Source organism: Gopherus evgoodei, chromosome 5, assembly GCF_007399415.2.
Source record: "Gopherus evgoodei ecotype Sinaloan lineage chromosome 5, rGopEvg1_v1.p, whole genome shotgun sequence".
Taxonomy (NCBI): Eukaryota; Metazoa; Chordata; order Testudines; family Testudinidae; genus Gopherus; species Gopherus evgoodei.
In genome coordinates this window covers 109,402,859-109,943,320 of record NC_044326.1, presented here as the reverse complement: position 1 = coordinate 109,943,320, position 540,462 = coordinate 109,402,859, and the positions used below count along the sequence as shown (strand labels likewise).

At 41.0% G+C, this 540,462-nt stretch overlaps 1 protein-coding gene, 1 long non-coding RNA gene and 1 pseudogene across 3 annotated transcripts; all 3 read left to right on the top strand.

The window, feature by feature from the left end:
- Positions 1-135,888: 135,888 nt before the first annotated feature.
- On the top strand, positions 135,889-470,446 carry PPP3CA (protein phosphatase 3 catalytic subunit alpha). Of its 2 annotated transcripts, XM_030564445.1 has the most exons (14): positions 135,889-136,447; positions 270,205-270,405; positions 366,329-366,453; positions 379,528-379,639; positions 381,110-381,255; positions 388,474-388,613; positions 420,449-420,526; positions 424,500-424,594; positions 437,826-437,951; positions 440,707-440,781; positions 454,920-455,004; positions 462,616-462,713; positions 465,409-465,438; positions 468,710-470,446. In XM_030564445.1, the coding sequence occupies exons 1-14, from the start codon at positions 136,390-136,392 to the stop codon at positions 468,904-468,906; spliced, it is 1,566 nt and encodes a 521-aa protein (XP_030420305.1). In that variant the 5' UTR covers positions 135,889-136,389; the 3' UTR covers positions 468,907-470,446. The 2 variants fall into 2 exon arrangements, with proteins under 2 accessions (XP_030420305.1, XP_030420306.1); XM_030564446.1 differs by lacking the exon at positions 465,409-465,438.
- Positions 185,726-206,828, top strand: LOC115652443. Its single transcript, XR_004000648.1, has 3 exons — positions 185,726-185,737; positions 194,018-194,020; positions 206,674-206,828. It is a non-coding gene; the product is annotated as an uncharacterized LOC115652443 (long non-coding RNA).
- On the top strand, positions 418,030-418,344 carry LOC115652442 (annotated as a pseudogene).
- Positions 470,447-540,462: the final 70,016 nt, after the last annotated feature.

Sequence of the window (540,462 nt, the reverse complement as noted above, 5' to 3'; positions counted from 1 at the left end):
TTCTTGTACTGTAATCTGAAGAGGATGTGCTCAAATCATCAGGCAGCATTAAATTCATCATGTAAGGGAAGATATAATTAAAGCAAATAGTCACATTTTAACAATCTGCAAATATGCTGCCCATTTCTTCAATGTATACTTGTTTAAACACATATTGAACTCCTTAAGTATTCAGAGTACAGAGGCTCCCAAACCGGCTGATGTAGTATATATCATGTATTATTTTTTATTACAAAAACTTTTTCTATCACATAGAAACTTTGTTTTTACTGTTGGAATCATTCATGCTATGCATCTCCTACAAACCGGTATGAACCACACACAAAAAGAATGGCAATATCGATAAAAGCAAATGCAAGACACAAAATAACAGTTTGCAGACTAAGTTGGGAGTTAACTATCAGACATAGCCAAAGCTGTTCCTCTGGAGCCAGGAATATGATTCTTTGAGGGGCTCAGCACCCTCAAACCCTGCAAAATTCAGCAGATGTTTAGGGTGCTCTGTGTCTCAGAGGAATGAGCCCAAAATTCTGTTTAGAATTAGGGAGGTTGTTTTAGAAGTTATTTATGTCTCAAAATTGATCTGATCCCACGTTCCTTACTCAGGCAAAACGTCCACTGACTCAAATGGGAGATTTGCCAGAGGAAGAAACAAGATCAAGTCCATAAAATGCACCTAAAAAAGAGAAAAGAGAAGAAAGATTTAGATTAAAGGTGGAAGCAAGAATTGTTCTTGGGTATGTGAAGAGTTTACAGTACCTTGCAACTTTTTCTTTACTGGATTTTGCTACAGCATGGAAATGTTAAGCTTCGCTCTAAGCATTGTGTAAGACTTTTGCAATTAAGTTGCAGATGAAAAAGGGAAAAAACCCTTTGTGTAGATTTTTTTGCAAGTTTGATTGAAATGACAGAGGTCTAAAAAATAAAACAGTATTAAGTATTTATTAGTTAAAAGAGGCAAAGGACATTTCAATACTCGTCTTCCAGCAGAGGGAAGGACATAGGATCTGTATGCTTAGTAGCATCTTGACCCATTTATAATAAATACTTCACTCCATGGAATCTGCTTCCGGCAAATGTGAATGATTTCCATTAATTTTGTATTAGAGGTGAGAAGGTAAAATGAGTGCCATCTGTTTTGTGGTTAGTCAGTACATTGGTTTTTAAAATAACCATTATAGTATGATGTGCAATTATGAACAAGTGAAGATTCAAATACATAAAAAGAGTAATGTTGTGTTTTGTAATGCTCTCTGTCCTGGAAGTAACTGTCTCACTGAATCACTCATTATATGCGGACACATTGTAATGAATTGGCTCCTGTGTGTATGAATGGTCATCACAGGAATATCCAAATAAATTCTCTTCTAGCTGAATAAGCCCATCATGACTTCTTGAAAACCATGTGAAGAGGAAAAGGCTTTTTTACTGTGTCAGACCATGCTGGGATGGCTGCTAGGATGCAAATCTGTAGAATTTTTATTTTCTTAGAGAAAGTTGATTTAGAGGTTGCTAAAAGTGCTGCACTGACAGCTGTGGAGGTCCTCTTGTCCTCAAAACAGGCACAGTAAAAGTAGCAATGTTAGAATCATCCCAGAATGCTGTGTAAATGCACCTAACTCTGACCCAGATTGAGTTTATGGCCTTGGCCTCTCTGCTGAGCCTGCCAACAAAAATGCCTATTAGCACCTACTGTAATAATGATCACTGTGGTGGGGCACCTGAGTTAGGAACCTGACTGAGATAACCAACTCATTTCACATACTCTAGGGCTACCAAACGGTTGTCCTATACTTCCAAACTCACGATTGAGTTGGACTGGATTCAAACTAAAGACCAAGAGATGAAAAGGCTGCGTATTGCATTCCTAAAGATATGGTTGATTATGACCATTTTAAAAGAGAAACAGAACAAAATCCCTGGAAATACTTTAAAAATGTAAAAAACAAATTTCCTCCAAAATAATCTTTATTAATCCCATGCACGGACAAATAAATACAAAAGTGTGCATGCTTTTATAAACAATGGCCAGTTTTGAAAAGTGGAGTTGAAATGTTTGAGCAGCTCTCTGGCCTTTCTAGTCTGAGGTTTTAGAGAAAGGCAAACTGCTTCTCCCATTCATCTGTAATGCACATAATCAAGATAGTGCTTAGAGGTCTGTTTCTATAAGGATACATGTCTGCTGGTCTATGTTTGCATAGAAAAGTCATGGAAAAAAGGAAATTAAAAACAATAAATAAGTGAGTAATTTTTCAAAATATGAAAGGCCTTGAACATGGAGTAAAATTCTTCCACAGTACACGATACCTCCTTTATGACAAGTGAAACTTATCTCCTTACGGGGAATTAAATTTCTGTTATGGCCCCAGTTCTGCAACAAAAGACCCTTGTGGACCTCAGGATATATATAGTGTCTACCTGCATGAAATGAATTGCAGGATTGGGGCCTCTTGTCCTCTTTTGTGTTGTTGCACAGTTATTAGTGAGCCTCATCTCTCTGTTAACCTATGCAGCCCAGTATTTAACTTTGCAGTGCTCAGTCATTCTCTCACTCAGAAATCCTAAAACAGCAAAGGTCAAAGAGTTAAAAAACAAACACATATTCAATTAAATCTGTAATCAGTCTGCTAGGAGGGATAGCTCAGTGGTTGGAGTGTTGACCTACTAATCCCAGGATTATGAGCTCAATCCTTGAGGCAGCCATTTAGAGATCTAGGGTCAAAAAAAAAAAAAGTGTCAGGTACAGTACTTGGTCCTGCTAGTGAAGACAGGGGACTGGACTTGATGACCTTTCAAGTTCTATGAGATAGGTATATCTCCATATAGTATATTAAAATCTAGTTCCCACAGAAATTATGACAAAATTCAGCCTTTACCTGCTACCAATCCTTTGTGCCATCTGGTCTCCTCACAGCCAAGAATTCTATTACAAATTATTTAAATACTTCTGCTGAGATTTGTAAAATCATGTTTTCCAAATAGTCATAATTAGTTTAAAGCCAGTAGGATTATCCACTAATGATATAAAGCTCAGTAGTTCTAAGACATCCATTGTCCAGACTGATTATATATTTTTTTATTTATCCATGTTTATTTCTTCAGAAGTCTGGGAGATGATAAATTTGGTGCCTATATTGTGAGCAGCGTAGGTGCATGTGAATTATTTGATTATAAAGTGACAATGACAAAAAGTTTTCAAAAGGAAGCTTTGTAATTTTGTGGCATATAAATGATACCATAGTTAATTAGCTATCAGCTTGTTAATGCTATTATTTTTTCTGCCCAGGAACAACCAAAATGCATACTTATTGTGCACAAAAATAGGATGAGATTCAAGCTTATATAGTTATAAAATAAATATATTCATATGAAGTGTAGATATAGGGCTACATTTTGATTTTAGGCACAGCCCTGAATAAGAGTATGTGTGTAAGCTACCTACCGAGGCCCAGCAGGGACTGTTTCTTACTATGTGTTCATACAGTGCCCAGCACAATGGAGCCATGATCTTAGTTGTTGCTGTACTAATAACAAACAATAACAGCACAACCCAGTAGTACCATTGTGATTTGGACACACTGTTAATTTACAATTAACTGAAATACTTTTCAAACACATGTAATTAGACTGTGCAGTTCATTGCCACAAGATGTTATTGAGGCAAAGAACTTAGCAAGACTCAAAGATTGCTTGGACAGTGGTGGGGTGTGTATCCCACACAGGCAAGGATAGAGTTAATGTGGACTTGAGAGGTTAATGATGCTGCCTGGGTGCACTTGGATGGTGGGCCAGGCTTAATTAAAGGTGAAGCCCCATCTGGGGAAGGAGCTGGGTGGTGACTATAAAGAAGGAAAGATTAGAGCAGAGGGAGTTGCAGGCAGGTGAGGAACAGAAGAGAATGGACTGGAACTCTACAGTCACTCTATGGGATTTGAGAGCTGACAGATGGGAAAGATCAAGGAAGAAGCCTGAGGAAGCAAACTCTGGGCTCCTCAAATGAGTAGAGAAGGCTGGCAGGTGGCCAGAAGTGACACAGAACAGTCACTGGGGTGGAGCAGCCTCTGGTGGTGAGGCCTGATAAAAGGGCAGAAATTTCTCTTCCAGGGAAAGAGCCCTGGGATGTGTTCAAGTTGAGGAACAAAGCAGGTGAAACAGAGCAGCAGCGATGGATGAGAGGTCAATCGTGAGGAGGGCAAAAGTTGGGTTTATGCTTGTACTTTCAATCTGAGATTTTGTTGGAGGATTTCAGGGGAGAACCCTGTGAGTCCTGCTCCTGAGAGAACAGTGAAACTAGTGAAAAGGCCACGGTAAGAAGAAGCCCAGGGAGGTAGGAGGGATGAGCCTGAATAGACAGACCTTGCCTGCTCACTACAGGGTCCTTGGGCTGGAATCCAGTATAAAAAGTGGGCTCCGGCTCCCCTACCAGCCCCAGAGAAAGTGGTGTGAAACCCTGATAAAGGGGACAAGGACATCAAAGCCCTATATTAAGAGGGCATAAGGAAGAAGATCAGACTTGTTATATGGGCACTGGAGAGCTTATCTGTGGGAATTTGTTACCTCACAAGGGATGGAACTAATCTGTGACCTGGCCAGAGAGGTGAATCACACAATGAGGTGGGCCACTGCAGGATTGAAGTGACCATTGGCAAGGGAGTTCTAGCCATGAGTCCACTTGTCCACATGGACATCTGTATGGATAACAAGAATATTCAGAGTTATAATGGTGAATTCTAACAAATCGTGGAAGGGATATCAAAGTTATGACTCGGGATTTAAGCAGAATTTAGGATGACACCTTAATGACAACAGATTAACCCACTGCTGTTGAGTTTCTTTCACTTTCATTTAAAAGCTATAATGCTGGCCACCATTGGAGATAACATAACAGACAAGATGGATCACTGGTCTGTTCCAGAATGGCAGTTTCTGTATTCCACCCTTACTTGCTCCATGGTGGGGACAGTAATTTGCTGCTGTCCTATATGAGCAGCAAATCATGATGCACCCTGCTAACATGTGCTGGCCAGAAAATAGTAGGAATGGAGCTATGGTTCTGCTCATTCCCTGCTGACTCCTCACACACCAGTTCCAATATTCCCTTAAATCCATAAATTATTCAATTTTTTGGAACATATGCAGATCTGAAATCAGAGTACACAGGCACTAATGACTTTTCTTAGATGTGTTCCTATGCTCAGAATATATTCTGTACTGCTCACTAGTGATGTCTCACAAATTAGCATACTGCAGCTCTTTAGAGTTGGTTTTCTAAAAATTCATTTTGAAAACAGATTTTGGAAATACTACTGCAGCAGAATGCTTCTCAACTGCAGCTGTGCAAAAGGGGCTCAGAGCTCAAAATACTAGAGGCAGTCCCAGCTCATATGGATTAGTGGTTATAATGCAAGTGATGTAGTAAAAGTTGCAAAGTAAATGCAGTCCATTATTTGCTTCTACCGTTTATAACAGTTGACGAAATAAAGGAGTTTGTTCCATCGATATCACGATCATATATGGATTTGTATACATTTCAGTATAAAGACAGATAGCTAGATGTCAACATATGTTGAAGGAATATGATAAAATACATAGCCAAAGGGTAATATGTATTTCTTATGCCTCATGACCACCGCAATGGCATTCTACTTCTAATCCAATTCCACTGGGATGACTCTGAGCAACTTTAAACACCTACCACTTTTTATTATTAATCAGCTATAGAATTTTTTCCTCCCCATTGCTCCCTTTCCTCCATCCTCACCCCAGCTCTACAACTCTGAGATCCAGAATGGGCAATATGTAGATCTGATCAGTGACTACTGTACAAACTGATACCTTGTGAACCATCTAGGCTAGACACTGGCCATACCAGAACACATCAGTGATCCCTTTAGTTCAATATCCTGCCTCTGACTGACCAGGAATAAGTTGTGTCAGAGGAATGTGCAAGAAACAATGTAATGAAATAGCCTGCCTACAGGTGAAGCTTCTTCATTAGTTCTCATGAGCTAGTGGTTGGCTAATTCCATTGGAAAGGGATGAGTCCCACCTCTTCAACGGGACACAGAGTCTCTAGCTCTGGAATATCTACAGATAGCAGACCTAAAATCATGACAGTATGTATGAAAAAGCTATTGAGGATCACTTCTAGAGGCTTGTAAAATTTTTGTCAGCGATTCTTCTCTCCTTCTGAGGCCATCGCATTTGGCCAAGCCCAAATGAAATCAGTGGAAAGACACTCATTAACGGCAGTGGATTTCATATCAGACCCTTGGTCCTATGATAACTGAACCACCTGGCTTTATCAGCAGAAGGATGCAAAATAAAAAAGGACTAACACATCTTTTTAAAATTCTTTAAGTTTAAAACATTTCTGAAGTAGTTTAGCAAAATATGTGACATATATAGTGTAACAGTTTTATTAGCAGTCATTTGTGATAATCTAACTATGCATGAGTAATGTTGCAATCCCAATTTCATACCAAAAAACCTTCATATCACAATACACCATCATGTATTTTTGTTACAGGCCACATATTCTGAGACAATATTTATCATGTGTTGCAGAGTCATATGACAAATTGTATTTATAATGCATCATTGCTACCTATAACATACAAACCTCTGGAGGAGCTTCAAAGACTTGCCATTAAAAAACTAAGCAGAATCATCCCTACCCTCCAAAAAACCAATTCCTGTTAGAAAAGTTTACTTCTCTCCTCACAAATGTGCAATTCTCTTACAGATACATTCATAAAAAAATTACTTTAATGTTAGTTAAGGTTACTTCATCAATAAACAAAACCATACAATATTAGGCAATACAGTGTTAAAGATTAGAAAGTTGCAAAGTCAAGCACTCAAGTTAAAAACTCCATCCTGAACCCCAAGCTACCAGTAAAATTCATAATGTGAAAATGCTGGAGGGCCCAAGAGATAATCTGATTATATAAACATGACAAGTGCCAACGAATATGAAACTGAAGCACTGAGTTAATAAGTTTTTCAATTAACTTCTTGCCTTTTTTTGCATTTAAAGCTGTTGCTTTTATTGTAAGTGGATTGCACTGCTTTATCAAGACAGCTGTGATGCAAGTAGGCTCCAAAACCTATATTACTTAGTAGGGATCAAGAGAGCTTCACTTACAATGTTTTGTGTTAGGGAAAAAAAATAAATGGGGGGCAAACACTTCAATGGTCTATTTGATACAGAGGAGCGAATAGAAGGATTTTGTGGTACACAGCAGCTGCACAAAGGAGCATGTAGATGAGGGGTTGTCGCTTGCATCCTGTATGTACATCTATTCATGTGGACACACAGACACCAAACTATGCAACTCATTAGTTCTTCACTGTATAATGGAACTACAGAGCCATGTTGTCAGACCCCAAAGGTATAGACTTGTATTCAACAGGTTTAAGACTCTTTTCAACAGGATCGTGTTCCTTCACCAAAGCTATTGTGAGTACTTTTATTACTAGGATTTATCAACAGCTGAAGATGCCACTTGTCTCTTCTGTACAGAGTACTTGAATTCATCTCGGCCGTGAAAGGACTTCACATGGAACTACATCTACTGACAACCCATGGTACCAATATTTTTCCTCATGCAGTTTTAAGAAGAGTTGGTCTCCATGTTTATGCTTGGGATACCGTAGGGCTTCATTCCCACAGTTAAAGAAGAAACCCTGATACATCTTAGATTTGGCATCTCTCAGCATCACATCCTTACTAGGGCCCTGTTAGGATGAATATTTATCTGTGAGGCTGTCAGCATTGTTCTGATATGTTGACCCATAAGCAGTATCACCAACCTCAACGTTCAAAAATCATGAGACTGACTTAAAAATCGTGAAATTAAAAAAAAATCAATAAATGTTGATGTCACAGAGTACTCCACTCATTGCTATGCTGGCACCTCCTCCAGGCTGCTCTTGGGATTAGCTAAGGAGATCGACAAACCCTTCCTGCGGTTGCGCACCATCACTCCATCTCTCTCACTCTCTGGTCTGCAGCCCCTTTCGTGCTCCAGAAACAACAGCGTCCTCTTTGTGGTGTTCCCCCATTCCAGGGTATAGTCTTTCAAAATCTCTGTCACTCCCACAATGACCCAGGCAGTCATTCAGTTCACTGCCCCACCAGTGCCACTTCCTCAGTGGTGGGTAATGGAACCAGGCCTTGCCCTTTACACTCCAGGTTCCAGTCCAGGGACTCTACAATATACAGCCAGGATCTGTTCAGTCCCCAGCAGTGCTGCTTATTCCCTAGGTTGCTTCCTAGCCCGGCACTCACTCCTCTCTGGGGTTTGCCAGCCTTTCTACTCCCTCCTTCCAGTGAGCCACCATAGGGTACTTGTTGCTGTAGCCCCCAAACACAGCTCCCTTCTCCCAGGGTGTGACTGCAGACTACCTCCCTAATTTTATAGAAGTGCTGCCTTTTCCTGCCTCCCCTAATAAAGAAAGACTTTTGTCTCAGCTTTCAACCTAATAGATTAATTGGCCCATCTGGCCTCCATTAACCCCTTCTGGGTGAATGTGGGGTGGAAACTCCATCACAGTTGGATTCTTGGCCTCTGAGCCTTTTGGGTCCCACAATGAGTATTAGAAACATACTTTAAAAAAAGATGCTATTCTTATGCAGTCTACAAATACTAGGAGTTGAAGCTTTAAGAAAAACCCCAAGTATTGCAAGACTTGCAGTAAACTCATGAGTTAGCAATGCTGCATAAGCAATTAAGCTGAGCCTACTCCAGTGACTCACATGGGGGTCATACTCAAACGGGAGTTGTTCTATAGCTAGTAAGAGCTAGTGTAGGATTTTATTTTTTTTTGGTAGAATTCTCTTAGCACTTTGTACTGGTCTTTCTTTTAGTCTATTCTTTTGTAGCTGGTAGCAACCAGAAGAAATATGCTTTAAATGATACAATATCCTAAAATCTTGGAATTCATAACTGGCAAACCAGTCCATTTCAGTGGGCATTTCTTCTAAATTGAGAAACCATGCCTTGTAATGTTTCTATGACCTGTGACAATTTTTCTGATTATCTGTGTCAGTTCTATTGTCATCCCACAGTTCCTGAAGGATGAAATATTGGAAAATATAAATGAAGGACATCAGGACCTCACAAAATTCGGGGAGTGAGCCTGAATGTGATTGTGATGAATTAGCATAGAGCGGGTCCTAAAGTGCCAGGTGAAAACATGCGAGTCCATGACACAACTCAACAAACCTCTCATACCCACAGCATTCACTGAGAGGCCTTGGAAAAGAATAGCACAAGATGTGTGTGAAGAAAAGAGACATACTTATCTAGTAGCCACTGGTTATTTTTCTAGACTTGAAGAAATTCTACACACTAGACTTCATATGACTGCACAGAAGCCACAGGCTGGATATGGGATCCCTGATAGGTATCTGTTTATTAACAGTACAGGTGACCTGTCGTCTGCATAGATGGTGCAGGTGTCTTTTTGTTCCCCAGAATCCCCATAGACTCAGGTACAGAATACAGGTCCCATTTTTTCCCCATTATGACTTTTGGATAAAAGTCTACAGTTACCAGAATAACAATGTTTAAGTTTATATGATTAGCAAGATGCTTCCTTGATCTTTTTCCAATATAGTCATCTGAGGAAATTTTATAATTTGTTCTGAAGGAGAATTTCATAAATCTTATCCATTTAATAAATTTCAGCTTGACATTTCACAGACCTGTTTGTAGGACATGGTTCAAAGTTCCACTTTTTTATTTGTTTATATAGCATGCAGACATAAAATAAGACCAGTCTGTTTCCCAAAGAATTTCTAATCTAAGCACCTTATCTAAATCCTACTGTAGTCAATGGGAGTTAGATCAGGCCCTAAAGGGACAATATAAAAACGAAGTGGTGGAATGAATCAACCATTACTATTTTATACTATTTACCCCTTTTAATCTTATTATATTAACTCTGACTAGTTACCTGATTATTGTAATTTAGCACTTGTCTTGGTGCCTCCATGCACTTTATCCTTATATTTCTCTCTCTCTTCTCCATGTTCAAGAAATAAAACAAACAGAAAAATCAAGCCTGATTTCACATGAAGCTGCATGACAAACTTGCTTTGAAATACTGTGACACTCTGTACCTCGAGGGAACACCCCCATTTTCATCCTTATAAAATGATTGTGTGGTATCCGATGCAAAGTTTGTCATGTTTGGTGTCTTTGGAAGGCTCACGATAAACTGAGCATTGTTGTTATAGTAAGGTTATAGGTTGTAATTTCACATATATAGTTATGAGGCTGAAAATGTGCCTTGTGGCTTAAAACAAACTCAGGCAAAACACTCCAGGAACAGAGAGGTGTTCACGCCGCATCAGGGCATGTATGAGACAAACGCAGTCCAGCCTCACAGTAACAAAGGAAATTGGCCTAGTCAGCAACAAAGGATCTGTTCGACTCTCGAGTGAGTCACCTCCCTTCCCTTGGTCTGTTTGGGACTATGATGAGGTAATGCTCATGTGACTCTGAAGGGCAGGAGGACAAAGCCAAGAGAGAAGTAAGGACATGATAAAAGGGAGAGACGTTTGTCATGCTCGTACTATCTCTTCCACCTCCATCTATAGACACCACCACCAAGCGACTGAAGCACTGATCAAAGGGAAGAGCCCGGCTGAAGGGCAACCAGCTGGCCTGTGGTGAGAAGCATCCAAGTTTGTAAGGGCACTGAAAGTGTTAAACTCAGCTTAGAATGGTTTTTGCTTTTATTTCATTTGACCAAATCTGACTTCTTGTGCTTTGATTTATAATCACTTAAAGTCCATCTTTTGTAGTTAATAAATTTGTTTATTCTACCTGAAGCAGTGCGTTTGGTTTGAAGCATGTCAGAGACTCCCCCTGATACATATCAATTTCTTTGTTAAACTGATGAACTCTATAAGCTTGCAGCGTCCAGCAGGCATAACTGGACACTGCAAGATGGGGTTTCTAGGGTTGTGTTTGGGACCGGAGATATTGACTAGTGTCATTCGGTTCCACAATCCAAGCAATGGCTGGCCAAAAGTGCTCACTCACGTAGCTGGGAGCAGCTTACATGCTAGAGGCTGTGTGTGAACAGAGCGGGAGTCGGGGGTTCTCACAGCAGAGCAGGGTAAGGCTGGCTCCCAGAGTTGAGGACTGGAGTGACCTAGCAGATCACCGGTCCAGATAGCACCAGGGGAACATCACAAATACACAAGGCACTTTTCTTGTGATCCACAGTCCATACATAAATATTTAAATAATTTTTCTTTCCTTTGTCAATCTCATGGTCTTTCTAAAACTCACAAGGAAGTATGGGCTTCTTTGGGTGGCGAACTTTAACACCTGGCAATAATAGATAGATTTTCACAAACCTAGGTGGAACCTAGCAGCTACATCAGCGAACAAAAGGAGAATGTTGTTCTTTAAAAAAAATTCCTAGTTTTTTTCCCACTTCAGCTGGATATCAGTAGATATACTGGCCATTAGCCCAATTGAACACAGGCACTGTTAGTAGTTCTCTCTTGCTTTCCTTCCTTCAAAAATGGTAAAGTACTAATATGATCATCTACTCCAATAGCAGAGCTGTAAAATGAATGCAGGTCTCCTGACTCCCAGTCAGGTTGCAGCTCCACTGGACCACACAGTCAAATGTTGTTCTTATCTTTCTCCCTTTCCAGTCAAACAGTTTATCGTGGAGCTGTAGGATTGTGACATTATCTCTCAGTCTTCTCTCCCCACTCTCTCATCTCCCAACCACCATCCCCACTGAGGAAACTAATTAATCACCTGGGGTTAAACCTTCTCTTCTGTCAAAAAAATAGAATGGGTGAGCAAAAAGTATTCCCAAAATCCACAGGTCTGAGCTAGCAGGCCTACTGCATAGCCTTGCAGTTAAGGCACAGGACTGGGGCTCAGGAAATGTGTTCAGTTCAGTTTTGCTCCTTACTTTCTGTGTGTCTTTAGACAAATCATGGAATAAGAAACTTTGTGCTCTGTCTATAAAACACAGATAATGATGCTTCCCTCCCTCACAAGGTGGTTTTAAAGATAAATTCATTAATGGTTGAACTAGTCAGATACTATGTTAATGGAGGCTACCTGTTCCCTGTGGGGGAAATATTATGCAGCTGTGCAGAATTAGGATGGGTAAGCTCCTTCAAAGCACACAGCCTATGGATCTGCAGGAAAATCTGCTTCCATTCTGGCACATCATGGAGCTACTTGACCCTTTTCCATCAACAGCCCCTTTCAAAAACCATCCTGCCATTGACTCCGCTACTCCACATCCAATTCCAGATACTGCAGATGACGCCAAAACTTCATAGTGCATTGTTCATATTTAGATGGGCAAATTAATATATTTGTAAGACCATCTGGTCTGACTTGCATAATGCAAGCAAAAGGACCTCAGCCAATAACTTCTTCATCAGGCTCACAACTTCTTTTTGTTTTAATTATTGTTCCTTATTTCTAGAATTTATATATTTGCCTATGTGCTCAAAATTAAAATAATGGGTGTTTTCCAGCTGTAACAGATAAGTCTGCTTCTTTTCAAACCTTGGGCTGTTCAAGAGAAATTGGTATTGAAAAGCTATTTTCTCCTCTAGGTTAAGACTCTACATAGGTAAATATGTGAAAATATCCCTCATTAGAAAATGATCTTCAGGGACTGTAGATCACATTTTTATGCTATTTACAAATACATATAAAAGCATGTATTTTAATACTCTTACCTTAGAAGCAATTATTTTGGCCAAATCCAGCAATCCTTATCTGTACTAAATTCCAGTTGATTTCAGAGGAGGTGTCAATTTGAAGGTATTACAGGATCAGACCTGTTCTCTTTTACAGTGACCCAACAATCCTGTAATATTAGACAGCATCATCGTAGTCACAGTTCCCCCAAAACTCTGGATCTTCTGTAAAGCCCACTCTGTACAGAATTCATAGAAGATAATATAGTTCTGAATTCAACTTAATTGCATCTTTCTCTTTTGTACAAAATTACAGGTTAGAAATCAATTTACCCTGAATTTGGCAGCCTGGCCCCATAGATGGGGCGCGGCACCAGAAGTTGAGAGACTTGGTTTCTCATCTTATTCCTGACACAGACTAGCTTTGTGGCCATGGGCAAATCATTTTGCTTCCTTCTGCCTCAGTATTCTTTAAAGTGAAAAGTAGGGTGATACTTATTCTCAGTTGTATAGTATTTAGAAACTTAGAGGTTAAAAGTACTTTGTAAGCATTAACTACTTCAGTCCTGGTCCAAAATACCTTCTTGGTTGCTTTTTTTCATTTTTACAAGATATTTTCTATTTCTTATATTGTGCTATTTATCTCTAGCATTTGGTAATTTAACAACATAATTCATCAAGGATCAAAGCAAAGCATGATTCATTTCTTATATTCTTCTTCTTAAGGCCTAATCAATTCCCACTTAAGTCAATGAAAGCCTCTCCACTGACTTCAATGGGTGCTGGATTATGCTATTGTTATTATAGTCAGAAAAATCAGACCATCTCTCTTTCTGTTATTACAGTTCCAAAATGGGTAATATCTTTTTCAAGCCATAATTTAAATTTACTATATATATAAAAATGATGCACTGAAATCCAATAATTGTTTAGGCCCTGTACCTACTTTAAGAATGAATCCTACCTAGGGATACTTTTTAATCACTGTAAATACTGTCTTGGCTGGCATAACAGGAAGAATATTCAGTCTTACAAGCAAAAACCTATAGAACTTCCTATCCATGCCAATAAATTGTTCAGATATGAAGAAAGGTAATTTAACTGGGATAAACCATCTTGTTTCTTTTCTACTCACAAAATTGATGCTCATAGATTTTTTATGATTATGCAGCATAAGGGGCCTATCAAGCACTAGGGCCCAGATCCTCAAAAGTATTCAGATAGTTAGGCACAGGGACGTTAGACATCTAAGTACCTTTGAAGATCTCCATAGTCTTTTGACCTATTGTCTGTGCGTCAATCCATATAAATTAATTTCCAATGTGTAATCCACACGCGCCACATATATTGGCTTTGTAGTTTTCCAAACAATTCACAAGGAATCTCAATCTGCTGCAGAAACTTAAAAAATAAAGTACCCCAAGGAGCCATCAAGCTGCCCTGGGGTAGACGACTTTCCCATGCTGTACTATTCCCTTTGCTTAGTCAATCCATCTTCCCCTCTTGGGTCTCTGCAGCCCACAAGATTGAATCTATCCTTACAGCTAGGCAAACCCTCTGCATTTTATCATCACATGGAGAGACTGACAGACTTCTCTCTTCTAAACATTGTAGTATTTTGCCCCAGGGACAAGAATGGCCCTACATGAAGGATTGGAGAGGTAAAATGCACCCTAGGAGTTATGTGCTTCCATGGACAAGGAGCCTGAGACACTACTAGGCTGCTGCACTTGTACTCTCAGGGTCAGCTCTTCAGCTGCCAGCTCTCAGTGCAGTTCAGCCTTTCGCCACCTTTTGAGTGTACTTTCATCATTACAGCTGATTCGCCCTCCTCTCCCCGCACCACAAAACAAGGGGGTGGTCCAGAAGACGGAGGAGTGGCAACAGCTACTGACTGGTGGAGGAAGAGATCCCCTGCACTGAGGTAGGACCAAGTAAACCTAGACCATTCCTGGCAAGTGTTTGTCCAACCTGTTCTTAAAAACCTCCAATGACAGGGATTCCTCTTCCTCCATTGGTAACCTATTCCAGAGCTCAGCTACACCTATAGTTAGAAAGTTTTTCCTAATGTCTAACCTAAATCTTCCTAGCTGCAGATTCAGCCTGTTAGTTCTTGTCCTACCTTCAGTGGACATGGAGAACAATTGATCACCATCCTCTTTGTAACAGTCCTTATCATATTTGAAGACTGTTATGTTCTCCCCTTAGTCTTCTTTTCTCAAGACTAAACATGTTCCGTGTTTTAAACATTTCCTCACAGGTTTTCTAAACCCTTTGTCATTTTTATTGCTCTCCTCTGGGCTCTCTCCAGTTTGTCCACATCTTTCCTAAAGTGTAGCATCCAGAACTGGACACAATACAGTAAGTCCTCACTTAACGTTGTAGTTATGTTCCTGAAAAATGTGACTTTAAGTGAAACGATGTTAAGCAAATCCAATTTCCTCATAAGAATGAACGTAGATGTGGGGGTTAGGTTCCAGGGAATGTTTTTTTTGCCATACAGTACAGTACTGTAGCTGGGAGGTGCCCCTGCCTTACCCCACACAGGCACAGCCCACTGGCCCTGGAGACAATGAGGCAGGCAAGGAGGCTGAATGTGCTGTAGGCTAGGAGAAGCATGTTGCACAGCAACAGTGGCAGCTTCCCCCACTCTGCAAGCACCAGGGGCGGGGGGCTCAACTCTTGGCCCACCCACTCCCACTCCTTCCCCCAAGCCCCTACCCTTAACCCGCCTCTTCTCCCCCTTCCTCCTCCTTTACTCCGCATGCCACGTCCTTGCTCCTCCCCTCTCCCTCCCCGGCCTCCTGCCTGCGGCAATCAGCTGGCTTGCAGCATTCGGTAGGCAGGGGAGGGAAGGGGAGCTTGTGCACTGAGTCCTTGCTCCTCCCACCTCCCTCCTGAATGCCACAAGCCAGCTGATTGCCGTGGGCAGAAGGTGGGGGGAGGAGGCAGAAAGTGCTGATCTACGGGGTCTGCTGGTGGGCGGGAGGTGCTGTGGTGGGGGCATAGGAGAGATGATGCGGGGCTGCCAGCTGTGGACAAAGCAGGCAGCCAAACGACATTATAGCGAAGCATTGCACAACTTTAAATGGAACATGTTCTATAACTGAGCAGGGACCTAAGATTGAAACAACGTTAAGTGACAGGATGTTAAGTGAGGAGTTACTGTGCTCCAGTTGAGGTTTTACCAATGCCAAGTAGAGCAGGACAATCACCTCCCATGTCTTACATTCAAAATTCCTGTTCATACACCCAGAATGATATTAGCCTTTTTCACAACTGCATCACATTGTTGAGTCATATTCAGTTTGTGATCCATGACCTCCAGATCCCTTCCAGCAGTACTATCTCCAGCCAGTTATTCCTTATTTTGTAGTTTTGCATTTGATTTCCTTCCTAAGTGAACTACTTTGCCCTTGTCTTTATTGAATTTCATCTTGCTAATTTTAGACTGAGTCTCAGATTCATCAAGGTCATTTTGAATTCTAATCCTGTCTTCTAAGGTGCTTGCAACTCCTCACAGCTTGGTGTCATCCACAAATTTTATAAGCATACTGACCACTCCATTATCCAAGTCATTAATTAAAATATTGAATAGTACTGGACCCAGCTCTGACCTTGGCAGGACCCCACTATATATGCCCTCCCAGTTTGACACTGAACCATTGATAACTACCCGTTGCAGTAACCATTTGTGCACTTACAAGACAGTGATTTCATCTAGGTTGTATTTTCCTAATTTGCTTATGAGAATGTCATATATCAAAAGCCTTACTAAAATCAAGATACATCATTGCTACTGCTTCTCCCCTATCCATTTGGCTTGTAACCTTGACAAATTAGATTGGTTTGTCATGATTTATGCTTGACAAATCCTTGCTGGATATTCCTTATACCCCAGTTATCATCTAGGTACTTACAAATAGATTGTTTAATAACTTGTTCCTGTATCTTTCCAGATATCGGATTTAGGCTGACTGGTCTACAATTCCCCCTTTCATTCCCCTTTTTAAAGATAGGTACAATATTTGCCCTTCCCCGTCCTCTGGGATCTCACCTGGCCTCCATGAGCTCCTGAAAATAATTCCTAAAGATTGCTTCAGCTAATTCATTAAATATCCTAGGATGAACACACACTGACATGCTGACCTGAACACATCTAACTTATCTAAATATTCTTTAACTTGTTCCTTCCTTGTTTTGACTTGTGTTCCTTCCCCCTTGTTGTTAATATTGTGTTGAGTATCTGGTTACCATTAATCTTTTAAGTGAAGACTGAAGCAAAATAGGCATTAAATACTTCAGCTTTCTTGATGTAATCCATTATTGGCTCTCCCTCCCCAGTAAGTAGAGGACTTACATTTTCTTTCACCTTTGCCATGCTCCCAACATATTAGAAAAGTTCTTCTCATTACTTTTTAAGTCCTTTGCTAGATGCGACTCACTTTGTGCCTTAGCCTTGCATGCTTGTGCTATTCTTTTGTACTCTTCCCTAGAAATTCATCCATGTTTCCATTTTTTGTAGGATTTCTTTTTGATTTTCAGGTCATTAAAAGAGCTTTGATGGAGCCATATTGGCCTCCCACTATTCTTCCCATCTTTTCTTTGCATTGGGATGGCTTGCAGTCATCTATCTGAGAAACTTTTTCCCATAGGTTTTCTTCCCATGGGACCTTATCTACCAGTTCTCTGAGTTAGTTAAAGTCTGCTGCTTTCATTCCTTCCTTTCCTTAGAATTAAGAAATTGCCTTTGATCTTAGGTTTGGTGCCAATTCCTTCCTGTTGGTCAGAATCAAGCCTAAAATGATTGTCCACCTGGTTACTTCTTCTATTTTCTGAAACAAAAAGTTGTTCCCAATACATTTCCAAGGACTTATTGGAAATTTTTCTGTTTTGCTATATTATTTTTCCAACAGATATCTGGATAGTTAAAGTCCGTCCTCACATATTATTTGTTCTAGACATGCCTCATCCACCTCCTCTTCTTAGTGATCTATAGTAAACCCTTACCATAATGTCACCCTTATTTTTCACTCCTTCTGTCTTTACTCAGAGATTTTCAGCTCATCTGTCTCTTACCTCCTTCTGGACCTTAGAACAAGTGTATATTTTCTTGATGTACAATGCAATATCTCCTCCCCTTTTATACTGCCTAATATATAGATAGATAAATATACATACACACACATTGTGCACATAATAGCCATTAATGTCCTGTATATTATACCTAATACCTATGTATTGGCTAACAAAGAGATCAGATCCACTGCAGGCAGGATCTATGAAGTACTTTTAAAGGACATGGTTCTACTTGATCCGCCTCCATGCTAAAAATGCAGCTTTTACACTGTTTAGAATCCTTCTATACCAACATAGCAGTTCAGGATTTGGGAGCTCAATCCTGCTGTTCTGACACCTGCAAAGAATCCCAGTGATTTGGCTCTTTTTCCCTATACAGCAAATAAGAGTGAAGGAGACACTACTACTCTGTCTAGAAGATCAAAGACTGGTGTTAATTTCTTCTTTCATTCATCTGGAATACTGAATACATTTATTTAATTTGATATATTATATCACGTGTGAGTTATTGGGAAACAAATCCAGTTCTAATATAAATAGAGGCAACTTTACTGACATCAGTGGAGATGCATCCTCTTAAACCAGGATTGAATTTGGCCCAGTGTATCAAATTAAAGTCATAGGATGTGTATGAAAAGAAAGCCCAGACTGCTAGCTACAGTGCAATATACTTTCTCTCTGCTATTATTTTCCATATTTGTTAAGTGGTTTAAATGGTTTCAATTCTGTCAGATTATGCAATCAGATATAATTTACAAGAATTCTTCTTAATATCAAAATAGTATCTGAGCTATGAAAAACTCAGGATTATAGTCTGCTCTTTGGTCTATGATTCATATTCAAGCAAAATAATTCCCATGTACTGTATATTATGATATATCATGGCGATATACAATTTTGAAACATTATAATCATTTTATAACATACTGTCTATGAGATTTTTGTTTGCAAGAAACCTAGCAAGGTGTCATAGATTTTGGGCTGAACTGTGAATCTGTCAGCTCACAAACTGTTTGGAAACCAATGCAATACCTAGGTACAGTGTGATGGGTTGTATATAGATGTTTTTCCTCAATTTTGAATGTCCTTTCTTTTCTAGTTCATTTACCTGCCACTTTTCCTTTCCTTAAAATGAAGACGGGAATATGAACAATTATTGGGACCCTCAATTCCCTACTTGATACCCTAGCTACACACCAACATAGAGCCTGGCCCAAAGATCAATAAAAATCAATGAAAAGATTCCCATTGATTTCAACGGCCTTTGCATCAAACCCACAGCTCTGCCAATGAGATTTACATTTTCATATCAACAAACTCATTAATGTTTAGCCTAAAATAAAAATTTGGAAGGAAGAATCCCACACATTTAGCTTTTAGAAGGACTAATAAAAAAATGGTTATCAACTTTGAAAAGCTCAACTGTGGTTCCTTCTGTTCCCAGTTTTGTTTGGCTCCATGCAGCCTCTCGTGTAGGAAAACAAACACCAGTTTGCCAGAGCCAAAACTACAGAAATCTGACTTCTGTCAATTATCCCAAGGTCTTCATATTCAATTGAAGAGTTGATATTTTTAGTAAACTTTCAAATCTCCTCTTCTTTCTAACAGAAAAAAATATTATTGTGAAGAACTATATCTAATTCATACTGTTTGAGAGAGAGAATGCTATCAACTCTAGCTCAGTCAGAAACAATATATTCATTTGACAGCACTTGTGACTTAAATCAAATTCAAACTGGAGTCTCCAGGTATACTGAGCATGTTTTCCTTAATAATCTAATATAAAACTAATTCTCAATGGTGATTAGAAAACCTGTATAAAAGTTAGACTGAAGAAAGCTCTTTTCTTATCTGGATTGTGTAAAAGCTTTTTTAAAGGAAACAGTGTGACCATTTCTATTCACTCAGAGGGAAGAAGTGGTAGAAAGGAGAGAGAGGAGGGAAAAGCCACATCAAAAGTATCAGTAACAGCAGGAAAACTGAGATAGAAAAATAAATGAATGCTTGCTAGCAGTTTCAAAACTAATTGCTTTGATCTTTCCAAGAGTCCATGTTGTAGACTGAAAAGCTTTAAGTCAGCACATAATCCATTGCATGTATTTTGCAGCTGTAATACATAAATGTATCTGGGCACTAGGAAGAGAATAGCAAGAAATTATGAGTTTTAAAGGTTTGCTATTCAAACTTCAAAATTTGCAGTTTATGGTGCTCCACAAAGAATGCAGTTCCAGACTCTGAGCTGTTTTGTGGAGTTGACCTTTTGGGATAGGCAGACCCAGCAGCAGTATCTCAGCCCCCAATCTCAGTGACATCAGAGCCTATGCCCTGTAACTGACCAATAGACACTCTAGCTTCTTGCAACTGACCTCTGCTCGCTGAACAGTGGCAGCAGAAAATCCTTAATATCCTGGCAGCTGTGGGACTTTATGTAGAGGGAGTGGTCTGATTGGTGGGAGTTGCAAGGATAGATTATTGTGACAGAGTGCTGATATGTGACAGGTGGGTCATCAGAAGGAGAGGCTGGGGAGGTAAGGAATTAATTAGCTCTCAGCTGACTAATCTGATAAAAGCTGGGAAGGAAGTATTATAAGGGGCACATGATCATAGAATCATAGGGTAGGAAGAGACTCAGGCTGTCATCTAGTCTAATAGTCTCCAACCCTTTTATGCCCAAAATCACTTTTTGAATTTAAGGGCAACACAGGATCTACCCTGTCCCAGCCCCACTGTGGCTGAGGGGTTTGCAGTGTAGGAGGAGACTGTAGGCTGAGCCTGCAGCAGGGGGTTGGGATGCAGGAGGGGATGAGAGGTGCAAGCTCTGGGAGGGAGTTTAGGTGCAGGAGGGGGCCCTGGGCTGAGGCAGGAGGTTGGGGTGCAGGAGGGGATACAAGGTGCTGGCTCTGGGAGGGGGTCAGGGCTGGGGCTTGGGTTGCAGGAGAGGCAGCACTTACCTCCTGTGGCTCTCGATTGGCATGCAACAGGGCTGCTGCTAAAGCAGTCTCCCTGACTACTCCAGCCCCATGCTGCTCCCAGAATGGGCCAATGTGCCTCTGTGGCCCCTGAGGAGGGTGGTGGGGGGCATGTGACTCTGTGCACTGCCCCTCTCTGCAAGCATCGCCCCTGCAGCTCCCATTGGCCTCACCTCCCTGTTCCCAGCCAATGGGCACTGTGGGGATGGGGCTTGCAGGCAGGAGCAGCACGCAGAGAGAGACCCCTGCCCACTCAGAGCCATGGGGCTGTGCTGGCAGCTTGCAGGAGCAGTGTGGCGCTCGAGCAGGTAGGGAGCTTGCCTTAGCGGCAGCCTCATTACACAACCAGAGATCATGACTGACTGGGAGATCCTCTAGGATCACTGATCTAGTCTAATCCCCTGCTCAAAGCAGGACCAACACCAACTAAATCATCCCAGTCAGGGCTTTGTCAAGCCTGTCCTTAAAAACCTCCAATGATTGAGATTCCACCACCTCCCTGGGTGTCCCATTCTAGTGCTTCACCATTCTCCTAGAGAAATAGTTTTTCCTAATATCCAACCTAGACCACCCCCACTGCAACTTGAGACTATTGCTCCTTGTTCTGTCATCTGCCACCACTGAGAACAGCTGAGCTCCATTCTCTTTGGAACCCCCCTGCAGGTAGTTGAAGGCTGCTATAAAATCCCCCCTCACTCTTCTCTTCTGCAGACTAAATAAGCCCAGTTCCCTCAGCCTCTCCTCGTAAGTCATGTGCCCCAGCACCCTAATAATTTTTGTTGCCCTCTGCTAGACTCTCTCCGATTTGTCCACATCCTTTCCATAGTGTGGGGCCCAAAACTGGATGCAATACTCCAGATGTGGCCTCACCAGTGCCAAACAGAGGGTAATCATCATTTCCCCCGATCTGCTGGCAATGCTGCTACTAATACAGCCCAATATGCTGTTAGCCTTCCTGGCAACAAAGGCACACTGTTGACTCATATCCAGCTTCTCATCCACTGTAATTCCCAGATTCTTTTCTGGGGAACTGCCACTTAGCCAGTCGGTCCCCAGTCTGTAGCAGTGCATGGGATTCTTCAGTCCTAAATTCAGGATTCTGCACTTGTCCTTGTTGAACCTCATCAGATTTCTTTTGGCCCAGTCCTCTAATTTGTCTAGGTCACTCTAGACCCTATCCCTACCCTCCAATGTATCTACCTCTCCCCCTAGCTTAGTGTCATCTGCAAACTTTCTGAGGGTGCAATCCATCCCATCATCCAGCTCATTAATGAAGATCTGGGGCACTCCTCTTGATACTGGCTGCCAACTAGACATTGAGCCATTGATCCTTATCCATTGAGCCCAACAATCTAGCCAGCTTTCTATCCACTTTATAGGCCATTCATCCAATCCATACTTTTTTTTAACTTGCTGGCAAGAATACTGTGGGAGACTGTATCAAAAGCTTTGCTAAAGTCAAATATATCGTCCACTGCTTTCCCCATAACAACAACTTGCTGCTGCTGAGCTAAGAATGAAAGAGCTCCCTAGAGAGGGAGATCTCTCTTCCTCCTAGGGTCTTAGAAAATAAGGGCTGAAAGATGTAGGGATATAAAACTGTGATAGTGCACAGTATGCTAGGCTGCTTCCTGCCTAGCATACTTGGCTGTGTGAATCGCTTTCTGTGGAGCTTAACTCAGGCTATGTGGATTGAAGTGTTGTTCCTGTGACTTTTCTATGTGCCGCAAAGGTCAGCACTGTAATACCTACATCTCTTTCAAAGAGCTGATTAAGTGCTAACCAAGTGATGAAGAAGGTAAGGTACTGGACTGGAACTCAGGATATATGGGTTCAGTTCTTGGCTCTGCAATAGACTTCTTGTGCAAGTCACTTAATTCCTCCGTCCCTCAATTCCGCATCTGTAGAGCGAGGAGGAGAATACTTCTTTATCTTACAGAGTTGTTCTGAGGAGATAAATATTTAATACCTGGAAGGTGCTCAAATAATGATAAGGGCCATGTAAGTATCCAGCTAGATAGTTAATAGGTGGCATAATGTAAAAGCTCCCTGGTTATGAATCAACTCTTAGTACACAGTAGATGGTCCAATTTTTCGAGATACATGCCCTAGATGTGTTTAAATAATTTGTTAAATAACATGCCTTTGAAAACAATCAATAAAATCCTGGAAGCTTAAGCATTTACTTTCAGCAAATAGTTGGCATGTAGTATTTTGTCAATCACAGTCAAAATACCTTTATAAGGTATTAATGAAACTAGAAAACGATTGAAAACCTTTATCTTGCTGAACTGGTTTGGAAATGTCCAACACCAATTCAAAACTCACGTGTCCAAGCACGAATGGAAAGATTATGGTCACAAAAGGTGGCTTTTAGGTTTTTTTAATAATAGCACACTAAGGACCAACCAGCATGACTGGCAGGTCAGATGTATTTCTTACCAGGCACATGGTCTATTTACTTCATGCAACTTGTCTGAGTACAAGTTTCGTGAGCAAAACCATGGAGGGTATCTGAGTGATGTTCAGCAAGCGGTGGGGTGTGTGGATTCCGTTTCTTTTGTTTTGTGGAAACATAAAATGAACTGAGAGAACTCTTAAATCAGCATGTCTAGCGGAGCTGGGCCCAACCACACCTGTAACCTAATCATCTGCCTCTCAGTTGATGCTGTGAGGCCAGAGATCAGATGATAGATTGAAAATCACCTGGTCTTCAGCCAGCAAATAGATCAGTTGAACTGGAGAATTGCAGGGAGTAGAAAAGCTCCTCCAGGAGACCCTAGAACACCGGTGGTTCTCAAATTGTGGGTTGGGACCCTAAAGTGGGTTTAATGGGTCGCCAGTGCTGGTGTTAGATTTTCTGGGTCCCAGTGCCAAAGCCTGAGCCCCACTGCCCAGGGCTGAAGTCAAACCCTAGGGTTTCAGCTCTGTGTGACAGGGCTCAGTTTACGGGCCCCCCCATCTGGGGCTGAACCCCTTGGGCTTCAGCTTCCCCACCAAGATGGTGCAGCTTTGGCCCCTCCCTGGGGTCATGTAATTTTTGTTGCCAGAAGGGGTTCACCGTGCAAAGGAGTTGGAGAACTGCTCCCCTAGAACAAGGGAAAACTCAGCTTATAATTCTCAGGCCGATGGTCTGTAGAGTGTAATACTGCAGGGAACAACCTAGAAAGAAGGGAGAAGAGATGCTTGCCTTGAGTCCCAGGCAGAGAGTAATCCAGTAGGGAGTAGATAGTCTCCTGCAGACAACCTGAGATCAAGGGGAAAGGACATGACTAGTATGCTGATCTCCTGTTACATAGTTTTATTTTGAAAAAATAAAACTAAGCTCTGAATAACAGAGGGGAATTGTGTGGCTGGAAAGTTCTTTGGTGCCCTGACCAGTGAGTTAGGCTGACAGCTTACACAGCACTGAGAAGATGGAAAAATACACCTCCCAAAACACATAAGGAGGACTGCTACCACAACATCTTAATGCAGATGTAATAAATAAAGAAGGCAAGGGAAGATAGTGGGGTTCCTGATGTCTGATATAGTCAGGTGGCCAACCTATTTTCTAAATACCCTTAAGCCTGGTATGATGGGAGGGTGGTGGGTTTCCAGCAGCGGTGCTAGGTCCAGATTAATGGTGTGAAAGGGAGCAAGACTGAGGGCAGCTTTTCCCAAAGGTGGCATGAATAAATTAGAAGGATGACCTGCATTGGACAAGTTACTGCGCGATACCTTTCCTGATGTGTTAAGAAAGCTGCAGCCAAGTTAAACCACAATCAGTGTCTTGTCTTCCTGAAGTGTCGAGGGCAATTAAATTGAAAATGAATGATCCATACTTTGGTAGCTATCATCAATTGCAAGCGTACACCTGCATTACTACTTGTAAAACAAGGGCACTTTTTGAGTGGTTAAAGCACTGAGCCTTCAGCTTCATACCTGATGTAGTAACTAAGGCCCTAAAATTCTGAGTTATGACTACTTAACAATTGCCAAGCCAGCAAGGCCTTTTAAAAAAAAATAGAACAGAGGCTGCAAGAATAAAAACCCAAGGTCTCTCTGCTAGATTTTTTTCAACAGTCTGAGGAAACTCACAGCTGTTGCAGCCTTTTGTGAGAGACTACTACTGGTGCACCTAAGGCAGTGGTTCTCAACCTATTTACCATTGTGGGCTGCATATGCAGCTCTCTATGGACCACATCCACACACTATATATACTACCTGTATAGCCTGAGGATATCACACGGGCCACAGCTGTGTGCTGATTGGGCCGCAAGCAGCCCACAGGTCATGGGTTGAGAACCACTGACCTAAAGAGACTTCCCCTTTTTCCTTGTCTGTGAATTAATAAAAAATACTATTAAATTAATATCAAACATGGATATTGTAAAATTTACCAGATACAGTTGTAAAATGGCAAACTTGATGGAATCTAATATTGTAATTCAAATGTGTGAAAGAGAAGTTAACTATAAATGATACTGCACTGGGCAAAATTGTATAAACTTTAGTAACGGGGTTTACATCATAAGGAATCCAGTTAGGAAAGAAAGAAGTTGCATTCATATTGATTTCTTTTAGTCTAAGCAATAAAGTGAAGTCAGGCTACGTTTTGCAATCAAGCATTCGTATGGTATAAGTTAATGAAATACACCTGAGCTGAAAGAGGTTGTAAATAAAAGGAACTGAAATCAAACAGTGTGTTTATAAGGACACTTGACCACAGAGTGGAATAATTGGAAATGTAACTCTTTGATTAATAAGGCACAGACTCAGCTCAGTGAGATGTACTAAGGTCCTACCACTGTTAAATCAAGTTAGATAGCAGTTCTGTCTTGCTGAAGAACAATAGTTCTTGAAGTGACTTTGCATTGTATAACAGACTGTTAAAACAAATTTCAAGAGCATCAAAGAATATGGATGAACTTTGTATAAATTATATGAACTTTAAAGTGGCCATTGCAGCACCTACCAGAGTATTGATAGAGAAACTGCAATTTGAGCCAGCATAAATGCAAAATTGACCAAGGGATGCATGACAAAGGGACCTGTAGAAAGCAACTAGCGGAGGTAAGTTTCTGACCTGTGCAAACCAACTAATGTTTAAAGTATGTCCCGTGATGATTGTACCAGCAGTTATCTCACAACTTGTCTTACACAAGCTGATGTGGCAGGATGTGTTACACAAAGAGAATGAAAAATTCTAGTCCCAGTTGCAAGAACTCAAGATTTTAAATCAAGATAGGATTTTTTTCTAAAAGATCTGCTTTTGCAATTATTTTGGGGAAGTTCAATGGCCTATGCTCTACAGGAGGTCAGACAAGATGATCACAATTGGTCCCTTCTAGCTTTGGAATGTATAAACTCAAAAGCTGCTGTTTCATTCTCTGATTGAATAGTGAAAGAAGACAGCTATCATTTTGGGTGTACATTTCAAATCTTTGGAAGAAGTATGGGTCACTGTCTGATTGAGGAACCAAATTGGATCAGCCAGCAGAAATAGAATAAAATGGCTTATCTCCTTCAGCACAGTAATTCCTGAAAGCCAAAGACACCTGGAAGGGAGAAGATTGAGGTCCTGGGCTGACCATCTGGGAGTCCTATGGTAATAGCAAGTGTCTATTTCTTTCTGTTTTCCAGAAACTTGGACTGCCTGCTAGGAAACAAGGGCGGCAAGTTATATGGGCCCGTGGTGCTCAGGCTCCAGCAAATTCAGGGCCTGGGGGACCCGGCTCCACCAATGTTTGGAGCTGGGTCTCTCCCCTGGCCTCGTCTGCCACTCCTGCACGCCTCCCCCGAACCTCCCTGCCTGCCCTAGGCAGTGGGCAGCTGCCCCCTGCAGCTTTGTGCTGTGCTCCCTCACCAGCCGCTGCCACAGCCGGCTGCAAGGGAAGGGCGCTGGGGGCAGGCTGAGGCAGCTGCTGCGCCTGAGGAGGGGAGGGGAGGGGAGGGGAGGGGAGGCAAATGGCAGCCCTTCCCTCATCCTCCTGGCAGGCGACTCCAAGTTGACTCCAAGCAGGGGAGGGGCCTTTTCCTGGCTGGACCTCCTGAGCAGCAACTTCAGGGCGGTTGGGTGAGTCTAAAGCTAGGGGGGTTGTGGGGGGGCCCTACCTTCGAGCTCGCTGCTGCCAGTGAGGAGAGAACTGGGAGGAGTCCTTCTTTCTGGCCCCCAGCCCTGGGGCAGCCTGCCTGCTGCACCACAAACTCCATATCCCTGACCCAGCCCCATGCCCTGCAACCCAACCCTCTGTCTCAGCCCAGAGCCTACACCCAGCACCCAAACTTCCTCCCAGAGCCTGCACCCAAACCCCCTCCTGCACCCAAACTCCCTCCCAGCGGTCTTAGGCACGGGTGTATTTGGGAGGGGACTTGGACCCTTTCTGGGCACCACCAAAAATTATACAAACCTGCTGGGGAAAGTGTGTCCATCCTTCACTCTGCCTGTGTTTGCAGTGCAAGTCCTGCTATGAAACATAGCTGAGCTGTAAGCTGATGGCTGAGCTGATAAGTAACACACAAATTTGCTCTTGGCTGACCATCCAAATCAGTCAATTCACCACTTCCTGAAACTGAATACCTAATTAGTAGGGGAGTGTACACACTTGTATATGTGTTCTAAATATTGTCAGAGTTGCTGTTTGTGTCTCTATTTTGGAACAGATTCTGGTCAAAATTGTTGTACAGTAGCTTTAAAACCGACCAAGTTACTGTGGTTAACTAAGATTGTAGAACGGTACAATAGTTAATGGTTTCATACTGCCTTTCAAGTTCTACAGTTAGAAAATGAGACCACGTGTCAAGCTTTTTCTACTGCACTCTTTCTAAACAGTCTGTCATGAATGTAGGCATTTATTTTTAGGTAGTTAGCAGTGTTAGATCCTGGGGCTAACATTATTCATTGGGAAGTAGGTTAAAAGGGTTGACGGCTATAGATCTATTGCAAAGGAAACCTTGTAAAACTGGCAAGTAGGTAACTGATCAAATTGTTTTATGATCCAGCTTTGAATTGTTTTTTCCCCTGTTTTAGCAACACCATAGCTGATAAATAATTGTCACTAGTGAGGCCCTGTTCTGAGGGATTCTTAGTCAACAGTCTAAACAAACTCACCTTCCTGAGATAGTAACAGAGCATAAGTATTTTCTATTGCGGCCGAGTCAAAGCCTAAATGGTTATATTGACCACTTTTCTAATGTATGAAATGAAACCATCGGCAATACCATTTTTGCTTTCTTGTATCCTACGCTATTGGTGGCTGCTGTAAGGTTATTCGATCAATTCTAAAAAACAGTTTCAGCTTGAATCCTTTCTCTTTAGTTAAGCAATCAAACTTAAACGACCCCCCAGAAAAGCAGTATGCGTAATCAGTTAAATAGTTGCTTAATGAAGGCATGTTTTATATCTGAAGTGTACACGAACAGCTACCCAACGTGCATCTTTATTACTCTAGTCTTTTTTCCATGTACAGAAATGAATTTACAGCCTCAGTGAATCCTTAAAATGTTTCACGTGTACTGAACTATACTTACATACACGAGGGTCTGAATAAGTATACAAAAAAGGACAATTCATCATAAACAGTAACAAGCTTTAAAATTCCAATTTATATTTCATAAACAAGCAGACAAGATACAGAAGATTTGTTCATTCTTTATCCATAAATATTAAACACCAGAAAATGTTCTCATATTTCAGTAATAAAAGAAAAAAATATTTTAAACAACTGGGTAAAGAGACATGAGTTATAGTTCATTACTAGACTGCAAAACAGATATTATAATAAACATCAGAGTAGTCTTACTGGAATTCTGCCACTACTTTAATTAACAAACATATCATATGTTTTGGTCATTTATGCCTGCTCTGGAGATCAGAAAAAATCGGTTTCTCATCTGGTTCCATAACCAATGGTGCTGCTGTGTAATGATTCGTATTTAACACAAACAACAGGTAGCTGCAGTCTATTACTGTAAATCAAATATTTTCAGCTTGCACACTTCTTACTGGTTTGCCCTTGATGTGTGTGCATCTAGAAAATTATATTTTTACAAATTTCAAATACAAAGAATCAACTAAGGACCAGATCCTGTAAACACAGCTGCTTAACTTTATACAGGTGAGTAGTCTAATTGAGTTCAATTGGAGTACTCACATGTATAAAGTTAAGCACCTGTGTTACGATAGTATCTGTTTGCAAGATTGGGGCAATAAATTCTTAAGTACATTCTTAAAGTGCCTGACTCATGTTTATTATGACTTTATTACTTTGCTTGTATTCCTTTTAACATCACCATAGCTGCAGGGAGAGGCTACTCAAAATCTATAACACAAGTATTTTTGAATATGTGCACTATTGCTGTTATGTAATGTGAAATGTGAAGAAATAACATTTGACAAATGAAATACAAAAAAGCTGTTAAGGTCATAAGGCTGCACAATTAAAATCAGAAGAAGTCTGGATTTGCAAAGTACAGTCCCAATCCTGCAAAGAACTCCATGCAGACAGACTCATACATCCAAAAGGAGCCCCACTGAAGCCAATAGGAAGGATTTTCAGATGTGCTCAGTGGTGACCAGACTATACTCCTAGTGAAGCCAAGTAGAGTTTTACCATATGGGGTGCTTACGTGTAATATATACCAGACTTCACAGAAATGCCTATGGAATGTCCAACAGCCCAGAAACCCACATCGTTCTCAGTGCTGTGTTATACTCTTCCAACATATTCCTTCCACTCCAGTCACCCCTGCCCCCGAGCCTCACATTGTGTGGCCTCTTCTATCAGCCCTACTCAGCTTCTGTGCCGGGGTATTCCCTCCTGGCTTCTTGCAATTCCTTTGTGGCCCCTGCGCACAGCCAAAGTAGTGTTTGGAAGCCAGAGCAAGAGGAAATTGCAGCCACTGCATGTTTGAGACTAGAACTTGATTTAGACCAACAAAAAAGTAAAAAGTCATAAATCATATTTAAGGATTCATCCATAACTCTCTCTTCATCAGAGCATGAGTAGTCCCATTAAATGTATATGCTAATAGAACAGCATGCCAGATGGGCCAGACTTGGAGAGAGCAGTTCCAGAGCAGAACTATCCCAAAATTCAGGGATTTTTTAAATTCAGTCTTTTTGTTTGACCTGATATAGAAGTATTAGGGGGTTGTGAAGTTTGCATTAGCTCTTAGCCTGCATCTAATCTTTGCTTACAGCTTGGTGAGGATTCAGAACCAGGGATTGAGTATCAGTCCATTTATACTCATTTTGAAAATGGCTAGAAAATCAAAGCACAGCTCACTGGTGTAAAATTGTATGGTTGTAGAGATATATAATGATATGACACATGATTCCAGGGTAGCTGCTTACAAATATGTATGGGGACATGAAAACAGCCACAAAATAGACAGTACTGATACAATCTTTGAAGAAAAACCAGTTTCTTTGGACTTGCAAGTGTGTGCATGTCTGCATTACACATACTTCCTGGGCATACTGACTTGCCCAGGGCACACTTACAATTACATCTAATGTGGTACTGAAATACTGAACACAAAGAAGGTTGGTTCCTTAGCAACAATGTCTCATAACTTGCTCACACGTCTCAACAGAGGTATTCAAATAATATCACTAGCATAAGCAGATATCAAGCATGGTGATCTACAGATCTATTGCAATGGACATTAGTAGCAGTAACTTTATTTGTTCAGTTCAAGAAATAACACACGCAAAAGTTATGGTGTAGATGATGGTTCAGATTCAGCTCAAGTTTACCCAAACTACCAGAGTGAACCAAGATGCATAGTCCCCCAAGCTACAAAGTTCACCAGGCAGAAGACAATAGTGGTACAAAGTGATTATAACCTTCTCTCTGCTTGAGTTTTCAGAAAAGGCCACCAGTACCAATAAAAGCTCACTCCTGACTTGGTAGCATGTGTTGCTATGATAAGGGTTGGCGGAGCCAGATGCCCTGATTCAGTGTTTTCCCTAGAGCAGCTCCCACAGATGGAAGTTGGTGTGGGTATCTTATTTTAAATTAAGGAAAAGAAGAAAAGAACAAGTGTATGATTGGAGGGAAGGAGGGAAAGAGAGGAGGTAGGTAGGTAGGTAGGGGTGTGTGTGTCTCTCTCTCTCTCTTTCCTGAAGGGGCCCTGACTTTCAGAAGTCTAGAAAAATGTGGACTCAGGCAGCCTGAGTTCAGTTCCCAGTTCTGCCAGAGACATAATTAGGCAAATCACTTAATCCCTTTGTATCTCGGTTCCTCAGGTGTAAAATGGGGAGTCCTCCCACTCCATCATGTCTAGTTAGAGAGTGGTTCTTATATGTATAACACTCAGCATACAGTTGGGGCCTCTAGGTGCTACTGTAATATAAATAATAATACACAGATAAGAGTTATAATAGTTGCTTACACCAACATTTGGGCCATAGGAAGCCTGGCTGGTTACTAGCCAGAAGAAGGGATATCATCCACTGTGGGAAGAAATACAAGACTTAAATAAATAGTTCCAGACTTGTGGAAAAGTTAGGAATTTCCTGAACTTTAGATTTAAGTGGAATGTTCATAATCTTTATTTCTTTTTCCACAGGTTTGTTCAGATTTCAGGAAAGAAGATAGAAGTGCAGAATAAAAATCGATATTTTCTTTTATCAAAGAAGTGGGTGAGAAAAATGAGTAACTTTATTTTAAAAAAATCAGCCCTTAGCAGTTTTCTCCCCATTCCTTACCAAGACACATACTGTTATAAGATTTATCTAACTCTTATAATGATAAACCCTGCATCATCTGGGCTTACTCTTTACATTTGTAAGCAGGGTCTGAATGAGCTTCCCCGGGGAGGGCAAGAGCTCATTCAGACCCTGCTTACAAATGTAAAGAGTGATGAACTGTGCAAGAGGACTTCAGGAGCCGACCTTGTTTGCATGGGCGCACCCACCCTGCCTGGGTGCTCACCATGATGGGACTGTTTTGCCCAAATTATCACTTTTGACTGGTGTTGGCTCACAAGTCATTTTGTTATTGGGGCAATGGTACTAAAGGGTTGTGTATCCTTGTTGTGTGAATCAAGGGAAGCAGAACTGTGCTTCGCATACTTTGATTGTGGGATTCACCCTCCACTAAAGTGCACTTGCTAAGCAGGAGACATGGGTGCCAAAGTCCAGTGGAGTTGAGAGAAGGTGGGGATAGGTATGTGTACTTGATGCTGTGGGCCCTGCCTAAGAGTCCTAGACACCATTTGACCCCTTCTCTCTCCACTGTGTAATAAGAGAGCTGGATAAAATTCAATTGAGAGTCTTGTTGCACTCTAATAGAGCTGAAATCACTGGTAACTAGGCCTTTGAGGCCTGCTTTGGCAGGGCCACCCAGAAGCAGGAGTAAGTGGGGCAATTTGCCCCAGGTCCCACAGGGGCCCCCACAAAGAATGTAGTATTCTATAGTATTGCAACTTTTTTTTATGGAAGGGCCCCCAAAATTGCTTTGCCCCAGGCCCCCTGAATCCTCTGCGCAGCCCTGTGCTTTAGGGAAGTGTCTTTGATGTAAGAGACTGCCCAGTCTGCACTAGCAGTGAGGCTCCCCCACTAACTGCTGAAATCACTGAGAGCTGTATGAAGTGGTGGGACCTCAAGACATCCCAGAGCGTGCAGAGTGGAGGTGAGCCGCCGGCAGGGCAGGAAATGGAACACAGTGGCAACCAGCCAGCAGAGCGGAGTGGTGAGTGACCGTCAAGACAACTGATGCTGGAGCAAATGCCTGGACAGCAGAGCATGCCAGGTGCCCCCCCCCCCCACCAGGGTGGGAGGCAAGCTCATGCAGATGCACCTCTGAACTCTGGGTCTTCAATGGCCAAGGACAACTGTGAATGGGTTGTGGTGGAGCAAACTTTTGGTTCCTAGATTTAAGAACCTGAGGCAAAAGGACACAGTCCAACGTACTCTGGGATGGGTCTTTTGCTCACGGTTTTATGTTTATGAATCCTGCTGGTGGCATTTTCCCAAATTAATACTGGGTTACTTCCCTTCTTTTATTAAAAGTTTATTTTCTACACTCAAACCCTGTGCTTGCGAGAAGGGAAGTACTGCCTCTTAGAGGTGCCTGGGTGAGCTGGTTTTGTTGTATTGCTGAAAAGGAACCCCTAGATACTGAACATGACACTTGTTGCTGCTGGATCCAACTGGCAGAAGGGTTACACATTGTACTATCACTTTTCTCACATTTGGCTGGTTTTCATCTGTTTACAGCAAGTAGATGTGTCTGTTCGACAGCGGATATTGATCTTCATCCAAAGTCACTTCATTATAAAGTTCCACGGCTCCTTTGAGTAGAGGCAAGTCAACCCAGGTGTCATTGCAAGCACCCAGTGTCCTAGTAGTTTGATTGGTGAAGTGTCCCCTTCATCTGTTAGCAATATTTTCCCATTTCATGAGATTGATTCATCACTCTGTTACTCTGAGTTTTATATCAGTGTAATTCTAGTAACTGCAGTGGAATTGCACTTTGGTGAAGAAACTCCCTTGGCTCTGGCCTAAGAAAAAATATTATACATTGATTAAGTTCAGGCTTTTCTTTCCCTTGGCAATTTTCAATCAAAGCCCAGCTCAAGCTTCAAGTTTTCAACAGTTCTTGTCCTTAAACTCCCATTAAAATGCCAGTTTATACAAAGTTGCAATCTCCTATTTAAATTAAAGGGCTGAAAGCATCATACTATCTTCTCTGGTTCAAGTTATTTAAATAAATATAAACTTAGTATCAGGAAGGGACAGTCTCTTTTACGCTAACTCAATGTTATTAAAATTCACCTTGCAGAGCAGGTGAAATTTATAGGCTTCAAGAATATAAAATAACTCCTCTTTGACAGTGCCTCTTAAGTAGTTAGATGGAGTTTTAGCAGCTTGATCACTGACTGTTTGCTGTCAGCAGCTTGAGAGAGGGAGGAAGTCTCAGTCTTCTGTTTCTGGTACAGATCCTGCTCCCGCATATGGACAATATGCTATGCTGTGGCAGCTGTTTTCAGTTGGCTCCCCAAAAATACCTCCCCTCTTTTGCTTCAGCTCTAGTAATGACGATATTCTACAGCTTCCTGGGAGCTCAGCTTCTGTGCAGCTTCTTGATAGAAGAAAGAGAGGAAAAGAAAATAGACAGAAAACCTCTGATAGCATTATTGAATCCTCAATGGAAAAAAAAATGGCTTCTGAGTACAGCATATAGAGTCTCTCTCTAAAGATAGTTTTTCACATCATATCAGGGAAGACATTAAAAAAATGCATTGTGATGGCATCCACTGTAGTGCAGCTATAACAGTACTCTGTGATGTGCCTTCCTTTATAACAAAAGCAGAGGGAGAACTCTTACAGTTGTCTGACCATAGTGTAGAATACTATCCAAGAGGTGGAGTCCCAGAGTTACATATTCGGAGCAAACTTAAAACTAGAAATGAGCATGCAATGACAATACTGAATACCAATGTAGGTAACAGGAAAGTAAGCAGATTATTTGAGTAGAAGAGAATGTTTTTATTTGCCTGCTTTTCACTGTACTGATCTGGGTTAGCAGTCCAGGTAGTTTCCCCTTCTCTCCCTCCCCACTACCTCCACCTTTCAGTCTTGAATATTGCTAAATTTCCAGACAAACAAGTTTTAAATTGGATTGATAGAATTCACGTTTACTATAATAATAATAATTGCAAACTGACTAAGGGATAGATATTGAAAGCAAACTGCAGGCAAGTAATTCTGGCTGACTAGTAGATGTATCAGATGCATAACTGCATTATTTTCAAGGTATGTACTACGACTGAAATCCTTATTTTTCGTTCTGAAGAAGCAATGGCAGACAAATTTGCCATCCATTTTAAGCCTTAAAGAGGGTTATGCTTTATCCTGTCAAGTGCAGTTTTGGTCATAGTGATCCATGCATTTTTTATCTCCAGGCTTAATTGTATAAATGCACCATCCTACGATTGAAGCTATCAACCCTTATGAAACTCCACTTGGTATAGAATGCAGCAGGCTTTTGCTGACAGTTATAGATCAAGAACAGCACGTCATTCTGGTGTTCTGATCACATCCCTGGCTGCCCATTGCATGAAGTTTAAAGTCTTGTTGTGTTAATCTGTACAGCTCCAGACCTATATCAGAAACTGTCTCTCCCTCCATGATCTCAAGAATAGGGTGACCAGACAGCAAGTTGAGAAAAATCAGGACAGCGGGAGGGGAGTAATAGGTGCTTATAGAAAAAAATCCCCCAAATATCGGACTATCCCTATAAAATAAGGACATCTGGTCACCCTACTCAAGAACAATGGAACTTTCAGTGATGGAAATGAGACAGAGCCTTCTTCTTAGAGTAAGGAATGGTTTTCTACTTCACAGCTTTCAAGACAAACTGCAATGACTCTTTGGCACATTCTTCCCATAATTATAACAATATGATGAAGCTGAGATTCAGAAGAGCAGTTCTGGTAAAATATGTGACAAATTATGTATCCATGAATTTGTGGAATATACAGGTCCCTGATTATGGTAAAGTTTGAAGTTGTTTAGATATCACTGAGATCTATGTGGTAGCTAGCTACCAGAATACTGGACTGAAATGTAATAAAGGGTATTGTGTCTTTTTTTCCCCTTTTTCATTAAGTGTAAGTTAAGAGAAGTGTCATCCTTCCATCACAGCCTTACCATTAATTCATGGTCCAAAAATATCTATAATAAAGTCTATCTAAAAGCATGGCCTTTGCTAGTTGTGTGGTCCAATTAATATCTAGCTGTTCATTTTTCTGTTTTTTCAGTGAGGTCTTAACAGAGTTAGCCATGTAAGTCTGACTGAATCCATCTCCTTTCAGTTTAAATGTAACTAATATCACTTCAAGGAACTGATTAACATCCCAGTGAAATAAAATTGAAGAATTCAGCTGTTGAATAGAATTACTGTAATATACTGACATCTAAGACAATCTCCTTCAATCAATTTACAGCTGAACAGATCCTCCGACACTGTGAGTTTCTTTGAGCAGCTAGTCATTTATTTTATCCTGCTTTAAAGAGCTAATTTTATCAAAGCAAACATTTATGCTTCACTGGCCTATTAAGCTTTATTACGTTGCAGTTGAGTAACTTTTAGACATACAGTAATGCAGGACACTGTAGAGTTCCATTCAATGAACTCTGAGTGCACATGTCTTGAAAACTTGAATATAAATGCAAATGCAGCACTAATGGCTCCATTATGTCACTCATATCCAGGAAAAGGCATATCAGCATTATATTGCTTGAAATAGATTTTAGATATTTCACCTTTGGGGTTCTGCAGGAATGGTTGAGAGAATTTAACATCTGTGAAATAAATATACAAGTATCTAGGGGCAGATCATTTTGTCCAGGTTCTGTGTATAAGGGACATGCATATTTGTACTTACAGAGAAGTTGCTGTAATTTTTCATAGGTTGGGCTAATTTTACCAGTAGTTTCGGAGACAGTGATAAAGTGTATGGCTATGCATATGGAGTCTCCTGAATGCATTCACTGATGCATTACAAATTCCTTAGACATTATCATTTTCAAATAATTTTTGTATGACTATCCGTATGTAGAGGATTCAGTGTATCAGTTAAAGATTCTTTTAAAGTAGTGCTCTCTCCTTGGCCTTCACTTTACAAAAAAAAATAAAAGTGAGGGTCAGGCCCAGCAATTGTCCAATATTGGCATAGTTTTAATGTTTTTTTTATTTAATGTACCAGGAAGCCCCATCCTCAAATCAATAAGACCCACACTACTAGAGAACATAAGAACGGCTATACTGAGTCAGACTAAAGGTCCATCTAGCCCAGTATCCTGTCTTCTGACAGTGGCTAATGTCAAGTGCCCCAGAGGGAATGAAAAGAACAGGTGATCATCATGTGATCCATCCCTTGTCGCCCATTCCCAGCTTCTGGCAAACAGAGGATAGGGACATCATCCCTCTCCATTCTGGCTAATAACCATTGATGGACCAATCCTCCATTAAGTTTAGTTCTTTTTTGAACCCTGTTATAGTCTTGGCCTTCACAACATCCTCTGGCAAGGAGTTCCACAGGTTGACTGTGCATCGTATGAAAAATATTTCCTTTTGTTTGTTTTAAATTGGCTGCTTAGTAATTTCATTTGATGTCCCCTAGTTCTTGTGTTCTGAGGAGTAAATATCACTTCTTTATTTACTTTCTCCACACTAGTCATGATTTTATAGACCTCTAGTTTCATAGTTTTATAGACCTTAGTCGTCTCTTTTCCAAGCTAAAAAGTCCCACTCTTATTAATCGCTCCTCATATGGCAGCGGTTCCATAGTCTAATAGTTTTTGTTGCTCTTTTCTGAATCTTTTCCAATTCCAATATATCTTTTTTGAGATGTGGTGACCACATCTGCATGCAGTATTCAAGATATGGGTGTACCATGGATTTATATAGAGGCAATATTATATTTTCAGTCTTATTATGTATCCCTTTCTTAATGATTCACAACATTCTGTTTGCTTTTTTGACTGCCACTGCACATTGAGTGTATGTTTTCAGAGAACTATCCACAATTACTCCAATATCTCTTTCTTGAGTGGTAACAGCTAATTTAGACCGCATCATTGCATATGTATAGTTGAGATTATGTTTTCCAATGTGCATTACTTTGCATTTATCAACACTGGGTTTCATCTGCCATTTTGTTGCCCAGTCACCTAGTTTTGAGAGATCCTTTTGTAGCTCTTTGCAATTTACCTGGGACTTAACTATCTTGAGTAGTTTTGTATCATCTGCAAATATTGCCACCTCATCGTTTATCCCTTTTTTCAGATGATTTATGAATATGTTAAATAGGACTGGGCCCAGTACAGACCACTGGGGGACACCACTACTTACCTCTCTCCATTCTGAAAACTGACCATTTATTCCTACCTTTTGTTTCCAATCTTTGACCTTGTCAAAGGCTTTTTGAAAATCTAAATATACTATATACCCTGCAAAAAGCAATTGTCACTTTTTACAGATCCAGACTAACACGGCTACCCCTCTGATACTATATCCACCGCATCCCCCTTGTTCAGATACTTGTTGACACCCTCAAAGAATTCTAGTAGATTGGTGAGGCATGATTTCCCTTTACAAAAATCATGTTGACTCTTCCCCAACAAATTATATTCATCTATGTGTCTGACAATTTTGTCTTTACTATAGTTTCAACCAGTTTGCCCGGTACTGAAGTCAGGCTTACCAGCCTATAATTACTGGGGTCACCTGTGGAGCCCTTTTTAAAAATTGGCATCACATTATCTGTCCTCCAGTCATTTGGTACAGAAGCTGATTTAGGTTGCAGATGACAGTTACTAGTCCTGCAATTTCGCATTTCAGTTCCTTTAGAACTCTTGGGTGAATACCATCTGGTCCTGGTGACTTATTACTGTTTAGTTTATCAATTTGTTCCAAAACCTCCTCTAATGACACCTATCTGGGACAGTTCCTCAGATTTGTCACCCAGAAAGAATGGCTCACATCCTCAACCATGAAGACCGATGCAAAGAATTCGTTTAGTTTCTCCGCAAAGGCCCTATCATCGTTGAGTGCTCCTTTAGCATATTGAACATCCAATGGCCCCACTGGTTGTTTAGCAGGCTTCCTGCTTCTGATGCACTTAAAATTTTTTTTGCTATTACTTTTTGAGTCTTTGGGTAGCTGTTCTTCAAATTCTTTTTTTGCCTTCCTAAATATATTTTTATACTTCATTTGCCAGAGTTTATGCTCCTTTCTATTTTCCTCATTAGGATTTAACTTCCACTTTTTAAAAGATGTCTTTTTGCCTCTCACTACTTCTTTCACTTTGTTGTTTAGCCATAGTGGCTCTTTTTTGGTTCTCTTGCTATGTTTTTTAATTTGTGGTATACATTTAAATTGAGCCTTTATTATGGTGTCTTTATAAAGTTTCCCTGCAGCTTGCAGGGATTTTATTTTGGTGCTGCACCTTTTAATTTCTGTGTATCTAACCTCCTCATTTTTATGTAGTTCCCCTTTCTGAAATTAAATGCTACAGTGTTGAGCCGCTGTGGTGTTGCCCTGCCACAAGGATGTTAAATTTAATTACATTATGGTCACTATGACCAAGTGGCCCAGCTATATTCACCTCTTGGACCTTATCCTGTGCTCCACTTAGGACTAAATCAAGAATTGCCTCTCCTCTTGTAGATACCAGGACTAGCTGCTCCAAGAACAGTCATTTAAGGTGTCAAGAAAGTTTATCTCTGCATCCCTTTGTACCCAGTCTATATGAGAATAGTTGAAATTCCCTGTTATTATTGATTTTTTTTATTTTAATCGCCTTTCTAATCTTCCTGAGCATTTCACAGTCACTATCATCATCATGGTTAGGTGGTCTTTAATATATATAGTGCTATATTCTTATTATTCAAGCATGGAATTACTATCCATAAAGATTCTATGGTACAATTTGGTTCATTTAAGATTTTTACTTCATTTGATTCTACTCTTTCTTTCACATATAGTGCCACTCCTCCACCAGCACAATCTGTTCTGTCCTTCCAATATATTTTGTACCCTGGTATTACTCTATCCCATTAATTATCCTCATTCCACCAAGTTTCTGTGATGCCTATTGTATCAATATCCTCATTTAATATGAGGCACTCTAGTTCACCCAACTTATTATTTAGACTTCTAGCATTGGTATATAAGCACTTTAAAAACTTTTCACTTTTTAGCTGTCTGCCATTACTTGATGTAATTAAATGGGACTTTTTTTCTTTTGACTGTTTCTCATCAGATCCTACCTATATTTTATCATCTTCCATCTGCTCCTCCTTATTAGGGCATAGGGAATCTCCATTCATAGATCCTCCCCTAAGGGATGTCTGAACCACGTGCTCCTCTGCACCTGTCATCTTTCTCCTAGCCCTTAGTTTAAAAACTGCTCTACAACCTTTTTAATTTTAAGTTCCAGCAATCTGGTTCCATTTTGGTTTAGTGGTTTAGCCCATCCTTCCTGTATAGGCTCCCCCTTTCCCAAAAGTTCCTAATAAATCTAAACCCCTACCCCCTATACCCTTGTCTCAGCCACATATTGAGACCCTGCAGTTCTGCCTATCTGACTGGCCCTGTGTGTGGAACTGGAAGCATTTCAGAGAATGCTACCATGGAGATCCTGGACTTCAATCTCTTACCTAGCAGCCTAAATTTGGCCTCCAGGACCTCTCTCCTATCCTTCCCTATGGCACTGGTATCTGCAGGAAGATCTGGATGACCTTGTAAACTGGAGTGATAGTAATAAGATGAAATTTAATAGTGAAAAGTGCAAGGTCATACAGTTAGGGAGTAATAACAAGAATTTTTGTTATAAGCTGGGAATGCATCAGTTGGAAGTAATAGAGGAGGAGAAAGACCTCGGACTATTGGATGATCACAGGATGACTATGAGCTGCCAATGTGATATGGCCATGAAAAAAGCTAATGTGGCCTTGGGATGCGCCAGGTGAGGTATTTGCAGTAGAGATAAGGAGGTGTTAGTACTGTTATACAAGGCACTGGTGAGACCTCATCTGGAATACTGTGTGCAGTTCTGGTCTCCCATGTTTAAGAAGGATGAATTCAAATTGGAACAATTACAGAGAAGGGCTACTAGGATGATCTGAGGAATGGAAAACCTGTCTTATGAAAGGAGACTTAAAGAGTTTGGCTTGTTTTGCCTAACCAAAAGAAGGCTGAGGGGAGATATGATTGCTCTCTATATATATATCAGAGGAATAAATACCAGGGAGGGAGAGGAATTATTTAAGCTCAGTACCAATGTAGACACAAGAACAAATGGATATAAACTGGCCACCAGGAAATTTAGACTTGAAATTAGATGAAGGTTTCTAACCATCAGAGGAGTGAAGTTCTGGAACAGCCTTCCAAGGAGAGCAGTGGGGGTAAAGGACAAAACTAAGCTTGATAAGTTTATGGAGGGGATGGTATGATGGGATAGCCTAATTTTGGCAATTAACTGATCTTTGACTATTAGTGATAAATATGCCCAATGGCCTGTGATGGGATGTTAGATGTGGTTGGATCTGAGTTACTACAGAGAATTCTTTCCTGGGTGTCTGGCTGGTGAGTCTTGCCCATGTGCTCAGGGTTTAGCTCAGGGGTTCTTAAACTGGGGGTCAGGACCCCTCAGGGGGTCATTAGGTTATTATATGGGGGGGTCACGAGCTGTCAGCCTCCACCCCAAACCCGCTTTGCATCCAGCATTTATAATGGTGTTAAATATATTAAAAAGTGTTTTTAATTTATAAGGGTGGTCGCACTTAGAGGCTTGCTATGTGAAAGGGGTCACCAGTACAAAAGTTTGAGAATCACTGGTTTAGCTGATCACCATATTTGGGGTCAGGAAGGAATTTTGCTCCAGGGCAGATTAGCAAAGGCCTTGAGGGGGGTTTGCCTTCCTCTGCAGAGTGGCACAGGCCACTTGCTAGAGGATTCTCTGCACCTTGAAGCCTTTAAACCATGATTTGAGGTCTTTAATAGCTCAGACATAGGTTAGGGGTTTGATACAGGAGTGGGTGGGTGAGATACTGTGGCCTGTGTTGTGCAGGAGGTCAGACTAGATGATCATAATGTTCCCTTCTGATTTTTAAAGTCTATGATTCTACATGTACCACTACCACCGGCTCCTCCCCAGCACTATACATAAGCCTATCTAGATGTCTTGAGAGATTCACAACCATGACACCAGGCAAGCAAGGCACCATGTGGTTCTCCCGGTCATTGCACACCCAGCTATCTATGTTTCTAATGATTGAACTGCTCATTACTAATACCTGTCACTTCCTAATAACTGGAGTTCCGTACCCTGGAGAGAGATCCTCAGTGCGAGAAGAAACCACAATATCACCTGGAAGGAGGGTCCCAGCTATGGGATCATTTCCCTCTGTTCCAGTTGGATGTTCTCCTTCCCTGGACTTTCATCCTCCTCAACATCACAGAGGCTCTTTTTACTCCTGCAGGTGGTTCCTTTGTTGTTGTTTTGTTTTTATCAGGGGTGTTGTAAGTTTAAAAAAGTTTAAAGAATGTTAAGTGTATGTAGCCCCTGCCTCACACTCCACCTATAAACTCCCTAGCAAAACTCTCCTGTTAGCCACTCCTGTTCACTGGCTAGAGCTTCTTCCTGGTAGCAGCAGGCAAGGACAGGCAGATCACTGTCTGCTACTGTGGGGACAGAGTCTGATCAGGTTTCACTGCAGCTAGTGAGGGCTGAGGGGCAGGATTTGGCACCCCTAATCCTCAAATCCTGCTACATTCATTTGGGGTGCCAGAATACACCACCCCATATTTTATTAGTGTGAGGGAACAGCCAATCACAGAGAAGCAGATGTGTCAGGGATTTCTTCCTTCCATAAACATGCCTGCAGGGCACTATCAAACCCTGCACAATAATACAGCTGTCAGGCTTGAGGGGAATGGGAGAGAACTGGGGCAAGAGCATATGAGCAGCTAAATGGCTCAGTCTTGTTCAGGTACCAAAATGAAGTGTTTGTGCACTTAGTGAAGAAACCACCATTTTATAATTGGGTCTAGAGTAATTAGCATACATGGAATTAACAGAACTATTAGAAAAATATTATAGACAGAGAGATTTACACTTATTTGGAAGAAGAAAAAGGAAAATATGAAGAAAACTAATAAGGAACATAAAAGGGACATGCGGCCCAGCTGATCAGAATGCAGTTTTCCATCTGGTAGCATTTTTCATATAAATTCAGTGTGACTTCTCATGGGGTAGGTTATAATTCAAAGTGAGTAAGGGTGGCAGAACCTGGCTCTTTGCAAAGTTAATTCAATACTAGTGGAGCCGTGGCTGTGCAGATAAATACTGCTAACATTACATGCACACATAGGGTTTCACATAGCCTGAGGCTTTAGAATAGAGATTTTCAAAAGCCGTCAGTGTTGGCCTAACTCTGCTCCCAATGATGGAAGTAAAGTAAGGCCAACACTAAATGCTTTAAAAAATTCCACCCCTATAGTTTATTTTCTAGAGTAGGGAATGTTGTCATGAGACTGGGCTTATTCCCTACTTTTTTCAAAAAGTATCATGGTACCATCTACGGTCACACCCTCCCTCTTCCACAAGCCTTGGGGCCCTCCAGAATAAAGCAGGGGTCAGATCTGACCATTAGCTTCCTGTCTTCCCATCCCTTCTCTTCCCCCACCAAGAATGCTTCCTATGCACTGGCACAAACACTTCTTGTGATACCTTAGCCTGGCTGTCTTCTTAGGTCCTTTCCTAGGAGAGACCAAGAGCACTTTTCCCTTTCCTAATCTTTCTCTTGCTCCTTTAGTACTAGGAGTTACACCAATCCCTGTTCTATCCCTATTCTCCCCCTCACCAGGGGAGAGAGCCCTGTTTATACTCTTCCACAGCCCCAGCATGCATTGCTGCAAGACCTAAAACTCTCTGGTATCCCTAGGAGCCAGAAGCCTTGTTGTCAAAACAGGGTAAAGAGGCCAGTGCACTCTGTTACAGTGTGGAAGAGGAACATGGGGTCGGGGCCAGTAGTTGATTTGGATTTGTCAGAATGGTTAGTAAAGGGGAATCTCAACTTAATGTTTTAAGACAACAACATTCTAAAGAGGCATTGCAATACCATGTAGGGTATGAGCCCATGTTTTGATGATGGGATTGAAAAATTACTTATTCTACTTAGAAAAGCACCTAGAAATTGTCATTTCTGGAGATGATGGCTATAAAAAGAAAAAGCAGATGGGCTTTTATAAATATAAAGGAAAGAAGGTGTCTGTAGAGCAGACCATGGAAGACTCCTTTACATTCCTCAAAAAGATCCCCAATGTTCTGCTTCTAAGTTTGCTTTTGGGAAATGTTTTCTTTTGTGAGCTCCAAAAGGCAATGACTATTACTTTGAACTCACCTTGTTGTCTTTGTATTCTTGGATTGAGTGGGCTCTTAATACTTTCACCTTCCATTCTTGAGCTCATGATTCACTTTAATTATCTGCTGGCAGTTGTAGCAAACTCTCACAGATTTCCATTGCACAGTGTACCTGCTTAAGCTCTGACACTGGAAAAAAAGAGACTTGTGTGCAGTCACTTACAGTTTAGAGCTAGACTCTAATTTTCCGCTTGGCCTGACTGGGTGTGGTGTGGAGCAGCACTATCTCAGTAGGAACTCAGCCTCTGCACTGGCTGGTGTGTATGGGGATGCAGGTGTGGAGAAATGTCCCCATCTCATCCCCATCTCATCCCTTTTGGGATGCTGTGTGTAATCCACTGTTTTAGTGTGTGTTATATGTCCCCCTCTTGTAGTGGTTTACATGAAAGAATAAAGCCCAGATCCACAAATGGATTTTGGCACCTAAATCCAAGATTTAGGCACTACTGCAATCCACAAAACCCTGCTTGGCTGCCATCTAACCCTGTTGGTGTCTAAACTTGCTTTAGTGTCTCCATTTTTGCTGTAAAAATCCCCTAGGAGCTTAAATTCTTCACATTAGGCATCTGGATGCCTAAGTACTGGTAGAATCCTCAAACCAGGTAAAGATAGGCATTGCCCTACCTATCTCCATTCAAAATCAAGGAGGAGGAGGTGTGTCCTCCCCACTTATAAATTTTAATGCTAAGCATTGCAACATCTAAGCCCCTTTGTGGATCCAGGTTTAACACTCTGCTACTGCTACTACCAGCAGTAGCAGAGTTACTTGATTAGCTCAAGTGGTCACGTTAGCTTTTAGCACTGAAGGCCATGGGGTCAGTTCCCATGGATGGGCCAGACCATATTGGGGGATGGATGTCATTACATTTGTGTTTATGGGGTCACTGAGAGGAAGCTGTTTTTGTGTACAGAGAGAAGAACAGCAGTTGTGACTGGCCCCTGTGCAGGGCTTCCAAAAAGGGAAGGCTTCTTGTTCCCAAAGAGGGGCTAGGCAGATTTTGAACCATAACCACCTTTTCTCCCTCTTCCCCCCCCTGCCATTTTTAAACAGATTATTATGCAGATATGACATTTCAAACAAGTAGCTTTTAGCCAATATGTTTGGAATTTATAACAACAAGCTGGATAATTTTCATAATTACATGGTCATTTTGTGCTAATCTGTTTTTTCTATTATGTATTCTCCTCCCCACCTTCCCTGAATTAAAAGATGAAAATACCATTATGGGTTTCTTCCTTCACATTCTGAACTGATTTTGCAATCATGCCATAGACTAGACAGTCTGACAAAAAGAGGTAAAGGAAAGCTTGTACAAGTTATTCATAAAAAAAGTTACTAGTCCATAAGGAGATGAAGCAGTCCAAAATAGTTTTACATAGGTTGCTTATCAGGTATCTGTAAAATATAAGTGGGAGATGGAGAGAGAGAGAAATCACATAATATACTTATTTTTCTAAGGGCCTAAATATTATGCTGGGTTAATTAGTTTATAAACTAGTTTATATGATTAGTTAATATAGTTAGTGGTAGAGTCCTTAAGTAACAAACAAGCTGTACTAGTGTTCTATTCAGTTAGAAAGTGCATGCCAAATAATCTCTATAATTTTAGAGAAAATAATAGGGAAACGGATTCATTATGAATCTTAAATAGCTGCTTGGAATCAATTTATAATAAGGAAAAAATATTATAATACCATAATTTAACCATCTTACTGCCCTAGAGTAATTAAGCACCCATGGTTCCTTACTCCCCAAAGACAATGCAATTAACAGGGAGTAGTGCAGTGGTTTGAGCAGTGGCCTGCTAAATACACAGTTGTGAGTTCAATCCTTGAGGGGGCCATTTAGGGAACTGGGGTGTAAAAAAATCTGTCTGGGGATGGGTCCTGCTTTGAGCAGCAGGTTGGACTAGATGACTTCCTGAGATCACTTCTAACCCTGATGTTCTATGTTACAGCTTTCTCATATTCTCTATCACTTTCAGCCCATGCTTAAACCCTGAGAAAGGACTCTAGTTTTATCTGAGTACTAGAACATACAAAGCTTGTTCTGGATATTAACTCTAAATTTCATTAATTGTATTATTTCCGTTTCTGTACTGCAATGAAAGAGTGATCATCAACTGCTTCCTTCAGGTTTGCAGCCCTGGCTCAACTCAGGAAACCTAAACCTTGTCTTTCTGGAAATAACTTCTTTTCTTTTTTTAGTAGAGACTGTCTAATCCACATTTCTCCCTCTAACACTTAAGTGAGAGGATGTCTTATTTGATCAATAAGAGTCAGAGAGTTGAATCCTCTCAGATGTCCCACATGTTAGAGAATGCAGTAATGAAGAAGAACTGAAGGCTTACATGGGAAAACTAGGGAACTATATACACAGCTTCTTTGTAATTATTTCCAGACTCTGGGGGGAACATATTGCTATATCAGGCACTAAAGGATGTATTGTGCTTGGCAGTTCCAGGAGTGTGTCAGGGGAAGGTTCACAAACTTTGCCTCTTAGGATATGTCTGCACAACAAAGAAAAACCCAGGCTTCCACCTTGCAGGGTCCTAGAGCATAGGCTCAAATCTGAGCCCAGAAGTCTACACAGCAATGAAACAGCCCCACAGCCAGAGCCTTGCTCGCTGGGCCAGCCTTGTGTTTTTCTTTGCTGTGTAGACAAACTCTTAGTGCCTCTACACTATATGATATCAAACAGCTACAAATTAAATCCTCTCTCTCCTGCAAGTTTGGTGGGTTTTTGACCCTAGTGCCCTGATCTGGGGCTGAAAACAGAAGCATTGCAGTTAAGGCCGTGTGTTCAGGTTCCTATTGAACCCCAATAAACTTGAATATCTTAATACTCACCTCTGTTTTTCCTAGGCTTTTTGTTTGTTTGTTTTAGCCTCTAGGAGCTATTAAAGGGCTGAAGCAATAGGAGAGTTGGTCTCATGTTATTCGTGCAACGTAGGAGGTAAAATACTGTTTAAAGGGGGCAAATAGTGCTAATTGAGCTGTATAAATGACTATGTGGCATTTCAAAAGACTGTGAAAAATACAAATATGGCACCTGCACCCACTCCTCACCAAACCTGTGATATTTCCTAAAACAGCAGAAGCAGAGGTGCATAAAATTTCCTGAGATTGTCTATTCTCAGGCTATTTCCAGCTCAGTTTTATGGAACCAATGCTCAAATATTTCAGCTCATTTAAATAAGCTTTGGATAAGCAATCATACATTTTGATGCTAAATTCAGTTAAACCCAAACTTCCAGCCTTTTGATGTTTGCCCATCTTTGATTGATTATATCTGTAGTGATGATACAGAAAATATAGACCTTATTAATAACAATGTTATATACGTCCACACATTGGCCAGAATCTTTGGCATAACTTAAGGCTAAATCTTAAAAACATGTCAAGCAGCAGATGCTGTTTCTGTGTTTCACACAGAAGAGCTGTAAGCTGAGTAACTACAACAGCTAACTAGCTAGACCTAACCACAAACTCTTGCTAAGCTGTGAAGCAACTTCCTTTTTTGCCTTTTTTCTTCCATGTTGTATGCTTTATGCCTGTACATTTATAACAGAAATACAGTAGATCAAGCTATACTATTTGATGCATTATCATAAGGTATAATGTTATACTTGCAGAATAAGGTACTACTTAGTATGATCAGGGTGACACAATCTGGCTCATGCTGCTTAGGGTTCCATGCTGTAAGAGGCTTTTCGACAGATGGCATCCTGATCCCATTGTTCCTCTTAGAAAATCACTTCAATCACAAGGCCACATTTCAGAATCAGAATCTGGACCAGAAGCATTTTCATTTTGAACTGTGGAAAAAGATCCTATCAGGTCCCTGACTAAAAAGGCATGCATACAGTTTGAGAAATGTATCACATTAACAAAGAAATTGAGGGTTTATTAAAAAAAAACCCAACCCTAAAACTTTACTGATTTTCTTCCACGTAAAATGTCCAGATGTGAGAATAGAGTACTTCCATAACCAAACTATACAATTCTACATGGGCTCTACATTTATAAAATAACTTAGAAAACATCATCATCTGCAGAGAGCAGTTCCTTGAAACTGTCCAGTCACATCCAGCTATGCTCTCAAGAGAATTAGGCTAAGAGATTCCTTCTGTTCAGATTCTTTGGCAACATTTTTAATATTAACTTTAAATGCCTAAATTTCCAAATGAAGATTTATGAGAATAAATGGATCATGACTGAGGTAACATATTTCTTGAAGTCTTTAGATGGAAAATTTACAGCATAAATCAGTAACATTGCCAGTAAAGTTAGCCCTTGTTATTGAGCAAAACCTTTTAGTTTTTTCTTGCTTCTGAACCCTCAAACCAGGGAGAAACAGCAAATATTATATCTTCTGATTCATACCTTTGGCTGCTTCAAATGTATCAATGTCAACACTGTGAGATCCTGGATCAAATCAGCTACCCGTAAGGCTGGCAATGAGACAAGCACATTTAAAGCTCTCGCAGTTTATAGAACTAGGGAAATCTCTCTAGGTTTAGGCATGAATGAAGCCCTTTCTTTAACCAGGTGTTTGGGAACGAGAATGTTTCACAAAATTTACTGGCATAATCCCTAAAAACACTGCTGCAAACAGTCTCTCCACTGCCTCTAATTACTGTAATATGCTACTCCCCATATGTAAAGAAACAGTGATTCATTAGAACAATGATATAGAAAAACAGATGACCTTGCAAATTATGAATGGGTTATTCTTTTACTCTGAGTTGTGATCATGAATTATTTTCTCCTTCACACTCCTTTCTTTTCTCATTGGATACATAATTCTTTTTACTGAGGCTTTGTCTGCACTACCAGGGTAAGTTGACCTAAGTTACGTTACTCGTGAATAACGTAGCTGTACTTGATGTAATTTAGGGTTGACTTACTGCAGTGTCTATTCCGTGCTGTGTCGATGGGAGATGCTCTCCCATTGACTCACCTTACTCCTCTTGTTCCAGTGGAGTACCAAAGTCAACTGGAGAGCACTCTGCTCTTCACTAGACCCGCTAAATCGACCCCCGCTGAATCGATCGCAGCAGCATCAATCCTATGTGTAGACATGGCCTGAGTCTTCAAGGAAATAACATCACTGAAAGAGAGGCAAAAAGAGGGGGAAAACACCCCTCTGAAAAATGTAAGTTACACTGACAGAAGCGCTGGTGTGGACAGTTCTATGTCCAAGGGAGAGCTTCTCCCACTGACATAGCTATTGCCGCTCAGGGAGGTGGTTTTATTATGTCGATGGGAGAGCTCTCTCCCATTGGCATTGAGTGGCTAGACAAACAATCTTACAGTGGCTCAGCTGCATCTGTAGAGTCCAGCAAATCTGTGAATTTCTGCTTCATATCTGCGGATCTCCGCAGACCATTTTTCAGATCAGATGCAGATACAATCGTGCAGGGCTCTACTCACTGGCGGTGCCTGTCCCATGGTGTCTGGCTTGGGCAGCCCAGGGGATGCAGCATGCTCAGAGTGAGCAGCCAGCAGCCAGTGGCTGGGGCTCGGTGGCAGGTTGGAGTCAGGGCTGTCCTGCACACGCTCGCCATGCTGCTTCCTTTCCAGCAGCTCAGGTATCTTGGGCAGTGCCAGTGTCTCCACCATGGCCTGGCAACACTGGCCATGCTCTCAGTCCCTGGGCCCAACCCACCGGCTCCTGTGCAGCAGGGTCCACCCCAGCCACAGGGATTGGAGCGGGTGGGGCTCCAGCACTCCACCCCTCCACCCCACTGTGTTGCAACATGCACTGCTGCTGCTGTGTGCCGTCACTCGTGAGCCCCCAGGAGCAGCACATGATGTGATGCCCCTTCCCCCCAGCTACCCCCCCGTACTGCCTCTTCTCCTCGAGACTCCGCCCCCGCACTGCCCCTTACCCCCAGCCCCCAACTTCACGCTGCCTCTTCTCTGCAAGACCCTGTCACCCCACCCGCTCCCTTCCCCACTTCCCCTGTTACTAGCGCTTGTGAGATGGCTTGCTGCTGTGGGTGTGGATGTGGATACTGGTAAAAGTCTAGCAGATTGTGGGTTGATCCTGATGGATGTGGATCAGATGTGGATCCACATTTTTGTATCTGCGCATGGCTTTATGTATCGGTACAGCTGTACCGCTGTAAGCTCACTAGTGTAGACATGACCTTAGGTTTCTACTGGCTCAGTTTAACTTTTTTTACATTTTTGCCATACCCTCCTTGTTAACATTTTATTTCCTACATTACTTTGGGCACATTTTATATCTAAAAATATATGGCCAAATCCTGAAGGGTTAACTCATTCTGTATAGCTCTCACTGAAGTTTGCAGATTAACTAAATACTTAGTAAGAACTTCAGGATCTGATCATAGGGACATCTATCAAAATATGTATCTTTTGGCTATTATGAAAAATGGCCTACAACAAGGGTTCTCCCTCATTTTAATAATAATAATAATTCTCCAGAGCACTACAGAACAGAGAGAGATTTTTCTGGACACCTCCTTTCCCTACACCACAGGCTTAGTTCTCAAAATATTTAATTCTGAAGATCAGCAGAAAAGGCTCCATAGACTGCAATTTGAGATTCTCTGCTCTACACGGACACTATTTCTGCACCTTTGTTATCTAGATATTTTTTATAGTCATGTCATCATATGTAAATTATTCCTTTTGGCACTTTTGTTATATTATGCTCAAAGATTGCATATCAGCTGCATACATGGGTCAGCTGACTTTTTAGTGTAAATTAGGATTGGCAGAATTAATTCTTTTTATACTTTTGACAGATAATATTGATATTTCTTTTTAATTACTCTTGATTTTTAGCCATTTAAATTTTCACAGGTTTGCAAAATTATGGAGTTTAAGCATTTTTTTATTTGTATCAATTTAAATTGTCCACGTTTCAGGAAATTATGGAGGAGGGACAGTCAGACAATAATTATTTAATGACAGGAGATTTTGACATTCAAAAAATCAAAACTTTATAACCATTAAAATACAAATTGACAACATCACATATCAAAACAGACATAGTAAATATCCTTAAATCAAACTTAAATTCTCAATCAGCATTTTTCTTACTTAGCCTATCTGTAACTTTCTATTATTAAAAGACAAGGTGGGTGAGGTCATATCTCTTATTAGACCAACTTTTGTTGGTGAAACAGACAAGTTTTTGAGCTGCACAACATGGCATATATTATTAAGTAAATATTTTTTGTCAGTTTGTGTATATGGTGACTTTACTGACATTTCCAGCCTAGTTAAAAGATACATTATAGCCTAGCTGGTATCACTGATCAAAATTATATCTTTAAACCACTTCTTTGGTTGGGGGTGTGAGGTGGAGCTGGGTACTGTGGTAATGGCTGTTCTTAAAGGCGTAACTGTGCAAAAGGAAAGAAGGCTCCTTAAGCAGTCCCCCTCTTGCATGCATACTCACTCAAGATTAGACATAGTGGGCTCAATTCACCATTGTCCTGCACCTTGTGTAGTAATTTACACCAGTGCAAAGTCGGTGTAAAATATTACCAAAACAGAATAGTAGCATTTTACATTTCACTGGTGGAAAAACATCAGTGAATCAGGGTCAATCTATCCAACTGTTTCTCATATGAACCTTTAGAAGAGAGAAAGAAAATTGATGAGAAAGGTAATGTTAACCATATTGGTTTTTACTTTGATATTTTTTAATCTCAGGAGCAGCCCCATTGCGTTCTATTCAGTACATAATTTTTTCTAATAGGATTCAAAAATTGTTCAGGCAAATTGTACAAACAACATTTCTTTGGGGGGGTTTTAAACCTTTTTTCAGCTCTAGTGTTTATCTGAATGTTGCCTGAAGCAAAATATTTAATAAATATGTCACGTAACGGAATAATATTACAACACTCCCACATAGCATCTGCAATATTCCATAGATACATACACTTTTTTGTTTAGTATAGATCCTGCTTTTATTTCAGTTTTTCCAAAAGTTTTGAAATAATTTCCCCCACCTTTAGCTATCCAGGTCCCTTTAACTTCTGGGTGCTGCCAATCCCCATACCAATCTCTTTCTAGGTCTGAGTGTTGATAAATTCATTGTGGGGCTATTTTACCTGGCTCTCTGGAGTGTTTGATCTTTGATATGGCTTGATATCTTTAATACTGGTGTGCTTGGCCTTTGGAGTGGCTTCTCAGGTTAGAAGAACTTCATGGTTTAGGGCTCAATCATATATGGCAGCAGTTCTTAACCAGGGGTCTGGGGCCCTCTGGGGGCTGTAAGCAGGTTTCACAGGGTCCGCTAAGCAGGGCCAGTGTTAGACTTGCTGGGGCCCAGGGCAGAAAGCCGAAGCCCCGGCATGTGGGGCTGAAGCCTGAGGCCCGGAGCCCTGCCACCTGGGGCTGAAGCCAAAGGCTGAGCAACTTAGCTTTGCATGGCCCCCTGTGACATGGGGCCCGAGCAATTGCCCTGCTTGCTACCCCCTAATGCCAATCCTGGCTTTTAAATGCAGAAAAACAATTGTTGTGACAGTGATGGGTTGAGTAATTTTGGGAGGGGAGGGGGGCAGCGGGAGGAGGCTCAGAAAGAAAAAGCTTGAGAACCCCTAATCTGTGATATTTAGCACTTCCAAGAGGTGCAGAGCACCCTCAACTATCATTAAAAAAATCAGCAGGAGTTGAGGGTGCTCAAGTTCAGCCCCTTAATGATATCCTGGGGTTAAAACAGTTTGATTAGAAAGGAGATGTTGGCACAAACTTTCTCAAATCTTACCAATACTCTCTATAAACAATTTATATTGGCTTATAGAAGCTTGCTTTTGAGTTCATGGAAGTGTTTCTGGCATGGTGAATAAATAGGAATAGCAGGAATGGTTACTGCCCAAGACAAACCGACTCCTTGGTGGCTTCCCAGGAGGATTTTTCAACTCTCTTTGTGGAGAATAGCAATGAGATTTGTCGAGGTCTGGCCTATATGTGTGGACGAAGTGGTCAAGTTCAAGTTATCAGTCATTGTTTTTAGCCTGGGACGTTCGATGCCCTTCTCTAAGGAGCAGGTTAGGAGAGGGGAAGAATAGGGGGAAGAATGCTCTTGTGATTAAAGGCCAGGCCTAATAATCAAGAGATCCAAGTTCTCTTCCTGCATTTTTGGTTTGATCTTGGTTAAGTCACTTAAACCCTTTCCCCACTAGTAGATGGGGATAAGCATACTTTCCTACTCCCATTTTGTGGGTTTTAATTAATGTTTGTAAAATGCTCTATGATCCTTGAATGGAAAGTGCTATAGAAATGCAAAACATAATTTACTATCTTTGTTTGTGATCCATGAAACCCACCTGATGTAAGGTGGATCTGTGCCTCTTGTGAGTGGTAAAGGCTCTTGTTTCATAAAGAAAAGTTCCTTTTGGCAAGGATACTGCTGTCAGTTGTATACTGTTCTGGAGGAGATCCTGCCTCTGCTACTCATGCCTGTGTCATAAACTCTTTTACTCTCTCTCCTTCAGTTTACCAGTAAAATAGTTCTAGTACTAGTAGCTTGTGCAAAATGTGACAATCTGTTTACTTACCATGATAAGCATTCATGAATATATTACACCCACTTTGCATTCTTTGCCTTGGCTACCAATATACCTCTACATGAATTATAAACTTGGGGCTTGATCCTGGACACTTTACTTAAAGCTCACTTGCTTGCTTGACATACAACGTCCCCACGCTTATTTAAAGCATTAACTTGAATAACATGTCATCTTACGGACCTCTTTAAATTCTGTGCTTCTCAAATCACTGCTTGGGGATCCTTTAATAGACCTTACCTTAGGAGTTAGCTACATGAGAAGGTTAACTTAAGTCACTTTTAAAAACCCTTTTAGTTAAGCCCATGCAACCCATGTGTGTATGTCTTAGTTTGGTTTTAATTGTGACTTATTTTTGTTTAACAAATTTATTCCTCACAGCTTATGCTAAACCAAAATAAGCCACCCTTAAATCAAATTAACAGTGTCCACAAAGGGATTTGCCAAAGTTTAAATAAATTAGGTTAAATTCATGCTTTAAATTAAACTGGTGCAACTTTCTTGTGTAGGAAATCCCTTTAGAAGGTGACTGTACTTATAAGTACCTGCCCCCAAAATGATGGGCTAGCCTAATGCTTTGGGGTTCAACCCAGTCCAGTAAAGGGTCTGCCAAAAAAACAGAGGAGTTGCTACTTGCTCTGTCACCACCTGCTCTGTAACCCTGGGTGCCCTGTGCTGTGCACTTTGGTTCAAAGCTCTGATACCAACAGCCTGCTTACTCCAGCTTGGTTACTCCTTGCAGGAGAAACAGCCTCTCCTGCCCCAAGTTTCCCCAAAACTGCACGGTTGAGCCTCGCTCTCTGCAGCAATCACAAAACCTTTTCAATTGGACTGCGCCTTTAAAGAGATAATGCACAGCGCCAACCTGTTAATTTGGCTGAGGATTTTACCTTTCGGTTTGAAACACTACATGGAGATGATTGTGTAATAAATCAAGATTAAGTTTATTAACGAAGAACAGATATCTAAGTGATACCAAGTAGAAGGAATTGGGATAGAAATGGTTACAAACAGAAGTGAAAATATGTTTCTAAGTCTAAAACCTGACGAAACAAACTAAAGTATTTTGTTAAAAGTCGTTTTTCTCACCACAGTTGTTCTTCCAGCATGGCTGGCGAGATCTTAGCGAGGATCCAATCAAGAGCTAAAATTCCTTGGTTTCTTCTTTAGGTGAAGGATACCATGATAACTTTATGATTGTCTTTATATTCCCCAACATCTATTGTCTCCAAATCAAGAGCCAGGAAGGCTTCCTGAGTTGCAGCTTCTTTCCACAGTGTCAGGATGACCTTCTGCTGCTGTTTTCTTCCGTTGACTTCCCATTTCTCTGCTGATTCATATTTAAATGGGATTTCCATTGTTTTGATTCCATAATGCTTAATTTACATTGGAGACAGGTAGATAGCTACCTTCCCTCTTGTCTGGAAGAAACCTATTTCTCCCTTTGTTTGTTCACAGACTTTAAAGCATAATATTAGTAAGTATCCATAATTCCTCATATAATGTTAGGTCAAAACCGGGAAAGCGGCTTGTTGAATCAGTAAAAATGTGCTTTTTTGGAATGGTAGATGAGGTCCAGACACTTTGCCATTCACTGGCTGGATCCAGAGACATGAGGTGCTCATATGTGGTCCACAGTGGTTTTCGCAATTTCTGGTGTTGTTGGGGTATGTTATCCACAACCTGCTGGATGGGATATTCTGGGTAATCTTTGACACGTTTAAATTCTTGTGCCATGGCTATGTCTCAACAAATAGCTGGAAGTCTGATGTTTGATAATACAGAAAGCCACAGTAGAGATGTTGATTTTAAAGTTCCCATGATGATTCATATGGTCTGATTCAGCTGCCTATCCACAAGTTGGGTATGGCAGCTTCTTGTCCACACCAGTGGACTGAGTGCACCAGGGCCAAGGCTGATATTCATAGCGCCGGGGCAGTTGATCCCCAGCTTCTTCCTGCTAACTTGTATATTGTGTAAGCAGCTTTGGGAGACATGTATATGTTTTATTATCCATTTGTTCTCCAAAGGCAGAATTGGGCACAATATCTCCTGCTTATTGGATACAATAAGCTTAATTAATTACCAAATGCAAACCAATTTACTCCCTCACTTTATCTGTCCCTGCATGATTTGTACATCACAAATACCTTCAGTTCCAATAACTGGGAATCTAGTAACATGTAATTAAATTAAATTATATAATTTATTTTGAATAAATGTTTATTTTTCTTGAAAAGATAACTACTATCTATTATATGGCCACCAGTATCATAATAACTAAGTATTTTTAATATATTTACCCTCACAGCACCATTATGAGGTAGGGGAATGCTAATATCCCCATTTTACAGATAGGGAACTGAGGCACAGAGAGACTTTGGTTAACATTTTCAAAGGCTCCTAAGTTACTTAGGCACTTAAGTCCCATTTTCAAAAGAGATTTAGGCACTTAGGAGCGTAATATCTATTGACTTTCAATTAAAGTAGGGTTCTAAGTACTAGATCATTAAACATATTGAAGTGCCTAACATCCACTGAAATCAATGAGAGATACCTAAATACCTATAATGATCCCTTCTGAAAAGGGGACTTAGGAACTTTTGAAAATTTTATGCTAAGTGATCTGCCCAAGGTCACAGAAGAAGTCAATGGTGGAAAAGAGAATTGAACTCTGATCTTCTGAGACCTGGGCTATCAATCTAACCACAGAATCATTCTTCCTATCTTACATTTAGAGATAATGAAGTTCAGTCTTCATACACTGTCTACATCTCCATTATTATATGATATATGTTGTGGTAGATCATAGACCTCAACAAGATCATCTACATTTCAGAGGTTTCATGAGGCTATTTCCAGTGATGCTCTTACTCAAGGAGGCAAGCACCTACCACAACAATGCTTATCTGTCCTATGGTAGATTGTTATCAACCCCTGGTGGTAATTCAAACTTGCCCTTTTGGTTTTCAAATGCTCAGTAGGCAGATTTCATCCTGTGTTTATGACCTCATATCCACCTATTCTCAAACCACTTTCCTGGACTCTCCTTGTTTGTGAGTTGCTTTTCACCTGTGTTGGCCTATCTGCAACTCTTGTTCATCTTGGGGCCAATGAGTTGTGTCCACTAAATACTGGCATTTAGTTTATGATTTATTTTCTCTTTGTAAAGGACACTATATAAAAATAAATCAATGCATTTTGTAAATCAATGACTCTGAGAGAACTACATACAGAAAAAAATACCTTCTTAAGATTGAAATCTGTTAGAGCAATAATGCGGCAGTGACATGAAGGAAACCGATGTCTAATAATTATTTCCAGTCATCTTTCTTTTTGCGTCCAAGCTAGAGAATATATAGAATATTAAAATTAGTTTATTCAGTCTGACCTACCGCATTCTGAATCAGAACTGTGTTATCTTTGCCCATTTTCAGGTATATCCTTAACAACATCAGTGAGTGTACCTCCAACAACAGTATCTGTATCGTTCTGAAATGCATAGATTAGTACTAGGAGGAGGTATCATGGTCATATACTGTACACTCTTTATAATTGTACTTCTTGGAAAAACAAGAGTGTTTTCTGTATGTTATGGAATGCTGCTGTAGGACTCTTGTGAGGTAACATAGAGTCATATAATATTTAGCTTGAGTATGGGTGAATCTTGTGCAATTTTAGGTTTTGGAATTCATGTTTTCTGTACTTCATGCCTCACTGCTTTCACAGCCTTCATACATTGCTCACGTGTATTTTTCTATGAGTCATGCCTACAGTAATTGAAGACTAATCTTGCTTTGTTGTAACCACCTGCCTTCTCATCAACTTATTTGATGAAAAATTCAGCCTCACTGAAATACAGAACTATGTCTTTACTGATGTTATCTGCACAGTCTGAGCAATAGCTATGCAGTTTTTTTTCTCATCACTTTTCTAGCATGCTCTTCCTTTGCTCAGAACTAGGTTCGACGGGGACAGGTGAGCAAAGCCCACAGGTAAGTGGGGAACAAGACCTGGGAGATGGGTTGGAAACAGGAGGGAGCACGAGCTATAATGGCAGAGAGGAAGGAGGGTCAGGGCAAAGCTGGGAGGCAAGATCAAAACAGTATCTTAGATGCCTTTATACAAATGCAAGAAGTATGGGTAATAAGCAGGAAGAACTGGAAGTGCTAATAAATAAATACAACTATGACATTATTGGCATTACTGAAACTTGGTGGGATAATACACACGACTGGAATGTTGGTGTGGATGGGTATAGTTTGCTCAGGAAGGATAGACAGGGGAAAAAGGGAGGAGGTGTTGCCTTATATATTAAAAATGTACACACTTGGACTGAGGTAGAGATGGACATAGGAGACGGAAGGGTGGAGAGTCTCTGGGTTAGGCTAAAAGGGGTAAAAACCACAGGTGATGTCATGCTGGGAGTCTACTACAGGCCACCTAATCAGGCGGAAGAGATGGATAAGGCTTTTTTCAAACAACTAACAAAATCATCCAAAGCCCAAGATTTGGTGGTGATGGGGGACTTCAACTATCCAGATATATGTTGGGAAAATAACACCGCGGGGCACAGACTATCCAATAAGTTCCTGGACTGCATTGCAGACAACTTTTTATTTCAGAAAGTTGAAAAAGCTACTAGGGGGGAAGCTGTTCTAGACTTGATTTTAACCAATAGGGAGGAACTTGTTGAGAATTTGAAAGTAGAAGGAAGCTTGGGTGAAAGTGATCATGAAATCATAGAGTTTGCAATTCTAAGGAAAGGTAGAAGGAAGTACAGCAGAATAGAGACAATGGATTTCAGGAAGGCGGATTTTGGTAAGCTCAGAGAGCTGATAGGCAAGGTCCCATGGGAATTAAGACTGAGGGGAAAAACAACTGAGGAAAGTTGGCAGTTTTTCAAAGGGACGCTATTAAGGGCCCAAAAGCAAGTTATTCCGATGGTTAGGAAAGATAGAAAATGTGGCAAAAGACCACCTTGGCTTACCCTTGAGATCTTGCATGACCTACAAAATAAAAAAGCGTCATATAAAAAATGGAAACTAGGTCAGATCACGAAGGATGAATATAGGCAAATAACACAGGAATGCAGAGGCAAGGTTAGACAAGCAAAGGCACAAAATGAACTCAAACTAGCTATGGGAATAAAGGGAAACAAGAAGACTTTTGATCAATACATTAGAAGCAAGAGGAAGACTAAGGACAGGGTAGGCCCACTGCTCAATGAGGAGGGGGTAACAGTAACGGGAGACTTGGAAATGGCAGAGATGCTTAATGACTTCTTTGTTTCGGTCTTCACTGAGAAGTCTGAAGGAATGTCTAGTATAGTGAATGCTTACGGGAAGAGGGTAGGTTTAGAAGAGAAAATAAGGAAAGAGCAAGTAAAAAATCACTTAGAAAAGTTAGATGCCTGCAAGTCACCAGGGCCTGATGAAATGCATCCTAGAATACTCAAGGAGTTAATGGAAGAGGTATCTGAGCCTCTAGCTATTATCTTTGGGAAATCATGGGAGACGGGGGAGATTCCAGAAGACTGGAAGGGGGCAAATATAGTGCCCATCTATAAAAAGGGAAATAAAAACAACCCAGGAAACTACAGACCAGTTAGTTTAACTTCTGTGCCAGGGAAGATAATGGAGCAGGTAATCAAAGAAATCATCTGCAAACACTTGGAAGGTGGTAAGGTGATAGGGAATAGCCAGCATGGATTTGTAAAGAACAAATCGTGTCAAACTAATCTGATAGCGTTCTTTGATAGGATAACAAGCCTTGTGGATAAGGGAGAAGCGGTGGATGTGATATACCTAGACTTTAGTAAGGCATTTGATACGGTCTCGCATGATATTCTTATAGATAAGCTAGGAAAGTACAATTTAGATGGGGCTACTATAAGGTGGGTGCATAACTGGCTGGATAACCGTACTCAGAGAGTAGTTGTTAATGGCTCCCAATCCTGCTGGAAAGGTATAACAAGTGGGGTTCCGCAGGGGTCTGTTTTGGGACCGGTTCTGTTCAATATCTTCATCAACGATTTAGATGTTGGCATAGAAAGTACGCTTATTAAGTTTGCGGACGATACCAAACTGGGAGGGATTGCAACTGCTTTGGAGGACAGGGTCAAAATTCAAAATGATCTGGACAAGTTGGAGAAATGGTCTGGGTAAACAGGATGAAGTTCAATAAAGATAAATGCAAAGTGCTCCACTTAGGAAGGAACAATCAGTTTCACACATACAGAATGGGAAGAGACTGTCTAGGAAGGAGTATGGCAGAAAGAGATCTAGGGGTCATAGTGGACCACAAGCTTAATATGAGTCAACAGTGTGACACTGTTGCAAAAAAAGCAAACATGATTCTGGGATGCATTAACAGGTGTGTTGTAAACAAGACACAAGAAGTCATTCTTCCGCTTTACTCTGCGCTGGTTAGGCCTCAACTGGAGTATTGTGTCCAGTTCTGGGCACCGCATTTCAAGAAAGATGTGGAGAAATTGGAGAGGGTCCAGAGAAGAGCAACAAGAATGATTAAAGGTCTTGAGAACATGACCTATGAAGGAAGGCTGAAGGAATTGGGTTTGTTTAGTTTGGAAAAGAGAAGACTGAGAGGGGACATGATAGCAGTTTTCAGGTATCTAAAAGGGTGTCATCAGGAGGAGGGAGAAAACTTGTTCACCTTAGCCTCCAATGATAGAACAAGAAGCAATGGGCTTAAACTGCAGCAAGGGAGATTTAGGTTGGACATTAGGAAAAAGTTCCTAACTGTCAGGGTAGTTAAACACTGGAACAGATTGCCTAGGGAAGTTGTGGAATCTCCATCGCTAGAGATATTTAAGAGTAGGTTAGATAAAAGTCTATCAGGGATGGTCTAGACAGTATTTGGTCCTGCCATTAGGGCAGGGGACTGGACTCGATGACCTCTCGAGGTCCCTTCCAGTCCTAGAGTCTATGAGTCTATGAGAATGGGTTGGGGAAGATGAAAGTTTCTGATATGGCTTTGTAGAAGACCTCAATTTGCTATCACTAGTTTACAAAGCACCATAGAGGATCTCTCCACTGGGAACTCATTGCTCCCCACTGTGGAATATTGAACAAGTGTTAAAATTACAAGCTATCACTTCACTTTTTAAGGGTTTTCCTTGTCTTGTTTGCAGTTTAGGGGGCTCTGTTGGGAAGTATGCAAACTGGGATTTTCAGCAGTCAGTCTGCAAAAAAGCCAGCCTAGAGCAAGATGAGTTATGTTGTGCCTTTCTGCCTTAGGTAGCAGCCTGCTATCTCTAGTCTTTCCCTTTGTATTTAGTTGTTGTGTGTTAAGTGTTCTGGATTCTTAGAAATAAAGTAGTGTTACGTTGCACCTTTCTAGAAAGAATATTTATGTTTTGTGTCTATCTCTGTGTATTTCCTATAAACATAATACCCACTAAAACTCATTACAGTCCATGCTACCTCTGGCCTTTTCAATAGCTGTACATCTGTGAATGAGCCTGCCACATGCCTCAAGAAAAACGGTTCATTACTCTTGGGTTTGGCTACTGTTGACAGATTTGAAAGTTTTGGCTTTGTGGACTCCAAACTCTAATAGTATAATCCTGCATCCCTGTTTTTCATGTTAGTATTTAATTCAATAAAAACATCAGTTTTGGATTTTTCACCCATTTATTTCACACAAAGGATAAAATCAGAGTAGCAAAGCAAAAATCTCTGTCTTTGAACATAGCTCCATCTGAGATATCAACTAACCTTCATCTTCAAATAAGTTGTCTGTTGTCCAGGTTAGATGGGTACTGTTCATTGTTACCATGCACAAGTTTCTCAACTACAGAGGCAGAAGTCTTAAGATCTACACTTTAACCTCCAATTTTTATACCGGTACAGCAACAGCTCTGGTCAGAAAATGCTTCAAGGTGTCCAGTACCAGATACAGGAGGTCTGTGCTAATCTTCTCCCCTCTGCAGATCCTATACAGAATTTTTCCAGGCTGTGATATTATATTGTCATCACCTTTGGATGCATCTTGGTGGTATTCAACTTCCCTTTTTGTATTTCTACTGTCCATATTCATCCTTTATAGGATACTCTACAGAGTAAGACAAGACAAGAAAACGAAGGCTAAATTTGGCAATCAGATCAAATGCATAAAATGGCAACTCAGGATTTACCCAAAACATGTCTTTTCTTCACCTAGACAGGCACCCTCTCCCTGTTACTGCAGTGATTGATTAGTGGAGCACCCAACAACCTGCTAACCATCTGGGAGATGGGAATTTGCAGTTTCTTTCTAGAAATGTATCTTCACTTGGTTTGTTGTGTTCTCATAAGCCTAGTACTTAATCACCACATGTGGGAGGTGTTAACTAGGGAATTGCCTTTCTAATCTAATTTCATTATTATTTATATAAGTGCTGTAAGAGTATATAGTATTGCCACTGTACAAAGGGTTAGAAATGCCACACAAATAAGATTCCCTGTCCCAAAGAGCATATAGTTTAAATAAGCAAGTGGGTACAATAAATTAAGAGGCAAATGGAGAGGGGAGGCTGGTTGCTATAAGGGAACAGATGTCAGAAGTTTATTTGGAGGAGGAGGAGGAGGAGGGAGGCTGTTCCAATATGAAAGATGATCTAAAACTGGGAGTGGGCGAAGGAAACAATTTGAGGTTTTATACAATTATGTCTTCAGTCCTATCCAGAAGCACTTGTGCTTTTTGAAAGTGTAGTGGAATTTGACAGGAAAATATATATTCCTAAAAGAGGCTAAAAACTATACCCATATTATTCTCCAGATACATTATGAAAATACACACTGCCCCCAAACAAAAAGAAAGACACCCCAAAAACCCTACAGCTCAAAACCAAAAGACCTTTCTAAGACAAAACTTTGTCCATGTTACTTTTCCCTTCTCCTTTCCCCCACCTCCACCCTTCTAAATTCCTGGGAGAACAACTAAACATGGAGCAGGACCTAAAAGTCAACAAATACAGGAGCTGGGGAAATGAGACAGGAAGTGAGTTCTACAGTTAAGAACAAGACCTTGAGCCCTCTGATGATTAAACCAGGGAGTATTTGTAAAATGCCACCCACCCAGTGTGGCACTCTGATCCCTTCTAATGGCAGCTAGGCGACATACAGAAGTTGATAACTCAGCTACAGCCTTAGCTAAGAGAGTGCTTTTATCTCAGGCAGTAGAGACTCATGCATTAAGATTTAGAAGTCTGAGGCTCAACCCCTGCTTTTGATGACCACCACAGGAATATTGGGTAACAAGTAGTAGCCTGAATGGGGATTAACATGGGTGGACATCTGAAGCTCAGGATGACCTTTCCTGGCCAGAAAGAGTATGTAACTCACACCTACCTAGCTCATGAGGTAACGTGACCACTAAGTTGATCTCAACTGCTGAGGTATCACGTGTGCAGAGAGACAACCTCTGAAGTAACCGGGGCCTAGCGCTCTTAGAGGTTATTTGCACCACACTATCTGACCCTCCTTTCAGAACCAATCATAAATTTTCTTTAAAAGAAAAATAATAATAATACAGGTGGATTTCCCATCCCACCCCCAAACTATCCCTGCAAGGATTCCACACACAGAAGCTAGCTCGCCCATGCAGCATTTTGGGAGAGGGAGCAATCACTCTCTTGGGACTCTTTCCTCTCACAACAGAAACACATTTTAGTTATTTCCATCTTAAAAACCTGCCCTTGATCCCACCTGCCTCTCCAATTACTGTCCCATCTCCTTTTTTTCCCTCTAAACTCATTGAATGTGCTGTTTACAATTGCTGTGTGGAGTTCCTCTCATTCAGTTCCATCATAGACCCTCTCCAGTCTATCTTGTGGCTCTTGCATTCCACTGAAATCTCTCTTGCCAATGTCTCTAATGGTTGCTTCCTACCCAAAGCTCAGAACCAGTACTCAAACCTCATTCTCCTTGACCTGTCAGCCATCTTCAACACAGTTAACCATGCTCTTCTTGAAATCGTGTCTTTTCTTACCTTCCATGACTCCGTCCTCTCCTGGTACTCCTACATCTCTAATCAGCATCTCCTTCAGAGGATCCCCAGCACCCCCCAGCACCTTTCTGTGGGAGTTCCACAGGGATCTGTCCTTTGTTCCCTTCTCTTCTTCTACACTTTTCTCTGTAGAATCTCATCTGCAAACACAAATTCAACTACCATCTCTATGCAGATGACTCAGATGTACTACTGTATTCCAGACCTGTCTCCTCTGCCCACGTGAAAATCTCAGCCTTTCTTTCTGAGATCTCCTCATAGGCATCTAGCCATCAGTTCAAGCTCAGCATGGCTAAAACACAGCTCTTAATATTTCTTCCCCCAAGCTCTCCTTAAGACCTCATTATGGACAACGCAACCGCCATCCTGCCTATCACTCAGGCTTATAACCTGGGTGTCGTCCTGTATTTGGATGTTTCTGTAGGTCCTCACATCCAGGCTATGTCTGGGCCTTGAAATTTCTTTCTGTGTATCATCTCTGATATATGGCTTTTCCTATCCATCCATACAGCTAAAACTCTCACCCAAGCTCTTGATTAGTGCAACATCCTTTCCTCTGGCCTTTATGCATGCAGTCTTGCGCCACTAATATCCATTCAAAATGCTGCTCCAAAGATCATTTTCCTAATCCATTGCTTTGACCAAGTCACCCCTCTCTTTGCATCTCTCCACTGGCTTCAGACATCTCCAATTCATCTCTATTTCATCAGACATAAGTTACTTGGTTTCATTTTCAAGGCCCTGTATGGCCTATCCCCACCCTATCTGTCATTTCTTATTCAATATCAGAAGGCCGATTCCTGCCTCTGATCAGCCCATGTTGCTTAGGCAGGGAACAAAAGATACATGTTAAATATAGACAGAAGGGCGAGGGATTTTAAAACTACTTTATATAACTATATCACAATTCATTTGGCAATGGCCATTTAATACAGATCTATCTATCTATTTTTCTACTGCTGCCTATTACCATGGTATCTGAGTATCTTCCATGTAAAAAGAAAAAATCAATAGCAAAGTCCCTAGTATACTTGGAGTTACTGGCATTTTTTCTTTTCCTGCTCCAAAACTCTGCTTGCAGTAGGTTTTTTATTTTGATTTTTAAAAAACAAATATAGTATTTTGTTTAGAGTTCAGGTTGTGATAGGGTTTAGGGGTAGAAGGCGGTGTCAGTGTTGTGATTATCATTCTTATGATGGAAAGGCTTTTATAGTACGATATATAGTTCTAGACTCTTAGCAAGCCAGTTCACACAACATTCAATTTATCATCTTCTTCACCTCCCAGGTACTTCTCTGTGGTCCCACTGCCTAATCAGTATGTTGTCTTTCCTGTCTGTGTGCCCTGAATTATTTCCTGCTGTTTGGATGTTAGTCTTTATGAATCTCATTGTATTGACTGTATCAGTTTCAGGCTCCTTCTTCAGTTCATCATGATTGTACTGTTAGCCTCAAACTATTTGTGATCTCTCCTCCTTCCATGCCTGCATACCCCAGCATCATAACATCTTTGAATTTTGTTGTCATAATCTCCACTCCATCCTAAATTTAAAATATTCATTAGTATTAATCCCAGAACAGATCCCCGTTGGGATCCAGTTTGACACTTACACATTGCTAATTACTCGGTGTGTGATTTTTTTTTAAGCCAATTGTGTGTGATGAAGGGAAGGAAGGAAATTAGAGGAAAGCATGCCGTTTTTACAGAAGGTGTAATTAAGAAAGGATGGGAAGGAAATAGACATCATTGGTATTGCCAACAAGACTCAGCAACATTTTATTTCACTTATTTCATCCCCTTACACAGGCAGATGCTAGATTTTTCTACAGTAGATAACAAGAGGCGAGATATTTTGATCATGGACTTCCAAGTTATGAGACAGTGAAAAACAGGAGCTTCTCATGGATCAAAGAAGCACAGGGTGGAACCTCCAGAAGAAGCACATTGGTAACACATTTCAGGTGAAATCATGGTCTCACTGAAGTCAATGGGAGTTTTGTCATTGACATCAGTGGAACCAGGATGTCACTCTCAGTATTCAAAATTCTATCTGATTAAAAGAGGAAAACTCAAAATAATTTTTAAACACTTTCTTAAAGAACTCTTGTTGTCAGATTTGGAGATGGAGATACAAGTGAAGTTTGTTTTCTTTGCATATTTGAATGAATTTAGCGCTCAGAAGTTCCCAGGCCCTTCCACCCTCAGCCAATGTGCTTCAATTTTCTGTTGAAAAGACCTCCTCCAATAATTCAGACTTCTTACTTGTTCAGTCTTTGACTTCTCTGCAGGAAGCACAGTATTTCACAAGTGTGCTGACAAGAAGTATTGTTGCAGACACTGCTGGAAGACAGACAAGACCCCAGAATATTGTTTAACTAGGTCATAACTTTATTAAATAACATCTAGGAACTTGTCCTGTGCAACTCATCCCTCTTTTGTAATCTGTATCACTGGTGGAGGGTTGCCATCACCCCCACCACTCTTTTAATTTGGTCCAAGCACTGTTCCTGGTAACCCATCATCCTGCCTCGTACATGGGTTTAGGGGGTAAGGAAGAAGGGATTTTCAGACATTAGTAGCTCCAACCCTATTCCCCACAGCCCTTTAGGAGATGGCTAATCCACATCCAATTCCAGTTTCATTTTATCTGTGTGCCAGACACTATCTTGATTGATTACCTGCACTGTGTAATGGCTGGAGCATAACAGGAAGCCAGGCCAGTAGCATGTGCTGAGTCAGGGTTGAAGGCAGGTCTCAAGACTAGATACCAAGTCAAGTCAGGAATTGGGTACCAAGGTGAAACTTGGCCAGGGGCAAAGACAGGCCAAAAGACAAGGTCTATAGCAATTCAGAGTCGGCATTGTTGCTCAGACAGCTCTCTGGTCCAACTTCCTTGCTGAAATAGTTGGTAAGGACCAATCAGTCAGCCGCAGGGTTCTGTTGCTCTGACTTCTTTGAACAGTACTTCCTGCAGTGCCTAACCATCCAGCAGTTGTTGGGTGCTGCTTTACCCAGCTCCCCAGAGCCAATGTGGAGTTGTTGGTCTCCGAGGCCATTGCAACCCTGTGTTCTATACGTATAGATCCTTATTAGGGCCGCTGCAGGCACCAGACCAGCAAGCAGGTGCTTGGGGCGGCCCTGGGGAAGAGGTGGCATGTCTGGCTCTTCAGTGGCAATTCGGCGGCAGGTCCCTCACTCCCTCTCGGAGCAAAGGACCTGCTGCCGAAGACTGAAGGGGCGGCGATAGAGCTCCCGCAGATGGCGATTGCAGCTTTTTTTGTTGTTGTTGTTGCTGCTTGGGGTGGCAAAGACCCTGGAGCTGGCCCTGATCCTTGTGCACTGGGCACCTGCTGAGTTGTGACAAAATGAATTTTGCAAATTAACCTCTTTACTGTGTTCGTGTGTTGCTCTGAGGAAGATGAAAAAATGCCAGTCTGTCTAGACCACTCTGGCAGTGAGGGAAAAATTCCTTCCCATAGCACAAAAGGCATCTTGCATGATGTCCACAGCAAGGCCTAGAAACCTGGTTCTATCCTAATTCCAAGGGGGTGGGGATGTCTTTCCAATACAGAATGGTGCCCTGGGGAAGTGGCAGGGCTTATAAATCCTGCCCTTGTGTACACGGAAGCCAACAGATTTATGCTATACATTTCTGTCCAACCAATCAGCCGCAGCATCCCCCTCCCGAAGCCCATGGAGAGGATGGATTACCATAAGGAGCAGAGATGGGGAGGGATACAATCCTTAAAGGAGCCAATGGTTTTATTTCCCTTGCTGGCCCAGACACAGCAAGCCCTACCCCTGAGGCTGTGTGGGATGTGGGGGGAAGGAGTGGAGAGGGAACTGTAATTGATGTTCTGCGGTGAGAACACTTATCTGAATTTGACTGAGATCAACAAGTAATCAAGTTCATATATACTTTTGGTCACCAACAATTTTTGGCTCCTGCCAGATGAAACTGAATTCATACCAGTGACCTAGAGATGAAAGAGGCTGTTTCACATTTCACCAACCCCCTGAGCCATCAAGTTCCCAAGTGCTTGAAATTTTACAGAAGTGTCAGAAAATATGCAGTAGTCATGCCATACAGTATGCTGAAAATGTTAATAACCTTTTTAGCTGTGTCTTAAACACCTTTGAGCTACTGTAATTTGACAGCAGATGATTTTTTTAGCTGTTTTCCTGGAGCAAATTATTCACTATTCCCAATACATGTCATTCATCAAAAACAACATCTGAGATACATAGCTGTAGCATAGCATCTGAACATTGTTAGCTCACCTCATATTGGAGTGTAACCGTCTCTCCTGAATTTAATAAGTCTGCATTAGTATGAGCTGTACCCAGAGTAACCTGAGTGAAAAAAAAATCTATTTAACTCTGTTTATGGGAGAGGCATATTGTGTAATTTTCCCCAGTGTAACTTAAATGCAAATCAGTCTTACATACTGACTGAACATTTTCTAGCACTATGCATCATTCTTGGATATAATTCTCTCTGAATTTGACTAAGTATTGGGGTGACTTTGTATTTGTCCAGGATGCAAAGGTGAGCTGACTGTATACAGTTCTCCAAATGTACATTCAGATGGTCATTCTGACAGTATGCCCAGATGAAAAGTTGCATCAGGCTAATTCAAACAAAAATAGAAGAACAAGCCAAACTGTCATCAAAGGCTTTAGGTACATACTTTATTATTTGCATCTGGGTAGCACCCTCAGTGCAGGAGGCACTTTCCACACACATAGGAAAATGAATTTCCTGTCCCAAAGAGTTTACAGTCAAAGACCCTCAGAATCCTATCTTGCATTTACCTACTCTCCAGGAAGTTCTTTGGTGGCATGGTCTATGTTGTAGGCCTGGTACTCTACAGTGTAAAACACATGCATACATACACTGTTCTGTATAGTGAAAGGCTAGTTTACGTTGTATGTCCCAGAAGTAGTCCGGGAATTCTAATTATCATGCTTCCAAACAGCCAGAAGCTAAACAGTTTCCTCATTCAGCCACTAGAAAACTTTTGAAGGGCTTCTGTTTCCACCATCAGATCCAGGAAAGAGGCAAGACCCCCATAATATCTTAGGGGACTAGTGAGAACTACCAAAACTACACCTTGCATGTTGCTTTGCTCAGGTAAACTCAAAGAGGCGAATTTATAGTTCTACATTTTTGGATACAAACATTGTACCTAAAATCTGATCATGAATAAAATGATCAGCTCTCTAAACACAGGAATATCAGAATGGGACCTCTTTTAAAACCAATTTTCTTCTTGTTTTGGATTCAAGTATTGCAATCCATAGTAATACAGCCATATATCGAACCATGCAAGGATTAGGTTAGCACGTTATGTGACAGATATATGTAAGTATGAATGACAGGCTATGGTTTATGATTACCTGCAGTATGATGTTAAATTTGTTTTAGCCCAGCAATAAAAAATGCCTTCTAATTCTTTGTATTAGCCTGCATCACACACAGTGGGGTTATGTGTCACTGCACAGGGTTATACAGTGTACCTCGGTATATTTTTTCACAATATTACGGCAGAGCTCATAAACAGAAACAATTAATGGCCAGAGACTGCAGGAGGCACATGTATTTTGATCCCTTTTAGATTATAAATGCAGAGAAATACCAATACAGTATGTGTTTCATTTGTAGTCATATTTAATGCTTTTCATTTTAGGATTTCCACTTCCAGTTTAAAATCTTTCTTCTGTGTAGATGTTAAAACAAAATGTTAGATCAAGGAGGTCAGCATTTGCTATCCTGGTTTTTTTTGGTTTGTATGTGTTAGCATCTAACATGAGAATCATTAATAAGTGTGTAGGATACTGCAGTAATCAGAGTTTTAGCTTTTCTGGCCTAGAGGGCAGCTATAATTCATGCTTTGCTACCAAGGCAACAGTTTAGCTTCAGGCAACAAGTAACTGTATATGCTAATAAGAAATCAAGATTCTCCAGAACATAGAACTATGTCACCCTGTTTCAGTTGTAAGAATGTATTAATACCAAAAAGCATGGCTAACCTAATCTCTGTAACATTACATTTATTGCTGTCTCTAATAAACTGAATCTTTGAGGGAGAAGAGAAAAGGGTGAACAGACTTAATTAGGATGTGTCCTATAATGCAATACGGGTCAGGAAAAAGCTGAGATGTATTCAAATAGATGCCCTCTCATTTTCTACACTTAGGCTGAAGGGGAAAAAAGATATCGCAAGTGTATTCAGTGTGTTTTTCCTTATAGATTATCTGCGTACTCAGAATACTTAATTTCAGATATTATTCACACCAGCCTGTACCATCTGTATCTAATACACAGTGTAAGGATACCTTCAGCTATCTAGAGTTCTTATTGAATGAACTTTAAGTCAGCAATTTTGGAAGACACATAAACTAGTTCAGATGTTTCCAGACTCAGCTGGGATTTTTTTATTAAATGTACAAGTTTGAGTCTCCACTTCTTTGTACAGTTCACAGAGCTGGGAAAGAGCAAAAACTGCAGTATGTGCTGGGAGAATGTGAATATACTAACCCAGAAATGGCACACCAGTGGTTGGCCTTTGTATATGTGTAACAGCGTAGGCATACACAACACGGGCATACAATCCCTAGTGCATACAGGAACATGAGTTGCAGTCTGGTACACAGGTCAGACTGAGCCATCACTGTTCAATGTGCCATACCCAGCACGCCATTCATGGTCTCACCAAGGTATTTTAGTACTGCAGTTTTCATTTTTTTAAAAAGATTACATTTCTACTCCTCGGGACTGTGCAGATAACCTCCCAAACTGGTGCAGTGTTGTTTTAAAGAGTTAATAGGTAGACAAACAGAAACAGCAACTCCAAAGGAGGCAAGAAGACTTAGTAAATTCTGAAGCCTAATGTTGAAAGTCTAATTGTCAGCATTGTTCTCTACGTAACTGCTGATCATAGTAGCAGCAATTCTGGGATCATTAGTTGAATTCCAGTTCAGCCCCTTGTCTAGGAGAAGGAGGCCACAGCCTAAACCAATCAGCCCAAATCAGCTCACCCGATATTGCACTTGAACATGAGCAGTATACTTCATCTTAGCAGAGGTGGGACATCTCAACTTGGGAACTCATTGGGAATGCACTGGCTGAGCCAGTCACAAGTGCACAGTTTTGTAGGTGCTCCAGTTTTGAACCACCATGGCATTCAGTGACACAATCACCTTGCAGGTCCAAAAAGTGCCTTGCCTATATTTCTTAATTTGCAATGTAATGTTTGTTTGCTTGATATTTTATTTCATGATACCTCTGCACTCTGTAGTGTGTTCCTGGTAGCATCTGTCAGGGCAATATTGTCAGAAGTGGTGGTATACATTAGTGTTATGTGTGCCTGGTTAGCCTGGGTGAAGGGGATTCTCAAGGGCTGGGGCTGTCTCAGATTATTTTTCCTCTCCTCCTCTTCCAGGACCAGCTTCCTTACCTATAGAGTTGGGCAATACATTTTTCTTCTCTGGCCAGTTGAGTAGGGGAGATGGAGGCCCAGGAGCAAGGCAAGGATGCAGGGACATATTGCACCCTTGCCGAGGCAATACAGGCTCTGGAGTCAGTGGTGGATCTTGGGGAAGGGGCAAACCATCAAGAGGGGGAAGGAAAGGAGGATGAGAAGAATGGTTGGGTAAGGGGACTGGGAGTGTTAGCTGGAACATGTAGCTTGGTCGCTGGAGATCGGAAGTGTCCAGTGGTGAAAATGCACCTTTTGACTCTCACTCCCCAGGCTCTGGAGGAGCCTGTATCACTGACACAGCCTTCAGTTGCTCTTGGAAAACTGGACACCCTCACCCTGTTTAATACAGACCACAGGGTTTTGGCAAGGTGCTTCTGAAGCAGCTTGGTGGGGTAGCTCCAATGCTGATCTATGGGGCTTAGGCCAGTGCAGTCAAGGGTAGGCTGCTAGTGGAATTGCTGAGTGGGTGTCAGAAGGTATTTGACGCAGGGGTCTGGAAAGGGTATGCAACTTCCCTGGATCAAAACAAGGCCTTTGACTGGGGGTGGGATGTGCTGCAGCACTATGGGTTCCCAGACACCTTTCTGTTCTTTTAAGGAAATGATACCTCCAGTCCTTGCTGGATTTCTCAGATCAGTTTCAACTCTAACCTGCAGTTCTTGATAGACTTGCTGATCGTCCTGGGGGAATTGGGGCACAGTGAGATGGATGCAGAGGGAACAGAAATACCTCCACAGTCAAGGATTGCAGGATTTCAGGAGCGCAGGGTCAGACTCCTGCTTTCAAGCTGGAAGAATGCAACCAGGATTTACTGGGACCATGTTTGTGAATAAATTCAACTCTAGCTAATAAAATGTATCTTTTCAGGACTTAAGTCTCTAATCATTGATTATGATGCAAAGAAGGTGCCAGAGGGAACTGCATGGGCAGCATAAAAACATTTGCCTCTGTTTTACCCTGAGATCAATAGAATAAGGGATTTTGGTATTCTGGCCAGAGCTGCCTCCCTAACCAAACCAATTATCCCAGATATAACCCTTTTGGGGGGATACTAAGCAATTGTTAAATTAATAACCCTCTTCTGACAATTTTTTCAGCTTTTAGAGATTTATTTGTATCCGCTAAATCAGAGACATAGTCTCCTGAAACCCCATGAATTCTTGATGAAGAAGAAAATCTAAAACATTTGAATTTCTTCTTTTTAAACCCAAATACTTTGCAACCCTAATCTGCTTAGTTTGGTCATAGATGAGTTAGACCCATGAATTTTTCATTCCCTTTGCAGAGAAAAATACACTGGGAGGGCTATGGATAGAAGAGTCAGCATAGAATCCTGCTGTATGATTTAGAGCTCCCGGCAAGCACCTTAAGGAGAGGAAGGATGGCTGAGTGGTTGCCCTAGAACATAGGAGACGTTTAGTTAATTTCCTGCTCTGCCGCAGACTTCCTGCATGGCCTTGGACTAATCACTTAGCCTATCTGTGCTTCAGTTCCCCCATCTTAAAGTGGGGGTCCTGGAGAGGAGCTAGGCACTGCTGGGAAAAATCCACCCATTGAGTCATCCTGAAAATTGACTCCCCTACAAGGGAGTTGGTCATAGGATAGATACACACACATGTAAGTCACTTAGGGTATGTCTACGCTACGGGATTACTCCGATTTTACATAAATCGGTTTTGTAAAACAGATTGTATAAAGTCGAGTGCACGCGGCCACACTAAGCACATTAATTCGGTGATGTGCGTCCATGATCTGAGGCTAGCGTCGATTTCCAGACCGTTGCACTGTGGGTAGCTATTCCGTAGCTATCCCATAGTTCCCGCAGTCTCCCCCGCCCCTTGGAATTCTGGGTTGAGATCCCAGTGCCTGATGGGGCAAAAATCATTGTCACGGGTGGTTCTGGGTAAATGTCGTCACTCATTCCTTCCTCTGGGAAAACAACGGCAGACAATCATTTCGCGCCCTTTTTCCCTGGATTGCCCTGGCAGATGCCATAGCATGGCAACCATGGAGCCCGTTCAGCCTTTTTTTTACTGTCACCGTATATGTACTGGATGCCGCTCACAGAAGCGTTACTGCAGCGCTACACAGCAGCATTCATTTGCTTTTGCATGATAGCAGAGACGGTTATCAGTCGTTCTGTACCATCTGCTGCCATTGTAAATTGGCAATAAGATGATGGTTATCTGTCGTTCTGTACTGTCTGCTGCTATCTTGGGTGCCCCTGGCTGAGGTCAGCTGGGGGCGCAAAGGCAAAAATGAGAATGACTCTCCGAATGAATCCCTCCTTTATGGTTTCTAAAAATAGAGTCAGTCCTGCCTAGAATATGGGCAAGTGTACTAGAGAACTAGTGTAACAGAGAGCACAGCTGCTCCAGTTCAGATCCCACAGAAATGACGAGCTGCATGCCATTCATGGGGGTTGCCCCTGCAACAACCCCACCCGTTTCTTCCCTCCTCCCCAACCTTCCTGGGCTACCGTGGCAGTGTCCCCCCCATTTGTGTCATGAAATTATAAAGAATGCAGGAATAAGAAACAGTGACTTGTTAGTGAGATAAAATTAGGGGGAGGCAGCCTCCCGCTGCTATGACAGTCCAGGCAGGATATTAAGCAGTTCAGAGGAGAGGAGCCCAGCATCCTGCTGCTATGAAAGTCCAGGCAGTACAGAATCTTTTCTTTACACAGGAAAGGGAGGGGGCTGATGGAGCTCAGCCCCCAGTTGCTATGATGAGGACGGTTACCAGCTGTTCTGTACCATCTACTGGGAATGACCAGGAATCTTTCCTATTTTTACCCAGGCGCCCCCGGCCAGCCTCACCTGAGGCCAGCCAGGAGCACTCACGGGCTGATGGTGATGACGGATAGCAATCATATTGTACTGTCTGCCACCGGGGAGGGGAGAAGAGCAGATACTGCTCTTCACTGCTGCAGCATCGCATCTACCACCAGCATTCAGTAGACATAGGGTAACATTGAAAAAAGTCAAGAAACGATTTCTTTCCCTTTTCTTTCATGTGGTGGAGGAAGGGAGTAAATTGACGAGCTACCCTGAATCACGCCGGACAATGTGTTTGAACCTACTGGCACTGGGAGCTCAGCCAAGAATGCAAATAGTTTTCGGAGACTGCTGTGGACTGTGGGATAGCTGGAGTCCTCAGTACCCCCTCCCTCCCTCTATGAGCGTCCATTTGATTCTTTGGCTTTCCGTTACACTTGTCATGCAGCACTGTGTAGCCTGGAGATTTTTTTCAAATGCTTTGGCATTTCGTCTTCTGTAAAGGAGCTCTGATAGAACAGATTTGTTTCCCCATACAGTGATCAGATCCAGTATCTCCTGTACAGTCCATGCTGGAGCTCTTTTTGGATTTGGGACTGCATCGCCACCCGTGCTGATCAGAGCTCCACGCTGGGCAAACAGGAAATGTAATTCAAGAGTTCACGGGGCTTTTCCTATTTACCTGGCCACTGCATGAGTTGAGATTGCTGTCCAGAGCGGTCACAGTGGTGCACTGTGGGATACCGCCCAGAGGCCAATACCGTCGATTTGCAGCCACACTAACCCTAATCCGATATAGTAATACCGATTTTAGCGCTACTCCTCTCGTTGGGGAGGAGTACAGAAACCGAAGTAAAGAGCCCTTTATATTGATATAAAGGGCCTTGTAGTGTGGACAGGTGTGCCGTTAAATCGGTTTAACGCTGCTAAAATCGATTTAAAAGCGTAGTGTAGACCAGGCCTTAGAATCCATGCTGTTAAAGCTGCGGTGTAGTCACATCTATGAAGCAGGTCTGTATGTTTTTAAGCCCTGTTGATCAGAGGGCCAGCTGAATCTGCCAGGGATGTGATAAATCCACAGTGTTATCTACAATGCAAATGGTTTGTGGCAGAGGATTTATTAACAAGACAGCACACCCTTAGATGTGGGCAAGTACAACTAGACAGACTAGAAGGTGATGCTTCACACAAAGTGAAAAATAACATGGCAGTATGCCCTGAAGTATAAAAAGAGATTAAGAACAGCTCGTTCTGTTGATTTGAGGAGAATACTGACTTAGTATTCTCCTAGTATCAATAGATCTTGGAAATACGTACATTTATTTTTCCCACTTTTGATCCCATTAAGCTTGTAAGGTGTATTTTCTATTCCTGTTGGAAGGAATATCGCACCAGAGAAGATACAATGGGTATGAGTGCCGTAGCAATGCTCCTAAATGAAAGTATGCCCCAGTCATAGGGCAAGAAAGGAAAAAGTTCCCTTATACCTCTTTGGAATTATGCTACAATCTCTTTTGCAGACTTGTATTTTGATGGGTTGTGGGAGTATTTTGTATCTTGAAACCTTACGGTTCTGGGCAATACATGTATATATTATCTAATTATTTCTTACTTTAGTGTGTGGAAGAGAACTATCATCCCACTTCAATGTTTTTATTTGTATTACTCATAACTCTGTATGGTTATTTTTTCAATATGTTTCTTAAACTCTTTTTTCCCTTTTGGGGATATTAAAGTTCTCTTTATGTTATATAGGTACCTTAGTATTTTTTCTTTTTTTTCTTTTTGTCATTTTATCTGGTTCAAATTGCGTAGGCACTGAGACGGCCTATTTATAGAAGAGGAGAGAGTGTGATTTTTGGCATGAGAGCAGTAGAGCCTTCACCTGCCATTGATCTACAGACCAAGGTAAAGGTTACCTACAAAAAGAAAAATGTGACATTCTCCTCAGATAAAGAGAATACCTTGTTCTTCAAATCAAATGGAATCTGGTTTTGTTTTTATTACTTTTACAATCTGACTTTAATGTCCTCAAGGTCTCAGCAATATTCCAGTTATTTGGAATGTAGGAGTTTTAAGATCATGCATTCAGATTTACTCATCCTTGATATGGGAACTGCAATTGGTGAATGACGATAGTTTCCAAATGCAGTGGCTTATTAGCTGTGGTTTGTTTTGATTTTTTTTAAAGTAAATCCTAGCAGGTGCTGATACATGATGCACTCTTTTAAGACTCTTGCCCTTGTCTGTACATACAACATAGTATATATGATGTGTGCTTATTCTGTATGAACGCATAATAATCTGTGTGATTAGTATAGAGAAGAGCTTTCTTGCACTCCCAGATACTGACACTTGCATGTCTTCTTGCATATGCCTGAGGCTTAGACAAGAATCCACTTAAGTGTGACATTCAGTACAAGGGGTGTAAGTATGGAATTCTTCCCGACATGGCCCTAGCAGTAAGGGCCAGCATGTCTGTAAAATGATTCGAGTAAATATATACAGGATCTGAATCTCTGTTACAAAGGTCATTTATATTGAGTTCTGTATAGAGATGGACAGAAGCATCTGTGGGAAATTTGGTAAACAAGGGGGTAAACTGATGACTTAGGAGTAAGTTGGTCATGAGCTATTTGCTCTTTTTTATGTAAATAGCATTTTAAAATTATATATAAAAAGATTTACAGCCCATTAAGGTACTCCTCTGCACTGCCGTGGGGGAGACAGGGGTTCAGATTCCCTCAGCCCAGAGGATTATGACATTGCAGAGACAGTCCACTCAGTCTCACCCTTTGAGAATGATTTATCCTACTCAGAAGCACTACTGGTTGGTTGCGAAGAGGGTAAGATCCAGTACTCCACAAATCAGAGAATAGTAACTACAGTGTTGTTGATTTCTGATTGTGCACATGTGTATTGAACTAGAACAGAGAAAATATGGGTAGTTCTTCAGGAGTACTATTGAGTCAGTAGAACTAAATGTGTCAAGCACATGAAGGGTATGAAATTATAGGCATGCTAGGAAAAAGGCTTTATTTAAAAATGTATAAACAAATGGGTAACTGCTCACCACATAAATGATGGAATCACAGTCCGCCTCCACATGAGTAAGAGTTGTTTCAATAGCTACAGATCTCTACTATAAGGATGGTCAATTTTTATAAATTAACCACTGGGGATAATGAAATCTTCAGTTCATTCCTTTGTTGAGGCGAGATAACGGTAGTGCATGCACCTTGTGGGCAGGAAAGCATCTGGAAGATGATTATGAATAACTGTAACTCCACATAAAAGAAAAAACATGAGATTGGAACCCCCTTCCACTTTGCAGAAGTTGAAACTGGGATCTGGCACAGCTCTGGCCACCTCTCTAAAATGGATCCAAATTGGAATACTGGATCTGAACTACCTTGGATGTTAAGATCTGAACTTTTCCACTGAGATTCATCTCCAGCTCCTTGTATACTCACATGTCACACTCATCCCCACGTAGCAGTATAATATACAAGATCTTCACTACCCAGCAAGCCTTTTCTTAGCAGCATGGCAGGATTCTGGCTTGGCCTGACTGAATAGAGCAAATACTTGCCACTATTTCTTTTTGCTTTCATCATGCTTTTATGTGAGAGATTTTGTTTGTTTGTTTGTTTGTCTTTTGCTCTCCCAGCAATTCACACTTCTTAAATAAAATAAAAAAGCCCTCTACTAATGCCAGTTCTTTAATCCTTCAGTGTTCGGGTGTCCTAAGGATGACCCTGATGACCAGTATCCTCAAAGACTCTTAAGTAATTTGATGTGGTGGTCTGCTTGTGTGCCAGTTAAATCACTATAAGTCTGTAACTTATCTACTGTACTTCTGGTTATGTTTCTGGAGGAATGAGGGATGGGGTGAAGGAGGCCATCCTCCCAGCTGTTTATGCTTCTCACAGCCTGAAACACCTGGCATTTTGAAACTCCCGTAACTATTTTTGAGCTTTCAGCTATCAAATGTTGTAGCAAAATAACTTTACATCATTAATTTAAATTCTACAACACATGGTAATTGAAATTGACTTTGAAATGCATCATCACTAACCTTGGGCTGTAAAGACTCAGAAAGGTCGTTTGTTTTTCAACCAGTAGAAGGACAATGGCTTGAGAAACAGAAATTGTGGGGCTAAGAGCCAGCAAAGCTGGTTTTTATCAGACATAACCACTATCTGGAAATAAGACCCCACATTAGAAAACCTTTGGAATGGCAGCGTGGCCATGCTCTATCATACTGTGGCAAAATATGCAAATTCCATTATTATATTACAGCCATTAAGATAAAAAGTGGATGGTTATCCTCTTGGGACTTGCATTCCTTATGAACTCAAATCTCCCAATGACTTCAGATAAGACACTATCCGGCTATGCAGGCTTTCTCTATGAAGAAAGTACGATGTCTACACTGCAATTAAACAACCCTGCAGCCTGAGCCCACGAGCCCAAGTCAGCTCGCATGGGCCAGCCATATGTTTTTAATTGCAGTGTAGATATATCCTAAGAGTCTACAGAGAAAATTTTCAAGAGTCCCAGCATAAGCTACTCTGGGGCTTTCAATTTATTTACAGCAATCTGCATCCACATTATCTCTAACCCAGACTTTGTGATAAAGGCTGAGCATAGTGATTTTTGCATACCGCCCCTTTGAACATTCATTTTATTGCTGACCTCAGCAGATTCTTTCATATTTCATTCTTTGACTCTGTATTAAAAAACAATTTCTAAGTTGCTGACAGGGCTATCACCCTTCTTAATTACAATCCCTAATTCTTTTTAATTAATTTCCATCTTGTACAGTTTGAGTTAATTTTGATTCCTGAGTACAGTAGCCTGAGGAGATTGAACCTATTCTCTAGTTTTCAATTCAAATGTAATGTTGTTCAGTCTTGCTGCGGGAGTAGATTCCCTATTGTATGCCCATTGCAATCTTACATACTTTTGTAACTCATTGTCTGAGAATATCACCTTATTCCAAACTTTACATGGTACTTAAATTTAACAGGGTAGTGGAGACAACTCAATTGACTGCAGTATTGACACTCCAAAATGCCATAGACAGCCTCAACACCAGCCTTATTTCATGGCTTCTTCACAAATAAGGCTATCTAGCGTTTTCCAAATGTTGTTAAAACTTTAATGCTTCCACTGAAGGAGATTCAAAAGCAAAGCAGTCAGTCCTTTCTAAGACATAGAATCCTAGAAATGTAGGGCTGGAAGGGATCTCAAGAAGTCAAGTCCAGTCCCCTGTACTGAGACAGGACAAAATAAACCTTGAACATCACTGAAAAGTGTTTGTCTAACCTGTTCTTGAAAACCTTCCATGATGAGGATTCCACAAACTCCTTTGGAAGCCTATTCCAGAGCTTTACTACCCTTATAGTTAGAAAGTTTTCCCTAATGTTTAACCTAAATCTCCCTTGCTGCAGATTAAGCCCATCACTTGTTGTTCTACCTCCAGTGGGCATGGAGAACAATTGATTTCAGTCCAGTTTTTAACAGCCCTCAATATATTTGAAGACTATCAGGTCCCATCTACCCCAGTCTTCTTTTCCCAAGACTAAACATGCCCAGTTTTTAAACCTTTCCTCATAGGTCTGGTTGTCTAAACCTTTCAGAAACCTTTGTTGGTCTCCACTGGGCTCTCTCCAACTTGTCCACATCTTTTCTAAAGTGTGGCACCGAGAACTGGACACGGTACGCCAGCTGAGGCCTGTGCTGAGTAGAGCAGGACAATTACCTCATCTTGCTTAAATATGACACTCATATTAATACACTCCAGAATGGTTTAAGCATTTTTAGCAACTGCATCACAGTGACTCATTCAGTTCGTGATCCTCTATAACTCTCCAGACTTTTTCAGCAGAACTATCTAGTTCTTCCCCATTTTGTATTTGTGCAATTGATTTTTCCTTCCTAATTGTAGTACTTTGCACTTATCTCTATTGAATGTTACCTTGTTGATTTCAAATCAATTTTTCAATTTGTCAAGGTCATCTTGAATTCTAATCCTGTTCTCCAAAGTGCTTCAAACCCCTCCCAACTTGGTGTCATCCACAAATTCCATAAACTTATTTTTCACTCCATTGTCCAATCATTAATGAAGATATTGCATAGCACTACACCAGGGACTGACCCCTGAAAGACCCCTCTAGATACATCCTCCAAGTTTTAGATGGGCCTGTGTCTTAGAGCACCTCAGCAACTTCAGCCAGTGCAGAATATGGCTGTCTACTTGTTTGATGGTGATTCTTGCAGGAAGAATCACCTTTATCAGAGTTCTGTGATCTACACTGGTTTCACATTCATTACTGGGTGAATTTTCAGCGGTAGGTTAAAACTTGTAAAGCTTTTAACCTCACAGAGTCATAGAGCCCAGGCCCAGATGTCTACACTGCAATTAAACAGCCCAAGCCCTGCAAACTTGAGTTGTTTGGCACAGGCCAGCCGTGCAGGTAGTATAGACATACCCTTAGATCCTGGGACTGCTAATTTACATCAGTCCCCTTATAAAATTGGTTCTGCTCTTTCTGACAGTTATCAGTAAGGCAAAGATTTTGTCACTATTATTTTTAGTAAAAGTCATGGACAGGTCACTTTTACTAAAAATAACCATACAAGCTGGGGCAGAGGCACACAGCCCCAGCTGCAGCCCTCACTGCAGGGCAGGCGTGCTTGGCCTGGCAGCGGCCCCCACCACTAGCCCTGGGGCAGGGGCACACAGCCCTGGCAGCGGCCCCCACTGTGGGGCTATGTGGGGACCATAGCCCCAGCCCCAGCTCCTGCCATGGCTCCAGCCACGGTTTCAGCTGCTGACAGTTGAAGCTGAAGAAGTCAGGGAGGTCTGGTAAAGTCACAGAATCCATGACTGCCGTGACCTCTGTGACTAAATCGTAGCCTTAGTTATCAGCACAACTTGTGTCATTTTGTTTACTAAGATTTTCTTACATTTTATAGTAACATTCTTCAAAGTGACATGTTCCGAAAACTTAGTCATAAGAGTCAGAGTACAGCAAATGAAAGAAAGTTATACTAGGGGTCAAATTTTGTTCCTGGTTATGCTGGTACAAATCCAGAAGTAAAGTATAATTCTGGATTTGCAGAGAGGTTAATGAGAGCATTGAGTGGCCCTCTCACTTGTACTACTTTTGCATATATATATATGGAACAAATGTGTGCAGAGAAGGAGCTGCACCTCCATGTATATGTCTTGCTTGTCCTTCTGATTCCAACAGTTCACATAACAAAGAAGCCTTTAGAGTGAAGACATCATAAAATACATCTGAGCCTTGAGCAGAAAGAATTGTGTTCTGTTGTATAGCTGTCATACACTAAAACTGTCTGATTGTTGCTGATGAAAAAACATAGATACTTTGCAGTGTCTTAATATTATGAGACCTTCCTCTCTTATTTGCCAGGTAATTCGTATGAAGGTGGCAAGTTATACTCTGTCTTTAGGGCCCAGTGTGAGAGTCCCATGCACAGAGGGTTTGCAAGCTTGAGTTAAAGTGAACTAATACTGACTTCATCTACTATAAATTTTTTTCTTTGACTTCTTTGTCCTTTAATCTTCTTGAAACTAAAGACTATACAAAATGTTCTGCTGGACCAGTGTAACATCCATTCATAGAAGGAGAGATTGCCTAAGGAAATTCTGATATTGTTTGCTATTTTTTCCAATTCTTTCATTCAAATACACCACCAGCTATTAGGAGTCCAGATGCTAATATGATATTAGCACCAGAGTAGAAAGGAATGATGGTCCAGTGGCTTGGGCACTAGCCTAGTAGTTGGGAGACCTGCAGACAGTCACTGCTCTGCCACAAACTTCCTGTGTGACCTTGGGAATGTCACCTGGCCTCTCTGTGCCTCAGTTCCCTACCTCATGGGCTGTAGTGAGAATAAATACATTAAAGATTGTGAGGTGCTCAAATACTATGGTAATGGGGGACATATTAAAACCTGGTATAGCCTTAGAACTTCATATACATTCTGAATGTTAATCATGTTGAAAGTGGAACTGTCAGCATAACATACAATGTATAACAAGGAGCTGTAGAAGCAAGACAGTGCATATTTAGGACTTTTAAGAAATTCTGTCATTGGGAACAAATCTAATCTCTTAGCTCCACAGACACAGCACCATCTATGTAGTTACCCTGAGTTAGTGTTGTTACCGAAATATTGGGTTTGCCTAGCTGAGAGCCAATTAACAGCCTGACAGGGATAAGGAAAAATGCTTTATTTTGCAGAAAAAGGAGAGCCTGTACCTTGGTACAAAAGACTTTGTTTTACACAAATTTTACAAACCTTTTATACACATGTAGACAAAGACCCTTGCGTGTTAATACTTGATTGGCAAGTGTAAAGTTTTATGTTTTTTTTATTTAAGTAGAACTAACTGGTTTGGAGCAGGATTTTTTTGCCTTGAGGCAGAGACAAAGAGATAGTGCAAAAATGCAAACTACTGTGTTTATGAGCAGTACTTACTTTTCCCCCCACCTACTGGCCGCTTGTAATTTATTAAGGGGGGTTAGCCAGCTTTCACAATCCCCCCTTCGGGCCTGGCAAGCCCAGATTGCCAGGCCCGTTACGTAATTTACGATTAAGCTGAAGAGACAAGTACTGAGTTGTTTTACGGACAGCAGAACCTTTGGTTACAGCATTATATAGACATTTTGCACATTGTATTACTATTTAAACAATATATGGGAAGAACAGGCTGAAAATAATTTATTTAACAATTGTAAGGAAATGGCCAGTAAACCATGACCCAGGGACTGGGAGAAGGTTTTTAAAATTAAAGGTGTGATTAAGAGATACAGCATGAAAAATAACAGCGTTTTTAATAGCCTATAAATTTTGTTTAATTAAGCCAGAATAATTAACATAAAAACAGCATTTTTTTTGATGCAAGCACAAGTTTTTTTTATTTTAGCATTTATAGCACACATTTATTTTGCAAAGCCAGTTTTGCTACTTTATAAATTTTTTTTGTAACTTTTGAAAAGTGTTTATTAGTGCATTAGCCGCTTTTTTTTAAGCTTTGCAGAAATATTTATAACTGCTTTTTTTAGTTTAGCTAACTCCAACCCAGGAATGAACGCACGGACAAAGAATGGAATTTTGTTTGTTTGACAACTATAAATTAGTTAGCTATACCAGGTGGTTTAATTTTTTAGATGTTTTGGTGAATAATTTAGTTTTACATGCATTTTTTTCATGGACCCGTTAGGATTTGGTATGTGGAAGCGCACCCCCCCACCAATTGGTTTAAATGCTTGGAAGATGCACTGTGAATGTTTATACTTTTACTTAGAAAGTGTTTAAATATGTGTTTATGACCACAGATTAGATGGTACTTTTGATGAGTTTGTAAGGGTAGTGGGCCAAGTTTGGTGCTTAAGATTACTTTGAATGGCCATTAGCTGGTTATTTAGGAAATTTTGAATTTTAAATATACTAGATTTTACTGCAATGCCTTTTTAGCCTATGATATTTAATACCATTTTTGTTAGTAACTTTTGGGTTATAGAACTAAGGATGAAAATAACATGTAACTTACCAACTTTAGCCTGTACTTAGGTTAGTTGAGCTTTAGAAATAAGGCTAGTGCCCTTTTTTAGTTGGCCCAATTTTTTATTATGTTTTTGGCTTTTAATAATATTTTAAATGGCTGCTGCGCTATTGGCCCCATTTTATAGGGATTTGATTAGGTTTTTTTTTTTAGAGGAAATAACCCAGGCTCTTTGTTGTGTTAATTTAATGGCAGCCCCTAGTGTTGTATTAATTACAGTTTATTGATATTTTAATATATATTTTTTTCGTGTAGTACTATTTTACATTTGTTGGTTGTATACCTTTAACTAATTTTAGGTACTTTTAAGAGGCATTGACATTAATAGCCTAGGAGGGGGTGTATTACAGAGTAACAGGGGAGATGGCAGGAGCAACAAGGTGCCTGTGGTACCTGTTATTTTAAATTTAATTAGGGAGAGCAATACATACTGAAGGATTTATGTAGAACACAGGGCGCAACCTGTAGAACAAACCCCAAAATGTAATTAATATTACAATTTTAAGCATGGGTTGTACAATTTTTTTTTTGCCAGTGTATGAGTTTTTGTTTTTTTACCAGGGTTAGTTTTTAATGTTTTTTTTAGTTAGGAATTTTTGGATTTTGGCAATTTTAGTGGAGTGAGTGGTTTTTTTTGTTTTTTTAAACAGTTGTGGTTTAGTGTTTTACAGGGAAGAGGTTATTAGCACATTACCCTGCAATGGTTTTGATTTTTTTAGAAAAATTTAAAGGCACAGTAGTTTTGTTAATGGACAAGGGAGATGTTACAAGCACTTTACCTTGTATTTTTTTTTTTTTTTGCTGTTTAGAAGGCACAGTGCCAGAAACTGTTACCAAAATATTGGGTTTGCCTAGCTAAAAGCCAATTAACAGACTAACAAAAATAAAAAAAAATGCTTTATTTTGCAAAAAAAAAAAAAGCCTGTACCTTGGTACAAAAAACTTCGTTTTACACAAATTTTACAAACCTTTTATACACATTTAAACAAATACCCTTGCGTGTTAATACTTAATCGGTAAGTGTAAAGTTTTATGTTTTTTTAATATAAGTAAAACTAACTGGTTAAAAGCAGGATTTTTTTGCCTTAAGGCAAAAACAAAAAAATAGCGCAAAAATGCAAAGTACTGTGTTTATAAGCAGTACTTACTTTTCCCCCCACCTACTGGCCGCTTATAATTTATTAAGGGGAGTTAGCCAGCTTTTTTGTATTAATTGTTGATAGGTGGTGTGATGGGGTAAACCAGGCCCAAAGGCTGCCTTCTGAAGGCCTCAGGGTTCTGCCAGACCCATCCCAGGAAAGGAGCAGTGGAGAGATCCTCTGAGCAGCCTAGAGTGGTTGTGAAGAAGCAACTAATCAGAGGAGCTGCTGGACCAGCCAATCAGGGGTCAGGAGTGCCCTATAAAGTGGATCTGCAGAACAGAGCCACAGTTAGTAGCTGCTTAGGGCTGGAAAAGGAGGGACTGTGTGCTTGGCTGGAAGAGAAGCAACTCATTGTCAGCTAAGTTGGGGCAGGGCCTGGGGGAGTGAGAGGCTCTTGGCTGGCTGCCAGGATTAAGCTAAAGACAGTTTGCTTGCAGGGACCAGAGGAGCATTGAAGGAGCTCCTGGCTGACTGTGGGGACTGAGTAAAGAATGAGCCTGGGGAGGGTCACAGGAAGATAATTTCTCCAGGAAGGAAGTCCTGGGGATACAGCCTCATACCAGGGCTGGACTGATTTAAAGATGGTGAACACAAGCAATCAGAGGGGGTGCTCGTGAGAAGTGGGTGCTGACACCATTACAGGTGGTTATTACTATGTTACTATAAGTTTTATTGTTAAGGTGCTGGAGCTCTTTATATGGACCTTTTCAATTACTGTTTAAATTAAAGAAACAAAAATACATTGTGTAAGGGGGTGAGAGTTGGATTTGGGAGCCCAGCACGCTGGTATGGAGCAGAGTCAGGTTCTGCACAAGGCAAATTCAGTGAGGTGAAGTGAGTGGGAAAGCAGGGGCACAGTCAGAGGAGCAGCTACTGCATAAATCCTCTGGTGGTTGTCCCCCTGCAACAAGTCATGATGCATCAATGGAACACTGCTCCAGTCACTAGCCTGAAGTTTCTCCACAATCACTTCCCAACCTCAGAGAAGAATTCCTTCACCTTTGTCCCCAGTATGAAGATGTGCAGCCCATGGAGCGGAGTGGACACTGGGTTTTTGCATTTGGATTAGATTAACACATTGTCCTTATTAAAGAGAGGTGTAACCTAGGTTCTCATCAATGTACTCATCATCTGTTAGTGGTTCAGGGGATTAAAATCCCAGTCTTTTTACTTCTAGCTATGATCCTGCCTAGAGTGATAGTCTGGCCTATTTGGTGACCTAAGCAAAATAAAATGGTGGTCTATGTCTGTTTCTAGTTAAAGTGTCCAATCAAAGCCCACGTCCACACTACAGGGTAAAATCGATGTTATTAAAATCGATTTTATAAAGCAGGCTTTATAAAATCGATTTTGCGCGTCCACACTAGGGCTACTTACATCGATGTTGAGCGTCCATGTTCCCTGGCGTCCATCTTTTCCCTGAGCGTTGCACTCTGGGTACCTATCCCACAGTTCCTGCACGGGTCCCTGGCCTTTGGAATTATGGGTTACTACCCCAGTGCATGATGGGGCCAAAATCCCCGTCGTGGGTGGTTCTGGGTACAGCCTCACCCCCTCCCTTCCTGTCAGCGGAACACAGTCACTTTGCGCGGTTTTTACTGGCTGCAGTGAGAAAACGCCATTTTGCAGCAAGCATGGATCCAGGAGTGCTCTTATCCTTGATCGTGAATGCTGTAAATAGTTCACGCATTCTCATGCTATCCATGCTGAACCATGAGTCAGAAATGCAAGAGAGAATGCTTGACTGCGGGGACGACAGTGATGAGGACTTGGAGAACGAGTTTTCCGACACCCCAGGCCCCTGCACTTTGGAGCTCCTGACGGTTATGGGGGAGGTTCTACCCATTCCACGCCGCTTTTGGGCATGGGAAACAAGCACGGACTGGTGGGACCGCATAGTCCTGCAGGTGTGGGACGATTCTCAGTGGCTGCGGAACTTTCGCATGCGTAAGAGCACTTTCTTTGAACTTTGTGACTCGCTTTCTCCTGTCCTGAAACGGCATAATACCAGGATGAGACCAGCCCTCACAGTGGAAAAGCGAGTGGCAATAGCCATCTGGAAGCTTGCAACGCCAGACAGCTACAGGTCAGTCGGTAATCAATTTGGAGTGGGAAAATCTACTGTGGGGGCTGCTGTGCTGGAAGTATCCAAAGCAATCATTAAGCTGCTGCTTCGAAAGGTTGTGACTCTGGGAAACGTGCAGGCCATTGTGGATGGCTTTGCTGCAATGGGATTCCCTAACTGTGGGGGGGCCATAGATGGAACCCATATCCCTATCTTGGCACCGGAGCACCAGGGCGCCCAGTACATAAACTGCAAGGGGTACTTTTCGATGGTGCTGCAAGCCCTGGTGGATCACAAGGGACGTTTCACCAACATCCACGTGGGATGGCCAGGAAGGGTTCATGACGCACGTGTCTTCAGAAGCACTACACTGTTTAAACGGCTGCAGCAAGGGACCTACTTCCCTGACCAGAGAATAACAGTTGGAGATGTTGAAATGCCTATAGTTATCCTTGGGGACCCAGCCTACCCCTTGATGCCCTGGCTAATGAAGCCATATACAGGCAGCCTTGACAGTGCTCAGGAGTTGTTTAATTACAGGCTGAGCAAGTGCAGAATGGTGGTAGAATGTGCATTTGGCAGATTGAAGGGAAGATGGCGAACGCTTCTTACTCGCTTCAGATCTTAGCCAAACCAATATCCCCTTTGTCATTGCTGCTTGTTGTGTGCTCCACAATCTCTGTGAGAGTAAGGGGGAGACCTTTATAGCGGGGTGGGAGGCTGAGGCAAACCACCTGGCCGCTGATTATGCGCAGCCAGACACCAGGGCAATTAGAAGATCACACCAGGATGCTGTGCGCATCAGAGAAGCCCTGAAAAGTAGCTTTCTCATGGGCCAGGGTACAGTTTGAATGCTGAGTTTCTTTTCCATTGATTACCACCCTCCCCATGTATTCAGTCCTGCTGCTGCAAGCTGTATTCCCTGCACCCTTCCACAACTGCTTGCTTACGGTAATTAAAATAGCCGTCTGTGTCTGTGGAAAACATTGAATTCTTTATTAAAAGACAGTCACTGTAAGCAGCGCACCCTCCCTCTTGCATTTAGAAGCCTGCGAATAGAATTACAGTAATAGGGTTTTTTTGGGAGGAGAATAGTAAATGGCTAGGGTTAGGGAGGGATGTAGGAAGGAAAGACAAAGTCAGTTAAGGAAGCCCAGAAGTGGCTTCATGGACCAGGGAACGGTGTGATTGGTATGTTTATTTCCCTGTTATTACCTACCTCCCCATGTCTTGACTCTGGCTGCTGCAAATGAGCTTCCCTGCACCCTTCCTTAACTGCTTGCTTATTGAAAATAAAGTTACTGGTATTCGTTAAAGAAATTGAGTTCTTTATTAAAAATTAGACCCTTTCAGCAATCAATCATCATGCTTGCTGTTACAATCCTGTGCATGACATTTCATAACTCGGGGTTCTCCGGGGAAGGGAGTGAGGGAGGTTTGGAGGAAGGGGGAGGGAGGTTGGTAAGAAGAAGGCGCATCAGAGAAGACATAACAAGATTTATCATGGACCATGCTACGGTATGACTGCTTTGTTTATTTTCCCTGTATTACCCACCTTCCCATGTGTTTACTCCTGATGCTGCAAACTAGCTTCCCTGAAGCTTTGCAAAGCTGCATGCTTTATTTCTTTAATAACCCACCCTCACACTGCCTTTGCATAGCATGTCCTGAGAGTAAAGTAAGTAAATGGTGCCAAGGGAGAGGTTTGGGAGGAGTACAGGAGGGAAGAAACATAACATTAAGGGGTTTTCAATGTAATGACAGCCTTCTGGTTGGACTGTCCACAGGGGTGTAGTTGGCTGGTGCAGATAGCCTTCCCCCACGCGTTCTTACACGCCTGGTTCTGGAAGGTGTGGGACAGGGTGAGTACTGAGGGAGGTTATACATGGGCTGCAGAGGCAACCTGAGACCACGCAGCTCTTCCAGCATATCGCGGAGTATGTCAGTCTGATCACGAAGAAGATCCAGCGTTGCTGCCCGCCAGCACTGATCTTCCTGCCACCTGAAATCATTTTTAGCATCCCTCCTGTCTTCGCGTTGACTGGCAGCCTCCCTGTACTTTGCGACCAATTGTTTCCAGTCCCCCTGCTGAGCTCTCTCAGTACGGGTTACTGCTATAATTTCTGTGAACATCTCCTCACGCGTCCTCTTTTTTCTTAGCCTTCTTATGTGACCTCCCCGTCGGACAGGAGAAGGGAGAGGGAGGCTGGAGAAATGTGCAGCTGTGTGGGGGGGTGGGGGTGGAAAGAGTGATAGAAGAATCATAAGAGACACATTTCACAGAACAATGGATACAGTCTTTCTCAGTGAACTGCGCTATTCACCGTACCTTGAGCATGTACCACAAGGTCGCCTTAGGATTCTTTTAATACTTATTGCTTGTGGCTGAGGACTGAGATTTCAGCTCAGCCGCAGGTCAGGGGAGCACACAGACCATGTCCGGAGACAATGGTAAGTTATTTGGTAGTGAACCGTGCAGTGGCTTGTAGTACCCTGCACCCCCTGCTATTATCAGGTAGCATGAACAGTAGTGAGGCAAAGCGCTTTAAGGAACAACCTGGTTTCTTAAGCCATGGAAAAGGTGCAGCACAGGGAAATACAAGTTCCCTCCCACAATCATCTGTGCTGCACTTTGGAGTTAGCTTTAATGCCATCTACCTAACCCCATCCCCCCTCTGCCATGGCAGTTAATAGGGATGATTCATGCTGGCCAAGTGCTAGGGGACACCACCCCGTAGGAATGAACAGCTTTCTAACAACCACCACCTGGGTCATTGTTTTAGGAAAGGTTTTTCATTTACTGGCTCAGCACAGAAGAAAGGAATGAATGGTCATCTCTGTTCCCAGACATGTTAACAGACTGTTCCAGTAACTCTAATTCCAGCTACTGCATGCAAGCACTCATGGCAAATCACTCACTAAAAAAGGCTTGCATTCATTCAGCCTACGCTTTTAATAAAAAAAAGTGCACTCACCAGAGGACAATTCCACAGCATCATTTTCTGTGCTACTGGCTTGAGAGGGCTGGCAGGGTACTTCTGTAAGGGTTAGGAAAAGATCCTGGCTGTTAGTGGGAATTGAATGCTCTGTGCTCTTTGCTGTTTTGTCCTCCTCTTGGTCCTCATTGTGATCTTCGCTGTCCTCTAAATCTTCCGCAGTGGCAGAGATCACTACCCCCACCTCTGAATCCACAGACAAGGGGGGGGTTGTCGTTGCACAGTTCCCCAATATTGCGTTCAGCTCCTCGTAGAAGCGGCATGTTTTGGGGCCAGATCCTGACCTGCCCTTTGCTGCTTTGGTCTTCTGATACGCCTGTCTGAGCTCCTTCACTTTCACCCTGCACTGCAACGAGTCTCTACTGTGTCCTCTCTGTCTCATGGCATTAGAAATCTTTTCAAAGGTTTTCTCATTTCTTCCGCTGGACCTCAGTTCTGAAAGCACTGACTCTTCTCCCCATACTGCTATCAGATCCTGTAACTCCTGTGTGTTCCATGCTAGAGCTCTTTTCCTATTTTCAGGAGATTGCATTGTTATCTCTGCTGCTGAGAGCTCCACGCTGGGCAAACAGGAACTGAAATTTCAAAGTTCCCGAGGCTTTTCCTGTTTACCTGGCCAGCAGTAGAGTTCCTTTCCCTGTGCAGAGCGGCCACTGGTGCACTATGGGATACCTCCCGGAGGCCATTAACTTCTGTTTCCGTCCACACTAGCATAAAATCGATTTTATAAAATCGATTTTAGGGTTACTCCGCTCGTTTAGGTGGAGTACAGAAATCGATTTTAGGGACCCTTAAAATCGATTTACTGTACTCTGTAGTGTGGACGGTTACAGCTTTAAATCGATTTAAAGCTGTTTAAATCGATTTAAAGCTCTAGTCTGGACCTGCCCATAGAAATCACTACCAGAGCTGGTACTAGTGGGTGCCTTTAGGGCTGCCTTAGTGAAAAGGCCAAGTACCAAAATGGCTTGAAAGTAGAACTATACTCCTCTTTAGAGATGGTCCTTCCAAACAGGTTGGCAAGAGTACAGGGGATGCTTGCACTTCCCATGATGTACCTTTCTATGGATAACTGCCAATTGCACTTTCTGCTCTCAACCCACTACCCTCTGCAAACACTAAATTTATTTATAAAAATGTAAAATCAAATACAATAATTGTACTAACTTGTAATAAGGTGGCTTGCCCTTTAAGGGTGGAGGCCTGGGGCCAGTGCAGAACTACTCCAGCTCACCTGTGCCTCATTAACAGCTGGATGGAGCCTGATGGATGACAACTGATTCCCCATCAAAGGGCAGTAGGATGGTCCGTGGGGTTGAGGTGGGGAATGTAGTACAGCTCAGAAAACTATAATGAGTTGGCAGGCTCCTATGTGGAAAACCTTGATGCTAGTGAGCTGAGAGATCAGAACCAGAAGGCTGAACTCCAGCCAGGTAAAGCTTGAGGGTGGCTGTTGAATTAGGACTCAACTCTTGGAAGGAGGGCAGGGAATTCTCCACCTAAGAGGAGAAATATATTGAATGATGGGGTGGAGGGACTGGAGGTTTAGAGAGAGAGACTTTGAATTAGGAGCCAGCTTTAGAAAGGCACAGTGGGGATTCCCTACCTAAGGGGAAAGAGACACTGAACTAAGGTTAAAATCTGGAGGACCAGTGTACAAGGCCTAAATAAAATGGACCTGTATTGGGGTGGTCACCTTGCTCCTGCCCTGAAAGGCTTAAAGCAGCCTTGGGAGAGGGTTGCGGTGGGGAAAAAGCTAGGCAGATTGGGGGAAGCAGCCACAGGTGGGGCCATGCCCCAATCAGACCACAGCTGGCCCTATAAGAGGGCTGAGGGCCAGAGACTGAGACAGACTCTCTAGCTTCTGAGGGAGAAGGACCTGACTGCCTGGGAAGCTGAGAAGGGTATCTAGGGTGGAGCACTGCTGGGGAAGGGCAGAGGGAGATGTAGAGCTCCAACCTAGCAAATCTCCAGGCTGCAGGCCAAGCTCAGGGCCCACAATAGGGTACTAGGGCTGCAGAGGGCAGCCCACATATAGGCAGAGGCAGCTGGTCCAAGCCTCCTTGCCAATGATGAGTGGCTAGATGATGACTGGCAGTAGCCACTGAGGCAAGGTGGGGATAGGGGGTTGGAGTTTCCCTGGGAGGGGAGACCCAGACAGAGGGGTACCGTGGTGGACAGAACTCCTGGGCAAAGGACACAGGGCCAACGGCAGGTGAGACACCGGCCTGCAGAGGCCACTCCGGAGCTGGAAAAGTGCTAATTCCTTGGACAACCAGCAGGAGGCACTGCACTGGTGAGTTGTCGCCCTGCCACAGACCCCAAGAGGGAGATGTTTTAATTACCTTTGGACTAAGTGAGTTATTGAGGAACCAAGAGCGGGGGAAAAAGTGGCAGGATGCCACAGCATGACATCTGGCTATGAGGGGCATTCAGGAGGCACCTCCTGAATGCCTCATGCTACTACAGATCTATACCCTCATATATACACACACAATCCAGTTCTAAGAGCATATAATGTCAGGTTTTATTTGGCTATAACTTAAATAAGGTTGGTATAATTTAGTTATACTAGAAAATAGATGTGAACAATTTAAGAATGTTTGTTTACTTAACTTTAAGCAACTCCAAAACTTGTCCTTTGTACCCCCTGATTCTCTGGCATTTTTAGACAAATGCCTCCTTACGCATACCCAAAATGCAGCAGATTCTACACTAGCCTTTTGTGGTTTCTAACCATAAAAGTAACCTATGACTAAACAAATATGTTGAGCTTAAATTTGAATGAGAGACTTCTGTGAGATAAAGCCTTTTGTCATAACTTTAAAAAATAGTTCCTGCTTTGATTTTTATTTGCAATATGCAGCTTGTAGCAGGGATTATCACAGAGCTGATGTTGCATACTGGTAGTGTGATATTAAAATGCCACTGGATATTGAAATGCAGCTGCTTTTCACAAAGATGAGAACCATAAATTGATCGTTTCTTCCACTCTTACATAGCACAGAAACCTGAGTTACCCTAAGAAGAAAACCGACAAATACTGCAAGAACATAGGAAAATTCCCATATGTCAGATCTGAAGATGTCATCAATAATAAATCAATCATCTCAACAAATAAAAATATCAGCAATACAGTTTTCAGTTTTTACAGACTCTATTCTTCAATCTCTGGTCATCAGTCCCCTGTGTCTCTCTCTAACTTTCCTTTCTGAAATCATTTATCCATTTTTGTCTTTTTTTGTACAGGTGTTGAAGGATCGAATATCAAATACACACAGTGTTGCTAACTCTTGGAATTTTATCACAGATCTCCTGGACTCATATGACTAGGTAAGTTTCTAGCCCTCATGATTACAGAGGAAAGTTTCAAAATCAGAACCCTAATGGCTAGGATAGCAGAAAGAATATAAGGAGAACGCAAAAGTCATTTGTAAAGTGGTTTGAAAATCATGAGCAATGTCATGATTTTAGTGCTTGGGATTGGCAATACTGTACTGGCAAAGCCTGGCAGAGGATGAGCCCTGTGTGTTTGCAAAAGGCGAGGCAGAGCAGTTCAGAGGCGTGGAGGTGTTCTTCTACAGTATATGATAAATACGGATTGGAATGTGGCCCCCATTTTGGTCTCTCTGTCATAGGCTTCCATTGGGAGCCTGAATCGGCCTCGAAAAGTAGCACTCTACCCACAGACACTCACCATCTCTAGGGTCAAAACTGGGTTGTTTCAAATGATAGGTGCAGTGACATAGCTGAAAACAGACTAGAAGCCAGACCTCCGCATGTAGGGACTGTGGGATACACTGGAGATTAAGCATCTCAGGCTCTCTGAGCTCTGTGTACACAAAGGGCAGTGCCAAAACACTGCCTTTGGGATCCTACCTCTCAGGAAGTCGGGCAGGCAACAGCTCCTCAGGGAGAAAAATGCAAAGGGAGAGAGGAGACTCTGTTGTCTCAGAGCACCTTCTGCCTGGTCTTCTGTGGGGCCTCAACATCACTAGTGATGTTAACATGGCATTTCCCTCTGAGACAGCATTCCCCTTTCCATCTCCTCTCTTCCCCTCATCAGCATGTCTTCTGGAGTGCTAGCTCCCCCTTCCTGAATGGCTGCTGGAGTTTGACAGGAGAGGACCTCTCCCCCCCATCAGCTTGTCAGTGACCAGTACTTTTTAAATCATAAACCCAAGCATTTAACTTCAGTTTGTATTTGTACCTCAGTTGATAGGGGCTTAAACATATTTAGATGTCTAGTAAAGTTATTTTCCACTTATTTTTATTGCATACCGACCACTGGAGCAGAGCAACTGATACTGTGGTGAGGGAGCATGTGTAGTGTATAAAACAACCTATCCTTTAAAAATAAAGGAAAGGCATGAAAATTAGTAATGCATATTTGATAAAATATATCAACTGGGAGCTTTTATGAAAATAAGTGTCCAGCTTCTGGGCCTTCAGTCTTAGCAGGCATCTATTCGCTGCAACACCACTTTTGATGCATTTACTTTCTATGACATCAGTACTGTTGGTGCATATTCCCTATTTATGTCAAATGTCCCTCTGATATCTGCACAATATCTCAACTCTGATCCTTGACTCTCCCTACCATATATCCATGGATCTCTCACTGATGCTAACAGAAGATACACATGCTCCTGGAAGTTGACAATAATGACTGTTCCATAAATGTAGTGAGAACGACATTGCAGACTTGAACGCTACTATGTGGAGTAGAAAAAGAATGCAAATAATCCTGTGGTACTTTATAGACTAACAGACGTTTTGGAGCATGAGCTTTCACGGGATGCATCCAACGAAGTGGGTATTTACCCACGAAAGCTCATGCTCCAAAACATCTGTTAGTCTATAAGGTGCCACAGGATTCTTTGCTGCTTTTACAGATCCAGACTAACACGGCTACCCCTCTGATACTAGAAAAAAGAATGTTACTCTTAATTGAAAGGTACAGTAGAATAATGCCCCTGCCAGTTATCCATTAAGAATAAGTGAAAGTTAAATGCATGTAGGAAGTCCTCAGTAATCTGGTTAATCAGTAGCATGCTTAAATGGTGAAGTCAAAATGTTCAAGGTTAAAAATAGATTACATTTGTAGGGTGCCTTGCATCCCAAAGGGTCATAAAGTGCTTCACAAATTGTACATATAAACACTCAAAAGTAGTCTCCTCTGGCATGGCATGGGGCAATCAGAGATCACACAGCAAACAAAGGAGGAGAAATTATGGCCATTTTTTTTAAAGGTATCTCAGACCTTTAACACTTTCTCAGAGTGGACAGAATCTTTGCTTTTAACAACTCCTTTGCTACACCATATACAGTAGACTGCATGCGACTTATCTTGGAAGAATGAAAGGCTGAGTGGACTCTGCTACGTTGTGTTTTATATGAAAGTAAAATGCATGCATAGGAAATTGTATATAAATGTTAGGAAGCAGTATATCTCTTTCATGCATGTGGCCATAAACTGAGGTACCTTTGGCATAGCAAGGAATAATTACCTGATGTCTGACAAGGAACAGTGAAATTTAAAGAGGGATTATAGAAGTGTCTCTGTAAGAAAGCAGTCAGAAAGCTGATATTTAAAATGGATTAGTAAAAAAAAAAAAGGCAATTATAATTGGCTACTACTGACTTAATTTTGGTGGGCTGTGGCAGGGCATCAAGAGGAAGGTTAGCCATGCTGCTTGATATTTGACTGTTTTAGTCCTGGGAAGGAATAAAGCTTTGCAAGAGCTGCTGTTAATATAATGTTGGCATATTTTAAAATATGAGATTACATAAAAGCAAGCAGAGGTGTGGGATACTCGTATGATTAACAAGTTGTGTTGTCTTCAGCACAGAGTGGTGCTTTTATAAAAGGAGAAAAGAAACAGCTGTGTGTGTGTGTTTAAGGTAACTAGGAGCAGAACTAAGCAAATGATACAAAATATACAATAATAATATTCAAACTTTTAGATTAATTTCAGTCATAAGAACATAAGAACAGCTGTACCGGGTCAGACCAAAGGTCCATCTAGCCCAGTATCCCGTCTACCGACAGTGGCCAATGCCAGGTGCCCCAGAGGGAGTGAACCTAAGTGATCTCTCTCCTGCCATCCATCTCCATTCTCTGACAAACAGAGGCTAGGGACACCATTCCTTACCTATCCTGGCTAATAGCCATTAATGGACTTAACCTCCATGAATTTATCCAGTTCTCTTTTAAACACTGTTATAAAACACTTAAGCAGTGTGTGTTCTCCTTTTTGTGTAGTTGCTGTGAATACTCTAGCAAATGAGTTTACTGGCATGTTCATGAAAATGGCTAATATTAAGTATCACAAAATATTCACAGGAAGCACATTTCAACTTTTCAGTATCAAGTTCTTGCATAAAGAACCTGCTTCAAAGAGTTGTGCTCATCCAATCGGGGCATAGAAAAATACCATGCCCACCTACTGTGTTTGTAACCAGTACAACTCAAGATCTGATTTGTGAATATCAAATACTTGAAGCAGTACTCCAATGAACATTTTGTGAACAATCTATAGCCTCAAAATATGTTCACATTAAGCACACATTGAATAAATACTTTCATGGAAGTGACAGTCCTGTGGCACCTTATAGACTAACAGAAGTATTGGAACGTAAGCTGTTTTCATGGAAGTAGCTTTCATCTGTTCATTTGCAGTTCAAAAAGCAAAAAAATATAGCTGAATTAATCAAATCATTTGCTGTGATGACTAGAGCTCTTAGGTACTATAGTAATACAAATTAATAATAAATGCATTGTCCCACACTAGCTAACTTCTAACTGCACAGTTCACCATAGTAGTAGTAGTTCTTTGGAATGCTATATTGCTTTAGTCTAAGTGCTTATTACATAGCAAGTTTCTGGGGAACAGAAGACCAAGTACTTTCCGAGTAAGAGTGGGATTAAGTCCCTGAAAGGATCTGATGTAAGGATTGTCACTTACCCTCTAGAAAAAAAACACAAATGGTGACGGCAGCGAGGAAAAATGTTCTGCTGCTCTCAAAGCTGGATGGACTGATTCTACTTCAAAATGGAGGCAGCTGCAGAAGTGAGTCTGCTGTGCCTTCTGACCCTGTGCAGACTGAGTTAGACAGTTTGACTTGTCCATCTATAAAATGAGGATAATAATACTTAGCTAACTTTCAGAGATATAGGAAACCTTTTATTACTGATATAGCAGCAGACTATGCCTGATCCTTATGTGGGTAGATGGTCCTGGGAAGTGTTAGAAAGAAACCTTCCTTTTGCTTTCTTCACACTTCACACACATACACAGGCTCATATAGTTTGTGATCCACTATAACCCCGAGATCCTTTCCCGCAGTGCTCCTTCCTACACTGACATTTCCCATTTTTCCTTTGTGCAATTGACTATTCATAACTAAGAGTAGTACTTTGCATTTGTCCTTATTGAATTTCATCCTATTTATTTCATGCCATTTCTCTAGTTTCTCAAGATCATTTTGAATTCTAATACTGTGCTCAAATGCACTTGCAACCTCTTCCAGTTTGGTATCATTTGTAAGTGTACTCTCTATGCCATTTTCTAAATTATTTATGAAGATATTGAATAGAACTGGACCCAAGACAAATCCCTGTGGGACCCCACTTAATATGCCCTTCCAGCTCAATTTTGAACCACTGTTAACTACTCTGAGTATGGTTTTCCAACCAGTTGTGCATCCACCTGATAGTAGATTCATCTAGGCTATATTTCTCTAGTTCGTTTGAGAAGGTCATGTAAGACAGTATCAAAAGACTTTAAAAAGTCAAGATGTATGACATCTACTGCTTCCCCCTATCCACAAGGCTTGTTACCCTATCAAAGAAAGATAGTACGTTGGTTTGACATTATTGTTCTTGACAAATCCATGTTGATTGTTACTTATCACCTTATTTTCTTCTAGATGATTATAAATCGATTGCCTTATTATTTACTCCATTTGCTTGATTATTTGCTCCATTATCTTTCTGAGTACCAAAGTTAAGCTGATGGTCTATAATTCCCTGAGTTGGCCTTATTCTCCTTCTTATAGATAGATACTATATTTGCCTTTTTCCAGACCTCTGAGATCTCTCCCATCCTCCACAAGCTCTCAAAGATAATCGCTAATGGCTCAAAGATCTCTTCAGTGAGTTCCTTAAGTATTCTAGGATGTCTTTCATAAGGCCCTGTGGACTTGAAGATGCCTAACTAGTGTAAGTAATTCTTAACTTGTTTCTTTCCTATTTTAGTCTCAGATCCTACCTCATTTACACTGATGTGCACTCTATTAGTCATCTAATAAACTGCTAACTCTTCTGGTGAAAACTGAAACAAAAAAGGCATTTAACATTTGGGCCATTGTCGCATTTTCTGTTCTTATCTTTCCCTCCTCATTTAATAAAGGGCATATTCTGTCCTTGGTTTTTCTCTTGTTTCTAATGTATTTGTAAAATGTTTTCTTGTTACCCTTTGTGTCCCTAGCTAGTTTAATCTTATTTTGTGTCTTGGCATGTCTAATTTTGTCTCTTCATGCTGGCAGTGTCTTCCTATATTCATTCTTCATAATTTGACCTAGTTTCACTTTTTGTATCTCTCTCTTGAGTTTCAGGTCATTGAAGATCTCCTGGTTAAGCTCGGGTGGTCTCTTACCATACTTCCTATGCATACTTACATACTTATCATACTTTCTCTGCATAGTTTTCTATGCATTAGAATAGTTTGCTCTTGTGCCCTTAATAATGTCTCTTTAAAACCCTGCCAATTCCCCTGAACTCTTTTTCCCTTAGTCCTGCGGCCCAAAGGATCTAACCTACCAGTTCTCTGAATTTGCTATAGCTTGCCTCTTGAAAGCCTTCTTTAGTTTGCTGTTTTTTCCTCCTACCTGCGTGTCTTCTTGTACCTACAAGCCCAGTGGTTAGGGCCCTCATGAGATATGGAAGACCCATGTTTGAATCCCCACCATGCCTTATTTGAAGCAGGAGCTTTAACCCAGATAAGTGCTCTAATAATGAGGATGTTGACTATTCTAGGGAGTACCCCTCTCAATTTTTCCTGCTGAAGATGTTTCACTTTGTATAAATAATTAAATATTAATTGGAGCAGGAACTTTAACTGATTCTCCCACATCCCAGGCTGAGTGCACTAAGCACAGGGCCATAGAGTCATGGTCTTGTTTATTGGTTCCCCTCTGGGAATTTTACTATTTACAGAAAGTGAAAATGCTTCAACAGGAGAGATCGAGAGAGACCCACAGTAGGAGTTAAGCATTGAAACACAATTCCCTTTTGTGAATCTAGCCCATAGACTTTACTGATGCTAATGGGAGTCAGGCAACTAAATTCCTGTATGTCACTCTTAAATTGTACCCCACAACCTCTATCTACCAGATACCTCCACCCTGAAAATAAAACAAGTGTTTGCTCTTTGGATCTCTGCCCCACATAGAGTGACCACATAGCAAGTGCAAAAAATCAGGATGGGGGTAGGGCATAATAGGATCCTATATAAGACAAAGCCCCCTGAATATTGGAATTGTCCCTATAAAATCGGAACATCTGATTACCCCTAGCCCCACATCATATCAGTGCACTCAGATGTTTTGGGTCAAGCATGCCCAATCACAAACACAGCTATAGGAACTGACCTTTTACCTCTGCTGTAAATTGATCCTGCGCACACCTGTCTGACACATGGCCTGCACACACTCATTTCTAAGCCCAGCTGAAAAGCAAGACATACTGTTACTGTTCCATTAGATAAGGGAATAACAAGGTGATTAATAAATGTTTGATTCTGAAAACTAGCCTACAGTATTTCCATCTTTTTCATTGACCAGAGCAGTCTGTTATTCAACAAATCCTAATCAGAAAAGGAAAGCAAGAGATGATTTTCCAGATTCACTACTAGCAAGTTTCAGAGTGGTAGCCGTGTTAGTCTGTATCAGCAAAAAAAACAAGAGTACTTGTGGCACTTTAGAGACTAACATATTTATTTGAGTATAAGCTTTTGTGGGCTAAAGCCCACTTCAAGCAAACCCACGCTATGGCCCCAACTCCAAATAAAGTCTGCAAGGCATTGGGAAAGCTGCTCACAATTCCCTCTCTGTTGGCTGGGTGGACTGAAGAGGATGTGGTCAGCTAGAAAAGGGTTAGACCTGGGTGCTGCATTCTGGGGTGCAGCTCAGACCAATGAGGGGTTGAGTCACTGCCTGCCTTGTAACACTCAGTGCCTCAATGTGCTCTGCCACTGTGGTTCTCTTGTCTGGATGCTTCCACCCAGCATACAACCCTGCAGTGAGTGTCTTTAAGCAGCTCTGACTCAGCAATTCTGATTCCAGAAGCCTGCTTGTCACGTGGCTTCCATCAGCCTTGTTTATACCTGGCAGGATGACACCAAGACCCCCAGTCCAAAATTTTCCCCAAATTATGTGCTCTGCAATGCCCTGCCCTCTCCTGCACTGTTCAGAGAGATGTTAAAATTTGTTTGTTCCTTTAAAGATAAATACTAAGCAGCTGGCTCCACTACCTGGAGTTAACATTCACTTCAAATCAAATTTAGATTAAAAGTAAAACAAGTTTATTAATAAAAGGAGACAGGATTGTAAGTGAGTTCATGGAGAAGACCTGCATTCCTCCTCTGCCTGATGTAGAGCAGGGATTTGCATTTGAGCCTCTGACCTCTCAGATGAGTGCCCTAACCAGCAGGCTACAGAGTCATTCTTTCTCCCCCCGTGACTATCCAAGTATTTGTACAAAGTGGAACAGCTTCAACAGGAGAAGTTGAGACACACTTGTTCCCAGTACCTAACTGACCAGTGGTTAGGGCACTCTTGGGGGAGATGGGAGACCCACATTCAATTTTTCCCTACTCCACATCAAGCAGAGGAGGGAACTAAACCTAGGCCTCCCCATAGCCTGGGTGGATGGGTGTGCTAACCACTGAGCTAAAATTTGTGAGGGTGGAAGCCCCTCCCGCTGTCTCCTGACTCTAACCCCTTAAAAATGCTCAAAAAAATGTTTAATTTGACCTGAAACACTTTGTCAATTTGCCAACATTTTTGGCATTTTTTGGCATTTCTTCAGGTTGAACCAATTGTTTGTTTTTCAGAACTGCCAGCGAACCAAAAAATCAGTTATTCACCGAGCTCCAACTGTAGCCCATTTTCTGTCCAACTTATATCTACTAGGTACTGTATCTTGTACCACACTTACGTCACCACGAAATTTGACCAAGTATCTGCTAATATTCCATTGATTTAAATGGAAAGCTGATTGAGCACAGCAGCACAGGCAGTGGAGTGGAATTCTAATCTGATATCATGCCTGAGAGAGACTGAAGACACATGGTATAAGAAAATCAGTGCCATGGTCAGCAATTATATAGTACAGATTAATTGAGGCTAGAGGCTGGGGATTAAGCACAGCACAATCCTATATACAGTTTAGAGATTCTGAGTGCAAGAACAGCTGGAAGCAAACTCCTCCTGGACTACAAGGAATTGAAGGTCAGACCATATGTCATTGGCAAGGCTGTCTTCTCTAGAATTTCAGTAAGGTGTCAGGTCTCACTTATAATCATTATATATGTAAGCGATTATGGACATGTGAATGGTCACCTTGAACACCTTGCAGGCTGTAAGAGTTGAACTGAATGCCACATGGCATTTCATATGTAATTTTTTATAGATTTTTTTCAGTGAAGTCTCAGATTTTTTTTCATGACATTAATGTCATGATAATGTGGACATCCCAATATACTTTTTCCTCATGGGTACCTCTACCAGGTGGTATATAATATCCAGGACTATTTGTCTATAGGGCTTCCTCTATCTGATATTTGGATGAATAGTTTTATTGAATAGTAGAGAAAGTGATAGAAGCATTGATTTGGTTCTGCCTTGGACTGGAATCAAATACGAGCTCTTACTTTTTATTTACAGTTGTAATATCCTATTCTTCTTTCAACAATCTAAAAGGGCAAAACTCCTGAACTGATACTGACCAATGGTCTTCTTGTAAGAACCTGGTAATACCTTTACATTTAAAATGAGCATCCTTTACACTCTAATAAAATGCTTTTGATAGAAACGTTTCCATAAACAAGGTAGTATTAGGACTCTCTCTTCCCACTTTTATGCCATAACTAGGCTTCTGAAACTGTGAGATTTGGGGAGCAGGAGGGAGAGATACAGTAGTCACCATTTAAAGAGAAATGGTGTAAATCATATCAGAAATCAGAGTCAATGAATAAAAAATCTTCTAGAGGCAGGCAAATTAGAAAAATCCAAACTGCAAACCATATAGCAGAACCTTCAGTTACTGACCAAATCACTTTAATTAAAAGGAAAACACCAAGTGTTTTCCTGATTGTTATGGCAAATGAAAGTGGATAAAGTCACATAATCAGAAGAGCTTTTACTCTTTCCCTGGTGTTATATGTACATAATATCTTAACAATCAAAACTCACAAGCCACATGCAGTTTAGAGTTTGACACGTGGCTAGGGATAAGGTGGAACTACTTGCTTCACCCAAAGCTTTCTGTAATCTGGGAGCCAAGATTTCCTGATTATTTTTAATTATTTATTTTTTTCAAAACCAGCTCTGTCACCAAGCTACTTTTTAAACTTGAGCAAGTCATTTAGTTCTGGATTCTCCAGCTCTTGGGCCCAGATTCAAAAAGATATTTAGGTGTCTAAGTCTCTGTTTTAGGCTCCACTGCGATCCACAAAACTCCAGCTCAGCTGCTGCCTACCCCTGTAGGTGCTGTAGTGCCCTTTTCTGAGCATGCCTACCAGATAGAGTCCCATTCAAAATCTGGCAGCAGCAGCAGCAGCAGAACTCCAGTGATTGGAGAATCCCCCTGAGAGGTGTGGGAGACTCCTGTTCAAATCCTCTTTGCCCTCTCAGACAGAGGGCAGAACTGAAGGTGGGTCTCCCAGATCCCAGAGGAGAGCTCTAACCACTGGGCTAAAAGCCATAGGGATGGCACCACCTCTTTTCGCTTTCTTTCCCTCCTCCCCTGCAATTTTTTTTTTGATGGAGTGAGGCAGGTGCCTTACTCATTCTCATAGAAGACAATCTAAGCTACCTGGCTTCAGGAGAGAGGTTCTCAGTTATGGATCACTAGCAGAGATAGGCATCTAAGTACAGGCTGCAAGGAGATACTTATCTCTGTGCAAGGAGAAGGGCTTAGGGCACACCTCTGTGCTCAGCATCTCCCACTGGTTAGCTTACACACCCAGTGTAGTGGCTTTTTTGGATCACATTCTGTAGTCACATCACATAGTAATTCTGAGACAATGGGGTAAGGAATTGTCTGCAGAAACTCAAGAAACCTATAGGCCTACATCTATAAAAATAGCTTGAGCAGTTAGCATAAGCATAATGCATAACCTGAGTAGAGTAGTTGCTTAATAAGTTAGCATAAATAAGTGACCCAATAGTGACCTTAAGTTACAAGTTGATACACAACTTTATTTTGTAATGATCACAAGTGCTGGAAATACTGAGACTGACAGGTAACTGCAAGAAGGCAGCTGTACCGATGTAGAGAATTTTTGAAGGGGAACATCTTTTAATGACCTCAACCTAATTAATAGACTAACCTATATGATAAGGACACCCCAGCATTATGAGGGTGAGGAAGTTAAGATATGGTGATGGAGGAAGGAGCTAGTCATGCATATACATGTAGAACATTGAAGCCTATTGTGGCAAACTCAGGACACTTAGCTACCAGGAGAGGGGTATTAATTAGTCCCAGAAGGCTTAACCATGGAGGAATAAGGTTCAGCTGGAACAGGGGTTACCAGGGAGCTAATTAGTTTCAGCTGGCCCCAATGGCTGCAGACCTTTTTAAACCCTCCCTGGCAGGGAAGCGGGGGGCGGGGGGAGGGAAGAGAGAAGTAGAGTAGCTGCCAGCGAGTAGGGGCAGCTGAACGCTGAAACTTTTCTTGCAAGGCAGATTGCACTCTCCCCAGAAGGAGAGGAAAACAGAGCAAGTGCCTGACTGAGAAGGGATCAGCCAGACCCTGCGCAACTGTGGAGGGCTTTTGCTTTGCTCAAGCCTGTGTCTCCAAGGCTAAGAAGGACTGAGCTAGCAGAGGAGAGGCAGGTACTTTGCCACACATGGTGTCAGAGGTGGGATGTACTAGTGAGTGAGGCTCAGTGGCAAGCTATCACAGGGCAAGGTAATAACAAAAACAAAAACAAAAACAAAAAGAGAAGAAAAAAAAATTGGGGGGGGGGGGAATGGAGAATGTACTGAAGGCGTTGATGCAGGCCACCGCGGCTCAACAAGAGGCTACCCGAGTACAGGTGACGGCCCAGCGAGAGTCCGTACCGGTACAACAGGAGACCAACCAGCTGCTGATGAGCCAGGCAGCCCAAGATCGAGCCACCTTGACCGAGGTAGTGAACCAGTTGAAGGCCCTGACCACGATGACGCACGAGGCTCAGGGGACCCGGCTGCTACGGGCCAGCAACTACTTACAGAAGATGACAACAGATGACAATATAGAGGTGTATCTCCTCGCGTTCGAGAGGACGGCACTGCGGGAGGCCTGGCCCCAAGACCAGTGGGCAGGTCTGCTGGCTCCATTCCTGTGTGGGGAGGCCCAGAAAGCCTACTTCGACATGACCGCAGAAGCAGCTATGGATTACCCTTGGCTGAAGGCAGAGGAGAGGCAGGTACTTTGCCACAGTATAAAACATCTGGTCTTAGAACTCCAACAGATTTACCTTAATTGAGATGTCAGAGTCAGGCAAGGATCTACCTTGACCTGTAGAACTCTCCCCAAGATCAGAGTGAGTATATACATGTAATAGTGCAGGTCATTCTTACAGTATTTTATTATTTCATATTATTTTCACATAGGGGCATGAAATTTTTAGACAAATCTATTTGCTAAAATTCATGGTGATTTTTAGTATTCACAAGCATTTTGTAAATCCAGAAACAATATGAAAACTTAAAAATAAATAAATACTCCATGCATTATTACAAACAGAATTTGCTCTTTCATTAAAAAAATTAACAAAGCAGTGCTTTTGAGTGGTGGTGTGTTTTATTATTCAACTAGCTGTTGTGTTAGGTATCACTAACAAATGAGCACTTGTGGTATGACGGTGGTGTAGGCTCAGAGCCCCCTGTTGGAGGCCTCAATGTCCTACCATACCTGACCCAGGAAAAGAGCAGAAGAGAAGTCCTCCAAGCAGCCTAGAGTGGTTGCAGGGAAGTACCCAATGAGGGAGGCTGGAGGGAGCAGCCAATCAGGGCCCAGCAGGCTCACATAAAAGGAGTGGCAGGGCCAGAGTCAATCAGTTGCTGGCTGGAGCAGGAGGAGAGAGAACTGTGTTCCTGCCTGGTTGAAAGAGCGGCAGGACCATGGTCAACTCAGTGCTGGCAGGGACCGGGGGAGCAAGAGAAAGATTCTGGCTGGCTGTTGGAACTGAGCTCAAGGAGGGCCACAGGAAGACAGTGTCTTCCTGGAGGAAGCCTGGGGGATACGGCCCCATACAAGGGCCAGGACAAGTTAGACTGTATACCCTGGAAGGGGTTTCTTCTGTGTGTGATTCGACCAGAGGGCTGAATCACTGAAAACCTGCAGACATACCTGACCAGCAGGGGCACTCATCAGAGATGGGTGCCATGCTGTTATACCTTGTATTAGAGCAACATTGGGAATACTGAACAACTGGATGAATGGTGTGTGAACCATATCCTACTGAGCAGGTAGTATAAAAGCTGAAATGGTAAACTTTTCAGGAGAAGGGAATGTAGGTAAAACTCTTTCCCTCAAAGAGGAGGACAATGCATCAAATGAACCCAGAGAGAGACAAAATAATCACACTCCAATGTCTCCTCATGAACGTGAGTTCAATTTGCTAAAATTGTGTTGGTAAATGATTAATTGGGGATACATGGCTTTCGCTATTTACAAATGAAGTAGCTCTCTAGCTCTTTCAGGCTGAATTCTCCGTTTCAGTCCCAAAAATACTTATTACTTGGTGTGACCAACTGTATCTCTGTTTACCAGAACGTTTGCTCATTCTAGCTTAAACAACATTCAGAGCGCTCCATGTTATCATCCCTAGATTTTGTATCCTCCCCCGAGCTGCTGTGAACTTTTCTGACACTCTTTGTCAACTTTATCATGCAGTGACCGAAGTGTGTATTCACCCATGAAAGCTTATGCTCCAATATATCTGTTAGCCTTTAAGGTGCCACAGGACTCTTTGTTGCTTTTTACAGATCCAGACTACCCCTCTGATACTTGACTGCATGAAGTCACCTCTCAACTCCCTTACCCTATCTATTCTCAGGCTATTGGGAAGTTCTCTGCCCTTCAGAATCATGACCAGATACAGATAGCCTGAACAACTACTCCATGCTCCTTTTAAAAAGTCATTTTATCCATCCTGCAGTGTTTTTCATTTCAGACTTTGAAAACCTGATATGTTGCAATATTATTGACTCCTTGGGACTGGAGCACGAGTGCTGGGTCTCATTTGCATATGAATGTACCTACATTTACATTTTGTATCACTAGTAACTAGACAACTTTCATATCTCTTCTAGTTGTATGTATCTTTATTTGTATTAGTGGAGTGCCTCGGAGTACCAGTCACAATAAAATTAAAGATATTTAATGACATTGAAATGCTACCTCTACCTCATTGTAATGCTTAGAATGCAGAAGACTTTTTATTAACAGAATGAGGCAGGTGTAGCATTCCGTAATAGACTTGCTTATTCCAGCATGATAATCACCTCCCAGGAAGCCTTTGAGATTTCATATAAAATACATGAGTTACACATCGCCCCTGTATGTGGGCTTGTTTAATTGAAGTAACACATGATGAACGAAAAGGATGAATATTGGTCTTAATTTAAACAATAATCAATGGGTTATTTTTTTTTCTACCTTTACGTTTTCAGCCATTGCAAACATAGTAGAGAACTATACATTGTATTATTGCGGTGTTATATAGATACTGGAGAGGAAAAGAAACTATACTGACTTCAGATGATTGCCCTCCCCCCTCCCTGTATTTCCATTTAAAAACAAAGTGGACTATCTATGTGATGTCTGCATACATGCTATTTGGTTTTAATCTAATTTTCTTTGAAGTTAAGAACCTGAGTCCAGGTGTGGGGAAAAAGATGATGCAGCAGCCCTGTAAGGCTTAATGATTCCTACCTGTCACGTGGCTCCCCTTTTCCCACAAACTGTAGCTACCCCCTTTCTCTCACAAATTGTCACCGGTGGTGAGCTCCTGGAAAATGCTGAGCATTTCCCTTACCTTGGTAGCCACCTCTCCCAGACAGCCAATCTCGAAGTGGAGATCGAACGTAGGCTCTGTTGTGCCTTTGGAAAGTTGCAGTAGTCATTCCCACTCTTCTACATGGGTGCAAGACAGGGGTGACATACTGAAGCCATCTTAGGTGTCTGGAGTGGTACCAACAGTGCTGTGCTAGGAAGAGTCTCCATATCAGATGGGAAGATCATCACACTTATACCAGCATTCTCTCTGCAGTTAACATCACCAGAGTTGAGGTGAAGATTATGAACCATCAACTTTGCTGGGCTGGCCATTGTGTGCAGATGGCAGATACTTGCCTTCTGAAGCAAGTCCTCTTTTCTCAGTTTAGCCCTGGTAAGAGAACTCATGTGGGACAGAGGAAATGGTGCAAGGAACTCTGAAAGTAATCTTAAGAAGGGAGGCATTGACCCTACGAATTGGGAGGAGCTGGCTGGCAATAGACTGCAATGGTATTGCATCACACATCAAGCCTCAGCCTGTTTTGAAGAGAATCGGCTTGTTCAAGAGGCTAAGAAACAGCAGAGGAGGAAGGAAAGTGTACAGCATGCCGGCCGATAGTTGTGCTCTCTCCGGGCAACCACATATCATATATGTGGAAAAACCTGTAGAGCACAGATTAGACTCCTCCACCATCTTAAGTCTCATCAATGATTCTTCCCTTGGCAGACATCATCCTTGTATTGAGGGATAGCTAATGATCACATGGCTCAGTGGGACATATAGGAAGAGGAAACTGGGCCTACAGGCAGTTTCCTTCTCTTCCAGGTTGATGGAGGCAAGGGAAAAGCTTCTGGGGATTGTAGCCAACATTTGTCAGTTGAGTTGTTTTATTTTGGTATTATGTCTTTTTTTTTTTTTGTGCCAAAAGATGAGGGCCTTTAAAGGAATAGGGCATGGTGTTTGCTTCCATTCCTGGGCTAGTGAAATAGCCCACCAGGTTACACGGTGTTCAGAGGCAAAAGACAGGCTAACTAATATACAAATGCTTAGCAGATCAATTGTTTTTATGCAGGTTACTCTGAAAACTCATGTTTTTTTTCTAACTAGCTTTGAATTGGGAAATATCTGCACAAATTCAAAGTTTAAATATGTTCAAAAGGCAAATGAATAACTCCAAAAATAGGGTTGCCAATCCAAAGTGGTAACTTTTATAGTTAAAGTTAAGTTAAAATGGATTGCAGCTGTGAAATAGGACCTATTTCTCCCCCTCCCCCATGAACTAAGCTGAAATCTGAGTGTAAATAAATGCAAACACTTTTGTGATAGAGAATACAAAAGCACAAATACCTGAATTGTAAATGGATTTACTTTAACACCCTATGGATGACATTCTGGTCTGACAATGAAAAGGCTGAGCCCTGCTTAGGGGGCGGGGCTTCTCTGCTTAGGGGTCCTATAAAGGCAGCCAGCCAGTCAGGCAGTGGCATAGACAGCTGCAGCGGCACAGGAGCCAGCAAACAGAGCTGTAAACGGGAGTTTCAGTGGGACTGCTGTTGGAGGAGCAGGTTTTTGTATTTTGTGTATTGTATTTTGCAGTTTGTATATGTGGAGGTTGGTAGGAGCAGTATGCTGGGAGAGAAGCCGAGCCCTGCTTAGGGGGCAGAGCTTCTCTGCTTAGGGGTCCTATAAAGGCAGCCAGCCAGTCGGGGAGCAGCATAGACAGCTGCAGTGGCACAGCAGCCAGCAAACAGAGCTGTAAACCAGGGAGTTTCAGTGGGAGTTTAGAGGGGGAGGTTGCGGGGGAGATGTAGAGACCTAGGCAGAGGAACCAACAGGCTAATGAAGGGAGTGGGTGGTGGTCTGCCAGTGTTCTGGTGCCTGTTGGGGGGGGTTGTTTTGGTTTGTGTTTCTTGGACTAACAGGTTTTAGGTGGGAAGGCTATGACTAAGAGAGAGGTAGCAGTGAAGGACACAATGCGGATGTCTGGATGTGGAAGCTGCAGCATGTACATGATCCTGGAGGGGTTACCTGAAAAGAGTTTTGTCTGCATGAAGTGCCGCCTGATAGAGCTGATAGAAGAAAAGATCCGAGGACTGGAGATGCAGGTGGAAACTCTGGTTGAGTTTAGAAGGGGGTTCGAGCAGATGATGGAGCAAAGACATGAGGAGGCTGAAGGGACAAGCTCAGACCTGATGGAAGCAGGACCAAAGAATTCTGAGGGAAGACTGCTGAGTGAGGAAAGTGGACAGTGGAAGCATGTGACTAAGAGAATTGGGCAGAGGAAAAGACGGGCCAGTGAAGGAGAAATAGAGCTTAGCAACGAGTTTGCAGAGTTGAAAAATGAAGAAGGGGCACAGCAGGTGGTCGCTGAAGGTGAGAGGGCAAGGAAAAAGAGAAGAGCAGCTAGTTTTACAGGAAGAGGGGAAGAGTCAATGGAGACAACACCAAATATGAGCCCCAGGAGGATATGGGATGGGTCGCGGAGGATTGCAAGGGCGAATAGGAATAGAGAGGACTTGCACCCAGTGGGAGCACGGGGCAGACCGGAGAATCACACTGTCATCAGGAAAAGGCAGGTCTACGTGATTGGAGACTCCTTACTGAGAAGAATAGACAGGCCTGTAACTAGAGCTGATCTGGAGAACAGAAGGGTATGCTGTCTGCCGGGTGCTAAGATACGGGATGTGGATCTGAGGCTGAAAAGGATCCTAACGGGAGTGGGAAAGAATCCGTTGATTGTCCTTCATGTGGGAATGAATGATACAGCTAGATTCTCGCTGAAACGTATCAAGGGAGACTATGCCAGACTGGGGAAGACACTTAAGGAAATCGAGGCTCAGGTGATCTTCAGTGGGATTTTGCCTGTTCCTAGAGAAGGGTAACAAAGGTGTGACAAGATTATGGCGATCAACAGATGGCTCAGGCAGTGGTGCTGTAAGGAAGGCTTTGGTGTGTACAGCCACTGGGAAGCATTCATGGACAGACACTGTTCTCTCGGGATGGCCTTCATCTGAGTAAGGAGGGAAATAGGCTTCTAGGATGGAGGCTGGCACAACTGATTAAGAGAGCTTTAAACTAGGAATTTAGGGGAGATGGCTGGGAGATGTCCAGGTAATCTCCATGCTGGAATTCAACATTGAGAGGGAAGAAATCAAAGTAAGAGAGGTTACAGCTGTGGGCAGAAGAATGGACATAAGGAGGAAGGTTAGTGTAGATACCAGTCTAATGGATGATACTGGTGGTAGAATGCCTGTGCCTAACCGGGTAAAGAATGTCAGTGAAGCCAAACGGCAAAAATTAAGATGTCTGTACACTAATGCGAGGAGCGTAGGTAACAAAATGGAGGAACTAGAGCTACTAATGCAGGAAGTGAAACTGGATATTATAGGGATAACAGAAACATGGTGGAATAGTAGTCATGACTGGAGTACAGGTATTGAAGGCTGCGTGCTGTTTAGGAAAGAGAGAAATAAAGGCAAAGGTGGTGGAGTAGCATTGTATGTCAATGATGAGGTTAACTGTAAAGATATAAGAAGTGATGGAATGGATAAGATAGAGTCTGTCTGGGCAAAAATCACACTGGGGAAGAAAGCTACTAGAGCCTCCCCTGAGATAGTGCTTGGGGTGTGCTACAGACCACTGGGATCTGATCTGGACATGGATAGAGACCTCTTTAAACTTTTTAATGAAGTAAACATTAATGGGAATTGTGTGATCATGGGAGACTTCAACTTCCCAGATATAGACTGGAGGACAAGTGCTAATAACAAAAATAGGGCTCAGATTTTTCTGGATGTGATAGCTGATGGATTTCTTCACCAAGTAGTTGAAGAACCAACAAGAATGGATGCCATTTTAGATTTGGTTTTGGTGAGTAGTGAGGACCTCATAGAAGAAATGGTTGTAGGGGACAACCGTGCTTCGAGTGATCATGAGCTAATTTAGTTCAAACTAGATGGAAAGATAAGCAAGAATAGATCTGGGACTAGGGTTTTTGATTTCAAAAGGGCTAACTTTAAAGAATTAAGGACATTAGTTAGGGAAGTGAATTGGACTGAAGAACTGGTGGATCTAAAGGCAGAGGAGGCCTGGAATTACTTCAAGTCAAAGCTGCAGAAACTTTCAGAAGCCTGCATCCCAAGAAAGGGGGAAAAAATCATAGGCAGGAGTTGTAGACCAAGATGGATGAGCAAGCATCCCAGAGAGGTGATTAAGAAAAAGCAGAAAGCCTACAAGGAGTGGAAGATGGGCGGGATTAGCAAGGAAAGCTACCTTATTGAGGTCAGAACATGTAGGGATGAAGTGAGAAAGGTTAAAAGCCATGTAGAGTTGGACCTTGGAAAGGGAATTAAAACCAATAGTAAAAGGATCTATAGCCATATAAATAAGAAGAAAACAAAGAAAGAAGAAGTGGGACCGCTAAACACTGAGGATGGAATAGAGGTTAAGGATAATCTAGGCATGGCCCAATATCTAAATAAATACTTTGCCTCAGTCTTTAATAAGGCTAATGAGGAGCTTAGGGATAATGGAAGGACGACAAATGGGAATGAGGATATGCAGCTAGATATTACCACATCCGAGGTAGAAGCCAAACTCGAACAGCTTAATGGGACAAAATCGGAGGGCCCAGATAATCTTCATCCAAGAATATTAAAGGAACTGGCACATGAAATTGCAAGCCCATTAGCAAGAATTTTTAATGAATCAGTAAACTCAGGGGTTGTACCGTACGACTGGAGAATTGCTAACAAAATTCCTATTTTTAAGAAAGGGAAAAAAAGTAATCCGAGTAACTATAGGCCTGTTAGTTTGACATCTGTAGTATGTAAGGTCTTGGAAAAAATTTTGAAGGAGAAAGTAGTTAAGGACATTGAGGTCAATGATAATTGGGACAAAATACAACATGGTTTTACAAAGGTAGATTGTGCCAAACCAACCTGATCTTCTTTGAGAAGGTAACAGATTTTTCTAGACAAAAGAAACACAGTGGATCTAATTTACCTCGATTTCAGTAAGGCATTTGACATGGTTCCACATGGGGAATTATTAGTTAAATTGGAAAAGATGGGGATCAATATGAAAATTGAAAGGTGGATAAGGAACTGGTTAAAGAGGAGACTACAAGGGGTCATACTGAAAGGTGAACTGTCAGGCTGGAAGGAGGTTACTAGTGGAGTTCCTCAGGGATCAGTTTTGGGGCCAATCTGATTTAACCTTTTTATTACTGACCTTGGCATAAAAAGCAGGAATGTGCTAATAAAGTTTGCGGATCACACAAAGCTGGGAGGTATTGCTAACACAGAGAAGGATCAGGATATCATACAGGAAGATCTGGATGACCTTGTAAACTGGAATAATAGTAATAGGATGAAATTTAATAGTGAAAAGTGCAAGGTCATGCATTTAGGGCTCAATAACAAGAATTTTAGTTATAAATTGGGGACACATCAGTTGGAAGCAACAGAGGAGGAGAAGGACCTTGGAGATTGGTTGATCACAGGATGACTATGAGCCACCAATGTGATATGGCTGTTAAAAAAGCTAATGCAGTTTTAGGATGCATCAGGCGAGGTATTTCCAGCAAAGATAAGGAGGTGTTAGTACCGTTATACAAGGCACTGGTGAGACCTCACCTGGAATACTGTGTACAGTTCTGGTCTCCCATGTTTAAGGAGGATGAATTCAAACTGGAACAGGTTCAGAGACGGGCTACTAGGATGATCCGAGGAATGGAAAACCTGTCTTATGAAAGGAGACTCAAAAAGCTTGGCTTGTTTAGCCTAACCAAGAGAAGGTTGATGGGGGGATATGATGGCTCTTTATAAATATATCAGAGGGATTAATATTAGGGAGGGAGAGGAATTATTTAAGCTTAGTACCAATGTAGACACAAGAACAAATGGATATGAACTGGACACTAGGAAGTTTAGACTTGAAATTAGATGAAGCATTCTAACCATTAGAGGAGTGAAGTTCTGGAACAGCCTTCAAAGGGGAGTAGTGGGAGCAAAAGACATATTTGGCTTTAAGACTAAGCTTGATAAGTTTATGGAGGGGATGATATGATGGGATAGCCTAATTTTGGCAATTAATCAAAGCTCAGTTGCCAAATTATCAGCAGGTAAGTATGCTCAGTGGTCTGAGATGGGATTTTAGATGGGATGGGATCTGAGTTACTACAGAGAATTCTTTCCTGGGTGCTGGCTGGTGAGTTTTGCCCACATGTTCAGGGTTTAACTGATTGCCATATTTGGGGTTGGGAAGGAATTTTCCTCTAGGGCAGATTGGCAGAGGCCCTGAAGGTTTTTCGCCTTCCTCTGCAGCATGGGGCACGGATCACTTGCTGGAGGATTCTCTGCAGCTTGAGGTCTTCAAACCACAATTTGAGGACTTCAATGACTCAGACATAGGTTAGGGGTTTGTTCTAGAACTAGATGGGTGAGATTGTATGGCCCGCATTGTGCAGACTAGATGATTATAGTGGTCCCTTCTGACCTTAAAGTCTATGAGTCTATTTCCTGCCATGGTTGGCTTGCACTGCTGTCCACATGTATGGTGTTACCACTCAGTATAGACCCTTTTTTCTCAAAACTTCCTCTCACTATAAGGAAGAGATAACATTTAATTCCTTTCTTAAAATACTCTATTTTTATAGAAATAAATAGGGAGCAGGTTTAAACCAAACAAAAATGCACAGTCAACCTGTGGAACTCTTTGCCAAAGGATGTTGTGAAGGCCAAGACTATAACAGGATTAAAAAAAGAACTAGATAAATTAATGGAGGATAGGTCCATCAGTGGCTATTTGCTAGGATGTTCAGGGATGGTGTCCCCAACTTCTGTTTGCCAGAAGCTGGGAATGCGTGATGGGATGGATCACTTGATGATTACTTGATGGTCGTTCTTATGTATTGCTGATTCCATCTAACAGATGAAGGGACTTTCCTGAACCCATAAAGGCAGTCAGTGTCAGAGTAAACATTAAAATTAGGAATTCCTGCATCCCACTCTTATGCTCAGAACACTAGACCACAATCCTCTCAGTTCAGAAGCTAATCTGGGCCAAAGAACAAATAATTAGGAATGAGTATATAGCAATAGATGTCGAGGAGATAATCAGAAAAAAAGTACAATTACAAGTACATTATCAGTTTCAAATCATTGCTTTCTCACATGCCACTCAGCGCTCTAGATTCCTTACATCTGCTTCCACTAACGTTGAAAAGATTTAAAGATCTCTCAGCACTTTGGTGGCTCAGGCTCTGTAAGCAGAGAAATACAAAAAAACAAAGTACCAAAATCATTTGTTATGTATCTACATTTTTTTCTACTCTATTGTGCATTTGTCACTTACCTATGACGGTATGGAGGAGGTTATAACAAATGTGTTGGCACTCATTTGAGATCTTTGCATAACTCAATTGTGGCTTTACGCCTTGTGAATAATTGGACTACCTCCATTTCATATGGATGAAATTTTAGAGTACACCACACAATCATGTATATTCTCTATATAATCAAGTTATCCACCACATACATACAGCCATCTGTGCATGGACTATGACTGCACACAATAGTGCTACACAGAATTTACACTTTCCACAATAGTCTGAAATTGTAGAAGGACACCATGTATGAATGGAACTGCAGTGGGAATTTAGAAGTGGAATTTGATCAGGAAGATAGCTCTGGTTATCACAAAAATGTGAATTATCATATCTCTGATAACTTAATTAGTTGCTTTGATGTAATAGTCCAGATCCTGTCTTCCTTACCCTTACAAAATTCCCAGACATGTGAATTTTGGGAAGGACAAATGCAGGATGAACCTCAAGATATTTTGTAAAGTATTCCTGCTAGTCCTCATCTGGAGTAAATCAGCATAGTTCCATTAACTTCAATTAATCTATGTGAATTGATACCAGCTATGGACCTGGATTTATTAATTGAATCACAAGATTTAATAAACCACTTTAACTGGTAAATTGGACTGTAACATTTGCCCCCTTCACATAAATATAATCAACTTTTGTTCACTTTTTCATTGCTCAGCAGACAATTGTGTGTCTTCCTAGCCTGAGACTAAAGGCCTGGCAGATACACATTTAGCAGAGTTTTCTAGCTGAATGCGGTTTGACCCATAATTGGTGGATCTCTGTTCAAATCTCCTGGTTGCTAAAGTAGTAATACCATCTGATCCATACAATTATTTTTCAAATGCTGGTCCTTGAAACCCATCAGCCTCCTGTGTCCTATCCTTTCTGTCTGCCAAGTGCCTGTTTGGTATGAAATTGTTGACAAAACACTGGTGCTATACAGTTTCTATTTAATTTTTGACTGATTTTTTTTCTACTGTAGGAGCTCATTGACAATGGCTAGAACACACTGCTTGCTTTCTCAAACTTTGTGTTTATTTCCCCCAAGATCTTGCCATCTGCTGTGTTCAGCTGCCCAGATAAGTAAAATTTTCCATCTCTTACAGCTTCTCTGCTGCAAACATTATCTGTTCCCTCAGTCTTTCCAGCCTTCATCAAGTTCTCTGTGCCCAATTCATCTTTTAAATAATATGGATCACAACATGCCATGTTACTACAAGCAGACGTATTGACTCTGGCATAGAGCTGAGGATATATCGACACAAAATTCATTATATAGAACAGGGGCCAGCAACCTTTCAGATGTGGTGTGCCGAGTCTTTGTTTATTCACTTTAATGTAAGGTTTTACGTGCCAATAATACGTTAACCTTTTAGAAGGTCTTTTTCTATAAGTCTATAATATATAATTAAACTATTGTTGTATGTAAAGTAAATAAGGTTTCAGAATGTTTAAGAAGCTTCATTTAAAATTAAATTAAAATGCAGAGCCCCCAGACTGATGGCCAGGACCCGGGTAGTGTGAGTGCCAATGAAAATCAACTTGTGTGCCGCCTTCGGCACCCATGCCATAGGTTGCCTACCCCGATATAGAATTTCAGATACTATTTAGAGGACAATCAGTCTGGACAATAGACTAATGCATAATGTTCTGTGCATGTGTGTTCCTTATTGGTCTGTCTTACCTATCACTTACACCTGCCTTATTGAAGGGAAGCTGTGTTGCAACCCCAAGTGTTCAGGCCCCCTCCAGAATCATGCAATTGGCTTCAAACTAATGAGATTTTAAACAATATAAAATGTGGGGGTTCTTCTGGTTTTTTTGAGTCAATTTGAGCATTGGCCTGCTAAACCCAGGGGTGTGAGTTCAATCCTTGAGGGGGCCATTTAGGGAACTGGGGTAAAAATCTGTCTGGGGATTGGTCCTGCTTTGAGCAGGGGGTTGGATTAGATGACCTTCTGAGGTCCCTCCCAACCCTAATCTTTTATGATTCTATGATATTCAAGCTTTTCCCTGCAGACTTAATTTTTTTAAATACTAAATGAAAGCTGATATTTTCACAAAATAACATGACCCCATGAGCTAAAAAAAAATCAAACATCAGGTGATTCACGATAAATCATTAGTTGGCAACTCTGTTAGCTACATTGAGGTAGATTCTTCTCTCACATATGTTAGTGTAACTCCACTGACTTCTACAGAGTTACTCCTGATTTACACTAGTGTAAGTAAGAGAAGAATGCCCTATGTTTTCATATGGTATACATCATTTATAATGGGAGTAGGTACCTATTAAGTATACCAAATTGTTCAACTCTTGGAATGCACTTGTGTGGAGTTACTGTACCAAACTCAAATAACTTTTTAAAAAGGAAGAAAAAGAGGGAGATTAGAGGCAGTGGTAATAGAGAACTGAATATGTAGACAGTAAAACAGTAAAAAATAAGCTTGCAGGCCTGCTTAACTCTCTTTAGGCATATCCTCCCTGCAAAATTGCAAGCTCGTCCTGAGGTTGTTTTTGGGTGGCTTTGACCAGTAATCCTCTTTGAAAGAGAATGAATCACCTAATGGCAGCTCTAGCTTGCTTGTGTGAGATTGCTTTTTCGCTTTGATTTGAAACATATTACAAAATAGAAATGTGGCCTAGAAAAAGATATAAAAACGTGCGTTCCATGCAATCAGATGCTTATAAAAACAGAACAGGGAATTGTTTAGAATCCTGGCAAATACTAATTCCAAAATTATATGCACAAGGTCAGGTTATCCATTGGCAGACCTTGCTCCACAAAGTCAGTTTTCTAAGAGGCATTTCCCCCATTCTTCATTTATTTCTCTCCCCGTGTTGATTTACAGTGGAGGGGGAGGCTGAGAGAAACTGGCAGCAGAATGAAGACCTGAGTATTGCTTACATGTAAATTCCCAAGGGTTCCCATCAAACCTAAAAAAGAAACAGTGGAAGAGGATGTGACTGACTTCTCACATGCCGTGCAAACTATATCCTGCTGTGGCTAGGCCAAATCTTTCACATGTTTTTAAAGCCTTTTAAAAAATATTAAATGCAGAGGAGGTAAAGTATGAAACTTTCTATATTCTCACCCCAGCCCTGCCACCATGGGACATAAATAAAAAATCCTTAGATGATATAATGCTTTGGCACCCCTTCTCCACTAAATATATATACACACTACACACTTGTGCCACTAAGTACCTCTTATTTCAAATCTAGCATTCTTCAGTGGGACTACTGCTGTCAGCGCAACGTTAGAAGAAGAAAGTCTCGCTGTATGTCAAGTCGTTTTTTGCTTCCCCAATGTGATCTGGCTGTTTGTCCCACAAAGCACAGGTTTTTTTCTGCTGCTGTATTAAACTTTTCTGAAATGTCTTCATATCACATTATGTAGTGTAACAGAGTGTGAAATAACCTCTTGACACTTGCTTTAGTTTTGTCAAGTTCTGTTTACAAATTCAAAAGGACCTGACATAAATAGCTGTCAACACTTACTTATTACTGCTGCGACTCACTCCACCTCGAGAGTTTTGGTACACAGCAAGTAGAAAAACATCAGCATTAAAATCTTATCTCAGTAAGTAAAAGTGGAGTAATTGTTCAGCTCCTTTTCAATTAGCTTGCACAGTCACTTAAGACACCAATGCTTGGTTGCCAGAACAGCTGTGGAACGATACTACCCCCTTAGCTTGTGGCCCTGCACCAACAGCCATGATTCAGAAAGGAGTGACACAAGACACTGTTGTAAAAAGGCTTTTCTTTTCCTTTAAATTACCACTACAGCTAGGTAAAGCTTTCCTTACCTGGGAGAAGGCAGCAAAAAGGAAAGAACATTAGTGAAAATAAAGAGCTGGCTTGTTTCATCCCTGTGTTCCCGTCATACGTGTGTAAATCTCTGCTGTGTCATGAAATTTCCTGAAAGTCAACAGAAAAACACTTTATTTGGATAATGTAACAGGGTGTCTATACCATTTAAAGGGTAGTGAGAACTAGGGTCATCCAACCCCTGATCCATGATACAGCTCCTTTAAGGTTACAGCAATTCTGGAGCAGACAGAGGCTTGTGGAGTGGCAGAGGCAGATAATTGGGCAAAGAGAGTAATCCTGGGGTAACATTTAGTGGTTGGGTGGAAAAACCCAAACTACTGTTCCTTTAAGGGCCTCAGACCAGGACCCTCATAGGGTAGGGTGGGACAAGGCTCCTCTCTCTCTCTCTCTCTCAGAGCCAACCGGGACCATTTCTGGTTAGGAGGACAGTATATAGTCTGCCTCCTCCCTTGTAATGGGAGAGATACTAGTAGGAGAAAGACTACAGCTTTCTGACCTCATCCAACCCAGAGGAAAGCAGTGAGATGGTGTGACCTGGCCTTCAGGTGGTGAGGACGATTGGAAGCATACACCTCAGCAGAGATGCTGGGCAGGCAGGCCGGGGGTAGGAGGAAGGACTTTGTTATGAAGGTGTTTTGAATTCTGTTTGAAAGTCTGGTGGCAGCCTGGGTGGACGTAGGGGGCAGTAATTTAAAGAGGCAGCTGGAAGAAGCTGATTTAGGGCTGAATCATAGCACACCCCAAGGAGGACTGTGGGGGGTCCTGAACCAGGGGGAGGCAGTGTGTGAGTCCAAGGACCAGGGAGGCTCTGTGGAGCAGGGCTGGATACTGGTGAGCTGGGGGAGCCTCCCTGAACTACAACACAGCCACAATAAGGAGAGCTGTGTAATTCCTTAACCAAAGGAAGGGGAGTTTAGCCAGGGCAGGAAGAGAATCCGGGGGAAAGACTCTCCAAAGAGGCCAGGGCTACAGTGGGACTGGCAGAGCTCCCTGGCCCAGAAGGAACTGGAGAACCTAAAGTCCTGGAGTAGAGATGAGTTGGACAACCCATGAGGGATGGGGTTGGTCCTGAAGCCCAGTGGAGACTATATTTTGTAAAAATATAATAAATTAAACCCTAAGAAGAGGAACGTTGTATTAAGTATGCTGGACCGTTGTTAAGAGATCCAGGAGGAAACTGAGAGTGGGCTGTCTGCAGGGTCATGCTGTGCCATAAGGGGGTTGATCTGGGATGGCACTGTGCTTCATAATTTTAAATTCCTGTATGTTGGTTTTGGGGCCAGAGGGGTGCAGATTCTAATGAAGTCCATGTCCAGTTTCAGTCGGAGAGTGTCTGACTTTGCATACTTAACAATTGGCATTAATATGGAATTGTGATATACTAATGTACAAATAACATCCTTCATCCAAAGAACCCAACAATTATTACAACTGGATTCAAATTATGATCTAGATGCTGGATGCCCTGGCATGGGAAAGAAAAAGCTCAGGTCTTTCCTCCTCTTGTGTACTGACGTGGTGGATAACTAGGATACTGGTATTTGTACTCCTTCCAAGGAGGAAGACTAGACCAGAGACCTCCCCCTACCCCACTAAGGCTGACTGTCAGAGGCATAGCAACAACGAACAGGAATGTCTTACTCCTTTGAAACAACAGGGAGCTTCATGTAGGCAGAATATGATTTCCCAATTGAATTAAGGCAGGAAAGTAGAACTAACACCTATTGCATGAAAAGTGCATGGGATTTTTAATGACCACAAGGGGGAATCTCAATTTTATATCTCATCTAAAAGGCAGCAACCTGGTTTCTCTAGCATTATTTCAGTGCTGATTTGAAAAGAAGAGTGACAGCTTCTGAATTGCCAAGGCCACTAACTTCAGTGACAGTATTCTACCCAGGGTTTAAAAAGTACATAAGATTAATTCAGCCCTGTTGTAAGTATGTGCAACTGCTGAAATGTATGGTTTAAATTAAGGTCTGGGGTGAACCAATGGCTTCAGAACTTTATACCAAGGCTGAATGGGGCCTAGGCTCTTTGATAAAGCATAAGATAAAATGTTTGATAACTATGATTATGGCCAGGTTCCCTATGGCAAGAATATTCAATTGCTTAATGGCCTACATTCACCCATCAGTCAAACAGATAACTGGCAAGAATCTAGCCTAGCAGTGACAGACCATGAGAAGTGTCCTGGGCTCACTTCCCAAGGAGAGGTCCTACTGTTGCAGGGCCATAAAACAGAAAGGTCCATTGTTTTACTGTAAGCTATTTGTCAGCCAGCTTCTGAAAAACACAGTTCTGTATTTTCTCCACAGCATGCACATTTCTCTTCCTTATACTTACTGAGCATGGAACTGGGAAAAGGATTCACATTGTCGGCTGGAGGTGATGACATGTTTGCTCCTGCATCAAATTGATTTTTTTTTGTTGGAGGAGGCAGTGACAAATGTGATATTTAGCTATCAGGTGCATGACTTGCATGGATGAGAAGCTGACATGTTGTCAACCTCCTTTTTGAAGACCAGGTTGCGCCTAGTAGGCATATGCCTATGACTGAGCTGAACCACTTTGGCACGAACCCTAGAAACTGCCTGGTCATGGCTCCATCCCATTTTGGGGTGGCTTGAGCTCCAGGGAGAAATTACATCAGTTAATTCTATAGTGGGTATATCTCTGACAGGACAGTTGGAGGGAGCTCCAGAAGGGAATTGTTGCAGACTTTAGTTTCCTCTACATTGTCCTAAGAGTTTTATGGTTGAGGGGGCAGTCTGTCCCACAGTGTTGAAACAGTGAAGTTCACTATGATTCATTAAGAAACACTGGTGCCTCAGAAAAAAAGTACAGGCGTCAGTATTTCTGGAGCATTAGCACCCTCATCTTGTTCAACTACAAAAATAAAGCACTCTGTCTTTGGCCTTACATCTGCCCCTTTATTTTACAACTGTATGCAGCAGCAGAAGTGGAGTCCGAAGAGTTCATAGTCACTTCCAGGTTAAACCAGCCCACTGGAGATAAATGCTGCTAAAATAAATCTGAAAATATTTGTTCCCATTTTACATGACTTTGCTTTGGCTGTGCTTCCACCCTTTAGGGTTCCTGTTTGCAAATATTCTTGTGCATATTCCAGCTTTACAAGTGTGAGTACATACAAAAAGCTAATTTGAAGTTTGAATGCTTGGATATTCCACAAAAGTAAATTCAAAATTGCATAACTAATTGGTGAATGCAAATTTCAAATTGCCAGTTTTATACTTGAATGTACACTTCATAGCTTTTTAAGGCCCTGAGAGACCCTTAAGATGATCGAGTCTAACCTTCTGCACAAAATAAGCCAGGTATTCTTGCACTGAGCCCAATAATTTTTTGATGAAGTAAACAATATCTTTTGATAGATATCCAGACTTGCTTTAAATCTTCAAGTGATGGAGGACTTACTATATTACCTGGCAAGCTGTTCCTCACTGTTAAAAATGCATCTTATCTCCAATTTGAACTTTGCTGGCTTCAACTTCTAGCCATTGCATCTACTAATTTGAAATCTGAAATGCATATTTTTCAGGTACATAACTCATTTAATCCGGGAAACAAAACTATGCCTTGTGATGTGGGAGCAGAGAAGACTGATGTGGCAATGTTTTGCTCTCCCTCTACCCAGGTGACTACTCAAGATACAAGGCAGAGAAGAATCAGACTGAAAGTCTCTTGTCAAACACAACACTGCCTCCAAAAACTCTGAAAAAGACATACCAGAAAGTCGCAGGCACAATAGGAAAGGGCTGTCCTAAAGTACATTTTTACTTTTAACGGTATGAAATAAAATAAATGAAAGAAAAGAGAGGCATGTGCTGTGTTTGACTTTTTTCCAACAATTTCTATAAACTAAAAATCCTTCCCCCCCCCTTAGATTTGTGATTCAAAACTGGAAGAAGCAAATCCACCCAATTCCTTAGCAATTATTTTTCCTTCTTTCTCTTCTTCCATTTCAGTGTGAATTAAGGACCATACAAACTTTTTTACTGTATGTCTAACTATTGCAATAACGCACATAAGCTGAATCTGTATATAGTGGAATTTCGATACCCACAACTTCCAATATTGCCTCAACTAAATTTCCACTGATGACCTAAGACAGGTTTTAAACTCAAGACTTGAGAGTTTAAAGGTTAGAGCCTCAGTATTCTAATATTTACCATATGGTCCTACCCAATTAACGTTGTCCTCTATTGCTATTCTTTCTTCCCATTGATCTTAAAATTATTGCCAAACCTCAGCAGTTTCTGGAGTGATATTGTACAGCTTGTCTGGGAAGTCTCAATGCTGATGGAAGCTGGCTGCTGTGTGTGTTGCTGTTGGCAGGAATTGTAGATTTAGAACGGCAATCAAAAATTGAGTTTTTATTTAGGAAAATCAGGGTTTTTTTTTAAATCTCAAACCTCTTTATTTGAGAGCAGCATAATCAGATTCTACCTGGCCATATATTTGGGTGGATGCTTCAAAGACAGCGTTAAAGGCAACTCAAAATATACTCCTACTAGGAAAATTGTACTCCGCTTGAGAGAAGGCAGTTTAGAATTAAGAGTCTCTGGAATGTATTGGAAAGTGCTTCTGAATACTCCGAGCATATGTGCAGGGAATGTCCTAAAATGGCAGAGTTTTGGGAAAGAATCTTTGGAAAATGTGTTCACATGGCCCTCCCTATTTCTGCCAATTTCTGCCTGCTGTGAGCTATCACTGAACTGAGAGAGGGATTGAAAAATAAAGAATAAAAAATAGTAAAACGTGGCTCAGTACATGTTTAATGACAGCCAAAGTACCACTGTACTAAACAGGTACTAGAAATCCGAGATTGTTCCACTAGAAAGAGACAATATACAGGGTTACAGGAGACAATCATACATATCAAGGGGAGACTAAGTGACTACTGTAACAGGAATTTTCTGTAATATTCTTCTCTGTGCTTCAGGGATGGGAGAAGAGCCAAAACAATCAGATCCCAGGGGGTAGAGGGAATAGTGCCTGCTTTGCTTGTTTTCCTCCCACCTCTGGCTCCTATCCAGAGCTCTGTAGTGTTAAGTTTTGAGGGTGCAGGAGTGGGAGGGCATAGACCAGGACAGGCACAGCCATCCTCCATTGTGTATTCCATGGGCTCAGTTGTGGCTATTTGAGTGACTATATGATCAAGTGTTAATTCAGACACACATTCTCTTGCATAGCTCCTACAGCACAACTGGATGGGGAGTCAGACAATGGCAGCATGACGATGCTACCCAGGGTAATGGAGCGCACAAGGCAACTGTGCAGATAAACTCTCATTCTGCAGGGATGGAGGAGAAATCAGTTTCAAATCATAGCTTCCTCCTCTTCCGCAGGATGCAATATTTCCAAGATTCTGTGATGCAGATCCTCCACTGTTAGAAATGGTTATAGTTCCAGTGACTTCAGTGGAGCTATGAAAATTTACACCTAGTGGTGTTTCTGCTTTGTATCGTTAACAGAAGCATCCTGTTATGAATAATCATATCCAATTACAAATTAACCATTTTGGACACCATTTAGGGACCTTTTCTAGATTATATTAGTGCTTCTTGGTTTTTACCTTTTTTGTTATAAAGTTCTTCTTCTCTCCCTTTGTTTCTTCTTATCCACTTTCTCCTGTTTTCAATCCCCTGGATAAAATTAATAACATTTTTAATTTTATTTAACAATACATGTAAAGCAGAGTTCCTTCTTTTCCTTTATTGATGTCATAAGCAATTTTGCAAATTTCTTTTCACTTTTTCCAGGTTGGGGATACTTGTGTTTATGTGATAGTCAATAAAAATATTATAAAAGAATATACGTTTTAACAAAACTTTATATTAAGGTATATTTTTAAGTGATTTCTTGTTTTAAAATCATATAAGATGGTACATCAGGCACTGTAGACTCTTAAATCCATCTTTTAAACACAGTCTCTAACTAACCAATATTTTACAACAGGTTTTGTTACAGCATACTGTGAAATATGGATTCAGGTTTTATTACTAATAGGTTTTAACATGCTTCTGTCATTACAGAAATCATCTGCTTATAGTACTAATGAATATTTTTTTATTTTTGACATCAAGTCTTTCTACTTAATTCAAAACTTGCCTCCTTGTACAGATATTCTACAACAAAAATTAAATTCACCCCTGTGCAGAAGGTCAGCATGAGGCCAAAGCACCATTTAAATCCTATTTAGCCCTTATTCCAAAGATTTAAATGGGACTTATTTGGTATATGGCCTTGTGTTCACCCTCTGCACAAGGATGAAATTCACCTTAGCTGAACTGTAGAGGGGCTCACAACAGCATTTTGGAAGACAACCAGCAAGAAATGATTACACTTTGAGATACTTATGAACTCAAGGGAGGGATAGAGAAATATTTCCATCTTAGTCAGAAAGCAGTGTGATTACAAAGCATCTGCTAACTAGCTTTATGTATTAGAAATGGTAAGATAGTGAGAATGACTGGTTGAAATATACTGTGTACAGATGGTTAGTGCAGTGCAGGAGAGTGAGGCTATTTATAAGATGAATGTGCAGTCAGTCAATAAAATGTTTTATTTTGTAAATAAAACATACCCACTGAATGCTTTTCAACGTGCTGATGCTGTATTATGAACAGTTCTAATCCTACTGGATTGTATGAACCACTGGGTAAATTTTTTAACAACTCAGTCTGGGCGAAAAGATTTATGTATGTGTTGATGTGCTGAATGTCTCTGAGTAAGCACAGAACACTGAAACTCTTTTTTGGGGGAGAGGAAAATAGTCTGCAGTTCAGGGGATTCTTATATTAAATACAAGAAGCTGAAAATCATTTGAAAAAGCAATTTGATTGAAGGACAAGTTCTCTGGCATGCCTGGGGATTTAGATTTTTAAATGACATCTATTTTTTTTTTTATATTGACATCCTTATCCTGAAGCTGTTCCGTGTGGGAAGACCTCTACACCTGCACAGAATCCCACTGAAGTCATTGGAGGTTTCCCAGGAGGTTCCAGGGTTTGCAAAGAGCAGTTTACAGGTTAAGAGTCTAAATTTGCATTAGTTGTTTAAAGTTTGTGGTCACTTAGCTGTCTGATTCTCAGTTACACTAAGGCATTTTACCTCTCTGGGAGTGTAAATTACACCTTTTTAAAGGCCCCTTTGGGTGTAAATGAGAATCAGGACCTGAAATACATAAATTACAAACTACCAGTATGTGTAAGTTACAGAGCAATTCTAGTCATTAAAGCTCCTTAGATATTTATGGTAATCTTCAGGCTTCAGTGCTTTGCTTTGTAAATATAAGTATTTTATGGCTGCAGTCAGAGATCAGGTTGTTCTGTCCTTTCTTCCATTAAAAAGTTCTTTGGAAAAGGCATAGCTTCGGAGATCACTTAGCAGAATGAACGTTCTATTCTGTGCTCCTTTTCGTACTCACTTTGGTTCTCTAAATAATAAATCATAGGACACATTTTGGGTTTGTTTCGAGGTGCGTTGTGTTATTTTGCAACTAAATTGAACTTTTGAATGTTTGTTCCTTAAATATTAACTTATTTTGATTAATCATCTCACTTCTGACACCCAGTATGGTCTGCTGTTACTGTTGAGGCTGGGGTTGGCGGTGAGGACATCTGAATAAATCATTTCCTCCAGGATATGTTCCACAGACATTACCCTGAAATTAGTGGGATTTCATCTATATTTCTTTCTGGCTTTAAAGCCAGGAAACATAAATAATTTATTGCATGTTAATAAAACCAACTAAACCTCCTTTCTTTAGAAAAAAACACATCCAAACTCTTCAGTTTGTTGTAGGCTGGGGGGAGGGGAGCAGAGGAGAGGGTGGGGGGAACAGAAAAGCATTTTGGGTAATGTCCACCTTAAACATCCCACTTTATTTCAGAATTTCTGCAGCTGTTGCCACACCAAGCAATTTTTAACACTGCAGCAGGATTAAGTCAGACCATGTATTAGAATGTTTATAACACAAAGTTATGTCCCCAAATTTATTTCCTTCTTTCGAATACTGTCTGTTTCTCTCTCAATACATATCTGCTAGCCAATGATGGTTGCTCCTTTCTATAAATATAATCCCTTATCTTTTTTTACTTACTGATTCCTGGAAGGCTTTATTATTCATTTAGATAATACTTTAAAACCCCTTCAGAAATTCTGTGGCCCTTACACACGCCAAAATCCCACTGAAATCAATGCCTGATTAAGGATTGCAGGATTTGATCCCTGGGGAATGCTAACTACTCTTGACAAGATTGTGGCTTTAAGCCACTGTTTGCATTGGGGAAAGACAGTAGTGGCAGCCACTCCTGGAGGTTTTCTCCCTAATGTTTTTTGGAAGCACAGACCTAAGTAGCCCTTGCTGTTTAATAGCCCTTTTACAGCTCTGCAGACCAGTAAAGGGAGGCAGGATGTTGCCTTTCCTTCTTTGAGGGATCTTAGTGCTGCTGTCTGCATCAAACTTTCCCATTCTTGCCACAGCAAAGCCTGGTCTACCCATGCTTTCCCACTGGTTTAACTAAAGATGTGATTTATTTTTTAAACACATTTAGTTAATAGGTGCTTCTTTCTATGTGAACACTTAAACTGATTTAAAGCTGGCTTATCTGGGTTTAGCTTGCATTCATAAACTTATAGGGGCAAACCAAATGGCTATAACCAGTTTTAAACTGATATGTGTTCACACAGGGCTTTGCAGTGATTTGTTTAAACCAGTGCATATGTGTGTGCCCTGAGAGTTCAAAGACAGAGATTTTGCCTGACTTCTGTGCAGTGGGAAAGTTCCTTTCACATTTCCCCTCAACTTTGCACACCTGTCAAGGCTAGAGACCCAACTTAGGGATATGTTTTACACTAGAGATTTATTCAAGCTGCAGCTATTCATTCACTTCCCATGACTACAATCAGAGCTTCTTTTGGTCAAGAACTGGTTTTATTGCAAAGGGGCATAATGAGGTTATTTTAAAAACTGTCACTCTTGTGGATTTTTTTTCACATGTCTTCCTTTCTGTGATTATTCCATGGTTACTTTCAAATGTTGTCTATCCCGTTCTGTATTGTCACATACAAGTACGTATTGCCCATGGCACTCCTACGACTATTATTACTCTTTTTGCACTGTTTCAGCAACACAGTTCCAAGTTAGCCTACATTCCTTCCATGGCTTTTCCTTCTGATGCTGTTGCTTTCATTCTGTCCTCAAAATTGACACAGTTCCATTATTATACCCTTAGGCCCTCTGTACACTATCTGGTTCTTTATTTAAACTATTGCCTGCATTTGTGTGAAATCCACCCGTATGCACAGAGCCCCACAATGCCATAAGCAGCAGTTAAACTCCACTAGAAGATTTAGGGCCAAATTCAGGGCCTAAATAAGTAGCTGAGCCAGATGCCAGACAGGTGCAAGCAAGAAGTTAATCCTCCCGCAGGTCATGGAACAGCTATGAGCTGCCAAGACTACTTCAGTACAATGGTTGAAGTAGCCACAGCAGGTGCTTATGAAGCCTCCACTAGGGGAATGGGAAAGATGTGAGGAACTTACCATGTGGCCATAGGGCAGAGTGAGTATCCCTGCCCATACACTTCCTGCATGCCCTTCATCCAGCTCTCCTTTGTGCAGTGGAGCAATACTGGTTTGCTTGACAAGGCATCCCCCACCTAGATTTGTGGAAAACAATTGGTTTGGCTTGTTAATGAGGGACTCAAGAGGTGCATGGGACTTTGTGCATGCCCATTGCTCTGAAATAATGTTACCCTATAGGCCTTAAACAAGATAGAAAGTAGAACCTCACAAACTTTGCCTGAAATATATAGACAATGGGTTCTCAACCTAATTGTCATGATCTTCCTCCTTCCTCCCATATTGTTAAAGGGGAGTGAGGCACCATAGTTCACGGCAGCTGCACCTGTATTTCTCTTTAGTGGCCCAGCAAGGGAACTCATTCTCAGTCTTCCAGTTCCCCAGCTGTTGCCTTTCTGGGTGAAGACTGTATCTCACTGCCTTTTGCCTGGGGTATGCCCATGCTGCTCAGTTCCCTGCCTTCAATGTGCATTGCCCAAGGACACCTACTTGCTTTCTCTTCAGAGATGCTTAACTGGTGTAATTGCTACAATTATAAGGTACCACACAGTTCTTTGTATGCCAGCCTACTTTATTAAAAGAACTTACATGTACTGTATGCTAATAAGCTTACCACAGGTAACCTCGACTTAACATGGATTCTGGCAGTAGCAGTCCACCAACCCTCCTACCTCAGAACAAGGGCTCAGTCTGTCTAACCTGATCCTAAGGCTTGGGGCCCTCTATGCACCAGGGGTCCTGTTATTTGCTAAACCAGGAAGAAGGCCCTGCACTAGTTTAAAACTAGACTATTTATCCAAAAATCCTTTCTTTGTCTGTTGGTCCCTGGAGAATCCAGTTTGAACTGGCATATGCATGTCTCTCGGGGGGGGGGGGGTAGCTTCAAAGTGTTGATAATGGAGGAAGTACATTAGGATCCCCCTGCCCTGCTAGAGAAGGTACATACAATGCTACAACGCCAAATATACAATTGCATTTTTAATACAATGTACCCCAAGGGTATTAAGACTAATTCAGTAATGTTTAACTTAATTCAGTAATGTTTCCCTTAATTCCATAATGTTGTTAAGGATAGTAGGGGATAGTCTGTCACATGGGAATCTGGTCACATGAGATGGATCCTAATTCTGGTCTGGAAAAGGTGTCCCAGTATGGAAAAGTTTGAGGACTACTTATGTATATAGAAAACAGCATGTCCCTATGAGCGATAATCAATAGCTATTATGCAGCTCTTACTGCCAAAATAACAGTAAATCCTACCAAAAAACAGTAGAAAGTTCTCAATTTAAAATCCATGTTATGAAGCAGGGAGGAGAGTCTTACGTCTCCCTCCTTTCCATAGCATGGCTTTGAAACTATGTGGAGCACTTGCAACTGAACTGAAGTAATGTCCAAATAGAAAAAAGTCACAAGGTCAAGGCCTCGCTGCCAGGGCCGGCTCCAGGAATCAGCTAAAGAAGCAGGTGCTTGGTGCGGCCAATACCATGGGGTGGCATTCTGACCACTATTGGGGCGGCAGGTCCGGGTCTTCGGTGGCAATTCAGCGGCAGGTCCGTCACTCCCTCTCAGCGTGAAGGACCAGCCGTTGAATTGCTGCTGCGCCATCGCACTGCCGCAGTTTTTTTTTTTTTGCGCCACTTGGGGCGGCAGAAAACCTGGAGCTGGCCCTGCTCGCTGCACCCTTGTTAGAGCAGTCATGCATTTTAGCCCTGACATGCTTGTATCACATTGTGTAGCAAGATGATAGATCTGATAAATGGTTTTTTTTGGTGCTATGAAATACGAATGTTGTAAGTTTTAAAAAAAATACCTGAAAACTGAAATTGTCCATTGGGACCAAGCTTATGCAGCAGCAGCATAAACAGACACTGCTACTGAGTGGATGAAAATGGGATGGGAGGAGAGGGGGAGGAAACACAGTAAGGCCAAAAACATAGAAATAAAATAACAGAAGATTTAAAAAAAAAACCTTCGGCAGTTTCTAGAAGTACTATAGGCATATAGGGTACTATCTGACCCTGAATTTCATCACATAGCATTAGTGGCAATAATTTATCTTTGTTAGGAAAGAAGACCTAATTGTAGTCCCATGGGCAAAGCCTGAGTAATGGGATTTGCCTGTGGATAGTAAGTATAGGCTGGGAGGACTGAATCCTACCTCCCAGTGAGGCCTTCCAAGCAGAATCCAGGATATACATGCATGGAGCCTGCAGTGACAACTGCGGATGTGGGCAGCATGACTTAACTGACTATGTCTTTCTGTTCCTAGAGGAATGTAGGGCCTTCACCACTGCTTTCCATCTTTCATGGTCTCTTGCTGCAGTCTTAGCTTCTTTCCATGTCATTTTGATAGCTTTCAATCCACAATAATGATGCTCCCCGCTTCATGAAGTTGTTGCCCAGGAGATCTGTGCTCTGCATGAACCCACTGGCCACACCACATTCCTAACATACTTCTCCCTCCCTCCGTTCCAGAACAGAATGCTGCCAGAGTCCTACTCCGCAGCACAGAGGTAGCTGTGGAATCTACTGGATTGGTAGTCCAATGCATCCTGTATGTAACTTGAGGATTTTCCCGAAGAGTAGCAGAAGGAACATAGTTGTGTTTGAACATTTTGTACTGATTGGGCACTGACTTCATTTTATTAAATCACAATAGTAGCTACTCCCACAACTACTGTTGCTATTCCAACAAGCTAAAAATCCATGCTGTAATTTGCATTTGTCACTGTGGCACTCTGTACCTCAAAGCAATACCCATGAACCCCCACATTCAGCACTGTCATATAATTATGATACATTTTATACAAAGTATGCCTTGTGAGGTATCATTTTGAAAGGCTTGATCTGTTGAACATTAGTAACCTGTTGGATTGTATGAGCTGTCATATGACAAGTCATGAAGTTTTGTTATGTTTATGTTACAGAAATAATGTTGTGAGGCTGGGAATACCCACAACTAGCCTTTCAGGTGCAACAATAGAGTAGCCAGATGTGCTGATGGCCTGTTAAAGGGAATCCACACTCCCAGCGACCATCTGAGAAGACTTCTCAGAGAAAGCATGTAGACAATGGAGAACGTTTGACCAGTGGGGGTGGACCCTCACATCACAAGCATAGATCTTTCCAGCAACCTGGAAGAAACTAAAAAGAAAGGGAAGTGACATCATGATTTGGCCTCACTCCCCCCATAACTCAACACCTGGAAACACATCTAGAGGACAAAGATTTTTAACTGAGGAGGGTGGCCCTGGGTGGAGGAGAGTTCCAGTCTATCTAGTCAAGATCTGTGACCTATTTGTACCATCTATCAGGGTGAGACACTGCTTGATTCAAATCCTGTCTCGTTTATAGAACTCATATTTTATTTCTTCGGCAATCAACTTTGATCTCTACGCTTACTACTTATAATTACTTAAAATTTACCTTTCTGTAGTTAATAAATCTGTTTTATATTTTACCTAAAACAGTGTGCTTTGGTTTAAGTGCTTGGGAAATCTCAGCTCAGATTACAAAGGCTAGTGCAGGGGTTCTCAAACGGGGGTCACGAGGTTATTACATGAGGGGGTTGTGAGCTGTCAGCTTCCACCCCAAACCTCACTTTGCTGCCAGCATTTTTAATGTTAAATATATAAAAAAGTGTTTTTAATTTATAAGGGGGGTTGCACTCAGAGGCTTTCTGTGTAGGGTTACCAGATAGCAACTGTAAAAAAACGGGACAGGAGGCAGGGAGTAATAGGCACCTATATCAGAAAAAGTCCCCAAAAATGGGACTGTCCCTTTAAAAACTGGACATCTGGTCACCCTAGCTATGTGAAAGGGGTCACCAGTACAAAAGTCTGAAAACCACTGGCTAGTGCATGCCCTCTCCACAGGGGTAGACTGGGTAATAAAGTTATACTGGTCATGCTTCTAACTAGGGCAAGACAGTATAGGCTGAGGAATGTAAGGCTGAGAAGCTGGGAGGACTTGGCTGGAGCCTCTCTATTGTTGGTTCATGAGTGGCTGGGACAAGCATTCCTGTAACTCAGTTGAACGTGTCCCTGGCTGTGGATATCTGAGTAAGTGCAGTATCTGCCAGAGGTTTGTAGCTTGTCACAGCATCACAGTGTGAGAGGGATACCCCAGCATGGTGGGACAGAGGGCTCAGCAGTGCCACAGTTCAGGTTGCACCCTGGGAACCCTGTCACAGTCACCCTTTTTGTATTTAGTGCAGTGAATGTATATCTCACATTCTCACAGCTATAGGTTAATAGCAAGCAACCACGTATAGCTTCAAAAACAAACAACTCAAAGAATGGTAATTCACACGCATGAAGTTGGCCAAAGACACACATATGGTTTCCTCTTGCACAGGCCGTACAGGTTCTTTTGCTCTGTCAGCCAAGGCATTCCTCTGCTACAAGTGGTACTCTGTCCCTGACACTACAGCATCCTTAAAAAACAGCAACAAAGAAAGAAGATTTAAAAAACAAGCAAACAACCCACCAAAATCACAGTATAGGACAGTGCAAAAGAGGAGCAGGCATCTGTCAGTAAGGGATTGTCTACACACGCAGTTATTCAGAAACAGTTAGTCTTATATAACTTCATGAGTAGCTAATCTTATTCAGGAATAAGATTGCCTTGTTTCTGTTTAGCTTAACGCACTGCATTAAACTAAACAGGAATAAGGCATGGGAAATGTCACATGATCTGTCCAAAAAGGGAGCAAAGAACAGGTGGAGTATGTGAGGGCCCTATAGTTGCTGAAGGTCTGTCAGAGAGAGGTGTAGAATGGTGTCCTTTCCCTTTGAGGTGTGTTACCTAGGGCTGTGATTAGGTGCATTTAAGGAAGAAGTCTAAAGATCAAGACAACATGAGCAGTTGGGGCAAGGGTGCAGGTGGTAGACAGTCCTAGCGCTGGCTTCCACATGGAAGAATGACACACTTGAAAACTATTAATAGTAGCACTGGATATTTCCTTCCCTTCTGAATGAATTAAGCCAGAGCTGTTGTACTGGCATCAATAAATAAATACATAACTTGCAGCAGGTGCTACCAGCCAGGCTGCCCCATTTCATTCCAGTCCAAGCAAACAGTGAGCCAGTTGTGGGGATGTTAATGTGTTAGGAGAGAACAGTGGCTCTGGTTCAAGCATCAAGTCTATTAAGGAAGGAGATTACTACTCCAATTATAGTACCAGTGGATGTGAATAACTCTTTCTATGGAACAACGGTGAGAGTTTCCTCACCAGCCAAAGAAATTTGGCTAGCAATAAACAAAATTCAATGGACAGCTGCACAATATGTGCAGCATTGCTGATCCATTTACAGACCTTGCTACATGCCTACTGATTGACATACAGTAGGATGCAATCAGTCCACAACACATTTAAGCATAATTATTCCTGTTTTCCCTTTTTTCTCTTACTGTATTTTTCTATATCTACATCGCTGAAGGTTCTTAATACTGAGAAGTAAAAGAAAGGGGGATATAGGCATTTCTAGATTATTCTAGTGACACATTTGGGTAGGAACTTTAGCAACATCAAGTTACCTGATGATCGGTAGTTGTTTTTTCTATTATTTTTTGTTAAAAATGCAGTGAGATATTTTGACATTAAATCATTCTTTAACACAGGCCCTCCTACAATTAAAAGCTGTCTTCTGTTCTTGTTATATGTGAAGGCCAGAAAACTAAATTCTTTTCTCTCAGCGGAAAGAGAAAGGCCTTGATGCTGCAGTGGGCTCTGTGGAGGTGGATGGAAGATCAACTGGAATGGTGCTATGTATCGGTACAGTGGGTTGCAATGGTCCACCCATGTAAACTCACTCCAGGGTGAGATTTTCAAAACAGCTCAGCATCCACCAATTCTCATTAAGGACAATGGAAATTGCTAGGTGCTGAGTGTTTCAGTTTCAGGGTTACTACACCTCTGTTCCCCCATTTGTAGTTCACTCCAGGAATGTCTAACCAGATCTCAGGGCTCCACCCATTACCTTGTCTCACTTCCTTCTGATGGGGCATTTTAAGGCTGCACACCTCCCTACCGTACATTGTGATATCCCCAGCAAACCAGTTTGGACCCTAACGGCTAGTGCCTGTGCATCGCTTTCTCTCCGACTATGAATTGCATATTGCCAACAATTACAAGTTACAGAGAAAACATAAAAAAATATGAAAGTTCCTATACTCATGCTAAAATCTTAACAGAGGTCACCTATCAGCCATATGGGGGCCCTAGTAGGTCAAAGTCGTTCCATCCCTTCTGCAATGGTTGAGACAGAAGGTCTTGTCTGTTTGCTGGTTCAGAAACAAGGGCCCCAGCCAGTGTAGACCCAGCCTTTCTATACCAAAAGACCTTTCTCTGTCTGTTGGTCTCTGGAAAACCCAGTTTGAACCATTTTATGCAAGCCTCCCCAGGGGAGTGGTACCTTTCTGGAAGTGTTTACCACCTTAATCACCCTCCCTTCCCCACTGTTTTATAGTTCCTGGAAGCACCGTGGCAACCCCTGCCTTCCCCAAAATGCCTATGATCCCTGACCAAGAGTGATACATCAGCTATTCATAAACTTAATACAGTATGTTCCTCCAAAGATATTGCATGCAGTTGCAATATCTGTCATACTGAGCTCTTTTAAAAATCTGTGCATGTGTGATAATATCTCAAAAAGATTGTTTGTGTGTGTATGTGCACACATACTTTAAAGTATCGAGGGGTAGCTGTGTTAGTCTGGATCTGTAAAAGCAGCAAAGAGTCCTGTGGCACCTTATAGACTAACAGACATATTGGAGCATGAGCTTTCGTGGGTGAATACCCACTTTGTCGGATGCATGTCGGCACGTCTGTTAGTCTATAAGGTGCCACAGGACTCTTTGCTGCTTTTACACACTTTAAAGAATTTTTAAGATTTGCATAACTTTTTATTTTTAATCAAGGCAGATTCAGAAATATATGTAATGGTATTTCTTGAATTGCAATGCCATCACCAATAATCAGAAAACAGAAACAAAAATATTGAGTCTGAAAATGATTTCTCTCTAGAAACTGAAACTATATAATAATATTTTGCATTCATAGTGGCCTCCATCTGAGGCTCTCAAAATACTTTATAATATTAATATGAATTAAGCATCCAGCACCCCAGGACATGTTCATTATTAGCCCCTTTATATACCATGTCTTGAAACTGAGGCACAGAGACAGAGCTGGTGCTACCCCATTGAGGGCCCTAAGCAGGAATATTTTTGCTCACCCAATCCTAAAACAGGCAAGTTCTTATAACAAAAAGCAAACACCCCTTCTTTCCCCCTTTAGCTGCTTGGGGCCCTAAGCAATTGCTTAGTCTGCGTATGCCTAGTGCCAGCTCTGTACAGAGATATTAAGTGACTTGCCCAGGATCACCTAACAAGTCTATGGCAGTTTCCATGGACCTTCTAGACTTATGCCTTACAAGACCATCCTTTCTAACCCCCATTATTTTTTGTTGAAATACTGTGTTTTTTGCTGTACAAAGCAGAGGAAAGGTAAAAGGACTTACAGTATAATAATCTAATGTGCAGGATCTGCAATAGCCTTTGCAGCTAGCTCAGCACCTCAGCATTTCCCGATTGTAAGGTTATTCCCCGCTCCCCCAAAGGCTACAGTGACTTTACTCTAATCAATTATACATTGGTTGGTTATGGTAGCTGCTAGTGAAAACCCATCCATCAACCTTCCAACTGGAAAGCTCCCATCCCAACCAGCCAAGGCCCCTCCTCCTTCCTTCGCAGAGCAGCACTACAAGCAAGAAGGAAAAGCAGGGAAAAGCTGTTGTCGGGAGCTTGGTTGATAACGGCACCGGAGCAAGAAGAAACCCAACTGACGGCTGCCCCTAACCTCAAAGGGAGAGGGGCTGCAGCGGTGCATGGACAAGCCTGTCGTGTCTCTGCCTTACTGCAAGGGATACACACGCAGGCGCGATCACCCTGGAGCTTTTCCTGTTGTGTAGCAGTAGCTACAGTGAGTGACAGGCGGAGGCCACCCCCGCCAGCTAATGACATACACGCGCTATGTCCCTGCTGTTGGGCCTTGTTTTTTTTAAAGGAGGAGACACCCTCCAACACCGCTTCTCTCCCGGTAACTTATCGCCAGCCGCGGTGCAATACCAGGGTCCAGCTTAGCGCTTCCCTCCAGCTCACAGTCCTGCCCCTCCTCCCCGCCCCCGAACCCCAAGGCAAATCACACAAGGCGCTTTACTACTCTCCTTGCTGTTCAACCAAGCCTTTAGAACGCTCCGGGGAGAATTCCACTCCCAGCTGCTGCTGTGCTCCCCCTCCCCTGCCCCCAGCCCGGCTAATGGTGAGAGTCGTCAGAACACCTGGGAGGAGAGGCGGGCGGTGGTTACCTGACAGTGATTGGCAGCCCGGCCTGAGCCAATGGCTGCGAGAGAGAGATGGGGGCGGCGGAGAGGGAGCTGGGAGGGAGATGCGGGTGTAAGGCTAGGCGGTGAGGGTAGGTTGCGCCTTGGACCGTGTGCAGCTTAGTGCCTGTGCCTATGCCTATGTGAGTGAAAAGAGAGAGGAGGGGGAAGAGACGTATCCAGATCCAGTGCAGCAGCCGGAGGAGCTGGAGCAGCAGCCGTTCTGCTGCTGTGGGGGAAGGAAGCCCAGGGCTGCTGCATTTGCACCCTGATTTTTTTTTTTAAATTTATTTTTTTCTGGCTGATTTTGCCCGTTATTTATGCAAAAAATATAAATAAGGAAGCGAGTGGCGTGATTGAGATAAATAATTAACTAGAGGAGGAGGCGGGGGAGGAGGAAGAAGAAGAAGAAGAAGGGAAGGAAAGGAAAGGAAAGCAGAGCAAACCAAACAGCAGGCAAGAGGGGCAATAACTTTAACCATAGCCAAGGACCCAGAGACACTGACTGGCCGTTTGTTGCTGCAGCAGCCGTCTCAGCCTTGTGTCTGCGCTGTGTGAGGGAGCGAGCCCTTCCCTTCTGCCTCCGGCTGCTGGAAATGTCTGAGCATAAGGCAATTGATCCGAAGTTATCAACGACGGACAGGGTGGTGAAAGGTAAGTGCTGTGCTGTGCACATACGGACACATACAAACAGCTGTCTACTTGCACTGCCCCTCCTCCATTTTTTTTTAATTTGGCTACCACCGTCCTCCAAGATACTGTACGTCTCTCCCCCTCCAAGGAACGGGGTCTGCTTATTTACTGTGCCTGCAGTTGCTAAATGGACGAGACGTGTTTGGAGGGGGGTGGAGGAGGCGGTGATGGGGGAGTGAATAGGGAGTAGCTCTGTGAGAGATATAGGAAGTGGTGGCTGTTGGTCAGGGTTGTGTCTGGGGGTGGTAATTTGATTGGTATCTTGCACTATTGACTCGGGGTTTGGGTTTGCTCGGGAGATCTCTCTGCCTAGGGCTACATTGCAGCATTTTCTCCCCCTGCCTCCCCCCTCTGCCTTCAAGTGATTGCACAGGGCTCGCGAGAGAGAGGGGGAGCCCCAGCTTCCTTAGTTGCTGGAGTGTCTGAGGCAAAAGGGAGGGGAGAGAGAGAAGCACAAGAGCTTGGCTCCCTCCTCTCCTCTGGCTGCTACTTCGGGCATTTCCCCCTCCTCCGCCTGATCCGAGCCCCTTTGGGTTGGGTGGCCGGGTTCACACGCAGGCTCCGCTGGCTTTAGGCAGATCTTGTCACTGCATTTCAGCTCCCCGCATGCATGAATATGCCCGTAAATCCCCCGATCCTGACAGCTGGGGCTCTCCTTCTCTTGCTCCCCCCTGCGTCGCTGACATCTCTCCTCTCCCTTCCCTCAAACGTGCTGCTTGATGTGGGTGACACCTGGAGCCAGCGGTTGATTCACAGAGATCTCTGTCCGGGGGGGGACTCTTGCTTTCAGTCCTTTATGGTCTATTTCTCCACCTAGAGAAGGAGGATCCGCCGATCTCTGTCTCTGTGTACACAGTACACACCTAGCCTATCCACCCAGCCACCAGTGCTGGTATGGTGAGGAAGAGCCTTTGCAGCGGCACTGGGAAGTTCTTTTATTTTCTCTGGGCGATGCCATGTAGTCCAGTAGCCAAATGAATTTCGTCTGGGGAGGGGAATGTGACTCTCTAGAATGTGGAATATTTATCCAGGATCATTCTCTCTAGGAGATGAAAATGCATGTGCAAGCAGCATAATACATTCTGAACATTAAGCACAGTAGAAGGCAATCCAAGCCACTTCCCCCATCCTGGTTATTGTTTATGATTTGGCCTGGCTGAATGTGAAGTTATCCAATAGAGACACTGTGTGCCCTTGTATCTTTGCATGTGTGTGCACATATCTGCTTGTGGGTGTTGTTCCCCACAAATAAATATAATCTTGATGACTTGGCTCCATTGTAAAAACATACATATGTGTTCTATGAGCTGAATGCTCCTGAGACACTCATTTGTTGAAAAACATTCAAGAGTTTTCAGTACCCGCACAAACACAGTGCACAGCAATAAAAGAATGTTTATTCCTTTATGGAACAAATGTGTGTGATTTTAATATATGTAAAATGTGCATATTTCTATATATATACTTTGGTGTAATACAGTGTATCCATCATAGGCTATAAACCTGTATTCATCTCCAGATTTTTTTTGGTGAAATACAAGGTCCAAATGGGCTGTTAATGATTCCAGAATCCACGAAACTTAGACAAAATTGGCTCTGTATCTTGCACAATTTTATGTGTTTACTTGAGCATCAACCAAAACCCAATGTAAATCTTATTGAAAGATTCACATCATTTAAATCTTTGTATTTTAATTTTTCTGTTTTTTTCTAATTGTTTCATATCTGAGGTGTGTTGTTTTTTTTTTTTTTAAAGAAACTTGGTTGTATGCACTATAGCAAGAGTTCTAAAAAATGGAGTTTGCCTTTATCTTGTGAAATAAGAAATATTTGTCAGATGACTCAGGTAATATTACATTGAATCATGGTCCTGTGACATCAAAGTAAAAGAGCAAGGTTTTTAAAGTTTGTAATATATGACTAGACTTTTCTGATACCCTTCAATTAGAGATATTATGTATATTATAAACATTTCATACATTACAAATATTTTGCATAATATCTGGAGTACACTAGTAATTGGGGGTTGAATGAAGATTTCTTCTTAAATTTTGTGTTTGACTCTGTGTAAAGGTAGGACCAAATTGTATGGACTTTACTCAGGGAAAACTTAAATTCAGTGGATATTCTGCTTGAGTAAGAACAGATGCGGGATTTGACTCATTATCTTTTTACTTAAAATAATATCATCTTTGCTTTTCTGAATGCTGATAAATAAAATTGCTACTCCTGCATTTAGTAACAGACTCCATTACTGTTGTCTTTAAAGGCTCTATAATCAGTCTAGGGTGGTAGTTTTTTTGTTTGTTGTTTTTACACATTAATGTGAGGTTTTAGTCTCCTTATGACTCTTAATCTTAAATCACTCTTCACATTGTTACACTTCATTCTGTGTTAATGAGTATATAGGCTCCAAACTTCCCAGAAACACTATTTATAAGATACTTTGATAGCACAGATAGTTGAGATTTCTTACTTCTTTTTGTGTGGATTTTGTGAACATTCAGTCCACCAAACATTTAAGATTTTATTCCTTTTATGAAGTATTCATTAAGAGGAATTGAAGGAAGGAACAGAAATTGACCTAAATCGTGCATAGAAGACTTATTTATTCATTTGGCCTGATAGTTGTTATATGTCAACATTTTGTAGTTAATATTTGGATTCATTTAACTGGTTCATTCTTTTATTAAGCACCAAAATCCGGTTAAATGCTTAAATACAGAACCTGGAGTGAGTAATGCACAGTGAACTCTTAATAGGATTACTTTTATACTGTATCATATTCATTTTAAATTGCATTCACTGAACTGCTTTTTTATTGTTTAGAAGCATAATGAAGAAAGATAGTAATGTAGCTTTTTTCACTTGTAATAACAAAACAAATGTGATTCTTAACTTAATTTAGTGCTGTAGAATCCCAGGTCCTGTATTACATTAGTCAGAGCTATAGTATTTCTTTTTCATAGGTCATTATCTATATCTTCATGAGAGGAAAAGCTGAATAGCCTTGCAATGGTAAAATTAATAAAAATCAAACATTAAAACACATATGCAGATAATCAGTGAGCCTTAAATTGTAACAAAGAAAAATGCATCTTCTGGACCATGTTCCGATATAGCCAGTATAAACTGAGTTTTTTTTTTTTAAAAGATTAATAAATGAATAAATTGTAACATGGAACCTTATTTGGGGGCGAAACATTTTTTCGTCATGTATGTAGGCTTTAGATTTGATTGATTTTTCTGACTGCACAAGAAGCAGTGGCTCCACCAGTCAGGATTTGATGATTTACCTACTGCAAAGTTATAAGTTTAGTTTTGCAAGATCACAATTAGTCAACACATGACAGGAGATGTCTTGTTATATCAAGATCTCCAAGCTCTGTGTGAACCTTAGGTAGGTACTACGACATAACAGTTAGTGGTGGGTTTGAGAGGGTGAGAATTCTAGCAGTTTTAAACAGATTGCTGTATTGCTGACACCTGTTGGGGGGTTTTTTGTTTTCTTTTTTTCTAAAGATACTGCTAAAGAGAGTGACTCTAAAGATGAGAAATGACTTAAGTGCAAGTAAGTATTTCATACCGTGCTACTCACATGGAATTTTCTAGACTATCAAACTGATTTAACTCAAAGTAAAATGTCCTCTTTTTGTCACAGTACAGTTAGGTGTTACTGAATGCCTTGTGAGATCTTGGCTTTCTCCTACCTGCATTATGTGATTTGTTCACAGTGGCACCTGACAGCTTATTGAGTGAAATCTTAATATTCACATGTCTGAAATTACTGTACAGTGAGCAATATGAAGAAGTAATTCAAACCCGTGTATCAAAATGGCAAATTTTCAAAAGCAAATTCATTTTTGTAAGAGTTGACAGAAGTGTATTCTTGGGAATGGTAGGGAAAAAGTATCCTGCATGTCAGTCTGAAGGATACTATTGTACTTTGGTCAAGCAATGATTATTCCATTTCTTTCTCCTTAATCATTATGATGCAAAGAGGGTTGAGAACTTCTTACAACTGTAACCTGGACAAGTCAGCTTTAGACTGTTGGTATTAACATGTGAAAATCCTATTTTAAAATGTATTGTTCTGCAAACACGCATATGATTAATTCAGTGGGATTACTCATATGCCTAGAGCTGTGCATGAGCCTGAGTGTTTACAGGATTGAGGCCCTTAAAATCTCAGTGTTGCTGAAAGGTGCTGGCTTGAAAACCCTGTAGGTTGAAGTCCTTCATGTCCCCATAGAAAGGTATGACAGATGCTGAGAGGGTAACCTTCTCCATGTCACTCTGCTTATGAGCTTCTAGTCCTCCCCTTGAATGAAAAGGTGGCTAATTATCCACACTAAAAGAACAGGAGTACTTGTGGCACCTTAGAGACTAACAAATTTATTTGAGCATAAGCTTTTGTGGGCTACAGCCCACTTCATTGGATGCACGTAGTGGAAAATACGGTAGGAAGATGTATATACAACACAGAGAACATGAAAGAATGGGTGTTACCATACACACTGTATAAGGAGAGTGATCCGTTAAGGTGAGCTATTAGCAGCAGAAGAGAAAAAGAACTGTTTGCAGTGGTAATGAAAATGGCCCATTTCCAGCAATTGACAAGGAGATGTGAGTAACTGTTGGGGGGTGGGGGGGAAATCCAAATTAGGCTTGAATAAAGATTGGGAGTGGATGGGCCATCACACAAATTAAAACTATTCCCCATTCTTATTTTCCTCTCCCCCCCCCCTTACAGTTCCTCACATCTCCTTGTCAATTGCTGGAAATGGGCCATTTTCATTACCATTACAAACAGTTCTTTTCCCCTCCTGCTGATAATAGCTCACCTTAATGGATCACTCTCCTTATAGTGTGTATGGTAACACCCATTCTTTCATGTTCTCTGTGTGTGTATACATCTTCCTACTGTATTTTCCACTACATGGATCCAATGAAGTGGGCTGTAGCCCACGAAAGCTTATGCTCAAATAAATTTGTTAGTCTCTAAGGTGCCACAAGTACTCCTGTTCTTTTTGAGGATACAGACTAACACGGCTACTACTCTGAAACCTATCCACACTAGTTTACCACTTGAAGCTTCTGAAATTTGCCAGTGAGGGTATCATTGTGCTAGGTTTGGCACTGGATTTTTAAGGTGAACCGAGAGAACTAACTCATCCCACAAAGTTCACAGAACAGCTGTCTAATTTCAGTAGTGATCAAAAGGTGTTGCCCTTGGCAAGATTTGAACCAGTGACCTAGAAGGGAAAGGCTCTATATCACATTATCAGGGTATGTCTACATCTACAATTTTGCAGCGCTGGTTGTTACAGCTGTATTAGTACAGCTGTATAGGGCCAGCGCTGCAGAGTGGCCACACTTACAGCAACCAGCGCTGCAAGTGGTGTTAGATGTGGCCACACTGCAGCGCTGTTGGGCGGCTTCAAGGGGGGTTCGGGGAATGCGAGAGCAAACCGAGGAAGGAGACCAGCTTCCCCGCGCTTTGCTCTCGCGTTCCCCGAACCCCCCTGCAAACCGCAGGGAAGGAGACCTGCTTGCTCGGGGGTTCGGGGAACGCGAGAGCAAACCGCAGGGAAGGAGACCTGCTTGCACTGGGGTTCGGGGAACGCGAGAGCAAACCGCGGGGAAGGAGACCAGCTTCCCCGCGGTTTGCTCTCGCATTCCCCGAACCCCCCTGCAAACCGCAGGGAAGGAGACCTGCTTGCTCGGGGGTTCGGGGAACGCGAGAGCAAACCGGGGAAGGAGACCTGCTTGATTACCAGAGAGGCTTCCTCAGGTATGCTGGGATACCTGCTTATTCCACGGAGGTCAAGAAAAGCGCTGGTAAGTGTCTACACTTGATTACCAGCGCTGGATCCTCTACACCCGAGACAAAACGGGAGTACGGCCAGCGCTGCAAACAGGGAGTTGCAGCGCTGGTGATGCCCTGCAGATGTGTACACCTCCTAAGTTGCAGCGCTGTAACCCCCTCACCAGCGCTGCAACTTTGTGATGTAGACAAGCCCTCAGTCTCTTCAGAATGTTCTGTGTTGCATTACAGTCTCCTGAAATGCTTATGTGTAAAATATATGGATAGATTTATATATTTTTTTGGTGTGGCCCTGACTCTCTCTATTTAAATCTTCGATATTTTATACCTCAATACCTAACAAATAAAGTAGCTTGTTTAGTTACACTAGCAGGTGTTTATCAAATCAGTGCATTTTGTGGCTAGTCTTGATTTTTAGGTTCATATTCATGTGTAGTGGTGACTGGTACATATTGCTATGAGCAAGGGGATAAGGCTCAGTGGAAACTGTAAACTTCAGTACTTAGAAAAATGTATGCGCTTTTTGTAGAGCAGTGCCTCAAACTGGAATCCAGAGCATTCCCAGGTGTATTGCAGAACGGTTCTCCTTTGATGAAGCAAATGTAAGTCTTCAAGCACTGATACTTCTTGCTGTTTGGAGCTGACACTAGGATATTTTTTAGGGTTTCTTTTTTAAATTATTTTTAAACCAACTAAACTTTTTAAAAAATAGAAATAAAAATAAAACTTTTCACCTATTGTGACTGCTTCATGTATGTCTTGATTGATGCTGCTTTGGTGTGAATAGAGTGGTGGTCAAAATTGGTGAATTAGCAAATACACATCAATAATTAAATTTGTTAAGAGACCTGAGTGAAGGGAGATTAGATGCTTACAACGCTTCTTTTCCCTGAATAGGGTCGTGCAAACAAGGAGCGTGGAGGGAGTCACTTGGTGATTGATGTGATATTAATGCTGAATGCTTTTTGTTTCCTCTTCAATATTGTCATAGTACACTTCCATGTAACAAAGGATTGCACTTTCTGTACGGAAAGTGTGGGGTCAGGTTTGGAGTGAGGAGATGCAGGAGACAATCTGCATTCAGCAGTATGGAAAACTGTACTACTGCTGTCATTTGGGATTGTTTGCTCTTGATCAATTCCTTAAACTTCATATAAGACATGAGACATGCCCAGTGGCTCTGTTTTGGTAACACTTTAGTGGGAAATTTAAAGATCCCATTGCATTTTTCAAATGAACAAAGAATCTTGACCCATCTGTCCTCACTCAGTAAAACAGGCCATGTAAACTACAGTTGAGGAAAGAACGACAACTGCATACTTGCATAGTCCCTGCACTACAGTTAGTCAAAGAAAATATCTTGGCTCACTTCTGTTCTTATATGTATCTGTCCTGATTGTGGTCCCACAGTAGTCTAAAACAGAATTCACTCAGTGATTTCTATCAGTGGAATAGTGGTTGGGGGGTGTGTGTGTGTGTGTGTGTGTGTGTGTGTGTGTGTGTGTGTGTGTGTGTGTGTGTGTGTGTGTTTTAAAACTGATCCAATATGTGTAGAACTTGCACTCTGTGTACATAATATATACAACTAGTATTCATTTTTATTATACACCTCTACCCTGATATAACACCAGCCAGTATAACACGAGTTCGGATATAACGTGGTAAAGCAGTGCTCCGGGAGGGTGGGGCTGTGCGCTCTGGCAGATCAAATCAAGTTCGATATAATGCGGTTTCACCTATAACGTGGTAAGTTTTTTGGCTCCCAAGGACAGTGTTATATCGAGGTAAAGGTATACTAATATTTAGATATCTAAAATATTGAAACAGTAAGCTGAACAAGTTAAATCAAAACAAAATTCTAGCAGGATATGTATTTGTGTAGTAATGTTTCACTTAGCTAGTCATTAATTTGCTTAACCTTTGTTCAGCCATGAATACTATCATTTTTGTAAATAAAATCAATTAATCAAATAAACTTTTCAAATCTACCATATAAGACCTTCTCTTGTACAAACACACTGAAGGGAAACACATCTGATCTTAATTAAACTTCGCTGTCTGGAGAGATCTGTGATGGATGGTGGAGAACTGTCAGGCAGCTCTGTGAATGCCTGGAGGCCAGAGATTTTTTGGGGAAAGTCTTGGTCAGACTATGGATAGAAAGTTTTTTCTGCACAATTTATGGCTCTATGACAGTGGTTCCCAAACTACTTCAACCTGTGAATCCCTTTCTCTAAAATGTCAAGACTTGCAGATCCCCTCCTAAAAATGAATATTTCCAGGGATTTTTTCCTTTATCTGAATATAAATTATAAAAGCAGTGGCCTTGGAAATTTGTTTTTATGACATGCTTATTACACACTATTTATTGTTAATAATTATTTATCATTACAGTATTTTTATTACCTTATGAAAACAGCAATACTCTTCCAAGATCTCACTTTTGTAACTTGTATAGCTTTGAATAAGCCTGTTATAAGACAAGGCTCCTATGTTTCATCAAGGAGCATCAGATGTGAAACAGCAAGAAGGTATTTAAGAAGCCAGCTTGAAGAGTTCCTCCTACACAAGCATTCAGATCTTGAGCAGTCTAGGCAAACGATGCACATTACAACAAAGCTTAAATTTGTTCTTCGTAATTTAAAAAAACAATATTAACTGCCTATTTAATTTAAAAAATGGCAAAAAAATCCACTTCCTTTTCCATTTCTTATAAGGAGTCTGAGGAGATTTAAACTTCAAATGTGATAGATATGCTTGCTTTGATCTGCTTAGCTCTTGGAAATCCAGGGGCTCCAGGCTGCTGTCCTCGTGCTGCTTGTGGTCCCTAGGGACAGCTCTGTCCGCCATTAGGAATTTTTTTCCCGAGAACCTCCTGTAACATTTCACGAACCCCCAGGGGTTCACAAACCCCAGTTTGGGAATCACTGCTCTACGATGACCCATGCTCTCTCCTAGTCTGTGCTTGGTTCCAGACAGCAGAGGGTGTATGCTTTTTGGTGTTCGGAACTGTGAAAGGGGAGTTAATGCTTAGTATTATCGACATTAAGCAGCAAATTGTAACTTATGCCACTTTCCATTGGAGAATGCAGCATAGAATAGAGCAGCTACTTCTAACTTTCTTCTCTATTTCTTCTTCTCCACCCCAAATCAGGCCATAATTGTTTTTGTTGTATGCCTCTCTCTCGGTGCAAGTAGACACTTTTCCTGTAGTGTTCTCCATTACGTGCCATGCGACAGACAGAGAGCATATGAATAGTGAGATTATCCTTCACTGGGTATTTTGAGTTCACAGTATTTCAGTCACTCTGACAAATTTCAGAAGCTTAAGCAGGCTTCTATTGTTCAAAAACCTTTAGAAATACCAGTTGGAAAATTCAGTTCAGCCATTGTTAATAAGTAAGTGGTGGTAGTTTGTATTGAACTGCTTTATTTTTTAGTTCTCCAGTGTGGCTTTAAAATTAAAAAGTGTCCTTTTATAACAAGTTTCTGTTTAGTCACTTTTTCTGTTTTTAAAAAATAAAAGAGAGCCTAAAATCTGGGTTTCGTTCTGCATTTAAATATCAATGCTAGTTCCGTCAAGAATGCTCAGGCAAACTGAAGTAACATCTTATGTTAAGGGCTATATTTCCTTCTGGCACTGGTGAAGAAGTGTAGGAGACACATTTTCTGCATTACTTATTTTAAGGGATATTTATAAAAATATTATTGAACACTTTTAAAATTTGTAAAGTGTGCCCTAAAGGAAGCCACAACTTTCTAAAGAGAAACCCACTTCAAGGAAACTTCAGATACAAGAATCTGAGAATGCACACTTTTTATGTGGTTACATGAGTTGAATTTAAGATGTTACCGTGCATCACATCAGTTCTTTAAGTTGAACACGTACAACCATTTCCTCTTCTGATGAGTCAATACCTCCCTTGCTTTCCCTCATAAAAGATCATTGATGGCCTGTTAGTCAATTATGTAATCATGATAAAATGTATGGCCTCAGCCCTGCAAATAATTAAGTATGTGAGTAAAATTACTCACATGAATATCTATCTTGCATTAACCAGCTGTTCAGATAGTGGATCAAACATATATTAATGGGAAGTACAAAGCCCTGTTTCTTTTACTTTCTTTCTCTTCACTTACTGTGCTGCAGAGGTAGAACATTGTATGTGGAGAAACGGAGGGAGCAGAAGAACGCTTTGATTGTGAATATTACTTCTGATTGCTAAAAACCTATGCTGCTGCTCTTCTCCTTTTTTTCTTTACTTACTCTTCCACCAAAAAGGTAATACTGTTGGAATAACACCTCTAGAGTAGTACCTCTTTGACACAGTAATTTGCACGCATTTTGAAATTGACTTGATCTATTTTTATAGGCAAGGTTAGGCATGTTAACGTTGGCATAGCAACACTGCTGTATGAAGAGAACGTGACTCTTATTTATTTAAGATTTAACCAGGGTACCAACATGAGTTCGGAATAACACAATTTATCTGTGGACCCTGGGGCAAAAATTCCAAAAGACAGACATGCAAATCATATGTTTCTGATTTATAAGATAGTTTACGTGAGGTGTGTGGTGTTTTTTTTTTGGATAAGATGCCAACTCTGCCTTGAGCATACGTGGGTTTTGGGAATTGAAATATTAGATTCCTATACAGTACAAAGCATTTTACCAAAGCTTGAAAAAAAAATTTGCCTGATACTTCCTGGCCTAAGGACTACCCCTGCTAGCTAGGAGGAAGGAACTTTTATGTGGCAATGCCCTCTGCAATTTAAAAAAATAAAGACATTGTGTGCTGTACTTAGTCACAACCTCCTTTGTTTTCAGGTTGCTTCTCACTCGTCTTCCCTCCCCTATTCTTTCTTTCTGTCCCTACATTGTGTTCTTTTCCTTTCCCACTTCTCTCCTTCTCTGCTAATGCTATAGACGTATATGCACCTCAGTTTTATAATTCTACATGTGCTTCCCTGTAAGCACAAGTAGTCTCATTGAAGTCAGTGCGGCTACTCTCATGCTTTAAGTTTTATGCCTGTGCATGTTTGCAGGATTGGATGATTCGATTGCAGGTTTCTTGGGGCAGGGCCCAGGTGTATGGTATGTTTTTTGTATCTTCTGTGAAGCGCTTAGTACACTTGTATGTTCTGTAAAGAAATAATTGTCAATCTCCCCCATCAACGCACCCAGTCATATGTGTGGCTTGGAAAATGCCAGACTCCTAATAGCCAGCGGACTAGCCGAAGGTCCAAGGATGATGATCAGCTGAGAAGCTAAGCCCTTTCTCTCCCCCCCCCACCCCCTGGCTGTGAAATGGGGAACACCTGCCAGGTTTTGTCTGTGGCCCTTATTCAGGGTTCTGTTTGTTTTGTTACCACTGGCTAGTAGGTCTCTAATCTCATTAAAGCCTTCATCATTAGGTAGCTGCTAGAAGAGACAAGATCACTATTTCTGTGTTTTGTCCAGCCCCAACATACAAATCCATCTAATTCCAGAGCCTCCTGACTACTGTAAGGGTGCTGCTCGTTTGGGTGTGCATGCCTGCTACCTTTTCCTGAAATCTCTCATTTTTTTTGCATCTTCCACTCCTAATGACTATCTCTGGTGCCTACTTCTGCTGGTGCCCATAGCTTTTTCCCAAGATCTACTAGAACAAAGCTGACTTGACTCTTGTGGTTTCATTGTTGCTTGCAAGATGCTCAGTGGCAGCTCTGAAAACTCTCAGCATGCTTGTCAGTTTTTGCAGCTTGGAAAAGCATTGAGCAGCAGCCTAGGCGCTGGAGCTGACTTTCCTCATACTTCAGAAGACCACACTGCCTTGATTTACACTCTGCTCGTGTTTGGAAGTTTACCTGTGCAACAAAAAGGGATATACTTTAATTGAGAGGGGGAGAGGATCCTTATATTTTGCAGAAATGGATGGTATTCACCCAGAAAAGTTTCTTGATCCCCACAGATCATGGATTTTTCAAGTCTTGCTTCTTGCACTTCTAAAAACATCCTTGGTAAAGAACATATTGTAAGTAGCCTTGGAGGGTCAGGCAGAGGAATTAGATAAAAGGAATGTTAATGATTTATTTTGATTGAAGTAGCAGCTACTTTTGCCAATATCTCTTATATTTTAAGAGGCAGAACAATACAAAAGGGCATATCTAGACTGATAGAACAAAAAATCTGATGCATTATAGAGTTGTCTAAATGAAAAGTGCAGTATTAATATAAAATATTGGATCATTCAAACCATTATTGGGATAAAATGACATGTCAGTCTTAAAAATCTACATTATATCTTATTAATTTCTCCATCCATCATTTAGTGAGATGCAGCTTAGGCAGTTTATAGCAGCTCAGTACTTGTATAGATCAAAATACAGTAGTACTTGCCTTGAATGGCTGAATTGTTGTATTTTGGTTTCTTTCATGAGTTCTGCTATGCACAAGGTGAGATAAAAATCCAAACTCTACTGATGGTGCGGGCTGTACTCTTCACTGAAGAAATCATTATGACTATTTAATACATAAATTGGTAATGGAACAAGTGCTGCATAAATACTTGATTCTGACTCTAAAAAAGTCTATGCAGTGTTGCCATGAAATTGAAGCATACTTTAAATTTCTGATCAGAATAATGAAAATAGCATGTGCTGACAAATATAGATTGTGATATTGCAGCTAGACCTTCAGGATCTCACACAGCGTTGTTCAGTTTATTTAGTTATCAGAATCTTGAGCTATCTTGGTAGGAATTCTGCATGTGACTTTCATATTTGGCTTTTAGTTTGAAGCTTTTGCGTTTATTTCCTGTTTTAGGACCATTTATCCAGCCTGGAAAGGATTTCCTTCCAAAATAATGGTCATTTCAAAGCATGAACATTCCAGCAGCCAGTCACACTGCGAGTGCTTGACAATTGTAGAGTCCTCTACTCTCTTTTTTTTTTTTTTCTCTTCACAGCTTTTTGATACAGATATAAGGGGTGCTTTTATTTATTTTGGGAGAGTGCATTATGCCCTTGCTTGGAAACCCATGGTATCTCTAAAATGCATGGGAGAGTCTGAGATGTGTTTCCATTCTACATCCAGCTCAAGCATATTAATTAGAGAACATACTGCAAAACTGTTAAGGTATGGGTCCTCAGTCATACCATTTCTTCAGTCCCCCCTCTGATTTTGCAGTTTTTGGTGGCTTTCTTAGCCCTATAAAATATATGTGAATGCAGTTCCCATAAAGATTTCCTGGTCTTGAGTTATAGTTTTTTGAGACTCTACTTCTCTCTTTTTCTTCTCCCAACCTTTCAGTTTGTTACTGTGAGTTCTCTCAAGGTGTGCTTGTGTGCTAGTGGCTTCTGTCAACTCTCTGCATTGCTGTATGGATGGTGAGCAAAGGTGAGTTGTACTGGTGCACTTTATTTTAGAAACAGCAAGAGCTGATCATGAGCAGTAAATTCTAGGTTCCAGGGTGAGTCCTTATGGACACCTTTTACTTTTCCCTTACAGCTTTCTGTCTAGATGTCAAACAGTGTCTCAGCAGAAGAGAAGGTGGGCCATACTGGATTAATCACAAACCCTCTGTTTAAACATCTGTATGTGTGGCCCCTGCTGGCATCTGCCCCCTTCAATATTCCCCCCCTTGTATCTTCTTGAGAAATCCAAGGTATGACACATCTGGTACTATCAAGAGGACATTTATAAAGCTTGGGTGTGGTTGAGGAAATGCTTTTGCTGTCTTCAAATTAAAAGCTGTTTTTTCAGCCACCTTAGTTTGTTATGTTGCCATATCACTGACAGATGCTTTTCAATAACAAACTTGGACTGTCTTGGCTGTTCGTATTTCAAAGTGGCAATTGTAATATCCCATCCTAATGACCAGCATTTTAGGGGTTAAGACTGACAAAGAGAACTTGAATCTGAAACTATCCTCTAAAAACAATTTGAATCATTTCACACCCCATTTTTTTATCATTTTTGCCAAGTTTAAGTCTGATGTATGCAGTGGTGTTGTCGTCATGTTGATCCTAGGGTATTATTAGAGAGATCAGGTGAATGAGGTAATATATTTTATTGGACCAACCTCTGTTGATGGGAGACTCAAGCTTTTGAGCATACACAGAGCTCTTCTTCAGGTCTAGGAAATATACTCAGAGTGTCACAGCTAATTAACAACTTTTGCTAGATACTAAAAATCATTGTCTGACTAGAGACGCTGGACTTATGGCTTATTACAACAATCTATAACCCATTTAAACCCTCCCCCTTTTTCCCCCCTATCACTGGAGAGCTGTTTATGGGCCACTTCACATTGAATGGTCCCTGGAAATACATAACTAATTTTATGCTAAACAATCTGTTCCACCTTATATTTATCTGTGACACTAAGTACATTTCCTAGACCTGTGTAAGTTTGAAGCTTGTCGCTACCACCAACAGAAATTGCCCAGTAAAAGATGTTACTTCACCCAGCTTTCCTCTCTAAGTTTCAATCTGATGTAAATTACAATGATCATACTATATTAGAACACCTGAAATAGCGCAGCTAGTCATTAACTACAGTGACACGTGCAGCCATAGTTAATGATAGCACATGGGAACAATGTTATGCTATATAGTAACTTTTATCCTTAATGTTTCTTCCATGCTCTTTTAAATTCAGGGCACTGATACAGGAATAGCCTTGCATTTCGTTAGACTCTTTGAAGATTTTCTAGGGCACGGGTGGCAGTTTGGCTATTGAAAGTCAAAGGGACTTACATGCTAGTTGACATTTCCCTTTGAAAAAAGACTTAGGCACTAAATTCCGAGTGAAGGTCAAAGGTGCCTAAGGGCCTTTTGATTTCACTGGTAGTTAGGTGCCATTTGACACTTGTCTTTGAAAATTTTTCTCTTTAAGAGCTTGATCCAAAGTTCATTAAAGTCAAAAGAGGTCTTTCCATTGACTTCAGTAAACTTTGAATCAGGCCCGAATTGCATAATTTTATGATTGCCATCTTTGTTCTTCTTCTTCCTTCCCATGTATCATTTGTTCCCCAATTGTGTATCTTGTTTTAAATTAGATTGTAAACATCTTGTGTTTTTATGTAGTGTAACGCACACACCTTCTGGGTGTGGTGTTCTGTCCCATTAAGTGGCACCAAGACCACTTAGGGCATGTCTGCACTTAAATTGACCTGCACTGGCTTGATCACTCCGGAGGTATCACGTCTAGTGAAGACGCAATAAATCGACCGCCGAGTGCTCTCCCATCAACTCCGGTACTTCACCAGAACAAGAAGTGTAGGCGGAGTTAAAGAGGGAGCGTCAGCAGTCGACCTACTGCAGTGAAGACGCCGTGGTATAAGTAGATCTAAATATGTCAGCTTCAGGTACATTATTCACATTGCTGAAAGTTGCATAACTTAGATTGATTTCCCATCCCCAGTGTAGACAAGACCTTAGAGAGAGTTAAAATGAATCTGCTCTATAGCCTTAGCTAAGAGCCAGTTGACTTTTAGCTCATGTGTAGAGGCTCATGCACTGAGGTCCCAGGTTCGATTCTGCCCGCTCATGACCGGGGTCTCTTGGTGTTACAATAGCATATCCGGTGCATTTCTGACACTGGTTGGGGCTTTGGACACTCCCTGAATACAAATAAGATTTGCCTCTGTGTGTGTTAAATATTTCCCCTTCTTGTAGAAAATGGAGCATGTTCTTTTGTCAACATTTCTGAGAAATGTAATCTAAGCCAATTTATTCAAACTTGAGTAAATTTGCTCTTTTAGCTTGATTTGTTTTGAAAGACAGCAGTGGACTCTCTAGCTGTTTTTATATGTAGTTTTTCTATGTACTGTCCATTTTAGAACTGAGCATTCATAATTATTAAGTGCAGTCAGGTTGCCTTAAATGTGTAAACTCTCCTAATATGTGTAACTTCCAGCTGTTATCTGATGCATTGGATTTCATACACGAAGAAAATTTTAATGTTAAAAATCACATCTGTAGCCCCATAAACTTATATACCACATTGAGTAAGGCATATTACCTGCCCCAAAGATCTTGCAGTTTAAGACAGAAAAGGCACAGTATAACATGGAGAGCATTAGTGTTGAGGAGAGCACTGTAGAAATGATAAAGGAAGAGGGAGGGCTTCTTGGACAAGTAGCAAGGGACAATTACAAGCATATGGATCAGTTTAAAGTAAGGTGTGAAGCCAATACTGAGAGGATTACTATGAGAGAGACAATGTGGAGAAGCATGGGGAAAAGGGACAGTGTTTGAGGTTGGGGAGCTTGAATCTGATTGTATGAAGGAAAGCTCACAAAGGAAATTGATGGGGGCTGCTGGATATGTAGGCCCCTTCTAGCTACCTTAAATTGTCTTTCGATTATCTATAAATGTTATCCCCAGCTTATCTTCAGGCACTTAAACAGTACAATCTTTAAAGATCTCTGCTCACCACAGCACATCTTAATGAATTAATTTTTCATAAAGGAGAAAAAATGCCTGCTAACCTGACTGGGCAAGGATTCCTTTGGGTCCATGCTGAAATACATTTATGCATTCCCGGAGGTGGCGCAAACCTGCCTTCATTTTAGAGGTTAGGTTAAAGTGAGAGAATTTTAACTCTGGCCCATGGTAGCTAAGTTTCTTCTATGGTTCTTTTGAACATGGAGAAGTCTCAGCAGCACAAGTTATTGAACAAGAATAATCCAGCCCAGCGTCTACAGAAAGTTTGTATGTACTTTAAAGCTCTTAGCGGGGGAATTTTCTACTATCACATTTAAAGATAACTTGGGATATGTCTACACTACGGACCTTATAGTGGCACAGCTGTGCCACTATAATAAATCCTGTGAAGCAGCTCTATGTTGGCCGAAGAGAGCTCTCCCGCCTGCATAATTAAACCACCCCCAATGAGCAACGGTGGCTATGTTGGCAGGAGAGCGTCTCCCATTGGAATGGCATTGTACACACTGGTGCTTTTGTTAGTGAAACTTGTGTGTCTCAGGGGTGTGGTCAAAAGTTTTGCAGACAAAAAGGCTTTGTCTACACTAGCACATAAAAACCAAGATCAAAAGGCCCTGGGTACAAAACATTTAATACCTACTTCACTAGTTCACAGCTAACCCAGGTTGGTAGCGACTAGCATTTATTTCAGTTGCTTGGTCTGTAGTATGTGAATAGAGTTGATTCTTGGGGTCCTTGTCTAACTGGAGTTTTAGAGCACAGCAAGCTGGGGTGTAAATGTACAGTGTACTGGCCTGCTGTGGACTACATCGCTGTGATCACTCTGCTGCCATGCACTAAAAGTACTGCATGTAGTGCGCAGTAGCAGGGTGCACATGGTGACACAGTCTGGCAGGCTAATGAACTGTACATTTACATCCCGCCTTGCTGCACACTAAGTCTCCCTGTAGCCAAGTCAAATTCCCAGTGGGCAGGTGACTCAACATACTCAAAATGCTGTCAGTTGGCAAACTCAACAAAGGATTGAAGGGGAAAAGACTGACCTACCCTCTCATGATTAGGCATAGTCTTTCCAGTACAGGGTTAAAAATGTTGATAGACTGAGTATGTGCACATAATCTTATACCACATTTTCATCTGTAGATCTCAAAGGGCTGTAGACATTATCCTCATTTAACAGATGTGGGGAAACTGAGACATGGAAGCCACAGAACAGGCCGGTGACAGACCTGGGAAGTAGAACACAGATCGTTTGACTCCCAGTCTGTCTTGGGTCACTGGAGGACGCTGGCTGACTCCAGGGCCTACCTGTACTGCAGGTGGCTGTAAGGTTTCAGTCTCCTGTCACACACACCAAGCATTTTTGAATGCCAAACATGCTTTAAATTATATTCAAATTTAAGAATAAAAAACCCATACTGTTGATGTCTTGACTTTTTATTTAAAAATGTCACATACCACCTCTGCATGAAAAGAACGTATCAAGAGCTCTGACAAGTATCGTAGCAGCATAAGGTCATTCAGCACTTGTTTTAAGTGTCAAAGCAGGTGAAGAACTTTTATTTGAAATCTAAAGGAACAAGAAGAGTTAATCCATGACTATAAAGAACTGTACATTAGGGAACACCAAATCCCAGTTCTTCTTAACCTGGTGTTATTTCCCCGAGGCCATGAACCTCAGGTGGAGCTGTCTGGAAAGTAAACAGTATTTGCTGTTTACTATATAGAGATTAGGGATATCGCTCGCATTAAACTCTATCAATGTGTTTCATTTCTCTGTGGTATTAGCATCACTCAGCTTGTATTCACAGACGCTGGATTGCTGCAGTACATTATTAGTTTAGGCTAATCTTAGAAGTAGTGGCTACTGCATCAAGTAAAACTTCAGTAGAAGGCTACTTTGTGGCTATCTTGGGTATTTTCCAGTTACCATGGTTTTTTTGATGCCATGAAACTTTACAGGCTTGTATGACAGGAGCATTTTGTTCTATAGTGGTTGCAGTAGCAATAGTCTACACACTTTCTTCCATATATTCCTCATGTGTATTACTTAACTGTTGGAGACACTGATAATTTAAATACTATGATAAAATCTATATTTCACACTCAAAGGCCAGTGGACTTAGGCTTAAAAAAAAAAAAAAAAAAAAAAAAAGTCTGCTAACCAGAGCCAGTCAATGACATTCCTAGCAAGGATGCATTGATAGATTATGGTGGTCTGCCATTAATATGCCCATGTTGAAATAGTTCCAGGAGTTCTTGTAGCTGAAAGTGATTTTTAATAAAAGTGACTGCCCAGAAAGAGTATCTTTTTGTGGTGCTCTTTAACCCAAGTTGCTCTTAAATCCAATCACTGATAGGTCTCCAAGGAAAAATATCTTTCTTAATGTTGTTTTGAAAGATCCGCTCAATAGGTGTTAACTTCTTTAGAGGAGATGCTATTTTTATCTTCTGTGTATTAGCACATGGTTTCATCTGTGGGCATTATTGTAAAGATATTAAGCATGGGATTTTTTTCCCTAAGATTGATTTGTAGACTTCCATCCCCCTCCACCCCCGGTGATGCAGAGAAGCTATCATATCCTGATGCCCTCTGGTACCCTGAGCTCTGTAACTGAAAGCAGCTGTCAATTTGTGCCAAGGGTTAGCATCTGAAACTGCCAAGTAAGCTGCTTCAAATGAACAGTTGTCTGCAGATGTATAAAATATATCAGGTTTTCAGCCAATGTCCAGAATTGCGCTTGTAGGTTTCAGTGTGTGACGAGTTGAATCCTGTTTGTGTATAGGATAAATTGGGTAGGTGGACTAATTATTATTCAGCTTGCCTTAACAAGCCCCTGTCCATGATCATAAACATAGTAATTATGCACATGAATGAGCGAGCATGTGCAAAACTAGGCTCTGATCCCGCAATGACTTCCAAGAAGGTAGACCCCAGTGGGGATCTATGTGAGCACAGGAGTCTGTTTGCGTGGATCTCTTTGTGGGATTGGGGCCTTAGAGACTACATTAATGAAATAAGAAAAGACTCTTGGCTTCAAACGCAGTAGCTCTACCATTTTTGCTAAAGGAAAATCAAACTATTTTTTTGTTTTTTGTTTCCTTCAAGCCTTCAACCACAACAGGGCTAGTCAACTTATATAACAGTTGAGATTAGGTGCTCTGTCTAGACAGATGAATTTGTGAAAACATTTTTAGTGTTGTTTCCGCTACAGAATGAATCACTTTATTTTGGGCTGGGGTTGAAAAGTGTGGTGCATACCTCTTTTTGTATTATTTCCTCTAAAATGGAAATGTTCTTTTCAGGGCTCATATTTTTGGCTCACAAGTTTCACCTTTTCTGAAAAATCTCCCTATATTTTAAATGCAGAACTCTTTCCTTACTTTTCCCTGTGAAAGGAATTTATATTAGGTGAATAAAATCCATTGGTCAAGTAACATAGTAGCCATTGTCTTCCAAATATAAGATCGTTATTTAGCAATTATAATACTAAAAAACAGTTTTCATGCAGTCCCTTAAAGGAACTTTTGTTTGTTAAATGGGGCATTCTGAGGATAATTCATGGGTAGAACTAATCCTTTTCACCTAGCTCTTAGTCACTGGAGCCCTCACTTAAAATTAAATGTGGCTTTGCATGTTCTGGGTGTGCCAGATACCCTGCATTGTGAGCACAAGTTTGTATTAGCCAATTTCTTCAGAATTACCCTAGAGCTTCTGTACTATACTGATTTTAAAACACACTTTTAGGGCGTTCAGAAAAAATACACTGGATTGATTAATTGCAACTGTGCTGTATCGGACAGTGTTCTGTAAATGTATTAAGTCAGAACTAGGAAAAATACACAAAAGGCTTATGAATGACCTTCTCCTTAAACTTGACACTGATGTGAAGTGAATGGGGTTTTCTTTACTTAGGGTTGTTTGGTGGGCTTAGTGATGTCATAATGATTCTTCCACCAGTCTGGGGAGGTCCTATTGCTATTGCTGACGCACTGCTCCCTTTTTAATAGAAGCCCCTGTAACAGCCCTTTTTTTTGTTCAGAATCCCAATATATCGAGCAGGACCTTTACCAGTAAAAGAGGTTGACAATGGAAATCTCGAGTGTGCTGGAGCCAATGCAACATAGTTTGAGATTAAACTTGGCTAGTGAAACTTGACTGTGAGGCTGAATTTTTTTTCTAAATTAGTGTTGCTCTGGTTCTTCTGATAATTTAGCATGTTCTGCAAAGGTAGAAAGTACAGTAGAGGGCAGCCAAGAAGATAGAGGGGCTGAAGACATTTAGTCCAAAAAGTTTTTGGGATAAACTAGTAACCTTAGCCAGTAGGGTTATAACATCAAACATTTTAAGGATGTATTGCCATGTTAAAGTGGCCTGTTAATGGGAAAGCCACAATGCATGCTTCATTTTAAAACAACTCTTTAAAAGAAAATTATCAGCTGTACACAGACCTCCCCGGCCATGTTGAAGCATTATGAAGTCTCTCCAGACACTGTCACGTGGACATATATGCCAGGTGGTCACCTGCCACTAAATACTGCGTCAACAGTAAAGTCAAATACTTGAAACATCACAAACTGTACACTGAAGTGGGAGGACAGGGGGATTTAAATTGCATGGTAAAGTGATCAGGTTTGAAAAGATGATTTTGTTTGTTTTTTGTTATGCAGTAATTACAGCAATACCTGTTCTAACAGAAGTATTGACTTTTGTATTTGTTTACCTTTTCTCCAAGATTAAGGAATTTGTCCCTCTTTAATACAAGGGGAAAAAACAGTTTGGTTTCTGCAGCATGTACGTCTGTACATCTAGAGACAAGCTGGCAAGGAAAGGGCTTCTGGAAGAGAGAAATGTAGTAGTTTTATTAAAGGGGGCCTTAATTCTAATATCTAATATTTTATTACTAAGGTTACCTAATTTTTAATAAAACAAAGTGAATATCTAGCTACTGTAGAGTTGCATAGATTGCAGGAGAAGATTTAAATCAGTTTTCATTCATGTGGATATCGTTTTGCCGTGGTCTCAGCTTAGTGGCAGGCCACTCTTACAGGGTAATGGTAAGAGAGCAGAGATAAGAGAGCAGAGATTCATGTGGCTGATGTGCTGGTGGGTGTTCCTTATTTTGGTAACTCTTTTGGTCATATATTATCCTCCTAGTGCAGAGTTTTTTTTTTGTTGTCATTAATGGAGTGAATATATCCGTCAGACTTTGGTTTATGATAGCTTGAAAATTTGAACCGTGCAGAATTTGGCTGTGGTGGTGTTGCACTTTCATAAAGGCAGACATGTTGCTGTTGCTAACTCAAGTGAAGTATCTTCAATATGTTGTATATCTTCTCTCCCCCCCACCCCCACTTTATTGGCATTCCACCAAGATACAACAGGATGTAATCTGCCAATTGGAACACGGGGTTCCTTGAACCGCAGCGTGTTTTGGGGAAGATCATTTCTTGTTAGCCTTCCACTCCTAATCCCGTTAAATATTTCCTTCTCTGAACTGGACATCCATCTGTGCTTTAGGATAGAGCCTTGATGGTCATGTGCTTGCTCTGTTGCTAGGTGAATCTCTCGTATGCAGGTGGCAGCAGTAGCACTCAGATGATGGAGGGCTAGATTTTCAAAAGCACTTACATCACATTTTCAGAAGTGATTTAGGCTTCTCAGTCTCACTGATAGAAAATGAGACATGGTTCTTAAGGGCTTAAATAAGTCACATGATACTTGGGTGCTTCTGAAAAGTGTACCTGATAGTCTAATCTACTTGATGTCCTTGCCCCCATACTTGCTTGGACTCTTCAAGTAGTAAAGAGTTCTTCTTTCATTGCTGCTGCAATTCCTAAACCATACACAAATCTTCTGTTACGAGCAGTCAGGCATCCCCAAAGAAAACTGAAAAATGGAAAGCATGCCACCAAAACCTTTAGTCTTTGAAATAAATGTGTTGAAATATCTCCAGTAATGCTGTTGCCCAGGAAATGTTAACATCTTTTTTGCAGATATCAGACTTTTACTTGCGTTTTCTATCTTTTTAGAGTAGGAGATGAAATTTCACCAGTTTTCCCTGTAGTTTCATAACATGTTACAGTAACTTGTAGCAATGAATAGAACGGGTACAAAAAGGAAAATGCACTGAATTTTTTCTAATAAAAAGGGCTTCTAACACCATCCAGAGACCTCTCCTAGGCTCAGTTACTCCATTGAATCCAGCCATCATTACAAACTGAGTCTCCACATTATGTAATATTCTCCAGATAACTTGGAAATGTTTGCATACCTTGTCAAGCTGGTACTGAAATTTTATTTTATATCTTTATCTCAATTTATCTGTTCTGTATATTGATCCTTCCTCTTGCTCCTGGACAGTCTGATCATATACTTTGGAAAATTGGGCCTCTACATATTCTGGGATTTGGCTAGTCTTAACTTCTGGTAAGCCAGATCATATCTTTCTATTAATAAATTCTGTCCATCCTTTGAGATGTGTGCCTTCTTTTGGAGCCAGTAGCCAAGCTGTCAGCCAAGATCTGTCAGCATAGCAGTTGCAAAAGGAGGATTGCTGGTTTGAGGACTTCACCATTCCTGCTCATTCAGAGACTAAACCTCTACGTCTCTTCTAATTTAAGGCTGCATTGAGATTTGGACTTCATCGTGCACCTTAGTCCTGTTGCACGACTCTGCAGTTTATCACCTCTACCTGTTACAAATGAATGTGTGTGCATAATACACATGCAGAAATTAAAGTACAAAAGAGATTGTTTACATTAACAGTGATTTAAGATGATTGCGGGTTTTTTTGGTGTGGTTTTTTTTTTCTTTCCACTTAAAGCATTCTTCTCAAGATGAGAATTATGGGGAGAGAAGTGGGGGGGTGAGAGGAACTAGCCCTCTTCATTTTTCTCTCCTGCTAGGCCTCAAGTTCCACCAAGAATGGTGAGAACTGACATGCTTTTCTGGTCAAGGTCACTGCCGCAGCCTGGATACGCTCTCTCATTCCGCTTTTAGAACAAGGCAGTCAGCAGGGAGAAGTGGATCAAGACGTACTGTTGGCTGATGATAAAGACACCCCTTTCCAAAGCTGATTGTTTTTATTGGAAACAGTGTAAATTATTGTGGTTGATTGCACTATTCCTTATAAAGTAGGGGTAGGCAACCTATGGCACGGGCGCCGAAGGCGGCACATGAGCTGATTTTCAGTGGCACTCACACTGCCTGGGTCCTGGCCACTGATCTGGGGGGGCTCTGCATTTTATTTAATTTTAAGTGAAGCTTCTTAAACACTTTAAAAACCTTATTTACTTTACATAAGACAAAAGTTTAGTTATATATTATAGACTTATAGAAAGAACGTTAAAATGTATTACTGGCACGCGAAACCTTAAATTAGAGTGAGTGAATGAATGAAGACTCGGCGCACCACTACTGAAAGGTTGCCGACCCCTGTTATAAAGTGATCATGGAAACTATAGAAAATCCACATAGATTTCACTGGCATTTGTGTTTGCAACACAAACAAATTTTGTATCCTGGAAGAGAGATGAGAAAGCATAACTTAGCATTCGTGGGCACAGAGTTAAGTCATTGGCCCAAGGTCACCTGACAGGTTGACATAGGATCCCTAGGTTTTTCCTAACTAACTCCAAGTCCGCTTCCTTATTCTTTACATCAAGCTGCCTCTCAAAACAGTGGGAGTTGTCTTCTAAGTCATTCTGATATTACTTGTGTGGGAAAGTCAGTTGCATCAACCATATCTAATTATCTGCCAAACTTCCCAGCGTGCAAGGTGCTTGGAGCATGTATTTGATCGTCTGGCTATGGTGGTGTTCATCTCTAAGACTGATTTGCCACATAGATGTTACAATGTACTATTTAAATGAGATGGGTTACCTTTATGTGTATAAACATTAATTTCAGTAGGAGTTTGCTTGGGTTTCAGATGTATTTATTTGGCCTTCCAGATCTGGCACTTGGGTGGTAAATCTTCTCTAATTTGTACTTCACATAGGTGGTTGCTGTCTCCCTTTTATGATGGGGAGTATTTACCACCTTTAACAAAGCTGAATTAGAGTTGTTCTGATCTTTAGAAAGTGAGCAGGCCAGACATAGTGCAGTATTGAAGTTTGTTGTGCACATTGGAGGCTGCGAGTTGGGGCTCTGCTTTGTTCTTATCTGCAGGTTGTGTTTCCCTGATTTCATTTCAATTTTGGTGAAAATCCAGAATATCTCCAGTATCAGAAAATAAACATGAAAGGCTGAAACATCCCATTTGAACAACCATTTGGGGACATGGCCACCTATTCCCCAAAGATCTCCAAAGCCTTTTGTAGATCTTGCTATATCTTAAAACAGGCAGGATGTGCGTCACTCTGGAATATCCCTGTGCAAATAAACTTTTCATAACATTATACAACTTGCTGTTTTAGCAAAAATAGGGATTGTGAGAGGATTTTGTTTGTTCATACAACAGGTTATACTCTGGACAGGACAGAGAGCCTTTATGGGGGAAAAGTTTAATTCAGAAGTGGAACCCATTCCTATTTTTTTTTCCCTTTCATCTTGACTTTTACATAAATTTACTGAACCATGTTGATTCTTGATGTGCTTGACAGGACAATGAGAACAAGTTGTGCTGACAGGTGAAGATGCTCTGAGTTCTAGCACCCCTGGCTTGTAGTTCCAGAGCTGTCTTGAAAAATATCAAGTTGTAACTTGTACAAGAAGTCAGAGCAAGTTTTATCAATAAAGCATGTCCTTCATTCTCTGAAGTAGTAATGAATGTCTTCCTTATGCTAGGGTTGGGTGGGTGTGTGTGTGTGTGTGTGTGTGTGTGTGTGTGAGAGATAGCATTTCACTTTAGGGGCATCATTAAATATAAAAATCTGAATTTACAAAAGCATCTTGTTTACCTTTTTAAAAAGTGTGTACAGCTAATGCAGACGAGAATTGCAGATGAGTTACAGAAAAATGAAATTGTCTAGCTGCTGAACATGAACATGCTTCGATGCTGTTACAGAGAACCCTCTTCCTAGAGGTTGAAGGGCTGATCAAGCCTATTCAATCCTTAGGCTTTCTGCTGAGACTACTCACTTGGGTGACAATTATAATTTTTTTTTGTTTAAAATGCCTTCAGATTTTTGGTTTGCAATGGATAAAGAACAGCAATTTCTTTTTCACATGTCACCAACTAGCTGTCACTAGGTTAAAAAATATTTATTGTCAATCTGGTGTAGAGGTGAAAGGGATGGTGAGCATCAAATAATCTTATTCCTCAAATTACTGAACATTTCATAATCTATGGAAACAGTCGGGCAAATCTTCCCCCTCTCTCAATGCCAATTCAGAGATGTGGCCCCACTATTTTAGTCTAATTAGATTTTTATTGTACGTTAGGTGACACTGTCATTCAAGACAAGCAAAATGCTTGGAATTAATTATTTTATTAATAAAAAGAGAGACAAACACAATCAGTCAGTTCAGTCACTCACTTTTCTGTACGTATCTGTGGGGAACTTTTCCATGGAGATTAAATCTCTGAGAGCAGGATCACCTGTGGTGAAGTCACTATTCTCTAGGGTAAGCTAAGACGAAAGCATGTAATGAGTTCTGTGTTGTTGTATCTATGATAACTAAAACAAAGGCAATTTTATTAGCAGTAAGTTAATATCTTAGGTGCTAGTGGCTCGTTTTCAAATACAATGTATTTGAAAATGAACCTCATAAGATAAAGTTTACTACCATAAGCGTTTAAGGAATTAACAAATGAAAGTTTTCACCTTTATGTGGAAATGAGACGTTAGAAGTAACCAAAACATTTCCCAACTGTACATGTCTTTTTCATAAAGTTAAATAAAGACTTTATAAAACAAATCAATTTCTGTAAGAATATTTCTAGAATTCTCTGTGTGGGTTTAAATTGAAGATTTTTTTTAATCAAGAGAGGAATGGGGGAGAGAGTGTAACAAGAGGCTTCTTGCTCCCCTTTTTGTGGATAAGGCATCATTTGTGTTTGAAATCTTAGAATATCTTCCCATCCCTTAACAAGGTGTCCTGCTCTTTGAGAAAGCACTTCTGTTGGCTAATTGTGACAGTCTACATTAGCTTCACCCACAGTTCAGTTATTCTCCTACCAAACATTCTATTCAAGGCAAACCCCACAATGATTAATACTTAGATCTCTCTCTCTAATGAAATATAAAACTATATTAAAACAAAATAGAACCTATAAAGCTGCATTCCAGAGTCTGTGCAATCACACATGGAGATCAGTACTAATTTATAACCAAGGAGGAGAGATTTTCCTTTATGTGCCTATCACTTACTAGGAGAGAGAGTTTTTATTAGTTTTTAAATTACCTTGAACATTTCACTAATCCTCCCCCCCCAAAAAAAAAATAAAAATGTAAGATAATGAGCTATAATTCTCTAAGCATCATGCGTATGAAATTGTAATAATCTTCTGAATTTTAGGAAAAGTGAAGACAATACATATACTGTTAGTTTAAAAATGATTCTAACTATTATGGTTGCAAAGATAACTTTCCAAATGTGAATCCAAACATAAACTAAAGGGAAATGTGTTTTTTCCTTAAATTGGCAGACAGACAGCTTGCAGCGCCTCTACCACTGGCTGATAAGGGCAGCAAAATGAAATTAACAAGTCTGCTAATTTTCATTGCTGCTGCTACTCTGAGCCCTATGGCATCAGTACCACTCTCAATAATCATGTTAATTTCACCCAGCAAGAAATCCCAGCATCATCTGAGTTGTTGGTAGCTGGGTTTCTCACCAGAGCGTTGCCTATTGGACTTCTGTGGTGGTTTGCTTCTTCCTCACTCAGCCTTTCATGTTATTCAGGGCCAAAAGGCTTAGTTCTTGGGATCATAGTAGGTGTCTGAAAATTAAAACCTTTACTTCTAAATTGGGGCTCACAGAATTTTACCAGTCTAGTCTTCCTTTTCTTGCCCACAATTTTGCAAGGGGATTAATTTTTTTATGCAAATATTTAAGCATCCAATTTTCTGGTGCAACCAGATAGACATCTAAGTTACATATGTGGTCCCTGTAGTTATACTTTTCTTGTGGATCGTGGTTGCAAAAAGGAGCAGTGTTTTACAAAATCTGGCTCCAATAGTCTTGTCCCACTAATAATTTTCCCAAGTCAAGCAGTCTCCCTAGTCAAATTCCTAAACAGTTCTTGAATAGTAAAATAAGTGAATGGTTGATCATTTCCTGTACAATTCTAAATTCCTTTGCAACAAAAAGAGATTTTAGGATCAATTTCTCCCTCTGCATCTATTTTGAGGGACTTTCACTTGGAGGCTTGTAAATGGAGAAGCAGATAACTTTCTATCTCTGTTTAAGAAAACAGATAACTCTTTCAGCAAGGTTTATTTTTAATGCCTGTTAAAGTAAGTGCACTGGTGTAATGTGAACTCAGTCTTGGCTGTACTGGTTCTGGAGGGCTAACAGGACTAAAATAAATATTGTAATATAAAAATATGACTCCGAATTCGCCTAAGGGGCAGATATCAGCAAGACTGTTTTACACAGTCACTTTTCAGAGTAGAACTGCACTTGATGTTGAAAACTAATCTTAATCTTTTGTCATTTTGTGACCTGATTTGTTTGTTTTCAAAACAATAAAGTTGCATTAACTCTATGGGTTTCTAGGTTGTTGGGGTTTTTTTTGTATGGAACGTATAGGTAATTTGTATTAGTGTCATAACTTTACTGCATTATTCATGAGTGGTAGAATCAGAAGTGAGAGGTATTCCCAAACCAAATGACCAAAGATGTTATAGCACTCCATTCCATCATGCGTCTGAGTAATTTAATGTATTCACCGTATGTTTAGTCTCTGCATTTCTTTCCTTTAGAAAGATATTTACTGGAAGAACAATGCTGTGAAGCCCACAAATGCAGTACAAAGTTCTTATGTAATGGTTTTACATGCATGTTAGGGAACTATGAAATTTAGGCATTTGTGAGGGTTTACATAGTAATATACCATAAAGCTATTTTTAAAGTCATTGCTACAGATAGAATAGGATCAGAAGAAGCAAGAAGCTAATCTCATAGTTAACAGAACACTCACTTTATTTGTCTACTGGTCTATGTATCTAGTTCTCCACATACTGTATTAGAGTGTGATAATGCTTAACTGAGGTGTAATAACACTAACATATTTACATCCGTTTAAGCTAGTTAGGGAATGGACACACTTTTTGTTTTGTTTGTACAGAGCATAGCACAATGGGCTCTTGGTCCAAGACTAAGGCTCGTAGATGCTCTGGTAATATTACTACTACTACTATTTCTATTTCTACTTTCTGTGTAGAATTAGCATGTGAAATGCCACTGGTGTTCATTCAGCTCACCTCTGTTAGTGTGCTGGCAAGACTGACTGGTTAACGAGCTTGCTCAGAGATGCCTTTATGCCATTCTGAACCTGAGCTAAGTTTTAAGTCCCTTGTAGTTATTGCAGCCTGAAGTAAAACAGATCTTGGAACGCTCCGATACAGTGCAGCCAGAACACAGAGCAGCACCAGTATTGTGGTATGCAAATGTGACCTTCATTACTTACATATTTTTTTTCCTCTATCAGTATTAGTTTTTCATCAGTAGATTTCCAAGCCCTATTCAGAGACACTGCTATGCTCTGTTTTTTTGCAGAGGGGGAAAAATAAGGTGTAAGAACGGCCATACTGGGTCAGCCCAATGGTCCATCTAGCACAGTATCCTGTTTCCTAACAGTAGCCAATACCAATTGCTTCAGAGGGAATGAACAGAACAGGCAATCATCGAGTGATCCATCCCCTCTTGCCCATTCCCAGCTTCTGGCAACCAGAGGCTAGGGACACTTAGAGCATAGTATTGCATTTCTGATCATCCTGGCTAATGGCCATTGATGGACCTATCCTCCTTGAGGCACAGAGGTGAAATGACTTCTCCAAGATCATTGAGTGAATCAAGAATAGAACCTGTCTCGTGATACACAGTCCCATATTTTCTGTTGGACCACGCTTTGTTTCTACGTTTGTCCATTACCTTTAGTAAATGGGGAATAAAGGAGCTGGGAAACATTAGTGCCCATATTCAGAGTCACATAGAAAAACATGTGACTATTATGTTGGTGTAAGGTGTATGCTGCCTCCAGAATTGCTGGAATATTGCATAGAGTTACAAAACTAAAATTTTTCCTGAACGGTATAATCTCTCTGGAAAATGCAGTAAAAGGCAAAGCCCATTGTCTCTTTTGGGGATATTTTTGGACTAATTTATATGCTGAGAAATGAATGTGAGGGTTGGTTGGATTTTCTGTGTTTCAGATCCCCTGTTTATCCATATTTAAAAACAGAACATTTTATTTTTCAGTTTTAGATCTCAAAAATCCTCCTGTGGATAAACATTTTTCTCTTCATGCAGATAGAACCAGAGCTTGGCAATGACCTTCTCTGGGAGCCTTTGCATGAAGTCCTTAATAAATGAAAATGGATATGAGCCAAAAGATGGGGCCATCAAATCTTTAGGGTGCATTCGCGTTTCTATGCTCCACATAAACATTAGTGTCTGACCTTCAGTGACTGAGTTCAACAAGCAGAATGACCGGTACAGTTCTAACTTGTGACTGAGGCCTAGTCTACCCTGGGAGGGGAGGGGAGGGGAGGGGAGATCGATCTAAGTTAAGCAACTTCAGCTACGTGAATAATGTAGCTGAAGTCGACGTACTTAGATTGACTTACCATGGTGTCTTCATCGCGGTGAATCAACTGCTGCTGCTCTCCTGTCGACTTAGCCTGTACCTCTCGCAGTGGTGGAGTACAGGAGTTGACAGGAGAACGCTTGGGGGTCGATTTATTGCGTCTAGACTAGAAGCGATAAATCGCCCCCCACTGGATCGATCGCTGCCCGCAGATCCAGCAGGTAGTGTAGACATACCCTGAGAGGTGAAAGCAGCAATACAGTTGCAATCTTTCTTTAATGTGCTGCATTTGCTTGTTTAGAAATGCATGTTAAAAACATGCAGATTTGCAATATTATATACTTAGAGCTTAATTTCCCCATGACTGGACAGCCGAACCCTACTAAACAGAAGTACAGAAGATAAGAAATAGAAACTCTTGAAAAGGAAGACAGTATGCATGTGTTTCCTGTTTGATCATTATTTTGTGTTTAACTTAATTTGACAATGTCAAGCTCCAAATGACCTAAAACATCCTTTTGTAGCTAACTTGCTTGACTATCCTTATTGGTTCTGCATTTTTCAGAAATCCTAAGTGTGTTTATTAAATAGAGAAGTTATGATAAGAAAATACAAAACTTCAGAAAATATTGACATTGTTTTGCATACATTGGTAATATAATAAAGTAGCCACTCCTTTCAACTCCTTAGTATTCTGTGCTTGTACTTTGTCTTTTTAAACTTGAAATAAACAAGTGTGTTTGCAACTGAGCACAAGAAAGCTGGTTCTTGTGTTTTGGTATTATTATTACTAGATTAGTGATTTGGGTTTTTTTTATAATAATATGCAGGATTTCACTTGCAAATCACTCTTACTATACATAATAGTAGACTTAGAAATATCAGTAATTTCTGTTTTTTCTTTTTTTTGTTTTTGCTTTTGTTTTTAATTATTTCCCCCACTTCCATTTATATAGGATGGACAAATTTTCAAAAATTGTCATCTGTATCTTAAAACCGTAAAATAAGAGAACTATTGGGAGCTTTCCCCTGAGTTATAATTTGACTAAGTCTCTCTTTCAAAGAGACTTTGGCTCAAGGGGCCAGGTTTTCAAATATGTTTAGGTGCCTAAAGATGCAGATCGGCATCTAGTAGGATAGCTTCTAAATCACAAATGCTTTTTGAAATTTTATCCTCTATCTCTTTGGAACTTTCAGCAGAGCTTGGGGTTTCCATCCTGTGAGAAACTCCAGAATTTGAACACTTAGTTTTTGTCCCAACTTTGAGATGAAAAGTAAGAAGTTGGAAATTTTTCATGGGACAAAGTATTTGGAAATGTCAGCAGGTTTCATTTTGGCATTTTCAATAGAAAAGAAACACTTTGCCATTGCAGAAACTGAAATATTTCATTTCAGTTGGTTGAACTGACCTGGAGCTCTTAGTTTGGAATCAGTCCAACATTAAACTGCATTCCTCTATTGTGGCATAATATTTACTTCCCTCCTGGCATCCCCAACCCACCATATTATTAGCATTTGTAATAGTGCTTTCTATTTGGATTAGTATGACATTTATGATTGTTTTGTACACAAAGATAGTGATGCTCACTTTCTCTCCCCTGCACTTAACATAGTTGCCTATATACTTCTATTTTACTGGGTTTCAGTCTTTTTTCTTTTTAAAGTGATCTAGAAAAAAATATGGTGTAGAAATTCTATATCTCTGCTTCTTTTCTCTTTCTTTATGGCTATATGGCTTTATGGCTATATGTTCACCTTCAGTCTTAAAAAAAGAAAAATAAAATTCCATGGCTCTGGTATAGCACAACACTATTTTTCAGTGAAGTTCTGTTGGGAGTAGTGTTTTTTATAACTTACTTCTGAAAAGTACAGCATGTACTTCTGTTTTTCCTTGTGTTTGTACTGAGATCATTTGTACGTTCCCTAAGTAGCACTCAGTGTGATGTATTTTTTTTGTGTGTGTTTGAATGGTTGAGTAGTGAATAAAAGTGAACTTCAAAGCTTTGTAAAAAGTAATATCTGAGGACTAGATAGTGGACTGGAAACAATCCTTAAGTAAGGAGAAGCTTGATCTGTGATTTGGCCATGGTCCAGATCTGGATCCTGAGCCTGTCTAGTTCCTGCTTGCTTCCCCTGCCTCCAGGAGAGGGAAGCAATCTTTGCCAGTCATGTATACAGCATGGATTATTTCCCCCTTTAAGCCAGTTCATTTGTGCTGGTTGGTGTGTGTGGAGCATGGGGTTGGTGGGGGAATCAAGGCTCCATTCACTCCCTGTCCTTTCCTATCTGTGTCAGACTGGCTCTATAGAGGCTGCGATCCTTGTGCTGTGACTTGTAATGTGGATTGCTTGCACTGGAGGATAAGGGGAATGGATTTATGCATGTTGCTCCCCTGCACAGGGGCTGCAGTGGGCCACAGAAAGCCCCAGAGGAATAAAAGAATATATGTTAAACATTAAAAAAAAAAAACCAACCCTTTTTTATAGAGAACAAAATGCCTGAGTGACACCAGGCTAGATTTTCTTTAAGATTTTAAAATTCTTTTGTGTAAATTTTCCACACCTTAATTCTTGCCTTGCAACACTTAGTGTCACAAAATCCTAAAACAACTGTGGGGAATACTCTTCCTGTTCAGTTTAGGTGTGAAGTGGTATAACCCTGCTACCAAGATGCATATTGAATGATTAATTTAAATCTCAGTTGGTGCTGAAATACTTTTTGTTAATAATCTGGGATATTAAACAGTGGTGAATGTCATTTACCATGGGGAGATTTTAGAGTTTATTTTTTCTGTTTTAGTTTTTAAATCTGCGGGTCACTTCATTAACTAAGTAATAGACCATTATATAAAAGGATAACTGGAAATATTTATGAAAAAGGAATGGAAGGGGAATTGGACAGGAAGTTGGGAGATCTGGGTTCTAATCCAGGTTCTACCTGAGACTTGTTTTATGATCTTGGATGAGTCATTTGATATCTTTCAATTTAGTTCCCATCTGCAAAATGGAGAGAATACCTACTTCATGGGCAAGGTTCAGCTTAATCTGTTGACATTTCTAAAGTACTGTGGTATCCTTGAGATTCAAAGAACTATATAAAAGTGAAGTGATTATATTCTTTATGCTCATTTTTAGTACATTTAAAACTCAAATTGTGACTTTGCTTTTTAATTCTTGTTGCATAATCCACATGGGCTGAAATCCTGTCCCTAAAAAAGCCAAGGAATATATTTTCAACAGATTTCTGGCATGAGATACAAAATGTGTAATCCCATATTTTTATAGGCATTTACTTGTTTCGACCTCCATTTGGTTCTGAATATAGTGATGCAATTGTGTCCACTCCTTAGCTGATTTAAGGACTGTGTGGTAAATCAGTTTTATTATCAAAAGCACAGTTTGCATCACACCACTCTTCTCATCTAGCACCTGCTCCAATTAAAATCACCAGGGTCAGGATTCAGCCCTGAAGCAGCGGTAACTTTGTAATGGGCTGTATCTTGTAGTTTGTCAACAATGATACTGGCTTTAATTAAGCTGGCAAAAATTAACCAGCTGTGTTGATGTAATCCAGCTTCATTTGTCCCTTACCCAGTGGAATACTCACAGAGGTTTTGTTGTCCTATCTTAAGGGGAGATGGCTTTGTTAATCGGGTGACATCCTCATTAGGTTTTCTTTCAATTCCAGTCAAGTTGCGTGTTCTCTCTCTTGTAGAGCGAATAATTTCACATACTGCTTCTCTACTTAAGAAGGTTGTGTATAAATATTTTTTTGAAGGAAGAACTAAAATACTTAGATAGCTGCTTCCTCCATTCAGTCCAACACTAAAGAGGATATTTTTACTACCATGACACCAAGCCCTTAAACTAACTCATTTAGCCACTGCCCTAGTTTTTCCTTTCTCTCTGTGCCAAGATAATGGGGTTATTGAAGAGTACTGGAGACGAGAGTTTGCTGCCTGTGGGTGTGGGGAAATGCAGTAGTCTCTCTTTAAATATTGTACATTAACATTTTTATTGAAAATGCTTCCAAAATCTAGTTTATTTTGGGTAATCTACAAGTTGCCATATCCTATAGACAGTCTCCATTGTTGACTGCTGTGGACTTTCAATTACATTTGTGCTCCTAAGTCACTCAGATGCTTTTGAAAATCGTACCCAAAATATTCAAAACATTTTTGTTCAAGGAAAGCCATATCTTACTCTGTCTTAGTTTGATACTGTTAATATTTAATGTGTCGGCCAAACCCGCTTCTTCGGTCAGACTAAATCTGCTTAGGGCTTTCAGAATAGATGCATCCTCGCAACTCCTCAAGTCAGACACATCCAATGGACTGTGAACCTGTCATTGAACTCCGTGATTGAGAACATGTTGGAATCGCTGTCCTTCCCATTTTGAACATCATGTGCTTAATAGCAAGTTGTTCAACAAAGCAGTTGGATAGGAATCTTTTCTTTACCAGCAGTTCCATGCAGGCTAAATAGTTCTTGGCACCATACAGTTCTGAGCCTCCCGAATTAATGCAGCCTTTCATATTTTATGAGACAGAAAATGCCATATGTGTGAGTCCATAGAACTTTCAAAATACACACCCACAGAACTCCTAATGCTTTGTAGGGTTTGGCAAATATGGAGTGCTGTAAAAACGTTGTTTATTAGTATCAAAACACTGTGGACAAGTGGCTTAAAGCTTTCCATCTTGCAAGTCTGTTAAACACAGAATAATATATCACCCAGTCTGATAAGAACCTGTTTTCACCAGAACTTATTTTACATAGCAGATCAAAAGGACAGAAATATTTCTGTCCAAACTCAGCCTGGTATTCTGTCTGTATTCCCTCTGTTTATTTTTGCCTCACCTCAAACATGAGTTAGGTAAATGCGGTTCTTCAGATGCAACATATGGCAGATGTATTCTTCAGGCTCTCTCACCCATAATGAACTTCTTGTTTAAGTCCCTTCAGTATAAACTGGTCTAAGTATGAAACTGAGAGCTGCATTTTCTCAAATTTTTTTTCTGCAGACTTCTTCTAAACCACTCTGCTCACCAATTTAGCCCATTCTCTTTTTATCATTTTTCTGTATAGACCAGGGGTGTGGCCTAAGGAGTTTGATTTAGTTTACCTTTCTTAAGTCTCTTCATCAGAATTCCTTAACTAGCCATTATATTCTGGAGGCTCCTTTTTCATAGCAAATATCACTGCTACTGGGGAAGTCTCTGGACTGGGAGAATTCCTGGAGGTGACAAACCAATCAACAAATTTGTCTCCAGCTGTCATTACAAGGAGGGGAAAACCCTATTGATACAAGGATGTGAGGGCTTGCAAAATGAGTATTTTATAGGGGAGATACAATGCCTTGTATCCTTATTCCCTGTTACTTAACTGAATTCATTTGCAGAAATAGTATTTCAAAACTACAGGCATAATTCAAACTTTTTTTCAAACTGCTTTTAAAGATTCCTGAGCTGCATGCCTTCTTCCTCTTTATTTATTTATTTTTAAGGGCATTTATGGGTTAAAGAATGCTTTCTAAATTGGAACATAAGAGATTCTGGAAGCAACTGAAGAGAACAGCTTTTATTTGTCTTCCAAATAATGTCTGCTTTGTAAGAGCCCCATACCTCACAACAATGGCATACTTGAATTACTACCCACATCCATGTGAACTGAATAAATAAAACAGTCATGAGAAGAAATAAGGACATTGTGTTCATGCGCTCACATAGATGCCTTGAAGTTGGCATGTAGCTCGCCAGCAGCCTTCCACATATGAGAATCAAAATGCAGAGTGATCAGGAGAACTAACGTGTGGTTTTAAGGGGAGAATACTTATTTTTTCCTTAAATAGTGTGCACGATTATATCTTACAAAAGACAGGTTACAATAATACTTCCCATATACAGGGCTCTTCCTCTGTGGACCTCCAAGTATTTTATAAAATGCATGAACATTATTATCCCATTTTAGAGATTGAGAAATTTAGGCATGGCGCTGAAATGAATTTCCCAGCACCACACAATAAGCCAAAATAGGAATGTAAATAGAATCCTATTCTCTACCAGGGTGGATAAAAATCAATGATTTAAAAAAAAAATTAGATTTTTTTAAATTTAAATTTGATTTTTTTGATAGGTGTTTTCCTCAAAAAGCATTTTTTCTAAAGATAGTTTTAATTAAGATACATTATAGCTCAAAGATGTCTCATACTATAGAATTAGAATTTATAATCCCTATTCCATGATGAGATTATATGTTCATGTGATGTATAAGAAAAGTTTTGTAAATGAGTTCCAATAGTTCATGGACTAGGGACCCAATCTTATAGGGTTCCAGGGGCATCTGTATAGATTATTTAGGTTAATCTTTCTATCTACCCAATGGGACTCAGTGCTCAGTCTGGAAGATACCGTCAGAGATGCTTAGTTTTGCAGTTCCTAAACTGTGGATGAGGTAACATGCTTGTTAACAGCAAAATGGTTTAAAATAAATAATATATAGAGGTGAGAAATAACCTCAACTCTGTTGTCCCTCTGCAAATTTGTGTACACAGAGTCAATACCTTACCTCTCCCTAAAAGTGCAAAGTTTCAGAAAGTTCAATGAATAGAAGAAGATTGTTGGGGGTGGAATAGATCTGGACATGGAGATGTCTGGAGATGAATGTGAGAAGCAAGGGACATATGCTTTTTTGTTTAAAATATTTTAATGTTTGCTGTTGAAGAGAAAAATCCAGAATATTAAATATTGTTGTTTTAGTTAAATAAAACAATTTAAATGTCTGTCTGGTAGTGATCTCCTCCTAATACAACATCACAAGAAAATCCTCCAAATATTTGATAGTTCACTTCCCAATGACTTCATAAATATCTGTTTCAGTTACCTTTGGCAAATGAAATAATCAAACAATCATTCATTTTCTGATATGGGGTAAAACTAATCTGAAAAGTTTTTAAAATAAATCACTTTAAAAATGTATAGTGTATAGCTTCTAAAAATGAAAGCTATATCTATCTGAGTTGTGAAGAATATGTATTAAGATTATAACAACCAACAAGAATGCACTTTTATGTAGAAATCCATGATTAAGTCGAGTCTTCCTGACGATTTAAATCATGATTTAAATTTAAATTTGATGGTTAAATCAAATCTACCCTGCTCTTTATATTTTATAGTTTGGTTTTTTAAATTCATCTAAGAAACATAAATGGTGTCATAATGAAATGTATGAACTTATTTCTGACTTTTCTGATTTATGAGAAATAAAACATGAAAGCTGTTAATGGATACTATTATCTGTGTTGCTTCTATCAGGGTGAAGATGGGTTAAAAGTGTGTGTGTGTATGTGAGAGGGGGAAAAAAAAGAATGAGTTATCTGATGGTGAGAAAATGAGTTTTCTTTTGGGATTTGCAAAAAAGGAATTCCGGTCAAGTGACTTGAAACAATACACTATTTAAGATTAAAAGTAAACAGAATTAGATCCAGCTATGAGTAATATTCATGTTTCCATTTACAGACTTAATATTGGGCTTAGAACATCTTGGTTTTTTAATGCAAGTGTTGTCTTAGTCTCTTTCATCTAATACTTTTGTAAACCTCAAAGGTGCATTTTTTTTTCTTTAAGAAGACATGTCCTGAATAGCTTGATGACCTCCTTTTTGAGTCTCCTCCCCACCGCCTCCTCCTCCCCTCTTCTGCATCTAAATGCTGAAAAAGAAGTAGGTTTCTCAGCTAAAATATATACCAAGGACTCCAAAGGCAAAAAGATTCCAGTTTCAGCTGTTAAAAACCTCATATTGGGATACTGTGGATAATATGCACTTCTGTGAGCAGTGTGACCCCTGCCACCGGTGACAGCTGACCTACTTAAACCTTTGTTTAAGTCTTCCTCTCTGTGCCTTCAAGTACTGTGACATGCATGGCTGCCATTGCAGTGTTCTGGAGGCTGCTTAAACTGGCTCCTAGCAAAACAGTGTGCTGTACGATAAATCTTCAGTGTCTTTTAGTGTAATTAGTGTAGTGGCAGTGTTAAAAACAGCACCTTGGCAGTGTGTCGATCCATTTTGTAAGAAGAGTGGGGGGAAGAAGTGGGAGGAGCTGGGTTTGCAAGGACCCTTTGGCTTAAAAATTTTAAGTCTGTAGCAAGAGAGTGTCTCTAGTGTCTCTCTAAAAAGAGGCTGCAGTCACTTTTGCTCAGAAGAACATTTTTATTTTTCTAGTCCTTACCATTTATAGATACTTAAGTATTTCTCACTAACACTGAAAAAATTGCATTGTCAAAATGTTACATTCAAAAAATGTGTACACACATCCCCTGCATAACTTCATTTTTTGTTTCAAAAAGTAAAAATTGTTTTAAATTAGTCTAAGATGAAGTGTGTGTGTACGCATGCACAGACATTTTGTATTGCAATTGATTCGTAATATCTTACTGCTTTTTTGTCTTATTCATTGTTAACTAATAGTTATGCCCCTTCTGATGTTAGTGGAGACCTAGTACTTTGGAACCCAGATTTACCTTCTGAAACATAGTGAGGAAAAGAGATGGCAAATGCAAATCTGTAATAGTTGTAACGTACTCCCCACATTTTGCTCAGTGGCTGTTGTCTTTCATCAGCTGAAGAGGCAGCCAATTCTGCCTTGTTTGCTTCTAGGAAAAGGAGATTTTTGAGAGCTTGGGGTCAGAGTGAAAATGATTCCAGCAATTGCTTTCAATGCTTGGCTAGCTGTGGGGTGGGTTTTTTCAGGAGCGATGAATACATATTTCACCATGTTTTTTGTCTTGTGAAGACAAAATAACAACTCTCTTATTAAGCACCTACTATGTTAATTGACTCCACTAATCTAAAACTGAAATTTATGATCAAAATAGGGATTACTGGCTGAATAAATGAGGAAACCCCAACCTTAGTGGTTAAAACTTTCCTCTCTAATTTAAATTTCTTTCTTTCTTAATATTTCAGGGCACATAAAAATGTGGGATGAAACTGTGGTCTTACTGAAGTCAACAGCAAAACTCTCAATAGAGTCAGGATTTTGCCCCTCAAGTAGAATCCTCTGTGTGCAGTTGGAGGTTATGGTCTGGAAACCAGGAAGTCCCTTAGTTCTAAACACAGCCCTTACACAGAATCCTACTGTACATTTGGGAAGGCTGTTAGGAAGCTATTTCATGTTTGTAAAACATTCTGGAAGCTTTGAGAAGTATGTGGTTTTTTTTTTTTGTTTTTTGTTTTTGTTTTTTTGGGTTCAAATCAACGGCATCATTATAACACTTAAAACATTTGTCAGTGTCTAAACCCATGTGTTAGCAGTATGAAATCAGTCAGTCTGCAAAACTAAGGGAAAGGAAATAAAAAGTTTTTAAACAGTATGTTACAATCTTTAATTTTTTCTGTAATCTGAATACTGTAAGGAAGACATCTTAAGCTTGTCTTTAGGAATTGTGATCAGACAGCAAGTTCTTATAACAATACATATGTCTTGTTTTTGAGCCACCATCACCGAACATTCAGTTTTGCAATGTTTGTTTGCTTTTTAAGAGTAATTTAAAGGTAGTATAAACCAAACCCCATTACCAGAATGGATGCACATGGGACCAGCTGACTCTTATACCACTGCACATAAGATAAAATATTTTAAATTGCTAGGGAGTAATTTTCTCCACTCTCCTCCCTTTTTTTTAAATGTTCAGAATTTCTTTGTTAAACCTGAAGTTTAAGCTTGAGTGAGAAGAATAGTTCCAGTTTACAGCTGCACACAAGACAAATACCTGGTAGGTGAAGTGATGAAACCTGCTTTCTCAGATTTTTTTTTTTGGATTGTTATGATGTAGTGAGCTTTACATCTTTTAGACAACATGTGCACTATATATAGGCCACTTCAGAAAAAAATACATTTTTTTCATGAATAAGTCCTATTAAATGTTAATATTTTAGTAATAAAATTTGGTTTTCTATAAGGAATAATGAAGAAATAGATCTGTTAATACATTGCCTATTCTATAAATCTGGCTAAAGAATCACAAAGAACTATTTTGTATGATCAAGACAAAAGACTTAAAATATTGGAATTTCATGGGTGATAACTTTCAAGGAAGCTGTTGTTTTTTTTTTTTTGTGATTATATTTTTTTTCTTCCCCACTACTCCTTTTCAAAATCACAGCTTTAGTTTTCAGGTTGAAACTAACATTTTAAGGTAAATAATCTCCCTCACCGCCCCTTTATTCATGATTTGAAATTGAACAAAACTCATATCTTCCTGTACCATGGTATCTATGTAGGAGTACCATGCTTTGATGTGATATTGATGTAGTTTCAAGGGTGTTAGACACAGTAACACATTTAAAGAATCTTTGAATTTTGTCTGGCGGGGACTTGAAAGTGGTACAGTATAGTCTAGTCATGCATCAAACAATACTTCCTGTTAGAGGTAATTGCTCCAACTGTTTGATTTCTCAGACATGTTTGCTCAGTGTACTTTGTTTTGTTTTCCATGGCCAGTCAATATCTACCACAGAAGCCGGGAATTCATAACAATAATTTCTTTGACAATAAAATCTTGAATAAATCCTGAAAAAATAGAGTGCATTCATGGAATTGTAAAATAAGTACAACACTATAAAGTGTAGTTTTCAAACATAGTTTTTCTATGGTAATTCAAATATGTAACAAACATGTTTTTTTAATCAGAAAACACTAATAAAACCAAATCTAGTTCTACAAAGATGCACTCTGAAGTAAAGCTACTCATATGTGGCTGGAGAATTGGCCACTTACACCAGCGAAGTTAAAAGATTAAGTATGCTAAACCAACTAAGCAAAATATGGAAAAAAGTGGGAAATACAAATACTGTACTTGAATTCTGATACGGAAAAGCATCTCTGTTCAAGGAAGGCACTTAAACCCTTTTGAAATCACTGGGACTCAAGTGCATGCTTGTAGCACAGGTTAACGTGCTTTATTTTGAATTGGGACCATTATTTACGCTGAGGTAGGCAACCTATGGCACGTGTGCCGAAGGCGGCATGCGAACTGATTTTCAGTGGCACTCACACTGCCCGGATCTTGGCCACCAGTCTGGGCAGGGGGGAGGGAGGGGACTCTGCATTTTAATTTAATTTTAAAAGAAGCTTCTTAAACATTTTAAAAACCTTATTTACTTTACATACAACAATAGTTTAATTACATATTATAGACTTATAGAACGAGACCTTCTAAAAAACATTAAAATTTATTACTGGCACATGAAACCTTAAATTAGAGCGAGTAAATGAAGACTTGGCACACCACTTCTGAAAGGTTGCCGACCCCTGATTTACGCTATGAAGACAAGTGATGTACCTCTTATATTGTGGTATTTATATATAAGATCCTCATATATATTGCGTGTTTTAGAAATGATGGCTATATGTACTCTGAAGATTTTTAGAGTTTCTTCACTGAAGGTTGCCTGAAATGTGCCTCTTATTGGTAGTAGAACCAGTGTTCAACAATTACAACTAGAAACACAGTGTGAGCTCCCTCTACTGGCTGTGCAGCAGTAATTTATTAACTGCTTGTCTTGCACTGTCAGGCTATTTCATAGATTTGGGTGTCCGGGAATAGAGAGAGAAGTTGTAAATATGCCAAAATGCTTGTACACAAACAGGTACCATTTCTTGAGTAAAACTCCCTTGGGCCACAGTGGAAGCTTTGCTTGAGTAAAGACTGCATGGTTGGCCCAGTAGAATATGTATGATAACATCAGGCCAAAGGGAAATATGTTGGCCAAGCAGAAAAGGATGAAGTCTATTGGGAGGAATGACACATTTTTCAAGTTTGCCAGCAGTAAGGAGTTAAACCTCTTAAAATGTAGTTGGCAGCATTCCATGGTACATTTATATCATAGTTTTATGTCTGATGGTCTGGGTATCATGCAGTGTAAAGCAGCGTGTGCCAGTAGGAGTGGGTAGAACTGTGCTTGTTTTTCTTAAATTGATATGAATTTCACAAGCTCTGTTTTTCATAGTGTAGGGAGGTATCACAATCTGTTTCAGATATTGATATATATAATGTACATCTCTCTTAATCAGGACAGCTGTCCTCTTGTAAGCAGTAGGGCCTACCTGTTAAAATGTTCTGAGGCCCAAATGATTTTTTCAGAATTCCTTTAATCAAGTGGGGAGCAGGGAAGTGGGGGATGAGGGAAAGGGTAGAAGAGCAGTGAGTGCAGATTTTACTAATTAGCTTCTGAGCACTTAAAAAACCAGAATGAAATCTCACAGCCCGCTGAGAGAGAGTGCGTTTTTAGATACAACTTTCGTAGCATACCAGCCCAGCTCTCTGACTCTTTCTTTCCTCTGGGTATTTCCATACACTCCTCCTTTTAGGGGTCAAACTCTTCACTGTTTTGTCCAGTGAATCTATGGACGCCTGTATCCCAAATCACTCTGATCCCAGCACTGCCATCTTGGAGCAGGGCTCTACAATTTGTAAGGGTAATGAAATCTCCTGTGTGGCCTCTGCACAGCCTGGCTATCCGCCCTCCCCTCCCATGCAGCAGGAGGCACATCAGTAGGACCCGAAAGCCTGGAGTTGGGGAAACACAGGATTTGCTGCTGGGAAACAGTCACAGTGGGGGCTGCTTGCTGTTGTGTTTTTTTTTTTTTTTAAGTCACCATTTAACATCAGTTACCTCCTTTTCTTGGTGCAGGAGGCAACTTGTATTTTAGCAGTTGGTAAATTATTTTTTTAATGGCTTAAGGCAGATAACGTCTATTTAATCCATGACAATGTAACACAATATTAAGTCACTGTTTTATTGCAAAATTAAAAATGTAGGGCTGAGATAATGGTACTTTTTGTTATTGGGACTCTTAGCTCAGAGTAAAGAGATGTGTGTATTTTCTAAATAGAAATGAAGGCCTTCATATGACTAAAGTGCAAATTCGATTCCCCTCCAGTGGTTTGCCCAGTGATACTAAAAACTGATGCATTTGAAACCAATATTTGATCCTTTAATTTGCTAGCAATTTTGGGTTACATCTTATATCATTTTGTATCATCTTATAAGTGATTGGAACACTTTTGTGAATGACTCCATAGGAATATCGTCCTGTGGTTTCAGTGCAGTCTTTCTGCATCTGACTTCAGCTGAGAGATAAATGATATGTGGATTCATAAAACGTTAGGTTTTATATGTGCATTCTTGTTTTTTGTGAGCTAATGCATTAGTCAAGTAGCAGAATACAAAGAGCCAGAGAAGTCAGGTGAGGCTCCTTTAGCAGAGCACACACAAAATGTCATAAATACCTTAGTGATTTCTGTTTAATGCCTTTGTGGGTTTTGTACCTTTTTTTCTTTCATTCAAATACTTCTTAAATTGTAACCACTCCTTAATCGACTTTATTTTGGATGGCAATTTAAATTTGCTTTTATTTAAAAATTTTAAGTTTCCCTTAAGATTGGTATTAGCAAGACAAACATATATTTGACTAACATAGTAAAAATACAGTACATTTTTGTGACCTGTTAGAATATGCTAACAGTGTTCTGTGCTCGGAGATGTGCATTCATCATTATGAGTATTCATGCTTTCAAATATGACTTTTTCCCATTTAGCTGAGAGACAAACTTAGAATCTGTCTTAATTTAAGCATTGTGCTATGCCATTTTTGAAGAATTTAGGTATTCAGTGCAGCAATTAAAATGGCTAATTTATTGCAACCTGTGAACAAAAGAACTGTATTTTAATTAATTTTTATTATTGTTGCCTTGTAACAGTTTTTGCTGTCACAAATCCTAAACTTTTAAAACAAACCATAAACTTTTGGACTCGCTTAAGATTTCTAGATACCTCTTAGGTAATCATGATTAACTATCATATAAGGATTGTCATGGTATAGTTCCCCAATCTGAACCTTAGAGTCCCAAAGATGGGGTACCAGCATGAATTCCCCTAAGCTTAATTACTAGTTTAGATCTGATAGCTGCCACCAATCAGGACTTGGAGTGCCTGATAGACTCTGGTCCCCCCAAAACCTTCCATGGGGACCCCCAAGACCCAGACCCCCTGGATCTTAACACAAGGAAAGTAAACTCTTTCCCTCACCAGTGCCTCTCCTAGGCTTTCCCTCCCTGGGTTACCCTGGACGATCACTGTGATTCAAACCCCTTTTCCTCTCCTTCTCAGGCTTTCCCTCCCTGGGCTATCCTGGAGAGACAGTCAGATTCAAGCTCCGTGAATCTAAAACAAAGGGATTCCACCCTTCTCCCCTCCCTTCTCCTTCCCTGTTAAGTACAGACTCAATTCCCTTGAGACTCACCAAGGGGAAAAAATGAAACAGGTCTTAAAAAGCAAAACTTTTAATAAAAAGAAGTTGTCTCTGTAATTTAGGTGGTAAAAGTTACAGGGTCTTTCAGCTTATAGACACTAGAGAGAAGCCCCCTGCCCCCCAGCAAAATACAATTTAAAATACTTCCAGCAAACTACACATTTGCAAATACAGAAAACAATCAAAAGACTGTAACTGCCTTTTTTACTTAATACTCACTATTCTGAATATATAAGAGACTGTAGCTGGGAGATTGGCAAGAAACCTGGTTGCACGTCTAGTCCCTTTCAGGACCCAGAGAGAACAAAGCAAAACCCAAAAAACACAAACAAAGGGTTCCCTCCACCGAGATTTGAAAGTATCTTGTTTCCTGATTGGTCCTCTGGTCAGGTGTGTTTGGTTCCCTGTTTGTTAACCCTTTACAGGTAAAAGAGACGTTAACCCTTAACTATCTGTTTATGACAAGGATATTAAATATTGCTTCTTGGTTACTGTTCAAGGAATGAGTGTTTGGAAGATTTCTAGTCCTGTAAACATTTGTACTGGTCCATGAAAGTATTCCTAGCTGTGATTATTGTAGGTGAAGAGATTATATTGGACTTTAAAACACATTCTGATTACTATCTCATTTTCTTTACCCACCTCAGTTAAATGCTGACATAATATTAGTAGCTGATGTGTGTCTCTGTCTCTCTTTCTCAGAACTAGATTTGTTTTCAAAAGAGCTCAGCTCTTGGTTAGGCATCTAAGGTAACTGGGTAGATTTTTCGGGTGGGTGCTTGAAAATCCAGCCTCTTCATTTAGGTGCCTAAATGAGAGACCTGTTGAAGTCTAAATGAAAATCTGACCCTGCTATTAACTTTTAACTATGTGATTACTGAGGTCTAAGCTTTCAGATGATGTACAGCTTTGGTATTGGCTTGGGGGTTCCCAGTCTAGTAGTTTTTGAGATAGCAGCTGCTACAATCATGTTGAATCGTGGGGTTTGTGAGGGAGGAGAAGTAAGCCAGGAAACAGAAGAACATGATTTTAATGTCCAGTTTTGTGAGATCTCTGAGGCCGTAAACAAATATTGAGCTCTAGATCTGCACAGGACTTGTGTTATAATGCCCAGCTTCTAGGTGGTGCCCAGGGGAGAATTTGGTGTTTAAGAATGGGATTCATGAAAGCCAGCACACTGATTGGGGAGCTGCCTAAGGCAGTCAATAAAAAAATGCGAAGAAGAGAGGGTGTGGCCTAAGACCTGCTCTTCTCAAGGAGAAGGAGCCTATCTCTGGGTTAAAGGGAGCTCCAGCTGGGATTTTCCAGCCATGAACTCTCTTCTGCAGTTTAGCACCTAACCTGTTTTTGCAAAAAATGCTGGTGGGGCGGAGCCACAATGGTTAGGGTTTTCACCCTGGCCATAGGAAACCCCCCCCCGCCTGCTGTGGATCAGAGATTTAAATATGGGTTTGCACCTCTCAAGTGCATGCCCTAATGTGGCCTCTGTTCTTTGCAAGCAATCCTCACCTCAGATCTGACAATTCACTACAGTAAATGTGTCTCTTATGGGATATTTATCCATAAAGAATAACTTTTAAGGTCTTTACAGAAAGCTTGTCAAGGTTTGTTATCATTGTGAGATGTATGCATGGCTATTTAAAGAATAATATTTATACTGAAGTATACTTTATACATTTGAAGTAAAAGTTAGTCACCAGGGGATGACACATCTTGGTGATGGCCATTCGACTGGGAGGGAGTTAGATCACCTTGGTTAGCTGGTGATCTAATGAAAGTAGGGTGACAAGACAGCAAATGCGAAAAATTGGGACGGGAGTGGAGGTAACAGGAGCCTATATAAGAAAAAGACCCCAAAATTGGGACTGTCCCTATAAAATTGGGACATCTGGTCACCCTAAATAAAGCAGGGTAAGACAACTGAGGCTTTCATCCAAGACTTTCAATGGAAAACTATCAGACAAATGCAAACAGTGAAGACCATTTAAGAGGTAAAAAGGGAACAGTACAACAGACAATCACCTTGCCTATGAATAAAGACAAAAGAATGTTTCAGTATACTAGAGTGGGGAAAGGCACTCTAAACTGTTTTGCTGAGAAGACATCCTGGGAAATGGGCATGTTCTCATGAAAAAATTGGATCTTATTCCTCTGAAGCCAGTTGCTCTGTAATAGACTGGGCTTTTTAGGCGGGGAGCTATTTTTTTCTAGATAGGAAAGGTAACTATTGGTAAGTGTAGATTCAGATTGGTTTTATTATTTTGTTTTGAATTGTAACCCTTTCTTTCCGCCTCTCTTGTTTCTAATTAACTCTCCAATCTTTCTTAAATAAACCTGCTTTTGTTTTGTTTATAAGTGCTCACAAGTGCTGTTCTGATTTTTCTTTTTTACAGGAGCAGTGATTTTTAAACAGGGGTATACTGCTTAGCTGGTGTAGAGGATCTGGCATTTCTGTGAGTAACCAGGGGCTTTGTGGTAATGATTTGAAAGGGACTCAAGGAGTGGGGCACACCTATTGTTAACCTGCAAAGCAAAGACAGGGCTGCCATAGCCCAGAGGAAAGTGCTTAAGTGGCTAACAGGCTGGTGGTGTTATGGAGCTACCATCCCTATCACCATGGGCAAGCCTATGTCTTCTTTGAGGCAGGGGATGACAAGGAAACTCACAGTACAGGGTGCCCTGAAAATTGTCACACCTAACTATTGGACTATAAAGGCATTTTCACTCTACTCCCAGCCCATTGACTAGTCAATTATTTATATACGGTAGAACAATGTCAACAGGAGAGACTGAAAGAAACTGTGACTCCAAAATATACCATGGTCCATTGGTTAGGGCACTCAACTCAGCAGTATGAAACTCAGGTTCAAATTCCTGATGCACATCGGGCAAAGGGGCAGTTGAACCTGGGTCTCCTACATCTTGGGTAACTACCTGTGGGAATGCCTAGTTTGAGGACCCTGGTGGGGCTCAAGCATGAGATAGTGGCCTGGATGCCAAGACTGAGGCAACTGTGTGCATGCTAATGTGCAGACCCCTTAGGCACCTAGGTATGCTAGATGGCAGCTGAGCAGTGGTTTTGAGGTTCTCAATGGCACCTAAAAGTTGGATGTAGGCACCTAAAATGGCAGTTAGGTGCCGAAATCCTTTTATGGATCTGGGCCTGAGTATGTACCACTTGCTCTGTACCCTTTGAAAGCTCTGATTCTTAGCTTTCCAAAGATATACGTAGTGTATTATTCATTTATTTGCCTGGCCGTTCCCAAAACATAATTTGTTGTGTGGTCCCTTGGGATAGCAGTGCTTTTTAAGCACTTGAGGTGTAAATATGTCAACTTTCAAACTAGTGGACTCCTTATTCCTTGCAGTATTAGATTTGGAGTGAAGTGTTGTTTTCTTTTGGCTTTGAAACTTTTAACCAACTATTTGGGGGGAGTGAGTTTGTCTTTTACTGTGAGGGATGGTCATGACTTTAATGGCTTTCATTAGATAGTACTAGTGTTTCCTTTGCTCTTTGTGATTTCTGTATTTAGTTCCCAGATACCTGACAATTTAAAAACTGAGTCTCTGAATTGAGGGATGTGTTTCAATTCACAGTATGGGTTAAATTGAAATGTTTGCGTGCTGCTGGTTACTGTATGTTGCCAGTATTTTCACTCTCCTGAATATTGGGATATCCCAGTTTCCAGCACAGTGTGGAAAAAGGGATTAAAAAAAAATAATCAGACATATCAAAAAGCCTTACGACATATCAAAAATACGAGTGGTATTTTAAGAGTTTGACAGCCTTGTAGTGTGGATGCTCTGACAACTTCTGGAAGCCAGATTGCATGAGCTTTGAAACATAGAGGTCTGGATTCTCTACTCAGAACTAGACCCTCTGTCAATTGGTTAGCAGAGAATGGACTTGTCAGAGTGGAGATCTTGGCAGGCCCCAGTGTGCTGGATCTGGGCTCTGCGTCTGCCAGCCACCTCCACTGTGATATGGGAGCATGGTGGGTAGGTGTGGCAGAGTCACTTTTCCACTGATGTGCAGTCAATAAAGAATCCTGTGTTAGTGGAGCAAGTTTGAGGTGCTTGGAAGGAGCTCTAACTTGTGTTGGCTCTGAGAGTGGAGTTCAGGCACAGGAGAGACTTAATCCCATAAAATTAATGGGATTGAGAACTAAAATTTCTGCCAATGCCTATTGAAATCACTGGGAGTCTTTCCATTTCTTTTAGCAGAATTCAGATTCAGGGTCTTGCATATATGACTTGTGCATCATCTCACTGTTCTCTGACCAGGTAGTTAAGAGCACCGCAGTGCCTGATTGTCATCACTCTTGTCATGATATTTATCTATAAAGTGGCCAGTCATAAATCATTGGAAAGCTAATAACTCACTGATCATTAATATTCTTAATGATGTACGTACTGTTAACCCACAAAGAACTTTACAGTTATACTAGAAATATGTGACTGGAATGAGGTTTTTAACCAGGCATGTCAGGGGATTGATAATCAGGTTTTCTCCACACTAATGGAATGAAGACAGCATCTTAAACGAGGTGTAACCAAATGCAGTGGGCTAATCCAATCCTTGAGAGCGCTGTTTAGGGATCTGGGGCAAAAATCTGTCCGGGGATTGGTCCTGCTTTGAGCAGGGGGTTGGACTAGATGACCTCCTGAGGTCCCTTCCAATCCTGATATTCTATGATTCTGTGAAAAGATCATTTGCATTGTAAAAATCACTAGCGGGTGAGGAACCTGCATGGAGTGTATATCAGACAGCACGATATCTTCACCCAGCAGTGGAAAAGAACTTTTTATCTGGTGGGGGGGTCTTCCAAAGAAGACATTTCAAAGGTTTACCAGACTATAAAGAAAGGGAGAGCAAACTTCTATGTTATCCATCTCTTGAGGGAACAAAGAAATCGGCCCTTTAATTCTGTAAGGGTGGATCCTGGCTTGGAACAATCAGTCATGCCAGAGAAGTTGCTGTAAGTAAACTATAGCTGATGATGTGTTTTAGTCTTAGATGCATGTTTACTTTGTTTTTTACCTTTATTTTTACCACTTGGTATCACACAGACCCATGCCCTTTTATTAATAAACTTGTTTTACTTTTACCATAGACCAACTTGTGCTTTGTCTGAAGTGAAGGGTTTGTCAACCCCAGTTAAGTTAATAAGTTGCTGTGTGTCTCTCTTGAAAGGAGCAGTGAATGTAATAACCTGTGTGTGTGTCTTCAGTGAGAGGACTGGACGCTGCAGAGAGACATCTCTGAGGAACTCGGGAGTTGGGTTTCACTGATTTTTAGCTGCTAGGCAAGGTTTGGACTAGCAGAATCCTGAAGAGTTTGCTGGCAGAGCAGATAAACTGGTGTGTCAGGGAGCTGATACATTGCTTAGCAAAAGCAAAACTCTCACTTGGTGAGGCTGAGAGGGGTAACAAAGTCGCTCACAATTCTGGGAATCCCAGTAGGTTGTCATGGTAGTCAAAGCACAAATATCAGGTCCACTTAGCCATTTAAAAGTAATGTGTTAGGTCTGTGTGGTTCTGAATCAGACCTGACTCTACAGCTTGTTGGTGTCATGCTGTGAGTTGACAATCTGTGCAGAATAATCTTGTTTAAAACATGTGAGACTTCTTTCCTTTCATCATTTTCTTCCCCTTGCTTTTCCTCCCTCCCCCCTCACCACCTTTCTCTCTCTTTTAGGTTCAGCCATGGATCCTCAACACACCTATAGCTTTGCTTTTTAAAAAGATGACTTGAAGACATAAACAATAGTAATCATTCTAAATCAAAATGATTTGGGGCTTGTTATCTGAGTCTTAACACAGTAAAGCTCTGACATCCTTCTAGAAATGGATTACTATTAGTTTTCCTGTAGATGAGTTAGACCTGTATTATTTAAAAAAAAACCAAACACTAATACATTTAAAGCCCTACAGTAGTTCAAAAAGCACTTATCTCTATTCATTGCTTTACTTGCTGTAACGTTGAATACATCCTTTTCACTTCTTGAATACTTATCATTATACAATGGTAGGTAGAGGGGAAAGAACCAACTCTTTTTTGGCTTTTTTTTTTTTTTTTTCCCCTAAGATCTTCCCTAACTTGGACTTCAATTCTTTCACAAAAAATGTTCACAAAAACCTGCTTTCCAAGAGAGGTGTTGCCTCTTTTGCCCCCCCCCCCTCAATAATTCGGTAATCTTCAAGAAATATTACCCTAAATAATTATAACTGAGCTACCTTTTTCAAGTACGTAAACGAAGTATTACTCTGTAATGTATTTTTACTTTGTTTGGTAACTGGCTGACTTCAGTAACTGGGGACGGATGTCCCAATGATTGTATGTGTGGGGGGAGGGAGAAGGAAGGGATGTTGTGTATTATCTGTCTTTTTAATGGATGATACTACTAGAGGGGAATAGTAAAACTATTTCATGTGCATGCCTGAATGGTATTAATGAGGAATAGGTGCATGTGGCTTCTTTGCTGAGTGGTGACAGATTTTTGAGCTTTGTAGGTCTGTTCCTCCACTGGAGGAGAAATCGATTATGTGGAATCTGGTTATACCCTTAGTGCAGCTTGGTTGCTCAAGGATTGATGTATATAGTGCAAAATACAAATATGAAGGTAAACCCCTTTCTGGAATCTCAGGCTAAACACCAATGTCTGTCTCAAGAACTGACACTGGTTAGAGAGATGAAGGCAGAGAGCAAATTTCCTTGATGTTTGCCACAACATCCCTCCAAAAATATCATGTCAAGACAAAGAACTTGAGACTTCTAACAGCGCTACCTAGTGATGCCTCCCATAACAGCACGCATGAGCGTGGAAGGAAGGAAGGAAGGAAGCACTGTGAATGCCGAGCAGTGTAACAAACAAAAGTTGATGGTAGCTGTGGGATAAATTTTGATAAATTTAAATTTAGGACTGTGCAGATACTACTGACGGTTAAACTGTATGGTGAATGCCAACATGTCACGAGTTTAGAATTATTAAACCACAGAATCATCCTAATTTTGTATTTTTGGTCTCTGAGCAAATGGCAAAGAACTTTTTGTCCTACCTTTTCTCTGCATTCTTAGATGGGTTCTTCAACAACTTGGACACAATATTTTTGCAGTTTTCTTTTCAGCGGTAGGATCAATAGTATTAACACACTATCCCTGTATCAATGCTTGTAGCTGTTATCAGATTGTTGCCATTACCGGCCATTTTACATTTAATGTCAGTGATGATCCATCAGTTCTTCCTCTGATTGATTGATTTTAAAGTCTACTTCCGACAGTATTTGGTAGTAGACTTGCAAATCCCAAATGTGTTAGAAGAGGATATCCAGAGTGAAGTGTGCTTTAAGTTTTGGTACACTGTTGGTTATTAGTATAAAAGAATGTTTTATCATTCTCATCATTTTGTTTCTTATCTTATGGTTGTCTTTTTATAGTGTAAATGCCAATTGTTCACCACTTCCTTGGTGCTGAACAGAGATTATTCTTGAATAAAGCAAATGTCCAAGATCTGCTGAAATAAAGACTTAAATTATTGCAGTTTGTTTTGATAACCGCAAGAGCATCAAAAATATCACACTTGCAGGTTCATCAGATTGTTAGCATTCTGCTCTTCTACTTCTCTAGGCAAAGTTTTCATTCATTGCACATTAGACCTTGGGAATCCAGGGGAACTAGTTTTCTGTACTTTTAAAAAATGAGCACATTTCTGTCTTGCTACTTAACAACTCTTGACCATGTTTACCTTTTTTTTTAATGTGGAAAATTTTGTTTTAATTACTTCAGTTTAGTCAGTTGCCTTTCTTTGCTTTCTTTAGCGTTAGATAGTGATTAAGCAGAATGTATCTGATTGAACCTAACAGCTCATCACCCATCTGCAATGTTGATCAGCTGCTTTCACATTTATTACTTTTACAGAAGATGCAACCAAATAGTAAATCCAACACTGCGAAAACTGAAAAATAAGACCAGTTACCCAGTTCTGTGTAGATATACATTATCAAATGCCCTGCCAGCTTTCCAGAAATATGTGCTATGTGCTAGCAAACTGTGCTCTCCTAATGGTTGGTAACTCCACCAACTCTCCTTAAACATCTGAAGATGATTGATTCAACACTGTACATATCTCACTCTCCATTCTCACAAACGTCTCTCTCTATATCCTTTTCCTTTTAGGTTTCTAGGTAAGTTTGTAGCTTTCTGTATTATGTCCTAACAGGCTGAATAATCACAATAAGGAACTTGATGTTCTGATAAACTTCCTTTAGTTTTTTAAGAATAATTTTCATTCACAGATTGAAATTGGAACCTAATGTTTTTAGTTATCTAAAATAAAAGTTAGGTTCCCCTTAGTAATTCAGACACACTGAAAAGTTAATGCAAAAAATCCCCAAACATGGTATTGTGTTGTTATAGGTCTGTGGGGAGGGAAAACTTGTTTGGCAATCTTGTTTGCCTCAGAGAATTTTTCCTCCTCTCTTCTTCAGTACCATACCCTGCCAGCCCCTGTATTGCTTTTCAGCCCCCTTCCTCTCCCTCTGTCCCTGTTTTGTAAATGTATTATTGTTTTTTATAGCATTGTTCACATAAGAATTGTACTACAGAAGGTTACTGCAGCGTGACCTGTACATTTGTTAACAATCTGATGGTTGTCAGAGAGGCCATGGAGTTCTGAACTGTTGGGGATTTATGCTGTGGTTGTTTTGTTTCAGAACTAGTCTGATAGGAGACTCGCTGCTGACACATTTCATAACTTGTTTAATCATTTTGAACTTTTCATCTGATCATGCAATTTAGCACAGTCCTCTTCAAGGTTCATCATGGTTGAAAATTTCAAAATATATTTCTAAAACAGTTCTAGCTGCAAACAACAAAGTGTGACATGTAAATTAATGGACAAATCGTTACAGTTTCCAGTTTTAGAAACATGACTTAGAGGTTTCAGCTGAACCCAGATAATTGTTAATTTAGTAAAGAGTAGAAAATAATGAGGAGGTTGAACATCAGATTGTGCGAGTGAATGTTCGGATACCCCGTTTTCTAAAAAGATGCTTCTGCACTATATTATCCAAAGGTGTATTCCACTATTCTTCAAGTGGGTAGGAAAAGTTATTTTTTCAAATAGCAATGATCTCCTGGCTGGTTGAGGCTTTTTTAAAATCAGAAAGTCATGAGTTGTTTAGACAATTGCAAAGAGTTGGGCAGATGTCTTTGCAAGCAGATACAGTAGAATATTGCTACTCTGTATAATGTAAATTTTATTTAAACACACACACAAAATAATGGTGTCTTCCCACTTGCCAAAGCTTTGTAGCAGAGTATTGCAGTGAAGACTGATTTATTACTAAGCCACCACTAACATGATAAAATATAAGATATCCACTAATGCATCATCATGAAATAATATCATGAATAATTAAAATGATCATTGTCAAAATAATGTTTTGTGTGTGTGTCTTTCTTGCTCACTTGCAAACTCCACTCATTTTGCAGTGGTCACCCTCTAATTTGTGTAAATTAGACTCTTCAGTTATTTAAATTTCTCCATTGAAGACAGCACAACTACACTAAAATGTAATGCACTTAAAATGTCCTTAATGGTGGAAGAGGTGGGATGTGTGTGTTTCTGTTTTCAGTTCTGCATGCAAACAGCTAAAAAAAACATTCTCAAGTATTTTTTCCTAAGCACTTGATAGCATGTCTAGTATCTTTTACTTTGCAGTAGATTTGAGGGGGGAAGGGATAGCTCAGTGGTTTGCGCATTGGCCTGCTAAATCCGGGGTTGTGAGCTCAATCCTTGAGCAGGGCCACTTAGGGATCTAGGGCAAAAATCAATACTTGGTCCTACTAGTGAAGGCAGGGGGCTGGACTCAATGACCTTTCAAGGTCCCTTCCAGTTCTGGGAGACAGGTATATCTCCAATAATAATAATAATAATAATAATAAAAAGTAGCTTGAGACTGAGAACAGAAGTATAAACTCATTAGAAAGTGAGAGATGACAAGGTAATGAATCAATAATAAATATGCAAGCAAAGTGTAGGTGAACATCTCCATAGCAGAAGTACAGTAGCAAATCTACTAAGGAACACCCTATTTTTGTGTAGAGTTCCTTTTTAATTTTACCTTGAATTTGAGGTGTGAAATTCTCCCCATGTTGTGCCTCCACCCCCCTCCGCTCCCAAAAAAACCATCTTTCCCCACACTTTCTTTTTCTAGTAGTAGATGATAACCCAACTCTGGGAAATTGGATTTCACCATGTAGATGCTCATTTGAGTGGGAATTAGACAGAAGTTAATCTTGGAAGTTTAGCTGCAAAAAGGGGAGAAGGATTGGGAAATGCCAGGAATCAGTACATTTTGGTCACCCTGCAGTAGCAGACATGGGATTTCTTAGATATGAGATATCCCAGTGAAATCTGGACAATTGAAAATGTGCCGCTAAATTTTAAAACCCACTTGTAATACGTATTCAAAACTGTTAGTGGGAGGAGCAAAGCTGCAAATAGTATGTCAAAGTGCATTGTTGAGAGAACTTATTGTGGTTATGTTCAGAAAGGCGACTCCATAAAAATTGCACTTTTCCCCAATAGGTCAGCTCCATGTGTTTTTTTTTTTTTCCATAGTTGAATCTACTTGCTTTTACTGCTAAATCAATTTTTATTCCTTTTTAGCACTGAAGAGCTAATAGGGGTCTGGGAAAATTAGCTGTGTTCTTTTGTGGCTCAGGAATGATAATCAGAATTGTAAATGAAGTTCCAGCTGCAGAATCTTTACTGCTGGTGGTAAGTCAGCCAGAAAGAACGCAGCTTGACTCTCAGATTCCAGGTGGAATTTTCAGTAATAGCAGTTAGACAAACCATCCTTTTAGTGATAAACTGAGCAAATTTGTTCTAGAAATTGCAGAGATTCAATTATTCCATTTTCAGAGTAGAACAACTTTTGAAAAAGTAGGTTAGTTGTTGTCTTATATTCTTAGAAGTTTCACTAACTGGGAAGCATATTTCAAAACATGAAAGAGAGAACTCTCAGTACTGATAGTGCTGCTGGATTAACTTTTTAATGATCTAGCCAATTTTATACACATCTGCAAAGGTAAAATTGGTTTGCTGCCTGCTACAGTTAGTGTGAATTATTGCAGAAGGAGGAACAAATGAATGATTGAAAAAGCAGTTATAGTGTATGATATAAAGAAATAATAAAAGTATAATTCCATTACTACATAGAGGTGATAAAATTGCCAATGATGCAGAAAAGACAGAGATGTTCAATAGACCTGTTCTGTATTTTATATGAAGCTGGATGATGTATTCATATCCTATAATGATGATGGAAAATATATTTTCCAACAGGAACTAAGGCGAATGTGTTATATTTTCTTTGACAGTTGCTATTTATTAAAACTCGTCGGTCAGAATAACTTGCACCCAAACACTTAAGTGTTTGCCAACAGGTTTTCTTGGTCATTTTTAATGATTTTTGGGGGAAAATTGGGGAAGCTTCAGAAATGAGCACAACTAACCATGCATTTGTAGCAATGTAAATGCAAGGTCATACACCTGCAAACACTGATGAACTATCAATGTACTGTGACACTGAATAGAATTATGTACACAGTGAGAATGCCCAGACTATGCAAACTTTAAATCTAAACGCGGATAATTTCTGAAACAACAATGAATCCAAACAAGGCCATTTGATTCTGAACCCTGTTGCACTAAACAGTTGAACGTATAAAACTTGTTTGTATTAAGACTTAAAACCCAGCAATATCTAGAGCACAGTGTTTGGGTGAGTTTCCATATTTGAGCCAAGTGCTTTGTTGTTAGATTTAAGTTGAGATTTTCAGAAGCACTCTGTCCTGACTGCTCTCCGCTCCCGAGTGTTTTTGAACATTACACTCTTAAACCAAGGGATATCCTCTGCTCCCCCTGGGTGCATTTGTTAGCTGACCATAATATATCTTTTAATTTTTGATAATTTAAAGAGATGGGGAAGGTAATATTTGTCTTGATGGCAAGGCCTTCATTTATAACCCTGTTTTTTTTTCTCTGCTCAGGCACTGTGTAGTCGATTAATTCCTTGGATACCTACCTTTCTCTTACTGCTATTGGAAAGGATGCCAAAAAATGCATTGGTTTTAGCTGAGTGTATTATAGGCATGAAACTGCTATGTAAAATGTGCAATACCACTTGCTGCAGGAAACTGGAAAGGATATGTCTCTGCATATATTAAAATTCTGAGCTCACAAGATTTGTGAAGTGCTGAGCCATGTTGGATAATGCAGCTTTTATTAAGCACCTAAGATTTGCTTTTGTGGCACACTCTGCCCTTCTCAAAACATGGGCATGTGCTCGCGGGGAACCTCTATGCTTGAGTTTCAGGAAAAGGGTTCATTCCCCTTTTCCCCCTCCCCTCTCCTGCTACTTTTCTGTTTGGTTTTTGTTCCTTTTTCTGTAGATTTTTCTTTTACTTTTTCTACTAACTCCATTTTATTTTAATCTTTTAAAGATTAAAAGCATTGCTGCTTTGCCGGTTTAAAGGGGGCAGCTGCTGCTGCTGCTTTTCACTAACAGATAGGAAGCTGTCCAGTTGCCTGGTGCTGACTCAAAGTTTAGTGGAGGTGACAGCAAAAAAGTTGACAGTACTCACTTTATATTATTATTTTTAATTAAAAATATTTGCGCTGTAAAAAGAACAGAAGGAATAGTATTTTTCAATTCACCTCATACAAGTAAACAAAACAATGTGAAACTCTAGAACCCACAAGTCCACTTAGTCCTACTTCTTGCTCAGCCAATGGCTAAGACAAACAAGTTTGTTTACATTTATGGGAGCGAATGCTGACTGCTTCTTATTTACAATGTTAGAACAGGCATTCATATTGCACAGCTGTAGCTGGCATTGTAAGGTATTTACGTGCCAGATATGCTAAACATTTGTATGCGCCTCATGCTTTGACTTGTAGACTGCTCTTTTGGTTATCTTTTTTACAGAGCAAGTATTTTTATAATAAAAAAAAAAAATAAAGTGAGCACTATGCACTTTGATTTCAGTTACAATCCAGAATACGATATATTTGAAAATGTAGAAACATCCAAAATATTTATAAATTTAAATTGGTATTCTATTATTGTTTAACAATGCAATTAAAACTGTGATGAATCATTAATTTTTTTAATATTGCAATTAATTGGGATTAATTTTTTTTATTGTTTGACAGCCCTAGTTCTTTAAAAGCAAAGAAAGATGGAAACAGTTGGTTGTCCTCACACACTAATGTGCACAACATTATGATGGATAGTTTTGTGAAGTAGCATGTGTGAGAATACCCACTTGGTGTAAATGTTAATTATTTCTATTTCAAATGAAATTAATATTAATGAACCTTAGAGTCAATTTCTGCTTGAAGATTTAAAGTTACTAAAGGATGATCTTTTTCTCAGTTAACTTAGAGTAGTTCCTGAGTGAGCTCCCCACTTTGTCGTTGACAAAGGAAAGATGTACATTTATTTCAAGAAATGCTAAAGGATGCATGATGGCATGTGAATGGTTGCTTTCTTTTGTTGTTTTTATGGACCTTTAAGTCCCTTTTTGAGACATTGTTGCCATGTAACCCCACAACTGTTTATCTTAAAGGGGCAAGCTAGAGCAGCTTCCTCAAAACTAGCCTTGTCTTTCCTATTCTTGGTATTTTGGGAGTTCACATTGCATGTGGTTGTAACAGCAGATATTTTGAGGAAGCTGCTGGCTTAAGTGGGACGTTCCACACTGATTATGGTTGCCAGGTGTACGGTTTTTGACCGTATACCCTGGCGCCTCCGTTCAGCATTGCTAACCGGGCTGTTAAGTCTGGTCAGTGGCACGGCAGGGCTAAGGCAGTCTGCGTGCCTGCCGTGGCTCTGCGCAACTTCCGGAGGCAGTGACATGCCCCCCCTCCAGCTCCTAGGCGTAGGGGCAGCGATAGGGCCTCCGCGCACTGCCCCTGCCCCAAGTGCCAGCTCTGCAGCTCCCATTCGCTGGGAACCATGGCCAGTGGGAGCTGCAGGGGCAGCAGCGCTTGCAGATGGGGCAGCGTGCAGAGCCACCTGGCTGCACCTCTGCATAGGAGCCAGAGCAGGAACATGCTGCTGCTTCCAGGAGCTGTCTGAGATAAGTGCTGCCCAGAGCCTGCACTCCTGACCCCCTCCCGCACCCCAATCCTCTGCCCCAGCCCAGATCCTCCTCCTGCCCTGAGAACCCCTCAGTCCCAGCCCAGAGCCGCTTCCTGCACCCAAAAGCCCTCATCCTCCTCCCTGCCCCCGAGCTCACACCCCCAGCTGGAAACATCACTCCCCCTCACATCCCTGCCCCAGCCCTGATCCCCCTCCCACCCTCTGAATCCTTGATCCCAGGCGGGAGCCCCCTCCTGAACCCCAAATGCCTCAACCCCACCCCCAACCCCACCCCAGAGCCCGCACTTCCAGCTGGAGCCCTCACCTCCCCGATACCCCCAACCCCCTGCCCTAGCCTGGAGCCCCCTCTCACACTCTGAACTCCTCATTTCTGGCCCCATCCTGAAGCCTGCAGCCCCAGCCAAAGCCCTCACCCCCTCCCATACCCCAACCCCCTTAGCCAGCCCTGTGAAAATGAGCGAGCAAGTGAGGATGGGGAGAGCGAGTGATTAGGGAGGGGAAGGAGATGGAGTGAGTGTGAGTGGGACCCACCTGCCCTGTGTCTCTGCTTATCAGAGTGTTCTGTATTGGTGTTTGGAGTGGTGGAAATGGAGTTAGTACATCATAGTGAAATCTAAGGAGGAAACTTCAATTATTATCTTTTGAGATTGATACTCAAATGTAAACAGTGTGTTGTTTTCTGGATTACAGGCATTCATCCAGCTAAGTGTTGATTGCATTGTTGTGGGTGTGGTCCTTTGATTTGGGTTTAGGACTAAACAGACTACCTCCTTCAATTTATGTTTTGGAACTTAAAGGGATTCATTATCTGCAATACTAATTGGGAGAGTAAATTATTCATTTCAATATTTCTTCTAACTTGGCTCTTTACCTTAATTTTGATAATTACCTTAAATAATTACCTTAAATTTGATAATTGTATTGATGAGCCCTTAGTTATTTTATGGTTGGGTCCAAATGTTTGCTGACTATTTATGACGTACAAGGCCTAGTTACATAATCACTGCTCCTCTCACTGATTTTCTAAAACCTAGTTTGAGCTGAGTGCCTTGAGTCTGCTTACAAACTATTTACAGGGCTGATATCGATACTTATGCACTACAACAATGAATACCTCCCTCTCTTTTGACTTTTTTTTTTTTTTTTTTTTTTTTAAGATTCCTTGTCCTGGTTTTCAGCTGTTGTACTTACGATTTGGTGCTTCAATTGTTTTTTTGTGTTTTTTTCTATTGGAATAAATGAGTATGAATTTACTTAAACTTAACTTTAACTTAACTTTACTTAAACACACTGCCAAATTCACAGACACCTCATCAGAGTGCCCTTTCTGAAAAATGGCCACCTTCTGAAAAGATGGTATCTCTACAAAAGTCTGGCCTTGTGGCATTCTTGAATCAGATGTTATCCATGATACACTGCTACAAGAAACCTACCCAGAATCTTATCCCTTAGCAAAGCAATGTTTTAAATAACTGTTAGTACTTTTCTGCTCTTTGGAGTATCATGGTATCCATATCAATAGCTGTTCTGTCTTATCTTGGGCAGAATCCAACATGACAACTGGCCATGCAGACTTGTCTTTTCTGTGGGGGAAGAAACTTCTCTTTCCAAAGTTGTGGTCACACTTCTAGAAGAGCACATATTGATACCTCAAATATCTGCTGCTATATCTAAGCCAAAATTCCTGGCGTGGATCCTCTATATTAGAATTATTTCAAGAAAGCTTTTAGGTAAAGGTGTTATTCCCCGCTCACAGATTATGGCTGTTGGCACTGGGAGCCCTTTTTCTGACAAAGGAATAGAGTTTAAGTGGGTCTCCATGATTTTTACTCCTCAGAGGAGCTTCTGACAGCCAGTGCCTGAGATTTTTAGCATGCTTTGTTTTGCTTTCTGAAATCCAGTGTTTAGCTTAATTTTGCAATCCATCTCCGGTAGGCTCCATGTCAAAAATTAACAAAAAAGCTTAACAAATTTCTTAATGTCAGATTAGCAGCCACATGTTGTACATGTACGAAGATGGGAGAATATGTGTAGGTGTTTTGGTTTGTTTTAGCTCTTTACACAGAGAATAGTTAGTACCCAGTATTCTGCTTTCCTAGCTAAGATTTGTTCTTCCCTCTTGTGTTTGCACTACAGTAATTTGAGTAGTCTTGTACACGTCAATGCAGTTATCTTTTAGTCTTTGCAAGATCGAGTATATAACCTTATCTGTTGGAAGGTGACTTGTAATAGACATCCCGTTAAGGGTGAAAATGTATATTTTCCAAAAATTTTGGATGTTGATTTCTCTTAAATAAATAAATAAGAAATGTAATGGCTAATGATGATTATATGTTTTGAACATGCTTTCTCTTAATATGAAGACACATTAATGTTGAGAAGCTCAAAATTAGACCTTACTGCTGTATTCTGCTGTGTGCATGTGATCAGTCTACTCTGCTGCTATGCTAAGTTCTTGAAAATGCCCAAGATATAGATAGGAAGTTTATGCTCTTGAAAGCACTGTTTAGTATTTAATTTTTGTTTATACCATACAAAAAAGTAGTTTAAAGAAACCCTTGTGATACTCTGCTGGCTCAGAAGAGTAGAACAAACAGAACAGAAGAAGGGAGGGATGTGCACATTCATGGAGAAATGTTTTGGGGTACATTAGAAGTAGAATTAGGAATTTGTGAAAGTACTGTATTTGCTGTTAATATTTCCTCTTCTCATAAAGATCCTGCTTCTGCTTAGGCATTTCTGCTTTCACTGAACTCTGGTGGAAAATCTGGCACAAAGAGTGATTTTTTTTGTGTGTGCCAGTATTCTGTAACACAGATTCAAATACTGCCTCAGTCTTGGAATTGATTTGAATATCTGTCAAATGACCTAAGTCTTTGGATCTGCAGAGATGAAAGCCAGCAGATTGACCATATTTTCAAAATAAAAAAGTTCCCACAAATGTCTTACTCTCTCTTTTTAAAGTATCTCAAAATACTCCTACTTAAAAGTTTGTCATTCTCGTTCTTTAAATAGGAATATTGTTGGTCAGTAGGAATGAAGACCCAAAAAGTATGGGATGCTTAGAACCTCATTCTTTAGTGCTACAGTGATCACAGAAACAGAGGCATCCCTGAATGGCTATTAACAGGGACATTAACTAACTAGGGTCATGTCAGTATCTAGTCTATTAGTGATTTTTAAGCAACTGTGAAGTTTTTGACAAGGATTTAGACCCTGATCTTGCCTCAGTGCTGCATATGTGGATCAGCACCATAGACTGAACTTGAACAAATGACAATATCTTCACATTCTTTTCTCATTTATCCTAACAGATAAGATCGAGATACAAGCTTGAAAAATTTTTAATTTCTCTGAAACATAATTTTTTTCCCCATTAAATTTTCCAAACAAAAATTAAAACAATAAAGATATTTTCTCATAATAGTAATTTCAAGTTGACATCTGTTTAATTTTTTTTTTGTAAATCGGTTTTGAGTCTTGTTTTTTAATGATATTTGAAATGAACCATATTTCTGTCAATAATAGAGCTAGGAATTAGCAAGTCTCATAGTTAATCATGCATTTCTAAACAAATCTGTGTAAGTCTTTGGCTACTGTACTATTAATCTACAATCTGACAAATGTATTAAGTAAAACAGTGCAAGAATTTGCTTAGCTACCCACTCATAAAGATGTCTGTGGTCTGTTCTTGTCTGGACTTTAGTATCAATGTACACAGAGATTCTATTCATTGTTTGTTTGGAGAAAAAGACAGACACTTTGGAAATAATTCTGCATCATTCAAGGGCTGTTATGAATTCTGCAGCTACGTACGTATGTGTTGCTCTTCGTTAGTCTTGGAAAGTTTCTCCATATTTTGGAATACATGAAAGTAAAATATTGTATATAATGGTTGAAGAAGAACTATGCTGTTTTTATGGGAAAAAAGTGCTAAGTGATACTATGGGCTGTGCATTTCGCCTATACTGTAAATTACTTTCCTTTTCAGTTTTCTAAACATATAACATACTGTGTAATTTTTGAATGAAGATTGAAATTCAATCTTTGCTTTTTAAAAGTGTTATTTTATTTTAGGATCATGGGAGTTGCCATACAGGATTGTACATCGTGGGAGTTGCCATACAGTATTGTACATCTAGTCCAGTATCCTGTCTAACAGTGACCAGTTCCAGCTGCTTCAGAGAATGTATGGGGCATCTCATAATTTTCTTTAAATTTAAATAAATATTTTAAGGAAAGTTAGTTTTTTTTTAATTAAGAGAAAGGTCACCCCATCCCCCAAATGTGCACTTTAACATGAGTAATCGAGCTAGATTGCTGCTGCTGCTGCTGCTGCTGCTGTTGTTGTTGTTGTTGTTGTTATAGGGCAATCTCTGTACAAACATTACCAGTGTCAAAACATGGACGCCACATAGGGATCACAAATTGAATATGGGATTAATGAAATATTCTCTCATAACATTTTAGTTGAGCCAAAGAAGTTTACTTATGCACTTGAGAATTAGAATAATGTTGTATTTTATAGCTTTGTTTGATTATATTGAACCAGGCAACTGTTTAACAAGGCCCCCAAAAGTAGAACTAGCAGTAATAAAACTATACTAATAAAAGCTCAGCTTGGGCAAAAACACAGCATCCTGTGAGATGGACTGTTAGACATTGGAATAGTCTTATGAGCAAAGTTGTGCATCACTTTAGACACTTTATAGCTACGATGAACAAAGCACTTGAGAATACACTCTTGAAAACACTTCTACACACGTAGCAGGATGAACTAGAAGAAATGATATAAAATATTTCAAGTCACTGTAATGTTTCTAATGATCTGTCTCTCAAAAACAAGTTTAAATTTTCTAGCGGTCTAATGTGCACCAGGACCTCATAATGAAAACTGTTGTGATCATAACTATTAAAATAATGGAATAAGTATTGGGAGGGTTAAAAACTGCCCAGAGAGTAATGGGATCCTCTTCAATGAATGGCGTTGGTTTAAATCTTGCCAGACAGTTGACTTTTGTTTCAGACAGCATTGCAAAATAAATATATAAAGGGCATGTTATATTTTAAACTGATTCTGCAAAGATTTAAACTCATGCCTAATTTTATGTACTTGAATAATTCCATGTACTTCAGTGGATCTTTTTTTTGTCTGTAAATCTGGTCTACTAGTGAATTTAAGATTAACCTAACCCTGTCGTTCAGCAGTGTGAAAAATTCACACCCTTGAGCAATGTAGTTAATGTGATGTAATGCCTCACTGTGGAGTGGCTAGGTCAACAAAAGCATTCTTCCATTGACCTCGCTACTGCTAGGAAGGTGGATTAATTACAGTGTCCGAAGAGGTTTTTCCATCACTGTAGAGTCTACGCTACAGTGGTACAGCTGCAGCGCTGTAGATGTGTCTCTATAAAGCCTGTAGTGTAGACATACCCTAAGTGTTTTCAGGTATCTTCAATATTTAATAAAGGGGTTACTATTTAATAGTATGTTACTTGGAAATTTCATTCAAACTTTGCTTGGATAGGTACATTGTTATATGGATGGAAAACTGGATAAGAGAATATAAATAAATGGTAGTGATACAAGCCAACATATTGAGTTGGTGGAAGGTATCCAGTATGCTAATACAGGATTTATTGTTAAGATGAGTCATAATTAACATCTTCATTAATGAAGCGTAAGAGAGAGAAACACACAAATGAAATTCACAGCTGTTACTAAATTTGGAGGAATTCTTAATACCTGTCAGGACACAAATAATACAGAGGAGCCTAGAGAGATTAGACATATAGTATCAGAAAATGACAAAAAGAGATTCATCTTGGGGAAACTGCAAGTTTTTAAATGTGGAGAGGAAAAAAACCAACTGTAATCACATACACATAATAGTCAAGGGAGAAAAAAGAGATGACAAGATGTAGGGATGATAATGGCCAGCAAATTAGATACGCCTTTTACTATGTCATATGACTGCAACAAAAGCCAATGCAACTTTTGATCTGTTTATATAGATGCATTGCATAACATCCCTTCTCAATGTGGCTGTGGTGCAACTGTCTCTGTAATATTGCATTTTGTATGGGTACTGTTATAAGAGAGCTCTGTATGTAAATAGTTGGTTAACAGATAGACGATGCTGCATATTATGTAGCATTGTTCATGTTCTGTTGTAGGATCAGTAAAACTTGTGCACTGCAAATGGCTTCCTCTGTGCAGCCATCTACCTGGAGCTCTACTGCATTATAAGAAAAATATAATGTGGAGGGATTTCTAGAAACAATAGTTAAAAGTAATCAAGCAAATAACCTGTGCTATCAACAATCCTTTGGGCTTTGATAAAAAGTTAGTAACTGAAAAAGCAGAATATATGTAATTTAGATAGAAGAAGACTGACTGTGGGAAGGGGGCATAACTACACCTATTTTGAAGAGTGTAAATCCAAATTGATGATTCAAATGGGAACAGAGGCGGCTCTATGTATTGTGCTGCCCCAAGCACGGCAGTCAGGCAGCTTTTGGCGGGAGGTCTGCGGGAGGTCTGCTAGTACTGCGCCTTTGTCGTACCCGCCGCCGAATTGCCACCAAAGCCGCAGGACCGACAAACCTCCTGCAGGTATGCCACCAAAGGCAGCCTGACTGCCACCCTCATGGCAACTGGCAGGCTGTCCCCCTGCAGCTTGCCACCCCAGGCACGCACTTGGTGCCCTGGTGCCTGGAGCCGCCCCTGAATGTGAAATAACTAGCAATAGTGGGAAGAAATTCAGAAAATAAAATTTTAGGAAATGTCTCAGGAAAACTTCCTGAGACTGAGATCTGTTTGACTCAAAGGACACTTTTGACACTTCTGAAATGGGAATGGACAAAAGTTTACAAAACGTTCTGTAGGGCAGTAGTTCTCAACAGGTTTCAAGGGGGCTTCCAAGCAGGGCCTGCATTATACTAGCTGGGGCATGGGGCAGAAAGTCAAACCCCCACCTCATGGAGCTGAAGCCCAGGTCCCTGAGCCCCGCCACCTGCGGCTGAGGCTGAAGCCTGAGCTGCCTGGGGGCCCCTGTGGCATGGTGCCCCAGGCAGTTGTCCTGCTTGTTACCCCCTAATCCTGGCACTGGCTTTTATATGCAGAAAACCAGCTGTTGTGGCACAAGTGGGCTGTGGAATTTCTATGGTATGTTGGGGAGCCTCAGAAAGAAAAAGATTGAGAACCGCTGCTATAGGGAAGAAAATCCATCGTTGGCAGTAAGATGTTCTGGGTGATGTGATAGGTGTTTCCCAGCCCTAACTTCAATGATTCTAGTAAATACTGTCGAAATGTACTCTACAGGCTGGAAGATAGTCAAAGGAGGAATTGTGAGATGAGGAAGGGGATTTGAATGAAGTCTAATGTGCAAAATGCAGCATAACAAGGCATAGTTGGATTTGATGCATCTAGTCCAAGAGGGAAAAACAAACTTTTAAAAATATCTATTAAAGAATTAACTGTGGGATGCTTAATCTGTTAAAAGAATAATGGTGTATACTTCTGAACTGAACAGTTTTTTGTTGATGATGATTTAAGCGTTATATATTTGCTGGTGAAATTAATAATAAAAGGCTCAATAAGTCTTCATTCTCTCTCTCCTTTATATTTAAATCCATATTTTTCACATACTGCATCTTTATGTAGATGTTTTAGTTAAAAACTATACAAATTGACTTTTCAGATGGGTTCATAACTATAGCAGCTGCATTTTTTCCCCTCTGTTTCCTGATAGGAGAAAAACTCATATCATGCTTTTGCACACTTAAAATATGTGAACTATACAAATAATATGCCACTCTTTGCACATGAGAGAGACAGAGAGAGGGAAAGTAGCATGTGCTATCTATTTTTAAGTAAACCTCATCAACCCTCTAGTTATTCATCATTTCATTTTTTTAAATAACAAATTACTTTTACACTTAGAGTTCATGCATTCATCTGTTAATGGTATAGACCTCTAAAACTTGACTGTAAATATTCCCATATCTTGTGAAGGCTAACCTGCAAGACATGCTTCCAATTGCATTCAAAACCTGTATCTTGCAAGCATATGTGTGTGTATATAGTGACTTGGCTATTTTTTAAAACTGTTTATAAATAGAGCTCATCAAGTAATGAAAACAATAACATGGATAATTTGACACTCAGGGAAGGCAGAAATTGTCTGAATATTAATGGCTATTATTCAGTCAGCACTGTTTGTAGGTGTATTTTCTCTGTTGGTTTGGAGTTAATGTTACTATGGGAAAGTGTAAAATTAAAACTTAATGTATGTGCACTGTAGATAAATGCATGTGAACTGTAAGGGTAATACAATAATTATGTAAGGTATCTGTTCATGTCTATATTTATTAATGCTTATGTATTTTTAATTGTGGTAAAAGGGTTTACAACTAAGTAATGAAGGTTTTTAATCTGAAAATTTATTTTTTTAATGGGCAATATTATGCAGTGCAGTCTGTAAATATACTGCATCCATAATGTTAGTGTCCTATGCATGGGGCTTTATGCAGTGCAAGGGATTCGCGTAATAAATTACAACAAAACCATTTTAATGCTTTTTTTTTTTTTTTTTGACTTCTCCTAGTTTAGACACATACCAAAAATTTCAAAATGGAGTAACTATTAACAACTTTGAATGCGTAATCTACCAGATTTATTTCAAACATAACATAAAATTATATCTGTACCCTATAAGTAACTGCTATAATTTTGGTTGATAATGCACATTTGCTTTTATGCTGAACAAAAGGATTTGTACTCCTGCTTTAACTGAAAAACTCAATGTGATTTTAACTTTGGAGCTATTAAAGACGCCTCTGTAATAAGCAGAGATTGACGGTTGGTATAAACATTCCTTGAACAAATCTTCTGAGCATGACATCCCATGCCTTAAAAATAACTCTTGGGATTGAGAAGAAAGAAATTAACAGCAAGGTTAATTTTTTTTTTCTGCAAATGTCTAAAGGGATCAAGTAGCTGCCACTCAGATGGGCATTTCTAGCGCTCAAATGGTTATGAGTTTGAAGTCATAAATACTTATTTCTCCTTCCTCAAACTGTTTGCATAGAAATAAATTTTTGGCTAGAAAATTCTGAAACTTTCAAAAAATAATTTTGTTCATTATGTCCCAAGCGGCCCTGTCAAGGTTTTTTTCCCCACTTTGAATTTTAGAGTACAGAAAATGGGGACCTGCATGAACACTTGTAAGCTTAATTACTAGCTTAGATCTGGTACACTGCCGCCAGCCAGAATTTAGTATCTGGTACACTTTCTGTTCCCCCAAAACCTTCCCTGGGGAACACAGATCTTAAAACAAGGAGAAATTAACCATCTCCCCTCCTTTCCCCCCACCAATCCCTGGTGAGTTCAGACCCAACCCCTTGGATCTTAAAACAAGGAAAAAATCAATCAGGTTCTTAAAAAGAAAGCTTTTAATTAATTTTTACCTTTTCTTTCTTTATCTCTGTAAAATCAGGATGGAAAATGCTTTACAGGGTACTCAAATTCATATAGACCATAGGGGACCCCCCCCCAGCCTTAGATTCAAAGTTACAGCAAACAGAGGTAAAAATCCTTCCAGCAAAAAGAAACATTTACAAGTTGAGAAAACAAACATAAGATTAATCCTCCTTGCCTGGCTATTACTTACAATTTTGAAACATGAGAGACTGATTCAGGAAGATTGGGAGAGCCTGGATGTACGTTTGGTCCCTCTTAGTCCCAAAAGCGAACAACGAACAAAACAAAAAGCACAAAGAAAGACTTCCCTCCACCAAAATTTGAAAATATCTTGTCTCCTATTGGTCCTCTGGTCAGGTGTCAGCTAGGTTTACCGAGCTTTTTAACCCTTTACAGGTAAAAGAGACATTAACCCTTAACCATCTGTTTATGGCAGGCCCCCAAAAGCGGCGGCACTTCAGTGGCAGCTCAACTGCACCACTTCTTCTGCGGCAGTTCGGCGGCGGGTCCTCCTTCTCTTCGGTGGCAATTCGGCGGCAGCTCAAAGAGGAAGAGAGGGAATTTGGGACCTGCTACCGAATTTCCGCCAAAGACTTAGACGTGCTGCCCTGATACCGGACGGATTGCCTCCCTTTTGTATTGGCCGCCCGAAGCATCTGCTTGCTGCATTGGTGCCTGGAGACGGCACTGCATGTTGGGAACGGGCTGCACAACTACGAGTGCTACTTTCATTAGTGTGAACAGCTGACTTAAAAGATGTATTAGCATCTGCCAACTCTGTTTTTAATGTGAAAAATTTAAATATATAGTCTAGGAAATGGTACTTGTGGATTTGTATTCACTCTGATAATGATGCTTGGACCTTGTAATATTAATAAGGAGTGTACGTTGGCAGCATTTCTATTTTACTTGATAAATAAATGTACTTGGTAAATTTCCTTTTAATTAGTACAGATTTAAATCTCTGAGGGGAAAACGTAAATTAAAGTTAGCGTGATAGAACATTTGCTTGACAGTTCTGTCTTCTCTGCTGACTAGTCTGTCCACAATGAACACTTAATGAGTCTCTCATGCAGAAGATAAGCGTGATGGTACCACTACAGTTTATTGGATGCATACTTAAGATGTGTCCACTAGTTAATAGTAGCTGTAAACCTATAACTGACTCGTATAATAAACCCAATTTAACAGACGATGTTCTTTAGCTAGGTATTTGGTTTAAAACAGGCTAAACTGAGAGATTCTTTTGGTTTTCCTATCAGCAATTCTACCATGAAAAATCCTGGCTTTTCAGAGTTATAAAAGACCTGTTTCTGGCCGTAACCAGTTGTGAAATTTTGGCCAAAAAACTGACCGTGTCCCAGTCTGAATGTGTCAATGGTTGGGGGAAATGTAGAGGGGAGAATTGTTCTTTGTTGACAGGCTCTTAGTGTTGTGTGTTATATTTTTAAAGCCAGATGTTTAGAAGTACTGTGTTTTTGTGATATTAGTCCTTTGCCTCTTTGCTACTGTACCTCCCCATCCCCGCTGTTGCAAGAAAGGGGAAGGAAAGAGGTCTCCATTACTCAGCCACAGCCTCTTCTTTTGAGTGTGCACCACAACTTTGAATAACTTCAGTACTTGCCTCTGTTATAGCAGTGTGATCTTGTCGTGATTCTTGATTGCTCTAGTGCTGCCCAGAAGGTTCTGAATATTAGCGGGGCAACTGGTAATCCGAGGCACGTAGAGCTCAGTTCCACCAGTGTTGCTGTAATGACAGCCAGATGAGCTGACGTGATGTGTTGTGTGTGTGTGTGTGTATGTGTGTGTGTGTGTGGTGTAGGCTTGGCAATTGACTGCCTGATATTTGACCATGTTAAATATTGTCAGATATTCCAGCAAGCATGCCCTGATGTAGGCAGCAGCCAACCTTTTTGATTGCATCATGCTGCAATCTGTTACCAAGCCTACTTAAATATCTTGATTGCTCACTTTAGTACCTGCTAATGCTACCTGCTGGGAAAAAAGTGAACTAGTTGGAAGTGTAAGAGATCATGAGTTTACATGGTGGTTTCGAACAGGGGTTCTCAACCTTTTTCTTTTTGAGGCCCACCCAACATGCTGTTAAAAACTCCACTGCCCAACCCTATTACAGTAACTGGTTTTCTGCATATAAAAGCCAGGGCCCGTGTTAGGAGATAGCAAGCAGGGCAAATGCCACAAGAGCCTCCAGGCAGCTACAATGCTCAGGCTTTGGTGGTGGGGCTCAGAGCCTCAGGCTTCAGGCCCATGCTGTGGGGCTTTGGCTTTCAGCCCTGGGCCCAAGTGATCTAATGCTGGCCATGCTTGGCAGACCCTCTGAAACTGGCTTCTGGCCCCCTAAATGGTCCCTGGACCTTGGTTGAGAACCACTGGTTTAGAAAGCATGTTAAACAAATTAAGACCCAGTCCCTGTCTCGAAGAGTTTAGGCCTTGGCTACGCTGGTGCTGTACAGCGCTGCAACTTTCTCGCTCAGGGGTGTGAAAAAACACACTCCTGAGCGCAGCAAGATACAGCGCTATAAAGCGCCAGTGTAAACAGTGCTGCAGCACTGGGAGTGCGGCTCCCAGCGCTGCAAGCTAATCCCCATGAGGAGGTGGAGTACCTGCAGCGCTGGGAGAGCTCTCTCCCAGCACTGGCGCTGCGACCACACTCACACTTCAAAGCCCTCCCGCGGCAGCGCTTTGAAGTTTCGAGTGTAGCCAAGCCCTTATTCTCTAAACTGACAAAACGTACAAAAATTAACTCAGAAGGGAGTGGGATGAGAGAAGTGTTCATAGTCATTAAGCCTTCTTCCCTGACACAAAGGATGCATGGCTATTAAACTGCTTGAATTGTTGGCTTGCTGCTTACCTAGCATAAGTGCATTTAAAAATGATGTTTTTCTTTTATCGTTGATATGTATTTATTTAACTTCATATTTCTTTTCTTTTCTAACTTCAGTCTTGTATAATGTTCACATTTAAATGCTAATCTAATGTTGCTGAAAACAGAAATAATTTAATTGTTTAGAACTTAATTTTGTTGTGCTTTGCATTTTTTTGAATTAAAATAATTAAGTAACTTTTTTTTTTGGTAATTAGGCCTTAATATCTAAGGCTAAACCTACTGGATACCACAAAGTCTTCCTCTTTCCTCTTTTGTTACTGCTGTTACTCTTCTAATAACATAGTGCTTTAAAATTTTTATCCATTTAAAAAAAAATGATTTGACAGGAAAATTGACCAATTATTTTTCGAGTGGTCAAAAGTCCAGCCCTGCTTTGGTTTAGTGGAAGGTGCAGTGCCATGGTCTAGCATCAGGAGACTTTGTGGAGGTGGACATGTTGGATTTGGCACAGGGAAACATGATGGTTTTCAGGCCATTTAGGTGCTCATTACAGATTCTGTCCCTCTCCCCCTTAAATGGAGAGCAAGAGTACCTGTGTGTGCACCCTGTTTCCTGTAGCAGTAGGTTGCCAACTTTCTACTAACAAAAAACTTAACAACTTTGCCCTTCCCCTCCTCTGAGGCCCCGCCCCCACTCACCCCAGCTCCCCCCTCCATTGTTCGCTCACTTCCCCCACCCTCATTCACTCACCCATTTTCACTGGGTTGGCTCAGGGAGCTGGGGTGCAGGAGGGGGTGAGAGCTCTGCCTGGGGGTGTGGGCTCTGGAGTGGGCCAGGGATTTGGGATGCAGGAGGGGGCTTCAGGCTGGGATTGGAGCCAAGGGATTTGGAGTGTGGGAGGGGGCCTCTGGGCTGAGGCAGGGGTTGGGGTGTGGGAGGAGGTCGAGGGCTCTGGCTGGTGGGGCTAGAAATGAGGGGTTCAGGATGTGGGAGGGCTGGGGCAGGGGATTGGGGTGCTAGTGGTATTGGCTCTCATGTGAGGATGAGGGATTTGGGGTGCAGGAGGGTGCTCTGGGCTGGAACTGAGGGGTTTGGAGAGCGGGAGGGGGATCAGAGCCGGGGTTGGGCATGGGGGGGGAGGGAGAGTGAGGGCTCCTGGGTGGGCAACCTTTTTTCTGTCACAGTCCATTGACCCACAGAAAAAAATAAATTGCGGGCCATTCACTCACCTACCGGCGGTGGGGGGGGACGACGGTGGGGGAGGCTCAGGGCTTCCCCCTGCAGTGCTTGTGGCTCCAACCCTGCAGGGGGCGCCGAGACTCGGGGTTCCCCCCTATCCCTGCAACAGGGAGAGCTGGTGCGTGTGGCTCCAGCCCCGTGAGGGTGTGTGTGCAGAAGCTCGGGGCTTTCCCCTGCAGCGGGACAAGCCAGCGCTCACGGCTCCTGCCCTGGGAGGGGTGGAAGGTGCTGCAGACTGGATGAAATTAACCATGGGGCTGGATCCAGTCCACGGGCCCTAGGTTCCCCACTTGCAGGTCCCAAGTTCCCCACCCCTGCCCTATGCAGAGGAGTAGAAGGGGGGACCTGCTGGTTATTTCCTGGGAACTACGTGGAGTGCAGCGTCGCCAACTGAACAGTCAATGACCCGGTCAGCGGTACTGATCAGAGCCGCCAGGATCCCTTTTCAACTGGGTGTTCCAGTCAAAAACCAGACACCTGGTCACCCTAGGGCCGGAACAGCCCCAGAATTAATTGCTTTTGTTACCTTCCATTTCCAGGCCTCACAGAGTGAGCACAATAAATGAAGGCAGCAGGAAGAGGATTGCAGGCAGGGGAAGTGGAAGTGCTGGAGAGGAATGGATTCTAAGATGGGGTAGAGTTTGTGTGTGTGTTTGGGGTGGGGGAGGCAGTACAGTGGGGAGTGGGCTTTTGGAGGCAGAAGCAACATGATGATAAGCCGTGGGTGGATGGGTGTGGTATCTTGGTTGATGTGGTGAGATGGGAAGAAGTTGATGGAGGGAAGAGATAGATATGAAATGGAGAACTGCCACCACTGTTAAAATGTGTGCCATAGAAATGTGGCAGTTAGTTCAAACCAATTAAAAATACCTCATGTAGCTGGGATTTTCTGAAAAATGCTTCTAATTCTAAATCCCTGTACTTAGCAGTGACAGCTGTGCATTTGTTCTTGCCAGTAAATAGCTGTGGGTAACAAACTACTATTGTGGTTCTAAAGTTGAGGTTTTGTTCATTAAAACTAAGGAAATACAGGTATATCATAGATGCAGTTGCATATCCCTTAGGATGCTGTGGACTTTTGGTGGTACTGAGTGAATGACAGCAAGCTAACAAGAAAGAAGTTGGGTCTTTGCTCCAACAATATCGTTTGACTGTCTTTAATCTTTAATTAATTCTCTAAATTTGACTAGGTCTGCAAATAGCAGATGGTAAAGTGTTTCCAGACTGCAACTCATCATTGGTTTCTCACATGTATAATTGTGGTATACAAGTAAAAAGAAAACACAGAAGTCCATAAAACAGTATTTGCTGATAATAGGGAGCTGAGCCGGGGTTACTTCCCCCCCCTCCCATTTTTTGTGTGAATTTTCTTACTGACCATTTTGAATATGCATAGATAACCTTTCATGAACTCTTTTGTGGAAGAGTAGTATAATATGTAGCTGTCCTAAAACTTTGCAGTTTATAAACAAATTCAATTAAAACTTAGTTTCCTAATGGTGCACCATATGTATGAAACCGATACTGAATATTGGTTCCTGGAGGTGAAGTGTTATGCTTATTATTTCTCGTGTTAATAAATGAGATATTTTTGTTACATGAAGTGGCACCTTTGAACTATCACTGCATTCTGCTAACTGTTGATGAAAGGGAAGGAATGGATTATCAAAAGCAGAAGCCCTTGTTAGAAATAAATAAATAAAATCAGTGTGTGGTGAAAGCTGAGACGTTTGCCTCTGCTTAGTGCTGTATGTGAAAGGAAATTCCTGGCTTTAATTAACAGAGGAAAATAAAACCTTATCCTGTTTGCCAAAAGCTGCTGCTTTGAGGGCTTTCTTGGTAATGGTTTTCATTTTGTAGGACTTTATAGATATGGTTTAAAAAGAGAAAAGTAGAAAGTAGGGAATAATTGCAGGAGTAGATTTTCCAGTTCCAACCACTCACCTGTAGTTTTAAAAAAATACAAACAAAAAACCTGAAGGATAGTCCATGTGACCCAAGACAATCCAAAGACAAACTGATATCATGCCTGACTTAGGTTTAAAAGGGTTGCAGGTCCAGGGGGTTACAATATCAGATTATCTTAAAGGGCTCTGATCCTAACTCTTAAAAACTGAGCGGCCTTGGCCTTGCTATCTCCAAAGATGGCCTCACTCCTGTGATGTATTATGTGAGCTTTGGACTATCAGGTACCCTGCAGTAGACTGAGCCTAGCGTGAAGCTTACAGGGCCTGGAGGGAAAATGGCTTTCTCCTGTGGAGGTATTTTGGTTGTGCAATTCCTTTCCACCAGAAATCAAGTTTAGCCTCCATTTCACTCTTTCCAGAGCAAATTGTAAGACTCCTGTCTTCTCAGAAAACTTCCTGTAATAGCAACACCTGTACAATAACTCAAGAATATTACTTTAGATATAAAAAATAGAAACCATGCTCACATATGCTTCAAAAACAAATACAAGAATAATATGAATAAGAACTCGACAATAATATTCTACAGATGGAATCATGTTTTGTGTATTCCTAATGTACCCATCAGAGCTACCTAGATGACACAAAATTACACAGATAGTTGGCATCAGCTACTTTATTACAAATAGAGCTCCAAGCATGTGAAGAAAATGAGCCAGAATCTTGCCTTTGCTTTCCTCCCCATACTGCTCCAACTGTTAGACCAGACCAGAATCTGGTGTAAAAAGCAACCAAAAAGTTGTCCCCGTACTTATGTTGTGCCTTCTGTATTGTATCTCCTGAGAGGCGCAGCACAGAATTTGGCCCAATGATGCTATCGCAGCATGAGATCATCTTCAGCTGAATATTAGCAATAGATTTGAGGAGTAGAAAGGCCTAAATATCATGTTTATTTGCCAATATTTTGTTTTTCACTTGAAAAACAAGAGTCAGAAAAACTAACACAAAACTAACTACAGAACAAAATGTGCTAGTAGTTGGAATGTGCATCCTTTACATACTGAATTGATTGTGGTAGTGCATATATACCATGCAGAAAATTCCAATTACTGTATTTCAGTAGCAAATCTGCCTATTTCTCCAGATGCATATTTTTTACATTTGAAAGGTAACTTACGTTGCTGATCTGTGTGGGTGTATTTCTTGTTTGGCATACTCTTTTTAAAGAAAAAAAAACTTGTCAGCCACAGATAAGTGAAATGTTAAGGATTTAACAAGGATAGTGTTTTCATATTGCATGTTCTGTGAATGTTAGAGACCCTTAATGTAACCTGACATGCAGATTTTATTTGCAGTAGCATTTCTTAATTTGAAACCTGTTGTTGCTTTTGGATGATGTTGCCCTCCAAGTATCATTGAAGGGATGTATTCTCCTTTCAACTAATTTGTTGATAACCCATTTGTTATAAGGATCAGAATTCGTGTGTGCATTCACCCTGTGTAGGCCAGACAAAAGCCTATACACCACTTAATTCTTATTTAAGCCTTTGAGCACTTAAGTGGTGCATATGTATTGTGCTAGTCAGTAGTGAGTTTTAGCCTGGAAGAGCAGAGCCTGAATGCTCATACAGCATTCAGGCTCTGTTCTCAGCCATGTGAAGTATTGCCTTCTGCAACAGACTTTTGGGATAGACTTGAGGAAAAGAGCAATTCTGTAGACAATCCATTATCTGTACTCCATTTGGCAATGTCTCATTAATTATTTTTATGCCTTTTAAACTTTTCAATTCTATTCTAATGAAGTTTGCATTTAAACTGTACCCATTACCTCTAACTGATATTAGTCATGCTGTCAGGCTTTCATACACATTTTGCTATCCAGTAATAAGAGATACGAAAAGTTACATCTTGAGTGTTGTATGAGTTGAAGTGAAGGAATCAATTTTGCCACCTTTCTGTATCGGTATCTGTCATATAGGGTGACCAGATGTCCTGATTTTATAGGGACGGTCCCGATATTTGGGGCTTTGTCTTATATAGGTTTCTATTACACCCCTCCCATCCACCATTTTTTCACACTTACTGCCTGGTCACCTTACTGTCACATCACTTAAAAATCTGTTTTAAAAGGAAAATGTTGCCTGGAATGACTGAGTGCATTAAGGGACAAATGGTGTTCCTGAGATGGAGACAGTAAAATGTTTGGTGGAATTTGGTTCAGAGGGTGGGTTGGTTTGTATCAGAAGAAGGCTATGAATTCAGATACGGTCAGTCTTGTTAGAAACACTTAAAGGCTGTTGGAACTGGACTGTTTTTCACATTATAGATTCTGCAAAAAGGATTTCAGTATTTCTGGAAAAGGCTTTTGCTGCAGCAGGAAATACATTTGTATGATAAAACTCTTCAACGATCACCACCTTTTCCTGACACATTTACCACCGTAACACTTAAGTGACGATGCATGTATTATATATTTATGTATGTGTGCATGTGCGTCCCTCATTATATGACAGCTGGCTCAGGCTAAGGGAATGTTTAATTGCAGTGTAGCCCGAGGGGTCCTACAGCCTGGTCTCCAGCCTGACTGAGTTAGAAAAAGACTTTTTGGTGAAGATTCAGAGACAGTTAAGGGGTTTGACTTATTGCAACAACTACAAAATAAGATGGGGGTTAACAGTATAAAGATGAAATACAAGCTGTTTGAACTCTTGTCATTTAGGCCTTTTTCAATGATGATATTTAGCAGTGGCAGTTGATGATAAATGAGGGTAGGTATAACTTCTTGTTTGCTTGCTTGCTAAGCTGTTATGGAAATACAATGGAAGGGGAAAGAAATATAGCCTATTAGGAACTCAAGCCTTTATTTCTAGGATGAGGGAGGGGGAGAGAAGGACTATCCACCTATCTGAGTGTTGTGCCTTCAGTGATTATCCTCCCCACTTCTCCAACTATACCAGGCAGTGTTTGTTATTGGAATCCCTTTTACCTTTGCAGCTTGCTCATGTATGCGTATGTGTGTAACTCTGGTGGGTTATGCACAATGCTTTTACCTTGACAAGCGCTTTGTTTGCTGTAAACCAGATACAAGCTGTGTAATCCCTGTGGCTGGAATTTCCACTAGCTTTCTAAAGTAGACAGTGAGGCTGTTGCCTGAAGTGTGTGCTGCTGCTGTATGGAATTCTGACTAGAGGAAGTTCTTGCAGTTTGCAAGTTGTGCATTCAGAATGGGAGGTATTTAGCCCCAGGTTAATTTATGACACTAACAAAATGAATGATACATGATTTAAAGTATAATTTTTTCATTCTTAATTGCCAATGAGGACGGGTCACCTATAGTGCGTGCACTTTTCTTCCTGTTCATATCTAAACTGGAGGTAATTGTTATGACCAATGAGAAGTGTTTTAGTGGCTGCATTTGCTGCATCCCTTCAACTCTGACAAAACATCTCAACACGAAGACAGCAAAATGAAATAACCACGAATTGGAAGGGCACCGATGGTCACTGTTTTTGAGATAGAGAACAGCGTATGTGGCAGCTCACTATTAAATAGTTAATGCTATTTCTTTTTATGAGTTATTAGGACAGATTATCAGGGTAATATTCATCAGTGTAACTTTACATCAGATTTTTGGCAATGGGCTTGTCATTTTCTTCCCTTGATAACTCGACTGATTCAGCCTCATTGAAAATAGAGGCTGGTAGTGATTTCAGTTCCACATTCATGATTTTGCAGTACATCTTTCTGTTTGCTGAGATAAGAAGCTGAATATATGCTCCTTAAACCAGAAAAATACAACATTTCCCTTCGCTTTTCCCCACCGAAAAGTGTGACTGGGGAAAAATAACTATTACTCAATTCAGAAAAGACCAGTCTACGTCCCACATTTTTGATAAAGTAATGGCAGACCTGAAACATAATGCAATTAATTAAACTAATTGGCTTCAACTTGTTTTACTTTTCAGGATTATATATGTGTGTAATAAGTCACTTTAACTTTAAATATTTTGTACTGATTCTTTGTATTCTTAAAATATACAGATGTTTTATATATTGTCTCTCTAGGTTAACTGAAATATGGATACCCTTTTTTTTCTTGTACTCTTCCATTGGGCTTTGAGATCAAGAGTGAATTTCTTTGCAGAACAGCCAAACCAGTTTATAATGTCTCTAGGGAGATATCTTAATTGATTTTTCTCTGTTTGTGGCAGACATAAAGAGGTATTGTACAAATTGCTATTTTGCTAATTGGTCAACATGATTAATATACTGTACTTAGTTTGGATGTTGCAGTTGCACTTGGATTCACTGTCCTCTTAGAAAAGAAATATAGTAAGAGGTCTGTTAGACTTGGGTATGTTCACTTTTTTTATGAATTATTTGAAAAATATGGAATGGGTAAATCCACTGTAGAAAATAACAAACTATTCACTGTAGTTTGCTGAAACTGTTGGGGGAAATAAGAAGAATGGCATCATTACTTGAGATGCATTCAGCTATCAAACATAGCCTGCTAATTTGGAGCATCAAATTTTATATCTATACATATTTTCAATAAATCTGTTTTTAATTAGAATTCACTCCTATCTACTTCATCTGCATTATTGTGCCAACTAAGGCTCTAATCCTGCAATTGAATCCATGAGGGCATACCTTGGATTGGTGTTGCTTGGATCAGCCCACATGTCTCCTAGGTGCTGCATTAGGACCCAAGGTAGCTAAAATTCTGACATAACTTCAACTTCAAGTTCCATAATCTTGTAATTTATAATCTAGCTATAAAAATCTGCACTATGTTTATAAAAAAAAAAATCCACTCAGCTGTGTTTTAATTTTAGGAGAATTAAAGCGCATGGCACAGGCCTTCAAATTGATATAATGCTGTTTTTCAAATTAGTATGATAACAGCTACATATTATTTGCATGAGGCTACACAGTTTGTGAATATGGCTGGGCATGGAAGCTCCAGAAGCTCCACTATGTGATAGCCACTGTTAAAATTTTCTGCTTCAGCAGTGAAACGCATCAAAGTTGGTTTTTCTGAGAGGAATTTTGGATTATTTTCCCAATTCAGTATGACATCACAAAACACTATGACTGACTGTTGATTTTCTTTATTCTGTGCTTACCAGTATTTCTTAAACTGCCAATGCTGTTCCCTTTTCTATTGGTCATAGGTTTTTTTTTATTGAGCCATTAATATGGAAAATGCAATTTTGTTGTTTGTTTTTATGCTTTTGGCACTGAGGAATTTGAGCAGCATAAATGAGAACCATGGCAGGAGAGTGCATACAGAGAAGTGGCATATTTAATTTTTTGCCTCTAAAATTGGGATTCCAGACTCTTCTCTCTGCCTGCCCTATAAAAAATAAAAATACTAGACACTGTCAAAAACTTGTAGAAAAAAACTTCACATGTAATTTGCCTAAGACTTCAGCGTCAACCCGAGGTTGTGGACAAGAGTTCTATAATGGCTAAGAATGATGGCTCTCATGCCCACTGCCAAGGTGAAGTGCAAAACCCGCATCTTTACTATAGCATCTGAATAATGTTAATAAGAGTTAGGAAACAAACAAACAAAAAAAACCCCACACCCCAAATCCAGTGTTATTCTGAGGTGAATTAGGAGAGAAGAAGAATCAAGTGAAGGTCCTGAAAATCTGATCTGAAAGGAGATTAGAGAACAAGTAGGTCTACATGTGATTGTTTATATACTAAAAATTTACTAAATATATAGAAAAATATACTATATATACACTATAATATAGTGTAAAATATACTATATATAACTAAAATATACTATATATAGTATATAGAGTATATATATATATTAGTATATATACTAAAAATATACTAATGGTGATAAATGTGATTATAAATACATAAATAAATGTCAAGTGGTAAGTTTCCAGCCATCTAGGTTATCACATATTTAATTAAAACCAGCACTAAGTTTAAAGTGTGTTTGGGTGATTGAGTAGGAATAGTCTAATTGCCAAAATAGCACACACTTATAACAGATAGTTGAGCATTTTATCTACGAGACTAGTTCATGGTCATGCTCAGATCTGTATCCATGCTTTGTTTAGCAAAGGCAGTATATGTTGGGATTGTTAATCTGTTTGTTGTTGGGTTTATTTTGTTCCAGTTGCAGTACTTTAATGCTTCTGCAGCTGGCATCGACATTGTTTTCCTCCTCTCGCATTAAGATTATATGCTCCAAATTCTCATTTGATCCAACATAATGCTATAATGCAGGGATGATGAATGACTCAGAGGTTAAATATTAGGATCATGTGTGTTGATGTTTTTTTAACAAATCATTTTTAACAAAGTTCTGTGAGAAGGGATGCCAGCAGAGGCATTCCATGTGGCACTGCATAGTTTGGCACTTAGTGATTTGAATAGTCTTCTGTAATTTGGCTAGCATCATCTCTCTCTCTCTCTCTCTCTCTTTCATCTGCCCCTAGTTGCCGTATCTGCAGATTTATCCTGGAGTATGAAAATCGAGCCTTGTTCTTTCTAGCATAAACTTTATCCCCAGTAATTAAAGATTCTACAGTTGAAACGTATTCTGCTGATGCGTGAGTCAAATGAGAATCCAGCTCCCTCTCCCCTCTTGTCTACTCGTTCTGTATTATGACAAGAGCAAACAGTAGTAACATGCACTTTTTGGACACAAAAGCATATATCTAAAATAAAAAATATTGCATCTAAAGAAACTGTTAAATGTTACAAAGTCAAGCCTTCAAAAGTTAGGAAATGCCTGTTCAGCCACAGTTTGCCCCCTAGAGTGTATGCATGATGATGGTCTTCAATTACATGATCACATACTATTTTTTCCAACTGTCCCGGCCCCCTATCCAGCCCAGTTTCTCCTTGTCCCCTTTCACTTTTGTCTCCTGCACCACAAACCTGACTTGGCCTTGTTTTGCCCACTTCCTCTGCTTCCACCCATAACACTAATCCCACCTCCCTCCCTTTGTTCTGCTTCTCAGCTTCTGCCCTGTCCTCTTGCCCCAAATTTCTTAACTCATCCGCCTCCCTCATTCCTCACCTCTCTACCTTCAGAATCAGGCTTTTTCTACCTTCGTCTCCCCACTACCTGGTCACTAGTGGGCAGATGACGGCTAGCACAAAGGACACAGGTCTCCCCGCTCTCAGTTCCTGTGCCTGCTACCACAGCGGCTCCTTATTGCAAGGAGTAGCAATTACAGGGGAAAGTCCTGCTGAGCATCTGCATTCCCAAGATGGAGCTTGCTCAGTTGCTCTGTGGTGATGGCACAAATGCAGTCTGGTCACATGTAGGAGCTGGAGTATATTCAGTGCATATGGAATCTTCTGAGAATTTAGACGCCAAACTGTAAGAAATATCTGCTGAACATCTGTGCATTAAGATTGTTCAGAAGGTTATAATCTAGTAAAATTCTCCAAAATTTGGCTAAGAATGTCAAAAGGCACATCCCTGATCCCAGGACCATCTCCCTGCCAAATTTCAAGTCCATACTCTGAAGCATGGGGCACGAGATTAAATGGTTTTAAGAATTTGATTTAACAATGTTTAAAAATGTATTTCTCCTCCCCACCCCCCAATCTCATTAAAAAAAAAAAAGGCTGAAATGTTTTAGCTGAAAATTAAAAAACTGCCTGGGGCAGAGAGTGGAATGTGAAATTTCAGTCTTCATGGTTTAAGCTCAACAAAACTGTAAGCAACTGAAAGTAGGTTTTTATAATGGAAAGTGTTATGCAGCCTTAACTATAGTAGTTTCTAACTGCCCCACCTATAAAATAGGAATCAGATCTGAGTAAAAATGTGCCATTTTGTGAGGGGACATGAGCTGAATCAATCAAAGCCACTAACCTCAAAGTGAAAACTGATTTTACATTCATAATGGTGAACAAAACATGATTTGTCTTTTAAATGACCATGTTTCCACAGATACTTGAATGCCCAGATAGACCTAATGATTAAGCATTTAATTGAATGTCTGTAACTTACATCTCCCCACCCGTTTCTTTAGAAATTCTCTAAAAAGTTTGCTCCACAATTTCCAGCTTCTCACTCCTGTTCAAACACCACAGTGTGCACAGGACTAACAAATATGAAGTATCAGGTAAATCTAATTCCCAAAGTAGCTTGGGAAGAAAAATTCAGAAAAGTTTTCATGACAATTTTGTCAGTTTTTTTTTAAATTTTAAATAGCTCTACCCCAACTTCATGCAATACTGAATGGATCTATAGAATACCAATGTACAGATGCAGTGACACTGGGGAATCATACTCATTATATATTGCCAGATAGTCCATAAAACATTAGAAATGTGTTCAGTATTAAATAGGTTTGGACTTGCATGCTGCCGTCTGTGGTGCCTATATCTGGTGCTAGAAATTTTTCCATAAGGACTCCAGTGTATATCATATTGGATTCATAGACTTATGGAAACAATGGATTTAATATTTCTTCGCATATTAGTAACTTATCAAATAAAGTGCTTTAGAAATTGTTTCTCCATTATAGTGCTGCTTGTCAAATATATTGCCCTCAAGGTATCAAAAAGCTGTTCCATAATTGTTCTTTGTATCCTATCTCCAACAATTGCCCACACTGTGTGATTCAGAGGAGGGTGTAAGAACCGCACAGTAGGCAGATGTGGGAAAATCTGTCCCCTACGTTAGATCTCATCCTGGCCTTTGGTAGTTAGAGATTGGCTTAAGCCCTGAAGCATGCAGTCTAATATCCCTTCCCCTATCATCATCACTTATGTTATAATTAACAAATTGCTAAAAAGCTTAAAAATGGGAAGATATTGGGGATGAAGTGGGGGAGTACTTTTAAATATCAGAGTCTAACATAAAAAATGACAAGGGGGGATTGTCCTGTTGTGTTCATTCCCTCTGAAGCATCTGGCATTGGCCACTGTCAGAAGACAGGTTACTGGGATAGATGGACCATTGATCTGACCCAGAATGGACATTGCTTTGCTCTAAATTTTAAGAATGAATGTGATTACTTCTTTTCAGAGTATCTGCTCTTTAGGGATACAGTCTCAGCTTTGATTTCACTAGGTTTTGTCAACCTAAATTTAAAGGGATATTATTTCTTTTGCCAAGGTCTGAGAGAGGAATGAGTACACCAATTTGAAACATTTAAGGAAGGGGTTATTTTATCTGGCTTGAGTAATAGATATCTCAGATCATTTCGGTCTAACTTTTCACACCATTAAACGTCTTCCTTTCTATCTTCTGTTTAATTACAGAAAGAGAGAACCTGTGCAACACCTTTTGTGCTCTGGCAATACCTATCTCATTTGCCTAATTGCTCTTTCTGTTCATACTCCTACTCCAGTGTATTTTAGAGGCCTGACAAAGTTTTTTTTTTTTTTTAAATGACTTTTCAATCCATTAAAATGATGTTCATTCCTGTATCATTAGTAATCTCATGAATCAGCCTTGGGTAATTTTCCCTTGGTTTTATGCCAGAATATTTAAAAATATATATTGGAGGATGGGAAATCATCTTATTTTTTCACTTTTATAAATGAAAACTTGACTCTTTTTTTGACTCTTCAGTTAGAAAAAAGTCACAGCAATAATTGTTTGTTTGCGGTGGTGGTATAGCCATGTTATTCCCAGGATATTAGAGAGAGAGGGTGGGTGGCATAATACTTTTTACTGGATCATCATCTGTTGGTGAAAGAGATAAGCTTGAAAGCTTACGCAGAACTCTTCTTTGTCATTGGAGAATAATTCAGCAATAATTGTATATTGTGTAGATCCATGCTGAGAAAATGAAGGGGATATTACAACCTATAACATGTAGCAATACAGAATGTTCATTGACAGTGCACTTTTTAAAGACATCTTTCTTACTTCCAAAGATGATTTTCATCTGCAGTAGATAACTGTCATGCCCGGTTACTACAGATATGTACAAAAAGATGTTAGAAGCATTGGATGTCTACGCTCTTATTTGCCAGAGGTGTTCAGTGCGCACACACTAACTTTCTTTGGAGTCGTGGGTGTTCAGCACCTCTTGAAAATCAGGCCCTTGAGGCTGATAGCTCTTGGACGGTGATGTGTCGGGGGCTCATTGTGGTCAAGTGGCAAGGAGAGAGGAAGGGAGATGAAGGGGGGGGATGAAAGAGAAGTAGTATAGCGGGATGATTGGAAGAAAAGAAGAGAAAAGGCAAAGGCAGAAAAGAAGACACCGTGTTTTATGCTAGAGAGAGAGCCTCCTGTCCGTCCAAATACAGTGATTCCAGAAAATCCAGTGAAATTGCATGAAATGGCAAGGGTGATTAAATCATTTCACCTAAGAAAGAAAAGCTAAAGCATGGTAGTTTTAAATGCCATCCCTTTCTTCTCACATTTTGTCCTTAGCCAGGATACTGCCATTTGAAAGTTGGAAATTCTGTATTTCCATGTGTGTGCAGTGTTTATTTTTTGTCTTGGTGGGTGGCAAGATATCAGATCTTAAAACTGTGACTGTTTTTCAGATTAGCAGTGTGTAGGGGAGATGTGTTCTGAGCCTTGATTCAGGTTCTGGACCCTCAGATCAATGTAATATTAAATATCTACCAGGTCCACAAATATTTTCTGGTTGAAAGGTGTGACAAAGTGGGAATTTTCTGTAATATATTTGATTCCTATGCATATCTCAGGTTCCCTGTGTACACCTCTACCCCGATATAACACAAATCTGGATATAACGTGGTAAAGCAGTGCTCGGGGGGAGTGGGGGGCTGTGTGTTCTGGCGGATCAAAGCAAGTTCGATATAAAGTGGTTTCACTTATAACATGGTAAGATTTTTTTGGCTCCTGAGGACAGTGTTATATCAGGGTAGAGGTGTACTTTGCATTGCTACCCAGTGCAAAAAGGTTAAATCTGCTGTTAGGGTAGAGCAGGAGACATGAGGAGATGTGTTATTTACTTGTCTGGGGTGGAAGAAATGGGTCATTAAAGGACTTTCTATAGCTACTATATTAGTGGAGAGACAATGGGAGCCCTGAACAGCTATCCATGGGACTGACACCTATCCCTGGGATTCTCCAGCAGGCAGAGGATGTGAACTCAGCATGGGTCTGCAGGAGTTGGACAATGGACCGAAAGGTGTCAGGGCACTGGGATAAGAAGTGGCTTTTGGAGGGACTCAGCAGGTCTCATCTTGAACTGACAGGCACGCATGGAGGGGCTCAAAAAGAGTCCCCACAGCAGCTTGGCTGGATGGAATGATGACATTTCTATATGCTAACCTAAGGTCTTCCTGTGTTCCAGTTGAATGATGAACTCCACTCTGTTTTGAAAAGGCTGCCTGGTGTCATTGTAAATACTTGCTGTCATGCATTGGTTCCTGAAGAGTGTCCAGAAGTCCATCTCAGTTGGATTTGCAGGGCAGAGCTCCCAGTATGAAGCTCAGTCTTGGAGATGTTGAGGCTGTGTGGCATACCCTTAAGGCAGAGTGGGACCTCTTGGGGGGTCTGCCACATAGAATGGATTCTTTCCAGGGGGTATCTAAAAGATCCTATGGGTCTGTGGCAGCGTAATACATTGTCATTTCTCCATGTATCCCCTCTCCCAACTTCCCCATTAAAAGTCTCTTTAGACTTTCTAAAGCATAGTCTCTCTTTAATGGTCAGTTACAAATCCTAGTCTGCCCCCTATTGCAGCCCCTTAAATTTGCTCTCAAACAAGGTGCCTTGCCCAATTCCATGTCTGCTTCAGGTTCTGGGGCTTCACAGTGAGAAGTTTGTAAAAGCGTTGCAGAATCAGGGAAGATAGATTGTTACTGCTTGCTTCCAATCCCGAATCAAGCTATCATATTTTCACTGTACTTTATTATTATTATTTATTGGTTGGAGCGCTTTTGTGCAAGGCACTGTGCGGACATGTTGAGAAGAAATTGAGCCTGTCCTGAAAAGCTTAATCTAATTTATATTCACATAACAAGCTCATTGACCTCCTGTATCAATCTAAGAAAAAATATTTAGGTGGTAGTGGTGTTTGGTTGAGGAGAGTTAAGTTTTTCAAATTAGCATGAACAATATTTTCATTTTAGTTGTTTCTTCTCTCCCTCTTCAGGCATTTATCAACCGATTTATTATAGGGTCTAAAATGTATCTGTTTTAATCCCATATCACCTCCATTTGTCTCTGTAGCTTTTCATGGAATGGGAATGTATTGCAGCTAAGTGTTAGAATAGTTCAGTCAAATTTTATTTGCTAAATTATGTATAAAATATTAAAGGAATCTTTGCTGATCAGATCCCTTGTATATCCTATTCTAGACATGTTCAGCACGCTTTAAAGGTTAAAAAAATCCTAATGCATTGTACAATTACTGTGAAAGCACTAGAAGTTTGGTTGTAATATACTACACTAAATAATGGCATTGCAGAATCGGTTGGTTTAGTGAATAGACAACCTTGTTAATGGTTAGTTTGTTATATTAGTGATAGAACAATTTCCTGTTTGGTGATGATGACTTCAAGTGGTTTTGATCTTAGTTCTTTTTGTCTTTGAACTAGAATGCATTTTCTGTATAATTTACGGTGAAAGAAGCACAATGTTCTCCTTGGGAAATTCTGTACCAAAAAAATAAAAAATTCTGCACACAATATTTTAAAATTTTGTAAAATTCTGCATATTTTAATTGTCAAAATAACACAATATAATCACACAGTTTCAATTATTTTGGTAATTTTAAAAAAAATACCTTTCAGCAAGTATGTCTGCAAGAATACAGACAACAAAAAAGATTCAGGAAATGTTTTTTGACAAATAGAGTCCTCATATTAATACAGAACTCTGACTAATAATTCGTTTAAATTATAGTACAGAAGCGTATTTCCCACACCCCTCAGAAGCAGTGCAAACGCTTGGGGAAGTCAGAGGTAATAGAGGGCCTGAGGAAGAGGGAAGTAATTGCTGAGAAGGAGCCTGGATATGAATTTGGCAGGTTGTTCGGTAAGGATGGGAAAAATATGGAACAGGTTTTTTGGGGGGGCAGGGAGGGGTTAGGGAGCATCCCTCATGCAGACCCTGACTGACCCCTCGCCTCTCCCATTCAGTCAGGTATATGTGCTCCTATCCCCATGTGTCCTTGCACCTCCAGTCCACATGTGTCCCTTCACCCCTCTGACACCCCCCTCCTCCCATCCCCATGTATCTGTGCACCCCCTCCCCCAGTCCTCATGTGTCTCTGTGACCCCACTCAGCCACCCTCTTGTCCCTATCTGGCCCTACACCCCCACAGCCAGCCCCCTCCACTCATATCCTTGTGTCCATGCACCCTCGTCCCCATGTGTCTCTGTGCCCCCACTCAGCCATCCCCCTTCCCCATGTAGCTCTGCACTCCCTCCTTCTCTGCCCCATGTCCCTGCATCTCCTTCACCCATGAAAGCTTATGCTCCAATACGTCTGTTTGTCTGTAAGGTGCCACAGGACTCTTTGTTCCTTCCCTGTGTGGCCCTGCATCTCCACTCCCATTCAGCTCCTGCCTCAATCTGCCCTTATGAGCTCCTGTTTGACACCCGCCCCCAGCAACCCCACATTGTCTGTCCCCCCCATAACGCCTGACCTGGCCCAACAGGCTCTGTGAAGGAGGCAGGCTCTGTCTCTTCCCTATCCTAGCTGAGGCTGGCCAGGAGTGGCTGCTGTGTGCTAGTGCTACATCACCCTCTGGTGGGCAAAAGGCAGAACTGCAGCAACTTCTCATCAGAAGATATTTTCTGCAAAAAATAAAATAAAATACTTGCACACACAGTGGCAGAATTCTCCCAGGAGTAATAGTGTGAACTAAGGCTATGGCTACACTACAGCTATGTCAGCAGAACTTAATGTCGCACAGAAGTGAATAAACCAGCCCCCTGAGAGACATAAGTCACACCAGCAAAAGCACTTTTGTGGACAGCAGTATGTCGTGGGAAAGCTTCTCCTGCTGACATAGCTTCTGTGGCTTGCAGAGGTGATTTTGTTATGCCGATGGGAGAGCTCGCTCTCATCAGCATAGAGCGTCTTTACCAGACGAGCTGCAGCAATGCTGTATGTGTAGACATGGTATGAGAGAAAGGGCTGTTCACTAGGTAGTCAATTACTGACTGACTACATTTTTGCATAGAGAGGGTGCAAAGGAATCCAGTGCTTGAGGCAGAGGAGAGCTACAGGATTCAAAAACTTGAAGATTCTAGACAGGAAGGTAATGAGACTGTGTGAAGGGAACTGAGGAAATTCTCGGAAGAAGTTGGTAATTGAGATAACGTGTCCTGATTTTGGTCAGGGGATTGTGTTAATTGTTTCCAGAAATATCAGTCTAGAATTCTTATTTCTGTCATCCTTCTGCTGAATTATAGCTGATTTTGTGACCTGGCGGATGAGTTTCCTATTGGAGAAGAAATCTGGGATGGAGTCTGATGTTTGTGTGTATGTATAACTTGATTTATTTATACTGTTTACACCAGTCTTTGGACACAAGTTAGCCTGTAAACGCTAATCCCTCTTTCAGAAGTCTCAAACCTAATACCAGTGTCTAATTCCCAGGAAGCAACTCTGCACCAAGAATTGACTCTATTAAGAGAGATTAAGGCAGAGAGCAAACTCTTTTGCTGTTTGCGACAGCATTGCCAAAAAGTAGTGACATCAAAAAAATTAACAATACAGCATTTCTTCAAAGACTGAACTATATTTTCCTGCAAAGAAAAAAGAACTCATAAGACTGTGTAATGGTGCCATCTGGTGATGCCAGCCATTATGGTAGTACAGTAGGACCTCAGAGTTATGAACACCTTGGGAATGAAGGTTATCTGTAACTCTGAAATGTTTAAAGACAGATTTATTTGGGCATGAGCTTTCGTGGGTAAAAAATCCACTTCTTCAGATGCACAGAAGCTTAACAGATTTATTTGGGCATAGTCTTTAAGGTGCCACTGGACTCCTCATTTGTTTTTATGGATACAGACTAATACGGCTACTCCTCTGATATCTGAAATGTTTGTAACTCTGAACAAAGAACAGTTTGGGCTCCAGATCAAGCAGCTGAGGCTCGAGGCCAAGATTCAGCTGCAGCTGAGTTCCCTGCTCAGCCCTGGCATGTGTTTGCAAACTTGTCGTCCATCCCTTCCTCTGGGTAAGGGTGTGTGTGTGTGTGTGTGTGTGTGTGTGTGAGAGAGAGAGAACAGTGCATCCCCCTCCAAGCCAGGGGAGGGTGTGTGTGAAAACAGCGCGTCCCGCTCCCGGCCGGGGGAGAGGAGGTGAAAGCTGTGCAGACTACTTCAGAAGTAGGAAGCAAGAATTGAATTAGTGAGCTAGCCTCAATTCTATAACCGCAGTGGGAAAAGTTACCATTAAAATAATTCTTTCCTGTTGTAATGAGTTTAGTAGTTTTATTTTTTCTTGGGAATGGCTCTTCCATAAGTGGAATTATAAACTTCTGCTATTGTACCAATTTATGTAGTTCAAATATTGAAAAGAGCTCATTTATATTCTTGTTCAAAACAAACAACTCACCTGCCCCAAACACACAAACAAACCCCCACAATTTCATTCCTTGGTGCAGGTACTGAAAAATATATCTTCAAGATAACTATTTAATTAATTTGATAATGTGTAAAGAGGGAAGTGCTATTGTTGCCTCATAGACCACATAGAAAGCTGTGATATGGGGCCTGGTTGGAATGTTTCTGTTTGTATGAGAAATCGATTATATGAGTTTGGTATATTCTTTAATTTTATGTGTAGTGCTGTGAATAAATGGATTAAACCAACTCCTGCTTCTTTCTCAATATCAGTAGGAATGTACAGATTTTTTTGCAGAAATCTCAAGCTACTTATCCCAGCCTAGAGCCCAAGAAATCATTCTCTCTCTGCCTTTGCTCCCTTACAGGGTCACCCTGTAGCTCCTTACCTCCTGGCTTGCACTGTTTCAACATTTGCTCTGTGGGAAGACCTGTGACTCACCAGAGCCTATTGCTCCTATAGCAGGGCATGGGGAAAAATGCTGAAGTCTGTGACTGTCCTGCATCTGAGACCATGATGGCAGCCATTAACATATTTCCTTTGGGAATTGTGTGTTTGGATCAAGAAAAAAGAGCACATTGGGAAGCATAATCCCAACTATACATATAAAAGGATGGGGTCTAAATTAGCTGTTGTCTCTCAGAAAGAGATCTTGGAGTCATTGTGGATAGTTCTCTGAAAACATCCACTCCATGTGCAGCAACAGCCAAAAAAGTGAACAGAAGGGTTGGAATCATTAAGAAATGGATAGATAATAAGACAGATATGTTGTCTCTATATAAGTAGAGCCTCTCGCTATTATCTTTGGAAAGTCATGGGAGATGGGAGAGATTCCAGAAGACTTTAAAAGGGCAAATATAGTGCCCATCTATAAAAAGGGAAATAAAAATAACCCAGGAAACTACAGACCAGTTAGTTTAACTTCTGTGCCGGGGAAGATAATGGAGCAAGTAATTAAAGAAATCATCTGCAAACATTTGGAAGGTGGTAAGGTGATAGGGAATAGCCAGCATGGATTTGTAAAGAACAAATCGTGTCAAACCAATCTGATAGCTTTCTTTGGTAGGATGACGAGTCTTGTGGATAAAGGAGAAGCGGTGGATGTAGTATACCTAGCCTTTAGTAAGGCATTTGATACGGTCTCGCACGATATCCTTATCGACAAACTAGGCAAATACAATTTAGATGGGGCTACTATAAGGTGGGTGCATAACTGGCTGGATAACCATACTCAGAGAGTAGTTATTAATGGCTCCCAATCCTGCTGGAAAGGTATAACAAGTGGGGTTCCGCAGGGGTCTGTTTTGGGACCGGCTCTGTTCAATATCTTCATCAACGACTTAGATGTTGGCATAGAAAGTACGCTTATTAAGTTTGCAGATGATACCAAACTGGGAGGGATTGCAAATGCTTTGGAGGACAGGGTCAAAATTCAAAATGATCTGGACAAATTGGAGAAATGGTCTGAGGTAAACCGGATGAAGTTCAATAAAGACAAATGTAAGTGCTTCACTTAGGAAGAAACAATCAGTTTCACACATACAGAATGGGAAGAGACTGTCTAGGAAGGAGTATGGCAGAAAGAGATCTAAGGGTCATAGTGGACCACAAGCTAAATATGAGTCAACAGTGTGATACTGTTGCAAAAAAAGCAAACGTGATTCTGGGATGCATTAAGAGGTGTGTTGTAAACAAGACACGAGAAGTCATTCTTCTGCTCTGCGCTGGTTAGGCCTCAACTGGAGTATTGTGTCCAGTTCTGGGCACCACATTTCAAGAAAGATGTGGAGAAATTGGGGAGGGTCCAGAGAAGAGCAACAAGAATGATTAAAGGTCTTGAGAACATGACCTATGAAGGAAGGCTGAAAGAATTGGGTTTATTTAGTTTGGAAAAGAGAAGACTGAGAGGGGACATGATAGCAGTTTTCAGGTATCTAAAAGGGTGTTATCAGGAGGAGAGAGAAAACTTGTTCACCTTAGCCTCTAATGATAGAACAAGAAGCAATGGGCTTAAACTGCAGCAAGGGAGATTTAGGTTGGACATTAGGAAAAAGTTCCTAACTGTCAGGGTAGTTAAACACTGGAATAAATTGCCTAGGGAGATTGTGGAATCTCCCATCTCTGGAGATATTTAAGTGTAGGTTAGATAAATGTCTATCAGGGATGGTCTAGACAGTATTTGGTCCTACTATGAGGGCAAGGGACTGGACTCGATGACCTCTTGAGGTCCCTTCCAGTCCTAGAGTCTATGAATCTATGAATAAATCCATGGTATGACCACATCTTAATTACTGCGTTCAGATGTGATTGTCCCATCTCAAAAAAGATATATTGGAATTGGAAAAGGTACAGAAAAGGGCAACAAAAATGATTAGGGGTGTGGAACAGCTTCCATCTGAGGAGAGATTAATAAAACTGGGACATTGAAGCTTGGAAAAGAGACAACTCAGTGGGATATGGTAAAGGTTTATAAAATCATGACTAGTGGGGAAAAGTAAATAAGGTATTTACTCCTCATAACACAGGAACTAGGGGGTCACCAGATGAAATTAATAGGCAGAAGGTTTCAAACGAACAAAAGTATTTTTTCACACAACACACAGTCAACCTGTGGAACTCCTTGCTCGAGGATGTTGTTAAGGCCAAGACTACAATGGGGTTAAAAAAAAAAAACTAGATAAGTTCATGGAGGAAAGATCTGTCAATGGGTGTTAGGCAGAATGGGCAGGGATGCAAAACCATGGTCTGAGTGTCCCTAGTCTCTGTTTCCCAGAAGCTAGGAATGTGGGTTAATCACTTGATGATTACATGTTTTGTTCATTCCCTCTGAAGAACCTGGCATTGGCCATGGTTGGAAGACAGGATACTGGGCTGGATGGACATTTGGCTATGTTCTTATTAGTTTCTGACTAAGTATCTCTCGCATCTCTTCTGAGTTCTTGATTTAACGACTTTCATTTCAACTTTGCAACTTTATGGCTCCAAGAAATGATAGACCTGGAGAGAATGTTCTAATCCAGGGGTTCTCAAGCTGTAGGTCAGGATCCCCTTTGAATGGGGTCACCAGGGCTGGCTTAGACTTGCTAGGGCCCAGTGCTGAAGCCCGAGCCCCACTACTCAGGGCCAAAGCCAAAGCCTGAGGGCTTCAGCTCTGGGCGGTAGGACTCAGGTTGCAGTTGGGGTCCCCCACCCAGGGCAGTGGGGCTTGGATGGGCTCAGGCTTCAGTTCCCCCTCCTGGGATGTGAAGTAATTTTTATTATCCGCAGGGAGGTCATGGTGTAATGGAGTTTGAGAACCTCTGTTCTAATCTTTGGCTTCATAAAAAAAGACACTAGAAGAAAGCTAGGGTTTGATTGGGGTCTCTACATTTTGCATCTGTATCTGTGTGTTTTAAAAGGTAGAATTAAACTTTCTGATCTATGAAGAAACAATTGTAGCTGAAAATGAAATGCAAATTTCTATTTTATTTTAACTTAAAAAAATAAATAAAAGGAATTCAGCTGGATTTCTGCAGAAATGTCAGTTTGTGTCTGATAATGGACACTGTTATGTAAAACTGGCTTGGTAGCCAACCTGAGGTATAACATTATAGATATACGCTAAAGGAAATGTTCCAAAAGAATAGAAAATTCTTTTTAAAATTGTTTTTTTGAGATAGGACTCCTCTGAGGAATCCCACTATATTTGGCATTAGGTCTTTTTGCATGTGGATAAAAGCCCCGTGGCACAGATGTGGCTGGCCCAGGTTAGCTGGTTTGGGTTCATGGTGCTCAGGCTGCAGGACTAAAAATTGCTGTATAGACATTTGGGGTCAGGCTGGACCCTCGCAGTGTCCGGAGTTCGGGCTCCAGCCTGAGCCCAAACATCTACAGTTTTTTAGCCTGAAACCAGTGGGTTTTTTGTTTTTTTTTATCCCAGTGTCAATATATCCATTGCCATACTTGAATAGCGGTGCCAAAGCCCTGGTGTGCTCAATAAACACAAGCTACCAGCTATTCATGGAGTGTTTTCCTCAGTGGAAACTTGGGCCTAAGATTTCATGAGAAGGAATTATTAAAGTTTTTTTTTTTTTACATTTATATAACGTATGTATGTAAAAAAGAGCATGTGTGTGTATTAGTATTATCCCTGCATACATTACATAAACTTGTTGGGAAGGGAGAATTAACATATGCTAAAAAGTTAGGCATCGACTGCTCTTGAGAGGAAATTGTTCACTGTTTCTAGTTTAATACTTTTGAGAATGACATCCTGCTTGTTGTACTGTTGAAGGTTTTATTTTTCTCTGTGGTTTTATTTTTTAATTGTTTAATTTTTGTATTTTGGAATAAAGTACATCTGTCCACAATAGAAAACATATTCAGCAAAATGTCTTCTCCCTTCCAGACACACCTCCCTCAATACTTTTCATCAAAATTCTTTTTCTGCCATTAGGCTTTCTGAAGATACTTTTTCCATGTTACAGAAGATGATAGACAGAATGTGTTTTGTGTTTGAAACATTGTCGTTTTCAAAGGATCCAGTAGAGTTAAATGCCGTTTATTGCAGAACTGCATTCCTGATAGCATTGCCAAGAAAATATGTTGTAACCACATGTCTTTGCATGTTTTAAATCCTCAAAGAAGGACAAAAATTCTTAATTAACATTTTCTGTTTCTGATATTTTTTGTGGGCGTTTTCCTAAAGGCTAACGCAGGGATAGGCAACCTATGGCATGGGTGCCAAAGGCGGCACGCAAGCTGATTTTCAGTGGCACTCACACTGCCTGGGTCCTGGTCACCGGTCCAAGGGGCTCTGCGTTTTAATTTAATTTTAAATGAAGCTCCTTAAACATTTTATAAACCTTATTTACTTTACATACAACAATAGTTTAGTTATATATTATAGACTTATAGAAAGAGACGTTCCAGAAATGTTACAATGTATTACTGGCACGTGAAACCTTACATTAGAGTGGATAAATGAAGATTTAGCACACCACTTCTGAAAGGTTGCTGACCCCTCAGCTAACGCATCTCAAATATGCTGCTGCTCTGTGCTTCAGCTGGAAACTGTGTAAACTTAATTCTAATGAGTGAGCTGATGCAAATGATATTACAGCTCATTGACACACCATGAAAAGGAATGTTTTCCTACAGAGACATTATAGACTGGGTTTGTTGGAAAGCCATTCTTTTTTGCATTTGCAACAAAATATCTATTCTATCAAACAAATCGGTAATATTGTGCTTTCTTTGTAGATGTTTCATGAAATGTGTATTTCTGTGATTTGTGCCTTTAATATATTGAGATGACAGGCTGTTATAACTCTCCTACTCAGATCTGAACCTTAGAGTTCAGAACATGAGAAGCTAGCATGAGACCTCCAAAGCTTAATTACCAGCTTAGATCTGATATCGCTGCCACCAGCCAGAAGATTAGAGTGTCTGGCTCACTCTGGTCTCCCCAAAACCTTCCCTGGGGGACCCCAAGACTCAGATTCCTTGAGTCTCACAACAAAGGGGAATAAACCATTTCCCTTCTCCCTCCTCCCCTCCAGGTGTTCCCTCCCTGAGTTCCTGGAGAGATATACAGATTCAAGCTCCATGAGTCTAACCAAAGGGATTCCACCCTCTTTACCTCCTCCCAGATTTCCCCGCCCTAGGGACCCTAGGATACTCCCTGCTTCAAGTCCTTGAAACACAAGTACCGAGAGATCTAACCTCTCTCCCCCCTCACCCAGAGGGTATGCAAAGTCAGGCTTAGTAAATCTAACACAAAGAGATTTTCCCCCCTCCCTTCGTTTCTTAGCCTTAACCAGTGAAAAACACTCAAACAGGTCTTAAAAAGAAAGCGTTATATAAAAAGAAAGAAAAAGGACATAAAATGGTCTCTGTATTAAGATGACAATATACAGGGTCAATTGCTTAAAGGAAAAAAAATGAATAAACAGCCTTATCCAAAAAGAATGCAATTTAACACATTCCAGCAACTACACACATGTAAATACAAAAAAATATATAAACCTATTGTCTTACTATCCTTGCACTTACAACTTGGAAACAGAAGATTAGAAAGCCTGGAGATAGAAAAATCACTCTCAGAGCCGAGAGGGTCACCGAACCAAGACAAAGAACAAAGAACTCACACCCAAAACTTCCTTCCACCCAGATTTGAAAAAGTCTTGTTTCCTGATTGGTCCTCTGGTCAGGTGTTTGGTTCCCTGTGTTAACCCTTTACAGGTAAAAGAACATTAACCCTTAGCTATCTGTTTATGACACAGGCATGCGGTTGATTTATCATCTCTTTGATACCCTTTGGTAGTGCCCTGAAACAATGGATATTGTCATAAACAGAGAGTTAAGGGTTAATGCCTCTTTTACCTGTAAGGGGTTAAGAAGTTCATCTAGCCTAGCTGACACCTGACCAGAGGAACCAATGAGGGAACAAGATGTTTCAAAAGGAAGGAGGGAAGCTTTCCTTTGTTTAGAGTTTCAGTTTCAGCCGAAGTGAAAAAGATCAAGGAACCAGCCTCTTATCAGAGTAGTAAGTTTTAGAAAGGGATAAATAGGTTTGTTTGTTTTTCTTTGTAACTTGTCTTGGTACCATTAAGGGAATTATCAAAGTTGGGTATTTGGGTATTTTTTTGTGTAACTAAATTTGTGCCCAGGGGAACATCCTCTGTGTTTTGAATCTATTGTCTGAGAGAGTAGCTGGTATGCTAATCTCTCCCAGAGGGTTTTCTTCTACCTTTCGTTTCTTTAATTAAAAGCCTTTTTCTTAATACCTGATTGATTTTTTTCCCCTTGTTTTTAGATCCAAGGGGATTTGATCTGGACTCACCAGCAACTGGTGGGGGAAAGGAGGGGGGATGGTTAAATTCTCCTTGTGTTAAGATCCAAGGGTTTGGATCAGTGTTCACCAGGAACTTGGTAAACAAGTCTCTGAAGGCTACCCAGGGAGGAGAAGGTTTTGGGAGGAAAGGGGGTGTTCTAGACTGAGGAATCTGGATGTTGGCAGCCATACCAGGTCTAAGCTGGTAATTAAGCTTAGACGTGTCCATGCAGGTCCCCACATCTGTACCCTAAAGTTCAGAGTGGGGAAGCAACCTTGACAGATATAGACTGGGTAATCTCAGGTTATAAAATGGATTAATTTGCCTCCTTGTCTTCATCCACCCATTCTATTAACCTTAAATGTCCAGTTCACCATCTCTTTACTCACTCGTATTGTATGGAGCAGCTGCTATTCTTCTGGCTTGGAAAGGGCTGGATGGAACAATTTACAGAAGCTGCTAATACTGCTCCTGCCAGAGGAACTGATTCGGAGTCACGTAGGAACTGGTTCCTTCTTGGTCAAGGAGTAAGTACTCTGCCTTCACAGTACCTGGGAACAAAGGGCAAACCTGGGGTTTGAAACTTGACTTGTAGGGCATTGCTCTACAGATAGCCTGCGAGACTAGGTCAAACACCACTCTCTGTATACAAAACAGATTGATTACACAGTTTAACATCAGTAAAGAAATGTCTCAAAATTCTATTTCCTCCTCTTAAGTCTACCAAAGAAGTTTTATAGTACAGTTTTTCAGATTGCTTTGACTTGTGTATCTGCAGCAGAAATTGACACAGGGAAGGGTTTTTGATTATTCTAGCTAGTGCTGGAATAGTGCAATATGTAAATTGTGAATAGAGGAATGTCCAGTTTGTCCTTGTCATAACCTAGTCCCAGATTTGGACCTTAGCGTCCAAAATATGGGGGTTAGCATGAAAACCTTCAAGCTTAGTTACCAGCTTGGACCTGGTACTTGCTGCCACCACCCAAAAAATTAGTGTTTTGGGGCACTCTGGTCCCCCTGAAAAACCTTCCCTGGGGACCCCAAGACCCAAATCCCTTGAGTCTCACAACAAAGGGAAATAATCCTTTTCCCTTCTCTCCCCCCCACCCCCAGGTGCTCCTGGAGAGATACACAGAAGCAACCTCCGTGAATCTAAGCAGAGGGAGTCCACCCTCTCTAATTCCAGTCCTGGAAACCCAAAGCACTTGAAACAAAAGCACTTCCCTCCTCTCCCAGAGGGTATGCAAAGTCAGGCGAATAAATCTAACACACACAGATCTCCCTCTGACTTCTTCCTCCCACCAATTCCCTGGTGAGTACAGACTCAATTTCCCTGAAGCTTCCCAGTAAAGAAAACTCCAACAGGTCTCAAAAAGAAAGCTTTATATAAAAAGAAAGAAAAATACATAAAAATGGTCTCTCTGTATTAAGGTGACAAATACAGGGTCAATTGCTTAAAAGAATATTGAATAAACAGCCTTATTGAAAAAGAATACAAATCAAAGCACTCCAGCAACTATAGACATGTAAATACCAAAGAAAAGAAACCATATAACTCACTATTTGATCCCTTTGTCCTTACACTTGGAAACAGAAGATTAGAAAACAGAAATTACTTCTCAAAGCTGAGAGAAAAGCAGACAGACAGAGACTCAGACACAAACTTCCCTCCACTCAGAGTTGAAAAAAAATCCTGTTTCCTGATTGGTCCTCTGGTCAGGTGCTTCAGGTGAAAGAGACATTAACCCTTAGCTATCTGTTTATGACAGTCCTGTGGATTGGAGGTACAGACTCTGAAGTGATGGCTTCAGTGCCAGAATTTAGGGATAAATTTGACAGATATGAGCATACCTAGTGAGGGTGAGTCCTCATAATAAGTACCTTGGTGGCTGGGAGTAAATACGGGATTTACTTTAAAGTTTTGCCCCCTTTTAAAAATTAATTCAGGGCAAGTTTATTTGTGTTTTGCTCAGGGCTTCAGGTGCTTTCAGCATAATACCATGTCTAACAAACAATGAAATTTTTAATTACTATAATTCATAACCTGTTAGGGCCTGGCTAACTTCCTTTGCAGGTTGGGACAGGGACATGGCTTTTAAATGCTACACTGTTGAAACGCAATGCATACCAAGAGCAAATGACTTAAACTTGTCTGTGAGGTTGCAGTGTGCTTAGGAGCCTGCTTAGGAGCCTGACTCTGACAACTGCTCAGAACCCCACTCTCCTTCTGGTATCAGTGGGAATGCTAGTGGTCAGCACTTCTGTAGGCTTGATCCTGTAGAAGTTACTCCCAGAGCAGCTGATGGTGGAAGTAGGAGATTGTCCTAATCCTGCCTTAATTGGCACATGGCAATATTTCCAGAGAGAAGAAAGTAATACATCAGAATATTAACCTGCAGAACTTACTTGCAGCCTGAATATACACGTGACCATCCTGTCCCATTCATGCTCATCACAGCACTGTTGCTTAGAACACTGTATCCTGAAAGCAGACCTACCAAGTGTCACTCTGCCCTGGATCACTGGTAAACTCTAGACAAGGGTGGGCAAACTTTTTGGCTCGAGGGCCACATCTGGGTATGGAAACTGTATGGCGGGCCATGAATGCTCATGAAACTAGGGGTTGGGGTGCTGGAGTGGGAGGGGGCTCCTGCTGGGGATGTGGGCTCTGGGGAGGGGCCAGGAATGAGGAATTCAGGGTGCAGGAGGAGGCTCTGGGCTGGGATAGGGTGTTGGGGTGTGGGATTGGGGGGCTCCAGCTGGGGGTGTGGGCTCAGGAGTGGGGCTGGGGATGCAGGAGGGCGCTCCGGGGTGGGACCAAGTGGGTCAGGGGTGCAGGCTCCGGGTCGTGCTTACCTCAAGCAGCTCCCAGAAGCAGCGCCATGTACCTTCTCTGGCACTTACACGGAGGTGTGGCCAGGTGGCTCTGCATGCTGCCCAGTTCACAGGCCAGAGCTGGAAGAAGAACCCTGGAATCCTGTTACCCAGCATTACACGTTTGTCTCCCAAATAGTTGTGTAGCCTGTTGGCCAAGTTTGTTAGTGTGGCATTTCTTCTAGTGGCTTATCCATATAGAGCAGGGGTCGGCAATCTTTCAGAAGTGGTGTGCGAAGTCATCGTTTATTCGCTCTTATTTAAGGTTTCGCGTGCTGGTAATACATTTTAGCATTTTTAGAAGATCTCTCTCTATAAGTCTATAGACTATTGTTGTATGTAAAGTAAACAAGGTTTTTAAACTGTTTAAGAAGCTTCATTTTAAAATTTAAATTAAAATGCAGATCTTATCAGTTTAGTGCAGTGGTTCTTAACCTGGGATGCATGCACCCCCTTGAGCAGGGCCGGTGCAAGGATATTTTGCACCCTAGGCAAAACTTCCACCTTGCGCCGTCCGCCCCCCCCCCCCCTTGTACATTGGTTCATTGAGGGGCAAATCCCAACGAGCCTTTATAGACCCCAGGGGCCAGCTGTGCCCAGGGGCTGCTCCCCAGACCAGGTTCCCACCCTCACCCCCTGAACTCCCCTGGAGAGTGCACAGCCCGCCCTCAATGAACCCTCCCCACCTCACTCCAGTGGCTCCGCCCCGAGTCCACTCACTGACTTTGCCGGGCTTGGGGCACTGCAGCAGCCTGGCAGGAAGGAGCCGCCTTCCGGAGGCACCGGAGAGCCAGACTGTCCTGCTTGCGGCAGCAGCAAGCCCCAGCCGTGGAGGAGCCGGCGCGGTGTAGCAGCCCTGCAAAGGTGGCGGTGCCACTAGCAGGGAGCAGCTGCACCCCCCCCCCGCCCAGGCTATGGCCTGGCGCCTATCAGGAGGCTCCTGCAGGCTGCAGTGGATGTATGTGAGCACCAGCTCGCATGCACCCCCCCGGCTCTCTGCTTGCTTAGGGTTACCATATTTCAACAATCAAAAAGAGGGATGAGCCCTGCCCTAACCCCGCCCCCATCCACTCCCCATCCTGACTGCCCCTGTCAGAACCCCCAACCCCCCTTGCTCCTTGTCCCTTGTCTGCCCCCTCCTGGGACCCCAGCCCCTAACTGCTTCCCAGAACCCCACCCCCTACCTGAGCCTCCCTTCTCCCTGTCCTTGCACATGGAGCTGCACAAACATTTTCAGCTATGTGAAAAGAGTAGGAAACAAAGATGAGAAAAAAATCTTCGTAGATCCAGGTTGCAGGTTCTGTGCTCCCTTTTCTAGTTGAGAATCCCTGCTATAGGCTTTGCAATGTCATTCTGCCATCGCTGTGACAATCTGACTTAGGCTCATGCTACAGCTGTTTTGGTTTATGACTGACTTGGGTCAACCCAGCTCTTCTTGACGTTACTGCTGATCTATGTTCTTTTTGGAAGACAGCAGTCAGTAGAAGTGGCTGAAAATCTTCCTGGACAGTCTGTCTCCTTATTGCTCCATGACTGACCTTTTCCCAATAGTAGTATTTGCTGGCTTATCCGAATTGGAACAGACTCATTCTCTGCTACTTTCACAAATTCCCAAAGCAGGTTTTGGATGTTCACATTCAGGAAATTAACCATAAAAGATTTTGTTCCTTGTGCAGTAAATCCTACTCACTAAACACTGTCTTAGTATTCTTAATGCTAAGATTAATATTAATCTTAGAAAAATCTTGTTTCATGTATAAAATATATAATACTTGTACTTGCCTTTCATTTAAATGATTTGCTATTCCTTATCAAGTTGCCAAGCAAGTTGGGACTGCTTCATTTGGCAGAAAAACGTTCACTTGAAGTCAACAAGGAGTCCGGGGGCACCTTAAAGACTAACAAGATTCATTTGGGCATAAGCTTTTGTGGGTAAAAAACCTCACTTCTTCAGATTCTTCACGTTCACTTGAAGTGTAGTTTATTTCAGTGAAATAGAGCAGGTTAGCACTTAGTAAAAAATCATTGAGAATACCAAGACTAGTGTTCCAGAGAGAGACATGGGCAGTTGAACTAGTACTTTCATGATCTGTCTATCATTTTACTGAACTTGTAATGTCAGTTGACTTTTCTTTTGTAATATGAACTGCATTGCAAAAGTAAACCATTATTGGACTACATATGCACTTCATAAATGTACTGGCATATGGTTAATAATCATAGCAATGTAGGGCTGCGAGACCTGGAGAGGTTGTCTAGTTCAGCACCCTGTGCTGAGGCAGGACCAAATAAACTTAGACCATCCCTGCAAGTGTTTGTCCAAGGTATTCTTAAAAACCTCCAGTGACAGGGATTCTACAGCCTCCCGAGGAAGCCTGTTCTAGTGCTTAACTATCTTAGTTAGAAAGTTTTTCCTAATATCTACTCTAAATCTCCCTTGCTGCAGATTAAGCTGATTACTACCTTCAGTGGACATGGAAAACAATTGATCACCAACCTCCTTATTAATCAGCAGCTCTCCTCATATTTGAAGATTATCAGGTCTCTGCTCAGTCTTTACATACCCAGTTTTTAATCTTTCCTCACAGGTCAGGTTTTCTGATCCTTTTACATTTTTGTTGCTATCTCAACTCTATCGACTTTTGTCCATATCTTTCTTGAAGAGTGATGCCCAAAACTGGACACACTACTCCAACCGAGGCCTTGCCAGCACTGAATAGAGCGTGACAGTTACCTTCTCTGTCTTGCATACGACTCTTCTGTTAATGCACCCTAGAATACTAGCCTTTTTTGCAAATACATCATGTTTCTCCCTCCCCCCCATATGCTTGTGCTATTCTTTTGTAATGGTTTATCCTTAAACCAATAATTAAGAGGAGCTTTTTGTTAAATGAAGAAATAGTGTTAGAATCCATTATCTATATAAAAGATAGGTTTGTTATCTAAAGATTGCCACAGCTTTCATAGCAGCAGAATTATAGGGATTTTTTTTCTTGTGCTTGTTAACTTATAAACAGTATGAGTATGAAATCTGATCATTTTTGGCTTTGATCATGGACTCCTCAAAGAGGCTGCAGTGTCAGATCTGTAACATAAACTCCTTTGCCCAGGTGTCTTTTGGGCATCATGGTTATGTTGGCATTAACAACAACAAGAACAAAACTTTCAGCAGAGAGAGTAAATCTCTCTTCCCCTTTGTCAGATTTAATTTCTATGTTTTGTCTGATGTCGTCCTCCTAATTCTCTGGTTGTCCATAATATCATCCATGCAAAACACAGTAGAGAAGATCTAAAATTCTAGTATAAAGAAAAGCCAAGCAGAGTGGTTTTAAGAACTTTTTCAGGCCGCCCTAAACAAACAAATAGGGCACAGTGTTTCCCACCTCTTCCACTTTTCCCCACAGATCATACGTAAAGAACTTGAAAAAGAAAACTTTAGCCAGATTGTTTAGTGGAAGAGTTCACGCTTTTTGAAAAATGCTTCCTTCACTAGATGAGAAGAACCAAGTCTGAGTCAAGATTGATATTTCAGATACTGGTGATAGCCATTTTGCAGGAAAATGGTATTATTCATGATACTAATGGTGCACAAGATAACTACTAGTAATAATACCTAGCTGTTATAAAGCACTTCATGAATAGATCTCGGAATGTTCTGCAAAGGAGGCAAGTTTTGTTATCACCATTTTACAGATAGGGAAACCGCGGAGAGGAGAGGTGACGTGAGCTGACCAAGGTCGCACAGCAGGCCAGTGGCAGAGCCATGAATTAGAATCTAGGTCTCTTGAGTGACTTCATTACTCCAGCCACTAAGCAACTCTGCCTCCACTATAAAACAATTGTAAACCAGGTTCTATCATGCGTTAAATGTAAACTGAAACTTGAAAAAGGAATAAAAAAAATCCTTTCCACATTTTCACTAAGCTGCTGAGTGTCATAGTGAGCAAGATTAGAGACCGTTTTCAACAAATTTGTATGTCAGTGTTTCCCCCTTTTTTTTACAAGTTTAATTACCTCAGTTGCTACTCCTCCCCCCACCATACTAAAATATCTCTATGCCAGTGGTCCCCAAACTGTGGAGTGTGCCCCTGTAGGGGGGCGTGAAGGAATGTTCGAGGTGTGTGGTTGGGGGCAGGCAGGGAACGCTATCCAGCCATGCTCTGATGCTCTGCTCTTGGTCCCAGCCCCGACTGTGGCGCCACTCCTGGCCCTGTCTCCGGCCCTGACCATGGCCTGGTTCCTGGTCGCGGTCTCGCTCTCAGCCTTGCCTTTCCACTGGGGTTCCGGCCCCATTCCCTACTGTGCTGGCTCCCCACCATGGCTCTGCCCTGGCCCCTGACTGGGGCTTCTGGGGTTGGGGTGCAGAAAAAGTGTGGGGACCACTGGCTTATGCTTAGTGATAGACATCAGCACAGTGCATGTAGAGTCTGCATTTGAGTAGGGAGAAAAGCAAGTGTAATTGAATATCAACTGGTTTGGATACCAACGAATGCTTTATTTTAATATGTGTAAGTAGTGTGAATAGTTATAACTTTTTTCTCCATAGTTATACCTCTCTTTTGGGTGCCATAATATTGCCAGCATAGTGCATGTTGGGACATGAGCTTGGAAGCAGTATGATAGGCAACTGTGAGATTGTACTTATGGCTTTTTGAAAAGATGAAGAGAGAGGTCTATGGGTGCTTTTTAGGGAAGTTAGGCTGGCTTCTGAGGTTTTTTTTACATTTTTGCCAAAAAATTGATTCAGCAGAGGAAATGATTTTTTTGTTTTGTTTTGTTTAAAATATGTTTTAGTGCAGATTTTCTGTTGTGTGAAGGAGGTTGGACACCAGTTCAAAATATTAGGAGCTGCCTGAAAATTGCTGCACACAAAAAGCCAGGTGCAGTGCAGCGGGTGTTACTGGTGCTACAAAACCAGGAATAATATTTCATAATCTTGATTTGCCACGGGCTGGCTCCTTGCCTGTGAGCTGGCTGTTTACATATATACAGAAATATTTTATAGAGCACTTCTCTAACAATATGGACTCTGACTTCTGCTGGATGATTGCATACAATGACACTGCTCAGAAAGAGAGCTGCCATCATCAGAGGGCTCACAAGTACCAGTTTTAGTCAGGAATTGAAGATTGAGCATGGTGAAGAGTTTGTGTGCTGGGGAGTTTCCATGTGATTTGATAGATCTTTGTGCTGAGGAAAATTGGGTGGGTGAAGTTTTCTTATACAGCTCAGATGGTGCTGATTGTTTAGTGTAGCAGCACCTTGTAGGTGAGGAGGATTAAGAGCCACATTGATGATCCTTCTTTGCAAGTGTGGGGAGAGCAGGCCTGTTGCAACAGTGATGCGGTCTCAGGATTGAGGGAAAGCGATGATACTGCTGCTGCTGCTGTTCTTAGCAACAGAATATTTTCTTTTTCACAGGATAATACCTTTGCCCAGAAAATTAATGATGATGATAATAAATTCTGTTTTGGAATATTTTGGAAGGCAGTCCTTAAATGTTGTTCTTCATATACAGGTGAAACATCTGTATGGTAGATTGTTCTCCATGCAACTAAAATGTACTGCTCTGTGAACTGCATGCTTTATTTATCTGAAATATTCATACTGGAATGAATGCCTGTGTGAAATTTATCTTAGGAGACAAGGTGAAATTAAACATACTTTAAAGATGGACATGTTGTATTTGGTGCAACACCCTTTAATAAAATTTTATTATTTTTAGAAACACAAGTGGATTAAGAAGCTCATAAACTGTATATTCAAAGGCCACTTATTTTTTTGCAGTGGATGCATGGTAGGAAAATATGTTTAAACATGTCAGCATGTACTGGTAAATTAATTTTTTTTGTAAAGATCAAACGAGGTGGGTTGTATTTTTAAAAACAAAGTTTCTAGACTTTAATGTGCAGAAGAAACATATTGACTTAATTTCAAAACAATTGTAGAGGCAAATCACTTATGCCCAAATTATGCCCTGTGGTATGCACATGCGGTTCCCACTGAAGTACAATGAGATTTTTGGACATATGTTGGATAGCCAAATTTAGCTTGTCTCTGTGACTTATGCAGCAGAACATAATCCTCTTCACCCCTCAAATTGTTTGAGATGACCGTTAAAATGATCTAAGTGATGTATCTTTTGGTGTGTGTGGGAGAGCCACTGAAGGAAATAAACAAGTTGCTGCATCTCAGGACCCCTACCTGTTCATTTCAGAAACGGGTAGTGTTCATGAAAATCTGGACTAGTTCATGACTTTGTTGAATACAACTAAATGATCTGTTGTAGAATGGATAACAAGGTCTCCTGGGTCCAGAGGAGTTTCATGCAGGTTACAACAGATACCAGCTAATTGGAGATTACTTTGAGTCATCAGATGTCTCAGAATAGGTGGTTCTAAAGGAAATGGAGGATAAATATCAACATCCCGGAGTTGAGTCATGAACTGTAATTGTGCCCTGCTGGGCATCAGGTAACTCCTTGTGAGATAGTCAGCTGTAATAAGGATATATGGCCTCTCCTGTGGTAGCACAGCTTAAAGAAGACTGAAATGAATCTTTGTGCATTATGTGAATTGCTGCACCTGGGGCATTACAGTGCTTGAGCACTCAGACTCATTAACCGTTGGACATGGGATTATGGGTAACATTTCCTCAGAAATAGTGAGCAATGACAATCTCAGAACAGCCTTCCTCATCCTGTCTTGCCAAGCTTTGGTCACAAATGACAGTGCAGTAAATTTAATATATGTTTTCATAGTGCATTTTTTCCCTCTTGGTGTTCTTACTTTCAGTGAAGAGCTATTTCTTCACCTGCTCCCTCGGAATCCTTGCGCTTCTGAATTTTTCTACTCATGAGTTAAGTGCAATATTATTTTATGTTGTCTGTGTAATGAAGAATAAATGTTATCAAGTTGCAAAAATATGTAATTTTTAGATGATGGGTATAAAAACAGATGCCAAAATATGGGTGTTATTCCAGCTCTAGCATTTTCATGTTTTTAAAGTACTGGTTATTTTTAATATCAGAGAGAAAAGGTGGGTGAGAGAATATCTTTTATTGGACCAATTTCTGTTGGTGAAAGAGAGAAGCTTTCAAGCTTACACAGAGCTGCTCTTCAGATCGGGGAAAGGTACTTAAGTTACAGCTATACACAAGGTGGAACAGATTGTTTAGCATAAGTAGGTAACGCATCTCAAGAGACCATTCAAAGTGAATAGGACAAAAAAAAGTGGGGAGGTGCTAGTGGGTTATAAATTGTTGTAATGAGCCATAAATTCAGTGTCTTTATTAAGACCATGATTTTTAGAGACTAGCAAATTTATGAATTTAAGCTCCCATGCTCATCTTTTGAAAGTGTTGTGCAGGTTTCCTTTGAAGATGAGGGCTAAGAGATCAGATATGGAGTGATCGCTTTGTAAAGGTGCTGGTCCTCGGGCGATATGATGTGTGTGTCCTTTTTAAATCATTTTCTTTATGAATTTATTCAAAAGCATAGTGATGTCTAGTTTCACCCACATAGTAGTTACTGAGGCATTTAGTGCACTGGATGAGGTACACCACATGTAGCATGTGTAGGACCCATGGATCTTGAAAGGTTTTAATATCACGCATTTTTAGGAATAGTGGAGCTTGTGTGTACCTCATATGGATCCCTGCCATTATGATGATATGATAATCTCAATGGAACTCTTGTGAGGGTTTTCATGCTCTTGCTTTGAAATCATTGTCGTGTTGTAATTTCACTATAAAGGCTTTTTCATATGTTCTCTCTAGACTTGCATTGAATTTGTCATGCAACTGCTGCGCCCAAGTAATTCTTTGTTGAGGTGAATGGAGAGCTGATACTAGGTTGAAAAGAATCTGCTAAGCGTGCACAGTAGTTAGCTTCTTTTCAAGTGTTAACATTTCAGCTATAGTTCTAAATTAGAAAAGAGAACTTGAGGCAGTAGTCTAAATGGTCTGGATAGTTGTGTTTTGTCCTCCGAATTCAATTTAATACCAAACAATGTATCAAGATTCAGGTCAGTTTTATCTTGAATAACTGAGAGAACCCAGAAAATAATGCTTTATACTAGAAATGCTATAACAATCTTAATCTTAATCTTAATTATATGGGCCCTAGTTAAGCAAGGTACTTAAGCCCATACCTAACTTTAACCATGTGAACAGTGGACTACTCGTTTGCTTAATACTAGGCACATGCTGAAGTACTTCCTTGAATCTTGGCCCCAGACATAAATATAATGCTAAAATTAGTCCATCTTACTTAAACAAAAGTTTATGCTTTGTGTGTGTGTGTGTAGCGGGGAGGGAGAACCTCTTTGAAATGAAATGTTAGGTGCATCGGATGGATAATGCGGTCCTGTGTAGTTTGTGCTTGAATGTATATTGCTGATTCTATGTAGCAAAAAATCAATGCGCTACAGTAGCTATAGCTATTCAATAGTTATCTGTTGCATATTCCTTGAGAGCTTTTTTTAAGCCACTGGAGATGTAGTTTGCCTTCGCTGCTCTTTAAATTTAGCTGAACTTTTGTACTTGAGACTCCGTGTGAGTTGTGCTTAATTGAATCTTTCTAAACTGTTCCAAAGCTGTTTAAATTAGGTTACTGTGGCATGTTAAAAAATATCCTGTAAATAATACTACTAAATGCAATAACTATGTTTTGTATTTTTCGTCTGTTGAAAAGAAACAAAGGTTATAGCAAAACCACTACTGTCTTTCTGTAACTTGATATGTTTTATCTGAGTAGCAGTGAGGTAGCTTTAAATAGGTTCTGGGAGGAGAATAATCAGCTTTTAGTAGTTGACAGCAATGGTTCCTTTTTCTGTCTTGAATGGTATTGGTTCTGGTGATCCATAACCTTAGTTTGGAAATGAGACACAACCTAGGTAGTGTGTGTATTTGGTTCTATTTTATGGTAAGTGATATTCTGAAGCTGTGCGCCTATCCTGTATGGCAAACTTTTCTGCATACTCAGGGCACACCCCAAGCTTTTTCTCTGAAAAGGACAACAGAACAAACAACTTTTAAGGCCTTCATTCTTATCCCTATGAAGAATAACAAGCCTTTGACCCTGCTTGTGAAATGCTGGGACTATGGCCATGTTGTGAGTAAATATTCATCTAGAAGATGCAGGCTCCCAGATGTAGACTCAGTTGAAAGATGCTATAAATCTTTTGATCCTTCCTTGCTGTTTTAACCTAGCTGAAGACTGAGTTAGATCGTCCGCTGCTAAGGGTCAGAATACAGCAGCATCTTGGATATTATTAAATGTTTATAAATAAACATATTATAACACTGCATAGCTATATTGATTTAAATGCACAGTATATTACAAATTTGCCTCTTAATCCCCTGTAAAAATAGGCATAATTCAGAACTGAAATCCTCTCCAGCACAGCAAAGTTTCTTAAATTTGCTTTACTCTTGCTAAGTATTGGTGCTAATTTCAGTATCATTTGGCAACATACACTAACGGTAATGTATGTAATTTCCCCTTCAATTTTTTTTCCTGGTGAATGCTTGTTTAGTTCAGCATTGATGGATTGCAGTGGTTTAAGACTTTGTTTAAGAAGTAACATTATTTTCAAATCATTTAGAACTATTACATATTTCAGAAATGCAGCACCATACCATAAATACATTAACAGATTATAAAAACAGAAGGGACTACAGTGATCACTTAGTCTGACCTCCTATATAAGATGCTAGAACTTCTCCAGATTAATTTCTTTTTGAACTAGATTAAGTCTTCCTTCTCAGCCTTTACACGTGTTGGAGATTGCGGAGAGAGATTATTTTAAAGATTGAACAAGATGCATGCCAGTCAAATAGAAGAGAATATTTAGACATCATCAATTCTTCCACAGAAAAAAAGGTAAAATTCCTCAGTTCCATCTCCTACAAAGAATCCATCAAAAAGCAAACAGGAATTATGTTGTTGTGTGTGTTGCTTCTCTGCAGCAGCCCAGGAATCCGTACCCTTTTGTCCCTGTCATAAACAGATAGCTAAGGGTTAATGTCTCTTTCACCTGAAACACCTGACCAGAAAACCAATCAGGAAACCGGATTTTTTCAACTTTGGGTGGAGGGAAGTGGGTGTCTGAGTCTTTTGTCTGTCTGCCTGTTTCCTCTGAGCTTTGGAGAAGTAGTTCTATTTTCTAGTCTTCTGTTTCTAAGTGTAAGGACAAAAAGATCAGATAGTAAGTTCTATGGTTTCTTTTCTTTGGTATTTGCATGAATATAAGTGCTGGAGTGCTTTGATTTGTATTCTTTTTGAATAAGGCTGTTTATTCAATATTCTTTTAAGCAATTGACCCTGTGTTGTATCATCTTAATACAGAGAGAACATTTGTATTTTTTCTTTCTTTTTATATAAAGTTTTCTTTTAAGACCTGTTGGAGTTTTTCTTTACTTCAGGGAAATTAAGTCTGTACTCACCAGGGAATTGGTGGGAGGAAGAAATCAAGGGGAGAGCTGTGTGTTGGATTGCTAGCCTGATTTGGCATTTCCTCTGGGTAAAGAGGAAAGTGCTTTTGTTCCAGGATTGGGAACGGAGAGGGGGAATCACTCTGCGTAGTTTCACAGAGCTTGTGTCTGGGTATCTCTCCAGGAGCATCTGGAGGGGGGAAGGGAAAAAGGATTATTTCCCTTTGTTGTGAGACTCAAGGGATTTGGGTCTTGGGGTCCCCAGGGAAGGTTTTTCAGTGGGACCAGAGTGCCCCAAAACACTCTAATTTTTTGGGTGGTGGCAGCAGTACCAGGTCCAAGCTGGTAACTAAGCTTGGAGGTTTTCATGCTAACCCCCAAATTTTGGACGCTAAGGTCCAAATCTGGGAATAAGGTTAAAACAGTCCCCTTCAGGGTTCTTGGAGGGGGAATGCAGAACAAAGGTAAATGTTTGAAGGAAACAGAATAGACACTGTGCTGTAATCTATAAATGGACTAGAGTACCAGGGCTGGCTCCAAGTTTTTTGCCGCCCCAAGCAAAAAATTTTTTCCCCTTCCCCGCCCCAACTCGGCCTCTTCCCCGCCCCATTCCAATCCCTTTCCCAAATCCCCGGCCCCGCATCCTCCCCCGGTGTGCCGCATTTACCCTTCTTGCCTGGGACGGAGGGGGGAGAAGTGGAGTGGCAGCGTGCTTGGAGGAGGAGGAGGTGAGCTGTGGGGGGGGCCGGAGTGCTGGTGCCTAGAGCCGGCCCTGCATAGTACATGGTAAGTGTTTTCACTGCCAGATAGCAGCATGGTGTGAGAGAACTTTGCTTCGGTTTCAAGGAGCTAAACTATAATCTGGGAAAGCCTCTTTCTTTATTAGTAACAAGCCGTACTATCTTGATACTAATACTCTGTGTTCCAGTTGGGCCAAACATGGTTTCATTGAGGGAAGATAATATACAGAAATGAGGTAAGCTTTTAAGAGACAGGTGAAACAGCACAGCACCAGTTGGCAAGAGGAAAACCAAATCGCTGGGTCTGTGGATGTAGTAGCTTGGTCGCCTATCAGTACTAGGTGCTTGACCCTGACTCACTTGCATCACATTGCTTTCTTCATTATGTTAGTAATAATATGTATTCTTAACCCAATATGTATTCTTCAGCTCAATAATGCACAAGATAAGTACGATGAAATTTCATCTAAATATTTCTTCTTCTTTATTAACATCTTCCAAGAATTCATGATGTCTGGTTGTGAATGATTTCCTCAATAAAGAAGAAATTGGTGAAAATGGTAGTGAACAAAAACATGTGGTGCACTCTGTATATGCGTGTGTGTTTAGGATATTCTGCCTTATAAACAGCTATCTTCTGATGCTATTTATCTTTTAACACTAGAAACAAAATGGTTCAAAGTTCTATATTCAGAAGAGAGGCTGAAACGGCATAGATGTCCTGCATTAAAGATGTTGCATAACAAATGGAGCAAGAAATCAGGGCACTTAGAATGCTGTACAATTAAAGGGGTAAATCTTAGGTTAAACTCCGGCTGACAAACTGGAGTCTCAAGAGAATTACAAGTGTGTTTTTTGTCAGTAAGATTCAGTTTGTGTGACCTCTCATAATTGTTGCAGATGTTCCCAAACGAAACTCTGTAAAGCTGTATGCTGTAAGTAATACTGCATGTGTGGTAATTCAGTGGCAAGATATTCTTGTCAAAATAAAAGCAACAATGAGCCCTGTGGCACCTTAAAGACTAACAGATGTATTGGAGCATAAGCTTTCACCCACGAAAGCTTATGCTCCAATACATCTGTTAGTCTTTAAGGTGCCACAGGACTCTTAGTCTGGATCTGTAAAAAGCAACAAACACGGCTACGCCTCTGAAACTCGTCAAAATAAAATCACGTTAAGAACAATACTAACCTGTGTTCCTAATAACGCCTTTACTAATTGCAACTGAGTAAGCTTAGTATTTTTATTATGTAGTTTTAAGTGATGTGGTTTTAAGATATTTTTCTACTGCATGGGTTTCATTTTGTATACTATAGTTCTCAAACTTTTGCATTGTGTGAGCTACATTGTACAGGCTACCTCACCTCCTATTGGGGATTGTGACGCTCCCCAAGAGTCCCCAAGGTACCTCACTACTACCTGCCCTTAGTGTGAAGTAGCCTTGTCTGGTCCTACTGAAGCTCAGCTCCCTCAAACCAACAGCCTCCGGCAGTACCCAAGCACTGACTTCCAGGCTTCTGCAGACCTTTATAACCATCTAGCAATGAAATAAGCTTATGATTATTTCACTATAAATATATTTTAAAAGATTAAGATTTAAGAGATCGTGAGTAAGGATAAATGGAAACAGAAATGGTCACACATGCAAAAAAAAAAAAAATTCATCATAAAGTCTAAACTTAACCTTACCAGGCTAAAATCTTGTCTAAAGTAGGTTCTCACTTAAAGCTATCTCCCAGAGTCACCAATCCATCTGGCTGGGGTCCACAGTACACAGATGGAACTTACAGCTTACAGTTTTGGAGCCATGGATGTCAACAGTACATTAAGCAGGCTAGCAAAGAAATGTATTTTGCATGTTGGTTGACTGTTGCCTTTAATATACATTCTTCCTGAACCAAGTTAAAGACTAAGGCAATTGGAAGTAAAAACAGATGAATTTAGATTTGAGCTGCTTAAGAATTAATCAAGATCTCATGAAAATGAGGTCACTTAAGTAAGGGATGGAATAGGTACTATATAAAGTTATTTAAATAGGTCACCCTGAAAATAAGCTCATCTATTGTTAATATAGTAAATGAATGGTCTTGAGAAGCAGAGATCCAGCTAGATAAGTCTGCAGGATAGTCTTGGCATTAGTTACTTCCTGACAAATGCATTCCCGTGTTCTATTTTTGTAACTGGATCTCAGTTATATGCAGCCTCTCCTTAGTCTGATGATGGCAACACTCATTTATAGTCAGAAGTCTCAAAGAAAACCTCCCATAAGCTGGAGAGCCATGCCAGGTACTTGATTACCCATGTGCTTTTGAGTTACTGCCCCTGTTCTGGAAACATGCATTCACAGTTCAACGTGGTAGAAATGGACATGTAAGTAAATTGTGTTTTAATGTTTTACGTATTTCATGTTACATCATTATATTAGCTCAGTGTGAGTTTCTCTATACAAAAAGCTCTTTTACACTCCCCCCCCCCGAAAATATTTGAGTTTTAGGTGAAAACTTTAAACTGAAAATTTTCAGCCAAAATTGTTTCCTTTTTCAGCAGAAAAAAGAGACTTTACACAAAATGTTTTTGTTTTGGTTGAAAACCCAATTTTCTGTCGAACAGTTGTGATGGAAAATTTTCAGCCAACCCTAAATAGAACTTAAATGTAGCAATATCATACTGAGTTATGGAGTTTAAGGCCCAGATTTGTAAAGATATTTCGGCATTGCTGTGCTGGGTGTTACAACATCTATCCTGACTTAGGAGCCTAAGTGACTAATGTAAAATCTCACAGCTTGCCAATGGTAGAGCTGCATATTAACCTACGTAGCTTGACTACCACTCCATTTCCCTGTACACTGCACCTTGCTGCCTCTCATACCAAAGAGCAAACAAACCAACCAGTCATTTTGTTTATTTTTAGAAGAAGGGTACCATAGTTCTTGTACTATATATGGTATACAACAGAAAACTTAGTGCAAACATGCACATTTGATATATTTTAAGACACAGAAGTGGACATAGTAAGAGAGTACAAGTCCTTTACTCTAAATTATGTTTTGCTGCTGTGTGTGCCCTAGACACATGCTGATGTCTCCTTGAAATTTTCAGAATATATGGTGTTTGTTTTTTTTTGTATGGAGGAATAGGTCTCCTGGACTTTTTGCAACATGGGATCTGACTAAATATATGTTCAGGTTATAGGACCACATTTCATAGTTCTAGATTGTCATCTTCATTCTTTTATGGTCTAATATAAGCCTGCCAACTGAGGAGTGTTTTTGTGTGGTCTGTGTTTTGTTTTTTGTTACATTACTAATGGCTATGCTTAAAGACTGGATGTACAGAGATGATAAGCAAAAATGATAAAAGGTTTGGAAAGTAAGACCTACAGGAAATGTTTCAGTATGTTCAGTATAAAGCAAATAAGAGACGAAATAACCATATTCTACAAACATTTACAGGGACCTTCCTACAGTAGGATAGGAATTAAATATGCTTTTTTCCCCCTAGGACTAAAGGATAACAGTGGGTTGTGAAACATTTTTCATTGCTGCTGTAGATGTCCAAATACAACTCTCTATTAAACAGCAGCAAGTTTCTAAAGCTCATGCTGTAGTCAAATCAGCAACAACTTTGCTACTGCCTACACTGAACTGCCCACATGCTCCTAGAATTAACTAGGATAGTTTGGGCATATAATTAGCTTACACTGTCCAAACCGTTCTGTACTGCAAATGTCAAACATTTAGCTTTGAACAAAGCCACAAGCCCTAAAACACCAAGAGTCGGGAATTGTTTCTTTTTGGCACAAAGCAAATGTGTTCATAACACTTGTATTAAATTACAGGTGATGATTGTAACATGACTGGAATGAAAGGACACCATGGTTATTCTAGACAAAAAGTCACCAGCTAGCAAATCCTGAAAGAGCAGGATTTCAAAACAATTAAAATGGATTGCTTTGGGGTGCATAAGCACATTCAAGATGGTTTTCTTGGCGTGATCGCAAGAAATTTGCTTGCTAGCCTTGTGTCATGTAGACTGGAGCATGCATGTTGTGGCATGAAGAACTGATTTTCTCGAGTGCCTGTAGGTAGAAGAAAGCAAGGGAGATTCTCTCCCTGTTAATAAATGAGATGGCATGGCTTTCTGGTGTAAGGCATAACTTTACCTAACTTGGCTCTATTCCAGCATTGCACTGGCAGTTGCTTGTTAGGGATTGAAAAAGAAGGTATGATAATAAGACAAAGGGAGAAGTATTTCTCTTGGGAAGGAATGAGTAGCTATTTTCTCTGTGTTCTCCATACCAACGTTTGATACATATGCTAATTGTTGGAAGAAGGTGAGGCTAAGAACCTATCAAACCAAGCATAGTCAAAGACCACTCATGATGAATTAGTGTTTTTTTGTGTGGCAGTGATGAGTAAATGAAAAAAATAAACAAAGATTGTAAGACCTGCTCCTTCAGGGAATATACAAAGGCTAGATTTCTGTTGACATTTAGCTTGACTCCCATTAGGCGTGGTCTGTAAAAACAACCCTGTCCCCCCAAAAACGCACATAAATCTAAGGCTTGATTACCACTGTATTACTCGAGTGTTGTCAGTTCAACACCATTTAGTTCAGTTAGTTTTATCTGAGCACCTACAGCAGCAGGGAACACTATTTCAGCGCCCACTGTACGATCCTTTAGTGCTAAATTACAAAGAACCTTTGTTTAATGGAACTACATTGGTATAACACAGTGGTGAATCTGGCTCATAATCTTTTAACATTGATCTGTGCCAAGTGTAAGAACATCAGGAGAAAATAGTTCTGCGATATTGCAGAGAAAGATCTAGCAATTGTAAGGAATCATAATACAAACATCCTGAAATAGCCCTAATTCTGTTAATCTGTGGTGAAATTCACCACCATTCAGAGGACCAGCAAGAGGCTTATGTACCATTGCATACCAGTTAAGTCTATTTTTAAATGTATGGGTTGAATTTTACCCCTAGTGCAAAGATTCTCAAATCCTGAGTAGGATTTAAAGATGTAGTGTTAGATCATGGAAGCTCAATTTAACTAACAACTTCTAAAACCTTATTCAAGACAAGGCAATTTGTACTTTAATATGCTAAAATGGTAAAGTTCAATCCTTGGGGTGGGGGAGACGGGACTAAGGTTTAAATTGACCTCTTTAATGTGTGTTGAAGTATACGCTGAAAACATTTATATTGCCATTATCATTAACATGAATAAAATCTATAGGCCAAATCCTCATCTTGTGAAAATATATTCATTGATTTAAATGGAACTATGCATATGGCCCTCTGGTCACAACACATACTCCTATGATCTTTGAGAGCTATTGCATGTAGTTAAATCTTGTTCACGTCACTTAAATTTGTCGCTTTAAAGTCCTATTATCACAATTAGTGAATAAAAACTTGAGCAAGCTTAGAGAATGTACAATATCAGAATCTTGTCTCTTTAGATAGTAAGTTCTTTGGAGAATGGACTGACTGTTGCTATTTGTGTGAATACAATTTTATTTTGAATATAATACATTAGGTTTTAACTTTTGTTTTTTTAATAATTGCAGTACTAGCAACATAGCATTTCCTTTGAAGGGTAGAAGTTTCTTGAACTATGTGGAACACCAACAGTGGATTTACAGTAGGCCTGGCAATAAGGAGTTTCAGTCAGTAACACCTTACATTAGGAAGTAACTTTATTGTAGCATTAAGTTATAGCTCCAACATTCTAGAATAGTTTTTGTGCAACTAAAGGAGAAAATGTTTTAAATGTCCTTGCTTTAGATGTTTAGCTTAACTGACCTTTTGTTTCTTCCCACTTAGTGACTGATTTAGCATGTTTATTCATATGTCCAGTACAAGAAAATATACAGAAAGTGAACTTCCTCACACTGCATGTTCATTGTACTTCAACCATGTTCTAAAGGGACCAGTTTTGGAAGGGAAAGAGTGCACTTTCCCATAAGTCCTTGACTTCTTTGCTGAGGCTGTCTACAAGGGTGACTTGTTTTATTGTGATAGCTGCATTGCAGGAGCCCTCAGAGGCTTCTAACCAAGATCTCTGTTGTGTGTGGTGCTGTACTAACACATCAGACATGGATCCTGTTATAAACTGTGTAAATGTGATTGTTTCCTTTCTAAAGTATGGCTTAGAATGAGACCAATTCCTTATTTCACATAAAAGCAACAGAGAGTCCTGTGGCACCATATAGACTAACAGAAGTATTGGAGCATAAGCTTTCATGGGTGAATACCCACTTCGTCAGACTTCCCCTCTGACACTTATTCGGCATAGGTTGCCAAATAACAATTCAGACCGAAGCTTGATACCATCTACCACCTTGACTATATCAGGGTTCAAAAAAGAACTAGATAAATTCATGGAGGATATGTCCATCAGTTGCTATTAGCCAGGATGGGCAGGGATGGTGTCCCTAGCCTCTGTTAGCCAGAAGCTGGGAATGGGCAATAGGGATGGATCACATGGTGATTACCTGTTCTGTTCATTCTTATTACCTCTGGAGCACCTGGCACTGGCCACTGTCGGAAGACAGGATACTGGGCTAGATGGACCTTTCATCTGACCCAGTATGGCCGCTCTTATGTTAACCTACTTTGGGTTTGAACCAGTGACCTAGAAATAAATGGCTCCATAGGCTATTGTTTAAAGCTGGAAATTATGCAGGGTCTGGAATATGCATATTTTAATAGATTTAAATAAAGTGTATTTTTACCTAAATTTAACCAGTTTACAAATGCTGTGAACTGGTAACAGTTGTTAAGGCCAGTAATACAGGATAATTCATTCTTCACTAAAATGTTGTAGTGCACGTGCATTCCTTATCTAGGCATTGGAAAAGCTGTGGTATTTTCCATTGTTATAATTTTTTTCCTGACTTTATTTTCTCCAAATGAATTGTTCCTGTAAAGGAATTTAAACGGTGTATAATTATTGTTCTCTGTTCCAAAAGTGAATAAAAACAAAGCTTGACAGCATGCATTTGGAGGCTTTCGGAAAAAAAGTTGGGTGTGACACACAAAAAAGTAGAAAAACAAACTTTGCTGATGAGACCAGGAAACTTGGATCAGATTTTCCAGTTCTAAATGTACATGCATTAGTCCTCATCGGAAGGGATTGCTGTTAAGTTTAACTGTTTTCCCTCCTGTATTTTTCTTTGTAGTTGTTTTGTTACCCTATGTTCCAGTCTAGTTTGGATGATAATAAAGGTCAAAGATATTTATGTGTAATCTTGAGAGATCTTGTATATGAGGAGGGGAAACAAATGGCCTTTCTAATCTAGGTCAGGGACACAAATTGCTTTGTACTTTGCAAATCTTTTGGGCTTTGTGTATGTTGTTAGTAGGCTGGGGGAAAAAAAGGATATCTTGGGGCAGCCATTGGAAAAGACCACTCACAGCCCCTACAATTTTATATTTAAGATTAAAACCCTCCACAAAAGTCTGGACTATGTAAAGCACAAAAATTCTGGAATTTCAAAGTAACCTTCTTAAAGGAAAGTTTTTGTTTAAAACTATCTAACTCTTTTCAACCGTGTATGTGTATGCGCGCGTGCACATCATTTATGAATATTCTGGCAGATGTGTGTTTATTATTATTTTTTTAATGTTACAGACAGTGCAAAGCTCATCTGTAGTTTGCGTGTTGGAGTAGGGATGGGGAAGAGACTGGGAGTTGAGGTTGGGAAGAAGTATGATCTTGTTGGGGGGACCATTATTTTTAGAGAATTGGTAAAGATTGTGGTAGTTCACTAAATTTACACTGGCTCAGGTTTTAATTATAGTAAAAGCAGCAAGAACAGCTTGGATGAACACATTTATCTTCATCCTAGTAAAATAAAATATACGTGTATAGGTATGTGTATTTAGGCTAGAAGTGCAATTGTATTTGAAAGGAGATCTTGACTGTTCTAATAGCCTTCTTGAAAAAAATCCTAAAACATATATCAAAATGTGCTTTTATGCTATATATGCATAGTAACATGTGTGATTTGATATAAAAGTTTTATTGATAGTTGTCTGTGATGACCTAAGGTGACAAAGTTCCTTTTGCCTTCTCCATTCAAAGGTAATGAAGCAATCCCAAACTTTAGCCATTAGGACACTTATACCACACTATTAGATATAAGGTAATATAAAAATCTATAATATTATAGAGAAAATGCATTTGTTATATTATTTCAACTGTACATATGATGAATAAAGTAATTGGGTAGTCACTGCTGAACAAACTTCAGTTTGTTCTCAGGTAAACAACCATTTGCTGTCAGAATTTAAATGGAAATATTTAAATGGATCTTGGTTTGGTTACTTTGGCAGTGGGAGTGGAGCAAACACCAGCTTCCAGAAATAGTAGAGAGATTATGGAAATGCTTCTACCCTTGCTGCCTCAAAATAACAAATTATAGTTCAACTTGAGCCATTCTTTAAAACTTAAAGGCGTTCCATATGATGTGCAGAAGATACCAAGGGAAAATTAAGATGGACAAATTAACATGTTTACTCTACATGAAGCCTTCCACTGGCTACTCACTTAGCACACAAGAGTGACCGCATTAAAGATTACTATGAAACCCCAAATAGAAAAATGGCCATCTGTAGCATCATTGGATGCAACAGGAGGTAACCTGGCATCTCTGAGATGACAACATGCAGTGACCAACTTGTTTATATGGTACATGAAGAAGGAGCTTGATGGTGAGGAGGAGAGCATTCAATGCAAACTAAAGAAAATGGAGAATGCAATTAGGGCACAAATCTTGGAACTTTTCTGTGATCATATTAGAAAAGGTGTTTAATAGATGTAGTTGTTGTTAATAATAATAATCTATAAAACTAGCACTTGTTTGTATCCATAATTTCAGATTTGGAGAAGTTATTTTTAAAAATAGTGATTGTAAATGTAGAATTGTTCAGAATGCTGTAGAATCCCCACTTGCAGAAAAAGTAGCAAGGAAGAATAAAGCAGCACTGTATTAGTGACCTCGTCCACAGTACCCAATAGGTCAAAGGCTGGGTAACTGCAGTGGCAAGATAATGCAAAGAATTCAGGTATGAAGGCACTAAAAATTCTTACATACTTGAGCCAAATAATTTCACAGAATTGACAGAACTTCAGTCCTGTTCTGGGTGTTCCAAGTTAATGGTGGCTCTTGGTGTCTTTATTGCTTATGAAATATGCTTATGAAAAGGTCCCTAGGTGTCGATTGATCTGATGGGTAGTGGGGAGACTATCCTGTCAAGAATTTACCTCCATTACTGAGAAGTAGTAAAGTGGCTCTGGGCACAAGGCACAGTTAGTATACTGCTTTAATAATCTCTGGAAGTCAAGTCCTCTAGCTCCCTCATCCTTGGAATAGCATGTTCTAGTGAGTTGGTGAACTAACTTCTTGCTCTTGAATACTAGATTCAAATCCTGCAAACGTCATAAAGTAAAAATATCTTCTCACCTTAGCCCTCTGGACAGTCTGTACCACAGAATTACCTCTCACCATAATGGTTAATGCATGCTCAAAAGACTGGCTGAGGATGGGTATTTCAAGTATAGAATGAAGTGTGTTAACCTGAGATGTGTGGGCAACCTTGCCCAGACCTACTTGAACTGGGCAAGGTTCTGATTAGCTCTCATCATATGATACAGTCAGCAATGTGGTCTTCACTCACTTCACCCACAGTTGATGGGGGAAAAAGAGCCTCCTAGGAAGTGGGAGCAAAGTGGCTGTTTTTGTTCACATCACTTCAGCTTGCTTTGTGTGTCAGTGTACATGTAAATGGTAGACTGTCATATCCTGTATCTGCATATTAAAAAAGCTGGAATAGTTGATAGGGCATTGATTTAGTGATTTAGGTTGGTTGGAGGGAAGGCTCAGTGGGTGCTTTTTGCAGTTAATAAGAACAAGAATGTTGCAATGTCTGAAAACATCTACTTCACATTGGGAATGCTGAGAAGTTTAAGTAAGTAGCAGAGCTACACAGGTGCTAATGCTGAGTTCTCATTAGCACAATCTGTCCCATATAAGTATCATGATGCCTGTCTGTGCATTTCTGTTTTTTAGCTAATTGAATTCTTCTTTGGTCACATATGTTGGAATGACATAACTACTCAACAGATTTTTGGAATGCTTTTTCAAGCTCACTTCCATTAGTCAATTATATCTTATTTCAGTCCTATATGTATCTGGATGGCTTCCTCAGACATGATTGCTAACAAAACTCATGCTAACGCAGCTTTGTTGTATGCTCTATGGATTTGGTGACTTTGATGGTGACAGTGTGAAATTATTCTGCAATTGGTTAACCTCTGCAATCCCAGCATCCGAAATGATTCTTCTGATGCTGATCTAGATTCTCTCATAACCCCAGCTGTCCTGTGAGAAATCTACCTTTTTCCTATATCACCTGTATTAGAAGGAATCTGGGTTCTCCCAAGTATTTGTCATTCTGTACCATTTTTCCAATACATCTGGCTCCCTATTTCCATGAGTAATGACTTTTTGTGGCTTCCACTTGTTATCACTGTTCTCAGGAGCACTGGTTGCCTTATTGACAGTTTAGATGGTAGTTTTGTGTGCCTCTCAGAGTAGTAAACACACCTTCTTGTCTTCTTTCAATTGTATCTATAAGTCCAAAATTTGCTTTGGTTTGCACAGTACAGGTGTCATGGGAAAATGAGCTCTTGTTTGTCTGCTCATTAACATCTGTTTCTTCTTTTAGTTTCTCTCTACTGGTGGTACTAAGACATCAGACCCAATTATTAGCATCTCCTTTTCAATCTGAGCAATTTCTTTATACCTTACTCAGGGTTCCTGATGTACACATTACTGCCTCCCCTTTCTGCATAAGGGGATGCACCTTGTTCTTAAGATGGTGCATCTGCAGAGAGTGGAACTGATTTTAACTGATCCTTAATATGCGAAAATAGGTGGATGAGTGATTGGCATTTTAAAAGCTCAGATCCCCTTAAATGTATCTTGGCCATAGATAGATTTTGTGGAATTAATTTTCCTAGACAGTTGTTATCTCTGTAAAATAGTTTTATTCTCCCTTTAAATCCATTTTACATTGTGAGTATTTGGGCTTTTAAAACTCTTATTTCATATGGATCAGCAATTAACCCATCTTCGCTCAAGTCAGAATTGGTCAAACAGAAGTTATGTATTCTGAATATAAAAGTTCCATGTAAGATGTCCATCTGTGTTCTCTTACTGTCTGTAAAACTTGCTGAGGTCTTTCATTCAGTATCTTACAGTGGCTAAGGCAAATGAAAACACTGTCTTCTATAATTTCATGTTTCAGTCTCTCAAAATCCTTTTGTGAAACGACTCTAAAATACCTTGTGTGCACAATTAATACCAAATGGCATTAGTTAAATTTAATTGTATCCTACAGTGGACGCACTTACAGGTTTCATTCCAAAACATTTAACCAAGTCCCTATACTTAAAATGGCCGTTACCATTGGAGCCAATTATAGTTCTAAACTAAAAAGAATTTTGTGTACTCACTGTAATAGAATATTAAAAGTAGCTAGCATAGAATGTGACTAACTCTTCTTGCCAAAATACACATCCTACCTCAATACTGAGATTAGTCTTACTTCATAGTCTTCAGCTGCTACCTGAACAGTTTTTTGACCAGATTACGAAAAAAGCCTTAGTTTTTTTTTAAAATAGGGGATTTATTAATATTCGTACTCTGTTTTGCTTTTCAGTTACTATCATACCAAAAACCTAGTCTATCTTTTCAATATCTTCGAGCTTTCCCATATTCCAGGTGTTTTACTTTACCTGTTAGGATAAATAGATTTTTTTTTCCCTTTTGGTAAATAGGCAAATCACAGATAATACATCTTAAAGTGGCTTTCTCCTAAAGGCATAGGTTGCCTGGAAGGAGATATCAGACTCAGAGGATTTTCCTAGAGATGGCAATGGAAGGGAAAGAGTGATGAGGAATGAAAGGAGCGGGGTGGGGGGACGACAGTCTTTAATATGATCTCTAAAATATTCTTGGTTATGAATTTTCAGCTGTATAGGATATTGATCCATATCTTACTTTATGGTTGTAATGGTGTTGCCTTTTTGCTGTGTCACTGAGTAAATTATCCTTATAGACATGGCAGATTTAACCATTTAAAAAGTCACTTTAGCTTCATTTTTCTATATGTATGCAAGTTAGTGTATGTGTATATTTGTCAAACTGTGTCACATTAAGAATTGCCACACAGGAGAATTTTGGACACTGAAGTATTGATTGTGATGCCTGCAAGAAACTCTGGAAAATGGAGTTGGTCACATATAGCAAATTTCATGTTTTCTTTGCACTGTTTATATTTTGAACTGTCCACTTTATGCCAGCTCTGTTCTATAGCTGTGCTGTTCCCACAGAGCATGTTTTTAGGCAGTTTCTTTGCTGTATGTGAAGTTTTACTGCACTGCCTCTTAGCAACCATTGATGGTAATGACTCATTTTCTGCTTACTGTACACCATTGTAAACTAGTAGACAAAACAAGTCCACAATTATTATAACTTCGCAATATTCTTACTATGTAGAAGCTCGTGTTTATCTCTCCTTGGCGATTGTTATGATGCTCATCCACATGAAAAGCTTGTAGATACCTAATTCTGGTTTTACTTACCATCTCTATGTTTAATGAGGATATTTTATGTGACTTAAAGGGTTGACTTCGGCTACCTTTCCATGAGTTGGCTTGTAGCCATGATCGCATACGCTGTAAAAGAAGTGTAGATTAAACATTCTGTGTTTTGCATAGAAATTAGTAGTAGTAGTAGTATCACAGTAATGTCCAAAATATGCTGGGTATTGAACCAACATATAAAATGACATGGGCTGAAATTTTCACAAGTGATCATAACTTTGGATGTCTCTCTATTTGGGTGGTCAACCTGAGACATTTTCAGAATCCTCATTTGCAGAAGCGACAAGTATCTACCCTCTGAAAATCAGACCCTTGCATGATGTCTCTGTTTGGGCATCCAAAACTGCTACTTGCTTTTGAAAATGAAGGCCTTGGTTCTTGCTCCAAAGAGCTTTCAATCTAGAGGAAAAAGCATTAGTGTTGTTTGAAAGTGTAAATCTTAAGAATAAATGGAAGTTAAAAACAGAGCTTTGGGTTGCCATAGCATGGTGTGTGTGTGTGTCCTCCCCTCACTCCCCCCTAATCTGATATGAAAGTACTATCTGGCTTCCTTTTAGGCATTTTTTTGTGATCTTATCACCAGTGGTGCATACAGGAAAGAACTGCGGTAAAACTGAAGTGCTGCTGTTCAGAGTTTGTCTTCAAGAATATTGTAAAGCATAGGTGTGATACAGATTCTTGAGCTGAGGTGCTACCTCCTGAGTTAGGAGAAGTAAAAGATTTCTCTCCCGTTGAGAATAAAAACATCTTTCTTTCTCCACCCTTCTCCTTTGCCTCTGTTGGAAAAGAGGGATTCATTTTAGCTCCTGTGTCTTCTATGTATAATGTAAATATCTGAAAAGCAAAGTAAACAAATGAAACAACCCTTCCTCTGTAAAGTTCATGGATAGATGGTAATCTGATCATGTTATGATTCTGAGAGTGACCATGGTGTGCGTGTGTACCTTTGTGTACATGTGTGCAAGCATAAATTAAGGACTCAGTCTGGAAAAGGATTTCAGGGTTTGTACTTTGCTACAATTTGGAAAAGATCTCATGTGTGGTCAGTATCTATGAGCTTTTAAGAATTTGCTATTGAAGTGAAAACCACTGGCATGGTTATTAAAATCTTAAAATTATGAAAACCATTTGATCAGTGTTTCTTTTATTTACAGTCACTCTTTCTTTACCTACTTTTTATTTGTAACACTTGTTTTAGGAACTGATTATTTAATAGCTCTTTACCATTAAACCACAGGAGCATACTGCATAAGTGGGTGAAAGGAAGAATAATTACAGTGGGATTGTGATTAAAAATTTGTGCATCATTCTTTTTAAATGTACAAACCTCTTGTGAACTAGTTAGTTTGTTAAAGAAAATGTAATTGATTATTTGATTTGTCAGTGTTATAACTACACTGTATTCACTTAACAGGAGTTACGCAGTAAAAATTAGGAAGAGTGGTCTTGCAATTGTGGTGCTAGGCTTCTCAAGACACCTGTGTTCATTTCCTGGCTTGGCCACAGACTTCCTGTGTGACTTTGGAAAAGTCACTTACGGCCCAGTACTGCAGCTAGGGTGGCCAGACAGCAAGTGTGAAAAATTGGGATGGGGTGGGTGGGTAATAGGCTTCTATATAAGAAAAAGCCTCAAATATCGGGACTGTTCCTATAAAATCGGGACATCTGGTCACCCTAACTGCAGCTGACCCGTTCCTGGCACATTCTCAGTTGGGGCTTCAAGATGCTATTGTAATATAAATAATTGATTATGATGTTCCTTGGGAAGTTCAAAAATAGTAGGCTAATATTAAAGGTAAATGACCTATATTATAATATTGAAATGATGGTTGATTATACATAATACTTTTTTTTTAAAAAAAAAGAGAAATTGTAGTAGTTTCACAGATCACAAATGTAAAATTTCATAGTTTTGTTACAGAGGGAGTTAAATTACAAGGAACTCAGATTCAGGAAAAATGATGTTTTTCTATTGAAAACTTACTTTGTGAGACTATTATTACTATAGTATAGAAGTTTAGTTTAAGCAAATAATCCATTAACAAAGAATAAAAACTTCCTTCGGCTAATTTCTATACAGTGTCCACTTGGAGCAACTGGAATTAAGCATAGCTCATCTAATTTATTTATTTGCTTTGGTTTTCAGTAAAATAAATTTTACAGGAGCAATGAGATAGAGGGCTTGATGTCTTCCTTTGCCGTTTGGAATGTCCTCAGGAAAGCTGAGAGCACAAGGCAGGGGAGCCTAGGCAATGAAACACAAGACAATCCCCTGGTGTGTGCCTTTTCAGTTCTCAAGAGGATGCCATTGACTGTGTTGAGATCTATATCTCGTTGTCTGTTGTTTATGCGGCATGTATGCCAACCCTTTATTGTTAAGATCTCAATGTAATTTCTTATGCTGGGTCTTCTGAATACCCACAAAAATAAATGAGCAGTCACTAAGGCAGAATGCTTAGAACATGTTATATGATGGTGAGGACTGCAGTATACAGGAAACAGTCTTAGACACATTTCACTTAGAAGTAGAAAATTAATATTATGTGCTTTTGCAGTGCAGTGTTCACTCATATTACTGGGATTTGTGCCACTAAAACCCTGGGCTGAAAATATATCCTGTAAGCTCCATTATACATAATAGTATATAATAATGTCCATTGGTTTCACCATTCTGTCCTGAATTCTCAGTGTCAGTTTAGACTCACATCACTATCTTTCCTGCATTGTCCGTTGAACCTAATTTATCTACATTAGATTGCTCGAGGTATTATCTTTTGGGCCACTCTTGGGCTGCAGAATGCTGGCTGGTCATATGGTGCTGGTTCTTTGTTTCCACTTGGCAAATCTCAAAATTGGCTAGTACACAGGAAATACTTTGGTGATATTACTTTACCAAGTGCTATAGTTGCCAAAGGGATGATATTTCCTCACCAGTAGGAGGGAAGATTCCATAAAAAAGGTGAAACCACAATTGCAAGCCCCCTTTTTAAATACATTTTTATAAGTAATTTTTCCTCATTGTTTATACCAGACTAGGCCCTTAACTGCTTTTTTTTTTTTTTTAGCAAAGATAATCTTTTAAAACTTGTGTTTTTCAGTTATTGCTGCAAGTGAAAATGAAATAGTCACACATTTGCAGCCAGGTGCAGGGAAACTGAAATATAGCTATAAGTTTTCACTTAGGGCTTGTCTACATCAGAAAGTTGCAGCGCTGGTGAGGGAGTTACAGCGCTGCAACTTTGAAGGTGTACACATCTGCAGGGCATCACCAGTGCTGCAACTCCCTGTTTGCAGCGCTGGCCGTACTCCCGTTTTGTCTCGGGTGTAGAGGATCCAGCGCTGGTGATCCAGCGCTGGTAATCCAATGTAAACACTTACCAGCACTTTTCTTGACCTCCGTGGAAGGAGGAAGCCTCTGGTAATCAAGCTGGTCTCCTTTCCCGGTTTGCTCTCTCGTTCCTGGAACCCCGAGCAAGCAGGTCTCCTTCCCTGCGGTTTGCAGGGTGGCTCCGGGAACGCGAGAGCAAACCGCGGCGAAGCTGGTCTCCTTTCCCGGTTTGCGCTCTCGTTCCCCGAACCGCCGAGCAAGCGGTTCTCCTTCCCTGCGGTTTGCAGGGTGGCTCCGGGAACGAGAGAGCAAACCGCGGCGAAGCTGGTCTCCTTTCCCGGTTTGCTCTCTCGTTCCCCGAACCGCCGAGCAAGCGGTTCTCCTTCCCTGCGGTTTGCAGGGTGGCTCCGGGAACGAGAGAGCAAACTGCGGCGAAGCTGGTCTCCTTTCCCGGTTTGCTCTCTCGTTCCCCGAACCGCCGAGCAAGCGGTTCTCCTTCCCTGCGGTTTGCAGGGTGGCTCCGGGAACGAGAGAGTAAACCGCGGCGAAGCTGGTCTCCTTTCCCGGTTTGCTCTCTCGTTCCCGGAGCCACCCTGCAAACCGCAGGGAAGGAGAACCGCTTGCTCGGCGGTTCGGGGAACGAGAGAGCAAACCGGGAAAGGAGACCAGCTTCGCCGCGGTTTGCTCTCTCGTTCCCGGAGCCACCCTGCAAACCGCAGGGAAGGAGACCTGCTTGCTCGGGGTTCCGGGAACGAGAGAGCAAGCCGGGGAAGGAGACCAGCTTCGCTGCGGTTTGCTCTCTCGTTCCCGGAGCCACCCTGCAAACCGCAGGGAAGGAGAACCGCTTGCTCAGCGGTTCGGGGAACGAGAGAGCAAACCGCGGCGAAGCTGGTCTCCTTCCCCGGTTTGCTCTCGCGTTCCCGGAACCCCCCTTGAAGCCGCCCAACAGCGCTGCAGTGTGGCCACATCTAACACCACTTGCAGCGCTGGTTGCTGTAAGTGTGGCCACTCTGCAGCGCTGGCCCTATACAGCTGTACTAATACAGCTGTAACAACCAGCGCTGCAAAATTTTAGATGTAGACATGGCCTTAGAAGAGTTACTTTAATAAGTGATTAAGCTGAAATTTATATGGCTCTGCTATACATGTTGTAGTAATTGCGCCTGCCCTCTGTTGGTGATTTTAATAACTACGTGCATTAACAGAGTTCAGTATGAAACTATTTTTTATGCCTGTATATGTATGCAAATATATGTGTGCATACACACAATATTCAGATTCTGATAATGGAAGGTGCTGTTTGTGCTAAGTGTATTCAGTCACTCGTGTTTTCACTTAATTAATCATTAATCACCTGCAGCTGGAACAACAGCTTTTCTAATTAGTGTCTGTTTATTAAAAATCTGCTTTCAGATCTGCCACAGAAACTGTGTATTGTCTTGTATAAACCAATAGGTAAAAACATATTTAGTTTTTTTTGTTCTCGGTTTATAAATGCAAGACTCCTTTGTAAGGTTGGGTACCATGTTGGGTACACTATTATACATAAACATGGCTAATACATATGCTGTTTAAGCTGGGTTCTCCCCCTAAAGCCATTCCATGATTATTCTATTCCCTGAATATAATGAATAGTTAATAGCTCATAAAACTGGAGTTGACTTGCTTTTAAGTACTGGACAACTAATGTGTATATCTTCACAGTTCTCACAAAGCACATAGCTTCTAGCCTTCTTTACATTTCTACTGTAGTTAAATTTCTGAGGGAAGCTTAACTACAGTAGAAATGTAAAGAAGAATATGCTTTACTTTTTAAAATGATCTAACCCTTCTTGTGACACGAGACTTAGAAAAAATAAACTGATATAAACCAGTTACTAGGATTAGAAATAGATCTGGAGGAAAATTCAGGGGTTGGGGAAATCTCTGAAAATTTTAATGAAAAATGTTTTTCAATTGGCTACCATTCCTAGTGGAAAAGAGGAATTACTTGGGCTCCACTTCTGTAGGAGGATGCTGGAGGTGCAATGGGAGGGGGATGCAGGGACCAAATGATTTCTCTCAATATGAAAGGGATAAACTTTTAAGCGTGTATTCTTTTTGGCATGTATTCCAAATCATCATCTCTTTAATGCTCTCCAGAATACTTAAAATAATCCTGTGCACACTGTTGTGATGATGCTGGATGAGCATTGGTTATGACTTTGTGGTTTAAGGCATCAAACATTTTTTTTTTTTTCAGGCCTGCTCCAAAATGCAAGCCAGCTTGCATTATAGGGACACTCCTCATTTGGAGAGTTAAGTTTTAAATCGGGAGCCTCATTTAAGAAAGTTAGCATTTTTAACAAAATTTTATTCCTCTGAATTGAATGTTGGTTAGAATTTAGCAGCAACCATAGCCCTTTGCTAATTCTTAAAACTAAATTGTATTATTGCATTTTCATGGTGTCCTTTTGATATTAAAGGACAGAAATGTAAATTTTACTTTTGTTTGCTTATTTGGATCATTGACCTTTTTTGGTGGCCTTTGCTCAGCTGAGAAGAGTATGATAGCACAGCTTCTATTTTCGTAGTGAAGACTAGAGGAGCAAGGGAAGAAAATTGTTTATGGATGTGGTGCATATGTAATATGTGTGCACAGTTTCCTTGTTTCCTATTGTCTGAAAAATGATGGGTAAAGGCATAAAAAAATTATGCAGACAGGCTGTGTATTCCAAATTCTTCAATTTTACAGCCAATGGCTCTTCAAATGGCAACAGAAGGTGATTAAATTGAATTTTTTATGTGAACACACTTACTTTACTCAGTTGTGGTATCATCATAATTTCTCCTCCTTGCTTTGTCATCCTTTAAAGTAAAGTTAACTTTTAACTTAAACTAAACCAAATTTAATAAAAACTCATCTAGATGTTACTAGTGACATTAGATGGATTTGTAGGTTCAGCTCCGAATAATGACTTGTATGTGTGAATTTAGCACTAAAAGCGTTGGCAACCTGCAATTCCCTTGCTGTTATTCCTAAACTTATTCTGAGGAGAGAGAGAAGTAATCATGACACATTGCAGGTGGTTTTGGAGAGAAATGCCGATTGGTGATCTCAGCCTACTAGTATCACCCTAATTCCTTTGCACGGGATTTGAACTTGTTTCCCCAGGTGATAGGCTTATGCAGTAATGTTCTGTACCATAAAGCCCTCTGATCCTCCAGGTAGTCCCAAAATTTCACTTTAAAGGACACTGGCAAGTAACTTGATCCCTAAACATTACCTTTTTTATCCTCTTTTTTTATATGTAATATTTTAAAACCTTCTATGGGAAGTGTTGCTGGATTCCCCCTACCCCCTATTAATATGATGACTAAAATCCAGAGCCTCTGTTAAAACATTAAGAAATGAAAGGGAAAAATAATAGCTCATATTTTATGTGTTTGTACTACTGAGCCAAGAACAATTGTGTGTTCCCTCTTATGGCATTGCAGCAGAAGTTAATTAACAACCATGTTCCCAGAGCTGCGCTAAGGACATTAGGGATGCTAGTATCACAGAACTAAACAAATTATTAACTTGTTTTCCAGCCTGTGCTGCCAGTGGAATGTGGGGTTGGTACTCTGAAATGCCTTGTATAGATAATGTACCTGATATGAGGGGCAGCACAGGAGATGAGAGTAGTGAAGCAGTCAATTTTAAACTTCTTCAGAAATGCAAGTAAATACATGTATGCACACAGACCTGGTCAAAATTGGTAGGCACACTGTTTTCAGACATTTAAAGACCCAGTAATTTAGGACCAAAATTTATTTTGATTTTGCTTTCAAAAATATATATATTGTAAATAGGGTTGGACATTTGAATGGTACAAAAATGATGGGTCAAATACTGTCAAGATAATGTCAAAAGTGGTCAAATATTTTAAAGCACACTACTTTATTGGAACAGTAACAAAAAAGATTAAGACTTTATGGTCTCCAGTAGTCTTAGCCATAAATACTTGCATCTAATTACAAAAACCAAGTCATTTAACTGAGTTATTTTAACTCGGAAAAATATAAAACACGATGAAGTTCTTTAAAATGAAAGTTTTTTTTAACAATGTTAGCATTTAAATGTGAATGTTATTCAAGACTGAATAGAAAAGAAAAAGGAAATAGACTAGAAATCAAACAAACACCTAGCAATTATGAAAGATTAAAGTCTATTTTTTAAATCCACCAATGCTAGGTAGGCAACAAGCTAACTCTTCAAGCAGCTCAATGTCTGTGCATCCATAGGTGCTGGAACTAGGGGTGTTGGCAGCAGCGTATTATCGTCTAGGCCAACAAGGCCTAGGCCGGCAAATTTGCAGGGTCGCTAATTGGCTCATGCTCCCACCTGAACTCTGCCCCTTCCCCAAATACCTGGCCCGTCTCCTCCCCCAAGTGCGCCACGCTTCCCTCCTTTCACCTTTTTCCCAGGCTTGCTGCGTGAAAGCACTGGGAGGGAGGGAGAAGCGAGTCGTTGCACTCAGAGGAGGCGGAGTAGAGGTGAGCTGGGGCCTGCAGGCACGGGGAGTAACCAGGGGAGGCAGGGAATTGCTCCCTGCCCCAGCTCATCTCCGTTCCACTGCCGCCATCCCCCAAGCGCCACAACTTCCCTTCTCCCCCCCTCCCTCCCAGGTTTGCCATGGGAAAGCGAAGGTGAGCTGGTGTGTGCAGAGGGGCGGCAATTTTTTGAGGGCCTAGGGGTGGCAAATTTGTTAATCTGCCACTAAGTGTTGGGGGTGCTGCAGCACCCCTCAGTTTGACGTGGTTTCCATTTTATACAGGGTTTACAGTTTGGTTCAATGGCTCTCAGCACCCCTACTATACCCATTGTTCCAGCACCCTTGCATGCATCTTTTCTCTTGTGGTGGGAAGAACATTGAATGACTAGGAGCCTTCCTCTCCATCCCTCATGGCCTTCAGAATTAATTTCTCTGTATAGACCGTTTAGATTGTAAGCTCTTCAGGGAAAGGAGTGTATCATTTAACTTATTTAATGTCCTTTGTAAACTTCCATGTATATTTATACCTAGTATACAAATGAAGTTATACATACCTACATACATTGTTCGTTCAAACGTTTTCCAGTCAATCAAGATGCTCAACCTTCAGTTAGTGCACCTTTTTCCCAACACGTGGCATTAGCATGTAGCAAAGTGAGTGATTAAGACATTGATGTGGGCTTGGTAACAGATGGCACCATTGTGCAACCAGAAAGGTAGGCTGCAGCCTACAACAGGGCATTCTTGCTGGAATATTTGACTGTGGTCAAATAATTGGCATTACTTGACTGGTCAATTGACTGGCTTTCCAAGCCTAATTTTAAAAGCAAAACCTACATTTTGGCACTAGACTGTTTATCTCTTTAAAGTCTGAAGACAGCGTCTCTACTGATTTTGTGCATGTTTAATGGAGAATGGATCTCTTGATTGCCTGTTCTGTTCATTCCCTCTGGGGCACCTGGCATTTACCACTGTCGGAAGATAGGATACTGGGGTAGACAGACCTTTGGTCTGACACAGTATGGCTGTTTTTATGTTCTTATAGTCTCCCAATATTAATAGAATTATAGAGTGATTAATAGAATGAAAAGAGATTTTTGTCTAGATTTAAAAATTTCCTATGGTGTTTGCAACCCAGAAATTTCAGCATTATGTTAATACATTATATGAACCAGAAAGTAAAACTTGGTGTGAACAAGTAAAATGGGCTGGTCTATTTTTTTTTTTTAAATGTCCAGGCTGAATTTGATGCAGTAACTAAGTGGAATAAGAGGTGGAAAGGAATTAAAATTATGAAATGAATTCAGTTTTCATCACCTAGTAACATGAGTTAGGAATTCTCAGAGTTCTGTTGTGTTTTTTGTTTTGTTGTAAATGAATTGTGTGACTTCTAATGTATCAAACCTTTCTACCTACAAAGTAAGTGTCTTTTTAAAAATATGTTGATTGTTAAGTTTAAGAGATCTTAAAAGTATGGAAGAGTTGCTTGAATGTTTCCAGATACACCAGTGACCCCCAGTATGATGGTTATCAGGGAGGCAATGTCTCAATAATACAGTATTGTAGATGTAGCTGTCCTGAATCATTCCTAAAGCTTCCATTCATGTTCACGCTGAGCATCCATACAATCTGACCCACCCTTGGCAGTAGCCGGACTCAATATAATTACCCTGCAGCTGGCAAGGCAGGAAGCCTCTAATACCACTCCAATTTAGCTGCTACGGAAAGGGGGCTAAGTGGGGATAATACTGCAACCTAATCTTGGAAGCTGAGCGTGTCACCTGAGCTTCTAACTAACTGCTGCCTTAAGGAGAGTGAGAGTGAGAGTAAGAGCACTTGAAGTTTGCTCCAAACCTGGAACTTTGAATAATGACAATACACAGATTGCTATCCATTAGACCAGGGGTCGGCAACCTTTCAGAAGTGGTGGCCGAGTCTTCATTTATTCACTCTAATTTAAGGTTTCACGTTCCAGTAATACATTTTAATGTTTTTAGAAGGTCTCTTTCTATAATATAACTAAACTATTGTATGTAAAGTAAATAAGATTTTTAAAATGTTTCAGAAGCTTCATTTAAAATAAAACGAAGAGGCCCCTTGAACCAGTGGCCAGGACCCGGGCAATGTGAGTGCCACTGAAAATCAGCTCGCATGCCGCCTTCGACACACGTGTGATAGGTTGCCTACCTCTGCATTAGACCACGCCATTTCCACATGCCAAGAGAACAGTCTTAGAGCTCTTTCACTAATGTTTGACTGAGACAGACTATGCTTGTGGGATGTTATATGTAAATAATGATTTCTAATAGAGCAAAGCTATTAATACAAAAAAGGAAGGGATTTTTGAAAAGCACACTGCCAGTAATTAAAGAGAAGGGGCTGTCTGCAAAGTATTGTCGCTTAATCTAGACAGATCTATGTCTTTAAATACATGGGCAGTAAATACCTGAGATGTAGTGTAATGTATATTAAGATCTTTCCTGGGAAAGGAGCATTATGTCATGGTTCTGCAATACTACTAAAGCAATATTTAGTTCCATTCCCTTCTCCCACAACAACCCCTGTTTTTAACATTTTCTGTAAGCAGTGACTCACTTTTAATCATGTGTAAGGGATATAAAAAGTAGGTCCAAGATTTTTAAAAAAAAATGTTTGAATAATAGATCTTGGGCACGTGTGCATGTTGAACAGCTGCTGTTAATTTGCTGTCTATGGTATAGCCACAAGCTATAAAGAAAGAATAGAAGATTCATATTACTTAACACGTATATGCTCAAAATTGTTTTCAGACAGAGCTGATGGCCAGCAGAGCTTTGAAGGATTATCTTTTTTGAGACTAGTGGCTTTTCCCAGTAAAGTGACCAAATATTTTTTGTTTATGATTTCCAGCTGTCCCATTTCCTCCAAGCCACCGGCTCACAGCTAAGGAAGTGTTTGATAATGATGGAAAACCCCGTGTGGATATCTTAAAGGCACACCTTATGAAGGAGGGGAGGCTGGAAGAAAGTGTTGCTTTGAGAATAGTAACAGAGGGTGCTTCAATTCTCCGTCAGGAAAAAAACTTGCTGGACATAGATGCCCCAGTCACAGGTAAGTGCCGATTTTAAATTGGAACATGCAAACACATGCAATCAGGTATATACTGCTCCCCTGAAAGTTGGGTGAAAGTTTCCTACTCTACTGACTGCTCTCAGTACTTAACTCTCCATCTCTGAATCCACTGCCACGGTGGGCCTGATCCTAAGAGTTGCTGAGATCCTTAACTTCCACGGATATTAGAGGAAAGGACCTTATGGGTTGAAAACTTTTGTTTCTAAAATATGGAGAGTTCTCTAGACTAAAATGTAAGATTAAAAGTGTGTTCTAAACCTCATAAAAGATTATAACTGCCTATTTTAACAGATGTTAATTCCATACATTTACAGATGGCCTTCACTACAGTAGCACCATTCAAACTTAGTCAGTCTTGCTCTGAAGGAACAATGATGCTGTCGTGAAAGGAAACTTCATTATAAGTGTTCAGAGCAATAACAAATGAGCAAAAAGAAAAAGCTAGAAGTACTTCAGCATATTAGTTGTCTAGGGAATGAATGAATTCTTCTGATTAAAGAACCCATTTTGCCCTTGGCTATCAAACATTTCCACTCACTCATTAATTCTCAGGAAATGCCTTTGCCTTGATCTTTCTTCTCTAATTGTCTCCCACTTCTGACTGCATTCTGTGCATAGGAATGCATTTGCTTGTTTTAATGCTCTTTTTGTATTTTTATTATTTTTTAAATTATTATTATTATTATTATTATTATTATTATTATTATTATTATTATTATTGCAAACAGTTGCTGTTGCGAGAAGTTGATGAGTCTTTGGCAGGAAAACTGATTGATTTATGGCTTAGAGAGTTAGTTGCAGGGTTAAACATTACTTCTCTTGGTTGCTTTTCTGTTTCTGGTAAAGCTGAGCCAGAATAGAAGGAAGAGTTGCTTTAGTCAAGGAAAAAAGAAGAGCACCAAGACCCATAATTAGCATTGGTGTTGTCCACCAGATACTGTGTGAACTCAGCAAGTCCTTAATAGTTTCGTCATTTTCAGAAGAGCTACTTCTGAAACCAATAACATGAGGCGGGACATTTAAGCATCAAATGTAGCATAATTTATTAAATTCAGTTTTCTGAAATGTCATCAAAACATGGAACCCTAGATAAGTCTCCATATTTTGATACTTGAGACAATGAGTCAATCATATGTTTTCTTACTCGCCTGGGAGGAAATATGCCTCGTGTAGCTCCATAGGTGAACCCATTGCCTGATTGAGGGGAGTCTTAAAGTCTGTAGGCTTTCCCTGCAAAAGAGGACAGGGGCTGTGCAGTAGAATAAATGGAGGAAGACAAGTTCTACAGGGATGCAGGACTCTCTCTTGAATTAGGGTGTCGGGAATTAGGGGATACTACCTCTTCCTTCACCATATTTGGATCTTTCAGAGAGGTTGTAGTGTGTGTCGAGGAGTGATTCTATGTGATTCATGTGATCATCTCCTTTTCCATTCACCACTAACTCCGAGATAGACATTCTTACTTATCTTTTTTGTTAATTATTCTGAGTACCGGTAATTTAGCAATGTTTTCTCCCTCATCCCAGATTAATTCCTGGAGGCCTCCGCCCATTTTAATCTTGTTCTCTCTTATCTGAGTTTACATCTCTTTTGACCATCATTCAAATTTATTCTCTTCTGGCAATGGATTGCAGTATTATGATATTTCCTCAGTTTGGCTAATGACCGTTTACCTGAAAGCTGACATGGTGAAGCTTGTATCCTGATGTCTGCTACTGAGGTAATTCGATAGTTCATATGCTTTGTGAACAAACCCAAGCTGTAAACTAAGAGCTGGAATAGCAGAACTAATCACTAACAGAAAGACCTAAATCTGGAAAAGAGGAAAAGAAAACCCTTGTGTGATGCGCATTCTGTTCAGTAAAAACAAAGTGCACAGCACTTTTCAAAAACAACAGAAGAGAAACAGATTGCATGAAGAAAATACATGGTAGTCAAGCATGTGTGGAAGTATATGGAATACCAGAAACAACCCAAAAAATCCCGTTCTAGGAGTGAAGGGGTTTCCAGAGACTAATTTGGGGGGAAGAGGAATAACAAGAAAAACACAAACCAGTAACCTAAAATAGAGGAGAGGAGGAAAGAACATTTTAACATGAAATAAAAAGCTAAGTGCAAACTGTTGCATTCAAGATTCACAACTGGAGATCGTTGGACACCTGTCAGAAGAGTTTGATCGCTTCTTGAAGACACATTCACTTTTTAGGGACCTTTATATCTGGTTCTAAATATGACAGTTGGTAAAAAGTGAAAGATTACATCTATGATATTGAGATTAAGAAAATCATGGATTAATACAAAAACACTTGCACAGCCATATGCTTAACAAAGGTAAGAAAGTCAAAACATCAAGGAAAATATTTCAGACCTAATTTTGGGTGGCAAAATATGTACCCTCAGGAAAGGATTATACTGGGTACGTTTGTATATAAAACCAAATGTGAGATGGTTGGTATTCTGGGTTTTGGTTTTAAAAAAACCCCATATTTACTTGCATAACAAAACATTTAATATGCAATGAAAGAATGTTATTTTTGTGTTTACATATTAATTGATTCTTGTTTGGTTTGGCTGGAAGCGGTAATATGATGTCATTTTTGCATTTCATTTTTTAACGATGCATATGGTATCAGTCTTTTTTAGTATAAAAATTAGATTTTGAGTGGGTGCAAAAATATATCACTATTAATAGCTGCTGGTCCAAACAGTTAAGTACTTCACTATCAATAACAAAGTGAAATTATTACTATCAAGCCCGTTAGCGAAATATAATTTTAACTACTCTAGGCTGGCAAATTATAAGGAAAAACTTCCACTTGAGGACAGAGCCCAATTTCAGTCCTTCATTAAAAAAGTCAGATTAGTGGGAAAACATCCCTACAGGCTGCAGTGGATACGGCATTTAGAGGACTTGCCACGGATATATTTATGAGGTATAAGTCTTGACTTTGTTCTTTGGGGTTCCCCTGGGAGGTGCAGAATACCATAAATGACTTAGCATTCAATGGGTCAAACTTATTTAATGTAAGAACTGATAAGTCTCTACACCTGTTGAAAGATTCTTGACTGACCCTTTGCTTCCTGAGAATTTACACCCAGGCCCCAAAGAGAGAACACCACAGGCAAGTGTATAGGCCAAGACCCCTCTCACACACATTCTTCCAGTTGAGCCTCTGCACAAGCAACAAGAATTCAGAGACCTACTACCATAACCTCTACCAGTTCCCTCCCACCCTCCTACTTTTGATGCCTCAGTCAAGAACCACCTATCTTATATTAATGCCAATCACTTCTGGTTCCTCTTTGGGGACCACTCTCATGAGGAGATTATTCACCAGGAGCCAGATTCTCTTCTCCAATGAGGGGCAGTAGAATGAGTGCTAAGGGAGGAGAGAGTTCTGTTCCCCTGGCGTCTTAGTCCGAAAAAAAGACAGAGGGTGGAGCCCCATTCCGGACATTTGACAACTAAATAGCTTTATTCGAAAGTCAAAATAAGGATGGTTATACTAGCGTCAATAATCGCCTTCCCACAAGAGTGAATGTGGTTCATGGCTCTTGAAGGATGCCTATTTTCACGTAGATGTTCATCCATCCCACAGAAAGTTTCTTTGATTCCTGGTAGGTCAGGATCACTACCTGTTCAGCGTCCTTCTCTTTGGATGAGCAACAGCACACAGGGTATTCACAAAGGTTTTCTCTGTGGTGGCAGCCCAAATGAGATGTGACGGCTACACAGTCTTCCCAGCTTTGGACGACTGGCTCCTCACAGGTTGCTCCAACCAAGAGGTCTGGTCGGCAACTTTGTCCCTGCTTCCTCTTCTAGCAGTGTTGGGTGTCTGTGTGAACAAAAAAAAAGTCCATTTTGACCACCATTTAGAGGCTAAACTTTAATGGAGTGACACTGGACTCAATTTCAGCAAGATTGCCACAGAAGGACTGCAGTTAACGAGGTCGTTGATAACACAAGTTACTCACAGACACAGACTATGATCAAAGTATGCCTTTCTCTACTAGACCACCTGGCCTTGTGTACTTATGTGGCACTATTTGCCAGACTTCATTTACACTGCCTTATAGGCTGGCTTTGGTCTGTCTACCCACCAGACAATGACCATCTGAACTTTACTGTGATTGTTCCTGCCAGGCTTATTGCCTCTCTCTTCATCTGGTGGTCGAACCTGGAATGAGTTTGAGTGGGAGTCCCCTTCAACACTCCCACCGCCAGTGCCATCACAGTAATAGATGCATCTCTTCGGGGATGGGGCGCTCACCTGTATGGCCACATGCTCAGGGCACTTGGATCTCACAGGAGGCCAGACTATACATCAACCTGCTGGAACTGAGATCATTGTGGCTTAAAGGGCCTTTTCCCCACTCATGCATTGACTCCAGAGCCAAATAATGTGGGACAACATCACCACAGCTTGTATATAAACAAGCAAGGTGGAGCAAGATCACATCCCTTCTGCCTGGAGGCAGCCAGGCTTTGGAATTGGTCCATCAGAATCCATACAGTTGTCCAAGCCACTTACTTACCAGGTTTTCAGAATTCTCTAGTGAACAACCTAAGCAGGCACTTCTCTACATGAGCGGGAAATACACAGCTGTGTCCTGAGTGAAATACCCACTTGGTGGGGAACACCCCAATAGGATCATGCCATGTCCCAAACGAACAAGAAACTACCCCAGTGCTGCTCCCGAGCAGCTATGGCCCATGACTCCCAGGGTGATGCTCTCCTGTTATCATGGACAGACCAACACAGATATGTCTTTTTGCCCATCCCCTTGCTACCACAGGTCTTGAGAAAGATCTGTTATGACAGGGCCAGAATAATTTTCATGGCACCCACCTGGCACAGACATTTTGGTTCCCAGAACTTGTGAGAATATCAACCTGTCCTTCTATCAGGATCTGTCCTACCTGGATCTTGTAAGTCAAGAAGATGGCAAAATCAGACACCCTATTCCAGACCCACTTTATCTCACAGCCTAGTGTTTGGATGTGCGTCAGATCTAGAATGGTTGTTTGGAAGCCATTCTTACTCAGAGTAGAAAAGTTTCAACTAGGAACTGCTACCTAGCTAAATGGAGACTTTTCCCTACATGGACACAGCTTTTTCTCAGACTCTGCAGATATCCCAGTCATTTTAGATTATTTCCTATCATTGAAGAAGTTGGATCTCTCAATTTGCTCATTGTGGGTCCATCTCACAGCAGTCAGTGCCTTCCTTCCTCCAGTACACGGGCCTTCTGTTTTACTTGCCCAACACAAGTTAGGCCATGACTAGGCCCTGCAGAAATCTTTCTGCCTGTGGTCAAGCCCACACCTCCATAGGACTTCAATTTTGTTCTGTCATTATTTACTAGACCACCATTTGAATCTTTGACCACGTGCTCTATATCCCACATTTTTAGTTGCTATTACTTTGGCCAGAATGGTGAGCAAGATGGGAGGATCCACTGTGAACCATTTTTCACAAAGAGTTCTCCTTTTGCCTGTATCCTAAGTTCCTCCCTGTGACAAGGGACACTTTCCTCTTGAGTGCCTCCTACTGGCTGAGTGTGGTGCTGCAATCTTTTTTTCCCCTGTTCCTGGTGCCCCCTGTGGGTTGCCAACCTCGCTAGGTAGGTCTTCAGTGGCTTGTGTGTCCAGCTAAGTCATACAGTCAAAACTGAATGAACCCCTTCCAGGGGGTAGCAGAGAGATTAACCAAACTCACTGGGGTCTTCAGCTCTGTCTCCGAGCCCTTTGAGTCTAGCCCCTTTCTCAGGCTTTTAGTAGAAGTCCAGCCAGAATTGTCGGTCTGCCCTCACCAGAGTCTTTAGATCTTTTCTAGGTATTTTAAATCTAACCCCTTTTAAACTTTCCAGGTTTTAGGCATCTCGAGTATTGCCTGGTGGGGGAGCCTAGCCCACCCACTACTCCACATCCCAATCCAGGGACGCTATACACAGCTGCAGTGTACTGCTGTCTTCAATTCACTGCTGCTATCCCTGGGCCTTTTCCCACGTACTCCCTTTCCTTTCACCTATTACCTTAGGGTTACGTTTGTCAGGTCCTCTTATTCCCAGGACCAGTATAACTTTCCCAAAATAATTCCTAGAGCATATCCTTAAATAAATAAATAAATAAAATCCAACCTTGACTTTAAAATTGCCAGTGAAGAAGAATATGCCACGATGCTTGGTAAAGTGTTCCAAGATGTCTCCCTAGTCCTTACCCCAGAGGGATCTTAAGAGTAGAGCAGGTTTAGGGAACTGGGAGCTGATAAAATGATTATTTGCCCTATCTAAATATCTTCAGTCCTAGTGGAGGTAGCTTTAACTGAGGCTCTATCCAACACTCAAAGCTTTCTGGAATGCCAGGCTCCAGCAGCTTCATTTGAACAGATCTGAGCATGTAATGGAGGAAACTTACTGTAAAGCTTTAAATGAAAGAGGAACGACTGATCAGCTGTGTAGTGCCATTCTCTGGCCAGTCCTTCATGCTAGTCTTCTTTACAAGACTCCAGCCCTGATTCTGCAGCTCCCATATTTACATACATTAAAAAAAAAACTTAGATTAAGGTGACTTAAGCATATATCCTTTACAGCAATATGAGTACTTAAAGCAAGGAAATTCTAAGTTAAGGCAAAATTCACACCCAATAAAAGACCATCTACTATCATCTTGATACTCAACCACACCAGCATACTATTATCTTTCTCAAATAAACCTGCTTTCAGTTCAGAACACAGCAGAGCCCTGCTTCTTCTCTGGGGAATCTGGGTGCTACTGCAGTACAAAAAAATAAATACTGTCCTTGTCAGTGGCCATAATAAAGACAGTGTAACTTACACCACAGCTATCGTAACTCTGATGTGGTCATTTGTTACTCATTCGTGGATCATATTATGAATATGCATGTGAAACGGTGTCTGTAGAGATGTGAATAAAGAGATGTGGGCCTGATTTGCGTCTCACTTAGTAACTCCTTTACTTCAGTGGAATTAAATCTGACTTAAACAGCTAGAAGTGAGAGGAGAATCATACCCTGTAAGCTTAAAATAATTGTCATTAAAGAATGTAGGACTGAAAGACTGGTGCCCTGGCTTGTGCACTGGCATGTGATTATAAGTTCTTTGATGTATGTATGGAGGGTGATGATGTACATTTGTGCCACGAGGTAGGGGTATGATGCCTCTGCTTGCTTACACATACACGTGCTAGCTTCATTGAGCTAGCATGAGTATAAATAGTAGTGTAGCCAGGATAGTGGCAGCAGAGGCACAGGTTTCTTGTGCCAAATACATACTCATGGGGTTCAAGCAGGTTTGTACTCAGCATGGCTAAGCCAAGCCACCTCTGCCACCACTGCAGCTATCCTACTCTTGATGAGAGCTAGCGCGAGTATATGTACGTGTGCACAGAGAAGCACACTCCTAGCTCAAGGACCAGACGTAGCCTGAGTGTGGTAGAAATAATATTAGTGCCTTGGTTTGATTGAGTACCATGATAATGTGGAAATGTTGCTTTTTAACTCATGATTTCTTTGTTCTTTAGTGTTTGTACTGCTGCAAGAAAATACACTTGAGCTATCTAAATTAATTTGTGTGTATATAAAACTCAAAACCCAAAGTGGCATTCAAAAATCTCTTCTGCTTATAGAATCACACAAACTGGAGATGAAAAAGCCCTCTCCTGTTGCCAGCAAAGGATTATTCTTTGCTATTTTAGGCATTCTAGTCTCAAATGGCTTTTGCTGAGGCTTCTAGCAGTTCCTTTGGGAGATTATTCCATGGGCTAATAGATCCTACTGTCTAATTGTTTCCTGATGTTCCACCTGTTTTCCCCCCATTGCTCTATTTAATTTCATTGCTAGCATAAAAATAACTGATATCAACAGGCTACCAGAGCCACATGAGGTTAGAACTTTGACAGAATCAAGAATTGCTAAACTGATCAATGCTAAGGCAAGTTGTTAAAAGCATTCATGCAAACATCATGGTAAAAGCCAATAAAATTACAAATTATCTTGAAAAGTAGCACACACTGAAATTTCTGTTCCAGCTGGGAACCAAGCAAAGCAAGATCCTTCTCTGCTTTTTTGAATATGAAAGCGGTATTGACTAATATAGAGCTATAATGTGGAAATTAAGCAGCATTGCTTACTAGGAAACTCCAGGCAATGCATAATTTATTCCTATTAGTGAGGCATCAGTAGTGACTCCATAGTTTAAATCTGAATTAACTTTTTATTTAAAGCAGGATTCAAACTTCTCTATTTCACACTTCAGTAATTGAATTTATACTCCTGCTGTACAACAGTTATTGTTGAGGAGACAGGTAAATGTCTAGAACACTTTGGTGGATAAAATACTTACTAACATCCAGAAAAGAAGGTCTAATTCCAAACTTTATGTGGTGTGTTTGGAGTATTTTTTCCTCACAATTGTTAAATAACCACAGTCTTAACAAATTTCAGTCACTTCAGTAATAGCATCAAATCTCAGACACTACTCCGCTTTTGAAACCTAAAAATTAACCTAAAGAAAAATTATTCCCCCTATTTTCCATAGCATAGCTTATCATCAGGGCTTGTCTGAATGGGAAAGTGTTAACTATGATACCAGTATAACTTCCCATATCAACATTTATTCTAGTATAAAGATGACTGCTTTTCACTTTAGCTTAAACCTCTTCCCAGGTGACATAAGTTAAACCAAAAAAGACCCCTTCATACTGGAGAAAAACTGATATAGTTTTGCTGTGTAGATAGGCTAAGTTCACACCGTAGCTTACGTTGGATAATTTTCCTGGGTAGACGAGCCCTAGGGTGACCAGACAGCAAGTGTGAAAAATCAGGACGGGAGTGGGGGGGAATAGGAACCTATATAAGAAAAAGACCCAAAAATCGGGACTGTCCCTATAAAATTGGGACATCTGGTCACCCTAATCAAGCCCCAAGAGAAGCTGATGGATCTGTCACAGTCCAACTAATTTCCGTTCACTTAAAGCATACAGCCACCTATGGTGTGTACACCTGTTTCCCTAAAATCACTCCAATGCACAACTTTAGGAGACCTCAGCAAGACAAATGTTACCAACAGACAAGCTTTTACTCGAAAAATATCTTCTCTGTATCTTTTAGACACCAGAATTCAGAGTTAAGGTTTTACATTTGACTCTGACTGTACAGCTATGTAAATAATTAGTAATTATCAGAGTGTATATACTTGTATCTTGGAGGAAGGAGAGGAGAGGGAGTGAATGAAGAGCATCATACTGTATCTGCTCTGCTTTTACAACCTGTGATACTTAATGATATTGCATTGATTATAGCTACCTGCTCGTTACTGTATAGTGAAGAAGCTGAATTCCATGGCCCTTTTAAGAGTAGCTGGCAATTTAATAGATTGTATGAAGATATAAGGATGTGCCACAAAGTGGCAAAACACCAACATAAAAGTAAACCTAAAACATCTCAATATATAGCACAGTCTCTAACAAATTTTCTAATCGCTCCTCACTAGTTCAGTATTCTCTTTCCCTCCAAATAGAGAGCCTTGAAATTAATGACTGTTAATGACTTAACAGGTGAAGTGAACTAGGCTGAATATGCCATAAAAAAATATTTGGATAGCTGATCAGGATTGGTGCTGCTGTTTCTGTTTTTCATGCATTACTGAAATGTCATAATACATGGTTACTGAATCATTTGTGGCTGGTTAAAGATTATGGCTTCCAAAGGAGGTGAAGTTAGAAAACAGCATGTGTTTAATTTTTTTTTTGATCCATCTCTTCTCCAAGCACTTCTGTCTGTTCCAGATATGGATTGAAATGCATCTGCCTAGATCCTCAGTAGGACAAAGTGATTGTGTCTCTTAGCTTAATTGAGACTGCTTCAGATACTGGTTTGTTCAGCATCTGACATTCTGGCAAAGCTGACGTTTTCTAGTAGCAGCTGCTTAAATCAGTCAGAATGCCAAGACAGTGGATGCTGCAGCCTGTATTCTTTACAACTACTCCGCTTGTTATTCCTTACAAACAATCCATTTCCTTTGGTGTGAAAATCATGTAGCTGTGTAAAGTGAAGTGAAATGACTGGCCCTCTGTTACACAGTCCTGGTATAGCTCCTCTCGCTGGACTCTCACCAGACTGTTGGTGTCCCACCCCACTGGGACCATGTGTTGTTTAAGCTTCCTTTGATCTGAGTAGGCTGCATTTTATAACCTGTGCCTAAGAGACCAAGCTAGGTTGGATACACTTCATAGAAATAGGACCCTGCTGCCAAGTTGCCCTAGATCCCCAGGACCAGTGCTGACCCCCTGTCATAAACAGATCATTAAGGGTTAATGTCTCTTGTACCTGTAAAGGGTTACAAGCAGGGAACTGGACACCTGACCAGAAGACCAATCAGAAGACAAGATACTTTTAAATTTGGACGGAGGGAAGCTTTTGTGTGTGTTTTGTCCATTGTGTGTTCTTTTCTCGGAGGGTCTGAGAGAGACCAGACATTACTACAGGCTCTCTATGTGTCTTTTCTAATAGTAAGTAAAAACAGGTGGTTTAGGTTTTTTGATTGTTTCACTCTATTTGCAACTGTGGATCTGGCTGGTTAACTTTTATATGTGTAGTTGCTGGGAATATTTTGATTTGTATTGGTACTGGGGGGAAAGTCTCTTTCTGGTGTCCGTAAGCTATAGGACCCTGTAATATTTACATCTTGAAGTTACAGAGATAATTCTTTACTTTTCCTTTCTTTTATTAAAAGATTTCTTTTTAGAGAACCTGCTTGATTTTGTTTTGTTTCCCTTGTTTTAGTCCAGGGGATTGGGATTACTCACCAGGATGGGTGGGGGGGGGAGACAGGAGGGGGAGAGAGAGAATCTCTCTTTGTTTTCCTTGAATCTGTTTGCCTCTTTGTGGAAGGGAAGGGAGATGCTTCTCTGTATGGTGATTTAAAAGGTTGGATCAGTATCTCTCAGGATAGCCCAGGGAGGGAAATTCTGGGAGGGGGAAAGGTGGAGGAATGGTTTATTTCTCCTTGTTTTAAGAACCCAAGGGATCTGGGTTCTTGGGGTCCCCAGGGAAGGTTGGGGAGGTCAGAGTGCCCCAAAACACTATATTTTTGGGTGGTGGCAGGGCTATCAGATCTAAGCTGGTAATTAAGCTTAGAGGATTCAGGTGCTAGTATCTCATTTTCTGAACTCTAAGGTTCAGATCTGAGAAGGAATGCTGTGATACCCCCCTATTCCCCAGTAGCTTAAGCACACCCTTTCCCAGATCTTTAGCTGCGTGGGTGCTCTGCTTAACAGTTTGCCTATTCAGTGGCATGTGGTAATTGAAAACAGACACACACTTTGTATGGTTTTGGGGAACCCTAGCTCTTTCCTTTAGGTAGCACAAAAACACACAGATCTGGACAGAATAATATAAGACCAGTATGCAGTTCCCTGCCTTCATTTCTTCACCACTTTTGAGTGTTCTTTAGGCTTAGGTCAGTCTTCTAAGTTAGGAGTTCAGCATCTCCCCCTTCAAAGGCATCTCCTCTGTATTGTGCGGTCTCTGTTTCTTTTTTTATTTGGCTGATACCACAGTTAAACAGGCCCTCTCTGCTACAAAAGAAGGCCCTTCTGCTTTTCCCACTGTCCAAGCTTCCCTTATCTCTGACAGTCCCTTGGAGTTCTCCCCAAGTCTTTCAGGCTCTGATTTTTAAGACCGTGTGTTAACACCTGATTTCTTTGTGTTGGGGCATTTCCAACTCTCCAATCCTTAGCCCCTATCAGGGAAGTTGGAGAAAACTGGTTTTGCTTAAGATGTGTCCATCCTACCGTTCCAAGATGCTCTGATTTGAATGGCAGCCATCAAAGTTTAACAGTGCTCCACTGTCCCTGATCTGGGAGATGCTTGACAGCATATGGCTGACTCCACATACACAGAGACATTCTGTGATACAGCAGTTTTATAAGATACCCAAATTGTCACAGCCTCATCCTCAAATCCAAGTTTTATTCCTAAATAATGTGACACAACACTATACCCTTTCTGCAGTGGAGGATGAGAGATGCTCTGGTCTTAACTGGAGTGGAGAAGCCTGAAGTGGCTGAAAAAACAAACTTTCATGCACAGATACAGAATTACTATCTATGGTTTAATTCTGACATTTACATTTATTTTCATCTTTTTATTTTTAAGGTAGGAATATTTTCATCATTAATGACAGAATAATCCTTGTTAAATCTGGGCCTGGTGTTACTGAGGGTTGCTGACAGTCCAGGATTTTACAGAAATAGTAAAGAATCATCATCATTGCTGATCCCGACCCTTGGAGGAAGTTTATGGAAATATACAAAAATCCAGAAATCGAACTCATGGTGCTGCTAACATGAGAGTCTGATTTCTGACTCAGGTGTCTGCATACCCAGTCTGCACCCTGATCATCTTCTCTCACCCTGGAATCCCTACTTTTTGTCCTTTTTGATGCATTACACACCCCCCCAAAAGCAATTCTTCAGCTGAGTTTAAGAAGTGTCACTGAGGTTTTACAGGCACATAGTAACCATATTAGGATGCTTATAATACATTGCAACACCTTAATGTTTTAGTCACCATAATTCACAAAGACATTTGCTTTCTTAACTTTATACTACACGTTTCATCGGACTCTGTTTTACAAAAATAAAACTAGTGAAGCAGGTACTTTCCCCATTTTACAGTACAGAATAGGTAAATAACCTGCCCATGGCAGCACAATAAATTAATGGCAGAACTGAGACTAGAACATGGAAGTACTAATTCCAGTGCCGGAGTTTCCTTCCCTAAAATAATTATTATACTTCTAGGCACATAATACTCTTAAGAATGTGGCAAGGTGCTTCGTTTGTACCTTTTGTGTCCTAGCAAGCATTGCCTAATTATTCCTCCTGGATTCACATACACTCAGCTCTGTGCCTGGTCATGTTACATTGGTAGTGCTGAAAAAAATCCATGACACTGGTGTCCTGGAAATCTAGTCACCTAAATTCTGTCCCCTCTAGTTTTGAATGGAAGAATTGTTTAAATGGAAATGAAACAGAAGGAACAAAAATCACCCCTGTTCAGATTCCTACAGCACAATCTTATTTGTAGATATAGAGCTGTTCCAGAAAGATTGAAATGTAGCAATTGGCAAACAACAACGAAAAAGGAAATGCAAACAAGAAAGGCCCTATTTTGTATAAAACTTTTGCAGATACAGTTCATGTTCTGTAGAGCCTGAGTCCATCGCTAGATCATCCAATGTAAATACATAATGAATCCAGGAGCAAGCCTTGGAAAAAGCAGCAATATTGCTGATCTCATGAAAGGACACATACAGTTCTAATCTTGGTTTTTTCCTGAACAGACACTGCCAATTGTTTTAATGTGTGTAGTGGTACTTCAGAGAGTAGTCTCCTTTTTTTTTTTTTGGTCACTCTTGTTTTGCTGTTTGCTGTAGCAAAGCACTGGGAGAAATAGAAAAGGAAAAAAAATCTGTCAGGGAAAGAAAGAGGGAAAGTGGAACGAAGGAGAAAAAGTAAAGAAACAAATGCACAGACAAAGTGTGTTAACATTTCTGGTAGTCACTGTCATTTTCAGAGTAACTGCACCTGCATTCCTCCTCCATAGTCCCTTGAGGGCACCCATTAAAAGTTCCCAGTTCCCAGCTATCACTTCTCCTGGGCAGAGATCTGTGGGCTTGTCTACACAGGCAATGCTAAAGCGCTACCGCTGCAGTGCTTTAATGAGGTTTGTGTGGTCATGGCAGAGCGCTGGAAGAGCTCTGCCAGCGCTCTGAAAACACCACCCCCACCAGGGGTGTAGCTACCAGTGTGGCTCGCAGACTGGTACCCTGGCACTTTACAGCGCTGAAACATGCTGTGCTAAAGGGGGTGTTTCTTCACACCCCTGAGCGAGAAAGTTGCAGTGCTGTAAAGCGCCAGTGTAGACAAATCCTAAATCTCACTCCTTCCTGGTGAGGGGTTTTAAGGTGGCACAGTTTCCTGATCTACACTGTGATATCCGTAGCAAGCCAGTCTATGCTTTGCTTTCTCTCAGAGAAAATATGAACTGTGCATTGCGAGCATTGCAAGTTACCATACAGCTTTTTAATCAGGCACATTTATTTTTCAGGTAAAAGCATTACAGAGAGAATCTAAAAATCAATAAATGTTCCTGTGCACGTGCTAAAATATTATGAGGTCACTCGTCAGTCTTATGGAGCCCTAGTAGACTAGTCTTTCCAACGCCTCTGCAACGATTAGTGCTCTCCTTGTCAGACCGGCCTTAGGGAAAATGGCATCCCGGTGAACTTGTGTTTTAGCGTTCCTGGATCCTGCTGCATCCTCACTGTCTTCCCCCACCCATTGCCTTGAGCTCTCTTCTGTGGCCTTTCACCCCAAACCTGCCCCGCTCCTTGCCTCTTGATCACGGCACCGCTCTGACCGTGGTGCCCTGGGCGGTCACCCATCCGTAAAGCTGGCCTTGGCTTCTTGGACAGAAAGTCCTGCCCATCTACTGGATCGGGAAGAAGAGCCCTGAGTCATTTTAAACTCAGGCTGTTTATCCAAAAGTCCTCTCTTTGTCTCCTGGTCTCTAAGAATCCAGTCTAAACTAGTGTATGCAAGTCTTTCCTGGAGGTGGTCCTCTCTGGGGGTATTTGCTTAATCATCACCCACTGTTTTCAATTCCTGGAGGATCTGTGGCAGCCCTGCCCCATGGAATAGAACACGATCATATGTAAACCATTCATTTAATACAGTGGACTCCAAAGAGTTGCAGCCTGATCAAACCTTATTTGGTGTCTCATGTCCTTCTCTAGGTATAGCCAGAGAACAGGCACTTAGGTTAATAATATTTACCATACATACCCATACTCACAATGTCAGGCTGGCCAACAAGCAGCTGGTTCCAAAAGCATGACTGGAAGCTGGAATCTCTGCTTATGTCTATGTCCCAACACATCCCAGCACAAAGTCCTGCCAAGGCAGAAGGCCAGTCCTCGGTGTGAAGTGTTGACGGTTGCAAAGAGGGGACTATTGCCAGATCTCAGCCGTTGCCAACTCCCACTCAGCGGAAAGAAGCATGATCTATCATTATTGTAGCAGCGTGCATCTCAGGTAACATTGGAAGTGGCATAAATGGGGCTTTAGGGAAGGAAAAAGATTTATTTTGGGGGAAGGGAATCTTCTTCCTTTCTCTCCCTCAAAGAGCCCATCTCTCGCAGTGTATCATAGATGTTATAGGGACTATTGCTTGAGCTGACAAATATTTGTCTTGCTCATACAGTATTTTTTTTCCCAGGATTCTTTTTCCAGAGTATAAAGTTCTTTATAGGGTTTTCCCTGTTTTGAATGAAAAGTATTCCACAGTTCAAAACAATCTCTCTAATTAGATTCTAAAATTCTAATTTCATATTTTAAAACTTGCTATAAACTCTGGAGGAGCCATGCTGTTTAAAATCAAGGCGCCAAGCGTCAGGATTCTTTACTCTAATTACAAATGTATTTTACAGTTGCAGTTAGTTTCAGAAAATCGTCATGAATGTTTCACCCCAAAGGGTTTTGAAGATAGTAAGCTCTATTTACACTGATAAAATGTCAAGACATATAACATCCTGTACACCACTGCTGTGCCTATTTGTGGGACATTAACCTATTAAATGATAATTATAGCTTCAAAAATCTTTCTCACTGTTCTTTCCAGAATTTCTGCACATTGGCTGTTGCCTTTATCTTCAGCAAAACTTGCAGGGCAAAAGCTAGCTAAAGTTTGTGCACCACTAATAGAAGACTTGATACTTTTGATGGGGGAGGAAAATCTTGTTTTTTATTTTCACTTTCATTTTCATCACTATAAGATTATTGAAGACGAGTCTGGGTATATATATTGTTCCATTTAAAAACAAACAAACATACTGCATGCTTTTGTGTGCAACACTCTTGCTCTGAAGAAGAGTTAGCAAGCAAAAAGGGCCTTAAAAAAGAGTGTATTTCCCCAATTTTCTTAGTGACCACAAGCAAGAGTTAACTGCTCATGAATGAGCTATAGACTAAGTATCTTTATTAAGCAAATAATGTCAAATAACAAATACATTTAAGAAAATAACTGGGAACAGGTCCCAGTGAGAAAAGGGGATGAAATTAAGTATATTATTTGTTATGACTTACTCTTTGAACCATAACATTTATTAATGAAGCAAGTTGTAAAGTTGTTTTGATGTGGAAACATTTTAAAAATCCATTCCAGCTTCTCCATTTCTCATGCATTTTCTCTCCATTGTTTATTGTCGCCTACAAATACTGATTTGGAACTTCAGGACAATGTCACAGTTGCAGGCTCTGCAAGAGTAGACCATTGGCATTACTGAAATCAACCTTGTGTTCAGTGAAGTGCCAATTAGAAGTATTTTCATTTTCTTTCTGCTTGGTTTACCCTCTGTTGGCTGTAAAATGCCAGGATTTTCTAGTACAATAAATCATGAAAACTAGGGTTACTTTTTTCACATTTCTTTGTTTTTTTAAATCAAACATACACACTTAAAATAAATCCATGTAGTATCTTATGCAATTACAAATAAACACTGACTACAAATCTTCAGTATTACTTGGAAGATAATTTCAATGCCACAGGTTGTCAAAGCGAGGTTAGGTTCTTAATATTCAGGCCATGTCTACCGATCGCTTTTGTCAGTATAATTTGTCACTTGGGGTATGAAAAACACACCACTGAGCAACATAAATTACACTGACAGAAGTGCTAGTGTGGACAGTGCTTCTTCCACAGACATTACTGCTGCTGCTCATGAAGATGATTTAATTATGCCAATGGGAGAGATCTGTGCTGTTGACACAGAGCGACTAGACGAGCAATCTTAGTGGCACAGCGGTGTGGCTGTAAACTCATTAGTGTAGACATGGCCTCAGACACCTGACTTCTATACAGAGATGTATTTTTAAATACTCTGAACTGTATTAGGAAATAATCTTTAAAAACTTAATGTAAATGAGCCAACTAACTAAAATCTTGTTTGTTATGAGAGTAAGGTGGGAGCCAAATATGAGAGACGACATATCAAGCCACACCTCTCTTTTAATTCCAATAAAATTATCATAACACGAACTTGAAGTTTGCTTTTATATATTACACACTGTTGTTTTACTGATTGTCAGTAGATTGTAGACTGCTGAAATCAGTGTCAGAATTGCCTGGCTTTTTTTGTGTTAACCAAGATGTCATCTTCTGGAAGTAGACTTGCTAATTACAGTGGAAAAACTTCATTTGCAAATACACTTCAGAGGTTATTCATAGTCAAAATTTTTCCTAAATTAGAGGTTCAGAGTCTCCTCACTTAAACTAGTATAAATTAGCAGTAGCTCAGTGGAAATCAGTAACTTTGCACTAGTGTAAAACTGGTATAAGCAAGAGTAAATCAGGCTCATTGACTTCAGTTTTATTGAACAAAAGAAATAATACTTTATTCTCAGCTCCAACAAAATCAATAGACTTTGCAAAACTACAGAGATTACCTTCTATTTTTCACAATAGGCAACATGTATATCATCTCTGGATATTGGTGTGATTAAAGGGAAATAGTGCCAGGCAATCTTTTGCATAGATATTTTTTGGGGGGGCAGAGGGGGGCTGTGTTGAATTTGTCCATGGACCACATCTGTCATACTGGCCTATTGTGACATAGTGTAGACAAGCCCTAAGAAAATATTGCTTTGTGTGGCAATGCACACTGCAGGAATGTGATTTCTGAAGTGCACTAACTCGTTGCACATTAATTGGTCTGTGTAGACCCTGCCAGTGTATACTATAAGTTTCCCGGTGCATTTTAAACAGGAAAACATGAAAGGGCACTAGGGAGCTTCTAGTGCACGCCAGCAGAGTCTACATGGACTAATATGCAATAAGATAGGGTGTGGGGTGATTTCTACAGCACACTTACCCCCTGCCATAGAGCGCTTTACCAGGCTCTGTAGATAAGCTGTTAAGTAGCAGTATATTGCTAGAGGGGATTTCAGGCACTTAGCCCCTGTTAATGTTATCAGAAAATTGATTTTTTTTAAATGCAAAAATATACTTTAGTTTGCAGATAGATGGTTGCCTAGAAGTGCAAAAAATGTTTTGTATTTTTTGTTGCACAGAAAATCTTCATTGAAAGATGCCTCATAAGAGCTGCTTCTGAAGGCATCAACCTTTCTACATTTTACTCATTAAAGATGCCAGCTGGCTATATGCATTTTATACATCTACATTTACTTCTATTGTAGAGGCCATCAGAGCCACATACCCTTTTGCTCTTGACGAGCAAGAGTTCCCTTGCGAGAACAATGGCATAGAGATTTCCACCTGTTACTGTGATAAAACTCTGTGTGACATTCACATGTAAACACACAATGAAGTGAACCAGGTATTATTAAAGTCTGATTTCATTTTTTGTAAATGACAGTAAGTTTATATTAAAGGCAACTTGCAAAGGTTTTAACAACACAATAAAAAACAAACAAACGGCATGTATTTGGAATGGGGGGGCGAGGGAGGACTGAAAGGTGTTTATTTTTTGTAAATTTTCAGGATGTGTCTTCTCCCATTGAAAAAGTCAGAATTCTCATCAGCTGTAAGTTTCCTTCTATTTTTCTTAACTTTTTCCTTTTCTCTCTCTCTTAATGTTATCAACAATATCAAGTGTCATCTTCCTAGTTTTTTCTTGAAGGATCTCTTGGGGGGGGTGTGTGTCTCTGAGCTTGTTTGTTGTGGGCTCTAACACCTTTAAGGGGCAATTTTAAAAAACCTTTAAATGATGACTTATCTAATATGTTAATTAGTTTTTGGAGTTGAGTAGGTGTTAACAAAAAGTTTTAAGCTGTGAGGCAGAAAAAATCCTCCCTCTCCCAAATACTGTTGTTGTTTTTTTTTAACTTGTGTTTTTTATAATGACATCTGTTTATTAGCTCTTCCATGGTCAGTGACTACTTGTTCTTGCAGCTTTTCCCTGAAGGTAGACTTTCTCTGTCATGTCAATTTATCCACCGTAATTCATCTAAAATGTTGTTTTTTCCTTTTCACACCCGCTACTAAAACACTAGTTCTTGCCTTGGTCACTGCATTTCTCAGCTACTGTATCCTGCTCCTCCTCCTCTGCTGTATACACAACTTCTTCCATTTTAGGTCTGTCCAAAATGCCACTACTTACCTCATTTGCTGTTGCAACCATATTATCCTCCTCCTTTAAGTCCTTTCATTGTCATCCACTGTTCTTGCATATAGAGTTCAAGCTCCTTGTCTTTCCTTTAAGGATCTGCTCTACCTCACTTGCTTCTCTGCTCTCATCTCATCAGACAATTGCCCATGTTGTTCAGCATTTGGTTCTCAGCTACTGATTTTGGGCCCCAACCAAGTCACAGAAGTCAATGGAAATCTTGTCTTTGCATTTGAAGTTGGATTCAGGCTCTCTGTCTCCTTCCCCCATTCTTTGCTCTGTGCCTTTATTCATTATGCCTGTGTGCTTGGATTAGCCTCCCACTCTCCTGACACCATGTAATCCTGCTCTCCTTATGACCCAACCCTTTTCAGGAATTCTACCTTCTATTGTCAGCATTAAAAATTTTAAGCAGATGCAAACTGTCTGGTTTGGGTGTCTGCATGCCACCCTTTGTCCCCTATATCGAGTAGGAATAGGAAATAATTATGTGGTCAATGGGAGCTGCAGGGGCTGTGCCTGTGGACAGGGCAGTGTGCAGAGCGCCATCTGTGTTGGAGCTGGGGAGGGACATGTTGCTGCTTCCGGGAGCCATTTGAGGTAAGCTCCACCCAGAGCGTGCCCCCCTGAGCCTCTCCCCGTGCCCCTTCCCCAGCCCTGATCCCCCTCCTGCTCTCCAAATCCCTCAATCCCAGCCTGGAGCGCCCTCCTGCACCCCAAACCTCTTATCCCCAACCCCACCCAGAGCCCACACCCCCAGCTAGAACCTTCACTCCTTTCCACACCCCTGCCCTAGCCTTGATCCCCCTCCAAATCTCTCGATCCAAGCCCAGAGCACCTTCCTGCACCCCAAATCCCTCATCTCCAGAGCCCGCACCCCCAGCTGGAGCCGGCACCCATTCCCATACCCCACTTCCCCAGCCCAGAGCTCCCTCCTGCACCCAGAACTCCTCATTTCTGGCCCAACCCCGGAGCCTGCACTCCCAACCAGAGCCCTCGCCCCTTCCTGCACCCAACCCCAATTTCATGAGCATTCATGGCCCACCATACAATTTCTATTCCCAGATGTAGCCCTCAGTCCAAAAAGTTTGCCTACCTCGTGATAGTCAATAGTTAATGATTTTCTGTATCCTCACAAAAAAGCAGGCAGATTCCACCCACACAGTATATGACCAACTGTATTATACAATATTTATAATTTACAATGTTTAAGTCAAAATAATTTATGCCATTTTATTGTTTCAGATGCTTTTGAGCACAAGCCTTTTAAAAATTAATATCTATTGGAATATAGATCTCATATGATGTAGAAAAAAAAAGATAAAAAGGCATCATCCTAAACTGTATATATCTCCATAAAGGAAAGGGAGTTAGATTTAAACAAAAGTGATGCAGTTTCCAGTCTGGTAATTTGAGAATCTGATTTAAAGTATGGAGAAATCTACAGAAGCTATAAAAACTAGTAGCTGAGAGTAGAGTTTTCAGTCTGGTACATGTCTGATATATTTTAGATTTGCTATCCACTTTGTGAACTAGGAAACCATTTTGCAATGTGGAAATGAACGTCATCCACATGCGTGGTGGATGTGCTGTGCTTGATCTCAAAGAATATAGCTAATAAATGATACTGCGTGGGTGCTATGTCAGTTATGAGGCTCTGGTGTATTTGCATGCACACAGAGAATCTTGTAATTAACCATATTAGACTGGATAACACACGGCATTCCCATTGTCCCTCTTTATGGGTGTAATTAGATGCTGAGGGAACTATAGCAGGAAATAGGAACAGTTTCCTCCTGCCACCCTTTAAACATTTTTTCAGTTCCAATTAAAATAAATTTCTCCTTCTGCCAGTGGAGATTAGTCCGTATCATGCTTGTCATTTAGGAACAGGCTGAGAAAGGGAGTCCAATTTTATAAAAATTTGAGGCAAAAAGAAAAATACTCCTGAAATAATGAGTAGTAGAAAATCAAAATTTAATATTTAATTTTGTGACTTTTAATTATAACTTTTATTGCATTTTCAATAACTGCAGACAACAGCTCCTCATAAGATTTTAATTTTAGAGTGCTAGTGATTCATTTTATAAAGCTAAGTATTATAATTTGACATTTGCTTGAAGATTAAAGATTATGTAGATTAATGCATTTTAAATAAACTGATCATCTCATGAAACTGCTTTGCAGAGAGGTAACATAATTTAAAAGTGTATAACATCATGCAGTTCATCTGCCATTTTATAGTTACACTTGCTCCCTCATGTCCCCTAAGGACACATTTCTTACAGTATTACATATGTATTTGGAATTAGAGATTGTAAATCCCTTCCATTCTACTGTAATACTGCAGGAAGCATCATGTCAACTCCACAATAAAATTTGTCAGGGAAAAAAATCACTGTCTCGTAACATGAAATATTTCAGTTAGACATTATTGAAATGATATGGCTGAAACTTATTCTCCAAATATACTTTATTAAGTGTACTTCATTTCCTTAAAGTTGAAGTGAGTGGCATAGGTTGACAAACCAAGATGACAAATACAGGGATACTAGAAAATTAGATTCAGTAATTTTGTGAACAGTCCCCAATTCTTGTCACTTTCTGAAGGTGTTACGGCATAGACTGCTACCTTGTTAGCCCAGTGACACAGAAAATGTTTGTTTTTATCTGTTTATTTAGCAAACACTAAACATTTCCTGCCCTTCCCTAGTTAACTGCTGAGCCTACATGAGGCTATTTAAATAGTCCCACAGAAGTTCATATAAATAGATACATAGATAAATGCTAATAAATCTCCTAGCAGAGAGAATCTAATTTAAATTATCTGACTTTCCATGCTGCTGGGTGAAGAGGAGAATGTGTCTTAGAAATGTAGCACTGCCGATCATATTCCAGCATCTCAAAAAGCAGTCTTTCCAATAGGACAACATCTTGCTCAAGAAATATTTTGAACCTTCACTATTGAAATGTCTCCATTTGAAAATGTTTGTGCATAGTCATTGGCACAGGAAGGCTCAAGGATCTTTTATGTTTGTCTGCACTGCTTCCTTGTTGTTTCTCAGTTTTGTAAACATGTTTGTAAAACCATTTGTACAGTGCATGATGAGACCAAAATTCTGATTGATGTTGTCTTGATGCTACTACAATACCAATACATAGCAATTACTCACTTACTTTTTCTATTGATTCTAGTCATCCGGTGACTTAAGGTCTTAATTCAGAAAAAGTCTTGCACATATGTGCATGTCCATCCCTATTCAGGGTACTATTTAGCTTTAGATATGTGGGATTCAAACATGCAAGTGCTGTCCTGAGTCAGGGATGCTTTCTTGAACTAGGACCTAAATAACAAGGCTTGGGGAATCTACATCGCCTCTCAAAGCAGGCTAAAAATTTGGAGGGCTGCTTTTTTCTAGGTGAAACCATAGTTGGTTCCTGATAGCTACAGGATAGAATTCAGGAAGAACTCCATTCTTCAGAACATAATGCTGTTTGGTTCAGATCAGGGGGTAATAAAATATAATCTCAAGGGTTGAGGCTGGTTTGTTGTATTTTCTGATTTAAGATGGAGAAAAGGAATGGTTTTCAACATTGCCTGGTTTTGGGTGGAAAGAGCAGGGATTAAGAAGGGGCAAATAGACTGGGCAAGGGTCCCTGTCACAGTTGTTAGAAATAATTCTCATTTCCATAAGAATTCTAAAAATGGCTCCTTCTGTGCAGCTTGAGATGAAGGTAATAAGGTGAAGAATTTTTCACATTTTGAATAAAAATATTGCCATTTTTAACTGACTTAGTGGCAATCTATTGTTTCTGCAACTCTGTGGTAAATACTGAAGTAAAAGGATTGCTATAACAATTGGATTGGAGAATTAGCTACACAATATGGAATGTAGTTTACTCCCTTCCCCTTGCCCCTTCATCTATCGAAATCATAGAATGCCAGGCAGTCTTCACCACATTTTTCTCTGCAATCTTCCCGTGTCCTTGGAGATGTCTAGGAAAGTACAAAATTTAATTTCTTCCTTTCTGAGACAAATAAAGCAAAGATTACTGTTCTTTTTTGTTGTGTAGGTTTGTTGAATTTAAAATACTGAAACACTGTTGTGAAATTGGTAACAACAGTTAAATTAAGTGAGTAGTTACGCAAGAAATCTCCCAGTTTATTGTATGGCTTAATACAGCCAGTACAGTAAAGTGAGGTGAAATATAGGTATGCTTCATTTCAAAAGAGGTGAAGTAAATCCCCTATCAGCATTATTGTCCTCCATAGAAGCACATGCTGGAAAAAGATTCTTTTCAGAAGCTAATGGTAAAGGAAACACAAATCCCCTTTGTGTACTTTGTTTTACTTCCATGTCCTGAAATGTTGAACCAATGAATGAGTGACACTTATTCTAGCATGCCCAGGACCTCAAATCTTAATTTGCTGTCAAATTGAGTTTGTGGGTGGCACTCAAAATGTCAGCACTGGTGAGCTGAGGTTAATGTACCTAACTGAAGGCACTTGTGTGCTGATCCCCTCTGCAAGTAACGAGAAACTGCTGAATTGGAATTAACTTGCAAACTGGACACCATTAAATTAGGCTTGAATAAAGACTGGGAGTGGATGAGTCATTACACAAAGTAAAACTATTTTCCCATGCTATTTTTCCCCCCTGACTGTTACTTACACCTTCTTGTCAACTGTTGGAAATGGGCCATCCAGATTATCACTAAAAAACGTTTGTTTCTCCTGCTGCTGTTAGCCCACCTTAATTGATTAGTGTCGTTACAGTTGGTATGGCAACCCCCATTTTTTCACGTTCTCTGGGTGTGTATATATATCTTCCTACTGTATTTTCCATTACATGCATCTGATGAAGTGGGTTTTAGCCCACGAAAGCTGATGCCCAAATAAATTTGTTAGTCTCTAAGGTGCCACAAATACTCATTATTTTTTCTTTGAAGTGAAGTATTTCCATGAATGCATAGGAGAAGGTAAACACTAATGCTGAGACAAAGAGTGGTATTCACATATAAACTGGTGGTGGTGTAGCTGGGCTGCCAGGGCTCTAGAGACTTAAGATAAGCCAACTTGTATCACATTTTTCTTTATTTAAATTTGTATGGTATATTACAATATTAAATACGACAAATGGCACTTTAAATGTTTGGAAAATAATCTGCTATGGCTAAATTGTACAGTGCATCACTTGTGTGAGATCAAAAATATGCTTTTTTCCCCCTGTGTATTAGGAAATAAACAACTGAAATGTGTTTGAAAGGTTAATCTTAAACAATTTTAAGTTTTTAAGTCATGCAGTGTCAAATAAGCCAAAATGCCTGCTGCAGCTTGACATATATTCAATACAGGTTCCACCAGGTGAGCAAATTTCAGGTGTGAACTTTGCTTTAGAAGAAAAGGTTTTATCTGTTTTACTAAAGTAAATCTTGTGGAAATGATGCAATAGAGTTCAGTAGCCCACTTCGAGGTATCAGAAAAGAACCTAAAATCAGGATGATTATGCAAGACTACTGTAAAGTGGAACCAAAAATTATATTAGTTTTGGGTCCATTTTAGTTTTTTAGCTTGTCTGTGATCATAAATGCCTCTCTGATTAAGTTCTACTTGTTTTTGGTGCCTCTTTTTGATACTGTTGATTTCGTCTTAACTGCCTCATTTAAGTAGCCAGCATCCTTAGTAATCGCCTATCCTGGTTCCAGGGGCGACTCTAGGCTTTTTGCAGCCCCAAGCACGGAGGCAGGCTGCCTCTGGCGGTTTGCCTTCAGGAGCTCTGCCGAAGCCTCAGGACCAGTGACCCTCTGTAGACAAGCCGCTGAAGGCACCCTGCCTGCCGCCCTCACGGCGCCAGCAGAGCACCCCCCACAGCTTGCCGCTCCAAGCACGTGCTTAGTGTGCTGGGGCCTGGGGCCGCCCCTGCCTGGTTCAGACGCAGCTTCTTATTTTACCTTCTCTTCTAGTGGAGACTCTATGCATTGGATGGAGACAGCGATTTAATGTCCCAAGGCTGTATCCTTGGAACTCTTACGTCTTCCATTTTTTCTTCTCCTTTTGGGTTATCTAATGGCTAGACTCAACTTTGCTCTTACTTTCCATGTAGTGGACACCCAACATTAAATGTTTTTACTTGACATCTGATTGGGGAGTGCTCTGATACTATAATAACAAGGATCTTTAGATATTTTTAAGTCCATCTGCCTGTTGTGATTCCATCACATTGTGGCTACATTATAATTTCCCACTAAATGTGTCTAAATCTTTGAAGCGGGAATAAAGGCCATTTTAGCCCATTCTCTAACTAAGCTATACAATCCTTAGCTTAGACGGAGAATTTACTCCCAAGGCTAGAAAACTTAGTTATCCAGGAATTTATTTTCTTCTTTCTAAATCTGCATACAGTCTTCTCTGAAACATTTGTCCCATCCTAGTTCTGCCTTTATTGATTTGCCACTCCAGGAGAGAGAAAAAGATAACTATAATCTTCCGTAGCTTTCACTTGGTTCTTCTGTTTCTCAGGATCCCAGTCAAAATTGACCCACAGCCCCTCAAATTGTCTGTGGCCTCATGTACACGTCTCCATCTGCTCCTCCACACATCCAGTCCTGGCTCTTCTGATTCCTCTTACTAAGTGAAGTTTACTTTCTCTCTTCAGGGGCCTAATGCAAAGTCCCATGAAATTAATGGGTGGTTTAGCATTCTATTTTGACTGTTACGTAACAAGATTTGGTACTGAATGGTGCTATATGGAAACTCCATTGCATTTTACAAATCTATAAAATAAATACACTCTGGAAGGGTATGTAGCGCTCCCCTTGAAGGTTTTCAAATAAAGATTAGCCAAAGCTGGAAAAGTCTGTACTGGATCTGAATTATTCCATAGTTTGCTGTTATTAATATCTAAGGTTTTGGTTCAATCACTAGATCAAACCTATAAAATTATAATATGTTGTCAACAAAATAATATTACTCAGCAAAAATAGTGATTGGAAGAATAGATGTTTTTCCAAAGCTCAAAAAATTGATCTGGAACCTAGGGATGGGTAGAAATAGTTGAAATTATTCCCTGTAATATTCCTTACTTTCCTTTTTTTTTCCATGATGAAAAGTAACCTCTTGCTTGCTTTTTTCTGTCTCTTATCTAATTTCTGATCCATGACCATTCTTTGTCTCTTGTTCCTTGCCCTATGACTATTTAGTTTTCTTTAGTGGCCTCTTGTTGGGGAACTTTGCTGTTGGCCTTTTGAAAAGCCAAATAAAGTGTTTCTAGTTCTCTTCTATCCATTATTTTACTGACCCTTTCAAAAGAATCTTAATCAATTAGAGAGGCCTTGTATTCTTCTTGCATGTGTTTTGTATGATACTTGTTTTGTCTGTTGTACTTAATATTATTTAAAAAAATGTTAGAGGCAGAAAATGGCAGTACTATAGAAGACTAATGGAGCAGAATAATTTTTATCTGAAAGAAAAACTCTATCCATTGAATATGCAATATATTCTCCTATTTGAATAATGGGATGACTTTAAAAGAAATGTCATTAGTTTCTTGTACCTCTGCTATCTTTATATGGTGCATTTGTCTTCCAAAAACCAGGCTCCCATTCGTTGTAGATATTTTTTATTAAAGTTACCCCGTTCTCACATGAAATATTTCCTATGAAACCCCAAAATAAGAATAGCAAAGAGTCCTGTGGCACCTTATAGACTAACAGACGTTTTGGAGCATGAGCTTTCGTGGGTGAATACCCACTTCATCACATGCATCCGACGAAGTGGGTATTCACCCACGAAAGTTCATGCTCCAAAACATCTGTTAGTCTACAAAGTGCCACAGGACTCTTTGCTGCTTTTACAGATCCAGACTAACACGGCTACCCCTCTGATACTTAACAAAATAAGAATGTAATTGCAACAGATGTAACACATTTGCTACTGGGTGGCTTTCTAAATTTAAAGCCTTATATTAGGGATTTTGTACAGAAAATACAGTAATTCTACTATGAAAATATAAATCTTTCTACACCTGCTCTAATTCTGTAATCACTGCTACAATATAACACTGGTAGTAATAATATAGCTTATCACCATCACAGTGTTATGTTAGTGATTAATTTAAACATCACTTCTCAAAATAGTGACAGTACTATACTGTGTTAATCTACCTGTATGCTGTGTAGGTCTTCAGACTGGAAAAACATCTGTGAAATCTTTCAAAATGGGGGCGAGAAAGGGGCAGAACATATGTGCCCCTAAAATTATATAGGAATCAACTGTTGATTCAAGTTATTGCAAATTCCTTTTGTAAGTGGTGGTGATTTGTTGTCTGCTATTTGATTGCAGTTGTTATCAGTGGGAGGAAGCATAAAAGTCAGCTGTCTAATGGATGTCTGTTAGTAAGCCTGACTGATGATTCTAGATGGTGTTAATATTTCATAACCAGCGTGTACACTGTCTGGGTGTTTGCTCAGGCTGTTGTAATATAGTGAGCCTTTGAATCAGGAAGAGCTTAAGGGCTTTGCGCCTCTGTGTGCTTTGACAGAGAAGAAGTGCAAATTCTCTTTCAGAGCTAAAAGTTGTATTTATTTTGATTTTTATTTATTTTCAGGTTTACATTAGAGATCAATCACTCTGCAAGCAGTTTTTAATGACCTTCTTATCTCAGACCTATAATACTTCCCAGCAAGGCTGAAAGGTTCACTCTATAGTTTAATTGTGTTCAGAAGGCATTAAATCCCCAACTTGGATGGACACTTTGTTGTTTGTGGAGGGCAGATGAAATTATTGTGAGAACTTGTTAACCTGTGGCTGGGCAAGGAAATGTTCAGAAATAGACTAACATACACAGAGAACTATTATTCATTTTTCTGTCAATTCATTTTGTAACACACCATTCCTTCCCATCCCCTTTATTTTCTCTGCTTTGTACATTATACTTCCAGTAGCACAAGTGAATTGATGTTTTGGGTTTTTTTATTTTGGCAGCTGTCTCATGTATTTAGATGGCTGTGAGCTGCTGTTGCTGCTTTCTTAATTGTAGCAATGTGTGATTCACTACAATAGGAATAACAATGTTACAAACTTTCACTACAGTAATTTCAAAGTGGCTGTAGTAAGATTGAAGTTGCTAAATTTCCAGTGATTTTTTTTTTCTAATTTGATCTTCCCTCAAAGACAGAAGGAAGGGAAACCAGCTAGTTTCTGGTTGATGATTTAACCCCTTGATTACTGTGTTTTGTGTTGCTCTTGTAACTTGTCACAAGTGATTAGAGCAGGGGAGCAGGAGCAAGGGTTTCTGGTTCTATTTCTGGTTCTACTACTATTTGCATCCTCAGACAAATCACTTAACTTTTCTCCACCTCAGTTTCCTGAGCTCTAAAATAACAAAAATAATTGCTTCACTAGAATGTGTTGAGGCTCATGTTTATAAAATGCTTTGATAATCTTTTACGGACAGGAGCTACTGAAGAGCAAAATATTTAATTGGTGCCATTAATTTATAAAAGGGAAACAAATATGCACAGCCTGGTTTTGTGGTGCTTTGACAAAAAATGTATGCAGGGTATATATCTGTATGTGTTGTAGGCATTGCTCTTTTACATCATTGATAGCAAAATCTGGTAGAAGTTTGCCCATTAAACTCTCTTAAGCTTTGTACAGCTTGCGGTTATAAACAGCTGTTTAGTACAGTAACTCATTGTATTTTTGCAACTCTCCCAACTACTGTAGATAATGATACTAACATTGCAAGGAATGCTGTAAACACACAGTGTAAGCTTGCTTTATAATTACACTGCTGTGTAAATAATCACATTGGCCAAAATAGCGGTATAAATTTAGATACCTAAATCCATTACTTGTTGAGGCATCTGTGTACGTTAAAGGTTTTTTGTCATAGCTGTCATTGTTAAAATGTCTGAAGATCATAGAGGTAAAAGGATTGTTTTAAAAACAATATGCAAAAGAATATTTCAAACTTTACATCACTTTTAAGTCTTTCGCTGGAGAAATATTAAGAAAGTATCTGGCTTGCAGATAGGGGATGGAAATCATTGTGAAAACAAAAGGCCTCTAAAGGAGCAGCAGAACACGATCACTGCCAAATCATTAAGCTAGAGATGAAATCATGTAATAGAGTGAATGACTTGGGACCTTGTTACTTTCCTTTCTGAGTTTTGGTCCACACTACGCTGTTAAACCGATTTTAACAGCGTTAAATCGATTTAACGCTGCACCCGTCCACACTACACTGCTCTTTATATCGATTTAAAGGGCTCTTTAAATCGATTTCTGTACTCCTACAAAACGAGAGGAGTAACGCTAAAATCGATATTACTATATCGATTTAGGGTTAGTGTGGACGCAAATCGACGTTATTGGCCTCATTCTTTTACAGTAGCTACCCACAATGCACTGCTCCAGAAATCGATGCTAGCCTCGGACCACGGACGCACACCACCGAATTAATGTGCCTAGTGTGGACGCGCACAATCGACTTTATAATATGTTTTATAAAATCGGTTTTAGCTAATTCAAATTTATCCTGTAGTGTAGACGTACCCTGAGTGTCTGGGGGCTTGATTCTACTGTCCTTAATTGGATGCACCTTCTATTTTTGTTTTATTTAAATGAATGTGATATCTGCATACATGGAAAAGACTTTCAACGTTTAGTTCATAAGTAACACTCTGTACAACCTTAAGAAAAACAGAAAGTTGAGAAAGCTTATACTTTGATTGTTTATATATGTAAAGAGAGACTGCCCACTTGAATTGTATGAAGCTGGCTAATTAAAAGGAAAAAATGTGATAGAACACTCTTGTATACTGAATAAAAAAAATCCAGAAGAGTATTTTTTGGAGGGGGCAGGAGTGGGATGAAGAGCAACAGCCCCAAAATGCTTAGGTGCACCTTTTTACCCCCCCCCCCGCCCATGTATAAGCCTGTCTGCTGCCTTTCCAGTTGGTTTTGTTGATGTGTTACTGGTAATTATCCTCTTGCATGGCGTGGGGAACACAAGGGTATGTGAATTTCCCTAAAAAGCAGTATATGAGGATGTGGAGAACATAGGAGAGAGCTGCATTTTTTATTTATATTATATTTATCTCAGTTTACCTGCTTGATATCATTCTGTCTTACTGACTGCCGTTAAATCCAAAGGAGCTGTTAGGAAAAGCTAGCAGGAAATGAAACAGTGTCAGAGAACTAGAAATGAGGTGTCCCCAGAGAAAACACCAAGGGTCCTTAAGAAAACAATGGGTGGGCTATTAACTGGGAAGTGCCTATCTGCCTGGCTCAAGCCAGGTTAATACTTAGGTTTCAATGGTCAGTGCTTAAGACCCAAAGAAAAACCACTGAAAACCCTGCCCTAGAGAGGAAAATGGGGGTGAGAGGTTAGAAGTTGCTTGGGGAGAGATACAGAGAGAGAAATTGTAGCAGGGCTGTCTGTCACTCCCAGTGCAAAAGTAGGAGTCTCAGCAGTAAATGGAACTTACACCTTATCCTTTCCTTGCAAGTTTTGGTAAGGTAAGAACCAGGCATTGTACGCCTTTTGTTGCTTTGACTCTTTTCTCTGTTTGCAGTGTACCTTTGGTTGAATAAGCAATATTTTGGATTTGAACCAGCGGCTCTTGGCAGGAACTGTGGTGGTGGACAGTGCAGTACCTCCTTGTAACATTTGGGAGCGCTGAGGGTAGGGGTAAGAGGACATAAGAGCACTCCAATGAGCATTGCTGGGAGAGTGGATTCCACCTCTGGGCTGCACCAGTCAGTGCAATCCTATGAGTGTGAATAGGCAGAGTCGTCTCGAAGTCTGGTTACAAGTAACTAACTTCCGTTTTTGAGTGACTTTAATTGGACACTGGTCATATTTTCCAAAGGTCTCCTGCAAGGCCAGGTGGACCTGCTAGAGGAGCCACGGTTGGTAAATGAGGGATTCAGCTGAGAGATCCTGCCCAAAAGTAGTCGAATCATGAGGCACAACCCTGGAGAAAGGTGAAGGAAACCAAGGCTTGTCACCAGATGAGTGCCTCTCTGGAGAGACTGCCAAGGGATTTAAAGCGCATGTCACCAAGTAACCATGACAACAGGTAATGTCCTTGTGCCAGTGCCTAAGACAGAAAGCGTAGCTGGCCCTCAACAACAGAGTAGAACTGACAGTACACAAAGTGCTGTCAAAATAATTAAGTAAACAAACTTTCAGTTAGTCATCTTTTGAGTTATCGATAACAAAAACACTGGAAATGTCTTTCAGGTTGATGGTGTCCCTTCAAGAAGGTGAAGAGATAAAAGATAAAGCAACTATTTTATTTTAAATCATCATGCTGTACAACCGCTCCTTTGTTTTAGTTGTTTTTAATTAGGTTTTGTGTTGAGTATTTTTTAACCAAAGTAAATATGTGAGAAAATTGGTAGCTGAAATACCAGCTTGCTGTGGAATCAGAGAGGGAAAAGCTTATCTAGCTCATGGCCTTAACGGTTGAAGTTACAAATATGGAAACTCAGAATCATTATATAATACTAGGATTCAAGATAATCCTAGCTTTCTGGTAGCCTTACCTACGTGGCTAGAGGGAAGAAGTGATTTGGAGGAGTGGGGAGAAAGAGATTTATAGATATCAGTGTACTATACGTTCCTGTACAGCATTTCAAGGATGTAGTTTTTAAAAGCACTTGACATTAGAATGACTTTGCTCCCCATTTGAAGTGAGATTGATTTAAAATGGGATCTGAATTAGGCAGATGCTGAAAGGTTTTGAAAATATTCCCCCAATCTTAATTATACTTGTAAATACAGATTGTGAATTTGAGGATTCCCTGCTGCTGAAGATGACACTCAAATATGGCTTTAGTCTTTTTGTAAAGTAGTGGGTGAGTTCCAAATTTCTGTAAATTATCTCCTGTTTTATACCATTTTCTACTCCCTTTTGCGCCCTTTTTATTGCACTTTTCACATTCAGATCTTTTTTCTTGCTGCCTTCTACATCAAGAAGAACCTCACATTAACATGAAACAGTCAAGGTACGATAACTCCAACTCTGTTTAATTAGATCATGTTTGTGTTTACTGCTCCTAGATGGCACTGCTTTGTGTTGTATTGTATTCATGTGTCTTGGGTTGGATCTTTGGGTCAAGGACTCATTTTTCTTTGTTAGACTCATGTTGCATTTTAAATAGAGCTATGGCACAACATCAACACATTAAATGTGAAAAACTTGTGTTAACATTATGTGAAGACTGCAAGATCAAGCACTCAGTTTAGGAAATAGCAATATTAGCTCATCAGTGTGGCACATTATGCATATTTTATGGTATGCCTTATAAATATACACATGCCATATATGTACTGGATAAATTGAAATACCACTTGTTTAGTGTACTATGGATAAATGGGTTTAGTTTTGTAAAGAAAGCATTATTAAAAAATAAAAATGGATATTCCCCTGTCCCTTGTTAAATGCAAACCTTAGTATATTAAACTGTTTAAAAAATATTGTAGGAAGGATATGCAGCGTGGTATAATGAATGTTGCTACGGCAATGTTAACTGCTAGAATTTCTCTAATTTCTGTCAATGAAACCTTGCAATTTGAGTGATACATAATCACTAACTTTTCACAATTAATCTTCAAGCTCTTCTTAAGGGGAAAAAGATTTGGCAGTATAATTGCTTTTTGTAGATTATAAGCTCTTCATAAATGTTTTGAACCAGAAAGCATGCACTTGTGTATTTATATGTAAATACATACCTACAGACTTGTTCCTCTGCAGGTGAAATATTCAATTTTGAAGTGGTCATGCCATATTTCTTTCATACCCAAGCAAAATATTGGTTAGCAGGGATGTATGGGAGTGTTGCCACTGATTTTGATCTATCTGTCTTAGGAACTTGTATTGCCCTCAGGGTGGTAGTATCTGATTACCTCACTAACTTTTAGCCACCTCACCCTGGTGAAGAACTGTTATCCTCATTTTATAGATGGGGACCTGAAGCACAGTGAGGCAAAGTGACTTGCCCAAGGTCACACAGGAAGTCTGTGGCAGCGTAGGGGCCTGAACTCAGGTTTCCCACGTCCTGTGTTTGTGCTCTATTAACTAGGACATTCCTTCTCTCAGGTGTGGGATGAAAGCTTGTGTCTATACCACATTTCAAATTTTAGGTGTTTGATCTGGGGTTGTTTTTTTTGCAAGAGAAAATAGTAATGAGATGTTTGTATAAGGTAGAAAAGTTTGATTCCCTCCATTTCTCTCCCCTCTCTCATAACTGTCTGAAAAATAACTGATGTTTGCTCCCAGCTTGGGGAGTACAGAATGTTTGGGACCGACCAAAGACCAGGTTAGCTGCTGGTGTAACTTTGTCAACATAAAATTTGGCCTCAAGTGTGGGGAGGCAGGGGAGGGAGAGGGAGGAGGAAGTATTTCAGAAAGGTGAGGGTTGTAGATGTGAAAAGAGAGTTAAACTTTTGTGTACTTAGCTGTTAGTAGATGCCCTGTAAATAACTCTCCCCTTCTCTCCAGTTCTCTTTCCACATCCTCCATATAACACAACTGCACACTGAATTTTCCTTGGAGTCCAGAACAGAGCAATCATTGTTTCAAACCAAAGGGTCTTGAACAGTTGCTTCACAAGTGGTACTCCTGTAATGTTCAGCTACATAAGGTCTAACAAAAGAGAATGTTGCACATTAGCATGTTATGCAGTAGCAGCCAAGAGTAATAACACAAAGCATTTGTGTTAAGGAAAGAAAAAGTTTGTCATGTTTTTACTTACTAAAGATAAATTGTTTGGGGCTTGTTTATTTTTTTTTTTTAAAATGGAAAAAGTATTAGATATTATAGAGACTTTAAAACAGAATCAAGGTGCAATGACATGCAATTAATCATGGTGGTTTGACTCAAGAAAATGAAGAGTACAGATGAATAGATAATACGGTCAAGCAAGAAATAAAAACTGAAGTAGTTAAGGGAATAATCAATATTATATGTTGAGGTTATTTTGTTTTGATAACTCAGCACTGAGTCTAAGGAATTCAATTAGGTTTATTTTGTTTTTCAAGATTGGCTCACCCCAGCTGACTAATATTTAAAACCGTTGGAACAGATGGTTGTCACAGGAGTGTGGCCTAGTAGCGCCAGGACATGCAGAGTAATCTGGTCAATGAACTTAATTTACAAGCAAAACAGAGACAGCAGAGAATGTCTGAAAGAAACTTTCACATGCAAATATTTTCAGCCTCCTTGTGAGGCAGAAGGTAATTTTGTTGGACTATGTTTGGCTGAAATAAAAAAGGGAAATATACACCAGTAGGAGGAGAGAACTGATTTTAAATACATAGCAATATTGACATAACTTCCCTGGACCCGTCTATAGAATTTTAACAGAATAGCCTGATTCTTAGAGAGAAGAGAGATGTTTTAAGGGCCAGATTCCATTCTCCCAGCACAGCTACGGAACTGAGCTGTGTGCTGACAAGATCAACAAGAGCAGAAGTGGAAGGAATCCTCCCCACCTGCCACCCTCAGACAATACTTTAATATGGTGATAGTACACCTGTGGCTGCTATGGCTCCTAGCTATCCCCTCCTTGAGGGTACTGGCCCATGGATTTGCACCGTCATGGATTCATTGCTCCAAGAAGCCTTTTCTTCTTTCCCCTCCCCACTGCTGTGGCTATTACTGCAGCTCTTGCACCCTCAGGATTCCTGCAATCCCTTAAGATGCTTCCCCTCCCAGCATGCTACGGAGTGGGGAGTCCACAGGGAGCTGTGCCCTATGCTGCACAGGGGATGCAGGCTCACTGCACAAGCTTCATATACTTTACTCCTCCTGTGAAGCAACACCATGATAGTCTTGTGGATCTCAAGGATATCCTGGGATAGAGGGATAATTTTGTCTCTGAGAGAATAGGCTATCAAGGCAGAAGTGGTATTACTTCAACATGCCTATGGTAAATAGCTGTGTTAAATGGAAGTATGTCGTCAGATGGAGACTCCCACTAGGCATGAATGAGAAGGTATATGGCAGCTTCATGACCTGGAGAGAAGAATTTTTTCCAAGTTTGTGCAATGTTCCTTTTAAGTTATCTGATGATCCATGTCTATTGTTCCATCATAAAAACCTACAAATATGAATAGGGTGAGGGTTTTTTTTTTTAATTCTGTTGCACAACTAAATATTCCTGTGTGTAACAGGAGCAAAGAATCCTGTGGCACCTTGTAGACTAACAGAGATTTTGGAGCATGAGCTTTCGTGGGCGAATACCCACTTCATCAGATGCATGTAGTATTCACCCACGAAAGCCCATGCTCCAAAACGTCTGTTAGTCTATAAGATGCCACAGGATTCTTTGCAGATTTCACAGATCCAGACTAACACAGCTACCCCTCTGATACTGTATGTAACAGAGTGCTTTTGTCATGGTACAATTCCCCACTCTGAACCTTAGCGTCCAAAAGATGGGGTACCAGCATGAATTCCTTAATCACCAGCTTAGAACCTGTAGCGCTGCCACCAACCAGGAATTACAGTGCTTGGTACACTCTGGTGCCCCCAAAACCTTGCCCGGGGACCCCCAAGACCCAGATCCTCTGGATCTAAACACAGGGAAAGTAAACCCTTTCCCTCACCGTTGCCTCTCCCAGGCTTCCCCTCCCTGGGTTACCCTGGAAGATCACTGTGATTCAAACTCCTTGAATCACAAAGCAGAGAGGACAATACACCTTCCTCCCTCCTTCTCTTCCCCCCTCCCAGACCCTTCCTGAGAGAAAGTAATCCTGGCACAGAGAGAAATCAGCCTCTCTCTCCCTCTTCCCTCCTTTCTCCCCACCAATTCCCTGGTGAATCCAGACCCAGTCCCCTGGGGTCTCACCAGAATAAAAAAACAATCAGGTTCTTAAACAAGAAAAGCTTTTAATTAAAGAAAGAAAAAAACAGTAAAAATTATCTTTGTAAATTTAAAAAAATGGAATAGGTACAGGGTCTTTCAGCTATAGACACTGGGAACACGCTCCCAGCCTAAGTATACAAGTACAAATTAAAATCCTCCCAGCCAAATACACATTTGAACTCCTTCCAGCCAAATACACATTTGAACTTCTTCCAACCAAATACACATTTGCAAATAAAGAAAACAACCATAAGCCTAACTCACTTTATCTACCTCGTACTCACTAGTCTGAACTTATAAGAGCCTGGTTTGGAGAGACTGGAGAGAAACCTGATTGCACGTCTGATCCGTCTGAGCCCCCAGAGTGAACAACAACCAAAACTAACAGCACAGCAGAAACTTCCCTCCCTCAAGATTTGAAAGTATCCTGTCTCCTGATTGGTCCTCGGGTCAGGTGACAGCCAGGCTTACTGAACTTGTTAACCCTTCCAGGCAAAGAGATATAAAGTACTTCTGTGCTATTAACTTTTCTTATCTGTTTATGACAGCTTTGATCTGCACAACAATGCTTTTTAAGACAGATCATGTTCAATATCGAATTGGTTAATTTAAAAAGCACATGTTGCCTCCTAATTGTGCTTTTTCCATATTTTGTTTTTCTGCTTCCTGTGTTCCCTGTTTTGCTCACTTAGTTGTTAGAAAAATTCACAAAAAATATATCCAAGTTCTTTTTGTTCTTTGGAACAACACATTTCTCCCCTACCCCTATGCTGAAATGTCAAGAGAGCAGATGTCAATTTGTGTTTCAAGAGACCAGCTGATGATGCTCCCTGTCTTCCTCTCAGTGTAGAAATGGTTTTCTCATCACAGCTTTACTGTTGGCATCCTATTTAGCTGACCATATACAGCCTCCCGCCCCTTCGCCCCCCATCTCTTGAATGTTAGGGATGGGTCAGTGGCAGACATGCCAAACCCATGGGAAAAAAACACGGAAATTGGGCTTGGTTTTGGCTTAATTGGCTTGTGAGTTGCTTGTTGGCTGGATTTGGCTTGTAACTGGTTGCTGCTGCTGCTTTTTTTTTTCTTTTTGATTGGCTCCCGGCAAGCAGTGTCAAGATGCAGGGAGAGTCAGGGGTTCACAGCAGGCCCACCACAGTCCCAGACTATGCGCCAGGGGGATCTAATCACATAGAGTATTGGGGTTCTTTAGGGATTGCCTTGTTTTGGCCCTGTTTTGAAATGGGATTTTTGACTTACTGTGAAAATCGGGGTGCTTATTTACCGCATGAAAGTTGGCAACTGTGGTGAGGGGGTGTGAGAGAGAGTGAAGATGCATGCTGTTGTTTAGCCTTTCTCCTAAAAGTTCATTATTAATTATTTTATTCATTTACAGTAGGGCCAAGAGACACCCCTGAGGTGGCAGTGTCATTGTGCTACATCAGGGGTTCTCAAATTGGGGGTCGGGACCCCTCGGGGGTTGCAAGGTTATGACATGGGGGGGTCGCAAGCTATCGGCCTCCACCCCAAACCCCGCTTCACCTCCAGCATTTATAATAGTGTTAAATATTTAAAAAGTGTTTTTAATTTATAAGGGGGAATCGCACTCAGAGGCTTGCTGTATGAAAGGAGTCACCAGTACAAAAGTTTGAGAACCACAGTGTTAGATGCTGTAAAGCCATATAGAACAAAAGAGATGTCCTGTCTCAAGGCTGCACTCTCACCCATCTACTACTTATCTGCCCTCTAAGATTTTTTCTTTTATATAGTAACTGAAGCTCACTACAGGTGATGAGTACAGTATAAGAACCTGAGCTGAATCCCAAACTCATGCCAACAAAACCTTTCTATCACGTTACATTGTAATGTACTATCTAATCTACTACAGATTCCTTGAGGAATGCTGCTAAATTATTGTATTGTCATAAGTCCTATTTTTTTTTTTAGGACATGCTGAAAATAATTGTTCTGTTTCTGTAACAAATGACTTTTAAAAGGATGTGTTTTAAGTCTGCTGTTCAGTTCACGTTGCTCTTGAAGCTTGGTAAGCACATTTTTGAGGTAACTGCATTGCTTCAGGTTTATTGTGCAGGCACTGGGGAGACAATGTTTTTGTTGGTCTGGTTTTGCTCTTAAAGACTGTTCATTATTTCTTCAGACTTGACATTTATTTCTGGAGAATAGAGAGCATGGCTGGAATATGCAGAGAGCTTGCTTCTCTTGGTCTAAAGCAGAAACACCTGATAGAGGTTCGCACAGTGTATCAACAAAGTTTAAAAGAAGGAAAAGGAATTGTGCTTGAGGGTCATTGTAGTAAAAACCAAACTAGAAATAGAACATTACCGTTCCTGTTATAAAGGACCAAACTTGTGGTAAATTTGAGCCTGACTTAGGACCTGTTTTTTATGTGTATTCGCTGAGGGGACTGACTCTTTGTTTAAACTGTGAATCTTACATGTATTCTATTTCTTTTGGTTTTTTCCCCTAATTCTCAGTGTTAATATTAGTCATATAACAATATGAGGTTCATGTTGCTATTAATATGGGTCCCAAGTTTGGAATGCACTGAACAGAGTGACCAGATGTCCCGATTTTATAGGGACAGTCCTGATTTTTGGGTCTATTTCTTGTATAGGCTCCTATTAGCCCCCGCTCCCATTTCGATTTTTCACACTTGCTGTCTGATCACCCTAGCACTGAAGTACATGCTTAACTTTGTTGTACAAGTGAGTTTTAGGAAGGATTTGATTGAGATGAGGGAACAGGCTTGTGAAAAAAATTTGGAAGGAATCAGGAGCAGCATGGAAGAGGAAATTAACTTTTATGTATGTAGATCTAAAGCAAGGCTAACATCACTGACGGAGAAGAGAATGGTGGGAGAAATACAAAGTGAGTCCAGGTCAGAGATGGGCTACATCATAGAAGCCTTGAAAGCAAGAAAAGAGAGCTGCAACTTGATGCATAGCACAACTGGACTCTGAAGTGACTTAGGAGAAGTTCATGGTTGAACCTTCCAGTACTGACACATGCATCTTCCAGCAAACTTTTTCTTTTTTTCCAGCTGCCTAAGTGAAGGGGCCAACATATGAAAAAAGACTATTTTGAATGCAGTCACATGTACTGTCTTACAGTATTGGAAACCCAAACACAGCAGAACCAGAAAGTGAAACTAGCCAGTTCAGTTTTTGTCCCAGTGGAGTGATATGGAGCAGTTAGCATAAAGAGAAAATGACATTTTTTCCCCAATTTTAATTAACTGAGGTGGGATAAAGTAATATTCAGTCAGAATGGTCTTGTAAAATACATTAAAAAATCTAAACAGTGTCTCTTTAACAAAAATGTATACACTAATGTATACATTGAATTAATGAATTTCTGAATTTGAAGGACAAATAGACTTTAGTTATAAGGTATATTGGCTCACATTGCCTATAGTTCTGTATGCTAATGTAATACATTAAGGAAACTTTTCATATCTTGCAGACTGAAAATGTATATTAGGATTATTATTATTATTATTATTAGGATTATTATATGTGTAGTCCCATTTGTGGCTGCTTTCTTGGCAGTGTAGTTTGTAAACATGCTCTTGTTAGAAACTAGTCTGGGACACATAGTGGCAGCTGATTGTTCTGCCATCTGCCAAGATGTGGCTTGAGGAGTGGTTTTGAGATCTTGGACACATCACAGAGCTTCATCTCCAGGGTAGGATGCCCATACCCCACTCTTCAGCTGGCAAAACACCCACAGAAAGCATTAGTTTCTACTCTTATGGAAGAATGTATGTCCACTCTTCTGGTTAGTAGCAAAGAGTCATTGTGCTCATATGAAAGCAAATTTTGGCCCTTAATCTTATACATTCTAAAAGCATAAAAATTAAATTTTGAATGACTGTACAAACAAGTTCCCCTTGACAAATAGGACAGTACAAAAGTCATAGGGAGCTATGTACAATAATCTACATTATGAAAACATGAATAGACATGGAATCAAGGGTGGATTTAAGTGAAGGGTAGCAAGTTAATGGATGAAGCATGAAATCTATGTAAAACAGCCTTGTGCTGATAGCCACAAGAGGGTCAAAATCTCTGTAGAGAGATTACTGTTTTAGGGTTCAGTCCAGCAAATGCTTGTTACCAGGCACAGTGCTCACTGACTTCAATAGAACTATTCATATTAATGGGACCACTCACATTAGTAAGCACTATACCTGGAAGTAAGTGTTTGTTTGCAGGATCAGATTCTTGATGATTTCACAATTTGTTTCAAGGACTCCAGAATTTAATACTGGAGGTGTTTTCAGCTACAAAAGAACACAGAAACATCCCATAGCAGTATGGAAGATTGTCTAAAACTTTTTAATTAAAAACGAAACATATATATTGCACCTCACTGAAGGGTGGAGAATTTTCAGTAAAATGTTTTTTTTTGTATATGGCTATTTACAAACAAATAGCTGTGCAGTTATATATACTAAAGTTTATTTTAAGATTTAAAAAGTAGTAGCAATCTTCTAATATATCTGTTAATGAAATAAATCCATTAACATAGCAAAGTGTGCAGCAAATATATGTTGAACAAGTTTCTGCTGTCATCTCCACTGAAGCCACAACATGGCTTTTTCAACCTATTTAGGGTTAAATAAGACTAAGGGTTATTTATTTTTCCCTACTGAATCCACCTGCATCTGTCAATGTACCTTCCATAGAATAAACAGCATAAATTCAAGGTTCTCAAATTGACTTTAATTTTAGTTCGTTGTTACTTATTTCATGACCAAAAACTCCACTTACACCCTGCGATATATAGCAGTACCTTCTAAATACAGACATTTATTCACAAAAATACAGTTTTTTTTTGACATTGATATAAGTTTGAATTAATTTACCATTATTTAAAATCTGTAGCTCGTATTCAATTTGTGATCCATTATAACTCCTAAATCCTTTTCAGCAGTACTACTGCCTAGCCAGTTATTTCCCGTTTTGTATTTGTTCATATGATTTTCTTTTCATTCCTAAGTGTAATACTTTGTACTTGACCTTATTGAATTTCATCTTGCTGATTTCAGACCAGTTCTCCAATGTGTCACGGTCATATTGAATTCTAATCATGTCGTCCAAATTGGTTACAGCCCTTCCCAGCTTGGTGTTATCTGCTAATTTTAGAAGCATACTCTCCATTATCCACATCATTAATGAAAATATTAAATAGTATCAGATCCAGGACAGACCCCTATGAAACCTCTCTAGGTATGTCCTCCCAGTTTGACAGCAGACCATTGATAACTACTCTTTGAGTATGGTCTTTCTGCCGGTTACACACTCATAGTAATTTCATCTAGGGTATGTCTATACTACCTGCCGAATCAGCGGGCAGCGATCGATCCAGCAGGAGTCGATTTGTCTAGCCTAGACGCGGTAAGTCAACCCCTGAGCGCTCTCCCGTCGACTTCTGTACACCACCACCGCAAGAGGTGCAGGCAGAATCGATGGGGGAGCAGCAGCAGTTGACTCACCGCGGTGAAGACGCCGCGGTAAGTAGATCTAAGTATGTCTACTTCAGCTACATTATTCACGGTAGCTGAAGTTGTGTAATTTAGATCGATCCTCCCCACCCCCAGTGTACACCAGGCCCTAGACTATATTTCCCTAGCATGCTGATGAGACTGTCATGTAGGACTCTGTCAAAAGCCTTACTAAAATAAAGAAATATGTTTACTGCATCCCCCTGTTCACTAGGCCAATAACCCCATAAAAGAAGAAAATTAGGTTGGTTTGGCATGTTTTGTTATTGACAAATCTTTGTTGGCTATTACTTATTACACTTTTTTATCCTCTAGGTGCTTACAGATTGATTGGAAAGATACCAGAACAAAATTATTAAACAGGAATTGAAGTTAGGCTGACTGTTCTGTAATCCCCTGGGTCCTCTTAGTACCTATCTTTAAAAAGGGGAACAATCCCTTCTCCAGTCCTCTAGGACTTCACATGTCCTCAATGGATTCTTTAAGGAACTCACTGATGGTTCCAGGATAATTTGAGCTAAGTTTCTTCATTCCCTAGGATGAATTTCGTCAGGCACTGCCAACTTGAATATATCTAAATATGTTTAAATTGTTCTTTCCCTATTCTGGCTTGTGTTCCTTCCCTGTTGTTCCATTGTTGTTAATATTAATTGTGTTAAGCATCTGGTCGCAATTTACCTTTTTAGTGAAGCTTGAAGGAACATAAGCTTTAAATACCTCAGCCTTCTTGTTGCCATCCATTATTAGCTCTTCTTCTCCATTAAATAGGGGACCTATGCTTCCCTTCGTTTTTCTCTTGCTCAACTCTTATTATCTTCTACGTCCATTGCTAAGAATAACTCATTTTTTGCCTTAGCCTTTCTGATTTTGTCCCTACATACTTGTACTAGTCTTTTATAGTCCTCCTCCTAAGCAATTCATCCATGTTTCCACTTTTTGTAGGATTCCTTTTTGATTTTCAGGTAATTGAATAGCTTCTCACAGCCATATTGGTCTCAGACTATTCTTCCTGTCTTTCCTTCGTATTGGGATACTGTGCCTTCAATATTGTCTCTTTTTTTGAGAAACTGCCAGCTTTCTTAACCATCTGTTTTCTGTATATTTTCTTCCGGGGCCCTGGGCTACCAGTTCTCTGAGTTTGTAAGGCCATGTCTACATCTAAAATTTTGCAGCGCTGGTTGTTACAGCTGTATTAGTACAGCTGTATAGGGCCAGCGCTGCAGAGTGGCCACACTTACAGCAACCAGCGCTGCAAGTGGTGTTAGATGTGGCCACACTGCAGCGCTGTTGGGCGGCTTCAAGGGGGGGTTCGGGGAACGCGAGAGCAAACCGGGAAAGGAGACCAGCTTCGCCGCGGTTTGCTCTCGCGTTCCCCGAACCCCTCTGCAAACCGCAGGGAAGGAGACCAGCTTGCTCGGGGTTCGGGGAACGAGAGAGCAAACCGGGAAAGGAGACCAGCTTCGCCGCGGTTTGCTCTCGCGTTCCCGAACCCCCCTGCAAACCGCAGGGAAGGAGACCTGCTTGCTCGGGGTTCGGGGAACGCGAGAGCAAACCGGGGAAGGAGACCAGCTTCGCCGCGGTTTGCTCTCGCGTTCCCGAACCCCCCTGCAAACCGCAGGGAAGGAGACCTGCTTGCTCGGGGTTCGGGGAACGAGAGAGCAAACCGGGAAAGGAGACCAGCTTCGCCGCGGTTTGCTCTCGCGTTCCCGAACCCCCCTGCAAACCGCAGGGAAGGAGACCTGCTTGCTCGGGGAACGGGAGAGCAAACCGCGGCGAAGCTGGTCTCCTTTCCCGGTTTGCTCTCGCGTTCCCGAACGCCCCTGCAAACCGCAGGGAAGGAGACCTGCTTGCTCGGGGTTCCGGGAACGCGAGAGCAAGCTGGGGAAGGAGACCAGCTTGATTACCAGAGGCTTCCTCCTTCCACGGAGGTCAAGAAAAGCGCTGGTAAGTGTTTACATTGGATTACCAGCGCTGGATCACCAGCGCTGGATCCTCTACACCCGAGACAAAACGGGAGTACGGCCAGCGCTGCAAACAGGGAGTTGCAGCGCTGGTGGTGCCCTGCAGATGTGTACACCTTCAAAGTTGCAGCGCTGTAACTCCCTCACCAGCGCTGCAACTTTCTGATGTAGACAAGCCCTAAGTCTACTTTTTTGAAGTATGTTGTTGTTGTGCTGCTCTCAAGCTTTCCTTTCCTTAAAATTATGAAATCTGTTATTTCATGATCACTTTCACTCAAATTACCTTCAGATTCATAATCAATTCCTCCTTGGCTGTTCCCCTGGTTACTTCCTCCACTTTCTGAAACAAAAAAGTTTTCTCCAATACATTCCAAGAATGTATTGGACATTTTGTATTTTGCCATATTCCTTTTCCAACATATTCTCAGATAGATAAAGTCCTCCTTACTACCGTGGCTTGTGTTTTGTATATTTCTGCTGTTTGTTCTAGAAATGCCTCATCCACCTCCTCCTCCTGATCTGTTGGCCTGTTGTAGATTCCTAGTATGATATTGCCCCTGTTTTTTCCCCCTTTTATCTTTGCTTGGAGACTTTCACCTGGTCGGCCTCTCACCTCCTTCTGGACTTCAGAACAAGTGTGTATCTTCTTGATGTATAATGCAACACCTCCTCCCTTTTCTCCCAGCTGTCCTTCCTGAACAAGCTGTATCCCTCTATTCCAATATCCCAGTCATGAGATTTATCCCTCCAAGTCTCTGTGATGCCAATTAAGTCTTAATTTAGCTTATATATTAATATTTTCAAGACTTCCTATTTATTCCCCATAATACTTGGACTTGTATCTAGACATCTAAAATATTGAGCAGATTCCCCCACTGAGTTCCCTTTTGTTGCTCTTATGGCTAGGTTGTAATTTTCCATTCCCCCCACCCTCCAACATCTAGCCCTCTGTTAAGGTCACCTCTTTTATGCTAACTGTGGCCGTTTGTCACCTGCCTCTTTGAACTTAGTTTAAAACCCTCCTCACTAGGTTGGTGAGTAGGTGTGTGAAGATGGCTTTTCCCCTTCTTCATCGGGTGGACCCCATCTCTGCCCAGCAGTCCTACTTCCTGTATGCCATGATAGAGGAAGCCGAAGCCCTCTGTCGACATGATCTCTGCAGCCATACATTCTGTCGCCAGGATGCATCCTTACCCTCAATCAGATGGACAGACAAAAACACAACCCTGTACCCCCAACTCCTTCACCCTTGCTCCCAGAGCTCTGTAGCCACTGCTGATCTTCTCAGGATCATTATAGTGGATCACAAATTGAATAAGAGTCAACAGTGTTGATGCTGTTGTGGAAAAGGCTAATATTCTGGGGTGTATTAACCAGAGTGTTGTATGTAAGACATGGGAGATATCTGCTGTGCTCTACTTGTCATTGATGAAGCCTCAGCTTGAGTGCCACACTTTAGGAAAGATGTGAACAAAATGGAGAGAATCTAGAGGAGAACAACAAGAAGTGGTAAAAGGCTTAGAAAACTTGACCTATGAAGAAAAGATTAAAAAAAATTAGAGATGTTGGGAAAAACTGATAAGTCTTCAAATATGTTAAGGGCTGTTATAAAGAATACAGTGATCAATTGTTCTCCATGTCCACTGAAGGCAGAACAAGAAGTAATGGGCTTTAATCTGCAGCAAGGGAGATTTTGGTTCGATATTAGGAAAACCTTTCTAACTATAAGGGGACTTAAACTCTGGAATAGGCTACCAAGGGAAGATGTAGAATCTGTATCACTGATGGTTTTTAAGAACAGGTTGGACAAACATCTTTCAAATAGGTTTACTTGGCCCTGCCTCAGCACAGGGGGCTGGACTTGATGACTTTTTGAAGTCCCTTCTAGCCCTGCATTTGTGATTCTGTGACATGCAGGCTGCATTCCTAGCAAGTTAAGACCAGAACCCTGGGAGAACCCTTCAGGATCAAGATGCCTTACGGGCCAGGGCCCCTCCAGGTGTAGGTTGGGAAGGAGCTAGCAGTGGTGTTGGTGGGTTTTCCTCCCATTGTGGGCTCTTCACTATAGAGTAAGTTAAGGGAAAAAAATCTGTTGCTGCACTCAGCTGGCTAACTCCCTTAGTCTTCCAGCTGCTTTTGTCTCATAAGCCACATGTCTTATCAGCCCCATATATTAATATTAATTTAGAATGATGTAGCAATCTGAGGGACTGGAACATTCAGTTGCTGTTCATATTTTCATGTACAAATCCAGGATCTTATCTGTCTATACATTAAATAAACAATTTAACATTATATGTACGCAACCCCCCTCCCCATTTTCTCCCAAATAGTCTTTAAGCTCAAGGTTGAAACTTACATTAAAAAGGTTCAAAATACACTTCTTTTGCATTGAAATCTATGGAGAGAAACTCCATCTCAATTTATCAGAAGAATCTTCTCTTTCTGTATGAAAGGGAAGCTCTCTGCTGGTCAGAGATCTTCATGGGGGAAAGATGTAGGCTAGCAAAAGAGTGCAGTGGGTGGGGAGCACATGTGTTGTGTTGTCCCTGCACCAGCCTTGCATTGCTAATCTCAGATTGGTAGTACAGTCGGTGCCTATATAACTTTTCCATTCCCCCTCCGTCCCATTGTTCTCCTGTTTTTAGCTGCTTCTGGAGAGAGAAGCTAACTATGGAAGTCCTGCAGGCCTGGCAATGCAGTTCCATTGGGTCCATCCTGCCAGAAATGCTGGGGAGGATGCAGGATGTAAGAGACCCAGAGCCAGCATGGAAGCATAGGTCCTCCACTTAAATTGTCCTAGCCCTGGGCTGATCTCTTCAGGAGGCTCATGGGATAGGCCTGTTGTACCCGCTCTGTTGTTGAGACCATTGAGGGGAAATCTCAGTGAGACTCGCTCCACTTTAGCCTTGTCTTTGGAATTTTTATGCAATTAGGGACAGTCAAACCTTTTGGTTTTACTTCATTGTATTTTTTAATTCATAGATCGGGGTATCCAAACTTTTTGGCCCGAGGTCCACATCTGGGTATGGAAATTGTATGGCAGGCCATGAATGCTCATGAAATTGGGTGTTGGTACCGGAGGGGGTCAGGGCTCCAGCTGGGACTGCGGACTCTGAGGTGGGGCCAGTTTAGGGTACAGGAGTGGGCTTCGGGCTGGGGCTGGGGTGTGGGATGGGGGGGCTCTAGGTGGAGGTGCAGGCTCAGGTGGAGCTGGGGATGCAGGAGGGTGCTCTGGACTCGGACTGAGGGGTTTGGGGTGCAGGAGGGTGTTCTGGGCTGGGACTGAGGGATTTGGAGGGTGGGAGGATGATCAGTGCTGGGAGTTGGGGCACAGGAGAGGGACAGGGGTGCGGACTCTGGGTGGTTCTTACCTCAAGCAGCTCCCGAAAGCAGCAGCATGTCCCCTATGCAACACCTACACTGAGGTACAGCCAGGAGGCTCTGCGTGCTGTCCTGTCCACAGGCGCTGCCGTTGCAACTCCCACTGGCTGCAGTTCCAGGCTAATGGGAACTGCGGGGGCAGTGCTTGGGGTGGGAGCAGTGTATGGAACTCCCTGCCTTTCCTTGTGCATAGGAGCCGGAGGGGGGACATGCCACTGCTTCTGGGAGCCGTGTGGAGCCACAGCACACGTGAAGCAGGACAAGCCCCCGACCCTGCTTCCAGGCTTGAGCTCGAGGGCCGGATTAAAAAGTCTGAAGGGCTGGATGTGGCCCTTGGGCCATAGTTTGCCCACCCCGTCATACATAGATGCAGATAATTTTGAGACTGAACATCAGTGCCTTTTTAAACAAAATTGTAAACGTGTGTGTGTGTTTGTGTGTGTTTTGTAACTCTTTTATTAGAAATTGTCTAGGATTCAAAATGAGCAGCATATACATGATGGCATAGAGTGCCACTGCCTCTCCCAAACTGCCACCTTGTGCTCCAGGATCTCAGGTTTTTTTTTAACTAAGACTATGGCTACTTGCAGTGTAACCAATGGGAGCAGCGATAGCACTGTCTACATCACTGCTTAGGTCAGTGCTTATGTTGCTTGGGGTGTGGCTTATTCGTCAATTATCTGGACATATGTGGTAGTGTAGACAGAGCCTAAGTCTATAGCTGTTCAGGCTACGAAGAAATGGTTTGCTATGTGAACAGAGTATAACAGTTACAGTGACATCTTTCTAAGTCTACAAAGAGTCTGAGATAAATGCTCTGTAGGCAGGACTGGCTCTAGGCACTTTCCAAGAGGCGGCACTCCGGCTCCTTTTTTTCTTTTCTTTTTCTTTTTTTTCTTTTTGCTTGGGGCGCAAAAAGCTGGGAGCTGGTTCTGAGCGGAGATGAGCTGCGGCAGTGTGGGGCGCGGGGAGAGCCGTGGGAAGTAATGGGGGGGGCAGAGGAACTGCCACTCCCCCCAGCTCACCTCCGCTCCACTGCCACCTGCTTCCTGAGCGCTCCGCTTCTCTCCCCCGCTGCTTCTCCCAGGTTTGCCGTGCAAATCAACTATTTCGCGGCAAGCCTGGGTGGCAGGGGGGAGAAGCGGTGCAGCGGTGGCACTCTCAGGGGAGCAGGCAGAGTGAAGGTGAGCTGCCATGGTGGGAGGCGCGGGTAGGGCTGCAGGAAGTAACCCTGGGGGCGGGGCAGACAAATTGCTCTCCCCTCCCCCCCAGCTCACCTCTGCTCCCTACCTCAAGTGTGCTGCCACTCCTCTTCTCCCTCTTCCCTTCCTCACAGGCTTGCCTGGGTGGGAGGGGTAGGAGGGGAAATGCAGCTTGCCCGGGGGAGGAGCGGGGCCTGGGATTTGGGGAAGGAGTTGGGGTGGGGCCAGGGGGCTGTGGGGGCATTTTTTTGCTTGGGGTGGCAAAAAACTTGGAGCTGGCCCTGTCTGTAGGGCATAAACTGTCCTATTTATCATGGTGAGAAGTTAGTTCAGAGACTTAATAATGGTCTTGTAAACGTCAACACTATCTCTTTTGCTGCTGATGAAATACGGAAAAAGGGAAATGGATGGACATACGAAGAATCTCAATCTACTGAGAGTGATGTCTCATTTTGACGTCTCATGTGTGAACTTTATTTTGTGGATGGATCGTGCAAATATTCCCCCACCCCCACCAGATTGTGCCAATTCAAACAATAATAAAAGAGGTACCACTAAAGTGTGGTTATGCTGGGTAACTGCAGGTGTTAGCTGGTTTAAGGCACGTCTGGGCTTTGGTCTTGTGTTTTTGAAAGTGTCTGATATAAATTTACATCCTTTTTAGGCATTGCGTATGGATTCACTCAGAATACTGTCCACTACCTTTTACGTGTACAGTTAACCAAATCTCTGTGTTAGGCTCAAATACTTTCCAAGGAAACAGAAGCAGCACTATAAACAGATGAACTATGACAACTGGAGTTTTCAGATTCTGTTATCTAAGAGCTCAGTTTGTTTGACCATTTATGCACTGCATCTCTAAGAAGCTTTTTGTCATGTGTGTGCTGTGGAAAGGTCAAATAATGTTCTGTAAAACTGATGAAATGAACAGACACATCTTATCCCTTGCCAACCATTTACTGTAATGGCTGTTCCTTTAATTGCAAAACTCCTGCTATCTGGTAAACAAATCGCAAAGCTGCTTTCATATGAAGATATGGTATTACCATTTCAGGCAAGGTGCTTATAGTTCTGATACAGGCTAATTTGTTTTCTAGAAAGTTAATGTGTTTATCCATTGTAGATGTGAAATCAAAATTAGTTGATTGTGCTCTTTTCCTCACGGTAGAAAGAGAGTTGCAGACGTCCAAGTTCCTATGCCTGCATATTTATGATCATGACTCTGTCTACCATGACCCTGTTTGTATCTTTACTTTTAATTCAGAATCTAACAAAAATTTAATTAGTGAAAATCCCTGTTTTCAAAAACCAGCAACAACAAAACCTCTCTTATGGGCTGTGCTAATCTTGTTCCAAATTAAATACACTACAAAGTTTTTGTTATTGGTTAGAAAGCTTTAGGGATGCAGCAATTTGCTAGCTATCCTCGTGACATCTGAAAATGGGCAGGCAAATCCCTCTAAGCATCTTTGGCAATGTTCTTTCTGATTTCTCTGTGGAAGGAGGGCTCCTTCTTTCCTGAAAAGGGACTGTGCCAGTCATTACTTGGTGGTGCCCTTTAAGTAGCATTCCAGTCACCAGATTTATTATGCTATAAAAATACATTATTAAATATGGACATGTAAGAAGATAGTATGCAAAAGCTAATGTTCTCATCACAATATTAATTCAGCAGTGTTACATCGCTAGCTAGAGAAGACTTTTGTAATTCCTGTTTCCATTGTTCACTGAAAACAATAATACATTTCCAGTCAGGTTGTTAGATGTATGGCCTATAGAATACATAGGATGTACAGCATGACCAAGTTAATGTTAGGTGGGCACCACAGATGCAATTGGCAGGACTGTAAAAGAGAGCATAATAGGCTGGTAACTCTGCCTGTTATCAATGTTCCTTGACCTTTAACATTATAAGACCCTGTTTTCCATTTTTATAACTTGAAAAACATTGACCATTTGGGCTGAAATTTTACATGCTTGGGTGACTGCTTCATAGATTCATAGATTCTAGGACTGGAAGGGACCTTGAGAGGTCATCCGGTCCAATCCCCTGCCCTCATGGCAGGACCATATACTGTCTAGACCATCCCAGATAGACATTTATCTAACTTACTTTTAAACATCTCCGGAAATGGAGATTCCACAGCCTCCCTAGGCAATTTATTCCAGTGTTTAACTACCCTGACAGTTAGGAACTTTTTCCTAATGTCCAACCTAAATCTCCCTTGCTGCAGTTTAAGCCCATTGCTGCTTGTTCTATCCTTAGAGGCTGAGGTGAACAAGTTTTCCCCCTCCTCCTTGTGACACCCTTTTAGATACCTGAAAACTGTTATCATGTCCCCTCTCAGCCTTCTCTTTTCCAAACTAAACAACCCCAATTCTTTCAGCCTTCCTTTATAGGTCATGTTCTCAAGATCTTTAATCATTCTTGTTGCTCTTCTCTGGACCTTCTCCAGTTTCTCCACTTCTTTCTTGAAATGTGGTGCCCAGAACTGGACACAATACTGCAGGATGATTTATTTATTTATTTTGAAATTTCAGCCAGAATGGTACATTCATTTCCAAGAATTAGGTGAAGGGAAAAAATGTTTTGCCCATATTTAAAAAAAAAAAATCTGGTGACCTTTTTATTTGAGAAGCTCTCGCACCCTGATGCTTGAACTTGAAAGTTTGGTAGGGGGTGGCCTTTGTGTCCCTGATGTGCCTTTTGCTTTCCCCATCAAATTTCCCCAATTTGGCCAAGCTGTAAGCATATGAAAAATTGCAGTTTGCATTGCTCATTAGAGACTTGGGATTTGGAGATCTAACAACTCTGAAGATTCTGAGCATGCTGCAGTCTGGGACTGAGCAGGACTTTCCCTGCAGGGGCAGACTGGGGTGTGCCAGGAACAGGAACTGAGAACAAGGAGCCTGTTTCTCCTTTGCTGTCAGTGAAACCCGTACTCATAGGCAGCATAGAGGAGGAAGCTGCCTAAATCAAATGGAGAGGGGAGCGGAGCCAGACCTGCAGGAGGTGGGATAGAGGAGGGAGTAGCTGGACAAGGAGCTTGAATGGGGAGGGACTAGGAATAGAAGTGGGAGAGGAAAATGAGGCCTAGGAGTTAGGATGGGGAGACTAGGAGTGATTAAGATAGAAGATTGTGACTCGCTGGCACACAGATTTGAACTGGCTGGACAAGAAGACAGTATTGGGAACTAGTCGGACTAGGGGAAAGAGATGAGGGTGTGAGATCTCCTCCGCCTGTACTCTGGCTCCTCATCAGAACTAACCTACTGGCTGGGAGAATGGGACAGGGAGCTAGAGGGCCGAGAGAGACTAGATTGAATGAGGACCTGGGGGAGTAAGACTGGGACTGAGAGCCAGTGGTGACTGAGAGCCAGTGGTGACTGGGAATGTGGGTATGGCTACGTGGAGACCAGTGATGTGGAGAAACAAAAATCAGACAAGTAGTTGGGGAAGGGGGGCGGGGGAGAGACTGGAATTGCCCAGGCAGGAAGAATAGGGCTAAGAGTGTGGGAAGGGGTATTTTTCAGGATAAGGGAATTCTGGAGGGAGAGACTAGGACTGTCTGGGCAAGGAGACTAGGACTGGAATGAAAAGCTTGAGGGGTGGAGACTGGGACTGACATGGTGAGGAGAAAGGGACTGGAATATTACCATTCCTTTGCTGTCAGCAAATATCTGTGAAACTCACTGATGAAATATGTCTCATCTCCTTCTAGTGCTGATCCACATAGCAGTCATAGGTTGTCATCTTCTGCTCAGTTAGATCAAGTAGCAAAGGACTGTGTAGTGGATCTAAAGATTACAACCTTGCTAATGAGCCATGTGGATCTTGATATGATGCCAGATGGTGGAACTGATTTTTTCATAATTTACTATTTTTAGAACCTAGGAAATTGCATACACAATACCAAGTAGATGGGCCTTCGCTGCGGATGAATCAGGGTTGTGTAGTGAATGAGACTGTTGTCTGCAGGACTCCCTGCCCTCATTTGTTGCAGATGTTGGAAGGTGGGTACCTATTGTAAATACCAGGAGACAGCAGGCCTAGGCCTGCCATAGCTAAAGGATCCCCCACTTAGCTGGGGGGAAGGGACAGTGGACCTGGGCTACAACTGAATACTACGGCAAAAACTGAAAAATGGGGATGAGACTGAAGGTTTTAGGGCAAAAATCAGGAAACTGGAAGGGGACACCAAGCAGAGAACCCCTAACAACATCCACTGCTTCTCAAAGGTATCTAAGGAGTCAGTGGACACTGCCCAGAGGATCAGAATCACAGTTAATCCTCATCCATCTTCCTTCTCCAGAAGTGATGGCTGTCCATCTTGGAAGGTGGCTAGGGAATGAGGCAGGGGATTTCAGGGAAGAGAGAGGATGATCTTGTGAATAAGACAGTTGAATGCTTCCTAGAGAATTTAATTTTATCCCTCCCTCTGACAGAGTTCCTGTTTGATCCTAGGCAAATCACTGAAATCAAACTTTTCAGAGGTGGGCCACTAAATTCCTAATTTTCTTGGTCCCTGACTTGAGACCTTGGGATCTGATTTGCAGAAGTGTTGAGCACTCACAGCTGCAAGTGAACTCAATGGGGACTGTGCTTTGAACAGACAAAGTGCTATGTAATGTTAAGTACTGAAGAAACTGCGTCCCAGAGAGACTCAGCGAGTAGCCCATCATCACATAGGAAGTCTGTGGTGGAACAGAACATTCAATCTAGATCTCTGAAGTCCCAGACTAGCACCCAAATAACAGACCAGATGTCCTGATTTTATAGGGACAGTCCTGATTTTTGGGTCTTTTTCTTATATAAGCTCCTATTACCCCCATCCCGATTTTTCACGTTTGCTGTCTGTTCGCCCTAATCACAGCTAGATTGGTACGTGCCTTTAGCCAGCTAGTGACTTCCTGGCTGAAATTAATCAGCCATGTATAGACGTAACTCTTTTTTGTCACTCAGCCTTCACTGGTATCATTGCTCTTTCCTAAAGTGTCTATCTGCCTTTGGGATGGAATATTTGTGTATTTGACAGAGGAAATTGCAAATTCAGTGCAAATTGGGCTGTGTAGCTAAACCCATTAATGTTTGGCTGAATTGGCCAAACAACTCAGGAGTGGGCATGATATAAGCCAAGCACAAGATTTCCACAACCTTAGTGAAGGCAGCCAAGATGCTATCACATCATTTAGGAATATCAAGTGTGTTGGAGGAGGGCAGAAGTCTCACTTGGGAATGTCCATCTGTTCTGTGTACTGGGGTTACATGTACATGATTCTTTGGCTGGAGAAACTTTGGCAAATAAAAACAGCTTCTGTCACTATAAGAAGCAAAACTGTGATCTTGCAGAGGAGCATTGTGTTGGAAGTCGCTGCTATAGATTTGGGAATTTTAAAAACTTCTGTTTCACTGAGAACATCATTTTTAGCCTCTCCAATTTGAAGTGACCCTTGATTTGATGTTTCCACTTTTCACAGTAAAATATTTAATATTAATGTTTTCATATCTTACTCTAAGCAACATAATTGAAGGTTTCACATTTGCTAATGGACTTGTTCTTACAGCTAATCTTCCCATATGAAAAATGTATTTTTATTAACGTAAAACTCCTGCTGAGAGTAAAAACCTTGCTATTATAATGCACAGGGAAGGATTGCAGGAAACTGATCTGAAATGGATACTACACATATCTGGAGGACTCTGCTGGTCTATGCATTTCTTTGTGGCTTAAGTAGCTTTAAAATTCTGTCACAAATCATGTAATAGAAGTTTTCCACAATTTGCAGGCCTGACATAGTATTAATATATTGTTGCTAAAGGAGTCAGTCTTCTGTTATCAATATACTGCCGTACATTGTCATGAACAGGCCCAAAGCATAAACTCTGGTGGTTAACTTTGTGGGTGGGTCTGGTTGAGTAGGGTAACAGTTGCTTAATCGAGATGCTTATTTTGAATGGGTATTAGCTGCATTAAAATGTTACACACTGGTATTACTGAATCATTTTAGCCTTTTTTATCTTTCACACAAATGCTGCGTATTGATGGACTGTTTTAAAATAGTTAATACATTTCAGTTTTAAATTATTTTCTTCTCTTGTTATTGCGCTGATCCTGATCTAGGATGACAAATCATAAGCTTGCAAATCAGGTCACATGTTAATATTCCAAATGCCAAACATTGTTTTTGTTGCTTATTTTTCTAGCTGCTCATGTCAGGCTCCTGGAAGGGTGTGAAGTTGCAGATTCTCTTATGTGACCTTGATGATGTTAACAATACCCCCAGTATAATGGAAAGTGCTGTTTCGGAAGGGCAGGATAGTGTGCCCCAATTCTCTTTACAAATCTGCCAAACTATGGTTTATTGCATAGAAAGGACTGTTACTGCTTAAAAATTAATCAGGTTAGAGTATGAGACAGTACTTCTGAAATGTGTCTTTGATCATATGAGGTCATGAAAAGAGTGAGTGTGTGCCATTATATTATATCTGAATGTATCACTTACCATTTTTGGCATGTACTCACTGTCGCTGACACATTGCTTATTTTGCTATTCAAATGTAGCTGTTGCACGTAGGCACTTTGCATTGGAGGAAGGCGAATGGGTCAGAGTATTAATGATAAATTGCTAATCCTGCTACAGTACATGGTAGCTAGCCTGAGGTTAGCTGTTTGTTGTGTTTAATCACAAAGTACCACCCACATCTGGAAACCTTTGTAGGGATATTTATTATAATTTGTGCTTCTTAAAGAAAATGGGTGGAGAGAGAAATTGGGACAGAAAGATTTTGGACACATTTTGTGGTGGTAATTCATGCCACATTTTGTGGTGGTAACTCCAGGATTCAGAACTGAATCCCTTTTAATGAAGAGCCTGGAAAGATACAAAATGTCTCATTAAAAGATACAGTGCTGTGGACTCACTGAGCCAGAACTAGTATTCCTTTTTAACCCTCTGATCCTGGTTGAACTGACAGAATATATGACGAACAATTTGTATGGGGGAAGGCGAGCTGTGAGATACAATATATCATCCAGCAACATTGCACAGACTGGCACGTAGCCTGTTACTAGGGTAATATTGGAAAAGGTGAGAAGAGAGGGAACCTCCAGGCTTAGACAGACTTGATTAGTTTTTACCAGTTTGATGGTTCACCATATTGAACCACTGGTTGAATCTTACAGTCACTGTTGTTTTGTACAAAAAGAAAAACTACTGTTGAAAACAAAAGGAAAAAAAGCACCTCCCCTTCTCCTCCCAAACACTCCAGATGGAATTTCTCTCACAATACAGTCAACAGATCTGCAGTTGCTGTCTTCTGCTGCAGTGGTGGATGAGTGCTGACACGTTGAAATTAACTCTGATTTGTTGCTTGTGTTCAGTACCTATGTTAAAGACATCTAAGGAAAGCATTTCAAGTGAAAGAGGATGTTTCATGTGACACGTCTTCACTACTCGCGGTATATCGATCCCCGAACCCACTCCTGTCGACTCCGGAACTCCACCGGAGCGAGCGGCAGAAGCGGAGTCGACAGGGGGAGCCGCGGACGTCGATCCTGCGCCGTGAGGACGGTAGGTAATTCGATCTAAGATACTTCGACTTCAGCTACGTTATTCACATAGCTGAAGTTGCGTATCTTAGATGGATCCCCTCCCCTCGCGTAGACCAGCCTTTACATGCAGTGCATATGAATACCTGTATTGCTTTTGATGTGGGGCCTAGTTCTGCCATGCTTACTCATGTCACTAAGCACCTTCATACATGAGTAGTCCCACATATTTTAATGGGACTGCTCATACTATACAGTGTAAGTGTGGCAGATGCAGGCCCTGTAAGAAAGATTTTTCCAACTACTAGTAGAGTTTTAATAGAACAAGGTTAGATGAAGGGTATACATATTTTTTTAAAGGACATGAAGATATTATGTTAAGATTGGTTGGTTGGCTAGCTGGCTTTTTTACACAGTGTAATATGACTTGAAATTGAAATCTTTCCTAATACGTCTGTCCTCCTTTCTTTTTCTTTCCAGCATATAAATTGGCTAGTTTAGTACACTCTGCAATAGAGGCAATCATGAGTGTAGGCCTCTGGTATTTATTTCCAATTAAATACGAGGGTTGTTGTTTTTTTTCCATCTCGGGATGGGTGAAGTAAAGCATAAAGACTAAATGAAACTGTCTGGAAAAATATGAGTATGGGCTATACGTCAGGTTTAATTCCTAACATTTGTGCATACCCAAACAACTTAAAATAGGTCTTGTTTTCTACTGCTTGTGGTTTCTTGTCTATGACAAACTGGACAACATTTCATTTGTATTAGGAACAGAGTAAATACTTCAAAAATAGATTGTGATTATCAAATGTACTCCCACCTGGGCTTATAATATTAACATCAGACATACTTTTCTATATTTAATAACACAATAACAGTTTTTCCTGAAGTTATGGAGTAATAGAAAATGGAGTTAGATTTGAATGGTAAATCAAAATCTAATGGAGTGGGAGAAATGGGGGACTCTTAGCCAGAAAGAAACAGTGTGTGAATTTCTGGGTGCATGTGTTTGTTAAGGCTTACTGCATGTCGAAGGCAGTAAATTCCATGAACTGGGGACTAACAAAACTATGGTCATGCAGTAGACATAGTTAATTTGAGATGATGCCAGCGAGTCTGTCATGTCTGCTCTGCAGCTAGGAGAATCGAATTCCGTAATGTCCTTGTAAAGAAATTCTCGCTAAATTCGCCTGGGTACGATAGTCCTTATCTTTGTGTCAGTGCTGACTCCCAGGGAGGAATGCCGCTTACTGAATCATCAGCATCGCTTCCCACAGCACCAGAGCTGTCCTGCAGGTCTTCAGTTCAAGTTCTGACTCAGCTTGTCAGTACAAGATGAGGGGTATGGCTGTAGGCTGTTTGGTACGGTGCCCTCATTTAATTTAAGTCATAAAGCCATCTTTACAAAAACATGTGGTGATGCAAATTTGTGTAGAGGGGAGGATGGAACCCTAATGATTGATGAGACCTGCATGGTGACTTTTATGTAACCTTGTCAATATTTAATCAGAGTCTGAGTTTATTCAGCTGTTATAGAGACACAGACCAAAAGACTGAAAGTCTTTACTTCAGGATGGATGAGCCTAGTGGAGTTAAAGGTTGATGTGCTGCTCAAGCTTTTAAAAACATTTTGCAAACTTACAAAAACATTGGTATTTTGTGACTCTTATTTATTCACTCTCACAGGATGGCTTTCAAGAGAGACTCGATTCAACTCCTCTTTTTAATACCAAGGGAACATAAGAACAGCCATACTGGGTCAGACCAAAGGTCCATCTAGCCTAGTATCCTATCTTCTGACAGTGGCCAATGCCAGGTGCCCCAGAGGGTAATCATCAAGTGAACAGAACAGGTAATCATCAAGTGATCCATCCCCAGTCGCTCATTCCCCAAGTCTGCACTACAACAAGAAAGAGAAACACAAAAAATAACTGAGGTTCTAGCAAGGGACATAAAATTCAGTTATGTGACTGGTGCCCGAGAGGAGTGGTAGTTATTGGATTGTAGAAGAAATGAATGTACCACACATACAATATATTTAAATAGACGTCAAATTAAGTTTTCAGGGATATATTGGAAACTACTCACCTATAGTATTTAAAAATGATTGTCAAATAGGGGATAGATAATTAATGTTTGTAGTTGTCTTAGCCACTGCTGGTCATGACCCTGCTCTTCACTAAACACATTTTTCTCATCCAGAGTTCTTTGTGGTACTGCATGGAAAAGCTTTGTGCTATTTGTCAGAGTTTTTTGATCCATCTAATTTATAAATCATTACAGTCCTAAAAACAGAATTGTTCATCTGTTATGAAACAGGTTGTGTCATTCAATCCATCATGACCGTGCCTGATTTTGATACAATGGCAATAGAAAATAGAGATAGACTGCAATGCATCTCTTCCCCCACTGTGATCCCCACTCTACTGACATTGAAAAAAGTAAGGCTGAACAGCACAGAGAGCAAAAATGGAATAAAAAGCATAAATTGATAAAACCACCAGATGTGTATGAATTGTAAAATTACCGAAATAAATTAAACATAGGTACGGTGTCCATTTGCTGAAGTATATTTGTGTATTTAATTGTATCTTGGCACATTTATGTGTAAAAATGTCACTTATTCTGCAAGTTCTAGAGAGAGTCTGGATCTGCCTTTCTAAGTATTCATTTGGTACCCACTCATTTTTGGGCGAGCAATTTAACAAGCAAAGAACTAATACTGGGCTACTCCTGCTAGTTATCTTTTTTTATTAATATTTAAATGGACATCTCTTTACTATCCTTAAATGATTATCAAGGTAAAAAAACTGAATCATTTTCTTTTCTTTCTCTCACTCTTTGCTTTGACCAAAATTCTAGCAGGATATTCACTGGTTTGGGAGAATGCCTAAAAAAACTACACAGCTTTTTTCTAGCCATTGAGAAAGAATACTGTATTTGTGCTATTTCTCCAAGACTCCCAGTCTCCCAAACCACAGGAGTGAGACAATGTGAACATTATGGCTAAAATTTTATACTTACCATCTTCAATTGCTTTAAGAATGTTTAGCCATTTTCAGTGATGAAAAACCCAGTTCTGAGTCTTTGTGAAGAAAGCCATTGCTTTATTATTGCAAGATCATGTCACAGACTTTCCCCCATAATTTAGTACTGAAGAGCTGGCAAATACCTTCCTTTGCTGTGGTTAGTACAATTGCCTTGCTAGCCAGCATGCTTAGATAATTGCTCCGTGCCGGAATAATCATAAACTGCATGCTCAGCCTCCATCAGTCCAGTTACTCAGAAAAAGAGTTCCCTTTGATTGATCAGTGTCAAATGAAAATGTGCTTTGACGGTGAATGCACTATTTGAGTACTAGTCTGCTTCCCATTCCTTCATATTACCAAAGTACTGTTATTTATTATAGTTTATTCTAGGTTAAGCTTTTCAAATACTGTAGCACTGTTTCAATGGTGACCTTGTTACAAATGTTCACAGTGGAAGAAGGTGGCTATGGGCCTAATTTTGTGGTGATGCAGTTGTTGGAATGAATTACACATTGGGTATAAAATGGGAGTATAATAAAAAAATCTACATCACTTGTGCTGATTTGGCATTCAGTAGATGTCTAAAACTATTGTAATTTATACCATTTTGATGTTTTGTAGGGATCAAATTTACTTTGAAATAGGTAGATGTCACTCTCCACAAAGTCACTGGGAGTTCTGGCCTCTTAGTCCGTCACTGAATTTGGCCCCAGGAATATTGGGGATAGTGTGATGTAAGTTAGAGTGGGAGGATGAGGGCTGCTTTATATTGCACCTACCTCTTAGTTGCTTTTCCTTTTATCTCCCTATCCTTCCCCTTCTATACCTTGATCAACAGATGCTTTGGAAATTGCAAAATGTAAAACATTGCTGCTTGTGACTGACTGAATTTGGGTATAGTTACACAAGCAGAGGCACTCCTGCGTGGAATGGCATTCTTACATTTACAAAGGCTGATATAATGATTGTACCATTATTAATAATTCAAAAACTTGGCAAAGCTGAAATGTGTGTTCCTTAATAATGAATATTAGTTATGAGACTCTACATATAAGTGATGCAAAATTGAAATATAAGTGTGGCTGTAGGGAATAAAATATTAAATTTAGAAGTACAAATTGCCTTTTAAGTTGCTCAGTACACTGTTTTATGATTTGCAGTTATTATGCAGCAGTGTTTCCTAATTTGGCTATAATCTGTTAGAGAGAAGTATTATGGCCTCTGCTGTCACTTGCAGAATATTTCACTCGAAGTCCAGAATGTAGTGACTGAAGGGGAGAGGGAATGTTTTGTTGCCTAGCTCCTGCTTGAATTGTCATTAGACATTCCACTGAAAGCTCACTGTCATTTCATATTGTAATAATACTTAGCACTTTACCTTTTCAGAGCCAATGAACTAATCATTCCTTACAATACCCTTGTGAGGTGGATTTAACAGCAATCTAAGAGAGGAAAGCAGTCCTGTACCTAATCTGGAGAACATTTGGAATGGTTTCTCATCATTATTTTTCTTTTCTTTAAAGAAGCAAGATCTGGGAAATATTGTTGTCATAGCTGGCAAAAGCATGCCTAGAAAAAAATATTATAGGGGTGGGACAGAGAGAAGTTTTCATTTGAGTCCCAAGTAACTTTATCCCCAAATTACTAAAATTTGAAGCTAGAGAAACAAGAAGTGGTAGGCCAAATCTTCATACTTGTCTCTCTTCATGCCAATTCAGGAATGAGACTGCCACAGTTGTGTTCACATCAAATCCTTTGCCATGCCTTCAAGGACACCACAATTAAAGACAAGAAAAATAATCACACTTATTAACTATGGCTATATTATTATTCATGAAAGTAAAAGAAAACCAAAATAAAATAGAACACACACAGTAAAGGATGGTTGCTTTAGCTACAGCGTCTTCAGTTTGTCTCTCTGCGGAGAGTTTCCAACAAAGATTACCCCTTTTGAGATTTGCCTGCTCTGGTGGAGATGCTCTTTTCTAGGTAAAATAAAATGAAAGTACATTAATTCCAAAATTAGTAGTGAGTCTTGTTTTTGTGTATCACAGATAACTAAAACAGTTTATAGATGGACGAGGAATTTTGTTTTAAAAATAGGTGGCTCTTGTTTGGTTTATCATGAATAATTTTAATAGTTTATGAATAGTCAGAGGTGAATGAACTAAGTCCTACAAAACCCAACAAAATATTTAAATCAGCTACTTAAAAGAAACATTCAAGAAGTTATCTTGAGACAGGCGAATTAAATGAAAAATAAGAATCTTAAATCCTAATTAAATCCCACTGTTTCTCTGTTTACCCAGGTTTGCCGATGTCTCTATTCCAGGAATACACAGTCTGAACGTTTTGAAGTTTAACAGCACAAACAGTGCTACACTGGAAGGCTGCTGCTTTGTTACCATGTTTGTTTGCTTATAGGGATGAGAGGAACAGAAAGAGAGCTGAGATGAGAGTGATGTGGAGGAAAAGGGGCAGAATGTTTTTCAGAGAGATGTATACTAGCCGTCTATAGTTTCACTGGAGGAGGAAGGCCCAACTCTTTCAGGGATTGACTAAATTCAGGTATCAGCTGCTGCCAGCCTTGCACTGAATGAGCACATTCATGGGATAGGCTTAGTAGCACTTCAGCTCATTAGTATGTACTGTGTGAAGGCATGTACAGCAAGGTTCTAATTGCCTCTGTCTCTGGGGTGGGAAATCCTCAATGTCTTTACAGTTAATTTTTAACTTTTTCTTTTATTGAGTCAATTTTCTGAGATACTCCTTTAGTTCTGTCAGGATTTTATGGTCTTCATCTCATCCCAAAGAATCTTTACAGACACTGGGAGCAGTACAGTGTCACTATTCATTCCTTTCAATGGCTTCTTCCTCCATTAAGCCCAACCTGGTCATGTCTATGTATAATGTCCCACCATCTAGTCAGTGGTCAGCGTCTAGGTCTGACTGAGCTAGGTTGCATTTACATTATTTTGTCCGGCATTCTGTCATCTGTTTGTCTTGTACAGTGTCCCCACTCTCATCTTTTCGACTGCAGCCAACAGTGTAGCCTGATTTCACATTGTACTCTCCATCAAACTTCTTAATTTGTCTTAAAATAATACCCTTTTACACCTGCATCTTCGAAATAATTCGTATCTCTATTGACTTCAGTTTTCTGGCTGGCTGTTTCATTTAATGCAGCTGCTTTCAGACTCTAGAGTAATACTATTAATACACTGGTTTGATACATTTTCATTTTGGTACCAAGGATAATGTTTTTATAAGTCCATAATTTTATCGACTTCTATGCTGCATTTGTAACTAAAGCTCCTTTTAACTTCATTCTTGATGGACCTCTTGGTACTGATCAAGCTTCCTAGATATGCATTTACGTGTTCTATGACTGCACCACCGCTACATTTAAATACTTAACTATTGTCTCTTTTCCAACCCCTTCATCATCCTGATATATGTTGTAAGTCAAAGTCGACTACACCAATTTTCCGAGGTAGTGAAGTGTATCGTCATTAAATTGAATGTGTCTACCAGTTGTACGATGTCATCTGCATAAGCCAAAGAGTTTAACTCTAGACCAGTGTCATCTGGGTGTAATTGGAGTTGAAATTCCGTTTCCAGTTATTCCAAATACTCCTGTTTTATATAGAGAGGTGTTTGATCTCTCAAAGTCATATTTTTAAACTTAGTCTTCAGACTTAATAGGTAGTCAGTAAAAAGGCATTGTCTCTTCTTAACAATCTCTGGAGAAGTTTTTGTGCAATTCTGAGTTTGGTAAGAAGTTGCTTAAGCATTGCTAGATAACTAATTCCCAGTTAATGCCAGCATTTGATGCTTTCATTTGCTTCTTACATTAGTAACCAGTTGTAGCATCAAATTACCTTGCTGTATTTGTACATAAAACATTTTACTCTCATAGTGTTGACATCACAAAGTTATTATACGAGGCTTACATTTAGATACAATCTTTTAAGATGTATATTTGCAAATATAATCATATGCCATCTTAGATACTCAAAAAATAAACAAAGATTTTCACCTTTAAGTGGAAACATGAGGTCAGAGAAGTAATGATAACATTTCCCAACTATACATGTTATCCTGAAAGCTAAATGAATGAAGACATTAGAGTGCTTATAAAAGAGATTAATCGTAATGGGAACATTTCTAGAATTTTATATGGTTTTTAAACTGAATTATTTTCTTTCGACAAGGGGAAGGCATGAAAGAAGTCAGTTCTTATGTCTTAGTGTATGATTCTTGAGAACAGATTCCTCAGCATCACTTCTCTTGAATAGAGAATAGTCTTACATTCTTTTACACAATTATGTCATCTCTTAAAATAAAATAAGAATATATCCATACCAGTTGGTATCTTATACAAAAAGACATGTCCTGTTTTTCTCTCTCTAAGGCATTCCATTGAGTTGGTCTTTAGACCAAATATGTGTTTGATTTACAACCCACTATTTGCAGTATATTTACAATTTGCAGTTAAAAACTCTATTAAATATTCTATGCAAACATGAATTTCAGTAATGAACACACACACACATATACATCTTTCAAAAATAAGAAAATCATACAGAATATTAAAGCAAATAGAAGTTAAGCTATATTTCAGAGTACTCACTTGGGTGTAATAAATGTGATTTTAAAGCCAAAGAGGTGTTATCTTCCCTTGCACTTGGCCTGTCACTAGGTGACAGTGAGCAGAGGCCTCCCATGGATTTCTTAAAAATTCAATGAAAGCAAAGGCAAATTTGTAATAATCTAACATTATAAGAATAAATTATTATAATTTTTGCATCAATATTGAGGTCTGTCTCCTAAAACCATTACAAATGGCTGTACTGTTGGGACCTAAAAATGTGGAAAGTAGCCCTTAAAAGTTGCTGGGACAGAAATAGTGGATTTTAATCTGAAAGCACATTTTCACTTCATTGACAGCATTCAATCTGTGAGAATTGTTCCTCCTGAGTTCTGGACTGATGAACACTGTTTGTCATTTAAGATGACCCTGTCATGCAGCAGTTTTCTAAGAACACTGGCTAGCCAGTCAGTTGTATTAACCATGGCAAAGGAGAAGGTACTTGTTTTTCCTTCAAAGAAGACCCAGTACTACAGAATTTAGTTGTTAGAAGAGGAATGAATATTTTGTCTCATGAAATTAAGATAGTGGTCTCTTGAGAACAAGATTTCCTTGTTTGCTTAGCTGGGATTGTTGTAAGTTTAGGTCATCAAAATGTAAGGAAACAGTTAACTTGTCCCTACAGTGGCCTGATTATTTAATTAAAATACATATTGTGATAAACAGAGGAGAGCCGATTGAACAGTCAGTTACCATAGTAAGAGTTGCATTATTTCAGGCTTTTGAGGTCTTGTTTCATGCTAGCTACTAGGGCCCAAAGTTTCCCAACAGAGACTTGCAGTTTTATCACAAATCTTATTATATTTGGTCTCTGTCTTAAAGCCCCATCTCCTGTAGGTAAGAGATTACATGAGAATCTTGGCTTTCTGTAATAATTGATATTAATAAAAAGTTTAGCCCTTATGGCTCTGGCAAAACATCTGACAAGATGGACTAAACAAATCCTAAATTCTCAGAAATTAGAAGGCAAGTGAAAAGACCATGTTTGTTTCTAAAAATCTCATTACTTTAAAGCCAGTCTTATGACTTTTTTTGTGTTGTAACACAAGATTTTTGAATTCTTGGGGTTCTTTAGTCAGAGATGGTTTACATATAACAATTTTAGTGTCAGCAGCTCTCTGTTGGGGAGCTCACTACATCATAATCCGGGGGGAGCATTATCTGGATCCTAACTTTTTAACCTACCTGTCTGCGATAAAGACACCTTAAACAGAACACAACAGTGTTCATTTTGGTGATTTGTTTTCACATGTCTGAATTCCCCTTTCAGCACAGTAGCAGAATCTAGGAAAATTTTAAGGTGGAATTCATCGATCTGTGTATCCAGTTTCTTCTATTGATGTTCATCTGGACATCTACCAAGATTAAAAATATGATGACAAAGTTATGCCTATCTATCTTCTAATAGGCAAGAGGCCAGAGTTTAGGTGTGCAGATGCTATTACAGGAAAGCTTGGGCAAAGAGGTTTGGTTTTGCATACAGCTCTGCAGGTTGCAAGATTAGTAGTTATTCTCATTTCATCTGGCAGCAAATTTGATAGTATTGGTCCAATTTCTGCTAAATGTCTCCAATTTCTCCCAGATTTCATTGTTCCAGTGGCATGAAGCTGTTGTAGGAGCTTATGGTTGGGGTCATGGAGCAAATTGCTTAGGCACACTTTGGAACTTGGAACTGTGCACTTCTCTGTTGTACAAAGTGCTTTTTTACAGAAGAGAAAACTCCTTGCTCCAAAAATTCTTTCAAATTTTCTGTGTGTAAGATGCTGTGTGTGTTAGTTAATGAAGGCAAAGTCAAAGAAGCATGTCCTGCACTTGGAACAGAAAGTGGTGATTTTTTTTAGTTGATTTTTAGATCATGCAGGTGTTCATTCCAGCCTTGACCTGGCCCCAAGGAAGGTCTGTTTCTGGCACAGATGAGCATTATAGTGGACATCTCTGTTGAACCTGAGATGGAGTGTTGCTATCATCCTCAAGCTTTGGTTGAGCATGTTTGATGTGCTCTTGGTAGCATGTGTTGCTGAGGAGAGCTGCTGCTATGTTCTTTGCTTGGATGAAGGTCAAGGACTCGTGGCGTTGTGCCCAGGTATTGCATTGTTGCAGTCCAGCTGGCAGGCGATAAAGGTGTATGTAACTTAGGTCAAGTAATCATCTGCCAGGTTGGGATGGAATTTCCTAGCCAACCAGAGACGGTAGAAATTGTTACTTGTGGGCACTGTTATTTGAGAGCTTAGCATCAGCAAAGGAATGCGGAAGCACTTCTAAAATATGAACTGACGTAACCAATTCTAGGTATGTATCTTCAACCAAAGGAGACTCTGTTGTGGCTGTAACTTCTCACAGTCTTTCCCTCTATCAGATAACATCCCTGTTCAGGTTCAGCTTCAATCAGTGTGAAAGTGTTCATATACATAAATGTTTACAGGACCAGACCCTTAATAATTACAGCTGTGTGATACCTCTGAAACAAAATAAGAGCAAAATAAAATAAGAGCCATGCAAGATGTTTGTTATGGACATGAAGAGAGATAAGAGAAGTAGTGAAAGATGCGTTAATTTTAAGATGGTCTCTTATTTAAAAAAAAATATAGACCAAACAATAAAGCTGTAGCTGGAAAAAAGTAGTTGCAATTAGAAAGGAACTTTTTTTGTAATAAACTAAGTTGATACTACTCCTGATCTTAGCTAAAAATAGCCAGTTTCCTTTTTGAAACATGCCATTCAGTTGAGTGACATACTTGGGGAGGAACATGTGGTATAATGTACAAAGTTTAATTTTTTCAAACACTGTATTAATAAATGCTTTTTAATATCACAAATACTGAACTGTTTACAATACAATATGAAAAAATTATAGTTTTATGTTTATCTTTTTTTTTGTATTATTGTTCCTATATGATTTGGTAGGCTAGTGATAAACCATTATTCAAAAAGAATATCCATGTTTTGGCTTAAAATAGAATTTATGGGAACACAACATATGTTCATAGTATAACTATCGTAATGTACTATTGTTGATATACGTAAATTTATATGTGCTTAAGCATTTTTAGATTTAGGCCTAAATAATTAGAAGTGAATGCTGTATAATAATAATAATAATTAATAATAAGGTACCATAAGCTGTTCAAAATATTCCAGTTACAGACGCTCCATTGTACTAGTATGTAGAGTGGTGACACTTAAATCTAGACAATACCTTATTCACACTGGCACTTTCATCTTTGTTTAAGGATCCAGGCGCTACCCCGTCAACTAATATCCTCTTAGGATGCATTCATACAACTGCTACATCATTAATATTCTAGTTTCTAATACCATCCTTATTTTGTTGAAATTCAAAACTTTGGTACAGAAACTGAAAAGAATGGTTGTTGCATGATTAGTGCTCCGTCTTGGGCAGCTTTCTCTTGCCATAAGATACAAATAACTCACATTTAAATCAATGGGATTTACTCATATCCTGGATGGTGTGGAATTAGGCCTCAGTAAAAGTTCCGGTTTTCCAGAGGGAATAAATAAATTGCTGTCTCTGCCTCCTCTCCTGTCTCCTGGCAAAAAACATGCAACATTTGTCACATATTGGGCTAGGTGTCTGAAATTCAGGGGATACACCTGTTTGGCACATGGTTTTAAAATGAAGTTAGACATTTAAAAACAAAGTGCCTTCAAACAAGGCAAAGAATATTTCTTGCCCAGGATTATGTATATGTCCAGGATGAAGTTTACAGCAAGCTCTTTTGTATTAAAGTGGACAATGAGTCTGAAAACTCTTCAGGTTGTAAAATTTTTTCATCCTCACTTAACTCCTAAATGGTTGAACAGATTCTTATCTCATTTATTAATCTGCTTCTGGGCCAAAACTAAGTATAAGAAATTAAAGGCTCAGTGGGATCAAAGCTAATTTTGTAAGGAAAGGTAACAACAACTGAATATCTGGTTCTTGAATGAATGTGCCATCTTTCCATACCTGTAGTGTGTGTCTGAAGTGTAATGGTTCATTCCCAACGGTCACAAAAGAATAATCTGGGAAGCTTGCTAAATGCTTCATTAATTTTATTCGGTAACTAGTACAGAACAGTCTGCTTAATATTTTAATCTGTATTCAAAACTGAAACTTCTAAGTGCTATGTTTATTGACTCAGTGCATCTGAAAAGTCTGAGATTTTTTAAAAAAATATAGACGTTACGCCTTGAAAGCTATTTGGATACGGTTTTTATTGGCTTTGTCCATGACTGTGTTCAGTATTGGATTTCAGTTATTAGTCTAGTTGTTGTTAATATGGTCAATTAACAGTGGGCTGAATTGGATGTAGAAATAGCATCTGATTTTTCATGAGTCCAGTCTCCCTTACCATGAAAATGCTTTGTGACTAGCAAATCATAGCAAATAGCTACAAGTGTTATTGTCAGTTATATTAACATGTAATCTAGCACAAGCAGCTCTTTACCTGGAGGAACATCCTGTCCCCCAAGATTCTGTGCAAAGGATTACATCTTGGAGTTGCAATTTTTCAGAGAAATCCTGGGCAATTAGTCACGTCTTTCATAAAATTAATGGAATGTGTGGCAGATACTCAGAGCTGCTCTGAAAATCTCTCATAGAGCTATAAAATACTACTAACCACTAGAAATTAGTTGGTTAGTTCCCCCCCTCCTTGTGTGATTGTTGCTTTTAGACTCTATATCCTGGGTGCATATAGAGGATTTTAATTAAATCCTATCTCTGTAAGATTTATTGCTATATACTAGGGGTCGGTAACCTCTGGCACGCAGCTCATCAGGGTAACCTTGGACACCCACTACTCTGGATTCCAGTACAGGGACCTTACTAGCCGAGGTGTGTTCCATCCCAAAACCCTGCTGTTGTTTCCCTGGGATGCTTCCTATTGCACCTCTGTCAGGTCTCTTTCTCCACCACTCCTCTGGGTAAGCCCTTCCCATAGGGCTAGGATCCTAGGACTTCTGCTTTCTCCCTGAGTTTCCTCCGTTCTGCTCTCTAAACTCGGAGAGTGACTACAGGCATCCACGCTGAAGCCTCCTTCTGCCTTAGCTTCTGGGCCTTATACCAGCCCCATCTGCTCCTGTCTAGCTGGGCTCCACCCTCAGTCAGTGCTTGCCTATCAAGCCTAGCTCTCCCTCAGGTGTGGACTATCAGGCTACTTAACCCCTTCTGAGTCGCATGAACCCTTTCCGGGGTGAATCCCATCAATGTTCCCAATGGCTTCAAAAGCCTGTTTGTTTGTTTTTTAAAATGTATAACATCATTTAAGTCACTTTTGAACAGGACTATGGGCCAAATTCAGATTGCATCAGTTTTGAATGTTCCTAGCCTTTAAATACACACAAGCAAGGTGTTTTCACTTGTTAGTTGGACTTGTTTTTTGTGCTTGGCTTGCTACAGTAATTCTCAGCAGCGGCAGCGAGGAATGGAAGGTTCTATTATTCCAAACCAGTTTTCTGCAGACATATATTTTTGAAATATGTCTTTGCTGGGAAAATAAAAATTGATCCTTAACAATTTTATGATCCTGTTTGTCCCTCGTTTCAAGCTCCTCTGGTACAAAGATGGGAAAAAATGAAATTTTCCATAAAACAAGCTACCCACTCTTACTCAGGCATGTTAGCGTCTGGAGGCCCATCAATTGGTTAATGACCAGCAACACTGAGTGTGTATCTACACTGCGAAATTAGGTCGAATTTATAGGAGTCGGTTTTTCAGAAATCGTTTTTATACAGTCGAGTGTGTGTGTCCCCACAAAAAATGCTTTAAGTGCATTATGTCGGCGGACTGCATCCACAGTACCGAGGCTAGCGTCGACTTCCGGAGCGTTGCACTGTGGGTAGTTATCCCACAGTTCCTGCAGTCTCCGCCGCCCATTGGAATTCTGGGTTGAGATCCCAATGCTTGATGAGGCAAAAACAGTGTCACGGGTGATTCTGGGTACATGTTGTCGCACCCCCACTTCTCCCCCCCCCACGTGGAAGCAACGGCAGACAATCGTTTTGCACCTTTTTTCCTGGGTTACCTATGAAGATGCCATACTACAGCAAGCATGGAACCCACACAGCTGACTGTCACCGTAAGTCTCCTGGGTGCTGGCAGACATTAGCCTGCATTGCTACACAGCAGCAACTCATTGCCTTTTGGCAGCAGACAGTGCGTTATGACTGGTAGCCATTGTCATCGTACTCCTGGGTGCTCTTTTAACCGACTTCGAGGAGGTCTGTCAGGGGCACCTAGGCACACACGGGAGTGACTCAGCCAGGTCATTCCCATTTTCTGCCAAGCACCCAGGAAATGACGATGGCTAGTAGTCCTACTGCACCGTCTTCTGGCAAGCAGCCAGGAGATGATGATGGCTAGAGTCGAACTGCACCATCTGCTCCCACCCTAAAGATGTAAAAGATAGATGAAGTGGATCAAAACAAGAAATAGACTCGATTTGCTTTGTATTCATTTGCTTCCTCCCTCCTTCCCGCCCTCCATGAAATCAACGGCCTGCTAAACCCAGGGTTTTGAGTTCAATCCTTGAGGGGACCATTCTGTGTGACAGTTGTTTGTGTTTCTCCTTGATGCAAAGCCACCCTCCTTGTGGACTTTAATTCCCTGTAAGCCATGTCATCAGTTGTCTCTCTCTCTGTCAGAGCAAACGATCGTTTCACGCCTTTTTTCAGCCCAGACGCCATAGCACTGGGATCATGGAGTCTGCTGAGATCACCGTTGCAGTTATGAGCACTGTAAACACCATGCACATTATCCTGGAGTATATGCAGAACCAGAACCTGCCAAAGCAAAACCAGGCGAGAAGACGATGGCAGCATGGTGACGAGAGTGATGAGGACATAGACATGGACATAGACTTCTCACAAAGTACAGGCCCTGGCAGTGTGCACATCATGGTGTTAATGGGGCAGGTCCATGCTGTGGAACGCCGATTCTGGGTCCGTGAAACAAGCACAGACTGGTGGGACCGCATAGTGTTGCAGGTCTGGGACAATTCCCAGTGGCTGTGAAACTTTCGCATGCGTAAGGGCACTTCCATGGAACTTTCTGACTTGCTTTCCCCTGTTTATGGTGGAGTGGGAGGTTGAGGCAAATTGCCTGGCTGCTGATTATGTGCAGCCAGACACCAGGGCGGTTAGAAGAGTACAGGAGGGCATGGTGTGCATCAGAGAAGCTTTGAAAACCAGTTTCATGACTAGCCAGGCTGCTGTGTGAAAGTTCTGTTTGTTTCTGCTTGCTGAGCCCCCCCTCCTCCCGGTTCACTCTTCTTCCCTGTAAGCTAGCCACCCTCCCCTCCCCCCTTCTATCACCACTTGCAGAGGCAATAAAGTTGTTGCTTCACATTCATGCATTCTTTATTAATTCATCACACAAATAGGGGGATAACTTCCAAGGTAGCCCGGGAGGGGTAGGGGAGGAGGGAAGGACAAGGCCACACTGCACTTTAAAACTTTAAAACTTATTGAAGGCCAACCTTCTGTTGCTTGGGCAATCCTCTGGGATGGAGTGGCTGGGTGGCCGGAGGTCCCCCCACTGCGTTCTTGGGTGTCTGGGTGAGGAGGCTATGGAACTTGGGGAGGAGGGCTGTTGGTTACACAGGGGCTGTAGCGGTGCTTCTGCTGCCTTTCCTGCAGCTCAGCCATACGCTGGAGCATATGAGTTTGATCTTCCAGCAGCCTGAGCATTGACTCTTGCCTTCTGTCAGCAAGCTGACATCACCTGTCATCTTCAGCCCGCCACCTTTCCTCGCGTTCATGTTGTGCTTTCCTGCACTCTGACATTGTCTGCCTCATGCATTCTGCTGTGCTCTGTCAATGTGGGAGGACAGCAGGACCTCGGAGAACATTTCATCCTGAGTGTGTTTTTTCATCTTCTAATCTTTGCTAGCCTCTGCGAAGGAGAAGCATTTGTAGCTGGTGGAGGAAAAAGGAGAGTGGTAGTTAAAAAGACAAATTTTAGAGAAAAATGGGTACACTCTTTCACGTTAAACTTTGCTGTTCACATTACAGAGCACACGTGCTTTCATTACAAGATTGCATTTTGCCTCTTGTATCGAGGACCTGCTGGTTTGATGTGAGAGATCACTCACGCTTCACCCCTCCCCCTGACCACATGGCTAACAGCGGGGAACTTTTCTGTTCAGCCACAGCCAAACAGCCGAGCAGGAACGGGCACCTCTGAATGTCACATTAATAAAAGCACCCTATTTCAACCAGGTGACCATGAATTATATCACTATCCTGAGGATTACACAGCGAGATAAAGAACATATATCGTTTGAATGCCAGCAAACACCAGGACCATACGCTGCTATGCTTTGTTATGCAATGATTCCCAACTACGTGCTACTGGCCTGGCCTGGTAAAGTGTCCTACCATGGCAGACGGAATAAGGCCTCCCTCCCCAGAAGCCTTTTGCAAAGGCTTTGAGAGTACATCCAGGAGAGCTTTATGGAGATGTCCCTGGAGGATTTCGGCTCCATCCCCATACACATTACCAGACTTTTCCAATAGCTGTACTGGCCGCGAATGCCAGAGTAAATTAATCATTAAACACGCTTGCTTTTAAACCATGTGTAATATTTACCAAGGTACACTCACCAGAGGTCCCTTCTCCGCCTTCAGGGTCCGAGAGCATGCCTTGGGTGGATCCAGGGGTTACTGGCTCCAGGTCCAGAGTGAGAAACATCTCTTGGCTGTTGGGAAACCAGTTTCTCCACTTCTTTGCTGTGAGCTATCTTCAGTCTCTTCTTCATCATCTTCCTCGTGCCCAAAACTCGCTTCCGTGTTGCGTGATTCTCCATTGACGGAGTCAAAGCACAGAGTTGGGGTAGTGGTGGCTGCAGCCCCTAACATGACATTCAGATCATAATAGAAGCGGTATGTTCGGGGCTCTGATCTGGAGTGGCCATTTGCCTCTCCGGTTTTTTGGTAGGCTTGCCTTAGCTCCTTAAATTTCACACGGCACTGCTTTGTGTCCCTGTTATGGCCTCTGTCCTTTGAGACTTTTTCTAATTTTTGGCATTTCCTTTACTGGAACAGAGTTCTGAAAGCATGGATTCGTCTCCCCATATGGTGAGCAGATCCTGTACCTCCCGTTCGGTCCATGCTGAAGCTCTTTTGCGATCCTGGCACTCCATCATGGTCACCTCTGCTGATAAGATCTGCACTCACCTGTACCTTGCCACGCAGGCCAAACAGAAAATGAGATTCAAAAGTTCGTGGGCCTTTGCCTGTCTACTTGGCCAGTGCATCTGAATTGAGAGTGCTGTCCAGAGCGGTCACAACGGAGCACTCTGGGTTAGTTCCCGGAGGCCAATACTGTCAAATTGCATCCACACTACCCAAAATTCGACCCAGCAAGACCGATTTCAGCACTAATCCCCTCATTGGAGGTGGAGTAAAGAAATTGATTTAAAGAGCCCTTTAAGTGTAAAAAAAAAAAAGGGGGGGGGAGACTTCATCATATGGCTGGGTCCAGGCTTAAATTGAGGTAACACTGCTAAATTCGACCTAAAATCATAGCGTAGACCAGGCCTCAGTTTTCAACAATCAGCATTTGAACTTTATTCCTTACTAAAAACACTACATAAGCATCTTTTGTCTTCAGAGGAAATTGAAGAGGAAGAATATTCCCAAAGAGGACTTGGAATCAATCAGTTTGTAACTGGTCTAAGGACAGTTTTATGCATACACAATTATGTGCCAAGTAAATACTCTGTTTTCCCACATTCAGGCAAGTTACTCTGTTAATGAGCAAGGAGCAGAATGAGAAAAGATGCTTTTTGTTTTGAAGTAAGTTCTGATTGTTTTTGTTTTTTTTAAAGGGTGGGAGGAGGAGTCAGGAGCCACAGAACAAGTCTGCATGTGGTATAACATGAGGAAACAGTGACATCAGATATTATCCACATAAATAAATTACCTTTTACAGCCATCCGGCTTTTGCACTTATGAACTTTTAGCATCCAAAAACCTATTTCTCTACATGCTAATATTCATCATGCACATGATCCTGAAAACTACTGGCTGCCTAGGAGGTAACAATAAATGTATGAATGAAATAGTGGTCTAAAATTGTATGGAAAGAAAAGCAAGCAAAGCCACTCTTTACAAAATGCCCTTCTAAGTAATGAAGACAGCATTTTGACCCACATGAAAAAAACCTGTAGAAGCTGGTAATTTACTGAAAGACATTAATATAATTATTACTAGCTGTGTGAGATACTTGTGACTTTTGTTTTAAAATTACAGTGGTTGGACTTTTTACATCTGACAGAAACCCATTAACTATCAGAAGAAACCTGGTTTTATTAAGAGTTCAATTAAAATCCTCCAAAATAAGATTATCTCATTAAATTGGGAAGGACACACTACAAATTACTTTTTAACTGCAAATAGCTGACTCTGAAAAAATATTATCCAACAATATATTAATGGATGTCCTTTTCTCTCATGTTACTAGAAAAGATGTAACACTCTGAATAATTGCAGTTATGAAATCATATATTTTACGTGCTGGGCTATATTAAAATTTCAAGCATGACTCAGAAGATAATCCCAGAATAAAATTTAGTATTACAAATTATTTTTTAGATATTTTTAGAAAGGTGTATAGCATTCAGAGCTGTGAAAAATTAATCTTAATTTGTTTGCAAACCTTTTGGCTTTGTTTTCAGTTTCTCAGTTCATTTCCTCTTCCCTCCTCCTCCAAAACAAAAAGTCCCTGAATTTTAGTTTAATTTTGGAATTGAACCCAACAAAACTTAGATCAAACATATTTTATACTAAACTTTTAGAAACGGACAAGTTTTTTCTTGGTTTTCTGCTGATAGTATAACCTTTCTTCCCTCCTCTTCAGGCCCTTCCCCCTTCATCAAGGAGCAGCTGTTCTAATGAATGGAAATGGGTTTGGGAGTCAGGAGATCTGAATGATATTTCTTGTTCTGCCACTGACTCACTCTGTGATCTTGGACAAGTCATTTAATTTTCCTGTGCCTTGGTTTTACCCATCTGTAAAGGACAATACTTCTCCGCCATTACAAAGTATTTTGAGATCTAGGGATATGAATGAGAAATCTCCCCCTCCTCCCCTGGTGCTGAAGTAGTACTTTACGCCAAAAGTTTTCCCACTGAAATCAATAGGCTTGCTGATGGAGTAAGGTATTGCTCAGTATTAGTGCCAGGTCCAGTCACCCTTACTATGTAATGATTTATTTACCTTTTCCATCTTCTGGAAGAAGCGGTGGGGGGCCAGTGACTTCTCATCTCTGGCACTGGGTAGCAGGGAAGGGGAGCTTTTAGAAGAGGAAATTATATCTACTCCCATCGTGCTCTCCTCCTCCCCAAATACTCAAGAAGGATCTTCTCCCCCATAGATTTTGCAACAGCACTCAAAAATCCCCTTTCTACTCCGGCTTAACCTTACTCTGAGGCTGAAAACAACCCACTTGTCTCCACACTGTTATATCAACTCTCATTGTCCTAAACAATTCAAATTAGGGAGTTGGAGGTGGGTCTTTACCTCTATCTATAACTTTCACAACAGTTGGAGGCTGCTTCCCAAGACCCTATTTTTTCTATTGCTTTTCATGGAATGAAGCAGTGTGCCTGCTCCGCCAGTCTTGACTGAAATGCTTTTGATTTACAGACGCAGTAAAAATTCTGCTGACATAAGCAATAAAGTAATTGTGCCATTTGAAAAACTAACACTAAGGATATCTCTTTGGCCTTAACATCTGAAGTGTTTGCAGATGGAAGACTTGGGCCTGTTCTGCCTCCCACTTAACCGTGAGATGATCTGATGTCTGCAGAACCATCACTATTTTTCTTTTCACTGCATCCTTTCTACTTCCTACCATTGCTTCACCCCCTTTTCTCCACTTTAATGTAACTCGATCTAGGTGGTTTTACCACAAAATAGGGTCGTAGAGTACACTGACGGCCATTAGTAGCACTCAGGCTGATCAAGAGAGTAAAAGTTTAACCCGTCCCAGAGCAGAATGACCACATATCATGCTTAGAACTAAAAACATGTTTGTATGAAACAAATTATAGAAAACAGTATTCGGCAGTGTACATTTGACACCTCAGGAAAAATGAAAGATGATAGGCTGGCATCACTACAGGCATGTCTGTTAGTTTTGAGTGGCTTGCTTGAAAAATACACCTTTCTTGTGCATTTTCTGGTTTCCTGATGTTTGCGAGGGATGTGGGCATGTTGTTTACTGTGTTTTGAATTTTAATGTTCTTAACAGCTAACATGCTCAAACTACTGATGGCAGCAGGTGCCTGAAACCTTAACTTGACTTTATCAAAGAGTGTGTGAGCATGCAGGTGTGAGTTACACTTGTTATCAATTATTACTGGTCACGTGAGGTTCTGGTGCCTTTGACAGTTGCAACACAGCAATTCTTGAAAATGAAAATCAATGAGCATTGAAATATAAATAGTCCATTGATAACTTTCTTTTCCATCACTGCACCTGTTTGCCCTAATTGGCTCCTCTTTATCATCGATGAAAAAATTTAATTGCAGTTCTCCACTGACGTTGCCTCACCTTGATAGTGTAAACTCACCAGGTTTGCATTCAGTGACAAGAAAGAGGGTAAAAGAAAGCTTATTATAAGGATCATGTTGGCTAACCAGTATGAATATCACCAAGTAGAGTATGTCTGTCAGAAACACAGAGAGCTATGTTGTGCAATACACTTAGCATATCAAACATGTTCAAATAAAGCTCCATTATCTTAAGAGTAAGAGATTAATATTTTTCTAAGATAGTGTGTTACTTCGTGAGCAGTCTGAGTGATTTTAGACTTGAAATACTCCGCTTGATTGAACTAAGGCATTTTGAAAGTGTTTTAAATTTGTCTCACACAAAGACAGAATATGTTTTTACATGCATCTGCCTGTATATAAATGATAAAAATATTTAAATTTAAACACAGTTTTATGAAGTCTTCAAAAGATAATGTATACATTGGGAGTTAAAAGTACAATTGTGTTTTAGTGACCAGCTGCCTATGGATGTCATTTGTGTTTCATACAAAAAAAATTGTGGTGCGATGTTTGCTTGTGATCCTGCAAGGAAACTGCTTGGAAAACTCTGCATCTTAATAATTTTGGGTTGGTGTGGCAGCAGAAGATATTCCTTGAAAGTTCATGCACTCAGCACTGGGGCTTAATAAAACTCAGAGACTGTAATATTCCTGCAATATGCAATTTGTATGGAATGGTAACTTGCAATGGGGGCTGAAGAACAGAAAATTTAGAAATGTGGCAGTAGGTTTGAGTTTTGTTTGTTGAGAAAATTGGTGCAGTGCTTAAAGAACGATTCGATTTTTTTATTAACAATAGATGTGCTTTCTGAAGTAAAATGAAATTAGTGGGTATATTTTCCACAGATTTTAAAAGCTATTGCACATTTGTGTGCTGAAGCCTGCTTTCTATGAACCTTGTTTGTAATACAGTTAAAGCATTAATTTATTTCCCTAATTTGGTCAACCTTCATTTTCAATGAAAGAAACAATTTTTCAGACAACTGATAACATTCTCCTTGCATCATTAGGTCTCTTAATAAAAGAAACTCATGTTCACTATTATTACTTTAAAAACTATTTAGCTGAGGACCCATGCTTTACTTTAATACACAGCACTGAGATAATTTTGTGGTAAAACCAAAACTAAGTTGATTAATAAAGAACAGAGATTTAAATGATAGTAAACTAGGATAGTAGAAGCAGAGAATGGTTACAAAAAAAGCAAAAATAAAACATGCTTTCTAGTATCTAATATTTAACAGATTTACAATCCTGGCCTCAGAGAATTTCTCAGTTCTTCTTCGAGTGATTGCTCACATCCATTCCAGTTAGGTGTGCGCGCCGCGCGTGCACGTTCGTCGGAAACTTTTTACCCTAGCAACTCCAGTGGGCCGGCAGGTCGCCCCCTGGAGTGGCGCCGCCATGGCGCCCAATATATATCCCTGCCGGCCCGCCCGCTCCTCAGTTCCTTCTTACCGCCGTGTCGGTCGTTGGAACTGTGGAGCGCGGCATAGCTGTCCTCCACGTCCCTAGCTCTCCTAGTTTCTATCGCTTGTTTATCGCTTATCTCTAGTTCTATATAGTTGTTAATTAGTATTGTTAAGTAGATAGTTTAGTAAATAGCTGTTAAGTAGTTTCTTGCCGGGGGCTTAGCCCTTCCCGGCACCGGGCGCCAGGCTCATGCCTGTTTCGCCAGGCTTCAAGCAGTGTGCGGCCTGCAAGAAGCCCATGCCTACCAGCGATCCCCACGAAGCGTGCCTGAAGTGCCTCGGGGAATCGCACAGATCTGACAAGTGCCGCATCTGTAAGGCTTTTAAGCCGAGGACAAAAAAGGAGAGGGATCAGAGGCTCCGAACTCTCCTAATGGAGGCGGCACTTGACCCGTCGACTTCGCAGACCGTGGTTTCGGCACCGGCACCGGATCGCTCCGGCACCGAGAAGACTCCTCGGCACCGACCTTCTCCGGCACCGGAATCAGAGCCTAGGCCGTCGAAGTCTAATACTCCGGCCAGGCAGACCCGGCTTGAACGCCCGGCCTCGACATCGGCCGCGGCGCCGCCGGCACCGTCAGCACCGTTGACTCCGGGCCCGGCGGGTCTGTTGAGTCCGGTGCCGCCGAGCTCCCCCATGAGATCTGGGGTTGAGATAATGGTCCCATCCACACCGGAGACCTTCGCCTCGGCTCGGGACCTTATTGCCCTGACGGAGCCTACTCGGCTGCCACCCCCGGTTCCTCCGGTGCGGGTCACGTCCAGAGGCAAGCCCATGATGTCGGCACCGCCCACGGACAGTCGTTCGCCATCCAGGCCCCGACGTCTTGGGCGCTCCAGATCCCGACGCCGCTCGCAGTCCCGGCACCGCTCCCCTCAGCGGTACCGGTCGCACTCGCGGCACCGGTCGGCATCGAGACGGTCGCGGTCAGGCTCCAGTCGACACCGGCACCGCGACTCCAGGAGCAGGTCCCGACGCTACTCGCCGCACCGGTCGACCTCCCGGCACCGAGCTGGTGGCAGGTCCCGGTCCCGATCTCGCTCGACCTCCCGGCACCGAGCTGGTGGCAGGTCCCGGTCCCGGTCGATCTCCCGGCACCGAGCTGGTAGTAGGTCCCGGCACCGAAGCGGCGCCCGGCACCGTGACAGATCCCGGTCCCGAAAGCAGCGCCCGGCACCGTGACAGATCCCGGTCCCGAAGCAGCGCCCGGCACCGTGACAGATCCCGGTCCCGAAGCAGCGCCCGGCACCGTGACAGATCCCGGTCCCGATCCCGGCACCGTTATGACTCCCGGCACCGGTCCCCGGCACCGAGACGATCCTCCGTGCCGGCCCGCGCAGACCCGTACCATCCAGGGTCGGCCCCGCCGTGGCCCTCCAGGCAGCCGTCCGTGTCCTCCCAGACGGACAGCGGCTATGCGCTGGGCACCGACCGGCAGGCGGCGCTGTTTGCTGATCCGCCGCTGCAGGACCAAGGCCCCCCACAGTGGGGATTCTGGACACCCTGGGCGTACCATCAGGCCCAGGGCCCCCAGCAGCTCCCTGCTAGGCCGGCGACTGCGGAGCGTAGGGCCCCTGAAGCCTCTTTGTCTCGCCCCCCTCCCTCCCCGGAAGGGGACGAAGGGTCCAAACAGCAGGACTCCGCTGCGGCTCCGGAGACAGAGGCGAGGGCTGAGGAAGACCCTCAGTTGGACACTATTGTGCCTGGGGTCTCATCATCCTCCTCCCCGGATGAGGTGGTGGCGGGTACCTCCTCCAACAGTCCCCCCCCGCTGGATCTCAGGGCGCACCAGGACCTCCTCAGGCGATTGGCTCAAAACCTGAGTCTGCAGGCAGAGGAGGTCTCGGAGATAGAGGACCCAATTGTCACCATCCTCTCTTCCGATGCTCCCACCAGGGTCGCCCTGCCGTTTATACGGACCATTCAGGCCAATGCCAATACTATCTGGCAGTCCCCGGCCTCCATCCCTCCGACAGCGAAAGGAGTCGAGAGGAAGTACATGGCCCCTTCTAAGGGGTACGAATATTTACATGTTCACCCGACTCCCGGTTCACTGGTAGTGCAATCGGTGAACGATAGGGAGCGTCACGGCCAGGAGGCTCCGGCCCCCAAATCCAGAGAAGCCAGGCGGATGGACCTCCTTGGCCGTAAGGTGTATTCGGCTGGGGCGCTGCAGCTCAGGGTCTCTAACCAACAGGCCCTGCTGAGCAGATACGCCTTTAACTCCTGGGTGGCAGTGGACAAATTTAAGGAGCTGCTGCCACAGGATGCTCGCCAAGAGTTCACGGCCATCTTGGACGAAGGCAAGAAGGTCGCGCGCACGGCCTTGCAAGCCTCCTTGGACGCTGCGGACTCGGCTGCCCGTACCCTCGCGTCAGGAGTTACGATGCGTCGCATCTCCTGGCTGCAGGTTTCCGGCCTTCCGCCAGAGCTCCAGCACACGATACAGGACCTTCCTTTCGAAGGCCAGGGCCTGTTTTCCGATAAGACAGACCCCAGACTTAAGAGTTTAAAGGACAACCGGGTCATTGCGCGGTCCCTCGGGATGCACACCCCCGTGACACAGCGTAGACCCTTTAGGCCGCAACAACAGCAGCACCGTCGGCCGTTTTCCCAGTTCCGCCAGCGGCAGGACCCTTACAGGCGCCGCGGCAGGAACGGGAGGCGCAGGCAGTCGGGGAACCAAGGGGGGCAGAACCAAGGCTCCTCAAAACCCCCGCCTGGTCCTAAGCCTTCATTTTGAAGGTGCGCTCGAGGGCGCAGTAACAGTTTCCCCTACGGATCCTTCCCCCTCCGTTTTCCAACCGCCTTTCGTTTTTCCTCCCGGCGTGGTCCCAAATAACATCGGACCGCTGGGTCTTGAGCGTGGTGCAGACGGGGTACCGCCTGCAGTTTGTTTCGTTCCCTCCTTCCCGCCCTCCTTCCTCGTCCCTCTTCAGGGACCCCTCTCACGAGCAATTCCTTCGGCAGGAGGTGCAGACGCTCCTCAGCAAAGGAGCTATAGAGGCGGTTCCCGAAAACGAGAAAGGCAAGGGGTTTTATTCCCGCTATTTTCTGATCCCCAAGGCCAAGGGGGGCCTCAGGCCTATCCTCGACCTGCGAGAACTCAACAAATACCTCGTGAAGTTGAAGTTCCGCATGGTATCCCTGGGGACCATTATTCCATCCCTGGATCCGGGAGACTGGTACGCCGCCCTCGACATGCAGGACGCGTATTTCCACGTTGCCATTTGGCCACGCCACAGACGCTTCCTCCGCTTCGTTGTGGGGGCTCGTCATTATCAATTTGCGGTCCTCCCGTTTGGCCTGTCCACGGCCCCGAGGGTGTTTACAAAATGCATGGCAGTTGTCGTGGCGCATCTTCGGCGCAACCGTGTCCACGTGTTCCCTTATCTGGACGATTGGTTGATTCGGGGCACGTCGGAACAGCAGGTGTACAGCCATGTCCGCGTGATCACCGGCATGTTTGCGAGTCTGGGCCTCTTGATAAACACAGACAAGTCCACCCTGAGGCCCACTCAGAAGGTGGAATTTATCGGGGCCGTCCTGGACGCCACTGTGGGCAGGGCCTCGCTGCCTCGGCAGCGGTTCCAGACCATGGCGGCGATCGTTCAACGCTTGCGGTCAGCCCCGTTGACGTCAGTGAGGACATGTCTAACCCTGTTAGGCCACATGGCGGCGTGCACTTTTGTGACCGACTACGCTCGGCTCCGCATGAGGCCTCTCCAGCTGTGGCTTATCAGTCATTACAGACCAAGGCAACCGCTAGACATGTTAATCACAGTCCCCCAGAAGGTCTTAGATTCCCTCGGCTGGTGGGTGGACCAGTCCGTATTGTGTGCGGGTCTTCCCTTTCACCCGTCTCAGCCCTCGGTATCCCTGACAACGGATGCCTCAGATCTAGGCTGGGGGGCCCACCTAGGGACCCTGCGGACGCAGGGCCTATGGTCCCAGGAGGAGGTGGGGCTACATATCAACATGAGGGAGTTGAGAGCGGTCCGCCTTGCTTGCCAAACGTTTTGTCATCAGCTTCAGGGTCGTTGTGTAGCCGTGTTCACGGACAACACGACGACCATGTATTATATCAACAAGCAGGGCGGCACCAGGTCCTCCTCCCTGTGCCTCGAGGCGATACGACTCTGGGACTTTTGCGTAGCCCACTCCATTCACCTCAAGGCTTCCTTCCTTCCCGGAGTACGGAACACGCTGGCGGATCGATTGAGCAGATCCTTCCTGTCACACGAGTGGTCCCTTCGACCGGACGTCGCTCTCTCCATTTTCCAGAGGTGGGGTTATCCCCGGGTGGACCTCTTTGCGTCCAAGGGGAACAGGAAGTGCCAAGCGTTCTGCTCCTTTCAGGGCAGGGAGCCGGGGTCGATAGCGGATGCCTTCCTCATCCAGTGGTCGACCCACCTGTACTATGCGTTTCCTCCGTTCCCTCTGGTTCACAAGGTCCTCCTGAAGGTGCGCAGAGACAGGGCTCGTGTTATCATGGTGGCCCCGGCATGGCCCAGACAGCACTGGTACACCATGCTGCTAGACTTGGCCGTAGCCGACCCAGTTCCCCTGCCCCTTCATCCGGACCTGATTACCCAGGACCACGGGTCCCTCTGTCACCCAGACCTGCAGTCGCTGCACCTAGCGGCGTGGCTCCTGCGTGGCTAACTGGTTCCGAGCTGCGCTGCTCCACGCCTGTGAGAGAGGTGCTCTTGAGCAGCAGGAAACCATCCACAAGAGCCACATATTCGGCAAAATGGAAACGCTTCTCCTGTTGGTGCGTAGAGAGAAATCTCCGCCCTATGGAAGTTTCGGTATCCGAAATCTTAGATTATGTTTGGTCCCTCAAAGAACATGGTCTGGCCTTATCGTCGTTGCGAGTCCATCTGGCAGCTATCTCCACCTTTCACCCGGGTGCGGACGGTCGCTCCGTTTTTTCTCACCCGACGGTGTCGAGATTCCTTAAGGGGCTGGAACGGTTATTCCCTAACGTCCGTCCCCCTGCTCCAACCTGGGATCTTAACCTGGTGTTGTCCCGGCTCATGGGGCCCCCCTTTGAGCCATTAGCTACTTGCTCCCTGCTTTACCTCTCTTGGAAGGCTGCCTTTCTAGTAGCTATCACCTCAGCTAGACGGGTGTCGGAACTCCGAGCCCTTGTGGTGGACCCCCCATACACGGTCTTCCACAAAGACAAGGTGCAGCTTAGACCACACCCTGCCTTTCTACCCAAGGTGGTCTCAGCCTTCCACGTCAACCAAGAGATTTTCCTCCCGGTTTTTTTCCCAAAACCTCACTCCTCAGGCAGGGAGCAGCAGCTCCACTCGCTGGATGTCCGTAGAGCTCTCGCGTTCTACATAGAGAGGACCAAACCCTTCCGCAAATCCCCCCAGCTTTTCGTGGCGGTAGCGGACCGTATGAAAGGGCTTCCTATCTCCTCCCAGAGGTTATCCTCGTGGGTTACGTCCTGTATCAGGACCTGTTATGACTTGGCCCATGTCCCTACGGGCCGTGTGACTGCGCATTCTACCAGGGCGCAGGCGTCGTCGCTGGCTTTCCTGGCCCGTGTGCCCATCCAGGAAATCTGTCGGGCAGCGACCTGGTCATCGGTCCACACCTTTGCTTCCCACTACGCTCTGGTACAGCAGTCGAGAGAGGATGCGGCCTTCGGAACTGCAGTGCTCCATGCCGCGACTTCTCACTCCGACCCCACCGCCTAGGTATGGCTTGGGAGTCACCTAACTGGAATGGATGTGAGCAATCACTCGAAGAAGAAAAGACGGTTACTCACCTTTGTAACTGTTGTTCTTCGAGATGTGTTGCTCACATCCATTCCACACCCGCCCTCCTTCCCCACTGTCGGAGTAGCCGGCAAGAAGGAACTGAGGAGCGGGCGGGCCGGCAGGGATATATATTGGGCGCCATGGCGGCGCCACTCCAGGGGGCGACCTGCCGGCCCACTGGAGTTGCTAGGGTAAAAAGTTTCCGACGAACGTGCACGCGCGGCGCGCACACCTAACTGGAATGGATGTGAGCAACACATCTCGAAGAACAACAGTTACAAAGGTGAGTAACCGTCTTTTATTTCTCAACATCCTCAATCCACATGGCTGGGGGAGGATCCACCTTTCAAGGATTCAAAGAGCACTGGTTCTTTTATCTCTTAGGTGATGGGTCCCCGCAATATCTTTTCTCGCTTCTTCTTATAGTTCCAAAAACCTTTGAAATATACTTTTTTTCAAAGTAACTCCAGACAAAGATCGTCTCCCCTGATATTTATTCCTTGGATGCAGGTTCCAGATCCCTTTTTCCATCCTCTTGTTAATTAGCTCTTTCTATTAGTTGGTTCACTTTGTTTATCTTAAACAGAAATATATTTTTTTTATTGGTTTTGGCTTATAAAGCTTAAAGCAGGCAGACTGGCAAATCCACATACCTTTTGTCTAGGAGAAACCTTTTTATCCATTCTACTTAGGTTGCTTGGACTTCACATATTTTATGCAGATATTTCCAACACATATACATAACTCTTGACACACTAACTGTCCATGCATAAGGCAGTATTTTTAATGACCAGAGAGTCACCAGTTTTCATTTAATTCCTTACATGATACTTTTTTTGGATAAATATTATGACATCAATGTGTTAGATGTGAGTTTGTATCCGGTAACAACTGTGTTTAAAGAATAGTGAGCCCTTTGCTATTTGACATTCAGGGTCACAGACACGTATTTGAAGTATTTGACTATTAATTGAATATTTTTGAGCACTTGCTAGATTTGAGGGAAGGGGAATCCTGGCAGGTTTTTCCAGAATGTTCTACAGATTTATAGATCCTCCTTAGATCCCCTGACAGGTTTCAACAGATTAGGATCTCCTAACGAGTTAGTAACTACTAATATAGAAACACTCTGAATCTTAAGGTAGTGTTTCTTCTGTTGCTGACACAATACTTTGATGATATGGTGACAATCTTTTTTGTCCCTGAACTCAGTTCTACTTTTTACAACATACCCATTGATTGGCAATTAAGGTGGGTTTGTTTGGAAAACATTTTACAGAAACATCATTGATGTCCTACAGGATGTTAAAATGAGTTTTAATCTAGTAGAATTGTTACTATTTTTAATGGTCATTGCCACAGTGTCAAAGCTGGTGCGCGCGCGCGCACACACACACACACACACACACACACACACACACACACACACACACACACACACACACACACACACACACACACACACACACACACACACACACACACACACAAAGATAAAAACATATAGTTGATTGCTCCTAATTAAGGGTTTCTGTTTGGAGATTTTATTTTTTGCGGTGCGGTGAACATTTTTTAATAGACCAAAGTTGTAAGCTACACTTGGAAAGTTCTCTTTCTACATTCTATTATTGAAAACCACAAATATAATATATCATATCTTATCATATATGAAAAACTGGAAGTCACTGGAAGCTTTGATCAAGACAATGGGGGAGCCCAGAACTATCAGGGAAAGGTGCTGAGGCACATGTCTAACAAAACATTGCACCTTCAGCTCACTTCCAGCATCTCTGTTAGAATTTATGAACATGCATGTGTCAAACCTTAGTCCCAGATTTGGACCTTAGCGTCCAAAATATGGGGGTTAGCATGAAAACCTCCAGGCTTAGTTACCAGCTTGGACCTGGTACTTGCTGCCACCACCCACCACCTGAGGGTACTTCAGGCTCGGGCTGAGCCTTTTGGGTATGGCTGTCTGTTGCTTCTGCCAGTTCTGGCTCGCTGGCGCCCTCTGGTGTTGAGTTTGAAGATGTGGTTGCACTTGCTGGTGCTGGTTGCTGTTCCAGTTCTGGGCCTGGGACTGGAGGTGCTGTGGCTGTTTCAGTGGTTGGCATGGTCTCTGGGTCCACTACCTCTGTCTGGGTCTCTGGTAACACAGACGGGGCCTCTGTGGACGGCTCAGGAACAGGAATGGGTCTGGAAGCTTGCCTGGTTTGGCTACGTGTAACCATTCCCACTCTCTTGGCCCGCTTCACCTGGTTGGCCAAGTCTTCCCCCAGTAGCATGGGGATAGGATAATTGTCATAGACTGCAAAAGTCCACATTCCTGACCAGCCTTTGTACTGGACCGGCAGTTCAGCTGTAGGCAAGTCTACAGCTTGTGACATGAAGGGGTAAATTGTAACTTTGGCCTTTGGGTTGATGAATTTGGGGTCTACGAAGGATTGGTGGATAGCTGACACTTGTGCCCCCGTGTCTCTCCACGCAGTAACCTTCTTTCCGCCCACTCTCAAATTTTCCCTTCGCTCCAAGGGTATTTGAGAGGCATCCGGGCCTGGGGACCTTTGGTGTGATGGTGGTGTAATGAATTGCACTCGCATGGTGTTCTTTGGACAGTTGGCCTTGATATGTCCCAGTTCATTACACTTAAAGCATTTTCCATCTGATGGGTCACTGGGCCGGGGTGAGTTACTGGAGACTGGAGAGGTGGACGAATAGGGCGTCTGTGGCTTGACTTGGGTTGTATGTGGGGTCTTTGGCTGTCCTCGGTTATAGGGTTTATGGTCGGTGTGCCCCCTGGGGTATTCGTTCCCATTGACTGTAGCTTTCTTGCTTTCTGCCACTTCCATCCATCTGGCTCCAATCTCCCCCGCCTCAGCGAGATTTTTGGGTTTTCCATCTTGTATGTACCATGTTATGTCCTCAGGAACACCATCCAAGAACTGCTCCATTTGTATGAGGAGGTGCAGTTCTTCCAAGGTTTTAACATTGTGTCCTGATATCCAGGCCTCATAATTTTTCCCAACGTAGTAGGCGTGTTTGGGAAATGACACATCTGGTTTCCACTTTTGGGTTCTGAAACGCCGACGAGCATGATCCGGGGTTATCCCCATTCTGTATCTGGCCTTGGTTTGAAAAAGTTTATAGTCGTTCATGTTCTCCTTAGGCATTTCAGCTGCCACCTCTGCTAAAGGTCCACTGAGCTGTGGCCTCAATTCTACCATGTACTGGTCTTCAGGGATGCTGTACCCAAGATAGGCTCTTTCAAAATTTTCCAAGAAGGCCTCGGTGTCATCACCTGCCTTGTAGGTGGGAAATTTCCTGTGCTGTGGAACAATCATTGGCGCAGGGTTGTTAGGGTTGGCTGTGTTTTGCTTAGCCTTTTCCAATTCCATGGCCTGTTGGTGGGCTTCCCTCTGGAGTTCTATCTGTCTTTTGTGGGCTGCCTCTTCTTCTTCTTGTTTTCTTCGGTGGGCCACCTCTTCTTCTTCTTGTTTTTTTTTTGTGTGCTGCCTCTTTGGCTGCCTGTTCTCTTTGGTAGGCTGCCATTTTGATGCTTTCTTCCTTTTCTTTCAGCTCCACCTCTTTTTGTCTTTTTTCCAGTTGTTGCCTGTGTTCAGCTTCTTTGATTTGTTCTTCGGCCTCCCTTTTGGTATTGGAAGGCATGGTTCCTGTTATCTTGTGTTGGGGTGCCCTCCGGTGTTTATCTTTTGAACTGCAGGCTCTGTTACCTCCTGGGGTCTGCCTAGCAACAGTGCTTATTTCCTTTTCTTCCTCTAGCATAAACTAGAAAAACCCCTTTATTTGCATGTATATAGTGCTGGTATTTGCCTCCTAATGGGAGTGCTATTGTGTCACAAAAGACTCTTTTGTCACAGCTTAATGGTTCCTTGCTTAATATGCAAGCCAGAAACTTGCCAGAGAGAGCAGAAAAAAAAATTCTCTCTGGTTCCCTTTTAAAACCAAACTGTTTCTCTCTGCTAAAAAGCCCCTAGCAGAGAAAATAAAAATAAAATATTCCTACTGGCTTCTGGATTCTGTCTATCCCGTAACCGCTGCCACTCATGTCAAACCTTAGTCCCAGATTTGGACCTTAGCGTCCAAAATATGGGGGTTAGCATGAAAACCTCCAAGCTTAGTTACCAACTTGGACCTGGTACTTGCTGCCACCACCCAAAAAATTAGAGTGTTTTGGGGCACTCTGGTCCCCCTGAAAAACCTTCCCTGGGGACCCCAAGACCCAAATCCCTTGAGTCTCACAACAAAGGGAAATAAATCTTTTCCCTTCCCCCCCCCCCCCAGGTGCTCCTGGAGAGATACACAGAAGCAATCTCCGTGAATCTAAGCAGAGGGAGTCCACCCTCTGTAATTCCAATCCTGGAAACAAAAGCACTTTCCTCTTCACCCAGAGGGAATGCAAAATCAGACTTCCCCCTGACTTCTTCCTCCCACCAATTCCCTGGTGAGCTGCAGACCCAATTCCCTGAAGTTCCCCACTAACGAAAAACTCCAACAGGTCTTAAAAGAAAGCTTTATATAAAAAGAAAGAAAATACATACAAATGGTCTCTCTGTATTAAGGTGACAAATACAGGGTCAATTGCTTAAAAGAAATATTGAATAAACAGCCTTATTCAAAAAGAATACAAATCAAAGCACTCCAGCAACTATAGACATGTAAATACATGATCTCTGTACTCACAACTTGGAAACAGAAGATTAGAGAGCAGGAAATAGAAATCACTCCTCATAGCTGAGAGAAAAGCAGGCAGACGAACAAAGACTCAGACACAAACCCTCTCCACCCAGAGTTGAAAAAATCCTGTTTTCTGATTGGTCCTCTGGTCAGGTGTTCAGATTACTTCTTTCCAGGTGAAAGAGATGTTAATCCTTAGCTATCTGTTTATGACAGTATGTACAGTAATAGAGACTGATCATTGTTTGCTCACTAGAGTCAGCAAGCTAATCACAGCATTTTTTGCTGTTAGGCGTGTTGTGCAGTGACATAACTGGCTGTTTAAGGATAGAAAATTAGCTGTAAGGTAACATGGACAATGAACTAAACAAACCCTCAGATAGAGAATCTTAATACAAGAACATCGCCCAGATGTTGAGTCCTCATACACAACAGTAAAGGTAAATTGATTATTTAGCCTAGAACAATGGGGCCTTGACCCTGTTTGGCGATCTGGGTGATGCTGTGATATAAGTAAAGAGTTTTTGAAATAAGAACAAATAAGAAATATGGTGCTATGTCTTCTCTGTGTGCCTGAAGAATAGCATTCCAGCACTGGTGAGGAAAAACACCCCTCCCTTACTATACAGACCCCCAACTATGTTGAGTGTAGGTCTCAAACAGCAACTAAGTTGTACCATTTTGATGATGTGTGCTCACAGCACAAGTGCATAACTTCAATATGGGAGAGCTTCACTAAGAGCTACATTGTTTTTCTTAAAAGAAAGTGAGGGAGAGAAAAGGAGTTATATTCCAGCTATAATCATATTTTGAGTATGCCGAGTATGCCACCTTTGATGGTAAAGGGGAATATTTTCAAATGTGCAAAGGAAAATTCAGCACCCCCTTCATCTGAATTTAGTGGGACCTCAAATGCTATATTAATGCCTGCAGATGAGAAATTATTGCAAGACAGTAACTACCATGCTTTTAAACCTTTTATCTGAATAAAGCACACCGTAAAGGGAGATAATTTGTACCTTAGAAAAGAGTTTTTTAAAGCAGGCACTGTGGAGGGGATGCGGAATAATGTTCGCTGCATCATGCATATTGATCTAATAGTGACAGAGTGTTATCTTGCTAGCCCTGTCATGTCCCCTAAGGGCAGTCGTAAGACATGGCTCAAACCATGATAGTAGTTGATTAGTGGTTTTGCCAGCTTTCTGAATGGAAAATATTTTTATTGTGTTGTTTTACTCATTTTTTTTCTCTATTATTGCCATATCCACCAGTTATAAATGGGTTGGTCTCCTTTGCCAAAATATGATGCCTGACATAGCCCAAAAGTAATGGCCACTGATTCCCCTGAGAAATACTATATGAATAGAATATGTGTCAGCTTTTTCCTTCTACAGCTATATATTTTAGAAATGTAGCTGAGGAACTTCTGAGAAGGAAACAGAGTGAGTTTGTTCCTTATTTTATTAGGCTTTGCTATTCCTCTCTCAATTTGGGTGAGTTATTCTTTTTTGTTTTTTGTTTCGTTTTAAAGCTATCTGGGATAGGGATGTGGAATCTTCAGTATATTTCACAAGCATCTTCTCAGGTTCATAGATTTTGCTGTAGATATAAAAGAATCTGAGACGTGGTCTACACTATCAGCTTATGTCGGTATCACTACATTGGAAAAGCCACATCCCTGAGCAACGTAGTTAAACCAACCTAACCTCCAGTGTAGAGAGCGATATATTGATGCAAAGGCTTCTCCCATCGACATAGCTACCGCTCCTTGGTGTGCCAAGAGGAGAGCTCTCCCATCAGTGAAGGTAGCGTCTTCACTAAGTATGGAATGGGAAAGAATGAGCTGCAGGAGTAGCCCCTACTGGTTCCAGACCTCTTCAAGTTGGCTTTTGTTCAAGTTCCCTCTTGGCAGTGGAAGCAAGTGGCATATGCCAATAGGTGTTGCTAATTGTCCTTATCCCCCTCATCAGATCTGACCCCCTATTCTATACTCCTACAACCAGGAAAGGAGATCACCTCTGAGGAAAAAAGGGAGCAAGAGGGGAGGTAAAAATACCAGGTGAACATTTCTTTCCCTCAAATGAGAATCAGAAATAATTACATTATTATCCAAGAGTCTCCAAAATTTGAAAAGTATAACTGAGAGGATGGTGAAGGTGAGTTGAACAGCACCCCAAAAAATAATCTGTCAAGTCAATTATGTTTTTCACAGTTCCTGGGAAATACCTATTCCATTCTCTAGTTCCAAACCTTAACATCCAGCCAAAAACTGGGACACAAACTGGATGCTGACAGGATATTTTAAAAGTATATATTAAAACCGTGAAAATGAAAAGTACTTCGACTCTCTTTTTGATAGTCCATACAAAATACAGATCTGAATGTATGTAAAATGTTGTCCGTATTACGGAAATTTTGGGACATAGGCAAACTCATCTGTTGTCCTCTGTTCCTAAGCCACATCTTTTCTGTTTCTGCAGACAAGATTCCCTGCTAGTTTTATGCTTATAATTCAGAGCTTGTTCCTGTTGTTTAGGAGTAAACTGTTATTTTGATTTTTTTTTCCTTTGGTTTTCAAGTGTGTTTTCTGAAAGTGGTTTCTGGATATACACTTTTTGAAGCCAACCATGAATAGATGAGAATTGAAGACTGTATTTGTAAATTTACAGGAATTTTCATCAACTGCTTAATAATAATAAAAATAGAGCTTAAAGGGACAGGATTCTGCAAATTTTGGGTTTTCTCCACCCTGTTTATAATTGTACCCTGTTCATGTCCATTTATAACAAATTGATGGAAATAGAAATATTTCTTTCTAAGCAGGTCTGTCTTATGAATTTCTCTGAAATGTTCTCTTCACCATAGCAAACATACATATACACGCACCCCTGTTAACATGAAGTAGCTTTGCCTTTTCCTGTAGTCATGATCAGGGCTCACTTCAGGCACCAGCGAAGGAAGCAGGTGCTTGGGGCGGCCAATGGAAAGGGGGGCGGCACGTCCGGGTCTTCAGCGGCAATGAGGCGGCAGGTCCCTCGGTCCCTCTTCTCCTCTTTGGGCTGCCACCGAAGAGGAAGAGAGGGAACGAAGGACTCAATGCCTAATTGCCGCAGAAGAATGAAGCGGTGCTATTGAGCTGCCGCCGAAGTGCCACCGATCGGCTTGTTGGGGAGGGGTGGGGGGTGTTGTGGGTTTTTTTTTCCCCCTCCCCGCTTCGCCTCTTGAGGCAACAAAAAAGCTGGAGCCGGCACTGGTCGTGATAAATCTAAGGCCTGGTCTACACTACGCGTTTAAACCGATTTTAGCAGCATTAAACTGATTTAACGCTGTACCCGTCCACACTACGAGGCCCTTTATATCGATATAAAGGGCTCTTTAAATCGATTTCTGTACTCCTCCCCGACGAGAGGAGTAGTGCTAAAATCGGTATTACCATATCGGATTAGGGTTAGTGTGGCCGCAAATCAACGGTATTGGCCTCCGGGCAGTATCCGACAGTGCACTACTGTGACCGCTCTGGACAGCAATCTCAGCTCGGATACAGTGGCCAGGTAAACAGGAAAAGCCCCGCGAAATTTTGATTTTCATTTCCTGTTTGCCCAGCGTGGAGCTCTGATCAGTACGGGTGGCAGTGTAGTCCCAAATCCAAAAAGAGCTCCAGCATGGACCGTATGGGAGATACTGAATCTGATCGCTGTATGGGGAGACAAATCTGTTCTATCAAAGCTCCGTTACAGAAGACGAAATGCCAAAGCGTTCTGGAAAAAAAAAATCGACAGGCTACACAGTGCTGCCTGACAAGCGTAACGGGAAGCCAGAGACTCAAATGGACTCTCATGGAGGGAGGGAGGGAGGGGGTACTGAGGACTCCAGCTATCCCACAGTCCCCAGCAGTCTCCGAAAAGTATTTGCATTCTTGGCTGAGCTCCCAATGCCTGTAGGTCAAACACATTGTGCGGCGTGGTTCAGGGAATAGCTCCTCAATTTACTCCCCCCCTCCCCATGTGAAAGAAAAGGGAAAGAAATCATTTATTGACTTCTTTTAATGTCACCCTATGTCTACTGAATGCTGCTGGTAGACATGATGCTGCAGCAGTGAAGAGAAGTATCCGCTCCTCTCCCCTCCCCGGTGGCAGACGGTGCAGTAGGATTGGTAACCGTCCTTATCAACCCATGAGTGCTCCTGGCTGGCTTCAGGTGAGGCTGGCTGGGGGTGCCTGGGTGAAAATAGGAATGACTCCCGGTCATCCCCAGTAGATGGTACAGAATGGCTGGTAACCATCTTCATCATAGCAACTAGGGGCTGAGCTTCAATCAGCCCCCTCCCTTTCATGTGAAAAGAAAAGATTCTGTACTGCCTGGGCTATCATAGCAGTGGGATGCTGGGCTCCTCTCCCCCACACTGCTTAATGTCCTGCCTGGACTATCATAGCACCGGAAGGCTGCCTCCCCCTCATTTTATGTCACCAAAAACTCAGCGTTTCTTATTCCTGCATTCTTTATTACTTCATGACACAAATTGGGGGGACACTGCCACAGTAGCCCAGGAAGGTTGGGGGAGAAGGGAAGCAATGGGTGGGGTTGTTGCAGGGGCACCCCCCATGAATGGCATGTAGCTCATCATTTCTGCAGGATCTGACACAGAACAGCTGTACTCTCTGATACACGGCTTCTCTAGTACATTTGCCCCATATTCTAGGCAGGACTGACTCTATTTTTAGAAACCATAAAGGAGGGATTGACTCGGGGAGTCATTCCCAGTTTTGCTTTTGCGCCCCCGGTTGATCTCAGCCAGGGGCACCCATCATAGCAGCAGACAGCACAGAAGGACAGATAACTGTCATCTCATTGCCAAATTACACTGGCAGCAGACAGTACAGAACGACTGGTAACCATCTCTGCTATCATGCAAAAGCAAATGAATGCTGCTGTGTAGCGCTGGAGTATCGCCTCTGTCTGCGGCATCCAGTACACATATGGTGACTGTAAAAAAAAAAAAAATGCTGAACGGGCTCCATGTTTGCTGTGCTATGGCTTCTGCCAGGGAAAAGGCACGAAATAATTGTCTGTCATTGCTTTCCCGGAGGAAGGAATGACTGACAACATTTACCCAGGACCACCCGCGACAATGATTTTTGCCCCATCAGCCACCGGGCTCTCAACCCAGAATTCCAAGGGGCGGGGGAGACTGCGGGAACTATGGGATAGCTATGGAATAGAGCTACCCACAGTGCAAGGCTCCAGAAATCGACACTAGCCTCGGACCATGGACACACACCGCCGAATTAATGTGCTTAGTGTGGCTGCATGCACTTGACTTTATACAATCTGTTTTATAAAACCGGTTTATGTAAAATCGGAATAATCCCGTAGTGTAGATGTACCCTAAATTAAATATATTCAGAATCTCTCAATCATGCATTTTTAATTGTTAGAATTGTACTGCTTTACAATACTAAAAAGTTTCTCTGTCTGAATTGAAGAAGGCAGGTTTTCTGGCTCTAGTTCTAAGACTCGCTGGTCTTCTCTGCTCACTATATGTACACAGAGGAACACAGCTCATTTGAAACAGTTTGCTAGCTAAACCAATTACATAAATAAAATTGATCCAGAATTTTCCTTTATTGCGGATAATGACAGCTTCATCATCTATATCTATCTATCTGTCTATAAAGACTTTACAAAGACAGCTTTTCCATCATGTTGTGTGAGGATTTAAATTTAAACTTTGTTTTTGCATGTTTATAGAATAATAGTTATTATCCTTTGCTGGAAATCACTTTCAGATGAAGGTGTTTTGGGTAACACTTGAAGATTCCTATCTCATAACTCATGAAAATAAAATGTCACCTGGAAAGAGAAGATTACACAGTGTAATACAAAACTGGTGAAAGAGCACCAGTCTTTATTTAGATATGCTATTTGATGGAAGAAACTCATTTTTTTAAAAAAGAACTGTAGTTATGCAGTCTTTACTTCATGTACAGCAATGCACAGCAAAGGAGAAAACAGAGCATAGAAGCTGATCCTGCAGGCCTAACTCATAAGTGGTACCTCTAACTTCACATAGGTACTCATGAGAGTAAGGTATGCATGATCACCACCTTTGCTATACTTTATTATTTGCTGTACTTAGGGTTGCCAACTTTCTAATGGCACGAACCCAAACACCCTTGGTCTGTCTCTGCCCCACCCCTTCCCCATGGACCCTTCCTGCCCCGCCATTCTCTGAGGCCCCACCCCCACTCACTCCATCCCCCCTCCCTCTGTCACTCGCTCCCCCCTACACACTCACTGGGCAAGGGCAGAGTGTTGTGGTGTGGGAAGGGGTGAGAGCTTTGGCTGGAGGTGCAGGCTCCGGGGTGGGGCCAGGTACGAGAGGTTTGGGGGGCAAGAGGGGTCTTCATGCTGGGGCAGGGGGCTGTGGTGCAGGAGGGAGCGCGGGCTCCAGCTGAGGGCGTGGGCTCTAGGGTAAGACCAGGGATGAGGGGCTTGGGGTGCAGGAAGGGGCTCAGGGCTTGAGTGGGGGGCTGGGATGTGAGGGGATGTGGGGTGTGGCTCTGGGTGGAGTTGGGGAACAGGAGGGGATTCCGACCTGGGGCAGGAGGTTTGGGGTGCAAGCTCCAGCCAGGCAGTGCTTACCTCAGGTGGATCCCAGAAGCTGCCTCCATGTCCAGCTCCTAGATGGAGCCAATGGGAGATGCAGAGCCGGCGCTCAGGGCAAAGGCAGCATGTGGAGCCTCCCTGGTCGCCCCTGCAGTTAGGAGCTGGACATGCTGGTCGCTTCCAGGAGTTTGTGTGGCGCTGGGGCAGTTAGGGAGCCTACTTTAGCCCTCCTGCGCCGTAGACCTAACTTTTAATGTCCCAGTCAGCAGTGCTGACCGGAGTTGTCCTAAACCGGACATCTGACAACCCTAGTTCTGCTCTTGCCATTGTTGAGCAGAGACTATAATAATATAGATCACTACATTTCCTCCATTGTGAAGTTATTATATACTTCGAAAAAGAGAGTCTGGTTTCTTGTAACTAAAAGTAAAGAATATGTGACACTGTACTGTGACGAGTCAATGCGATATTATTGATGTTTGCATTGTTGTGGGGTTTTTAATTTGGTGGAACTTTATTACAGCTGCTGTACTATTGAATCTATATGGAGAAGTGATTTCAGCGTCTTCACAGCATGAAATAATGTTGAGGCATGATTTTCAATAGGACAGTAAGACCTTTATGCAAATGCTTATGTGAATTTGTTGCTTGTTAGGCACAAAAGTGTGCCCAATTATTTGGAAACATGCACCTAGAGTAGTACATTATTTTCTGTCATGTTTCTTTCTGTTTTGACTCTATATGCATGTATAACACAGAAGTGAGAGACTTCTGTGTGAATTAACCAATCAGTTATGTTGTACTGCCTTGTTTGTTTACCTTCCATGCGCGCTGCAAGGCCCACTGATATTCACATGGATTTGGGGACAGGGCAGGTAGGCATAGTGATAATTGGAGAAGGGAATGAGACTGTTTGAAGGGACTAATATGTTGAACATGTTTTCTTATTCTGGATATTTTTTATGCGTCCTTCATTTATCAATATTATATCTTTTGCACAAAGTGGCCATAGCAAGAGATGGGCATTTTTAAAAAATAAAATATACATAAATACATTTTAATACATCTCACGTCATTTGTAAAACACCGGTCTAAAAGCACTACTTAATCATGTGGTAACCTTTTGTACAATAGATGTAGATGCATGAAAAAGTGAAAAATGGCGATGTTTTTACTCAGGATTTGTCATCAATTTCTGCTAACCGGCAGCCCACCCTCACAAATCATGTCAATGTAGATATAATTGTAAGTTGGCACACAGAAAATAGCTGATGAACAATAGAATATAATACAGCATTTTTATTATTAAGGTAAACACTTTAAAATTGCGTGTGCTTAAGCTAGTAACACTAATTGAACTGATGATGTAACAAACTGCTGTTTTAATTTCTCCTAGTTTGTGGGGACATCCATGGACAATTCTTTGATTTGATGAAGCTGTTTGAAGTAGGAGGTTCTCCTGCCAACACACGGTACCTCTTCTTGGGGGACTATGTGGACAGAGGGTACTTCAGTATAGAAGTAAGTTTGCTATTTCTCTTTTTGAATACAAGGCTACTTGCAATGCGATTTTAATAATACTCTGACAAATGCATGGCTGTCTGAGAGCTTAATAGAAATCACTATGAACAGCAAGCATGGGGACAGAATTTGTTTCATGTACAATGTCACTGTATTAGGGTGGAAAAAATCAGTGTTTTTTCATAAAAAGTCCTTTATTAGTTTAAAAAATGCATTTTAAAATAAACCATTTTAAAATTACATTTGAAATTATAAAAATCTATGTTAAAGTCTATATTTACCATAATCTATTAAAACAGTGTAAATTGAATTTTAAAAAAATTGAGTAATCGTGTGTTCTGCTGAAGTTGTAAAAAAAATCAAACCACTGAACTGGTGGAAGTCACTGGCTAAACACCTTAAACCAGAATTTATTGAAGCGCTAATCCAGCATTTGACAGCAGTAGTCTTTTCTGCAGATGCAGAGGGAATACCTTCTTCATTGGCTTATTCAGATAAATTAGTTCAATTACTAGTTCATTCAAAGTTACTAAACTGATTGGGAGCTAAAAAAGCAGGAATACTTATTTTTCTGTTCCACTCTATGAATAAACAGTAGATATGAGGGGATGAGATCTACTAGTTCTAAAATTTTGAAAGACATTGTGATCAGAAATAACCAGTTCAATATACCAACTACAGTTTATTATTGTTTGTTTGTTTGTTTGTTTGTTTGTTTGTTTACTTACTTACTTACTTACTTACTTACTTACTTACTTGTATTATTGTAGTGCCTATGAGCCTTGGTCATGGCCAGGATAGGTTTTTTAATTATTTAGTTTTAAAGGTAAAATATGTTTTGAAAAAATATTATCTTATTTATCCAGCACATTTTAAGGTAGTTTATTTAACTAATAAAACAGATATTAAAATGCTGTTTTGTGCATTTTGAGTTCCAATTTGCATCCAAACGGAGTTTTACACAAGTCACAAGGAAAAAAATAATCATTTAGTAAATAAGAAGTGCATCAGTCACCATTTTCTAACACAATAAAAACATTTAAAAATTAAGAATCTGAATAAATGTATTAAGCTATAAAATTGCTTAAATAATTGTGTATAGATGTAATGTATCCTCATGGTTAGCAAAAAAGAAATATAAAATATAGCGTAAAGGCTATATTTATTGGGCAAATCAAAATGCTTTAGGACTATTTAGGCAATAAGAATCAACTTTTCAGGAAAATGACTACAAATTTCAAACCAAGTTAAAACTGATGATGTAAATCAAGATGTCCTGCTTGCTGATTTAAATCATGGTTAAAATAGTTTAATTAAATCAATCCATCCAGCACTGCATATTTAAAAATGCATTTCACTCTTTTCACTTCTCTAAATTTCACCTATCTGAATTTCAAATTATTTTTGTTTTAGTACGTTTGTTATGGTAGTATCTATGGGCCAACTGAGAATGAGGCATCTTTGTGCTAAGTGCTGTACAAATATAGAATAAGAGACAATCCCTACCCTGAATAGCTGACAGTCCAAATAGACGGGACACAAAGGGGTTGGCAAGGAGATGTAACAAACAAGTGGAGTGAACAGAGCGATGGTTTGCAAAGGTTATGTTAATTCCATGATTTATTTTAACTTTTAATTGTTTATTTAAATCCTTTGGGTGAGGTTTGGTTAAGTGTGAGGTGTGTGTGTGTTTTGGGGGGGAATTAGCTAAATGGAAAGACAAAGGAAGGGAAGGGAAGATTGGGAGGCATTGGAGTCAGGCAATCAGCACGGGGGAGAGAAAGTTTTGATAAAACTTTGGAGAGATCTGAACTACAAGCCTTTTAATGGGCAGCCTAGAGCACTGACCCTGCAATTGTTCCCATGCAGAAGCACCCTTGCACTTTGTGCAGATACAAGGGTCCATCCTCCTGCACCCAGTTGTAGGATGAGGGTGTGCTGTTAGATAAGTCATCAGTGTGATTATTTTTTCAAATTGGGTAGTAGCCCTATGGTAAAATACAGATCTTGCCAGAAGTGACTTAGGTGATTCAGTGGACAGCAATCTTCATTCTGAATCTGTCCTGATCAACTTCACAACAAAAAACAGCATGGAGTGTCATGTCTCATCTTGTAGACCCCAAATTAACCAGTCTGGATAGCTAGAATTTCAACAGTAGCTAGTGCTAGTATAGATAGGATGGATGCATAGAGAACAGTCTAAGACTAATGAACTGCAGCGTACAGAACCCATCTTCCAACTCTCTGGTTGCCTTACATGGTTCGAGATAAGCATCGGCTCTCTTATCTCAAGAGGATCACTTTCCTGGAATAAGCTTTAATAGAAAGTGGAGCCTATCTAACATGACGTAGGTTACACGGTCAGAGATCCAGTTAAGTAATGAAGACTTAAATTGCATCTGTTGTGGCAAATTTAGGACCTGTCATTTACCACAGTGCAAGTGTGAGCAGGCTTAGATGACATGATGGTAAAAATGCCTAAGCCTGTCTGTGCTACGAATCATTGCTGAGCCCTCCCCACCTCCACCAACCCCCCTTTTTATTTTGGACAGTGGAGATAAGGGGCTGTTAAGCCTTCTTGTAGCTTCCAAATAGAATAAAAAGGTGGGTCAACATACTAATGAAATACAAATAAAACATGTCACTTTCTGCCTTCCACTGCACAACACACAGCAGTATGAAACTGACCCAATGCAGTTCAGACCTGGCTGTGTTTCTGTGGTGGGTGAAATTATCCCTATCTGTAGGCTGCCAGGTATTTAGAATCCTTCTGGATGAAAGGTGCTATATAAATGTAAGCCATTATCATTACAAACAGAATTGGAAATTGCGTAGGGTAGGAGGAAGAAATTTGAAAATGCAAAGGGAAGAGATTAAAGCACAACTGCGTATCTATTAAATGTGAGTATATAGAATAAACAAAAATAGACTAAATTGATTAAAATATAGTTGATGCTGCTTAGCACAATAAAATCTCTAGGCATATTGTAGACTGTAAGGCCAGAAGAGACTATCATGATCATCTGTTCTGAGCCCCTACACATTGCAGGGTAGGACCAATACCCTGTGGCTGAGTTACTGAAGTCCTCAAATCATGATTTAAATACTTCAAGTTAGAGTATCCACCATTTACTCTAGTTCAAACCGGCAAGTGACCTGTGCCCCACTTCAGAGGATGGCAGAGACTCTGTGGTTTTTGTTTTTGTTTTGTTTTTTTACCTATTTCACTTGGGAGCAAATTCCTCCCTGACCCCCAATATGACGATCAGTTAGACCTTGAGCATGTGGTAGATACACCAACCAAACATCTCAGAAAGAATTTTCTGTAGTAACTCAGCCCTCCCCCACTATGTCCCATACCCCTCTGTTCAAGATATTTGCTAATAGCAGTCATGGATGGACCATACGCTATTGTAGGCAGTCTCATCATACCATCCCCTCCATAAACTTATCAAGCTCAGTCTTAAAGCAACTTAGGTTTATTGATCCCGATACTCCCCTTGGAAGCTTGTTCCAAAACATTACTCCTTCAATGGTTAGAAACTCTCATGCAATTTCAAGCCTAAACTTATTGATGGCCAGTTTATATCCACTTGTTCTTGTGCCAGCATTGGGCCGTAACGTAAATAACTCCTTTCCCTCCCTGGTGTTTATCCCTCTGATCTAACAATAGAGAGCACTCGATCTCCTCCTCCTTCATTTTGCTGGGCTAAACAAATCAAGCTCCTTAAGTTTCCTGTCATAAGGTAGGTTCTCCATTTCTCTCATCATCTTAGTAGGCCACATCTGAACTTGGTTCAGGTTGAATTCTTTTTTCTCACACGTGGGAGACCAGGGTTGCGCACAGTATTCCAGATGAGGTCTCACCAGTGCCTTTGTAATGGTAATAACGCTTCCCTATCTGTACTGGAAATACTTACCTAATGCATCCTAGGATTGGATTAGCCTTTTTAACGGACACATCTCATTGGTGGCTCATAATCATCTTGTGATCGACCAGTACAGCGAGGTTTTTCTCCTCCTCTGTCACTTCCAACTGGTACCTTGGTTGTTAATCCCTAAGTGCATGACGTTGCCCTTTTAAATTTCATCCCATTTCTATTACTCCAGTTTTCAAGGTTGTCCAAATCTTCTTGTATGATATGCCAGTCCTCCTCCAGATTGGTCATACCTCCCAACTTTTGTCATCCACAAATCTTATTAGAACGCTCCCTTTTTTTGGTTCCAAGATTATTAATGAAAATGCTAAATAAAATCCATCCCCAAACCAATCCTTAAGGAGCTCCACTAGTAACCTCCCTCCAGCCTGATAGTTTGCCTTTCATCATGACCTTTTATAATCTCCCCTTTAAACCAGTTCCTTACTCACCCTTTCAGTTCTCATATTAATCCCATTTTCTCCAATTAAGCTAATAATTTCCCATGTGAGACTGTACCAAATACTTCACTGATTTTCTAGATCTTATCTACCTGGATTTCAGTAATCTTCTCAAAGAAAGAGATCGGATTAGTCTGGCATGATATACCTTTTGTGAAAACATGTTGGGTTTTTGTCCCAGTTAGTCTTTACTTCTATGTCCTTAACTACTCTCGCTTTCAATATTTGTTCTAAGAACTTTCATACAATTGAGGTCAAACTTGCTGGTCACTTTTTTTTTGTTAAATATAGGTGTAATTCTCCAGTTATAGGATATGACCATTGAGTTTATGGATTCATTAAAAATCCTTGCTATTGTTTGGAATTTCATGTCCCAATTCCTTTAATATTCTTGGATGGAGATTATCTGGGGCCTCCAACTTGGTCCCATTAAGCTGCTTGAGTTTGGCTTCCACCTTGAATAAATATTAATAAACAGTTAAAATTCTACATTTTCCTCCTATCTTCTGCCCTTGCAATGTTTTCAGAGGAAATAGTTATTCTGAAGTGAATGGAGCTTGCAGGGATGAGATAATGAGTTAAAAACTAACCTAGGAGAGGAAATGCCCAGAGAATAAGAGTTATTGTATAGGTGTGAAATTGTTGCTGCTTCCTATAATAATAATAATAATAAATAATAATAATAATAATAATAATAATATAATAATAACAACTATTTATTAATCTTCTATTTCAGTAGAACTTAAAGGTTTCAACCAAATCAGAGCTCCATTATGCTAGGTACTGTAAAGATGTATATTAAATGAGTCCCCACCCCACAGAGTTTACAGCTTAGAGTCCCCAGTCTTCCAAAGACATACACACATGCTTAACTTTAGGCATGTTAGTATTTCTTTTGAGGTTAATGAGACTGTTCACATTTTCAAAATTAAGCACAGTTAAGATTTTGCAGGATCAAGGCCTAAAAGACAAGTTATCATAGGCGGATGAAACAAACGAGCGTGTTTATTTTCTAGATAGAATAATACAAGGCATAGCCTCTTGTGACTGAGACTTTCTCCACCAATTATCTATTTTTTCTTTTCCTTTGGTTGTTCCTCAGTGCTTCTTTATGCAGAATAACAATCTTCTGAAAATTAGAACATCTGATTAGGTAAACTAATTTCCTAGACTCTAACTACTCATAATGTTTCCGTGTTTGTGGAATGTTTCAGGTTTTTAACAGTAGAGTATGGAACTCTGTTTGCCTTTCAAGCAAAGTCAATCCAGTTATGAATAAAACTAACTCAAATGAATAACACAGGCCAGTATTTTTAAATCCAAAAAATAATGGTGACGTTAGTGACTTTGCACTAACAGTACCTAGAGCCAGGTAAACAAGTCAAAAGTTTTGATATCGATCTGAAAACTCGTAATTCTCTTAAATCATCCCGAAGGTTTAATGCCTAGTAGCCTATGCCATATCATATATGTATATATATTTATATGGTGCTTTTTACCAAACTCTTGGGGGGGGGGAATCATGTACAATGTACACAAAATTTAATGCAGTAATATTGGATACTTATTTAAATGAAATTTTATAATTGCCCATCCTTGCTCTCACTCAAATATATAGAGGCTTAAATCTTTCATCAAATTTCATTAGAGAAATGTTAAGCATTTTTGACAGGTTTGGCAAAACAGTTCAGACAAAATAAAAATTGTCTCAAACTTCAAAACAAACAAAATGTGAGTATTTGAGGTTCATAAATTTATATACTTCTGCTTTTGCTGGTATATCATCTGGAAACAGTCTCTGAAATTGCAGAAGAAACTGGCCCTTGTTATTCCCAGCATGAACCAAGTAGTTCTGGAAATCTTGGGGAAGAGTCTGATCTTCAGAAATTTCCACTCTTACTTCCAGACCAAAATTGGTTTAGAGAAGCATCTGAAATTTTAAATCCTTATGTGAACTCAGCCTTTTAAAAATTATTTATCAACAGCATCCAAGAAATAAGCTGCATACAAATAAATACTGTTGCCAAGTACATTCTGGGTAAATACTTCTGTTTTTTTTTTTATTTTACTGAATGCTGAAAAAAGATTTATTTCCCAAATCCCCCACTCACTCACTTTCCAGTGCCTGTGGGGGAAATAAGTGCCTTTAACCTTCACTAGTAGCCTGAATTCTTTAATCTATTCTCAAGTAAACATCTTAGTTCTCAATAAATATTTTTGGGCTGGGAGGTAAGATTTTTTGTGTGAAGTGTTTATTTTATTCTTTTTGGCAGTGTGAATAAGGCTGTTCTTGAAATACCTTAAATATCCAGGGTTCTCCTCTGCATATTGCAGAGATCTTTCCCCATGCCTACAGTTCTAGTTCCCTGGGGCCTTATTTTCACCAATTTTGGTGAAGAATCCTAGATCCAAAATGGCCCAGGTTGAAACATCTCTTTATTTCAAGACAAGTCAATGTCCTTTGTATCGCTGAGCAATAGCAGACTCAGTTCCGATATTCCAGGGCTGGGTATGGTAACAGTGATATCACCACACCGGTGTACATTAATGAAGAAGCAACAGGCTTTCAATTAGCCGGACATCAAATGGGAGTTTTTGCCTAAGCAAGGAATGCAGCCTGGCTCATCTCCAAGAAGATCTCCTTGTGGAGCTCCCCCAATAATGGGAGGAGGAAGTTTACTTTCTCCACACCCACTGACTGAGTCACAGGTGTGTCCGCAAAACTCTCAGAGGCTGCTCCCTTTCTCCAAGACTCCATGCGGTCTCCACCATCTCTCGGGGCCCACACCACTCTCTGCAATGCCTGGCAGTGCAGCTCTGTTGGATTTATGCTAGCAGAGCCTCTGAGTAGGGGTTCTTCCCATGTGCAGAGAGTGGAAAAGGTACAGATGAAGTTTTGTTATGATTTCCAGGTAATCTCCCTGAGGGCAGATGCAGTTTTAATACCTTGCCTGCTTTTCCTACCCCTTTCCCCTAAGCAGATTGTAAACACACAGAGAGCCCCTTGTGGGCCACAGGAAAGGGAGGGAGATTATGTAATGAAGGAAGCTGACAATCCCATCATTACTCCCCACCCCTGTTTGCAGAATAAATCCATGTGCAGAAGCAGAGATGTCCCTGGGACAAATTGAGCCTGACCAGGTGGTCCCAACTGCACAAAATTGGGATTACAAAATAAAAAGGTGCCCTGGTTCAAGAGAGAAGTTCAGACTGAAATCTAACTTCCAATTGAAGTTCCTAAAGTATTTGTTTAAAAAAAATAAGTGAAGCACTTGAGAAAATGCATTGGGTTATTTGTTAGCTCCCCTTGTTTTGCTTTAAAAAGAGTCTCTCTTTAAGGAATGAACTAGGGACTGCATGAGCTGAGCAGTTAGAAAGGAAAATAACTGCAGCAGTATTTTGCATATGATCATTTAAAATAAAATCATATGGGAAACCAGTTAGAAGAAAGCATTTCAGTAACTAAGCCTAGAGGTGATAAAGGAGCGTGCAAGTGTCAAAACAAGATGATAGAGCAGCCTGGGAATATTCAACAGATGGTAAAAAGAAAACTTAATGTCTAAAATATGCTTCTCAAATAACACATTAAAATAAAACTACTCTGATTCTGGCCCGGGGGGTGAGTGGGGGAGGAGGAATGGCTACATTGTAGATTTCACAAGGGAAGATTAAAAATTCCACAACAGCAGCAACACAACTCTTTTGCCTTTTTAAATTGTAAATAGGCCTAATGTAACCTCTGGATGCATGTGCATCAGATATAAAATGACACAAGATAAAACAGAATGAAATTCACAAAAAGGCAACTCAACAAGAACTTACCTCACTAGACAAACCTGAAGGCAAATAAAAATAATCCATTTTTTAAAATCCCCCTGATGATTAAGACAAGCTTGTGATTTTTCAGCATCTCACTTGTGAATTTTGAATGCGTGATACTGGCAATACTGGGTTTTTCTGATGTTTCTCAAAGCCTTAAAGATAGATTTAGGAATAATCCACAACATCTAACTGATAAATAAAAGAGGCGTTAAGTAGACTGCACAGATATCAGTGCTGGATGACCCTGTCAAAACTTCAGATTTTAAATATGAATTTATTTAAATTACTTATTAAATGTAGCCATATCATGCAGAAGAACCTTGGTGAGACCACTTCACCATAATAATAATAAACACTTTGCATTTCTAGAGCACCTTTCATCCAGAGAACTGGAAACACTCAGCATACATTAAGTGAGCTTCACAGCATGCCTGCGAGGAAAATCAGTATTGTGACTAACATTTGGCAGACTTGTTAGCCGAGGCACAAAAACATTAAGGAATTTTCCTGAGGCCACAACAAGGAGCAGAACGAAAGAGTCCTTCCATTGTGCTGCATCCTATCCAGGAGGGAACACTGCCACCCCACTGTAGCATACAGGGCTCTGAGGGAGCACGATGGGTGAGGAGTGACTAAAACAAAAGAAATGCTCAGAAAACAAAGATGCTGCTCAGGTTTTAATAAAACCTTGTGATCAACCATATTTAGACACAACAAATCCAGCATCTTGGCAGGGGTTTAGACCAGATTACCCTTGTATTCCCTTCTAATCCTATGATTTTTGTATAAAATGTGGTCAGATCTGCCTGGTACCTGCATAGGGAAAAATCACCAGCCTTATAATTAGAATAAAATGTCGTCTTTAGAAAGAAACACAAACCTTCAAATGGGGAAAGGTGGCCTCTTCAACAGAAGAATAACTCTAGCAGATTTCAGTGATAGGAAACCTCAGTCTCACCATTTATGACAGATTTATACTAACAAAATATAACTTGGTCACAATTACATTTACAAGAGGGGAAAGGTCAGGTTTAAATGTTGTGACATTAAAGTCTGTTTCAATTCTGAAATGCAGCTATGTATATGGTACTTTCTTGTTCAACAGACCTGCTTCCTGTTTGTGTGTTCAGTCATAACTGCCTACTTTGGCTAAAAGATTTTTTACGTCCGTTGCTAAGGTAGAGCCAACATAGCTAAGAGGGAGTGAGCTGGCTGCTCATCAGTAAACTAGCACACTAAATTAGAATTTTGAGACACTGTTACACAAATATCTCTGAGGGCATAATGTTAATATGCTGGCCTACATTTTCAACAGTGGCTTTTGTAGTCTTTGGTACCTAACTTGAGATGCCTTAAAGTGACTTGATTTTCCAAAAGTGCTAAGCACACCTGCTCTCTGAATCAAGCCCCTTTTAAAGTGTCTCAAGTTGGGCACTGAAAATCACTAGTGGTGTGAAAATTTAAGCTTGTGCAAACCCCTGGCTTCATTACTGCAGAATTTATTATTAGTGATGATGATGCATATGATGGTGAAAAACAACTTGACTTTTAGCTGGTAGGTAGAAAAGCCACCTTTTCATTTTTATAAACTCAGCATGTCTGTTACAGAAATAATTGAAAGACACTAAGCATAAACTACATGATGCAGTTTATTGAGTTATATTTTAAATACTTGGCCATTTTTTATAAACTCAGTCTGCGAGCATATGAAAGCAGTTCAGAGATCTATTAGCAGTGACCAGACTGGGAGGTCACTGCTATAAATTATCATAAAAGACTACAGAGGAAAATCAATATGAATTATGCATATTCTTTGTGCAAAACCCCAAGAGAGAGGGTTTTTTTTTGTTGTTAAGGAATACTTGCAATTTTTAATCGTGTTTACAAAAAACAAAATTCCTATTTTGTTTCCTTAATAATACTGTGGACTATTAAAACAGGGGAATTTTCAATAGCTGGGGTTAGATCCTCAGCTGGTGTAAATCATTTCTCCAGCCTTGCAACTTCTAGAGTCATTAACAGCTCTGCAAAGTGGATAGAAAACGTTATGAAATCAGAATGGTTGTATTTACATGTTCTCAGCAGTCACTGTTCTTCTTAGTGTATGCCCAATATGCCTCAAGTGGCAGATGACCAGGAATCTTCATTGAATTTGGTCCGCCAGTTGGATCATTAATTTATCCGAGCTGGGTACTAATGGGAAGTGCCATGTGAATGCTGATTCACTGTGCTGACATGTAAATGATTACACCAGGTGCAAGGCAGTAGAGAATTAGGCCCCTTTTTTTTCACCATTCAGTTTGCATTTCATTTAGTCTGTACAGCGAAAATAGGTTTTTCAGGTAGTTGTTCTCATTCACTAGCATAGTGCTACAATGTTTGGGAGGCAAATAATATAGAGGAAGATTAATTCTAAAAGTAACACTTGGACCTTAAAAAAACCCAACCTATTAGCTATTGCAAAATTTTGTTAAAATAACATAATTTAAATGTTAGGCTTGAATTACGTAACAGTATCAGAAGAACAAAGGGCTTTCCCGATTGGATCAGGAGGTCATCTAGTCCAGTATTCTGTCTGACTGGCTAGCACCAGAGGGATCAAAGGAAGATGCAAGAAACCACACCATTGGTAAATGTGGGATAATCTGTCACCTCAAGGAAGTCTTCCCCCTACTACTTAATAGCTAAAACCTCCATGCTTCCAGGCTTAAGACAGGTTTATCTCCCTCCCAAAACTCATCTTTTTGCATTAACTCTTATAACGCTGGATATTCTGTTATCTCTCTGTGTGTATGTGTCTAATTAGTTTTTGAATCTTGCAAATTTCTTGTCCTGTTTAAAAAATATTGAAAAACCTCTTAACAGTATAAGTAGTTTATGGAAGAGGTCCAGAAGGCTTACACTTCTCTAGTTTTTTATTAACAAAGCATCGCTTATATGAAATAAAGTCTCTGGGCAGCGTTTGTCCCAATTTTTTAAGTATCAAAAAAGATAAGATGACTTGGCAAGAGCCATAGCCTGTGAGCTCTTTCTCTCACTGTAATCTAGAAGTGCGTGACATTCAGCTCCTTTTCTTAGCACTGCTTGATATTTTGGGATTTAAGCAGTGTAACACACCAAAGAGATCAAAGGGTTCAAGAACTCCTGAACACATGTTCAAGTCAAAAGATGTGGTTGTGGTCAAGCTATTCAGATAAAATTAATGTTGATCCTTTGAGATCAGACCTTTATCCTCATTAAAGTGTAACGCTCAAAGAATCCTTTCAGATGCAGAAACCTGCAGAAGGCTCCTCACAGGTACTGTCTGTGTGGTTAGATGTGACCCCTAGGATAGCTGAGTTCTGCCTCCCCATATGCACATAACCCTCCAGGATGTCCACAGTAATTTAATACTGATTTATGTCCGACTTAATTTACCTGGTTTCTGCCTCTGCACTTTGACATCCTTTCCCATTCCCCCATCCCCAAGAAGGTGATGGTGGTAGAACTGTCCAGGGGATGAAAGGAGGCTGGGTGAGCTGAGAAGTGTGCTGTGTAGATGCAGGCTCTCCAGTCTGAGGGAGTTGGTCTATGCCAGAATTCCCAGGATCTACTGGCTCTGTAGGTAGTGTTCTCTGCTCCTTTTATTTACTGCACTCCAAACCTCCAGAATGGAAGCAGGAAAATTTGTGTGTATAAACTCCAAAGTTCCAGACCTTTACACATACTTAGCCCTAAACTCAAGAGAAAATTCACTTTGGTGTTTGTGTTTTATGTAACTATAGATACAGAATAAATAGTGTCTTTTACAAAGAGCATGAAAGTGTTAAATTCATTTTTAACATAGGAGGAAACAAAGTAGAAACAAACATTCAGAGATTAAAAAGATCGTCAATAGCCTCACCCCCTTCCTCCTTATGACCAAGAAATGTCAAATTATAAGTGAGAATGGAATCACTAAAAGTGTGAGGGTTTTAAGGTGTACATTGAAATACTTAAAAAACAAAAACAACTCTCTCAAATCCCAGATCATTAACCAAATACTGTTAAAGTATAAATGAGAGTTTAAAAAAAAGTATAATAAATACATTTGGTAGATTAAATCAGTCTTTTTACTGTATATACTAAAACCTGAATTCAGGCACTTTTTTTTTTCTCCTGCAACAGTCGTTGATCTCATTAAAACCCAAATATTACTTAATTGGGTTAACATTTTCAAATCTGTGTGCCTGTGGTTATGCACTGTTATAAAAGGGTCTAATTTTCAATGGCGCTGAGCACCTTAATTTAAAGATCGTGGCATGAGTTCACCTCAGACTTCGGAAAGCTGCCTGCCAAACCTTATTGCCCGAGGGTCTAGAACCTGCCAGCACTGTCCACATGGTGGGTGGAGCTAGACAAACCAGGGGTGTCTTAACTCTGCTTGACTGACTGACTCCAGACTTGTGCAAAACTGCCAGTGTTCTCTACAAGTTTTTTGTATACAAATTTTCCATGTTATGAATTCAATGATTTTTCACAAGTGCTTATGAACTTGTTCCAGGACAATATTTTGTTACTTCTGTTATGAAATGCAGATTTTCCTGTGAAATGGTTTCCATGGCAGATACCTGTCCAACCCTCCAAGATAGAATGGTCTTATTTTCCCTGGACATGCAAGACAATAATTCTCAGGAGCTGTGGTACACAGATGTGTGTAAAAAGAAAATGTCACTTAGCAAGAGTATAAAACTACATTGAAGCCTAATAATTTCTACGAAGCTACCTTAAAGCTTGGGAAACAATCTGCATAAAATATATAAACTGCTGGGTATACCTTTTGAAACAAGGCTAAAATATTTTATACCTTTGTCAATCACTGTCACTATTTTAATGTTTTTGTTTTTGTTTTACAGTGTGTGCTGTATTTGTGGGCCTTGAAAATCCTTTATCCCAAAACACTGTTTTTACTTCGTGGGAATCATGAATGTAGACATTTAACAGAGTATTTCACATTTAAACAAGAATGTAAGTGTGCTTTAAATTCACAACCTCTTCCATATTACATTGTAATTTGTTTGTTACTTAGTAAGTACTCATGTAGTACTTATTTTGCATCCTTAAACCATCCTTCTCTTAAGGGGAAACCCACTGAAGAAAAAATATAATATAAAAATCTGTTTCAACATATGGCAAAATGGACAGGTGAAAGGATTGGTAATAAGAAGGGGTTAGGGACTGTGTTCTTGCAATCATGGGAAGTCTAAAGATACCTGGGGAAACTTCATCAAATACTGTAGATGTTGGGGAAGCCACAGTTTCTGCACTTCTGTGCTCTTTCCTTCTAGTGTGTCTGCAAAATAAAAAGCATGATTTTCTTGGTGTCTCTGCTAACGTTGGTCTCTTAGTGTACAACTGTGCACCATCTCTTCCTTCAGTTTGGGGTCGGAACAAATAACACTTCTTAACATTACCTTTCCAGGTAAGCTAATGTAGATTGGAGTGGGATGGTAGTCCTCCACCAGGGATATTATGCAGTTGGGAAGGCAGGTAGTTTGTTAGGCAATGCTTAATTAAGATTTAATCTATGGTATGAAAAAGCTTAAGAATCCCTTTAAAAGATTGTTACTTAATATAGGGCATTTTCCCTTCTAAATTGGAAGTGTAAACATACAGTATCATGCATTTCTTTCTTTTATTGTACTAAAGAATACTGGGATACTTCAAAGATTATTGGCTGTAGACTGTGATTTGCACAATGAGTAACCTGTGTGCAGTAATATAAACTGAAGCTATTGCATGGGTCCACATTCCCACTTTAACATGAAGGATGGGAAAAAATGTTAATTGGCTCAAATGCTGCATGGTTTACTGAGTTTAATATGCATATTGGTAAATTAACATTTTGGATTCATTGTATTCGCTCATTCATTTCACAGTGATGTTTCTGCAGATAATTAATTACAAGGATGTGGGTTAAAGTTTAGATTCCTCTGCATAGAACTGTTCTTTATGGGAGATCATTTACTGGAGAATAATAACTTTCCTACAGAATTTCAAAGCTTTCTATGGAATTTCTTAACAGGAATATAATTCTGTATTAAATTGGTTGGTTTAACACTTCCGTAGAAAAAAAATTCTGTATTAAATTCTATACGCTTTTAGACTAACTTGTATGGAATGCTATTGAAGTTCTATAGAATCTTAGTAGGTTCATCTGTATTAAATTATGTAGAATTTTTCCAACAGCATGTAAAAGTAACCCAGATCTCTAGTACCCAAAATATGTGGGGGTGGGGGTGGGGAGGAGAACGACTCAGTATGCACAGTGATTTATTTTCTGTAAAATATTATTTAGGATTTTATGATACAGTTCTACTCCCATTGAAGTCCGTTGGCCCTTTCTAGTTGAGAGCAGGACCAAGCCCTTAAATTACAGTCATCTTTTTCTTTAAAATACTGAACACCATCTTCTGATACCATCTTACTATCCAAAAGGTAAAATAAAGTATTCAGAACGAGTATATGATGCCTGCATGGATGCCTTTGACTGCCTTCCCTTGGCTGCTCTGATGAACCAACAATTCCTGTGTGTGCATGGTGGCTTGTCTCCAGAGATCAACACTTTAGATGACATCAGAAAAGTAAGTCTGGGTACTGTTCAAGTCTAATAAACACTAAAACCATGTTTTAACATAACATGAGAGGTTTTTTCCAATGTTGTTAATTTGTTTAAGATTTATAGGGGAAGTTACTGGTTTTTCAGTTGCATTCAAACTAATCTTGAACACTGTCGTCCTTTTCTGGTCTTTCTAAACAGGACAAAAAGGAAACTTCTACCTTTATTTTATTGAGGAAGCCTCCAAAATCTTGGCTAGTAATAAAATGTAGGATTCATCATCTTTGCTTTTTGAAAAATTAATTTAAAATAAATAAGTTTGGAAGCATAGTCAAATGTGGAGTCATTAGATCATTCCTTTCTTTTGGAACATTTTAAGCATCCTATTGATTATTTATTTTGGGTTGAAATAATTGAGTACTGTGAATTTATTTGGTGAAAAAAAACATGTACATGTGTGGGTTTTTATATAACTATACTTGCAACAAACATAATAATAGATTTTATGTGGCAACCAGAATAACTTCAGAGATGGATAGTGAGCTCTTTTAAAAACCTGGCCCTCACTTATGTGCCTTAATGGGAGCTAAGCTATTTTGAAAATCTGGTTGCAGTAGAGCAGGGGTAGGCAACCTATGGCGCAGGTACCGAAGGCGGCACGCAAGCTGATTTTCAGTGGCACTCACGCTGCCCAGGTCCTGGCCACATGTCCAGTGGGCTCTGCATTTTAATTTAGTTTTAAATGAAGCTTCTTAAACATTTTAAAAACCTTATTTACTTTACATATAACAATAGTTTAGTTATATATTATAGACTTATAGAAAGAGACCTTTTAAAAATGTTAAAACGTATTATTGGCATGCGAAACCTGAAATTAGAGTGAATGAATGAAGACTCAGCACACCACTTCTGAAAGGTTGCTGACCCCTGCAATAGAGGGTACCCAGCATGTGAAAATCTGTCCCAGAGCTTTTTTGAATTCTGGCTCTGTGTTCACGTTTGCACCCTCAGATATAAAACTGAACCTGATAAGCTAGTCTCATTGGCTAGGTAGCAGAATCAGTGAAAAGACAGCTAGACATGCCTCAAGCTGTATCCTTTACTGGTCACAATATGGCTCTGCTAGGGAGCAGCAGAGAGGCAACAGTGTTCTCCTTCCCCTCCTTTCAATCTAGAGTGCATCCATTTTTCTTGAGACAAGTGGACAAGAACAAACTGAGAAAGCAAGAAATGCCTCACTCCATATGTCTTACTTCCATCATACTATTGCAGCGGCAATGTGTTTGCAGTGAAACTAATGACATACTCTAAATGCAGGCAGTCAAAATGGGAACCAGGAATTGCCTTGTTAGATGTGAGTGTCTGTAGAACACTTAATATACTTTAGGAGGCTGATTTTCTACCACAGAGGGAGGACATGCTCATTTACTTTTGTTCCCTACCTATCTGTCAGTATTGCTTTGAATTACCCTGCAAAATTTTCTCTGTAAACTGAGATGTCTGATGGCTAGGGTTACCTGGACAAGAGTCCTGTCTTTGGAGAGACACAATCTTTGTGATTCTTGTCTTGCATTTTTTTTCCAAGTAGAGCAGTCTCCAGTTCCGCTGTGGCAGTGAAAATGATACTGATTCTTCTTGACATTTGTCCCTTGGAAGACCTGCCCCAATTCTGAAAAATGTTTCCAAAACCTTTCATTTGTGCAGTTCTGCTCCCAAGAAAATGTTGGTGTGTGCTGTCTTTAATTGCATAATATGGCAGACCATTTATTCAGTGTTCAGTAGTATGTGACAGCTCATAATCACATTTTCCTTAGCCATCCTTTGAATAAACAGCACAGATTCCCTGATTCAAAGACTCTTTCTAAAGGTTATTTTTTAGTTACAATCCACTGTGCCATTCAAGACTACTTTCCCCTGAAGGGCCGTATCCCTCTCAGGCAAGGTCAATCATGCTTTTGGAAAAAATCTTTCCAAAATGCCTGTTCTCGGTCTATTCCTTGTGTGCATCCAGGGACCTCCTGAGGTGACTTAATGAATGTTTTGGCTGCTGCTTGCAAGAAATCCAGCCATTCTCGCTGGAAGGTGATTTCTTTCTGTGACCTTTCTGTCTGTTTCCAATGTGATGTAGTGCAAGATGTCTTCTGCTTGTTATGAGTAATAGATCTGCTGTTGCTGGCATTAGAAAGAGCCTTGCATGTGAATTGCAATAGAAATTTACCTCCCCCCTTTCCCTTTTAAGGGTGGTAGTTTCATTTCTCTTGACCTAACCCTTAGGGTGGGATTCTCAAAAGACCTTAGTTTTGGCCTAACTCTTCTTTCATTGCAGAGCAGAGTAAGGCCAATCCTGAGCACTTTGGAAAATCCTCCTTTTAAAAGACACTCTGTATTGTGAACTGTCTCTAGTCTAGATTCACTACTTAAAAGATCACACTTAGAAGCTATTGAGGCCATTCAGAAATAACCACTGGAGTTGAGGAGGTGAGCTAGGAATTTTTCACCCTGCCTCAATGGAGCCAAATGAAGAATCTAAGGTTGTTATGAACATATCAGCTCACAACTATCTGTAGTGATTCTCAGTTGAATCCAGATTGCAGTTCAAGGTTTTTCCCCTGGTATTCCAAGGCCTCCGTGTATTGATCCTAGCTTCCTGAGTTGTTTTTTCTCCATCTGAGACTATGACTTCACACAGCAACTAAGTTCCACAGGAACAATGAAACGGTCTGGCAATAGGAGAGAAGGTTTTGGCATGTCAGATAGAGAACTTGGATAGGATCTGGACCCAGAGCGTGAAGTTCACTTCTCACAAGAGAGAAAATAACTGCAGCTGCATCCACTTTAACTAAATGCAAAATTTATTTCTTTGACTTTTCCTCAATGTGCTACACAAATGCACGAAACTCTCTACATTTGTCAAGCTATTTTTCTGTTGGCACATCTATACAGCCTGCAGAAGTGAGCCTCCCTGCCTGGGTCAACGGACTCAGGCCAGTGGGGCTTGTGCCGGGATTCTAACAATGATTGTGTAGACCAGTGGTTCTCAAACTTTTGTACTGGTGACCCCTTTCACACAGCAAGCCTCTGAGTGCAACCCCTCCTTATAAATTAAAAACACTTTTTTACATATTTAACACAATTATAAATGCTGGAGGCAAAACAGGGTTTGGGGTGGAGACTGACAGCTCGCAACACCCCCCCCCATGTAATAACCTAGTGACCTCCCAAGGGATCCTGACCCCCAATTTGAAACCCCTGGTGTAGACTGCACTTTGAAGTTGTGGCTTTTGAGCTGAAGTCTGGGCTCTGAAGCCTAGGGATGAGGATGGGCTTCAGAGACTGAGTGTTTAACCGGGGATTGGAGGCTCACTTCTGCAGGCTGTGCAGACATACCCTTACAGGCTAAGGAAGTAGAGAGAGAGAGAGAGAGAGAGAGAGAAATATGTTTATATTTCAGTTTACTTGGAAGGCCTTCAGGTGCAAGAGTGACGGAGCCATATGTGATGCTTTGGGGTTTCACCCAGATCAGTTAACAGGGCCGGCTTTAGGCCTATTCCACCAATTCCCCTGAATCGGGCCCTGTGCCTAAGAGGGCCCCGCGCCCAGTGAGAATCTCTTTCCTGGCTAGAGGCACCTTTTTAATTTTTACTCACCTGGCGGTGCTCCGGGTCTTCGGCGGCACTTCAGCAGCGGGTCCTTCAGTGCTGCCGAAGACCTGAAGCGAGTGAAGGATCCGCCGCCAAAGTGCCACCGAAGACTCGGAGCACCGCCCTGTGAGTACAAGCCCCCTGTGTTTTTTTTTAACTTGTTTTTTTTGTTTGTTTGTTTGTTTGTTTTTTAGTCATCCCTGCCGGGGCCCCGTCAAAACTGTTCAAATTGGGCCCCGCATTTCCTAAAGTCGGCCTTGCCGGTTAAGGGGCTGTGTCACCATGTGCCCTGTAACCCTGGGTACTTCTGTGCTGCACAGCTTTGGCTCAGAACTGTGACACCAGCAGCCTGCTTTGCAGCACAATGACCTCGGCCTGGCCTCCACCAGCCTGGTTACCCCTTCCAGCAGGGTGATCCCAAGAGTCCTTCCAATTCTAAGTCTCCCCAAAACCATCTTCCCTGCAGTGCTCAGCTCCTCTCATTGTAGCAGTCACAAAGCTTATCAAGTTTGCTACTCCTTTAAAGAGACAGTACACAGCACCAGCCTGTTAGTTTGACCGAGGACTTTACTCTTCAGTTTGAAACAGTGCACTGAATGGTTGTGTAATAAAACAAGATTGTTTATTAACAAAGAACAGGTATTTAAGTGATACCAAGTAGAAAGAATTGAAATAGAAATGGTTACAAAGTAAAAATATACTTCTAAGACTGAAATCCAACTTGACAAACTAGTCTTTTGTCCAGAGAAGTTTTCTCACAATGGTCACTCTTGCAGCATGGTTGGCCAGTACTTAGCCAGGATCCAATATAGAGCCCAAAGTGCTTGGTTTCTTTGTCTTCTCGGGTGAAAAATGACAAATTGGTTTTTTGTCTCAGTTTATATTTTACCAAAGCATATTTACCCTGTTTCAGAAGGCAAGAAGGCTTTCTGTCGGTGCAGGCTCCATCCCATTTAGATTAAATGATCAGGTTCCTTGTCTGGTGGCTTTGTTTTACCTTGCAGGTAAATGTGCTTTTCATTGTCTTAGGTCACACCTCGCTTAATTTACATTGGAGGCACAGTCAAGGCTGTGAAATAACATTCCTTTATCTAGGACAGGCTGAATTCATGCTCTGCCTCCCAAACACCGATTAAGAACATATTTCCAGCACACATCTGTAACTTTTTGTATACAGTCCATACATACATCATATAATGACTTTCAGGATCAGTGTATTACCAGTTTACACTACACCTTTGAGATGCATACTATGGAGCAATGAATGTTTCAGGTTTGATATAAGTTACAATATGGGGATCCCTCTGCCAGTTGGCATTCAGGGACTCCCAGAGTCACACTTCCCTGCTTATAATGCTGCAGGAGGGTTAGCCACTGGCTGAACCTTAGGCCTATTACTGATCCTCCTTTACGGTCTGGGAGATCAAAACCTTCTTTCCTGTTTCTCTCGTCGTTTGATCAGACTTCAAAGAATAATATCAGTAAGTATTCATAATTCCTTATATAATGTTAATGCATACATTTCAGAATGATATCAATCATCCATGGTCCCTGGCTTTCATAAAAGACCTTACTCAATATTATTTTATATAGTACAATAATATAATGTACAATCAGTTGATTCAATTACTTATTCTTTATGGTTCAGACCACTTGTTCTTCCCTCTGGCATGTCTGGACCCTGATTGTCAGACCAGAAAAATACATAGATATTTCAACCTATGGAAGCTTAGCCTGCAGACGGACAGGTTCAATAAAACAAGACAGAAGATCAGATCTCTCTAAATATGACTGTCCCTTTAATGGTGCTGCATCAGTCCAGCACGGGAGGTATTAATGCAACAACCAATCACTACCACAGTGGTGTATTAGAGATATAAAACATGGTTAGCTTACACAGAGATGAATAGACTTCCAGAATGAAAACATCTCCAATATTTTTAACATCTCAGGGGAGGTATGTTACATTGATATCTATATTAAAATGTATTTAAGTGTCTTGTTAGATTTTGTTTTTAAATCTCATAAAGGTTTATGACGACAGGCATTATGCTGTTTAAATTCCATAATTCCGTTGTTACGTATTCTTTATTCTAGGGAGATTTTTCCCCCAATGATGCAGCACTGAAAGAAATCTTGCATAGTATTTTATATTACAAATGTGTAAATTGAAACCATTCAAAGTTAATATTTTTCATTTTACTTTTAAAACTTAGGGATTTTTACATTTGTAACACTTGTTGAAGGAGGTTGGCAAATAAAAATACGTAATTTTTTCCATTCTTTGAAACTACTAAATAAATCGTTATAGTAGCCAGGAGTACTTTGTATCATGGTGAGAAATATATACATTAGTAGTAGCTTTTTCATTTACACCAATTTGATTAAAACATTATCTGCATTTTAAGTAATGAATGTAAAGCTGTATTTGCCAGCTAAAGTTTAGATTAAACAGAAATACTCTCTTCCTAAACATTTGTTGTTTTCACAGCATAGCAAAATGGTAGGTTAAAATTATTTAATGCTTAAATTCCAGGTTAGAGTGATTAACATTTTCAGAATTTTTTTCATTAACAAGTCTATTCATCCTTGCCAATCAGCAGGTTTTTTCATAATTATGAATGTGTGTTGTTTTATTTTGATGTATTACAGTTACAACAAAGATATGAATTATTTAGAGATCTGAAACAACTTAGAAGTGTGGGTTTGTGATGAATATTTCATGATGAGCATGTGAAGGTAGAAATGCAGAGGCTGTCTCAATAAAAACTTCTTAATTGAGTGTGGAAAAATGACAAAGCCTTTCGCTTCCTAGACGGAGTGGAGAATTTGATAGCCTTGTCAGACTGATTTGTAAACATATCTTTTACAGGGTGCTTATATATAGCTTTTGTGCTGAAAAATATCAATTTTTAATGTTTGTCCTAGTTTTTATGCTTTGTCTTGTTTGCAGTATGACTGTATAATTTGCTAATTTTTAAGAGATTCTGAAAGAGAGATTCTTTGCTGCAACTAAATAAGGTTAAAGTAGAAGTTAATGAAAGCTATGAGAGAATCGCAGCAAGTTGCTACAGTGCAGAGACATTGCCTCAGTACTTTTAAAATTTTATATTCGATATATCTTAATTGAAAGAAATTTGTTCTGGTATGACTGTTGTCATTTTCCTTTTAAAAAGTCCCTAGCTCCTTTAGTCAAGTTTCATGATGGATGACTAGTCCTAAAATACAGCAGGTCACCCAATATTTGCCCACGGCAGGGCAGGAACTAAAGAGCACACTTCAGTTGCACAGAATGGAACAAAATGCATCTGTCCTCCTCCTCTTTTAAATGCAGAGATATGACTCACTTACGCTGTTGGTGCCAGCTCCATTGTTATCCAAGTATCCACCATATTAAAGATGAGAGCAGCTGGGACTCAAATTGTAGTATGCTCTGGGCCTCAGTTTGGCAGTCCCTGAAATACAGTCTTATCGCTAATGTGTTTTTTATGGATGTTTTCTGGATGCCTAATGTTAACAAGTTAGTATTCAATCTATGTATATTTCTAACTTCCTAAATAATAAAATGTAAAAAGTTAGTATTTCTGTCTTATTTTTCTTAGTTAGATCGATTCAAGGAACCACCTGCATATGGACCTATGTGTGATATCCTGTGGTCAGATCCTCTAGAGGACTTTGGAAATGAGAAGACTCAGGAACATTTTACTCACAACACAGTTAGGGGGTGTTCATACTTCTACAGGTAGGGTCATTTTCTTAATTAATGATTCTCGACTGACTAGATGAACAATTGGAATCATGGATGTTGTGTGCTTGCTTGCTATCTGCACTGTTTTTTTAATCATAATAGTGTGTGCTTGGGAATGGGGCCTGTATTGTTGCATGGGCTTTGTTTTATTTTCAGTTCTTTGTTTGCCATTCTTGAATTGCTCTACAATTTCTGGAAATAATGTTGACTTTTTCATTAGAGAAGTTTTAAGGTAGGTTTGAATGTTGGTCATTAAAAGATCTCGCCATCCACTGTGCTGAAATGATAGTTAAGAGTTGATCTGAAACATATGTGGTTCCTAAACTTAAGACTTTATACTGGTAATCTGACATAGTTGTGGTAATTCTGGTTTAGGATTAAATTCTTTGCTGTTTGGTCAACTTCGGAGCTGAGCAAATAGTTTAGTCAATGAATCTTGAATCTTTTTCTGTTCTGTATCTATAAGCAATTGTGATTTTTTTTTTCAAATATTTTGCAAACTTTTAACACTCGGTCAATTTGATTGTGAACAGTTCTCTATGAGAAATTCATGTATGAGTATAAGTTAATTGTGGTTGGTCAGATACAGTACAGGATATTATTTTTCTTCCCCGGCTGAATGAGTGCACCAGCACTTCGTGCACCTTTCCATGGTTTTGAATTTAAATTTTGATTTCTATGCATATAGCTTTGAAATGTTCATGCCAGTGAAACTTAAGTGTGCAACTATTCCTGGAAGGTCGATGCAAAAGGGTACAAATGCAGCCAAAGCCAGCTCATTTGATAATCAGAGTGAATATTTGAAGAAAAATATCTTCACTGTTTGCCCAGCTCTAATCATCCTATTCCCTTTTTGGAGAGTTCTTCTTTCCTGTCCCCACGCAAGTGGGGGAGCTGGGAGAGAGCAGTAGGCTGTCTTTTTTCCACTCCTAGCCTGTTTGAGGCAGCCAGTGGAATCTTTTTATCTCTCCTTATAAAGAGAAGGGGGCCTTGTTAGGGGTTCTGTCTCCATTTCCCTTTCCACAATGTGTAATGGGCCAAAAAAATACCACATCTTCTGTCAGAGCAGGTGCTTTGCTAACTATATATTTGTTCTCAGCATCAGACCTTATGGCATGGAGCATTCTTGGAAACATTTTCCCAGAGAAAATAGTCTAAAGCAGTGGTCTCCAAAGTGGAATGCGTGCACCACAGGGGGGTGCACGAGAGGATCCTTGGAGGTGTGCAGCAGGGGGTGCGTGCTCAAAAAATTGTTACTGATAGGGGTGCGCGATCAAAAAGGTTTGGAGACCACTAGTCTAATGAAATGCTTTTGAGATTGTCCTGTTGAAACTTACAAGACCCTGTACTTCAAGCCCCTGGGTAATCCATGGTATTTGGGTCTTTGTCTTCTGTCGTGTCACCAATGCCATGACCACTGGGCTTGGATTCTGACAACTGCCTTTTTCTGGAACTCTCATGTTGTGCTCCGATGGCATTACAGCTTAGAATAGGAATATATCAGAGTGACAAAATTTGGCAGAAGGAGAAAGTGATAGTGTGAATGGTGCATTTCATTAAAATTTTACTAGGAGGTGGGTGGGACTTCCTTGTTCAGATGTTTGTTAAACAAAATGAAAGGTTCCATATCCTGGCTGACCAGTTCCACTTCACCCCAGGGTTAGCAGTGTCCAAGCTTGGGCTTTCTGAAGAAGCTCAGTAGGAGTTTGGCACTCAATTCCCATAGGTTCCTTTGAAAACCCTTTCTCAAACATAATTCCTATCACACAGCTGTTTGGGAACCTTTGTGCAATGAATTGGTAGCTTCAGTCCATGTCTGAAAGCTACAGCCAGGATCCTTTGTGGCACTTTTAGCAAAGAGGTGAAAGATGGACTGCACCATGGAAACTAAATTCCAGTATCAGAAAGGATGAATTGCTGCTGCCCTTGCTGTTCTGGTTCTGTGGTTAACTGATGCTGCAGTCTTCATGTCTGTAAATTCTGACACTACCCACAACTATTACATTCATACAGATGTCTTGCTTTTAGAGAGGATCAGCCAAAATGGAGATGGAGCTGGGTCTTTTGGGGGCTTTTGTTCTATGTTTGATTAGTACTTAACAGAACAGGGTCTTAGTCCATGACTTGGACTCGTTGGCACTACTGCAATACAAAAGGAATAATAATAACTCCCATGTGACCTGTGATGGTTCCTGGGGATACCCAGGGTTGGGAGGCGCCTCGCCATCTCCTGCCCTTCGCATGAAGAAACTTTGTCTGTGCCTGTCAGGGTCAGCTCTGTGACTCCACTAGCTACTGGCAATAAAACCACTCCCCTCCAGGCCTACTCAGGCCTTATTGTCTCTTCACAGGTATTCTAACCCTCAAGTCCTCTGAGCTTCCCCTGCAGTGTCCTGCCCCTGCTCTACTGAATACTCACAGAATTACCAGATTGGCTGTTCCCAAAGGAAGTTTACTGGTTACACCTTAGCCCACAGCACTTAAATTTCTTCATAGAGAAAGCAAATATAAGTTTATTTAACAAAGAACAGAGATCCAAATGATAGCAAGCAGAGCTATTGGAAACAAAAGGTTACACATAAAATGAAACCATAATGTGCATACTAGAGCCTAAACTTAACTAATAGGACATTATGCTACAAGAGTAAAAGCTCACCTAAAATCCTTCCAGCATATTACAACCAGGTTTGGCTGTGATCTTCCATTCATAAAGCAACCCCACTGTCAGCTTACTTCCTAGGCGAAAGATTCAGAGTTTGTCTCTGTCTCTACAGCTATAATCCAAAAATCCATTCTCATGACATATAAACAGGATGACAACTCTTTCCGCTAGTTGATTTTTCCTGTGTGCTTCTTTCTTGTTTTTTACAATCTCTTGATTAACATTCAGCTCAGACTCTAGACAGGCTTCCATTGCGAAACAGACAGTACACACATGACCAGACAAAGAGGAATAGACATCTCTTTCCTCCTGCCTGGCAGGAGTAGGTGGATCATCTTCTGGTGACCTGCCTTAACTCAGACCTTAAGAACATGATTTTCAGTGTATATACATAACTCCTTATGTATTATCAGTATATACATTTCATAATGATTATGATGATCAGTGTGACACAAGCTTTCATTAGAGATCTTACATGACACTTTTCAGTTAACTAGTATGTAAATACCAGACTCGTAGACACCAATCCCCTTATGCACCCCATGCCCTCTGCCAATTGGCACCAAAGGTCACTGTGTCACACTGACCTTTTTAAATGTGAAATGTTACTCCACATGGTTAAGGGAGCTATCAGGCAGACTAGCTGCCTATAGTTTTCGCTTTTCTTTCAGATCGAAATTTCTCACATTTGCCGTAAAATGTCTCCCCTAAGATAAGATGTAGATGTAGATATAAATATATACTGAAAATTTTAAAGATAAAGTCTTCTTCCTGTTGTTTGAAGAGAGAAAAATAGTACCAATTGGGAAGATAACTTTCAACATCTGATAAGAGCAATTCTTTAATTTTCTTTGTTGATTATAAATTTCTTCTTATGATTCAGCCTACTTCATGCTGCACGTTTCCATCCCCCAGCCTTGTTAGGAATATATGAGTTGTTGTAGAAGAAGGCTATATGTTCTAAGTGGTGGTGAAAAATACTAATACGGTGCCTTATTGTGCAGTACTATATAATTCAAAGGAAACTTCTTCCCGACATAAGCAGGGGTCATCTGTATCCAAGCTAGTGTAATGGTAGTTACCATTCCTGTAACTTTGTCACAAGCATTTAAGTCTTTTTTGATGTTTACTAAGCTCAGTGGTAACCTGTGGCAGTAAATTCCTTATGATAGTTATGGGCTGTCAAATTTTATCTGCGTTTTGTTGCAGCTCTCCAAGAAGAAGCGAGAATCTCTCCAGAACACCAACTTCACAGTTAGAAAAACATGGTTTTAGATTCTGTAATCACTACCTCAAGACTCACAAATTCATATTTCAGAAGAGTCTGTACCCTTCAGTTATGTTTATGCTGCAGCTGGGAGCGAGCCTACCAGCCTGGGTAGACAGACTCATGCTATCTCAGCTCAAGCTAGCATGCTAAAAATAGTGTGAATGTTGCAGCTTCAGAAAAGATTTAAGCTAGCCACTAGAGCTCAAAGTCCAGGATCAGATGGGCTTGAGATTGAGCTGCTGCCCACGTCACAATGGTCACGTTGCTATTTTTAGCCAAGCTAGTATGAGTTTGTCTACCTGAGTTGGTAGACTCACTCTCAGCTGTAGCGTAGACATACCCTTCTAGGTCCTTTTTTAAACCTGTCTGTGTGTTTTGAAGAATGTGACTGTGTTCTAGCGCTCAGTGCTTTAACAGGACTAGGTTTCCTCATTGTAAATCAAGTTTATGCAAAAGTTGCATCCAAAGTGGAAAGGCCAGGGATGGAAATTGAATGATAAAGGTCAAGAAGAATTCAAAGACATGTGTGAGCCCAATATAATTTCTTCTAGGTTATTAAGAAATGTTCATTGATGATAGGAAATAATATTGTAAGAAATTCACATTTATTTAGACATATTTGCTATAATGGCAATTTCAAGTGACCTTTCTGTGATTTAAGATTATTTCCCACAGTGAAATAACATCAGATAGATGACCTTAGCAGTTAATGTAGCTTTCCAGCCCAGTAAATCTATTATATTCAGCCAAATCCTGTGTACTTATCAAGCCTTTAGTCATCTTAGGAAATGGTTTCAATGCACATGAAAAGGTTGAAAGAGCTTAATTTACAGTACCCTGATAATCTTTCTTTCCACATTTATTAAGTCGACAAATTGCTATGGCCCACTGAATTTAAAACTGCTCAACGATTTCCTTTAGAAAATCTCAAGTGTAACCGATCTTAAAACCACTACAGCCAACACTGTCAAATGATGGTGCCTATAACTCAGGACCTAAATCCACTTATGTGGAACTAGGCAAAAATAAGTTGACATTTTTTTTTTAGAGTTGCTGAGCACCTGCAGCTCCCTCTGTAAAGGGAACGTTTAATACATATTGTGCATCCAACAGATTTTGGTATGTTGGTTAATGGGTGGTTTTTAGAAACTGGAAACGTGAATGGAAAGTGGCTACTATGACATCGTAGCCACAAATACATAATGCCCTTAAATGTTAAATATGTTGCATTTTGTATCTTTTTAGCAATGTTTTCTTCCTTCTCCAAAAAAACAGCTACTAATGTGATCTATTTTCTTCTGTGCCTTCTAAAATTTAAGCATATATGTCTTCTTCAGTCCTTGTCAGGTTAGCTAATGTCAAATCAAGAGAAATCAAAAGTACTGATTTAATGAGGTGTTACTTGTACAGAGTAAAATTTATTCAAATATTGTTTTTGAAAATTAATAAGTCATGGCCAGATTTCACCACTCTTACTCACATTGATAGTACTTTACTCCGAGAATAGTACTAAGTAAAAATGTCAGAATCTGGCCTTAGCATCCGTATTAGAGTTCATAGTTTATATATGAGCCTGGTATTCTATGTTTGTATATCTTTTCTGTACCTGTCAGTCAGTGACAACATTTACGTAATGGAATCTGGCATTAATATTGATGAATTGATACTGTTTGGAAACATATCCCTCAATTGTCTCTATGGGAGAAAAACAATTTCCTGTTTATTTAGCAAAATATCTAAGATTACTTTGGTTGGTTGTTTTGTTGTTGTTGTTTGTTTTTTACATGTGTGTATAGTCAGTTCTGTTGATGGTCCATCACATTTCCTGTCTCATGCATAATTACAATATCACTCTCAAGTGCAGCTCTTGGAGAGCTTGTCTATACACACACTTCTATGTAAGAAAGATTGGAAATATGGCAAGAGATCACCCTGGCTTAACCAGGAGATCTTCAGTGATCTGAAACTCAAAAAAGAGTCCTACAAAAAGTGAAAACTAGGTCAAATTATAAAGGATGAATATAAACAAATAACTCAGGTATGAGGGACATACTTAGAAAGGCCAGGGCACAAAACTAAATTAAACTAGCAAGAGACATAAAGGGTAACAGAAAACATTCTACAAATACATTAGAAGCAAGAGGAAGACAAAGGACTGGATACTGTTTCTCAATGAGGGGTGGGGGAATGATAACAGAAAATGTGGAAATGGCAGAAGTGCTAAATGACTACTTCTTCTTCAAGTGGTTTTTCATGTCCATTCAAAATAGGTGTGCGTGAGCTGCGTGCACGCCAGCCGGAAGATTTTCCCCTAGCAGCATCCATAGGGTCGGCACTGGCGCCTCCTAGAGTGGCGCCACTACGGCACCCTATAAAGGGGCCCGCTGACCCTCCACCCCCTCAGTTCCTTCCTACCACCGGTGACGGCTAGCTGGAACTTCTCTTGTGCATAGCAAGTTAGCAGTGTCCTATGCTTGTGTATAGTTCGTGTATATAGTTACGATATAGTTAGTTTACTTAGATCATTGTATATAGTTCTTGGTAGTTGGGGGGTCCCCCCCAAGTTTTCATCACCCTGGGTCCCCCAGGTTTAAACTCTGCAAGGACTGTGGGAAATTCATGCCCAAGAGTGACCCGCACTTTGCTTGTTTGAGGTGCCTCGGAGAGAGCCACCAAAAGGACCGGTGCTCTATATGCAGAGGTTTCCGCCCGAGAACTCTCAAAGACTAAGAGTCCTCCTGATGGGAGGCTGCCCTGCTGCCACCCTTGGACCCGGAACCAGCCGAGGCAGTGCCCAGCACATCTTCTTCGGTGCAGAGCACCCTGGCACCGGCATCAGGACTTAGGGCCCAGCCCAAGTCGTCTAAAACCCGGCACTGGACGGAGTCAAGTCATAGGAAGTTGGCCTCAGTGCGGCACCGTTCACTATCGCCAGTGCCTGCTAAGAAGAGAGAGCCACTGGGGGAACAGTCACCTCACCAGGACCTGAGCCAATGCCATCCACGGGTGCAAGCGGACAGGCTGGGCTTCAGCCCTCGGCTGCTCCATCGACTCCTGCACCACAGAGAGGGCAGTCGAGTCCGGACCAGCCTAGATCCCCAGACCTCAGCAGAGATTTGCGCCTCCCTTCGACACCGGAGGTGTTCAAGTCGGCCTCAGACCAGATGGGACTCCCGGTGCCGGCCTCCCCACACTGTACGGAGTTGCCTACCGCTGCTCGTCCCCCAGTACAATCGAGGGGAAAGCCGGCCATGCTGTCACCTCCCTCCCCACACCGCTAAGGCGGCACTGGACCATATAAGAGGCTCTCCGTTGCCTCAGCACCGCTTTCCAATGGCACCGGGTGCTGCTCCCCCCCAGGTCCTCGTACTCAGAGACTTCAGAGTCAGAGGCAGACTCCTGCTCTGGCTGGTCATGGAGCAGATCGGTTTCGGGGGCGAGCCACCAGCGTTACCCACAGTGGCAGCAGCAATGGCATCCGCCCTCGCAGTGGCCGTTTTGGACCCCCTGGGCCTACCACCAGTTGGTAGACCAGGCGTTTGGTCCTCAATCAAGGTTGGCCTCGATCTCCTTGGCGTCAGTGGCCCTGGCACAGCTGCCTCCTCCACCGGCACCGGCACCGGGCAGGGATGTGCCATATCCAAGTTCAGCACCCCCTAGCCGGGCAGCGGCACCAGCAGCAGCTACAGTTCGGGCTCAGCAGCCACCGCCCGATACGTCAAGCCACTCATTGGCGACCCCAGTACCGGTCACGATGCTGCATTTAGAATCGGAACCGGCCCCGCAACCACAGTACCATGTGCCGCAGAATCCTGAAGGATTGCACGCACCAGAGGAAGGGCCGATCCATGTAATTTCCTCGTCTTCCTCCCTGGATGAAGCAGTCTCGGGCACAGCTGCGACACTGGCCCTGGAGGACACTCGAATCCTCCAACAACTGCTCCAGCGAGCAGCTCAGAGCCTCGCAATCCACGCTGAGGAAATAGAGGTGGGCGCGGACACTGTAGTAGACATCCTGGCTCCCTTAAGGCCATCCAGGGTGGCTCTCCTGCTGATAAAGACCATATCCTGCTGATAAAGACCATAGCGGATATGTCCCTCACCTTATGGCAAACGCCAGCCTCACTGGCCCCTACTGCCAAGAGAATGGAGCTGCGCTATTTTGTCCCCTATAAAGTGCATGAACACTTGTACACCCATCCCCCCACCCCCCCCGGACTTCCTGATGGTGGATGCGGCCAACCAACGGGAGCGTCAAGGGTTTCAGGGGTCAATACCAAAGAGCAGGGATGCTAAAAGACTTGACCTCTTTGGCAGAAAAATGTACTCCACGGCAGGCCTACAGCTCCGCATTGCCAACCAACAGGCAATTGTAAGCCGATATGGTCATAACACGTGTTCGGCCATGTCGAAGTTTACTGGGAAGTAAACTCCTTCCCCAGGACTCGAGGTTGGAGTTTTTGGCCCTGGTGGAGGAGGGGAAGCTGATCTCCTGAGCCTCTCTCCCGGCTGCCCTAGATGCAGCGGACTCAGCCTCATGCACCCTGGCCACGGGCCTGGTCATGCGGCGGGGAGCCTGGTTCCAGGTCTTGGGCCTGCCCTATGAGGTCCAGCAGACCATTCAAGACCTCCCCTTCGAGGGGCAGATGTTGTTGTCAGAAAAGACGGACAAGCACCCGCATAGCCTAAAAGACTCGCGGGCCGCACTTCGCTCACTGGGCTTGCATACCCCTGTGACCCAGCGTAGGCAGTTTAGGCTGCAGACAGCCCCACACACCTACCAGCCTCAGACTCGCCAGGAGGTGGGACGCAGGCGGGGCAGAAATGGCAGGAGCCGTCACCAACGCCACCCCTCCGGCCAGGCGTCTGGTCAATCGAGACCACCATCAGGGCCTAGACCCCCCTATTTGATGGTGTGGTCGAGGGCGACCTACCTATCGAGACTCTCGATCCTTCTACCCCTACGTTTGGGTCACGTCTGACCCCCTTCTACTGTGCCTGCTCCTGAATCACGTCACACAGCTGGGTGCTCCGCACGGTAGAGAGGGGCTATTCTATCCAGCTCTCCTCCCTCCCACCCCATTAGCCCCCCTCCCCGTCCCTCTTCAGGGACCCATCTCACAAGCAACTTCTAAGTCAAGAAGTGAATTCCCTCATGGAGGTAGGGGCGGTGGAGGAAGTCCCTTGGGAGCTCAGGGGCAAAGGCTTCTACTCCTGGAATTTCCTAATACCGAAGGCAAAGGGGGGCCTGAGACCCATCCTAGACTTGCGGCGGCAAAACAAGTTTGTACAAAAGCTCAAGTTCTGCATGGTCTCCCTGTCCTCTATTATTCCCTCCCTGGATCCAGGAGATTGGTATGCTGCCCTCATCTTAAAAGGATGCTTATTTCCGCATTGCCATAATTCCCCGACACCGTTGGTACCTCAAGTTTGTCGTGGCCAACGCCCATCTGCCGTTCATGGTGCTCCCATTCGGCCTGTCAGCTGCTCCCAGGGTCTTCACGAAGTGCATGGCAGTCGTGGCGGCCTTCCTGCACAGGCACGGCATCCAAGTATTCCCCTACCTGGACGACTGGCTCATAAAGGGCCGCTCCAAGGAGCAAGTGGAGACCCAGGTGTCGTTCATCAGGCGGACCTTTCTCAATCTCGGCCTCCTCTTAAACAAAGCCAACTCCACCCTGTGTCCAATGCAACGAATAGAGTTCATAGGAGCAGTTCTGGACTCCACCCACGCAGAGTGTACCTAGGGCCAGCTCCAGGCACTAGCGCGCCAAGTGCGTGCTTGGGACGGCATGCCGTGGCGGGCGCTCTTTCGGTCGCTGAGAGGGTGGCAGGCGGCTCCGGTGGACCTCCCGCAGACGTGCCTGCAGAGGGTCTGCTGCTCCCGTGGCTCCGGTGGAGCATCCGCAGGCATGCCTGCGGAAGGTCCACCGGAGCCACGGGACCGGCGAGCGGCAGAGTGCCCCCCGCAGCGTGCTGCCATGCTTGGGGCAGCGAAATGGCTAGAGCCGGCCCTGAGTGTACCTGCCAGAATCCAGGTTCCATGTGATTTCCGAGCTCATCCTCGGACTGCACTGCACCCCGATTACCATGGTGCGAGTCTGCCTCTGGCTGTTGGGTCATGTGGCAGTGTGCACCTATGTGGTAAACCATGCCAGACTCTGGCTTCGCCCGCTACAGTCCTGGTTAGCGACAGTATATCGCCCGACCAGGGACCCCTTGGACTCAGTAGTGTCCATTCCCCACTTGGTGCTAAGCTCGCTGTGGTGGTGGCTCGACCCGCAAAAAGTGTGCATGGGTGTCCCCTTCGCTGCCCCTCAACCCTCCCTCTCCCTGGTAACGGATGCCTCAGATCAGGGTTGGGAAGCCCACCTGGGACACCTCAGAACGCAGGGCTTGTGGTCGCTGTAGGACCTCAAGTTGCATATCAGTGTCATAGAGCTGAGAGTGGTTCGCCTGGCTTGTTTGATCTTCTGGTCCCACCTGGCTGGCGGATGTGTTTCAGTCCTCTCGGACAACACATCGACAGTCTTTTATATCAACAAACGAGGGGTGCATGCTCCTCTCCCCTGTGCAGGGAAGCCCTCGCGCTATGGGATTTCTGCATCCACAATGCTACCCACCTGACGGCATTCTACCTTCCGGGGGAGCAGAACGGTTTGGCGGACACCCTCAGCCACTCATTCCGGAGTCACGAGTGGTCCCTCCAATGGGACGTGGTACGCTCAATTTTCCAGCTCTGGGGCTTTTCCCGGTTAGACCTGTTCGCCTCGCAGGAAAACAGAAAGTGTCGATGATTCTGCTCCCTCATGGGCCGCAGTCGGGTCTCTGTTGGACGCCTTCCTACAGTCTTGGGGATTTGGTCTGCTCTATGCCTTTCCTCTGATCCCCCAATACACAGGGTGATTTTGAAGATTCGCAGGGACCACGCACGGGTAATCCTGATAGCTCCGGCATGGCCGCGCCAACATTGGTACATGTCACTCCTGCACATGTCCGTTCAGGCGCCCCTGACGCTGCCCCTGCTCCTGGACCTGATCACACAGGACCGGGGCTCCCTCCGCCACCCAAACCTGGAGTTCCTTCACCTCACAGCATGGATGCTCCATGGCTGAACCCGGTGGAGATGCAGTGCTCCCAGCAGGTCAGACAAGTGCTGCTCGGTAGTAGGAAACATCAACTAGGGCCACCTACCTGGCCAAATGGAAGCGCTTCTGCATATAGTCGGGTCAGCAAGGTCACAATCTGCTGGAGGTCCCAATCCCATTGTTCTAGACTATTTGCTCCACCTCAGACAACTGGGCCTCTCCTTCTCCTCGATTCGTGTTCACTTGGCGGTCATCTTGGCTTTCCATCCTGGAGAGGGGGGCTGGTACCTCGGTGTTTGCGAACCCACTCGTCAGGCGTTTCCTCAAAGGTATGGACAGGCTATTTCCGCACGTTCGTCAGCTGGTCCCTGCTTGGGACCTGAATCTGGTCCTCTCCGCCTGCTCGGGACCTCCTTTTGAGCCTCTGGCTTCATGCTCCCTGTTGTACTTCTTGCATAAGACCACCTTCCTGGTGGTGATCACTTCAGCCAGGAGGGTGTCAGAGCTCAGGGCGTTAACATCCGAGCCCCAGTACGCTGTCTTCTGTAAGGACAAGGTCCAACTTAGACCTCACCCGGCTTTCCAACCCAATGTCGTCTCACAGTTCCATATGGGTCAAGATATTTTTCTCCCAATGTTTTATCCGAAACCACACTCTTCCAATGAGGAGCGGAGATTACATTCCCTGGATGTCCGCAGGGCCTTGGCTTTTTACATCGAGCGTACCAAGCCATTTATATGCTGAACTCAGCTCTTCACTGAGTGGCGGATAGGATGAAGAGGATCCCGGTCTCCTCTCAGCGAATCTCTTCGTGGATCGCGACCTGCATCTGGAAATGCTACTGCATAGCTAAGACCCCTGTCCCTCCGGTCACGGCCCACTCCACTAGGGCGCAGGCCTCCTCTGCGGCGTTCCTGGCTCAGATCCCGACTCAGGAGATTTGTCGAGCGGCCACGTTGTCCTCCAGCCACACTTTCTCGTCACACTACACCATCACGCACCAAGCTAGGGATGATGCAGCTTTCAGTCGTGCAGTATTCTAGTCACAGTGATCTCTGACCCCACCACCTAAGGTTAGGCTTGTGAGTCACCTACTTTGAATGGACATGAACAGCCACTCGAAGAAGAAAAAACGGTTACCCACCTTTTAGTAACTGTTGTTCTTTTAGATGTGTTATTCATGTCCATTCCAATACCCACCCTCCTGCCCCTCTGTCGGAGTGCCGGCAAGAAAGAACTGAGGGGGTGGAGGGTCGGCGGGCTCCTTTATAGGGTGCCGTAGTGGCGCCACTCCAGGAGGTGCCAGTGCCGACCCTACGGATGCTGCTAGGGGAGAATCTTCTGGCTGGCGTGCATGCGGCGCACGCACACCTACTTTGAATGGACATGAACGACACTTCTCGAAGAGCAACAGTTACTAAAAGGTGGGTAACCGTTTTTTTTGTTTCAGTTTTCACCAAAAGGTTAGTAGCGATTGGACGTCTAGCATAATGAATGCCAGTGAAAATGAGGCAGAATCAAAGGCTAAAATAGGGAAAGAATAAGTTAAAAATTACTTAGACAAGTTCAATTTCTTCTAGTCACCAGGGCCTGATAAAATGCATCTTAGAATACTCAAGGAGCTGATTGAGGCGATATCTGTGCCATCTTCAAAAAGTCATGGGAAGATGTGAGAGATTCCAGAGGACTGAAGAAGAGTGAATATAGTGCCAATCTTTAAAAAAAAAAAAGAAAAACTGATTGGTCTTGATTTTTCTTAACTTCAGTACCTGGAAATATAATGGAGCAAATAACACTGCTCTACAGCCAAAATGCTTCTGAAAAAAATGTAGTCCAACTTTACTAATTCTGGGTCACTGAGAACGAAAATGATGCTTAAAATTGTTGATTGGCTCTAGTTTTCAAGATATGCTATTGCGTCAGTATATACGACCCTTGACTTGGGAATGGCGGAGGATAAGTGAGTTATAAAGGGAAGGGATCTCAATTTAAACCAGAAATGACTAAAATACATCTTTGACTGGATCTATGAATAAATCTATGACTGGGTTTGGACAGTACTTGCTTTTTAGGCAAAACAATGAATGATGCAATCTGAAGCTGGTATTGCATCATACATGATATGAATTGCATCATGTTATTCCTAGAAGTCATGGATGATGCAATCATAACGAAGCTTACATCGCTCTGCTGAACAAATTGCCCTATATCAGCTCTAGATATCATAGTGTCATGCTCTCTTATTTGTCAGTGTTTGATTTTGCAAAGGGACACATTTCTGTTTAGCCAAAGTGAGCAGAGATGCCTCGTACTTGTGTGAACAGTGCAGATAACTTCTGCTATGTTTGTGGTGAAGTGACTTTTGCCTCACAAAAGCACAGTATAACCACTATGGTTAAGAGAGCCTATCACCTTTCTTTTGGCTGCAAAATTGGAGATCAGGACAAGAGGTGGGCCCCACACATATGCTGCAACACTTGTGCAACAAATCTTTGCCAGTGGTTGAACCGGAAAAGGAAATCTATGCCTTTTGCAGTGCCAATGATTTGGAGAGAGCCAACAGATCATACCAGCAATTGTTACTTCTGCACGGTGCCTCCAGTTGGGAAAGGTGTGTCAAGAAGAAAAAGTGGACTGTGCATTATCCAAACATTCCATCAGCTATACGCCCAGTACCCCACAGAGAAGGACTGCCGGTTCCTGATGCACCAGAATCATTCTCACTTGAGTCAGACGAGGAAGAGGATGAAACTTCTGGTCCTGAACCATCAATGTCACATTACCCACATTTTCTGCCATCCTCCTCCTCTGAACCACGCCTCATAACACAAGGTGAACTGAATGACCTTGTCAGGGATTTGGAACTACCCAAGAGTAAGGCAGAGCTGTTGGGCTCCAGACTACAGCAGTGGAATCTCCTGGCAGGTTATCAGGGCAAATGGAGCCCGTCAATGCTTGCAGACTATTGCTGGACGGTAACAAGAGATGCTCCATTTAATGAATACAAGAGACAAGCTAAGAAGCGCTGAGTAGACACTGAATAGGACTAAACGATGTACATAATAGTTTTTTGCCTTTTGTTTCATAATAAATTTTATTTACATAACCCTTTTGCTGATTTTTAAAGTGTTAAATAAACAGGACAGGTGAAATATTATCATGTAAAGCAACCATAAACACATGAAAAGACCTAGGTTTACAATTTATGATTAAAACTCTATCTACCCAATATACATAGACATAACATGTAAAAACTTAAATATCTTAGAAACAGTAGCCAATCAGTTGTTTTAATTGTCATATTTGAATTCAGCGCATCAAAATACATAATAAATATCACATTTTATCTCTGAAGCAGACGACTTCTCAAAAATTGTAGACCAGTGTAATTAAGCAATCCATTTGCAAACACCTGTAAGATAATAAGGTGATAAGTAACAGTCAGCATGGGTTTGTCAAAAACAAATGATGCCAAACCAACCTAATAGCTTTCTTTGACAGGGCAACAAGTCTTGTGGATGGGGGCAAGTGGCAGATGTGGTATATCTTGACATTAGTAAAGCTTTTGATACTCTCTTGCATAACCTTCTCATAAACAAACTAGAAAAATGCAATCTAGATCAAGGTACTATATGGTGGGTGCATAACTGGTTGGAAAACCGTTCCCAGAAATAGTTGTCAGTAGTGCACAGTCAACCTGGAAGGGGATATTGAATGGGGTGCTGCAGGGATCAGTTGTGGGTCCAGTTCTGTTCAATAACTTAATCGGTGTTTTAGATAATGGCATAGAGAGTACACTTGCAAAGTTTGCAGACGATACCAAGCTGGGAGAGATTGCATGTGCTCTGAAGGATAGGATTAAGGTTCGAAATGATCTGGACAAACCGGAGAAATGGTCTCATGTAAATAGAATGAAATTCAATAAGGACAAAGTCCAAGTAATCCATTTAGGAAGGTACAATCAGTTGTACACATACAAAATGGGAGATGATTGCCTAGAAAGGAGTACTGCAGAAAGGGATCTGGGGGTCATAGTAGACCACAATCTAAATATAAGTTAACAGTGTAACACTGTTGCAAAAAAAGCAAACATCATTCTAGGATGTATTAGTAGGAGTGTTGTAAGCAAGACACGAGGAGCAATTCTTCCATTCTACTCCGTGTCGACTAGGCGTCAACTGGAGTATTGTGTCCAGTTCTGAGTGCCATATTTCAGGAAAGATGTGGACAAATTGGAGAAAGTCCAGAGAAGAGCAACAAAAATGATTAAAGGTCTAGAAAACGTGACCTATGAGGGAAGATTGAAAAAATTGGGTTTGTTTAGTCTGGGGACTAGAAGACCGAGAGGAGAGAGAACAGTTTTCCTGTACGTAAAATGTTCGTACAAGAGGAGGGAGAAAAATTGTTCTTCTTAACCTCTGAAGATAGGACAAGAAGCAATGTACTTCAGTTGCAGCAAGGGCAGTTTAGGGTGGACATTAGGAAAAACTTCCTGTCAGAGTGGTTAAGCACTGAAATAAATGGCCTAGGGAGGTTGTGGAATCTCCATCATTGGGGATTTTTAAGAGCAGGTTGGACAAACACCTGTCGAGGATGGTCTAGATAATATTTAGTCTTGCTTTGAATGCAGGGGACTGGATTAGATGACCTTGCGAGGTCCCTTCCAGTTCTACAATACTATGATTGTCTAAGAAAACACGTTGTTCTTCCTGTTTCTTGAGAGTGACTTGTGTAGTTGAATGGTCTTGAAGATTCCATTTGGATTTTGCATGTCGAAGGAAGGTGGTACAAAGAGACACAGCAGATAAGCAGGATTAGGGACGTTTTAGAACAATTCAAACATTTCTCATTCTGATCCACACTGGCATTGCACATCAGCATTCTTTAAAAATATGAACTATAGTATCATTTACTGGATGGCATAGAATTTAAATGACTCTTTTTTCTCATCGCATTCATACAAAGCCACTGAGACTGAGAGTGTGCATGGTCTTAGCTGTGAACATTGCCACTGAATCCTTGCCCAGCTTGTTTAATTGCCTTTGCGCCGGAGCTCTGACAGAGAGTTCTGGGAGCTCTGCTTCACTACTGTGTTTAATAAGCAGCATCCCATGTAAAATATATCAAGTGTTTCCTATTGCAAGTATATATGTGTGCAGGTTTAAAATTCACTATGTGTGAGCGCTTGTGCGTGTAATGACTGTGGAAGAGTGCACAAAGGTGGGGGGGCCTGGGCTTGGGCCAACAGAAGTCATTTAGAATTTGAGCAAATGCTCGGGATTTCCTTCTCTTTTCCTCCTGCCTCAGCGTTCATTGACCTCTACCTCCTAATTGTTTGGCTTTTATTACTGTTTAAAATATTGTACTCCTGTAATGCCTAGAGGCCATTAATGTGAGTGTACTTGGCTGCTCTTTTGTACTGGTCATTAATTTAAAAATTACTTTCTCATTCATATGCTGCAAGGAACTTTAAGATGATCTGAGGAATGGAAAACCTGTCTTATGAAAGGAGACTCAAAGAGCTTGGCTTGTTTAGCCTAACCAAGAGAAGGTTGATGGGGGATATGATGGCTCTTTATAAATATCAGAGGGATTAATATTAGGGAGAGAGAGGAATTATTTAAACTTAGTACCAATGTGGACACAAGAACAAATGGATATAAACTGGACACTAGGAAGTTTAGACTTGAAATTAGATGAAGGTTTCTAGCCATTAGAGGAGTGAAGTTCTGGAATAGCCTTCCAGGGGGAGTAGTGGGGGCAAAATACATATCTGGCTTCAAGACTAAGCTTGATAAGTTTATGGAGGGGAGGTATGATGGGATAGCCTATCAGCAGGTAAGTATGCCCAGTGGTTTGGGATGGGATCTGAGTTACTACAAAGAATTCTTTCCTGAGTGCTGGCTGGTGAGTCTTGCCCACATGCTCAGGGTTTAACTGTTCGCCATATTTGGGGTCGGGAAGGAATTTTCCTTCAGGGCAGATTGGCAGAGGCCCTGGAGGTTTTTCGGCTTCCTCTACAGCATGGGGCATGGGTCACTTGCTGGAAGATTCTTTGCAGCTTGAGGTCTTCAAACCACAATTTGAGGACTTCAATAACTCAGACATAGCTTAGGGATTTGTTCTAGAAGTGGATGGGTGAGATTGTATGGCTTGCATTGTGCAGGAGGTCAGACTAGATGATCATAATGGTCCCTTCTGACCTTAAAGTCTTTGAGTCTAAAAATCAGTCAGAGAATTCTGAAATATTCCAGAGAGATTTGAGCAAATCAATTTATAGGTATTTTAATGTAAACTATCTAGCTGAAGTTGTTACCATGACACTACTAAGTTACCTGAATTGTCTTTCAAGGTAAACATAACTGGGTAAATACCTGACAGGTGGAAGAGCTAAGGAGGTCATTAATAACTTCTGTGGTTGTTCTGCTATGATAACAGCTTGTGTAACTTCCAGATAAATCCATTTTAAAAGGATACCTTGGTTGATTGTTTTTTTTTCCATCTCCTCCTCTGTGTCCCCTGTAACCCGTAGGTGCAAATATATCATAAAAGTAATTTATTCAGTAGAATAAACTTCAAATTAAAATCTTGATATAATTAATACCTTTCAGTATCTATGAGCCAGATTCTCTTGTCTGGTTAAGTTATGCTTGGCATGTGACAAGGGTGCAGGGGGGAAGGTAGCTTTACGCCACCTTTTCACTCCCCTGGTTTTAGAGTCAGCTGAGGCCTTAAATTTGGGCCTGATTGAAATCTGTTCTCTATTATACCTGCCTGCCAGTGGTTCCTGTAAGCCATGACAGCGTCTTGATTTTACTAGGGCATAAGAATATATGATTAAACCCCATATGCTGGGGAGGGGAGTCCAAAAGAGTCTGACATAGGAGCTGCTACTGTTATGTATTCTGGTAGTATCTAAAGGCTTGAACCAGGACTGAGGACCCATTGTGCTAGGAAAAAACATAGAACAGAAGATGGTCCCTGACCAGAAGATGCCCATCCCCATAGTGCATATATTTGAATGAACAGAAGCATTTGTAAATTCAATATCATTTTACAATAGTTCATATTTAAACAATATTAAATGATAATGAATATGATCTAAACAGCTTAAATATCACAATATTTTAAATCAAAGCATTTATCATGCATAGATTCTGGTCTTCTCTCTGTCTGCTAGTATATTGTATTTCTTCTTTTAGGATGGCTGATTCTTCCAATAGGCAAGTTAAGAAAGCCAGATGGCAGACGTGTGAAACATGCAGCTGAATGTGTTTGTTGTGGAATTTATTAGGCTTTCCCAAACAGTGGTGAAACAAAATGTAGTTAATGAGAAGACTATTTCCTTCATAGTTAACATTAACCATGTTGGTTTCCCTATCACAGTTGCATAAATAAAGGTGATGACCATAATAATCCAAAATCTACCTTATATTAAAATAAATTTTATAAAAGGATTTAACCTAACACATGTTTTGAAGAAAGGAAACTCAGTCATGTGTTCCAAGAAGAGTAAATCCTTTCTAACTTGTCACTAGCCTATTCTGACTCACCAGGGAAACAACTTTTCTCTGATTCTGCATAACATATAAGATGCAGTCAGAATGCTAGACCATGCTGGAAAATCTTGCTGGCTTTTCTCTTGACCAACTGGGTTTTCTGTTTGGCTGATTGAATTTCAAGTTGGACTCTGCAAGGCAGGTTGAATAGAAAAGGCATTTCTGAAATGAAGTAATATGTATCATACTGCAGTAGCAAAGGAAGGGGGTACTGCGTTCCCATAGACTTTATTTTATTAAAATGATTTCCTGCCTTCTTGTTCTCCTCATCCTCATTGTCCTTCATTTTATTCCTGGGTGGAGGAAAGAGTAGAAATGTTAAGAGATTTATAGGACCAGGCGCTACATTTTTTCCAGGGGCAGGGATTCGTTGCTCTTGGATGAGGAGTTGTACCTGAGTAAGAAATCTGGGATTTATCTTGTGGAAAACATTTTTTTTAATTGCAATTTGTAGGGGTTATAATAGAGGCATTCTAAATTTTTTCAGCAAATTTATTTTTGATGTAAAGCCATTTTTCAACCAAAAAAGTGTTCGCAGAACATTTTAATTTTAAGAAAAGCTCTGGTTTCTTGGTGGGAAAGTGAAAAATTTTCACATAAAAAATTGTGCTTGGTAAACTTTTTTTTTTTTTTGCCAAAAATGTTTTTCAAAACCAATCTTTTCTTCTGTACTGTAGATCTAAAGTTTCCAGCTCTATTGGTGACCCAGCTAGGGTGTTGGAATTGGTTTCTTCACATTGTAGTTCAAAAAATGTCAGAAATTATATTAAAAAATAACTGAGGTTAAAAGAATATTAAGGTTGCAAAGTCAAGCTTGGGAAATACTAGAATGAAGGTTACACATGCATTATATTAGTCTTTAATTATATGATCGCACACTATCTTTTTCATAGGAGTCTGCCTCATTCATTAGAAGATGGATGATGGTCAGAGGATGAATTAAGGTTGTGTAATGAATGAAACTGTTGTCTGAGCGAGCCCTGCCTCTTTTGTGGCAGAAACTGCAAGGTGTGTAGTAAATAAGGTGAGGGACTGCAGGAAGAGAAGGGATGGTCTTGTGGATTACATGGTTGAATGTCACTCTGGAAAATCGGATTCTCTCCCTGTCTCTGCCATAGAGAATAGTAGGTAATGCTGGGCAATAGGAAAGTTGCGTAAACAAAAATTTTCACAAGTGGCCACTGACTGTGCATTCTTCATTTTCTGAGAACACAAGGTGAAACACCTGTGGCTTGATTTCCAAAAGTGCTGAACACTCACAACTGCAAGTGACGTCAATGAGAGCTGTGAGTTAACTATATATAGTGCTATAAAAATACCAAGTACTCTGAAAAACTAGTCTCTAGGTATCTTATAGACTTCAGATGATTATGATGGTCCCTTCTGTCCTTAGTCTGACTTCCAGCACAACACAGGCCATAGGAACTCACTCACCCACTCCTGTAATAGGCCCATAACCTCTGGCTGAGTTTCTGAAGTCTTCAAATATTGGTTTAAAAACTTCAAGTTATCATTTACTCTCACTGAAACTGGGAAGTGACTGGTGTCCCATGCTGCAGAGAGAGACCACAACAACAACGACAAAACAAACCAGGCTCTCTGCCAATTGTCCTGTGGGAAATTCCTTCCAAACCCCAAATATAGTGGTCTATTACACCCTGCACACGTGGGTGAGACTCATCAGCAAGACACCTGGGCAAAAATTCTCTGTAGTAACACAGATCCCTCCCCATGTAGTGTCCCATCTCTGGCCTTTGGAGATACTGTAAATAGCAGATGAGTAGGAGTCCCAAAATTAGTGGGCATTTTTGATCGTTGTCTTTAATCATGTTGTACTTCAGTTCCTCATATATAAAGTAATAATAATTAATACGTTGTCACCTCACAGGTGTGTTGTGATGATTAATGAATTTGTCTGTGAAGCACTCAAATATTATAGTGATGAGCATCATAGAAAAGCCCAAGAGGAAATAATAATTCTATATTCACTACAGGGTTTGGATGTTTTTTGGTACATAAGGTCTAGAACCTCACACTGATCGATGAGGATTAAAAGAAATATTGAATTTGTACCTGTGGTGTACGCCATACATCCTGTGCATTGAATGACAGGAAATCTGTGGAAAATGATATGTGATTCTGTAATTAAAGACTATATCATAATACATATGCCCATGGGGACAAATTATGGCAACCTCAAGTCTGGCATTTTCTTAACTTTTGAGTGCTTGACTTTGCAACATTAACTTCTTTCCAACATACTTTTATGTAATACCTTGCAATATGTTCAGAAAGAGAAGAAAAATATTCAGTTATTGCAAAGTTACCTGTTAGCATGAAATTGAATTTCTGAGAATAACAAAATCTCTCTAAAGTTCACCTTTTGTGAGCATGAGAGAGAGTGATTCTAATAGTATTCCTTTGGGAGATCGTTGCTTAACTTGGGAAAACTTGCACAGTCAGTTAATCTTACAGAATGAAAGAAAGATTACAGTACTGAAAAATTAGGCCTCTTGAATTGCCAGTGAGACAATTTTTAAGAGAGAAGGTTACAGAGCCTTTATCTTTCATTGGTGCAATCAGTAACAAAGGTTACACTCAAGGGAAATTAATTTTCTCTCTGTCAAAAAAAAAAAAAAAGTCAATTATACCTTAATAGCCGTAGAGAGTAAAGCTCATAATAGCATGATAAACAAAAAAAAACCTTTGCTAAGTAGACACTGAATGTGCATAGATTTATTCCTCTTGAACTTGATATAAATTGATTTTTAGAAGTCCATGAAAATTTCCATTGAAATTAAGAATACAAGTGGGATCTTACTGAGTGGTACAGTATGTTTGAGTAAACAAGATTCCTCATGACACAGAAAAGGATATAGAATCTAAAATGGGATTTGTGAGGGAAATACATATCTTTACGCTTTCTGTTGTTGGGGACTAAAATTTTATACTCTTCAATTTACAACTGAAGACCCTGCTAACATGAAGACAGGATATGAGTAGCGCTTAAACCAATAGAAATCTAAACAGTAAAGGGTGTGTGTGTGTGTGTGTGTGTACATGCACGTGCACAGACGTACATATATATAAATATTGTTGCCAATTTCGTACTGGCGTCTGAAGTCCCATATAGCACATTGTAGACTTTTTCCACATATTGCCCCCAAGTGTGCCTTAACCCTGAGCTGGAGACGATGACTCTAGAAGTGGTTTCAAGGGTTTGTCTACACTGGAGTTGGAAGATCTAATTTCTAGTTCAGTTAGTCCTCCTTGCACTAGCTCTGATCAAGCTAGAGTGCTAAAATTAAAAGTGTAGCTCTGACGACACTTGCAGTGGGAGCAATTAGATGCCCAAGTGTGATCCTGTGCAAACCCACAGGTACATACCCCTCCCACTGTTCATGCCATGACAACTACACTTCTATTTTTAATGCTTTAACTCACTGAGAACTAATGCAGATATATCTTCTTGAGCTGGAGATTGCATGTCACAGCTTCTGTATAGACATACCTTGAGACGGTCAACAGGAGTGTTAATTCAGATAGTGGCTTCTGTGATCTGATCACTTATCTAGCAGGTCTAATCGCTTACTCACCAAGGAGAAAAAGGTATTTCCCCAGAAGGAACTGTGTACTGACTTCTCATAGATGCAGAGAAAATGAGTCCTAAAACAGTTCACACCATGAACCTCCCCATTAGTATTAAAGGACGTTGAATTTGGTGGGAGTTTTGAGTTCACAAGGAGTGCAGGATTGGGCCTTAGCTATGTATACTATTCTCTCAAGAGGGAAAGCACTGTCAGCAGTTCAACAATGTAGCAGCTCCACTGTTCTCTAAGTTCTATTGACCCTGTGGATACTGATGAGGAGCCAGAGCCAGATGCAGCTAATGAAAGGATAATATTTTCAATGAATTAGTTATAGCATTTTAACTCCTGTGAATGCCATTGAAATGGAAGGAGGGGCCCACCATGTTTATTTTTTATGTTATGATATGCTGTTATATGTTACTTTTTACTGTTTTCAGTACATCCTTTTGAATGCACTATTTAATTCTAGGATGAAAAAATACTATAAAGAAAATAGAATAGCAAGAAATTATAAATTGCACTGATAATGACCATATTCAACTGTCAGATTTTCCATTATAAACCCCAATTTTCAGGGGTTAGTGTCTAAATTCATAAAATGTATTCCCTCACCTCTGGTCTGAGTGGCAGCCAGTCAGCATTTATAGGGCAGTTCATTCACCAAATTCTATTGGATTTTGGCAATTTAAGCTCTTTTATAATGGTACTCTTTTTAGACCTTTTTAAATTCAAAACATTGAGGATTGTTTCTGTGATGGGAGTGAAAGGCAGAGGGGTCCTGTCTGAAGCAGGTAACATACCAGTTCTATTTGGTATGTTACCTGCTTCTGTTTGGGCAGTAGATCCAAGGAATTTTCAGCTCAGAAGTTGCTCATCATCAAGGCAGATGAAGATTCCTGCCGGATTCATCAGTTCCTTCTATACTAAATTGGAAACTGGTATCAGTGTTTCCCTTGGTGAGATCTGAAAGGAGATAACTAATAATTTTCCACCAGTGTGATTTTTCACTCTGTCTCCTATAGACAAAATCATGGGAGACAGATCGTGCATTGCTGTGAAGCCTGAGAGAATACAAAAAGCCCTTATCAGATTAAATATTGACCAGGAGGGGTATGATGATTTTTTGAAATTATGGTGTTGAACCCATCTGAATCCTATTCACCCACTCACTTCAGTGTCCTTAATACTTTGAACATAGGGACCTTCTCCTCACAACCAACCCTGTGAAGTAGGTAAATGATAAATAGCCTTGTACTAAAGATGAAAGAAATGTGAAGTTCAAATAGGTTAATTGACTTGTCTAAGGTCATGTAGCAAGTCACTGCCAGAACCAGGATTAAAATACCGCTGGTATTACTGCTAGAGTTAACTTAATCCATCAAACAGAAGGTTTGCAAACTGTGGTCCCTGGATCATTAGCTGCATGTCGATAGATGGCTAGCCATATTGTGCTAGTTCTTGTCTTTGATTCCAGCTGCTAAATTTCATTAAAAGACAATAAAAAGAATTAGTGCTTCCCATTATATTACTTTTTTAATGTAAACAACTGCTGCAGTTGCCATGGGCTGTTTTGTGGTTGTAAATGGAAGCTGAAGAGCTCCTAAAATCACAATGGAAGGGGAGGTCCCATGAGTCAATCTCTTTCCTAGCCCATACTATGAAAAACTTTGAGAACCCTGGTACTAGACCTCAAAGGAGATAATTATATTTACATATAATATTTAATAAGAATGCTGTAAAGCCTAAATAAATAATGTTTATTAATTGCTGTATAACCGCAAAATGTTTTTTTAAGCCAGTCATTGTCAAAGGTGGGAGGAGAACTCTGGAGTCCCAGGCTCCCAGTTGTGTGCTCATTTCTTAGTCATGTGTCCTCTGGAGTATTGCTGCCTCTTCCTCGAAAATGTGTACTTTATAACTGTTTTATTTTGAGTAACTCTGCAGCAATGTTATGGGAAAAAGTACCCTGAACTTTACTCCCGCACATTTAACAACAACAACAATTTTGCATGAATGTTTCACCCAGCTATACTGTTAGCCAACTGCTTCCTGCCCCAACTTGCTGCAAAATACTCTACTCTTACCAGAACCCTCAATAATGACCTGCTCCTGCAATGTGATGCATATGGGTGGACCCTGATATCCGTGCAGAGGCCCAGAGGGCTGAGTGATTTCAGTTTGGCTTCCCATGAGCATATCACATTGCTGGACTGGAACCAAAGTGATTACAATGCCCTTCTTTGACCCTATCCTTCATCACCTCATGGTTACTTTTCTAAGTATTTGTGTTCTTTATCCTGATATGGCACTAAGGATTAGTGAAAAATACTGTGGAAAATGGAATTGCTATGGAGGCCTAATATTCACTTTTTAGTAGCGCTCACTCTGTTTGGTTTGTTTTTCCAACAGTTAAAGTGAAGCATTTAGCTTTCCTAAAAAATATTTAAAGTTTATTCTGTAAAGATAGTCTCCCTTATTTTTATTTGTTACTGTCCATAATTGCCATAGTGAAAAGGTATATTCTGATAAATAATGACACCACAAAATTGCCCTTTTTAAGCATTGATTCCTGGAATGACTGGTTGTTTTATGCAGTTCATGCAGTGGTAAATGTGTATGTTTGTTTGTATATTGACATTTAAGACAATAAGAAGTAAAGATGTGCTGAAAATCACTTCTCTTTTTTAGGTTAAAGGGTCTTATTTATTCAAATAATAGTGAAGAACACATTACAGACTAAATTACAATGCAATAATTACAGGCTACAGACTGGATATGTAAGCTATTGACTAGAGGTGGGTAAATAACAGATTTTTCAGTATGCTGGCAATTCCACATAAATAAATAAAGTGGTCTGGTCAAACCAAAAATGAAATTTTTGGCAAATTGAAATGATGAAGAACATTTTGGTTTGGGTTGAATGAAGCAGATGGTTGTGCCACTGGGGTCCAGTATGAGGAGTAGTTGTTCCAAATGATGACAGCATGACTAGAAGGCGCAAAGCAGTCAAGCCTTGGTGGTTATGACATCCATCAGCTAAAATGTTAGTGTCAACTTTTTGAATGTGTTGGTGTGATTTGTGTTGCAAGCTAGGTGGGCCTCTAATTTAACTCACAATTTTTTCGCACCAGTTCCTTTGCATATTCATTGGGTGCAGAAGGATTTGAAGGTTCTTCACCTGAACTTCCCAAAATTGATTCTAAGCTAAGAATAAAAAGCAGGTTCAGTTCTCAGTGTGAGAAGCTCATAGAAAAGAGCAAAAGAGAAAATTGTACAGTCCAGTTTCCAGTACAAACTCCCAATTCAAGTTAGGCCATGGAATGTATGTGTACTGAAAACTGAAACAAAACTGTTAAAAGAATGTATATAATCCTAATATGACTCTCCTTAATCCAAATAATTTATTAACAAAATTCAGTAATTTTATCAATTGAGACCAAGTGACATTGAAATTTTTAAAATGATCTTTACCCACCTCTTGTAAAGTGATTCAAGATCCTCTGTTGACAGGCTTTGTACAAGTGCAAAGTATTATTATTTTTGATAGTCCTATCTGCATGGATCAAATTGTGTATCCAGCATGTAGAGAAAAAAGATTCTAGAACTAAACTAAGACTTAGCAAGAGTAAAAGTTTAAATCAGTCCTCTTTTTTATCTAATTTAGGTGTCTTTTAATAAAATAACGGTACCCAAAATAAACATTTTAATATATTTTAAGATTTATTTCATTGACCCTTATTTAAAAAACAACCTAGAATGCATCTCTTTTGTTTCATGCTTTAATAGCAAAAGAGATAACCGTGTTTCTAAAATATTACGATCACATTTTGTGTAAATCAGCATTCACTACCATATACTACCCACTGAATTTCTCTTTCTCCCATTCTCACTAGGGTGTCTTGGAACATATTTTTATTTAGGAGTTTAGAAAGGAAAATATTGTTATCAGGTATGACACATTTTGCTTTAAACCCAAAGCAAAGTTGATCACTTTTAGAATATTTAAATTATGTAAAGAGCTTTATATTGAAAAGTATATGGTTGGTTCTTCCAAGTGGCAGCTTTGTTCAGCTGGTGAGTTTGCATCATTTAGAATGCTGGACATATTCCTGCAGAGTTATAATTACAAGAGAGCTATGTAGGTAATCAGATCTCATTGGGTTTTCTAAATATTTTTATAGAGTTTTTAATAAAATGAAAAGACAATGAAAGTCTAATACATATTACAGCATATTAAATTCCCAACAATCTAATGAGTTTGCCATTGTATTGTTTTTAGAAATGTAATGACAGTAAAATTGTTTTAGATGCAAAACCTGGAATGAATTTCTTTCCATGGTTAGTCACAGTATTTAAAGCCAAAAGGCCCACCAGATTTAAGTCTGTGAAATAGAGAAATTTTTTTTTTTCCTCTCAAAAGTATGCATGGTGGAATCTTAATCTCTCCCCAAACCCAAATAGACATGTGTAACTCTACTATTCAAATATGTTCATCAGTTAGAATATGGAAAGCCCATATCAACTATATGTTGTTTGTTCCAAAAAGTTGGTATTCCACATGTATATAGATTCTAATGTAATACATTAACTTTGTTAGCATCTGATTCGGGCAGCTTTTCATGGAGTAACATATTACTAAAAAAATGATGGTGGCAGAATTGGGCCTGTTGTGATTCCATACAGAATCCTGTGAACTATAATGCCTTAGGGCCAGATTTTGAAAGGTATTTAGGCACCTAAAGATACACATAGGCACTTTGGAAAATGGCACCTAGGTGCCTAACTTCCAATCAATGGCACCTAGACATCTAAATATCTTTAAAATCTGGCCCATAGGTTTAATCAATCAAACTAGATATTTTACTTTTAACACTTTTGAGTGAGAGCTGGTGTGTTGAACTGTAACAGCCAGGTTACAGATTTTAGTTCTATTTACTGAGCACTCTTCCCCACCCCAATTGAATGTAATCTGCATAAGATATGGAAGTACAAAGACGATCCAGTTAAAGATCCAGTACTTTAGTCCTTATTCACCAAATCTCCAACATGACTCCATGGGAATTTGACTAAACGACAGCTGCAGGATTTGGCTTTAAATTGCCATCTAGAATGTTTGCATGACTTTACTGACCCAAGTTCATATATTTCGAGAATTACTCTTAGCATTACTAAACTATTTTCAGACGAAATGCAGTATATGCATTGTACTTAATTAATATGTACATTTATAAAGCCAAAAGTTCCCACCTGTAGTCAGATAAAACAGTTGTAAAATTTGTGGGACTACTTGCAGATTGAAGTACTAATCCATGTGAGTAAGTGTGGCAGAATCTGAACCCTTGTATTTTACATTTTTCAAGTGCAATACAATATTAAGCGGTTCCCTAAACAACAGGAACTCAACTGTTAGCAAGTGTATAATACAAAGTAAGGATCTCACGCACACATTTCCAGTTTGTTAAAAATTATGAACTGTTACAAATACAGTTGAGTGAAACTGACATTTTTCACAAAATGTCACACACACAAAATTCTGAGCCATTTGCATCTCTGAAATGTCACTTCTCATTACATTTTGTGAAATGGCTAGTTCTTCATCCAGACGTGAAAAATGTCAGTACAAAAAGGTGTATCTTTGTTTTAAAGACTCTTAGAACCTGTTATGATTGATTGTTTGAAAATAGGATTGCTAACATGCTTCATATGCTTTAAGCGGCAAGATACAGGAACTGTCGCTTCCTCCAAAATTGCTGTTAAAGCTGCTGATTTATCTCTTTCTTCACTTCTCTGCGTATACTTAACTGGACTATATGGAAGAGCTGAGAGAGAACGTTACCTGTAGTGGCACTCCATGAATTTCCTGATGAAGTGCTAGCAGCACCTTTGGAGGAGGAGTAATTTATTTAAACTCACTCTTCTTTGTATATTTGGATTCCTAGATAGATATCTACCTGCTTGCCATGTTTAACAATTTAGATAATTTGGATTTTCTATAATAATTCAAGTTGACAGCACAGTGTGATATCTGTGAGGTGCCAGTTTTATGTAAACATAGAAATTTAGAAAGAATAGGTATGAATATTATAATTAGAAAATGGAAATGAACATTTTTTTGTTAAAATTGCACCAGTAGAAAAACATCTACTTTTATTAATCCAGCTCCTTTAATTATTTAAACATATCCAGTTAAAGTGTAAGCAGTAGTTACTGACACTTTTTTTGTATTTCAAATTAGTGTTTGAGACAAGTTCTGGCTTAACAGCCCTTAAATCCAACATAGTCTCTTTTTCCTCATAATTACTACAGCACAAGACAGAATCAGTACAACCATCTTCTCACTATCCTGCCAATTTGTCTCACTCCTGATTTTGGAGACAATCTCTCACTGAGAGTAAATTGGGCTCAGCCTGAAATGCCCATTTAGGATGCCAACATGTGCAAATGGTTTTCATTGGACCACTCCGAAATTGCACTACCAGAACTACACTAGGGCTGTTGGAATTGTTTCCATTGAGCCACTAAGCATCGTTGGCTTTGTGCTGATCACTTACAAATGAAAGTCCTTAATCCTGCAACAGCTTCTGGTAAGGACTGACTCATAAAATCATAGAAGATTAGAGTTGGAAGAGACCTCAGAAGGTCATCTTGTCCAACCCCCTGCTCAAAACTCTGCCTTTAAGGCATTCCACTGAGGTTAATGGAGTACAGGGATCTGACCACATGGATCAAGTTGCAGAATTAAGGCTTATCTCCCTTTACAAATCTCCTGAACAACTTAGTTACACTATTTCTGACTGTTAGAATAGTCAGGTAAATGTTACAAATATCAGCCTGTGTGTGTCAGACGGACCCTTGGCATTAAAGGGTTAGTTGGTTTATTGATTTTTCAATCATAATTTTATACTAAAAATAATACACATTGTTATGTGTAAGTTTATAGTAATATAGCTTTAATTTTTTCCCCCACTTCTGGTATTAGTTCATCTAGATAGGATTGCTGGGATGCAGGACCCATAGGGTTGTAGTGGAGCCCATATGCAACAGTGTGTCAGAGCAAAAGAAATATATGGCCTTCCTGCCCTGGCAGACCTATGAGAAAAGATCATGAAGCCAAACCAATTAAGTCCAAAATAGCCTGGCTTACATGGGTGGGAAATCAGTCTGTTAGAGTGAGTAGGTTGCCAGACTGTACATGAGTGGATTGAGAGGAAAACCAAAGAATCTGTCTGTAACTCTAGCAAATATGTCTGGTCGTGGTAAGGGAGGCAAGGGTCTCGGGAAAGGAGGTGCTGAGCGCCATAGGAAGGTGTTGAGGGATAACATCCAGGGCATTACGAAACCCACTATTCGCCATTTGGCTCGTTGTGGGGGAGTGAAGCATATTTTAGGTCTCATTTACGAGGAGACTCACGGGGTGCTGAAAGTGTTTCTGGAAAACATGATCTGAGATGCCGTTACTTACAATGAGCATGCGAAGCGGAAGACTGTGACTGCTATGGACGTTGTTTATGCGTTGAAGTGCTAGGGTCATACTCTGTACAGATTTGGAGGCTAACCTGTGCCATTAATTGTCTTCTGTAATCTGTACCTGTATGAAGAGTCTATTCAGGGTCCCTTAGAGGTTTTATAGAGGGTGGTAAAAGGCCTGGTCTGCACTTAAAATTTAGGATGATGTAGCTACAGCACCCACGAATGCAAAAAATCCACACCTCTGAGCACCATAACTATGCTGAGCTAGCCTCTGGTGTAGATGCAGCTAGGTTGAAGAAAAAATGCTTCCTTTGACCTAGTTAGCATTGCTCAGGCACACGGTATTCCTACAGCGATGGATAAACCCTTTCCATTGTTTAGCTGTGACTACGCTATAGGGTTATAGCTACAGCACCATAACTATGCCAATGTAATCCCCTATTGTAGACATGGCCAAAGTTGTCAGATTTGCAATTTCTTTAGTCCTGATCCATCTCTGTTCTGACTCTCAAGTTTCCTGTGCCAAGGGAATAATCTAGTTTCGCTGATTGTGTGGTTGGGTCTGAGGGAGTAGGTGATGGGTGTTTGCTGCTAGAGGGCCTCCTATTCTTCCATACTGAGGCTGTGATGTCATTGGAGGAGGTTTCTTGCTTCTTGCCTTGAAAGCTATAGAGAACACAATCATCTAAAACTGGGGAAGACTGATAATTGTGGAGAGCCACCAGTGACCAGAAAATGGGGCGAGGGAATTCCAACCCAATTGAGAGTCAAAACTGTTTACTTAAGAGAAATTGTGTGTGGACAGTGTGTAATGTATATGATAGGGCTGTACTGATCTGTAAAAAAAAAAAAAAGTATAGAGGATAATGAATCTCAATTCTGTACTTATCTTAAAGGGACCATTTTAAATTGATTTTAATTCATAAACTAATTCACAGATGTCCTTGCAAATTCCCTTCAAAATTCAAAGAGTACGTTCTGGAAGTTTGAGGAGCATACGGTGTATTCTTCATACATAAAATGCTATGTCCATCCTACAAACTTCTTCTGGCTTAGCTGTTAGTCAGGGCACAAAGTATGATCCCTGACTGATATAGGTTCATTTATACCAGTGAAAATGTGCTCTTCAGAGGAATAGCTTGTTTCATTTGGGGTGGTGGAATAAGCTAAACTGGTAAAAAAACAGCTTTGCCGGTATAGTCTGCATCCACACTGAAGTCCAGTGAAAGCATAGCCTCAGCATTCACAATGGAGTTATGACCAGGGCCTCCATAATACAGAACTGTATCCAAGGTTTCTATATTTAGATGTAATAGAGTTTGAATTTAAAAAAATTCATAGTAAAAGTTAGCTTTTCAAATCATGTAAAGATGTACAGTCTATGTGCTTTTATTATGTCTGTGCTTTTATTAAAACCTCTAGTGCCTCAACAAATGAAGTAGCTACTAGAACTTGTTTTCAGAGGGCTGAAAATGAGACAGAAATATAGAGCTGAGTCCTCTTTCATCTTCTAAGGCAACAATATCCATGGGAAGTGAATAATGTGAAAAATAGCATTATAGTAAAACTCATATCGTTTTGTTTTAATGACTGTGTTTTCATCAATAGAAAACACCCAGCTCAGTAGAGAGGTCTTGTGAAATATGTTTGACTACACATTTTTAGAATTCACATTTGAAGATACCAAGAAGAGAAGTGATTGAAGTCTTGTTTATTAGTGAGATGAAACTTAGAAACAATTTCATTTTGGCTATAGTTCATTTTCTTCCGTCTGCCTCTATATCTCCTTTGTACACCACCACCATACATGCTTTCCCTAAGAAACCAATATATAGTGTATTGAGTGGGCAAGTTTTCTGTTGCATCCCATCCTTGTGTTATATTTATCCTCTTCTGAGTGCTTTGAAGCTCAGAGTATAGTAGAAATTATTTTCTTTCTGACAGGTATCTGTTATTATGTAATGAACTGCAGCTTTTCTATGCTTTACCTCCACTCAATTATGTAAAAAGTACAGCTTCTAGTGCTGTCTCCAACATGAAACTGAAAAAACCTGTCTTCAGAGCAGAAGCTGATTTCATGTAATGATACATGTTTGATCACGCTTGATCAAACATAGTATTTCTGAATGTCAGATGAATGCACTACTTCTGATAATTCCATAACAGGAGCTTTTCTTTTCCTCCAACAGTTATCCTGCTGTATGTGAATTCCTCCAGCACAATAACTTGTTATCTATACTCCGAGCCCACGAAGCTCAAGATGCTGGGTAAGTGTGTGGAGGGGGAGGGGAGGTTCTTGCTTAATAAATAAACATTATTCATACCCATTGGCTTTTGTAGGAAAGGGTTTCCCTGAATCAGCAGGTAAAATAATCCTTTTTCGCAGTCTTCCAAATTAAAATGGTAAAGTTCCAAATCCCCCTTACTTTATAGCTTTTGTGTTGATACTTTGCACTTATAGGCCTTTTAAAATTTAGTTATTTAAACATAAGATTAAAGCCTGAATGTGCACATCTGACATGTTTCCCATAATAACCATTTCATTATAGTTTTGTAAGATTGTTGCTTTCCTGTTGTAATTTGTTGTAAAGCAGCTGTACTTCACCAATAGTAGTGAAGAGTAGAGGATGATCAACTGCATATCAAGGAGGCAAAGGATAACTGTGAAAAATGACATTGGAAACTTGTTTTTAAGTGACAGCAAGCACAATGTTTTATTAATGGTATAAAAACAAACACCAGGATTACAGTGTCTGATCTTTTATGCAACCATAGCTGAATTACAAGACAGACGCGTTTGATCTTACTTCAGGAAGTGAAATATGAAACTTCAAATAAGGGATGTCTCTTTAAAATAAGGGAAGGGGGTCACTCTAGCAGGAAGAGTGAAAAATGTGTAGTAATTGCTGGCTAGCTCCTTAGCTAGATTTGCAAATTTAAATCATTTATAGCAGTGCTGGCACTTTCTGATCAGTCTTAGTCTGCAGCTGTGTGCTTCTGGGGTTTTCTGCAAAGGCTATTGCAACAAAGCCCCCAATGTGTACAAAAATATCTGCAGACTTAGGGTTAATGTTCTTTAATTAAAGTGCTGGGCAGGGGGAAGGAAATCTCGCTGTTGCTGTTAGTTCCCTGAACCTCCTCCTCTGACCTGCCTGAAAACAGTTTTAACATAGTTGGCCTTATATATCTTTCTTCTGAGTCGTGACTAACGGGAAAAAAAAATCTGCAGGCCTCATCTGTCACTAAATACTACTGCCTTACACTGTCACATTCCCCTACTCATCACAGTGGACAAAGATGTGTGTCATGATATTGGGACACTATGGCCTGGAAGTCCAGACTGAGAGAGAAGCTTCAGACGCCAGCATGGGTTTCTTAAAACTTCAGTGTGCACCTGTCACTGTGGGTCACAACTGAGAATACCAAATTCAGGACAAACTGCTGAGAAATAGGGCTGACACACCCCAAACTGGTGATTATTCTCCCATAAGATATACCAAACCAGCGACAAAAGTAAACTTCTGTCTCGCCACACTAGCCAAAAAGAAGTCAGAAAAGCAGCCTCCTCAGGCATTCCAGTCCTGGATTCAACATCCAGATGCTAGACTTAAAGATGAGTGGTTCTTTAAAACCAATTTCATCAAACAAAAGGTTCTTCTGATCCCAAAGGACCAGCCGCATACCCAGGTCAATATATAATTCAGATCTTACCCAATAACCACGCTGTTGCCAATTCTTTAGTATCTAAAATCTAAAGTTTTATTTATAGAAAGAAAGAAAGAACAGTGAGAGTTAAAATTGGTTGAAGGAATCAAATGATGACAATAAATGCAAAGTTCTTGAATCAGGTTTGTTGCAGTGATGGAATACACTGCTGGCTTGTTAAGTCTCTGGTTGCTTCCAAATCATTGGAAGGTCCTCAGTCCCTTGGTTAGAATGCTCTCATTAGTATAAGATCATAGTCCAGAGGTCTGAGCAGGAAAGAGACGAAATGGAGATATTTCCAGGGCCTTTTTATAGGCCAGGTCCACACTACAGCGTTAAATCGATTTAAACAGCGTTAAATTGATTTAACGCTGTAACCGTCCACACTACAAGGCACTTAAAATCGATTTTAAGGGGTCTTAAAATCGATTTCTGTACTCCAGCTAAACGAAAGGAGTAACCCTAAAATCGATATTACTATATCAATTTAGGGTTAGTGTGGACGGAAATCAAAGTTATTGGTCCCATTCTTTTACTGAGCTACCCAGAGTGCACCGCTCCGGAAATCGATGGTAGCTTGAGACCATGGACGCACACCACCGAAGCAATGTGCCCTAGTGTGGACGCGTAAAATCAATTTTATAAACCCTGTTTTATAAAATCGATTTTACTAATATCGATTTTAAGCTGTAGTGTGGACGTACCCATAGCTTCTCTCCAGTGAAGGGAAACCCATTGTTCTCACCGTGGACAATTACAGGTGACAGGATGGTGTTTGGAGTCACATGTCCATGCATGATTTTACTTAGCCATAGCAAGAAACTCCATTAAGTGTAGATGGGCATCTTCCATTGTGAGTTAAGTGTTCTTTAATGGGCCATTCATCTTGAATAGTTCCTTCACAATGTGCTGGCTTCTGAATTCTACCGAGAAGCAAACATTTGAAATACAGGTATGGAGCCAATACTTCAGATACAAAAATGATACATGCATACAAATAGGATAATCATATTCAGCAAATCATACCCTTTCTATAGACACCTTACTTAGCACACTTTGTGCAAGATTTGTTGCACTTATATAACAGTGGTAACAACAATTATCTACATGATCATATTTTATCAGATAACATCACAGCATCCTAAGAGGAAATGGTGTCATTTTGATTAGGAAAAGTATGTGTTTTCAGTATATACCATAGAGCAACCTTTTGGCTATCACTTATACTGGTACACAGAGTGGGGAGAATAGCTCAAGAAGCCTTCTCGTAGCCTGTTATGCACAGCCCACTCCCATCATTCATCTCAAGGTGGCTGAGCCCATGGCCCTGACTGTTCCCACCCCCTCCTCTCCACAACCCTGCAGGAGAGAGAGAGCTAGGCTGTCAAAGTACGGTCCAACACACACATAGTGAGTGGTGTGGGGAGAACATTCTAAACTGAAATTCCGAAAAGCTATTTCAATGAATTGGTGTTATACTTTTCCTTTCATTTGTGGACAATTGCCAAATTCTGCAGTTTCTTTTGGAATTATTAGAAATCATTAGAGAACTAAGTGCAGTATTGGGTATTACTTGTGCCTTGTTAGAGGGAAAATTCCATTTTGTTGGTTTGCTTCCAAATTCTGCAGGTGTCCCATTCCATTACTGATTGATTAAATATTGCCCTGCTGGGACAATATGCCTTTGGTCTGTACAAGCCAGCAGGGATGAGTAATGAAAATGTATAAGCATTAGCATACTAGTCCATGGACTGGACTAGATTTGACATTCCATTGTGAGTCTAAGCGATTTTTTCCATAGGGGAAAGTATATTTCTGGATGATACTGCATTGCATGGTTGTAAAATTATATAATTTATAATTTCGTGAATGTGCTTTATACTTTATTAATACTGATTTTTGAAGCATAACACACTGCTTGGGGGAGGTTACTATAGAAATGCCCATGACCCATGGTCCTCCAAGACATCTGAATTAGTTTACCTATTCTATCTCTTCGAGTATTTTATAATCCCTTTGCAAATTTATTTTGAGAAGAACCCTCCATCAATAGATGAAGAGTGAAAACCTGATCCCGTTGAAGTTAGTGGCAAAACTCCCAATGACTTCAGGGAGCCCAGGATTTCATCCAGAATGTGCAATGCTCCTCGTTAGTATTTTCTTTCCTAGCACGCTTTGCATGATTGGGTTTCAGTCATTAGGAACCAGCAACCAGTGTAGCTGTACTGGTACAAAAAACATGCAAATCACAATTTGCACCATTTGAGTTTACCTCTGCTTAAAATCACAGTAATCCCAACTATACCAGTCCATGGACTAGTATGCTGTAGGCAAGTTCTAAATCTATAGCAAATCCTTCATGCATAGCTTTGAAGATAATTCATTTCTGTTGCTTGTAATTTCATATGGTAAAACCATTTGGAGTGATCTGTTGCTTTTTTTGGCCTGTTTTAAGTCAGTGACATGTTGTACGCTTAGAGCACTGTACAAATGATTAATAGTACTATTAATAATATAACCTGTCATTTCCTTTAGGTATCGTATGTACAGGAAAAGCCAAACAACAGGCTTCCCGTCATTAATTACAATTTTTTCAGCACCAAACTATCTAGATGTATACAATAACAAAGGTAGGAGAACTCTCTTCCTTCTGTTGATGCACAGTAATAGCATTATCTCTTTACGCAAGCGTTTTATGCAGTTTCCCATTTTTTGATTCTTTGTGTTGACTCTTTGTCCTTTTATTGGTTCATGCCTGTTTACTTTGTTACGCAATATAAATTTAATGAGATGTGTACCAATCAGATGTGTATGTATATATACAGATAGCTACATACTTGTATGTTTCTGGCTTATATGTCCTTGGATACTTTTGTATTTTGAGTGTCGGTTGTTAAATAAAATTTTATTTGGGGAATTAAATTGGCAATAATTCTAATAACCGAAGGAAGCACTTTGTAAAATCTATGGTTGAGATTTTCTAAGCCCTCTGCTTCTTTTTAAAATAAGCCATCTGGCCTTTGTTACTTGTAAGATTAATGGGCGAAATATAGAAAAGTCTCAGTCCTAATATAATGTAGGTTCTTATAGAGCTCATGGTATCTGAGCACCCTATTTCATGTTTTGTTTTGTTTTGTTAATCATTTTTATGTATAGTGCAAAGAGAGGAAAATATACAAAAACAAACTAGCCACTCTGTGAAGACTCAACACAACTTAAATACAAGTGGATGCAGCTAACATTAAGTTACTACAACAGTCACTACAGCACTTACAGTGACTGTAAGTTCCCCTAATGAGTTGCGAAAAAAAGCTGTTCTAAATCAGAGCATTCCAATAACTCTTACTGCTAAATCCAATATACACAGCAGGATATCTTCACTTTCTGCTACTCCAGTTGGAATAAAACTAGTATGCTTTGGTAGGTGAACAGAGTGACCAGACAGCAAATGTGAAAAATCAGGACGGGGGTGGGGGGGTAAGAGCTATATAAGAAAAAGACCCACAAATCGGTTCTGTCCCTATAAAATCAAGACATCTGGTCACCCTTTAGGTGAAAGAAAATATGGGGACTGTAAAGACCTCCATAATTACTTTTTCCTTACCATGTTAATGAGGAGAGTTTCGTTATAGACTACCGTTTTCATGGTCCCTACCTATTAACCCATCACAAGGTATTTAGCTTTCCTAAGGGGACAGATGGAGTTTTCAGTCCTTGCCTACAGATAAAGAAAGTATTTGGTATAAAATGTGCAAAAGAAAAGAGACTTCAGCATTAGCATGATTTTAATAGGTTATTGTATAAAACTTCTAAGCACTTTAAAAAGCTATTATGCAAATGCTTTACTATATGTGAGGGAAGAAATTGGTTCACTGCTAGAAGCTAGATTTAGCATATTTTGGCATAATACAAATGCATGTTAACGTTCAAAAAAAAAAATTATCAAAGGTACACTACCACCAACATCAAAGCCTTGCTACCAGTAGCTATTTATGCAGAAAGTAAAGAATGTAGGAACTGTACTTAAGCAAATATATTTTGAGTCCTAGCAACACAGATCAGCACAAGAGACTTAGGAATTGAAAGTGCAGTAAAGACAAATGTAAGGCAGTTTTGCAGCATCAACAGGTCAGGGCAAAGAAAAGCGTTATTTGTGGGGGAGAGATTTCTGATCAAGCATATACCAGTAGTTGCCCTTAGCGGGTCCATAGTAATAAAGTAGGTTGGACCAGCATTTCAGATTTGCTTGTAATTATGTTTTTTAAAGTGTTAGTATTAGGAGTATGGGGGTTGATAGTACAGGCTTTTGTCATTATGGCAAGCATTGACACACAAGAACAATGATAAAATAGACCTCAGCATCTGATTTTTAAATCCCCAAATGTCAGGGGATGAACAGAGGAATGCCTCTCTATCAAATCAGTATCAGAAATGAGTCATTTTACTTGTTCCATGATTCCTAGGTATGACAGACTACAGATTAGATAAGATTACCCAGTATTCAGAAGCCTTTCTGATAAAGAACCATTATGTGCAGCTACTACTGTTGCAAATTTTGATTATCTACAACTGCTGTTGAGATTCAGGTGCTCAGTTCCTCTCCCTATTTGGTCCAAATGAGCTAAAGTCAAATTAACAATGGATTAAGATCTTCTCCAATATGCCAGAGAATCACTCTTTTTAATTAATTTAAGGCTGAGCCTAAATATCGTTTGAATGAATTTTTGTCAAAATTTCTTGCAAGGAAAAAAAACACCACTTTCTCCTGAGATTGAGATGATTGGGTAAGGCATTCCAAGTGTGCTATAGAAACTTTTACACACTGCATTGCTTGGGCACTTCAGTCTTGACTGCAATCTGCTGCTGACTTAGTCCAGGGAAAGAAAATGCCATGATTCTGAATGTTATGGTTTGGGATATTCTTTGTAGACTGTAGCTTGATTTGCAACAGATCCATCCATTAATAATATAGTGATTCTGACTGGCCAATTTCAGTGGAGGTGAGAGAAGACTTAGTAAAGTCTTCCTACAGAGCTGCAACTAGTGACTTACCAGCATGTGAGCTCAGGTTCAGAAACTGCATGTACCAAGACTGCATGAGGGAATGTCTGGTCCACGTCAGAGGAGATTGGGATCTGAGGAAGCATTATGCCATTTTTCTCTTAGAGTAGGTCATGTTGACAGAGGACACTTTCTGAATTACAAGCCTTAGTCCTTGCCCAAATTCACAGCATGTAATCTCTAAGTAAAGACGGTCAATTTATTTGAAGAGCTTCAGAAAATTCTAATTTGCTTCTGAGCTGTAATGAGTTAGAAATTGCCCTTAAAACTTCAGATTTTGAATCACAAGAATTTTTTCAGGCGCCTCTGGCTTATACATTACAAACTACAGTAAAAGCTTTGTTATTTGGCATGTTGGGGGAATGTGAGGTGCCAGTAAGTCAAGAGTTTCGGTTAACTGAGAGAGAGTTTGGGTGCAGGAGGGGACTCAGGGCTAGGGTTTGGGGAGCAGGAGGGGGTGTGGGGCATGGGCTCTGGGAGAGAGTTTGGATGTGGGAGGGGGCTTGGGGCAGGAGGTTGGGGTATGGGAAGGGTTTTGGGGTGCCGGATCGGGGCAATGCTCACCTCGGGCAGCTCCTCACAAGCAGCAACATGTCCCTGCTGCTCCTAGGTAGAGGCGTGGCTAGACAGCTTTGTGTGCTGCCTCTTCCCGCAGGTGCTGCCCCCGCAGCTTCCATTGAGCACAGTTCCTGGCCAGTGGGAGCTGCAGAACCAGTGCTCGGGGTTGGGGCAGCACACTGAGCCCCCCTGTGACCGTTCCTCCACCTGGGAGCAGCAGGGACATATCACTGTTTGCAGGGAGCCAGGTAGGGAGCCTGCTGGCCCCACGCCAACTAGACTATAAACCGAACTTTAAATGAAGATCGGAAATGCCAGTTTATAGAGCTTTCTGGTTGATAAAAGCAGCAAAGAGTCCTGTGGCACCTTATAGACTAACAGACATTTTGGAGCATGAGCTTTCGTGGGTGAATACCCACTTCATCGGATACATGTAGTGGAAATTTCCAGGGGCAGGTATATATATGCAAGCAAGCTAGAGATAACAAGGTTAGTTCAATCAGGGAGGATGAGGCCCTGTTCTAGCAGTTGAGGTGTGAAAACCAAGATAGGAGAAACTGGTTCTGTAGTTGGCAAGCCATTCACAGTCTTTGTTTAATCCTGAGCTGATCGTGTCAAATTTGCAGGTGAACTGAAGCTCAGCAGTTTCTCTTTGAAGTCTGGTCCTGAAGTTTTTTTGCTGCATGATGGCCACCTTAAGGTCTGCTATTGTGTGGCCAGTGAGGTTGAAGTGTTCTCCTACAGGTTTTTGTATATTGTGATTCCTAATATCTGATTTGTGTCCATTTATCCTTTTCCGTAGAGACTGTCCAGTTTGGCCAATGTACATAGCAGAGGGGCATTGCTGGCATATGATTGCGTATATTACATTGGTGAACGTGCAGGTGTATTAACCGATGATGGTGTGGCTGATCTGATTAGGTCCTGTGATGGTGTCGCTAGTGTAGATATGTGGGCAGAGTTGGCATTGAGGTTTGTTGCATGGATTAGTTCCTGAGCTAGAGGTACTATGGTGCGGTGTGCAGTTACTGGTGAGAATGTGTTTCAGGTTGGCAGCTTGTCTGTGGGCGAGGTCTGGCCTGCCACTCAAGGCCTATGAAAGTGTGGGATCATTGTCCAGGATGGGTTATAGATCCCTGATGATGCGTTGGAGGGGTTTTAGCTGGGGAATGTATGTGATGGCCAGTTGAGTCCTGTTGTTTTCTTTCTTGGGTTTGTCTTGCAGTAGGAGGCTTCTGGGTACACGTCTGGCTCTGTTGATCTGTTTCCTTATTTCCTCATGCGGGTGTTGTAGTTTTGAGAATGCTTGGTGGAGATTTTGTAGGTGTTGGTCTCTGTCTAAGGGGTTAGAGCAGTTAGAGGTTTTCACACCTCAGCTGCTAGAACAGGGCCTCATCCTCCCTGATTGAACTAACCTCGTTATCTCTAGCTTGCTTGCATATATATACTTGCCCCTGGAAATTTCCACTACATGCATCCAACGAAGTGGGTATTCACCCACGAAAGCTCATGCTCCAAAACGTCTGTTAGTCTATAAGGTGCCACAGGACTCTTTGCTGCTTTTACAGATCCAGACTAACACGGCTACCCCTCTGATACTGGTTGATAAAGTGCCGGATAACAGCTTTTATTGTAATAAAAAGTCAGAAATTTGCACATAGTTTTGACTTGCACCCGCACCTGCACATAAAATGGTATGTGTGGTTTGTTATATGTAGCTTGTAGATTAATACAGTAAGATTTTGAGGAAACTAAAAAGATTGATCAGCAGACTAGAAGTGATGATCAGATGTATTTTAATCTTTCTAATGAGTGAATGTGATGGGGCGCTGTGGTATCAAGAAAGGGTAGGTTGGAAGGTTTGCAATCTCAGAAGTTACACCAACATAAAACAGTAGTAATGCAGCGATGAAACAAGCCCTAGTTACTTAAAAAGATAAAACTCTCAGTGATACAGGTTGAGGGAAATATGTTGCCCTACATTTTTCTATCTCCTGCTTCTTTGTCAACACAGCTGCAGATGTTGAATTCTTTAAGGTTTTTGAGGTGCCAGAAATTATGATGAGAAACATGATAGAAAAAAAAATTAAACTTTTTAGTGAATTATATGGTGCTCTTTAGTGCATTCTGTAGCTCTCTGCAGATAAAGAAAAATGTTCTGATAGGAAATACTGGTACATTCATGTTTTTCCAATGAATGACCCTTGTTTGATAAGAAATGCAGATCCCCAAGTGCAAGAAAATAATCTTTACCTGATTGTGGTATTTTAAATATGATGGTTTTATGAGGCCTTGAGGAAAACGTATGTTGAAACAAAAAGCTCCAGATTGCATGGGTGAGTGCAGCCGTGTCTGTGAATCGCAGTGAGCCCGTCACGATCTGTTATTCCTGAGTCCACACGCAGAAGCCAAGCTAAGATTTTATCAAATGAGGCACTTAACAGTACTGCTGTACTATATAACAACTTTTCTGAAGAGTCATGCCTATTTTTGAACAATGTTGAAATTCCTTATGGAAACAGTATATGGAGGCTAAAAAATACAGTATTTGTTGATCAGTAGCCCATGTACAGTATGTAAGTTATTACAGTATTTTTCACTTTTGTTTTTTACATTTGTTTAGGACATCAGGATGTACAGTAGTGCTATTTTTGCTGGGACAATGGATACAGAAATGGGAAATTGTTCAGTACTCAGTAGTAGTCAATCATTTCTGTTTGTCAATAGATTTATATTTTAGTGTCTGACTGTCACTTTTAAAAATGGAGGGTTTTTTGGCTGAATTAATAATTTAACTAGCTATCTGAAGGCAAATGCTCATCTTGGAGGGTTGGTTTGTTTGTTTGTTTGTTTTAAGATTACATCTTATAACACTGATATATCCACTGGGGAGTTGGAACATTTTGACAAGAACAACAGGATATGTCTTCCTAAACCCTTTGAAGTCCACAGTGTGTTGCTAATACAAAAAATCAGATCAGGAGAGAGAAACAGATTATGCAAGGGGATCTACAGTACTATAAAAAGCAAGAAAGCAGCCTCTACATTGATTATTTGTGAAACATTCATTAATGCCCTAGAAAAAGGGGTAAATAGCGTGTTTATGAAATTCACAGAAGACAGCAAAAAGAGGTGTTGTGGACACCAACTGAGATAGATAAGTAATCCAAAGGGATATAGAAAGACAATAACAAAATTAGTTTCACCTTGGAAAAGTGCCCAGTAGCACATCTCAGAACAGAGATACTTGGGAAATAGTACCATAAGGGACAGAGGAATGATGTAATAATCTGATTTGTTTATCATCTTTGTTTTATCATATCGAACCTATCAGTTTTCTCTGGCATTCCTCACTGTGCTTATATAAAAGACCACTTGTTATCATAGCAACAAAGATGATAAAAAATGATTAGGGTATAATTGTCAGTGTAGGCATGTTCACTGCAAGTGACTTATTTGATCTACTGATCAAAGTCCCAAGAACCGGGAATTTGGTTATTTCTTTGGGAGAAATTATTCTATGATTTAAATAGAACTTACTGTTAGGGAAGGTTTTCATGGTATGTTCAACCTAAATTTTTCCTTTTTATATTTCATCTTGTTACTGTAGTCATAACCTTGTGTACCACATTAAATATTTCCTTTCCCTTTGTTACTATTTCCACCCCCCAGTATTTTTACCACCCCTTTTCCCCAGCCTGTCCTCTCATGCATGAAATGTAGTCACTAGTTAGCCAATCTGTTATACTATAGGGGAGCACAACTCGTGGTTCCATTGTTAAAGTTGAGCTTTTCACTTTAAAGCAGGGATTCCAGTGCTTTGTTTTGTATATGGAATGCAGTATATCCTCTCCAAAATCACAAAACTTATTCTCTGAGCTCAGAATGAATTTTCTGATCATTTACAAGCAGGGTTGATTGATTAGTTAATAAAAATTAATTTCAAGATGATTCCATTAAGAAATTTAGCACCCAATGTCAGACCACTTTTTTCCTGAATGATCTTAGTGTACGAATTACACAGATGCTTCAGATGTCCTTTATAGCAACACTCACGGAAACCCTGCATAGGATACATCTGAAGACTTCTTTTACAATTAATGATAATTTTTTCTCACTATTCATAACTGAAAGTTTCTCCTTTACAGAGGCTGAAGAATCATGCTCCATTACAGAGATTTCCGCTGAGAAATGGCTTATTTCAAAATGATTGCCATTCCTGATTGTTGTCAGTGGGACCAAGGTTATAGATTGCCCCCAATTAGATGACTGTCTCAATTTCACCACCAGTTTCCTATTGTTCTAAAGGGCACTGAGGCCATAAGATACTGTCTTCACTCTCCTAGGAAATACTAGGAAGCAGTGACCGTTTTGTAAGAGTGACACAAGGGAGAAAAGAGAAAATCTAGTATATATTTAAAAATCATTTAAATCTAATCTGGGGCCACACACTCTAAAATGTCTTAATCTTATCTATATGGTTATTGCAAGATGTTGCTACCCAGCAGGGTTACCTGGATGTCCTGACTCTGCATTTCTATATCTTAATATTGTGTGAATTTAAGGGTAACCTTAACTCTGAATTTCTTGGGTTTATAACTCTTGATTTTGGAATAATTGCTACATCCCTGCCATGTTTGTTACAATAAATGTACTGTACTTGCAACCTTAACTCCCATTTTAAGAGTTTAACTCTTTGAATCTTTCCTCATAAATCAATACCTCAGGTTACCTGATGAATTTTCTTGCTCTTTTGTGGAGCTGTGTTTTTTCAAGTTGACTCTCATTTTGTTCACTTTGCCCTTTATAACTTCTCTACATTTCTTTCCCCTCACAAGTGGTCAGAGTTCCTCCCTGTTCAGGATCCACAAATCCAGTCCCTTTAGTATTCCTGACCCCCTCTTTCATATCCTAAATGGAGCTGTTTACTGCCCATGTACATTACACCAACTCTTGCAGCATGTTACTAGACATTGTCCTCAATTACACCCTAGACAACCTACCGAGATACCTCTCCTTAACTCAAATCATTGCTGTTTTATCTTTGCTCTTTGCTTACTGAGCTGCCAGTCATCAGCCCACACTGGCAATGTTAATATGTTCAAATCAATACAAATTAATTTTGTGAGAGATTATATCAAATGCTTTACTAAAATCAAGATATAATTCCTTTCATCCAGTAATTGTTGGTCTTTCAAAAAAAAAAAAAAAAAAAAAAGGTACTCAAGTCTGATTGCCAAGAGTTATTCTTCATGGGTGAAATCCTGCCGTCATTGAAGTTATTGGAAAGTTATAATTCCTTTCATCCAGTAATTGTTGGTCTTTCAAAAAAAAAAAAAAAGGTACTCAAGTCTGATTGCCAAGAATTATTCTTCATGGGTGAAATCCTGCCTTTTTATGGATCGTGTTTTTCTTATCCGTTTAACCAAAAAGTCCAAAAATAATGAAAAAATCCCTGCCAGTGACTAAAATTCTGTCTTCATAAAACAGAATTAAAGTTTTGAGGGGAGTACCTGTAATATATTTTACATTATTAGCAGCTGATGTCTCACAAATTACCAATGTTAGTAATCAGTATTACAATTTGCAATTCCACATAGTTAGATTATATAAGATGTTATAAAATATTGGTTCCTAAATCTCCTTGTTCCTTCGGATAGTGATTGCTAAAATCATATTAGAATTCATATGGCTATTAATAAAACCATAAGTTTCTTGCTCTGGTTTTTTATCATAGATCTTAAAACTGCAACTGGCTTCTTGGTGTCATAGTGCTTTTATTGGTCCTGATCCAGGAGTGAATGTATCAAGTGCCAGAACTTTGGACCAGTGTGATTTCCACTTAGTGACATCACTGATGTTCAAGAGATTCAATTTCCTCTTCTGTCTTGATTGTTTTATAATTGAAGGAATGCATCCTATGGCTCCCTTTTTTTTTTTCCACCCCAGTGATCAGATACCCTGCAAACTAGTGCTCATGAAAAATTCCAAAGATAAATGTTATTCCAGGACAGTTGGGTCACCTGCAACAGCTAAGGTTCTCGCTGCTTTTGGCACCGAGTGTATTGGAGGAATGAGGGAGATAGAATCTCTCCTGATACAGTAACTCCTCACTTAATGTTGTAGTTATGTTCCTGAAAAATGCAACTTTAAGCAAATCCAATTTCCCCATAAGAATTTATGTAAATAGAGGGGGTTAGGTTCAAGGGAAATTTTTTTTCACCCAACAAAAGACTATATTATATATACATACACAGTATACCTTTTAAACAAACAATTTAATGCTGTACACAGCGATGATGATTGTGAAGCTTGGTTGAGGTGGTGAAGTCAGAGGGTAGAAGAGGGTGGGATATTTCCCAGGGAATGCCTTACTGCTAAATGATGAACTAGCACTCAGCTGAACCCTCAAGGGTTAACTCATTATTATTAGTGTAGCCTCACGCTCTACAAGACAGCACGAATGGAGGGAGGGGAGACAGCAGGGCAGACAGAGAGAGACACACCATGTGAGAGCGAGAGAGAGATGCGCACTGCCCCTTTAAGTAGGCTGACCCCACTCTAAGTACACTGCTTTGTTAAGTAGATCAGCAAGTTGAGACTGCAGCTGCTCCTAGGAAGTTCCCTCCGTCTTGAGCCCTGTCATGTTGTCTGCCCCCCCCCCATAGAGATAGGGTAAGTGGGTTGCAGGAGCAGAGGGGAGGGGGACCCCTGACATTAGTCCCCTCCTCCCCCCACTCCACACAGCAAGCAGGAGGCTTCCAGGAGCAGCTCCAAGGCAGAGGGCAGGAGCAGCACATGACAGTGCGAGGAGGGACAGCTGAACTGCGTGGCAATTGATGGTCTGCTGAGCAGCTGCTGCACAGGGAACTTAGGGGAGCGGGGAGCTGATGGGGGTCTGCCAGTCCACCCTGGTTCCAAGCCCCCACCAGCTAGCTCCAATGGACTGCTCTTCCTGCAAGCAGTGGACAAAGCAGGCGGCTGCCAAACGACGTTATAAGGGAGCAATGCACAACTTTAAACGAGCATGTTCTCTAATTGATCAGCAACGAAACAACGTTAACCAGGACAACTTTAAGTGAGGAGTTACTGTACTCTGAAATTACAGAAACATCTGAACTAACAACAAGGAGCTTCTTCATTGGTTCAGAAGCTCTCCCTTCCATTAGGGAAGTACCATTAGAGCTATGGAGGAGAAGCTAAATATCTCATTTCAAGAAACAAAATACCAGGGCGGGGAGAAGAGAACCTCTAGGTTTAAAAAGGTCAGGTAAACTGGTAATGTTGCCGGGAAGTGTGGTGTTCTTGACGCAGCTGCGATTTTGCTCCTCCCTAAAGCACTGCAAACTACCATCTTCTAAACTGTAGTCTGAGTTATAGGAATAAACCAGCTCTTCCTGTGATTACATTATAAGTCATCTTGCTTGGTTGCGCAACACAAAAAACTAATGATGTTCTCTACCACATTTGGAAATTAAAAACTTTTAAAATTACAAATTCAGAAAAGTCTGTGTGGCACTTTAAAACTACTGTGCAGTATTTTTTTCTTTTGTAAATATGATGTTACATAAGGGAATTTTTCTACTTTATTTTATGTGTCTGTTGTACAGTGTGTTTCTCCTTTGCTGGCCAGGTGATTTATAGGGAACTTCAATACCCTATGAATAGGAGGAAAAGTTTGAAATGAAGTCTCAATTGTTATTTTAAAGCTAATTTATATGGATGTGCAGTTCAAATAGATACATTATTAATATGGTGTAAGTGAGAGTAGCATTTAGAAGATCTGAGAATCAATTATTAATTTTCTTCACTTTTTAAAAATAATACTAAAAAGCATTCATATTTTGGCTGATGTTTCGCCTACTGCCCTGTTAATGAATATGGGGCATTTCTAGAGACTTCTTCCCAAAGTTAATTGTAAAAATTCTTTTTTTAACTTTCTCAATTTTTAAACATTTCCTTAATGAATGGAAAAAAGAAAAGTGGGGGAGGGAAACCAGCTAAACTCAGTAAAATGATTATTTGTGAGCATTAGTGCACTAAATATATCTTCAAATAATTAAATACACCTTTTTCATTTGGCTTCCAAACAGCCTTGATTCATTCTTGCTGCACAGCCAGTAATGAAATACATGCTTTTCCACATACGAAGAGAATGACTCTTGATCTCCTTTTGGTGACCTCAGGCAAAATATGAAGAATGCTTATTGAAAGGACTGACATTAGCTGTCCCATTTCTGTTGCAGTCAGACAAGCAGTGCTTAGCCACCTCCTTTTACTGGAAAGCAGAGTAGCCAATTGTGTGACTATAGAATGCCCAAGAGTCAAACATGATTTGTTAAACAAAAATTGTCTGATTAGGCAAGGAGATTGCATAAATTATGTCAGCCACCTTCTATACCCTGAAAAATTATGCTCCAGAATGTCCTGGACCACCCAGGTACCATGATGGTTGGCACAAAATGGAGGGATTGAGAAAGAGAAGGGTTCTTTTTAATACATCTGAAGGTCACATAGCCCCTTGTTCACAGTGTGGATTTAAGATTTTTTCTTCAAGGAAATAAAGATAGAATGTATTAAAGCAGCAATACCATATCTGCTTTATATAGACCAGGTGTGGGAAAGAAGTGAACGAGAGGGGGGCATTATTTCTCACTTGCATACAGTATTTTGACAAATGTAATCTTAAACATTATTGACATATAATATAGTCATCAGGTCTTATGCAAATATTGACGTTAGTGGTATGTCTACATTGCAGCTAGGAACACACCTCTCAGCCTGGATGGACGGGTACTAGAGGAGCTCGAGCTAGCATGCTAGAAATAGCAGTGTAGATGATGTGGCTTAAGCTCTCCTGATCCCCCTAGGCATGAGATTCCAACCAAGCCACAACATCCACACTGCTGCTTTTAGCATGCTAACTCAAACTCTGCCAATATGAGTTTGTCTACCCATGCTGGGAGGCCTATTCTCAGCTGCTGCATAGACATACTTGAAGGCCTCGTCCACACTTGGAGTGGCATGTAGGATACATGCCACAGCAAGAGACACGCTGCGTATCGTGGCATTGAAAGGCTCGGGCAGTAGGGAGGCAGTGAGGAAAGGCTCTGGCAGTGGGGAGTTGCTGGAGTCTCCTCCTGTTGCCTCTCCCCTGCCAGAACCTTTCCCGACAGACAGAATCTTTCACTGCAGTGGGGAAAGGCTCCAGCAGAGGGAAACGGGCACTGCTAAAAATAGCAGTGTACACAAGGGAGGCATTGCTCAGACATGTAGAGAGCCATATAGGATATATACAGTAGGATTCTGGTGTGTCTGTACTCTACTTGCCTAAGCGTACCTCACCATCTGCTCTATTTATACTCATGCTAGTGGGGCATGCAGTGTCTATAATCTACATGCCACCATAAATGTAGACTTACCTTAAGTTAACACTGGCTACTGGAACAATGTTGCCCACTATGAACAAAGTTCACCACTAAAGACTTAGCTGGTTTTCAGGCAAATTGAAATTAATTCATACAAAGGTAGATTTATTTCCCACACAACTACCAGTGTACAGTATAGTGTCACTGGATTAGTAATTGTTTGCTGACATTGTACTTATGCCGTTGAATTGACATCACATATACCAAAGAAGTGGATTGCTGTTAGCAGAACAGACTGAAATGATGTGATCTTAACCACTTTAACCCCAAGCAGTAAGCATCATAAACAGGATTACATTCAGAACTAATGCTTAAATACTGGTGCATAATATACGAGTAAAGTTTATCTAAAAGGTCTTTTAGTTGTCTTTTAAAGGCACACTGGTCCCTTTTTCTTTATAAATTCAATTTTAAGTGACCTTTATTTAAAAAAAATATATAAATACACAATCAGAACGGACGTGTCACAGCATCACCATTGTGATGAATGGTGATTCCAGTATGTAGTATCTTAGTCCCATATTGAATAAATATTTCATCTGGGTTCTCCTCTAAACTTCATTGTTTAGGGCTTGTGTGTCATTGTGTTATGCTAATAATAACTAAGTTATTTTATACTGGCCATATCAAAGATAACTTCCTTCCACAAGCACAGAAATATTTAGCTTTTATATTTCAGAAATATCGATAATAATTTCTTTTGTTTGATATTCTGTAGCACATTTATAGAATTCAAGTTCTATTGCTGTTTTTGACCTCTGGTGGGGATTGTCACACATGCAGTTAATGTTTCTTTTTCTTTCCTTCCTCTTAGCTGCGGTATTGAAGTATGAGAACAATGTTATGAATATAAGGCAGTTCAACTGTTCCCCTCACCCATACTGGCTTCCAAATTTCATGGATGTGTTCACTTGGTCCTTGCCATTTGTTGGAGAGAAAGGTTGGTAACTTGCTGTGCTCGTGGAAGCCACAATGTGAAGTGGGATTGGAGGTTAGGGTTACCAAAGCACCACTACCATTAGCAGTTCCACTGGGCTGGGTTGCATGGCTGTAAATAACTTGGAGGTGGATCTAAGAGGATAGGTTTTTTGAGGATGTAGTGAAGAGGCTACATCTGAAGTAACGCTTCAGGGAGTGCAGCCTTGACCATTCCCACATTCTGCATCTCTTATGATTTTTGTTTTTTTCAGAGCAGAGTAATAACAGCTGTGCCATGATCAGAGTGCTCTGGAAATAGGTTTCCATTTCAGTTGGAGATAAGTCATGGATTCACTTTAATTTATTTAATGAACTCTTTGGGCATTGTGATATTGCCATTTGCTGGTTAGAGAAGACCACACCAGCTGTGTCACTGTTATATATACTTCACCAGCTGGCCTCTAACCTGCTGATGCAGTCATGCATTTCTCCCTTGAGCAGTACATTCAGATCATGTCACATTGGTACCCACTGTGCTCTTCTTTCACTTGGTTTTCTGCGGGGGTGGAGAATCCCTGAAATATGACATCTCACTAAGCTGTTCCAGCCCTGAAACGGCCATTAGTTTTGTGCCTTACCATACTACAGAAATATCATTGTTGGACAATGACATAGGCGCTTTGTGACCACTGTAAGCTGTGACTGGCAAGTACACAACTGGAGGCGAGACCACTTTGGTCCAAAACATGAAGCATGAGTATTTAAAACCCAACAGTTCGGCTGACTTAAAACTAGAGAGCTATGAAACTTGCTTTGATCCTTGCAATATGATACAATATGTAGCTGCAACAGCAGTTACTGCCAGAAAGTTAAAATGAACTCTTACAAGCTGCTTGGAATAGTACAATTTTGTCTTAATAGGCAACTGAAAATGCAGCCTGCTGTGGCTTTACTTACAGTCATGATCAGCTCAGTTTTCAGTTATTCATTTATACTCTAAACAATGGCTCTTTGAAAGAGTGGTTGAGGTAAAGCCAATAGTGGGATGCCCAAGGCCAGTGTGAGCAAGTCAGGCCATACTGAGGGTAGGGTGTGCTAGCAAAGCATTTGTTGTCTCCATGCGTGTTTCCACTGATAGAGGAAGTTCTGGGGTTCTTGCTGATGTGTCTTTTTCAGGCTTTTTAAAAGACAGTAAAATGAATTCATTTTGTTAAGCCATAAATATGGCCAATCCCAGTTTTCAGGCAAATCATGCTTTCTGGCTCACATGTTAGACCTTTGTTGCATATTCTGCAGGTGGTCCCCCAGAAAACTCCTACAGACCGTAAAGAACTATTTGGGGTGGGAATGCAGAACATATAGTAAAGATCAACACTGAGCATCTGATCACGGGATTTCTCCTTGTGTTCCTGTTTTCTCTCCCCTATTTTCCATGTCCCACTCCGTGCTCAAGTCCTCAGTGATACTTCTGGTACTTTGACTGAAAATCCAAAATGGTTATTAGAGGAATCTAGCAAAATAAAGCTGTTAAACATATGGTTTTGTGCTCTCACTAGGGTTTTTTTTTTATTTCTTTAATAGATTTTTTTTCTCTCAAAGGCCAACCAAGGTAGAAAGCTGAATATGTTACACAGTGTTAGTTACACCAGTCCCTGTCACTGTGGAAGTGTTTCCACTAATACTTCAAGTGAAAAAGATAAATGCCTAACTAATTTATGAACAGTAGAGTTCTGTTCATCTTTTGACTGGGTCAAACCACTGTGGCTATCACAGAAGAGAATTTTTAGTAACCACTCGATTTGAAATTAAATCTCCAACCTTTATAGCTAGTGCAAGTCCAGGCATGCCTGGTAGCACTTTTAATGATGCTTAATACATGTAGATGTAGTGGAGTTTTTCACTTATCTATCTGCTAATGATTTGACATTTTTACTTAGTAACCCAGTCTTTTCTAGAATTCTAAATACCATCTCCTGGCATGAGTTTTGGCTGTTTTTGCACTGTACACCCTCTGATCTGTCTTTTACTACCACTGGGTCTGAAATGGGCTAAGAGTGGTTTAGGAACAGCTTGAAGCAGACTGCTTGGAGTGCAAGTTACAAAATAAAGAAATTAAAAATATTGCTTTTTCAGCAATAATTAAATATCTACAGTAAGTCCTGACCCTAGAGATACCGTCAATTTACATTAGCCATAGAACATTGTTTTATTAAAATAAAATAAATATTAAAAAACATTAATATGAACAGGATCATTTTCATGATCTATTTTATCTTACTTATCAGTACGGATATCTTAGCTGCTTATAAAACTTCCAGGTCTGGGAATCCCAAACTACAGCATTTTATCCAGTGCATTTTACCCTAGACCAGTCTAATTTTATTGTCCAACCTGAGTGAAAAGACAAAACTAAAACTTCATGACCAGGGAAAAGTAAATCAGGATTTTAAAATTATTTTGTTTTGTTATAATCTAGGTTGCTGCTAGTGACTCATAGAGAACATGCTTTTTTTTTTTTTAAATATAAGAGTTGTGTTATTGCAGTGTGCCTTTAAATTTGACCGTTTTTACTAGGAAACCATATCAACAACCCCTTTATTAACCACATGAGATCTTCGGACCCAAGTTTATATTACTACAAATGTGCAAACAGTTTAAAAATTGGATGAGGTGCTATTTGTTTGCTTATATTCATTAACACTACTACGCTACAGCCTGCTCTCAGACTGATGAGGAAAACTCACCATTCATGTTTCTCATTTATTTTTCCTCTCCAGTGACAGAGATGCTGGTAAATGTGCTGAACATCTGCTCAGATGATGAATTAGGGTCAGAGGAAGATGGTTTTGATGGTAAGAGCTTTCTGCCCTCCACTGAGATTGTTTGTTTGTTTTTTGCTTTGAATTTATTTGTAAGTCTCAGTTACTAACATTAGGGATAGTGTCCTGGTTTTCTGGATCTCATTTAAGTTCTTTCACACTGCTGAAAGCAACAGTTCGTGCTGGACATCAATAGATTTGCATTATGCATGGTTTGGAGAGAATTTATTAAACTCTCCCCTTTGCCCACTTCCCACTCAAGCCAAAAGGGAAAGAAAATGTTGCTTGTCCTAGTTTTAAAGAAAGAAATTAATACTTTGACTCCTTTCATGAAAACCAAGTTCTGCTTAATATAAGGGGCCAGGTAGTGCTATTGATTTTTAAGCAGAGCCTCCCCTATTATTCCAATGGGGAGTTTTATTTAGAATCAATGGCCTATATGGTCCAGAGTGGCTTTCTGATGCTTCTGGAATGCTAGATACTGCAGATTTGGGAGAATGGTACCCAGAAGTGAAGAAAACTCTCCTTTGGATCCTTGAATCATTAGAAAACAATTTGAACACAGTCACTAGCTTAGAAAGGTTGTTAATTGCAAACACAGATATAAAAGGGACATGTTGCTGACTCATTCTTTCTGAACAGAAAAGGAAAATCTCCATTAGTGCTCCATAGAATTGATACTATACGATGATGAGTGACCTCCGATCCCATTGACTACATTGTAAAAGGCACTCAGTGTCTTTGGGATTTGGTCCCATGGAAGTAAATTCATTTATTCTATTATCCAGTGTTTCCTGTTAGAACTAGTGCATGGTAAGTGAATACTCACATTATATTTATAATCCTGTAGAGCAGTCTTTGTCTGCAAGCAAACCTGTACTGTACTTCTTTTTATCTTCAAACTAGTTCTCCATGGTTCCTTGATCTCTTTAAAAAAAAAAACACTTAGGCACTAAAAAGAGAGAGAGGGAAACATTAAAACTTGAGAGAGAGAAAATCAGAACACAAAGCATGAAAAATATCACTACAGAACATATACTAAAAGGAATTTGGTAATAGGTTTGTGGAGAAGAGAAAAAAGAGAGGAGGGGTGAAAAGTGTATCAATAAGTAAGGCTTGAGACAAACATTTTATGAATTTAACCGTTCTCAGTTAAAATGGCATCTTTTAAAAAGCCTCTGTTTTTCTTATATGAAGAGAATATGCCATTGACTTTTACAATTCACAGACTGCAAAGGAAGGGGGAAATAATTAGTTTGTTTCCCTTCTTTTCTGAACGTTGTTTTGCCGCTGAAGCCAGTGGAAATTCCACTGGTGGAACAGCCACACAATTGGGACTTCAATAGTTCTCCTTGAGGATCAGGCAGAGAGAATGCTTCAGTTTAACTGGTAATCAGTGCAGAGAAGAAACACCTGTTTGACTATTTTACTTGATATTTTTCACTTGTGAAATGTAAATAGCCAGCTATTTTGCAGTTAAAACAGTGTGTGATAACGTATGAAGACCTACAGATCTACCAGATATAAATATAGTAGTGGGAGAGCCATGTTCTTGTAGGTCCCGGTTCAGAAAAGCACATAAGCACATATATAGGTCCCATTGACTTGGGCACCAAAGACAAAACCTTTCAGGGTGGGATTTTCAAAAACACTTAGCATTGGCCTAACTCTGCTTCTGTCAAGTCAATGGTCCAATTCCAACTGACTTTAACGAGACCACAGATAGACCAACGCTGGGAGCTTTTGAAAATTTCAGCCTATATGTTTAAAAGCATCTATGCAAAAGTTACTTCTTAGCAGAAGGAGACCAAGATGATGGCCACAAGTAAAGTGGAGAGACTTCATAGGCCTTTCAATGCAAGTATGTTTGTGACCTAAAATTCTACCATGCTTATAAAATGAATTCACTGTAGAAGTAAAAATGCTCTGTGTTCACTGTTTCTTGTACATTACTTGGTGTTTGAGTAGGAATGGGAGGCATCTGTTTTGCAGAGATGTATCATGCCAGCCTTCCCGTTTTAAGCTATTTCATTGCAGTATTGGTGTCTAAGCAGGGAGAGCAAGCCAAAAGACTTTCAGTTTGCAGATGTGTACGCTAAATTATTTTCTGCATTCATATTAGGTTTCCAAATAGGAGCAATTAAATACTTCCCACTTCTATAGGTTTTTAAGTTATTGTCTAAATCTAATGAGGATTATTCTTTCTGTCTTTCTTTCTATTGCCATAGTCCCTCTGAGCCCCAGAAATATTAGAATAATTCTATCCCTATCAAATACTATGTCATACCCAATAAATTCACAGGAAGAAGGTATAGATGAGACTAAAACACAGGTTAGCTCATGTCTGTTTGACGTTGTTATCCATTCAGAGTTGTAAAATGCAAACTATGGCCCTGATCGTGCAATCTGCTCCGCTTGGGTATACCCTTATGCCTGTGCAAAGCCCCAATGAAGGCACTGGAGTTTTTTGTAGGGATAGGGAGTTTGCCTGTGTGGAGTTGCTTGCAGGATCAGGGCTTAAGTGTGCATTTGTATGGGGTTTGTTTATTTATTTGGTTAGTTAGTTAGTTATGCATTCTGAATGATTTCTACATTCATGCATTGTGACCTGTCTTTAAATCTGAAATATCTTGAGTTCCATCACTAGGAAAGGCTGTACCCTAGCTTTTAGGGCAATCTGAGGGGTATTTTCCTTTCATTTGTGTCCTTGGTGTAAACTGATTATGATTTTAGCCCTTTGTGACTACACTTTTGTAGGGTCTTAGCATTCATTCCCTTATTATGTGTCTGAATATGTTCTGTTTGTTCCTTCCTTCATCTACCATTCAGCCTCCTAAAAAAATTGAATTGTACTCGGAAAAGAATGCCTGATAGCTAAAATAATACATGAATTTTGGTTTATGGAATAGTTTTCTTTAACATGACTACTTCAGAATTCTTTTACACCATCTGTAGTTTCCAGAGCCTACTACTGCCATATTTCCAGGGCTTCATGCTGATTTTGTTCCTCTCTATTTGATCTGCACAAGCACTATCCCTGGTTCCCACATAATTGACGTGAGAGCCACAGAGGCTATGCAGCGTTTTTCTTTGCATTTCCTCGTTGACTTTCATTATCTGCATTGAGAGCCAAAAGCACTGAGCAGGAGGAAGGAGAATAATCTATCATAATATGTGAGCTCTCAGCATCCACTAGCTCTCCTTTCTTACCATCTACCCCTCTACCTTTCCCACATCACCAGCCCCTTCCAAAATTAAAGCACCAAACCCACCCAACTTGACTGCATGCTGTTCTTGTGAATCAACAACAGTGACCTGGGTCATGCATGTTCCAGTCTGCCATCAGAGTATGTTGATGTGAAATAGCACACAGTAAATGTCATTTGCTTTAAGGAGATGTTTATCCGGTCCTGATCCTCATTCACTATAGGCAGTGTCTGTTAATGGTGCGGGGGAGGGGCTTGTCTGTCTAACATTTTTTATACCCTTTCAAAATGCTTGTGTTCCATTGGCTGGTTACATTGGCTTTTTATTTTTGTCTGCTTTAAAGAGACAGAAAAGTTATCTATAATATAATATAGCAAACTTGGATAATTTTCCCTTGCTGTCCTATTTTTCCCCTTCTTTCCTGCTTGTCATGATAGTTGGTATGTAACCTGTTACATCAAAGAATGTCTTGGGTGAATGCTAACTAATGTGTTGTATGGTTTGCACATCATACATATCACCTAGCAACGGGAGTACTTCTGACTAGCCAACATACATCCAGAGTACCATCGTATTTTAATTAGCAGCATTTCTGGCCTAACACATTTGATTGAAATAATTAAAAACCTTATGAGCTACTAATTAAAGTGATGCAGTAATATAATAGACAACTTGACACAAACCTACTGCTTGCTTTGTGCGCTGCACTCTCATGATCTGTCACAAAGAGGTTTCTTAATTACCTGGCTTAATTTTCATGTCACAAAGCACCTTCAATGTTGTAGCTCAGGTTTAAAACCCTGCCACTGAAAAAGCAGCAGTCATAATTTTAAGTGCTGCATTTAGTCACCAGTTGGGAGCTGTGGGGCTTGGTGAATAAAGCAGTATGCTTCAAGACTAAACTGAGTTAAGTGAAATACGTTTTGGTGATCTAACTTTCATTCCACTGTGGACAGTAATCTGTGAAGCTTTCCCAGTAGACACTGATCAATACAGTGATTGTTATTTGGGGGCAGACTCAGAAGTGAGCTGACATGGAGACTGAATTTCCTTTAGGAGAAGCCACTGTCTTATATCACAGCTAAACCTATTATTAGTAAGACAGTGTCTATTACTAGCTGCGTATATAGTAGTCTCAGCGTCACAAGTCAATCAGTCCCTTAATTGTAACAAAGGACAATTTTTTCCCCATAAAACCAAATGAGAAAAAAAATAGATATTGCATAATAATCTCCTTGGGTAAGTGGGAAAGGAGAATTTTTATGTATTTGTTTTCATTTCTGGAAGAATACTCATTGGAGGAATACTGAGATTTTCACACCTCTTCCTGACCACGTTGATGCTATCCCTATGGGACTATTTAGCAGTGGCGTGTGTAGAGAGCAGTTCCTAACCTTTGTAACAAATGAGTGCTCCAGTGGAAACTTTTTGCCTGGACCCTGATGGCTGCAACTAAATTGCATTAAAAATGAGCTGTTTTTTATTTAAAAAAAAAAAATTTGCATCCATAATATTTGCTTCTATTTGATTACTATAAATTGCTTAGTGTGAAATCCTCCGGTCTGATCATACTGGGAAATGCATAAATGAGGCATGCATCATTGACTTTGGTGAAGGTAGCACAGGCACATCTCCCATGCTGATCAAAGCCGATGGCTCACGAGGGTGATATCAGCTTTGCTTTCACCCTGAAATTTCAGAAACAGGGCAGCTGGTGACTCATATTTTAATACTCCCTGAACTGCCTTTAGCATTTGTGCTGTGCATGCATTTCTAATATAGATTGGAGGTATCTCCTCTCAGTAGTTGGGGAGAAGAGACCTCAGCACTGTGTACAGTATTACTGGGATGGTTTATGTGGCTTTCCCAGAAGTGGCATCTCCAACTTATTCAGCCTGATGAGAAGATCAAATCAGCAGGTGCATTATAAGAGGATTTAAAAAGTGACTATTGCATGTATGGGTGGCAGGGTCAAAATTTAGGATTAATTTCTCATTGTCTAGATGCATTTTAGTTCACTGCAAAATTTACTAACATTAAGTTCAGATTAAGCTGAACAGTATTTCTTTTCTTCTCATCATTAAGTTATGTTTCTTCCTTTTTGGCTATTCCCTACGTAATTTGTTTCTTTTCTGTTTTTCAGACTTTACATAAATATTGCTTTTCCGTTGATGTTGTCAAATGTTCTTTATTATTATTTTTTTCATTCTCCAAACTTCACTGATCTGTTTCTTCCCCCTCCCCCTGGAATTTCATAAGAAGATCCTATTTATGCACAGAAGAAAGGTATTAAATTAGTTAGAAGGGCTTACATTTAATTAATTTTTGTATTATTTTCCTAGTGCTAAGTACAGTTTTAAATTATTGAGATTTTCTATAACACTATGAAAGGCTTAACTGTTTTTTCCCCAATCAATAGCATTATTCATCCATTTAGCCCTGCACTCACAGAATATTCTAAGAGACTATACTGATATTTCCTTGCACTGCTTCTAAGCCTGAAGGTATAAATCACATATGCAGGCAAAGTAAAATATTAGAAGTGTCAAACAAGCTGCCTATGCAGATTGCTGTTCACTATACTGGGAACAATAGCTGCTTAAAAATAATATTCAAAATGTTTGTTTGAATTAAAAAAAAACAGATTTTAACTTTGGCTGTGTTCCTGTCCCCCTTTATGCAAATACTCTAGCAACTTAATTTTCTGGCAGGAATGTCTAAAGAAAAGTACATTTTAAGTGATATTAGAGAACGTATGTAAAGGGTGAAATTCACCTCTGCAGATGGCCAACTTGCAGCCTATGAACCATTTAATTCCCACTTAAGCATGGATTTAAGTCCATCTGAAGTAACACAGGTTTTGGTGTGTCCCTTATTACAAGGGTGAAGTTGGAACTCATAAACCAAAATATTTACACCGGAAACTTGATTCTAAGAGTTGTTTTTATACTCAGGGAATCGAAATAATACCATGTGACCTATGTGTCCAATCAAAATTAACAAAACAGTCTCAAGTTGTGACTATTCTATACTCAAAACTTCTCTTGAATAAGCTACAGACATGAGTTATTCACAGAAGGTATTTGGCAAATAACTTTGAATGGCAAATAAATATTCGAAAACATATATTACTTGTAGACAATTTGCAAACAGAAAAAAGATACATTTAAAAACTATTTGCTTGCCTTTACCATTCATTAGAAGGTGCGACTGAGTCAGAAACTTCTCATAATTAATATTTTTAACATTATATTATGTGTGCGCTATCAAAATGTCTTTATTTTACTCTGAGCCTATTATCTGGTATGGTTAAGTACAGGTTATACTTATTTTTATTTTTATAGATAAGATTATTTCTTGTTTTTTCTAGTTCTGAAAAGTAGTTGTTTTGTAAATTGAATTTTAAACAGTGATTGAAGAAATAAATGTACTTGTAACACAAAAGAAAAGGGATACTCTCAGCTGATTAGAGGTCTAAACAGAGTAGATGGAGGCTGCTTCTTAAAAAAGATAAAAAGAGAAAGAAAAAGGAATAAAAACTGTCTTTCATGTGAATTCAATTCTAGTTGAAGAAAACTGAGATCACACAGTAGTTCAGGTAGAAATAAGCCCTTGTAATTCCTGAAGAAGAGAAATTGACTACTGTTAAATTGTCATTTAAATCTTCCATTTAACTCTTTCTAATATTAGGTGGTCCTTGTTTCATGGTGATGACTTGTAACTCACATTTCCTTATTGTTTAGAATGATTCATTAACACTTAAGAGAGCAAAAGGTAGTCTTTTATTGGAAAGACTGTTCTAAAACATTTGTCTTCATTTTACATTTTAAGGTACAGACTTGTGATTTCAGGACAGGTCAAATAGTTACTCTGTTTTATTAAAAATACCTGTAAATAATGGGTAACAGTTTAATAGATGTCCCAAAACAGTAAAAGGCAAAATTTTCATGACTGATGATGAGGCTCAGGAGCTGTACATATAAGCACTCCTGTGCTTGTTCATACAGTTACAACACTTGAGCACACAAATGGTGGTAACCGAACACATGTATTTGGTTGGGTGCATAACTTACACATGTATTTTCCCGAATGGCTGTGAAATTATATGCACCAATCAGAATGATGTTTTGTGTGTGTGGAGCCCATTCCCACATTTTGAAAATGTGCAGTATTTGGGGTAAAAGGTTAATTTCCACTTACTGAATGACATGTTGCTGTGTCAGTCACACTGAGTTTTCCTGTTACTACATAGTACAGTTCTTGAGGTCATGCAATTTTCTTTAATGAAGGATGAAAGAGTTGGGCTTATTTCTGGTTCTGAAAGCTTTGAGCTATTGTTCATAGGAGCACAGAAAATAAAATAGACTAGCACAAATATGGGGAAAAATTGTAGACTCTTGTCACAATTTCTGACACCTCTAAATAACAGCCCTGCCACCTACACATCTGCTTAATACTAGTGAGTACCATCTTATAAAACTTTGTGTTTTCAGTGGTGCTCTTAGTCCATCCTGAGTTTAGCTGCAATTGAGAAATTGACAGTAGCTTATTAAACAAAATAGGTAACTGAGCTGGGTTGTATAACAACTGCATTGCCATCAACTGAAATGTGTGGAAAACTCACAAATTGAGAGAATTATCTCACTGCAGGCTCTGTGAAGTGCTCAGCAAATCTGTGTGGTTTTATCAGAATTCTCCAGTTCTCTGTTGCAGTGTTTCCCAAACTTGGGACACTGCTTGTGCAGCAAAAGCCCCTGGCGGGCCAGGCGGGTTTGTTTACCTGCCACATCTGCAGGTCCGGCCGATTGTGGCTCCCACTGGCCGTGGTTCGCTGCTCCAGACCAGTGGGAGCTGCTGGAAGCTATGCGGGCCGAGGGACATACTGGCTGCCAGTTCCAGTAACTCCCATTGGCCTGGAGCAGTGAACCACGGCCACTGGGTGCCGCGATTGTCCGGATCTGTGGATGCCGCAGGTAAACAAACTGGCCCAACCCGCCAGGGACTTTCCCTACACAAGCGGCATCCCAAGTTTGGGAAATGCTGCTCTATAGGATACTTATAACTACACAGGGGAGAGTGTGAAATCCTGGTCTTAATGGGAGTTTTGTCATTGACTTCAGGATTTCACCCTGAATGCTTTTAGCTGAAGTCACTGTATATGCTCCAAATGTAGAGAAGCAAGATACATGTTAGGGACTAGGGATGCATTGCTAGGGAAGCCTAGGGAAGCCACTAGGCTTTGATCTATCATACCCGTTGCCACAGTATCTGAGCACCTTACTCATCTACAAGTGATTGCAAGAAGTTCTCTGTATCTGTTTGCCTTCTCCCAGCTAACTGCATTATTTCCTCCCCTCACCACCACTGTTCTAGCATCTGTGAAGGAAATAGTTGGGTGGTTAAAGCATTCATAGGTATTTCATTAATTTAATGTGAATTGTAAATAGAAATTTTCATTTAATTTTCCTATTGAATTCTGGGACTTGAAAGATCTGCATTTATGGAGTATTTTTCTTTTTGCATTTGGAGCTTGGACAGCTGAGACTTCGGTTTACATAGACGTTGTCTGTTTCTTGGACATTTCAGCAAGTTCCATTTTTCTTTCACTCAGAGCTCTATAGGAGTGCACTCCTAAGGTGGTGGTGATCGTTTGAAGATCTGTTACTTTTTTATAATGTGGGACTTTTATAAACTGGAGGTGATTATTTTTAAGATATCAGAATTTTGTTCGCCTGACTCAGGTGGTTATTTTCCTTGGAAGTGCATACAGTATTTGTGTTTTGTGGTAATGCTGAATTGTAACTAATTCAGTGTGCAGACTTCCATAAATAATGTCACTAATTAATGTAGCGTAAAGGTTGACTACATTGGCTCATGTCAGTCCAGAATGTCAAATGCACCTGTGCATAAGCCTCTAAAAATCTGGAACTATACAGATAAGATAATGTCCCATGGGACCACACTGCTACTGCCGCACAACTTTAACCCTGCCCTCTTCCATCAGCAATAGGCACCCTCTGACAAAATCTGGCATTTTCTGTGTTGGGCAGTGTTATTCTGTGTTGTATTCAACAACATTATTCCTCTCCATACTTTCCTACTGATGCTTACTGTGTTAGCTGTAGCTGGATTGATCCAGAAATAAGTTGCAGCAGGTTGCCAGAGCTATGAGAAAAGGTGCAGCTACAGCTAGAGGAACTGAGGATCCATTTTTCTCAGTAATGATGTGCTGGAAGCCAAAGTAGATGGTCACAATGGTCCCTCTTTGGTCTAAAATCTAACAATAAATAAAAGAGTGATCAAAATGTCTGTGGAGTTTTAAGGCTATTAGAGTGCCTGCCGCAGTCTCCTCCAGAAACTGACGTTCCACTAGGTAGGTAAAGACGACATGGGACTACGAGTGTTTCATCTCACTTCTGTCCTGACATATTGTCAGTGCTCAGCAGAACCGTTCTTCTACAATGAAATTCACACAGTGCCATGCGCCCTATCTTCCCTCTGCTGCGCAATTGCCGTGAAGATTTCTAGCTGTCTGGTAGTACACATGACACTGTGCCAAAGGCTCAGTCCGGACTTTCCAAAGGCAATCCCTAAGACAAAGATGAATAGGTGTTAGCACCAGGCAATTCTTTGGTGGTTTGATTGGACCAGGCAAAGTGGTTGAAAGTAAGTTGTACTGAATCTTGATCTTTATCCTAGTCAAGACATGGCCTGAGAGTTTTCCCCACACTATGTCTGTATATGTTTCACACTGTCCTCCAAATGTTTGGGATGGGTATAGTTATATGATCTCCAGCAGGGACTCATTGGGCCATTGCTGAAAGGGGGACAGAATGCTGTGTGAGTATGCTGATAAAGGAAATGTTGCCTTAATCCTGTATCTCCCTGTTTTGGAGATTTGTTGTTTTTATCTTAACTACTTCATGAGGTCATCAGACTTCTAAGTGTAGGTGCACTCCGCTTCTGGAACCGTACATGGCATTGGTGGTCAGCCTCTGTTTTAATGATGTTTTAGGTCAGTGAATTTCCCTTGTCTTTTGAGGAAGTAGTGGTGGTGTCGGGGACTTAACCAAGTGGCATCTGTATGTGGGGGACAGAAGGGAGAAGGTCTTCCTGGGAACACCTCACCACTATTCAGCTAGTAGTTCTGTCCTCCTGGCTCTGCCATGTCTCTACTAGAGCTGGAGGGGTCATGTGGAGGGGAGGGAAGGTGGTAACCAAAGAGCTGTAGAGTACATCTGCCAGGTGGAGAGATCATGGAAGACAGGAGGGTAGCCCTAGACTTCTTAATTTACTTCATGGGCTAGCGTAGGGGGACAGGAATTTACACAACTCACTGCAACATAGCTGTGAATTGCTCCATTCATCTCAATACATGCTCGCTTCCCCTATCTTCAAAAATCTACCCCTGCATCTGGGGTGAAATATTAATTTTAAGACCAGCTCCCTAAGCATGTGGATTTCAGAGCAATTAGAATATTAATTTCTGATCTTTTGAGTGCAGTTGTAGTAAACTCCTTAATCAATGACACCAAATTTGAATCACATAGCATACACTTGTTGTGATATTCAAGATAATCTCACTGTGTACGTGGATTTTAGAGAACTCTGAATATCAAAATAAGTCCATTCTCTGGAGGCTTTGTCTTGAGAACCTTTTGGTCAAATAACCCCAAATTTGTATCGCAAGCTCTCTTCTAGCCTCGATTTTAGGCATGCTAATTTTAAGACAATATACCTCTGCATGTAGATTTTAGAGCACTTTGAAAATTATGAAAAGCTCATGAAATGGGGGAGTGAAGAGGAAGCAAATGGCTGCATTTCTGGAACCCCTGATCAAGTGACTCTCAATTTGCATTACAAGAGCTATATTAATTCCCGTTGCTACATACGAGTTTTCAAGACCGTATGGAAATTTTAGAACCATTTAAATATTAAAATCAGCTCCTTATGGGAGGGGGCTGTGTCTCAGGAACCACTTGATTAAATGACCTCAAAGATGCACCACTAACTCTAACCCTGGCCCAGTGGAAGTACCATAATTATCAAAACAATGTTAGTATGCATGTGGATTTCAGAGCACTTTAAAATATTGACTCATAAAGAGAGAGCGCTGTTTTTGGGGCAAAACTTCCAAAGAAGCTCTTTAGCAGCTCGTAACCCAAAACTAAAAGATAGGCAAAAAGTAGAAATGTGCCCAGCAGACATTCTCAGAAATCTGCCAAGGGCAGGGCTCAAATACATATTCCTTGGGGTCTGCGACTACAGCATGTTGCCTTCAGCTACCAAGTGACTCCGACATGAGGGCCCATGTACACACATTTTTCCCCCTTGGAGCAGCAGTCCTGCAGAGTGTTCACAAATCATCCAGTATAGCACATCGCCCAGGCTAATGTCCGTTTCTAGAGCTATCTTTAACCCTGAGTAACTTCTAGAAGGTTTCTTCCTCAATGTGGCACTTGATGCTATCTGAGATCAGACCTAATAGGGTGGTATCAGGTGATGTGAACCAGTGCAGTAGTTTGAACCACAGGTGTGAGCAAAAAAAAAAAAAAAAAGTTAACTGGAAATTATACTGTCTTTTTTTTTTTAGGGGCACTATATCTCAGGATCCGCTTGCCCAAATTACCCCAAATCTGTACTACTAACCTTAACCTGGTCCAAATGAGAAGCAGCTATTTTCAAGGAAATTTCAATATATATATGGATGTTAGAGCACTTAGAGAAATCTGCTGTTAAATGGCAAGCTCATTTCAACCTTCACTATAGTGGTGCTGCCAGCACATTTAAATGAGACCTGAACATATTTGCACGCTCAGACCTTCCTTCCTTCCTTCACCTTGTGTGGTCTGTTGTTCTGGCTTGGTGACCTTTCCCTTCCCCATCCCCATGCCTTCAGGTCTAAGCAGCTGGTCTGCTCCCCTCAGTCAACTACTTCAGGATGTGGGTGCAACTTTGAAGGAATGGGGAAGGAGAAGGGCAATGAATGCAGACAGGCTTCCCTTCCCCCATTCTTCATCAGTAGGCCCCAAAAGGCTCAACCTCTATCCCTTGTGTCTGTTCATAAAGTGCGCTTATAGAAGAAATCATCTGTTTCACCTCAGCTTGCAGTGTACTGTTTGTGTAGACAAGCCCTTAATGTAATATGCTGTAATATGTAACAGTGTAATGAGGCTGCTCCATCTCAGTATTTCCTGGTATTGTGAGAGCATATAGGTTTTGGCAACAGGATTTGGAGTACACCTTCTACCCTGATATAACGCGTCCTTGGGAAACACAAAAAATCTCACCGCGTTATAGGTGAGACCGTGTTATATCGAACTTGCATTGCCCCACCCTGTTCCTTGTTCTGTGACCACCCCCTCCAGAGACCCCTGTCCCTAATCACCCCCAGGACCCCATCCCCTATCCAACCCACCTGCTCCCTGTCCCCTGACTGCTCCAACCCCTATCCGCACACCCCCACCTCCTAACAGGCACTCATTGGCAGCAGCAGGAAATGGAGCAAAGTGGCCCCAGCCTGCTCCACTCTGCCACCTTCCAGCAGTGGTGCTCTGCTTCCCGCCGCCGGTGAGTGCGGGGAGGTTGGGGAAAGGATGCCCCCCATATTCACCTGCAGTGGGAAGCGGAGCACTGCAGCTGGGAGCTGTCGGAGTAGAGCAGGCTGGGGCCGGGCTGCTCTGCTTCCCACTGCCAGTGAGTGCGGGGAGGTTGGAGAAAGGATGCCCTCCACACTCACCGGCGGCGGGAAGCGGAGCTGTGTGGCCCCAGTCCCAGCCATGTTGCTGGGGCGGGGGAGGTTGGGGAAAGGTCCCGCACTCACCTGCGGTGGGAAGTGGAGCGCCATGGCTGGGAGCTGGTGGAGCAGGCTGGGGCCGGGCTACTCCCTTCCCCGGGTGAGTGCGATTGGGGGATCCCTTCCCCCAAATCCCTTCCCCTGGGCGACACGGCTGGGGCCGAAGCGAGGGAAGCAGAGTGGGCTGCTCCCGCTAATCCCCAGGCCGCTCTGGGACTCTGGTGCACTCAATATTGCCCCCCACAGCTCCTACCTCCTAGACCCTTGTTGGGGGGAGCCCCTGACCACTCCAGAAACCCTCTGACCCTTATCCAACTCCTCGGCCCTGGCCCAGCCCGGCACCCTTAACACTCTGCTCAGAGCAGCATGTCAGAGCTTTACCACATTTTATGCGAACTCCCCTTATATCAGGTCACATTATATGGAGGTAGAGGTATACCAGAAAATATTCTGTAGCAGCATATTAGATAATATAGCAATGAAGGAAAGAGAATGGAGAGTGAATGAGTTATAGATATCCAAAAGGGAAAGGACTTTATCCCAGGGACAGACGCCACAAATTGAAATATGTGCTATATGCTTAATATCTGATATATTTTGCTATGTCTGATGAAGCTGTGCCATAATTACGAATTGTTTATTATTTTCATTGGAAATAACAAGATTAAGAATTACATTTAAGCTATGTCATTTTTGTTAACTGTTTCTAAATAAAACCTTGAAGATATTTCAAGGTGCAGATACTCTTGTTAATTCAATGCTGTTTTTAGCATCTTGATTGACTCGTTTTCCAGGATCTTGTTTTTACCATGATATGGTGAGGTTCCCAACTTTTGAAGCACAAAATGAATTTACAGGGGTGAGAACCAAGCTGCTTTAATGGGTAGCAGGAAAATAATCACATGCATTTCTCAAGGGTCTTATAATATGATGGCTGGAATGTCCAGAAGTGATGGACACGTTTTCAACTGTAAATTACCAAAATCAGGATTTTAAACTTCCCTTACAGAGATGGCTCTTTAGTTTGGCAAACTGCGCTAAGATAGAGCCAATTACTATCAATATACTGTGACATGCATCAGATTTGTAAAAGACTTGTGTTCAAAATACAAAGTGGTGATCTAGTGTTTGAGTTACTACCTTTTATTTTAATGTGTTTTTTACATAGGAGCAACAGCTGCAGCTCGAAAGGAGGTTATTAGGAACAAGATCCGAGCAATAGGAAAGATGGCCAGAGTGTTCTCTGTCCTAAGGTAGGACTTCTTCATGTAAGTTGCCAGAACACTGTATCGTTGCCCAATTAGTAACTTTTTGATGCTTCAGCATGCCAATCAAACAAGATGCATTGAGCCCTTTTGCAAAGTGCTATATCTGTGAACAGTCAATTGCTCATATTCTGAAATACCAAGTGCCTTCCGCAGCACTTATGTTAAACTTCCTTTAAAATTCTCAACATCCAGAATTTTTCATTAAGAACAGTTCACCCTGTTAGCCACTTGGCTAGGAGAGTTCAGTGCGGAGAGAGAATGCGAGGCATAACACGTGTCCCATTAAAGAGGAAACCTCCTGTCACACTTTGTCACCCATTTCAGTTGCTGCTATTGTGAATATTTTAAAGATGAAAGCATCAGGTTCGTTTAACTAAAACTCCAGGAAATGAACACAAACAAAAGCAACTTGTTACCCTTGATCTCCATTGCTCCAATAACACATGAGCAGGAGGAACTAATTGCTGCCTAATGTTTAGAACTTTCTAGCTGACGTTTCTAAACAGAATAGAAAACATACTGTACAGTGCTATTCTTACAGCTCTTTCTGGAAAACTCACTTTTTTCCTCTCAGCAGAAGGAATTTTTCCTCGTGCAATGAAATGTTGCTCTTCTGCAATCCTTTTATAGCTATTGCAATTAATACAAAATGTTTAAGTTTTTTCAAGTGTGTTTTTTTTAATGTCATTTGATGTGATTTTTTTTCAAGTAAGGGGTATGATTGGCAAAAAAACAAACAAATATTATTTGAAGGCTATGCTCAAGATTACAGATGAAGTTAACTGGAATCACTTGATTGTGTCCCGAAACCTGCAATTTACTATGAGTGGGCAGTGTGGGCACAGCTGGTGGCCCACATGTTGCAGACTTCAGAATCAGGGTCTTAAATAGCATATTGAGACAGAGGATTTCATACCAGAACCTCCAGAAGTAGATTCTTTGGCAGCCAGCTTATGTTTCTGAGCATCTTTTAAGATGGAACAGGCTAAATAAAAGTCTAGACTAAAACCTGCAAAGGAGTTTGATATTGGATGCTCATCTGATTTATTTGGTATTTAATAATACACTAACAATGTGTAATGTATGATACAGACTTCAAGAGCAACTAATGGTGCTCAGTTGGAGGTGGTTCAATTCTTGTGTACCTAATCTGACCCCTTAAAGATGTCTGATTTTCACAGTTTCAACACTTTCTGAAAACCAGCCCCCTTTTAACTATTGTATTTCAATTAGGGCAAAATTTGAAGCACGCTTGAAAATCCTGGCCTTGCGTGTACATCTTTCATCACAAAGATTCCAAATTACTTTAAAAGAAGTATATCCCCAAGAGATTTCATAAAATCATAGAAGATTAGGGTTGGAAGAGACCTCAGTAGGTCATCTGTTCTTACCCCCTGCTCAAAGCAAGAACAACCTTCATTTCTATTGCCTTCTTCATCAGAAACGGTTGCATTTCTGTATCTCTGGAAGATCACAGCACACTAATGGTACAGAAGGATGGGAAATCGTGGTACCTGATTCTTCAAGCTGATGAGCATGTTGAAGTTAGTGGATATTGATGGCACTCAGCTCCTTGCAGGAGCAATTCAGTGCTTTTCAGTTCTGGAGCTTTAATATTCATAAAGAACAGACACAACTTTGGTATTGAGGACTATGCCTTTAAGGGCTGAGCTTCCTAGATAGAGAATCTGGGTGGGGCGCTGTGAAGCTCTTGTTATCCACAGCCAATTGGTACCAGAGTCATAATAAAGCAGATCTGTTGTTAAGCACTGAGGGCTCGGTTCTCAGTTAACATTTTTAGGCATGTAGAAAACCACTGTAATCCACAACACCTGAGTTTGGGTGCTTAGGCTCCCGATACGATGGTTAGGGAGAGGTAGGTCTTTCAGAATATCACAAAAACCAGAATGCTGGGCAGCTCCCTGCCTCACCTGGCATGAGTGATGCTGAGGAAAGCAATGTGTCCTAAGCCCTGTCCCTCTTGGGGGGATGGTTACCTAAGTCTGAGCTGCAGGAGGTGCCTCCTTCTGCTTGGGATTCTTGGCGGAGAGGGAAGGGGAGGAGGACAACAACGATTTCCCTCATAACCTTTAGCGTTGAGGTTAGGGTACTCGCTTGGGATATGGGAGACTGCCCAGTTCAAGCTCCCCCCTTCCAGCTGAGGGGATGAAGATATTGGAGCAACCCAAACCACTGGGCTATGAGGTATTCTGATTTGGGACTTCCTCAGACTCTCCTGTTGAAGCTATTCCACTGCGGATAAATAATTTAAAAAGTCATTGGAGCAAGGGGGACTGTGTCCTGGTCTCCCACCTGGGAGGTGAGTTCTCCAGCCACCAGGCTACAGAGTCATTCTCTTGCTTGAACATACGTGCTCTCTCTCTCCTCCAAACACTCTTTTATTATTTACAGTGGAGCAGCTAGAGATATCAGAATGCCCTATAGAGGAGTGATTAGGGCACTCCACCTGAGAGGTGGCAAATCTCTATTCAACTATCTTCTCCCCTTCATTCAGAGAAGAGACTTGAACCGAAGGTCTCCTGCATCCCAGATGAGTATCCTAACCACTGGGCTAAAAAGTTATGAGGAATGTCCTCTTAATCCCCCTGGCACCACTTCATTCTACCAGCCATTTTTGAGTGAGCTCACCTGCAGGGGCCCAATCCAGTAAGCAATCTCAGAGCACACTTACCAGATCAGGCCCCACAAGCAAGTTAGGAAGAGGAATGCCTATTTCCCCAGTTCATGAATCGCACTGGGGTTTAGGCATTTGGATGCCTAATGTGAGGCTGCAGCATGCCTGGGCACCAGAAACATTGGCACTTAGAGATCTTATACTAGAAACATTTAGGCAGCCAACAAGTTTAGGTACCTACAGAGTTCCGTAGTAGCTGAGAAGGCTTGTGTGAATATCAGTAGGGCTTGGGATTTAGGCACCTAAAGTGGCAGTTAAACACCTAGATCCTTCTGTGAATCTAGCCCTGAGTGACACTGAACATTACAACAACCTTGTGTTTTAAGGTCTTGTTAGGATAACCCAATCACAATAAACAGCATATGGAAGCCAGTTTGTCTGTGTGAATAGAATCCTAGAAATGTAGGGCTGGAAGGGGTCTGAAAATATCATCTAAACCAGGGGTCAGCAACCTGTGGCTTGTATGCCAAAGGTGGCACACAAGCCGATTTTTACTGGCACGCTGGCCCCGCCGCCTGCCTGGGTGAATGGAACCCCCGGCCGGCAGCAGGCTGAGCAGGACTGGTGGCCAGGACCCCGGCTGGCAGGAACCGGCAGATGGAACCCCAGACCGGCAGCGGGCTAAGTGGCTCAGCCCACTGCTGCTCTGGGTTCCAGCTGCCAGCCCCTTGACAACTAGAGTCCCAGCCATCAGCCCCGCTCAGCCTGCTGCCGGCCTGGGATACCAGCTGCCATCCCCGCTCACCTCGCTGCTGGTCTGGGGTTCCAGCCACCCGGCCCCCTGCCAGCTAGGGTCCAGGCCTCCAGTCTTGCTCAGCCCTCCTGCCAGCCTGGGGTACCGGCAGACAGCCCAGGGCTCTGCTCATGGCCTGGTCCCAGCACTCTGCAGCCCTTATCAAAAATTACACTACAATTAGCTTAAAAACTTGAAAATGTAAAAACTTTGTATATTACAGTAATCATTAAAACATGTATAATAATAAATACATAGGTTTGATGAAACAAAGTAGTTGTACCTACATGCCTGTGCTTAATTTGTGTTTTCGATCATTTACCTTCTAAAAAAATCTGGCATGTCTCACACCCCCAGAAAGGGCATCTTGCACCCCCAAGGGGTGTGTGCACCCCAGGTTAAGAACCACTGCACTAAACTGATCAGAACTGCATTTTAATGTAGTTTTAAATGAAGTTTCTTAAACATTTTAAAAACCTTCTTTTCTTTTTATACAACAATAGTTTAGTTATATAGACTTAGAGAGAGACCTTCTAAAAATGTTAAAATGTATTACCAGCACGCGAACTCTTAAATTAGAGTGAATAAATGAAGACTTGACACACCACTTCTGAAAGGTTGTCGACTCCTGATCTAAACCTTTCCTCTATGTTGAGGCAGGGCCATCCTTGACAGGTGGTTGTCTCTAACCTTTTTCTTAAAAACCTTCAATGGTGAGTATTCCAGAACCTCCCTTGGTAACCTATTACAACACTTAACTATCCTTATAGTTAGAAAGTTTTTCCTAATATCTAACTAAATCTCAGTTGCTGCAGATTAAGCTGATCACTTGTTGTCCTGCTGTCAGTGGACATGGAGAACAATTGATCATCATCCTCTTTATAACAACCCTTTGCACATTTGAAGTCTGTTATGAGGTCCCCCCCCTCAGTCTTCTTTCCCCAAGACTGAACATACCCGTTCTTTCATATTTTCTTCCTACATTGTTTTTGAACCTTTTATAATTTTTGTTGCTCTTGTTTGGACTTTCTCCAGTTTGTCCCCATCCCAAGAACTGGACAGAGCACTCCACCTGAGGCCTCACTAGTGCTGAGAAGTATGGAATAATTACTTCCCACATCCTACATATGACACTGCAGTTAACACACCTCACAATAATATTAACCTTTTTTTGCAACTGCATCACATTGTTGACTCATTCAATTTGTGATCTACTATAAATTCCAAGATCATTTTCTGTAGTACTACCACCTAGCCAGTTATTTCCGATTTTGTAGTTACACATTTGATTTTTTTTCCTTCCTAAGTGTACTACTTTTGCGCTTGGCTTTATTTAATTTAATCTTGTTGTTTTCAGACCAATTCTCCAAATTGTCCAGGTCATTTTGAATTCTAATTCTGTCCTCTAAAGTGCTTGCAATCCCTCCCAACTTGATGTCATCCACAGATTTTATAAGCATACTCTTCACTCCATTAGCCAAATCATTAATGAAAAATATTGAATTGTACTGGACCCAGGACAGTCCCCTGTGGGACTCCATTAGATGCGTTGTCCTGGTTAGATGGCAAACCATTGATAACTACTCTTTAAATATGGTTTTTCAACCAATTGTGTACTCACTTTATAGTAATTTCTTCTAGACCATATTTCCCTAGTTGCCTCAGATCTGCCACTCTTTTGTGGACATGAGTTGGTAGAGGTCACACTAGGAGCTGGAACCACCCCCGATTTCTGGTGTCTTTTTTGCACAGAGATCTTCACTTCTACTTATTTAAGTCTCTGCTGCCTCTTAAAACTATTTTTAGCTAGTTCCCAAAAAAGCCTTTTTTAGACATCCAGAAAATCATATACTACTGCACTTCACTCACAGTATGAACACATCCGGATCATCAGCTTCTGAGCCAGAATAGCCATAACCTTCTTAGCTATACACCATGAAGGTGAGTTAACACATTGCCATTTTGACATAACTTGGATAGAAAGCTGCTTTCCACATATGTGAAGCTCACAAAGTATAAGATCCATTGGTTATTAACACCTCAAAATCGGGGAATAAAATGGCATTTCATTCTTTTGCTAATGTCCCTAAGAAAAAGTCATCATACAACAGTAGGTTTAGGATACATCACATAATGGCAGAAATGCCACCATTTCTACATGACAGCAGTACTTCATGATAGGACCACATGAATAATGTCAATATTTTCGTGATCGTATTTTTATGGTGGAAATAAAATGCCTGAGCAGCAAAAGAAAAGGGAAAAGAAGGCTATGCTGAAATTCAGGGTTAGCAAAAAAAATAAAAATAAAAAATACTGTGTTACAGTAGGTGCTTGAGAAATACCCAATTTATTCTTAATTCATCAAAACAGAAATTGCAGAAAAATACTGTTTACAAACACCCTGTAAAGGTAAATCCATAAGAAATATTGGAATCCTTTTCCAAGATCAATCACAAATGAGGCGAAGTGACAATTCAAAACGCAGGTTATGAATTTTCTCTTAGAAATAGATTATCAACTGAGGGCTCTCAACCTTGCTTGCTGTTTAAAACCCTTTAATGTGATACAAATGCTGTGTTAATTCTGCTTGACATTCAAACCTTTGCTTGTGCCCTGATTGGAGTATAGAGGAAGAGAGAATCTGACTTGGGTTCTTAAATCATGAAAATAATCTGCATAATCTTCAGTCTGTAAATAGAATCTAAAATGTACATGCTGCAGGGGAAAGAGACAAGCTCTTAAATACAGAATTCTATGGGCCCTGCATTATTACTAAACAAAAACAATACTTGATAGCTCTTGGTGTTAGTGGAAAAAAATACATTGCCATCTAGTGCACTTGGGGCCAAATTCTGCATTTGTGTGTGTGCATTTTGGCTTCCATCAGATTAACATAATTTCATATTTCAAAGAAAAATACATCAAAATTTGCTTCTCTTAAAGAAATTGGGGCAGTTTTCAGTTTTTGCTGAAAAGCAAGTATCAGTTCAAACATTATACTTCCTTGAAGCAATATTGAGATTCTTTTCAAGCTGTTCAGTCATTGTGATGAGTTGTTCTTCCTTATGCTGTTCCTCGTGCATTCAGAATGATACACTTTACACTTCTATATTTGGAAACCTGCGAAACTCACTCCTCAAATTTCCTAAAATGATTTTCCTTGAGTGCATGAACTAAGCTAATTTACTGTCATTGTCACAGTAGCAGTGGTGAAGTTAAGACTAAAACTTCCCATCAATGTAATGCTTTTGCTTATTGCTGGGTACCTTATAATAATTGACAATCCACTGATTACGTCCCTGGCTATTAGGCTAGATGGTGGTTTTAAAAAGTCCTGATTTGGGAGAGTGTAGCATCGGAAGGGGTTAAATGTGTTGCTAACAAATGCTATTACTCCTCTCCTCCCACTGCTCCCATGTTGATGGCTTAGAGAAGGGGTGGTCAAACTTACTGATCCTCCGAGCCACATATGACAATCTTCAGAAGTTTGAGAGCTGGTGCTTGCCTGCTGAGGCTTGGGGCTTCTGCCCTGCAGGAGGCACCTTCCAGGGCTTGGCTTCAGCCTTGCACCTGCTGAAGCCCTGAGCCCTGGCGGGTGCACCCCGGAGTGCTGAGGCCCCGAAACCCACCTCCCCGCTGGGCAGAAGCCCCTCCCCCACTACCCTGCTGTAAGGCAGAGTTCCTGAGTTCTCTTCCCTCCCCCTCTTCCCTCCCCCCCCAAATCAGGTAGGTGGAGAAATGGGGGGGGGGCACTCCAGGAGCTGCACTTTAACTGTGAAAGAGCTGCATGTGGGTCACAAGCCAGTTTGTCCACCTCTGGTTTACAGCAACATTACAGTGTCTGTATATATTTGCATACTTCTACAGGCCCAAGTTACATTTATTAGCTGAATAACAGCCCATATCTGGTACTGTGCAAAGGACCTGGGCAAGACCTATACACCACTTGAAACCTCAAGTAGGGCGCAAGTGAGACTCAGGGGTGCCTCATGCAGGCCCTTTGCACAAGGGTGAATTTTGTCCCCCTGCAAAGACAGCCTGAATATTAAAATGGAACTAAGATGAGGATGCAACTTGTATTGTTGAATGTATTTTCCTCAGTCCAACCGCTTGTGTTCCAGTCCTAGAAAAGAAAAAATACTGATTTTTTTTTTCCCCTTTACAGAGAAGAGAGTGAGAGTGTGCTGACACTGAAAGGTTTGACTCCAACAGGAATGCTGCCCAGTGGTGTACTCTCTGGAGGGAAGCAAACTCTGCAAAGCGGTGAGCATGTTTGTCTTTGTGTGCCATTACATGTATAAAATGACAGACTGAACTGCAGATGCCAAGGAAAAATAATCACAATCTTTCAAAGGAAAAAATTAAAGTACAAAGTAAAAGGGATGGTTTGTAGTACTTGCTCCTTTGTGAGTAATTCTTATAAGGCCAATTTTCAAGACTTATTATGTCCCACTGATTTTTCAGAGAGAAATCAAAAAATAAACTTTACAAACATGATAAATCAGTTTTACCTATAAAGGTACTTTCTATTCCACACAGTTCATAAAAAAAAAAAGAGAGACTATAAAAACACTTTTGCTATTTGCAGTACTGCAGATTCAGCATAAATAATGACAATCAGACTGTATTCTGTCTATCTTCTCCTTCCTCATTGAGAATCACCAAAAAAATAGTTCTAGAATTGGAGTTTATCTTCTGAGGATTCCAAATGATGATGTAAGAGAAAAGAAAAGAAAGCAATTTCACAATCTGCATGAATCTGAAGTAAGGGATTTATTAATACTCTGGTCACTACGTATGCAAGCACAATACACTTTTTCTTTGCAATTTTGTAGCAAGACATGTCATAGGGATGTTGTAAGTATATAGCAGGGATACCTTTGATGTAATACTCCTCTTGGAATTTGGAATTGCAAAGGAGTGTTTAATATTACTATATGCTCTCTTTTTTTGTTTATTATCATTCAGTATGTGCCAGGCACCTAAGAATGTTTTATATTTCTATAGTATAGTTCTGTTGTCAATACATGTGAGAAATGGAAATTCACTTTATATTTTTAATACAGTCTCAGCCTCTGATTTTCCTGTTTCCTTCCTGGAGTATTCTTTCTCTTTGTATTTTTCCCTTTACTGTCTCTTTTCTCTTACCTAGAAGATTCAGGTATTCTGTGGTGTGGTTCTTTTTGTTTTTGTTTTTTGGGCGGGAGGAGGGGAGAAGGTTGTGACTTGTTTGTTACACAGAGAGTAATATTCTGCTTTGAAAATGCTGCAATATGATTCATCAGAATGCCCGTTTCAGTAGAATTATGGTCTTTATCCAGGCTCTTCTCATTATCATTTCTTTATACTTGTCAGAGAATTTGGTCCAAGGAAAATGTTATCGTCATCCAGTGAAAAAATTAGGAACCGAACTAACTTAGTGTTGCCAAAAAAATCTAGTTAAAATGGCTAAAAGGAAAATCCCTCATACTGCAGCATTCCGGCGTAGTAAAACATTCCTATACACAATCCATTACATTAGTTAACATACAGTACACCATTCACCAACTATTCTGATATCTACATAGTTTGTTAGCACATTTTCATAGTAGTATATGTATTAACAGAATATTTGACCAGTAAGTTCTGTGGAAATACACATTTTAGTAGTCATTATTTATTTCTAATGTGTCAGTGCTACTTTGGATCCAGTTACTCATCTTAATTTCTAACCACAGTCGTTATATTTCTTTTAGTTTTTGTTTCATTTTTATTTCTATTTTTCAAGTCCCTTGATTTACCATCCTCTTACTTTTTAGCCTGCCAAGATACAGGCTCACTGTGGTGTGTGTGGATTCCCACGGGTGACTTCTCCATGCAACAGGATGACAATATACATCTCTTAGCTTTGATCTCAAGCTATGTTTAACATAACTACAAAAAAAATTACTTTTATTTTTTAAAAAATCATCTCAGGTTGAAGGAAAGGGGAAGAGCTAAAAGCTTTGACTCTTAATCTGTTTTCTAACTTTGTAGTCGTTTTATCAACTTTTTCTTAATAAATATCTTGGCTGTGCAATCAACATGTTTGATTGCATTTCCTGACTACTTCAGTTTCTGAGTCTCTGGCTGTAAGAACAAATTCAAACTGACTGGTTATTTTTAATAGGGATATTTATTTACAAAAATTGAGCAACAACGGTGTACGTTATAGAGCAGCAACCTCCTAACCATAAAAGTTTCTTTTTCTGACCAAGCTGTTAAATTTTTGCTACCAGTAGCCTATTGTAGTGTATTAAATACCATCTGATTTAAAATGTTAAAAATGCTCGGATTTCAAAGTTGATGGTATAATGAGGGAAGTTTGCAGATAGAACTGGGACATGCATTGATGCTGAGCTAACTTGCAAGTAAAAGAGACACCGTTTGTATTGTTTTGGTTTTTTAAATCAGGAAAGAGAACAAATGTTTATATTACAAGTTGTAAATTTTGCCCTTTTCTATTAAATGACATTTCAGTCCTGTGTAGTACTAATAGCAACTAGTTTTCGCCAAACTGAGATAATAAATGGTGTGAATTTCTTCTGCTGGCTTTATGCCACTTCCCTCCCACCCTTTTTGACACATTTTTGTGGTAAATGCTGCAGTAGTTTTACAGCACACTGTGGAGGCCAGATGCACAATGTGGAAAACCATTTTTGTAAACTTCTTTGAGTTAAAAGAAAACTTGTCAAATTTGTTAAACTTTAATTTGTGAATCCTTCAGCTTCCCAAAACATTTTCTACAGCTCAAATCAGCCTGCAAAGTACACTTTTTCTGTTCCTTGTGTAGCATTTCTGTGTTGTCTTCTGTGCTGAAATCCAGCACTGACAGTAACATTAGTTATTAGTACCTTTGCTATTCACTGACTTGTTCTTCGAGTTAAAATCCTCTGCTCATTTTTCTCATTCGTTTTGCTACCCCCTTTCTTCCCTTCAGCGACTGTTGAGGCTATTGAGGCTGATGAAGGTAAATTGGCCAGTCCCCTTTCTGTTGTTGCTGCAACAGATAAGGGCTCTGCTGGGTGTATTCATTTTGCTGTAGCTTGTACAGAGTGTGTGGGTGTGGGCTAACAATTGTGGCTCGTTATTAACCAAAGTATACTTGCTTTAAAGGGGAAAGTCTTTTGTTGTGTTTTTTTTTCTGAAAGGTACAATGATGTTCTAATTTGTGTACATTAAACTAAGTACTGAGTAGGGTCACGTGGGGACTTTTAGCTGAAAGAGACGGGGACACGGCAGCTGTTAGTAAATGCTCTTTGACACATAGCTCATAAGCTGTATTCTTAGGGTTGAATCATTTCTCTGCCTCAAATCATTTTCTGCTATCATTGATAAAGAAGAAAACACGCAACTTTATAAACATGGTTGGGGTGGCGGGGCTGAAGTCACTAGTAAAAAAATAATTTTGAATGGTTCTTTGTTACAGTTCAATATGTTTTTTATGTCTCTCTAAAAAGTAAAACAACATGAGACATTTGTCTGCAAGATGTCCGTTTCTTCTGGTAGTGTCAGTTAATGTACTGGGTATTTATATTAGAGCAACCATTAGCACCAGCACCATCTAAGCTACAGATCTAAAAAGACTGGCTGCCTCAGAAGATTTATGAATGCTCAGTATTGCAAACTTTGGTGATTTATTGGTGATCCTTTTAATTTAATCCACATGCAATTTTATTAACCATACTGTTAAGACCTAACTTTATATTTAAATAAGTATATACAGTATGCAATCAGTAATAAAAGTTTTGGAAGAAGAATTTCAAAGTTCCCCTTTAAAACAAAATTCTTTTCAGTTGTATTTTGTTCTTTCCCTCCTAAAAAATAGTTTACTTTTTTAGCAAAAAAAAAAAAAAAAATCTTGTTGTCATGGTCTTTTGGTATGATGTTAAAAGTGCCTCTTTTGGCCATTTGAATTTGGTTTTTGATCTGTATAAAGCAGTGAACATAATTGTAGAACAATATAAGTAAGAGAAAATACAACTGCTTTCTAAATAGCAGTGAGTGAGCTGCTATTTATGTTGGAATTATCTATTCCTATTGGCAAATCCTAATCTGCAGTGTGCATTCTCGTTGACAGTTTGGCTGTTTCCTGTGATTTCTGTGATTATGTGTCGTGTTTAGTATACTCTCGGTGTCAACTGCTAATACTTGTTGTCTGACCAGCAACTACAGCAGAGCATATTCTTCAGCACTAAGGTTTATAATATGTCTGCTTGAAATAAAACTGATTGAATGCAAGCCCCATTCCAGGAATATTTATTCTTCAAGTTATTCCTTCATTTGCCATTATCGCTGGTTAGCCACTATAGACATACATATTTTTACTAAATAAAGCAAGCAAATACCAGATAAAAGATTATTTGCCCTTATAAGCTAAAAATAGCATCATTGTAGTTGTTCACCGGGGCCTGATCTTGTGAGATGATCAGCATCCACAGCTCCCAATGGGCTGAGCACCTTGAAGGGTCAGGCTTCAGAAGAAGAGATAAGATTTCCAGTTTAACCCAGTTTAACCCATCCATTAAACTTTTTTTAAGGGTTTGGCATTGGTGTTCATTAGACATCTTTATTTTGGGGGTGGAATTAAAGAAGAAGCTTTGCTGTGGGCCTTGCCCTCTTTCCACTTCTCCTCCCTATTCAATTGAGCAATCACCATTATGTTAAATTAGTATATGTTAAAATAGTATATGCAAAAAAACCCCAAAAACATACACATCAGAGTTTACTTGAAATATGAAACATCCATTAAATTGGTTAAAGAAATGAATCCTGAGGAACAAATTAGTGCACACACTTGCACAGGAATGGTTGGCAAAATTTCAGCATGACAGCTGCTTTCCACGCTCCCCACAAAATTCAGTGAGTGGTATGTTGGTACCAGGGACTTTTTTGTAAGAGGTACTAAGAAGAAAAGTGCTAGCCGCTTCAGAGTTGGGAGAGGAAGCTGAATTTACAGAAACTTTTCTTTTTGGTAGGGTGTGGTTCTGTTGGGTCAGATTGGGAGGAGAAATGTTTATCTCTCAAACTGCTCTACCTTGTTGTCCCGGCAAGTTTGCTGGTTCCTGGTACTAACACATCATCTCTGCTATATGGCATGTTAAGGCAGAAGTATAATAAAAACGCAACCAACTTTCTGGAAATACGGTAAATTGATTGGATTTTGAATAGATGAGAAAAAGGCAGGGAAGGCTACAATCAGTTATATTAATGGTTGTCAACAACTCTTTGCCTACATTGCCTTTTTCTCTTCTATTTTAAATAGATGTATCTCCAAAATAAGTCCTGTAATACAATAGTTGTATCAGAGTCTAAAGATACTTTTGCCTAATTTGTGGACACCTGCTGAGATCAATGAAAATGTACTTGCTGAAGGACAGATTCATTGACTTTTTAAATGCAGTTATTGGGTCCTATGCTGATATATTTTCAACGTATAGAGGAACAAATATGCCAGAAAAAAGATATTTTTAATCCATGTCATACTGAATTGCTCCAGTTTAACCAAATTAATTTCTAGGACCCAGATGATGCAAGGAAAGTTACTGCTCTTGAGTAACACATGAGCAGTTCATCCATGATTAAAAAATTGTAAGACATTCCAAAAGGATTATAGGACTATCCCTGTTTGATATCTTTAATGTGTATCCATCAAATTGATCACTCTGTGCCATACATGATTTCTGATTGGCACAGTATGTAAGTCTTTATTCAGTCCTTACTCCAAAAATAAGTCCTTGAAAGTCCGTGGGATGTTTGCCAAAGTAAGGATGCTAAGGTTGGACACAATGTAAAAAAATACAGTACTTTTTTGTTCATTTAAAGTTAAGATTTTTCTGTACATTTTTTAAATTTACATTTTTTATACATTTTGTAAACTTTTGTATAAATTTTTAATTTATTAGAACAAAGTATGGATAGTCGTTTTGCCTTGAGCAATGCTCATAATTACAAATTGTAGCTTCCATGTCAGCTTCATAATGTTTTAAGCCAAACAAAAAGGACAAAAAAAATTGGAATTTAATCTTGTTGAAAGACATTTGGTTTGCGAGAGACATTGGTTGTTAATTTTTCAGTTTCTTTTCAATATGGTAAGAAGTCTCTTGTGCTGTCAGATTTTTGTCATTTTGTTCATCACAATGGGGGAATTTCTCAGTTATTGACTGTTGATAAATTGATAAAATACCAACAATTTGACTTTGCTAACTTCCTTTTTTTTTTTTTAATAATCCTTTATTTAGCTATCAAAGGATTCTCACCACAGCATAAGATCACTAGTTTTGAAGAAGCCAAAGGCTTAGATCGAATTAATGAGAGGATGCCTCCACGCAGAGATGCCATGCCATCTGATGCCAACCTTAACTCCATCAACAAGGCAATCTCCTCAGAGACTAATGGCACTGACAGCAATGGCAGTAATAGCAGTAATATTCAGTGACCACTTCCTGTTTTTTTAGCTGCAGGGCATGATGGGATTGCTGCACATCAACAGTTGGATGTTCTTGCCTCTGATACTAGCTTACTTGCTCTGGGAGCCAGGTGTTGAGTCAGTTTACAATATCATCTAAGAAGAGATAGTAAACTTTATTTTGGTGGGTGGGGGGTGGGGGCCAAACACCTCCTTTGGATATGCCTTTAACATGCTTATAGAAATATGAAAGCTAATGCTGGTATATATTGCAAAGTTAGGGGAATTGAACATGTTTTCCTACTGCATTGGGAACTTCTAGATATGTTACTGAAAGGCCTTTTATTATGTTACTGGACATGAAAACTTTGTCTAATTTCTTACTAACTATTGTACGTTTACAGTTGCAGCACTAAATATGGATGACATCAAAACATTTTTAACAAAATGATGTACAAACTAAATAAGGACTATTTATTGATAATGTTTTGCTACTCTTGTCAGACAATGGCTATAAAATAAATTAGGCAGTCTTTAAAAATATAAAAACAGAATGTTGCAAATTTGTTAAAAATGCCAAAAAAGGAAAAAAAAAAAAAAAAAGACAGTTTAATTTTGTACAGATTATGCTTACCTCAGGTTTCTTTAGTGTGCTTCAATACCCTTCTTTAAATATAACACTTATCTTACTAATTTGGCAGAAAATATCTTTTTCTTCAACTTTAAAAAAAAACTGGAATAATGCTAACATTTATCTTCTTTTTTTTTTTTGCTGTTTATATTTAGGGTTTTTTTTGTTTTTTTGGGGGGCAGTTTTTCGTAAATCAAGTCTTGGTTGTGGCTTGCTGAATTTAAATATTTATGAGTGGTGCATTTTTAAGTATAGTGAACAAGACACCATATTAAGTGCAGTGAAAAGCATCTATATTCTGTAAAAATCTGCCTATGCATGTTTTTTAAGGAAAAAAAAAATTGGCTGTATAGGCCTGTATGGGACTGTAATGCGCTTAGTGGTCTGACTTATACTGGAAATGTATGTATGTATACTGGCGTACTTTATATTCTCTTAAAAAAAAATGCTTAATGCCTTTGAAATTTTGTAATCAAAAAGAGCTTTGAAAAATCTAAGGGGGAGAGTATTCTTAAAAAGTTTTTAACATAAGCTTGCCAGTGCACATATTAGATGGTTAGCATGTTTAGCAAACCTTGTGAAATTTAAATAAGTTTGTAGTTACATGTGAAACTCTAAATGCATGATAACTGTTAATGTCATAATGGTTTAGTCATTTCGTTATGTTCTGTCATGTGCCACAGAATGTGTAATTTTTTCACTTTTTTCCCTTTGTATATCAGTTACGGGTTACCACTGGTTCATTCTGAAAAAGAAAAACAAAACAAAACAGTCCATTGATATTTTTTAACAATTGTATAAGTGCCCAAGTAATTCACTACAGCCTACAGCCTTGCCTTTGTAATTTGACTTCTGAAATGTTGGCAATCAAAGCATGCACTTGTAACAATGAAAAAAGCATTTTATATTACTACTCAATAAAAATGTGCATGAATTTAAGGTGTTTTTCTCTCTCTGGCTGAATCTCTCAAGTATGCAAGCATGCATGCTCCTACACACACCTTATTCTCATTGTTTCCCTTTTTTTTTTTTAATACAGGAGAAAAGACATCCATTTAGGAGAATGCCACAGGATGAACGTCTAGTGAAAGGTCATCCTTTTAGTAAAGACAAAATAATTTATTACCAAGTCGTTTCAGAGTTATTGGACACTTCAACTGTAATAAAGAGCTGTAAACTGCCAATATTTCGGGGGGGGGCTTCCCCAAAATTCCAAGTCGAGTTGTTTTTCTCCTACACTGTGTACCGTGTACTGCAACTATTCTGACAGACAATGTGAAAAGCTTACTGTGTGCCCTATTTCACTGCTCTTTCTACTGTCTTATATTTCCAGTACACTTTCTTCTTTCCAGCTAACATAACTGCAGATTTAGCATGTGGCAACGGATAGTGTATTTCTGCGCTGTATCCAGGCTGAACGTTCTGATTACACTCTGTTGACATAGGCCTCCAAAGCCTTCTCTGTTGAAGCAAAGCAACACTTCTTTTTTAGATTTCTGAATAGAAATTCACATCGACAGAAAGTTTATGGAATTAACCCTGAAGTAGAACATGAAGATACTCTTCTTCTATTCTGATCATTTAAAAAAAAATAATCCAGTTGAAATCCTGAATTTTTTTTTGTTTGTTTGTTCTGGCTTGTAAATTGTGAACATATAATTGCAATTGGTGAAGAGCATCTCTCTCATATTAGAAATGAAAAAGTTGAACAGACAAATCTTAGGGTACGTCTACACTACCCGCCGGATCGGCGGGTAGCGATCGATCTACCTGGGATCGATTTATCATGTGCAGTGTAGATGCAATAAATCGATCCCTGATCACTGTCCCATCGACTGCTGAACTCCAGCTCGGCGAGAGGAGGAAGCAAAGTCGACAGGAGAGTGGCAGCCGTCAATCCCATGCCACAAGGATGCAAAGTAAGTGATTCTAAGTTGATCTAAGATACATCAACTTCAGCTATGCTGTTCTTGTAGCTGAAGTTGGGTATCTTAGATCAATCCTCCCCCTAGTGTAGACCAGGCCTTAGACATGTTCCTGGTTAGTTCTATTCTGCACTTAGAAAGTTGAAATAGTGTAATTTCTAATGACACTTAAGAACTCTTCGAGATGCTGAGATTTAAAACCTTCATTTTGTTCAAACATATGAAATTTAAAACCTTCTATCTGGCTTCTTACTCATTTTTGTGTCCTTCGTCTTTCCTCTACTTCCGAGTCTCTTGTGCTCTTATTCAAGCAGGAAATGCCCACGACAGCAATGGTCATCAATATTGCATCGGTTCTCCTTTGAGGTGCCATTATTAACCATTGATTTGGTATCTCACTTAACACTAAAAGGTCTATGTTAATATGAGTCTCTTTTCCCCATTCACCATGTTTCCTATTGATTTGGTAGAATAAAAAATAGGATGAAATCACAGCTGTTCCATGATATCCAGGACTCAGTGATAAGAAGGCAAAAAGAATAATATAAATCTGTAATTGGTTTTCTCAGATCACAATAAGAAAAAATAAGTCCTTCAAAGAAGAGGGGAACAGAGGGTAGTAATCCATCTGTTCTAAGGAATATTATCATCAAATGGTCTTTACAAAAAATTATATAAAAGTTTGCATGAAATTGCAATCTAGCTCTTAGCCTGGCCAGCCATGCTTATTTACCAGACTATGGACCTTATCAGTGAGCTCAGTCTCAACAGCCAACGCCCCCGATCAGTTAGTGAGTTTACAAGTCTTCTCTAACTGGCAATGAAAGTACAGGGAAAGAAAGAACTGTAGAGTAGTGAAGGTTTATTGAAAAAACCCTGCACTTCTCCCTGTTGGGAGGTGTTTTAAATTCTTGGTATTTATCAAAAGCAGACACAATTTCATGGATGTGGCACAAAGCAAAGCATAGACTGTAGTCTCAGGGTGTGTGCAGGCTCACACAAAGATGGCTTCTGCTCTGTGCAGGATTGATTCCCTCTGCACCAGATTAGAGCAGTTTGAGGGTTATTCTAATATATGCCACCTACAAACATGTCCAAGGGGTTAAAAATGCCATTCAAAGGTCAGCATGGTACATATCCACCTGACAACCCCCTTCCCTCCAGCTATGGTTTTTTCTCACTGGTGCACCAGCTGCCAGAGAGGAGTGCTTGGAGTCAGAGGTCTGTACCACTGAAGGATTCCCTTAGAATGAGTTGATTCTCCACGGGCTGTTTACACTGGCTTTAGGACCGAATTACGCTGGTGTGGCAGAAAATAGCTGCAGTATACCCACGATATGGCCCTGTGTAGTTTCATCTCTACTGCATAAGCCATAATAAAACAAATGGCTGATGCTAACAGCAAGATTTAAAATTTGATTTTTTTCCAACCACCATGTATCTTCTATAGGGAAAAGGGTTTGTTTCTCCTAATGCTCTTTATGTACATGTTGTGAACAACATAGTAATATTCCTTGTAAATTATTCAGCATTTTGAGAGGTCACTACTAGGTGTTAACTGTTTCTAAACCTTGTCCAGTGACTCCACAGAACTGTGCGTGCTGCAGTCATATTTGTTAGGCCAGAGTTGAAAACATCTCATCCAATTTTTCCAGAATTTGGAGTGTTCTGGCTCAGGCCCACTTTTGTTGCTAGGAAGGACCCCATGTGAGTTCCCTGAACAATCTGGATACAGTTTCTGAGAACTGTGCTAGTCAAATCATAGTCAGGAAAGCTGCATTAGTACAGTAGTGTTGGTTAAAATAGGTCTGTTCTCAACGTGGTGAGAGCCTAACTTTGCCTCTTGGGAAGCAAACTGAAGAGGAAGTTCAAACTCAGAAACTATCCTGTTAGGGATGATTTCTAGATTATTTTTTTTAATGATTTAAAATGACAATAGAACCTCAGAGTTCCGAGCACTTTGGGAACGGAGGTTGGTTATAATCCTGAAATGTTCATAACTCTGAACAAAACGTTATGGTTATTCTTTCAAAAGTTTACAACTGAACTTTGACTTAATACAGCTTTGAAACTTCACTATGCAGAAAAAAAATGCTGCTTTCCTTTTATTTTTTTAGTAGTTTATGTTTAACACAGGATGGTACTGTTTGCGCTTTTTGTCTCTGCTGCTGCCTGATTGTGTATTTTCAGTTCCAAATGAGGTGTATTGGATGACTGGTCAGTTTGTAACTCTGGTGTTTGTCACTCAGGTTCTACTGCAGCTTGCAGATTTCTTAAAAATCTGCATCCTTCCTTCTTCTCCAAGATCCTATGGCTCAGCTTACAGTCAAAACTGCCAAATCATACCACTTCCTGTAAAGAGAAGGATGTGAGTGTCTCAGTTTCAGAATAGCCGCGCCTTTAATTCCCCTCCATTGTCTGCTCTAGGGATACCCCCTCCAATATCAGGCCTTTAGTTGTCACCTCTCTCTGGGCAGGGATCTGGATCCCACTACTTCCTGATCAGGGATTTAGGCTTGCAGCTCCTTGCATTTCACTGTGAGTAAGTCCAGTCCTTGCTTTTTGCTTTCTTTCCTAGGACAGTGACAGTGTCTTACAACTCTTTCAAAACATAGTTACGTTTCTTTACAAACAGAAGAATACACAGAAAACATGCAACAATAACAGGATCTAAACACTTTATCAGTAGCTCCTCATCAGTCCTATGGAAATCCTGGCAGATTTCTTTCCAACTCTTCAGCAGGGCTGGGTCCACCCTTGGACAAAAGCTGATGTGCATTTGCTGAGTCAAAACTCCCTTGTATCTGATTAAACTCAGCATTTTGTACTAGAAGTCCTTTCTTTGTCTCCTGGGGCTTCTGGTACCTTTTTGGACCAGTATGTGCAAACCACCACAGGGAGTGGTACTTCTCAGGAACTGCAGTAATCACCATCCACTGATTTTAGTTCCTGGAGGAGCTCCATGGAGTGAAATATAATCCCTAACCCACAGAGAGACATAGAACTTTCATAAACTTAATATAATACAGTCCCTGTAGATACTACATGTGGCTGTAACAATTGTCATAGAGAGTACCTATAACTTCAAATTTTATAAAGCAAGCAGAAAACTTTTTAAAAAATAGTTTGCAGCTCTCTTGGATAAAGTAAATTTTATGGAGGTTTTTTTATTTGATTTTTCTTCACAGTTCATTTTTAACAATTGAGGACCATTAGTTTCACATGTTCAAACTTACTGGAAAACAATATGAAATACACAATTACTAGATACAGCTGAGATAATGTGTATTTTGTTAAATATTTTTTAAAAGTACATTGAAGTGTCTAGTTACTGGAGTATAGAAAACTAGAGACTGGGAAACTTTTTGCAGTTAGACTTTTTCAATATTCTTGGCATCAACTAATTTTGGAATCACAAAACTAGTATGAGTTCACAAACCATTTCTCCTGTAATTTAAACCTGTGGGATTTTGCCCAAGGCTGCTTTGGTTTCAGAAAAGATAACCTGGCAGCTGTGTATTGGGGTTAGAAGTGCCAGCCTAGCATTAGAGGGATTTAAGTGTGTGGTCAATGTTTAATGAAACATATAATGTATGCATTATTTTCTTCCTCTCTCCTCTTCGTTTTCTCCCTCTCTCTTTCCCTCTGCCCATGGTTATCTTCATCTTTTCCACTATTTTTTTCTTTTGGTTTTTATTCCTTTTCTTATTGGCTCAAATGTCCTAATATAGCAGAACAGTTCCTTAGGGCGATCTGATATCCCATTTTTAAAGGGACAGTCCCGTTTTCTGGGAGTTTTTCATATATAGGGGCCTATTACCTCTTCACCCCCATCCCATTTTTTCAGTTGCTATCTGGTCACCCTACCTAGGGTTTGTTAATGTAGTCCTGTCTCAACCAGTACTATGTTAACGCACACGAAGGAACTTTTAGTGTATGTCAACAGGATCCACACGGGTCAGTTAGCATGTAACACTAGAACCGATTAAAATGTACACCCCTCCGGTGCTAACTAAAGCACTGTAGACAAGCCCTCAAACACGGAACACTGAGTGCCACTAGAGGGGGCTCACAAACTATTTAAAGAGGTTTTACTCAATTCCTGTATGCTGCATCTTTCCCTTTAATGTAAAAGTAAATGTTAAATTCTATACAATCATTACTATAATTAAATATAAAACATGCTATAGATTGGATCTGGAAGTGGATTATAACTTGACTCTGGTTGATGACTTGTGGATATAACAGTAGCATCTGGAAGAGTATCTCTACTTTCTGGTGTAGCAGTATCAGCAACATCTTCCAGCTATGTAGTCTTAGGGTCACTTATAGTACAAACAGGGGCATTGCAACTCCATTGCAGACTCAATATTTTATTCAATAGGTGTTCTTCAGGTAGAGCATCCTGAGGAACGTGTGCTTAAAAATGGGGCTATGTGCTTTCTCCAGGACAATTTTTTGTTGCCACTTCTATCAGCTTACACCAGTGACATAATCACTCCAGGTTTCCACAAATTATCTCAGCAATCTTCTTACTCAATTTTTTCTCCCAGTTCATTGTGACTGTTGGTAGCCATTTGATCAAACTGTTTCTTAAAGTCCCTCTGTAGATGTGGTTTTTAACAAGTCCAAGCAAGACCTTAGGTTGCAGCCCATAACGATAGCTCTGGCATCTGATTTGTAGTAGCATGCACTACATTTCTATAGACCAAGAGAAAATTCACAGTCTTGATTTGCAAGCTACCTTTATCTGGACCTGTCGTATGAATCGACTGTTTGATTGTCTGGATAAATTTTTTCCATTAATCTATTTGTGGCAGGATCGTAAAGAGCTGATTTTATGTATACAGTATCATTTTTGACACTTTTTTTTAATGTGAATAGTTCCATTGTGACAATATTTTCAGGAATCCCAGTTCTTGAAAACAATAGTCTGAACATTTCCACTCTTTGTGCTGAATTAGCTACATTCACACAGAATACTTCAGGCCAGATAGAATCAGAGTATACTGAAGTAAAAAACATCATTGCCACATAAATGGCCCAGAGTGCATTCACTGACAGAATAGTTGGCCATTACTAAAGAAGCAAAGAAGCCTGTTTAGGCTTGTGTTTGTATATGCTGTGTCGTAACCTAGTCCCAGATTTGGACCTTAGCATCCAAAATATGGGGGTTAGCATGAAAAACCTCCAAGCTTAGTTACCAGCTTGGACCTGGTACTGCTGCCACCACCCAAAAAATTAGAGTGTTTTGGGGCACTCTGGTCCCCCAGAAACCCTTCCCTGGGGACCCCAAGACCCAAACCCTTGAGTCTTACAACAAAGGGAAATAAATCTTTTCCCTTCCCCCCTCCAGGTGCTCCTGGAGAGATACACAGAAGCAACCTCCGTGAATCTAAGCAGAGGGAGTCCACCCTCTGTAATTCCAGTCCTGAAAACAAAAGCACTTTCCTCTTCACCCAGAGGGAATGCAAAGTCAGACTAGTAAATCTAACACACACAGACCTCCCCCTGATTTCTTCCTCCCACCAATTCCCTGGTGAGCTGCAGACTCAATTCCCTGAAGTTCCCACTAAAGAAAAACTCCAACAGGTCTTAAAAAGAAAGCTTTATATAAAAAGAAAGAAAAATACATACAAATGGTCTCTCTGTACTAAGGTGACAAATACAGGGTCGATTGCTTAAAAGAAATATGAATAAACAGCCTTATTCAAAAAGAATACAATTCAAAGCACTCCAGCAACTATATTCATGTAAATACAAAAGAAAAACAATAGAAACCTTACTGCCTTACTATATTTTGTACTTACAACTTGGAAACAGAAGATTAGAAAGCAGGAAATAGAAAAAATCCTTCCCAAAGCTGGGAGGGACAGGTAGAAGACAAACCAAGAACAAAGGACTCACACACAAAACTCCCTCCACCCAGATCTGAAAAAGTCTGGTTTCCTGATTGGTCCTCTGGTCAGGTGTTCAGATTACTTCTTTCCAGGTGAAAGAGATGTTAACCCTTAGCTATCTGTTTATGACATGCTGACAACCTGGAGATTGTTTTGCCACTTCCTCTATTTATTATCTATCCCTGGTCGTCGCACACCACTCAGCCAAGGCCTTCATTTTTACAATTCCCATATGACCTTTATGTAATTCTTGAAGTACAGGTGACCTGAGTGTCATAGGAATCACCAATTTGGTGCAACCCATCAGGCAATATTAATATACATTTCACCATTGCTTTAGAATAAAGAAATCTGGAAACAGTTTGCATGTATAAGACCATCCACCACTCATGAAGTCATACTATAGCCAGAATTGGTTCATTTTAGTTTTGTACTGTACCATGGCATTTGTCATTGACAAGGGTTCCTTTTGTACCATGCAGAATACAGTGACGATCTTCAGTTCCCCTTCAGTAATGTTACATCCTACTTCCAATGGCAAAGCAATCTGCATTCACATGTTGATTTGTACTTGTGGTATCTTAATACTGAGCACCCAAGAATATCCCCCATCTTTGTAACCTTGCTACAGCCATTGTCAGAGCTCCTTTTTGGGGGTTAAAAATTGAAACTGGTGGTTGATGACCTATAACTAGAGTAAATCATTTTCCATACAGATATTGGTGAAACTTTGTAACTCCCTAGACTAAACTCAGTGCTTCCCAATCAATTTGAGCAAAGTTTTGTTCTCCCGGGGTAAGAGATCTAGAAGCAAAGGCAGTAGGCCTTTCAGTATGATCTTCCATCCATCTGCTCCTAGTCCAGATGAGGAAGCATCGCAGACTAACTTTAAAAGCAAAGATGCATTGTACTGTGTAAGAGATGCTATAACCTTTTGACCTCAGCCAAAGCAAGGGTATGCTTTGTGAACCAACACTACTTCTGTCCATTGTGTTCATAGCTGTTACGATGTTAGAACATAGATTAACAGGCCATCCCCAGAAAGCAACATAATTTTGACATGTTTTGTGCTTGGGATGCCTTGAAGCTAGCTTCAGCTTTGCCTTGTGACTTATGCAACCTCTCTTTATCAATGTTGTGCTCATGATACGTAACTGAATATTGGAGCAAACATGGAAAAATGTGAATGTGTCAAAGTCCAAGCTTAGCCAGCTTTCCAAGTAAAGAGGCACTCAATGTGCTCTTCCTCACTAGCTCCCGTGTCCAAGAAACACTAAGTGCTAGAAATACCCCAAAACACCTGGTAATAGTGGGCTCATGGCTTGTTTCCAAACAGCAAATGTGGATGCTATTCCAAACACTAGCCTGTTACCATGAAATAAGCCTTAATATGTGTTAATCATTAGGTATTTCCTGTCACTCTCTTCAGTCTCCATTTGTAGGTAGGCTTGAGCAAGGTTGATCTTGGAGAAATGCTGACCATCAGCTAATCCAACAAATATTCTAGGCAAAGGATACTATCCGGTGCCATACTGAGTTAAAGGTACCCTTGAATTTACCACAGATATGGACAGCCCTGTTACTTTGCATTACTGGCGCTATAGAGGTGCTCCAATTCCTCCAGGTAACCCTGAATAAAAGTTGAGTCCTATTGTGCTGAAGTTCTGCCTTAACTTTTGTCTGCATTACACAAGGTACTGGACAAGCTTTAAAAAATTTCAAAATTGCTCTCCCTGCAAGCACAATTTTTTATTTCATTTGCTTTAAGGTTCCTGTGCCATCTTGAAAAACAGCACTCACCTGTTAAGTTAAGCTAATTTTTATTTTGGGCTGGAGTTGATATATATAAAAACTTGTAAACATTCTATGCTTCCCCCGTCCAGCTGAATTTCTCTCACCCATTCAGTACTAAATAATGAAGGATGCCCTTGCTTCAAAAAATAGAGGTTTAACATATGCTGTGTACAGTTATGTTACCTTCACTATAACACCACCCAAGGAAATTACTCTTTCCTCTGTCTATGCTTTTAAAGGCTGTGCTACGTCACATCTTTAAGTAGCCTCTGTGAAAGTACAGAAACAGCAGTCCCAGCGTAAAGTTCCTCTTAAAGTTTTACTCCTTCCACTAGTAAAGAAATCCAAACAACACTTGTATTTTCTTCTAAATTAAACCATTGCAGAGATTCTACAATGTTCTCAGTTGTCCCATGTCATCTGTTAGCTGATGAATCTGAAGTCCTCTGGTATTGCCCTCAGGGTTATGCATTTTTACTCGTTTTAATATTTTATGTGCGGTTTCTACAGAGTTTGCCCTTGAACAAACAAACATTTGCATTGTAAGATTGTTTCTCATAGTGAAAGCACACAGGCTTTGAATTTTGTCTATACTGTGCTTTCTGCTTGACCCCCAGTTTATATGTAGCAGCCAGTCCTCACATCTTTAATAGCAATCTCAGTTGGTACAGAAATTTCTAGCGTATGCTTTAGGATTATATCAGCCTTAGTTAATAACTGGTTTTGGGTTGCTTCACTTTGCAAATTCACAAACTAACCAGTCCCTTAATGCATCATTTAAGCTCTCTCCAAACCAGCAATGCTCAGTTAATTTCCAAAATGTAGCTGCATCTGCAGACCTTCTCCCATTAGCTTTTTGCTTTTGATTACAAAACCAGAAATGCTCTGTTATCAGTGGCTTTTGAAGCAGGTAATTTTGTAGAATTTCCACAATTCCGCAATTATGATGTCAGCTGGTTTTACAGGTGGTATTACTACTACTATTACTACTACTGACATATTTGGGGTTAGTAACTTGATAGCCTTCCTTCAGAACTCATGACTGTATGCCTGCCAGGTGATGGACCCTGCGTCTTTGGCCTCCTTCTTGGTCAACTTTTGTCCATGATCATTGCAAGGACCATCCTATATAACTTTCAGGTCTCCATCTTCATTTCTGTGGTGGAGAGCATACTGATTTCTTTTCTTGTGGTTGGTCAAGTCTCTGTTCTGTGCTTTAGGATGGGTCAAATTATAGTTTTCTACACTCTACATCTTAACTTTAGTGGCATCTTTTCACAAAGAACTAGGGTCAGCTCCTGCCTTTCATGCCAAGCAGCTTTGGCACAATGTCAGGCATCACTCGGCAGGTGATAAATGACACTGCAAGTTAGAAATTTTAGCTCCCATTACTCCCAGTGAAATCACCACCTTTGCCTCCTCGTTCTTACCATTTGCTCTTATGTACTGTTCTAGTCTCGCAATACTGGTGATAGATCAAACTAGTCCATTTTTCCCCAAACAGTGAGACATTTTTAACCTTGCCCCCTTCACTCCCACCCCCCAGAAATGAGCAGTTGAGTCCCAGTCCCAGTGACGCAGGGATGTCCTTTCACTTTCGCTAGGTTCTTGCAATCACTCTGTTTCACTGTATTCCTAGCATAAGAGCCCATCCTTGCTGATTATTGTGTTTTGCTTTTCTACAAAAAAAAATGTAATGAAACAAAAAGGGCAACAGTGGGATCCAAATGACCATGTTTACTAAATACACAACTTGCAAGGTCTAGTTTCGCTGCTGGTTTCTAAAACCATAGAAGCCAATGCCACTATATGGCTTACAAATTTAATAGGAAACTATCAATCCCTTACAATATAAGCATAAAACAATTTTAAAAAAACATAGAACAATATTGCAGTACCATTAAATAGATTTTTGTAATCTTTCTGAGTGAAGATTTGCATGCTCAAGTCCTCTTGTATCAAAATTTAGAATATACCCTAAAGGTTCCTTCATAACACTTAGAAGCAAGGAAATGTGAGTTGAGAGCATAGAGATATAGCAGTGGAGTTTCAACTTATTTTCTGAATGGTTTTGTTTCTGGTGTATTACTATTTAGTAACTAAAGGCCAGATTCTGTCAGTGTGAGTTTTGTCATTGACTTTAATGGTTTCAAGCATTTAGTACACAACAATCTGAATGATGCGATACACAACTCGGACTAACGTTAACCTCAGAGGGATTACAATGAAATGAAAGCAATGACAGTGTACAAGATGACAGAGGAGAAAGAGGAAACCAAGATCCATAGTTATGGAAAGCTATGGGAGCTGATAAATGGAGCAAGACATCATGTGTGAAATTGAGAAGGTCAAAAGATATGTTACAAGAGATATTTAGAATAGGGCAAAAGAAATGGTGATCCAACAGCACAGGTCTGACAATAGATGAGTGTGATGTTGCACTCTATATGATTTTATGAAAGAATGCTGATGAGTGTGAATATAATGTAAATAAAATATGCTTCATGCAAAAGATCTCTTGTAAGGTATCATTACAAAGCTTATAATATACTGCGTGTGGTCATACTATTTGTATAAATGTATCACTCGTATGTGAAACTAAAAAATATGAAATATAACTGAGGGCCTATTGTAATTATGCAAAGTGTGGGCCATTAATGGTGGTTTGGAATCTTGGTGGCTCCCATTAACCAGGACAATTGACTGCAGATGGCTCTGTTTTACTTGTAAGTCTCCCTATATACGTGTGTGCTGGCAAGTGGGTAATGAAGTCTTACAGCGACATGTGATCATGTCACCTGAACCGAAATCCATCTTTAACCTGGTGCTTTTCCATTGAGAAGCAGGGGGTGGGAACCCAGAGAGAACAAAGGATTCTCGCCTAATGCAAAAGATATATAAGTGGGTGGAACAGAACAAAGAGGAAAGCCATCATGAGAAATCCCCTAGCTACCACCTGAGCTGGAACAAGGGCTGTACCAGGGAAAGGATTGTGCCCAGACTAGGAAGGCATCCCGTCTGTGAAACTTATTGAAACATCTCCAAGGGTGAGATTTTATCTCTCTTCAGTTTTCTTAGATGTAGACTTACGTGTTCTATTTTAGTTTGCTTGGTAATTCACTTTGTTCTGTCTGTTACTACTTGGAACCACTTAAATCCTACTTTCTGTAGTTAATAAAAACACTTTTTACTTACTAATTAACCCAGAGTATGTGTTAATACCTGTGTGGAGGGGGAAACAGCTGTGCATATCTCTCTATCAGTGTTATAGAGGGTGAACAATTTATGAGTTTACCCTGCATAAGGTTTATACAGGGTAAAACAGATTCATTTGGGGTTTGTACCGATTGGGAGTTGAGCATCTGAGTGTTAAAGACAGGCACACTTCTGTTAGTTGCTTTCAGTTAAGGCTGCAGCTTTGGGGCCCATGGTTCAGACCCTGGGTCTGTGTTGGAGCAGACTGGCATGTCTGGCTCAACAAGACAGGGAGCTGGAGTCCCAGGCAGGCAGGGAAAGCAGGGGCAGAGGCAGTCTTGACACATCAGTTGGCAACCCCAAGGGGGTTTCTGTGATCCAACCCGTCACAGAGAGCAGGGAGAGTAGAGGAAGCAGGAGGGCAGGGAAAGACAGCAAAGAGTAAGGAAAGCAAAAGATGGGAGATGCAGCAAAATGCTTTTTAAATGGCAGTGGTCTACTTAGCTCTGCCATCAATCCCCAAGTAGCAGAATGGTTCCGTGGGATGATCAGTGAAATCTATTATGTTGACATTTAAGCTGTAATCATTAGGCTTCAGCTTTAGTCAAATTAAAGCAGTTCATGCACTTTTCAAAACTATTGCTTCAAATCTTTCTGCAAGCTCCCTAAGGCAGTGTGGACATTTTGAGAAAGGCTAGCCACTGTAAGTGACGCTCGAACTATGAATACAGCCCTCTATTCTCAAACTGCCACCAATCCTCCCCTCAAAAATCCCTACTAAAGCAGAGTTTTGATCCTGAAAAACAAGAGACTCTGAAGTCCGCTAGGGTCTTTGCAGAAGGCACTCAGATACTACTGTGATAAAAACCTGAGTGAGAAACAGACAAGGCAGTTGTCGTTGTTGTTGGGTTTTTTTAAAATGGGCAAAAAGTATATGTTTTCCCAGAAGTGGCCAAATCCGTTCTAACTCACAAAAAAAGAAATTACTTGGAGTTTGTCTACACAGGAAAGTTGCATTGGTTTTCCCTACAGAGTGAATTTAAACCAATTTAGTGGAACCATCAAAAACCAATGTGTGGACAGTCTTATTTCATTTTTTTTTTTTAAGTTTAGCATAAACCAATTGGCATCACATTTAAGGTAAGTTATAAAAAGCTACTGCTAAATCAATACAAGAGTTTACATGGGGATTTGCAATAGTTTCACTAAATGGGTTCCAAACACTGATATGTTACACCTGTGCAACTCTGTCATATATAGGCAAGGCCTTACTCTGCATGATGATTTTGTCTCTCCGGTTTTTGCTGAGACTGTCTTATTTATAGCAGAGCTGAGACGCTGGAAAGGTAAGAATTTGTACTTTTTTTTTTTATTAAGATGATGTGAGAGTCTCTCTTACAAACTTAGATTGAAACAGAGCAATAGTGGTTTGGATATTGATTTCTTAGATTCTGTTTTTTACTTTTTGCACTGTTTTGCACTTTTGGTTAAAGCTGTAGGGTTCTTTTACATTCTGAATAAAATAATAGAACTATGATTAGGGTCCTACCAAATTCATGCTCTATTTTAGTCAATTTCACAGTCATCGGATTTTAAATATCGTAAATTCCATGATTTCAGATATTTAAATATCTGAAATTTCATGGTGTTGTAACAGTAGGGGTCCTGACTCTGCTCTGAAGGCAGCAGTGCAAAAGTTAAGGATAGCATGGTATGGTATTGCCATCCTTACTTCTGTGCGGCTGCTGATGGGGCACTGCCTTCAGAGCTAGGTGTCTGGCCAACTGTTGCCTCTCTCCAGCCACCCAGCTCTGTAGGCAGCGCAGAAATAAAGGTGGCAATACTGTGACCCCCCCCAACCTTCTTTTGGGTTGGGACCCCCAGTTTGAGAAATGCCAGTCTCCCCCATGAAATCTGTATAGTATAAGGTAAAAGTATACAAAAGACCAAAATTCACAAGGGAGACCAAATTTCATGGTCCAAGACACATTTTTCACGGCTGTGAATTTGTTAAGGCCCTAATAATGATTCTGAATGCTATGTTGAAGATTAAAGTAGGTCTCTACTATTTTATTAGAAGCTCAACTTGGGTATGTTTTTGGTTTTTTGCAGAAGGAGAAGGAAATAATTATTTTTGAGGATGTATGACAGCTCATGTGTAAGACTGGAATATTTGGCTGTTGAATGGAGGAGTATGAAAAGATATAGGATAAGGTAATGGCCATGCCCAGTGGCACCTTCCCAATCCCAAATCATGATGACATTAGAGTCCACTCACCATAACTGGCCAATCAATGGACTTTCTGACCTGTAGACCTGACATCCTCACATCTGCTGTCTGGACGGCTGTATAGACACTCAAAATTCTTAAGGTTCCACTGTCATCCAGTGCCATAGGGAACAGTGACCCCCAAAATAAAGGAAGGGGCCCATCATCTGAGGGAGTTGTGGGGATAGTGTCTATAATACTTTATTTTACAAAGGCACTAATAATGTTAAATGAGAGGGCAGTTGTGGGGAGTCTCATTTGCTTAGTTAAGGACAACATTTTGCAAAGATGATTTCATTCAACTCCAACAGCTAGCATAATGGCTACAATACTGTCTATAAAGACAGAGCTAGCTTCTGCAGGTTTGTGCTTACAAACTTCCTAAATTTGGGGGACTTAGAAATGTACAATAAATTCTCATTTAAAAAACAAAATGTCTACCTCTTTTGCTAGCAAAAATAGCCCTGTAACTATAAATCAATGTAAAACCATCACTAGGGTTGAAAACTGATTATTTTTCCTAAACATCACAGGCTACTCAGTGTCCTAACAGCCACTGGGCTTTAGGGTCTGTAAAATCACAGTGATAAGGTCCCTTGATTTTTGAGAGGACAGCGATCCTGCTCCATGTGGACTATTCTTGACTGCACTCATGTTCCGCACGTTCCATGTCCCCTGGCTGTCTGCAGTGGAACAGTCAGCATGAAGTCCGGCCACAAGGCGAGCAGCTCAGTAGCATGGCTGACAGAATGGTATAGTGAATTAAGCAAGGGGCTAATCTTAACTCTGACGCTGACCCACTCTGTGACCTTGGTAAAGTCGCAAAGGCCAAAACTTTCTAACTTGAGTGTGAAAAGTAAATCCGGAGCACTTGCAACTTCCATTGACTTAAAAACAATCAGTAAAGCCCCTTTGAAACTTTCAGCTGCAAATGTTTAAAATATTTAAAAGATTGAAATAGTATTGGTTTAAAAAGTGAAAATATTTATATATATATATGAGAGAGAGAGAGAGAACAGATTTTCACAGTGAAAAGCTGTGAGTCTTCTCCTGAAGGAGGACATGTTCATAGGAGATGGTTTCAGTGATGGGGCCTGAAGATGCACACAGGAGAGTTTGCCAGCTGGGGGCCCTTTCCTCCTCTATATTTTTAGTACTTTTGTTTTCAATTTTTCTGTCTCCTCACTTTCTCCTGTGTTCCATATTCCTTCTTTCTACCCTTTGTTTCAGTCTTGTCCCCTTTTCTCTTCCTGCTGTCACATCCACTAGGTCCTTTGTCTTCCCTCTTGCTCCCCTTTGTTGCCTGTTCCCCTTGGCCTGGGGTACGTGAGCAGAAGCATAGATGCTGGTTCCTAGTGTACGTCAAGATCTGCCAACAGGTGATGGTGCAGGGGAGCTCTGTTCAGGCTCCCCACATGTAGCTATGCCAAGAGTCTCAGACACTACAGAAATCTGATCATGTGAGGGGGAGGGACAATTTCAAGGGGAGTCCTCACTGGGAGGCTTCATGGAGGGCAGGGTAGGAACATTATAGTATGACAGACCAGTGAGCAGTCCCTGAATTGCAAATGAACTTCCCTAGCCGGCTGTGATGTCAGCAACTCAAGTGACCAGTGGTTTCTCCAGGAAATCAGTCTATGGGGGTTTTACAACAACTGGAACAAAACAGATTTCTATTAACTCCACTGAGACAGGTCCTGAAAACAGTGACATTGCCAGTTTTCAGGGACATACGGGAAGATTGTATTGTTTGGTCACAGTAATGCCAGATGGATGTGTACTTGGGGGACAAGATGTATGGGGAAAGGTTGGACAAGGCAGTTATAATTGTTTGTTTGTTGGTAGGGAAGGGAAGGTGCATTGGTAACAACATATTTGTGCATGGCTGGCAAGAAAGGTTAAGGTCAGCCTAGCTGAAAGCTACCATTAATAAATCATAGCATTGATTTAGTGGAGAGGATCAGACTCCTAAATAATTGAAACTAACGTCTACATAATGATTTCAGTTACTAGGATGGACAAATAAATTGGGTTAATTTCCCCTTCCTCGTCTTCCAGCCTCCACACACTCCAACCCTTTAACCTCTGTAGCTTTGCTTTACAAAAAGTGAGTCATGCATGTGCTTTCAAATGGAAATAGATTTGCAGCATTTGCCAAACAATGCAAGTTGCAGGGTGTCATAGTATAATTCCCAATTCTGAACCTTAGCGTCCAAACTATGGGTACTGGCATGAATTCCCCTAAGCTTAATTACCAGCTTAGATCCTGTAGTGCTGCCACCAATCAGGACTTAGAGTAGAGTGCCTGATAAACTCTGGTCTCCTCCAAAACCTTCCCTGGGGACCCCCAAGACCCAAATTCCTTTAGTCTCACACAAAGGGGAATAAACCATTTCCCTTCCCCCTCCTCCCCTCCAGGTGTTCCCTCCCTGGGCTCCTGGAGAGATATACAGATTCAAGCTCCGTGAATCTAAACAAAGGGATTCCCCCTTCTCTTTTCTTCCTCCCAGATCTTTCCCTGTTAAGTACAGACTCAATTCCCTTGAGCCTTAATAAGGGGAAAAATCAGACAGGTCTTAAAAGCAAAACTTTTAATAAAAGAAAAAAAGAATAAAGAAAATCACTGTAAATTCAAGATGGAATATTACAGCGTCTGTCAGCTTCTAGAAATTGGAGAAACAGCCTCCTCTAGCAGAAATACAATTTAAATTACTTCCAGCCAAATACACATTTGCAAATAAAGAAAAACAAATAAAAAGACTATACCGCCTTTCTACCTTTGTACTTACAAAATTGGAATAGAAGATTAAAGAGCCTGTAGGTACGTGTGGTCACTCTCAGAGTCCAGAGAGACCAAAGCAAAACCCAAAAACCACAAACAAAGGCTTCCCTCCACCGAGATTTTAAAGTATCTTGTCTCCTGATTGGTCCCCTGGTCATGTGTTTGGTTCCCTGTTTGCTAACCCTTTACAGGTAAAAGAGACATTAACCCTTAACTATCTGTTTATGACACAGGCTGTGTCTAGGAGTGAGTCTCCCAGCCTGAGTCCACAGACTTGTGCTAAAAACAGCTGTTTAGACCAGTGGTTTTCAAACTTTTTTTCCAGTGACCCAGTTGAAGAAAATTGTTGATGCCCATGACCCAATGGAGCTGGGGATTAGGGGCTTGGGATGTGGGAGGGGCTCAGGGTTGGGGCAGAGAGTTGAGGTGAGGGCAGCAGGGTGCAGCCGCGAATGAGGGCTTCAGAGTGTGGGAGGGTCTCTGGGCTGGGGCAGGGGGTTGAGTTTGTGGCATGTGTGGGAGGGGATCAGGGCTCTGAGATGGGGATGCAGGCTCTGGGGTGCAGGAGAGGGCTTGGGATGGGGGGGTCAGGACTGGGGCAGGGGATTGGGGCACAGGCTTACGTTGGGTGGCTCCCAGTCTGCGGCACAGCGGAGGTGCTAAGGCAGGCTTCCTGCCTGTCCTGGCACCACAGACTGTGCTGCGCCCAGAAGCAACCAGCAGCAGGTCTGGCTCCTAGGTGGAGGCGGACAAGTCACTCTGCTTGGGTTTCGCTTGCAGGCACCGTCCCCCCCCTCCCAGCTCCCATTGGCTGGGAGTGCAGAGCCAGTGCTCAGGGTGGGAGCAGCGCATGGAGCCCTGTGGCCCCCCTGCCTGGGAGCTGGACCTGCTGCTAGCTGCTTCCAGGGCACAGCACGGTGTCAGAACAGGTAGGGACTAGCCTGCCTTAGCACCGCTGGCGGGACTTTTAATGGCCTGGTCAGTGGTGCTGACCAGAGCCTTCGTGACCCATTACTGGGTTGCAACCCACAGTTTGAAAACCAGTATTTTGAGTTTGCACCTGGAGCACCACAAGGTAGAGGGGGTGGGGGTGTCATGGAGTCTGAGCAACAACATCTACACAGCTATTTTTACTATTCTCACTCAAGTCCCTCTACCACAAGTCTGTGGACTTGGGCTAGAAAGCTTGCTCCCAGGTGCAGTGTAGACATACTCTGTCTTAGAGTACCCCCAGAGGTTGATATAACACTATTCTATTTCTTCCAGAAAGCTAAGTCCAGAAATAACCTCTAGTTTTTAAGCTTCTGTGAAAAGAGGGAGTAAGAGAGAACGTGAACTGTGGTAAGCACACAGTTTGGAGGACGACTCCTTCGGACAGACTGTATTTTTAGCATGTAACTACTACATGATTGAACAACAGGTCTATGCTAAGGAGTGTGCTCTCTCAAGTCTTTGAGTCTCCTCCATTCCTCCTTCTCTTGCAATGTGTGTTGGTAGTGGGAGAGGAGGTTTGCCAGTCTGAATTTGTGTTGGCAATGGGGAAAGAGCAGAGGGGAGATGCATGAAGGTCTTGGGCACGTGATTAGCTGAAGAAGCCTATTGAATTATTTCCCCCATAATACCAGCCAAAACCAAGATGAGAGGTATTAAAAGTGTAACAGCACATTAGGCCAGTTCACACTATTAATGAGCAGAATGTACTATACAGTATTATGCTCCGTATAGTACCTTGTTAATAATGGTCACCAGTGAGCGTGCTGTTTCTGGAGCTGTTGTAACAGGTGAAGGTATAAGACTGTGCAATTAATACGGAAAAACTCTCTTGAGGATTGAGCTTTTACTGGCCTTTAGAAAAGGGTGACTGCAGTTAGCAGGTGACCATTCTAAAGGCCTTCACCATTTAAAACAGCATGAAGCTTGCAGTTAATCCCACTTATATCTGGAAATACAAAGCAGCACTTGAGTGCCAGCAAATTTAGACTTCAGCCGAGACTAAGGGTAGGTCCTGGATAACAACATTTCCTTGTTCTACAAGCTTACCTGGCTATGATGATTGATGAGTGTTACAGATGCATGTGGCAAATTAAAACCTCCAGTTCAAGGTTGCATGTAATGGCATTGAAAGCACAGGGCAAACAAAATCGTTTCTACATTAGACTGGTCTGCAGTGGGTGCCAGACCATTAACTGTGTAAAGCAGGGCTGTGGTTGCTCAGCTTGCTTCCTCTTCTGATCATTTCACAGCAGTACGGTCTTTGTGACAGGATGTGCACCGGTCTCAAGGATTTTTCTCATTTATAGTTTTTCATTGGTGTATTTTGTACTAAGCCAGACAGCCTGGGCTTGGCTCCCATGCACTGTGCTGCAGTTTATATCTTGTTTGGGAATGAATGGGATGATTTGCCGTAGTGTTCCACAAAGTTCCAGAGCTACTCGGGCAAGTCAAGGGAAAATGAAAATAAATGTTTTTTTTTCTTTTCTCTCACTTACTTGGTTTCCCTTAGGGGATCAAAAGCTGAAGAGTCTTTTGTGTATAGAAAATCCAGTTGATGTGTCGCTGTTTTTGCAAAGTTCTAAAAGGGAACAAAGCAGCAGAAGGAACAGATTGTTGCCTCTGCCCTTATGGTTATGGTATTAAACCTCCTTCCCTCTCGCTCGCCAGAAAAAATAATCCCAGCACCTCCCCCTCACCCGCAATAGAATGCTTCGGAAGAGAAAGAGTGAGGAATGGGGACAGCCTGAGCAGTTTCCTGGGCCTTAATGGAAGCCTTGTGAGTCAAAGATTGAAAAGGTAGATGCAATGGGCAAGAACCAAAGAGAAGCTGCACTTCCCAGGATTTTAAAAGAAGACGACAGCTATTTCAAGGACTATATTTTTCCAGCTTTTTGGCAGGAAGAAAGTGGGTGGGAGAAGGGGAATATTTATAGAAAGCCCTTTGATTTGGTAAATATTTCCAACCCATAAAACTCCTAGCTGAGAATTCTGTATAGACACAGATTGATGATAATTGTGTGTTGCATTACGCTATGCTTTTGTTTTCAGTGCGTTGCACTCATAAGTTCCTAAAAATGTTGCTGCCTGCAAAGATGGTCTGATGTTCCCCTGGTGTTATCTGGACCAGTGATCTGCTAGGTCACTCCAATCCTTGACTCAGGGAGCCAGCCTTACCCTGCTTTGCTGTGAGAACCCCCACTCCTGGGCTGTTCATGCAGAGCCTCTGGCATGGAACTGTTCCTTGGCCTGTGGAACCAAATGACACTAGCCAATATCTCCGATCACAAACACAACCCTAGGAACCTCCATCTTACAGTGTCTAGTTATGCCCACTGGATGCTGCAAGCTTATATGAGTTCATCAGTGTAACAAAGAAATTGATATTCACCAGGCTTGTTACCCCAAGGGGAGTTTCTGACATGCTTCAAACCAAACAGACTGCTTCGGGTAGTATAAACAAACAAATGTATTAACTACAAAAGATAGATTTTAAGTGATTATAAGTCAAAGCACAAGAAGTCAGATTGGGTCAAATGAAATAAAAGCAAAAAGCATTTTAAGCTGATCTTAACACTTTTAGTGCCCTTATAAACTTAGATGCTTCTCACCACAAGCTGGCTGGTTGTCCTTCAGCCTGGCTCTCCCCTGGACAGCACTTCAGTCACTTGGTGGTGGTGTCTGTAGATGGAGGTGGAAGAGAGAGGAAGAGCATGGCAAATGTCTCTCCTTTTTATCATGTTCTTTCTTCCCTCTTGGGTTTGCCTTCCCCTCCCCCCCTTCATGGTCAGGTGAGCATTACCTCATCGTAGACCCTGACTGACCCAGGGAAGGGAGGTGACTCACTGGAGACAGAGCCGGCTCCAGGCATCAGCTTAGCAAGCAGGTGCTTGGGGCGGCCACTCCGGAGGGGGGCAGCACTTTCAGGTATTCAGTGGCAATTCGGCGGAGAGGAGCTCAGAGCGAAGGACCTCCCGCTTGAATTGCCGCAGATTGCGACCCCAATCATGGCTTCTTTTTTTTTTTAGCTGCTTGGGGCGGCAAAATCCCTGGAACCGGCCCTGACTGGAGAGTCTAACAGATCCTTTGTTCCTGACTAGGCCAGTGTCCTTTGTTCCTGTGAGGCTGAGCTGGGTTTGTCCCATACATGCCCTGATGAGGTATGAACTGCCCCCTCTGTTTCTGGAGAGTTTTGCCTGGGCTTGTTTTAAGCCATAGGGACACATTTTCAGCCTCATAACTATATACATATAATTACAACCTATAACATAACATTACTATAACAAAAATGCTCAGTGCATCATTCTGAAGACACCCAACACGAAAACTTTGCATTGGATAGATACAGAGTGTCACAGATGGCCCTTTTTTGTGTTCAGTTCACTGCCAAAGGATATAGTTCTCTACTGTGGTTGCACAGGGCATGTAATATTATGAACTGACAATATTTTCAGAGAACGCATCTGAAAATCTAACAATGTCTTTTAGTTTTAAATGCTACTAATTTAGACTTTTCTTGTCACTTAACCAAAAATAAGGGGCAAGAATCTGAGCTGGAGTAAATCAATGTGACTCCATCAGTGTACCTAAGAATCTGGCCCAAAGTATCCAATTTCTATATGGTTCTTGCCATTGTTTCTTCAGTTTCCTGCATACATTTCCCAAAGGCCTCTAGACTTTTCTTGGAATTTGCACCTAATTCCCATTAATTTGAAGGGGAATGACTGGGCGTGGGCTACACTGAAGAAAAAGCAGACCCCAAAACTTACATTTACTTTTTTGTTTGTTTTTATTTGTTTGCACGTTGTATGTGTGGTATTTAAATGAAATAACAGGCCTGATTCAATGGAATTACCCACCAGCCTAAAAATGGTGGAATGGAGCAGATAAGGCTCTGTACCTCACATCTTCATAAGGTATCACAACCCCACAATGCAGTCTCATCCTTCAACTACCTGAAGAGGAGGTTCCAAAGAGGATAGAGCTAGGCTGTTCTCAGTGGTGGCAGATGACAGAACAAGAAACAATGGTCTCAAGTTGTAGTGGGGGAGGTCTACGTTGGATATTAGGGAACACTATTTCACTAGAAGGGTGGTGAAGCACTAGAATGGGTTACCTAGGGAGGTGGTGGAATCTCCATCCTTAGAGGTTTTTAAGGCCCAGCTTGAGAAAGCCCTGGCTGGGATGATTTAGTTGGGGTTGGTCCTGCTTTGAGCAGGGGATTGACCTCCTGAGGTCTCTTCCAACCCTAATATTCTGTGATTCTATGATATTTTGTGATTCATTCAAATCCTTCCTTAAAAGTCAGTACTTCAAGTTATCCTTCCATCTCTGACCTAGCCCCTTAATGAACTAGAAAATAAAAAACTAACAAGGGGTGGATCTACCCCCACAGGCTCCCTTATGCCATGCAGAAGTTCCAGAGCAGCGTTGAGAGGCCCTAGAAGCCAGCCAGCCAGCTGGAGGAGGATTCCCCTGGTGCAGGCGGCAATCCTGGTGCATAATTCCCCCTGGTGCCTTCCCAATGCCTGGTGGAGGGGGCATGCTAGGACCAGCAGACACATGCAGTATTGCAAACTTCAAATGTCAAAAAATGATGAGTCAGACCCTCCAAAACCATGAGGTTATTTCAAAATATTATCCTGTATTGCCAGCTCTACCAGATTTATACAGTCAGGTGATTTTTGGCTGCTGCTGTAACAGTTCCTGCTAGCCTCCTCTTGGTGTCGAGCTTCCAGTTTCTTCACAAATTATAATTCAGCCATTCCTTGTATTCCCCCACATCTCCCTGTTCCCCTGCCCAGCACAGAATGAGTATGCATCTCCCACATCAATTCTGCCCCTCTCCTCAGACCTAAATGTGTCCCTTGCCCCTTAGTGGCTCCTCATGCAGCTCCAAGGTTCTGCACCTGCCCCTTTCCTGTGACTGGTGTTGAAGGGATGGAATGAGGATGGTGAGAACAGAGAGGAGTGGTAAGATTTGTGGCTGTATGCATGTGTGTGCTCTCCCTGTGTGCTGCCCCAGCTCTGCGTGGACAGACAGCACAGCAGACTTCAAGCAAACCACCCAATGATCACAAGATTCACTAAGGGATGAAGGCACCAGTCCAGGTTGGTTGATGACAAAACATGGTAATGGCACTTGGTAGACTCTATGAAAATACTAAAACATATGTACCTGTGACAATGGATGCAGCTCAGTGAATGTGGGACTTTCCATTTTCCCCTTGGCTGGATAAAAATACTCCCTCTGAAATACATCTTTAAAGCCCAGTACAAACAGGTTAGTACTGCCCCTCTGCTATAATTAGTTACTGCCCTCTGATGTGGCTAGTTATCATCCATCATCTCGTACATGTTGATTCGATCAGAACATCTCTATTATGTACTGTCATCCTGACCTTATCTTTTAAAAGGGATCAGTATGTTCCTGTTATCCTTGGGAAATGTTTTTTGTGCCATCCTTGATATTGGGATGTTCTGGTACCACCTGATATCAGGGTGTGTTTGCGTGAGTACTTTGTGCATAGCACTTCCTAGGAATGTGTATTTCTGCAATATCAGCCCTGTTCCTGCCAGATTCTGTGAGCAGGTCCTGCCTCACACCAGGCTTGTAATACATTGCTCACTGAAATTGGGACAATTGGCAACACGGGCTGTGCCAAGTGTGGAGCTGCAGAATGCAGCACTGTGGAGATTCTGGGCAGCTCAGGCAGGCTCCTGTAACTTAGATAGGAGTTGGACCCAGCATTTTCTCCAGGGCCTCTCCATCCCCCAGAACAGCTGAGGATGGGGAAGACACAAAGGTGGCTTCACAGTTGCCACTGGGCTGCGAGTTCTGTGCTGCTCCTCTTAGACACACAGTGTAGAATCTCAGTCAAGGTGTCTCTGGAGCAATAAGCATAACTCAAGATTTTTCACTGTTACCACCTTGTTTGCCTACTGTTTGCTGTCATCCTTGCTGTACTGAGTCTCATAGGTGTTACGGTCCCAAGCATCAGAGCCTCATGAAAACCAGAAGCTATCTCAGTGAGCAAAATTTCAATAACAAGACTAACTAATGGTAGCATTCCTCCAGCAACAGTGCTGCTGGACTCGGTTCACTTTTTGCTTGCTGTTCCTCCTTTGCACTTTAGGCTGCCATCCCCTATTAACATTCCACTGAACTCAACTGAAGTGGTAAGCTATAATTTGTCCAGTATATTTAGCAGCACCATTGGTTGCGTTCTGTAGAATAGCTGTGACTGTTACATCACCCGAGAAGAACAGGTTAGAGTGTGCATATTTCAAAACACTTCTTCTTCAGGTCACGCTGAAGTCTGGCTGCACTCTACGTTCCGCTGAAGTGACAGTCAGAATGTGTGTAGCAGCATACCTGTCACCTATATTTTACAAGACCTCAGCTGAAACTGAGCCACCTCTGGAGGAGAATTTAAACAGCACACAGTAGCACTACACAACATGTCATGAGAAAAGCTGAATAATATCTCTGCCAACTGGAACTATGTGTGGGATTTTAGGGAATATAATTACAGTACCTGATTTGGATTTTAGCCACAACACTAAGTCTAGCACCTGGGTTATTCCTGGGAAATATAATGCCAATGAGATTTATAATAAGCAAAAGAGCACATTATTCTTGCTTTATTTAAACTCATTTGTCTGTTCATCTTCCCTTTCGTGTAGTCTCTGAAGTCGGGCCTACCTATGCTCATATGACACTTGGGGGAGTTGATTAAACTGTGTCTGAACCAGTGTTTTAAATCTATTGTGTTTGTTCCAGTAATATTTTTGCCCTTACCCTGTGGAGCCAAACAATATACCTGCCCTTGATACCAGGTGTAAGCTAGCCCAGTAAAAACTGAGTGAGATGAGTCATTATCCTAAAGTTTACAATAGGCAACTTTTAAGGTTTAAAATGAGAAGGCCAGAGATTTAGTAGCAGTGCCCGCTGAAGGATATGGTTCATAATGTTAGTCTTAAAAATGTTTGTTTACTCTGATAACAGGAAAAAAGTGAGGGAACATTTTTCAAAACTGGGTGTCTAAAATTAGGCTATTAATTATGCCTAGTTACATTCAGTCATAGAAATAAGTGTTCTGATTTTTGAAAACTGCTGAGCACCCGATAATTCTATTGGGTCGGCTAGGTGTTAAGCAGTTTGTTAAATTAGACCATTTATTTAGATGCTTAAACAGCAGCATAAAAGACTTACTGGACTTTAACCACCCACATATGAAAATCTTGGATTCTCCTTTTTCAGGGAGCTCCTTTCATATCCCCATTAGTTACTTTTTACCTTCTCTGAGACCTGATCCTAAACCTGAGCCTTCTCTTGGGCTGCAAGGAGTAGGACATAGCTCCAGTCTGCGTCTAGGCAGCTCCTAGATGTAAATGTATATCTAATTGGATAATTGTAATTATTATCAGGAGCAGAATGGATTCTAGGCTTCTATAATTACTGTGTCACAAGTGTTAGAGCATCTGTGCAGTCCTTGTAGTTTCCAAGTTCAGTGAAAGACCAGAGCTACGGGGATGGGGGGGGGGGGAAATGTGATTTCAATAGACAATAGAAATCATTTTTCCCAAAGCCACATTCCCGTTTTTCTTACCATCACCAAGATTAACTAAGACTTAAATCCCTGAAATATGGATTATTTGAAAGAAATCAAATGGAAATGAAACTTTAATAAAATTGTCAAAAGCCTCAATACATAATTTATCTCCATGCTGCAGCTAAAGAATAGAGAAAAGTATATTCTACAGAAGGCTAAAAATTTAATTAGCTTATGCCCATATGGACATTTTATGTTATAGTAAAACCCAAAAACTAAAGGATATGCTTGGATATTTAACCCTTTAGGAAAAGAACCGAGGGTGGACTGGCTTGGTCACATACCAGGATGCTATTCCAAAAACTTAGGCCACAAAGGGAGGAAGGAATGGGACAGAGGATATGGCACTCAACCGGGAATTGAGACCTGGGTTTTATTACTGATTGCTAGTGACCGCGGGTATGTCACTGCACCTGTTTGCCTCAGTTTCCCCATCTACAAAATGAGGCTAATGGTATCCTTTTTTTCTAAAGTGCTTTGAGCTCTACAGATGAAAAGCATTATAAAGAGCCAGCCAAGTATTATTGCTGGACATGGGTCCTTCCTGCTGCAGACAACATACATTCCTTCACATCCTCATCATAGACTGATAATCTTGTCCATCCCAGTTTATACCTCAGTGTGAGGAGACAACCTTCCCAATGACTGGTCTTAGGTACAGATGGTTAAGATACTGGGGGAGAGAGGTGCAGGGGAGGTAGTGAGTGGGTGTGGGAAAATGGCACTAATGGGACTCAGGTATCAACAAATGTTCCTTCTGAGTACTGGCTCCATTCCGATGCTTAGAAAAGTTTATTAGTCCTGAAAGCATCTGTACTACTCTGCCAAAGTGGTTCTCTTCTCTTTCAAACCCCCAGGGTGCTGAATTTTAAAGGTATTTAAGGGTTACTCAGATCAGCATTCCAAGGCCTAGGTGACTTTGGAGCCCATCTCCTTTTCAAAAATTGATTTGGGCACTTGGGAGCCTGCAGTTTTGCCTATATTAGAAAGATTTGCTGGTGTAGATACTGAAAGAGTAGACTGGCTAAACTAGCAGGGGAGAGAGTTTACACCAGTTCCTCAAATGGAGTAAGTTATACTGGCAAAAGAACTGGCCAATAATCCACTCCAATCCCCCGACTTTTAAGTATAGATCAGGCCTGAGTCTCAGTGAAAGTCAATGCATAAGTCACATCCGAAAATGAGACAGACTCCAAAGTCACTTAAACCTTTCAGCACTGAGCAGAGCTATGCCAAATTACCAATCTAAGCACCAGGACCTTGATGGGTGGGTGTCACTCTCCTCAGTAGCTCATTCAGATTTAAAATCTTGTTAATATTTGTACTTCTGCTGTGATTTGTGCCTCCTAGCCAAGCCTGAGAACCTGCTTGAGTCCCTCACTGCTGACATCACAAGCGATTTCATGTCTAGGGGAGTCAATTGGAGAAAATATTACACTTCATTAACACTTTCTCCCTTGAGCTGTTGTTTTCTCCTCCTAACTTCATTGGGCAGTTTTAGCCCCTCTTGCATGTGAAAACAGGAAATGCTTTTAATGTCAGCACTTCTCAGCTTGTGCTGAGACCAGGAACCACACAGCCAAGGGCAAAAATATTAATGTCTTTACATATGGCGAAACAACTGAAAAAATGTCACCTATGGAATTAACATGCAGTGACATTGAAAATACTGGAAATATTCATTTAATAATTATATGCAGCTTTAAACTTAGCAGTGATCCTTCTGCCCTGCTTCCTTCTGCTCATTATAATTCCAGTAGCATGAAACCAAACTCTCTGAAGCTGAGGTGAATGTTTTTTACTGTTTGGAAGCTTCTGTAAGCCACATTAACCCAGTGTTGATCACTGGCCTCTTTGGGTAGCAGGATCTGAAAAAGCTTAATGGGTCTGCTGCTGCCTCTAAGTTTCTGGTCCTTTAGTCCAAGCAGTAGATGTTCATGTGTTTGTCTCAACTAAGGACATCACTATATTGGGATTACAAGGTTTCTGATGATATAAAGCATTGGGTCTTTGTCTACCAGTTCTTGGGAATAACAGCCACATGTCCCTTGGTTTGCTGGACGAGTTGGTTTTGCAGCCTTGGAGGTTTGGAATCACTGGTTCTCTTCCTAAAAAGAGCCAGAATAAAGAAAGGGCATAAGAAAAGGCAATCGAGTACTCCGCCTCCCACACACAGGCTTTTTTTGTTGTTTTAGTTACTCTCCTGGACCCATGTTTGCCAAGCCCAGGAATACTATCCTTGAAAGTATACCCAGTAATTTAGAGGTAGTTGCCTCCCTCTCGGGTTTAGCATTTAAAGACAGTTGAAGGGCATATGGGAGCATTTTGTTGCTTTTTATCAAGATTCCATATCCCATAATAAGCAGAACAGATGGAAAACCTGAGAAGCTGAGAAACAATTGTTCCAAGTGGAAACAAGATCAAGGTAGATTGATGTGTTCTAATTTGCCTGTCATCCTATCTGGTATCTTAGCACCATATTGTTTATGGAAACCATAATCAGACTTTTATATACCGTATGAATACATGAGTGGTAACCATACTGGGGAAAGCCTGAATAGGTACATGCCATCAGCACCAACGTGGAGACATTATATAAAGAAAACAGTTAAATTTAAACATTATTTGAGTGGTATTGGAGACTAAATCATAGACACGTAGGGCTAGAAGGGACTTCAAGAGATCATCTAGTCCATTTCCTCCCCCCTCTCAACACACACACACTTCATAATACTTTCAGGGAAAGTATTCCAGACCTTGGCAAACACTGTGAGAGTAAATGTTTCTGCTGGTTTTATTTTTTTCCTTTTCATCATTTATTCCACTCCCACATTTTTTTTTCATAGTCACAGTCCAAAAAGGACAATACCCATGCTGGGACTGTAGGACAGATTTGCAAAATCTTTAGAATCACCATTATAAATCCATAGTGTGTCCTATGTTATAAATCCATAGTGTGTCCCAGTGCTGCATTGTTCACACATCTTCCCCGTGACTGCATTTTGCTAAGTATAAGCCTTTAGGAAGAAAACAAACAAACAAAAAAAGTTTTATTTGCCCAGTCGAATTCATTTTATTGCAAAGTGAAGACTGAATTTGCTCAGTGCCAGGGCCGATCATGATCATAGATTATCCTAGAATTTCTTTGTAGCGGGGCATGATTTACAGCACTTCAGTATACTATCAGGAAACGGGCTCAGGCACAAGGGGGCTGTTAAAAGTGCTGTTTTTATTTGGCTATAATTCTAAGGGCTTGTCTACACTTAAAGCACTGTGGTAGCGCAGCTGCACCACTATAGCTTTTAGTGAAGACGCTACCTATGCCAACATGAGAGCTTCTCCCACCGGTGTAGGTACTCCAGCTCCCTGAAAGGCAGTGGCAGTAGCTATGTCAATGGGACAAATCTACACCAGGAGTTAGGTTGGTATAACTGTGATGCTTAAGGGGGTGAATTTCATTCCCCCACCCCGAGAGACGTAGTTATACAAACATAAGTTTGTAGTGTAGACCAGGGCTAAGTTAGTGTATGTGGTGTTATTGCTACAGTTTGGGAAGGGTCTATATAAGGTAAGGGTCTGTGTTTATCCCCATGTTTCTGGATAATTCTTCCAAATTAATTTAACCCATCCTTAGTTAGGAAATACAATTGCAATATGGGAGAAATCTTCTAAGTGACTCTCAGTCTGTAGATTAGTTGAAAGACTGATCCAAGATGCACTAGAAGAATTTAGCCTTCTAAGGATAAGATAGTTCCAGTGTCAAGCAGCACAGTGTATATACAAAGAAATGCATTGTTAAACTACAGTGTGTATGTGCATACACACACACACACACATTTTATTAATGACTCCAGTTGTTTTTCCATTATATTAATCAGTGGCTTGTGATGAAAGGAAAACAGGTCAGAAAGTCCAATAAATTATTTTTGAAAAGAACTGTTTAAATACGCACACTTGAAATCTCATTGTATGATAAACAGTAATTGCAATCTTTCTGTGAGCTCTCAGTATTGCCTCTCTTTTCTTCAGCTAATTTAGACCATACTTACATACACTGCTATGTTTAAGCAAAACCCGTTACCATGGTAACACTACAGCACGCTAAATATGGCTTATGGTGCCCAAAATTGCATTTGTATAAACTGTTAAAGTGAAAAATAGGGGAGAAAACACTTCATACAGTGTTTTATAAGCTAAAACAACTATTTCTATTCTAATGTATTTGTTCTGTTAATTTCTCCACATATATGAAGGTGTGAACCTATGATCTCTTTGTTGTTGTTTGTTTATGGTATTACTCACAATGAACTAGGCAAGAGTACATGATCCCTGTGCCTCTGACCTCGCAATGTGAAGTGAGATATATAAACTAAGGCTCCATCTCAGCAATCATGTAGGCATGTTTGTATCTTTAAGCACATGAAGTCATTGGGACTACTCTGGTGCTTAAAGTTACACCTGTGTTTAAGTGCTTTGCTGTTCTGGGCTGAACAGAGGTAGGGGAAGGGTAGAACTATTATCTTTATGAATATTACTTATTATTTTTATTAAAATGACACCTATGGGCTCCATCTAAGATCAGGACCTCTTTGTGGCAGGAACAGTACATACACATTATAAGACACAGATATATGAATTGTATGTTTAAATTTAAAAAAATCTCTAATTACCAAGCCTTTTCATTTGCCTTTCAGTGAGAGCTGGAACCTGAAAATGCAATAATACATTTAAAATACACGAATAGTGAAAGCTTTCATTTTGTTCATTTTTCAGTTACAATCTGCTTTTGATTAGTATCGGTAACTGTTCTGTTGCCAAATGTTGATAAGGTGCAAGAAATTACCTTGCAAAGTAATCATGCTGCCCACATGGACTCGGCAGCTTGTCAAGTGATAGAACCATGCCTGCAGGGTATAAAAAATAGTTATATCATCTGACTTTTATATAAGATTATTAAGCCTAAAGGATCGCAAGCCATGATTCCAGTTCTGCAAACACTTATGCACATGCATTGGCTTAAAATGTGCTGCTGTTGAACATGCCATGGGATCTGATTGTTGTTTGTTGTAGGGGATATGTTTTTATTTATTTATATTGCAATAGCACTTTTAGGAGCTGCAGCTGGGAACCAGGGCCCTGTTGTGCTAGGCACTATCCAAATGCTGTATAAAAAGATCATTTCTGTCCCAAAGACCTTACAACCTGTGTCACATCTGAAAGACAACACTTCTGGCAGCACAGCATTGAAACACTGCTTTGGTGCTGCTGAGAGGGAAGAGTGACACCTCCTGAATTGTCAGCCTTTCTGCAGCACCCTGGATTTCTTCTGGGGGCTATCCCATCTTATGCTAACAGGCCGAAACTTGCTTAACATGTGATATAGAATAAGAAGCTTAGGACCTGATTCTCTATTACATTAGGGTCCGTTTACACCTACCTCAGACTGCCCGAATACTGTAAAGGAGGCTTAGCTTAAACAAGACTAAAGGTTGTAATGTTTACATTTCTTTAGCATTTCAATAAGCATTTTATTCCTAGCTCAGTAAATCAGAGACACTGCTAAAATGATTATGATGAGCCAGATTCTGCTGCCCTTATATCAAGTAGGACCTTATTCTATGAGTTGTCCCTGTGGTATTAATTGCAATATAAGACCATCTTGGTAAGAAGAGAGATCAGAATCTGGATCTGAATGAGAAAAAAGCAATTGAATTTAAGTGGCCATGACACAGTTCATGTTTTCCATTGCATTTTGGAAGTTGTTGTAAGGTGAGTGGGAGAGCTGTTGGTCATGGGAATTGCATGTACTTGAAATTATGATGAGATAATACAGGGAGATATGCATTTTCTCACATGGAGGAGTAACTGTGCTGCCAACTGTAACAGCTCCTAATTTATACATGTCAGAGAGCATCCAGGCTTCCTGGAGTGGCTTAGACCTTCCTGATTTTAACTTTCCTGAAAAAGGACAAATAGCTCATGTTTGAGGAATGAGGCATGGAAAAAGGCAAAGAGGGAGAAATATTACTTCAAAGATATTCCATAAAACATTACAGCTAATAAATAATGAACAAAAAAGCAAAGTAAGAGGAAAAGGAATTGAGATGACACAGCAATGTAAGAATTGATGCCAGGTATTCTTTGGGAAAAAATGAGAGCGCGAGAGAAATAAGAAAGAAGCCAGCAATGGGAATTTGTGGATGAAATAAGGACATCAGGGAAATCATCCCTGACGGGGTCTTTTGCGGGTGTCTCTGTAGTACTGCCAGATTCAACACTGGATTCATTATCAGAACACTGATACATACAGGCAAATGAAGAGGATTGCAGAGATTATGCTGGCTGAGTGTTAGACTTTATATGCTTGTTTATGAAAACTGGTGACATCTGAAAGGGACACACGGCCAAAGCCTCCATGTTCTCATAACTGGCTAAATTCCAGCAGCAATTTTCCTAGATTCAGCAGCACTATCGTGTGGCAGACAAAGTTCTGTGGCAGGTTCATTTACATTTTAAAATGTAGGTTTTTAATACATTAAATCTGCAGATGAATATTACTATCTGCCCTGTAGCAGATTTATTATTATTTATTTGGATATTTAATTCAATTTATTTTATATTGCTCCTTCCTGCCATTCTCAGTTTTCATTATGCTTTTGCATACTTTCGTAAAGACAATGCACAGCTGCATCATAGCTGTTACACCTGGAAGACAATTGGAAAGTGAAGCTGGTATAAAATGTGATTCCTTGCTTGTTAATTGGAATTCCATGCTGGGAGAAAATTACACCTGGCCCCTGGGCTCTGCAATGGCTGCCAGTAAATTGCCAGGTGGATTTCAAGTTACTGATGTTAACCTATAAAGTCCTGAATGGTTTGGTATCTGCTTATTTAAGGGGTTGTCCCTTCCAGCGCCAATAGCTTGAGTAGGAGTTCCTCACTATAAAAGGGAGTCAGCAGTGTGTTCTATGTGGGGGGTCCTCAGCTTTGGAACTCCTTCTTCCCATTGGTCAGCTGGAGGCCAGATTTGTTAACCATTCAGGTGTGTTCTGTGTCTGTATTTTCCCCAGACTTTTGGGAAGGATGTGGACTGAAGATTACAGGGAGTAGGTGACTATTTATTGGTGACATGAGAATAAATCTTTCCATTATATTTTATACGTTAATTTATGGGATAGGTGCCCAGTGCATAGGATGGTTGACTAGAAAGATATTCATAAATCTAAATAAATAGAACATCATGGAAGTGGCCGGAATAGTTAGAGCTTTTGGTACCTAGAAAGGCAGTAGGGGAATGTGACATATGCACATTAGCTTGGAGATTCTGCAAAATGATCAGTAGTGAAATGGTTGTCAATGCCGGCATTTAAACTGTCAAATTTAACCCCCCATTGAGGTGAATGGGGCCATGTCTCTCAGGGTATGTCTTCACTGCAGAGTTTACCTAGGTAAAGATATGGGTGACCGAGTTAGCCATGCACACTTGCAAGTGTCCATGCTCTTAAGACACTTCTCATACCCAGATAGCCACATCCACACTAATGCTGCCATAGCTTGAGGTAGGCACTGGGATTTCTGGGTGCATAGTCATGGTGCTTAGAACTGCATTAAGTTGAGCTGCTCTAGGAATTGTTTTGTGGTGTATAGTGGGACAACTTGTCTGTTCTTCCTGGGCAGCTGTGTGGAAGTGTTCTTAGCCTGTAAAAAGAGTCAACTAAAGTTCTTTTGGATCTTGCTCGCTCCTCACTTCTGTCTGCAACTTCCGCTGGCGATGAAGCAGGTGCTGGTGCTGGGCTTGGCTATTCGCTGGCCATCAGGCTAAGCAGCTGCTCAAAGAGTTTATTTGCTTCCTACTGTTGGTCATGATGCCTCCTTGCCCTGTCATGCACAAAGTAGTCTGACACTAGTCTGGCATTTCTTTCCTGTCCCTCATCTCCCTCTTCCTGTCCTGCTCCAACAGCTGCCTCTGGACTTCTAGCTGCAGATCTGACCTGTGGCCAATGTCACTGAACATGTCCTGAAGCAGGTCGTCCCTGACCCTTTCCTTTCCTTCTCTGGTTCAGGCGCCTCTTTCCAAGAGGCATGGGGTGGCTGCCTTGGTCCAAAAGCAGCAGAAGTTGCTGCAAAGGCAACAAAGAACACTTTTTTTTTATCCAGAGAAAGAAAGACAAAAGTTTGTCTCATTTAACATTCCAAGTGACAGTAAGGCCACAAATTGGTACTTTGATCCCCTTGGAATGTTTTTATTTCGTCCCTAAACGCTTGTCTGCTCCACGGTAGCTGAATCAGAGGTCACTAGCCCACCAAGAATATAGTAAATATTTTATGTCTCTCTTGGAAAAATATCAAGAAATGATTTTATTTTTTTTTACTGGTGTGTGTTTGTTGTTTGTTTTGGGACCCACTGGCAAGGGAACTTTTACCAGGATGCTCTTAACAGTAGTTGGTGCAGTGGTGACATTGGAGTTAGATGTCCTCTTACCTGGCTGTGGCTCTGATATTGCTTCCTCTCTGGTCTGTTCCCCGGCCCCTTCGATTCCTGGATTCCAGGCTGAGGACATCTTGCAGCCTCCGTGCCTGCATGGTTTGCTGTAGCTTCAGGATCTGTTCTAGCTTTGCTGGTTCCTCTGCTGCCAGGGTCTCTTCCTGCTCTGCTAATTCCTCCCTCTGTCCAAAAATAAGACCATTTAGTCTCAAAAGCCCATCATGCATGACACTGGGCTCTGTGTTGGAGACAATGTCAAGCACTTGATTAAATTCCTTGTAGTAGGGGTTGGTTAAAAGTTAGGATTTGTATATATAGTGAGTGAGTTTGTGGCAAACTGGGGTGCAAATCTACATTGCTCTAGCATGCCAAGGACTAAATGTCCTTATGGACCCTGCTGCCAGGCACTAAAAGTATTTGAAACAGTGGTATGCAAAGTGCAGGAGGGTGCTATAGATTTACACCCCAGCTTGCCACATACTCACGGTAGAGACATGCCCTTCATTTCGAGACCTGCTGTTGCTGTTTGTTGCCTTGCGACACACACCCTTCAGGTTTTTAATGCTCTTCCTTCACTGAATTGTCATCCACTCAATCCCTTCCTCTGCCAGTCTCTTGGAGATGCTCTTGTACAGGTGACGATTTGGGATACAATGCTCAAATGTGGGTGCATGCTGAACTCAGACCAGAGGTAGAGCTGACTGCAGAAACATGTCAGGTTAAAAGAACTTTCCCAAGGCCAACAGGGAGCCAACAGAGATCATATAAGCCCTGGAAGTCCTGTTTCCACAGCAAGGAGCCTGGAAGTCCTGAGTGCCCTAGAGGGGGCACTCTCAAAGAGGTGTTTGGGTCTTCCAGGCTCCTGCCATAGACTCTGGAGCCTGGAAGTCTTGGGACAGGCTTCCAGTGTCTGTGGCTTCAGGGTAGTCCTGCCATGAGGACTGCCTCAGAATTGGGGATCCCAGGGCTTCCAAACTCCTCGACTAGCCACTTCCCTGGGCTGTCTGACTCCTGCAGCCTGGAAAACCAGCTGACTTGAGAGTTGGGCAGCCTGGGAAGCCAGCTGGATAGGGAATGTGGGAACCATGAGGTCCCTAGCCACAAGGCTGTCTGCACTGCGGACTTCCCTGAAGCCACAGAACCTGGAATCCTCTTAGTGAAATAGACATGATTCTTGTCAGTTTGATGGCTGTCTACAACTGAATAGCAGTGGTGAAACTGACAGTCATGTCATGTCAATTTCAGTCAGCAGCTGTCGGGCCTGAGGAACTTATTTCATTGTGGAAAAACCATATGGTGCTGTTTCCTAAACACTTTTTTTTATATATATAATTTACAGTTCATGGGAGATTTCCAAAAGTCTAAATTTTTCATGAACCAAAATTTCTGAGTTTTGTCCTGCTCTAATCACAGATCCACCAGAACCTTGGTGTGCACCTGTGTCCAGCTAACAGCATACAGTGATAAGGCGCTATTGTTCTAGTACTGTTTGAGCTGTGCAGAAATGCAGCAGGCTGTGCAGAAGAATATATTAATACCTAGCTCTTATATAGCACTTTCATCTCTAGACCTCAAAGCACTTTGCAAGGGAAGCCAGTATTGTTATCCCCATTTTACAGATGGGTAAACTGAGGCACAGAACAAGCTATGATTGCCCAACATCACCTAGTAGTGGACCGGTGCCAGAGTCAGAAACTGAACCCAGTCCACTTGAGACCCAGTCCACTACACTATCTTGAACACTGCCCAATTGCATATAAATTGGCAGGTGACTTCTCGTGCAAAGAAAATGAATGAGGCAGAAGAGCAGGAAAATATAGCCTGAAGGGAATCATGGGAAGGCATTGGAGGACTATCAGAACTCAAGTTCTGTAACCTGGGCTTCATCCTGCATCCACACTGCAAGGTGGGGTGGATTAGAGCCCATGTTGAAGCAAAATCCTAGCTCCAGCCCAGCATTTCTCAAATGTGGCCACTAGAGGCTTTTCTTGCTGCCACAGTCTCCTATGTGGTGATTGGGAGATGGGAGCAAAGAAGCAGCCCCTCCCCTGGGGCTGCCAGGAGGAGTTGGGCCCTGCCTCCTTCTGGAGCTGAAAACACCAGAGGAGCAGACAGCCAGTGTGAGTTTCCCCACCTTCCCAGGGGTTGTGGGGCTCAGGCTTCTAGCTTCAGCCCTGGACCCTGATGGGCGGCAGTGGGTTTCAGCCATGGGCTCTGACCGTGGGACTTTGGGCTCCGGGCTTTGGCTCTGCAGCAGCGAACTCCATTCCTCGGCCACAGGACTCCAACCCCAGGCTCACCACCCCACTCATCACCACTGGACCTGCTACCTCCCCCAGGCTCACTACTCGTCTCATCGCCCTGCTGCCTCTTTACCCACCTCTCCATCCAAGGCTTAATTTGTCCCCCAGCTTGCCAGGGCTGAGTAAGTCTGCTGTGAAAAGTGATATTTGTGTGTTTGTAAATATCACTTTTCACTGCCTCCCAGCTAGCAAACAAGTTTGGTGCTGTGAAAAGTGATATTAACAAACATACAAATATCAGGATTCACAGAAGCAGACTTACTAGCTAGCAAGTCTAGAAAAAATATAACCAAAAAAGCAAAAGAAACAAGAATAAAAAAATTCAAGAACATGCAAAGCCCGTTATTTTTGTTTCTATTCTGTTTAGATCCAGTAAAGAATAGAGACAATTGTATGTTATTTTTATTATGGAGTCTGCAAAAAAAAAAACAACCCCAACCCTATATAATTAAATTACTGATTTGGATATGCATATGTGCATATTTATTTGTTTTTCCTAAAGTTAATTAAGTACTTTAGGAAAAATTGTATGAGTGGCCACCAGAAAGAGTTAGAAAACTAAAATGGCCACACTCTGAGGCCGCCAGAAAAATTGTGCGAACCCCTAACCTATTTCCCCAGCTCTGTAAGTAAGCCTGGATTCAAAACGTGTATAAACATGGGTGAAAGATTTTTCTATGTGGATGATAGGCGGTTTTGGACTAAAACCCAAGTAAGAGCCTGGGTTAATGCTGCCATGAACTCTGCACCCTCAGAACTATTTTTGCAGGGTGGCTATAGGGTTTTACACAGTGCCTACAGGTTCAACCACATCATCAGTTACTCTCTGTTCACCTTCTCAGGGTATTCCACACAGCCACAAGGGCTAGAAACATTCTTTTCTAATGAAAACTGAGATTCTGGAAAATGATTGTGTAGCAAGGGATAGATCCTGTGGCAAACACTGCAGCTACAGCACAGCATTGTGCTTTGGGGGCATGTATATAAGGTATTCTCAGAAAGAGTTTATAGCAGTGATGCATAAAAATAAAACATGCTTTCTCCAACTCAAACCTACCCTCAGGAACCTCCACTATATAAAACAGGCATACTTTTATCCATGGCATGGAGGTAATGATCCTAGTCAACATTTTTCTGTGTAACTCATCATGTGTGAGGCGGGACTGGAGGCATGAGGGATTGTGTTCTTAGCCATTCCCTCTGCAAACTATGCTTCCTTGTCTCAGCACTTTATTGGATTCTAAATTCCTGAAAGAGAACTTATTTCATTTAACCATTGAGCAACTGGCCCACACATTGGTGAAATTAATGAATTATTAATAGAAAGCAGAGCTTAATTAGGAGGCCTGCAGTTCCAGCATTCCCAGCTGTGCTTAATTTCTTTAACAATTTATGATGGGTTTTCCAGCTCTTTGGCTTTGATTGTGCTGAACTCATTTCTTCTTATTCCTCCCTTCCAAATGTCCTGAAAAACTAGCCAAAGAAGCACCTACAGATGAATTCCTTCAGCGTGGCCCCTGAGAAATATAAGCTAGCTGCAGTGTCTGCAAAAATTGCAAGTGCATGAGTGCAGCATAAATGCTCCTAACTAGTATTCTGTAGGGTGGTGTTCTACTCTCTGGCAGTCTAAAGGGCACAGATCAAAACTCTGGCATGCTTCAATGGGCATAAAGGAATTTTTTATGAGCCTAATAGTTCTAAATGGGATACACAGTGCCTTCAGCAAGCTGTATCACCCCAGAGATCGCTTTGGGGGGCATTGTGATTAGAGACTCACCTGTGGGGCCCAATTCCCTCTCTACTCCAGAGGGTACCTGGGTGTTGGGTGCCCCAGTGCACTTTGTGCCTTTGAAATATCTTTGGAATTTTTAAATTGTAACATCTGTGAATTTCTGGTAGATTTTCAATAGTGGCCAGGGCTGGTGCAAAGACGTTTCGCGTCCTAGGGGAAACTTCCACCTTGCACCACCCCCACCCCCAGCTAATCCTGCCCGCTGCCCCTCCGAGGCAGTTAACCACACCCACCCACCCCTCCCAGTAGAGGAGCCCTACCCCCCTGCTGCAGCTAACCCGGGGAACCCCCCCCCAGCAGCTACCCCCCCCCTGCAGCTAACCCCACCCAGTGAGTCCCCCTCCATGACAGCTAACCCCATCCGGGGAGCCCTGCCCCCTTCCACGACAGCTAACCCTGCCTGGGGAGCGCCCCCCTCAAAGAAGCTAACCCTGCCCCCTCTGCGGCAGCTAACACCACCCAGGGAGCCCTCCCCAGCTCTCCTCCGCTGAGCACGCCGGCACCACTCTAATTCTCCTCCCCTCCCAGGCTTGCAGTGCTGTTTGGAGGAGACTTAGAGGGGGGACTGTGTGCTCAGCAGAGGAGGCAGAGTGGAGGTGATCTGGGGCGGGGAGCGGTTCCCCTGTGCACTCCCCTCCCCGTTACTGCGGGCAGCCCTCCCTGCGCTCCCCTGCCCCAGCTCACCTCCACTCCACCTCCTCCCTGGAGCGACACCCTCAACCACTAGGCCCCCTAGGCAGCAGCCTAGTTTGCCTAGTGGTTGCACCAGCCCTGATAGTGGCCTTGTGTACTCAGTCTGAAAAGGGAGGAAGTGCACCTAAAATGGGTGGCTGCAGTTATAAATATCCCTTCGGGTTTTCCTGTTCACCAAGAATATTACCCCTCCCAACATATAGCTGTGCATTTGTGAACAAAAAGGGTGACATTTTTATATATTTGAAATTTCACTTGTGGGTTGTGTCCTGTGTAGTTTGGAAGAAAAGACTTAGTTTTGCAAATTGCCCACTTATTATCTGTGTGTATCTCCAGAAATAACACACAGCCTGTTTATTTTTGAAAAGGGAAACTGTTGGGCTGCTCTCCGTTAATATATATGTTTGGTTTGTGAAAGCAACATTTGCAGGTTTGATAAGTGGTCTCCTTCCTACCTTTCTTCCTTGTCTATGACTTCTGTAATCAATAAGCTTACAAGTGTGTACTTAGTGGGAAAAGTTGCTACAAGTTCACAGGACTTAGTCTAGTCATACCCAGTGCCTGACAGATCTCTGCCTTAGAAATCTCTCTAACCTCTTTGATGGGGCCAGGTGGAAGATTCAGAAAGCTGTGTAGTATGTGGGTGTTTTCAAACTGATAAGTATTAAGACAAGAAAGATCAATTTTTGGTTGAAAATCAAGTTTTCTTATTTTTGAAACTTTTTTTATTTTTATAAAGAATCTAGACTAGTTAGAGCTTCCTTTTGAAATCAATCTTCTTTTTCATTAGAAAATACTTTCTTTAGAATGGGAAATGAACCTCAGTGCTGGGATTTTCAAACGGGACTAAAAGTTTTAGAAACTTAAATCCCAGTGAATTACAATGGCATGTGGGTGCCTAATTGCCCTTTCTGCCTTTTAAAATCTCAGAAGATTAAAAATTAACATCTATTCATTTTCCATTAGATTTTAAATAAAGTCTTTAGGCTTCACCCTATGCAACGAAGGAGGCATATACCCCAAGAAAAATATTTCACTTTTCCTTTTCCCTTAGTCCGTTCTCTTTCCTGGTTTTGATCAGAAAAGTCAGTAGACTGCAACAGCACTGGGCCATGTTTTGGACTTTGAATCAGAACTTTTGGAGAAGGTGTGTCCATGGGTGAAGGTGGACTGCTGGGGTTACTCCACATTACTCCAGTGTAACTGAGAGAAAAATTTGGTACATTGATTGTGATACAGTACTTAGAACTGTTTCAAACTATTTTAAGGTTTTGGGGACTATCTATCCTACTAAGAAGCAAAGAAGTCCATACGTAGCATCTCCAGTTTTAGGGTTATTTAATTGTTTGTAAAGCTGCAACTACAAGTTCCTGTGGGGTATGTAGTTATGTGGATATTTAATTGCAATATGGATAGTTATTTATTCATTTTGAGCCAGATCTTCAGCTGGGGTAAATTGACATCGCTCTATTGACTTAATGGAACTTCTTTATTTATACCAGCTGAGGACCTTGCTCTTATATTTAGTATGAGCTATATTCTTAGCTGATGTAAATTGGCATGGCTAAGGAGCTGGTGCTTTTTTATGCTCTGATGGTTGAGAAGAAATTTGCTACACTCAGATCACATGTTCAAAGGTCTCTTCACAACCATGAGAGCAGAAATGAAATCTTTCACTGCAAAATTGCATTGAAATATCGATTATCCCTTGGAGAGTTTTTGTACCAGATTTGGCAATTGAATTCAAGCACACTCCCTTTACCAATGAGTTTCCAAGATATTTGCTGACAGCAGAGGAATGATGAGTCTCAGAAATCTTGGTGTGCATTCCGGGTTGTGGAGAGGACTGTGTTCTAGTGCTCACAGACCCTTCTGCCCCTGTTCTCCCTAGCCTGATCCTTTCTGCCCTGTCCCCTCCAGTCTGTCCCTGTTCCACCATTGGCTACTCATCCCGATCTACTGACCCTCCACGTTCCTCATCCAAGTTCCCGTTTCCTTGCCCAATGAGCCTCGTTTGGAACACACACGTGCACATCATCCATTTATCTACACATAGATAGTCACACACACACTTACTGGACACCAAAAAAGATGTGGAAGGGAGAGCTGAGATATTGGGCCATATTCTCAACCTGTTCTGCACTTGCCTAATGCTATCTTAGGAAACACAAAGCAGGCAGAAGACTGTCCTAAAGAGGAAGCTGAGCCTTTTACTCTACCCTTTCCTGCCCTCCTGTCACCATAGGGAGCATATCGGGGGTATAGAGTTGACTGTCCCTTCTGCTCTTCTCAGCTGTGCCAATGTGAATTTGGTCCAGTTGTGTATCTAACCCATAAACGGTTGAAATGCGATATAGCAAACTGACACTCTGCTCAGTGCACTCTGTAAATTCCAGCTAGTTAAATATTTCCGAGTTAAGCTATAGAGAGACTTAATATAATTATAAAGAAAACCGATTTGCCTTGAGACCCGCTGATTTATATTCTAGGACATATTAAGAAACTCAAGGATTTAGGTAACTCATGTTCAAAGAAAAATTCTGCTATAAGCAACATTAGCTGCCAAAAGCAAAATCCTACAAAACTAGAAGTTCCTTGCTCAGCTGAACCTAGCACATTGGTATGACAATGTAAGTGAATTAGCTGGCCTCAGAAGGAAAGCATGTCTAATAATTAATAAACTAAACTTTAAGATGTGCAGGCAGCTTTCTTGGAAATCTGAGTGCAACGACTTTGTTAGTTTATCATATTACCTGGACCATAGTTACCATTTTGTGCTGGACAGTGATAAAAGGTAAATATTTAATAAACGGTAGAGTTTGTATAGAAGATAAAACACAATCTGGAACAGAATAGATCTGATAGAATAAAAATTCCAGTAAATCCTTATAAATGTTGTATTTGTTCTATAATGATTTATTCAATTAATGTTTTATTCTACCAGTCTTTATTTCTCCTTTTCCCCCTCCTGTATGTGTAAAGTATATTCAGCCACATGCATATAACTTGAAATAGTGATGAAAAACTGGAAGGAGGGGCCCAGAATCAATCTAAACGATAGTGTTCGCTCACCGTGTATATTGCAACCCAATCAAAACCCAGTGCAAATGTTAAGTATTAAGGTGCACATTTTAACATGGAGCGTAGTTAACTGTTGTAACTGATTATCTAGGGGTGTTGTGGAGCCTCCATACCTAGCAGCTTTAGATCAAGATTGGCTATCTTACTAAAAGATACACTTCAGTTCAACCAGAAGTTGCTGAATTTGATGAAGGAATTGCTTGGTGGAATTCAATGAATTCTGATCTATTTTCTGTGGATGATCAAAACGATCCATTCAAACCTTAAAATATATTACTCTATTATGAAAATTAGAATTGAAAACAAAAGGAAGTGCCAAATACTGTGTGTCCATTGTCCCTGCTGGAGGGAGGAGAGGCACCTGTATTCCAGTTCTTTTCAGCTCCTCTTTAAATCACAAAAATAAGATAATGTGGTGGTTTCATAGCCCTCCAGTGCTATTCTGTGGGCTATTTCTTGAGAGGGCTTCTCTCAGGGAGTCAATCTTACAAGGTGCATGTTCACTCTGAGTACCCCTGTAAACTCCCCTTTGAAACCAATGGGTTTAGCACCTCTCAGAGGTGGCTCAGACATATCTATCTGGCTGTAACTGCTTCACTCTATTTTTTGTTCTACCCAATCTCAAGAAAGGGCTGAATAAACACTGCTGGGCCAGCCTGATAACTGTTATTGGAGTGCTCTCTCTATGTAAATAGTTACTCAAGTGCTAGTAGATGTCACTGAATAATATGTAACACTGGGCCTTAGAGGACGAATAAAACTTATTGTTTTTCACTGGAAATGATTTCTTGTGTGCAGTTCTTTACATGCAGCTATAAACAAATACCATGTTATGTTTGTTTTTTTTACCCTAAGCCCTGTGGTCAACTGACTTCATATGCAAGAAGCCATCATGTGCCCTTTTCAGGCCTTTCTGATTTGCTGCTGCACCAATGGAAGTCATGGTTTGCGCTTTGGTCCCCATAACAAGAGAAGAGGCATACAGAAGTTACTGCCTCCTCAAGTAGCTTCAAGAGCTCACGCCTCATATCACTGTTTCTCCAGCCATGCATGATGGGGTTCAATTTGGAAGGCATGGTAAAATAGACAATGTCAAAAAAGGCAGGAAATATTGCGAGGGCAGTCTCGTTAGATGGCTCTCTGAGTTCTAAACTTCCTGTAATCCAAAGAAGCCCCACAGTTACATAAAAAGCGCTCAGCACGATGCTGTGTGTGACCACTGTTTTGAGGGCTTGCTAGGAAGGAATGCAGAGATTCATGTATCAGGATACCTACAACATCCTGATGTAGGAAAAACCATGCTGAGAAAAGGAGTCCACAAGATGAGTAGCCATCGTGATTATTCTGTAAAGTTTAGGGCAAAGGCCTCAGAGCATAGGCTGCTTTCTAGTGAAGCAATACATAGGAAGCTGCAATAATGTACTAAGTGGCAGCATTTTTGACCTAAAAAAGTAAACACACAAATCGGATGATACATGATGGCAAATATTGAGGATCTGATCATCAGCTCACCATGGTGGCCAGGGTGGTGTTTTCAGGAAGATCACGAATGCACTGTAGTTTCCTTAGGAAGTTGGTGGTGTCTTGAAGATAGCTAGGAGTGCTGGTAGTGTAGGATCTGAGGAGAGAATCAAAATAGCCAGATAATCCAGCTGTAAGAGTGCCAATGCCTGAGATGATGGGGCATCCAGGATTTCCAGGTTTATGGATCTTGGGTAGCAGATAGAATATCCCTGGTCGAGGCTCTAGGAGTGTGTCTGTGTAGATTTGTTCCCGTGCTGTAGCAGGGAGTTTCTTGAGCAGATGGTGTAGTTTCTTTTATACTCCTCAGTGGAATCGGAAGATAATGGTGTGTAGAATGTAGTGTTGGAGAGTTGTCAGGACTGGTGCTAGGGGTTTTAGCACCCTAGGCGCATGGCAATTTCGCTGCCCCGCGCCCTGGTCCCGCGGCTCCGGTGGAGCTGCCCCAGTCGTGTCTGTGGAGGGTCCGCTGGTCCGCGGCTCCGGTGGAGCTGCCGCAGTGGTGCCTGTGGGAGGTCCACCGGAGCCACAGGAGCAGCCAATCGTCCGCAGGCACGACTGTGGCAGCTCCACCGAAGCCGCCTGCCGCCCCCTCCGGCAAAATGCCGCCCACCAATAATCCTGGCGCCCTAGGCAATTGACTAGGTCGCCTAAATGGAAGTGCCGGCCCTGAGAGTTGTCTAGCAGCCTCCTATTCATAATCTGACCTGTTCATAATGACTACAGCACCTCCTTTGTCAGCTCTTTTGATTATAATGTCAGAATTGTTTCTGAGGCTGTGGATGGCATTGCGTTCTGTACACCTGAGGTTATGTGGCAAGTGATGCTGTTTGTTCACAATTTCAGCCTTTGCATGTCTGCAGAAGCACTCTGTGTAGAAGTCAAGTCTGTCATCATATGGACCCACAGGAAGGAGGCCCTTGCAGAGTTCTACCTGGATTTCAACAATTTCCATTCCATCATCAACCTCAGCCTGGACCAATCCACACAAGAAATCCACTTCCTGGGCACTAAAGTGCAAACAAGCAATGGTCACATAAACACCACCTTATACCGGAAACCTACTGACCGCTATACTTACCTACATGCCTCCAGCTTCCATCCAGGACCATCACATGATCCATTGTCTACAGCCAAACCCTAAGATAAAACCGCATTTGCTCCAATCCCTCAGACAGAGACAACACCTACAAGATCTCTATCAAGTATTGTGAAAACTACAATACCCACCTGGGGAAGTGAGGAAACAGACTGACAGAGTGAGATGGGTACCCAAAAGTCACCTACTACAGGACAGGCCCAACAAGGAAAATAACAGAACACCACTGGCCATCATGTACAGCCCCCAGCTAAAACCTCTCCAGCGCATCATCAATCTACAACCTGTCCTGGAAAACAATCCCCCACTCTCACAGGCCTGGGAAGGCAGGCCAATTCTTGATTACAGACAGCCTCCAAACCTGAAGCAAATACTCACCAGCAATTACACACCACACCACAGAAACACTAACCCAGGAACCAATCCCTCTAATAAACGCCGTTGCCTTATCTGTCCCCATATTTACTCTAGTGACACCATCACAGGACCCAGTCACACCATCAGAGACTCATTCACCTGCACATCTACTGATGTGACATATGCCATCATGTGCTAGCAATGCCCCTCTGCCATGTACATTGGTGGAACTGGATGGTCTCTATGTAAAAGGATAAATGGACACAATTCAGACATCAGGAATGGTAACATACAGAAGCCAGTAGGAGAACACTTCAATCTCCCTGACACTCAATAACAGATTTAAAAGTAGCCATCCTTCAACAAAAAAACTTCAAAAACAGATTTCAAAGAGAAACTGCAGAGCTACAATTCATTTGCAAACTTAATACCATCAATTTTGGCTTGAATAGGGACTGGGAGTGGCTGGCCCACTACAAAAGCAATTTTCCCTCTCTTGGTATTGACACCTCCTCATCAGTTACTGGGACTGGACCACATCCACCCTGACTAAATTGGCCTTTAACATTGGTTCTCCATTTGTAAGGTAACTCCCTTCTTTTCATGTGCCAACATATATTTATGCTTGTGTCTGTAATTTTCGCTTCATGCATCGGAAGAAGTGGTGTTTTTTACTCACAAAAGCTTATGCCCAAATAAATGTGTTAGTCTTTAAGGTGCCACCAGACTCCTTTTTGTTTTTGTGAAAACCTGGAGGCTGCTGTGGACAGTTAAAAATAATATTGTGTCAGACAAAACTGCAGGGTCATGAGGCTGTGAGTGCCCCTGGCAAACATTGTGAAGAAGTAAGATTCACAGCGCACAGTTCACAAATGAGAAAATTCCTTGGGGTTCTGAAGGCTTTCCAAGCACAGATGACTATGATAATGAGCAGGTTTGCCATCACGCCAACCAGAAAAAGTAGAACCAGCCCTGGTAAGATAATGTGAGTTTCTCTTTCTGCATGACTAAACCCCCATAAAAGGATACTGGTGATGGTGCCATTTTGAGAGATTCTGGAAAGATTCTGTTTATTGTCACTTTTTATCATTCTTGTCCTGTTTTTTTTTCCAGATATTTAATATTCGTTAGAGAAACAAGGGAGAAGAAGAAGAATCACAGAATCATAGGACTGGAAGGGACCTTAAGAGGTCATCTAGTCCAGTCCCCTGCACTCATGGCTACTAAAAGGTTAGCAGCGATTGGACATCTTACATTGTGAATGCCAGTGAAAATGAGGTAGGATCAGAGGCTAAAATAGAGAAAAAACAAGTTGTGGTTTTGCTTCCAGCTGAAGCTCAGCCTCTGAAGCCTAGGGAGGGGGCTGTAACTTCACACAGCTATTTTTTAGAGCACCACTAACCCAGGTCTGTCAACCCAGTCTGCACAGATCTGTGGTCTGTATAGACACATCTTTGTGGACCTCATCCCAGGGCAACTAAAATCAATAGAACCCACTTCTTGCTGAATTCAGTGGGCTTTGGGTGAGGCCCTGAAAATAATATTAGTGAATTACACTTTACAGGAGCCCTGTGAAGTAGGTAAATATTGTTATCTCTATTTTATACTTAGTGAAACTGATGCCAGAGAGGGCTCATGATTTACCTGAGATCTCACAAAGCAAACTGGGAATAGAATGCAAAACATCTGATTCTCTGTCCCATGCCTTAACCACAAGACCCCTCTTTCTTTGTAATGGGAAAAGAAAATAAAGGGGTGGAAAAACTACACAGTTAGATCTCTGTTTAGTGTAAATTAGTGACTCTCTACTGCAATTGATGAGGGTAAACTAGTTAATACCAGCTGAGGACCTGCCCCAACTTCTCCTTTCTGCTCTCAGTCTTCAGTGCCTCTCAGATATACTCCATTTTCTCTTATTAGCGCCTCTCTTCTTTCAGATTCTTTTTTCCTTCTGAAACAAAAGTGCATATCGAATAAACCTGTAAAGCAACAGAATGGATAAACTCAGTGGTTTCCCCAAGCATTCTTAAATCCTGATTCAATCAGATAGTTGTTGCTGTTTCTATTAGAAGTACCACAGCTCAAAGTGCATGTTTTCTCTTATCGCGGATGGGATTATGTTTATGCTGACAACCTCTTGAAAAGGAATTAATATTTGATGGGTGATTTACCTATGGGGAACACTCATCATCAATGAACACTGATAGGTTGCAATATATGGGCTAATTTGCTGTTAGTGGTACTCTGGCATTAACAGTGGTAAAAATGCATGGGGGAGGTGGCAGGTAGTAGCTGTGCAAAGGGGGCTGCAGCTTTCCTGACGGGCAGTACCAGAAGTTAGTGATACACCCAAAACAGAGAATATGACCAGGGAAGTCAGGATTCACTAATGTAGCAGCTCCTCTGGGTCATCCCCCAGTTTAGCTCCAGTCGTGGTGGCCCCCCATTAGCTATCAGCTCTGTGTTCTTGCGGAATCAGGGCGCAGTACCCAGCCTGTCTGACTCACAAAAGACCCCCCCTTACCCCCAGCCTCTGCTTGAACCAAAGCCAATCAAAAGAAAGACTTACAAAAAGCAAACAAACAGGGAGTGGAAGAGACACCTAAACCCCTCAAGACAAGGGTGACAGGATTAAGGAAACTCCCCGAGCCTCATTTGCATCAAAGATGGGACAGGGAGGCATCTCCATTAGCATACAGAATGAAGAACAGAGATTAAAAGGCAAGTACTGCACTGAACTCTGGGACCAGAAAAACAGGAAAGCCATGCATGATGGGGAATCTCTGCTCTAGATGTTAATGAACCCACATCTGCACCCCCCACCCCAGCTCAGTAGTGATCAGACCAATTCTAGTAATAAATCCCTTAGTGGTATCCAAACTACTGAAGCCCCCTAATTGCATTGTGAGCTCCCACGAAGGAACACCACCCATAGCCAGGAATGATCAGTTCCTATTGTCTAGCCTAAACAGAACAACTTTGGTATAGTCTCTTGAGCCATCAGTTTACCTACAAACAAATCTAGCGTTCTCCCTTGAACCATGTTCTTTCCCTACAAAAACCCCTACCCATGCTCAGGTAAGTGCTCTGAGGCCTGGATCCAAAATCTGCATCAGTTCCATTGGGACTTCCTCTTCTCCTGACTGGTCATGCTGGGGGCTCTGCCTGTCTCCAGCATTCTGAACCCTCATCTACCACCATCACCTAGGAACCTCGATCGCTTCAAGCTTCACTGAGTGGTGAGAACCCAGCTTGCTTTCTCTGCCTCTCTCTCTTTTTTTCTCTCTCTCTAGGTATAGCCTTCTGACCCTGACTTTTGTGATCAGTTATCGTTTTCTAAACCTGACTCATATAATCAAATTTAAGTTAGATTTAATATTATAGCTGTTTTGTTTGTTTGGCTCCCCTTATATGGTTATTACCTGGCAATAAATAACTTTCATGGTTAAGCTGGTTGCTTCTCTCTCCCTCTCCCTCTCATGGGTGCTTTTTGGCTTCCCCATTCACTTTGCAGCAACACTCTATGTACCTAAGCTAAAGATCCCTGCAGGGCCAAAAATCCTGTGGTGTTTCTCATCCAAGTGGATTACTAGTAGAACAATTGTAGCGTGAAAGTGAGGATAGGGATGTTCTGAACCAGGGGCATATGAGGGTGGAAGCTTGGAAGTGCTGCTTGACCCAGTCTGCTGCATCCAGGGGCATATGAGGGTGGCAGACTGAAAGTGCTGCTTGACCCAGCCTGCTCAGGTGTACTCTATTCTGGTGCAGTGCCCATGGCATATGAGGGTGACAGCTCTGAAGTGCTGCTCGACCCAGCCTACTGAGGCCAGGGACATATAATGGGACAATTTGGGATGAGTGCCCCAGTTCATCTAATTCTGGGGCTGCAAGAGCCCAGCCCTGGGGAACCTAGGTCCTGCAGGATAGCTCCACTGAGAGGTAACTTGCAGAAGGGAGAAGTAGAGCTCCGCAGGAGAACACAAGCGGCACGAGCAGTACATTGATAGAATTACAGAACCCCTCCCCCCAGAAGAGTAACCCTAATAAATGAGCATACCCCAAAGTAACAGGCAAAAATGGTAACACCCCTTAAAAATTGAACCTACGCACATAGCCCAGTCACTGGTGGAATCCAGTTGAATAACAGAGGTAGAAATATAGCACATTCTCTGCTGACATGGACCTGGGAGGCAGTGATTTGAATGCTCTTTCTGGCTCTGCTATTGCCCTGCCCTATGACAGCGGGCAAGTCACTGCTCCTCTTGGTGTCTCAGTTTCTCCATTGGTAAGATGGGAACAATGATACTTACCTTCTTTTATAAAGTACTTGGAGATCTACACATGAACAGAAGGAAGATGTCCCAATGGTTAGGGCACTAGTATGGGATTTGGGAGACTTGAGTTCAAATCATTGCTTCCCCCAAAGACATGCTCTGTGATCTTGGGCAAATTGCTTAGCCTCTCTGGGCTTCTGTTCCTCATCCATAAAATGGAGATATCTTTGCCTCAGGAGGCTGTTGTGAGGCTATAGATATTCAAGACTGTAAAATGCTCAATTACTAAGGTAGTGGGGACAGCAGATCTATGGGCTATGTCTCACTACTGTTCTTATTAGTTGGTTGAGGAGAATGCCCTTCCTGTGAAGCTTTGGATGGACTTTACGCTAAACATACGTCTGAACTAAATAAGGAACAATGATCCGACAGCGGCAAAACAAAAATAATCATTTAGGTGATTTGAAATGTTGTGTGAGGTTAAATTATTAAGCACTTGTCATATTTTCTATAACCTCTGTTTCCCAATTCTGTAATTGTGATGTAGGTAATTTAAGATGGAGAGTGGGGGAGAGTCACACAAGGTCTGGGAGAAGGTAAATTCAGGTCTGAAATGAAGGGCTCCATCTTATATTATAAAAGCTGCCCTCAGCTGGAGCTGTGGGAAACAGCACCATTTGTTATGGAACTGTGCATATGTAAATGTTTATCAGGGACATAATGAAGAGGATAAATATGATAATGATTTTAGATTTGCCCATGAATCAAAAGATCTTTGTCCTTGAAGATTTAAATTTCCCATTAAATATTAACAAAAGAACAAAAAGAATTTCTGCTGAGAGTTAATGTAACTGCAAAACAGTTAATCCTCCAGCAACGAAAATGTGCAGAAGAACTTACAGTGGAAGAATGATATCAACAGTGGGTGAAATCCTGGTCCCACTGAAGTCTGTAGGAGCTTTGCCATTGATTTCCATGAGTTCAGGATTTTATGCAGTGAGCCTACATGTCCGAGGCAATTTGGAACTAAAAAATGAGTCAAAAATTCCAAGAAATCTTGCCTTCCTTCTTAGAGATGTATATTTAAAGTAAAATATGACAGATACAGTCATTTTGGTTGATTGTCAATTAAAAAAACCCTCTGTGCTTTCAAGTTGTGTGTACAACTAGGCTCTTTAAAAACAAGTCGATATCACTGTTGCGCAGACTTCTTGTCTTCCGCCTATCTGTTTTACTCACTACTTGTGTCATGTCTTAAACTGAGATTGGAAACACTTTGGAGCACGGTCTTTTTTTTTTTTTATGTTTGTACATCCCCTAGCATAGAGTTGCTGTCATACGAATGCTAATTTAAGATACCAGATAGCATGTGATATATATTATTAGTTACTGTTTAGATTGGTCCTGATAAGGCCCACAATGTGCTAGGTGTTGAACAAGTGAAAAAAGAGGCAGTTTCTACCCCACTGGGCTTGTCTACATCACAAAGTTGCAGCGCTGGTGAGGGGGTTACAGCGCGGCAACTTAGGAGGTGTACACATCTGCAGGGTATCACCAGCGCTGCAACTCCCTGTTTGCAGCGCTGGCCGTACTCCCGTTTTGTCTCGGGTGTAGAGGATCCAGCGCTGGTGATCAAGTGTAGACACTTACCAGCGCTTTTCTTGACCTCCGTGGAATAAGCAGGTATCCCAGCATACCTGAGGAAGCCTCTGGTAATCAAGCTGGTCTCCTTCCCCGGTTTGCTCTCGTGTTCCCCGAACCCCGAGCAAGCAGGTCTCCTTCCCTGCGGTTTGCAGGGTGGTTCGGGGGAACGCGAGAGCAAACCGCGGCAAAGCTGGTCTCCTTCCCCGGTTTGCTCTCGCGTTCCCCGAACAAGCAGGTCTCCTTCCCTGTGGTTTGCAGGGTGGTTCGGGGAACGTGAGAGCAAACCGCGGCGAAGCTGGTCTCCTTCCCTGGTTTGCTCTCGCGTTCCCCGAATCCCCGAACAAGCAGGTCTCCTTCCCCGCGGTTTGCAGGATGGTTCGGGGAACGCGAGAGCAAACCGCTGCGAAGCTGGTCTCCTTCCCCGGTTTGCTCTCGCATTCCCCGAACAAGCAGGTCTCCTTCCCTGTGGTTTGCAGGGTGGTTTGGGGAACGCCAGAGCAAACCACGGCAAAGCTGGTCTCCTTCCCCGGTTTGCTCTCGCGTTCCCCGAACCCTCCTTGAAGCCGCCCAACAGCACTGCAGTATGGCCACATCAACACCACTTGCAGCGCTGGTTGCTGTAAGTGTGGCCACTCTGCAGCGCTGGCCCTATACAGCTGTACTAATACAGCTGTAACAACCAGCGCTGCAAAATTTTAGATGTAGACATACCCTTAGTAACCTATATAATAAGATTTCAGGATTGTCACCTGTCTGTGTGTCTCCCTGACACCTAGAGAGCCTGGTGAGTAGGTGTGAAACAATGGAAACAGCTACAAACATGGCTGAACACTCTTTTTGTTTAGAATAACACCAGGTTCAATCATCACTGGCATTTGCTGTCTGTTACTATCAAGTTCTCAGCCATTTTCTCTCTTCTTTTATATATATGATTTTACGAATTACACCCACGCAACAATATGGGCTTTTAGCAACTAGTTTATTCTTATGAGTTCTGCCCTCTATTCTATTATAGTCTAGGTTAGATAGATTTTGGCCCTAATTATACACCTCTACCCCAATATAATGCGGTCATGGTGTTATAACCTATTCCCAGATTTGGACCTTAGCATCCAAAATATGGGGGTTAGCATGAAAACCTCCAAGCTTAGTTACCAGCTTGGACCCGGTAAAGCTGCCACCACCCAAAAAATTAGTGTTTTGGGGCACTCTGGTCCCCCCAAAAACCTTCCCTGGGGACCCCAAGACCCAAATTCCTTGAGTCTCACAACAAAGGGGAATAAACCATTTCCCTTCCCTTCTCCCTTCCAGGTGTTCCCTCCCTGGGTTCCTGGAGAGATACACAGAAGCAAGCTCCATGAATTTAAACAGAGGGACGCCACCCTCCCTGTTTCCAGTCCTGGAAACACAAGTACTTCCCTCTTCACCCAGAGGGAATGCAAAGTTAGGCTAGTAAATCTAACACACACAGATTTCCCCCTGACTTCTTCCTCCCACCAATTCCCTGGTGAGCTACAGACTCAATTCCCTGGAGTTCCGCACCAAAGAAAAACTCCAACAGGTCTTAAAAGAAAGCTTTATGTAAAAAGAAAGAAAAAATACATAAAAATGGTCTTTCTGTATTAAGGCGACAAATACAGGGTCATTTGCTTAAAAGAAAAATGAATAAACAGCCGTATCCAAAAAGAATACGATTTAACACATTCCAGCAACTATACCCATGTAAATACAAAAGAAAACAATAGAAACCTATGGTCTTCCTATCTTTGTACTTACAACTTGGAAACAGAAGATTAGAAAGCCAGGAGACAGAAAAATCCTTCTCATAGCCGAGAGGGAGTACAGGCAGAAGACAAGAACTCAGACACAAACTTCCCTCCACCCAGATTTGAAAAAGTCTTGTTTCCTGATTTGTCCTCTGGTCAGGTGTTTCAGGGTACTTCTTTTCAGGTGTAAGAGACATTAACCCTTAGCTATCTGTTTATGACACGCCCCCCAAATTGCAGACAGTGGGGAAGCTCACTGGCTGCGATTTCCTCCTAGAACTGTAAAATAAACAGAGTAATACAACACATGCACCTTTACATATAACACTAAGTATATAACTAACAGACTTTTACATTTTAAGAACCTTTTTTAACTACTGGATTCTGGGAAACTCTCACGGGAGAGTGCATTAGCTACTTTGATAGAAGCTCCTGAGATGTGCTAAATTTTATAATCAAAATCTTGGAGAGCTAAACTCCAACGAAGAAGTTTTTTGTTGTTCCCCTTGGCAGTATGAAGCCACTTTAGCGCAGCATGGTCAGTTTGCAGCTGGAACCGCTGTTTCCAAACATATGGGCGTAGCTTTTCCAGGGCGTACACAATGGCATAGCATTCCTTTTCACTGACTGACCAGTGACTTTTTTTCTTAGACAGTTTCTTGCTGAGAAACACGACAGGATGGAAGTTGTGATCCGTTGCTTCCTGCATGAGAACTGCTTCTATACCACGCTCAGATGCATCCGTGGTAACCAGGAATGGCTTGTTAAAGTCCGGGGCCCTGAGCACAGGGTCAGACATGAGCATTGCCTTAAGTTGGGTAAAGGCCTTTTGACACTCATCAGTCCACTTAACTGTAGTTGGCTGGGTCTTTTTGGTCAGGTTGGTCAGTGGGGCAGCGATTTGGCTGTAGTGTGGTACAAATCGCCTGTAGTACCCGGCCAAGTCTAAGAAGGATTGGACCTGTTTTTTTGACCTTGGGACAGGCCACTTTTGGATAGCATCCACCTTGGCCTGTAGGGGGTTTATGGTTTCTTGACCCACCTGGTGTTCCAGGTAAGTTACTTTGTTTTGGCCTATTTGACACTTTTTGGGCTTAACAGTTAGTCCGGCCTGCCTGATGCGCTCAAAAACCTTTTCCAGGTGTAGTAGGTGTTTGGGCCAGGAGTCTGAAAAAATGGCCACATTATCAAGGTAGGCAACTGCATATTCTCCCAGTCTTGCTAGTAGACCATCTACCAGCCTCTGGAAGGTGGCGGGTGCATTTCGCAGCCCGAAAGGAAGGACATTAAATTCATACACTCCCACATGGGTGACGAATGCTGACCTTTTTTTGGCAGGTTCATCCAGCGGTACTTGCCAGTAGCCCTTGGTTAAGTCTATTGTAGAGATGAACTGGGCACGTTCCAATTTCTCCAATAGCTCATCGGTGCATGGCATTGGATTGTTGTCCGGACGAGTTACCACATTTAGCTTATGGTAGTCCACGCAAAAGCGTATTTTCCCATCTGGTTTGGGTACCAGAACCACTGGAGATGCCCATGCACTGGTTGATGAGCGGATTATACCCATCTGTAGCATGTTCTGGATTTCCCGTTCTATAGCAGCTTGGGCATGAGGAGATACCCGGTAGGGAGGGGTTTTAATTGGGTAAGCATTACCTGTGTCAATGGAGTGGTATGCCCGTTCAGTCCGTCCTAGGGTGGCTGAGAACAATGGGGCAAAGCTAGTGCACAACTCCTTGATTTGTCGCCGCTGCAGATGTTCCAGGATGGTTGAGAGGTTCACCTCGTCCACGCCACCGTCTTTTTTCCCTTTGTAGTAGACACTGTCAGGCCACTCAGCATCATCTCCCTGGACTGTAAACTGACAAACATGTAAGTCTCTGGAATAGAAAGGCTTGAGAGAATTAACATGGTACACTCTGGGCTTTAGTGAGGAATTGGGAAATGCTATGAGGTAGTTCACAGTTCCCAGGCGCTCTTGGACCGTGAATGGCCCTTCCCATGATGCTTCCATCTTATGAGCCTGTTGCGCCTTCAAGACCATAACCTGGTTTCCTACTTTGAAGGAACGTTCTCTGGTATGTTTGTCATACCAGGCCTTTTGCTCTTTTTGAGCATCCTTTAGGTTTTCTTTAGCAAGGGCTAAAGAGTGTCGGAGGGTGTTTTGTAGGTTGCTTACAAAGTCCAGAATGTTAGTTCCTGGAGAAGGCGTAAACCCCTCCCATTGCTGCTTCATCAACTGTAATGGCCCCTTAACCTCGCGACCATACACAAGTTCAAACGGTGAAAACCCTAAACTGGGATGTGGTACAGCCCTGTAGGCAAACAGCAACTGCTGCAACACTAGGTCCCAATTATTGGAGTGTTCGTTGATGAATTTACGTATCATGGCCCCCAAAGTTCCATTAAACCTTTCCACCAGGCCACTGGTTTGATGGTGGTACGGGGTGGCAACCAAGTGGTTCACCCCATGAGTTTTCCATAGTTCTTTCATGGTCCCTGCCAGGAAATTAGATCCTGAATCTGTAAGGATGTCGGAGGGCCAACCTACCCTGGCAAAAATGTCTGTTAGGGCCAGCCACACAGTGTTAGCCCTGGTGTTGCCTAGAGCTGCTGCTTCCGGCCATCGGGTAGTGAAGTCCACAAAAGTCAGTACGTACTGCTTTCCTCTGGGCATGTTTTTTGGGAAAGGACCCAGAATATCCACAGCTACTCGCTGAAATGGGACCTCAATTATGGGGAGTGGCTGGAGAGGGGCCTTGACCTGGTCTTGGGGCTTTCCCACTCTTTGGCATACCTCACAAGACCGGACATACTTGGCAACGTCCTTGCCCATCCCCTCCCAGTGGAAGGACTTCCCCAACCAGTCCTTGGTTCTGTTCACCCCAGCATGGTCACTGGGATGATCATGGGCTAAGCTTAAGAGCTTCCCCCGGTACTTAGTTGGAAACACCAACTGCTTTTGCGGCTGCCATTCTTCCCGGTGTCCACCAGAAAGAATCTCCTTGTATAAAAGTCCTTGGTCTATAACAAACCGGGATCAATTAGAAGAGCTGAGAGGCGGTGGGGTGCTCTGTGCTACCGCCCACGCTTTCTGAAGGCTGTCATCTGCTTCCTGCTCAGTCTGGAACTGTTCCCTTGAGGCTGGGGTCACCAGTTCTTCCTCAGACTGTGGACTTGGGCTTGGTCCCTCTGGAAGCGATGTAGGTGATGGGGTTGTTTCCGTTGCTGGTGAACCGCTCTCCGCTGGTGCACCTGAGGGTATTTCAGGCTCTGGCTGAGCCTTTTGGGTATGGCTGTCTGTTGCTTCTGCCAGTTTTGGCTCATTGGCGCCCTCTGGCGTTGAGTTTGAAGATGTGGTTGCAATTGCTGGTGCTGGTTGCTGTTCCAGTTCCAGGCCTGGGACTGGAGGTGCTGTGGCTGTTTCAGTGGTTGGCATGGAATCCGGGTCCACTACCTCTGTCTGGGTCTCTGGTAACACAGACGGGGCATCTCTGGACGGCTCAGGAACAGGAATGGGTCTGGAAGCTTGCCTGGTTTGGCTACGTGTAACCATTCCCACTCTCTTGGCCAGCTTCACCTGGTTGGCCAAGTCTTCCCCCAGTAGCATGGGGATGGGATAGTGGTCATAAACTGCAAAAGTCCACATTCCTGACCAACCTTTGTACTGGACAGGCAGTTCAGCTGTAGGCAAGTCTACAGCTTGTGACATGAAGGGGTAAATTGTCACTTGGGTCTTTGGGTTGATGAATTTGGGGTCTATGAAGGATTGGTGGATAGCTGACACTTGTGCCCCCATGTCTCTCCACGCAGTAACCTTCTTTCCGCCCACTCTCAAATTTTCCCTTCGCTCCAAGGGTATTTGAGAGGCATCTGGGCCTGGGGATCTTTGGTGTGATGGTGGTGTAATGAACTGCACTCGGCTGGTGGTCTTTGGGCAGCTGGCCTTGATATGTCCCAGTTCATTACACTTGAAGCATCTTCCATCTGACTGGTCACTGGGTCGAGGTGAGTTACTGGAGACTGGTGAGGTGGAAGAATAGGGCGTCTGTGGCTTTACTTGGGTTGTATGTGGGGTCTTTGGCTGTCCCCGGTTGTTGGGTTTATGGTCGGTGTGCCCCCTGGGGTATACGTTCCCCTTGACAGTAGCTTTTTTGCTTTCTGCTACTTCCATCCATCTGGCTCCAATCTCCCCCACCTCGGTGAGATTTTTGGGTTTTCCATGTTGTATGTACCGTGTTATGTCCTCAGGAACACCATCCAAGAACTGCTCCATTTGTATGAGGAGGTGCAGTTCTTCCAAGGATTTAACATTGTGTCCTGATAGCCAGGCCTCATAATTTTTCCTAGCGTAGTTTGGGAAATGACACATCTGGTTTCCACTTTTGGGTTCTGAAACGCCAACGGGCATGATCCGGGGTTATCCCCATTCTGTATCTGGCCTTGGTTTGAAAAAGTTTATAGTCATTCATTTGCTCCTTAGGCATTTCAGCCGCCACCTCTGCTAAAGGTCCACTGAGCTGTGGTCTCAATTCTACCATGTACTGGTCTTCAGGGATGCTGTACCCAAGATAGGTTCTTTCAAAATTTTCTAAGAAGGCCTCAGTGTCATCACCTGCCTTGTAGGTGGGAAATTTTCTGTGATGTGGAACCATAATTGGTGAAGGGTTGTTAGGATTGACTGGAGCCTGTTGCTTAGCCTTTTCTAATTCCATGGCCTGTCGGTGGGTTTCTCTCAGGAGTTCCAACTCTCTCCTGTGGGTAGCTTCTTTTTCTCTTTCCCTTAGCTCCGTCTCTTTTTGTTTTATTTCTAGTCTCTGTATTTTTTTTCCATATCTCGTTTGTGCTCTGCACCTTTGATTTGTTCTTCAGCCTCCATTTTTGTCTTGGTAGGCATGGTTCCTGTTTTCTTGTGTTGGGGTTCCCTCCGGTGTTTATTGTCTGAACTGCAGGTTTTCTGTTGCCTCCTGGGGTCTGCCTAGCAACAGTGCCTTTTTCCCTTTCTTCCTCTAGCTAATCTTTTAAATGTAAAGTAAACCAGAAAAAACACTTTATTTGCATGTGTATTGTGCTGGTAATTGCCTCCTAATGGGAGTGCTATTGTCTGACAAAAGACCTGTTTGTCACAGCTTAATGGTTCCTTGCTTAATATGCAAGCCAAAAACTGCAAGAGAGAGCAGAGAAAGAAATAAAAAAAATTCTCTCTGGTTCCTTTTGAAACCAAACTGTTTCTCTCTGCTTAAAAGCCCCTAGCAGAGAAAAGAAAAATATAATATTCCTACTGGCTTCTGGATTCTATCTATCTCACCACTGCCACTCATGTCATAACCTATTCCCAGATTTGGACCTTAGCGTCCAAAATATGGGGGTTAGCATGAAAACCTCCAAGCTTAGTTACCAGCTTGGACCTGGTAAAGCTGCCATCACCCAAAAAATTAGTGTGTTTTGGGGCACTCTGGTCCCCTCAAAAACCTTCCCTGGGGACCCCAAGACCCAAATTCCTTGAGTCTCACAACAAAGGGGAATAAACCATTTCCCTTCCCTTCTCCCTTCCAGGTGTTCCCTCCCTGGGTTCCTGGAGAGATACACAGAAGCAAGCTCCATGAATTTAAACAGAGGGACGCCACCCTCCCTGTTTCCAGTCCTGGAAACACAAGTACTTCCCTCTTCACCCAGAGGGAATGCAAAGTCAGGCTAGTAAATCTAACACACACAGATTTCCCCCTGACTTCTTCCTCCCACCAATTCCCTGGTGAGCTACAGACTCAATTCCCTGGAGTTCCGCACCAAAGAAAAACTCCAACAGGTCTTAAAAGAAAGCTTTATGTAAAAAGAAAGAAAAAATACATAAAAATGGTCTTTCTGTATTAAGGTGACAAATACAGGGTCATTTGCTTAAAAGAAAAATGAATAAACAGCCTTATCCAAAAAGAATACAATTTAACACATTCCAGCAACTATACCCATGTAAATACAAAAGAAAACAATAGAACCTATGGTCTTCCTATCTTTGTACTTACAACTTGGAAACAGAAGATTAGAAAGCCAGGAGACAGAAAAATCCTTCTCATAGCCGAGAGGGAGTACAGGCAGAAGACAAGAACTCAGACACAAACTTCCCTCCACCCAGATTTGAAAAAGTCTTGTTTCCTGATTTGTCCTCTGGTTGGGTGTTTCAGGTTACTCCTTTCCAGGTGTAAGAGACATTAACCCTTAGCTAACTGTTTATGACACGTGGGAAGCCAAAAATCTCTATTGCATTATAGGTGAAATGCCATTATATTGGGGTAGTGGTGGCAGGGCTGCAGCGGTGATTTAAAGAGCTCTGGGCTCTGGCCACTGTGGGGAGCCTGAGCCCTTTAAATCGCTGGCCGAGCCCCACTGCTGCAACCCCAGGGTAGCGGCGGCAGGGCTCCAGTGGTGATTTAAAGGGCCCGGGGCTCCCTGCAGCAGCCAGAGTCCCAGACTCTTTAAAGCACAGTCTGAGCCCCGCTGCTGCAGCCCCAGGGTAGCGGCGGCAGGGCTCCATCGGTGATTTAAAGGGCCCGGGGCTCCCCACAGCAGCCCGAGCCTTGGACCCTTTAAAGCGCCACCAGAGCCCCGTTGCTACCACGCTATATGTGAACCCGTGTTATATCGGGTTGCATTATAGCAAGGTAGCAGTGTATGTATATATTTTAGCCATAGTTATTTTATCCCCTCTTTGGGCGTGTCCATACAAATGGTTAAACATTTAAATTGGAAAATAGTTAAATATAATGAAATAGGTGCATTGTAACAAGGGATAGCTGAGAAAAATATTCAAATGTATAATACAGATTACTCATAAACTGAAACACCAGCTCCAATACTTATGAATCATGGGAAAAGCCAGTCTTGAAATTTGTGAGTTGGAGCCACCTTTAGTTCAGACATCAGTTTTCATTTTTTTTTTTTTTTAGAACAACCCTGGGTAGAGTCAAGGGAATATCTTGAGGGTTTTGGGGGTTTTTTTTGTTTGTGGGGGGGGGGGGAAGGGGAAAACAGGCTTTTAAATTAAAGATAGAAAATTATACAGGCCAATGCATTTGAGAATATACCGAAGATAAAAATCTTTCCTTGGGCCTCAATCCAGGAAAGCACTTACATTTAGCTATGCGCTTATGTGCTTTCCAGAATCAGGATGTTTTCCTTGATAGTAGGAGAAATGAACAATATGTTCTAGGTCCTTTCCATCTTCATCTCTAATTGCTCTAAGCCTATGAAATATTGCCCATGTTAGTGTATACTTGCAAACTGCTTACTGAAACTGAAATGATGTTTCCCATCTTTTCAAGTACAGTTGCCAGTTTATTTTCCAGTTAAACCTGGATCTATCAGAGAAGGGTGTTTTGGTAAGTATGTCTGCCCCAACTGCTTTTTCTCCACACTTTGCTGCATGCCCAACTGTCACAGCTGTAAGTCTTCTACTATCTTGCTTGCAAGCACATGTTCATCTATACAAATCCCCTCATGCAGCTGAAATGGAAATAAAATCTTGATTGCTTTGAAATGTTACACAATAAAAGAATCAAAGCAAAAAACAAAAACAACCAACGCCCCCTCCCTCCCAACCCTGACTCATCATCTGCCTAATGCCTGTAGCAGAATGGTGTTCTCTAGTATTTAGATCAAGAAGTTCAGAGAGGGATTTGTTTATTTACTGACATAGAAACAAGCTTGTGTTCCACTGATTCACTATTGGTTTCCAAATAGGATTTTAATGTGCTTTTATGGCATATAGACCCAGACAAAATGTTATTCACCATACATTTATTGCTCTAACTTGGCACTTTGCTTCTGAGTGGTTTTCACACAAACTATTCCTTACAAAGCCAATGTGAATCATATATTATCATCATCATTTTATGAGAGAAAACAAGGCTGAGAACTGAAAACATGATTTCCTCTCAACTGCAGAGGGATGTCAAAAAATACATGAACAACAATGATCTAGTGGATATAATGTACTTGGAGTTTCAAAAGGCCTTTGACAAGATCATCACAAAAGGCTGTCAAGCAAAGTAAGAAGCTATGGGATAAGAGGGAAGGTCCTCTCATGGATCAAAGATATGAAACAAAGGATAGAAATAAATGGCCACTTTTCACTGTGGAGAGCAGTAAATTAGTGGGGCCTATAAGAATATATACTATCAGGGGCGGATCCTGGCCCTAGCACGCCAAGCGCGTGCTTGGGGCAGCAAGCCGCGGGGAGTGATCTGCCTGTGTTGCGAGGGCGTCAGGCAGGCTGCCTTCGGCGGCTTGCCTGAAGAAGGTCCGCTGGTCCCGCGGCTTCAGTGGACCTCCTGAAGGCATGCCTGCCTGTGGGAGGTTCGTGGAAGCCGCGGGACCAGCGCACCCTCCACAGGCAAACCGCCAGAGGCAGCATGCCTGCCGTGCTTGGGGCGGCAAAATCCCTAGAGCCGCCCCTGTATACTGTAACCAGAGCTGTTCAACATATTCATAAATGATCTGGAGAAAGGAGTAAACAGTGAGGTGGCAAAGTTTGCAGACAATACAAAATCACATAAGAGAGTTAAGTCCAAAGCTGACTGAAGACTGACAAAGGGATCTCATTAAACAAAATGGCAGATGAAATTCACTGTTGATAAATACAAAGTAATGCACATTGGAAAACTTAATCCCTGACTATATGTACAAAATGATGGGGTCTAAATTAGCTGTTACTGCTCAAGAAAACATCTACTCAATGTGCAGTGGCAGTCCAAAAAGCTAACAGAATGTTAACAAAGCATTAGGAAAGGGATAGATAACAAGACAGAAAATAGCATAATACTACTATATGAATCTATGGTTCACCCACACCTTGAACACTGCATGCAGTTCTGGTTGCCTCATCTCAAAAACAAAATATATGAATTGGAAAAAAAAATACAGAGAATGTCAATGGCTTACACATGAGGAGAGATTAAAAAGACAGAGACTGTTCAGCTTGGAAACGAGACAACTAAGGGGGGATATAATAGAGGTCTATCAAATCAGGTATGGTGTGGAGAAAGTGAATAAGGAAGTGTTATTTACCCCTTCACATAACTTAACAGCCAGGGGGTCACCCAATGAAATTGATAGGCAGCAGGTTTAAAACAAACATAAAGAAATACTTCTCCGCACAATGCACAGACAACCTGTGGAACTCATTGCCAGGGGATGTTGTGAAGGGCAAAAGTATAACTGGGTTCAAAAGAGAATTAGATAAATTCGTGGAGAATAGGTCCATCAATGGATATTAGCCAAGATGGCCAGGGCTGCAATCCCTTGCTCTGGGTTCCCCTAAACCTCTGACCGCTAGAAGCTGGGACTGGATAACAGGAGATGGATCACTTGCTAATTGCCCTATTCTGTTCATTCCCTCTGATGCATCTGGCCACTATAGGAAAACAGGATAGTGGGCTAGATAGACCAATAGTCTGACCCAGTTTGGCCGTTCTTATGTTCCTAGGTGTCAGCATCAAAACTTGGATTAGAAAACATCTTTTCTAGTTCCCACTCCTGTGTGCTGACTGCTAGATCAACACCTCTCTTTACTTACTAAAACAACTATACAAATAATTCCTTAGTCAATTTCTTAGAGATGATTGCCTTAAATATTTGTAGGAATAGTTTGAAATATCCAGATAAATATTTTTCCTACCTAAATGGAATTACTTACTTTCCATGGAAAATGTATGATGAGTTTTGCTGTTTTGCATTTGATTAACTTTTATCAACCAAAACAAAAACTGTTTTTCCCAGGCCATCATTTATAAATGAACCACTCTTGTATTGGTGGCATAATTCACCTTAATAAAGCCATGTAAAGAGCCTCAGAGGAATAAGCAATTAACACAAGATATTTTTGTGTGATATTTCCCCAACAATTTACATATTAACACCAGGATTATTACTGAGTGCTCCAAGTCTCCTAGGATTTCAAATGATGTTGGGGAGCGCTCAGGATTCACATGAAAGGAACTAGACTTTTTTTCCTACTTAGCTCTCCATTAGTAAATCAAATTATAGGCTGAATTTGGCATTTTGTTGACTGCAAGACAAACTGATCAAAAGATCAAATTTAGACAGCAGGTTTCACTGCTTTTGGTTAAATTTCTAATAAAAATCTGAAAGTGACATTTTTAGCTGAATGGCAAAAGTAAAAAAAAAATTGCACTGAGTTCTTGCTCTTGACATGTGGAATTGATTTTTCTTTCCTCTGAGAAGGCCTCTTTGTATAAATTAACGAGTCTTTAGTGGCAAATCTGAAAGTTGTTGACTCTCGCAAGAATATATTTATGCACTTGGTCCTGTTGTGTTTGTTTAAGTAAATATTTCTTTTTTTTTTAATTCTTTCCTATTGTAAAGACCTTTTGCAGAAGAGGAGAGAGAGAGAGAGTGAGAGATCAATGAAAATGTACGTTCAAAGACTTGAAAGCAAAAAAGAGCTTGAGAGGTCATTAAAAAGTAAAGTGCACAAATAAAATTTGTATGCCTTTGTAATTTTTACTGAGTGTTCCCAGGCACGCATATATACACTGCAATTTGCCTTTCACATTGAATTTCAGCATAACAACCAATACTTTAATAAAGGTAATATAACGAAGACAGAATATTTTTTCTCTGCAGCTCAGAACCTCTGCCTCTCCTTTGGTGCCTTCCTTTCAAAGTACAAACATACCCTGGATTCCCCAATAGTCAAAAACATCAGTCTTGTCCTTACTGTCTTTCCAGCTACTCCCTCAACTCTATTAGTCCTTTCACCTCTCAGTTCAACAAATCAACCCTTTACAGTTGTTGTCTTCACTCTCTTATCGCCAGTGACATTCTGGATCTTTTCCAACTGGGTTTTCACCCTCCATTGTTATCACCAAGGTGATTAGTTACTTTTTCCTGACTAATTCTGAGAGCTATCGTCCATCTGCTTCCTCTACCATCTGTCCACTACTTGGTATCATCAGCTTTGCATTCTCTTTGGTCTTTCATGAGTCTCCTCTTATGTCCCTGATTGATCCTTCATATTTGATGCATCCTTTTCTTACCCTCACTGTGCAGAAGAACTTGGTTCTTGAACAACTCCTCTTCTTTCCTTGCCCCCAATCTTATCTCTAAAAGACCTCATCTACTCTTCTAGTTTCACCTATCATCTCTGTGCTGATAGCTTACAAATTTATGATCCTTGTTCACTCCTCATTTGTCTCTCCTGTCCAATCCCTCATCTCTCTAACATTTCTTCCTGGTTGTTTAAGCATCAATTTAAGCACAAAATGGCTAACTCAAATATTTAGGCATCTAAATCCCAGTTTTAGGTACCACTGCAATTTACACAGCCCCCACTTGACTGCCACCTAATACTGTAAACATCTAAACTCATTCAGCACCTAAATTTTTGCTGTAAAAGTCCCCTAGCTGCATAAGTTTCTGCCTTAGGGCATACACACTGCTGCCTCACTCTAGGAATTGGGATGCCTATTCCTTCCTAAGCCCAGTTTTATCTATGAATTGGGGGAAGATAGACAGAAGTGCACCTGTCTCACCTGCAGAGCCAGATCTGGAAGATGTGCTCAGAGACTGCCTACTGGATCAGGTCCCATTCAAAATCCAGTGGTGGTGTCCATTGTATAGCTTTTATCCCAGTGGTTAGAGGACTGGCCCGAAATATACAAGACCCATTTTCATTTTCCCCTCTGTCTGAGTGTGAAAAAGGATTTGAACAGGGCCTTCCCATCTTTCAGGAGAGTGCGCTAGCTATTGAACTGTGGGATATTCTGATGTGGGGCTCCCTCCATTTCTCCTGTTGGAGTTGCTGCACTTTGAATACCTACTTAGTCTTTAGACCAGAAAGAGACTGACTGTATAGCCTGGGTTTAGGACATACATTTCGGAAGTGGGAGACACAGACTCCCTGCTGCTATGACTCTACTCATTTATGTGCAGTGGAACAGCTTCAATAGGAGAGACAGAGGAAGCTGCACATCAGGGTTTATCATAGCACAGGCAGAGAAGGGAATTGAACGTGGGTCTGCAAATATCCAAGGTGAGTGTGCTAACCACTGACCAAGAAGTTTTATAGGGTGAGCATCACCCTCTGCTTCCTTTCCTCTCCACTCTGCCCATTTGTGTGGAGTGAGGCAGGTGCCTAACTCATTCTCATAAGAAACAATTTAGGTGCCTAAGCCACTTGACTTCAGGAGTGGGGTTCCTCGTTATGTATCCCTAGCAGAAATATGTGCTTCCCTGGAGTTGGAAATAGGGACCTGAGTCCATAAGGGGGCAGGGTTTAGGCTACACCTCTCTAATTTGCATATCCCATTGGGGATCTTAGGCATCTTTACACCTAGTATGCTGACTTCTGTTGATCCTCTTCTTAGGTGCCTATCTCACCTCATTCATTGTATAGAGAACCTACATACCTAACTCAGGCTTAGTGGATCTCATTGTTGTTCCAGTGATTGTCTAGGCACCTAAAAATTAGGCACTGCAACACTCAGTATCACAAAACCTAAGTCCCTTTGTGGAGTCAGGCCTAAAGTACTACTCAGTTTATGGTATCACAATCAGGGCTTTATTCAGTCAAGGGAACTGATATACCTGCAAGTGGGACTGGCACATTCCATCCTATAGAATCAGTTGTATGTGCGTGTGTACACACACACACACACACACACACACACACACACACACACAGTCATGCAGTCAGCAGTTTCTCAGTAACTTAATACAATATAAGCCATAAATTGAACTGGAGTAAATGTTAGGAATATTGTACATGATACCTTGATATTATTACAAAAAGTCTTAGAAAACAAAGCCACACAAGCTAAAGATCTCTTCATGTCTGCACATTACTGGGCATTTCATCATCATCATCATCATCATCATCATCATCATCATCATCATCATCATCACTCCCAAAGCAGAAAAAATGGTGTACAAATAAAGTGTTCATAAGATTTGCACTCACACTCTGCAGAATTTCTACAGTAAGGAATACAGTCTAGCAATAAGCATGCCCAAAGTCCCTCATTTGAGCAGCCAACAGAGATTTTGCCTGGCTGACTTAAAATGCTCTGACAACAGGAGGAGGTTTTCAAGAAGTTTTAGAGCCTACATATTGAAAAATCTGCTCACATTTTGGCATGTGCTGCGTGTCTGGGTACTCAGCTCTCAGCTGGGTGAAAAGCCAGTGGAATTTTCATAACCACATAGCATCCATTTTGGTTTAACAATGCTGTTCTCCCTGCCAGGGAAGATGTAAGTGCAAGTGAACAATGTAATAAGAAGTTATATATAATAGTACTGGACCAGAACTTTTAGGCATTTACAAATGTCACAAGAAGAATGGCTTGGTTACTTTCTTGAAATGGGGCTGTAGTTATGAACTGTGCAGATTCCAAACCTGTAGATTCAATTGTTTTCTGTAAGGTCAGTGGATGGGGAGCAAAGGATACAGGGAGTTCTCAGCCAGGGTTTGCACCAGCAATGCAAGGAACCCATCTCGGTGGGGTTCTTTTGCCTGGCCGTGCACATAGACTGTCCAGAGGGAACGGCCAATCTGGGCAGAGGCAGGACCAAAGACCTGCTATTGGGAGAAGGTGGGGTATGTAAATGGTAAAGACAACGAGGAATGCTCATCTGCAAGATGGTGTGGTGTCAGTGGTGACACCATCCTCTCATTATGCTTGTACTGGAAAAGGAAGTCTTTAAATCCAGTCAGGGGTGCCATAGACAGAAATTTTGCTGGCAGCTCCTGGCTAATCTCCCATTCAGGCTGTGTTTGTGGGCTGGAACAGGAGTGGCAGGCTGCTTGCACTGGCATGTTGATGTTCTATATGCATTTCCACCCACAGTCTAGTGTGAAACAAGCAGTTGGACAGCTTTTTTCTGCTGTACTGAAGGAGGCAAAGCCTTCTGTGGTACATTAGTGCTGCTTCAGATGAACTGGTAGCAGGTGAAAACTAAACAGGTTCAGGAGCTCTGGGGACAGCAGTTTTACTACAGGCAGGGAGGCAGATAATGGAAAACAGGCACAACAGGCAGAAGGGAAAAGATTATTTACTTTTGTGCTTTTAAGCTGGGCTTTGTGGTATGAAGCTATTGCCCGGCTTTCCACTTGCAAATGACATTCTTGTTTTTCTTCATTTTGTCTTCAAAATGGACAACCTCAAGAGAATACTATACAGGAAACGTTTTTAAAACACTCCTGCCTGCAGGGCTGGCACTGTGCTAAATTGGACCTCTGGGAATCAATGCTTCCTCTCTCTGCTGACAAAAGGTGTTATGTCAGCCAGCAGACCAGTGGAGGTGGAGTAGGAGGTTTGCAGAACTTTTGAAAGTAAAATTTTCCTGAGTTTTCTTTCATGTATAAATTTAAACCACTGGCTGATTATGTTTTTCTCATGTAGCTGGCCAAATGAAGTCAGCTGGAGGAGAGCTCAGGATGTTTGCGGGAACATGTGGGCTATTAAGTTAGCCTGGTGGTTATTTATTATGTTGTTATTATTACTTGTGAATATATTGCTTTGAATCTGAATATCTCAAAGGAAATTAACAAGGTGGATCAGTATTTTTATCCCATTTTAGAGATGGTGAAACTGAGTTATCTAAGTCCCTTACTTGGGCAGTGGGCAGAGATTTTGCTTGGCTGGCTTAAGGTGCTCAGGAAACAGGGTAAGTTTTCCATGTTGTCAGAAAATCTGCTCACATTTTGGAGTGTGCAGGGTGTCTGGATACTCAACCTTGGCTGGAAGCACATCTAGTGGAATTTTCAAACCCCCATTGGTATATGCATCCATGCTGATTTTCCAGTAGTGTTCTCCCTGCCAGGGGAAGATATGAGTGCAAGTGAATCATGTAATAAGAATTTATATATCGATGTATTGGAACAGATCCTAAGTTGGTGTAAATCTGCATTGCTCCACTGATGTCAGTGAAGTCGGGGTGTGGTTAAGGTATAAATATTAAAGGCCAATGCCTAGCATCCCAGCTCTTGGAGTCATGTGTTGACAAATTCCAGATTTCATTTATTTATTTGAAATGAGGAGACTGCATAATAGAGGCTACTAAGACAGAGCATGACATGTGGATTCAAGTAGCATACATGACAATGGTCTAAATGTCGTTTCATATTTCTTCAGGAACATCAGAGGACCAGTATGGAACACCATCATCACAGAATTAATCTGGAGCCATTTGTACCTACTGGAGATAAGATCTTTCTCTCTTCATACCCAGATGCACTGCTGTGCCTTTATCTGTCTTAGCACTACACAGTTTGAAACATGGACATTTTGTAAAAAACCCAGCTGAGTTACAACAAAGATCCAAGGTTCAGTGTTTTATATTTTGAAGTCTACTTTGAAAATAGTAAACCAGGAAATAAATACAAATTACGAGTCTGATTCTGCAAACAATTACTCCCCCATACAGTCCCCTTGACATCAGAGGGACTGTTCCTGGGAAGTAACTGCAGGATCGAACTCTAGCCATCCTACTACACAAAGAACCACTGGTGCGGACTTGGATGATATCTAAAGGAAATCCTGAACAAAAAGGTTTCTTGTGGTAAAGATCATGGATTTGTTAAGTAAAACAATTGGGTTGTCTTTAGAAATAATGGTCCAAATTCTTAGCAGAAGTAACACCTCCACTGAAGTCAATGGAACTGTGCCAATTTACACCAGCAGAGAATTTAACCCCCTATATTTGAAAGTGCTATGTATAGCCTACATTTGCAGGGACATGGGCTGGATAGTATATCTCTTCCATCGCTAAAATCTGTGAGAATGGTGCTGAGCATACAAGTTCTCTTATCCCAGTTGTATTCCACTCCTCTCTGACAGCACTGCTTTGGATAGAAGCCCCAATTATGTTCAGGAAATCATGATCCCATGTTCCTACAAGCAACTAGAATGTTTTTTTTAAAAGACCATGTTATAAATAATGCATTGAAATACAAAACCATTTTGTCTCTATGTAAAGAAACAGATGAAATAATGATTTGACTTTACCTACCAAAGAGTAGGCAGCTGGAATTAAAATAAAATAAAATAAAAACAGTACAGGTTGGAGCAATACAAAGATCATGAAAATCAGCATTCAAGAGAGCTCTGTAGTAAATGCTAATGAATGATGACTGTAAATTGGATAGGATTGATTAATATGTCGCTTAGATTATTTGTGTAACATTCTAGATACGTGCATTTAAATCTAACTATGTATGTTGCCATAACAACATTAAACCACTATTATATCGTTTTCATCACATCGTTTTGGAGATCATTGCATTATTTTACAACTTTGGTTGCTAGGAGAACACAGTACCTTTTATATGTGTCTCATTTTGTAGAGTCGCTAGCTACTTTGTTCCTGCTCTCTGAAACAGTTTATGTAATGATTAGCAAAACAAGAAACTAATTATACATGCTGGAGTAAATTACACTTGAAATACATACCTGTAACGGGATAGCCAGCCCCTTCTATTGACTCACCCTGTTCACAGGTGTTAGAAGCATGCAAAAAGCTGCTGAAGTTCTGCTGTCTTACTGGGACAGCTTTTGGTCATTATCTTCACCCTGAAGATAATGGAGGTGGGAAAGGTTCTTTAAAAAGAAGCAACTAGGGAACTAGCACAAAGAAGGTCCTGTGGAAAAATAAAGAGAGAGCCAAGCTCAGGGAGGAATCTTACACTGAATCTTGTGTTGTACTCTTGTGAATTACCAATAAGACTAAACCCCAAGAAGGGGGTGACTGTCAGCTCTAACCCAGGGCTTGTGTTCTGTTTAGGGGGAAGGACTCTGCCTATGCACAGTAACTTTATTAAAAATACAAATTGCACTCCAAAGGCCAGACCCATTTGCTGGAAATGTTGCTAAATGTTGACAACACTATGAACTCTTCAAGAGTATTAACAGCGATACAGGGGTACAACTGATCCCTACACACGGTAAGTGTAGACGATAGTAGTGCTGGTCTGAAATAGTCTGACAGAAAATGCCAATTTGCCAAAAGTGGGAACATGTCTAATTTGACGAATCTTCAGAAGAAAACCACTTGGTGGGCTGGGAAAGCGGGAAACACCAGAATGTTCACAAGATGGAATGTTGCATTATTTTCAAAATAAAATATTGTGGAATTTCACTTCCACAAATTTTTTTGAGATTCTTGCTTTTGGGCCCAATTCAGGACAATTTATTTTCTCCAAACCCTGAATTTTTTTGCAGAAGTGACATTCACGTTCCCAGCCAGCTGTATAGATTAGCTATTTTGTGGGATATGACATTGCAGCAGAGGAGAACCAGCTGTTTTCACAGTAACGATGGGTTGCAAGGTGATTCCTGGGGTTTATTGACCAGCAGAGAAGTGATGGCAGCCTAAGTTGTGTGTCATACATAGTTCATGGTCTGCAGACAAAACTGTACTAGGAGCAGGTGGTGCTGGTTAAGAATCTGGCCATGG

Coding starts and splice junctions, on each gene's coding strand:
- PPP3CA (XM_030564445.1), top strand. CDS start 136,390: ATGTCTGAGCATAAGGCAATTGATCCGAAGTTATCAACGACGGACAGG. Junction 379,640..381,109: donor TTTCACATTTAAACAAGAAT/GTAAGTGTGCTT, acceptor ACTATCCAAAAG/GTAAAATAAAGTATTCAGAA. Junction 381,256..388,473: donor CTTTAGATGACATCAGAAAA/GTAAGTCTGGGT, acceptor TATTTTTCTTAG/TTAGATCGATTCAAGGAACC.